Source organism: Lepus europaeus, chromosome 5, assembly GCF_033115175.1.
Source record: "Lepus europaeus isolate LE1 chromosome 5, mLepTim1.pri, whole genome shotgun sequence".
NCBI classification, from domain to species: Eukaryota; Metazoa; Chordata; class Mammalia; order Lagomorpha; family Leporidae; genus Lepus; species Lepus europaeus.
In genome coordinates this window covers 43471539-43914565 of record NC_084831.1, presented here as the reverse complement: position 1 = coordinate 43914565, position 443027 = coordinate 43471539, and the positions used below count along the sequence as shown (strand labels likewise).

Sequence of the window (443027 nt, the reverse complement as noted above, 5' to 3'; positions counted from 1 at the left end):
GAAGCTGGATGCTGGGAACTCAATCTAGTTCTCCTGTTTCGATGGCAGAAAACCAATCTGCCATTACTGCTGCCTCCCAGAATCTGCAGTAGCAGGAAGCTGGAGTTAGTAGCCAGAGCCAGGTACTGAGCTCTGGTATTCTGATTTAGAATGTCGGTGTCTTTTTTTTTTTTTGTTTTTTTTTGTTTTTAGAGATTTATTTTATTTATTTGAAAGAGAGAGAGAGAGAGAGGCAGAGGCAGAGAGGCCTTCCATTTGCTGGTTCACTCCCCATATGGCTGCAATGGCCAGAACTGAGCCGATCTGAAGCCAGGAGCTTCTTCCAGATTTCCCACACGGGTGCAGGGGCCCAAGCACTTGGGCCATCTTCCACTGCTTTCCCAGGCCATTAGCAGAGAGCTGAATCTGAAGTGGAACAGCTGGGACTTGAACCAGTGCCTATGTGGGATGCCAGTGCTGCAGGCTGGGGCTTTAACTTGCTGCACCACAGCACTGGCCCAGAATGTGGGTGTCTTAACTGCTGAACACCTACCCCTAAATATTTTTTAGAGGGGGAAAATATATATATATATATGTGTGTATATATATATGTGTGTGTGTATATATATATATATATATATATATACATACATATATATATGTGTGTATATATATACATATATATACATATATATATATACATACATATATATATGTATATATATATATATATATATATATATATATACCAGTAACATAGTCATTTATTGTCAGGCATTATATAGTATACAAATTTGTACATGATGTACTTTTATTAAAAACAATGATTTATTTATTTAAAAAGCAGAGTTAGAGGGAGACATAGATCTTCCATTTGCTGGTTCACTCCCCAAATTGCTGTCATGGTCAGAGGCTAGGCCAAGCTGATGCCAGGAGCCTAGAACTCCATCGGGTCTCCCACGTGGGTACAGGGATCCAGGTACTTGGACTATCTTTGGCTTCTTTTTCATGCACGATAGAGGAGGTAGATTTGAAGTGGAGTAGCTGGGACTCGAACTAGTGCACATATGGGATGTCAGGCGGCAGGTCAACCCACTGGGAAACAATGCCATTCCCATATGACATACTTTTGTGACTGCCATTTCAGTGAGTTTGTTTATCCCAGCATCAGGTAGTATATTGTGCTACATTATAATGACTTTGATGTTAAAATGCAACAGGATTTTTTCAGCCCCATTATAATTTTAGGGGGCCACCATTGTATATGTGGTCATTCATTGAAACGGAATTCAGACTGAAGCCGTCCTGGGTGTGGTTTTTTTTTTTAGCTGTTTGGGGACTGTGTAGATAGTAAGTGGAGGTAGTGTTCTCTTAAGCCCCTAGATTTCCCAGATTTTAGGCTAAGTGATGTTATGATGCTACAGATCTGTTTGGAAATGTGCATAATGAGTAGCTAAAAATTAAAAATAGTGTGTTCTCTTTATTTTGATTTCTCAGGTACACATTACTTAAAAATAGTAGACTGCCTGTGCTAGTAGACTACCTGTGCTCTTGCCCATATTTCCCAACGTGAAAGATAACTTGAAATCTATTCTAGGAGGTTGAGGGTATTTTTGTTACATTTACAGCCTTGAGTTAAGTTCAAGTTTATTTACAGGTAGTTTTTCATATTACAATTTTAGCATCTTTAGAATTCTGGTAAGTGCTTGAGTTGCTCATTTTTTTTGTTAATGACATATCTCACCAAGCATATGCTTTTGTGTGAAAATACAACTTGCAGCATTCAAGATTTTGTTTGGTTCAAATATCTCACCCCTTATAGTTGTTGGGAGAGCAGGTAATGAGGTATAAAGGGGTGTTCATTATAGTAGTCTCCCCACTTTTGAAGTTTAAGAGGGGCAAAAATACTGCAACTGCCCCAGCCCATTCTGTCTTTCTAAAGCAATGTGTCACTTGCAAAAGGTATGAATGGGTAACCTAGGTTTCATTTATATGATAGTGTATGTCTAGTAATTTTCAGCATTTAATGTCCCATCTCTTTAGTAGCTGACAGTGTTGAATGATTGACAAAACTGTTTCAAGTTCAAAACCAGAATAACCTTTTATAATAGTTCAGTTTTATAAGGTTGCAAAGTTAAATTATATAAAGTACGAAAAATAATCTAAGGCAATGAACACATTTTAAGACAGAGATCTTCCACCTGCTGGTTCACTCCTCTAATGGCCGCCATGACTGTAGCTGGGCCCATTCAAAGCCAGGAGTCAGGAGCTTCCTCCTTGTCTCTGTTTTCTTCTGCTGCTTTCCTTGGCACATTAGCACGGAGTTGGATCAGAATTGGAGGAGCTGGACTCTGAACTGGCACCGATATGGGATGCTCACATTGCAGGTGGTAGTTTTACCCAGTGCCACAATGCCAGCCTCAAGAATGCAATCTTACGATTGTATTGTTTTGAAATATTTTGTTTAATGATTAATGACTTGGAGATTATATTTTGCTTGCCATTTAAATTATCTAGAAACTGGATTATTAAATGCATACCAAATAACTTAATTCCATTGTGATGGACATTTACCCAGGTTTTCTCAAAATATATGTAACATGATTATGTGATAAAGCTATTGGTGTATTCATTTAATTATTCTATTAGGTTAAATTCCCACAAATAGGAATACTGGGCAAAAGGATAAAAGTTTTAAGGTTTCTGCTATATTTGCTAAATTGCTCTCCAGAGAAATGGTTAAAATTTCTAGTTTTAACAAGATGTAAAATGTGTTAGCATGCTTACAAAACACTTTAAACTCCAACAACTCATTTTTGCCTGGTTAGAAATTATTTATTTAAATAAAAAATTTTATAAAAATACAAAGTATAAAAACCAAGTCTATCAGAAATATGCAGTTAATTTTTGATGAACTTCACTCTTTCCAACCAACTCTCTTAAGCATATGTAAAAACAGATGCTGCGTTTAATATGGCAATTTAATTTCACTTAGATTTAACAGAAGGAAACAAATTGAAAATATGCTCAAATTAATGTTTCTTCCACAAGTCTAGTTCTAAAAGGTTCCTCATGAAAATATGAAAAACACGAGTAGCTACAGTTACTTTTCTAGATTCACATATGGTTTATTTGAGTCTGAGCGAGTGTGTACATGTGTGGGGAGGGGGGATCTTTCATTTTCTGGTTTACTCCCCCCATGGCCACAACTGTTAGATCTTGGACAGGCTTAAGCCAGGAGCCTGGGTTTTCCACATGGATGGCAGGGGCCCAAATACTTAGGCCATTATCTGGTACTTTTTTTTTTGGACAGGCAGTTAGATGGTGACAGAGAGAAAGGTCCTCCTTTTTCTGTTGGTTCACCCCTCAAATGTCCGCCACAAGCGGCGTGTTGTGGCCAGCACACTGCGTGGATCTGAGGCCAGGAGCCAGGCGCTTCCTCCTGGTCTCCCATGCGGGTGCAGGGCCCAAGCACTTGGGCCATCCTCCACTGCCTTCCTGGGCCACGGCAGAGAGCTGGCCTGGAAGAGGAGCAACCGGGACAAGAACCCGGGGTGCCGGCGCCGCAGGCAGATTATTAGCCTAGTGAGCCGCAGTGCCGGGCTATCTGGTACTTTTCTAGACAAAAGGAGATGAACTGAAAGCAGGGCAGCCAAAGATTCTCACAAGTGGCAGCTTAACCCACTGTACATCGCCCTGCTTCGTGGGATTTGGGTAAATCCTGCTATGAAGAATGGAAACCAGCAAACATAAGAGCTTCTTTTGGTTATTTATATATGGATAGTATTCATAGTATTGTATTTGAGCCTTATATTAATTTCCTATTCTTAATTTCTAAAGTGTACATAACACCCCTTTTACTGCTTGTTTCTGAGTCGTAATTAGATTCACTTGATTTATTTCTTACTGGTCTGAATTTTATCGCAAGACTCCTGATTTATATACTTTTCTTATCTACCCAAGAATATTCATTCCTTTTGTTTTAAAGACACCTGGGCAGAGTAGACAATTCCTGATAGATTTTTATTTTTCTGCAGACCTTTGGAGCCTTTTGGTTTATTGCCTTCTAAGAGATCTGAGTAGTCCATCTTCCTTTTTTTTTTCCTATTATGACTTGATTTCTCTCTGGATTCTCAAAAAACTCTGTTTTCATTTAGGTTTTTATTTAAGTTAGAGCTTCAGAGAGAGAGGAGAGGCACAGTGAGAGAGAAAGGTATTCCATCAACTGGCTCACTCCCCAGTTGGCCACAAAGGCCAGAGCTTTGCCAATATGAAGCCAGGAGCCTCTTCTGGATCTCCCACGCGGGTGCAGGGGCCGAAGACCTTGGGCCATCTTCCACTGTTTTCCCAGACCACAGCAGAGGCAGATCAGAAGTGGAGGAGCTGGGTCCCAAACCGGCGCCCATATGGGATGCCTGCGCTTCAGGCCAAGGCGTTAACCCACTGCGCCCACAGCACTGATCCCAGGTTATTTCTTTATATAATATTTAATTCAGTGTTTTAACCTTTTTTTTTTTTTTAAATACAGGCAGGGTGGACAGAGAGAGAGAGAGAGAGAAAGGTCTTCCTTTTTGCCGTTGGTTCACCCTCCAATGGCCGCTGCGGCCGGCGCATCTCGCTGATCCGATCCGATGGCAGGAGCCAGGTGCTTCTCCTGGTCTCCCATGCGGGTGCAGGGCCCAAGCACTTGGGCCATCCTCCACTGCCTTCCCGGGCCATAGCAGAGAGCTGGCCTGGAAGAGGGGCAACCGGGACAGAATCTGGCGCCCTGACCAGGACTAGAACCCGGTGTGCCGGTGCCGCAAGGCGGAGGATTAGCCTGTCAAGCCACGACGCCGGCCTTTAATCATTTTTTTTTTTTTTTTTTTTTTTGACAGGCAGAGTGGACAGTGAGAGAGAGAGAGAGAAAGGTCTTCCTTTTTGCCGTTGGTTCACCCTCCAATGGCCGCCGCGGTTGGCGCGCTGCGGCCGGCGCACCGCGCTGATCCGATGGCAGGAGCCAGGTGCTTCTCCTGGCCTCCCATGGGGTGCAGGGCCCAAGCACTTGGGCCATCCTCCACTGCACTCCCTGGCCACAGCAGAGAGCTGGCCTGGAAGAGCGGCAACCGGGACAGGATCGGCGCCCCGACCGGGACCAGAACCCGGTGTGCCGGCGCCGCAAGGCGGAGGATTAGCCTAGTGAGCCGCGGCGCCGGCCTTAATCATTTTTTAAAAAAAGATTTATTTGAAAGTCAGGGATAGAGAGGGTTCACTACTCAAATGGCCACAATGGACTAGGCTGGGCTAGGCCAAAAACAGGAGCTTCATCTGGGATTCCCAGATGGGTGCAGGGGCCCAAGTGCTTGGGCCATTCTCTGCTGCTTTCCTAGGCCATTAGCAGGGAGCTGGATCAGAATTGGATTCAAACAGGTGCCCATATAGGATGCTGGGATTTCAGGCAGTGGCTTAACCCCTATGCCATAACGGCTACCCTCTCTATTCTTTTCTATTTTTTTCCCCCTCTAGCTTATTTAGTCTATGCCTTATTTTCTCTCTTGTGGCTTCTAATAAGACTGATTCATGCAAATTTTTAAAAGCCATCCTTTTTTTTTTTTTTTTTTAAGATGTATTTATTTGGCCAGCGCTGTGGCTCAATAGGCTAATCCTCCGCCTGCGGCGCCGGCACACCAGGTTCTAGTCCTGGTCAGGGCGCCGGATTCTGTCCCGGTTGCCCCTCTTCCAGGCCAGCTCTCTGCTATGGCCCAGGAGTGCAGTGGAGGATGGCCCAAGTGCTTGGGCCCTGCACCCTCATGGGAGACCAGGAGAAGCACCTGGCTTAGGATCAGCGCGGTGCACTGGCCACAGCAGCCATTGGAGGGTCAACCAGTGGCAAAGGAAGACCTTTCTGTCTCTGTCCACTCTGCCTGTTTTAAAAAAATATATATATTTATTTGAGTTACACAGAGAGAGTAGAGAAAGAGAGAGATCCTCCTTCTGATGGTTCACTCTCTAATTGGCCACAACGGCTGGAGCTGTGCATTATCAGGAGCCAGGAGCTTCTTCCAGGTCTCATATGCGGTTGCAGGGGCCCAAGGACTTGGGCCATCTTCTACTACTTTCCCAGGCCATAGCAGAGAGCCAGATCGGATGTGGAGCAGCCTGGACCAGAACAGGTGCCCATATGGGATGCCATCACTACAGATGGTGGCTTTACCTGTTATGCCATAGTGCTAGCTCCAAAGCCATCAGTTTTTAAGCTCCAGGAATGTATCTCTTCATGCCTTTTAAAGTCTTCAGCCTCTAACTTGCCTTTTTTTTGGCCTTGATTCGAGTCTTGACTTTGCTTCCAATTCCAGCTTCCTGCTGTGTATCCTGGGAAGTGCCAGATAATGGCTCACGTATTTGGGTCCCTTCCACTCATGCAGGAGACCCGAATGGAGTTTTGGGTTCCTTGCTTCATTCTGATCCAGCCCTAGCTGTAGGAGTGAACCAGCATATGCAAGACCAGCATATAGGATATCTGTCTCTGCCTTCTAAACATCAAAATACACTTTAAAGCAAGCTACCACCCCAAAGCCTCATCCCATATGTAAAATGCAGATGACAGAAAACGCCCTTCTGGTAAGTTTGTACCATCTCTGCTGTAGCAAAATGATCAAGATATTTAACATGTCCTACTTTTTTTTATTGCTTCGTTCTAATTAAATAATAAAACTTTCTGCTTCCTGCTGTAGGTTGGTCTTCATGCCCAATTTTGGCCCAGATTTTACTCTACGTATGTCTAAGTATGCTTTAAAATTTATGTTTGGGGAGATTTATTTCTGTTGCAAACATTTGTTGGTTTTTTTTTTGTGTGTGTGTGTGGGTGAATGTATTTATTATTATAAAATTTTTACTTTTAACAATATACCAATGTTAACTTGGTTGGTTCCTGGGCCATTTAACCAGAAGACATTTCTTTCCACCTAGTACAAAGTAACTGCTAAGACTCTATAACAGAATTAGAAAATTTTTATTATTAAATGGTGGTCCTAGATAGCTATATCATAAACCATCACAGTTTTTAGGGATAAAGTTGTTTAGCTCAGGCATTACCATGAGAGGAACCATTAAGAATATGAAAGCTCGAATAGATTAAAAACTGCTTTAATATTGCTACAAAAGTCCTTCAGTTCAGTGTAAGCAACAAAATTGTTTATCCTGTAATCAAATATGGCCTTCCAAGAAGCTAGATCCTGTAAGGAGCTGGTTATTACAGTTCTCCCTGTGGCAGACTACAGTTGCAGGATGTCAGTCACATTCCCTATGCCATCCCACAGCTGTTGCAAATTAAAACTTACTGAATATCATTTTCCCTACCACCAGAGCCCTCATTTCATTCCCCTCAAACTGTCTCTTCTTGTATTTTCTACATTTTTGAGTGGCATCAGTGTCTTACAATTCAGGTAAAAACCATGAATAGTACTAGATATTTTCCATCAAATCTTTTTCAATATTGTTGCCCTCCTGCTCAGTGAACGATAAAGACTGAGGCACCTCAACCTGGCTTGTGTGGAAGAATGAAATGTGTTGTATGTAGGGTACTGTCTGTTAAAGCTGTTCAATGGCACCAGATTAAATGATCAGAAGAAGCTTTTTGTTTGAAAGTATTCTGTTCTTGCACAATTGCTGCTACCTCATATTCTTATTCATTATTACTTGCTGCTGCTAGACAAAAGGAGCTGCTCTGCTGTGTTGATTTGATCTTTGGATAACTGTAGCAACATCAATTCTAGAATTCTCAAAGTAGCTCCAGTGACAGAGCGAATCAAAAATAAACTACAGAAAAATGGGTATTTTGGGGCCTAGTAACAGTAAAGGATAGGGTCAACCAAGTGGCCATATCCTTTTTTTGTCATTCATATCTCCAACTCCCTATTCTAAATATGAATAGTCATGGTTGGCCAGGTCAAAAACCGACCTTAAGAAACATCATCATCCCTCAAAGATTTTAGTTATGATTCAAAGAGATACAAAACTCAGCACCTCTTTCATTTAAAAAAAAAAAAAAAAAAAGAGTGGAGAAACTTGATAAGAAAAGACCAAAATATTCTCATAGCTGCCTGGGGGAGCAGGTCTTAATCCTTCCACGTAGACAGATGCCCTCATATACAGAGGAGGCCATTTGGACTAAAACCAAATTGAATCCATTACTCATTCCCTCTCCGGCTCTTCTTGTGGCTTTTCTTAGATCTGAAATGGTATTACACATAAATGGTTAGATTAAGGAGTAGACAAATTTGAGAAAGACCAATATAATATGCTGACACTGATGAAGATGGAGATAAAAATATTCATTAAGTATGTGTGAAGGTAATCTATGTCTCGGACAACTCTGAGTCACACATTACTATCCAAAATTTACCACTGAAGAAACACTTCTTAAGAAGCTATTTACCTAACAGTGTTTGTGGTAGATAGGGGTTTGTAATGAAAATCGCTCATTCAAGATCACTCAACTGTTAAAAAAGTTGGGACTAAATCTCAGGATTCTTTAGACCAAAATTCATCACTTATCTAATAATGCAGTCTTATAAAGAAAAAAACAATACAGAACAAATGTGCTGGTATAATCTTAATAATACTCAGAGAAACAAATCAATTTTGTCTTGTAACGAAGGAAAATTCCAAATATCCTTATCAAAACAAAATTTCAAATTAACTTTGTTATAATTGGGACTTTAATTTCTAAGTAATATTTAAGTTTCTAAAATTGAAAACAGTATTCAGTCCATACCTTTCAGGAGACTTTGAGTGGCTCCTGTGTCTGTGACTGCGGTGATGACCTGGAAAAGGACATGCTGTTGGATGAATGAGGTTCTACTCTATTTTGAAACTGTCATTTTTCACCTCCCATAACCCCTCCCATTAACTTTATATATATATATGTATATATATTTTTTGGCTTATGCTGTGGATACCTCTTGTTAATACCTCTGTGAGGTGGTAAGTGTTGTCTGTGTATGTGTGGCAGGCAAAGTAGTTCTAAAACCACCTCATATACATCAGGGTTTTATGACTAATTTCACAGATGTCATACTGGGCTCTTACCATTACTGTATAAGACCCTATTCCTATAATTTCAGATGAAAAACAAAGCCTATTATCATCAGCAAAGCTTTGAAGGTGAAAATCAAGATATAAACCTTGACTTCTAAATTTGATATCCATTTCCTGTTCCATGAGGTACCAGTATGATCAGGCACTCCTATACTTCTGGAGGCTAAATGTTCCCCATATTTATGTATGCATGTAATGTGTATGTATATGCATTTTTTGTTGTTGTTAAGTAATGGCAAAAGGCACAAATGCTATACCTGGGGATTTGGAGCGGGATCTGTGCCGTCGATCTCTAGACCTGCTGCGGTGACGTCTGGGGCTCTTGCTACGATGCCTTTCTCTACGAGGGGATGGGCTGTAGAAGAAACTCATCAGACCACTGTGGCTGTTGGGCAATACATGTACAATACCAATAGCCACTCCCCAAAATGCTATCCTTCATTAGAAATGACTCACAGCTTACCTTCTCCGTTTTGGAGATCGACTCCGCCTATCAGAGAAAGGAGAGGAAGAGGAGATCCAAGGTTAGTGCCCTGGATGCAGCAAAAATGATCCCAATTCTTATTCCTTACCTTTTTCTGTATCTTTTATTCTGTGTCATGGAACTTTTTAGCACCCTCTTTCTCTAACTCTAGGATTGGCCACGTGATTTGCTTTGGCCATTAGGATATTTGCAAATGATACAAGCAGATACTGGGAAAACATTTGTGTGAATGGGCTTGTTTGCTTTTGAACTCTTCTACTGCCATGAAAACACATCAAGGATAAAAGGCATTGAGAAGATATGAATACCTCCAGTAAACTAGTTAAGGTGAACCTATACCAGCTAGCAGAGAGCTGACTGCAAAATACTTCAAAAACCAAAAAGTGCCTATTCAAGCCCAGCATAAATCACTGACAACACATTATGAACTAAACAAATGGGTACTCTACGCCAGTGAGATTTTGGTGGGTGGTGACTTTGCAGTACCAGATTTACACTGGTCAAACATTTCTACAATTTGGCCTTTTTGTTTGTTTGTGGTTTTTTTTTTTTTTTTTTTGACAGGCAGAGTGGACAGTGAGAGAGAGAGACAGAGAGAAAGGTCTTCCTTTTGCCGTTTGTTCACCCTCCAATGGCCGCCGCGGTAGCGCGCTGCGTGCAGCGCACCGCGCTGATCCGATGGCAGGAGCCAGGTGCTTCTCCTGGTCTCCCATGGGGTGCAGGGCCCAAGCACTTGGGCCATCCTCCACTGCACTCCCTGGCCACAGCAGAGAGCTGGCCTGGAAGAGGGGCAACCGGGACAGGATCGGTGCCCCGACCGGGACTAGAACCCGGTGTGCTGGCGCCGCAAGGCGGAGGATTAGCCTAGTGAGCCGTGGCGCCGGCCTACAATTTGGCCTTTTGCTTCCCTGAAATCCCAACCCTGTACTTTGCTCAGATCTCCCGGAAGAGGCCAATGACCAGAGTCTTACCTTCTGGGTGACCGACTCCTACTCCTCCTGTAGCGCAGTGTAGGAGAGCGACGGGGCTTGTCTAAATCTCGGTAGCTTCGCCGGCGGTGATCAGGTGATGGCACTCTTTCCAACTGGAAAGGAGATGTATGAGTTAGTGCTAGGCACAGGCTTAGAGAAAGCTATCTACCTGGGAACGGTTACACTCCCCATCTTGTCCCAAAATTCATCTCCCAGTGACTTTAAAAAAACAGTAACTTCACTACACAGAGGGATAATCCTAAAAAGAAAAAGCAATCCCAACTGCCTACACACAAACTTTGCAATAATGTTAGTATTATCTGGGATTGTGTGAATGTAGTGAGAATTAAGCATGCTTATATTCTCATGAAGTTGTATTTTCAATGTGAAAGAAAAGACCTTGGGGGCTGGCACCATGGTGCAGATTAAACTGCCACCTGTGACACCAGCATCCTTTATCAGAGTATTTGTTCAACTGGAAGTGGCTCCTCCACTTCCAATTCAGCTTCCTGCTAATGTGTTTCGGAAGGCAGTAGATAATGGCCCAAGTGCTTGAAGCCCTGGCACCCATGTGGGAGACGCAGATAGAGTTCCCAGCCCTGGCGGTTACAGTTGTTTGGGGAGTAAATCAGATCTCCCCTCTGTTAAGTTCTCTCAATTTTCCCCTAGCTCTGTCAATTCTAAAAGCCTAGTAGCAATGACCAATCAGCCTGATAGCAGTAAGCACACATAGTTTCCCTACCATATCCTATTAAACCAAGAACTTCTTGGAGAAATTATTAATTCCAGATCTAGGGCAGAAGCATTTAAGATGCAACTGGCACACTGTGCAGAAAGCAAGGAAACTATCAAAGACCACCCACTAACATAAAGTCTGGTTAAACTGATGAGGCCTGCATTAGTCAAAGATGGGACAATTTCACCATCAATAAGGATAACAATGGGTTAAAACATCAAAATTGATTAACACCACAAGTCTACAATGTTACCAAAGAAAAGCATTCATCTCCTGGGGGCCAACTCTATTTTAAAGGTGGTAAAAACGAATTTATTTTGCTTTTGCTATAGAAACTGTTACTTAATGAAAAATGAAATATTTATCTTGGAGGTTTCTCTTTATAGGCGTATTCGAGGTAACAAATGAAGAAATCAAAGAATTAGAATATATCACCATTTTATCATATCTATTGGATTTTAGATATTGATCATTGGATCCTAACATTACAAAAAGTGAGAAAGCCAGACTTTGAACATCCCAGGGGAAATATACACCACTCTTATGAAATGACTTTGCTCCATTCCAAAGGAGACACCCTCACCTTCCAGCTTTCATTTAATTTAATCAAATTGCCCTCCAAATTTGATTTAAAAAAAAAAAAAAAACAACTTAGAAAGTGATGGAAGCAACTTTATAGACAAAAAGACAGTTATTATGCATAAACCTTTGTACACTAACCCAAGCAGTTAAAAATTATAGATGGAAATGTGTATACTGAATATTTGATATTCAGTAATTATTTCTGGAATATAATTCAGGAATTATTTTTGGTATTTTTTGGAGGTGATAATGATATGGCTAATCATAAGATGGTAGCCTTTGTCTTTCCTGCAATAGTATGAACTACATGATGTCTGCAGTCTGATTCAAAATAATTAGAGATACCTGGAAAGCAATGTAGTGGAAATAAAATTAGCAATGAGTTGATAATCTTTGGAAACTGGAAACACTCTCTTCACTTTGGATGTGATAGAAATTTTCCTTTAAAATATAAAGAGAATGTCTATTGTGATTCACTTCTCTGGTTTGTTTTTTTTTTTTTTTTTTTTGACAGGCAGAGTTAGAGAGAGAGAGACAGAGAGAAAGGTCTTCCTTTTTCCTTTGGTTCATCCCCCCAAGTGGCTGCTACGGCTGGTACGTTGCGGCCAGCGTGCTGCGCTGATCTGAAGCCAGGAGCCAGGAGCCAGGTGCTTCCTCCTGGTCTCCAATGTGGGTGCAGGGGCCAAAGACCTGATCCATCTTCCACTGCACTCCCGGGCCACAGCAGAGAGCTGGACTGGAAGAGGGGCAACCGGGACAGAATCCAGCACCCCGACCGGGACTAGAACCCGGGGTGCTGGCACCGCAGGCAGAGGATTAACATATTGAGCCACGGTGCCACCCTACTTCTCTGGCTTTGCATGGCTTTCAGTTCACAGTGGATTCTTGTACTCACTTGAGATAGTTTACAGGGTCCATTTTCACTTTTTCCGTACCTGTAAGTCAGTGATTTTAATTTCCCTACCCCTTTTTGTGTACTTTTTATACCCTGAGGTAGCTTCCAGCCACAGGAGGTTGCCAGTCTGAACTGTCCATATATCATCTCTCAATTACTCTTTTTGATATGTCCTGGTACAAAATTGCATAGATTTTTAGTGGACTACCTACTTTCCCCTATAAACTCCATTAACTTTAGTGTGCTTTTTTATAAAACAAAAAATTTCACATTTCACAAGGTTTAGAATATGAATATGTAATATAGTAGAAACAGAAACCCACTTATATTGGAAACATGAAATTTTCAGATATTTCAGAATAATAGGTATCTTTTTTTTTGACAGGCAGAGTGGACAATGAGAGAGAGAGACAGAGTCAGAGACAGAGACAGAAAGGTCTTCCTTTTCCATTGGTTCATCCCCCAATGGCCGCTGTGGCTGGCATACTGCGCCAATTCGATGCCAGGAGCCAGGTGCTTCTCCTGGTCTCCCATGCGGGTGCAGGGCCCAAGCACTTGGGCCATCCTCCACTGCCTTCCCGGGCCACAGCAGAAAGCTGGACTGGAAGAGGAGCGACCAGGACTAGAACCCAGTGTGCTGGCGCCGCAGGTGGAGGATTAGCCTATTGAGCCGCGGCGCTGGCCAGAAAAATAGGTATCTTCTACATAACAGGGCTGCTTTTCCATTCTGTTCTCAATAGATCATTGCCTATTAAGTTTATTCCTGGTTTTAAAAATCCTCAGAGTATTGTGATGATCTTTTATATTTTCTAAAGTGTATCAATGAAAATTATGAACTTTTATACTTTTTTACCCAGCTATGTTTCTGAATTCTTGTTTACAATAGGTTCTTAATTGACTGATAATTTTGCCCCCTCCTGGCCAATACCCACTTTCACGATTTCTATTTAATTAAATCAGTTTTCATTACCAGAAATACTGCTGTATGAAATCAATGACAGCGAAATCTTTGTTTTTTTCCTCATCTTATTTGGAATGCTGTTAATGATTCACCATTAAACTTATTATAAAACAAGCCTCTGCATTCATGTACATTTTAACATTAAACTGCTTTATAAGCTTTATACCTTAAAAAGAAACTTCAGCATTTGCAAAACCAAAAATATTTAACCTTGAGAAAATAGTAACCCATATAGACCTTATTTTTCTATCATTTAACTTACTAGATCCCACAAGGGACCCTGAGTGCAGAAATAAGTCAAATGACAGGACCCATGCTGGTCCAGGTATTCCTTCAAGAACAAACTGGCAAAACAAAATAAACTTGAGTTGATGCTTATCCAATGGTACTGGAGCCAAGTTAGCAGGAGCCTACAGAGTTAGCTGCTTGAATACAAATGCCAACAGCTGCAGTGCTTTAGGAGAAAAGAGGCTAGGATACATGCTGAACAACAATTCTCAAAGACAGCTGAAAACTTGCCAGTCAGTATTTGTATTCTACTTGTAGTCATACAGCACATAACGATGTTTCAGTTAATGACCGACCACATATATTGATGGTGGTCCCTTCCTGTCACCTAGGATGTTGCAGCTGTAGTGCCTCAGCACTGCCCACTGTATAAAAGTAGAGCCCACAGGTTATGTGTAGCATATCACTAGATACTTTGTTATTTTAAACTGTATTCTTTCTACTTTAGTGTAAAAATTTAAGAGTATGCTATGCTATCCCAGCAGTATCCATTCACAGAATCTCAAGGCCACACTAATTGACAACACCACCCAAATTTATTTAAGCACACTTAAATGATGTTCACAGTGATAAAATTGCCCAAGGATGTACTTCTCAAAACATACTGCCATTGTTAAGACATATATGACTCAATAGTTTTGGAATAAAGCTTCCCAATGTTCAATTTACTCACAACGGAACTAAACCAGTCATGGTCAAGCAATAAATGTCACCAATCACAAGAAGGGAAAGTATCACCACTGAGAGTCAGCAATAGCTGTATACAGAAGTAGACACCTTCAAGAATGATGCTTAATTGTCGAACAGAAAACACCGAGCTGTGGTTTAAAGAAATAAAGAGCACAATCGTAGAGGTGAATAACCCACAAGAGGTGTTTAGGGAAGAACTGATGGGTTGGAAAAAAAAACCTCCTAGAAAATGTAATTACAGATGAAAGAGCTGATCATACAAGAGAGTGAAAAAAAGCAAGTGAACTGGAAGGTATGTCTGTTGAAATTACCTAAAATAGGGGCCAGTGCTGTGACGTAGCGGGTAAAGCCACTGCCTGAAGTGCCAGCATCCCATATGGGCACCGGTTCGAATCCCGGCTGCTCTGTTACCGATCCAGCTCTCTGCTATGGCCTGGGTTCTTGGGCCCCTTCACCCGCACAGGAGACCAGGAAGAAGCTCCTGGCTTCAGATCGGTGCAGCTCCAGCCGTTATGGCCAATTCGGGAGTGAATCAGTGAAAGAAAGACCTTTCTCTCTCTCTCTCTGCCTCTAACTCTGCCTTTCAAATAAATACATAAATCTTTAAAGAAAAATACATAAAATACATGACAGAAGAGATAAGACAGAAAACACAGAGATAAGATTATGGATAGAGTAAGAGCTTACACACATGTAAATAGACCCTCTTAGAGATCATAAACAAAGCAAAGGCTCTTAACTTCCTGGAGCTGATGGAAAACAGCTGAGAAGCAAACATATCACAAAGGTAGGTAAAGGGAAACAGAAGCCTTGAGACATAATAAAGTTACAAAATAGGTAAATTTTTAGATCTTAAAACAGCGGTGAGGGTGAGAAACACCAGAGATCACTATTGAAGAATTAGAATGAAAACAAATTTATCCCAGTAAAAAAAGTATTTTAGTGAATAATATTTTTAATGTACTATGGGAAAATAACTGTTAATCTAGAATTGAGTGCTCAAAAAGTCATTTTAAGAAAGAGGGACATAAAGTCCATTATTCATGAACACAGATGGAAATGCTGAAGTATGTATTTTCAGCAAAAGGAAGATAACAGAAGGTCAGAGATGCAAAAAAGGATGAAACAATAAACACGTATAGACACAGTCCATAGAACTGTCAATTTGAGAATCAAAAGCAGCAAGAAAAAATCAATAGAAAACACTGTAGAACCATAGAAGCAGGATCAGGTTTGCTAGAATGGATGAAGAGGAATATAAAAATGAATATATCCCTAGAAAATTATAACTCAGCAAAGTTGATTCAATTTATTTACAAATAAATAGATGCATCATTTGTAAGATGTCACTCTTTTCCCAAAATTCACAGTTTCAAATATAATGTCCATCGGAATTCTACCATGTTTTTGTTTTGAATGACAAATAGATCCTATCATTTGTATAAACGAACACTGGTCCAAGGTACTACCAAAGAACAAAGTGAAGAGGCACGCACTTTACTAGATATCAAGACAGCTTCCAAAGCTATGTATTTTGACAGTGTGCGGTACTTGCACATAGACAAAATAACCAGCAGAAAATAAAGAGAGACCTACATACACATGCTGCTATAAATTGTGGCAAATATGGTAATGCAGATCTGTGGGGAAAGAATGGAATTTTAAAAATAGTGAGACCACTGGTATCTCTATTGAAGAAGAATTAGATCCTAAACTCAACTCAGATACAAAAATAAATTCCAGGTTAACACTTCTTTTACATTTGCTTGTAGATGTCTTTTAAGCCTATATTGTTACTTTAATTTTGAGCACAAATATTTTAGATTTTCCTATTTTAAATATGCTACTTTCCATATTTTCATATACTTTTTACAGTAGTTTTAATGGCTGCCCAATGTTAGTTGGGTTGATAAAATAGTTACTCTCAGTGCTTCTGACAGATGGGCAGCTGGTTCTTTTCAATTTTTTGGCATTATAATTAGTATTGAAAGAACATGATTCCACAGTAAGTACTTTTTTGCTTAAACTAGGCTTATCCTGTAGGATAAGTTCAATTACAAAGTTTGTTCATCTCTTATTTTAGTAGGTATCATTCATTAGATAAGTATAATGTACCAATGCCATGCTAATACTCAACAGTCTTGAGAAAAAATTATCATTATCACATTACAGAGGATGAAATAATTTGCATATGATTACATCGCTACTAACTGGCAAAGCTATGAATCCAGGTCTAATTGATTTAAAGTCATACTTTTAATAATATTGTGGTTTCGGTTATTGAAATCTGAATAAAAAACAAGGACCATTCCTAACCTCATAATTATTCCTCCCCAACTCTCAGGTGCCTCACCTTCTCATCTTCTTCTTCCTCTTCTTCACTGGACTCCACGTCATCCATGTCCTCTTCTAGAGCACTAACTCGAGGCTCCAGTTGCTCAGCTTCCTCTAGTACATAGCGTTTCTATAGAGAATATAATGAGTTAGGGTGTCACTATCATCTCTGTGTCCTGAAGCCCCAGTATGGGCAGTGTTTCATGTCCTGGCTGCTCCTCTTCTGAACTAGCTCTCTGTGTGTAGCCTGGGAAAGCAGTAGAGGATGGCCCTGGTGCTTGGGCCCCTGCAAACACGTAGGAGGCCCAGAGGAAGCTCCTGGCTCTGGATCAGCCCAGCTCCAGCTGTTGCGGCCATTTAGGGAGTAGACCAGCGGAAGGAAGACCTTTCTCCCTGTAACTCTGCCTCTCAAATAAATAAAATTTTAAAATAAATAAATACTTTAAAAAAAAAAAAGATCAATAGAAAAGCCATGGAACAGCTAAGGCAATTTCACATCATAGACAATTCAAAATTTTCTTAAGGAGTTTAATATATCTGCAATCTACTTACTCTTTTACATTCCCCTTCACACATAAATCTTCATTCTATATTGCTACTATTCCCTTAAATTGATCTTATATTCTAAGGTCATTGGATGATCAATCAGTATATGTAGAGCAAGAACCACAACTGTGGTCTTCATACAATAGAAAATCCAAAGAGCCAATAAGTTCATGGCTAAGACTCTTGGCTAGCAGTTCTAAAACAAGAGGTCCAGCCTCAAAGTAACACCAAATCTCCATTAGATCCAGGTTCCAGGGAGCTGTTGAGAATCAATGCACTTTGAACCAGGAATAGGGATATAACAACCCATTCCCTGGTTCCATTTTCTTCTGGATGTAGCTTAGCAGTGCTTATTTAAATTACTAAGTACCCAAGAAGCAAATATGAGTTAAAAACTGCCAAATAGACTGGGTCATACCATTTTCTTGTGTAAGGTCATAAAAAATGCTGAATGACCCAGATGAATAGCCCTAGAATAATGTAATATTTGGATAGTACTTAGCTGACATTCACCCTTCATCAAAATTCCATGATGGGTGGGAGAAACAAAAGAGTTACAGGCTAACTACCGTTTAAGATCTGGGAGTGTATCAGACAGGGTATCTATAGTATTTCATGTTTACATGAGTGAAATCAATATACTACTCCTTTGTATATTTATGTTCAGAATATATCCCAGGGCAACTTCTTGTAGATGTCACAGCACATTAGAAGCTAAATTAATGAGCTGTAGGTTACATAATAATAGAACCAGGGCTAAAGGTAGTCTTCAGTCACTTCATACAGGAGATATAGAAGCCCATACCAGAGCACACCTCTTGCTGATATAACATCCAACAGTAAGATTTCAATATTCTCCTCAACAGGGGTGCTTGATAAACACACAAATTCTTGTGATGTGGTCTTTCCTTCTAGACTGATGGGGATTTGGAACCCTCAACTACATATATAAACATTTTCTTATTTCTAACAGTATCTCTGAAGATAATAATAGCTAATGTAAACCACAGTGTTAGAGAACCGAGCCTTGAAATTTCTTGAGATTTTAAATCTCATTCTCATCACTCATACTCTGTAGTAGCCAATATACAATGGCCATTGTTCTGGGGGTGATAAAGTTTTGAAATTAGCAAGATGGTAGGTGTTGTATGATATTGTGACATTAAAAGCAACACTTTAAAATGGCTAATTCTATGAATTTCACCTCAGTTTTTAAAAAAAGATTAGAGGAGTGGCGGCTGGTGCTCTGGAGTAGCAGGTAAAAACATTGCTTGCAGTGCCGGCATCTCATAGGGGCACCGATTTGAGTCCCAGCTGCTCCACCTTCAGTCCAGCTCCCTGCTAATGTACCTGGGAAAGCAGTGAAAGATGGCCCAAATCCTTGGGCCCCTGCACCTATGTGGGAAACCCGGAGGAAGCTCCAGGCTTCTGGCTCCAGATCGGCCCACCTCCAGATGTTGTGGCCATTTGGGGGGTGGACCAGCAGATGGACGATAACTCTGCCTCTCCCTCTTGCTCTGTAACTCTATCATTCAAATAAATAAAAACTATTTTTTTTACAAAAATGATAAATTTTGAAATTAATAGTTTTTACCACCCACTTTCTGAAGAGCTCTCATTTATGTTATGTAAACATATTGTGCTACTCTATGGCTTGCTTTTTTATTTTGTTTTCTAACAGTCTTTTGCAAGTTTAAATTTCTTTATTTTTACTTATTTATTTTAAAGAGCAAGAGAGACAGAGGGACAGAGGTAGGGTGAAGGAGAGGAGCAGTAAGGATAGAGAGAAAGAAGAGGTATCTTCCATCCACTGGTTCACTCCCCAAATACCTGCAACAGTGATGAAAGGTCAAATAGCTAATAAATACCAAAACTGACTTCAGAACCCGTATTTACTAGTCTGCTTCTCATATAAAGAAGCTGCTGGGTTTCAAAAGCCTGGTAGTTATCTATGTGGAGAATTGCAAAAGTAGTTGGATATAGGAGGAAGGGAAAAGGAAGGAATCTTTCAAAACATCGGCAGCTACAAAACCGCTAACTTTTGTTAGGCACTTACAATGTGCTTTAGCACTTTATGAGCATTTCTTATTTCATACAATGGGCGCTTGTTCATTTCTGGCTGCTCCACTTCTGATCCAGTTCCTTGCTAATGTACCTGGGAAGGCAGCAGAAGATGGCCCAAGTACTTGGGTATCTGCACCCATGTGGAAGACTCAAATGAAGCTCCTGGCTTCTGCCTGGCCCAGTCCTGGCTGATGCAGTCATTTGGTGAATGAACCAGCAGGTAGAAGATCTTTCTATCTCTCCTTCTCTCTCTGTAACTCTGCCTTTCAAATAAATAAAATAAATTTGAAAAGAATTTGATAGGTTGATAATCTTACACATCAATAATTCTGGGCTGGGGATGTCGCACAATGGGTTAAGCCACTGCCTGCAACTCTGGCATGCCATATAGGCGCCGGTTCAAGTCCTGGCTACTCCATTTCTGATCCAGCTCATTGCTGTTGACCTGGGAGAAAACAGCAGAAAATGGCCTTGAGTCCCTCCATCCACATAGGAGACCTGGATGAAGCTCCTGGCTTTGCCCTGGCCCAGCCCTGGCTGTTGCAGCCATTTGGGGAATGAACCAGCAGATGGAAAATCTCTCTCTCTCTCTCCATCTGTGTAACTCTACCTTTGAAATAAAAACTGACTATTCTAGCTACAAAATCCTTGATATGACATCCTAAAGGGTGACTCTGATAACAAAGTTTTATCTCTTACCTGTAGCCGAGGCAGAATGATATCACAGACTCTCTCACTGTGCAGCAGTTCATCAATAAACTCGTCTACATGCATTAGTTCAAACTCTGAAAGAAGAAAATTATTACCTTAAGCAACCTAGAAGGATTTAGATTGCAATAAAAGTGAAAGAAATGTTAAGACATTTTATGAGATAATTTATGTGCCAGGCCTGTTTAGAAGCAAGGGACTAAGGGATAAATGAAGTTGTTTCAATTAGCAGGAGAGAAAATCACAAACGCGAGCACAAACAGTCCTGAATTACGTAGGAGTATTCTTGCATAGATCATGTATTTTTCTTTTCTTTTTTTTTTTTTTAACAGGCAGTTAGTAAGAGAGACAGAGAGAAAGGTCTTCCTTCCCTTGGTTCACCCCCCAAATGGCCATTATGGCCGGCGCGCTGCACCGATCCAAAGCCAGGAGCCAGGTGCCTCCTCCTGGTCTCCCATGCAGGTGCAGGGCCCAAGCACCTGGACCATCCTCCACTGCCTTCCCGGGGCACAGCAGAGCGCTGGACTGGAAGAGGAGCAACCAGGACAGAATCTGGAGCCCCGACTGGGACTAGAACCCAGGGTACCGGTGCCGCAGGCAGAGGATTAGCCTAGTGAGCCACGGCACTGGCCAGATCATGTATTTTTCATATAAACCCACAATGTTTCTGAATACAGAACATGTATGTTCTATGACACATGTAGTAACAGTTTTGTAGAACTTCCACTGTAAACATTACCTTAGTTCAGCAGTTCACAACCATAGATTATTTTGTGCACTTCCTTCACCCTACTTAGAATGCTACATTTCCATCTACTAGGAAAAGGTCAGGAATGTTGCAGAATACACTACAAAGCACAGAACAACCCCCAATAAATACAAAGAATTATCTGACACAATATGTCAACCTGCTGAGAAATCTTGCCTTAGTCTAATATAATAGAATCATAAACAAGCAATTCCATAACGGCTGTGACCATGCCCATCTTTGTTTATCATGAAATTTCCAGTAGACAGCACAGTACCTGTCACTGGCATTTTTTTTTGTTTGATTTTTTGTTTTTTGGGTTTTTTTTTGACAGGCAGAGTTAGACAGTGAGAAAGAGAGAGAAACAGAAAGGTCTTCCTTCCGTTGGTTCACCCCCCAAATGGCTGCTACGGCCGGCATGCTGCGCCAATCCAAAGCCAGGAGCCAGGTGCCTCCTCCTGGTCTCCCATGCAGGTGCAGGGCCCAAGCACTTGGGCCATCCTCCACTGCCTTCCCAGGCCACAGCAGAGAACTGGACTGGAAGAGGAGCTACCGGGACAGAATCCGGTGCCCTAACCAAACCTAGAACCTGGGGTGCCGGTGCTGCAGGCGGAGGATTAGCCAAGTGAGCAGCGGCACCAGCCTGTCATTGGCATTTAATATGCATTTATTCAATGTATGAATTAATAAGTTAATAAAAGTTTAAAGTATAATGTAAGCTGAACACCCCTAATGAGAAAATCTGAAATTCAAAATCCTCCAAAATCTTGATCTTTTTGAGTCTCATTTTGGCTTGGTAAAGGTTTCAGATCTTAGGGCATTTTGGATTTTCTGTTTAGGGATGCTCAATATGTAAAGTCTATGGAAATATTCTACCATCTGAAAAACTACTGAAATTGGGAACACTTTTGGTTTCAAGCATTTTGGATAAGGGTTACTCAACCTGTACCAAATTCTTAACTTTCTATTATTTAAAGATACATATAAATAAAAGGCAAAGGCAAAGGTTACTATCTTTTGCTATGACATAGTGAGAAAAACATTTGATCACATTGTTTTGAATCCCTCTTTCACACAGAAAGTCTCTCTTTGTGGGGCTGGCATTGTGGCACAACAGGTTAAGCCACTACCTGTGACACCAGCATCCCTTATGTGCACCAATTCAAGTCTCACTTGCTCCATTTCTGATCCAGATTCCTGCCAATGTGCCTGGGAAAGCAGCAGAAGATGGCCCAAGTGCTTGGACCCTGGCACCCATGTGTGATACTTGGATGGAGTAGTGGGCTCCTGGCTTTGCCCTGGCCCAGTCTCAGTCGCAGCAGTGAGTGGAAGAGCGCCTGCTCTCTCTCTCTCTCTCCACCTTCTTATAACTCTGCCTTTAAAATGAATAAACTTTTTTTTTAAAGTGTTTATCTGTAAAGATATATTTTCCAGTGCTCCATATAGTCTATATATGGCAGTATGGGGTACAGTTCTGGAGAAGAGGCCACTAGAAACAACTGTGAAGATATAATATATGGAAAACTGACTTTGGGAGGATTGGGGAATATTTTATGTGGAGAAGCCTTGCCTCTTTTTTTTAAAAGCTAGATCTTGAGGGATGGAGCACATGTGGAGCAAGCACATGATACAAGGCAGGGATTAACGTGAAGCTGGGAAAGGGAAGCATACAGAGAGAGACCGTATGAGAGCAACAGGAAGCTGTGTCAGACTGCACACTCCCCATGAGGGAGATGAAGTACATGAATTAAGGCACTAACAATGAGATGAAGAGGAGGCCTCACAGTATACATGACAATGCAAAGGTAGAGATATTGGTGAAATAAAAACTGGCTTAGGAATGACAGTCCAGAGCCTTGGTACCATACTCACCCCCATTTCGGTTCTGGCTCTTGATTTTTCGATAGTCATTATACAAAGGCTCCAAGTACTTGTAGCAATCAATTGCAGTGCCTGTCAGCCTCATGTAAAGTGCCCCCAACATACGAACATACCTAACAGAGATGACAGTGAAATAACTGGCCATCCCAAGACATCTTTTAGTTTTACGATTGCTTTTCTTAAGACAACAATAGACAAACATGTTTTTTTCATTTTGACAGTCAAGAGAGCTCAAGTATTTTGTACTAGCTTTGGGACCTTGGACATGTTCAACTTTCAAATATATTATCTGTAAAATGTGGATAAAACCTATTTACCTCACAGGATTAATCTAAGAATCAAATGAGATACTAAATTTAACAGAAGGCATAGATGTATTAATTAACAACAGTAGCACAATAGATAAGAATGTGGGTTCTGGAAAAAGGTCATCCATCTGGGTTAAAATTCTGATTCCATTATTTGCTAACTCTGTGACACTGAGCAAGTTATTTGTCTTCCCCAATTCTTGTAAAATGGATATTATATAACTAAGTCTTTAGCCCAATGTATGAAATAAGAAATGCTCAAAGTGCAAAAGCACATTATAAGTGCCTAACAAAAGTTAGCTGTTTTGTAGCTGCCAGTGTTTTGAAAGATTCCTTCCTTTTTCCCCCTTCTTCCTATATCCAACTACTTTCTCAACTCTCCACATAGATAACTACCAGGCTTTTGAAACCCAACAGCTTCTTTATATGAGAAGCAGACTAGTAAATATGAGTTCTGGAGTCAGTTTTGCCATTTACTAGCTGTTTGACCTTAGACAAATTATTTAATCTGTGCCTCAGTTTCCTACTTTGTAATAAAGGGATAATACTTTTACAGTGTTGCTAGGAAGTCAAATGAATAATTATATGTAAAGCCCTTAGGATATAATACACAATATTCTACTATCATGTCTGTCTCTATACTGCTCTGTGAGCTTCTTGAGAATGGGATAAAATAGTTAAGAGCAGCTGATACTTTCCAGGTGTTTACCATGCAACAGGCACTGTGCTGACAAATTTGCAAGCGCCACCTTCAACTCTCACATAAATCCTCTGTGTAGGTATTTGTCTCCTTTTTACAGAAAAAGAAAGTAAAGATTTGAAAATTAAGTAACTTTTCCAAGGTTACAATTATTGAGTAAGAGTCTGGACATGAACCCAGATATAACATCTCATAATTACTACCCTCTGTTGTTTCTCCACTTGTGAGTGTCCAGTGCGTATCATGTTAGGCCCTCACTTCTACTTAATATATGTTTAGGGAATGTGAAATTCTTAAAGGGGGAAAAATGACCATGACTGAGAAAGTGAAGCAGATTATCACAATCAGAACAGAGAAAACACAAACTTAAGAAAAAAACCTAGAGTGGAACTCTTTGTGGAAATGAGAAATGTTAAAATATGTTGTGTTAAGAACTCTTTAACAAAATCCCAATTTTGAACCACTGAACTTTTTATATTAGTTAATATTGCACTCACTTGAAATCTTCATTTTTAATAAACTCTACAATGATATCCTTCTCAGGTTGAATTTGAAGCATCTTCAAGGTTAAACACAGAAAAGGAGTCGGTTTTATGTTGCCACCATAGACACCACCCACAAACCTTAACTCCATGGCTTTATCGACCACCAGCTCAGCTAAAAAACAAAAACAAATAGCAACATCTCAAGCATATTAGGAGTAAGATTTTCCTGGTTGGAAGTGACATTGGTTCAAGGTTCAGCGCACCTCAAAAGTCAGCAGTAGTGTAATAGTAGAACAAGTGTGTTTTGTGGTAATACTAATGATGACAGTAATCCATACACACTGAAATATCACTATATGCCCGGATATCTAAGCATTTCACATTATCTCAATCTTCACATGTCGTGAGGAAATATCTGGCACTGTCCTTATTTCCACGTGAGGAAAATGGGGGGGGGGGTTAAAGAAGATTAAAAGACTAGCTTCAAAGTCCTCAGGACATGGACTTAGATCCAGAATTCAAAATCAAGACCCGAGGCTACCTGGAAGGCTTCTCTGAAGTACTGCAATTCAAATTAGGACTCGAACCCGGAAATAGTGAGCTGGCCCGCAGTTAAGGACATTAAGGTGAAGAATATTGTGTCGGACACTTGCGGTCCTTTGGTAGCTCAACAGGACATGTCAAGGAGCTACAGTAGGGTTCCTGAGCTGAATACGGCTCAGAACCCTGCACGCCACCGTTAAGCGGGGAATGACTCCAAGAACTCAAGAAACCCTTCAGAATACGGCGAGGCTCTATCAGATTCATCTGTGCCCTCCACGACCCACAAAAGGCGAGGCAAACAGCTGGCACTCCCGTCTGAACGACTGACACGCTCCCCCCAAGCCCCCGGCGCCCAGTCGGGACAAAGGAGCCACGCCTCGCGCGACCCCGCTCACCCGTAAGCCCAAAGCACTCCTCTTTCCAGTACTTGGACTCATAGATTCGCGTCCGAATGATCTTCTCCACCAGGTACTGAGGGTTGGTGCCGTGGATGCTGTGCGCATCCTTCACAGTACGGTTCGCCATTTCAGAACGCCTTCAGCCCCACTTCCGTCGTGTTCCTTAATGCGTCACTTCCAGAGTTAAAAAAAAAAAAGCCGCCGAGTCTCCGAGGGGGAGGAGGAGGAGGAAGCCTCTTCGGTTGCTTAGACGACCATCTTGAAAGCGGAAACACCACAGCCCGGAGAACGCCCGCGAGGCGCGTGGCGCCGCGGATCCACCATGGCCGCCACACGTAGGCGGCCGTACGCCGTGCGTCCCCCGGGGTGGGCGGGGCGACCGGGCTAGTGGCGTAGCGCGAGGCCGGCCTGGGGGCGGGGCCACGCCGTTTGGCGGGAATTTTTTTTTCTCCACATTCCTTCTATTCCTACCCGAGCGGTAGGTTTGGCTCTCGCGTGCGACCGGTGGCTGTGAAAGGAGGATCGCAGCTGTGGAAAGTCAGAGAGTTGCTGCAGCCCCCGGAGCTCCCGAAGCAGGAGCGGAGGGAAGCGAACGGCTTGCGGTTCGAGCGAGAAGTGTTGGCGCCCGGTGAGTGTGCATCGCGCGGGCTGGAGGGCGACCTGAGCCTCTAAAACCGCCTCCGTAGACTCGTTTATCCTTAGTTCACCCGGCAGCAGACAGCCACTGTTCACACTCCCGCCAGGAGAGTTCCTCTTTCACGTCGGGTTCCTAGAAGGCTTCCCGCTCCGCCAAGGACGCACAGTTCGCCCTGGGGAACCAGACGCCAACAGTAGAGAGGCGCGTGCGTTCCTGCCTTCAGCGCCCTTCATCTCTTCACTGAGGATTTTAGTCGTTCCTTCCATCTGCGTTGCCTTTGTCCAGGGCTCACGTTGTTTCCGTCTTGGAGCTGTAGTGTGCGAAACACTGCAGAGCGGCGGAGCAGATGCTGTCGCTCCATTTTACGGATTGAGTAGTTGGGGCCAGAGAGGGAGCTCGGGGTCGTTTGTGACCTAGCGGCCAGGGCTCGTTACCCAGGTCGTCTTCCTGGAGATGAGCTGCCCTGAACTGCCGGGTTCCCACGCATCTTCTTTCCAGGAGGGAAACTCAGTGACACTTCTAGTCCAACCCGCAGTAGGGGGACCTTCTGTCGTGACAGCTGGAAAAAGCACTGGACTGAGTGGGAAAAGATGCGAGATTCTTATCCTGTGTGTTTGTGAAACTACGATGATTAGGTCTGCTTTGAGTTGTCAATCAATATGATTAACGATGTCCCCTTCCCTGGCATATTAGATGGGTTGTGAATGTCAACGGTTTCCGGTGTGAGATAATAAGTTACCGTGTCTCATTGGTTTTTTGTTTTTTAAGGTTTATTATGGGGCCGACTTTGTGGTGTAGAGGTTAAGCCTCCACCTGTGATGTAGTTATCCCACATGGGTGCGCCAGTTGGAGACTCAGTTGCACTCCACTTCCCATCCAGCTCCCTGCTAATGCGCCTGGGAAAGAAAGCAGTGGAGGATGGCCCAAGTGCTTTGGCCCTGCACCGGCATGGGAGACCAGGAGAAGCACCTGGCTCCTGGCTTTGGCCTGGCCCAGCCCCGCTGTTGCAGCCATTTGGAAAATGAACCAGCAGATGGAAGATCTCTTTCGTGCTCTGTCTCTCCTCTCTCTGTAACTTTCCCTTCCAAATAAATAAAATATTAATCTTTTTTTTAAAAAAAGATTTACGTATATATTTATTTATAGAGTCAGAGTTACAGAGAGGGGAAGAGACAGAGACCTTCCATCTGCTTGTTCACCAGATGGTGGTAACAGCCAGGGCTGGGCCTGGCCAAGGCCAGGAGCTTCTTGCTGGACTCCCACTTGGATGGCTGGGGCCAAAGAATTTGGGCCATCTCCCCATGCCTTTCCCAGGTCATTAGCAGGGAGCTGGATTGGAACAGGAGCAGCTGGTATGTGAACCAGCCATACCAGGGCCCAAATGGGATTCAGGCATCTGCAGGGAGTGGCTTTACCTGCTGTGCCACAATGCCAGCCCATCAACAGTTTTTAATTGTGAAGTCTAATACGTGGACGTTAGAAGGATTTTGAATACCCTGAAGTAGTATGCAGAATTTTGCATGAGTTGTCTGATTCTATAACATCAAGTTAAATTTTAAAAATCAGTAAAAACAATGCCTCTTATAAATAAATGTAAGGGAGTGGTGAAGTGTGGATTTACCATTTTGTGTTTTCTCAATCTCTAATCATCTTACAACAGTGCCTGGCACACAACAGGTGCTTAGTTAATACTGGTGCAATAAAAGGAGAATTTTTTTTTTTTTTAAGATTTTATTTATTTATTTGAGAGGTAGAGTTACAGACAGTGAGAGGGAGAGACAGAAACAGAGGTCTTCCTTCTATTGGTTCACTCCCCAAATGGCCGCAACAGCCGGAGCTGCACCTATCTGAAGCCAGGAGCCAGGTGCTTCTTCCTGGTCTCCCATGCGAGTGCAGGGACCCAAGGACTTGGGCCATCCTCCACTGCCTTCCCGGGCCACAGCAGAGAGCTGGCCTGGAAGAGGAGCAACCGGGACAGAATCTGGCGCCCATGTGAGAAGCTGGCTCTGCAGGCAGAGGATTAACCTGCGCCATGGCGCCAGCCCCGAAAGAAGAATTACTTTATCTTCCTTTTATGGGTAAGGAAATGAAGGGTTGTAAGATGAAGTAGTTCAGCACAGTCTTTGGGGTCTGACTCTTCAGGCTTAGAGTCAAGGCTCTGCAATTCTGTATAACACTGGACAGGGTAGCACCTTTAATTGGTAATAACATCTCTGTTTCAACTAGTAAATACTTCTTATTGAGGACCTATTTTTTTTTTTTTTTTGACAGGCAGAGTGGACAGTGAGAGAGAGAGAGACAGAGAGAAAGGTCTTCCTTTGCCATTGGTTCACCCTCCAATGGCTGCCGCGGCCAGCGCACTGCGCTGATCCGATCCGATGGCAGGAGCCAGGTTCTTCTCCTGGTCTCCCATGGGGTGCAGGGCCCAAGCACTTGGGCCATCCTCCACTGCACTCCCTGGCCACAGCAGAGAGCTGGCCTGGAAGAGGGGCAACCGGGACAGAATCCGGTGCTCCGACCGGGACTAGAACCCGGTGTGCCTGCGCCACAAGGCGGAGGATTAGCCTGTTGAGCCGCGGCGCCGGCCAAGGACCTATTGTTTTTAAGATATATTTATTTGTTTGAAAGGCAGAGTTAGAGAGGGAGAGACAGAGAAAAAGAGATCTTCCATCTGCTGATTCACTCCCTAAATGGCCACAATGTCCTGGGCTGGGCATAGGCTGAAGCCAGGAACCTGGAACACTATCCAGATCTTCCATGTTGGTGGTAGGGGCCAAGCAATTGGGCCATCCTCCACTGCTCTCCCAGGCACATTAGCAGGGAGCAGATTGGAATCGGAACAGCTGGGACTGGAACTGGTGTCCGTATGGGATGCCAGCTTCTCAGGTGGAGGCTTCACTTCACCTTCTGCCCCACAATGCTGGCTGGTCCTGTTGTAAAAATTGAATGAGAAATCTATGAAGAGTTAGCGCCATATTCTGTCATACTGGCTCCAATATTTGTTACTTTTACTGCAGCTCCCTTAACTGTTTTTCTCGGGTGTGGCTCTTAGACACGTTGGTGTGCATATTCCTGATTTCCAATATCTGTGACATCAAGACCCCATAGTATATATCGCCTAGAAGCTTAAGGCCTCTCTGGGACAAGTCAGACTTCACTTCCAGTTTATTCACACTCTTGGGGGAATCTCTGTGCTGATGGTGGGTGAGATGAAATGCTGAATGGAGGCTAAGATAATTTGGTAGTAGTACAGAGGTCTGATATCAATGATTTCCTCATGTTGCCTCATCAGAAGGACCCCTGATTCATTGGCTTTTCATTGAAAAATACCAAACATAAAGCAAAGTGCACAAGTGACAAGTCTTCAACTCAGTGACTTTTCTTAAAAAATAGGTCCTCATGTAACCAGCACCCAGATCAAGAAATGTGACCCAGCATCCCAGAAGTGCTGTCCACACCACACCCCTCCACCTGCCACGTCCCCTTCTCTGGCTTCTATAACCTACTTTGAAGCTTATATAAATGGAATTGATGTAGTATGTATTTGTGATATTATAAAATAAAGCTAGGTCTTCGTTTCTGCTTCCTGACATACAATTCCTAAAATCCCTGTGATTTTCAACTGTGTGCCTTTTTGTATGCTAAAGTGTTGGTTGCTGACAGGTAACCACTAGGTAACTTCAGAATGAGGACTGATCACCAGAAAGCAGTGGGGAGATACAGTTTGGGAGTGGAGACTTGCAGCCCCAACCTCTAAAGGGTTTTGGAAAGGAGTCAGTGGTTAATATCAGTTGTACTCATGTAATGAAGCCTCTGTAAAAACCCCAAAAGGACAGGGTTGGAAGAGTTTCTGGGTGGCTGAATATGTGGATGTTCCAGGAGTGTGGTCAGCCTGGAGGGGACATGAAAGTTCTGTGGGTTTTTTTTTTTCTTATGGGGTTCAGTGCAGTATTGTAACACATGTATGCAAGGTATGCTGATCAAGTCTGGCAGCTATTTCCATTTCCTTTATGTTTGGAGCCTACACGGTCTTCCCATGTAGTTCATAGTAAAGTATATACTACATTATTGTGAACTGTAATTGTCACTATCCAACCTGCCTCTGTTCCTCCACTCTCACCCTTCACACTGCCTAGGAATCACTATTCCAGGTTCAGATCAACTTTTTAAAAAATTCCACATAGGAAGTACAATGCTTGTCTTTTTGTGTGTGGCTTATTGCATTTAACCAAATGACTTCCAGTTCTGTCCATTGTGCTTCAAATGCTAGAATATATTCTTTTGTAATGCCCAAATATTCCAGGGTGTGTGTGTGTGTGTGTGGTATTTGTGATATATATGAAACATTTTCTTTACTCATTCCTCTAGTGATGGACATCTTGGTTGATTCCATATCTTGGCTATTGTGAATAGTGTTGCAATGAACATGAGAGTGCAGATACATCTTTGATTGGCTAACTTCATTTCTTTTGAGTGTATATCCAGAAGTGGGATAGCTGGGTCAATAAGGGGAACTATTTGTAGTTTTGTTTCATTTCTTTTCTTTCTTTTTTTTTTTTGACAGGCAGAGTGGACAGTGAGAGAGAGACAGAGAGAAAGGTCTTCCTTTTGCCGTTGGTTCACCCTCCAATGGCCGCCGCAGTAGGCGCGCTGCGGCCAGCGCACCGCGCTGATCCGATGGCAGGAGCCAGGTGCTTCTCCTGGTCTCCCATGGGGTGCAGGACCCAAGCACTTGGGCCATCCTCCACTGCACTCCCTGGCCATAGCAGAGAGCTGGCCTGGAAGAGGGGCAACCGGGACAGGATCGGTGCCCCGACCGGGACTAGAACCCGGTGTGCCGGCGCCGCAAGGCGGAGGATTAGCCTAGTGAGCCGCGGCGCCGGCCTGTTTCTTTACTTTTACTTTCTTTTTTAAAAGATTTATTTGTTTATTCGAAAGGCAGAGTAACATAGAAAGGATCTGTCATCTCTCCCTTGGTTCACTTCCCAAATGCCTGCGACAGCTTTGACTGGGCCAGGTGGAAACCAGGAGCCAGGAACTCCACCCAGACCTTCCAGCTGGGGGGTGGGAACCCAAGCACGTGGGCTATCATCTGCTGCCTTCCAGGCACATTGGCAGGAAAGTGGTTTGGAAGTGGGGGCAGGATTTGATCCCAGGCAATCCAAGATGGGATGCAAGCATCTTAAGCAGTAACTTAACCAGCTGTGCCACAATGACTGCCCTATTTTTAGTTTTTTGAGGAACCTCCATACTGCTGTTCATAATGGCTGTATATATAAGGATTTCTTTTTCACCACATTGTTGCAAGTATTTATTTTGAAGAGTTTCATATTTGAAAGGCAGAGTTACAGAGAGAGAGGGAGAAATAGAGAAAGAGATCTTGACCACAGTAGTCAGGGCTGGGTCAGGCTGAAGCCAAGATCCAGGAATTTCTTTCTTTTCTTTTCTTTTTTTTTTTTTTTGACAGGCAGAGTGCACAGTGAGAGAGAGACAGAGAGAAAGGTCTTCCTTTTGCCGTTGGTTCACCCTCCAGGGCCCTTCCCAGGCACCTTATCAGGGAGCTGGGCAGAAGTGATGCTGGTGTTGCAGGTGGTGGCTTAACCCACTGCAGCACAACACTGGCCTTGCAAGTATTTATTTTTGTCTTTGATAATAGCCGTTCTAAGTGGCATTGGATGATGTCTCATTATGGTTTTTGCTTTTTTTTTTTTAATTTGTCACATAGAGTTAGACAGTGAGAGAGAGAGACAGAGAGAAAGGGGTCTTCCATCTGATGGTTCACCCCCCAAATGGCCGCCACGGCTGGAACTATGCTGATCCGAAGCCAGGAGCCAGGTGCCTCCTCCTGGTCTCCCATGCGGTGCAGGGGCCCAAGCACTTGGGCCATCCTCCACTGCCCCCCTCCCAGGCCACAGCAGAGAGCTGAACTGGAAGAGGAGAAACCGGGACTAGAACCCGACACCCATATGGGATGCTGGCGCCGCAGGCAGAGGATTAACCAAGTGAGCCACGGCGCTGGCCCCTCATTATGGTTTTGATCCACATTTCCCTGATGGCTAGTGATTCCTGAGCATTTGTGTGTGTGTGTTTGTTAGACATTTGTATTTCTTTTGACTAGATTGGTTCTTTATTGTTGAGTTTTTTAATTCCTTATGTATTGTAGATATTAATCTTTCATGAGATAGTTTGCAAATATTTTCCCTGATTCTGTCACTTGTCTTCGCTCAGTTGATGTTTTCTTTGCTGTGCAGAGCTTCTTTGTTACAACCCCATGTGTCTGGTTTTGCTTTTTTTTAATTTTTAATTTTTTTTTTTTTTTTATTTGTCAGGTAGTTATAGAAAGAGAGACAGAAAGGTCTTCCTTCCGTTGGTTCACTCCCCAAATGGCTGCCACAGCCGGCGCTGCACCAATCCGAAGCCAGGAGCCAGGTGCTTCTTTCTGGTCTTCCATGTGGGTGCAGGGCCCAAGCACTTGGGCCATCCTCCACTGCCCTCCCGGGCCACAGCAGAGAGCTGGACTGAAAGGAGCAACCAGGACTAGAACCTGGCGCCCATATGGGATGCCGGCGCCGGAGGCAGAGGATTAACCAAGTGAGCTACAGTATTGGCCCCTGTTTTTGCTTTTGTTACCTGTGTTTTTGGGGTATTAGACAAAAAAGTATTACCTATGCCTTGAAGTGTTTCCATATGTTTTCATCTGGTAATTTCATAGTTTCAGGTCTTACTTTTAGGACTTTGGTCCATTTTGAGTTGATTTTTGAATAGTGTGAGAAGAAGGGATAAAGTTTCAATTTTTTTCATATAGATAGCCAGTTTTCCCAGCACCATTTTTAAGAGGCTGCTCTTTGTCTAGTGTATATTTTTGGCTCCTTTACTGAGAATCAGTTGGCTGTAGATGTATGGATTCACTTCTGTAGTATCTCTTGAAATGAGATCGCTGTGACACCTGCAGCCTACTACGCCACAGTGCAGGCCCCAGAGTGGCTGATCTTAAGGATGACCTGCAGGACACAGCCTGAGTTTCAGGGTTGCCAGCCCTCACTCAGTACAGGTGATTGGAGTTGTGGGAGCACCAGCCCCGGGGTCCCAGCGGGGGTTGTTCAGATCCATGTGGTAACACTAGCTCCAGGATTGCTGTAGTTCCAGCCTGAACTCTGGCTTGGGCGTGTGGGTCCCTACAGTATTAGCTCCAGGTTTCTATGTTGTGTCTTGGCACTCTCCTATCTTCTCTTCCTCTGAGCAGGCAATTCTTTCTGTCCTGTGCTGCCTGGGATTCGAGCAAGAATGGGGAAGCCATCTTGTGGCAACCAATGCCACAATTCTAAATCTACTTGGAGCCCACAGCCCACTAAACCCAGCAATGAAATGGCCCACATGACTTTGGGCTGTCAGGTGCTTAGTTGGACTTGTGGCCTCAAGCCACTGCAAACAGCCACAGGTGATGCTTGACTGGGGCCACAGGGCTGAGCTGTCAATGGGGCAGGTCTAGAGGCTCCAGCGTGGGAATAGGGACCATAAGGGTATGCCCACTGTTAGGGGTGAGAGGGTGAGTGTGTGTGTGTGTGTGTGTGTTCAAGGGGAAGAAAGGCTGGCTTGCTTGCTTTCAAGATTTATTATTTATTTGCAATATAGGAAGAAACAGAGAGAGAAAGAAATCTTTATAGCTGTTTTGCTCGTCAAGTGGCCACAGTAGCTGGGACTTGGCCAGGCTGAAGCCAGAAGCCTGGAATTCCATCTGAGTCTCCCACATGGGTTAGGGGTCCAGGCATTTTGGCCACCTTCTGCTGGTTTCCCACGTGCATTACGTGGAGCTGGATCAGAAGTTGAGCGGGGGCCAGCGCTGTGGCATAGTGGGTAAAGCCACTGCCTGCAGTGCTGGCATCCCATATGGGTGCCGGTTCAAGTTCTGGCTGCTCCACTTCCAATCCAGCTCTCTGCTATGGCCTGGGAAAGCAGTGGAGGATGGCCCAAGTCCTTGGGCCCCTGCACCCGTGTGGGAGACCCAGAGGAAGTTTCTGGTTCCTGGCTTCAGATCGACCTAGTTCCAGCGATTGTGGCCAATTGAGGAGTGAACCAGCAGGTGGAAGACCTCTCTCTTTCTCTGCCTCTCCTTCTCTCTCTGTGTAACTCTGACTTTCAAATAAATAAATTAAAAAAAAAAAGAAAGAAATTGAGCAGCCAGGACTTGCCAGGGCTCAAACCCGTGCTCCAATATGGGATGCTGGCTTTGTAGCCAGCGGCTTAACCCCCTGCACCACAACATCAACCCTGAAGTGTTGGGTTTTCCAGCCTGGGTCTAAGTTCCAAAATGAAGTCTTGTGCTCATGTTGGTACCCTACTTCTCAGGGGCTGGAGTCTTGTCCAGGGTTGGGAGTGGAGTTTTGGAGGCAGTCCCTCAGCTCCCCAGGCTGACACTAAGCTGGGTTGCAACTGAGTCTCATATCTGCTGGGGTCAATGTGAACCTGTGGATGTATGTGAGGCCCATCTAAGGCTGGGGGGTGATGCAGACTGAAACAGAACAGAGTTTGGGCCTTATTCCTCCCTGTCGACCCAAAGTTAGTGAAGAAAGGGTGGTGATGGTCCCTTGGCTCCCCAAGTTGATGCTAATGTGGGTTGGGCCTGGTTCTCATGGTTAGAGGGCCTTGTGCAGTCTTTTTTTTTTTTTTTTTTTTTTGATTTATTTATTTATTTATTTGAAAGAGTTACACAGAGAGAGGAGAGGTAGAGAGAGAGAGAGAGAGAGAGAGGTCTTCTGATCTGAAGCCAGGAGCCAGGAGCTGCTTCTGGGGCTCCCACACAGGTGCAGGGGCCCGAGGACTTGGGCCATCTTCTACTGCTTTCCCAGGCCATAGCAGAGAGCTGGATCGGAAGAGGAGCAGCCGGGACTAGAACCAGTGCCCATATGGGATGCCGGCCCCTCAACAAGGGTGTTAACCCTTTGCGCCACAGCGCTGGCCTCCTTGTGCAGTCTTAAGGGCACTCACCAGGCCCTTGTGACTTTTAGTTTTGTTTCTTTGGGTGCTATGTATTTCTGTTGACATTGCTGAGTCACAGGCCATGAACATTTGAACCTATAGACAGTCTACATGGTGATTTTGCCATGCATAAAAGCTACAGAGGCCTTGGGCCTGTCCTGTGGTGCCTGTCAGTGCCTGTTCAAGTCCCAGCTGCTCCACTTCCAATCCCACTCTCTGCAATGGCCTAAGAAAGCAGTAGAAGATGGCCCAAGTGCTTGGTCCTTGCACCCATATGGGAGACCCAGAGGAAGCTCTTGGCTTTGGATTGGTCCCATCTGGCCGTTGTGGGCATATGGGGAATGAACCAACGGATGGAAGACCTCTCTCTCCTCTCTCTCTTTCTGCCTCTCTGTAACTCTCCCTTTCAAATAAATGAATAAATTTTTTTTTTTTTTTAAAGCTGCAGAGGCCTAATGTCAGCCAGGCTTTCTGTGTGAAGAAGCCACACAACCTTCTACCCTGTCAGCATGAGTATAGCAACCTCTTACCCCCAGATGGAAGTGGGTTAAGCCACAGCCTACAGTGCTGGCATCCCATATGGGAACCAGTTCAAGTCCCAGCTGCTCCATTTCCAATCCAGCTCCCTGCTAACGCTCTTGGGAAAGCAACAGAGGATGATCCAACTCCTTGGGTCCCTGCATCCACATGAGAGACCCGGAAGAGGCTCCTGGCTTCACCCAGCACAGCCCAGGTCGTTCCGGCCATCTGGGGAGTGAACCAGCAGATAGAAGATTCTCTGTGTGTGTGTGTGTGTGTGTAACTCTTTCAAATAAATAAATCTTAAAAAAAAATCCCACTTAAACTGAAAGAAAATTATAGACAGGATGGGAAAAGGATCCTCATGTCTCAGGGTATTTCATTGACCAGTTAACAGCCCAGTACTTGCCTCTTTCTATACATCGATAGGCTCTGAGGGTAGTCTGCTTTGATGTGTGCAACTAAGTCTACTTTGATTAAACCATGACTAGATGTACTATGTAAGAAATGATCATGGAATTTAGCAGGTGCAATGCCCACATTCCACATTGAAGTACCTGGGTTCTAGAACTGCCTCTGCCTCCTGATTCAAACTTCCTGCTAATGTAGACCCTGGGAGGCCACAGGTGATGGCTCAGGTAGTTGGTTTGCAGCTATCCACATTGGAGACTCAGATTGAGGTCTCATCTCCTGACTTCAGTGTAGCCTAGGTATAGCTGTTGTAGGCATTTAGAGATTGAACCAGATGAGAGTTCTCTGCCTGTCAAGCAAATAAATAATTGTTTTAAAAGATTTATTTATTTGAGAGGCAGAGTGACTGTGAGGAAGAGAAGAAAGCCAGAGGCAGGGTGTTCCATCCCCTGGTTCACTCCTTAAAAGGTTGCAATGGGTGGAGCTGGTCCAAGCTAAGGCCAGGAGCCTGTAATTCCATCTGGGCCTCTCACAGTGCTTGTGATCCACATTCTTGGGGGACCGTCTTCCACTGCTTTCTCAGGTGCAGCAACTGAGCTGGACCAGAAGTAGAGCAACTGAGACTCAAACTGACACCCCAATATGGGATGCTGGCCTCACAAGCAGTGGCTTAACCTGCATGTGGCAGCTTAACCTGCTGCAGCACTAAGATGGTCCCAGTAAATAATTTTTTTGTTGTTTATAAAAACAATCAGATGCAGATTGACAAACTACTTTGGTTTATACCTAACTTTCTGTACTTGTCACCTCTGTAAAAGGTTACAAGGGTTATACTCAGCCTCTGATGGGCTGTTTTTCCAGACTTAAGTCCTCCTAGACAATGGACGTGTATATTCCAGATTTCCAGTATCTATGCCATCAAGACCCTGTCGTGAGCACTTTGAGAAGCCAAAGCCTTCAGTAAACCAAGTCTGAGCAGCCTTCCAGTCCATTCGCCACTCTTCTTAGGGCATCTCTGTGGTGGATGAGATGAAGTGATGGGTGGAGGATAATAAAGTGTGCTAGCAGTACAAGATGTCTGATATCTATGATTTTCTCAGGTTGCCTCTTCTGAAGGACACCTGAGTAAATTTTTTGATTTTTCACTGAAGAATACCATGCATACAGCAGTGTATAAATGACCAATATACAACTCAGTACCGTTTCTTAAAGATGACACATTCCTGTGCATGTCACCCAGATCAAAACATGACCAGTGGGACTGGCGTTGTGGTGTAGCAGGTTAAGCCACACAGCCTGCAGTGCTGGGATCTGATATGGGTGCCGCTCCACTTTCAATCCAGCTCCTTGCTAGTGGCCTGGGAGAGCAGTGGAGGATGGCCCAAGGACTTGGGCCCTGTCACCCACGTAGGAGGCCCGAAAGAAGCTCCTAGCTCCTGACCCAGCCCCAGCCATTGCAGCCATTTGGGGAGTGAACCAGTAGTTTGAAGAACTTTTGCTTTTTCCCCATCTCTCCTTCTCTCTCTGTAACTCTGCCTTTCAAATAAGTAAATAAAAATGAAAAAACAAAAAAACAACACGAGTGTAAGAAATAGAGTGCAGATCAGTGCGTTCTCACCTGGGGCACCAAAATGTTAGAAAAAGAGGCACAGAACAGAGAGGACACAGAAGGCAGACTTGCAGCCAGGCTGAATTTATCCAGAGAAAATAAATTTGCAAAGGTCAACCTGTTACCGGAGAATGACAGGGTCCTTGTCTTCACGCAAGAAAGAATTCAGGCGTGAGACAGTAAGTAGAAAGCTAATAGCAAGGTTTATTAGGGCAAGGACATCCATAAGAACGGATGGGCACCTCTCCAGACAGAACCTGAGAGAGAGTGCCCAGTTGCTCAGACTGGGGGAGAGCGGGGTTACGTGGTTGAGTGGAGAGAATACACCTGGGCAGGCCAGGCCAGGCCAGGCCAGGTGGGCGGCTCAGCATAGAGGCAGAGGGCTGAGCGCACAGTCCAGTTGACGGGGGCGGGGCGGGGGGGGGGGAGGCGGGTTTAAGGGGATGGGCCTTCCCCTCTTCTCCTCCTGGAACAAAGGACTTTTTGGATGTAAATATGAAAAATTCTTTCTGAGTTTTCCCCCTGAAGTTATCAGGCAGGAGGAAGCCTGGCTGGCATTGACCCTGTTTGAGGAAGGATAGGCAGGACCCCTGGTAGGGTGTTTGAAGTGCAGATACTGGGCTGCACCTGGAAGGTTATTGGGATGACTTTGAGATGCATATGCTGGACCTAGATGTCAACTCTTTAGGCCTTTGTCACACACACATAAGCTCATATCTGACTTCCTACCTAACAAACCAACTGCCATCATTCTCATGGACTGAACGGCAGAGGCCTGGACCCCAGCAGGCCTGGGCCCTTTTATATCTTAGGTGGGCTAGGGGTAAGGATGGGAGGGTAGTAGGCAGAAATGAGCTTTTCCATACTTGTTCTTCAGGTTTGGCCCACTGGCTCCCAAACCTGGGGAATAATGCCGCGGGTAGGATGGGGAACAGCAAGGATAAGAAGAAACCTAAAACTGCTGAGGCTTATGTCCTTGTCCCATCAATGAGCAGCATCCCAGCAGTATTCTGTTCCCTGCTTTTCCTCGCAGTGATATGGACCTTGTTACCTTAATCTTAATCCAAATTGTTGGCCCCCAAAGGGATAAGAATTCAAAGAAGAGGCATAATACAGTGCGAAGATGAGAACAGGGTTTAATTAAGAGAGTGAACATACATTCATGCATGAGTGTAGGCCTCCCCACATGGAGAAATACCTGTCGTTGTGGGCCTATGAGGGAGAGACAGAGAAAAGAAGCCCAGGTAATACCCCCAAGTGTGATCAGGGGCAAAAAGAAACCTCTCCCCGAATCTCAGCCTTTATTTATGTGTTTTTGAGGTATAGGGTGGTACCTTAAATGATAAACGAGCAGGGTTGGGGTCTTCACATGCAAATGAAGCTTTCTGAGCTTTTTATGGCACCTCCGTGTGGAATTTAAATTTAAATTTAGTCACGAAGTCTCCCTCCCTGTCCCAGATGAGACACAGGTATATCCTGGAAATGTAGACATATCAAGCTGAAAGGTGAAATTCGAGTTCACCTACACCCAACTCACTTCTGCCTAGTTATCCCTTGCCACAGGCACATGGGTCATCTTCAGTTCTGACTTTTAATAACACTACTTTTGGCTGTTTTTGAATTTAACATAAATTGAATCAATAGAGTATATATTTGTGGTACTGTAATTATGTGTTTTTTTATCCCAGCTTCCTGGCATATAACTGCTAAATCCTTATGATCTTCAAAGTGATATATCTTTTTTTTTTTTTGACTGGCAGAGTGGACAGTGAGAGAGTGGACAGTGAGAGAGAGACAGAGAGAAAGGTCTTCCTTTGCCGTTGGTTCACCCTCCAATGGCCGCCGATCCTGTGGCAGGAACCAGGTGCTTCTCCTGGTCTCCCATGGGGTGCAGGGCCCAAGGACTTGGGCCATCCTCCACTGCACTCCCTGGCCACAGCAGAGAGCTGGCCTGGAAGAGGGGCAACCGGGACAGGATCGGTGCCCCGACCGGGACTAGAACCCGGTGTGCTGGCGCCGCAAGGCCGAGGATTAGCCTAGTGAGCAGCAGCGCCAGCCAAAGTGATATATCCTTTTGTATGCTAATCAGGAGGGGGCTGGTCACCAGATAACCAAGACCTGATTAGGTTGGAATTTAAAAGCCAGAGTTCTAATCTCCAGGGACCAGAGAGGAACTGCAGGTTAAGTTGATTGTCAGTGGCCAATGATTTCATGAATGTGATGTGTAGTGAAGCCTCTGTAAAGAGTTGCAAGAGCTGCTAGATGGCTAGAACGCATGGAGGTCTTGGAGAAGGCCTGAAAACTCCACACTCCTTTCCCTGCACCCTGCCCCATTCTTCATCTGGTGTCTCTTGTGGAGAAGTTGATAACATAAGATCCTGTAAGTGGACTGCCCCTGTACAAGAGGACTAAAATTTAAGTCCGAGTCACAATCCAATTTATAAAGACAAATGTTGAAACTTCAAAGAAAAGTAACTCCAGCAAGCAAGTTAAAAAGTGCAGCTTTCTTGCCCTTTGCTAGGAATTTTCACATCCTATATTCTTTGAGGTCTGTACAAGCAACAGACTTACTGATACTTTCCCTTGATAACAGCCAAACCAGTCCTGGCCAGTTTACCCAGACTGTGCACTAACTGGCAGAGCAAGAACAAAAGCTTTAGATCTACTTTTCAGTCCCTTGCCTTTGCCACTGGGAGCAGATCCCAACCCCCTGTATTCTTCCTTAACCTGCTCAACCCCACCTCAGCCTTTAACCCTGGGCCTGGGGGGAAAAAGCCTGTGCAAACCTGCTCAGCCCCTCCTAATGCCACCTGCCTAGAACCCAAAGTAGCCCTGTCTGTATAAACAGCTGGTCCGTGAGAGAGGGGAGCTCCCTATCCACTCTGGTACTGGGTCCCTCTCAGGTTTCTCCCAATAGACCCGTTCTAGCTGTGTCTTTTCTTATTCTTCTACTTGAACACTAACAACCACCTTGTCCAAATTAACCTTTCTGATGTCAGATAGGCTAAAATTCCCCCACAAACATGGTTTAAAAAAAACAACAACTGAATTTGCCCATGTGATGTATGGCGTTGTATGATCTCATTTGCACCTGCGCACTTATACTTAATTTTTTTCAAGGAATTAAGTTACTGTAATGTGTGAATATATAAGCTTCTCTCTGACTTGCTGATAAGCTGTGTCTCTCTGTACCATCTGTTTCTGGTTTTGCTCGCGTAGCTTTTCCCCTCAATCTATAGATTGTTTTCTTTGAAAATCAAATTGCTCTATTTGCCTATCAGTCTGAGTAAGATTATTTCAGCTGACATTTGTAATATCCTTTATAATAAACCAGTAAATGTAAATGTGTCTCTGGGGTCTCTGAGTCACTTTAGCACATCAAACCCAAGGAATGGTTTGTGGGAACCCCACTTATAGCCAGTTAGTCAAAAGCACAACCTCGGGCTTGCAATAGGCCACTGAAGGGGGCGGGAGTAGTTTTGGAGTCTGAGACTTTAACCTGTGGGATCTGATGCTCTGTCTAGGTTGATAGTGTTACAATTGAATTATATCTTTAGCCCAGCACCATTTGATTGATAAGGTTTTCCCCACACTGTTACATGTGCAGTAGTAATTGGTTCGATTTCATTGCTGTATTGTGTTCTGTCAACATCCTAGCTTAATGTCTTTTGATAGTATGCATGAATTTGAAATTGTGGGTCACAGGCTATGTATATGTTCAGTAGATACTACCAGTTTTCTGAAGTAGTTGTTACTGGTCATGAAGGGGAGGGCGGTTGCCGGAGCAAGTCTCTTGGGTTCTTTTCCTCAGCTCAGTATAGAAATAAATAGCTGGGAAACAATTTGCAAAGAGGCAGCAACTTTTATTAGACAGAAAAGAAACTTTTATTTGATTGGCGAGCGACAGAGAAAGCGTCTGGTCCGAGAGACCGGGCGGAGTGCCCGAGCAGGACACTGGCTTTCAGGAAATGCCCCGGGTTTTTAAGGCAGTAGTCCGTTCTTTGAGTCCTACTGGGGGTGCCCATTGAGTCCTACTGGGGGTGCCCATTGGACAGGGTTTCACATGCATATGTTGATTGCCTTGGGCTCCTGGAGGGAGCAGGAGTCTCCTGGAGACTGTGGTGTCCTTGGAGGCTCAGCCCCCTCTCCTCTGCTAGCTCTGGGTGAAAGATTGCAGCCCCCCTGGAGGTGTGAGTTAAAGCCATAAGGTCCACAAGATAGCCTGGGTCTCATGGAACCAGTCTGCCTCCCCCAGGGGCCCAGCCCCTTCCCCTGCAGCTCTGGGTGAAAGATTGCCCCCACCCTGAAGGTGTGAGCTAAAGCCGCCAGGTCACACATGCAGCACAAGAGCTGTCGTGGGGGAGGTGCCGCAGGTCTGGAGAGAGGCTTTCCAGCCCAGCTGGCAGCCTGCTTGTGAAGGACATTCTGCCCGGGTCTCAGGGGCCCACAGACCCCCAGCCCCACTGGCTGGCTTCCGTAGTTGTATCAAATTTGCATGCCCTTTGGCAATATATAAGGTCTAGCTTCTCTGTATCCTCACTGAAATCCGACAAGACCCCCTAAAATTTACACTGAAATGTGGCCCCTTAAAGTTCCATGGAAATGCTATCCGGGGTGCCACATGTGCTACCGGAATTTGGGTGCCTTATGATTTCACCACGGGCTTATTACTAAATCCCCGATATTAATAGCCCGAGAGGGTTCTTGCCTAATATTTAGAGAAGAATTCTAAATACCGGCACAGATAAACGAGGCAGCGTGGTATGTTTTAAGCTTTTATTTAGTGAGAAAGATGCATAGGAGAGTGAGAGCTTTATTTAAGAGAGAGAGGTGAATAGGGGTTCATACCGAGCACCAGGAACCAGCCATGTGGATGAGCATCTAGGCCTGTATCCGGGCCAGGAAGCCTAGAGCACATGGCCCGAAGGCCATGCACCCTGGAGGCGCAGGTTTACATCAAGCCCTCTCCTGACAAGAGGCCAGGGAAGAAGAGCAGGCCAGGCCACACCGTGTCCTGGCTTTTAACCCGCTTCCAAAGGGGAATGGTTAATTAACCTGATTGGCTGGTGGGCACCCAGGTGTGGCCAGGTAGGGGAATGAGGCCACACAGGGGCATGGCAAAGGCATCAGGTAGGGGCATGAGGTCACACAGTGGCATGGCAAAGGCATGGTCTTCCAGTTCACAAATCTAACAACTTTAGCCTGTATGTCTGCCTACTTCACTTACCACACATGGTATTTTACAGATGATTTTTAAATCCAGTTTATTAGTTCATATATTCATTCATTTACCTATTAAGTGCAAAGCACTAGAGGATGCAGATTGACAAGATTCCGAGATTCTTGCTGTAATGTTAAAGCACAAAAAATAGGAAAATAAGACAAATAGCACATTAAATAGGAAAATAGTAACAGTGTTACTGCTTTGATAATGGAGTGGTGTAATGATAGGAATATGATATAGAAATGATAACTCTGGAGGGAAGTGTGGGTAACTTTCCTGTGGGTGTCGGTAAAGCCCTCAGAAGGAGCTTCTTTGGAGCTAAGACCTAAGCCGTTCTGCAAAGATGCAGGAAGGGATAAAAACTGCAGAAGTCTTGATGGCCCCAACAGCCTGGGTCTGTTTTAGGTTTGGGAAAGCAGGCCTGGGGTAGAGTGGGGAAGAGCAGGTCGTATGGCCCAGGGCCCGTCAGCCTTCTTCTTGTAACCTCCTCAGCCTGGGATGAATCGCCCATTATTCTACACATACACTGGTCTCATTCAGCTCAACCCATGGCCTCCTAGAAAAGGAATATTAAATTTTTACCTTGGCTGGTTTTTGAAAGAGGATACCTGCTTTAATAAGGTATGGATTTAATAAGGTGTGGATTCAAAAGAACAGAGCCAGGGACCAGTGTTGTGGCATAATGGGTAAACCACTGCCTGTAGCTCTGGTATCCCACATGGATGCCAGTTTGTGTCCCAGCAGCTCTGCATGTGGAAAAGCAGTGAAAGACAGCCCACGTCCTTGGGCCCCTGCACCCTTGTGGGAGACCCAGAAAGAAGCTTCTGGCTCCTGGTTTCAAATAGCCCAGCTCCTGACCTTGTGGCCATTTGAAGAGGGAACTAGCAGATGGAAGACCTTTCTCTCTTTGTTTCTCCCTCTCTCTGTAACTCTGCCTTTCAAATAAATAAATCCTTTTTTTTTTAAGGAGCGTGGATTTTATGCCCTTAAGGTATCCCATACATCTTACAATTATGCCAACAGTCCATCTATATGGCAATTTTTGACTTGGAAAAAAAAAAAAAGATTATTGTGCCAATAAGCAAAGTACTATAGTGAAAGTGACGAATTAGGTTACTTATCCTACAGTTATGACGAATTAGGTTACTTATCCTACAGTTATATTATTCAAGAATTGTACAGAGGAGTGCATATTTTAGCCTAGCAGTTAAGGTAAGCACATCCCACATTAGAGTGCTTGGGTTCTGTGCCTGGCTCTGGCTCCTGGCTCCAGCATCCCACTGGTTTATACCCTGGGAGGCAGTCGTGATGTCTCAAGTAATTGTGTTCCTGCCACTCACAGGGTAGATTGTACCTAGATTGCAATCCTGAATCTTGGCTCCCACCCCGGCCAAGCCCCAGATGTGGGTATTTGAGGAGTGAACCAATGGGTGGGAGCTGTCTTTCTTCCCCACCCTATACCTACCCTCTGTATCTATGTAAGTAAGTAAGTAGAAAGCATTTTTTTTTTTTTCTAAAGAAAGAAACTAAAGAAAAATTGCTTTGAGATGTGGATTTGCTACAAAGAGTAGTGAGATGTTCGTGTCTTTTCAATGAGAGAGCTTAGTGAATACTGCAGTCCACTTAAATCTTTTGTTTTGGGGCGGGCGCTGGGGCATAGTAGGTAAAGCCGCCGCCTACAGTGCTGGCATCCCATATGGGCACTAGTTCGAGTCCTGGCTGCTCTACTTCTGATCCAGCTCTTTGCTGTGGCCTGGGAAAGCAGTAGAGGATGGCCCAAATCGTTGGGCCCCTGCACCTGTGTGGGAGACCTGGAGGAGGCTCCTGGATCCTGACTTTGGATTGGCCCAGCTCTGGCTGCTGCGGCCAATTGGGGAGTGAACCAGCGGATGGAAGACCTCTCGCTCTGCTTCTCCTTCTCTCTGTGTAATTCTGACTTTCAAATAAATAAATAAATCTTTTTTTTTATTTTTATTTTTTTATTTTTGACAGGCAGAGTGGACTGCGAGAGAGAGAGGAAGAGAGAACGGTCTTCCTTTGCTGTTGGTTCACCCTCCAATGGCCACCGTGGGAGCCAGGTGCTTCTCCTGGTCTCCCATGGGGTGCAGGGCCCAAGCACCTGGGCCATCCTCCACTGCACTCCCGGGCCATAGCAGAGAGCTGGCCTGGAAGAGGGGCAACTATACCTGGTGTGCCGGCGCCGCTAGGCGGAGGATTAGCCTATTGAGCTGCGGCGCCGGCCGAATAAATAAATCTTTTTGAAAAAACTTTTGTTTTTATCTTAGTAGTGTCTTTTGCCTGATTTCAGTATGGGAAAGGCAAAAGTTTCAAATTTACTTTAACAGTTTCATGTTAAATAGCATATATTGAAGGTAGTTTTATGTATTTTCTTGAACATTTATTTAGATTCAAATACTTTTTTTTTTTTTTTTTTGACAGGCAGAGTGGACAGTGAGAGAGAGAGACAGAGAGAAAGGTCTTCCTTTTTCCATTGGTTCACCCCCCAATGGCTGCTGTGGCCGGCGCACCGCGCTGATCCCATGGCAGGAGCCAGGTGCTTCCCCTGATCTCCCATGTGGGTGCAGGGCCCAAGCACTTGGGCCATCCTCCACTGCACTCCCGGGCCATAGCAGAGAGCTGGCCTGGAAGAGGAGCAACTGGGACAGAATCCGGAGCTCCGACCGGGACTAGAACCCGGTGTGCTGGCGCCGGAGGCGGAGGATTAGCCTATTGAGCCACGGTGCTGGCTAGATTCAAATACTTTTACTAATTTTTACCAAAAGATTATTGGATATTATGAACTCAAATTCATTTTTTATTTGAGCATAATTCTTTTACTTGCTTTTACTCCTCAGTCATCTCTGCTACTTATATTTACACTGTTCTTAAAAATTATACTGATTTTAATAATATATTGTGAATTGTACTTAATAGCAATCATTGTCAAGTCGTTTGTAGGGTGTTTATCTACTAGTGAGTCAATATTGTCTCTTTGCTATTAGTTTCTTCAGAGTTTACTAAAAAAATACCTTTTTTTAAGAATAGAACTTTTTGGCCGGCGCCGTGGCTCACTAGGCTAATCCTCCACTTTGCGGTGCCGGCACACCGGGTTCTAGTCCCGGTTGGGGCACCGATCCTGTCCCGGTTGCCCCTCTTCCAGGCCAGCTCTCTGCTGTGGCCAGGGAGTGCAGTGGAGGATGGCCCAAGTGCTTGGGCCCGGCACCCCATGGGAGACCAGGAGAAGCACCTGGCTCCTGCCATCGGATCAGCGCGGTGCGCTGGCCACAGCGCGCCAACCGCGGCGGCCATTGGAGGGTGAACCAACGGCAAAAGGAAGACCTTTCTCTCTGACTCTCTCTCACTGTCCACTCTGCCTGTCCAAAAAAAAAAAAAAAAAATAGAACTTTTTGTGGGTTAAAATGTTCCTAAATACATTGTGGGACGCAATGCCATTGAAATTCAGGGAGCCATCTTGTGTGATTCGGATGTTGATATGCTACTCTAATTCTGTTGTTCTCAACACAGACTAAAAATATTGGTCTTTCTGTCAGTAATTCAGACCCATGGTCAGACTGTGTTGCCAAAATTTAGCGCCATAAGAAGAGCATGAAATTCGAAGGAAAGGGTTATTTTTTTTTTTAAATAATTCAAATTTAGAATAAGGAATTGGCATTATTAGGACTAGTGGATCATGGTTCCCAAATACTTTGTAAAGAGGTTATGTTTGAATTTTTCATCCACATTTCTGTTTTTGCCATTAAAAATGTTCTCTTACCCAGATTTTTCAATACAAGCATTCTTTTTTCCTTCCAGCTATTCAAGGACTTGTCAGCTGCAAAGAAAAATCCTTCTGACTGCCAGAGCAGTACAGGTCAGCAATACTGTCATTTTTTCATGTGAGTGCAATAATGGACTTGCTAAAACCCATTTCTGTTCCCCCAACTGTTTTTGTCTCCCACTCTAATTTCATTCCATCTTTTCAATGTCTGCTACTTCTTCAGTACTCAACTCAGAAAACCCTTCTCCCCGAACAAGCTGCAGGACCTGGTCTTCTACCCTCTAGTAATTACTCTGGGTTCATCAGACTCATAGTTGTCCTTTCCTGCATTTATAATTCATCTCAATCTGGATTATAAACATTGTGAAGATATTTACAGCCACAGTATTGCTGTCTTTTTAATTTCACATTGTTGGCTATTTCACAAACTTATTATTATGCCTTGTTTCTAGTAAGTACTTCTAGACATTTATAGTTTCTTTTCTTACTTGTTGACCCTCCAATTTTCCTGGGTAAGAAAAGATAAGGCATAGTAGATTATGTACAAAGATGATATTAAATTGTTTAATCTTCACAGAGCTGGAGATGTTTTCTAAGTCTAAAATGTGTGAGGAGTTTTAACAAAAAGGCTGAACCATTGAAGACAGGGATTGACTAGGTCTTAGAATTCATAAGTGTTGTCTTGGTAACTCGGAGTGGGACTTTTTCACAGGACCCATGGCATATTACCTTACAAGGCTGAAGACCAGACAAACTTACTCATGGGTTGGCAAGCCATTATTGGATCAAAAACTGCACTACCAAACCTACAAGTGAGTGATGGGGTCCTTTGGTTGTCCTAGAAATACAGCTTCTTATGCAAAACTGTTACTAACTTGTATTCAGCCCATTCTAGTCACTACTGATTGAAGATTGAGGGACAGTATATATGAATTGTTTGTAAGGAGGGTTTTGTGTGATGAAAGGAAATACTAGCAGAACTATAGCAGTTAATGTTAGGGGTGAAGTTGTGGTGGGTCTATAAAATTTGATATGCATGGCAATGCCATATCTGTTTGAGGTGGATTTTATCTACCTCTTAGTAATAGCAAGATGAGCAACGTTGTAGAGCTCTTTTAATGATTTGATCTTGTTATTGGGTTGCTTTCCAGCAGTGGGAGTCCCTTGATGTTCTTTGTCAGTAACTGAAGGAAGCTAAGGGTCACATTAAGGCCTCTGGATTCATCACCCATGCGAACACAATTTATTCAACCCATTTGTCTGCTCTTACTTTTGATTGGGTCAGTTGGTTTCCCAGTTAGGAGAGTTGATCAGCAGAGAGAACCATTTAGGTGGAAAGTACTTCCTTTATGCCCAGGGGATCTGAAGAGCTTGGCCCACCCTAAGTAATTTCCTAACACATTTCTCTGTTACTTCCTAGGGAAATATGTGTGAAAATAGATGGCTGTTCTGACGTTCATATCCAGGTTGGACAGTTTGTGTTGATTGAAGGGGATGATGAAGAAAATCCATATGTTGCTAAATTGATTGAGTTGTTTGAAGATGGTGAGTCTGGGCTGCGTTGACGACCATTCCTTGTTGCAAATGAGTTGAACGTATGGAAGAGGGGAGGCCGCTAGTTTTGTGTTCACAGCAGCACACACAGCATCTTAGATTGTGAGGTGGGGTCATGGAACTACTAGCTGTTTCCTCTTCTGTCTAGAGAACTTCTTCACTCACTAGAGTATCACTGGGTTAGAGGGAAGTGGAAGGCCAAGAAGTTAGCTTTTTTTTTTTTTTGACAGGCAGAGTGGACAGTGAGAGAGAGAGACAGAGAGAAAGGTCTTCCTTTTGCCATTGGTTCACCCTCCAATGGCCGCCGCGGTAGCGCGCTGCGGCCGGCGCACCGCGCTGATCCCATGGCAGGAGCCAGGTGCTTCTCCTGGTCTCCCATGGGGTGCAGGGCCCAAGCACTTGGGCCATCCTCCACTGCACTCCCTAGCCACAGCAGAGAGCTGGCCTGGAAGAGGGGCAACCGGGACAGGATCGGTGCCCCAACCGGGACTAGAACCCGGTTTGCCGGCGCCGTAAGGTGGAGGATTAGCCTAGTGAGCCGCGGCGCCGGCCGAAGTTAGCTTTTTTTTTTCTTTTTTTTTTTTTTTAAGGAGTGGGTAAGAATGACCATTAAGGCAGGGTTTTGAGGATGAAGGGAAAGAATGGATTATTTAGGAAGAAGGGAGAAGGAAAAAAATATGGAATTTACACCATCAAGGGGATGTGTCCTTTAATTTTGTCATGAGGACCTTAGTGACATTTTGTAAGTGAGCTTCTTTACAAGCACAGAGGAAAGATGCATTGGGAGGTGCTCTGGTGGTATTCAGTCAGGGAAATGAAAACACTGTAGGGGTTTTACACAGGGGGTCTTGTGAGTAAGTGTTGAAAAGGCTGGAGGAAAGGGTGCCATTTCCCAGAGAACAGAGCGGGAAGCCACTCCTGTCTCTAGGCTGGAGGAGCTAAGGTAGCACTAACCTAGGAGCCCACCGTCACTGCCTCAGCTGATGTTTGGAGCTACCCAACCCTCCAAAGACAAGAGGCCTGCACAGAAAGGTCAGAACAGGGCATAGCTCCAACAGGAGGGTTAGTAACATAGCTGGTAATTTATAGCTACACATAACTGCCTCTTCCAGGGAAAGAGAGGAAGTACTGTCTAATACAGTAGTTAGATAGTCCTGTGGCAGTTCACATGTCTAAGAGAAGGAACTGATAGAGTACATGTTTTGCACTACTTAAAGACAGTTATGGAGAAAAACCGCATCAAACTAATATCCACTAGGGGGAGCACTTCCGCAGAAATGGGGGCTATGTGTTTGTTAGGTTTTAGAATCCTTGTCTCCATTGGATGGCTGAGGACTTGCTCTGAAGAGAATTAGGAAGAGGTGGGAACGGTGTGGGTGGCACTAATGAATGTATGGGCTTTCAGAAACTTGGAGCTGTTGCTGGTATGGAGTGAGATTAGTGGTAATACAATAGTAAAGCTGAAGATAACAAGTGCACGTTTGCCAGAAATCATCTGTCAGTGGAGATGCATTAATTCTCTCTAGGATTTTTGTTCTGTTGCTGTCTGATGCCTTCTTTGTAATTGCTGATTTGCAACATTCTTCTACCAAAGATTGTTTTGTGCCTGTGATTAGAGTAGCTCTTCTAAAATACCTTTGTAATTTTTTTTTTGTCAAGTAATAGCACCATTAAGGAAGTGGAACACCTGGAGAGAGGCAGGGGTGGGGTGGAGTCAGATTGCTGCCCACTGGTCCTGTGATCTTTGACTAGTTATTTAAGGTCTTTGTAGGTTTTTGTTTTTGTTTTTTTAAGATTTATTTATCTGGCCGGCGCCGTGGCTCAACAGGCTAATCCTCCGCCTTGCGGCGCCGGCACACCGGGTTCTAGTCCCGGTCGGGGCACCGATCCTGTCCCGGTTGCCCCTCTTCCAGGCCAGCTCTCTGCTGTGGCCAGGGAGTGCAGTGGAGGATGGCCCAAGTGCTTGGGCCCTGCACCCCATGGGAGACCAGGAGAAGCACCTGGCTCCTGCCATCGGAACAGCGCGTTGCGCCGGCCGCAGCGCGCTACCGCGGCGGCCATTAAAGGGTGAACCAACGGCAAAGGAAGACCTTTCTCTCTGTCTCTCTCTCTCTCTCACTGTCCACTCTGCCTGTCAAAAATTAAAAAAAAAAAAAAAAAAAGATTTATTTATCTGAGAGGCAGAGTCACAGAGAAAGGGAGAGATGGAGAGAGAGAGCTTCCATCTGCTGGTTCACCCCCCAAATGGCCGCAACGGCCAGAGCTGGGCCAGTCAGGAGCCAGGAGCTCCCTCCAAGTCTCCCACGTGGGTGCAGGAGCCCAGGCACTTGGCCATTCTCCCCTACCCTCCCAGGCCACCAGCAGGGAGATGGATCAGAAGAGGAACAGCCGGGACTATTTATGCTTGCCTGGGATTCTGGCGCCACAAGTGGAAGCCCAACCCACCACGCCACAGCAGCAGCCCTGGTCCTTGCCAGTTAAAGGGGGATAGCCACAGTACCTACCTAGTAGAGTTATCATATCAGGGGCTTAACATGGTGTCTGGCACAGAGGAAGTGCTCAACGACACGGGCTCACGTTTTCTTTCTACCGAATCCTTCCTAGATGATGAACCTCGTTCTAAGAAACGTGCTCGAGTACAGTGGTTTGTCCGATTCTGCGAAATTCCTGTCTATAAGCGGCATTTGTTGGGCCGGAAGCCTGCTGAACAGGAGCTCTTCTGGTACGATTACCCTGCGTGTGACAGCAACATTAGTGCCGAGACCATCATTGGCCCTGTACAGGTAGGCGGTACCTTCATCCTGGGTTCTATCTTGAGGCTTTTTTTCTGTCTGCTTCTTAAACTACCTGACCCCAAAAACATGACTGGCTCCAATTTACCCCATGGGAAATGTATTTTTCCCTGTCATCTTCTCTGCCTTCTTATTAGCTTCATCAAATGTTTATTGAGAGCACAGATCGTGTGTTAGAAGCTTTCTGAAAATGACATTTATGTTATGACCTGAGTGATGAATAGGTATTAGTAAATGCATCCCAGTGGAATATTATGTTCAGCTATGATTGTGGTAGGCATGAAGCATTGTGAAGATGAATACACTTTTTTTTAAAAAAAAAGACATTTATTTATTTGAAAGGCAGTTACAGAGAGAGAGGAGAGACAGAGAAAGAAGGAGATAGTATCACCCATCAGCTGGGTCAGGCCAGAGCCAAAAGCTCCTTCCTGGTCTCCCACATGGGTGGCTGGAGCCCAAGGACTTGGGCCATCTTCCACTGCTTTTCCCAGGCCATCAGCAGGGAGCTGGATCAGAAGTGGAGCAGCCAGGACTGCCAGCCATATGCTAGCTCTGCAAGCAGTGGCTTAACCCACTGAACCACAGTGTCAGCCCCTGAATACACCTGCTTAAATGAGGACTTAACTTTGAGACCATCAGTATAGAGAGTGCTAGTTGTTATAGGCCAATTTGTGTAATGGGATTTTGTGATAAATCAAAGGAGCCATGAGCTTCTATTTCTAGGCTGGACTGAAACTCTGGTTTGGAAGCTAAATGTGTGTGTTATTCCTGTAGCTACTTCAGGCTCCCCACAAGTGGAAACTGGCCATCACGTGAAGTGTGGCTGTATGGTGGATAGGTAGTTGGGTTTATGGATGGAGCGGAGAGATTGGTCTGGTATGACTACACAGTAAATTATCTGAGTCCAGAGAGTAAAGGAGAGAAAGCTGAAGGAGGGAAAGGCAGGTGCAGAAGCTGAAGCAGCAGAATAGGTTCGGAAAGGTAGGGGGATGTGTTTAGGCAGATGCTCCACAGTGGGAGGAGCAGCATGGCAAGCAAGGCTGTGCTGGTGGTGGAAGGCCATTGCAAGGAGTGCTGGGTACTTTGTAGCTTAAGATGAGGCCAGAGTTTAGAAGGCACTCAGAAATCAGGGTAAGTAATTTGAGCCTGCTACAGTGTTGGGCTGTTATTGACAGTTAAGCAGGAGAGCAGGTTTAGAGAAGTTTCCATGGATGAATAGAATGGACTGGAAAAGAGAACAATGTAGGATATGGATATCAGCCAGGAGGCTTCTAGAAATGATTGATGCATGAGATGATGCGTAGTTGAACCAAGGAATTAAGAAGTGAAGCCAACATTTTAGAAAGTGAAATGAGGAGTAGTTTACTATATATTCCGTGATACCTTTAAAGCTGTTAATGATTAAATGAGTAAATGTTTTATTTGTATCGATAGATACACTGTACTGTTCCTGTTGGAACCATAATGTTCCAAATACAAATGTGGACATTAACCATTTTTAATCATAGCTCTGATGGAGTATTCCTTGGCTTTTTTTTTTTTTTTTTTTTTTTTGCTTCTCTTCCTCTTCACCTGTACTTCCTAAATTCAGGTAGTAGCTTTAGCCCCAGATGAAGTATTACCTATGGATCTGAAAAATGAGAAGACATTCTTTGTGAAACTATCCTGGAATGAAAAGTCATTCAAACCACTGTCCCCTGAACTGTTTGCGGAGTTGGACAAACCAAAAGAAGGCAGCCCCAAGTGCCAAAAGCCCATGGAAGCGAAGACTAAGGGTGTAGAAAGCCCTTCTTCAGCCACAACAGAACAGGTGGTCAAGAGGATTGAATTAAGACACTCGGCTTCTAAATCCCGCCAGACTCCACGTCCTGTCACGCCCACCGCTAGGAAGAGGCTGGAGCTTGGCAGTAAGTGTGGAAAGGTTGCAGTGGGCAATATTGGGACTCAGGGACTATGATAAGATACATACCAGAACGTTGAGTTGGTGCAACAGTGGGCCAGGTATAATGGTGGGACATGTTGAAATAGATAGTTGGCTGGCGCCGTGGCTCAACAGGCTAATCCTCCATCTAGTGGCGCCGGCACCAGGTTCTAGTCCTGGTCGGGGCGCAGGATTCTGTCCCGGTTGCCCCTCTTCCAGGCCAGCTCTGTGCTGTGGCCCAGGAGTGCAGTGGAGGATGGCCCAAGTGCTTGGGCCCTGCACCCCATGGGAGACCAGGAGAAGCACCTGGCTCCTGCCTTCAGATCAGCGCGGTGCGCCGGCTGCAGCGCGCGGGCCGCGGTGGCCATTGGAGGGTGAACCAACGGCAAAGGAAGGACTTTCTCTCTGTCTCTCTCTCTCTCGCAGTCCACTCTGCCTGTCAAAAATAAAAAAAAAAATAAAATAAAAAAAGAAATAGATACAAAAGTTTTACCATTTTAATCGCCTTTGAATGACAATAAGTACATTAACATTGTTGTGCAGCTGTCACTGTCAGCTTCCATATATGAAACTCTGTACCAATTAGGCTATAACTCCCCTTTCCCCAGCCCCTGGAAACCACTTTCCTATTTATTCCCTGTTTTTTTTTTTTTTTCTGTAAGTTGAATCATACACTATTTGTCTATTCATGGCTTATTGATTTCATTTATCAACATGTCCTCAAAGTTATTTCATGTTGCAGCACGTGTTAATTCCCTTTCTTTTTAAAAATAAATGATACACCATTGTATGTGTACATCTCATTCTGTTTGCCCATTCATCCATTCAAAAGGGATCCTTTTGGCTGCCATGAATACAGATACAACAGATGTCTCTGGGAGATCTTGTTTCCAGTTCTTTGGGGTATATAACACAGAACTGAAATTGCTGGGTCATATGCTGATTCTGTTTTTAGTTTTTTAAGAAACTGCCACTACTTTCTGCTGATTCATTTGCCAAATACCTGCTGTGTCCCTGAGCTGGACTGCCCAAAGCCAGGAGCTAGGAATGCAGTCCAGATCTCCTATGTAGATGGTGTGGATGGCAGGAACCCACTTACTTGAGCCATCACCACTGCCTTCCCAGAGTCTGCATTAGCAGGCAGCTGGAATCAGGTGCTAGAGCTGGATTTTGAATTCAGGCACTTTGGTAAGGGACCCAGGCATCCTAAGTAGCATCTCAACTGCTAACCCAAAGGCAAAGTTACAGAGAGAGAGAAGGGGAGACGCAGAATCTTCCATGCGTTGGCTTACTCCCCAAATGACCACAACATCTGGGGCTGGGACAGGCCAAAGCCAGGAGCTGGGAGCTTCATCCAGGTCTCCCATGTGGATGGAGCGGCTCAAGTACTCAGGCCATCTTCCTCTGCTTTCCCAGGCACATTAGCAGGGAGGTGGATCTGAAATGGAGCAGCTACACTTGAACCAGTACCTATATGGGATGCAGGCACTGCAGGCAGCGTCTTAACCTGCTGTGCCACAGTGCTGTCTCCTATTTTGTTTTTTGATGCTTGCCATCCTAATAAATGAGATTGTGTCTCATTTTTGTGGGATTTTGTTTCTTTTTCTTTTGTTAATATTAGTTCTAATCAACAAATCTTAATTGAGTTACATTTTTTTTGCCACTCACATGGAAGAGACAGACCTACCTTGAATATGGAGCTCCTGACTTCCACCTTGTGTAGCCTTAGATGTTACGGGCATTTGGGAAGTGAATCAGCACATAGAAGATTTCTGTCTCTCTCTGCCTTTTGAATGAAATGAAAATAAATAAAATTAAAAACAACAAAAAAAGTACTACCCTTTCCCCAGCCCCTGCTGACCACTGGTCTATTTTTATCTCTATAGTTTACCTATTCTGGAATATCTTTTTCATGGAAAAATGCAATTAAAAAATGTTTATGGCTGGCGCCGCAGCTCACTTGGCTAATCCTCCGCCTGCGGCACTGGCACACCGGGTTCTAGTCCCAGCTGGGGTGCTGGATTGTGTCCCAGTTGCTCCTCTTCCAGTGCAGCTCTCTGCTGTGGCCCGGGAGGGCAGTGGAGGATGGCCCAAGTGCTTGGGCCCTGCACCTGCATGGGAGACCAGGAGGAAGCACCTGGCTCCTGGCTTCGGATCGGTGCAGCGCGCCGGCTGTGGCAGCCATTTGGGGAGTGAACCAACGGAAGCAAGACCTTTCTGTCTGTCTCTGTCTCTCTCACTGTCTAACTCTGCCTATCAAAAAAAAAAAAATGTTTATTTTGGTGGAAAAAAATTTGAAATCTATGCGTATGAGGAGCTTTCAAAGAGTTCATGGAACTGCATACTATGAAAACAGTATGCATTTTGTTGTTTCTTTTTCCAAAGTAAACTTCATCATCTTTTCATTCCATTTGTCACGAACACTTTGACATACCTTGTCAAGTTGGCATTCTGCAGTCTGTAGCCTTTGAGAGAGACTCCTTTCACTGAGCTCTGCATTTGAGAGTCGTTATTCTGTTTCATGTGTCAGTAATTTGTTCCTTTCCTGTTGCTGTGTAGCAGCCTGTTGTAGGGATTTACCACAGCTCGTCCATTCCCAGTTTGAGGACGTTTTTGTCGTTTCTGGTTGGGGGTGATTATGAATAAAGGTGCCGTAAAGATTCGTGCCCAGGTGTTGGATAACTTCTCTGGCCTTGCCTGCAGCTGCGCCTCCCCAGGACTGCCTGTGCCTGCTTTGCTGCCGTAGCTCATTCTCCCCACGTGACCGCTCTCCTTCCCCTTTCAGCTCAGTGCAGATTTTACTCCTTCAAGATCCATCTCAGGTGCCTTCAGACACTTATTTCGCTCCATGTCACAGATGCTTGTGCGGACTCTCTGCCGAGTCACACTAGTGTCATGTGAGTCGAGACAAGGTTTGAGTCTCATTGAACCTTGTTTCCACCTGGCACCTTGCCCTTCTGATAGGTCTGTTGGTTGCTGTCAGTGAATGGCTGGGATGCTTGGTTCCTGAGGTCCTGCTGAGCAAATCCACAAGGTTCTGTGTAGCCTCAGAACCCAGTGACTGTCCCCAGGGACCCCTCCTGCCTCTGTTGACAGATATAATCTTGGATTTGGGGGTCTTCAGTAGCATCAGTGATATGGATTTCTTCAAATGCTGTTGAGTAGGTGGGGAGAGTGCACAGTTCCCTCCAGCTGAGAGGCCCTATTCTGGTCTGCTGTTTCAAGGAGCTTTGCTGAACCTTTACCCACAAAAGCTGGCTTACGTATCGACATAGGTTTCGAATTAGGAAAATAGCTCGTGAAGTTAGGCAGAAGGACAGAACATGACTAGAGGTACCTGGACTTATCACAATATGAGTAATTTGTATCTTTATACACTTTCAGGGGATGAATTCAGCTATAATGAGATTGGGGGTTACGTCTGGCTAGGTATAAAACTCCTACACTGTTGATGGTGATCTCTCTTGGGTTTAGGTGTCCCTGGGATGGCTAACACTAGGAATTCCCAGCAGCCTTCCTGCGATTCCTTGGGTTCTCCAGGAAGAACTAAAAAGAAAATGGCCTCCTCTGAGGTCACCTTGCCTTCTAAGAGGTCTCACCCTGACAGAATGGACACCTCGTCTCCAACTCTGAGAGGCCCACAGAAAACTGGAAAGGTTCAACTCATTTGTACCCAGGGTGAGAATAACAAGGCTTCATATGAACGCCACAGAAACCTGAGGACCCGAGTCCCACCTTTGAGAAGCACAGAGATCAGTGACAAGAGAACACTTTGCCCTATCGGCGGTGGACAGAAATCCTCCACGGTGCCTTCTGTGATTCTGAAACCAGAAACCATCAAAAAAAGGTGACCAGGGACATTACTGTGTTCCCACAGAGCAAATCAAGACCCTTCATGTGATGTGAAATGTATGGGTCATAGGCAAAAAAATCAGAGAAAGGAGTTGCTGACCTGATTCTGTCACAGAAACACTAGGGTACTTTTCTCAAAAACAGATTTCTAAGCCACCTTCTCAGGCCTTGTGAGGAATCCATATTTTGAAAAACTTCCATGATTCTGATGTACCTAGCTGTCGCTTGGGCATCACTGCTGTAGAAGGGAGTTTCCCAAACCCATATCACTTCACAGTTCCAGATTTTGTTTGTTATTTTGGCTCTTTGCCACATCTCAGTCATTTTTTATTTTTTAAGGTTTGTTTTGTTTGAAAGGCAGAGAGAGAGAGAGACAGGCAGGTCTTCCATCTGCTGGTTCATTCCGCAAATGGCTGCGTTGGCCAAGGCTGGGCCAGTCTGAAGCCCGGAGCTTCATCTAGGCCTCCCACATGGGTGGCAGGGGCCCAAACACTGCTGCTGCTTTTCCCAGGCACATTAGCAGGCAGCTGGATCAGGTGTGGATCATCCAGACATCAACTGGTGCCTATATGGGATGTTGGCTTGCAGGTGGCAGATTAGCCCACTATGCCACAACACTGGTCCCTAGCAGTCTTTTTTTTTTTTTGACAGGCAGAGTGGACAGTGGGAGAGAGACAGAGAGAAAGGTCTTCTTTTTTGCCGTTGGTTCACCCTCCAATGGCCGCCGTGGCTGGTGTGCTGCTGGCGGCGCACCACGCTGATCCAAAGCCAAGAGCCAGGTGCTTCTCCTGGTCTCCCATGGGGTGCAGGGCCTAAGCACTTGGGCCATCCTCCACTGCACTCCCGGGCCACAGCAGAGAGCTGGCCTGGAAGAGGGGCAACCGGGACAGGATCCGGCACCCCAACCAGGACTAGAACCCGGTGTGCCGGCGCTGCTAGGCGGAGGATTAGCCTGTTGAGCCATGGCGCCGGCCAGCAGTCATTTTTTAAATCAGTTTATTTTTTCTCCCACATATAGTACAAGAAGATAATACCAATACATCTAGAACAAACTTTGCAGTTTGACACTAGATAAGATGTATAGATAATGGGCTGTAAAAATAAAAAATAAAAACCTCAAGCCAGAAATTTTCATATTTCACTGTTTCCTACCTAGAAACTCTAGCACCTGGCCCATGATATGTTGCAGAATACATGCCTTACATTAAATAGCTGCATTTCTGCTAACCTTGAGCCTCGGTGGATAGGAAATTCAAAGATGATCAGAAGCAAGGAAGGACCAGAAGCTGCCTGAGATCCATGTATTTTGGTTTCTAGAAGGTGCTGCCTGATTTAAATGAGAAGTTTAAGACAAACTTTGATCTCCAGCTTTGAATGAAGCCTCAAGTATATACTTTTTGGCAAACAATGATTAGCTTTCTACAAAGTAGCTGTAAAAAGAACAGGAGCCAGGCAGGCCTCCTGACTCTTCTAGCATCTGCTGTGCATCCCAGGTGGTCCAGACTGTTTCCTGTAACCTTGCTGTGATGTCTTGTAGGGAGGCAAAAGAACCAGAAGCCCAGAATGAAGCTTCCTCCACTTCCCATCGTGTTCGCAGAAGGAGTTCTCTCTTGACTTTGAATCGGATTAGGCAGCAGCTTCGGTAAGACTGCTCCTTGAGACAGGAAGACATCCCTGCCAGCCGTGATGTCTATAATCTCCTTGAAAGCCTCACCTATTGTTTGTTACTTGTTATTCTGTTGAAATTCAGCATGTGTGGAATTAAGTTATTGTTTCACACAAATGTCATAAGAGGCATGAAATACTGCCCTGGCTCAGGTGGCGCCTGTGCTCCCATAATCACTGTGCCCAGCAGGACTGGTGCTGGCGTGGGATGCCCAACAACAGGGACCTGGATTAGAATCTAGGGTTTGTTGCTTACTACCTGTGTAACATTGGCATGGTTACTTAGCCTTTCTAAGCCTTCATTCCTTATGTATAAAATAGGAATAATAATATATGGGTCACAATGTTGTGGAGTGCTTTAATGAGACAATAAGGCCCTTTATAGTGTGTCTTAGTAGCAGGCGCCCAAGAAGTGGAGCAAATCCTATATTACCTGATGGCAGGAAAGACTGCAATACCTCTAATCCAAATCAGCCTTTCTGGATTTTGTATTTAGACTCGAACACCAAATAACAGAAAATAACCTACTCCCACCATCCAGGTTTCTAGATAATGGTAAATGTGACCAAGAAGAGGAAGAGTTCCTGCCAACAGCAGAGATTTCTGTGTCCAGCAGTGACAGTGAGCAGGAAGAGGTTGCCACACCACCCCTTAGACGGAGAGCACCTAGAAGTGTGTCCAGGAACCTACGATCTACCTTGAAGTTGTCCTTAGAGACTCCCTCCAAAACACCACAGAAAACAGTAAGGTTCTTTTAGGTTTGTTTTCCAGAGAAACACTCCTCTCTTAGTTTAAAAGTCAGGGTTGCTGGCTGGCGCCGTGGCTCAACAGGCTAATCCTCCGCCTTGCGGCGCCGGCACACCGGGTTCTAGTCCCGGTCGGGGCACCGATCCTGTCCCGGTTGCCCCTCTTCCAGGCCAGCTCTCTGCTGTGGCCAGGGAGTGCAGTGGAGGATGGCCCAAGTGTTTGGGCTCTGCACCCCATGGGAGACCAGGATAAGCACCTGGCTCCTGCCATCGGAACAGCGCGGTGCGCCGGCCGCAGCGCGCTACCGCGGCGGCCATTGGAGGGTGAACCAACGGCAAAGGAAGACCTTTCTCTCTGTCTCTCTCTCTCTCACTGTCCACTCTGCCTGTCAAAAAATAAAGAAAGAAAGAAAGAAAAAAAAAAAGAAAAAAAAGAAAAAGTCAGGGTTGCTGAGGTACACAGTTACACAGTAGCAGCAGGACTGTGATTCCAAGAGTGCTACATTTACAGCTACTCCTCTTGGACTATTTATGGAGAAAAATACCTAAGTAAACCCTAGTACTGAAATGAATCCCGTAGATAGGGTATTTTAAGTTCAAGTTATTTTCTTTTAAAAATTGATTAATTAGTTAATTTATTTGACAGAAGAGCTTCCAACCACTGATTTAGTTCCCAAATGCCCACAGTGGTCAAGGTTGGGCTGGGGCCAAAGCCCAATACTGGGACACAATCCATGTGGGTGGCAGGGATCCATTTACTTGAGCCATCACTGATGCTTCCCAGGGTCTGCATTACATGAAGTGGAATCCAGAAGTGGGGATCGAATCCAGGCACCTCCATGTAGTATACAGGCATCTTAGCTGTTAGGCTAAATGCTCAACCCTGAAGTTCTTTTTTCTTTTATTTAAGATTTATTTAGGGGCCGGTGCTGTGGCGTAGTAGGTGGGGCTGCCACATGCAGTGCTGGCATCCCGTGTATATCTATATCTTTTTTATTTTAAGACTATTTGAAAAACAGTATTACAAAGAGGCAGAGAGAGAGAAGTCTTCAATTTGCTGGTTAACTCCCTAAATAGCTGCAACGGCTGGAGCTGTGCCAGTCCAAAGCCAGGAGCCAGGAGCCTTCTCTGGGTCTCCCATGCAGGTGTAGGGGCCCAAGCATCTGGGCCATCCTCCACTGTTTTCTCAAGCCATAGCAGAGAGCTGGATCAGAGTAAAGCAGCTGGTTCTCGAACCGGTGCCTATATGGGATGCTGGCACTGCAGGTGGCAGCCTTACCTGCTACACCACATAAATCAAATATTTTTTTTTAATGTATGTATTGTTTTATTTTAGTAATTTACTTGGAAGGCAGAGTTAGAGAGAGAGGGAGAGACAGAGATATCTTCCATCCACTTATTCACTCCTCAGATGGCCCTAATGGCAACAGCTGGGGCTGGGCAGGCAGAAGCCAAGAGCCAGAAGCTTTTTCTGGATCTCCCACAAGAGGGCAGAGGCCCAAGCACTTGGTCCATCTTCCACTGCTTTTCCAGGCACACTAGCAGGGAGCTAGATTGGAAGTAGAACAGCCAGGACTCAAACTGATGCCCTATGGGATGCCTGTGTCACAGGCAGTGACTTAACCACAGCGCTGGCCCCATACCCTTAAGTTCTTTTTAAGATACAGAATCAAATGGCCAAGTCAGACTTACTGAGAAAAGTAAAAACTTGACTCCTTTGCATTTCTCACAGAGAGTATTAGCAGAGTACTTGGCACATAATCAGTGCACAACAGGTATAGAATCCAGGACTGCTGAGTCATGTTGTTTTGTTGTCTCACTTGATACACCTGAGAAACTGGGAGCACAACTTAGGTTTTGGTAATGAGTTATGCAATGTTAACGAGTTATAAGATGGGAGACATAAGTGGAGTCTTTTTGTCTTGCTCTAGAACATTAGCAGAACATTGCTATGTTAGGAAAAAGGGTCTTCTCAGGTTCAGGTGAGTTTGAGTGATGTTTGGATTAAATAAAGTTCAAGTGATGGTACATTTTGTTCTCTGGGACACAGTTGGAAAATCCTTAATTAGAAGATATTTTTGGGGGCCGCACTGTGGTGTAGTGGGTAAAGCTACTGCCTGCAGTGTCAGCATCCCATATGGGCGCCAGTTTGAGTCCTGGCTGCTCCATTTCCGATCCAGTTCTCTGCTATGGCCTGAGAAAGCAGTGGAAAATGGCCCAATTCCTTGGGCCCCTGCACCCGTGTGAGAGACCGGGAAGAAGCTCCTGGCTCCTGGCTTCAGATCGGCGGAGCTCCGGCTGTTGCAGCCAATTGGAGAGTGAACCAGTGGATGGAAGACCTCTGCCTCCTCTCTGTGTGTAATTCTGACTCTCAAATAAATAAATAAATAAATCTTTTTTTAAAAAAAAAAAACAGGATTAAAAAATAATGAACATATTTTCTAAAGCCGACCTCTATTTTTCCATATCAAGATGGAATTGGGCTTGGGTTGAAGGCAATGAACAATCTTTAGGGGAGAGAATCCAGTAGATCTTACTTGGATCACAGACCTTCTTACCTGGAGTTCCTCAAACATGTAAAAAGTTCACCTTTGTTGTCGTTTGATTGAGTCTCCTGGGTCCCGCCCAAAAGAAGGGACATAGACTGTAGGCAGCTTCAAATGAATGAAAGTTGGCACAAGGCCACCAGGCTTCCCGATACCTTCTCAGCAACGTTTTGTTACTCCTTTCCCATTTTCTCTATAATTAGTGATTGGGAAGCCTTTAAATAGCCAGGCTGTAAGTGCCCCCTGCCTGAGGAAGGAGTTATCAGGCTGGCCCGACTGGCATCTGAGGGTGGGTAGAGGGAGATGCCTCACAGCAGGGAGCACCTGGTAGAATTGCCATGGAGAGGAGGCTGGCAGGAGCAGGTCTGTCTAGTGCGCCTCAGCAAGAAAGCAAAGAAGGGGGCTGTTAGCCTCACCTAGGCAGTGGCCCTTGGGGTTTGGTAGGAAAATCTGGCAAGGTTTCTCCAAGTGCTACGTCATGGGTTGTGGAAGTCCTGAGCTTAACCACATTTCCAAATAGATCTAGACAAAGCTCTTAGGAATCAAACCCAGTGTGTGCCTCCCCTTTGACCCTGTATTTGAGCAGAGTAGTTCAGGTTTCTTAATAATCCACTGTCTTTCAAGATAGTATTTATACTTCTTTCTTTTCTTAAATTGACATTGTTTTCAAATCCTGATGCTGTCTGTGAATTAAGAAAAAGAAATTGTGTTTGGGTTTCAGTTAGGAGCAAAAATGTGTGTGTGATCGGAGGAGAGAGAGGAAGAATTCTGCTATTTCACCCAGGATCGGGCTAAGAGGAATGCGCCGCCTCTCCTTTTATCAGATCTGAGAAATCAGAATTGCAGGTGTGTCCCAGATGGTGTTTGGTTCTGTGTTTTCCTCCTGAAATATTTGTATTTGTTTGCTTTTGAATATAGCCCAAGCCTAGAACGCCATTCCGTGCTACCCCTCAGATCCGCAGCCGCAAGCTGGCCGCCCAGGAGCCATCCAACGTGCTGGAAGAAGCCCGGCTGAGGTAAGGCCGTTCTTGGGTTTGTTTCAGGTTGGCAGAAATAATAAGGCCTCTGCTTCATTCACATAAAACCAGAGCAATTTGTAGACTCTTGTGTACGTAATAAAGGGAGCGAATAAAAGGAACATGAGTGTTTGTTAAGAAAGAAGAAACTTAAGCAGCGTGAGGGTGAACCAAGGCAGACAGACTCTGGAAGGAGTCACCTTCCAGTCTGGGGGCAGAAGCTCATGAGTCTGGACACTGCTGGGTCCTGGTACCTTGAGAACCATGTGGGGACTTCCTTAAAGTGCGAAGCTTGGAAACCAAGGGCATCTGAGTCTCTAGTGTGATGGCCCCTTGAGTGACCTGACTGGGGAAAGAGTCCAGGGATCTGAGGTTGCATGAAGAAATCTGAGAATGAGGGCATAACCTTGCCTTTGTGATTGAGTCTCCATGTGGAAACTGTGGATGAGTCTTTCCCACTTACTGTTGAGAAGGTGGAATGTTTCTGAAGCCCTCTTCTTCCTTTGTTTATTGCCAACTGTAGGCTGCATGTTTCCACTGTACCTGAGTCTCTGCCCTGTCGGGAGCAGGAATTCCAAGACATCTACAGCTTTGTGGAGAGCAAACTCCTCGACCATACTGGAGGGTGAGTGGTGCGCAGGCAGGCAGGGTGGTGTTACCTCCCTACAGGTTACAGTTCAGCCAGATGTTCTTGGCCCAGCATCAGTAGACAAAATCAGTGAAGAAGCCTAAAGCTTCTTTTTTTTGACAGGCAGAGTTAGACAGTGAGAGACGGAGACAGAGAGAAAGGTCTTCTTCCTTCCGTTGGCTCATCCCCCAAATGACTGCTACTGCTGGCGCACTGTGCCGATCCGAAGCCAGGAGCCAGGTGCCTCCTCCTGGTCTCCCATGCGGGTGCAGGGCCCAAGCACTTGGGCCATCCTCCACTGTCTTCCCGGGCCACAGCAGAGAGCTGGACTGGAAGAAGAGCAACCGGGACAGAATCAGGCGCCCCAACCAGAACTAGAAACCGGGGTGCCGGCGCCACAGGCGGAGGATTAGCCTAGTGAACCGCGCCAGCCTAAAGCTTTTTAACAGCCTTTGTTGCAATGGTCATTCTGTACAAGTGAAAATTCTGCCTCAGAAAACATGAAACAGACTTCTTTTGGGGGAAGTTTGCATACAGCATCGGCACTGCTTGTGGAATGAATATATATACATATATATATACACACACACACACACACACACACACACACATATATATATATATATAAACAGGTCCTACCCTGACCAGCCTCCCAAGATGGCTCCAACTGTGTCCCCCTCCACCTTACAAGGCTCTCAGTACACGGTCCCACACTCTTGTTAATTACAGCAGGAGGTAGCTGGCACAGACCTCACCCACAGGTTTCCCTTCTTTGCCCCAGGTGCATGTACATCTCTGGGGTCCCTGGGACAGGAAAGACTGCCACTGTGCACGAGGTGATACGCGGCCTGCAGCGGGCAGCTCTCACAAATGATGTTCCTCCGTTTCAATACGTTGAGGTCAATGGCATGAAGCTGACAGAGCCCCACCAGGTGTACGTACAAATCTTGGAGGTAAGCACAGCTTGTCTGGGCTTTTTCGGAAGTAAGCTTCATAGCTGTGCGTCAAAAAGGCTTCCTGTGTTTTGTGTGCATTTCACATGCATTAGTTGTACTGGCGCTGTCCTTTCTGTACTGGTAGCAGGGGCAAGGCAGAATGCTTACCCTCCGGGGCTGTGTGTCCTAGGAGCTGGGTGATGACAATGTCTAGTCACACAACAGGCAGAGAGGCAAGCGATGGGGAAGGGGTTAGAAGGAAGGCAGGGTTTGAGTCTCACTCTTTCATTTGTAGCTCTTACCTCGCAGTTGCTAATGTCCAGTTATACAGTTGTGTAACAGTGATATCAGTGGGCTTCTGGGTCCAGCCTGCATCTCATTTGTATTGAAAACACGCAGACTTGGGACAAACACTGAGGCATAGGGCGTAACCTGGCCTGCATGCCCCACTTCCAATCCAGATCCCTGCTAATGACCTGAGAAAAGCAATGGGAGGTGGCCCAAGTGGTTGGGCTCCTGCCACCCATGTGAGAGACGCAGATATAGCTGTTGGCTTTGGCCTGGCCTATCCCTGGCCATCACATTCATTTGTGTAGTGTACCAGCAGATGGAAGATATTTCTCTGTGTCTTTCCTTCTTTCTGTAACTTTCAAATGAATTATTAAATAAAATCTTAAAAGCACACAGTCTTTATCTTCTTTTGGAGCCTTCTCTTGTCCTTCCAGGTTAAGGTGAAGATGAGAGTAGAGACAGAGTTTGAGATGCTGAAGTCTTCGCAGCTTCCTGCTTTTACAGATTCCACTTTTGGTCCAGGGTAGTAAAACTGTTACAGTTCACCATGTCTGTTTATCCCCCTTGCAGAAGCTGACAGGCCAAAAGGCAACAGCTAACCATGCGGCAGAGCTGCTGGCAAAGCGATTCCGCACCCAAGGGTCCTCTCGGGAAACCACCGTCTTGCTTGTGGATGAGGTGAGTGAGGGCTGGAGAAGAAATGGATGCATTTGACTGTGATGCTCCAGAAGCAAATACTTGGTAGGAGGAAGTCCTGTCTCCTCCTGCATTTGTCTCTGGTCTGAAAGACATGTGTCTGTTGACTTCCTTGCTGCTTTGGCAACGTGACCGTGACCTGGGAAAATACACACACCTAATGCCTGGCAGTAATACATCTTCATTCCGGGGCCCTGGCTCCACCTTGCTGACCCGTCTCTCTCTCCTTTTCCTTGGCAGCTTGACCTTCTGTGGACTCAGAAGCAGGACGTAATGTACAATCTGTTTGACTGGCCCACCCACAAGGAGGCCCGACTTGTGGTCCTGACCATTGCCAACACAATGGACCTCCCAGAGCGCATCATGATGAACCGGGTGTCCAGCCGACTGGTAGGTCCTAGGGTAGCTCTCAAGCTCTTACATTCTTTGGCCTCTATAAGATAGACCAAGGAGTTTTTGCAAAAATGAAAACATGGAAAACTAAAATAAATGAGAAAATTAATAAATATGATTTTATAATTTATATTTTAGAATGAAAAAACATTGCATGGTTTTCTACAAATGACCTATACTATACACTTTGGAACTTTCCAGAGCCCTGGAGATTTAATTATTTTTTAGAAATATTTAAGTGCCTAGAAGCAGCATTCGGTACTTGGCAGTAGAGTTGTGAGCCAGCTGCATGTGATGTCTGCCCTCGTGGGCCTTGCAGTTCCGTGAGAAGCACAAGTGTAGGTGAAGCCAGGTACAGTGCACCTGCCACCCACTTTGGCTAGATTTCCTCTGCGGTGATCTGCTTGTAGATGATTCTGATAGAATAAAAGTCTCTTTTTTAAAATTTAGTGTAAATTTTGGATTAATGTGCAATAATAATTGTGCATTTTTAAAGATTTATTTATTTATTTATTTATTTATTGGAAAGGCAGAGTTACAGAGAGGTAGAGGCAGAGAGAAAAAGAGAGAGAGAAGTGTTCTGTCTGCTGGTTCACTCTTCAAATGGCAGCAATGGCTGGAGCTGCACGAGTCCAAAGCCAGGAGCCAGCAGCTTCTGGGTCTCCCACGTGGGTACAGGGGCCCAAGGACTTAGGCCATCCTCTACTGATTTGCCAGGCCACAGCAGAGAGCTGGATCAGAAGTAGAGCAACCAGGACTTGTACCGGTACTCATATGGGATTATGACACTGCAGGTGGCAGCTTTATCTGCTGTGCTACAGAGCCAACTCCACTACTTGAACATTTTTAAGAAGTACAGTGTAACATTTCAGCACATACACACAGCATACACTGAGCATACCAGGAAACCAGCCTTTCCATTTCCTTATCTTTTCTTTGTGTTGGAATCTACCAGCTCCTCTGCTCTAGTTCTTTATTTATAAGAGGTTTTTGGATGAAATAACAAAAATGAGAACTGCTGACCCACAGAGTATCACTGGCCACTGTCAGTAACAGTACTTGTTGAAAGTAGTGGTAGTCCTGGGCTGAAAAATGCAGATTGTTGTATGGGACTTGGGAGTCGGGTTTGGGGACCTGGGCCATCCACGAACTTAGTCTTCTGTCATCTTGGCTCCCCAGGGTCTGACCCGAATGTCCTTCCAGCCCTACACTCACAGCCAGCTGCAGCAGATCCTCACGTCTCGACTCAAGCATTTGAAGGCCTTTGAGGATGATGCCATCCAGCTGGTAGCCAGGAAGGTAAGTCACCTTCGGAACCCCAGCTGCGCCCACAGCTGAGCCCCTGCTGAATGTGAGCTTCGGTGTTGGGTGTTCTGAGGAGGAAGAGAAATTTAGGAAACACAGTGCAAATAAATACCAAAAAGGAGAACAAAGGCTGAAAATTGCCTTAATCTTTAGAAGTTCATGAGCACTGTGGGCTTATGTACCAGCTAACAGTAACTGCTTCAGGGAGCAAACAGTTCCCTGTAATTATAAGAGTAGTGGAACCAGGTTGACAAATCTAGTTTGAATTCTGTCTCTAACACATACTAGACATGTGGAATGTTATAGGAAAGTGACTTAAAAACTTCCTGAGCCTCAGTTTTCTTCTCTCAAAAATGGGAGTAGTACTTGTTACCCCTTAAAGTTCTTCTGCAAATGGAGATCATGACTGTAAGGTGCCCAGCAAGGCCCCTGCTATAGGGCAGGGATGAGGCGTCGGAGCCCTGCCTGCTCCCAGCTCCTGGGGCTGCTGCCTGCTGAGGAGCAGCAGGGGTAACAGCTCTGCCTCAGTTGAGAGAAAGAGCCATGTAGCACAAGTTCTTGAGCACTTGACAGAATTATAAACTTCTTTCTAGTTTCCTTTTGCCTGAACCCTGAACCCCTGAATGGCTCTAGCAGCAGCACAGGTCCATAACTCCTGCCCAAAGCTAAGATACGGACATGTAGGGTGCTGGGCTGCAAGGGAGCCAGGGATGGTGCCTGTCTTGGAGCCGCACCTCCTCAGAAAGATCCAGAGTTACCGGCTCACCCTCCAGGTGGGAAATTTTCACTTGTGCTGTTGCACACATTCTTGGACTTTTGCTCTTCTCTGAATGGCCCTGTTGAGATGCTGCCCTTTGTATTTGGGGTTGTCTTCACCCTTTTTTCCTCCAAGATGCTCCTGTCAGTTGGTTTTGGTCTCTATGTTGCATTGTTAGAGACTTGCCTCCGCTGCCTTGTCCACTTAGGGGTAAGATTGGAGATGACAAAGCTTACTGGGGCTCTGAGCACACGAATGAGGCTTGTTCACGGCATGCCGTGCTCTGGGATAACTGGATCAAGCCAACTTTAGTATCTTTTGCACTTGTCATTTGCATAACCAGACTTTGTGGGGTTGGGGGAGCAGACATCACTGGTTGGTTGGTTTGTGTTTAAGATCCATTTATTTGAATGGCAAAGTCACAGAGAGAAGAGGGGGGAGAGAGAAAGAGAGTTCTTCCATCTAACAGTTCACTCCCTAAATGCCCACAATAGACAGGACCAGGTCATGCCAAAGCCAGGAGTCTCATCCAGGTTTCCCCACATGGGTGCAGGGGTCCAGCCATCTGGGCCAATCCTTTAATGCCTTCCCAGGCACATTAGCAAGGAGCTGGATTGGAAGTGGAGCGGCTGGGACTCAAACCAGCACCCATATGGGATGCCAGCATCATAGGCAGCAGCTTAACCTGGCACACACAACGCTGGCCCTATGAGCCATTTTGTCCTAATAGGAGAGGGATGACCTCAAAGAGTTTTATAGGAAAGTATAAATTAGAAAGGCTCCGGATTTGCTCACAGCCTCCCTCAGTGACCCTAATGTCTGGCCAGTGATATGAAATAGGGGCTCTTGTTCCTCAGTTTGTGGACTCTTGCTGTCTTAGTTAATTTCTTAACTTTTGACCAATCCTACTTTACCTAGATATCTCACTTTGCCTGCAGTTTTAATCCCACTAACTGCTCAGAATTCTGAAGATATTTAACATAGCTTAGATCTGTTTTAAATTCCTTGCAGCTTGCAGCTGGCTTAGAATTTGCCTTTCTTCAGTCTGCTAAGTCTACCACTCCTCTCCTGGAGCTTCCCTTCCTTTTAGGATTCTTGGTTTTTCAATAAGAATTCAGAAGGCATCAGATTTGGATGCTCTTTTGACTGAAAATCATTGCCCATAATTTCAAACCTATTTCATCTTTTTACATATAAAGAAGCGTACCTATTTTATATTTTGTATCTTATAGTTTTGATATCCAAAATCTTTGTGGGTCTGATTTCTCTTGATTCAGCTGCTTCCCATATATATAGTCTTATTTTTTATACTTTATTTTTATACTTTATTTTTAATTATATGCCCATGTTCCTTTATCTTGGAATCGGTTGAGGCCTAGGTTGAAGCTGAATGAATTTAGATTTTGTTTTTGCTTCTGTTAGTTTCCTAGGGTGCGCTACTAACTTTCTGTTTTCTAAATAAAATTACCCACTTGAGGATTTTAGGAAATACAGTGTAAGTTTGGGGTATATATCTTATAGATATCAGGGCTTATGGTTTAAAAAACTCAGTTTTTTATTTTTACTGTACATCCACATAGCACCATTATCAAAACAGGCAACTGGGGCTGGGGCTGGTGCCGTGGCTCACTTGGTTAATCCTCTGCCTGTGGTGCTGGCATCCCATATAGGCGCAGGGTTCTAGTCCCGGTCGCTCCTCTTCCAGTCCAGCTCTCTGCTGTGGCCCGGGAGGGCTGTGGAGGATGGCCCAAGTGCTTGGGTCCTGCACCCGCATGGGAGACCAGGAAGAAGCACCTGGCTCCTGGCTTCAGATTGGCACAGTGCTGGCCGTAGTGGCCATTTCGGGGGTGAACCAATGGAAGGAAGACCTTTCTCTCTGTCTCTCTCTCACTGTCTATGACTCTACCTATCAAAAAAAACAAAACAAAACAAAACAAAACAGGCAACTTTCCCTGCTGTCTCTGCTGCCTGCTAGGTCTTCTTCACCGTGGTAGCAAGGCTGTAGTAGAGGTTGAGTTCCCATGTCATCCTCACCCCAGCACAAGTTAAAAAGGCCACCAGGGGAGCTGGGCTGATGCTGTGGCATGGTGGGTTAAGCCTCTGCCCGCAAAGCCAGCTTCCCATATGGGCACTGGTTCGCAACCCACCTGGCTGCTCTACTTCTGATCCAGCTCCCTGCTAATGCACCTGGGAAAGGAGTGGAAGATGTACTTGGGCTCTGCCCCCACATGGGATACCCAGAAGAAGCTCCAGACTCCCGACTTTGGCCTGACCCAGCCCTGGCTGTTGCAGCTGTTTGGAGAGTAAATCAGTGGATGGAAGATCTCTCTTGCTCTGTCTCTCCTCCTTGCCCTCTAACTCTGCTTTTCAAATAAACAAAAACATGAAAGAAAGGTCACCAAGATTCACAGATTCCCTCAGGGTGAGACCGTTTTAGGTATTTTCTCTTCTCCCAGGGTTCCCCTAGCACCTGGTCTTTGGGCCTCTACAGCAGCCCTGTAGCCCATGCTCTTCGCCAGTACACAGTGTTGTTTCTCAAAGTGAGGGGTGGTGACTGGAGGAAAGCAGAGATAAGACAGGAATATTTGTGGGACATGCTCAGCCACTGGATGTGGGAGATTATAGGAAGGGAGGAATACAAGCTGATCCTCAGGTTTCTGCCTTTGTAACTTGGGTTTTATTTTTAATGTCTTAAATGTGAATTATTTTAGTGTCTTACTGTATTGTGTATAATTATGGCTATAGTTTTGTTTTCTAAAATTTAACATATCATGAATTTTGGAAAGAAGCAGTTTTTGGGGATGTCGCCAGTCAGCGTGTGATGGTAGCAGATGCATGGTGCAGACTGCTGGCAAATACTGGGAATGCAGCAATTGGGAGATCCTGGCAGGCTGTAGTGAGTCCAGGAGTGCTCTCTCAGAGACTGAAAATGCAGGTGGCTTCTAAATCCGCTTGAGATAGAGAAGAGGATCCTGAGCGGGGTCCAGGAGCCCTGTGTAGAAGGAAGGGGAACAGCCCCGGTGCAGTCTTTGGCATCATGGTGTGGCCTGACTCATCTGCCCACAATTCTCTGCTGGTCTGCCAGCGGTGTGGCTTCCTCCCCTTCTTGATTTTAGTTCTCTCGTCTGCTGACCAGGCAGTGCTACAAATTCACCATGTGCTGTGAGGGAGGCTCACCTGTGGTTTTGTTTCCAGATGGGCCTCACCTCCACCTCCCCACCTGGACTGCCTGTCTCTGGGCCACACAAGATCGTTTGTGTTTTCTCTTGGCTCATGACCTTGGGCCAAGATTCTCTTTTTTTTATTTCATTTCCTGAGTAATAAATAAAGCTGAGACTGCATTTTCCACTGTTGAGTAATCTATAACACCAACACAAGAGTTTGACCGGGGAGTCAGTCTCAGGTGTGGCATAATGATTGCTTCCCATAAGGCTCCCTGGAAGGGCGAAGTACTTCATCTGACGCTTACGTGCACTCCCAGCCTGCCTGGTTGTCTTGAACTAAGCTGTCGAGGGGCCCTCAGGAATAAAGCGTTCCCTCGTAGGTGGCAGCACTCTCTGGCGATGCACGGCGCTGCCTGGACATTTGCAGACGGGCCACAGAGATCTGTGAGTTCTCCCAGCAGAAGCCCGGCTCCCCTGGCCTGGTCACTGTGGCCCACTTAATGGAGGCTCTGGATGAGATGTTTTCTTCATCGTACATCACTGCCATCAGGTAAGACATTCCGACTCCTGAACACAAATCTTCCTGGAAGACCAGCAGAGAGGTCACCCAGCTTGGGACAGCTAGGGAGCGCTTTCCTTCCTGCATTCACGAAAAGGCATAGCTGTTTTTCTTAGGGGCTTGTCTAGTTGGGGAAACTGAAACTTAGGAAAACAAGGACAGTTGCATTGGTTGCGCTATACAATGGGTGTTTAGCTAGTAGCTAGAAAAAGTACTTTGGGAACAAGAAGGAGAGAGCTGTTTCTATCACATAGAATGAGGTACTCAGTTCAGGAAATGTGGGCATGGGTCTCTGTGTGATGACAGTCTGGTCTCACATATCCGCTCTATATCCCCTCACTTCCAAAGCGCCAGTTTCTGTCTCGTGGGGCACATTCGGAGTCAGGTTAATAGGAGGGAGCATTTCCCAGTTTCCTCTCCCTCTTCTCTAAAGACATGGAAAAGGAAAGCGTTGTTTCCCAGAGGAGAGCTTTCCTCTGGGCTAGTGGTACAGACACTGGGGGGAACTCACCTTCCCTTGTTTCCTTGAAGAAATTCCTCGGTCCTGGAACAGGGCTTCCTGAGAGCCATCCTTGCAGAGTTCCGTCGCTCAGGACTGGAGGAGGCAACATTTCAACAGGTGACTGACCTCTGTTGTTCAAATCCTTCTAGATGTAGTCCGGGGCTTTTCAAATAGTCATGTGTCACTGTGTGATGGGGATTCACTCTGAGCAGTGAGTTGTTGGGTGATTTTATCCTGGTGCTGCATTGTAGCATGTACTTAATGTACACCTAAATGGTGTAGCTTTCTAGAAACCTGGGCTAAATGGTCCAGCCCATTGCTTCTAGGCTGCAAACCTATGTTTTGTTCCTGGGGTCCATAAGCAGTTATAACACAATGGCAAGTATTTTATACCTAAACATAGAAAAATAAAAGCATAAATGATAAAAAAAAAAAAAAAAGCGGCCAGCATTGTAGCAATAGCAGGTTAAGCTACCACTTACAACGCCTATCGCCTATGTCCCTTATGGGTGCCAGTTCACGTCCGGGCTGCTCCACTTCTGATCCAGCAGGTCGCAGGTGGCGGCTTTTTTTTTTTTTTTTTTTTTTGAAATTTTTATTTATTTATTTATTTATTTATTTATTTATTTTGACAGGCAGAGTGCACAGTGAGAGAGAGAGAGACAGACAGAAAGGTCTTCCTTTTGCCGTTGGTTCACCCTCCAATGGCCGCCTTGGCCGGTACGCTGTGGCCGGCGCACCGCGCTGATCCAAAGGCAGGAGCCAGGTGCTTCTCCTGGTCTCCCATGGGGTGCAGGACCCAAGGACTTGGGCCATCCTCCACTGCACTCCTGGGGCCACAGCAGAGAGCTGGCCTGGAAGAGGGGCAACCGGGACAGAATCCGGCGCCCGGACCGGGACTAGAACCCGGTGTGCTGGCGCCGCTAGGCGGAGGATTAGCCTGTTGAGCCACAGCGCCGGCCCGCAGGTGGCGGCTTTACCTGGCCAGTTCCTAGTCTTAGTGAACAGGATGGACTTGTGAATATCTAGAGTAGACAAAGACAGAAGTGCTACCCTGGCCTAACCTAGTGGGGAGCTGCAGGATAGGGATCCATGTTCCCAGTTGTCGTCCTGCCTCTCTGGGTCTCTGTTCTTTTCAAGGGTCATACCTCAGCATCTGCTCTCTGTATCTCATAAGGAAAGTGCCCATGTAGAAAAATATGACTTGAATTTCAACAGTCTAAGCTGAGGAACTCTCAGCCCCTCAAGACTGTTTGCATAACCATGATAGTTACTTGTCATGTTGTATTCAGTCAGGACTTTTATAGGTGGAACTGAAAAATCAAAAAAGTGAAGTAACTTACCCAGAATTGCATATCTAGAGAAATGGTGGAACCAAGATTCAGACCTGCTGTTTTCTGATTCCAGGGCTAATCCATTCTCCTGCATTTGTGTAGCACTGGGGTAACCATTAATGCCTTCTGGAATGTTTGGTGTCCTGGGCACTAAGTGCCTGATTTTTTTCAAAGGAATTGAATGATCGATTCTGGATTGCCTTTCCTTTTAACCTTCTCTTTGCTTTTTGTGTCTAGATATACAGTCAGCATGTGGCCCTGTGCAGAATGGAGGGACTGCCATACCCCACCATGTCGGAAACCATGGCTGTGTGTTCTCGCCTTGGCTCCTGTCGCCTCCTCCTCATGGAGTCCAGCAGAAATGACCTGCTTCTCCGTGTGCGGCTCAATGTGAGCCAGGATGATGTGCTGTATGCACTGAAAGAAGAGTGAGGGTGCTTTAGAGCAAGGACTATGGTCTGCCGGTTCTTAAAGTACTTCGTTTCTGGGGCCAGCATGGTGGTGCGGCAGGTTAAGCTGCCACTGCAATGCTAGCGTCCTGTATTGGAGTGCCAGTTCAAATCCAAGCTGCTGTGCTCTGCTTGGGTTCCTGCCACCCATGTGGGAAACAACCTGGGTGGGGTTCCAGACTCCTGGTTTCAGCCTGGCCCAGAAATGGACATTCTGCTATTTCGAGAGTGAACCAGCAGATGGAAGATCTCTTTATCTAACTGCCTTTCACATAAATAAAATTTTAAAAAATTTTTTAAAGAACTTTGTTTTCTTTTTCTAAGCATCTGGAATTGTAGCAAATTATACTGAATGGAAATAACTAATATTTTGGAATTTTCCATTAAATAATTTTTTTCCAGAGTATTTGGGAAGTTTACAGTCATTCCAAACATCAAATTATAAAAATCAAACTTTGCCGGGCTGGTGCTGTGGCACAGTGGGTTAAAGCCCTAGCCTGCAGTGTCGGCATCCCACTGTTCCTCTTGCAATCCTGCTCTCTGCTATGGCCTACGAAAGAAGTAGAAGATGATCCAACTACTTGGGCTCCTGCACCCACATGGGAGACCCAGAAGAAGCTCCTGGCTCCTGGCTTTGGATCAGGTCAGCTCTGGCTGTTGTGGTCATTTGGGGAGTGAACCAGCAGAATGGAAGCCCTCTCTCTTTCTCTCTTTTTCTGGCTCTCTCTCTCTCTCTGTAACTGTGTCTTTTCAAAAAAAAAAAAAAAATCAAACTTTGCTTACTTAACAGACTTTTGTTACTAGCCCTGCCACTTATTTAATGGTAACATATCATATATAGAAATATATGGCCGGCGCCGCAGCTCAATAGGCTAATCCTCTGCCTTGTGGCGCCGGCACACCAGGCTCTAGTCCCGGTCAGGGCGCTGGATTCTGTCCCGGTTGCCCCTCTTCCGGGTCAACTCTCTGCTGTAGCCCGGGAGTGCAGTGGAGGATGGCCCAAGTCCTTGGGCCCTGCACCCGAATGGGAGACCAGGAGAAGCACCTGGCTCCTGCCTTTGGATCAGCGCGGTGCGCCGGCTGTAGCACGCCAGCCGCGGCGGCCATTGGAGGGTGAACCAATGGCAAAAAGAAGACCTTTCTCTCTGTCTCTCTCTCTCTCACTGTCTACTCTGCCTGTCAAAAAAAATTAAAGAAAAAAAAAAGAAATATATGTAACAATATGTGTATATTGTAAAATAGTTCTGGAAGAATGTGAAAGAAATTGGTTACTTCTAGGAAAGAACTGGTTGGCTTGTGATGAGGGGTTGGAGAACTTTTCACTGTATGTCATTATGTGTCTTAAGTTTTAAACAAAGTGAAATATTTATAGAAAAATTGCTAGAAATTATATCGAGCAATTAATACCTAGAAATAAAAATGTTTTAAAGGTGCCATTTTTCATAGAAATCTATAAATTTATTTTTATGTGTTTGAAAAGCAGAGAGACAGAGATCATTCATCTGCTGTTTCATTCCCCAAATATCCACAACAGCCAGGACTGGGCCAGGCTGAAGCCAGGAGGTTGGAACTTAATCCAAGTCTTCTGGTGGCAGTTACCCAAGTACTTGAGCAATCACCAAGGCTTCCCAGGGTACGTGTTAGTAGGAAGCAGGAATTGGAAGCCGAGTCAGGACTTGAACCCATATACTTGGATATGGAGTTGCAGGCATCACAAATGGTGTCTTAACCACTGTACCAAACACACATTCATAACAAATGTTTAAATACAAATGATTTACGTGGTACAGAAAACAAAAGATAAGTAGGAATAAATCTAACAGAGCTTAGTTACATATCTTTATATATGATTCAGCATCCTGGCAGAGTTTCTTTTCTTTTCCTTTTTTTTTTTTTTTTTTGAAAGGCAGAGTGGATAGTGAGAGAGAGAAACAGAGAAAAAGGTCTTCCTTTACCGTTGGTTCACCCTCCGATGGCCGCCATGGCCGGCACACCACGCTGATCCAAAGGCAGGAGCCAGGTGCTTCTCCTGGTCTCCCATGCGGGTGCAGGGCCCAAGGACTTGGGCCATCCTCCACTGCACTCCTGGGGCCTCAGCAGAGAGCTGGCCTGGAAGAGGGGCAACCGGGACAGAATCCGACGCCCCGACCAGGACTAGAACCCGGGGTGCCGGTGCCGCAGGCGGAGGATTAGCCTAGTGAGTCGAGGCGCCGGCCCCCTGGCAGAGTTTCTTATATGTGTTTGCAAGTTAATTCTTTCCTCACTCACAACCACTGTATCTTGTGGGTTTGCAAGTTAATTCTAACATCTATATAAAAACCAACAGAATACACACATCTAAACCCTCATGTGAGGGACTGAGGAAAATATAACCTCAAAAATATTTGGCCTGAATCTGTTGATGTAAAAATTATCAGACAAATCCATGGTATAGGTGAAATGCTCTGATAAGTAACTGCTCACTCACTGAAGACAGAAATTTCATTACAGCAAACCCCAAACGTGGAGGAGCTGTTCTAAATCAAGAGACACTAGGGCTAAATGCACTGCTTCTTGATTGAGGCTTGGATTTAAAAAAATACAATTATAAACATAATCATGAACTATATAATGTGTTAGAGTTTGTGAATGTGATTAAGTGTGGTTATGTAAGAAAATGTTTTTACTGAAACATGAATCAAAATCATCTTAGAAATCAATTTTTATGATGAAACAGTTGCAACCCAAATGCTCCGCCGATGGGAGAGGAAACAAATGTATGGACTAATTTGATATTTAGTCTGGAAAATGAAAGAAAGCGTATGAGCCAGAAATTTCATTCATAGGTCTGTACGAAATTTATATATGCATACCAGGAGTCAGGTACAACACATCACTGTAGTGCCATGTCACTGTTACTTCGTATTGTGGACCACCATACAGAAATGAAATCCAGTCAGGTATACATGCCAGTGTGGATGAAGGTTACAAACAGGGTTGAATAGAAAAAAAGTTATATGGTACATACAATACTAATGACTTTTTTTTTTTTTTTTTTTTTTGACAGTTCACCCTCCAGTGGCCGCTGCGGCCTGCGCACCGCGCTGATCCGAAGCCAGGAGCCAGGTGCTTCTCCTGGTCTCCCATGGGGTGCAGGGCCCAAGCACTTGGGCCATCCTCCACTGCACTCCTGAACCTTTAAAATGTACCATGACTACTGGCTCAGGATAAATATAAACAGGACAGTGGGCACCTGTTGAGAAGGGGGTGTCGCAGGGTGGGGTGTGTCCACGTGGCCTCAGCTGTAATGTGCTTTTTCCTAAACCTGGGACAGGTGCCCAGGTGGCTGGAATTCACAGAATGTCGCAGGACTGTTAGTGCCCGCTGTGTGCGGCGCGCTCTCCATGCTGCAGGCACCTGGAGCGGAAACGGAAATGTCTGCCTCGCGCAGCCCGCACTGTGAACTGTGCGTCTCTTCGTGTCAGCGCTTCAGGGTGGCGATGTGTGGTTTCTAAAAGCGAGGTGTGAGGGAGTGAACCCTGCATTTCAAAAGGAAGGCGCAGTGGGTCCCTTCTCCGGGGGAGAAACAGAAACAAGGAAGCCACTGGCGGCCAGACTACGTTTGGCAGTGGGGAGGCGGCGGTGCCCACGGAAGCCGTGAGGGCGTTCCTGCTGCCGCCACAGGGCAGGTGCTTTCCTCAGCCGCCATTCCAGCGACGCCGTCTGTCCCGCGGGGTGAGAAGTGGGGCAGAGCCGGCAGGAGAAGCGGCGCGAGCTCGAAACCCGGCTCTCCCGGCCACACTGACGGCACGGCGGCGTATGGGGGTGAGCGCCCCGTTAAGCCCGCCGAAGCGGCCTCGAAAAGTGCCGTTAGCACTGTTTTACCTCAGTCGTCCGCCCGACTTCCGAGCGGAAACGGGCAAATTCCAGTGAGAATGAAGAAACACAGGGTGCGCCGCAAGGCCCCGCCCCCGGCCCAGGGAGACCGGATAGGTCCGGCGAGCCTGCGGCCAGCGCCGCCTCCCGAAGGGCCAGCCAGGGCAGCGGCTGCGCGACGCGGGGACAGGCCGAGGACAGGCCCGCACCTCCCGCATTTGCGCAAGCCACTGGATGGCCGCGGCCGGGCAGCGGCGGCCTGGCGCTCTCGCACTACCTGGCCGGAGGCGCCTGCGCACTGCGCACCCCGCCCTCGGAGTCACCTGGCGGAGCGCCCCGCCCGCCTGCCCCTCCCCACACATGCGCACTGCGAAACCGCCGGCCGTGCGGTCACGTGTTGGGCGCGAGCAGCCGGCCCAGCCGGGCGCTTCCAGTCGCCGCGGCCCCCGCCGCCCCGGGCCGTGGGAGCCCCGGGCGGTGCCTGTCGGGAGGAGTTCCGGGGTTTGGTTTGCATCCGCCGCGAGGTATGCCGCGTCTCTGCCTCCCGGCGTTTGGAGGTCTGGGGTCGGCGGGGAGAGGGAGGCGGCTTGGGCAGGGCAGGGCCGGCGGTGCTGGGACCTCCCTTGCGGGCTCCTTTGCCCACCTCTCTCTGGAGCCCGGGCCTGGGGCAGCCAGCAGAGCCGCGGACTCCGCCAGTGTGTGACCGACCCGGCTTTCCGCGAGTCCCGTCACTCGGGTTCGCCCGCCTCAGTGGACACCCGGGGCCATCCCGAGCGTCCCCTCCCGGGTGCCCTCAGAGCCCTGTTGGCTTTGCCCCCGACTCTGGAATCCAGCCGCAGCCCTGTCCGCACGCGCCACCCCGCGCTCCGTCAGCGCGTCTCCTCCGCGGGACGGTTGCGAGATGCTCCGTGTTGAGACGGCCTCCTGCTTCCCGCAGCCAGACCGGTCCTGAGCGGGCGGCCTGATCCCGGGCCTCAGGATAGTGCCCGGCTCCCTTGGGTGTGAAGAGTTCTCATTTTTCCCGTTTCCATATTCGCTTGCGCCATTTCTGGTCTCGGTGTATGCCCCAGCAATTCCAGGCCTGTGGTTTCCTCCTGCAGGCCCCCGAACCCTTATCAAATTTTTGGAATCGTACTCTGCTGCTTCTCCCACCCCCCCAACTTTTTCATGACTCAGCACAGCCAGGGCCTCCCTCAAGAAGCCTTTTCTCTCTGTGCTGGGTAAGGGCCCCCTCGGGGCACGCATCGCCCCTGGTGCAGCCCGGTGTGATAGGGCATGGGTCCTGGAAGGCGAGGCCCGGGGGGATTCACGTGTGGGATGCGCCCAGCGCACAGTAGGTGCCGTGCGTGCTGGCGATCGCTCCGCATCCGAATGCTGGGTCAGCTTTCTCTGTGTCCGCGGCGCCGTGCACTGGAACCCTGTGCAGCGATGAACGGTCTGTGCCGTCCAGGGTAGCCACTCCCCACCAGTGGTGACTGAGCGCTTGATGCCTCTGTGTGGCCCAGGAACGGCATCCGGGCGCTGAACTGAAACTTCATAACCACGTGTGTCTGCCCTGACGGACAGTGCTGCTTTCAGGCCTTGAATTCGGCCCAGCCTGGTAGCCACCGTGAACCGTGCCGATGAGCCTTCCAGCGTCACCCGCCAGTTCTCTGTGGTGGGGTGTCCGCAGCCCCCCGCAGCTCCCCTCCCTCCTGGCCGCCGTGTCCTGGTTTCCGCGCTGTAATTCCCTTAGCGTCTGATCCTTTAGTGCTAGGCTTTGCTTTCTTGAGAAGCTTAGGAACTGTACTCACCAAAGGCAGCCCCGTTCATGGGGAGTGTGGCTAGGGTCTGCTCCGTCTGAGTCTGAATTTGATTCCCCACCAGGTAGGTGTCTAAGCAGCCGGGATGCCAGGGCCAAGACCCCGGAAAGGCCCTCAGGCCAGCGGTCAGGGTGTGGCGGCCGCCAAGCAGGTACGGACATAGCCTCCTTCGCCTCTGGGCCACGTTGGGGTGGGAGTGGGGGTCTCTGGACAGCCTCGGCAACCTGGGTCACCAGTGTGGCTTCCCTGCCAGTCCAGAGACTTTGAAGGGTGCCTGTTGGTGGTGGCGGTGCCTGTGGAGGCCCTCTGCCTGGCCCCTGCCATACACGGTGGGTGGACAGCCCTCAGCTCTCCTCTTGGCTTTCACCTGCAGCGTCCTTTTGTGGTGACAGCTCTGTATGAAGGACCTGGAGGCGTCAGGAGCCACTGAGTCTTGCATGCTCTGCTGGGACCTCAGTTCTCTCACTGAGGTTGCAACTTTGCTGTTCAGCCAAGGCTGCCAGGGCCTGAGAGCTGCTGCCGGTGGGAGGACTTCGCTGCCTGGAGACAGAAGGATCCTGTCTTCCAGTTTTCTCCCTTTATTTCTTCTGGGTGCATGGCCTGAGACTTCTTGGTCCATTTTTTTTTTAATTGTAAGGGGGCCGGCACTGTGGCGTAGCTGGTTAAAGCCCTGGCCTGCAGTACCAGCATCCCATTTGGGCGCAGGTTTGAGTCCCAGCTACTCCACTTCTGATCCAGCTCCCTGCTAATGTGCCTGGGAAAGTAGTGGAGGATGGCCCAAGTCTTTGGGCCCCTGCACCCATGTGGAAGACCTGGAAGAAGCTCCTGGCTCCTGGCTTCAGATCAGTTGAGCTCTGACTGTTGCAGTCATTTGGGGAATGAGCCAGTGGATGGAAGACCTCTCTCTCCCTCTCTCTCTCTCTCTCTCTCTGGTTCTACCTCTCTCTGTAACTATCTTTCACATAAATAAAATAAATCTTTAAAAAAAAAAAAAAACGAGGCAGGTAAAGGAGGTGGTGGGGTTAAGGGGCTCGACTCAAGTCAGAGGTTTCACTCTGAATTCTGGCTCTGCACTTAGAAGACTCTCAGTTTCATGTGAACAGTGAGGTAAGAATAGGACCTCCTCTGCCTTGAGCAGTCAGAGTTACGGAGCCCGCGAGTAGAGCAGTGTGACCAGAGGCTGCAGGGAAGGGTGAGTGGGCAGTGTCTCCGTTCACAGTTTCGGCTTGGGTGGATGATGGTGACCGTGGCATCACGTGAATGTATGTAATACCACTAAACCGTGTACCTAAAATGGTTAAGATGGTAAATTTCATGGTATGTATGTTTTACCACAGTTTTAAAAAAATAGGACCTACCTCTCAGGGCTGTGAGAATTAGCTAAGGCAATTACCTGGCAGCCACTGCTGCTGCTATTGTAATAACGAGGTCAGTGCTGGGCTCTTTGTAGGGTCCCTGGGGAGATAAATGTCCCAAGGGATGACATTGCAGGCCTCAATTTCCCTTTCTGCACACTGGACCTCACAGAGGAAAGGAACCACTGGCTTGGATATTGGGATCCCAAGTCTGCTCCTGAGCTGGGCTTTGCGCTGCCCTTGGGTGATTTCTAAGAATCCTTCTGTGCCCTCAGCTGGGGCTCTTTGTGGAGTTCAGCCCGGAGGACATGCTGCTGGGGATAGACGAGACTGAAGAGGATGCGGACCTGGAGGCCGAGCTGCTCGCCCTCACAGGGGAAGCAGAGACCACAGACAGGAAGCCAGCACCCAAGGGGCGGGGTAAGTTTGGGACAGTGGGCCAGGCTCAGTGATGGGGCCTAGGTGGGTGGCTGCCTGACTCTGGTGGAAAGGGACCTTGCCTTGCAGGCTGCAGGAGCCACCAGGCCCCACTGGAGCACTCCCAGAGGAGGCCGCCTCACCCACCTGTCACGGGAACTCTCTCCCCATCGCGGAAAAATATGATTTACAGACTGACTCAGTTTCGTATGCGTAGCCCTAGCCAGGGCCAAAAAAAAAAAAAAGAAAAAAAGGTAGGGGCCCAGATCCCACAGACTGAATTGGGTACATGGACAGGACACAGAAATTGTGTCGTGAACTTCCTCCACAGCCTGCATGGTGCCAGAGAGCTCAGCCCTGGGGGGACCTCGGGGTGTAAGCCTTCCTGTCTTCACCAGGATCCCTCAGAGAGAACCACCCCTATCCCACGGCCCTGCGCTGAGGATCACCAGGATCCCTCAGAGAGAACCACCCCTATCCCATGGGCCCCTGAGCCGAGGATCACCAGGATCCCTCAGAGAGAACCACCCCTATCCCACAGCCCTGCGCCGAGGATCACCAGGATCCCTCAGAGAGAACCACCCCTATCCCACAGCCCTGAGCCGAGGATCACCAGGGTCCCTCAGAGAGAACCACCCCATCCCATGGCCCTGAGCCGAGGATCACCAGGGTCCCTCAGAGAGAACCACCCCATCCCATGGCCCTGAGCCGAGGATCACCAGGGTCCCTCAGAGAGAACCACCCCTATCCCATGGCCCTGAGCCGAGGATCACCAGGATCCCTCAGAGAGAACCACCCCTATCCTACGGCCCTGCGCCGAGGATCACCAGGGTCCCTCAGAGAGAACCACCCCATCCCACAGCCCTGTGCCGAGGATCACCAGGATCCCTCAGAGAGAACCACCCCTATCCCATGGGCCCCTGAGCCGAGGATCACCAGGGTCCCTCAGAGAGAACCACCCCTATCCCACGGCCCTGCGCCGAGGATCACCAGGGTCCCTCAGAGAGAACCACCCCTATCCCATGGCCCTGAGCCGAGGATCACCAGGGTCCCTCAGAGAGAACCACCCCTATCCCATGGGCCCCTGAGCCGAGGATCACCAGGGTCCCTCAGAGAGAACCACCCCTATCCCATGGGCCCCTGAGCCGAGGATCACCAGGGTCCCTCAGAGAGAACCACCCCTATCCCACGGCCCTGCGCCGAGGATCACCAGGGTCCCTCAGAGAGAACCACCCCTATCCCATGGCCCTGAGCCGAGGATCACCAGGATCCCTCAGAGAGAACCACCCCTATCCCACGGCCCCTGTGCCGAGGATCACCAGGATCCCTCAGAGAGAACCACCCCTATCCCATGGGCCCCTGAGCCGAGGATCACCAGGGTCCCTCAGAGAGAACCACCCCTATCCCATGGCCCTGAGCCGAGGATCACCAGGGTCCCTCAGAGAGAACCACCCCTATCCCATGGCCCTGAGCCGAGGATCACCAAGGTCCCTCAGAGAGAACCACCCCTATCCCACGGCCCTGAGCCGAGGATCACCAGGATCCCTCAGAGAGAACCACCCCATCCCATGGCCCTGAGCCGAGGATCACCAGGGTCCCTCAGAGAGAACCACCCCTATCCCACGGCCCTGAGCCGAGGATCACCAGGATCCCTCAGAGAGAACCACCCCTATCCCACGGCCCTGAGCCGAGGATCACCAGGATCCCTCAGAGAGAACCACCCCTATCCCACGGCCCTGAGCCGAGGATCACCAGGATCCCTCAGAGAGAACCACCCCATCCCACGGCCCTGCGCCGAGGATCACCAGGGTCCCTCAGAGAGAACCACCCCATCCCACAGCCCTGCGCCGAGGATCACCAGGATCCCTCAGAGAGAACCACCCCTACCACGGCCCTGCGCCGAGGATCACCAGGGTCCCTCAGAGAGAACCACCCCTATCCCACGGCCCTGCGCTGAGGATCACCAGGATCCCTCAGAGAGAACCACCCCTATCCCACGGCCCCTGCGCCGAGGATCACCAGGGTCCCTCAGAGAGAACCACCCCTATCCCACAGCCCTGCGCCGAGGATCACCAGGGTCCCTCAGAGAGAACCACCCCTATCCCACAGCCCTGCGCCGAGGACTGTGAGTGGACGGGGAAGTGGCTCACTGCTCTGGCCCTGCTGTGGGCCAAACTTGAGTTTGAATCCTGGCTCAACTAGGATTGCAGTGCTAGGAAAAATGAGTGCTGGTAGTTTCCAGGTCATTCAGTGTGAAAAGGATAATATTCTTTATTCTTCATAACTTGGAAGCTCCAGGGGAGTTCAGTGTTTATGTGACAGATGGTTGTGGGGGTGAGGGGGTTGTGATGGGTGGGACCTGGCTGTGGGAGAGGAGGGGCACTTCTGCCTGGGGTATTTACCCATAGAGTGCATTGAAGACTGCTTCCCCTGTCCTGGACCTTACTGTGTTGCCCTGACCCTCTTCTCCCAGCCCCCCTGCCCATGGCCCACATCGAGAAGTTGGCGGCGGACTGTATGCAGGATGTGGAGGAGGAGGAGGAGGAGGAGGAAGGGCTGGAGGAGGACGCAGACCTGCTGGTGCGTCTGCCAGGCTGGTGTCCAAGGGCTCTGCAGTCCAGCTCGGGCCTGGTGGAGGAGAGGGCTCTGGAGAGGAGGCCTGGGGTGTGTCCGTGACTTTGAGTGAGTGCCCTGCCCGTCCTGGGCGCCTCTTCCTAGCTGCACACCGTGAGACTGCTCTCCTTTGGCCTCTGGTCTGAGCTGTGCAGTTGGGCACTCTCAGACTGGGAGTCTTCACACAACGGGGCTTTTTCGGACATGGTGGCTGACATTGGGAAGTACTGCTGAGGGGGAGGCTCCTTTGTTCTCCCGTCATGGGTTTGACTGTGAGGCCCCCAAGCTCCTGGGACTTGTTGTGTCTCCCCAGACTGAGCTGCAGGAGGTGCTGGGTGCAGATGAAGAGGCTGGGCCCGGGGAAGGTGATGAGGCCACCAGCCCAGGCCTCTCTGAGGAGAAGAAGGGACAAGGAAGCATTGAACCTGCCGTGCCGGCAGCCCTCCTAACAGCCGCAGTCGCAGAGGCTCAGGTAGGTTCTGGAGGAGGCCCATGACGGCCATGTGTAACGTGCGTGTGGCATGGCTTGCAGACCCAAGCCGCAGAAGCCTTCTGCAGCAGCTGCCCCGAGCAGAAAACAGCACAAGAAACTCCTCCGTGCCTGGCGTACCTCAAAGGCCACTCTGTTCTCTCAGCACCCCCGCCCCCTCCCCACCCCCCGAAGCCATTTCCTGGCCTCCACCGACTGTTAGAGCCTCTCTGTATTTTGCCTCTGACACAGTCTCTAGCCTCTCCGGTGAGTCTTTGCCCCACGCCTTGAGGCTTTCAGGCTCTTCTTTAAGATTTTTTTTTTATTTGAAAGGCAGAGTTACAAGAGAGGGAGAGAGCTCTTCCGTCTGCTGGCTCACTCCCCAAATAGCTGCAAAGGGCGGGATTGGACTAGGCCAGAGCCAGGAGCCTGGAGCTCCATCCGGGTCTCCTACGTGGGTGCAGAGCAGGTTTTTTTTTTTAGAATCCCAGAGCTCCATCTGCTGGGGCAGCTTCCTCGCAGGGAGAGAATGGCACAGGCCTGACTAGCCCTGGAGTGGTCGGGTCCTGAGCTGAGCTGTCTGCAGGCTGGGGAGCCTCAGGGGCTACAGGCTGTGCTAGAAGAACGGATCCACAACTACCGGGAGGCTGCGGCCGGTGCCAAGGAAGCAGGGGAAGCGGCCAAAGCCAGGCGCTGTGAGCGAGGGCTGAAGGTGAGCAGGGCTGGGGGAGTGAGGCTGTGGGTCGGGTGACAGGAGGAAGCTTCCCCACTCGGCAGCCTTGTGGAGGTGGTGGATCCTTGGCCTGGCTTTGAGCAGGGTCTAACCCAAGATGGCCAGCCAGGTTTCTGGACTAGTTCTCTCCCTCAGACTCTGGAGTCCCAGCTCGCTGCTGTGAGGAGAGGCAGGAAGATCAACGAGGATGAGATCCCACCGCCAGTGGCCGTAGGCAAGAGGCCTCTGGCCCCCCAGGAGACAGCCCACAGGAGCTCTGAGACAGGCCCTCCCTGCCCCCCCACCATGGAGCCAGGTATCTGAACACCCAATCCTGTCCCGGTTCCCCAGCCAGCCAGTGTTCTTCACTGTCGGTCACACTTTCCTCAGAAGCTCCTCAGGCCAAAGCAAGTACCTCCTCCTTTGACCCTCATGCCCTCTGGGACTTCTTGTTTCCCTGTAGACGACTCCTCCCAACCCGAGACAAGCCTCCTGGGCAGCGCCGGCCCTTCTGCCCCGCCGAATTCAGACGCTGACCCCCGGAATCTGCTGTTGACCCGACAGAGAGAGTACAAAGTGGCTGCCCTCAGTGCCAAGCGGGCTGGAGATCTAGAACGTGCCCGGGAGCTCATGAGGATTGGGAAGGTGGGACAGCTGGCTCATTTAACATGGAGGAAACTGAGGCCCAGACAGGGAGCTGAACTGGGCTTGAGACTGGCCCAAGGCAGAATTGTTTCAGTCCAGGTTCTTGGGGTTCCCTGGCTTAGGCACACATCTACTTTTCTTAGAGATTTGGTGCTGTCCTGGAGGCCCTGGAGAAGGGGCAGCCCGTGGACCTGAGTGCCATGCCCCCAGCACCTGAGGGTCAGTATGGGAATTGTGAGGGGATCTGCCTGGGCTAGGGCTGCGGTTGGGGCAAATCATCAGGTCTGGGGCTGGCCAGGCACCCCCACCTATACCTTCGCTTTGCATCCCCCAGATCTGAAGGCCCCCAGGGCACCAGCAGTGGAGCGAGTGCAGCCAGTGACGGCTCCTGACATCCCAGCAACCCCAGGTAGGACAGGGTGGTGGGACTGGGGAGTGGGGACCTGGGGAGAGGCAGGCTGAGCAGATGCTCTCTCCCCCCTCTTCAAGTGGCCCCTACAGAGCCACAGACGGTGCTGGATGCCCTGCAGCAGAGACTGAACAAGTACCGGGAGGCCGGCATCCAGGCTCGGAGCAGTGGGGATGAACGTAAGGCCCGGATGCATGAACGCATTGCCAAGGTAGGCTTGGGGCCGTACAGCCACCTGCCCCGCCAGCTGGCGCTGGTCTTCTCCTAGTCTTCCTGTCCCTCTGTCACATGGGCATGGAGCCTGCAGACTCGTGCTCACCATACGTCCCTCCTTTCCCACCCTTGCAGCAATACCAAGATGCTATTCGAGCACACCGAGCAGGGCGGAAGGTTGACTTCGCCGAGTTGCCGGTTCCTCCAGGTGAGTGGGGCTTGGTCTGTGGGCTGTCTCCCAAGGAAGCAAGGATGGGGAGGGGAAGTGACCACAGGGATGTACCGCCACCTGTCCCTGGCAGAGTCAGGGCCCACAGCAGCTTTGTGCTGCCCTGTGGCTATTCCACCCCCTCCCAGCTCTGCTTCTGTCACAGGGTTTCCCCCCATCCCTGGTCTGCAGCCCATGGTGGGCATGGAGGAGGATACAGTGGCAGCAACCTTGGCAGCTGCCCAGAAACTGGCCACCTCAGATGACACGGCCCTGGCAGAGGAAGATGAGGATGAGGTTTGGCTGAGGGCCCAAGGCAGGACTGGGGGGAGGAGCGGCAGATGAGACATGACCCCAGACTTAATGTCCCTGCTGACAAGCCCAGGGATACATTGTTCTCTGTTTCAGAGAGAAAAACTTGGCCACAGGCAGAGCTAGGGTTTAATGAAGGTCTTTCTGGTTCGAGAGCCCAGGTTCCATCCCCAGCACCCTGCTGGCTCCTGTGCTGAGGTGGGAGGGGAGGTTAGAGTGGAGATCTTCAGAGGTGTTTGGAAGTGCTGAGATATTTTAGGGCTCAGAGGGGAAGTCACTCGTCTCAGGTCATGTGAGAGTGAGTGCAGCATCCGTGAAGAGCCCGAGGTTGGAAGCTGCCTTGGGTGGGGTCCCCAGTGACAGCCTCCTGGATATCTGCAGAGTGAGACCCCAGCACAGACGCCGGTAGCCAAGAAGCCAGCACAGCCTCTTGTCCCTTCATCTCGGCCCCTGGCTAAGGAGTCACTGAGTCCATCTGGTGAGTTGGAGACGAGCAGGCTGGGAGGAGTGCAGGTTCTAGTGAGGGGCGGGCATGGCCCTAACCAGTGGTGCTCTCCCCTCAGTGCGGGAGCAGCTGGTGCTACTGGAGGCACGAAAACTGCAGTACCAACGGGCAGCCCTGCAGGCCAAACGTAGGCAGGACCTGGAGCAGGCCAAAGCCCACCTGCGGGTGGCCAAATGTCTGGAGGCTCAGATCACCCAGGCCCGAGCTGGCCAACCTGTTGACCTCTCCAAGGTGAATCTCATCTTTTGAGCACCAGGACTTCTTGGGCAGAGGAGGTGGGTGGCAGGCTTGCAGGACTGTCTGTGAAGTAGGGCAGCTTCTGGGAGGCAGTGGGATTTGGGCAGGATGTGATGGCTGGGTAAGCGCCTTTTGTTTATGATTCTGTCTACTTCATAGCCTGCAGAGAGACCTGGGAAGGGAGTACAGGATGCTTGTAGTCATATGACAGAACAGGGTGAGGCCAGTGGGGTAGGGGCAGAGTGTTGTAGCACCTGAGGTAGAGTGGGAGGCAGTGAGTTGCCTGCACTTAGTATGGATTCCTGCATTGGTTGGGCTCACTAGAGGAGTAATCTGACTCTTGGGGCCCGAGGGGCCTTGTGACCTGGCAGGTGCCTTCGCCCTTGACGGATGAGGAGGGCGACTTCATCCTCATCCACCACGAGGACCTGCGGCTCTCCCAGAAGGCTGAGGAGGTGTACGCGCAGCTACAGAAGATGCTTTTGGAGCAACATGAGGTCAGGAGCCCCTTGACTGTTACTTCCCTTTCAGTGCCCCCAGCCTTCTTGCGGGCAAAGGCCTGGGGCACAGACCAGATAGGCCTGGATTCCAGTTCTCACTCTAACACTTACTGGCTGTGTGACCCCGCAAGCCTCACTGAACCCGTTTCCTCATCTGTAAAACAGGATGAAAATACATACCCTGCTTCAGGATGGTTATAAAGTTCAAACAACAGAAGTCACAGCATGGGAAAAAGGACTTTGTAGGTGGGAGGGGGCATGCATATGGATTCTTATGGTGTTTGGTGAACTGTTTCCGAGTCTGCTTTCAAAGGTGATGCTTGAACTTGGTTTTGAGGAAGAATATGAGTTTGCTAAGTGAATTTTGGAGAATGGCTATCCTTAGAAGAGGAAAGTGCAAAAATATAGAGCACTGGTGGGACTTGGGATATGTGTTGGAGAGAGAAGTGAGGCTACAGAGGCAGACTGGAGCTTGGGGTCAGGCCTCGAGTGCCAGTCAGGTAGGTCCTGCCCTGAGATCTGGAATCCCCCTGGGCCTCTATTTTCAGAAGTGCCTGCTGTTTTCCAAGCAGTTCATGCACCAGGGCAATGTGGCTGAGACCACCCGGTAAGTGCACGGACTGGGGCTGGGCTTCTGGGACGGAGAACAGAAAGCATGCCTTGTTTGCTGATGTGCGTACCCACACCTGCCAGGTTTGAGAAGCTTGCTCAGGACCGTAAGAGACAGCTGGAGATCCTGCAGCTGGCCCAGGCCCAGGGCCTCGACCCTCCTAGCCACCACTTTGAGCTGAAGACATTCCAGACCGTGAGGTGCCAAAGCCTAGGGGAAACTGGCTCTGTGCAGGCGTGGGGCAGGAGGGTAGCACCCAGTTTAGTGAGCCTTCCCTGGTGAAGAGTGGGTCACGGTGCCTGCCAGTGAGGAGCTCAGAGCTGTATGGATGCTATGGATAAAGCTCGGGACTGGAAGTCAGACTAAGGTCTGTGTACAAGCTCTGCTGCTTCTGGCCAAAATAAGCGTTCCCTCTTTGGGTCCACTCTCCCCTCATTACCAGGCGCTGGAGAAGGGGACCTGGGTCCACTGTTCTTTCTTCTTGGCTATAGGATCTTCTCAGAACTCAACAGCACAGAGATGCATCTGATCATTGTTCGAGGAATGAACCTCCCAGCACCGCCAGGTAACCCGAAGGCCACCCCTTCCACCCAGGCCCTGGGCTTCTGCCCCCTCCCTGACTCCCGATTCCCGTTTCTCTCTCACAGGGGTGACCCCTGATGACTTGGATGCTTTTGTGCGCTTTGAGTTTCACTACCCTAACTCGGTGAGGTTCAGGTAGAGGTCGAATCCTCTGAACCCGTGTCAGTTTCTCCCCGTCCCTGGGAGGCCTGGCCATAGGGAGGGGACTGTAGACTTTTGGGCCCATTCTGTACAGAGTTCCTGGCCCTGTTTGTTTCTTCAAACTATTTTCACTCCTCCCTTCCTACTGTTTTTAGGACCAGGCTCAAAAAAGCAAAACAGCTGTGGTGAAGAACACAAATTCTCCAGGTGAGGGAGGGCCACAGGAGCCCCTTTCAACACCCCCCTTCATGTGCATGGGCAGCACTTGTGTTTCCAGACCTGTTCCCTTACTTGATTCATTCAACACAGGTGATAAAGGCAGATACTGGTAACACTGGGGCTGCAGGAGCGTGATCCAAAGCAGATCTGGCGCACAGATTCCCAGGTTGCTGTGGCTAGAATTGCGGTTGGGGCAGCTGCCTCTCAGCACGATGAAACGGAGTAAGCTCCGGACCCAGCATTGATGTGGTATTCCCAGATTGGGGACCCACTGGAATGGAACTGGTCCCCAGGTAGCTCCTTAAGCTGGGTAACCACACACTTAAGACTGCAGATGAGGGATCTGAGCCTCAGTAAAAGTAGAGACCTGCCCACGGCCTCATAATAAGGAGGTGGCAGAAACGACTCCAAATTCCAGTTCCCTCCCACTTCGTTGTCATCTAATGAGTATAAAACATGGTCAGGATTTATATTCTCTACCTTCTGGTGGCAGTCACCCTGAACTGCAGGCAGAGATAAAGAGGGGAAGCCAGCCCTGGGCCTCCATTCCTGCTTCCTCAGGAAATCCCTGGGAGCCAAGCCCCTTCTTGCATTCTCCTCTTGTAGAATTTGATCAGCTCTTCAAACTAAACATCAACCGAAACCACCGGGGCTTCAGGAGGGTGATCCAAAGCAAAGGAATCAAGTTTGAGATTTTCCACAAAGGGTGAGGATCCTCTTGGTCCCATTGCCAAAGCAGGCTGGGAAGTAGGAGTGACATTTCCATTATAGCTGCCATCTCTGCTACCGCTTGTTTTCCTGCACTGGTCTCAGCCAGTTCATGCCTGCCTTCTCTACCCAACCTAATCCTCTGCTGCCTCTTGGATCCCAGCTCTTTCTTCAGAAGTGACAAGCTGGTTGGCACAGCACATCTGAAACTGGAGCGGCTGGAGAATGAGTGTGAGATCAGAGAGATTGTGGAGGTAAGGCCTGGGGGTGGGCGACAGAGGACTTAGTAAGAGTAGAGCTAGTATTTGTTGAACACCAGTCCCTGTTGTAGGTTTTTGTGCCTGTCGCTTAACTTGAAAATTACCCACACGGTTGTTATACGGTAGGTGGTATCTCCATTTCACAAAAGAGGAAGTTCAGAAGGTCAGAAAAATTCAGAGTTTCAGGATAGGAAGTAGCCGTACTCTTCCCACAACACCTGGGCCATCCAGGTTTCTAAAGATGATGGATGAGCAGGAAGATCCTTGAGGTATACAGTCATAGCCGTCAGCCTGGCGCACAGATTCCCAGGTTGCTGTGGCTAGAATTGCGGTTGGGGCAGCTGCTTCACGGCACGATGAAACAGAGTAAGCTCCGGACCCAGCATTGATGTGGTATTTCCAGATTGGGGACCCATTGGAATGCAGCTAGCTGATCTACTGTTGGGAACTGGTCCCCAGATAGCTCCTTAAGCTGGATTATCATAGGATTGCACAGGCAGTGGCTCTAAGAGCTGGCCACTGACAAAGACATTTAAGCTCTAGAAGAAAGGGAGGTTACATAAGTTCACAGGACCAGATCCTTACTCATACTTTTGTTGGCTGAAGCCTCTCCTACTGCGGCACACCTGCTCCCTGTCTGCCAGGAGAGTTGTTCTCAAGTGGAGTCTGCTCTCTGTTGGCCTCACAGAGGGTGATCAGACTTCTCAGGACCGTCACACTGATGTTTATTCCAGCCCAGGAAGGAGTGGAAACCTTTGATCTGGGTTCTGCTCTTGATGCTGCAGTGTCATCCGGGAAGGTGGAACTCACTGGTTTCCATGCTGCTCCTTGAAGCCAGTGTTTATTCCTGGAGCTGCTAGGAGATTGAGGGGGGGAGTGATGGAATAGACTTTCCAGATGTCTATCTCCACTTCAGTTAGTGTTTATCTAGGTTTATATGTTAATTGTTTTAGTAAGACTTAGCTAAACCATCACCACCCCAAACAGAAGGACAACAGGTTTAAGATTCCCATGCGTTAGCACTGCAGGACACCTTAGCTCCTCTAATTCGTTTCCTGGGAGCACAGGGACCCGCGTGCCTCAATTATTGTCTGCCTCTCCCTGGTCCTCACAGGTCCTGGATGGAAGGAAGCCTACTGGGGGGAAGCTGGAGGTGAAGGTGAGGCTGCGGGAGCCTCTGAGTGGCCAGGATGTGCAGATGGTCACCGAGAACTGGCTGGTCCTGGAGCCTCGGGGCCTGTGAGGTGGGCAGCTCTCTGGGTCCCCAGAACCTTTTCCCCTGCGTTCTGATGGGGTCCCTCTGGGACCCTTCTCCTGTTCACCCTGTGTGTGGGGAGAAAGCCTAAGAGTTCTCATCTGTGTGAAGACCAAGGCACCAAAACTGTTGGGCAGAGTTCAGGAGCTGAGTTTCTTAGGGTCCTCAGTAGAGCAGGGGAGGAAGGGTAACTCCCTAGGTTTGTCTTCAGGAAATCTGTAAAACCTGCTTGTTTTCCTGTGGTTTAGCCGGACTCTCCATGCTCTATGCCGCTTTGCAGCAGACTGCCAGCACCAGGAGATGATCAGGCCAGCGACGGTGTGCAGGAGCTTACTCTTCCCAGTGCTGCTGGCTGCAGAAGCCTTTGTACATAAGAGAGATGCTGCTACCTAAGCACCAAAGACCTTTGAAGTATGTGCACTACTGACCACAGCCCTGGTCTTTCCCGTCGCCGGCCCATAGAAGCAGGCTGGATTCGAGGAGCTCCTCTTTCATGCGTCTTGCTCCCCCAGACTGGGCAAAGGCAAGGATATCCTCAGTGCTCTGTGCCATGGAGACCTGCAGCCCACTAACCCCTACACAGCAACTGTGTGCAGCTCACCCTAGCCCCAGTTGCACCACTTCTGGATGTGCCTTTAAATGAACTGTAAGGGATGGGAGAACTCGAGGGTGATCGGGAACCTCCCCTGCTTAGGGTGGGAACAGGGTTCCGTGACTCTGGTCAGTGGCAGCCTGTCCTCTCAACTCAGTTCCCCCCAGCTCTGCCCGTGCCTTTGTTCCTAACAGCTGCTAGTACTAGCCTTCCTGCTTCCCCATGGACTTAGAAACGTTTTGGTACTACTTGGTGGGAAGTTAAGGGAAGGCTGTATCTTGGGTTTGTTCCATGCACCCAAGATAAGAGACTGTTAAAGGGAAAGAAGAAGAAGAAGAAGAAAAAAAAAAAATATATATATATATGTAAAATTCTGTGTAGCCATTTTTATTTAAGCAATTAAGTCTAATTCACTGTAGGGATTTTAGACTCTGCAGGTTTAGAAAGCCTGGGTAGCAGTAGCATTTGTTACCGACCAAGATCCAGATTACTGCCTTGGCAAGGATTCTGACAGAGGGTGTGGGATGGAGATGGGGTTGTTTTCCTCTTCAGCAGATCAGCTGGGGAAATGACTGAGAAATTTCCCTTTGGCTTTGTTTTCAGCCTTGTTTTACTGAATGGATGGAGACGATGAAGGGATCTATAGTTCTAATAGATTTAATATTCAAGACTAATATTCTACATTTCTTAGAAATCAACACCCGTGTTTTTTTCATCCCTTTTTTTTGAAGCATTAAAATTCAACAAAGCATACCTCAAGATTGTTTTTTAAAAGCTGTAAGTGAAGCACATACATTCAGCTTACTGATTGCTACAATACTGCATAAGCACAGCTCAGGGATTGAGCATTTCTGTATGCATCTGATTTCAAGGGTCACAGGGCTAAGTCATGCTTCCCTGCCCTACAGAGCAGTCTGTAGTGGGCAACAGAACAGGATCTACAGACAAGTGGCTCCTTCCCAGGACTATGGCCAGTCTTACTTACCTATCAGATGTGACCTACCAAAACTTCCAGAGATGAGAGGTTTAACACTTAATTGCAGTCACATATACATGTCAAACAAGCAATAATCTAGAATGAAAAGTAAGGTTGTTAGCCTTCATAAAGTGGCCTAGAATAAAGGGGCTGTCAGAAGGGTGCCTGACTCAGCTTTGTCTTCCCCTCAGTGTTTGCATCCAACCCTGTGTGAAGCAACAGGGTTAGGACCACTGGGGTTTTCTTGAAAGGGTCCAACTAGACCAAAGAACCTCTAAATTCAGGCCTCTGCTGGAAATACCCTATTTCAATAGGAAGTTTTCTATGACTCCCAAATTTCCCTTTACAATCCGTTCACTTTTAAAAAACAACCTCAACAGGCTGACAAAGCCACCCACTGGACTTGGAGACTGAGGTTCTTAAAAGGCCTTTGTTGCAGCCAAGGCATGCGTGAGTAGAGGGAGGAGCCTGCGGCAGCCTCATCTTGTCCTAAGATTTGTCCACACATTGGAGATTACTTATGGGAATCAGCCATGATCCAAATCATCTTAGAATTTTACATTCTCTACTGTAAAGTGCACTTTCTTCTGAATTAGTTAATACACAAGAAATTTATCCCAGAACCAGGAAGTCTTCCCCACAATTAAAGAGCAGACTTGTGATTTTAACATTATTTTCTTTTCTCACAGCATCATGGTCAAACTTGCATCAAGGCTTCCAAATATTTTTTCTTCATCTATTTGAAAGGCAGAGAAACAGCGAGCAAGATAGAGATCTCCCATCCACTGGTTTATGTCCTAAATGCCTGCAACAGCCAGAGCTATGCCAGGGCAAACCCAGGAGCCCAGAACTTGGGTATCCACATGGGTGGCAGGGACCCAGCTATCAACCTGCTGTCTCCCAGGATGTGCATCAGCAATAAGCTGGAACTGGAAGCAGTCGGAACTTGAACCCTGGAACTCTGATTTGGGATGCAGGTGTGCCAAGTGGCATCTCACCCACTACACCAAACACGCACTGCCATGGTGCTTCCAACTTCTTTTAAAGAGTTCTTTGAAAGAGTTATCACCCCATGGCATGGTAGGTTAAGCCTCTGCTTACAGCGCTGGCATCCCATATGGGCACTGGTTTGAATCCCAGCTTCCAATCCAGTTCCCTGCTAATGGCCTGGGAAGGCAGCAAAGGATGGCCCAAGTTCTTGGGCCCCTGTAACCACATGAGAGACCCAGAAGCAGCTCCTGGCTCCTGATTTTGGATCTGCCTAGCTCTCACTGTTGCAGCTGCTTGAGGAGTGAACCAGCAGAAGCAGCCCTGTGTGTCTCCCCCTCTGTATAACTGTAACCCTGTAACTCTGCCTTTCAAATAAATCTTTTCAAAAAATAGGAAAAGATCTTCTGCTCAATGGTTTACTCCCACAATGGCCCCAACAGCCTGGGTTGAGACAGACTGAGGGTAGCAGCCAGGGCCTTCATCTGGGTCTCCCATGTAGGTGCAGGAGCCCACTTAGGCCATCTTCTGCATCTCCCAGGCCATTAGCAGGGAGCTGGATGGGAAGTAGAGCAGCCGGGGGGCACACCAGTGTCTATGGGATGCCAGCATCGCAGGTGGCAGCTTTACTCACTCTGATACAACAGTCCCCGCTTCCAAATTTTAATGGCTTGTTTCCCAAACATTTCTGAGCAGCTCCCAAAAGATGTTGCCCCTTCAGTAATTAGGGCAGCTCCTTTTAAGGATGAAACCATGCGACAAACTGTTGGATCCAGCAGCTTATACCTGGTCCAGCACCATCACAGATGGTTTCCTTTCTCTGGGCATCGTTCCTGCTCTACTCTAGCCCTTCTGGCTATGTATACAATCGCGAAAAATTCCATCACATTACTTTAACATTACTAAAACAAACCACTGTTACAAACCTGTTAATTCCAGAAACAATGATCAGCCTATTGCTTGACTGTTGTCTGAAATGAATTAGATACATAAATTAGATGAGTTATGATAGAGATATTTAATTGGAAATTGGGGCCTCCTAGTATTCAGGAACCATTGAGGGAGGGGGAAGGCAAGATTAAACAGGGAAAACCCCTATCTATAGCCCTCTAGTCCAGCTGGTTCTTAAGAAGTGCTGATAAAGGGGCCAGTGTTGTGGTACAGCCCATTAAGCTACTGCCTGCAGCACTGGCATCCCATATGGGTGCCAGTTCAAGTCCCAGCCACTCCACTTCTGATCCAGTTCCCTGCTAATGTGCCTGGGAAAGCAGTGGAAGATGGCCCAAGTGCTTGGGCTCTTTGCACACATTTGGGAGACCCAAAAGAAGTTCCTGGCTTCTGGCTTCATCTTTGCCCAGCCTGAGTTGTTGGAGGCATTTTGTGAGGGAACCAGTGGATGGGAGATCTGTCTGTCTCTGTAATCCTGCCTTTCAAATAAATAAGTCAGAATTAGAGAGAGATATCTTCCATCTACTGGTTCACTCCTCAAATGGCCACAACAGCCAGAGCTGGGGCAGACCAGAGCCAGGAGCCAGGAGCTGCTTCTGGGTCTCCCATGTCGGGGCAGGGGCCCAGGGACTTAGCCATCTTCCGCTGCTTTACCAGGCACATCAGCAAGGAGCTGCATTGGAAGTGGAGCAGCTGGGATTCAAACTGGCAGCCATAAGGGATGCCAGTGCTGCAGAGAGCAATAGCAGCTTAACCACTATACCATAGCGCCATCCCTGAGAAATCTTAAAAAACAAAAACTGTGGCCGGACCACGGCTCACTAGGCTAATCCTCCGCCTGTGGCACCGGCACCCCAGGTTCTAGTCCTGGTTGGGGTGCTGGATTCTGTCCCAGTTGCTCCTCTTCCAGTCTAGCTCTCTGCTGTGGCCCGGGAGGGCAGTGGAGGACGGCCCAAGTGCTTGGATCCTCCCGCATGGGAGACCAGGAGGAAGGACCTGGCTCCTGGCTTCAGATCAGCGCAGCGCGCCAGCCATAGTAGCCATTTGGGGGGAGAACCAATGGAAAAAGGAAGACTTTTCTCTAACTCTGTCAAAATAAAACAAAACAAAACAAAACAGAGAAACTGAATTGGCTAGCATTCGGTAAACATTCAGTAATTTACCACAGTAGCAGTTGTCTTCCTTTTCAGCTCGGAGGAGGTGCTGTATCTCAGGTTTACAACCTGACTGGAAATGTGGGATTTTAGCTCTAAAGAGCTAAAATATATTATATATATTTCATATATTATATTTATTATATTATATAATTCCTTTGATATACAACTTAAACAAGGGGGAAAAATACACTAGTCTTGGCTATTTTATGTCTATGACCACAAGGTAATAAGCATGAAAGACATTTTATGGTTGAGAGTAGACCTGACTACATAGTTTCCTTAGTGGGAGAATTAAAAAAGCTTACACTGGTCCAAGACACATGTACAGTAACAAGCTGTATTTAGCAGGAATACAAGAGTTGTTGAGTAAGAAGATTAACTATAGGAAGTGGATCTCCCTCGCTAGAAGCTCCAAACAGCTGTAGTATATTTAGAATAAGATAGCTATTACACCAAAGATACCAGTCCCTGTTAACCATGCTTCTGCTCTTTTCAGGTTTAGGAGGTGTGAGCTAAGGGACACCTTAGAAGCCCCGAGTCCCTCTGAATCTGTGGAAAAGCTCAGAGTCCTCTGTAGCCACTTCCACAAATCTTTGGAGCTGTGAAATGCGATGTCTCCCCCATCCCCACCCCCAGAGGAATTAACCTAGCCTGATACAGCTCCCAGGCCAGGCCTTTGCACCTGATTAGAAAACAGCTGCTGTCCAAACCAGTTCCACAGTGTGACTGCCAAGTGCCAAGCCCAGCTCTTGCCACTGGGGAGCAGCCTCTCACTGTCCAGAAGCCTGCACTAATTCGCGGGAGCTACACTTTGATGCTGCAGAGGAACGAACCCCAGCTTGGCCTCTGCATTCAGAAGATGCCAGTGGCGATGGAGCTGAGCCGTTCTAGAACGTTGTTTTTCAAACTGGTTGATGAAATCTGTTTGGTCTGTGATCAAAATGAATTTTTAATGAAAGAAAATGATCACAGTACATCACATATCTATTATGAGTAAATAACCCAGACCATAGTTTCTAATGCTACTCTCACTAAAAGAGCGGAGCTTCCTGGAGAAATGGCCGGTTCCAGGGCTAGGGCAGGATAAGCACAAGATGAGCCTGGAGCATTGTCATGTTAGAAAAAGAAGTATTATTGAAAAATAATGGGAGCAGTCGCACGGATGTAGAAACTGAAGGGCCTCTGGCCAAAGTTAATGCCATCTGAGCACCAAGCTAATGAATTAGAACTACTGAAAAAATAACCCATGTGTCCATAATGAAAATTAAATGAATAAATAGGTTAGAACAAAAGACTTTTGTTTAGATTACTAAGTGCAGCTTGTAAAGGTGGAAGGCTTGGAATTAAATTGTTTGTAGTCATCACAGTAGATCAGAAAGGTAAGAAATACCAGTGGAAATCTAGGAGAACCTTTTGGTGAGCAAGGTACCTGAATGGTCTGAAAATATACATGTTGGTTATTAGTTCCAAGGAGAACACAGTGGAGAAAGGAGACAACACCTTGACTAGGTGATCCCATTTACCATTAGCTAGGGCCAAATGGACACCAGGTGATCTTGATTAAAAATACATAAACTTATTCATTAAACTCAGAATGGTATTTTTCTCTAAAAAAAAAAAAAATGCAAGGGGACTAAATTCACCAATATCAGTGACAAAATTTAAGGTGAGGCATGGCTACATGCCGGGTCTGATCCTGGAGCAGGGAGAACTGCAAAGGATCTCACTGAGCAGACACTATACGCTCATTGAAATATCCTATCAATGTTAACTTGACGGTAGTTGAGAAATGTTAAGCCATTATGAAAGAGAACGTATTTAGGGGTATGTATGATCCTTGTATAATGTACACAATTTATTCTCCAAGGCCTCAATTTTTAGAGACATCAAATAGGGCAAAATGTTAAGATGTGAATAATATGTGAATCGGTAAAGTATACATAGTGGTTTTTTGTACCTGCAGCTTTCCTAAAATTTAAATGATTTCTCAAATTATTTTTTAAATATCACCAGTATATAGTAATTAAAAATATATTGATTATACTCTATCAGCTTTCACAGAAATGCCCAGTTTAATTCAGTTGGGCAGATCTCCAGTGATCTGAACTCAGCTCTGCCATACAAATGACCTCATGCACACTGACTTGTCTTGCCATGGCTGGGAGAGTACATAATCCTTTGGGTCTTTAATTCATTCCAATAACCTGGTTTAAAAAGAAACAAAAACCTAAGTGTGATTCTACTTGAGAAACAGCTGTGATGTAACTGGGACAATATCAGAGTAGAATTCCCCTTCTTATACCAGTTGTGTACAAAGAGTGCAAAAATGATGCTTCATTTTTTATTTCCCCTCTGCCCTCCCACCCCACCCTTGGTGATGGTTGTACCCATTTGAGCATTTCTGAGCACATGACCATAAGTAAATCTTAAAAGAGGAGCAGAATTTTTGTCTAAACAGTAACAGAGGGGATTAGCTGCAAAGATAGCATAACTGTTGTGCAGTAGAGTAGAAGCTGCCCAGGTCTTCTTAGTGGACAATGCATAGAAGACTTAGAATTATGGAACAGTTGCCCCAGCCATCCTTTCCCACCCCTGTTCCTAATGCCCCCCTACAACCCCCCTCCCCCAATTAATAGTGTTAACAAAAGCTTAATCTTCCAGTTTTAAAGTGCAAATGATTTGGGTGTGACTGCTGTTGCAACAGGTATGAACAGAAAAAAATGAAGTCCTCTGTCTATGCGATGTTTTCCAGAATATAAAAGATGAGTTCCATGACGATGGGGCCCTCACTGAGCTGGCAGGCCCCTCCATGGATCACTGGCACCAAGGCGCTGTCCAGGTCATTCATGTATTGCGAGGGAAGGGGCTGGCCATTGCTCCCTGCTTGATAGCCAACCTATACCACAGAGAGAAAGGGATGAAGGTTACTAGACTGAGATGATCTTTTCAGAGGGTTCAGAGTCAAAGAGGCTGAGCAGGAAAGGAGATGTCCTTGGCCATGGGCTGTACATACAATGGTGAATACAGATTTCTCCTCTTCCCTGAGTTATTAAACAATCCTGATCACTTAGCTTAAGACTTCGGGCAAGTCTCTCAACCTGCTGCGGTCTTAGTTTCTAGGAAAGGGGGTGCTGTGTAGAAAGAGGGGGGAGTGTCAGAGCGCCTTACTTAGCCTTTGGTTGTAAAAGTTAAAATCAAATACATAAAGTACAACTCCTAACAGCAGGAACTGAGATCTGCCCTTCAGTCCTCCATTCATCCATGTTCCATCTTCTTAGCGCCCACAAACAGGGATTCGGAGATGAATGGAACCAGGCCCCTGCCGTCAAGAGGCTCACTCAATTGGCAGAAAAATGCTGTTCTTTTTTAACAGTTTTATGTAAGGGAAATCTCTGTCTCCAGCCAGGTTATCAGTGTCATTTAAGAATGTGCCATTTGTATTACCCTGGCATGCTTAGTACAGCACTAGGCAAGACCTCAAGTACAAAATACACGTGTTGACCGATGGCTCATCATAACCTGTCATCCTAACAGCGCAACTCTATTCACGAGCCAGCTTCTCCCTGCAGGCACTCAGGCTGGAGCGGCTTGCTGTGTACAATTCATACTCAGCTAGCAATGGTGATCAGGCTGAGTCTACACGTTTTCTAAATGACTCCAATCTAAAGTGTTGATGGAGAACTACAGCAATGTCTAAACATCAAAGCAGGACCAATGGAATAAGTCAGAGGCATCCAAAATGCAAAAGAAATGCAGAGAGATCAGAGTGCTTAGCTACAGGAGGGACACTGGGACAAGGAACTACAGCTAGTGAGGGCTGAGACTGGACTGGTACTACACAGAACATATAAAAAAAATTAAGTGAGACAGAGAGGGAAGCCTGGCAACAGGAGACCCAAAATGACAGGAAATTTAATTCAGAAATAGCTCAAGTCCTACTTATTCACTAATTAGCCTGGTAAATATCTCCTTAAGGCCTGGGCAGCTGCAGAGTCCAGTCCGCAGAAATCGGCCCTAGCTGGGTGAGGGACAACTTGGGCTCTGCCTTCTGAAGGAGCGCTGCTGAATGCTTCCTGATGGCGGGAACGGGGTGGTTCCAGCAGCGACAGGTCCTCACTGTACCCCTGCTCCATTATTAAGGAGGAAATCAACTCCTTGGAGACATGGAGATGACGAAGCCACAGCTCAAATGATTCTGAGAGTGACCAAGCACATTGAGATATATTAATATTCTTAGAAAGCCAGAATACTACATCTGGCCTGGCAGGAGGTCTGGAAGATTCAGCTTCCTGGATTGTGGCAAGAAAACTCAGAAGGCAGAAAATACACACTACCCTAGGCCGGCTTCAACTTCTTACCTGATCTGAGTCAAGCGTCACACGTAATCCCAGTTTTGTCATTCCATCTTCCTTCAAAAGCTTCAGGTGGGGACAGAGAGCAAGGCAGAAAGCCTTGGCAACGTGTTCAGTCAATCTGCTATGATCTGCAGGATCACTTAGGCAATTGTGCTGGTCATCATTTTCTAGAAAAAACACCTGCCACCGCCCCAAAAAAAAGATTTTTAACACTGTACCTAAATTTTGGAAGAAACAAGAGCATTAGTTTACTGTATATGAACACCCTGATTCTTGAAGATGTGTAAGATCTCTTTAAAACAGGACACCATGGTCCTTGGACCAGGAAAATAGGGCACTGATGACTTAATGCTTGAGAAACAATCCCTGGAGGCCAGCACTGTGGGGTACTAAGTTAGGCTGACGCCAGCATCTCATATAGGTGCCAGTTTGAATCCCAGCTGCTCCACTTCCAATCCAACTCCCTGCTAATGCACCTGGGAAAGCAATGGAGGTTGGCCCAAGTATTTGGATCTCTGCACCCATGTGGGAGAAACGGAGGAAGCTCCTAGCTCCTGGCTTTAGCCTGGCCCTGCCCTGGTCATTGCGGCCATTTGGGGAGTGAGCCAGCAGATGGAAGACTTTTCTCGCTGTCTCTTCCTCTCTAACTGCCTTTCAAATAAATAAAATAAATCTTTAAAAAAAAAAAATCCCTGCCTCTCTTTCCATGACTCTGCCATGGTTATTATATTCTGCTCAGAATCAGAAAAGGACTTCACTTTGCACTGTGTGCTTCTAAAAGCTAATCCCTATTTGTAGACAATTTTCCTAGGAAATGATCTTAGGCTCTTAAGAGAACAGACTTCATAGATGATGTGATCCAGCCCCTTCATTTTAGTTTACTCACTGACCGGCTCAAGTGCAGAGAAGTACTGAGAGGCAGACCCAAGTCCAGAATCTGAGTCTTCCACCTCTCGTTGCAGGCAGAGCTTTTCCCACAAGGCCCTGCCACTGTGAAGGCCAGAACTGTCAGTGCATTCACAGAGAGCAAGCACTGCACTGTGCACAAGCGGAAGCTTAGCAGACTGGAAATGGGAGACTCCAATACCAGTCACATAGACAAAGGGTGCTGAATAATCCAAAGACTAAAGGAAAGGACAGGGCTTCTTAACATCTAGTTTGCCTCTAGATGGCAAATGCAAAGCACATGTGCTCTCTGGTTGTTTAAGTTAAAAATTATAATGGCGAAAATACAAAAGCACTGCAAATACAGAATGTTTATATACACTAACCTCTAGCTTACTGCTCATTCTCTCCCGAGAATGCTACCAAGGAAGCAGCTCCGAGGCCCTGTGCCTGGATGCACAGGTGAGAGCAGCAGCATGAAATGATGGAAAGAGTTCAGGAGTGGGAGTCCACAGACAGGTGCTGTGGACCCTGTTTTGCCAGAAAGTTATAAAGCCACACAGTCTCAGCCTGTTTTCTCATTTGCATAATGGGATGAGTAGCCTGCCTACCTCACTGAGTTACTGGAGAGCAAAATGGAGGGAAGAGATCAAACTAGTTTATAAGCTAAAAAGAATTTTACATGTTCTAGACTCTGCCCTGATCAAAATGTGTCAAAGGAGCAACCATTACAAACCAAGCAGCTAAAATCACCAAACTGCATATGAAAACATGGGGCCTGGTATGAAGGATGGGTCACTGAAACAACAGCTCAAGACCCAGAGAGCCGGGTCCCAGTCCCTGTTTATCAGGGAGCAGCTTTGTGAGTCTGGATAAGAGACTTCTATCTCTTTTGGTCTCAATTTCCTGTGTGTAAAATAGAAAAGCTAGAAGTCACAGCCTTTTCAGAAAGAATTTAAAGTTTAAAGGATGCCTAGAGATCTTATTATTCAATCATTTATTTTATAGATGAGTATATACAAAGGTCAAAAGCAACAAAGAGATTCAGGCTCTACCTGTTTGCTCTGTAAACACACACACAGGGTCTCCTCTTGCTACTCTGGTTCTCAGGTCAGCCTCTAACACAGCTTTCGAGTTAAGGAGCAACTTAGTTTAGTAGAAAACAGCTTGGGAGTTTGCCAGATCTGGATGTGAATTAGGATTTTTGCATTACCTTACTTGCCTTGTAGTATTTGACAAGTGACCTAGTCTCAGAAGTTTCTTTTCTTATTGGCAAAATCAATCTATTTAGGATTGTGTTACTTATCCAAGAGAGTTCTAACTTTAAGTGCAACAAAACCAACCCAATTTATGGTGAATACAGCAAACCACTCAGAGATGCACTCTTCCTGAATTTCAACACAGATCAACCTCTAAAAGCTAGTTCCCGAGAAGCAGCACACCTGGGAATGCTGAAAGCCGTATTTGGTGGCATTTCTTCCCAGTGATCTAAGACCAGAGGAAAATGGAGTATAAAAGTAAATATAGGGGCCGGCGCTGTGGCACAGCAGGTTAAGGCCCCGGCCTGCAGTGCTGGCATCCCATATGGGCGCCGGTGCGAGTCCTGGCTGCTCCACTTCCGATCCAGCTCTCTGCTGTGGCCTGGAATAGCAGTGAAAGATGGCCCAGGTGCTTGGGCCCCTGCACCCATGTGGGAGACCTGGAAGAAACTCCTGGCTCCTGGCTTTGGATCAGTTCAGCTGATCATTTGGGAAGTGACCTTTCCCTGTCTCTACGTCTCTCTGTAAGACTGTCTTTAAATAAATAAAATAAATCTTAAAAAAAATATATAGAATTTTTTTTTAATCCTCCAGAATCTTCCCAGAATGGGCTCTTGGCCTAGCAAAAACTTGTGCTCAAAGTAGGTCAAGGGTGTGAGGTTTCACTTCCTTACCTCTGTCCATCTGATGACTTTTCCATTTGCTTTATACTCTGATCCATGAAATATCTTCACATTTGTTATGGACTCCATGGACTTCCCATCTATGGGACTTACGACTCTGAAGTAAAGGCAAAGGAAAGAGAAGCAACTTTTTAATTTAGAGGAGCTATTTCTCTTATCACGTCTTGCTGCTCATTACACTGGATTCCTTGCTGAACTCGACTGTGCACCACATCACAACAAGAAGATGACATACAAAAATGTGCATGAGCAGAGCTCTCATGCAAAGAGCCTAAGCGCTGTTTAAAGAACACATGTGTGCCCTCAAGAAGGCCCTTTCCTGGGAGCTGCTTCTCTTTAATGTGAACAAAGTGTTCAATCAAACCTCCTCTCCCTACAGTCCTTCCTGCAGAACCCAGGTCACTCACCCAATCTTGTTCTCCATTACGGTCCTGGGATACACTGATACTCATGTTATACTCCATATTTTTGCATATCTGAATGGTGGAGAATATGATATATTTACCTCTGTGTGCTCTATTCCTAGTACTCACCTACTGCTTAGAAACTGGGAGGTTACTGAATGTTAAGAATTATTTGAGGGACAAGTGGTTAGCCTAGAAGTTAAGACATATCACATTGGAAGAACTGGGCTACAGATTCCTGCTAATGCAGACCCAGGGAGGCAGCAGGTGATGGCTCAAGTAACTGGGCTCCTGCCATTCACCTGGGAGACTGAATAGTAATTCCAGCTCCCAGCTTCAGCCCTGGCCCAGCCTGGAACATTGTGGGCATTTGGGGAATGAACCAGCAGATGGAAGCTTTCATTTGTTTCTCAAGTTAAAAAAAAATTATTTGATCAAATGTGCTAATTATGGCAATGCGGATATGAACTCATTAATAAGTATCTGTGGCACTGTGGCGTAGCAGGTAAAGCTGCTGCTTGCAGTGCTGTCATCCCATATGGGCGCCAGTTCAAGTCCGGGCTGCTCCACTCCCGATCCAGCTCTCTGCAATGGCCTGAGAAAGCAGTAGAAGATGGCCCAAGTCCTTGGGCCCCTGCATCCACGTGGGAGACCCGGAGGAAGCTCCTGGCTTTGGATTGGCGCAGCTCTGGCCATTGTGGCCATCTGGGGAGTGAACCAGTGATGGAACACCTCTCTCTCTGCTCTGCATCTCTGTAACTCTGCCTTTCAAATAAGTAAGTAAATACATCTTTTTTTAAAAAATATCTGTATTTATCACAAATCCCCTTCAGTGCTAAATCATCACACCTGAATTCCTGAGCAGAAAGGCTACTTCTGAAAGTTGTTTCCTCCCTGAAATACACAAGTATAAATACACAGATTCAAAATGATTGTCAGAGATTCTAACCAACCTCTGACAGTTTCAAATTTGTAGGTTATATTATTGAATCTATGTATTAAAAGCCAATTTAACTTAACTATCAACATCAGGTATTCATCTGAATTAAAATTATTTAAACAATGTAACTTTACTTTCTGACTCATCAGGCAACAACTGTCAGAAAAGGGGAACCTTCGGATTAGAGGCCTTTGACACAAGACACTCAGACATTTAGGGACAAGCAGGAAAACATTCAATTTATACATTGCAAACAGAACTGTTGAGTTCGTGAGTGTTCTCTGGCTAGTTTTTGTTCCAGTTTCTGAGAAATGCCACTGGCAGCTGCTGTAGGAAGGGATAGCCTGCTTGTTGTCAGTTACTGATACCTTATGGTACCAGATTTTCAGATTAACCATTTTTGGTCCTAATAACTATATTAATTTCTGACTGAATAGAGAATTAAACACAAACTGAAATTAAATTTTCCAGTGAAGAATGGAAAGATAAAGGGGTTACCTGTAAAGTAGACAAATACATTCATTATTTAGAAATTGCTTCTTTTGGGGGCTGGTGCTGTGGCTAACTTGCTTAATCCTCTGCCTGCGGCACCAGCATCGCTTATGAGCAATGGGTTCTAGTCCCAGTTGCTTCTCTTCCAGTCCAGCTCTCTGCTGGGGCCCAAGAAGGCAATGGAGGATGGCCCAAGTGCTAGGGCCCCTGCACCTGCATGGGAGACCAGGAGGAAGCACCTGGCTCCTGGCTTCAGATCGGTGTAGTCCGGCCATAGCAGCCATTTGGGGGGTGAACCAACGGAAGGAAGATCTTTCTCTCTGTCTCTCTCTCTCTCTCTCTCTCTCTCACTGTCTAACTCTATCTGTCAAATAAATGGAAAAAAAATTGCGTTTGTTCAGAATCAAAATTTAAAACATTCATATACACATATTTATTAGAGAAAGAGAGAGAGAGAGCGAGCGAGCACACACGCACTTCCATCCACTAGTTCACTCCCCAAATGCCTGCAACAACCAAGGGCTAGGCCAAGATAAAGCTACGAGCCAAGATCTCCCATTTTGGGTGGCAGGAACCCAAGTACTTGAGCCATCATCTGCTGCCTCCCAGGGTGTGCATTAGCAGGAATATGGATTGGAAGTAAAGGTATATTCAGCCATTCAATTAGTAATTTTATATTCATTGATTCAATGAGTATTCATTCAATCAATAATATTAAAGCACCTAGTAGGTGCCAGATAGTGTTTTAAGTGCTGGTGGTAACAGAATGAAATAAATCAAACAAACCAAACAGCAGGAAATAAATCTTTTTTTAAAATATTTTATTTTATTCATTTGAAAGACAGAGTTATAGAGAGAGGTAGAGATAGAGAGTGAGGTCTTCCATCCGCTGGCTCACTCCCCAGATGACCACAATGGCCATCCTCTACTGCTTTCCCAGGCCATAGCAGAGAGCTGGATTGGAAGAGGAGCAGCCAGGACTAGCGCCCATATGGGATGGCGGCGCTTCAGGCCAGGGCTTTAACCCGCTATACCACAGCGTTGGCCCCAATAAACCATCTTAATTAAGCTTACATTCCAGGGCCAGTATAGTAAAATAAATAGGTAAAAACAGATCATGTATTAGAGGGTTATAATGTTTCTGAGAAATAAAATGTAAGGAAGGTAGAAAGGAAGTACTGGAGTGGGAGAGAGAAGTGGGTGTGAGAGTGTTGACGTTTAGATAGGCTGTTCAGGGAAGGCCATGCTGAGAAAGATCTGAAGGTCATGAGGAGGTAATTTCATGAAGCTTTGCATGGGAAGAGGAGAAGCTTAGAAAACAGCAAGTGCAAGGGCTGTGCAGAAGCACAGCTGATGTGATCAAGAAGGAAGGCCAGTGTTGCCTGAGAGGTAAGAGGGTGGGAAGAGGGAGACAAGGATTTTGCAGTGCCTTATTAAGTCACAAACAGCCTTTACCATGAATGATATTGGAAGCCACTGGTTGGTTCTGAGCAGAAAACTGACATTGCTTTGGCTGCTATATTGGAAACAGACTGGGTTGGGGGAAGAGAAAATGCCAAGACCAGAAAAAGGAAACCAATTATGAGGGTACTGTGGGGCCAGTGTGTTGGTGCAGTGGGTTAAGCTGTAGCTTGTAACACTGGCATCCCATATCAGAATGCCTGTAGGGAGTCCTGGCTGCTCTGCTTCCAATCCCTGCTAATGTAGCTGAGAAAGTACAAAATAATGGCCCAAGTGTTTGGGCCCCTGCCTCCCACATAAGAGACCTGGTCAGAGTTTTGGGCTCCTAGCTTTGGCTTGGCCCAGTATTAGCGACTGTGGCCATTTCAGAAGTGAATCAGTAGACTGAAGATCTCTCTCTCTCTCTTCCTCTCTTTCTCTCTCTTTTCCTCTGCCTTTCAAATAAATAAATTTTAAAAAAATATTAATTTTTAAAAAGAGGCTACTATAACAATCCAGACTAAATGATATGGTGGTCTAAACCAGGATGGTAGCAGGAGAGGTAGTAAGAAATAGTAGTTCCTGGATATATTTTGAAGTGGAGCACACAGTGTTTCTGGTTGAATTAAGTGTAGTATGTAGGGTATGAGAGAAAGAAAAGTGTCAAAGATGACTCCAGGGGCCAGCACTGTGGTGCAGCGGGTTAAAGCCCCAGCCTGCAGTGCCGGCATCCCATACAGGCGCCGGTTCATGTCTCAGCTGCTCCTCTTCTGCTATGGCCTGAAAGCTGTAGAAGACAGTCCAAGTTCTTGGGCCCCTGCACCCACGTGAGAGACCTGGAAGAAGCTCCTGGCTCCTGGCTTCAGATCAGCTCAGCTCTGATCGTTGTGGTCATCTGGGGAGTTAACCAGCAGAATGGAAGACCTCTCTCTCTCTTTGGCTCTACTCTCTGTAACTCCTCTTTTTTTTTTTTTTTTTTTTTAAGATTTTATTTATTTATTTGAGAGGTATAGTTACAGACAGTGAGAGGAAGAGACAGAGAGAAAGGTCTTCCTTCTGTTGGTTCACCCCCCAAATGGCCGCTATGGCTGGAGCTGCGCTGATCCGAAGCCAGGAGCCAGGAGCTTCCTCCCAGTCTCCCATGTGGGTGCAGGGGCCCAAGGACTCAGGCCATCTTCTACTGCTTTCCCAGGCCATAGCAGAGAGCTGGATTGGAAGAGGAGTAGCCGGGATTAGAACCGGCGCCCATATGGGATGTCAGCACTGCAGGTGGAGGATTACTCCACTGCACCACAGCACTGGCCCCATCTCCTCTGTCTTTCAAATAAATAATTCTTTAAAAAAAGAAAAAAGATGACTCCAAGGTTTGGCTTGAACCACTAGAAGAGCTGCTGTATGCTGAGAAACAGCATGACATGTAAAGCGCATGGTTTTAAGTCCTAGCCCTGCCACATCCTAGCTTCAGGGACCCGACATGTCATTCAGCCTTTTAGAACTTGTTTATTCATCTGTAAAATGGGAACTAACAACATCTGTTATTATGTCAAATGAAACCATACTATAAAAAATGCTTTGTAAAGCATAAAGACTTCTATATTAGATTAGATTAGATATACTATTATCTCAGTAACTTCAGATGGACTGCTTTGACTGCTTTGTTTCATCAAACTCTTCCTTTATCCTCTCCTCAAAAATATAGTCAGAAACTGCTTCAGAATTTAGCCAAAGACACCAGAAATTTAAAATTCTATGTTATGCATTCCCAGTCTTTTATTTTAGGCAGGGCTTTCAGCAAAACTATATAACAGCAGCGTAGACAAGAGACAAACCACAGAGGTGAGGCCCTAACAAAACGCCGCACGGAGGCAACTGTGCTGCAATTACCCCTTGTTCACGTTCTTGTCGTCGTCCACCCACTGGATCTGGATGTGCTCCTGGGGGTCCTCTGCATCGGCCTTCCCACAGGCAATGGTGAAGTCCTTCATCTCTCGAAGAGCCTGCCGCAGGGAGTCCATGTTCTCTGCCGTGATCTGAACCATAACACCATCTAGGAATCACATCAAGATAATACAGATGGAAACAATCCACAGCGGGGGGCAGGGGAGGGTGGCAGGTAAAAGTTCTTGGCATCTAGAAAATCCCTTTGAGGTTGAATGTAAAACATTATCTGCAGTACAAAACTGACAGGTAACAAGAAGTTTCTGTTTCCTTTGAGCTGAACCTCTTTTAAAGTGCTATGAGAAGCAAATACCAAGATGGGTTCTAGTTAAAACACTTGCTTGTTGATTTCATGTCAGACACAACCAAGAGTTTGTGCCCTGGCCGGGGCTGTGGCTTAACAGGCTACTCCTCCGCCTTGCGGCGCCGGCACACTGGGTTCTAGTCCCGGTTGGGGTGCTGGATTCTATCCCGGTTGCCCCTCTTCCAGGCCAGCTCTCTGCTGTGGCCCAGGAATGCAGTGGAGGATGGCCCAAGTGGTTGGGCCCTGCACCCGCATGGGAGACCAGGAGAAGCACCTGGCTCCTGGCTTCGGATCAGCGCGATGCGCCGGCCGCAGCGGCCATTGGAGGGTGAACCAACGGCAAAAAGGAAGACCTTTCTCTCTGTCTCTCTCTCTCTCACTGTCCACTCTGCCTGTCAAAAAAATAAAAAAATAAAAAAGAGTTTGTGTCCTGAGACTGCTCAAAGGGAAAGTTTACGCATGGCCACATTCCTCTTCTGGATTTACAGAGCTTTTTGTTCCACCATGGCATTTATCATGCTCTGTTCATATTTATATATTTGCATCTCTATCTCTCTCACCTTAGTCTGATTGCCTGGCACAGAGCAAACACTCAGTAAATGTTTATTAAAAAGGGGTGGGCAGTGTGGCACAGCAGATTAAGCGATGGTTGGGATATTCAAATCCCATTTTGGGAGTGCCTGCAGTCCTGGCCACTCCCACTTCTGACTAAGCTTCCTACTAATGCATCCTGGGAGGCAGCAGATGATGGAAGTTCTTGGATCCCTGCTACAGAGAGACCTAGATGGAGTTCCTGGCTCCTGTATTCAGCTTGGCCCAGCCCTGGCTGTTGCAGGCATTTGGGGAGTAAATCAGCAGAGGGAAGGTCTCTCTTTTTCTTTCTCTCTGTTGCTCTGCCTTTCAAATGAATAAAAACAAACATTTAAAAGTGTTAGATAAAATCACTGAATAAACTACAGTAGTGGCCTCAAGAATAAATTTGTTTATTGACAGACAATAATGCAAACCAATCAGAATTTTATATGGGTTTCCTAGCCATGTTTCAGCTGCTACCTACCTCACTCAAAGGCATATGCTGAGACTGAGGGGAAAGGTTGTCACATGCCAAGCAATTACCCTGACACCGACAAACATTTTGTTAGCTGAAATAATTTCTTTTTTTTTTTTTAATTTTTATTTATTTATTTATTTATTTTATTTTTGACAGGCAGAGTGGACAGTGAGAGAGAGACAGAGAGAAAGGTCTTCCTTTGCCGTTGGTTCACTCTCTAATGGCCGCCGCGGTAGCGCGCTGCGGCCGGCGCACCGCGCTGTTCCGATGGCAGGAGCCAGGGGCTTATCCTGGTCTCCCATGGGGTGCAGAGCCCAAACACTTGGGCCATCCTCCACTGCACTCCCTGGCCACAGCAGAGAGCTGGCCTGGAAGAGGGGCAACCGGGACAGGATCGGTGCCCCGACCGGGACTAGAACCCGGTGTGCCGGCGCCGCAAGGCGGAGGAGCTGAAATAATTTCTAAAGAGCCTGGATCAAAACTGAATAAACAGGCAGCCAATTGCTCTACTGAAACACAGCAAAATGAGAGACCCAAGAAATTCCCAATCCAGGGACATAAACATAAAAAACTTTTACAAATACTGCTTTACATTTTTTAAGGATCAGTTCAACTGACAATTTTAACATTTAAAGAGTGTGTTTTAATCATAAAGACACAATTTCTACTATAGTCAACACTTGATCATATAGGCATTATATTGATCACTTTAGACCAAGTAACAGTTTAACTTCTAGATTTCACACTTTGCAAAGTTGTAATACTTAGGTGTAAAATATTTTGTGTATTTTGCACTTAACTCACTGTTTTATGTTTACCAAAAAAGGAGATCAAAGACAGTATTTATAAATATAATTAAGAAAATCTATGTACATAGTCAATTAACACATTAGAAACCAGCCCTCAGAAAGGACTGCTTTTAGACAGGGCCTTGGAATGAGCTATTTTGGAGATGAAAATCTGTCATCATGTGTGGTAGATTGTTTTCCAAAGATAGCTATAATATCGCACATCTTACTTGCTTTTCTAAAGAGCTAACTTCCCATTTCCCCATCAACAAGTGAAGCGTAATTCCTTTCCTTTCTTCCAGCACCAGAGTATGGTAGAAGTGACACTGTGTGACTTTTTTTTCTTTTCTTTTCTTTTTTTTTTATTTTTTTTATTTTTGACAGGCAGAGTGGACAGTGAGAGAGAGAGAGACAGAGAGAAAGGTCTTCCTTTGCCGTTGGTTCACCCTCTAATGGCCGCCGCGGTAGCGCGCTGCGGCCGGCACACCGCGCTGTTCCGATGGCAGGAGCCAGGTGCTTATCCTGGTCTCCCATGGGGTGCAGAGCCCAAACACTTGGGCCATCCTCCACTGCACTCCCTGGCCACAGCAGAGAGCTGGCCTGGAAGAGGGGCAACCGGGACAGGATCGGTGCCCCGACCGGGACTAGAACCCGGTGTGCCGGCGCCGCAAGGCGGAGGATTAGCCTGTTGAGCCACGGCGCCGGCCCACTGTGTGACTTTTAAAGCTGGGTCACAAAAGATAATGCAGCTTCCACCTTGTTGGTGGAATATTCCTGGCATCTTGACCACCAAGTAAAAAGTCTAACTATCCAAAGGTTTCCAAGTTATGCTAAGGAATCCATGTAAAAATATTCCAGCCATCATACTTAGTCCTTAAATCATTCCATGCACATGAATAAACAAACATTTAGATAATTTTAGCTTCCAGCCATCAGATAACTCATGCCTTCAAGTCATCCCAACTGAGAACTCAGACATCAGGAAGCAGGGTCAAGCCATCCCTGCACTGTCCTGTCAAGATTCCTGGTCTAAGGAATCAGTGAGCATTATAAAACAGCTATTGTAAGCCATTAAGTTTTGGAGTAATTTGTTATGCAACAGGAGTAACCAGATCAAAAGAGAATGGAGAATAACCAACAAGAAAATAAGCAAGTGTGCTGATTTGCCTTTCATGTAATTTAACTTTTTCCAGGATATATGTCATGTCTAATTATAGCAACTCAGCAGCAAGCACATCTCATTCTGTATCCCAAATGATGATTACAGCATTTTTGTGGGTAGGCAGGACTAAATTTCATCTACACATTTACCTATGTTCACCCAATGAAATGTTTGAACTCAAGACTGTTCCCACAGGTACCTTATCCTAGAGCCCTGAAAGGCCACCTCTTGGTTTTTATGTTACTTTCTCATGATACCACTACCACTTACTCCCTTTGGAGAACTTTGCACTCTCATGGCAGTGTCATTTTATTTGCCAAAGAGTGAGATGCTACTCAATAAATAATAGGAGTCAGATATTTAAAACCAAAGTGTCAAGCTTCCCTGAATGTTCCTTGTGTTTAGTTGTCTAATCAGGACTGAACTAACGTATAGGAAGCAAACAATTTACTCTTTACCTTCTACAATACTGGACTTGGCAAGGTATCCTGAAGAGGATTTCAGAGCTCCACTGAACACAAAGAAACTGGCACCAGTCACTAAAATAGCAATGGAAATAAGTATAGTGAAAATGGATTCCAAGATGGTGGGCCTGGGACAACAATAAATATTTGGTAATTGAAATTTCTAAGCATCATCATACAGAAAATTTTAAAAATCACACAGAATGTATATACCATAATAAACAAGTAACAAATAATTCTGATGGAAATAAGGTCTTTTTTGTTTCTTTTATATATACATATATATATATATATATACATATATATATTTTTGACAGGCAGAGGGAACAGTGAGAGAGACAGACAGAGAGAAAGGTCTTCCTTTGCCGTTGATTTACCCTCCAATGACCGGCGCACCGCGCTGATCTGAAGGCAGAAGCCAGGTGCTTATCTTGGTCTCCCATGGGGTGCAGGGCCCAAGCACTTGGGCCATCCTCCACTGCCCTCCCGGGCCACAGCAGAGAGCTGGACTGGAAGAGGGGCAACTGGGACAGAATCCGGCGCCCCAACCGGGACTAGAACCCGGTGTGCCGGCACCGCAGGCGGAGGATTAGCCTATTGAGCCGCGGTGCCGGCCTTCTTTTTTATTTTTAAAACTAGCAGGCCAAAGGTAAAGATACAACTCCTTGTGAACTTTGTCTCATTTCCCACTTCAGCTGTGAAAAACTATGGCAAGCTTAGTGAGTTAGACCACCATGAGTTTATTCTTTTTCCATTATAGTGGTTTTCAGTCCAAAAGCAGTTCCACTGTGCTAAAGTCAGCAGGATTGTTTTTTTTTTTTTTTTTTTTTTTTTTTGTTTTTTGTTTTTTCCTGACAGGCAGAGTTAGACCGTGAGAGAAAGAAAGGTCTTCCTTCCGTTGGTTCACCCCCCAAATGGCTGCTACAGCCGGCATGGTGCGCTGATCTGAAGCCAGGAGCCAGGTGCTTCCTCCCGGTCTTCCATGTGGGTGCAGGGCCCAAGCACTTAGGCCATCCTTCACTGTCTTCCTGTGCCACAGTAGAGAGCTGGACTGGAAGAGGAGCAACCGGGACAGAACCAGCACCCCAACCGGGACTAGAATCCAGAGTACAGGCACCGCAGGCGGAGGATTAGCCTAGTGAGCTGTGGCGCCGGCCCAGGATTGATTTCTTTTGGAAAGTACTGGGACAAAACCCACCGCCTTGCATTTTTCAGTTTCTAGTGGTCACTTGTAAACGTTCGCCAGCTGTGGGCCTTCTCACCAACATCAAATTACTACTTTTATCTCTGCTTCCATCACTGCATCTTCTTCTGATTTCACCTTAGCCACTGTTTCCCCACCACCCCGCTTTTTCCTCCTTTTGCTCCCCTCTTCTCCTGTCTCCAAAAGTTTCGAAAAACAGAGCAACAGAAACAGGAAGAGACGGCAATCTTTCATTTACTGGCTTGTTTTCCAAATGGCCACAATGGCCAAGGCTGTGTCAGGCTGAAACTAGGAACCAAGTTTGGGTCTCCCGTGTGGGTAGTAGGGGTTCAGTAACTTAAGCCTTGTTTCACTACCTTCCCTGGTGCATTAGCAAGGAGCTGGATCAGATGCCAGCTTAATTCACTGCACCAGAGCACCTCATCCCATTGAAAAACTGAAAGGCAAAAAGCAAAGAGGAAGAAACAAAGAGATTTTTCATCTATGGATTCACTCCCCAAATCGCAACAACAGCTATGTCTGGGCCAGGCAGAAGCCAGGAACCAGAACCCCTACCTACTCTCCTATACTGGAGAGCCCAAGTATTTGGGTCATCTCCTGATGCCTTCTTGGGCACATTAGCCAAAAGATAGAAAGAAAACAGAATAGTCAAGAAACCAGCTGATGCTTGAGAGAAAGCAGCCATCACAGGATGTGTTAACCATGTAGGCAGTAACCTGGAATGAGGTCTTAAAATACATTTTTCCAGGGCCAGTGTTGTTGCATAGCAGGTTAAGCCACCACCTATGATGCTAGCATCCCATACAAGTGCCAGTTCAAGTCCTGGCTCCTTGACTTCTGATCCAGCTCTCTGCTAATGCACCTGGGAAAGCAGCAGAAGATGGCACAAGTATTTGAGTCCCTGTACCTATTTGGGAGACCTGGATGAAGCTCCTGGCTTTGGCTAGGCAAAACCCTAGCTGTTGTGGCCATCTGGGGAGAGTGAACCAGCAGATGGAAGATTTCTTTCTTTCCATACCCCCCAACTCTGCCTTTCAAATAATAAAAAAAAAAGTTCAGAAAATGAAAAAGTAATAATTTATTTGAAAGGCAGAGCAGCAACAGAGAGAGAGAGATCTTTCATCTGTTGGTTCATTCCCCAAGTGGCCCAGGCACAAGCAAGGAGCCAAGAACTCCATCCTGGTCTTCCACATGAGGTGCAGGGGCCCAAGAACTTGGACCACTTTCTGTTGCCTTCCCAGAAACATGAACAGGAAGCTAGAACTCAAACCTGCATCCTGATATGGGATGCAGGCATCACAAGCTGCAGCTTAACCTGGGGAATTACCATACTGGCCTGTATTTGTCTACATCTGACTTTTTTAAAAAAGATTTATTTATTTATTGAAAAGTCAGAGTTGCAGAGAGAGAGAAGAGGCAGAGAGGGAGAGAGGCAGAGAGGCAGAGAGGGAGAGAGGGAGAGAGAGGTCTTCCATCCAATGGTTCACTCCCCAATTGGCCGCAATGGCCGGAGCTGCGCTGATCCGAAGCCAGGAGCCAGGAGCTTCTTCCAGGTCTCCCACGTGGGTGCAGGGCCCCAAGGACTTGGGCCATCTTCTACTCCCCCGCTAGGCCATAGCAGAGAGCTGGATCGGATGTGGAGCAGCCAAGTCTCAAACCAGCACCCACATGGGATGCCAGCGCTTCAGGCCAGGGTGTTAACCCACTGCACCACAGCGCCAATCCTTTGTCTACATCTTAAACTGGATTGAACTAGTCCAACTGTATATCCGCTGGCTGTACAGTATCTCTAACAGTTTGTCATCTAGCATTTGTTAAGAGCTTTGGGAGAGTGGGTGGGAGAGTGGGTATGGTGGGAAGAATCATCATGTTCCTAAAGTTGTAATTATGAAATGTATGAAGTTTGTATTCCTTAAATAAAAGGATTTTAGAGAAAAAAAGAGAAACTGTAGGATTCATAATTTGAAAACAACAACAACAACAAAGGAAATTCCCAGAGACAGGAGGCCCAAAACAGCACAAGATAATCCATTTTACTTCTGCTTCTGGGTAAGTCTCAAGTTTACATAAATGGAGCCCAAATCTGGCTCCAGTAACTTTCACTCATTGATGCTGGACTTTTGTAACTTTAGAAAGTAAGTCGGAGGCTGGTGTTGTGGCATAGCAGGTTAAGCCACCACCTGCAATGCCAGCATCCTACAGTAGCACCAGTTTGAGTCCCAGCTGCTCCACTTCCTATTCAGCTCCCTGCTAATGACCCTGTGAAAACAGTGGAAGATAGTCCAAGTGGTTGGGCCCCAGCCACCCATGTGGGAGATCCAGAAGAAGCTCCTGGCTCCTGGCTCCAGCCTGGCCCACCCTCAACCTATTGCAGCCATTTGGAGAGTGAACCAGGAGACAGAAGATCTCTGCCCCTTTCTCCTTCTCTGTGTAACTGCCTTTTTTTTTCCTTCTTTTTTGACAGGCAGAGTTAGACAGTGAGAGATAGAGACAGAGAGAAAAGTCTTCCTTTTTCCGTTGGATCACCCCCCAAATGGCTGCTACGGTCGGTGAGCTGCACCGATCTGGAGCCAGGAGCCAGGTGCTTCCTCCTGGTCTCCCATGTGGGTGAAGGGCCCAAGCACTTGGGCCATCTTCCACTGCTTTACCAGGCCATAGCAGAGAGCTGGATGGGAAGTAGAGCAGCTGGGACTTGAATTGGCCAGTGCTGTGGCTCACTTGGCTAATCCTTCACCTGTGGCACTGGCAACCCGGGTTTTAGTCCTGGTTGGGGCGCCGGATTCTGTCAGCACCGGCCCGTGTAACTGCCTTTCAAGTATGAGATGCTGGTGCTGCAGGCTGCCGCTGAACCACAGCACTGGCTCCATAATTAAATCTTACAAAAAAAAAAAAAAAAAAGTAGATCTTACAATAAAAAAAGTCCTGGGGCCAATATGGGTGCCAGTTCAAGTCCCAGGTGCTCTACTTCCGATCCAGCTCTCTGCTATGGCCTGGGAAAGCAGTGGAAGATGGCCCAAGTCCTTAGGCCCCTGCACCCACGTGGGAGACCTGGAAGAAGCTCCTGGCTCCTGGCTTTGGATCAGCGCAGCTTCAGCCATTGTCGTTATTTGAGGAGTGAGCCATCGGATGGAAGACCTCTCTCTCCTCTCTCTCCTCTCTCTCTCTCTCCCCCTGCCTCTCTAATAAAAAAAAAACTCCTTAAAAACAGAGGTAGCTTTTATATTCTATACCTTTCTGGGCTAAGTATTTATACTTTATTCAAGTTGTCTTCCTTTGACATAGGTTACATATTTCTTAGAATGTGAGACCTCTTCTCACAGGTCTTAAAGCATCCCCTGGAGATGTTTTATCAATATACTTAGAATAATGAGACCCAGAACTTATTTGAATACTCTAGATATGATTGTGGACTTAATCATTTACTTTATTTTGTATACCATAATTAATCTCTTACATGCTAAATTTCTTTTCTGTCTTTATTGAACAACTGATTTAAAAACACATTGGTGGTGGTCATTTGGTCTAATGATTGAATCAATTAGGGGGGCCAGCACTGTGGCATAGTGGGTAAAGCTGCCCCCTGCAGTGCCAGCATCCCACATGGGTGCTAGTTTGAGACCCAGCTGCTCTACTTCTGATCCAGCTCTCTGCTATGGCCTGAGAAAGCAGTAGAAGATGGCTCAAGTCCTTGGGCCACTGCATCATGTGGGAGACCAGGAAGAAGCTCCTGGCTCCTGGCTTCAGATCGGCACAGCTCCGGCAACTGCAGCCAATTGGAGAGTGAACTGGCAGATGGAAGACCTCTCTTTCTGTCTCTCTCTGCCTCTCCTCTTTCTGTGTAACTGATTTTCAAATAAATATATAAATCTAAAAAAAAAAAAAAAAGAAGAAGAAGCAACACTCCACCTCCTTGACAAAGAACATATATAAATACTAAAAAAAAAAAAAAAAAGAGTCAATCAGGATGCCTCCATCTCACGTCAGAATGCTTGGGTACAAGTTTCAGCTTCAGTTCCCAATTGCAGCTTTCTGTCAGTGGACACCCATCAAGTAGTAGAGTTCCTGCCACTCCTGTGGAAGATCCAGATTGAGTTTCCAGCTCCTAGCTTTGGTCCAGTCCAGCCCCAGCCATTATAGGCATTTGGGGAGGAAACCAACAGAGGTGAACTCTATTTCTCAAAAAGAAATTATATACATACATACACACATACACGTATGACAATAATCTTCTGAATGCCTTCTAGAGAAGTGTTTCATAAAAAATACCAAAGAAAATCAGTGTTGGTAAACACTCTGAGGGGAAAATAAGAATTACGGACAAATAAATTTGGTCAAAGCTAGGCATTATCTTTCTTTTGAAAAATCAGAATATACACCAGCTTGTCAAAGTGTCTGGAAAGTATGGAAGTAAAGAAGGCTCCTAAACTTTGTTTAATATAGGGCTTCTCAGAATTAATTTATTAAGCAAGACTTTTATTTATTTATGTGAACCTTTTTTAAAATCTTGGAACCTGAGGAAACACTTTGGGTAATTCTACTTTGAATAATGCTTCTCAAACTCACAATATGAGCTTGGATCACACAGAGATCTTGTTAAAATTCTGATTAGCATATCTAAGGCACAGATTCTTCATTTCTAACACTCTCCCAAGTGATGAGATTACATTCTGAGTAGCACTGAAACTAGAGGCTTTTCTTCAGAATCCTATTAATTAATATTCATTCAGTACAGTTGGTCATCCAACAACCTCCAAATCCACCTAAGCATATTCACTATGGAATCAATTCAAGTACCAATACTGGCTCTGTCAATATCCTAAAGAATAGGCCTGCGCTGTGATGCACTAGGCTAAGCCTCTGCCTGAAGCACAGGCATCCAATATGGGTGCCAGCTTATGTTCCAGCTGCTTCTCTTCTGATCCAGCTCTCTGCTTGGCCTGGGAAAGCAGCAGAAGATGGCCCAAGTCCTTGGGCCCCTGCACCTGCATGGGAGACCTGGAAGAATTTCCTGGCTTCTGATCCACCCATCTCCAGCCGTTGTGACTATTTGGGGAGTGAACCAGCAGATGGAAGACCTTTCTCTCTGTCTCTCTCTCTTTATAACTCTACCTCTCAAATAAATAAATCTTAAAAAAAAAAATCTTAAGGAAGTACCTTTAAAATGTTACCCTAATAACAGATTCCTTTGCAACTATGAATCTAGCTACTTGAGGAGTCAACATAATCGTGGAGAAAATCTTGAAAAGAGGCCGGCGCCGTGGCTTAACAGGCTAATCCTCTGCCTTGCGGCGCCGGCACACTGGGTTCTAGTCCCGGTTGGGGCGCCAGATTCTATCCCAGTTGCCCCTCTTCCAGGCCAGCTCTCTGCTATGGCCCGGGAAGGCAGTGGAGGATAGCTCAAGTCCTTGGGCCCTGCACCCGCATGGGAGACTAGGAGAAGCACCTGGCTCCTGGCTTCGGATCAACGAGATACACTGGCCACAGTGGCCATTCGAGGGTGAACCAACGGCAAAAAGGAAGACCTTTGTCTCTGTCTCTCTCTCTCACTATCCACTCTGCCTGTCAAAAAACAAAACAAAACAAAAAATCTTGAAAAGATTAATCATTTGTTAGTGATCAGCTACCTAGAAAGTGAGCGTTATGAAGTTGACATATCCAACTCTGTAAGTCCAGTATAACCTTTCATTTAATTTCTAGCAGCTCAAAAACTCACCTTTTCTGGGCTGATTGTGAATACTGATAGCCTGGGTCTGATAGTTTCCATCATCATTCTGCACACACACGAGGTGAGAGTCTGCCTTTTCATTGAAGCAGGCGCCTCCTGCCAGGACATGCTCATTGGATTTGTTCATGGCTTTCATCATCTGCAATCAAAGAAGAACATCAACCTCATTCTGGGAAGAATGGGCACTGTTTTGGCTGACATGGTGCAACTCAACCCTCTCAAGGGAAAAACACTAACAAAAGAATATTATTAAAATGGCAAGGAGGCTATAGGATAATGAAAACAAAAAAAATCACAGTTAAAAAACAATATATAGAGATATTTCCTGTACAGTTCATAAATGATTTGTACTATTACCTATGCACATGACACATTTTGTTTTCAGTTATTTTTTCATTGCTGCTGTGAACTCAAGAAACTTAAATTAGTTTGGCCAGTTGCAACAGTTTCTTCTGTCCTTTGGATTCCCCGAAGATACATAACCTGATGTTCTAAGTGCAAAAGGATCTCCCACATTTAAGTGCATCTCCCTTCTTTTTCAATACCCAACGTAGTAAGACTCATTGCTTCTTAATTTTACGAATTTGTTTGCAATGCCCAGTGAAACCAGTTAGGAATATTCTGCTATTTCTTATCAAAAAACATTTAAAATAATACTTCTGAACCTTACTTGAAAAAACTCATGAGCCACTGTTTTGTATCTAGTAAACCAATCTAATTTATGGTGATATAAACTGCAGTACCACGGCATCCTATTCTCTCCCTCCAACCACCAATCTGTGTTTTGTCTCTGTGGATTTATCAATTCTATTTCATATAAATGGAATCATATTACATGTGATCCTTGTGTTTTTCTTTACTTAGCATGAAGTTTTGAAGGCTAATCTGCATTGTAGTATGTATCAGTATTTCATTCTTTTAAGAATTATTTTTTATTTGAAAGGCAGAGTTACACATACAGATACACACACCCACGGAGAGAGAGAGAGAGAGAGAGAGAGAGAGAGAGAGAGAGACAGAGACAGATAGAGAGAGAGACAGAGAGAGAGAGAGAGAGAGATCCTCTATCACTGGTTCACTCCCCGAGAGAGAGAGAGAGAGAGAGAGAGAGAGAGAGAGAGATCCTCTATCACTGGTTCACTCCCCAAATGGATGCAAGGCCAGAGCTGGGCCAATCTGAAGCCAGGAGCCAAGAGCTTCTTCCAGGTTTCCCATGTGGGTGCAGGGGCCCAAGCATTTGGCCCATCTTCTGCTGCTTTTTCAGGCACATTAGCAGAGAGCTGGATCTGAAGTGGAGCAGTCAAGTCTCAAAGTGGCACCTATAGGAAATGCCAGCACCAGAGGTGGTGGCTTTACCCAATATACCACAGCACTGGCCCCTATTTTATTCCTTTTAATGCTGAAAAAATAGTTTATGTATATACTACTTTCTACTGGGAAAGCAGTAGAAAATGGCCTAAGTCTTTGGGTCCCTGCACCCACGTGGGAGACCCGGAAAAAGCTCCTGGCTCCTGGCTTCGGAATGGCGCAGCTCCAGCTGTTGTGGCCAACTGGGGAGTGAACCATCGGATGGAAGACCTCTCTCTCTCTCTCTGCCTCTCCTCTCCCTGTGTAACTCTGACTTTCAAATAAAAATAAATAGATCTTTAAAAAATTAGTGTACCCACTGTTTTCCAGAGCTTTTTTCACATATGTGGGCAGATTTGTAAATCATCAGCCAAGGACTCAACAGAAACCCCTTGCAGGTTTCCTGAGCTCTTTTACAAGTACTTCTGGTGATCTGTCCTAGCCATCACGTCCTCCAAATATTCTTGATTCTGTCCCCTCAATGCAGGGAAACAACTGGGCTTGATTTAGGAACTCCCTCCCTGCCCTATAGCCTAGAAACTATAGGCAATACATTAGGATAATCATAGGACTTACCTTCTTTCCTCCATTGTCCTTTTTGTTTTGCTTTGTTTTGGTAAAGATTTATTTATTTGAAAGACAGAGTTACAGAGAGGCAGAGACAGAGGCAGAGAGAGAGGTCATCCATCTGCTGGTTCACTCTCCAAATGGCCACAAAGCTGGAGTTGCGCAAGTCTGAAGCTAGGAGCCAGGGACTTCTAGGTCTCCCACATGGGTTCAGGGGCTCAAGCACCTGGGCCATCTTCTACTGCCTTCCCAGGCCATAGCAGAGAGCTGGATTGGAAGTAGAGCAGTGAGGTATCGAATTGGCACCCAAATGGGATGCCAGCACTGCAGGCAGCGGTTTTACCTTCTATGCCACAGCACTAGCCCCTTTTGTTTGTTTTTTACATATCCTGCCGTGATGTTTAGATATTAAAAGTAGATTAGTGACCGGTGCCGTGGCTCACTAGGCTAATCCTCCGCCTTGCGGCGCCGGCACACAGGGTTCTAGTCCCAGTCAGGGCACCGATCCTGTCCCGGTTGCCCCTCTTCCAGGCCAGCTCTCTGCTGTGGCCAGGGAGTGCAGTGGAGGATGGCCCAAGTGCTTGGGCCCTGCACCCCATGGGAGACCAGGAGAAGCACCTGGCTCCTGCCATCGGATCAGCGCGGTGCGCCGGCCGCAGCTCGCCGGCCGCGGCAGCCACTGGAGGGTGAACCAACGGCAAAAGAAGACCTTTCTCTCTGTCTCTCTCTCTCACTGTCCACTCTGCCTGTCAAAAAAAAAAAAAAAATTCTCATTTGAATTTTATTATCTTGGTAAAGGACCTTATCTCCAAACAAGGTCACATCCTGAAGTACTGTAGGAGTGGCATGGAGTGTTAGGACTTCAACATATGAACTTTGGAGGGATACAATTCAACACACAGCAGTCAATCCTTGTTATTCCAGCATGATTGCAACTGAAAGTCAGTAAACTGTATTTGAACAAGAACAAATTGTATATGTATCTAACACCTGTTAGATAGCTATAACTTTAGGTTTCCTTGAACATAATCATTTTTGTAATGGAGCATGTCTCCTACAGCCATCCTGGAATCTCTGCTTATGAAACTGTTACAAGAGATACTGGCTGCTCTCAGGAATGAGGTTTCTAAGTCAGGACAGCTCTTGCACTTGTCTGATACAAATCTTTTTTCCTTGCATTTGAGCAATCATCTAGGGTTGGACAAAGGTCACAAAGGAAGCTCCCAATTAGCTATGTGAACCACTCCATGGATTGTTGCAAGGACTATCCTAGAAGATGGCACTACTAGCAAGCTATGGTTCAGGTTCTACATCTTTATGAGAATCCTGAGGTCAAGTATGAACCATAACCATCTGATCCTGTCAGTATGAATGTATAAGAGAGCCTACATGGATTCATGGTAGATGCTATACCCTTGCTTTATAGTCTTCTCTTCCTCACATTAAATAGCTACAGCTAACTATCAAATCTTTTTTAAAATTGATTTCTAGTCTTAACCATTCCTGTTACCTTACTGTATATTTATCCAGATGTCCCATACTTCCCCAAGGGAACTTAGATGTATTAGAATTTAGATGTAGTCTACATGTCTATAAAAATTAAAGTCTGTAACATGAATTCAATAAAAATTAACCAAATGGGCGGCCAGCATTGTGGAGTAGCAGGTTAAGCCTCCGCTTATAATGCTGGCATCCCAAATGGGTGCTGGTTTGAGACCTGGCTGCTCCACTTCTGATCCAGTTCCCTGCTAATGTGCCTGGGAAAGCACTAGAGAAAGATCCAAGTGTTTGGGCCCCTGCATTCATTTGGGAGTCCTGGAAAAAGCTCCAGACTTTTACTTCAGCTTGGTCCAGCCCTGGCTATTGAGGCCATTTAGGGAGTGAACCAGTAGAAAGATCGCTCTCTGTCTCTCCCTCTCCTCTCTGTAACTCTGACTTTAAAATAAATAAATCTTCAAAAAAGAAAAACCCAAATGAATAATTAATCTGAATAATGATAGTGACAACCAAACAATGATACATCATTTATCAAAATCTCTAGCATACCACGTATCACACTAATTATTTTACACATCTGGTTTAAATGTCATAACAACCTTATAAAGCAGGCATACTCATTTTTCAGAAAAAGAGGTTAATCCACTACAATAATATGAAGGGGCTTCCAAAAGTTTATGGAAATGAATATTATCTTTTATTTCTATTTTTCTATAAACTTTAAAGTTTGATTTTCTTAAAAAATACTTATTTTTATTATTTGACAGGCAGAGTTACAGAGAGGGAGAGATAGAGACATAGAGCAAATTTTCCAACTGCTGGTTCACTCCTTCAAATGGCCACAGTGGCCAGGTTTGGGCCAGGCTGAAGCCAGGAAACAAGAGCTTCATCATATGGGTGCAGGGTCTTCCCCTGCTTTCCCAGGTGCATTAGCAGGAGCTTGATCAGAAGTAGAGCAGCTTCTTGGCCTTTTGGCTATGATCGAGTGTAGATGTAGAGCAGCCAGGACTCCAACTGACATTCCTATGGGATACCAGCATCTCAGGCAGTGGCTTCACCTGCTGTGCCACAATGCCAGCCCCAAAATTTAATTTTTTTTAATGATTTATTTAAGAGGCAGAGAGACAGAGATCTCCCATCACCTGGCACACTTCCTAAATGTATACAACAGGCAAGGGTGGGCCAGGACAAAGCAAGGAGCCTGAATCACACTCTGGGTCTCCAATGTGGATGGCAGTGACTTAAGTATTTGAGCCATTACCTGCTGCCTCCCAGAGTAAGATTAAACAGGAAGCTGGAATTGGAAGCAGAGTCAGGACTGGAGCCCAAGCACACTGTTACGGGAGATGGGCATCCCAAGCTGCATCTTTTTTTTTTTTTTGAAAGGCAGAATTACAGAGAAAGAGTGAGAGAGATCTTCTATCTGCTGGTTCACTCCCCAAATAGCCACAATGGCAAGGGCTGGGCCAGGTGGAAGCCAGGAGCTTCATCTGCATCTCGCACTTGGGTGCAGAGGCTCAAGGATTTGGGCCATCTTCCACTGCTTTCCCAGAGGCATTAGCTGGGAACTGGATTGGAAATGAACCAGCTGGAACTGAAACTGGTGTCCATATGTGATGCTAGCATTGCAGGCAGTGGCCTAACCTATTATGCTACAATGCTGGCCTGCCGAGCTTCACCTTAACTGCTTTACCAAACCACATTTGCCTCTTCTGTAAACTTTCTGAAGCCCCCTCATATAGCTAGTAACTAAAAATCTATTTGATTCCAAAGTCTGTTTTTGTTTTTTAATTATCCTCATTGCCTTTCTGGTCTTAATATGTTTATTCTAAAGTAGTCATATATGATGGTACTTCAAAAAATTTGTGGTAAAGATGAATTGAAAGATTTTTATTTTGGTGCAAAAATTTTGACATCTACACATAGTTTTCTTTAATATATAATATTTTCTTTTGAAGTACTCTCATATTAGGAAATGTCAATAGGCAATCCTAGTTTTATCATTCCATGGGACTTCAATATTTACATAGATATTCTGGTTATATCACTGATTTGGTTGTAGCCTAAATTTAACTAATAGAGTAACTGTGAAGATCCTTTTTCCAGATGAACTTGGCCTCGTCTAACAGCCCCACTACATTTTCAAAAAAAATAAAGTGTTATAACTACTTTAAATCATCAGCTCTAAAACCAGAATGGTAACTGTTTATTAAATTGATGGTGGGTGACAGGAACCAGACTGCCTGAATACTGCTTCCATCACTTGCTAGCCATTTGACCATGGGCAACTTATTTAAGTTCTCTCTGTCTTAATTCCCTCATCTATGAAAAGGTACTCACTATAGTCATTTCATTGAGTTAGTGTAAAAATATACTTCCTTAGAATAGTACCTAGTACATAATAAAATATATTTAGTACCAAATTTAATAAGTGTTAATGATAAAAATAATCTCTCAGTAAGAATATCAGTAGGGTTACCCAAACCATCAGGGATCTTTAATAACCTTGACAAAAAATTAGAAATTTTATACACAATGTCTATTCCATTTAGTAAAATTGCCATGAGGTCAGAATTATTATCTTCCTCTAAGCTTTAGTAAAGTCTCTCCTTTTACTCCCTCCCCTCATATTTTTCATACAGCTGCCAAATTCAGTTTTATAAAACTCTGCTTTCATTGTCACCTTTTCTGCTATACAATTTATCATATGAAATTTTAAATCCCTTTGCTTAGTTTTTGAAAGCTTCTGAAAAGCCAGTAGACTCTATACAACTTCATCTTCACTAACCCATCAGTCTGCTTCAGCCTCGTCTTCACTAACATTAATTGTCTCCCATTTCCTTGTAAGACATGCTCATTCCTATTGCCTCCCTGCCATTGTTTTGGCTGGTATTTATCCCCCTTTTCCTCACCTGAGTTATTTTCCATCCTTCTCTTTCTAGTGCTTAAACATCATTCATTATCCATTAAAATCTTTGATTCATGTAGTTATTGGCTAAACCTTTACATACATCTTCTATATGCAACATGCTGTAGTGGCTGTTAGGGATACAGGATCAACAAGAAATTAAAGAACATTTCAGACTACTCCATTTATTAGAGCTCTACTTTCTTTGAACATTTAGTAAATGTGCAATAAATTTCAGCACTTGTTTTCATATTGTTTTATCTATATTAGTTCTGTTTCATGCCTTCATTCAATGGTGATTTCTTGTATACCTACTTTGTTTGAGGGAGTCTGTCATTCTATCTGTGGTAAAAAAGGAGAGACCTGGCCGGCGCCATGGCTTAACAGGCTAATCCTCCGCCTTGTGGTGCTGGCACACCGGGTTCTAGTCCCAGTTGGGGCACCGGATTCTATCCCGGTTGCCTCTCTTCCAGGCCAGCTCTCTGCTATGGCCCGGGAAGGCAGTGGAGGATGGCCCAAGTCCTTGGGCCCTGCAGCGGCATGGGAGACCAGGAGAAGCACCTGGCTCCTGGCTTCGGATCAGCGGGAGGAGCCGGCCGCAGCGGCCATTTGAGGGTGAACCAACGGCAAAAAGGAAGACCTTTGTCTCTGTCTCTCTCTCTCTCACTATCCACTCTGCCTGTCAAAAAATAAATAAATAAATAAATAAAAAAAAGGAGAGACCTAATCCTTGATGGAATAGTCTAGGAGGGAAAAAAGGCACTGAGCAAAAAATAATAAATGTAGAATTATAAATAGTTACATGCAGAATTCTAGGGACACATATATGGCAAAAGTTAACTCCAGTTACAAATTGAACTAAAGGCCATCAGACAAAATGTCATTTAAGCTGACAGCCATATAATGAGTGGGAGTTAGGCAGGTGAACAGCAGGGCAAGTGTGTGTCAACAAGGAAACAGCTTGTGCAAAAGCCATGAAGCAAAAGAGAGCACAAAACAGGCAATAATAAGGACCATGGGTATAAATGAGAAAAAATGAATGAGAAAACAAGAGGAATACTGTGGTGATGAACTAAAACAATTTTGTAAGAATTACTTTTTCAACTATTTAAAGTGAAGAATTATTACTTTAACACAATTAAACATAACACAATTCAACTATCCAAGATTGTGGGAAATAAGATTACATTGAGTTGAAATAAAAATTCAATTAGAAGTCTGCTAAATCAGGAAGAAAAATAAATGACATATAATCAGGGAACTTTATGGATAATGAACTCTTAATAAATTATTAGAAATGCCATTACTCTGTTTGAACAAAGATTTCTGAATCTGCGCACCATCAACTGAAACAGCAGAATTCAGATAAAAATAGATAGTATGAATGGCAGTTGTTGTGATGAATACATACACTCAGTCTAGAAATATCTATGGAAGCCTCACTACTTTTACAGATAGTACACCTTGCAAACACCAAGGATAACAATGTATGCTACTCGGGAATGACATCTGATCACATTATCACTGAACATAAAGCTCCCAGAAGGAAAGCATAATGTTCTTACTCATCTTTGTATTTTGTTACCACAGAATATATTTAATAAACATTTGTGAAGTAGATAATAAAACTTCAAACCTGAGAAACAAATCAAGTTTTCAAAGGATAGTGTCTGTAAACATTCATTAGGGCGTGAATTATATATAATCCATTTACTTTAAAGATTTGAGTCTCCCAGGTCTAAACTATTACTCTTATTCCCAGGTAGAACTAACAGTAAAGACTGCAAATTGTACCCTAGAAAAATTCAACATGCATTATAGCTACTATTTTCTAATGTCATGAAAAAAACAATACACCACATGGAAAATCACGAGTAAAGACTTTCATTACAAAGGTCAGTCTCACAATAATGCTGAGCCCTGAGCTCGTGAGTCCAGAAAGACATCTGTGTGATTCTAAGTGCATGCCAAGTACAAAATGCTTACAGAATGTAGAAATGATTAAGGACAAATAGCTGAACGAAGAAGTGGGAGCAGGGAGAAATGAAGATAAAGGAAGGAAATTATTTTATACCTAACAAATCTAAAAAAAAAAAGTAGAATAAAATAAAGGATCAGGAAATTACCACCTGCTTAATTTTAAAACACCAGATTTTAACCATTTTCAGGTCAAATTAAGTTTTAAAATAAAACTCTTTAAAGGCTCTAATGATTACCACATATTAGAACTGATGTTAAGAAGTTCTCAAATTCAAAAAGGACTTCACATGCAAACAGACCTCATTATTTATACAATTCTGTTCATGTGTAAATAATATGTATAATTTAATTTTAGTTACAAAATATAGATTAATTCAAAAGCAATCATTTGTTTTTGGAACCTTGCTTAAAGCAATTCAGGAATAAACCACTGAGCTGTGCTTAAAAATAATGAAATTCTAGTAACAAAGAAAAACAAAAAAAATTCTACCACTAATATTACAGATATAAGGCTACATTTATATCTTAATCAAGATGCAAATCTATCAATGATTATCATTCTGTCATCAAAGGATCAAATATACAACCAGGCCAAAAAGTTACAAATTTAACACTTTATTTTCTATGATAAAATTTCTTACAACTAAGCCATACAATATTATAAACAGATTCCATTATCATTTAATAGTGAAATTTATATGTAATCAGACCTTTCTCTCTCTCTCTTTCTCATTGTCTAACTCTGCCTGTCAAAAAAAAATTTATATGTAATCACATAATTTTTGCCTTCATTTATGTTTTCAATTATGAAAGCTATGCCTTCTTACCTCATTGTATCTATTGCTGGGAATTTTGATGCTGGTTTTCCGAACTTCCATATCAACCACCAAACCCTGAACTACGGGCAGGGTATACTGGTAATTTCTGAAATCCTGTGCAAAAGCAGAGTGAATTAGAAAAAAGAACTCATAAATGGTGGAATCTGATTTACAGTAGCAAAATTAGTACAAAGGGAAAGAATGTCAAAATTAAAACATCTTATTTAAATAATAAGAAAATACATAATAAAAGTACTATTGTTTTTATTCTAGCACTCTATTTAGACTGTAAATGCTTATAAGGAAGTAAACCAAACAGTTTCATATTCCTCTTATAGGTAACATTAAACAAACATTTGAATGCTTACCTTGCTTTATTACTATTTAACCTTTACTATATTGTTAACTGTCTCCTCCCCTTGAAGCAAACTGCAAAGGGTACATATGGATTCATTTGTTTTATTCTTGCTATACACACAATGCTTGGAACATCTTAGGTGCACACATACACACACATACACATACATAATACAGCATATGCAGTGTGGTTGAAGCAAAATAAGCAACAATGTCAGGAATCAAGGTCAAAGCACACAACCAAATTTCAAAGTTTTGTACAGGTTACCACAAGGACTTTTGACTTTACCCTCAAGCTTTTGACCTGTTTTAACATTTCTGACTACTTTGTAAAGACAGGTGGCAAGAGGTAGGTATTTTGCCTAGCATTTGGGATGCCAGTTGGGACACCTATATTCCATATTGGAATGCCTGGGTTCAGGTCTTGACTCCATTCCAATTCCAGCTTTTTGCTAATGTGTTCCCTAGGAGGCAGCAGGTGACAGCTCAAGTATCTGAGTCCCTGCCATCCACATGCAGACCTGGATTGACTTCCTGGTTCCTGTCTACTTCCTGGCCTGGCCCCAACTAGTGCAGGAATTTGGGGCAGTGAAACAGCAGATAGAAGCTCTTTTTCTATCTCTGCCTCTCAGGTAAACCACCAAATTTAGCAGGGGAAAAAGAGAATAGACAGCAAGGGAGCAAGGATAGCAGAATGGAGAACAAACACAATAAAAAATAATCCAGGTGAGACACATTGATAGCCTGGTATAGGTTGTTAACAGTTCAAAAAGTGCTAATGGAGATAGGCATATAGCCTAGCAATTAACATGCGAATCAAGAGGCCCACATCTCATTTAGGAGTGTTGCACTTCCTTCCTGGCTCTAGTTCCTAATTCCAGTTTCCTGCTAATGCAGATTCTAGGAGTCAGCGGTGATGGATTAAGTACCTGGGTTCCTACTACCCTCCACCAGTGATCTGCACTGAGTTCCTGCCTTCGGCTTTAGTCACAACCACTGTAGGCATTTGGGGAGTGAACCAGCAGATAGAAGACCTCTCTCTCGGCCTCTGTGTCTTTGTAACTCTGCCTTTCAAATAAATAAATAAATAAATAAATCTCTAACAAACAACAAAAAAAAAGATTATTCCAAATTTTATGAGTAGGGCTACTAGTAGGCTAGAATTCTCATTTATTGAGATGTAGAAACTGATGGGAAGACTAGGGTGATTCTAAGTAACTTAAGTATGTTACTTGCAACAGAGATCAAGAACCTTGATAAGGGGGCCGGCTTTGTGGCACAGCAGGTAAAGCTTCCACATGTGATGCTGGCATCCCATATGGGCACCGGTTCATGTCCCAGCTGCTCTACGTCAAACCCAGCTGCCTGCTAAAGGCCTGAGAAAAGCAGTGGAAAATGACCTAAGTGTTTGGGCCCCAACATGTGGGAGACCTAAATGAAGCTCCTGGCCGTTGCAGCCACCTGGGGAATAAACCAGCAGATGGAAGATCTCTCTTCTTCAGTCTCTCCCTCTCTCTGTAAGTCTGACTTTAAAATAAAAATTAGGGGAAAAAAAAATAAGTCCAAAGAAAATGAGCCAGGGGACCAGCACTATGGCACAGTGAGTTAAAGCCCTGGCCTGAAACGCCGGCATCCCATATAGCAGTTCAAGATCCCGGCTGCTCTTCTTCCGATCCAGCTCTCTGCTATGGCCTGGGAAAGCAGTAGAAGATAGCCCAAGGGCTTGGGCCCCTGCACCCACATGGGAGACCTGGAAGAAGCTCCTGGCTTCAGATCGGCGTAGCTCTGGCTGTTGCGGCCATCTGGGGAGTGAACCAACAGATGAAAGACCCCTCTCTCTGTCTCTACCTCTCTCTGTAACTCTTTCAAATAAATAAAATAAATCTTAAAAAAGAAAATGAACCATAATGATATAAGATGTTGCAATCACTAAACATGAACATCATGATAGTTATTACTGTATTCTAAATGTTCAAAAAGTTAAGCAGTCATCAAAGATTCAAGTAAAATTCCACGAGATGAAAATTACAGTGTCTGAGACTTTAAAAAAAAATGAATGAGATTAACAGTGGCTTAACACTGCAAAAGTAAAGATTAGTAAATTTGAAGGCACAGCAATAAAAACTATCTTAAATGAAAAATAGCAAGAAAAAAAGAAAAGACTGAACAAGAAATAAGAACACTAGTGAGCTGCAGAACAATTCCAAGTAGCCTAACTTAGTACCTGTGATTGGAGTTCCTGAAGGAGAGAAGGGAGTGGTCACAAAATGTATTTATTGAAAATTATAAACTCACAGATCAAGATGCTTAATGAACCACAAGCACAAGAAACATGAAGGAATAATACCACTGCACATTACAATGAAACTGCTCCAAATCAGTGGTATTAAAATAAAATTTTCAAAGTAGCCAGAAAATTTTTTAAAAATTAGAGAAGAATAAAGGTAAGAAGAAAATCAGATTTCTTTTCTGAAACAATATGCAAACCAGAAAACAGTGGAACGGAGCATTATCTTTCAAATGCTCGAAGAACAAAATTGTCAAACTAGAATCCTACATTTGAAAATATCTTTCAAATATGAAGATTATAAATAAAGATGTTGATAGAAATACAAAAGCTGAAAGAATCATCACAAGCAAGCATCCAAGAAATGCTAATACCTTCATGTTGAAGGAAAATTACACCAGATGGAATGTAAGGTTACACAAAGGAATGAGCTACACTATATGAGTAAATGTACACAAATTTTTCTTATTGTTCAAATCTCTTTAAAAGATAACTGGAACTACAACTTCCAGCATGACAGTGAGAAAATCAGTAAAATCACTCTCCAAAAAGCAACGAAAAGCTGGGTAAATAGTTTAAAAAGCAATCATTTCAGTGCTTTGGGGTTCAGTTTTTTTGGTTCTCTCTCAGATCCTCAGGTTTTTAAAACAACACACTGAGAAGTATTTTTTTTTTTTTTTTCATGAAAACGACTGAATTTCAAGTAAGAATAACAGAGCTGAGGCTGTGACCTTCTTGCCTAGGGCTGCTATCCAGCCTTGTTATATAATTAGGCAATTTAACCAGGGCAAGGTACCTCTACTTTGTAAAAATAAGCTTTGCTGCCTAAAGGACTTCAGTTAACCTGGAGCATTAGAGAAGTGGTAATCTCAGTGGCTAGCAAAAAATGAGGGCCAATAGTTGTGTTAGCTTGAGGTTGTCAGCCTGTTTGGGATAAGTAATGTACATGCACACTAGCCAGAGGTTAAAAGAGCTTCCGGGAGAGAACAGAGACATAGGTAAGACAACGCTGTAGGGCGTCATGAATTCTCAAAATACCAAGGAATGACCTTAGCCTGTGCTCACACGCAGCAGAGAGCTTAGTGGACTCGACTCAACCAATGTTATTGGCCAGCAGAATCAAAGTCTCATGTGCTGTGGTGGAAATACAGGGGAGCCCAGCCAGCGCACAGAAAGAGTAAAGCTTGAATCCAAGTCCATATACAGATGAATCTTCAGAGAATTTAAGCATTACTGTCTTGGAGTAATTGAGTCTAAGTTCTGACTGATCTTTGGCTGAATAGAAAACAAAATAGACACAAAGGGAAACCACCAGGAAGACAATTTTAAAAACAAAACACTGTGTTAGGTGCTTTATTTATACATTATCATTAGTTTCCAAAAATAATTGTGCAAGGTCAGTGTATTATCAGGGGTGAAATCCTGTACTATTTCACTCCAGAGTTCCATATGTTTCAAAAGAGTATATTCATATATGTTCTTCACTTTTCCCTTCTGCATAAATCTTTAGCTATCTAAATCAGAAGTGACATGACTGTCATCAAAATAATAAAACCCTCTTCTTTCTCCCAAATTTCAGTAAGGAAAAAGAAAAAGAAAATTCCAAACTTACTGCAAGAAGATTCATGATGGTATGTCCCGTCTCTCCAAACAATGGCTTCCGAAATCTGACACTGAATAGTGGGCATGGATAAACTATGAAAATGAGAAATGATCACACTAGGTTTAGCAGCTTAAAATTCTGGGGAAACAGTCATCATAATTATCACAAATATATTATCACAAAATACAATTACAGTGGCTCATTAGAACATAAAATTTACAGCTCAAAAAGTAGCCTGGAAGCAGACAAATCCCAAGCAGGGACTGGCATTATGGGGCAGTGGGCTAAGGCTGTGACACCAGCATCACACATGAGAGCTGCTTCAGCTCCCTGTTAATGTACTAGGGAAAGCAGCAGAGGATGGCTGGAGTATTTGGGCCCCTGCTACCCACTTGGGAGATCCAGATGGAGTTCCTGATTCCTGGCTTCAGCTTGACCCAGCCCCAGCCACTGTGGCCACCTGCTAGTGTGAACTAGCAGATGGAAGATCTCAATATGTGTGGGTTCTCCCTCTCTCTCAACTCTGCCTTGAAATAAATAAATAATAAATCCTTACAAAAATTCCTGAGCCAAAATCTTCCAATGAGCAGAAAAAGCCTTTTAAAAAAATTTGGGGCTGGCACTGTGGCATAGTTGGCATCCCCTATGGGCACTGGTTCACATCGCGGCTGCTTGGACTTTCAATTCAGCTCCCTACTAATGTGCCTGGGAAGGCAGCATAAGATGCCCAAGTCCTTGGACCCCTGCACCTATGTGGGAGACCCAGAGGAAGCTCTGGCTCTTGCTTCAGATCAGCCCAGCTCTAGCCACTGCAGCCATGTGGGGAGTGAACCAGTGGATGGAAGATCTGCCTCTTCCTCTCTTTCTCTCTAACTCTGCCTTTCAAATAAATAAACAAATATCTAAAAAACTATGTATTGGGGCTGGCACCATGGTGCAGTAAGTTAATCCTCCACCTGTGGCATCGGCATCCCATATGGGTGCCGGCTGCTCCTCTTCCCATCCAGCTCTCTCCTATGGCCTGGGAAAGCAGTAGAAGATGGCCCAAGTCCTTGGGCCCCTGCACCCATGTGGGAGACCCGGAAGAAGCTCCTGGCTCCTGGCTTCAGATCGGCGCAGCCATTTGGGGAGTGAACCAGCAGATGGAAGACTTTTGTCCCTGTCTCTTCCTCTCCTGTCTGTAATTCTACCTCTCAAATAAATAAATAAAATCTTAAAAAAATATGTATTTATTTAAAAGTCAAGGTTACAGAGAGACAGGAAGACACACACAGAAAGAGAGACCTTCCATCCACTCGTTCACTCCCCAGGTGGCCGCAAGAGCCAGGGCTGAGCCAGGCCAAAACCAGGAGCTAGGAGCTTCATTTGGGGCTTCTACAAGGGTGGCAGGAGCCCAACACTTGGATCATCTTCCATTGCTTTTCCCAGGCCATTAGCAGGGAGCTGGATCAGAAGTCGAGCAGCCAAGACACGAGCTGGCACTTCTTTTTTTTTTTTTTTTTTTTTTTTTTTTTTTTTTTTAGGCAGAGTGGACAGTGAGAGAGACAGAGAGAAAGGTCTTCCTTTTGCCGTTGGTTCACCCTCCAATGGCCGCCGCGGCTGGCGCGCTGATCTGAAGGCAGGAGCCAGGTGCTTCTCCTGGTCTCCCATGGGGTGCAGGGCCCAAGCACTTGGGCCATCCTCCTCTGCACTCCCTGGCCACAGTAGAGAGCTGGCCTGGAAGAGGGGCAACCGGGACAGAATCCGGAGCCCCAACCGGGACTAGAACCCAGTGTGCCGGCGCCGCAAGGCGGAGGATTAGCCTGTTGAGCCACGGCGCTGGCCTGGAGCTGGCACTTCTATAGAATTCCAGCATCGCAGGCAGTGGCTTTATCCTCTATGTCACTTTGCGGGCCCCCAGAACAAGTCTTTTGATGAAGTTGTTCCAAAAATGATCCATAGGTCTAGGAAGCAATCTTCTTCAAACTTAATTGATAAGATTTGACATGATATAGGAAACAAATACATCCTGATTCCTCTATGCTCAAGAAATATAACAATTTACCCTTTTTAAAAACTTATTTATTTGAAAGGCAGAGTTACAAAAAGAGAGGGAGATACACAGCCTTCCATCTACTGTAAATAGCTACATCAGCGAGGGCTGGGTCAGGCTGAAGCCAGGAGCTGGGAGCTTCTCCCAGGTCCCCCATGTGGGTGCAGGCGCCCAAGGACTTGGACCATGGGCTAACTTCCACTGCTTTCCCAGTTACATTAGCAGTGAGCAGGATCAGAAGTGCAGCAGCCAAGACTCAAGAGGTGCCCATATGGGATGCTGGTGCTGCCCTATAACTCCTAATCAGGAGCTTTCCTTAGGACAGCCAAATATCAGGTGATCTTCTGACTCATCCCTTCAACTTTATGATTTGAAATGCCTATGCAAGACAGTAAGGTATACATGGTTCTTCCCACACACAATCTTTAGCCTTCCTTGCTTCATTTAGCTGATCATTTGTCTTTACATTTCCTCCCACAGGAATCTAGATCTGAGAAGTGCTTCTTTTCAACTCCTTCATTCTTGATCAAGTTAGAGTTCATTTTGGTGCTTCCAAAGAACTTAAGCATGGGTTTTAACACAATATACTACTAAAATGATTATTTCTGTACTTTTTCCTTACAAAGGTTTCCAAGAGTCTGTATCTATGTCTTAAGACATTTCTGAATCCCCAGGATTCATAAAACATGGCAGGTCCTTATTAAATTCTTACAGGATGAATGAATGAACATGTGAGTCACAGAATAAAGCTGACTGGCTGAGAACATGTACTATTTTACAGTCTATAAAATAATGTTTTGGGGGTTGGTGTTGTGGTGTAGTGGGTAGAGCTGCCACCTGTGATGCCTGCATCTATCTATACGGGCACCAGTTTGTGTCACAGTTACTCCACTTCTGATCCAGCTCCCTGCTAATGGCCTGGGAAAAGCAGTGGAAACAGACCCAGGTACTTGGGCCCATGCCACCCATATGGGAGATCCAGAAGATTCTGGCTCTTAGATTCCAGTGCTGCGGCCATCTGAGGAGTGAACCAGCAGCTGGAAGACCTCTCTATTCCTGTTTCTCCCTATCTCTCTGTAGCTCTAACTTTCAAATAAATAAATCTATCTTTAAAAAAGTTTCATTATTACTTTATTATTTTAATAATCCACTGTAATATAAAAGACTAGCATTATTATCTTCAGCTTGTAAAAGAAAGTTACAGAGAATTTGAGTGAAAAATAGACAATCAGGGAACCTGAGTTGCCAACTGTTACACAGCTTGTAATCATTGGAGTTGAGAATCTTATTCAGGTGTTCTGATTCCTAGACCAGAGCACTTGTTTTAAAAAAATTTTTTTTTAAGATTTTTATGTATCTATTTGACAGGTAGAGTTACAGACAGTGAGAGAGAGAGACAGAGAGAAAGGTCTTCTGTCCGCTGGTTCACTCCCCAAATGGCCGCCATGCCTGGAGCTACACCGATCCGAAGCCAGGAACCAGGTGATTCTTCCTGGTTTCCCATGCGGGTGCAGGGGACCAAGCACTTGGGCCATCTTCTACTGCTATCCCAGGCCACAGCAGAGAGCTGGACTGCAAGAGGAGCAACTGGGACTAGAACCTGGTGCCCATATGGGATGCTGGCGCCAAAGGCAGAGGATTAACCTAGTGTGCCACTGCACTGGCCCTGACCAGAGCACTTTTAATTAGGTTAGAATATAAAATTTAAAATAAAGCTTGCATTTAACTTTTAATGTCTTTTTTTTTTTTTTTTTTTTGAGACAGGCAGAGTGGATAGTGAGGGAGAGAGACAGAAAGAAAGGTCTTCCTTTTTGCCATTGGTTCACCCTCCAATGGCCGCTGCAGCCAGCGCATCGCGCTGATCCGAAGCCAGGAGCCAGGCACTTCTCCCGGTCTCCCATGCGGGTTTAGGGCCCAAGGACCTGGGCCATCCTCCACTGTCTTCCCGAGCCATAGCAGAGAGCTGGCCTGGAAGAGGGGCAACCGGGACAGAATCTGGCACCCCAACCGGGACTAGAACCCAGTGTGCCGGCGCCGCAAGGCGGAGGATTAGCCTGTTAAGCCACGGCACCAGCCTTAATGTCTTTTTAAAAGCCATAACTTAGTTGCACTGCTATAACCATGGACAAGTAAGTTCTTTTTCTATAGCCTACCTTGCTACTTGAGAGTGGTCCTCATACCACTAGCTTCCAGAGTCTGTTACATTAAGTAAAATATAATCTGTCATGATTATATGCTAATCAAGTGACAAAGAATATGCTTCCCATTTATTAGATACTATAAAAATAGTTACTTACACTCAAACTCATTTTTCTGAAAATGATGTTTTTATCAATGAACTATAAAAACAGTATGTTTATATGGTGATAAATAATAACCAACTTCCTCAGTTGACATTTTCAGTATTTCCTATTCTACCAAATCAAGAGACACTGTGCAAACTTAGCTATTTCAAAATACTATTCCTGCTGAACCTGTATCACCAAGCCAAAATACTGAGAATATCACAGGCCTTATTTAGTCACCGTGCCTTGTCTTTTGACTTAGAAGGTGTTTTGTTACTTACGTCGATATTCTGCTCCAAGTCTCAACATTAGTCGAATGGGAAATACTTTAGCCCATGGAGTTTCCCATTTCTGGATGAGAATCCCAAACAAGTAAGGTGGAGTTGGGAGCACTAGATCTTGCAACGACTGGTAGGTAGATGTCACATATAAGAATCCACCATGTTCTTTACTGCCAAGGAAACTCTGACTAAAGAAAGAATGTCCCAAGTTGCCCACAACATTCCCTAAAACAAAAAAATTCATTTGTTACTTTACTTTCTATTAATAATGAGTCATATTTTTACAATCATTATTACTCAACATTAGACCAGAAACTACCAAATATTGATTCCTAATCTTTGAAAATGAAAGATCCAAGTTTAGAAAATTAGATGAACGCAACTTATTAAATATTAAATGGTAATTTGTTTTCCAACTTTACCAAGGCCTCTTTTGCATATGAAATAGCTTGTATTATCACACTGTAGAAGTTTCTCTAGCTAAAAATAAAAAATATTGATGTATTCCTTAGTTGAATTATAGTTTTATTATGTGAATTACATTAGAGGTCTCAGGATAAAAAAATATTGCCTGCAAAAAATGTCTAGATTAGGTCCTTTTCTTTTTTATTTTTGACAGGCAGAGTTAGACAGTGAGAGAGAGAAACAGAGAGAAAGGTCTTCCTTTTCTGTTGGTCCCCCCCACCCCCCAAGTGGCCACTACCGCACTGCGCTGATCTGAAGCCAGGAGCTTCTCCTGGTCTCCCATGTGGGTGCAGGGCCCAAGCACTTGGGCCATCCTCTACTGCCTTCCCGGGCCACAGCAGAGAGCTGGACTGGAAGAGGAGCACGCGTGCACCCCAACCGTGACTAGAACCCAGGGTGCCGGCATCACAGGCAGAGGATTAGCCAAGTGAGCCGCAGCACCGGCCTAGGTCCTATTCTTGCAAAGCTTGCTATCTCACTGGGTGAACAAAGTCAATCATAAACATAATATACTAAGACAATCAGTACAATTATGAGACATAAGGGAAAAAAGGATTTATGGAGAAGGTAGTATTTATTCTTTTTGTGTGTACTTTTGGTTGAGACAAATATGAGCTCTACAACTTAGGGCTTATTTAAATTCATATCAATCAGGTTATTTTTCTTTTAACCGTAAACGTTCTTCACCAAGTACTTTCTAATTAAAATACAAATTTTTTTTAAAGATTTATTTTATTTATTTGAAAGACAGAGTTACAGAAAGAGGTATAGACAGAGAGAGAGGTCTTCCATCCGCTGGTTCACTCCCCAGAAGGCTTCAACGGCTGGAGCTGCGCCGATCCGAAGCCAGGATCTTCTTCCGGGTCTCCCATGCGGAAGCAGGGGCCCAAGGACTTGAGCCATCTTCTATTGCTTTCCCAGGCCATAGCACAGAGCTAGATTGGAAGTGGAGCAGCCAAGACTAGAACTGGTGCCCATATGGGATGCCGGTGCTTCAGACCAGGGCATTAACCTGCTGCGCCACAGCACCGGCCCCAAAATATATTTTTTTAATGAAACAGTAACAAGTGTATCATCCTACAAGTAAATACATACTTTCCTCAGTTTGGAATTAGAAAAGAACTTCCTGATAACAGCTCTTCAAAAACTGTTCACTAGACATGTGCAAACTTCCTTTGATATCTTTGCAACAACAAATAAAGAAATGCCCAACATAAAAGTTAACGCTGAAGATTTCTATGAGTTTTATAGGGAGGTCCTCAAACCCTTAAGTGAAGTGGGAACATATTTTCATGGTAGGGTCCATGCCTACCCATAAAATTCAAAGAAGCTTTGTGACTGAAGGTCACCTAAAGATAATGAACTACATTTGACATTTCAGGCAGTACATCTAGGTACCTAAGGGTAGTTATTCTTGCCCCGGGATTAATCAAGTCTGGACACACAACTGAACTGCCAGGCCAGATCTATAAAAACAAAACAATCCCAAAATTTAGGAAACAATATGGTATTTTGAAAGCAACAGATTTTGGAGTTATAGAAATATAGGTTTGAATCTATGCTGGCCACTCATTAATGTAGGATTTGGGGTCACTCCCTAGGGTAAGATTTAACTTCTGTGACTCTCAATATCTATGTAAAAAATTATATGTTAACTTTCAGATTGTTGTGAAAAATAACAAAACAAGTAAAACCTCTAACAGCACCAGCTACACAGTGTGTTCTCAAAAAATTATAACTATTATTGTTCTAATGCAAACACACAGAGAATGATTAGTAAATCCTATAATGCTTGACTAAAGATTGTAGAGCAAGGTGTGAAAAGACAAATTTTCATCCTTTCTGGCATCCACTGCAAAATCAGGGGTAGACTGGCAAGCACTTTTGGGAAAATAGATCACCCTTTTGGGAAACCATTGCCACTTTTACTGCCCCTCTGAATCCTGGAATTCTAAGAGACACTCTACACAGATGCAAAATTCAATAAACAGGTTGTCAAATAGAAAAAAAAAATATGCATTTTTAACCTTTTACCTAGGTTTGCAAAACAAAAGGTGGACTATTTTTTCCCTACAAAATGGAGGGTGCATGGTAGAATTCTAATAAAGCTCTGGTATCAGCATGCTATGGTTTGAATGTATCCTCCCCAAAAAAAAAAAATGCTGAAAACTTAATCCCCACTGCAACAAGGTTGGGAGATAAGGCCTGGTAAGAGGTGATTTGGTGCAGGAGGGCAGAGTGAACAGATTAACGCAGTTACTACATTATACAACTGTTGTAAAAGGACAAGTTCAGTCCCCTCTTGCTCCTTTTCACCCTCTCTTTGTCCTTCTGCCATGGGATGCAGCAAGGAAGGCGCTTGCCAGATGCTGGTGTTGGACTTCCCAGCCTCCGAAACCATGAGAAATAAATTTCTATTCATCAGTGGGTACCGTGGCATCGTAGTCTAAGCCTCTGCCTGCAGCACCAGCATACATATAGGCGCCAGTGCGTGTCCCGGCTGCTCCTTTTCTGATCCAGGTCTCTACTTAATGGCCTGGGGAAGCAGAGGATGGTCCAAGTGCTTGTGCCCCTGGACCCGTGTGGGAGACCCAGACTGACCCAGGTCCAGCCATTGTACCCATTTGGGGAGTGAACCAGCAGACACAAGATCTTTCTGTCTCTCCCTCTCTGTGTCTGAAACTCTACTTCTCAAATAAATAAATCTTTAAAAAAATTTCTATTCATCATAAATTACCCAGTCTATAGTATTCTGTTACAGAAGCACAAAATGGACTAATACACAGCAGAACATTCATGTTTCACAAGGATTGATCTAGTGAATACAGCTCAGAGGTGAAAAATGCATTGCTTGGTACTCAAGGCATTCATTTGTTATTCCTATGGAATTTCCCTACAAAGGCCCAGAATCTATGAGGATACTTAAAAGCCTAAATTATTCATTAGGATTGTTAGAGGTCTATTTTTTTTTAAAAAGAAAATGCTTAAAGAATAAAAATATATTATAATTGGGGACATAGTGAAGAATGACTGTGTTTGTAATGAACAGGGTGATGGATAGTACAGGCAGAAAGGAAGTCAATGTCTGTGGAAAAATAATCAGTAATACTAGGGTACTTCAGAAAGTTCACGGAAATGTGCATTATGGAAAATCTACATCAACTAAAAAAGGTTTTGCACCAAAATAAATTTATCTTTTAATTCCCCTTTCCCAGAAGTATAAACATTTTTTTAAAAAATCTATTCATTGGGACTGGTACTGTAGTGTAGTGGGTGAAGTCCAGGCCTACAACACTGGCATCCCACATGGGTACTGTTTGTGTCCCAGCTGCTCAACCCAGCTCTCTGCTTAATGGCCTGGGAAAAGCAGAAGATGGCCGAAGTATTTGGAACACTGCCAATCACATGGGGGACACCCAGATGAAGTTTCTGGCTCCAGCTTGCCCCAGCAGTGGCCAATATGGTCATTTGGGGAGTGACCCACCAGATGGAAGATCTCTCTCTCTGTCTCTCTCTTCCTCTCTGTTTCTCTCTCTCATAGTAACTCTGACTTTCAAATAAATAAATAAATCTTTTGGCCCCAACAAATTAAAAAAAAAAAAAAACCCACAAACCTCTGGGAAAAGGGAATTAAAAGATAAGTATATTTTGGTGCAAAAATCTTTTTGAAATTCATGTAGTCTTTTCATAGTACACATTTCCATGAACTTTCTTAATAACTGAGACTATTAATCATCTCATCTACAAACAGGAACACTTCAAAGGTATGGATAACAGTAAAAATAAAGACACAGGATATAATAATTTGACAAAAAAGGTTTTTATTTAAGGAGTTACTCTGGGGCTCTTTAACTCATGAAGTCTGTTATATACTAATTTATTTAAAATTATTTATTTATTTTTTTGAAAGGGAGAGTTAACAGAGGGAAAGTGGGGGTAGGCAGAGAGAGAAAAAGGTATCCATCCTCTGGTTCACTCCCCAAATGGACACAATGGCCAGGGTTGGTCCAGGCTGAAGCCAGGAGCCTGGAGCTTCACTTGGGTCTCCCACATGTGCTCAAGTACTTGGGCCATCATCCATTGCTTTCCCAGGCACATTAGCAAGGAGCTGGATTGGAAGCCGAGCAGCCAGGACCTGAACCAGGGCTCTGATATGGGATGCTGGCATTGTAGACAGATGCCCAGCCTGCTGTGCCACAACACCAGTTATACACTAATTTCTGTAAGTACTTCTCTTTGAGAACATTCAGTACAATGAGTCAACTGAACTAATTATACACACTCACACATTAATGTCAAAAGACAAACACTGTAACAAATTTAAAGTCTTAACTGACTTTTATTTGCAAATCCATAATCGGACAAAAACTCATTCTATAAAAAAGAATGAGTGTTCTGATGAGTTGAGGGGAGATTGCCTTCAAATACAAAAAAAAAAAAAAAAAAAAAATGGGGAAACCAGAAACAAGGAACAAAAACTGGATTGGTTGTTTCACAGTTACCTTTCTGGGGCCAGCGCTGTGGCACACTAGGTTAATTCTCTGCCTGTGGCGCCGGCATCCCATATGGATGTCAGTTTTAGTCCTGGCTGCTCCTCTTCCCATCCAGCTCTCTGCTACGGCCTGGGAAAGCAGCAGAAGATGGCCCAAGTGCTTGGTCCCCTGCACCTGCATAGGAGACCTGGAAGAAGCTCCTGGCTCCTGGCTTCAGACTGGTGTAGCTCCGACTTTGCAGCCAACTGGGGTGTGAACCAGCAGACGGAAGGCCTCTCTCTGTCTCTCCCTCTCACAGTTTGTAACTCTACCTCTCAAATAAATAAAAAAACAAAAACAAAATAAAGTTACCTTTTTTAAAAAATATCTATTTATTTGGAAGTTAGAGTTATATAGAGAAAAAAGGAGAGGCGGAGGGAGGGAGAGGGAGAGGGAGGTGGAGGGGGAGGGGGAGAGGGAGAGAAAGGGGGTGGTCTTCCATCAGCTGGTCATTCCTCAATTGGCCGCAATGGCCAGAGCTGCAACAATCCGAAGCCAGGAGCCAGGAGCTTCTTCCAGTTCTCCCACATGGGTGCAGGGGCCCAAGGCTATAGCAGAGAGCTGGATCGGAAGTGGAGTAGCCGGGACATGAACCGGCACCCATATGGGATGCCAGCACTGCAGACAGCAGCTTTACCCAGTACACCACAGCGCCAGCCCCCAGAGTTACCTTGCTTGTAAAGGTTAAAGCAGGGGGGGGGGGGGGAATTAAAAAGCAGAGCTCATTCCCTTATGCCAAGTATAGCTGGCTTGATTAGGGTTGTAGCTGTATCTCTCACACTACTGATTGCTTGGAAGATCTGTTAAACAATTTAGTTTGACAGGGTGGAACTTCAGCATGAGTGACTATTTTAGTTCCATCTGTTTGGCATAGTTCAAGAGCTCAGTCCAAATCAATGGCCTCTACTGTGAAGAAATAAGGAAAAATCACTATAAAAGCAAAACTCAGGTTTTCCAAATGGAGTGGGGAGGCTATTAAGGAACAGGTCTTTTGCATGTCTCAAATTGCTACCTGGACTACTTCTTAAAAATCTGTTTTTCTCCCCTCCTAATTTATATATAGGTTCTTCTTCTGAATACTTATGGGTATAAAGAATGGACAAGAGATAATAGCTTGGTACCAGCACTGTGGTGTAGTGGTTAAAGCTGCCATCTGCAGTGCCAGCATCCCTTATGGGCACTGGTTGGAGATCTGGCTGCTCCACTTCCAGTCCAGCTCTGCTGTAGCCTGGGAAAGCAGTAGAAGATGGCCCAAGTCCTTGGGCCCCTGCACCCACATGGTAACCTGGAAGGAGCTCCTGGCTTCGGATTAGCGCAGCTCCAGCCATTGTGCTCATCTGGGGAGTGAACCAGCAGATGGAAGACCTCTCTCTTTCTCTCTCTCTGCCTCTCTGTAACTCTGCCTTTCAAATAAATAATTTTTTTTAAAAAAAGAGATAATAGCTTAACAATAGTCAAAAAGAGGAGGAGAAGCAGAGAGAGAGAGAGAGAGAGAGAGAGAGAGAGAGAATCTTCCATCTTCTGGTTCACTCCCCAACTGGCTGCAACAGCTGGAGCTGTGCTGATCCAAAGCGAGGAGCCAGGAGCTTCCTCCAGGTCTCCCATGCAGGTGCAGGGGTCCAAGGACTTGAGCCATCCTCTACTGCTTTCCCAGGCCATGGCAGAGAGCTGGATCGGGAATGGAGCAGCTGGGTCTCAAACCAGCGCCCATATGGGATGCCAGCAGCACAGGCGGTGGCTTTACTGGCTATGCCAACAGCGCCGGCCCCTTTATTTTAATTTTTTAAAAGACGTATTTATTTACTTGAAAGGCAGAGTTACAGAGAGGCAGAAAGAGAGAGAGAGAGAGAGAGAGAGAGAGAGAGAGAGAGAGAAAGAGATCGATCTTTCATCCAGTGGTTTACTCCCCAGTGCAATGGCCGGAGCTGCACTGATCTGAAGCCAGGAGCCAGGAACTTCTTCCAGGTCTCCGAAGCAGGTGCAGGGGCCCAAGGCTATAGCAGAGAGCTGGATTGGAAGTACAGCAGTCGGGACTCAAGCCGGCACCCACATGGAATGCCCGCGCTGCAGGCAGCAGCCTTACCCACTAAGCCACAGTGCTGGCCCTATGTAACTTTTAAATAGACACATTTTCACATTAAAAAACTAAAGTCCACAGAGTAGGTTTTTAGTTTAGAGGTTAAAACACTTGTATCCGACATCAAAGTGCTTAGGTTTGATTGCCAGCTCTGGCTCTTGATTTCAGCTTCCTGCCAATGCAGACCCTGGGAGGCAGCAGTGATGGCTCAAGTAACTGGATTCCTGTCACCCATGTGGGAGACCTGGAGTGTGTTCTTAGCTCCTGGCTCCAGCCCTCAGCCTAGCACTTCCCTGGGCACTGCAGGCATTTGGGGACTGAACAAGCCAGTGGAATCCCGTCTCTTGTTCTATGTGTGTATCCTTCTCTGCTTTTTTTTTTTTTGACAGGCAGAGTGGACAGTGAGAGAGAGACAGAGAGAATGGTCTTCCTTTTTACCGTTGGTTCACCCTCCAATGGCTGCTGCGGCCAGTGCATCACGCTGATCTGAAGCCAGGAGCCAGGTGCTTCTCCTGGTCTCCCATGGGGTGCAGGGCCCAAGCACTTGGGCCATCCTCCACTGCCTTCCCGGGCCATAGCAGAGAGCTGGCCTGGAAGAGAGGCAACCGGGATAGAATCCGGCACCCCAACCAGGACTAGAACCCAGTGTGCCGGCACCACAAGGTGGAGGATTAGCCTGTTAAGCCACGGCGCCGGCCCTTCTCTGCTTTTTAAATAAATAAAAAATTAAAGCTCAAACTCAATTTTATTTGAAGCTTATATTATTAGTAACATTATAAAATTATCCATAAAATGAAATTCAAAGATGAATGCAATTTATTAACATACAAATAGTTTATAATGCCTTACAAGTTCACATTGGCTTTTCATAAATCCATATGACAATGAAGCTTAAAATCAATCCTGAGTTTATCTGGTTACCCAGGTATCTATAGGTTAGAGACCCAAGACAAGGAAGGGTAGAAAGGGAGGTAGGAGGGAATATCAGTATGCTCTTAGAATTCTATCTACAAATCACAATGAATCTGTTAATAAATAATATATAAATTTAAAAATTTTAAAAACATAAGGAAAATTTTAGGATAGCAGTAGGCTACTATACTGCCTCTTGGTGCTTTTCCATCAAACAACAAAAAAAGTTTGCTGCTGACATCACCCTAACCGACTGATTCCTTCAACTCACAATTTTCTTTATTAAGTCTCTCTGTTTTGGGATTGATATACAAATTGAGACACAAGATTAAAAAAATCACAGAGCTTGCATTCTAATGGGGGGAAACATAATTTCAGCAAGTAAAGTTAGTGAAAATGCTCTGAAGAAAAAAATAAGATAATGCAGTAGATTAATAGGTACAGGAGAAAGGAGACTTATGTAGCAAAGAGGGTCAGTGAAAATCCTGAGGTGAAAACATTTGAGAAAAGATCTAAGCAAAGAGAAGAAATCAATCAATTAAAATCCAAAAGAATAGTGCTCCAGTTACATGGGAAAGGTAAAAGGTCACAGTGATGATGAAGGTAGCCAAAGCAAACATAAGAGCAGTAAAAATGTAAAGTCAAAGAGATCTTTAGGGGTTGATCATGTAGGAATTCATGCATAAAAATCAGGAGCTTGGAATTTACTCAAAATGTAGTAGGAATTCCCTTGGAAGGTTTCAGGCAGCTTAAATTTGGTCATACTTATCACTATGCCACTGGCCTACATAAATGTGCTCTTAATTTCCAAGGATTAAATCTAGGATGCCCCAAGAATAGCAAAGAGAAGATAAACTTGTCTACAAACAGAAGTGCAAATGACTAAAAGAGAATAAAAAGTAGTAGTCAAATGTAAAAGGATTTGACTTGCAAGGGTGAGAAAATATGCATTCTTTTCTAAAAAAAAAAGGCTTTTATTTTATTCATTTGAAAGGCAGAGTTACAATGAGAGAGGGAGAGACAGAGAGAGTGAGTTCTTCCATCTACTGGTTCACTCCCCAAAATAGCTGCCACAGCCAGGCCTGGGCCAGACCAAAGCCAGGAGCCAGAAGCTTCCTCCAGGTCTCCCACATGGGTGCAGGGATCTAAGCACTTGGGCCACCTTTTGCTGCTTTCCCAGGTGCATTAGCAGGGAGCTGAATCAGAAGTAGAGCAGCCGGGGCTCAAACTGGCACCCATATGGGATGCCAGCAATGCGGGCGGTGGCTTTACCCATTACACCACAACACCGGCTCCACAAATAAGCATTCTATGTATAATTTTAATTGTTTTCTTGCTTGTGACAAAGTAAAATCTAAAAGCTGGTTGTAGCAAGCACTTGAAGAGCAAATCAGCAGATGGGAGATCTCTGTTCATCTGTTTTTCAAATAAAAAAATACATAATTAAAAAATTTAATTTAAAAATAATGGTATAAATCTTATTGTATCTTTTTAAAACTAATCACTTTGAATTAATATCCTCCTGAATTATTAATTTTCTTAAAGAGATATAATATATTGTTTCCAACATGGAAAGGCCAAGAGATAAACAACAGAAAAGAGCAGTTTAGGGGCCAATGCTGTGGTGTAGTAGGTTAAGCCTCTGCCTTCGGTGCTGGCATTACCATATGGGCACTGGTTGGTGTCCCAGCTGCTCCTCTTCCAATGCAGCTCTCTGCTTATGGCCTAGGAAAACAATGGAATATAGTCCATGTGCTTGGGCCCCTGCACCTGAGTGGGAGACCTGGAAGAAACTCCTGGCTCTGGGCTTCAGATAGGCTCAGCTCCTGCCATTGCAGCCATTTGGAGAATGAACCAACAGATGGAAGACCTTTCTCTGTGTTTCCCTCTCTCTGTCTGTAAATCTACCTCTAAAATAAATAAATTAAATCTTTAAAATAAAAAAATAAGAGCAGTTTGAAGTTTCTAATACCAAAAGGAGTTTCAAAAGAAGGCAATGGAAGGAATGAAAGAGAAATAATACTGAGAGACAATAACTAAGAACATTCCAAATAAAGGATGAAATGTGTTCTCAGATCAAAAATATACTGCTGAATACTCAGCAGCAAACATACAGACCAACTTACTTATAGGTAGATATTCAGACTAATGGAACAGAATACAAAAATAGGTCCATTAGATATGTGTGTGTATGTGTGTGTCTGCGTGATCAATACACAAGTCAAAAACTATTTCAGGCCGGCGCCGTGGCTCAACAGGCTAATCCTCCACCTTGCGGCACCGGCACACCGGGTTCTAGTCCCGGTCAGGGCGCCGGATTCTGTCCCGGTTGCCCCTCTTGCAGGCCAGCTCTCTGTTATGGCCCGGGAGTGCAGTGGAGGATGGCGCAAGGCCCTGCACCCCATGGGAGACCAGGATAAGTACCTGGCTCCTGCCTTTGGATCAGCGCAGTGCGCCGGCCGCAGCACGCCAGCTGCGGCGGCCATTGGAGGGTGAACCAACGGCAAAGGAAGACCATTCTCTCTGTCTCTCTCTCTCACTATCGACTCTGCCTGTCAAAAATAAAAAAAAAAAAATTTAAAAAAACTATTTCAAAGTAATTCAATGATGAAAACATAGTCTCTTAATAAACAGTGTTAGAATGACTGTATATCCACAAGCAAAAAAAGGGGTTAGAGATCTATATGTAGTAAATACAAGTAGAATATTTCTAGAAGAAATATATAAAAAATTTATAATTAGGGTTAAGGTAAAGATTTCCTGGTAAATGGAAAAGAATAAGCCATGAAAGGAAAACTGATCAATTACATTTAATTAAAATTTAAAATTCTGCTCTTCGGAAAACAGTTTAAAAAAGAAACAAATAAGCCATGGATTAGAATAAAATATTTGTGGCTATTCTCTCATGCACGGGGAGGCAGCCTGTCGCGTTTCCCCCACCTGATAATAAACCTTTTTCAAAAAAAAGAATAAAATATTTGCAAGACACATCATCTGATTAAATTTGGGGCTGTATTCAAAACTTATAAAGTACTAAAAACTCAAGGAAAAAAACCCCCTTATTTTTAATAGACAAAAGGAGAGATAGAGATGGAGATAGGTAAGTACAAAAACATGGTCAGTACCATTAGTCATAGGGAAGTGAAAACTACAGTGATACCACAGTATGTCCACTAGAAAAGCCAAAAAATTTAAAATACAAAGTGGTAGTAAAGATCCAAAACAAATGTGCTCGCTTCGGCAGCACATATACTAAAATTGGAACGATACAGAGAAGATTAGCATGGCCCCTGCGCAAGGATGACACGCAAATTCATGAAGCGTTCCATATTTAAAAAAAAAAAAAGATCCAAAACAACTAGAATTTTGTATACATCACAGATGAATGGATAAACAAATTGCAGTGTATCTATTCATAAAATGGAGTACCACTCAGCAACAAAAAACACAGTACTGATACATGCAACCATAAGGAATGAATCTCCAAAGCATTATGCTCAGTGAAATAAGCCAAACACAAAAGTCTTATTTCATTTACGTGATCTTCTGTAAAAAGCAAAACTATGTGGACAGGAATCAGATCAACAGTTGTCAGAGACAGAAGGGAGTGCAAAGGAGCAGAATGAATGTGAAAAGGCAAAACAAAAGGTTTAGAAATATTATACATACATTTTGATTATGGTGCTGGTTACATGACTGCATATGCTTTTCTTTTTTAACTTATTTATTTAAAAGTCAGAGTCAGAGAGAGAGAGAGAGTCTTCCATCCACTGGTTCATTCCCCAGATGGTTGCAATGGTCGGGCATGTGCCAGGCCAAAGCTAGAAGCTTTATCCAGGTCCCTCGTGTGGGTGGCAGAAGCACAAGCACTTGGACTATTTTCCCAGTGCTTTTCTAGGCACATTAGCAGGGAGCTGGATCAGAACTGTAGAAGCTGAGGCTGGCGCCGTGGCTCAGTAGGCTAATCCTCTGCCTGCGGTGCCGGCACCCTGGGTTCTAGTTCCGGTTGGGGCGCTGGATTCTGTCTTGGTTGCTCCTCTTCCAGTCCAGCTCTCTGCTGTGGCCCGGGAAGGCAGTGGAGGATGGCCCAAGTGATTGGGCCCTGCACCCACATGGGAGACTAGGAGGAAGCACCTAGCTCCTGGCTTCGGATATACTAAGGTCTGGGTCATTTTCAAAAAAGTACAGAAATACTTCGTTGTGTGCAGAATTCTGCCTGCCTCTAGGTACACAAGCCTCATTTAATTCTCTTCCTTCAGTGGGGGCAGCTCCTGTGACTAGGTTGGGCTATCATTTCCATGATTAAGTTACTAAATGGGCTAACTCTGAGTTAATCAAAAGGGAAATTATGGAGGTTGGCCTGACATAGGATATTTAAATCTAGGTCTACAGATTTTAAACATAAAGACATTTCTGCTGGCCTGAAAGAATGCAACATGCATATTATAAACTATCTATGGAGCCCAAGGCAAGGAATTGCAGACAGCTTCGAAGAGCCAAGAGTTAGCAGCAACTAGGAAGAAAATGGGGACCTGCTAGGAACTGAACTCTGTTAACAATCTAATGAGCTTCGAACAGGACTTCAAGCTCTAAGCAAGAATTTACAACACAGCTTACACTTAGATTACAGCCTAAGCAGAGGTAACCTAAGCAGAGGATTCCGTTGAGCCATGCCTACACTCCTAACCCTTGAAAGCTGAGATAATAAATCTGTGCTGTTTTCAATACAGCAATATTGTGGTGGAGGGTTTAGCCTAGTGGTTAGGATGCTAGTTAAGACACCAGTGTCTTATACAGAGTACCTAGGTTCAATACTCAGGTCCAGCTTCTTGCTAATACAAATCCTAGGAGGCTAGGGTGGTGAGTCAAGTAACTGTGTTTCTGTCATCCACATAGGAGACCTGGATAGTGTTTCTGGCTCTCAGGTTCAGCCTCAGCCTAGACCCAGCCATTGCACTCATTTAGCAAGTGAACCAGCAGATGGAAACTCTATGTCACAGTGTCTGTCTCTCCCTCTTGTTCTGCCTTTCAAGTAAATAAAAACAAAACAGAGACAGAGGGAGAGACAGAAAACTAATACATACTGAATAACTTAATGGTTACAAAAAGATCATAGTCAATTATATGTATGTTTTAAAAAATTTAAAGGACTCTCCAAAAAACCACTAATATAATTGAAACACAATAAAAGATAAAAATTTCACAAGCCCCAATATGAATACTCAACAAATATATGAATACATTCTCAGTCTCAATAATAGTAAGTGAAATTCAAATCAAAACGAGACACCATTTTACATACACAAGACCAAGAAAAATTAAAACTGGTGATGTCAAAGTTATTGGTAATAATTAAACACTGGAGATAGGAACAACAGGTAGACATAAACTGGCAAATGACTGAAGGAAACAATGTGACATCATCTAATAATGTTGAAAATGTCCATATTTTACAAGCCAGCAATTTTACTCCTAAGTATACAATAAACACAGATTTCAAAGAGCATGTCTGAATAATAATAAACTGGTTAACTCTTAATTGGATGGAAAAATCAATAAACTGTGGTATATTTTTGTAAGGAATATAAAACATTAGCCTAAAAGTGAATTAAGTACAGCTATTAGGGCTATGAATGAATGCCAAAAGCAAAAAGCACAGAAAAAAAAAAAAAGAAAAAGAAACCACATTAAGGTTTATACAAGGTGATATAATTTGTATAAAATTTAAAAACATGCAAAATAATGATATACTTGTTAAAGATGCTTGTGACAAGATTATAAAGAAAACCAAGAAAAGTATATAACAAAAAAATGAACATGGTGATTACCTAGGGGCTGAGGATGGGAAGTTTGGAAAGAGATAAAGTAAACAGAGGGAACTTCAACGAATTTGCCCTTCTTTTTCCTTTGCCCCTCAGGATGGGTATTTGTTGATGGGTGATCATCTTGTTATTATATTTCATAACTTACATAAATATATGTATTTTTTGTAAATACCTGCCTTAGTCCATTTTGTGTTACTGCATTAGAACAGCACGGACTGGGTAATTTACAATAAACAGAAATTTACTGACAAATCTGGAAGCTGGGAAGTCTAAGAAGCTAGCATTTGGTAAAAGCCTTCTTGCTGCATCATTCCACAGCATAAGGCAGAAGGAAGAAAGACCAAACTCACCCTTGTGTAAAAGTACCAGGCCCACCTATGAGGGTGGAGACCCTATGGTTTGATTACCTCTTAAAGATCCTACCTCTTGATTCCATTACAATGACAGTTAAATTTCAACATGAGTTTTGAACAGGTCAAGCATTCAAACCATAGTAATACCAAACAATTTCTAAAGATTTTTTTAAATTTTTATTTTTAAAGATGGAGTTACAGAGAGAAGCAGAGGCCGGCATCTGGCTCACTTGGCTAATCCTCTGCCTGCATCACTGGCACCCTGGGTTCTAGTCCCGGTTGGGGCACCAGATTCTGTCCCTGTTGCTCCTCTTCCAGTCCAGCTATTTGCTGTGGCCCGGGAAGGCAGTGGAGGCCCCTGCACCCGTGTGAGAGACCCAGATTGGGCCCTGCACCCACATGGGAGACCAGGAGGAAGTACCTGGCTCTTGGCTTTGGATCGGCGCAGTGCACTGGCTGCAGCACATTGGCCCTGGCGGCCACTTGGGGGGTGAACCAATGGAAAAGGAAGACCTTTCTCTCTGTCTGTCTCTCTCTCTCACTGTCTAACTCTGCCCATTAAAAAAAAAAAAAAAAAAAAAAGAGAGAGAGAGAGAGAAGCAGAGACGTAGAGACAGAGGGAGAGATCTTCCACCCTGCTCACTCCCCAAATGGCCACAATGGCCAGGGCTGGGGCAGGCCAAAGCCAGGAGTCAGGAGCTTCCTCCAGGTCTCCCATGCAGGAGCAGGGGACCAAGCACTCAGGCCATCTTCTACTGCTTTCCTAGGTGCATCAGAAGTAGAGTAGCCAGGACTGAAACCAGTGCCAATATGGGATGCCAACACTGCAGGCCGAAGCCCAACCTTCTACACCACAGCACTGGCCCCTAAAGATTTATTTATTTATTTTTTTATTTGAAAAGCAAAGTGATGAGGTAGGGAGGAGGAGGGAGACAGAGAGACAGACAGAGATATCTACTAGTTCATTCTTCAAATGGCCCTAAGAGCCATGGCTGAGCCAGGCTAAAGGCAAGAGCTAGAACTCCATCCAGGTCTCCCATGTGGGTGGCAGGGACCCAAGTATTTAGGCCATCACTTCCTTTTTTTTTTTTTTTTTTTCCAGGAGCATTAATACACAACTGGATCTGAAGCAGAACAGATGCAACCTGAACAGGCACTCCCATATAGGATGCCAGCATCACAAGCAGTGGTTAAACCAGCTGTGTCACAACACAAGCCCATCAAATAATTTTTTAAAAATAAAGTATTATGGGGGTGGGTACAGTGCTGTGGTGTAGTAGGTTAAGCATATGCTTCCAGCACTGGCAGGCCGTATGGGCGCAGGTTCGAGTCAGGGCTGCTCAACTTTTGATCCAGCTCCCTTCTGATGGCCTGGGAAAGTAGTAGAAGATGGCTCAAGTGGCTGGGCCCCTGCACCCATGTGGGAGACCCAGAAAAAGTTCCTGGCTCCTGGTTTTGGATCAGCCCAGCTTCATCTACTGTGGTCATTTGGGGAGGGAACCAGAGGGTGGAAGAACTCTCTCTCTGTCTCTCCCTCTCTCTGTAACTATGCTTTTTTTTTTTTTTTAAAGATTTATTTACTTAAAAGGCAGAGTTACAGAGAGGCAGAGGCAGAGAGATAGAAGTCTTCCATCCACTGGTTCACGCCCCAGTTTGCAGCAATGGCTAGAGCTGTGCCAATCTGAAGCCAGAAGCCAGGAGCTTCTTCAGGTCTCTCATACAGGTGCAGCAGCCCAGGTACTTGGGCCATCTTCTACTGCTTTCCCAGGCCATAGCAGAGAGCTGGATCAGAAGTGGAGCAGCCGGGACTCAAACTGGTGCCTACATGGGATGCCCGCACTGCAGGCAGCGGCTTTACCCACTACACCACAACGCCGGCCCCAAATAATAAATATTTTTTTAAAAAATAAAGTATTGGGGCCAACATTGTAGCATAGTGAGTGAGGCTGCTGCTGGCAACGCCAAGCATCCATATGAGTGACAGTTCGAGTCCCATCTGTTCCATTTCCTATCCAGCTCTCTGCTATGGCCTGGGAAAGCAGGAGGATGGCCCAGGTGCTTGGGCCCCTGCATCTACAAGGGAGACCTAGAGAAGGTTCCTGGCTCCTGGATTTGCATTGGCACAGCTCCAGCTGTTGCAGCCATTTGGGGAGTGAACCAGCAGATGGAAGATCTCTCTCTCTCCCTCTCTCTCATCTCATATGGGATGCTGGCACTGCAGGTGGTGGCTTTATCTGCCACACTACAGCACTGGCCCTACCCATACTCTATTATACCACAGTGCCTCTGTATAACAGTGTTACATGGCCGGCACCGCGGCTCACTAGGCTAATCCTCCGCCTTGCGGCGCCGGCACACCGGGTTCTAGTCCCGGTCGCCCCTCTTCCAGGCCAGCTCTCTGCTGTGGCCAGGGAGTGCAGTGGAGGATGGCCCAAGTGTTTGGGCCCTGCACCCCATGGGAGACCAGGAGAAGCACCTGGTTCCTGCCATCGGATCAGCGTGGTGCGCCGGCCGCAGCGCGCCTACCGCAGCGGCCATTGGAGGGTGAACCAACGGCAAAAGGAAGACCTTTCTGTCTGTCTCTCTCTCTCACTGTCCACTCTGTCTGTCAAAAATTAAAAAAAAAAAATAGTGTTACATGGTAGTCAATACCATATTTAATTAACTGAATTATAAACTATAAAGCAATACACTAGATATGTTAGGAAATGACTTTCAGGTTTATTAAAATTCTAAATGAAAGATCTCTGCAAGTGAGATCCCAGTAGAAAGAACGGGCCATCAAAGAAGGAGGTACCTTTCTCTGGAGGGAGGAGTGAACCTCCATTTTCACTATGACCTTGTCTAAATAAGATCGAAGTCGGCGAACTCAAAAGGCTTCCATAGCCTTGGCTACTCATGACAAGAGCCTAGGGAGATTACTGATGCCATAAACAAGAGTGTCAATTTGTTAAGTCAACAACAGGAGTCATTGTGCACTTACTCCTCATGTAGGATCTCTGTCCATAATGTGTTGTTCATTGTGAATTAATGCCATAACTAGTACTCAAACAGTATTTTACACCTTATGTTCTAAGTGGGTGCAAACTGTTGAAATCTTTACTTAATATATACTAAATTGATCTTCTGTATATAAAGATAATTGAAAATGAATCTTGATGTGAATGGAATGGGAGAGGAAGAGGGAGCTGGGAGGGTTGTGGGTGGGAGGGAAGTTATGGGGGGTAAAAAGCCATTGTAATCCATAAGCTGTACTTTGGAAATTTATATTTGCTAAATAAAAGTTTTAAAAAAAGAGGAAAAAAAAAGAAAAAAATTCTAAAATTTCAACTAAATAAATAAATCTTAAAAAAGACTTAAGGAAACTGATATTATTCAGATAGTTGGGGTACTAGGAAACAGCATGGTGGGGATATAGGATTAGATCACGTAGTGTACTGAATGGAGTACATGGTTTATTCTAAACCTAAATGATCAATATGAAATCAAGAAATGTCTGAGTAAAAGAGGGAAACCAGATTAACTCTAGAAAAAAATAACCTGGTAGATACAAGACCCATTCATTTAAATCCATGTTCTGAATATTTGCTTGCAAATAGGTACATATTTTTTTGCAAACATTCAGAGCATGGATTTGAGTGAAATAGATCTTATATCTGTTAAGTGAAATAAACCAGACAGAAGGACAAATCTATATTTCCCCTCGTATGTGGGAACCAAATAAAAACAAAAGCAAACTAAAAAATTTCAATCTGAACACAGAATGGTGATTACTACAGGCTAGGGAGGGGCTGGTATGAAGAATAAAGGAAGTCTGGATTAAAAAAATAGGTGAAGCTTGGTGTGGTTCATTAATGGTGACAAATATACTAATAGGAGATGTTAATAAAAAGTGGGAAAAACAGCTCTGACCATTGTGGCCATTTGGGGAGTGAATCAGAGACTGGAAGATCCCCCATCCCCCACCTTTTTTTCTCTCTCTGCTTCTGCCTCTCTGTAACTCTGCCTTTCAAATAAATAAATAAATCTTAAAAAAAAAAAAAAGTAGGAAAAAAGGCTAAAAAACATGGAGGAAATAATGGGAGATGGGAAGAAACAATACAGAATACCTCATGTTATTATAGTAACCAGAGGTATTCTGAAACTCTTGGGATGTAATTTCTCATATATTAAAATTTTCCTCTCTAGGCCAGTGCTGAGGCACAGCAGGTAAAGCCACAGCCTGCAGCACTGGCATCCCATACAGGCACCAGTTCTAGTCCCAGCTGCTCCACTTTCAATCCAGCTCTCTGCTAATGTGCCTGGGAAAACAGTGGAAGATGGCCCACATCCTTGGGCCCCTGCACCCAGATGGTGGACATGGAAGAAGCTCCTGGCTTCAACTTCGCCCAGTCCTGGTAGTTGTAGTCATTTGGGGAGTGAACCGGTAGATGGAAGCTCTCTCTCTGTGTCTCTCCTTCTCTGTAACTCTGACTTTCAAATAAATAAATAAGTCTTTCAATAATAAATCTTTTCACATAAATAAATCTTCAAAACAAACAAATAAAAACCTTTCCTTCTCACTGTAGAAAGCAAGAATAACTACATATGACAAGAAAGGTATTTACACCAAAACAGAAACACAGATATATACATGCTTACATATACATTATTATTAACATGAAATTTAGAAGATCTTACAATTCATAGAAAATTATAAAGCAAGTTCATTGAAAGAAAGGCTTCTAAGGCTTTTGAAGTGATTTACAGCAGGCTTTCACACTCAGGAGAATATAATACGATTTGTCAATTCCATACAACATACTATACAGAGCAAAAAATTAATGAACTGAGATATTTTGGACATTATAGCAAAATATATCAAAATACTACCCTAATCAATAGACATCTAGTAGGATTCTTAATAAAACATACATCGCACACAGATACTAAAGATATCTATTTTTAAAAAAACTGGCATGCTACTTCTATCTATCTATCTATCTATCTCTATATATGTAGATATATAGAGGCAGAACACTACTGATCTGGGACCATTAGTCATAATTCTGTCACCAACTTAGGTCTGTGATTTAGGTAAGCTAGTGACATCTCTAAGTGTCATCTTTCTCAATTAAAAAGAAAGCGTTTGTACTAGATAATCTTGTCTCATTATATGGTGAACTGTGAAATGACTCCTATTCAAGGAGACATTCAGACCTCATTTATACTTATTAAAGATTTATTTATACATATTAAAGTATTTTTTAAAGTTTATTTTGATGTAAAAATTTAAAAATCTATGTACACTTTTTTTTCTTTTGACAGGCAGAGTGGACAGTGAGAGAGAGAGAGAGAGAGAAAGGTCTTCCTTTTCTGTTGGTTCACCCCCAGTGGCCGCTGCGGCCGGCGCACCGCGCTGATCCGAAGCCAGGAGCCAGGTACTTATCCTGGTCTCCGATGCGGGTGCAGGGCCCAAGGACTTGGGCCATCCTCCACTGCCTTCCCGGGCCACAGCAGAGAGCTGGACAGGAAGAGGAGCAACCGGGACAGAATCTGGCACCCCGACCGGGACTAGAAGGTGGAGGATTAGCCTAGTGAGCTGCGGCGCCGGCCAAAAATCCATGTACACTTTTTCAAGGCCGTCCCCACGAACTTTTTAAAGATCCCTCCTCGTACATAATATATGCCTCCATCCTATATTATGGAAAATATTTTAAGATGGCTTAGATGTTTCATGGTCTGATAATCTTATAATCACTTTAAGATAATTTTTGTTGTAGAATATTCATATTTCAATGGTTCAAAATGGATCCTACTGATATATAAGGACACTTCCAAAAAATGCATAACGCTTTATTTTGAACATATTTTAATGACTCATGCAATGACTCACAATCTTGCCTTATAGGTATCTTCCAGGACTGTTCTAGTTGCTTACATTCTTCTAGTAACTTCCATTCACTGTTCTAGCATCTTCACATTGGCTTAACCCATTCACAAGCATAGGTTCAACCATCGCATGAAAGTAGTTTCTCCCAAATTTGTATTTTAGCCCAGATCTATTTCCTAAGGTCTACATCCATATATAAATTCAACTACCACTTACATATTTCACAAGATGTCATTATTTCAAATTCAACAGACTGAACAAAGAACTCACCTCTCCTCCACGCTACATCTGTGTTAACCTCATACTCAGTTACCAAATCCTACTGACCTGAGTAACAGCTTTTTTAAAAAAAATAAATTTTAAGGCATAATTTATATACAAACCCCACAGGTTTTAAGTATATAATTCCATCAATTTTGGCAAATGTAAATACTTGTGTAAACACTATCCCTATCAAGATACAGAAATCAACTCACAAAATTCTCTGGGCAACTCTGTAGTAGTCACTTAAAGTACTTGCATCTCCACTTCACTTTAAGCAAATCTTAATCTGACTTCTATTACCACAGATTAATTTTGCCTGTTCCAGACACTCATATAAATAGAATTGTCTAATATGTACAATTTTGTGCCTGGTTTCTTTTGCTCAGTATAATGTGTTTGAGATTCACCCATGCTGTTGCATACATCAGCAGTTTGTTCATTTTTATTGTTGAGCAGAATTATAGCGAATGAATATACCAGATTTGCTTATATACCACAACTACTTCTTTTTAAAAAAAAAAAAAAGATTATTTATTTGAAAGAGTTACACAGAGGAATAGGAGAGGCAGTGTAAAGAGAGGTCTTCCACCTGCTGGTTCGTTTCCCAATTGGCTGCAATGGCCAGAGCTGTGCCGAGCTAAAGCCAGGAGCCAAGAGCTTTCTCCGGGTCTTCCCACATGGGTGCAGGGGCCCAAGGAATTGGGCCATCTTCCACTACTTTCCTAGGCCATAGCAGAGAGCTGGATTGAAAGTGGGGCAGCTGGGACTCAAACCAGCGCCCATATGGGATGCCAGCACTGCAGGCGGCAGCTTTACCTGCTACATCACAGTGCCGGCCCAAACGACTGTTTATTAACTACCACCAGACTCACGGACCTTAATTCACGTTTCGTACTGGTTCTACAGTCTTCTTACTAAAATGCAAATCTGATGATGCCATTCATCTTAAATTTTTTTCAATGGTTCCTCACTGCCCACAGAGCAAAGGATGAGCTCCTGAACAAGATATTCATTAATCTCTCATTCCCCAGTCCCTGTTGCCTTCTCAAAACCCAAATGAGGGGACAGTGCTGTGGTGTAATGGCTTACGCTGCTACCTGAGATGCCGGCATCGCATATGGGTGCCAGTTCAAATCCTGGTTACTCTACTTCCAATCCAGCTTGGGAGGGCAGCAGAAGACTGCCAAAATTCTTGGGCTCCTGCACTAATGTGGGAGATCCAGATGGAGCTCCGGGCTTCAGCCTGGCCCAACCCCAACCTTTGTGGTCACTTGGGGAGTGAACCAGCAGATGGAAAATCTTTCTCTTTATCTTTTCTTCTCTATCTTTGTGACTCTGCCATTCAAATAAATAAATCTTAAAAAAAATCCAAATGAATACACAATCATTTAAACTGAAAATTTCAGGTCATCTCTGGAACTAAATTCTTCTGAACATGGATGACTTCAAATTAATCTTGTACCTTTGGAACTGACACAATAAACATTCAAATCCACTTCACAGGTATCATGAGGTCAGTTTTCAACATATCACCTTGCCCTTATGCATGATTACACCTGAATCACCACAAAGGCTAATTAAGACATAAAGGCATAATCTTTTATGTATAGGCTATAATCACATTAACAATGCAATTTTACATCCTGCTTTAGAACTTATTTTAAAAGCATATTCCATGTGACTGAATTATTTAGATAAATAGTAATGGCTGAAAATGTTCTAAAAAAGATGCATACATCCAATAAGTGTACAACAGTGCAACTTTCCTTGATAGCAGGCTATTTAGGCTGATTCTAAATTTTTGTGTTAAATTTAGGGAATGCTGTAGTAAACACACTCATTCACAAAAACATTTTATGTTTTAGATAATGTCTTTGGCATAGAATTTCACAAACAGAACCAAACAGAACTACTGTACTAAGAATAATTGATGCTTTTAACACATTTATAAAATACTAAAAATATATGAAATATAGTTTTAATATCCTAGCTTCCCTCACAAGTCATGTTCCTCAGAGACAATCTTTTTATTATTAATTTTTAAAAATTCCTATATTTATACTACTAGTTCCTTATTTGTCAACTATAGATTATTTCCCAATTTACTGTTACAATAATAAATGAAAATTTAGTCCATTTATAAGCACTTCTTACCTTCTAAGTCACTGTGGATGTAAAACTTCACCATGTCAGATAATGCACTTAATTTCTTCCTCTTTCAATTTTAGTTAATATTTGTTTATATTAATATCCTTTGCCTTCTCCAACTGCTAATAGCTATGGCTTTTATTTTTACATGGTTACCATTAATGTTTACAATTTATGTTTGAATAATAAAATCATATATGCTAACTGCTTTTGAAATAAATACTCATTAGGGCATTTAAATTATCAAATAAATATTGATAATTTTGGACAGGTATTTAGCCTAGCAAAGAAGATACCAGTTAAGACATCCATGTCCTACCTACATTAGAGTACTTGGGTTAAGATACCTAGTTTTAGCTCCGAACTCCAGCTTCCTGTTAATACAGACTCAGGAAGGCAGAGGGTTGCTTAAGTAACTGGATTTCTACCATACATGTGAGAGACATGGATTGAGTAAATAATAAGAAACATACAAAGTAAAGTACTAAAGATTATAATTTCCCCAAATCATGTCTTATTCAAACTTGCCAATAATATCAAAATTTCATGTCATACTTCTAAATTTAAGAATCTTATTTTACATCTGTGTCCAAAACTGTTGATCATTTAAGAGTACAGACAAAATCATAAAGCATTCCTACCTGCCAAAGCATCCTGATAAAGCTGCACAAAGTGGTTAAAGATATCCTTTGGCAAACACTTTTCATCTGGTAGACATTGTAGAAGAATGACTATTTCAGACTGACCCACAGCATGCATTCCTTTGGTTGTGAAACACCAACACTTCCTGTTCACATCTAAAGATAGAATAAAAATATAAAAATATTTATCAATCCTTACTCTTAAAAAAGATATATAGAAACCTATGGTACAATACAGCAAAGAATAAAATAGGTCATACTGAGTCTGTATTATGCAGCTGTGAACTAAAACTGCATTGAGCTAAAGGGTTATTGTAAAAAATAAAACATGTTAATGCCTCTTGCTTTTTTTTTTTTTTTTTTTTGAGAGGCAGAGTGGACAGTGAGAGAGAGAGACAGAGAGAAAGGTCTTCCTTTTGCCATTGGTTCACCCTCCAATGGCCACCACAGCTGGTGTGCTGCAGCCGGCGCACCGCACTGATCCGAAGCCAGGAGCCAGGAGCCAGGTGCTTCTCCTGGTCTCCCATGTGGGTGCAGGACCCAACCACTTGGGCCATCCTCCACTGCAATCCCTGGCCACAGCAGAGAGCTGGCCTGGAAGAGGGGCAACCGAGACAGAATCCGGCGCCCTGACCGGGACTAGAACCCGGTGTGCCAGCGCCGCAAGGCGGAGGATTAGCCTATTGAGCCACGGCACTGGCCTCTTGCTCTTTTCTAAACACTTAGAAAAATAATTGGAAGTGGAGTAAAACAATAATGAAAGAAGATGCGAAACAAAATTTTAAGTCCTTTTATTAAAAGATGTAACTAAGGGCCAGTGCTGTGGCACGGAGAGTAAATCTGCCACCTGCAGTGCCGGCATCCCATATGGGCACCGGTTGGAGTCCTAGCTGCTCCACTTTCAATCCAGCTCTCTGATATGGCCTGGGAAAGCAGTAGAAAATGGCCCAATTCCTTGGGCCCCTGTACCTGTGTGGGAGACCTGGAAGAAGCTCCTGCCTTCGGATCAGCTCAGCTCTGGCCGTTGTGGCCATCTGAGGAGTGAACCAGCAAAGGGAAGATCTTTCTCTCTCTCTCTGCCTCTCTGTAACTCTGCCTTTCAAATAAATAAATAAATAAATCTTAGATATAACTATTGGGGCCAGCACTGTGGTATAACAGGTTAACCATCCACCTGCAGCACTGGCATCCCATATGGACGCCAGTTTGAGTCCTGGCTGCTCTACTTCTGATCCAGCTCCCTGCTGACGGCCATGGAAAAGCAGTAGAAGATGGCCCAAGTGCATGGGTCCCTGTACCCATGTGGAAGACCTGGAAGAAGTTCCTGGCTCCTGGCTTTGGATTGGCTCAACTCCAGCTGTTACGGCCATTTCAGGAGTGAACCAGTGGATGGAAGACCTCTCTTTCTCCCTCTCTCTGAATGTATAAATCATTTTTTAAAAAATATCTAACTATTAAAGGAATCATTCTATTACTAACAAAACATATACACACATACACAAAGTCAAGTATAATAATTACAGGATATACCCCTCCTCAAAAATCACATTAGCAAAGGAAGGAAACAAAAACAGCAAGAGCCAATATTATGGCTTTGGCTTCAGGTTGTGACCTACGGAAAATACACTGCTATATACATTTATTAAATTTAATTTATGATGGACATATCTTAGCTATTTCAATCACAGTCAAATCTGGAAGAAAATTCTTGATATGGCTTCATTCTGTAAAAAGTGGTTAAAAAAAAAAAGATGGCTTTTCCAGACTACTTCTACTTTTTTCCTTTCAGGCCATGTACAGTCCAAATATCACAAGCCATATGTAACCAAATACAGTGTTGAGTCTTTCACACTTTTTTCTTTACTTGTAAAACAGGATCTCAACAGGAATTGAGAAAAGGATTCAAATAAAATTATGAAACCACCATGTATATTAACACTAATAAAAGATCCCTTTCTTTCATTTTGAGTATTATTTTATGTGCCTAAACAGGAAGTGTTCAATCCAACCACATTAAAATGGTATATAATTCAGGAATCCTAGGTTGGCTAATTTCTAAGTATAACTTATACATTTCATATGGTAAATTGAAATTTCAAGCCGGCGCCGTGGCTTAACAGGCTAATCCTCCGCCTAGCGGCGCCGGCACACTGGGTTCTAGTCCCGGTTGGGGCGCCAGATTCTATCCCGGTTGCCCCTCTTCCAGGCCAGCTCTCTGCTATGGCCCGGGAAGGCAGTGGAGGATGGCCCAAGTCCTTGGGCCCTGCACCCCATGGGAGACCAGGAGAAGCGCCTGGCTCCTGGCTTCGGATCAGCATGATGCGCCGGCCGCAGCGGCCATTGGAGGGTGAACCAACGGCAAAAAGGAAGACCTTTCTCTCTGTCTCTCTCTCACTATCCACTTTGCCTGTCAAAAAAAAAAAAATTGAAATTTCAAGCAAATTATGTTTAAATATGATCCTAGAGGAAAAGGTGGCAAGCTTTGGTAACTGCCAAACATACAAAGGTATAATTATCAAGTAAGCAAGAAACTCACATTTCATCAATGTAGAACCTCTAATGTAATGACATATAGGTTGCTTCTGGTTAAATGTCAAGTTAAAACTAGTGCCAGGGGAACTGAAGGACTGTTCCCCAGAGCTTCCTTCCCTCCTCCAGAGCTTCCTATTAACACTCATTCGATGTAAATGCACACTCTATTCTCCAAAACCATACTGGAAAGTAGAATTGAGAATCTAAGTTATTGTCTTTCTTCACATTCTGATGCTCATAAGTCCAACACTAAAAATTGAGAAGTTTCTGAATCTTAATTTATGATGTCCAACAGTTGCACTATATTTTATTTAATTACCACTCTTCCTAAAGAAGGTTCTGTACCATGATTAATGTTTCTGGTATTAAAATCTAATGTTTTAACTGCTTGGTCCTCCTGAATAATTTATCTACCACTAGTTACTCTGGTAAAGAGTAGTGACTTAACACACTCATCTCAAGAAGAAATTAACTCAGATCAGTTCAAGATCTGTTTGGCTTTCCTTCATGGCAAATTTGCTACCTCACCCTGTGACCAAATACAAGAGTTTTAGTAAGCCCCATAAGTTGACTTCTGGGATAAATTCATTTATACAAGTCAGTTTTTTCAGAACTCAATTTTCAATAAGATATGGCTCTAAATATTTATGTGTAATGAATGAGTCAACAAAGTATCTAATTTTAATTTTAAAAATAAACTTCTAACTTACAATTTACAATTTTAACCATTGACAACAAATTTGCATTTAAAACAAACACAAGTGGGTCAGGGCCACCATCCTCCAACTGCTGCATTACTGAAATCTGTGATGGTTTCTCTTCCACAGCATAGTCTGTAAGGAGAGAAAACATTGTAATAGATTGGTTAGAGGGACAAGTCAAGGGGAAAAAATATGATAGAGGAATGGGCTGATTATTCATAGGAAAGAGACAAGCACTGGATTTACAAATAGGGTGAACATGGTCCTGGTTAGTACTTGTGATCCTAACATGTCAATAGTGACTCCTATTACTCTTAAGTGGTCCAATCCAATTTCAATAACTTGATGATTCTGTGTATAAACCTCTCCCCAAAATGCGTTGCACCATAACATAAATCTTTTATGTAACAAAAATTTCCCAACCATCATAAGAATTTCACATAATACCAATATTAAAAAATAACCCATCAGAGGCAGCAGGGATGACTCAAATAATTGAGATGCTGCCATCTACGTGGGAGACATGGACTGCATTCCTGGCTCCCAGCTTCTGCTTCCATTCAACTTCTGCCTCAACTCAGCCCCTGATAATTGTAGGCATTTGGGGGAGTGACCCAGCAGATGGGAGAGTTCTCTCTTTCTCTCCCTCTCTCCCTGTCTTTGCCTCTCAAATAAAGTTTTAAAAATATATAAGTAAATAAAATAACTCATCATATACCAAAAAAGTGATAATATACTACCAGTAATCTCTGAAAAGGATGTCAAAAAGAGTTGGGGTAGAGGGGAGTCCTACCTTTTACTTGGTACACTCTATTCAAAAATTTGTGTTTTAAAAAATACGTCCAGAAAATAAAACTATCAAAGACAGTTGATTTCTGAAATAATCCTCTAAGTAATATTCAGGAGTACAGTACATATATCACTGAGGTAATCAGTCCATCACACATTAAATATGGAAATAGGCAAGTTAACATTCGAGACTCTGAACACACAGCCTTTCTCACTCAATTTCTACAGGTTCAGTGTATGATACAAATATTCTGCCACCTGATTTAGAATGACGGTTCTCTCAGCTTGAAGAGGAAATTATGGGTTAAAAGTCACTGCAGTATCTAAAGATTTGATACAGGAACTGAAAACCTAAAAGCTGAATGTGCTTGGTTAGTTTTACATAAGCAGCCAGGGAAAATAAAGTAACACCACTTCCTATTGACCAATATAAAATTTTAGATTAATTTTTTGATGTGATAGAAAAAGTCTATGCTAAAAATACATGTTTACTGAAAGAGAAATAGTAAGTGATTTTTTAAAAAAGAAAAAGTTCTATGAAATTATCTCACTGGAATATAAAATTATAAAATTCTGGTGAAGAGACTAATATAATGTTAAAGCAAATACAATAAATAGTTGTTCTTTCTAGGAAAGAGAGGTTCTAACAAATAGATTTAATAGTTCTAAGATTTCCTAAAAACAGAACCCAGCAATTTGGCTTATTTTAATAGAGTAGGCCAATGTAATTCATTATTAATCTAAGATTTATTAAAGAACCAAAAGTTTGAAACCCAAGTAACAATTTAACTAACAAATGAATATTTTTAGGAGGCCCTGGTGAAGGGGCGAAGGCATCATTTAATCAGAAGGATGCTTGACTTTATGTGAAAATTCACTGCCGAACCATCTAGGACACAGCTAGATTTGATAATATGATACATTCAGTCAATATTTGCTGAAAGCTTACTATGCGGTCAACACAATGGAAGGAGCAAAATTCACAAATATAACTAAGATGGAAGGAATTCATGGTCTAAGTGAAAGAACCAGACATACAAAATACCTAAATTATAATGAGAAAAGTATTTATGTAATAACAGTCTATAAGAACTGTTATTAAACAGAGATAAGTAGGCAAAACACTACTTAGTAGGCAACTAAGGATTCACAGTAGAGTTATCGATTAGGCTGTTGTTTAGGAGCCTAGCATATGAGTGGTATTCCAAGCAGAGAAAAGGAAGACAAGGAAATAACAATTACATATCTACTTCATACCAGACACTTGTTTGCTACGTACATACTTACAAGTACCATATCTGATGCAATACTCACAATGGCTCTTAAACAGATGTAGTTACCTTTTAAAAACAAAACAAAATAGACTGGTAATAGATTCAGAGATGATAAATAAATGACTTGCTCATCAGATCACACAACTAGAATCGAATGGTATTAGGATTAAAAATTTAGGTTTGTCCAACTCTAAAGTTCATTTGCTTTCTATTATTACACAAGGAATAAAAAACAAACAAACAAAAAAAAACAAAACAAGAAAAAAAGGAGGCAAAAAAAGTAAATATTCAGGGGCCAGCAATTGTAGTGCAGTGGGTTAAATTACCATCTGCAACACCAGCATTACTTAACAGCATTCCATAGGAGCACTGGTTTCAGTCCCAGCTTTTCCACTTCTGATTCAGCTCTTTGCTAATATGCCTTGGAAGGGAGTGGAAGATGATTTAGGCCCTTACCATCCACGTAGAAGACCTAGATGGAGTTCAAGGCTCCTGGCTTTGGTCTGGCCCAGCCCAGCCCTAGCCACTGTAGTCACCTGGGGAGTCAATCAGCAGATTCAAAGTCTCTCCCTCTCTCTCTCTCTGCCTTTCAAAAAAAATAAATAATTTTTTAAAAGTAAATATTCAGAAAACAGAAAATAATTTGCAATATGCTTATAAAGATGCTAGAGTAATGACAAAATAAAATTAGAAAGAGAGGCAGAGATAACTTCAGGAGGAATTCTGTAAGCTATGAAAATTACCTTTTAAAAGCATTAAGTATTAACTTGGGAATTGAATAATATTTGCAAATAAGACACTCCTGCGGCCCAGAAGCAGCCAGATGGTCCCACCCATACATCTTTGCCCCAGGAAGCAACTAATTAACCAGCTTGGAGTGGCTTGGCCCACTGAGGCCCTGCAGAGCAGTCACCTGGCCCCACACACCTACCCTCAGCCCCAGGAAGGAGCTAGGCAGAATTCCCCAAGCAGGTCACCCCTGGGGGACTTGCAAAGTTAAATGCATAGCCCTCAGACACTGAGAGGTAACCCATCTGGGCACATTCAGCTGCCTGGACCCCATGAGGTGCTCAGGCATGGATGGACACTCTACCTCATTACCAAAACCACCTGGGCCCACAGGAGCAGCCCCACCATCACACAGCCTGCAGAAGCTGTCAGACACTCCACACCTATAACTGGGTGCCCTGTGCCCAAGTTGCAAGTGAATCCACCTAACTTAAGGTAGCTGCAACCTCAACTGGCAATATAATCCCATAACCCATACAGCACAGGCCACTGAGACACTCAAAAGCATTACCATTATCAATTACAGCTGAAGAAGCTATAAACACACTGCATGAACATGCACACTTGGAACCAAAATCAATGAAACATATTCAACACCCAAGACACATCACTAGCAGAATATAAGCCACTACATGAAATTGATAGAAGCAACTGACCTTAGCCAATGGACAAAACCAACAGAAGGATAAAAGCATAAAAAACAAAATTAGGCAACATGGAACCTGTAAGGGAATATAGTAACTCTCTAACAATTGACCACAAAGAAATAGAAACTGACAAACTGCATGACAAAGAATTCAAAACTGTGATTTTAAGGAAACTTAATAAGATATAAGAGGGACCCATGTTGTGACATTAAAAGTCAAAGCTGCCACCTGCAATGCCAGCATTCCATATGAGTGCCAGTTTGTTTCCTGGCCGGTACACCTCCGATCTAGCTCCCTGCTAATGGCCTGGGAAAAACAGTGGAAGATGACTCAGGTGTCTGGATCCCCACTACCACGTGGGAGTCTGGGAAGAAGCTCCTGGCATTAACCTGGCCCACCTCTGGCCATTATAGCCACCTGGGGAATGGATGGAAGATCTCCCACTCTCTGTACCTATGACTTTCAAGTAAATAATTTTAAAAAATAAGAGAACTACAGGCAGATAATTCAATGATGTTAGAAAAAAATTCATGATATGAATGAGAAATTCAGCAGAGACAGAGATAATATAGAAAGAACCCATTAGAAATCTTGAAGCAAAGGTAACTTTATACAGTTGAGAGCCTCAGCAGCAGAACTAAACAGGCAGAAGAAAGAATTTCTGAACATGAAAGACATATCCTTTTTTTTTTTTTTTTTTTTGACAGGCAGAGTTAGACCGTGAAGGAGAGAGAGAGACAGAGAGAAAGGTCTTCCTTCCATTGGTTCACCCCCAATGGCCGCTGCGGCTGGCGTGCTGCGTCAATCCGAAGCCAGGAGCCAGGTGCTTCTCCTGGTCTCCCATGTGGGTGCAGGGCCCAAGCACTTGGGCCATTCTCCACTGCCTTCCCAGGCCACAGCAGAGAGCTGGACTGGAAGAGGAGCAACTGGGACAGAATCCGGTGCCCCAACCAGGACTAGAACCCGGGGTGCTGATGCCGCAGGTAGAGGATTAGCCTAGTGAGCCATGGCACCAGCCGACAGATCTTAAATAACCCAGTCACACAAAAAGAAAAAGAAAATTTTTTTAAAGAATAAAGAATGTTTTCAAGACTTTTAAGACACCATTAAATGAGTAACTTTTTGAATTTTAGGTGTTTCCAAAGAAGAGAAGGGAAAAAGCAAAGAAAATTCGTTTAAGGAAATATTTGTTGGGGCCGGAGCCGCAGCTCACTAGGCTAATTCTCCACCTGTGGTGCCGGCACCCTGGGTTCTAGTCCTGGTTGGAGCGCTGGATTCTGTCCGGGTTGCTCCTCTTCCAGTCCAGTTCTCTGCTGTGGCCCGGGAAGGCAGTGGAAGATGGCTCAAGTGCTTGGGCCCTGCACCTGCATGGGAGACCAGGAAGAAGCACCTGGCTCCTGGCTTCGGATCGGAGCAGTGCGCCGGCTATAGCAGTCATTTGGGAGGTGAACCAATGGAAAAAGACCTTTCCTCTCTGTCTCTCTCTCTCTCTCTCACTGTCTAACTCTGCCTGTCCAAAAAAAAAATATATATATATATATATATACATATATATATATATATGTTGGAAATTTCCAATCTTTGGGAAAGCTGTAAGTATCCAAAACTAGGAAGCTCAAAGGACCCTAATTGACACAAAGATCTATTCCAGAGCATATTATAATCAAACTGATGAAAATACAATACAGGGCAGGTTATTTGGTCTAGTGGCTGAGACACTGTAGAAGATGTTGCATCCCGTATTGGTGCCTGGGTTTGATAAGTGATAACCGTTTCCCACTAATACAGACTCTAGTAGGCAGTGACAATGGCTCAGTGACTGGGTTCCTGCCAACTATGTGGGAGACTTGACTTGCGTTCCCAGCTCTCAGCCTCAGGCCCGGCATGAAGCAGTTATGGCCATCTGGGGAGTAAATCTGTGGATGGGGGCTCTCTGTCTCTCAAATAAATAAATACTATTTTTCAAAAAACACAATTTAAAAAGAAAGCTCTAAAAATAGCAAGAGAAAAGCATCAAGTCACTTATATGGGGGTTCCCAGTAGATTAACGGCAGACTTCCTGGCGGAAACCTACAGGTCAAAAGAGAATGAGATGAAATATTCAAAGTCCAACCAAGAATACTATACCTAGCAATACTGATCAGAAATGAGAGATAAAGACCATCTATTACAAGGAAAGACTGAATGATTTCATTGCTTTAAGATTATCCCTACCAAAAATACTTAAAGGAGTCCTACATTAGAAGCAAAAGGATAATGCATATCACCATGAAAACACAGGAAAGTACAAATCTCAATAGTATAGCAGATACACAAAACATAAAGAGAAGCAAGCCCTATCAATACAGAAAATCACCAAACTACAATGATGAACAAGGGAGACATAAAGCATACAGAAAACAAGAGGACATAGAATGGCAGGAGTCAGTTTTTAATTATTACTAACTTTGAATATAAAGGGATCAAGTTCTCCAATTAAAAGATAGAGACTGGGGGCTGGCGCCGTGGCTTACTTGGCTAATCCTCCCCCTGCAGCGCTGGCATCCCATATGGGTGCCGGTTCTAGTCCTGGTTGCTCCTCTTCCAGTCCAGCTCTCTGCTGTGGCCCAGGAGGGCAGTGGAGGATGGTCCAAGTGCTTGGGCCCCTGCACCTGCATGGAGAGACCAAGGGGAGGCTCCTAGCATCGGATCGGCGCAGCACCGTCCATGGCGGCCATTTGGGGAGTGAACCAATGGAAGGAAGATCTTTCTCTCTGTCTCTCTCACTCACTGTCTATAACTCTACCAGTCAAATAAACAAAAAAATAAAATAAAATAAATATAGACTGGCTAAATAGATAGGAAAAAAAAAAACCAATGATATGCTGCCTTGAAGAAACTCACTTCACTGGTAAATATGCACATAAACTGAAAGAAAGAGATGGAAAAAGATTGCATGAAAACAGAAACCAAAAGCAAGTATGAGTAGCTATATTTATACAGATAAAATAGACATTAATGAAACACACACACACAAATACAGAGACAAAGAAGGTCACTTTATAATGATAAAGAAGGGATCAACTTAACAAGAGAAATAACTATTGTAAATATATATGCTAGAATACCTGATTATATAAAACAAACATTACAGATCTAAAAAGAGAGATGCTACTAAAATAATTAGGGAAGTCAACAACCCACTTTTATCAATGGATAATCCAGACCCCCCCAAAAAAAAATCAATGAAGAAACATCATAGTTAAATACAGATAGATCTAACAGCATTTACAGAACATTTCACCCAACAGCTGCAGAATACACCTCATTAGTACATGAGACATTCTCTAGGATATATCGTATACAAAACAAAGAACAAATCTCATCAAATTAAAAAAAACTGAAATCATAACATGTATCTTTTCTGATCAAAATAGGATAAAACTAGAAATCAGAAGAAGAACTTTAGAAATTGTCCAAATAGGGGCTGGCACTGTGGTGCAGTGGGTTAAGGCCCTGGCCTACAGCACCAGCATCGCATATGTGCACTGGTTCTAGCCCCAGCTGCTCCACTGCTGATCCAGCTCCCTGCTAATGTGCTTGGGAAAGCAGTAGAATGTAGCCCAAGGGCTTCGGCCCCTGCACCCATGTGGGAGACAGGGGAGAAGCTCCTGGTTCTTGGCTTTAGATTGGCCCAGTTCCAGCTGTTGTGGCCATTTGGGGAGTGAACCAATGGCTGAAGACCTCTCTCTCTCTCTACCTGTCTCTACCTCTCTCTGTAAATCTGTCTTTCAAATAAATAAAATGGATCTTTAAAAAAAATGGACACTATGAGAAACAGTGACTTGATCAGCTCTTGTCCTGACTGTTGATGTACAATGTAAATCTTTATCCATTTTAGTATTTTTTTTGTTCTAGTACTAGTGGTTGAACTCTGTAATTAACACACAATGACTCTTAGATGTTTCAATTTTCACTGAAAAGTGATCCCTGTTAAATATAAGAGTGGGAAAAAGAGAGGGAGGAGATGTACAATTTGGGGCATGCTCAATCGGACTTGCCCCAAATGATGCAGTTAGAAACGTGCCAGGGGATTCCAATACAATCCCATCAAGGTGTCATGTACCAATGCCATCTCACTAGTCCAAGTGTTCATCTTCAGTTCACAATTGATCACACTGATAGGTCTAAGAGTCAAAGGGATCACACAAACCAGACTAGTGTCTGCTAATACTAACTGATAGAACCAAAAAGGGAGAGAAAGATCCAACATGGGAAGGGGGAGACACAGCAGACTCATAGAATGGCAGATGTCCTAAATAACACTCTGGCCTCAGAATCAGCCCTTAAGGCATTTGGATCTGGCTGAAGAGCCCATGAGAGTATTTTAGGCATGGAAAGCCAAGACACTCTGGCAAAAAAAAAAAAAAAAAAAAACACCTAAATGAAAGATCTCTGCGAGTGAGATCCCAGTGGAAAGAACGGGGCCATCAAAGAAGGAGGTACCTTTCTCTGAAGGGAGGAGAGAACTTTCACTTTGACTATGACCCTGTTGGAATAAGATTGAAGTCGGTGAACCCTAAAGGCTTCCATAGCCTCGGCAACTCATGACTAGAGCCTAGGGAGATTACTGACGTCATAAACAAGAGTGTCAAATTGTTAAATCAACAACAGGAGTCACTGTATACTTACGTCCTTAATGTGTTGTCCAATATGAAGTAATGCTATAACTAGTACTGAAACAGTATTTTTACACCTTGTGTTTCTGTGTGGGTGCAAACTGATGAAATCTTTACTTAGTATATACTGAATCGATCTTCTGTATATAAATATAATTGAAAATTAAAAAAAAACTTGGTGTTAAATTGGAAATTGCATAGAAAATTAATCAATTTTTTAAAAATATCATGTAGGATCTCTGTCCATAATGTGCTGTACATTGTGATTTAATGCTATAACTAGTACTCCAACAGTATTTTTCACTTTGTGTTGCTATATGAGGGCAAACTGTTGAAATCTTTACTTAATATATACTAAACTGATCTTCTGTACATAAAGAGAATTGAAAATGAATCTTGATGTGAATGGAAGGGGAGAGGGAGTGGGAAAGGGAAGGGTTGCGGGTGGGAGGGAAGTTATGGGGGGGGGAAGCCATTGTAATCCATAAGCTATACTTTGGAAATTTATATTCATTAAATAAAAGTTAAAAAAAAAAAACACCCAGGAACTTGTACATGGAAATGAAAGAACATTCTTTTGAATCATGAGTCTGGAAACCAAAGGTGAAATTTCAAAATGTCTTGAAACAAAATAGAGCGGATACACAAATACTTAGAGGTAAGTTTACAGAAGTGGCAACATTAAAAAATTTTAAAGATCTCAAACAACCTAATCATGCAACTGAAGGTAACAGAAAAACAAAAACAAATCAAACCCCAAATTAGTAGGACAGACATACATATATCAGAGTAGAAATGAATGAAATAGAGACTACTAAAAATACAAAGAGGCCAGTGTTGTGGTACAGTAGATTAGGCTGTCAAATGCAATGCTGGTATCCCACATGGGTGAACGTTCAAGTCTCAATTGCTCTATTTCTGATCCAGCTCCTGCTAATGCGCTTGGAAAGCAGTGGGAAATGGCCAAAGTACTTGGGGCCCTGCAACACACTCGGGAGACCCAGATGGGGTTCCTGGCTCCTGGCTTAGGCCTGGCCCAGCCCCGGCTGTTCCAGCCACTGCAGAGTGAACCAGCAGATGGAAGATCTCTCCCTCTCTCTGATACTGTGCTTTCAAATAAAATAAAGAAATCTTTAAAAAAAAAACCTATCAAACCAAATCCAACAGCCCATTTAAAAAAAAAAAAAGATGAGCTGAGATAAACTGAGAATTACCCTAGGGACACAAGAATGATTCAACATATGCAAAATAATCAACATAATTCAATAAAACTCAACATCCTTTCATGATAAAAATCCTTTATAAATTAGAAATAGAAGAAATGTGCCCCCAATACAATAAAGACTACATGTGACAAACCGATAACCTACATCATACTGAATCAGCAAAAGCTGAAATCATATTCAAGACAAGGATGGCCACTTTCATCCCTTCTTAGCGCTGGAATTATTAGCTGTAGAAATTAGACAAGGGAAAGAAATAAAAGGCATAAAAACCTGTTAGAATTCTTAATCAAATTCTGTAAGGTTGCAGGCTATGAAATTAACAAATAAAAATCAGTATGCTTCTAAACACAACAATAACAAAATTGCCAAGAAAGAAAGCAAGCATTGGCCCTCACAATAGCTACTATGTAGGATAGACGACCCAGGAGTAAATCTCACTAGGAAAACAATGATCTCTACAATGAAGATTACAGAACAATGACAAAAGAAGCTGAAGACAAAAAATAATATTGTTAAGATGTCCACAATAGGGGCCACCAACATGGTGTAGCCAGTTAAGGCACATTGGCATCACGTATAAGCACCGGTTCAAGTCCTGGCTGCTCTACTTCAGATCCAGATCCCTGCTAATGTGCCTGGAAAAGCAGCGAGGATGGTCCAAGTCTTTGGATTCCTGCACCCATGTTGGAGACCTGGAAGAAGCTCCTGTCTCCTGGCTTTGGCCTGGCCCAGCCCTGATCGTTGTGGCCACTTAGGGAGTGAACCAGCAGATGAAGACCTCTCTCTCTCTCTGTAACTTGCCTTTCAAATAAATAAAATAAATCTTAAAAAAATTTAAAAAGATGTCTACAATAACCAAGGTGATCTAGAGATTCAATGTAATTTGTACCAAAATACCAATAATCTTCAGAAAAACAAAAGAATACAATCACAAAATCCATTTGAAACCACAAAAGAGCTTTACTAGCCAAAGCAATCATAATGAAGTAGAACAAGGTTGGAGACATTACAATATCTGATTTCAAAATATAATACACAAAGCTATTGTAAGCAAAACAGCATGGTATGGCCGGCGCCATGGCTCACTTGGTTAATCCTCTGTCTGTGGTGCCGTTACCCCAGGTTCTAGTCCCGGTTGCTCCTCTTCCAGTCCAGCTCTCTGCTGTGGCCCAGGAGGGCAGCGGAGGATGGCCCAAGTGTTGGGTCCCTGCACCCACATTGGAGACCGGGAGGAAGCACCTGGCTCCTGATCGGCACAGTGCCAGCCGCAGCGGCCATTTGGGGAGTGAACCAATGGAAGGAAGACCTTTCTCTCTGTCTCTGTCTCTAACTCTCTATTTCTCTCCCTCACTAACTCTGCCTGTAAAAAAAAAAAAAAAAAAAAAAAAAGCATGGTACTGGCATTACAACAGCCACACAGGCCAATGAAACAGCAAACAGAATGCACTAACAAATCCACATATTAACATCTAACTGATTTTCAGTGAAGGCAGCAAGTATATATGAAGATTCTTCAAAAAGCTGGTGGGGGAAAAAAAAGCTGGTGAGAAATGGAATCAAAACCTAATTCAGGGGCTGGCACTGTGGCATAGTGGGTTAAGCCGCCGCCTGCAGTGCTGGCATCCCATACAACACCGGTTTGAAACCTGGCTGTTCTATTTCCGAGCCAGTTCTCTGCTATGGCCTGGGAAAGCAGCAGACTATGCCCCAAGTCCTTGAGCCCCTGCACCCATGTGGAAGACCTGGAAGAAGCTCCTGGCTCCCGGCTTCAGTTTGGTGCAGCTCTGCCCATGGCAGCCACCTGGGGAGTGAACCAGTGGATAGAAGACACCTCTTTCTCTTTTTCTTTCTCTCTCTGTCTCTCTCTCTCTCCCTCCTTCCGTCCCTCCCTCTCTCTTTCTCTCTCTGTTTCTGCCTCTCTGTAACTCTGCCTTTCAAATAAAAATAAATCTTTTTAAAAAAGTTTATTTTGGTGCAAAATGTTTTTGACATCATAGCATATTCATATGATGCAGAAAGAAAAGCCCTTTCAAAGAATGACGCTTATTCATAGGCATAAGAAATAAACTACATACCTATCTCTCACTACATATAACTCATAAATATATAAACTCATATATATATAAACATATATAAACTCATATATATATATATATATATATATATAAATAAACTCAAGATGGATCAAAGACTACATGTAAGATCCAAAACTTTAACATCACTACAAGAAACCATAGGGGAAATGTTTTAGGTCATTGGTCTGAGCAAAACATTTCTTGGACATGACCCCAAAAGAACAGGCAACAAAAGCAAAAACCAACAAACAGTATTACATCAAACTAAAAAGCTTCTGCAAAGAAAAGGAAACAATTGATATAGTGAAGTGACAACCTACAGGATTAGAGAAAATATATGAAAACTATTCATTTGGCAAGCAATTAATTTCCAGAACATATAAAGGAGCAAACAACTCAACAGCAAAAAATAAAAAGTATCCAATTAAAAATGGATGAATGACTGGAACAGATATTTCTCCAAGGACAACATACAAATGGTCAACAAAAATATATGTTCAAACATCACTAATCATCAGGGAAATGCAAATAAAAACTACAATGAGGTTAAAATCTCATATTAGTTAGAACTGTTGCTATAAAGAAGATAAAAAATAACAAATGCTAGTGAGGATGTGGAGAAAATGGAACCCTTATTACATGGCTAAAATGTAAATTACTACAGCCATTACTGAAAACAGTATGGAGGTTCCTTAAAAAACTAGAAATAAAACTATAATATGACCCTGTAGTTCCACTATCAGGCACATACCCACATGAATTGAAATCAGTATGTTGAAAAGACATCTGCACTCACTTTTATTTATTTATTTATTTATTTGGACAGGCAGAGTTAGACACTGAGAGAGAGAGAGACAGAGAGAAAGGTCTTCCTTTTCCGTTGGTTCACCCCCCAGTGGCCACCACAGCCGGTGCACCGTGCTGATCCGAAGCCAGGAGCCAGGTGCTTCCTCCTGGTCTCCCATGTGGTGCAGGGCCCAAGCACTTGGGCCATCCTCCACTGCCTTCCCGGGCCACCGCAGAGAGCTGGACTGGAAGAGGAGCAACCGGGATAGAATCCGGCGCCCCACCCGGGACTAGAACCCAGGGTGCTGGCGCCATAGGCGGAGGATTAGCCTAGTGAGCCGTCGCGCCGGCCACTCACATGTTTATTGCAGCACTACTCACAATAGCCAAGATATGGAACCAACCTGAATGTCCATCAATGGATGAATGGATAAAGAAAATGTGGTATGTGAGCATATATACAGTGCAATACTATTCACACATAAAAAGAATGTAATTCTGTCATTTGCAGCAACATGGATAGAAATGGAGGACATTATGTTAAGTGAAGTCAGGCACAGAAAGATAAATGTCAATAGAGAAAAGATGGTTAATGGATATAAGAGTGAAATGGTTATTAGGAGGAATAACTTCTAATAGGATTCCTATGGTTGATAACAATTGAGTATTTCAAATTTCCTAATATAAAGAAATGATTCATGTCTGAAGTAACAAATAACACCAGTTGCCCTATCTAGCAAATGCCACACTGAACCCCATACATATGTACAATTACTATGTCAATTTTTTAAAGTTAAAAATAAAATTTAAAAAAATAAGGATTTTTAAACAAAAGCAATGTATGATAATAACTATGTTTAAAAAGAGAACTGGCTGGTCCAGTGCTGTGGTGTAGTGGATAAAGCCACTGCCTGTGACACAGGCATCCCATATGTGTGCCAGTTCAAGTCCCGGCTGCTCCACTTCCAATCCAGATTCCTGCTAGTGTGCCTGGGAAAGCAGCAGAAAATGGCCTGAGTGCTTGGGCCCCTGCACCCATATGAGAGACCCAGAAGAAGCTCCTGGCCTCAGCCTGGTCCAACCCAAGCTGTTGCAACCATATGGGGAGTGAACCAGCAGACAAAAGATTTTCTCTGTCTCTCACTCTCTGTGTGTAACTCTGACTTTCAAAATAAAGAAATAAATATTTTTTAAAAAGCCCATTTCTTTCAAAAGAGAGAGAGAGAGAGAACTGACAACAGAATAGAAGATAAAAGAGAGAAACATTAAACTCAAGAAGACTATGTAAAAGATGAGGACAAAAGTGAGGAGAAAATTTTTATTAGCTGTCTCCTGAAAATGAACTGACTGGATATATCAACAACAAAGTTTCACATAAAGTTAAGTATTTCTTTGACAAAGAGTAATTTTATTTTTTAAAAGAATAACTAAAAATATTTTTAACAATAAAATTCTTATTTGAATCAAGGGTTCTTCACATTTACTATATATATCTTTCTGAATGTGTATCATACTTCAAAACAAGACTAAATCAATGTACTAATGGTATCATGTGGGCCACAAGTAACCTTTCAGAGTTTTATAGGCTTTGAAACATACAGGTAAAACTGCTAATAAACATTTATATTATAATAATATATCCTTCCAAAGAAAGAAAATGACATTATCACACAAAATTATAAAACTATAACAGCAACAACTGTTTTCACAGCACTGGATATTTGCTTATTTGTGGCTAGAGGAATGGTTATCACTTAAAATTCTCTCTCCTTCCCTTAATCATAAAGCAAATCCACATACCTCCTTTTACACCAGTGGAGATGAGAATGGGGGGAAGGCCATCTTCAGGAATAAGATTCATTGCACTTCCAACAGGACTTCCAACCTGAGTTATACTCCCAGAGAATAAAGAAATATCCGTCTATGAAAAGCAAATCAGTGAATATTATAGAGAGTTCCAGTTTCTAACAGAATAAAGTATAAATGGGAATTTAAGTGAAAATATGAAAGTCATACTTCCTGAAAGCTAAAGATACTGCAATGTTCATAACAACTTTCTTCAAAATAGCTAAAATTTGGAAACAATCTAAATATTCATTAACAAGAAAACAGAATAAAAGGTGGTATGTCCACAAAATGGAATACTATGCAGCAATTAAAGAATCAATTTTTAATGTATGCAACAACATAGAAAGGTTCATAAATACTAGGTTGAGTTTAAGAAGTTAGGAACAAAACATACAAACTATGTTTCCATTTATATGGAATTCAAGAACAAGCAAAACAATCTGGTGATAAAAGAATAATGGTGGGGCTGGTGCTGCGGCATAGTGGGTAAAGCTGCCAGTGCCAGCATCCCATAAGGGTACCAGTTCAAAAAAATAATAATGGCTAACTTGGGAAAGGAGAGAGGCAGGTAGGTATTGATTGAAAAAAGTATAAAGAACCTTCTAGAGTAACAGAAATGTGTTGTATCTTCACTTGGGTAGTGGTTTTACATACATATATATGTTCAGAAAGTATACATTAATAACTGCACAATTATATGGAGTATGATATATAAAACGCAGTATATGTAGGAGCTTCACAATTTTAGGAAAATAGAATTAGAAGATAAGTTTATTTTGCTACAAAATTAATCCATGCATACTTTTCTTAATAATACACATTTTTATATGATCCCTTGTATATACACATTCATTAGACCGCTTCCTAAAGATTAATGCTCTTAAGGACTTTGCTATATGCATGAGACCTGAAAATACATTATTTAACAATATGCCCATGTTGGGACAGGTGTTTGGTTTGGCAGTTAAGACCCAAGCTGGGACACCCACGTTTCAAATCAGGATCCCTAGGCTGAGTCACTGCTCCAGACCTAATTCTAGCTTTCTGCTAATGCATACCCTGGGAAGCAGCTGGTAATGCCTTAATTAGTTGGGCCCCTGCAACCCATGTGGGGGATCTGGACTAAGTTCCCCACACCTGCTTTGGCCCCTGGCCCAGGATAGTTGTGGGCATTTGGTAAGTTAACTAGTGTATCTGTCTCTCAAATAAATTTAAAATATCTAAATATATATGTCCATGCCTTCTCATACTTTCTTCTATAATTTAGGAGTCTAAGATTTTAGTGATCCTTCACTAAAAACTTTTATTGTTGTCATCCTGGCATCATATATTTTATTGACAAATAATTATTAGTTTATTTGAAGGCTTAATAAAAGAAATAATCCATTCCAACTTTCTATTTTACAATGCATAAGTCCACCTTTTTTTTTTTTTTTTTTTAACGCAGACTTATAGAGAGTCAGAAAGAGAGAGAGAGGTCTTCCATTAGCTGGTTCACTCCCTAGACGGCCGGGGCTGGAGCTATTCCAATCCAAAGCCAGGAGCCAGGAGCCTCTTCTGGGTCTCCCACACCAGTGCAGAGACCCAAGGACTTGAGCCATCCTCTGTGGCTGGCCCCATAGTCTACCTTTTAAGACAGAAGAAGTGGCGGGGGGCTGGTGCTGGGTATAGCGCGTAAAGCCACCACCTGCATGGTCAGCATCCCATATGGATTCCAGTTCGAGTACCAGCTGCTTCACTTCTGATTCAGTTCTCTGCTATGGCCTGGGAAAGAAGAAGATGGCCCAAGTGCTTAGGCCCCTGTGCCTGCATGGGAGAACCAAAAGAAGCTCCTGGCTTTGGATCAACTCAGCTCTGGCCACTGTGGCTATTTGGGGAGCAAACAAGTGGATGGAAGACCTATCTCTCTCTTTCTCTCTCTCTCTCTCTCTGGCTATTTGGGGAGCAAACAAGTGGATGGAAGACCTCTCTCTCTCTGCAATTTTGCCTTTCAAATAAATAACCTTTGCCCTGGTGCAGACATGGCTATTGCAGCCATTTGGGGAGTGAATCATTGAGTGGGAAATCTCTCCCTCCCTCTCACTGTAACTCATCTTTCAAATAAATAAATCAATCTTTAAAAAGTTGTGTTTTCCCTCAATTTAACCAGTAAATATTAAAAGTGCTGAACATTGCAAGAACATGCAAATTTTAAAAATTTATTTAACTTAGTGCTTCTTATACTCAGCTGAACTTCATTTCTTTGTAACATTAATTTACCAGAGCTTCGCATTTGTTTCAAAATATTTATGTCTTGGGCCAGCGTTCTGGATGTAGGTCAAATTGCCACCCATTATGCCAGCATGCATATCGAGCCATAGTTTGAGCCCCAGCTGCTCAGCTTAAGATCCAGCTCCCTGTTAATGCACCTGGGAAAGCAGAGGATGATGGCCTAAGTATTTAGGCCCCTGCCAACCAAAAGGAATTCAGAGCTCCTGGCTTCTTGTAGCTATTTGTGAAGTGAACTACCAGGTAGAAGATCTCTTTGTCTCCACCCTCTACCCCTATCACTCTTTCAAATAAATAAAATCTGTAAACAAAATAAATAAATAAATAAATAAAAATGTATGTCTTAAGAACATATCTATACAAGCTATGAGATATAGGAAATTTAAGAGAAAAAAGTCACCACATGTAAGTCCCATAGTTATAAGTGATTTAGGTAAGAATCATCAAACAGTAAAATCATTGGCTCAAAGACAGGTGAGGAACAAGATACATCTCATGTGACCCCTCATGTTACTGATTAATTGGAAAAAGGGAAGCATACTTTTGCAGAGGAGAAACACAGCAGACATCACTTTAATACATCATCAAACTGATTTTTAAGTGATTTGTTAAGAAATGACCATTCCTTCAGAAATATTATTATGCTTACAAAAAATACTGCATCTCAAAATACTTATTAGGGAAAAAGATACAAACACAAATTGAGAATACCACACAAATGGTACAAGTGCTTAAAAATATTAATGATCAAAGAAACCTGACAGCTAAATTAAACTGTAATCCTTCTAGGATTCTGATTTCTGAAAACAAATTTTATTTAATTACAAATTTACACATTCATTCAAGCACATGTGAATGAAAGCAATGAACAACATTATTGGAATAATTAGAGAATTTTGAATATTGGTTATATATCAGGCAATGGCAGTATATATTTCTACCTCACGTGATAATTGCCATTATATTAAAAAAAAAAAACTTAAAAAAAAAAGAAGGGCTGGTGGTGTAGCCTTTGCTTGCAGTGCCCGCTTCCCACATGGGCGCCAGCAGTTCATGTTCCGCCTGCTCCTCTTCCAATTTAGCTCTCTGCTTACAGCCTGGTAAAGCACTGGAAGACAGCCCAAGTGCTTGGGACCCTGTACCCACGTGGCTTCCAGCTTCGGATTGGACCAGCTCCAGCCACTGCGGCCATTTGGGGTATGAAACAATGGATGGAAGACCTCTGTCTCTCCCTCTCTCTCTGTAACTCTGCCTCTCAAATAAATCAAGAAAGAAACGGAGAGAGAGAGAGAAGACAGAGAGGGAGGGAGAGAGAGAAGAGAGGGAGGGAGGGAGAGAAGAGAGGGAGGAAGAGAGGGAAGGAGGGAAGTAAGGGAGGGAGGGAGAAAACATCTTGTTCTTAGGAGACAAAGCTGAAATATCAAGTGGGTAAAGCATAACTAATCCTTAACTGATTTATAAAAATGGAGGTAGTCAAAATGGCGCCAGCAGGTTATTCCTTATCAGTGTGCCTCACAGGAGTCCCAGGTCCTCCACTTCCAAGCCAGCTTCCTGCTAATCCATCTGGAAAAGTAACAGATGATGGCTCAAGTGCTTAGGTCCCTGCCATTCACATGGGAGACCCAGATGGCATTCCAAGCTCTTAGCTTTGGCCTGGCCCAACTCTGGCTGTTGTGAACATTTGAGAAGTGAATCAGTAGATGGAACATCTCTCTGCTTTTCAAATAGATGAAAACAAACATTTTAAAAACTTTTTGTTGGGGCCAGTGCTGTGGTAAAGTGGACTAAGCTTCTGCCTGTGGCACCAGCATCCCATGTGAGCACCCGTTCGAGTCCCAGCTGCTCCACTTTTGATCTAGCTCCCTCCTGATGTGCCTGGGAGGCCACCATAGGATGGTCCAAGTGCTCAGGCCCCTTCACCCATGTGGGAGACCTGGAGGAGGACCCTGGTTCCTGGCTTCAGATCAGCCCAGCTCCAGCCACTGCTGCCATTTGGGGGTGAACCAGCAGATGGAAGACCTTTATCTCTCTCTCTCTCTCCCCCTCCCTCCCTCTCTGTGACTTTCTCAAGTAAATATTTTTAAAAAATTTATATATATAGTGTTAAAGTAAATATAGCAAAATGTTAACAGTTAATGAATACAGCTGAAGAGTATATTACTATATTAGTGTTTACTGTATTATACCTCCAAATAAACAGATGAGGAAAAAAAAAGAACCTTTCTTGTGGCTGGCGTGGTGGCACACTGGGTTAAGCTGCGGCTTGCTGTGCTGGCATCCCATACATGCGCTGGTTCTAGTCCCAGCTACTCCACTTTGGATCCTGCTAATGTGCCTGGGAAAGCAGCAGAAGATGGCCCAAGTGCCTGGGCCCCTGTATCCAAGCAGGATACCCAGATGAAGCTTTGGCCTGGTCCAGCCTTGGCTACTGTGGACATTTGGGGAGTGAACCAGAGGATGGAAGATCTCTTTCTCTGTCTCTACCTCTCTGTAACTCTGCCTTTCAAATAAATAAAATAAATCTTTAAAAAACAAAAAAAGAGAGAAAGAAACTTTCTTGCCAAAGCCATTGTGAAAATACAAAGGATAAGACATAGTTCTGACTCCTGTCATCACTATAGTCATAGAAAAATCCCTAAAATACAAATATCTGAAGACAGGTATGACCTGCTTTAATATTTCTTCTTCAAACAGCAAGCTCAGCTTTTTACATCAATAAACCTATTTCTATCAACATGGAATTTCAATTACAACTAAATAAAAAATTGCATGGGAGAAAAATACCTCAAATAATATTATTGCAAAGGATCTTCAAAAAGTTCAAAGAGAATGCATATTATGAAGAACTATGCATTGATCTCAAAATTTTTTCTACCAAAATAATATTTTAATTCCACTTTTTCCTTGGAAGTATCCTTGTATAAACAATCAGTAACTAAAAATTCTATGAAAAACTCCAGTTGTAAAAACTTTATCCAGAAGCCGGCATTGCAGCATAGTAGGTAAAGCCTCTGCCTACAACACCAGCATTCCATATAGGCGCAGGTTCAAGTTTCAGCTGCTCCACTTCTTATCCAGCTTCATGCTAATGTGCCTGGGAAAGCAACAGAAGATGCCCCAACTCCCTGGGCCCCTGCACCCATGTGGGAGCCTGGGAAGAAGTTCCTGGCTCCTGACTTCGGTCTGACACAGCCCTGGGCTGCTGTGGCCATTTGGGGAGTGAACCAGTGGACAGAAGATCTTTCTTTCTCTTTCTGCCTCTCCCTCTCTAACTCTTTCAAATAAATAAAATAAATCTTAAAAAACAAAAAACAAATAAACAAACACATTTCTTTCAACCTTAATGTAAGCCGTGGGTTTGAGGTGATTATGATGTATCAAAATCGATTCAGCAACTGCAAAACTGTACTATTCCAGTAGGAGACTTGATAATGGGAGAAGCTATGCATGTGTAGATAGAAGGGGTACTTTCCTCTCTATTTTGCTATGAACCTAAAATGTCTCAAAAAAATAACAAACTTCACGGATACATTTATTCTCCGATTTTGTTTTAAAAGTGAACTTAAATACTTAATTAGAATTAATGGCCTAACACAACCTTGACCTCCAAATTCAAGGAGACAACCAGTGAGAGAAAAGCACCCACTTCGTAAAAGGATTTTGTGTGTATACTTTCAAATTGCGATTATGGGTGGCTCTGCCTCTTCACTGACTCTAAAAAAAAAAAAAAAACCAAAAAGTATTTATTTGTCTCCTGTTAAAACTTAGGCCCCAAGGAAAGAGGATCCCATTAACTACTAAATGGTGACTGCTATTTCCATAGAAACATGGTAGGGGTTGGCGCTGTGGTACAGCAGGTTGATGTCCTGGCCTGAAGCGCTGGCATCCCATACGGACGCCGATTCGAGACCCGGCTGCTCCACTTCTGATCCAGCTCTCTGCTGGGGCCTGGGAAAGCAATGGAGGATTGCCCAAGTCCTTGGGCCTCTGCACCTGTGTGGGAGACCTGGAGGAGGCTCCTGGTTTCGGATCAGTGTATCTCTGGCCATTGCGGCCAATTGGGGAGTGAACCATTGGATAGAAGACCTCTCTCTCTGCCTCTCCTCTCTTTCTGGTAATTCTGACTTTCAAATAAATAAATAAATCTTTTCTTTTTTAAAAAAAGAAACATGGTAAAAATGACAGCATACTATGTATAGTTCCCTTAGATAAATTATGTGGGCCTTTCATCAATTAAACCAATGGTTTTCAGTATCTCTGCAGGCTTGGAATCCCTTTCTAAAATCTAAAATGGAAATATAATAGCTAAAACAGAAAAGAACTAGAGAAGCTCAGGTTGAAGAGAAGGAACAGAGGGGCACTCAGCCATCTTCATATTGCCCCACCTTTCCTCACTGTGGTACTCCAAGAGGTCATCAAAGAATCTGGGGAACATGATTTAAAACCAGTATATCAGGAGGTCAGGATGTCCTATAGCCCAGCCTCTTGCTACAGCAACAGCCTGAGCTCATCTAAGAACAGCATCCATGAGAATCTTTCTCCTAGAAAACTTCTAAATACACAGCAAACAAGAACAGCTGATTTTGCCACATGTTTCTTACTGCTACACACACACACATACAAAGACATGTGCACCAATGTACTAAAACTGATCAAAACCCACAGGGTTCCACAAGTCACTCAACTTAGTGAAAGGAAAGACAGAGGCAGGCAACACAACACTGAATAAAGCAAGTAGGCACTGCTAATTGCTGTTTTGTTTTTCTTACCTCTGGTGGTAGAGGATTGGCAGTTACTGGCTTGACTGGGTCATGTGACACAGCCAGGGTTCCTGCAGAGGAAGTTCCATTCATTGTTAATTTGGCTGCATCAGCAACTTCTCCATTGGGCAAGATCCCATCAGCAAACCAAACTCTCCTTTGCTCTCTGGGCTGAGCCACTTGAGGGGCCAGAAAAATAAAATAGGCATCAATGTGACAGTGATAGGGTTTCTAAGGTGAATGAAGAGAAGGACACCAACTCCAGATGTACAAAGAAATCACTATTTAGCATCTTAAAACTAGAAATTAGAACTATAACTACATAAAAATGGTTATAATAAAAAACACAATTTAAATATGTTCTTTACATCTATGACTCAGATACAAATATTTAAAACATGTTGCTTTAAAATACTATTAGGAGTTCTTAAACACATCTATAATTAGGTCATATGATCTGTCCTGTAAATACCCAGGAAATAAATTCATAGCAGGCAAAAAAAAATAGCCCTAGAAATCCACATATCCTAACAGTATATGAAGTTTCCACAGAAATTAAACATCTGGAAAAGTAATATGGTACTTACTGTTAAAGGGCAAAAGATGCCCTGAAGAATGTTGAAGAATTGTAAATTAATAAAGGAAGAGTTGGCACAGATACATTAAGAACCTGGGAAGTAAACTGACCAGATCTTTGGCAAAAGTATAACTGAAGAAGTGAAAGACTGATCCGGCAGTGCAAAAGCAGTTTTCATTTTAGTGAAAGGACTAGGAAAAAGCTGGAAAACTGAGTTTGATGAAATGTTTTCTTTAAATCCAATTTTGAAAATCAATTCAAACAGTCAAAACAGAGACTGGGGAAGAACAACAAAAATGATAAATGAAGTAAAGAGAATAAAGATTTTTAAGAGAGCAAGCCTGAACTCCCAAAACTACAAGGAGTATGACCAAGGGATGATCTGAAAAGATTGGGAAATGGGAAGAGTACGATAATGTCAATAAAAGTCTTCGATCTTTAAAAGGGGAAAAGGGCCATTTAGTAAGGGGTAGGGGATATTACTAGATGAAAAGATATATAGTTAACTAAGGAAGATTGAGTTTTAATTATCAAGAAAACTTTGTGATAAGATCATTTTAAGGAAATATATAATTGTCATTTTTACTATACATAATCTCCTAAATGCATAAAGTACCTTTCATCTGACAATATCATAAATGTTAAGTTATATAGTAAGCCAAAGTAAGTTTACGCCATCATTTTCTACCTGTCATACTATATATCAGAATTAAAGTTCTGGACTTAAAGGTCTATATCCCAATACAATATTTTCATATTTTTACAATGGATGGATTAAAAATGAAAAGAGAAAATGGCAATGCATATTCCAAAAAGCAAAACTACAGCAGGCTGGTCAGAAGGAAGAACTCTAGTTTCCATCACTTACTAGACCTCTACAAAGAACATTAGGGTAAGCATGAGGCTAGGATTTTACAGGGTGACTTCAAATCCTGCACCTCTTTTCAAGTATAAGCAGTATAAATGTTCCATTCTTAAACTGGAGAGGAGATTGGCATATTTTCCAGAGGTGCCTCCAAAGTATCAGGCCAACACAGTTATTTTTTACTTGCCCAGAAATAGTATTGACACATTTCTCACCTTGTTTTTTCACTTTAACAACCACCCAAAGGGCCTTATCTGCAGTGTTTAAAAGACTTGTGCTGCAAAGTCACATCAGCACCTTTTCAGAGGAACTTGGTGAGGAAAAAGAGAGAGAATAGCACATGATCCCCTACCTTCTGCTCCAGGGTGCTTTAAAACTCCCACAGGTACCATCACAGTGGGAGGTGGAGAGCTCAGGGCTCCTGAGGCCTGAGCTTGCTGCAAGGGAGGGATAGTAGAACAGTATTCAGCAGGATTGTTAGGGTTAGGGCTCTGGCTTGAGGCACTCATCATGTTCTCCCAGGCTTGAGCTAAAGCAAATACAGACACAATCAATGTGAATGGATTGCAAATTATGGACATCAAGACCTCCACAATATTGGATAAATAAAGTAGCTCCTGCTCATTAACACTCACAATATTTCTCTCTTCCAGCTAGTGAAGGTATTAAGGATAGGTGATTGTGTTCAATAAAGGAGACCACTTAGCTAAGTAAACTACTTGCAGCAAATAAGAATTACATGATATTAAAAATAATGAAAAGAATTATATGGTCATCTGATACAGACTGATACTAGATCAATCTGAGTTAAAGACTAGGACCCTGGCTTCTTTAAAGGAGATCACACATTCCCTCAATAGGGAGTAAAGCAATATCAAACGTTAAGGATTTCCAATGGGATAGCACTTAGGCATTTCTGGGTTTAATAGTTAATGCATTTTATAAAGTTCTATCAAAAGTCAAAATCAGGAGCTAAAACTCCTGATTGTATGACTACATTGTATGATTCTTAGTTTCATTTCTAGACTAGGCTCTTTTTAATTGAGATAAAAGCTCATCTGAAAAATTCTAAAGCCTACAACTCAGGAGAACATATCTCTACATTTCCGTGATTTCTGCTTTACCTATCAATAACAACCATTTCACATCTTTGGTGTGTCTCAAAAGCACAGGACCCATTCGAACATGAAAATGCACCAATTCCATATAAACGTGATCACAGACATGTAAGAATTCTGTGTAATTTTACTAACACTGATGTATCAGGCATTGTATTTAAAAGAAAATGGGATGGAACAAGCATTTGGCCTTGAGTTAAGACACCACCATCCCATATTGGAATGCTTGGGTTTGATTCCTGGCTCTGACTCTTGACTCCAGCTTTCTGCCAATGCAGACTCTGGGAGGCAGCCCTGAAAGCTCAAGTGACTGGCTTCTTGCCACTCACAAGGGAGACGGGGATCGAGTTCCCAGCTCCTGGCTTCAGCCCTGGCCCACTCCCAGTCACTGATGGCATTTGGGGAAACAGTGGATGGGAGATCATTCTGTCTTGCTCTCTCTTCTCCATCTCTGTATCTATCTGTATCTCTGTCTCCCTCTCTTTGCCTCTTAAATAAATAAATAGGATGAAAATGCTATAAATATGATATCAAATTTTATTTTCAAAGTTCAGGTAATACCACATGACCAGGAATAGAAAACACCCAATTTTTAAGCATTTTTTAAAAATATCATTCAATATAAAAGAATGATCTATAAGATTCTGAATATTTATTGCCTCCAAACTGCAAGACAGGACTATTTACAAAAGCTATGCTCCTTTGAAAGCACTAGCAGGAAGAGGGGAGGAAGAGAAAAGGAAAAGAGATAGGGAACACATCAAATTAAATATTCAGAAAAAGATCAGGCTAAGCCATGCAAGAGGAAAGGACGCTGGAAAAACCAGGAAAAGTAGATCACCTTAGGATCCCCTGTTAAGGGACTCCTTAGCTTAATAAAAAGCAAATATTCCATATGAATCCTCTACCATTTCCTTCATCTTTAGCTATGCCAACTTAAAATAAATAAATAGCTATCCAGTTGGAAGATCTTATCAAATAAAAGAGGTGTTAAGTATTGTAATTAAGTAACATGCTCTCCTCTGTGGATATGCTTCAAAAAATGAAAGTAGTAGAATAAAAACCATCAATTGACAAATCAAGTGAGATAACTATCATCAAAACAGTGACCCTTAAGAGTAGAGAGAATAAGTCATATTTGAACAAAATTATAAGAATTCAGAAATGGGAGGAAATTAGGGGGATCATAGGAGATTAGAACAGACCAGATTAACTGACATGCAATAGGTTAATAAGGCAGCAACAGGAAAACATCACTATGAGCAATGCAGACAGACAAGGCAGGAGGGATCTCAGAGCAGTAAGTTCCATCCTCTGGGAGGCACATTATCCAGGCACAGGCAGCAGTGGTGTCCAAATTCAACACTTTATGTCTATTAGTAACTGTTCTGTGTACAAAGACACATTCAAAGAGAAAACACTAAGAATACTCCAGGTATTTTTGTTTTTCTTTTTTTAACTAAAATGCCCTTGGATTTGTTTCTAGCTCCTCAAAACATGAATAGTAAGTAAGATTTATTTACCTTCCCTCTGGCTATATTCTTTTTCCACATAACAACTAGATTGAAAACCATCATCCTCATAATAAATCTAAGTAGGAAAGTAAGATTAAAGAGATAATTGAGAAAAATGCAACTTTCTATTTGATCCTAAATCTAAAATATATATTTTAATAAGATGAGTTATTAAGAATATACTCTAAATTATTAAGGTATTTCCTAGAAAGAGCTTCTCTTGGGAAGAAAATCTCAGCCCATTTGCAACATATCTTGTCATCCAGGTCAACAGCTCCCAAACCCCACCCACTTCAGATCATTTCATAGGAATCCTAATAGCTACATAACATCAGATTCCCAAAGAACTTCTATTCTACCTCCAAAAACTTTTCTGGCTTTAGCATTCATTCATTAAATTAGGAACAGGAATTTTGAAATGCTAATATACTTTCAAAAGATGAAAACTTAACTCAATATTTTTAAAGTTACAACTTTTGAGAAAGTGAGTAATTTGTAGAGAAAGGCATTGAGGAAAAACTTTTTTTCATAGGAATTCTATCGTTCAGTCTCCACTGTGAAATCATACTCTTTTCGATACTCACCATTCATCAGCACTGAATGGCAAATTACACACACTCTAGCTTCCTTTCTGTCCATGTATAACAGTTTACATTTCAGGCTACAGCAGGAAGCACAGAAAACCTATGGAGAAAAAGAGCATACTAAATTTATTTAGGATCACAATGTAAAATGGAATAAACCAATACTGAGCAATGCTGATTGACAGTGAACCTTATTACACTCAAATAATAAAAACTTCAAAAGAATTCAGGAGGCTATGCAATTCAAAAGCTAGAGTGAGATTTACAACTGTATCAACGATAAAGAAACTGAAAATGTTGGCTGAAAATAAAAACCACAGGTAAGGTCACACAGAAAATCTACAGCAGAGAAACACAATTCAACCTTAGTTACTCCTAGGGAAATCTGTATGTACAGTATCACATGACACAGAGTTTTACAGATAGCTCCATCTGCTATTTCTGTTTAGAAAGGAGTTATATCAGGACTTAAGGATTTCTGGTTTTTAACTTCTGCTTTCCACTATACTCATGGGAAATAATAACCAAACCAGCTATTTTCACTGATTTGCCACAAAGGCCAGGCATAAGATTATATAAAGACAATCATAAAAACCCCAGCTCCCCCTCAGGAAATCAGAGCACGTAACCAAAATCAGCCATGCTAATTTCTAGAACCTCATTTCCACCTTCTGGGGCTGGCACCTGATAATCTTGCTTCCTTTCGTTTTCTACATCATGCAATAAGAATCTTGTTAGATTCTCTGTTAAGAATTATTTTCTTGGCCAGCGCCGCAGCTCACTAGGCTAATCCTCCGCCTTGCGGCGCCGGCACACCGGGTTTTAGTCCCGGTCGGGGCACCGGATTCTGTCCCGGTTGCCCCTCTTCCAGGCCAGCTCTCTGCTGTGGCCAGGGAGTGCAGTGGAGGATGGCCCAAGTGCTTGGGCCCTGCACCCCATGGGAGACCAGGAGAAGCACCTGGCTCCTGCCATCGGATCAGCGTGGTGCGCCGGCTGCAGCGCGCCAGCCGCGGCGGCCATTGGAGGGTGAACCAACAGCAAAGGAAGACCTTTCTCTCTGTCTCTCTCACTGTCCACTCTGCCTGTCAAAAAAAAAAAAAAAAAAAAGAATTATTTTCTTGGGGCTGCCGTCTGCAGTGCCAGCATCCCATATGGACACCAGTTCGAGTCGTGGATGCTCCACTTCTGATCCAGCTCTCTGCTATGGCCTGGGAAAGAAGTAAAAGATGGCCTAAGTCCTTCAGCCCCTGCACCCACGTGGGAGACCTGGAAGAAGCTCCTGGCTCCTGGCTTCAGATCAGCACAGCTCCAGCCATTACGGCCAACTGGAAAGTGAACCAGCAGATGGAAGACCTCTCTCTGTCTCTCTCTCTATGCCTCTCCTTCTCTGTGTAACTCTGTATTTCAAATAAATTTAAAAAATTTATTTTTACAAAAGAATTATTTTCTTAAGAACTCATTTACTATATAGGTCTTCACAGATGAAGAAAACTGCTCCCAGTAGGATAAATTCTACTTTATCAGTTTGTATAGCCAAGAAGTATCCTATATCTTATAAAACTGAGATAATGGATCATGCTAAACTCAAACTTCAAACTGGATCCAAGACAACAGAATAGGGAGGGAGCTTACTGCTCCAGTCTAGGAGAAAACGGTTTAAAAAACATGGAGAAAGTGCAATCTCAGGGAAGAGTTAGGGAGAAAACAACAGAGGAAACTCCAGACAAATTAGAGGGACACTGTGGACCTACGTGGAGGGTATAGACATGTGCAACTCAGGACCACAGCAGTTAACAACCTCAGCACCAGATCTAGAGATGAGGTGAAACCAGACTACAGCAGGCCAACCCACTGGCAATAAAGCTGCAAGAAGACCTGGCAGGAATCTGGAGCTCTGTGGGGGACAGTGTACCTGACAAACTAGAGGAGGAAAAAGAGGGGGACACAATTGTCTCTCCCCAACCACCTGGCACAGGCATCCTGTAACAATCTGAGAGGGTAGGCACCATTTTGGACATATGTAACAGCTGTGCCAGTGGCTCATGTCCACGTGCCCAGCAACCAGCCAAGTAAGAGGTGCCTGGGTCTGGCTGAGTAAACTGACAGGGGGCTGGGTACTCGTGACTGTGGGAAGCTTGTGTGCTGGGACCGTGAAAACACTGTGGCTGCGTGGGAGGGTGCAGGATGTGGTAGTCACTATAGGAGGCTCCACATGCTCCCTCCATGCTTCCTGATTCCCTGTTGAGGGTCACTGCTGTGGAATCCATGCTTAACTCAAGGACTGCGCAAATCCACTCTCTGGTTCTTGTGGCAGTGAAGATGAATACTGTATCCACTGGGCCTAGTGCCCAGGCACTGGTCTCCTTTGAGGAGAGGTGGTGATAATGGGACTACACCAACAGAATAGAACAAACCTCCCCTCAGGTTAAAAAAAAAAGATTTGCCAGGTCCAACCTAGGTGTCACCTTAGACACTCCCTTCACCTTGGAGCACTGAACAGAGCCCCCTGGCCACACCAACCACTTGCCTCTAGGTATTCACTGAAAAAGTGGACACTCCACTAAGCCAAATAGGAACAGACCAAAGATGAAAACCATCAGAGGGAAAAAAAAAACAACAAGTATCCCCACAAAAGCATAATAACAAACACAGCAATTCAAGACATAAGAATAAAGAAGACAGGGGCCAGTGCTGTGGCACAGTGGGTGAATGCCCTGGCCTGAAACACTGGCATCCCATATGGGTGCCAGTTCAAGACCTGGCTGGCCCATTTCCAATCCAGCTCTCTGCTCTGGCCTGGGAAAGCAGTAGAAGATGGCCCAAGTCCTTGGGCGCCTGCACCAGCATGGTAAACCTGGAAGAAGCCCCTGGCTCCTGGCTTCGGATCAGCGCAGCTTGGGCCGCTGCAGCCAACTGGAGAGTGAACCAGCGGATGGAAGACCTCTCTCTCTCTCTCTCTGCCTCTTCTCTCTCTATGTAACTCTGACTTTCAAATAAATAAATCTTTAAAAAAAAAAAGAATAAAGACGACAACAGAATGCCCCCAAAAGAACATAACACTACAGTACAATGTGAAAATGAAGAGATTGAAGAAAAACCAGAAGCAAAATTCAAATAATTTATCATAAGATTAGTTAGAAATAAAGAAATTCAAAAATAACATGAATGAAAATTATTCTTTGTAAGAAATTATGATTTTAAAGAGAAATCAAAACAAAAAACTGGAAATGAAGAATTCAAAAAGACAAAAAACATGAAAAGCCTTAAAAACAGATTGGATGAGGCAGAAGAAAGAATATCTATGCAAGAAGACAAATCTCTGGAAATTTTACAATCTGATAAAAAAAAGCAGAAGAAATTAGAAAACTAAAAAACAGTGTTGGAGATTTATGTGATACTATCAAATGACCCAATATAAAGATCTTAGGAGTTCCTGAGGGTGTGGAAAGAAGGAATGGATTAAAGGTCTTTTTAGTGAAATAATTACAGAAAACTTCCCTAATATGGAGAAAGAAAAAGATATCCAAGTACAGGAATCACATAAAACCCCTAACAGACATGACCAGCAAAGACCTCTGGAGTGAACCATCGGATGGAAGACTTCTCTTTCTCTCTCTCTTTTATTTTTGGATTTATTTATTTTATTTGTAAGTCACAGTTATACAGACAGAGAGGGAGAGGCAGAGAGAGAGAGAGAGAGAGAGAGAAAGAGAGAGTCTCTGTAAAAACTATGGCTTTCAAATAAATAAACAAATCTTTTTTTAAAAAAGATAAAGAATGGCTGAATGGATTAAAAAATAAAACTCATCTATTTACTGCCTACAAGAAACACATCTCACCATCAAAGCTGCACACAGACTGAAAGTGAAGGATGGAAAAAAAATATTCTATGCTAACCGAAACCAAAAAAGAGCTGGGGTACCCATCCTAATATCAGACAAAATAGACTAACACAAAAACTGTTAAAAGAGACAAAGACAGGCCGGCGCCGCGGCTCACTAGGCTAATCCTCCGCCTTGCGGCGCCGGCACACCGGGTTCTAGTCCCGGTCGGGGCGCCGGTTCTGTCCCGGCTGCCCCTCTTCCAGGCCAGCTCTCTGCTGTGGCCAGGGAGTGCAGTGGAGGATGGCCCAAGTCCTTGGGCCCTGCACCCCATGGGAGACCAGGATAGGCACCTGGCTCCTGCCATCGGATCAGCGCGGTGCGCCGGCCGCAGCGCGCCTACCGCGGCAGCCATTGGAGGGTGAACCAACGGCAAAAGGAAGACCTTTCTCTCTGTCTCTCTCTCACTGTCCACTCTGCCTGTCAAAAAAAAAAAAAGAGACAAAGACAGGCACTATGTAATGATTAAGGGAATAATTTAACAGGAAGATGTCACTATTGTAAACATATACGCACCTAACTATGGGACACCTGGGAGGAGGGCTCCAAGATGTCAGAATAGGGAGGGAGCTCACTGATAGTCCAGGAAAAGATAATTTAATAAAAGTGGAGATACTGCAGTCTCAGGGAAGAGTTAGGTCCACATGGTGGACCTATGTGGAGGGCATGTGCGCCCACAGCTTGGGAACCCAGATGCAGAGAGAGTCTCTGCTCCAGCGCTGGAAAGGGAGGTGACGCGAAACCACAGTAGCCCAAGACACTGGTGGAAAAGTGGCAGGAAGACCCTAGAGGGAATGAGGCTTGAAGCCCCATGGGGGAAAGTACACCAGCCTAACTAGAGGAGAGGAAAAAAATAAAAGGGACCGGTATGGACACGATTCTCTCTCTCTCCACTCACCTTACAAAGGTGAGCAAGACAATAGATCAGGTGCCATTTTGGACATATGTTAACAGCTGCACCAGTTTGGGGCTGTGCCCTCCCTCAGCCAAACAGAAAAACCTGACTCTGGTGGGGAGAAATAACAGGAGACTAAGACCTAGTGAATGTGTGGAGCTTATGAACCAGGAATGTGGGGAAAAAAAAAAAACACTGAGGGTGTGTGGGAGAACTCACAGTGTGGCTGAGACGTGGGTTGTCTCAGTGGGAGATGCCACAAATTTGGGTGGCCCTGGCTACCTGGTGAGAGACATTGCAGAGGAATCTGAGCTTACACTGAGGACTGCACAGATCCTTTGTGTGGTCCTTGGGACAGAGCAGACAAATATTATACCCACTGGGGCTAGCGCTCAGGCACTGATTGCCATGAGAAGAAGAGCTCAGCTGAGTGTGAGTGAAATTACTTCCCTTCTGAATAGAGGGAGAGAGGGAGGGAGGGAGGGAGAGAGGGAGGGAGGGAGGGAGGGAGAGAGAGGTTTACCATGCCAAACCTGGGTGTGTCACCTTTGGCACACCCTTAACCCTGAATAACTGAACACAGCTCTCTGGCCACACCCACCACAAGCCTCTAAAGATTCATCAAAAGCAGACAGTCCACTTAATCGAGAGTCATAGTATAATGAGAAAAGCCGCCACAGCGGAAAAAAAAAAAAAAAAGAAGAAGAAGAAGAAGAAGAAACAACCAAAGAATATCTTCACAATGTCAAACAACAAAAACAAGGGAGACATCATGATGCTCCCAAATGAACATGACACACCAACACAAGATTATGAAGATAATGAGATAAAAGAAATGCAAGATATGAATTTCAAAAAATTATGATAAGAACATTTAGAAGTTATCAAAAACCAATGCATGAACTACAGAAATCCATACAGGACAGGACAGAAAATCTCTCTCATGAAAATGAAATCTTACAGAGGAATCAAAATGAAATGAGGAATTTAATAGAACATGAAATTGAGATATTGAAGAGAAAACAAAATGAAATGAAGAATTCAATAGAACAAATGAAAAACACAATTGAGAGCCTTAAAAACAGAATCAGTGAGGCAGAAGAGAGAATATCGGACTTAGAAGACAGAGCACATTGGCTGGCACCACAGCTCACTTGGCTAATCCTCCTCCTGCAGTGCTGGCACCCCGGGTTCTAGTCCTGGTCAGGGTGCTGGTTCTGTCCAGGTTGCTCCTCTTCCAGGCCAGCTCTCTGCTGTGGCCCGGGAGTGCAGTGGAGGATGGCCCAAGTGGTTGGGTCCTGCACCCCATGGGAGACCAGGAGGAAGCACCTGGCTCCTGGCTTTGGATAGGCACAGAACGCCAGCAGTAGCAGCCATTTAGGGGGTGAACCAACGGAAGGAAGACCTTTCTCTCTTTCTCTCTCTATCTCTGCCTGTCAAAAAAAAAAAAAAAAAAAGCAAAAAGCACAGGAAAGTATACAGACAAAGCAAAAAAAAGAAGAGGAAACTAGAAATCTAAAAAATATTGTTGCTCAGAACTGCGCCTGCCCTCAAACAGAAAAACCTGACTCTGGGAGGGTGAAATACCAGGAGGTTAACATTTAGTGAAAGGATAGAGGTAATGAACTGAGGCGTGGGGGGGTGGGGGGGTGGGACCGGTGGGTGAGAGAACTCACGGAGGTCACGTGAGTATTCTCCAGAGACGCTACAATTCAGTAACCTTGCCAACCCGGTGGGAGACTGCAGGAGAAACTGAGCCCACACTGAGGGCAGCACAGATTCTTTGGGTGGTCTGTGGGAAAAAACAGACGAATGATATACACACAGAAGCCAGAGATCAGAAGCTGACTACCATCAATTCTGCCTTCTGAATAAAATAAATAAATAAATAAATAAAGAGAGAGAGAGATCTACCACGCCTAACATGAGTGTGTCACCTTTGGCACACCCTTAACCCTGAAGAACTAAGCAGAGCTCTCTGGCTACACCCATCTCAAGCCTCCAAGGCTCCTCCAACAGAAGACAGTCCACTTAACATAGTCATAGCAGAGCAAGAAAAAAAAAAACAGCGAGGGAAGAAGAATTCAAAGAATACCTTAAAAATGCCAAGCAATAAACACAGAAACTGAGGGAACAAGATCAACGAAGACATTAAGATGCCCTCAAATGAAAATAACACCCCAAGCCAAGATTATGAAGATGATGAGATAGAAGAAATGCAAGATATGGATTTCAAAAAATTTATGATAAGAACATTTAGAAGTTTTCAAAAGCAAATTCTTGAACTACAGAAATCCTTATCGGACAGGATAGACAATCTCTCTTCTGAAAATGAAATCTTAAGGAGGATTCAAAAGGAAACGCAGAAACTAGTAGAACTGGAAAGTGTGATAGTGAAGAGAAATCAAAATGAAATGAAGAACTCAATAGCTCAAATGACAAACACATTAGAGAGCCTTAAAAACAGAGTCAGTGAAACAGAGAGAGAATATCGGTCTTAGAAGACAGAGCACAGGAAAGCATACAGTCAAACCAAAGAAAAGAAGAGGAAATTAGAAATCTAAAAAATATTGTTGGGAATCTACAGGATACTATTTAAAAAACCCAACATTTGGGTTCTAGGAGTTCCTGAAGGCATGGAGAGGGAGAAAGGATTAGAAGGCCTTTTTAGTGAGATACTAGCAGAGAACTTCCTGGGCTTGGAGAAGGACAATGACATCCTAGTACAGGAAGCTCATAGGACCCCTAGTAAACATGACCAAAAGAGATCCTCACCACGACACGTTGTAATTAAACTCACCACAGTGAAACATAAAGAAAAGATCCTAAACTGTGCAAGAGAGAAATGTCAGATTACTCTCAGAGGATCTCCAATTAGACTCACATCTGACTTCTCATCAGAAACCCTACAGGCTAGGAGGGAATGGCGAGACATAGCCCAGGTGCTAAGAGAGAAAAACTGCCAGCCCAGAATATTATATCCTGCAAAGCTCTCATTTGTGAATGAAGTTGAAATACAGACCTTTCATAGCAAACAGAAATTGAAAGAATTTGTTGCCACTCGTCCAGCCCTGCAAAAGATGCTTAAAGATGTGTTACACACAGAAACACAGAAACACGGCCATCAATATGAAAGAAGGTAAAGGAAGAAAATCTACCAGTAAAAGATCATAGGAAGCTCAGAGCATATACTAGAAAATGTCTTTGGGAAAATGGCAGGGCAAAGTCACTACTTATCAATAGTCACACTGAACGTTAATGGACTTAACTCTCCAGTTAAAAGGCACAGACTGGCTGAATGGATTAAGGAACAAAACCCATCTATTTGCTGCCTACAAGAAACACATCTTTCCAACAAAGATGCATGCAGACTGAAAGTGAAAGGTTGGAAAAAGATATTCCATGCCAACAGAAACCAAAAAAAGGCAGGTGTAGCCATATTAATATCAGACAAAATAAACTTTAACACAAAAACTGTTAAGAGAGACAAAGAGGGACACTACATAATGATTAAGGGTTCAATTCAACAGGAAGATGTAACTATTATAAATGTATATGTACCTAATTACAGGGCACCAGTTTATTTAAAAGATATGTTAAGGGACTTAAAGGGAGACTTAGATTCCAATACAACAGTACTGGGGGACTTCAATACTCCACTCTCAGAAATAGACAGATCAACCGGACAGAAGATCAACTAGGAAACAGCAGATTTAATCTACACTATTGCCCAAATGGATCTAACAGATATCTACAGAACTTTCAATCCTACATCTAAAGATTTTACATTCTTCTCAGCAGTGCAGGGAACCTTCTCTAGGATTGACCACATACTAGGCCATAAAGCAAGTCTCAGCAAATTTAAAAGAATTAGAATTATACCATGCAGCTTCTCAGACCACAGCAGAATGAAGGTGGAAATTAGCAACTCAGGAATCCCTAGAGAGTATGCAAACACATGGAGACTGAACAACATGCCCCTGAATGAATACTGGGTCATAGAAGAAATCAAGAGAGAAATCAAAAACTTTCTGGAAGTAAATAAGGATAACAACACAACACATCAAAACTTATGGGATATGGCAAAAGCAGTGTTGAGAGGAAAGTTTATAGCAATAGGTGCCTACATCAAGAAATTGGAAAGGCACCAAATAAATGAGCTTTCAGCACATCTCAAGGTTCTAGAAAAACTGCAGCAAACCAGACCCAAATCTAGTAGGAGAAGAGAAATAATTAAAATCAGAGAAGAAATAAACAGGATTGAATAAAAAAAAATTACAAAAAAATCAGCCAAGTGAAGAGCTGGTTTTTTTGAAAAAATAAAATTGACACCCCATTGGCTCAACTAACTAAAAAAAGAAAAGACCCAAATCAATACAATCAGAGATGAAAAAGGAAATGTAACAACGGACACCACAGAAATAAAAGAATCATCAGAAATTACTAAAAAGAGTTGTATGCCAGCAAACAGGGAAATCTATCAGAAATCGATAGATTCCTGGACACATGCAATCTACCTAAACTAAACCATGAAGACATTCAAAACCTAAATAGACCCATAACTGAGAAAGAAATTGAAACAGTAATAAAGGCCCTCGTAACAAAGAAAAGCCCAGGACCAGATGGATTCACTGCTGAATTCTACCAGACACTTAAAGAAGAACTAACTCCATTTCTTCTCAAACTATTCAGAACAATGGAAAAAGATGGAATCCTCCCAAATTCTTCCTATGAAGCCAGCATCACCTTAATCCCTAAGCCAGAGAAAGATGCAGCATTGAAAGAAAATTACAGACAAATATCCCTGATGAGCATAGACGCAAAAATCCTCAATAAAATTCTTGCCAACAGAATACAACAACACATCAGAAAAATCATCCACCCAGACCAAGTGGGATTTATCCCTGGTATGCAGGGATGGTTCAATGTTCACAAATCAATCAATGTGATACACCACATTAACAAACTGCAGAAGAAAAACCATATGATTATCTCAATAGATGCAGAGAAAGCATTTGATAAAATTCAACACCCTTTCATGATGAAAACTCTAAGCAAATTGGGTACAGAAGGAACATTCCTCAATATAATCAAAGCAATTTATGAAAAACCCACGGCCAGCATCCTATTGAATGGGGAAAGGTTGGAAGCATTTCCACTGAGATCTGGTACCAGACAGGGATACCCACTCTCACCACTGCTATTCAACACAGTTCTGGAAGTTTTAGCCAGAGCCATCAGGCAAGAAAAAGAAATTAAAGGGATACAAATTGGGAAGGAAGAAGTCAAACTATCCCTCTTTGCAGACGATATGATTCTTTATTTAGGGGATCCAAAGAACTCTACCAAGAGACTATTGGAACTCATAGAAGAGTTTGGAAAAGTAGCAGGATATAAAATCAATGCACAAAAATCAACAGCCTTTGTATACACAAGCAATGCCACAGCTGAGAAAGAACTGCTAAGCTCAATCCCATTCACAACAGCTACAAAAACAATCAAATACCTTGGAATAAACTTAACCAAGGACATTAAAGATCTCTACGATGAGAATTACAAAACCTTAAAGAAAGAAATAGAAGAGGATACCAAAAAATGGAAAAATCTTCCATGCTCATGGATTGGAAGAATCGACATCATCAAAATGTCCATTCTTCCAAAAGCAATTTATAGATTCAATGCAATGCCAATCAAGACACCAAAGACATTCTTCTCAGATCTAGAAAAAATGATGTTGAAATTTATATGGAGAAGCAGGAGACGTCGAATAACTAAAGCAATTTTGTACAACAAAAAACAAAGCTGGAGGCATCACAATACCAGATTTCAGGACATACTATAGGGCAGTTGTTATGAAAACAGCATGGTACTGGTACAGAAACAGATGGATAGACCAATGGAACAGAATAGAAACACCAGAAATCAACCCAAACATCTGCAGCCAACTTATATTTGATCAAGGATCTAAAACCAATTCCTGGAGCAAGGACAGTCTATTCAATAAATGGTGCTGGGAAAACTGGATTTCCACATGCAGAAGCATGAAGCAAGACCCCTACCTTACACCTTACACAAAAATCCACTCAACATGGATTAAAGACCTAAATCTATGACCCAACACCATCAAATTATTAGAGAACATTGTAGAAACCCTGCAAATTATTGGCACCGGCAAAGACTTCCTGGAAAAGACCCTGGAGGCGCAGGCAGTCAAAACCAAAATTAACTATTGGGATTGCATCAAATTGAGAAGTTTCTGTACTGCAAAAGAAACAGTCAGGAGACTGAAGAGGCAACTGACAGAATGGGAAAAAATATTTGCAAACTATGCTACAGATAAAGGGTTGATAACCAGAATCTACAAAGAGATCAAGAAACTCCACAACAACAAAACAAACAACCCACTTAAGAGATGGGCCAGGCCGGTGCCGTGGCTCAACAGGCTAATCCTCCACCTAGCAGCACCGGCAAACCGGGTTCTAGTCCTGGTCGGGGCGCCGGATTCTATCCCGGTTGCCCCTCTTCCAGGCCAGCTCTCTGCTGTGGCCCGGGAGTGCAGTGGAGGATGGCCCAAGTACTTGGGCCCTGCACCCCATGGGAGACCAGGAGAAGCACCTGGCTCCTGGCTTCGGATCAGCGTGGTGCACCGGCCGCGGCAGCCATTGGAGGGTGAACCAACAGTAAAGAAGACCTTTCTCTCTGTCTCTCTCTCTCTCACTGTCCACTCTGCCTGTCCAAAAAAAAAAAAAAAAAAAGAGATGGACCAAGGACCTCAATAGACATTTTTCAAAAGAGGAAATCCAAATGGCCAACAGACACATGAAAAAATGTTCAAGATCACTAGCAATCAGGGAAATGCAAATCAAAACCACAATGAGGTTTCACCTCACCCCGGTAAGAATGGCTCACATTCAGAAATCAACTAACAACAGATGCTGGCGAGGATGTGGGGAAAAAGGGACACTAACCCACTGTTGGTGGGAATGCAAACTGGTAAAGCCACTACGGAAGTCAGTTTGGAGATTGCTCAGAAACCTGAATATAGCCCTACCATACATCCCAGCCATCTCACTCCTTGGAATTTACCCAAAGGAAATTAAATTGGCAAATAAAAGACTCTGCATCTCAATGTTTATTGCAGCTCAATTCACAACAGCTAAGACATGGAATCAACCTAAATGCCCATCAACAGTAGACTGGATAAAAAAAATTATGGGATATATACATCAGTAAAAAGAAAAAAAAAAAAAAAGAAATCCGGTCATTTGCAACCAAATGGAGGAATCTGGAAAACATCGTGCTGAATGAAATAAGCCAGTCCCAAAGGGACAAATATCATATGTTCTCCCTGATTGGTGACAACTAACTGAGCACTTAAAAGGAAATCTGTTGAAGTAAAATGGACACTATGAGAAAAAATGACTTGATCAGCTCTTGTCCTGACTGCGAGGAATAACTTACTATTTTATTCCTTTTAGTGTTTTTTTGTTCTACTTAATACCATTGGTTCAACTCTTTAATTAACACACAATTATTCTTAGGTGTTTAAATTTAACTGAAAAGTGATCCCTGTTAAATATAAGAGTGGGAATAAGACCTTTCTCTCTGTCTCTCTCTCACTATCCACTCTGTCCAAAAAAAAAAAAAAAAAAGAGTGGGAATAAGAGAGAGAAGAAAATTACAGTTTGGCACATGCTCATTCAGACTTACCTCTAATGGTAGAGCTAGAAACGTGCCAGGGGATTCCAATTCAATCCCATCAAGACGGCATGTACCAATGCCATCTTATTTGTGAAAGTGATCAGGTTAAGTTCATAATTTATCAAAAAGACAGGATTAAGTGTCAAAAGGATTACATAAATAAGACCAGTGTCTGCAAATAATTGATAGAATTAAAAAGGAGAGAATGATCATACATGGGAAGCAGGATATACAGCAGACTCATAGAATGGCAAAAGCCCTAAAAAGCACTCTGGCCTCAGAATCAGCCCTTAAGGCATTTGGATCTGGCTAAAAAGCCCATGAGAGTTTCGCAGGCATGGAAAGCCAAGACACTGTGGGAAAAAGAAAAAGAGCTAAATGAAAAATCTCTGTGAGTGAGATCCCAGCGGAAAGAATGGGCCATCAAAGGCAGTACCTTTCTCTGAAGAGAGGGGAACTTCCACTCTGAATATGGCCTTGTCTAAATAAGATCAGAGTTGGTGAACTCAAGAGGCTTCCATAACCTTGGCAGCTCATGACAAGAACCTCGGGTAGTTACGTCATAAATAAGAGTGTCAATTGTTAAATCAACCACGGGAGTCACTGTGCACCTGCTCCCTATGTAGGACCTCCGTCCTCAATGTGTTGTACTATGAGAATTAATGGTAAAACTACTACTCAAGCAGTATCCTATAGATCATGTGTCTTTGTGGGTGCAGTCTGTTGAAATCTTTACTTAATATATACTAAATTGATCTTCTGTATGTAAAGATAATTGAAAATGAATCATGATGAAGAATGGTATGGAAGATGGGATGGCTGCGGGTGGGAGGGAGGTTATGGGGGAAAAACTGCTACAATTCAAAAGTTGTACTTTGGAAATTTATATTTATTAAATAAAAGTTGAACAAAAAAAGAAATGCCAATGGATCTAAAGAGAGACATAGATGCCAATACAATTGTAATGAGGGACTTCAATATTTCACTTTCAGCAATGGACAGATTAACCACACAGAAAATCAAGAAAGGAACAGTTAATCGACACTACAGACCAAATGGACCTAACAGATATCTATAGAAATGTTCATCCTACAGATGCAGAATACACATTCTTCTCACCAGTGCATGGAACTTTCTCTAGGCTTAACCACATGCTAGGCTACAAAGCAAGTCTCAGCTATTAAAAAAAAAATTGAAATCATACCATGCATCTTCTTGGACCACAATGTAATGAAGCTGGAAATCAGCAACTCAGGAATCTCTAGAGCATATGCAAACACATGAAGATGGAACAACATGCTCCTGAATGAAAAGTGAGTCATACAAGAAATCAAAAGAGAAATCAAAAAATCTCTGGAAACAAATGAAGACGATACAATATCAAAATGTATGGGATACAGAAAAAGCAGTGTTAAGTAGAAAGTATATAGCAATTGGAGCCTACATCAAGAAATTGGAAGCCACCAAATAAATGAGTTTTCAATGCATCTCAAGGACCTAAAAAAACAGCAAACCAAACCCAAAACTAGTAGGAGAAAAGACATAATTAAAATTAGAAAAGAAATAAACATAGTTGAAGTAAAAAAATACAAAAGATAGCAAAACAGAGAGCAGGTTTTTTGAAAAAATAAACAAAATCGACACACCACTAGCCCAACTAACCAAAAAAGGAGGGAGAAGACCCAAATCAATACAATTAGTGATAAAAAGGAATGTAACAACAGACCATAGAAATAAAAAGAATCATCAGAAACTACTACAAAGAGCTATATGCCAACAAATTGGGAAACCTAGAAGAAATAGATTTCTGAACATATACAACCTACCAAAATTAGCCATGAACACATAGACTACCTAAACAGATGCATAACCAAGATGGAAATTGGATCAGTAATAAATACCCTCCCAACAAAGAAAAACTCAGGACCAGATGGCTTCACTGCTGAATTCTACATGACATTTAAAGAACTAACTCCAATTCTCCTCAAGCTATTCAGAACAATTGAAAGGGAAGGAATCCTCCCAATCTCCTTCTATGGGGCCAGTGCTGTAGTGCGGTAGGTTAAAGCCGTGGCCTGTAGCACCAGCATCCCAAATGGGTGCCTGTTCAAGTCCCAGCTGCTCCACTTCTGATCCATCTCTCTGCTAATGTGCCTGGGAAAGCAGCATAGGATGGCCCAAGTCCTTGGGCCCCTGAACCCACATGGGAAACCTGGAGGAAGCTCCTGGCTTTGGATTGGATGGGCTCATCTCTAGCCAATGTGGCCATGTGGGGAGTGAACCAGTGTATGGAAGACCTTTCTCTCTACCTCCCTCTGTAACTATGCCTTTCAGTTAAATAAAATAAATCTTAAAAAAGAAAACTTCTATGAAGCCAGTATCACCTTAATACCCAAACCTGGAAAAGATACAACAGAGAAAGAGAACTACAGACCAATATCCCTAATTAACATACATGCAAAAATCCTCAATAAAATACTAGCCAATCAAATCCAACAACATATCAGAAAATCATTCACCGAGACCAAAAGGGATTTATCCCTGGTATGCAGGGATAGTTCAAAATTCACAAATCAATAAATATAATTCATCACATTAACAAACTGAAGAACAAAAATAATAGGATTATTTCAATAGGTACAGAGAAAGCATTTCATAAAATACAGCATATTTTCATGATGAAAACCTTAGGCAAACTGGGTATAGATGGAACCTTCCTCAACACAGTCAAGATAGTTTATGACAAACCCACAGGTAGCATCTCATTGAATGAGATGAGATAAGGCCGTATCACCCTGAATGTGTCTGAGCTCATCCAAATGGGGAAAAGTTGGGAGCATTTTCACTAAGATCCAGAACCAGACAAAGCTGCCCACTGTGCTCACTGCTATTCAATTCAGTCCTGCTTAGCCAGCACTATTAGGAAAGAAAAGGAAATCAAAGGGATGCAAATTGGAAAGGAGCAAGTCAAACTATCCCTATTTGCAGATGACAAGATTCTATATATAGGGGATCCAAAAGATTCCACTAAGAGACTATTGGAACTCATTAAAAAAAAAGTTTGGTAAGGTGGCAGGATATAAAATTAACACACAAAAATCAATAGCCCTTGTATACACAGAAAATGTCATGGCTGAGAAAGAACTTCTAAGATCAATCCCATTCACAATAGCTACAGAAAAAATTAAATACCTTAGAATAAATTGAACCAAGGATGTCAAAGATCTCTATGATAAAACTGACAAAACATTAAAGAAAGAAATAGAAGACTCACACACAAAAATAAAAATCTCTCATGTTCATGGATTTGAAGAATATCATCAAAATGTTCATACTACCACAAGAAATTTACAGATTCAATGAGATCCCAATAAAAGTACCAACAAGATCCTTTTCAATTCTAGAAAAACTGATGCTAAAATTCACAGGGAAATACTGAAGACCCTAAATAGCTAAAGCAATCTGATACAACAAAAACAAAGCCAGTGGAATCACAATACCAGATTTCAAGACACACTACAGGGCAGTTATAATCAACATAGCCTGGTACTGGCTAAAAATAGATGTGTAAACCAATGAAACAAAATAGAAACTTCAGAAATCAATCCACACATCTACAACCAATTTAATCTTTGAAAAAGGAGCTAAAATCAATCCCTGGAGGAAGGACAGTCTCTTCAACAAATGGTGTTAGGAAAACTGGATCTCTGTATGCAAAAGTATGAAACTAGAACCCTAGCTTACACTTTACACAAAAATCCACTCTAAAAGGATCAAAGACTTTAATCTATGACCCAATACCATCAAATTACTAGAGAACATTGGGGGAAACTCTGTAAGACATTGGCATACCCAAAGACTTCTTGGAAAAGACCCCAGCAGCACAGGTAATCAAAGCCAAAAAGGACAAATGGGATTACTTCAAGCTAAGAAGCTTCTGCACTGCAAAAGAAACACTCTGGGGCTGGCGCTGTGGCACAGTGGGTTAAAGCCCTGACGTGAAGCGCTGGCACCTCATATGGGCACCGGTTCTGGTCCCGGCTGCTCCTCTTCTGATCCAGTTCTCTGCTATGGCCTGGGAAAGCAGTGGAAGAAGGCCAAGTCCTTGGGCTCCTGCACCTACATGGGAGACCCAGAAGAAGCTCCTGGCTCCTGGCTCCAGGCTCTAGATCAGCGCAGCTCTGGTCATTGCAGCCATCTGAGGAGTGAACCAGCCGACGGAAGACCTCTCTATCTCTACCTTACTCTGTAACTCTTTCAAATAAACAAAATAAATCTTAAAAAAAAAAAAAAAGAAACACTCTGTTAAGAGGCAACTAACAGAATGGGAGAAAATATTTGAAAGATATGATACTGATAAAGGATTAATATCCAGAATCTATAAAGAGCTCAAGAAACTCAACAACAACAAAACAAACAATCCAGTTAAGAAATGGCCAAAGGACTGAATGGGCTTTTTTCAAGAAAAGGAACTTCAAACAGCCAACAGCCATATGAAAAATGCTCAGGACCACTAGCCATCAGGGGAATACAAATCAAAACCACAATGAAGTTTTACCTCATCCCAGTTAGAATGGCTCTCATACAGAAATCAGCAAATAATAAATGTTGGCAAGGATGTGAGGGGGGAACGTACCCTAATCCCTTGTTGATGGCAATGTTAACTAGTACAGCCATTGTGGAAGACAGTATGGAGATACCTCAGAAAGCTGAAACTAGATACACCATATGACCCAGCCATTCCACTTCTGGGAATTTACCCAAAGAAAATGAAATCAGCATGAATTACCTGTACCCTCATGTTTACTGCAGCACAACTCACAATAGCTAAGACATGGAATCAACTCAGATGTCCACCAACTGATGACTGAATGAAGAAATTATGGTATATATACACTATGCAGTACTACACAGCAGTAAAAAAAAAAATGAAATCCTGTTGTTTGCAACAAAACTGATATAACTGGAAACCATTATACTTAGTGAAATAAGCCAGGCCCCAAAAAACAAATACCATATGTTTTCCCTGTTCTGTGGTAACAGAGTACCTAAAAGGTACAATAGATTATCAATCTATTGGAGCGAAATTGACATTTAAGATTAAGTAATTTTTTACAGTCTTTGTCAACTGTTGAGGAATAGTGTTTTTTCCTTCATACTATTTGTTGAATCCTTTATGTAGTATAGGGTTAATTTTATAAGTTTAACTGAAAAGAGATCTTTAAGAATGGGAATAGGAGAGGGAGAAGGAAGAAGGGTGGGCATGTGGGCAGGAGGGAGTGAAAAGTGGGAAGGATCACTATGTTCCTGAATCTTAATATAGGAAATACATTAAATTTGTATACCTTAAATAAAATTAAAAATTTTTAAAGGCTTGAGAGAGACCCCTTGCTCTTCTGCTATGCAAGGGTAGAGTGACATTGTGACAACCACAAATATGTCATTACATTCCAAGCATCAATATAAGTACCTTACCTAGTTCTCTAAACTAGAGGTTTAAGAGTCTTTTTTTTTTTTTTCTTTTTGACAGGCAGAGTGGACAGTGAGAGAGAGAGACAGAGAGAAAGGTCTTCCTTTGCCATTGGTTCACCCTCCAATGGCCGCCGCGGCTGGCGTGCTGCAGCCCGCGCACCGCACCGATCTGATGGCAGGAGCCAGGTGCTTCTCCTGGTCTCCCATGGGGTGCAGGGCCCAAGCACTTGGGCCATCCTCCACTGCACTCCCTGGCCACAGCAGAGAGCTGGCCTGGAAGAGGGGCAACCGGGACAGAATCCGGTGCCCCGACCAGGACTAGAACCTGGTGTGCCGGCGCCGCAAGGCGGAGGATTAGCCTAGTGAGCCGCGGCGCCGGCCAGAGGTTTAAGAGTCTTAAAGGCAGTTATAGATTCAAAGGACTTTGCACAACTGAAATTATACTGCCAAAATATCTTACTACATACCATATACCTTTATTATCACAGCTAACACAATCAACTGTGTTGATTTAACTTACTCCCCATTTCTCTACAATAGAAATAAACTGTATGGTGTAATGAACTAAATTATTTTTAATACTATATTGATATCCTCAATGTTATCACTACACCTGACACATAACAGACAACAAATGTTTGTGTATGCTTCCTTGATGAGTGAAATTATTGCAAAAATGAGTATATGAATGGACAAGCAAAGGTTAAATATGTTTACTTGGAAAAGGCTATATCATTCATGTCCAAATTCACAAAATAATTGAGGACCACTCAACTTTAAAGATAATCAGCACGTTTTAAGCATTTTATAATAATGACTTCAAGGTGTATAGGACTATGATAAGCGCTTTCTCCAATTCTGGTGGTATAGCTTTCTGTTTATACAGCTTCACTGCAAATAATGTTGAAAGTAAGAGACCTTGTGAAAGTCTTCCTATAACAGACTATGGAAATGACTCTGGTAAATATTATTGTTTTGAGTTAATAGTAGTAAATATGGAATAGGTATTTGGGTAGATGTGGGGTCAGAGTCTGTTAGAACTGCTTTAGCTCTTACGCCATTTTTTTATGTACTAATATATGGAGAGTAGGGTAAGATACTCTTGCACTGGAGAATTTTTGCAATTTGTTTTTGTCACTTTTTTTAGGATACGTATTTATTTGAAATGCTGAGTAACAGAGAGAAAGAAAGGCAGAGATCTGACATCCTCTGGTTCATTCTCCAAATGTCTGAAACAGCCGAGGTTTGGGCCAGGCTGAAGCCAAGAGCCAGGAATTCCATCCAGGTCTTCCCTGTCCCATATGGGTAGCAGTAACTCAAATACTTGAGCCATCATGTGCTGGTGCCCAGGCATGTTTGCAGGGAGCAAATCAGAAGCTGAGTAGTAGGGACTTGAAGGAGCACTCAGATATGGAATACAAAAATCCCAAGTAGGGACTTAACCTGCTGTGTAATGGTACCAGCGCCAGTTACTGGCTTTTGTGAATAACTGGATGTTGGTCAATCACAAGCACTATCCTCTCCTGCTTGTTTTATTCTTGTAGGACAGTTATTTTTGTCATAATCAGAGGGTTTCATTTGAAGACCTAGAGCAATGATTTTTCCGCTATTTTCTAATTTGGAAAGAATTATCAAATAAATAGTTGACACTAGGATTTTTCAAAAGTTGCAAAGAAGTAAGTGTTTTTCATACTGTAAGGGGATATAAATGGGCACAAAGAGATACCTGAGTATAAAACTTGTTCATGGGGCCAGCACTGTGGTGCAGTGGGTTAAAGCCCTAGCCTGTGGTGCTGGCATCCCACGTGGATGCCTGTTTGGGTCTCGGCTGCTCCACTTCCAACCCAGCTCTCTGCTATGGCTTTGGAACACAGTGGAGGATGGCTCAAGTCCTTGGGACCCTGCACTGCCATGGGAAACCTGGAGGAAGCTCCTGGCTCCTGGGTTTGGATTGGCCCAGCTCCGGCCATTGCGGCCGTCTGGGGAGTAAACCAGCGGATAGAAGATTCTCTTTCTCTGCCTCTTCCTCTCTGTGGCTCTGCCCTTCAACTAAATAAATACATCTTTTTTTTTTAAGAGTGAGAGAGACTTGAGGTATATTTACTAGTCACAGTGAATGGCCTTATTTGAGTCCTAGTTCAAGCATTACATTAAAAAGTGAAATAAAAGTAAAATATTCATAAAAATTTACTTAAAGTATTACTATTGAAAATGTGAACACTGGGTATTTGGTGTTATTAAGGAACTGTTGTTTTCTTAATATGTAATAATGTAATTGTTATGTTTCAAAACAGTCCCTGTTTCAGAGGTATGTAATGAATATTGATAAAGTGATATCTGATTTACATCCAAAATGAAAAGATAGAGAAGTGGTGAGTGATTACTGGCTTTGCTAAGCATTAAATCTGGGTACTGGGCACTTGAATATTTATTAGGTCTATTTTTATATGATTGAAAATTTCTATAATATCAAATTTAAAAGACAAGGAATGGCCAGAACGTGGTTTAAAATATTAGTGATATTTTCCAATTGCTTATGTATCACAAATTAGCACTTTTTAACCTACTTAAAAAAAAAAAAAACTCAGAGTTTCAGTCACTGCAAGTATGCTGTTTGCCAGACAATTACAAAATATATAAAAAATTAATTCATATTACCTTAAAAGACGTAATATCCGGTTGTATCAACTGCAAACAAACTTGATAGTCTCTGTTTATTCTAGCGGTTCCCCATCAAGAATTTTACATTAGTGGCTGGTGTTGAGGTGTAGTGGGTTAAGCCACAGTGTGCAATGCTGGTATCCCCTATGGGTGCTGGTTCAAACCCTGGCTGCTCCATTTCCAATCCAGTTCCCTACAAATGACCAGGGAAGGTAGTACAAGATGGCCCAAGTGCTTGGGCTCCTACAATTGGGAGACCCAGATGAAGCTCCTGGTTTGGGCTTCAGCCTGGCTCAGCCCTGGCTGTTACACCCATTTGGGGAGTGAACCGGCAGATGGAAAATCTCTGCCTCTCCTTCTCTAACTATAGCTTTCAAATAAATAAATAGTTTTCTTTTTTTTTTTTTAAAAGAATTACATTGGGGCCATAGCTGTGGCACAGTGGGTTAAGCCACTATCTACTATGCTGGTACCCCATATGGGCACTGGTTCGAGTCCTGACTACTCCACTTCCAATCCAGATCTCTGCTAATGTTGCTGAGAAAGCAGCAGAAGATGACTCAAGTCCTTGGGCCCCTTAACCCACATGGGAGTCCAGGAACAAGCTCCTGGCTCCTGGCTCCGATATGGCCATTGCAGCCATTTGGTAAGCAAATGAGCAGATGGAAGATCTCTTTCTCTCCTCTCTCTGTAACTCTGCCTTTCAAATGAATAAATAAAATCTTTAAAAAGAAATTAAAGAAAGAGTCATTTGTTATGTATTTTCCAGTAATTTGAATTTCACTGATTACCTCCCTGTGGTAACTATTTAATGTGTTAAACTCTTTTATTTCTGTTATAAACTGGTTAGATTTAAAAATCTGGTCATATTCTATGTAACTGTTTTGGGAAAGATTATTTCATAATTCTCAACATTTTTTTAAAATATTTTATTCCATAGATTTGAAAGTCATAGTGACAGAAAGAGGAGGAGAGACAAAAGAGAAAGAGATCGTCCATACACTGGTTCACTCCCCAAATGCCCACTACAGCAAGGGCTGAGCCAGATAAGAACCTGTAACTCCATCTGGGCCTCCCACATGGGTGGCAGCAGCCCAAGCTGCTTGGGTCATCCTCTACTGCTTTCCCAGCTAGAATGAAAACAGGCATTCCAGGGGTCGGCGCTGTGGCGCAGTGGGTTAAAGCGCTGGCCTGAAGTGTCAGCATCCCATATGGGCGCCGATTCTAGCCCCAGCTGCTCCTTTTCCGATCCGGCTCTCTGCTATGGCCTGGGAAAGCAGTAAAAGATGGCCCAAGTCCTTGGGCCCCTGCACCCACGTGGGAGATCCGGAAAAAGTTCCTGGCTCCTGGCTTTGGATCAGCGCAGCTCCAGCCATTGTGGCCATCTGGGGAGTGAACCAGCAGATGGAAGACTTCTCTCTGTCTCAACCTCTCTCTCTAACTCTGTCTTTCAAATAAATAAAATAAATCTGCTATGCCATAGCGCCAGACCCAGTAGCTTTCCTTTTGAAGAAAGGAACAAGACAAGGATGTGTGCTTTTGCCATGTTTACTCAACACAGTACTGGAATTTAGCCAGAGCAATAATAAAAAAAAAAAAGGCATCCAAACTGGAAGAAGTAAAATTATCTCCGTTCACATATGACATAATCCTACATATACAGAATCCTAAAGATACCACTTCAAAAAGAATTGCTAGAACTAATAAATTCAGCAAAGTTACAAGACACAAAATCAGCTGCATTTCTACACACCATTAATGAACAATAAAAAATGAAATTAATGAAAAAAATTCCATTTACAATTAAAAAAAGAATTAAGAATTATAAATTAAGGGCCAGTGTGTGCCGCCTGTAATGCCTGCATCCCCTTTGGGTGCTGGTTCCAGTCACGGCTGCTCCATTTCCAATCCAGCTCCCTGCCAATGCACCTGGAAGGGTAGTGGAGGATGGTCCAAGTGCTTGGGTCACTGAATCCACATGGGAGACCCAGAATAGGCCCTAGGCTCCTGGTTTTGGCCTGGTCCAGTCCTGGACTTACCAGCCATTTGGGGAGTGAACCAGGGGATTTGAGATATTTCTTTCTCTATATAACTCTGCCTTTCAAATAAATTAATTAAAATTAAAAAATAAAAAGAGGTGGGGCCAGTGCTGTGGTACAGTGGGTAAAACTACCGTCTGCAGTGCTGGCATTCCATATAGGTGCCAGTTCAAGACCCTACTGCTCCAGTTCTGATCCAGCTCTCTGCTATGGCCTGGGAAAGCAGTTGAAGATGGTCCAAGTCCTTGGGCCCTTGCAGTGGCATGGGAGACCCAGAAGAAGTTCCTGGCTCCTGGCTTTGGGTCAGCCCAGCTCCATCCATTGCAGCCATTCGGGGAGTGAACCAGCAATGGAAGACCGCTCTCTCTGCCTCTGCTTCTCTGTAACTCTATCTTTCAAACAAATAAAGCAATCTTAAAATAAAAATGAAGCCTTAACTTAGAATTCCATTATGTTTTAGAATCATCACTGCCTTAATGTTCAGACATCTGAAGTCCTATATGTGAAGGAGAAATGCATGTTTGTTTATGGCTTTTTGTAAATAAAAATGCAGTGATCTATCTATGGCTTAAAAATGTTTTGTTTGTTAATTCTGCCAGTCTGTTATTTACAGAAAAATGGAGCATGTGATGGTTCTTCATGGACAGGAGCTGAATTGTCCTGAGATTATTTGTAAAACCAGAAATTCAGTGATTAAAGAGAAGCTAGCAAAAAAAAGAAAAAGAAAAAAACCTACTTAACCAAAGAGGTGGCTAAAGAAACAAATTAAAGACATAAATAAATGCAAAGACAGTCCATATATATTGATACTTAATTTGAAAATGTCAATATCATCCAAAGTGATCCATAGATTCAATAGTCAAGTCAGAATTGCACAGAGAGGAAGAGACACAGACAGAGATCTTCTATCCTCTAGTCCCCCACACAAATGGCTGCAAAGACCAGGTCTAGGTCATCCTGAAGTCAGAAGTCAGGAGCTTCTATATCTCCAGTAGTGCAGGGGCCCAAGTATTTGGCCCATCTTCCACTGCTTTTCCAGGTGTATTAGCAAGGAGCTATATCGGAAGTGGAGCAGCCGGGTCTCAAACCAGTGCCCGTATGGAGTGCCAGCTTGTAGGCAGTGACTTTACCTGCTACACTAGCCCCTCAATACAGTCTTAATTAAAACCTAAACTACATTTTTTGCAGAAATAGAAAAGTCCATCTTTAAATTCATATGGAATCTCAAGGGACACAGAACAGCCAAAATAATCTTCACAAAGAACACACTCCCCAGGTCCAAAATTTACAACAGTATGGTACTACATAATGACAAACATAAAGACCAATGGAATAGAATACCTAGCCCAGAAGTAAATTCTCATATAGTCAAATCATTTTTACAACAGTACCAGCAGCACTAACTAGGTAAAGAAAAAAATAGATATGCACATTCAAAACAACGAAATTAGACTCATATCATATATAAAAATACAAATGCATTAAAAAAAAAAACCTAACTGTAAGTACTAAAACTATAAAATACAAGAAAACATAGGGGAAACCTTTAAAATACTGGGTTTGGAAATGATATCTTAGATACTATTTTAAAAGCACAGGCAATAAAAGAAAAAAAAACAGCAAAGTGGATTACATTAAAATTAAAAACTTCAGTGCATAAAAAGACAAAAGTGTGGGGCCACTGCTGTGGCACAGTAGGCTAAGCCTCCACCTGTGTGCTAGTATCCCATATGGGCACTGGTTCATGTCCTGGCTGCTCTTCTTCCGATCTAGGTCTCTGCTACGGCCTGGGAAAGCAGAGAAACATGGCCCAAGTGCTTGGGCGCCTGCACCCACATGGGAGACACAGAAGCAGCATCTGGCTCCAGACTCCAGATCAGCCCAGCTCCAGCTATTGCGGCCATTTGAGGAATGAACCAGCAGATGGAAGACCTTTCTCTGTCTCTCCTTCTGACTATCTATCTATCTATCTATATAAATCAAATGATTATATATCATTTTATATCATTTTGATTATATATATATTTTTTCCCTGACTACCTCTAATAATGGCTATTAACCTCAACTTGGCTCCAGGCTGTGAATACAGCCACGTTGCAAGGAAAACACTGACTTTTAAGCAGCTGAAGTGGTAACAGGTGGGGACCGCGCTTGGTCAAACTGAGGGGGTGTGGAATTGTAGAATTTGAGCGAAGAAAAGTCAGATTTAACAACAACAAAAAAAAAGGTAGAAAGAATTTACAGCCCAATAATAGGCACTTTTTTAGGTTCCCCTCTCCCCTCAAGAAATTGTGCCAGTGGGCAATGGGAGCCCTGAAAGCTGCTCTTTGCTAGCTGGGCAGCCACTCGAGGGTTTCCAGTACTTGGAGAAGTTTAAGCGCCGCATGCGTGAGGTGCTCGTGTCCCGGCAGCCAGAGCCCGGCCAGCTGCGAGCGCCACCTTTTTTTTTTTTTTTTTTTTTTGGGGGGGGGGTTGTCTCGGATTTATTAAGGGAAAAGAAATTCTCATGAAATAAAAAACGTAAGAGAAAACCCCATGTGATGTGTGTGTAACAGCAAGAACATTACTGTTCAAAGCAGTAATGACACCGTGAGTGTCATTTTAATCTCTCACCAGCAAACTGACCACCATGTGTCAGTTTGTGACAGGGTCATCCAGAGTGCCTCTCCAGGGCTTCAAAGTGTTACAGGGTGCTGCGGGCCCGCGGCTCTTCACCATACACCAGATTGATGCCTGCACCAACAATCTGTCAAAAGCCCACACTTGTTCAATCGAACAGACATTCCACCCTATGAAAGCTATGAAAAGCTCTATGAAAAGCTGCTAACAGCCATCGAAGAAACATGTGGATTTGCTGTGGAATGATGAACTTCAAGGACTTACCCAGAACTCTATTTATATCCCTGCCGACAGCCTCCTTTCAGCAGAATTTCAAAGAATGCTGAAATACAGGAAAACATCCCCATTCCCCCACATTTTTTTAGGACACTGTGAGGGGAAAGGACAATTTTGAAATTCCTTTTCAAGGAATAAAAGGTCTTTATGCTTTGCCATGAGGCCACATTCAGCTGCTATTTAAAATTAGTATCTTGATTGCCGGCGCCGCGGCTCAGTAGGCTAATCCTCCGCCTTGCGGTGCCGGCACACCGGGTTCTAGTCCCGGTCGGGGCACCGATTCTGTCCCGGTTGCCCCTCTTCCAGGCCAGCTCTCTGCTGTGGCCAGGGAGTGCAGTGGAGGATGGCCCAAGTGCTTAGGCTCTGCATCCCATGGGAGACCAGGATAAGCACCTGGCTCCTGCCATTGGATCAGCGCAGTGCGCTGGTCGCAGCGCGCCAGCCGCGGCGGCCATTGGAGGGTGAACCAACGGCAAAAAGGAAGACCTTTCTCTCTGTCTCTCTTTCTCACTGTCCACTCTGCCTGCCAAAAATAAATAAATAAATAAAATAAAATAAATAAATAAAATTAATATCTTGAACTAAAGAATGCTGACTTTTCCTGCATTTCCAGAGTTAGGCAGTATTCTAAACTTTAAAGACTACTACGATTTTTATAAAAGGTAATCTATTCAAATTGCTTCACAGATTTCACGTTTCTCAAACATCAAGACAACTTCAGCAGTAGGTACAAGTCACATTTCATTTTGATTGAATACATGATTTTGAACAGCTCCTGTACTTGTTCTTTGTTAAAAAAAAAATAATGAAATTATTTTGAATTATTCTACCTTTGTAAAAAAATTAACTCTCAAAAAAAAAAAATAAAGACAAAAGGGTAACAGTGAAAACCTCACGGAACAGGAGAAAATATCTGCAAATCATATGCCTGAAAAGGGACTGACATCCAGGATATATGAAGACCTCTACTAGTCAACAACAAAAAAGACAACTCAATTTAAAAATGGAGATGAAGTGAGGCACCAGCACTGTGGCATAGTAGGCTAAGCCTCTGTCTGTGCCACTCCCATATGGGTGCTGGGTCCATATCCCGGCTGCTCCTCTTCTAATCCAGCTCTCTGCTATCTCCTGGGAAAGCAGCAGAAGATGGCCCAAATGTTTGGGCCCCTGCACCCATATGGGAGATCTGGAAAAGTCTCCTGATCAGCGCAGCTCCAGCCATTGCTGCCATTTGGGCAGTGAATCAGTGGATGGAGGACCTTTTTCTCTCTATCCCTCTGTCTGTAACTCTACCTCTCAAATAAATAAATATAATCTTAAAAAAAAAGAAAAAAATAGAGGGGCTGGCGCCATGGCTCATCTGGTTAACCCTCCACCTGCAGCGCCGGCATCCCATATGGGCACTGGGTACTAGTCCCGGTTGCTCCTCTTCCAATCCAGCTCTCTGCTGTGGCCCGGGAGGGCAGTGGAGGATGGCCCAAGTGGTTGGGCTCCTGCACCCACATGGGAGACCAGGAGGAAGCACCTGACTCCTGGCTTCAGATTGGCGCAGTGCTGGCCATAGCGGCCATTTGGGAAGTGGACCAATGGAAGGAAGACCTTTCTCTCTGTCTCTCTCACTATCTATAACTCTACCTGTCAAAAAAAAAAAGAGATGAAGTGGGCATTTAGTCTAGCCATTAAGGTACATGATTCCCATATGAGAGTATCCGAATTAGATTCCCAGCTCTGGCTCCTGACTATTACAGAGCCTGTGAGGCAACAGGTGATGTCTCAAGTAATCAGGTTCTTATCACCTACTTGGGAGACCTGAATCACATCCCCAGCTCTCAGCTTTGGCCAGGCACAGGTCCAGCTGTTGCAGTAATCTGAGGTATAAACCAACAGGTAAGAGTTTGTTTCTCTCTCTCACGCACAGATAATTTATTTTTTCCAAATAGGCAAAGAACTTGAATAGACATTTCTCCAAAGAAGATACAAAGGGTTTTCAAAAAGTTCACAGAAAAGATGTATTATGAAAAAAATATGCATGGATTTCACATTGGTGCCAGAGCTATTTTTTTTGCACCAAAGTAAGCATATCTTTTAATTCTATTTTTCCATATATTTTTTGAAGTCCCTTCATATATACAGAGTAAAATACACTTTAAAAGAAAACATCAGATTCTTATAAAAGAGCAAGTATCATCTCTACCAAATGTTTAGTATTACTAAGTACTTATAAATTTCTTGGACTAGTGGGAAAGTAATGAATATGGCCTGACCCACAGACCAAAGACTTAGGTAGATTCCCAATGCTACAGTATATGGATAAAAATAAACTAGTATTTTATTTTACTCACAAGGACTTCCAAAATTTTATCTCATAGGTTTATAGCTCCTTTCCAGGTGAAAAATCACATATCTCATATGAATTAAAATTCAAGAAAGCCAGTGTAACATGTTTATTTTTCCTAATGAATGTACTTACAGTCTTAAAAACTATATAATAATTATCACTAAAATTTTTTCAAATATTCCAAGTTTTTAATGGGTAAAAGTTACTAAAAGTAAACTTTTTTTTTTTTTTTTTTGACAGAGTTACAGAGAGAGGTTGAGACAGAGAGAAAGGTTTCCATCTGCTGGTTCACTTCCCAGATGGCTGCAACAGCTGGAGCTGCACGGATCCAAAGCCAGGAGCCAGGAGCTTCTTCTGGGTCTCCCACGTGGGTGCAGGGGCCCAAGGATTTGGGCCATCTTCTACTGCTCTCCCAGGCCATAGCAGAGAGCTGGATCGGTAGAGGAGCAGCTGGGACTAGAATCGGCGCCCATATAGGATGCCGGCACTTCAGGCCAGGGCTTTAACCCGCTGCGCCATAGCACAGGCCCCAAAAGTAAACCATTCAGACAGGATAAAAGCAATCTACATTTGGGAAAAATGAGGATTTAGGTGACAAATATCAAATTATTAGGTCACAGAAAATTGAAACAGAATTGCATTGTATTTTATAAATAGAATTATATAGAGAACTAGTTTGTTTAAGAAGTCTTTTAGTATTTATTTGCTTTAATATCTAATTATAAATTATTATATTCTATGACATTTATTACAATTATTAAATATATTTTTCTATAATTTACTCCCTCAGCACCAGCCAAAGGTTTTTTTCCTATTTTAAAGTAAGTTGTGAATCATGACTATCAATGCCTATCATTAACTATGAACCAATGTAAACTGCATACAAATTGTAAATATCTGCAAATGGATATTATAAATATTAGTACTTTATACAGAAACTGCTGCTGGGGCCAGTGCCGTGATACAGTAGGTTAAGCTGCTGCCTGCAATGCAGACACCCCATATCTTAGCGGTGATTTGAGTCCCAGCTGCTCTACTTGCAATCTAACTCCCTGCTGGATATCCACTGGTTTCCACCAGCACATAAACAAACAGGAAAATGGGAAAAGACACATAACTAACCATCCATTATATCTGAATTTGATCACATCAATTAGACTCCAGGCACTGAATAAAAAATGTACTACTGCATTATTTCTTCATTTACTAAACAAATATCTACTGAGCAACTGAGATAGACGTTGGTTTAGCAGTTAAGACACCACCTGGGGACATGAGGCATAGCAGTTAAGACATCACTTGGGACACCCACATCTCATGTTGGATAAACATGTAGAAAATATAATTTTGGAGTGAACATTTGGAACATTTATAAGCATGAAATTAAGATGCTTCTTCAGGCACCTGTATTTCATAATGCAGTGCCTGGGTTCAATTTCTGGCCACACTTCTGATTCCAGCTTCTGCTAATGCATTCTGTGGGAAACAGCAGGTGGGGGCTCAAGTAGCAGGGCTCCTGTCACACATGTAGGAAACCTGGATTAAGTTCCCATCTCACTGCTTTGACCAGACTCAAACCTGGCTGTTGCAAGCATTTGGGGAATGAATCAGCAGATGGAGCTCTCTCTGTCTCTTTCTTTCAAATGAAAAAAATACATATATAATAAACATATACATCAATATATAGTGAGCATTCAATATATGCTAAAGTGAGGTTACAGAAGCAATCAGGTAGAAAAGATCCTTACCCACATGGAGTCTGAAATTGAGTTTCAATATGCTATGTCAACCAATGAAATAGTAAGTAAATACACACATGAAATATAATTAGAAAGCCTACAGATCAAGAAATAGCTAAGAAATTCTCTTGAGATGTATTACCTAGAAATGAATAAATACCCAAAAAAAACTTCTAAAAGAATTAAAAGTGGACATATCTTCAGTGAACAAAAGAACCACAGAGTAGGAGAAAATATTTGCAAAACATATACAAATTACTCTTAAAACTCAACAAGAAATAAAAGTCCACCTAAAAAATACACCAAATATCTAAAACATATCACCAAAAAAGATATCGAGAGAACAAATTCACATATGAAAATATGCTGAACAGCCTATATTATTAAGGAACTGCAAGTGAAAACAGAAGTGAGAAACTGCTACACACCTATTAGAACTAAAATCCAAAACATTGATAACACCAAATTCCAGTGAGGATGTAGAGGAACAGGAACTCTCATTCACTGCTACTGGGGATGCAAAATGTTTGGTAGTTTTCTTATAAACAGAAACATATGATCCAGAAATCATGATCCAAGATGTTTATACAAGTGACACACAAACTCATGTCTACACAAAAGCCTACATACAAATGTTTCTAGCAGCTTTATTTATAATTGCCCAAAACTAGAAGTAACTCAGATGTCCTTTGACAGGTGAGTAGATCAGCTATGGTACATTCATGTAACAGAGTATTATTCAACAATAAAAAGAAAAGAGCTATCAAGCTATACATAGTGGAACCTTAATGCATTTCTAGGGGAAAGTCCATCTGAAATACAGTCTGTATGATTCCAACTATACAATATTCTAGAAAAGGAAAAATTAATAGAAACAATAACAAGACGAGTGGTTGCCAGTGGTTCAGGGAAGTGAATGATGAATAGGTAGAGGACAGGGGATTTTTAAGGTAGTACAGTTGTTCTATATGGACCATGATACATAATACACACCTAACAAAATCTGTAACACAGAGTGAACAAAAGCTGTAGTTTTTAAAAATATTTATTTTATAGGAGTTTAGTTAATAACAATGTATTAATGTTGATTCAACTATAACAAATATACCACGTTAACTTCAGATATTAAGAAACAGGAAAAACATATGACAAAGTGACTTAGGGGAACTATATTTTCTGCTCATTTTTTTTTTTATCTAGAAAATAAAGTCCGTTAAGTGGATAAACCTAAGAATATACACAGGTAGCAAGCATCTGTCATCTTTCAAGTTATATATATATTACTTTGTTTAACCAAAAAATATCAGACTTGAGGCTGGCATTGTGGCATACTGGGTTGAGCTGCCGCCTGTGAAACCAACATCCTGTATGAATACTAGTTTGAGTTCCGGCTGCTACACTTCCCATACAGCTTCCAGGTTCCCACTAATGTACCTGGGAAAGCAGGAGATGGTTCAAGTACTTGGGCCCCTGCCACCCATATAGGAGACCCAAATGGAGTTCCAGACCTCTGGCTTCAATCTGGCCCAGCCCTGATCATTTCGGCCATTTGGGGAGTGAACCAGCAGATGGCAAATCTCTGTTTCCCTCTCTCTCTAACTTTTTCAAATAAATAACTCTCTAAAAACAAAAATAATAATAAATAACAGGATTTTTATCACATTTCAAAATATGTATTTTATTCTCAAAATTTTTAAGAGTTATTTATTTATCTGGAAGTCAGAGTTATACAGAGAGAGGAGAGGCAAAGAGAGAGAGGGAGAGGTCTTCCATCCACTGGTTCACTCTCCAATTGGCTACAACGGCCAGAGCTGAGCTGATCCAAAGCCAGGAGCTTATGCCAAGTCTCCTAAACAGGTGCAGGGGCCCAACAACTTGAGCCATCTTCTACTGTTATTCCAGGCCATAGCAGAGAGCTGGATCAGAAGTGGAGCAGCCGGGACTCAAACTGGCGCCCATATGAGATGCCGGCACTGCACCTAGCAGCTTTACCCACTACACCACAGCATCGGCCCCCAAATTTTTTAAAAGATTTATTTTATTTACTTGATAGGCAGAGTTACAGAGAGAGAGGGAGACATAGACAGAGAGAACTTCCACCACTGGTTAATTCCCCAAATGGCTGCAACAGCCAAGCCTGGACCAGACAGAAGCCAGGAGCTTCTTCCAGGTCTCCCACATGGGTGCAGGGGCCCAAGCATTTGAATCACCTTCTGCTGCTTTCCTAAGAACATTAGCAAGGAGCTGTATTATAAATGGAGCAGCCAGGACTTGCACCAGTGCCCATATGAGATGCTAGCATTGCAGGTGGCGGCTTTACTCCCTATGCCACAATGCTGGCCCTATTCTCAGTTTTTAATTCAGATAGTTGCTTCTAATATGATATTTAATTTTTAAAAATATTTTATTTATTTATTTGAGAGGTAGATTTAGGCAGTGAGAGGCGGAGACAGAGAGAAAGTTCTTCCATCATTGGTTCACTCCCCAGATGGCTGCAATGGCTGGAGCTGTGTCGATCCAAAGCCAGGAGCCATGTGCTTCTTCCCGGTCTCCCACGTGGATGCAGGGGCTCAAGGACTTGCGCCAGCTTCTACTGCTTTCTCAGGACATAGCAGAGAGCTGGATCCAAAGAGGGGCAGCTGGGACTGGAACCAGCACCCATAAGGGATGCCCGTGCCGCAGGTGCAGATTAACCTACTGTAGCACACAGCCGGTCTCATATTTAAATTAAAGTACTATTTTAGGCCGGCACAGTGGCTTAACAGGCTAATCCTCCACCTTGCAGCGCCGGCACACCGGGTTCTAGTCCCAGTAGGGGCGCCGGATTCTATCCCGGTTGCCCCTCTTCCAGGCCAGCTCTCTGCTATGGCCTGGGAAGGCAGTGGAGGATGGCCCAAGTCCTTGGGCCCTGTACCCGCATGGGAGACCAGGATAAGCACCTGGCTCCTGGCTTCGTATCAGCGAGATGCGCCGGCCGCAGAGGCCATTGGAGGGTGAACCAACGGCAAAAAGGAAGACCTTTCTCTCTGTCTCTCTCTCTCACTATCCACTCTGCCTGTCAAAAAAAAAAAAAAAATTAAAAAAATAAAGTACTATTTTACTCAACAAAATTAAAATGTAGTATAATTATTTAAATACAAAAATGTTAGCCGGCGCCATGGCTCACTAGGCTAATCCTCTGCCTGTGGCGCTGGCACCCAGGTTCTAGTCCCAGTTGGGGTGCCAGATTCTGTCCAGGTTGCTCCTCTTCCAGTCTAGCTCTTGCTGTGGCCTGGGAAGGCAGTGGAGGATGGCCCAAGTGCTTGGGCCCTGCACCTGCATGGGAGACCAGGAAGAAGCACCTGGCTCCTGGCTTTGGATTGGTACAGCATGCCGGGCGTAGCGGCCATTTCGGGGGTGAGCCAACGGAAGGAAGACCTTTCTGTCTCTCTCTCACTGTCTAACTCTGCCTGTCAAAAAAAAAATATTATATAAAAGTTCTGTTATATACTTTTATTAATAAAATTACTCCTGATTTTACTATGGACTGCTAATTCAAATTAAATGCACAGAATTAGAAACTGGCTTTAGTTGGTTATTTCATCAATTTCTGTGTGTGTGTGTGTGTCTCTCTATATATGTATGTATGTATGTATGTATACATACATGAGAACATAAATTATACACACATACAGAATGTAAGATTCTGGAGTGAGTATTTGGCACATTTATCAAATTAAGATGCTGCTTGGGATACCCACATTCCATAATGCAGTGCCTGGGTTCAAGTTCTGGCCCCACTTCTGATTCCAGCTTCCCAGTAAGGTACACCCTGGGAGGCAGTAGGTGATAGTCCAAGTACACATGGGAGGTCAGGATTAATTTCTAGGCTCCTGTTTTCAGCCTTGTCACAGACCTAGCTTTTTCAAGAATCTGGGGAAGGAAACCAGCAGATATAAGATCTCTGTCTCTCTCTGCGTTTTAAATAATAAAATGTAAATATATATAATATTTTATAATTACATTTATCAATGCTTAATACCTATAATTTCAAATGTCTGAGGGGGAAACCTTTCTAGAATTGTATTAATCTAGGGGCCAGCACTGTGGTGCAGCGGGTTAAAGCCCTGACCTGAAGCGCCGGCATCCCATATGGGCGCCGTTTCTAGTCCCGCCTGCTCCTCTTCTGATTCAGATCTCTGCTATGGCCTGGGAAAGCAGAAGAAGATGGCCCAAGTCCTTGGGCCCTTGCACCCGCGTGGGAGACCCAGAGGAATCTCCTGGCTTCAGATCAGCGCAGCTCCAGCCGTTGCAGCCATCTGGGGAGTGAACCAGCAGATGGAAGACTCTCTCTGTCTCTACCTCTCTCTGTAACTCTTTCAAATAAATAAAAATAAATCTTAAAAATATAAAAAATTAAAGTTAATCTAGATCATATTTCAATGTACTACTTTAATATTATACATACTATCAAGCAACATTTTTTTTTTCTTAATTTGACAGGTAGAGAGAGAGAGAGAGAGACAGAGAGGACAGAGAGAAAGGTCCTCCTTTCATTGGATCACTCCCTAAATGGCCATTATGGCCGGCACTGTGCCAATCTGAAGCCAGGAGCTTCTTCCTGGTCTCCCATGCGGGTGCAGGAGCCCAACACTTGGGCCATCCTCCACTGCCCTCCCAGGCCACAGCAGAGAGCTGGACTGGAAGAGGAGCAACTTTTTAAAAATGTTAAGTGATAAAGGTCTTGTGTACCTAAAGGGACCCTAAAGAAACTATCATGAAAAATTAATCGAAAAGGGAAGCAGTGGTAACAAAATAAAACTCCAAGCATAGCCTACTTAACTGACACCTTAATAAACAGCATTTCAGTACAACTGGGATGATTACCAGAAAACACACTATCAACTGAGCACATTTCAAAATGTTTAATGGCATACTGTTCCCACAAAGTGAAGTCAGCAATCAGCAAGTTCAGTAACAATCTTATGAAGATAAATCAGTGCTAGCAATGATGTTTTCCATTTGTCTTTTTTTTTGGGGGGGGGGGACAAAGGTGTTTACACAAGCTTTTTAGAACTGCAAGGAAAAAGAATGAAAATCTCTGCAATCCTTCCCAGGAAACAGTCCCAAAACTTTGTCATACCAGTCCAGGTTTTTTCCCCCACACTGGCTCTCCTATAGTTCCCTTCTCTCTTCTGCCTATTCAAACTATAAATGTAATAAAAACTCACCTATTCTGAATCAGATTTTTTTCATTAAAAGAGAAAAAATGTTGGCAAAATGAATTGGTATATATTACTTTTTTTTTTTTTGACAGGCAGAGTGGACAGTGAGAGAGAGAGAGACAGAGAGAAAGGTCTTCCTTTGCCGTTGGTTCACCCTCCAATGGCCGCTGCGGCCGGCACACCTCGCTGATCAGAAGGCAGGAGCCAGGTGCTTATCCTGGTCTCCCATGCGGGTGCAGGGCCCAAGCACTTGGGCCATCCTCCACTGCACTCCCGGGCCACAGCAGAGAGCTGGCCTGGAAGAGGGGCAACCAGGACAGAATCCTGGTTCCCTGACCAGGACTTGAACCTGGGGTGCCGGCGCCGCAGGCAGAGGATTAGCCTATTGAGCCATGGCGCCGGCCGGTATATTTTACTTTCACTAGCTCTCCTTTCTTTCAATGACTTGGTGCCCATAATGTTCCTGTCCTGCTTTGTAATTCAAGAACTGGTAAGTGAAGAAGACCTAAAAAGCTAATTTTGTTAGGCTACTCCATCACTTGTTAACAATAATCACTCTCTGTCTTCCTTACAAATTCAAATCCTCAAATCCTCAAATTTTTACCAATGCCCAACTCTAAAGTTCATCCAAGTAAGCAATTCAAGTAAAACAAAGGTTTGCTGCTGTGTCTAGTGTAGTAAAAAAGCTCATAGCTTTGGAACTGGACAGCTTTCTTTACAACCCACATATTTCCATTTATATTCTGAGATTTGGGACAAGTTACTCAACCTTTCTGAGGCACATTTTTCTTATCTGTAACTAAATTTAGAGAAATGTGATGTTAGACTAGATAAGCCTTGCATAAATTAGCCTTCAAAAACCTGTTAGTCTCACTTTTAACACCATTCCAAATACAAAACATCTAAGCTAGAAGCATAAATTCATAAAATTTTATCTTTAATTGCTATTTTTATGTCTATTATATCACATAGTAGATAAAATAATCATTTACTGGGGCCAGTGTTGTGGCATAGGGGTAAAGCCCATCCCATATGGGCACCAGTTCGTGCCCCAGCTGATCCAATTCTGATTCAGTTCCCTGCTAACAGCTGGGAAAAGCAGCAGAAAATGGTGCAAGTACTTGGGGCTCTGCTACCCATGTAGGGCACCTGGAAGAAGCTCTTGGCTCCTAGCTTCCACCTGGCTCAGTCCTGGCTTTTGCAGCCACTGGGGTTGAACCAGCGAATGGAAGATCTCTTTTTTTTCTTTTTCTCTCTCTCTGTAGCTCTTTCAAATAAATAAATAAATCTTAACAAAAAAAGTCAAATATCAACTGGTACCTAATAAAGTATAACCAGTCACATCAGTGACAGTAATAGAAGAGTGACAAACATTTGCGATTGACCAAGTGAAAAATAACTTTTTTCTTTTAGTAATATTCTCTACTTTAAAAGAACACCTTTTCCCTACACTCAAATTCAGCAGCTCTTCTAGGCTTTTTAAGTGAAATGGTCAAATAAAAATATTCAACACAAATGGATCTTCATAGACAATAAATATATTCAAGCATATTTTTATCTTGACTCATTTTTCTGTAAAATGAAATTTATTTCTGTTTTCCTACTGCTAACTTTATAATTTAATGTGATCCCATTTTTTCACACTCTTTAGAACTTTGTTCCATAAATTATATCTCTGTTCATATTGCTAGAATGAATGAAAAAGTATGATGGGAAAGTAATATGACTAAAGGAAAGAATACTGGCTTTACAACTGGCTGTGGCACTACATGCATTTATGAAACTGACCTTGACCTCTCTGAACTTTAGATTCTCAATATGTGAAACAGGAAAAATTAACACCCACTCTACAAGATTCTGATGAACACTAAATGAAAATTAATATAAAGCACACATAAGTGGCACTATCGATACATTATATACATTATAATTTGCTGTGGGATCGGAGAGTCTGCTTGTCTACTCAAATTCGTGGTTCACAACTATTTTTTGGATTCTTTTAGAAACTCCAAAACTCCAGATACTCCTCTTCCCATCCACTGAAATCGGTGCCCCTCATTATTAATTACAGGAGATCACAAATCTCAATTTATGGATCTCTGAATCTCGATTGCCTAGCCTGCTTGCAGTAGAGATAATTTAGCTATATATACCAAGTAGAAAAATTATATGGAAATGCTTAATTTCCACTAGAAGGGAACAAACTAATTTTCATTGCAACAGATAATGTTTTACAAAACTACATTATTTGGAGTATTTTTCTAGGAATAGTTCCAGTATAATCTGATTAATATCCAGAAAAAGTATACCTACGCTTAGAGGCCATTATCTTAGAAACTCAGATTTTTCTCATCAATTATTCTTTTTAAAAAATATTTATTTATTTTAATTTACTTCAAAGGCAAAGCAACAGAGAGAGAGAGAGAGAGAGAGAGATCATCTATCCACTAGTTCATTCCCCAAAAGTCTGCAACACACAGAGCTGGGCCAGGCAGAAGCCAAGAGCCAGGAATTTCATCTGGGTCTCCCACATAGGTGGCAGGAGCCCAAGCAATTGAGCCACTGTCTGCTGCCCTCCAGAATGCATCAGCAGGAACCTGGATGGAAGCAGAGTAGCCAGAACTCAGACTGGCACTCCAAAATGAGTTGTGTGAGTCCCAAGTGGTGTCTTAACTTGCTGCACTTTAACATTAAGCTGTCTCATCAATTCTTGTACCATCTCTGAGGTCACTGGAAATGGAAAAAAGGGGATGGAATTACAAATCCACAAATCCTCAAATTCCATGAATTCCTCGAAGCAAAAATTCCACCTATGTTTATATGCATTTTTGTCATTATTTTCTTTCTGAATGCATCCGAGGTACCTAAATTTACTAATTACATCTGGATATACTGGTCTGTAAAAAAATTGTTTCTATTATCTGCCTAAGGAATAAAAAAAAAGTCATAAAATGTTTTACACAGTACACAAAACAGAACAATAAAAAACGATGAATCTGGCCTAATCCTTTAATTGAAAAATGCCCTGTTCAGGCTCTGAAACACAGGTCTACCTCAATTAACAAAAATAACACTGCAAAAATACTTAGGAATTAGGTTGCTTTCTTTAAACTTTAATAATCAGAGACCAACAACCCAGTCTCAGTTTTCACTTTTTTTCTATTCTCCACATTTGATTCTTCTGTGTTGTGTTCTTGCTGAATTCCCACCCAGGGGCTAACTCGTGACTGATTAGCCAAACCAGGCAATACCGATTCCCTTTACCAATAAATTGTTCCAAGACCGCAGGTCTAGACTAAGCCAGTTAAGTTGAAGGAAGCTGCTAGAGATTCTTTCCTCCTGAGTTGATTTTATAGATTAGAAACTAAGGTTTAGGGGCCGGTGCTGTGGCGCAGCGGGTTAAAGCTACGGCTTGCAGTGCTAGCATCACCATATGGGCATCGGTTCGTGTCCCAGCTGCTTCACTTCCAATCCAGCTCTCTGCTATGGCCTGGGAAAGCAGTGGAAGATGGCCCAAGTCCTTGGGCTCTTGTACCCTTGTGGGAGACACAGAGGAGGCTCCAGGCTCCTGGCTCCTGGCTTCAGATCAGTTCAGCTCTGGCCGTTGCGATCATTTGGGAAGTGAACCAAAGGATGGAAGACCTCTCTCTCTTTCTTTCTCTGGCTCTACCTCTCTCTGTAACTCTGACTTTCAAATAAATAAAATAAATCTTAAAAAATAAAAAAAAGAAACTAAGGTTTAATGAAGTTACATATATATAAAAAGTTACGAAACTGAAATTTGAATCCAGACTCACACCAAACTTCATATTCTTTGTTTTCATATTTTTTAAAAAACATGAAATCCTATTTTTCATATTTTTTAAACACAGGAAATCCTGTTTTTTCTTTATTTACAGCTCTTGTTTAAAGAACAAACTAGGGGTCTGCACTGTGGCATAGTGGGTAAAGCCACTGCCTGCAGTGCCAGTATCCCATATAGGTGCTGCTTCAAGTCCTGGCTGCTCTACTTCTGATCCAGCTCTGCTATGACCTGGGAAAGCAGTAGAAGACGGCCCAAGTTCTTGGGTCCTTGCACCTGCATGGGAGACCTGGAGAAACTCCTGGCTCCTGGCTTCAGATCAGCCCAGCTCTAGCTGTTGCAGCCATTTGAGGAATGAAGCAGCAGATAAAAGACCTCTCTCTCTCTCTCTGCCTCTGCCTCTCTATAACTCTGCCTTTCAAATCAAATATACAAATCTTAAAAAAAAAAAAAACAAAAAAAAAAACTAGTGAGTTATTTACTAGATAGAAGAATTTGGAGAGAGCTAAAGAATACCAATTGTTCTTATCATAAGGAACAACTCTGTTTGTACCAAAGTTATTTTGGGGGAAAAGACCAAAACATGTGTGTATGTGTCTACAATGCCCCAGAATAGTACAGCAGCAAAATCCTACAGAGATTCTACATGTACTATTCAATTTCTTAAGAATTAAATAATATGGGGCTGGCATTGTGGCATAGCAGTTAAAGCCACAGCCTGCGATGCTGGCATCCCATTTGGGCACAAGTTCATGTTCTGGCTGCTTCACTTCCAATCCAGTTCCCTGCTATTGGCCTGGGAAAAGCAGCGGAAGATGGCCCAAGAGTCTGGGCTTCTGTCATCCAAATGGGAGATCCAGATGAAGCTCCTGACTCCTGGTTCCTGGCTCCAGCCCGACCTAGCCCTGGCCATTGCAGCCATCTGGGGAGTGAACCAGTGGCCTCTCTCTCCCTCTCTAAAATTCTGACTTTTTTTTTTTTTTTTTTTTGACAGGTAGAGCTAGACAGTGAGAGAGAAAGAGACAGAGAGAAAGGTCTTCCTTCAGTTGGTTCACCCCCCAAATAGCCACTACGGCCAGCGCACTGCGCCAATCCAAAGCCAGGAGCAAGGTGCTTCCTCCTGGTCTCCCATGTGGATGCAGGGCCCAAGGACTTGGGCCATCCTCCACTGCACTCCCGGGCCACAGCAGAGAGCTGGCCTGGAAGAGGAGCAACCGGGACAGAATCCGGTGCCCCGACCGGGACTAGAACCCGGGGTGCCAGTGCCGCAGGTGGAGGATTAGCCTAGTGAGCCGCGGAGCCGGCTTTTTTTTTTGCCAGGCAGAGTTAGTGAGAGAGAGCGAGGCAGAGAGAGAGTTATAGACAGTGAGAGAGAGACAGAAAGAAAGGTCTTCCTTCTGTTAGTTTTCTTCCCTAATGGCCGCTAAGGCTGGCGCTGCGCCAATCCGAAGCCAGGAGCCGGGTACTTCCTCCTGGTCTCCCATGTGGGTGCAGGGACCCAAGCACTTGGGCCATCCTCCTCTGCCATCTTGGGCCACAGCAGAGAGCTGGACTGGAAGAGGAGCAACTGGGACTAGTACCCGGCGTCCCAGCCGGGACTAGAACCCGGGATGCTGGCGCCGCAGACGGAGGATTAGCCAAGTGAGCCACAGCGCCGGCCTATAATTCTGATTTTCAAATAAATAATCTTTGAAAAAAAGAATTAAATAATATGAGGTCAATCACAAATACTTCCTAAACTGAAAGAGTAACTTCCTTATTTCAAACTATTCTATTAACCAAGTATCTATCAATATAGAAACCACAAAGTTAACACTTCCTCAATTCTCATCTCTTCCTGGTAACTGATTCAGCATAAGTCTTGGCAACAATAAAAAAAAAAAAAATCATATACTCTATCTAAGAATTAGCAAGACAATTTTTATACAGAAATTTAATAAAACTGGGTTTTCTGAAACTATTTGTTATCTCAACCAGAGTATATTCACTTTATATTGCCTTTTTAAATCTCTAATTCAGCATTATGAAATGGCATGCCAGATTTCTTATCTGATGCATTTAACTTACCTTCCCACATGCTCTGCAATGATGCCTCCTTTTGGTGAATGTAAACCTGGCTTCACATTTCATACAATTTGGAGCCTGGGAATCCGGTACCCATACTGGAGCCACTTCACCCAGAGTAGTAAATGGCTTTCTGGAAGAAATTCCAAACTGACCAGCTCTGAGATCATTATCTGGACTATCTGGAGCTAATGCAAGGCACGGTCTATTGGAGATCTCAGCCTCATAACTTTCCGAATGTTCTCCATTTGTATCACCAATAGAGATGTTTCCCAAAGATGCGTTGCATATACTGGTTGCTGAATTTTCCCCTAATTTTGCTTTCCCAAGAGTATCATTTTTGTTTTTAATATTATTTCCACTGTTTGCAGGAAGGTCATTTTGTAAATGGTCGGACAATGGCTTTGGAATTTGAAGTTTAAGATTAGATGGTTGTTTGGGTCTTGCACCACCAAAAGGAACACTGATAGGTTGCAGGTTTGCTACTATCTTAGGGGAAGATTGCCCAAGCACTGCTGGAACTTGACTACAGAAATTATGCAAATAATTTTTCTTCATTAGGTCACCAGTACTGTTTAAAAGTAATCCACTTCCTTCTGTGGCCTCATTTCCCCTTTGTTCGTAAATATTTGAGTAGCATTCTGATTTGCTCTCCTCTATTTCTTTTTCTTCTGTTACTGAATCTTCTTTGGAGGGTAAAGTCTTTGGAACAAAAGAAACAACTGGGCTCTGCATTCCATAGGAATCACAACCATTAGTTAGAGAATTTGCTGCTGGTGCATCTACAACAGTGGAGAAATCGCATCCTTCACTTTCATTCATGCAAGTTCCTTTTAAGTCTAGACATGCATCTGCCATGCCAACACATTCTCCTGCACTATCACCACAAGTCTCCTCAGGCTGACAAGTCTGCAGAAACTTTCCATCTTCTTCATTTACGTGGCTATCATTCATCTCATTTAGTTTAGCCAATTTCCAATTAGTCATCTCCTCAGATTCAGAGAAATGCTCTGTCACATGAAGGAAATCTGTAGTGCCAAGAATTTTTTCATGTTTATAACCTTCATTTTCATCAGCCCTAACTTCAGCAGGCACAAGGCAATCTGAAAACTGTTCATGGTTATTATCCCTTCCAGACCCATTTGGCATGTCTGGTTTGAGACGCAAAGGTAAAACAGACCGGAGAGATTCTTCAGTTGTTCTCTCCTCGGCTGGCTCTTTTTTTATCAGAACACCCTCATTCGAGTGGGGAAAGGAGTTATTACTCCCTACATCTGTCCTAGAAGAGCTGTTTTTGCCACTGAGGTCCTCCTCTGGTTTACAGCCCTCTTGCTTTTTAACAGTAGGACTCCCATCTGTTCCCTGGGATGAGATTACAGAATCAATTGTTAAACTTGTAATTGCAGACATGCAGGAGTCTCTACCTATATTTTCATCAACCTTTAATTGTGAAGAGGAACAGACACTGGCTAGACTATCAGATGAAGTAGTATATAGATGGTTAACAGAATCTCTCTCTGCTTTTGGTCTATTCAATGAATCCATTTGTTTCTCTGAGTTCATATCTTTTTCAGTGGATCCATTCACACTAAAAGCAAATTGATCAGTTTGTCTGTTTTCATTATCCAGTGAATGGCTAAAAGCATCCATGAGGGATTGACTATTATAATTATTACAATCCTGCAAATCACTTTGCAATGTCCTTTTATCACAGTTATGCATGACAGCTACAACAAGAACATTTTTTTCATCTGGCAGACAAGTTAGGTTTCCACACTTCTCTCCCACTTCAATAGCACTGCACAGATCATCTCGATTATAGTTTCTCTTAATTAACTGATCTTCTGCAACAGCATTTTCATCAATCCACATTGTGGCAATCTCCGGATTTAGATTACAGTCTTGTCCATTAGCACAATGATCCTCTCCCTCTGGAGTCAGAGAAGCTGAATGAGCCTGGGAGAAGATTTTCAGCTGTGGTTGTAACTCATTAGAAACTGCAGGCTCATTCACACTGGTCAATCCTGAGTTAAATGCTGGTCGTTGAGAAGGGGGATCTAGACTCTTATTCCAATTTGTATCCAATAAGGTAGGAGAAACTGTTTCATCTGAAAAGATAATTACAGGAAATTTGTTGGTAAAACTGAAAAGCTACTCGAACTAAGTTAATCAACATTTTGTACTCTGAAAATATAATATTTCTAGAATGTGAAGGTTTCTAATTTCTGGCTAGGAATAAGAGAGCTTATGGGTAATATCTCAGAACATTTCAAAAAACAAAATAATTCTACCTCAATTAGTAACATAATTAAACTGACCCACCAGCTATAGTTGGACCCAGGAGAGGGGAAAACAGCCTTAGCCTGTACACAGGGTAGAACAGAGAATAACCTAAGAAGGGGAAAATAATCCAGAACAGTGGTGAGAATATAGTAATTGAGTGGTAAGGAAAATGAAGGAATTTTCTGTGGAAACTGAATGCTCTATAACTTGTATCATGATTGGGAATTGGCTTACAAGGTATCTTCATTTTTCAAAACTGTACAAGATCTATCCTTTTTTTTAAAAGATTTTATTTATTCATTTAATTATTTGAGAGCCAGAGTTACAGATAGAGAGAGGGAGAAACAGAGAGAAAGGTCTTCTATCTACTGGTTCACTCCCCAAATGGCCACAAAGGTCAGAGCTGGGCCAACCTGAAGCCAGGAGCCAGGGGCTTCTTCCAGGTACCCCATATGGGTGCAGGGGCCCAAGCACTTGGGCCATCCTCCACTGCTTTCCCAGGCCATTAGCACAGAGCTGGATGAGAAGCAGAGCAGCCAGGACTTGAACTGGCACCCATATGGGATGCCAGCACCACAGGTGGAGGCTTAACCTACTATGCCACAGAGCCAGCCCCTCCAGCTTTCCTTCTAATGCCCATCCTGAGAGGCAACAGATGATTGCTCAAGTAGCTGGATTCCCGCCACCCACATGGGAGACCTAGATTGATTTCTTGGGTTTGAGTTTCAGCCTGGCTAAGTTCTAGCCCTTGGAGGCATTTGGGGAATGAAATGAGCAGCTGGCTCAATGCATGCTCTTTCTCGATCAAATAAATCAAATAAACAGATTAACTTTTTTAATAAAAGGAAATCATATTTTCAACCTAGTTCCTGAAAATATGAGACAGCATTTCTTAATAGTCCAACAGGGGGACAGGTGCTGTGGCGCAGTAGGTTAATCCTCTGCCTGTGGCACCAGCATCCCATGTGGGTGCCGGATCTAGTCTCAGCTGCTCCTCTTCCAATCAGCTCTCTGCTGTGGCCTGGGAAAGGGGAGGGGGGGAGGGAGGGAGGAAAAAGATTGACCCTGCACCTGTGTGGGAGACTGGGAAGAAGCACCTGTCTCCTGGCTTTGGCTCGGCGCAGCTCCAGCCGTTGCGGCCATTTGGGGAGCGGATCAACGAGGAAGATCTTTCTGTCTCTCCCTCTCACTGTCTGTAACTCTACCTTTCAAATAAATAAAATCTTTAAAAAAAAATAGTCCAAAGGAATGATCAAGTATTAAAATGTTCATTATTTAGCCACCTATTACCTGGGCATCACATCAGTTACCTAGTATTTATCATCACAGTCCATTTGTAGTATATTTGCCATTCAAAGAAAGAAATAAAGTAACACAAAATGAGAAATAATTTTACTTAAAATATATTTTCCAAGGTACCTGGCTAGAGATGATAGCTTATAACATAACTGGTACTTATAATTATTCAAAAAGTAATTCAAACAAAACACGTAGTTACAACCAAAGTTGATTTCAGAATCCTCCTTCTAATGGAGTTATATTTTGCAAACGCCATGTTTTCTATCTAAAATATTTTCATAGATTCAAAAAATGTACTGAAAAAGTGGCCCGAGAGTGCAGTGGAGGATGGCCCAGGTCCTTGGGCCCTGCACCCGCCTGGGAGACCACAAGAAGCACCTGGCTCCTGGCTTCGAATCGGTGTGGTACGCCGACCACAGCGCGCCGGCCACAGCGCGCCGGCCACAGCGCGCCGGCCGCTGTGGGGGGTGAACCAACGGAAAAGGAAGACCTTTCTCTCTGTCTCTTTCTCACTGTTCACTCTGCCTGTCAAAAACAAAAAATAAGGTATATACAAAGAACCCTACTAGAATCTGAAGAAGTCAGAGAGATACGAACAATGAACAGTTTTATTAGAGTCAATGGTATTCTAGAAGCACAGTATTCACATAATTAGGTGTAAAACTTATTAAGACATGCCATGACTCAAATAACTGATACACGGAGGACTAAATAAAAAAAAAAAAAAGGTTACAAAAATATCTGTACCAATGGTTGAACCTCAGAGGATAATACACCTCCTAGTTTGGTATGTATAAAGCCCACTTAAATCTGATCAAATTCTAAAAGATTGTATTTCATACTTATATGAATCAGGAATGAGCTTAGGAATATGGGTTAGCAGTAGGTCATAAACAATAAAATTTGAGAAGAGCAGGCATTGCAGATGATCTGCATGACCCCATGTTCTATTTAAGGCTCATCTTTCATAGACTTGAAGGAACAAAATCAAAGCTAATCTCTTCTCAGTTGCTATCAAAGAACAATCCAAATCACTGCATACAGTGAGAATGTGAAGTCCATTACTCAAATCATGGACTTTGGATGGAAATATATTACTCTGTAAACTTGCTACCTGCCATTTCCTGTTCGAAATAGATAAAACAGGTGAAGGGAAGGGAAGTGAGGGAAATTTAATTATGGCTTATATACTCAAATCAAACTAAGAGGGCAATTTAGGGTAAAAACTTCCCTAGATGAAGTGAACCTTAACCAGACATTTCTATATCAAGGTTTGAGAATGTGTAATTTAATTAATCATTCTGGCATTAAGTCAAAAAATATAAATCTTAAGATCAGGTTTAAAATGTATCATTACTTTACTGGGCAATCAATATGGAACAAATTATTTTGCTTGGTTCAGGAAATGCAAGCTCACAATCTGGAGCTTTTCTTTACCAGAAATTGATTTATTAGGGTAGTAAGGGCTCAGGCTTTAGTATCACGCTGCCTGCAACCCAACCTGACACTTGTCAAACAGGTAACTTTGGGAAAGCTGCCAAACTTCTGTCCTTTATTCTCATCTATAAAATGGAGATAAAAAGGTCACTTTCATGGAATTTGTTTTAAAGGTTAAATGATATAATCCCATGTAGGTATTTGGCACCTAGTGTTAAAAATGTTATTTCTTATTATTATATCATCATCATCATCATCATAAAGTCATCAGATCTGATTTTTTTAAGTACAGTATCCTTTAATATGCCCACATTTTCTATATTGTAAGTCCAAATACAGGGGTAAGCACTGTGGTACAGCAAGTTAGGCTGCCACTTGACCACATTCCATTTTGGAGTGCCTGGGCTCTTCTCCCTCCACTTATGATACAGCTTCCCGTTAATATGCCTGGAAAGGCAGATGATGGCCTGTATATTTAGGTTCTTGCCACACACATGGGAGACCTGGATTAAGAGTTCTTGGTTCCTGGCTTTGGCCTGGGCAAGATTCTGCTGTGACAGGCATTTGGGGAGTGAACCAACAAACTGAAGGTGTGTGTGTATGTGTGTGTGTCCTTCTATCTTTCATTCTTCCTTTCAAATAAATAAATAAATTTAACCCAAATTAATTCACCAACATTGAATCTCACCTTCGTTTTGTTCAAATTCATCTAATACCTTGTCCAGGTTGTAAGCTTCTGCTTGGAAGTAATTCTCCATCAGTGAGGAAACACCACTCAAGAGACTTTTTTAAACCTAAAAAGTAGATCAGATTTGTTTTACACTTTGAATTATTAAAATGTGATTTATAAATTTTAAGCATACAAGGATAAAATCTTTTTTTTTTTATTTGACAGAGCTAGACAGTGAGAGTGACAGAGAGAGAAAGAGACAGAAAGGTCTTCTTTCCATTGGTTCACCCTCCAAATGGCTGCCACGCTGGTGCTGCGCCAATCTGGAGCCAGGTGCTTCCTCCTGGTCTCCCATGCAGGTGCAGGGCCCAAGCACTTGGGACATCCTCCACTGCTATCCCAGGCCACATCAGAGAGCTGGACTGGAAAAGGAGCAACTGGGACTAGAACCCAGCACCCATATGGGATGCCGGCACCACAGGCGGAGGATTAACCAAGTGAGCCACAGCGCAGGCCCCAAGGATAAAATCTTACAAAGCTATTTACAAATTGGTGAACTATAAAACCCACCATCACACTGGATGTATGACCTCTAAGCTAATAAAGTCTAGAAACCTATAAGCTGACAATCATCAAAATACAATCAGCCCTTGGTATCTATGGGTTCTGCATTCACAGATTCAATGAAATGTGAGCCAAAAATATTTGAGGAAAAAAACTATAAGCATGTACATTTTCCTTGTCATTTTCCCTAAACAAATAAAATATAGCAACTATTTACATTGTATTAGATATCATAAGTAGTTTACAGATTATTTAAGTATAAGGAAGTATGTAAAAAGATTTGCAAATACTAAACCATTTTATAAAAGGGGATTGAGCACCCATGGATTATGGATTTTGGATTTTCAAGGGCCCTGGAATCAATCCTCCACAGATATGAAGGCACAACTGTTTAACTAAACACAGAAGGCAGACTTGTTAATTACTTCAACAGGACGCACTTCGTAAAACAAATTTCAGACACTGGGAAAAGAATAATTTTATTTAGGGTAAAATTATATTTCTATTAGAAAAGCAAGCTTAAAGAATTTTTTTTCTTTTTCTTTTTTTTTTTTAATTTTTTGACAGGCAGAGTGGACAGTGAGAGAGAGAGATAGAGAGAAAGGTCTTCCTTTTTGCCGTTGGTTCACACTCCAAAGGCTGCCGCAGTAGGCACGCTGCGGCTGGCACACCGCGCTGATCCGATGGCAGGAGCCAGGTGCTTCTCCTGGTCTCCCATCCGGTGCAGGGCCCAAACACTTGGGCCATCCTCCACTGCACTCCCTAGCCACAGCTGGCCTGGAAGAGGGGCAACCGGGACAGGATCGGTGCCCCGACCGGGACTAGAACCCGGTGTGCCGGCGCTGCAAGGCGGAGGATTAGCCTATTGAGCCGCGGCGCCGGCCAGAATTTTTTTTCAAGGAGAGACCAAAATGGAGGAATCGGAAGGGCACTTACTACTATAGTCTAGGGGAAGACTGTTAAAAACAAAAAAAAGTGGAGAGAGTTCAATTTCAGGGAAGAGTTAGGGAGAAAATGGCAGAGGAAATTCCATGCAAAACAGAGGAACACTGTGAATCTATGTGGAGGGAGCAGAGGCACACAACTCAGGACCCCAGCAGCCGAGAACCACAGCAACCAGCTGTGAGAATGAGGTGAGGCCAGACTGAAGCAGCCCAAGCCACTGGTAACAAAGCTGCAGGAAGAGCCTGGCATGATTTCAGCTTGTTTAAGGACGTGCTACATACAGAAACATGGTCATCACTATGAAAGAAGGTGAAGGCATAAAATCTCCCAGTAAAAGTACAAAGGAAATCCAAAGTAAACAATAGGAATATTCATGGAAAAATGGCAGGACAAAGTCCTTACTTATCAACAGTCACCCTGAATGCAAATGGCCTCAACTCTCCAGTTAAAAAGATACAGACTGGGCTGGTGCTGTGGCTCAACAGGCTAATCCTCCGCCTAGCGGCACCAGCACACCTGGTTCTAGTCCCGGTCAGGGCGCTGGATTCTGTCCCGGTTGCCCCTCTTCCAGGCCAGCTCTCTGCTGTGGCCCGGGAGTGCAGTGGAGGATGGCCCAAGTGTTTGGGCCCTGCACCTGCATGGGGGACCAGGAGAAGCACCTGGTTCCTGGCTTCGGATCAGCGCAGTGCGCCGGCTGCAGCACGCCAGCTGCGGTGGCCATTGGAGGGTGAACCAATGGCAAAGGAAGACCTTTCTCTCTGTCTCTCTCTCTCTCACTGTCCACTCTGCCTGTCAAAAAAAAAAAAAAATACAGACTGGTTAGACTGGTTGAATGGATTAAAAAACAAAACCTTTTGTTGCCTACAAGAAACACATCTCACCAACAAAGATACATGTAGACTGAAAGTGAAAGGATGGAAAAAGATACTCCATGTTAACAGAAACCATAAAAGAGCTGGTTTAGCCATCCTAATATCAGACAAACTAGACTTTAACATAAAAACTGTTAAAAGAGACACAGGAGGGCACTATGCAATGATTAAGGGATCAGTTCAACAAGAGGAGATGTGACTATGATAAATGTATATGCACCTAATTACAGGGCACCTGGCTATTTAAAAGAAACATTAATGGATCTACAGGGAGACATAGACTCCAATACGATTATAATGAGGGACCTCAATACCCCACTTTCAGCACTGGACAGATCAACCAGACAAAAAAATCAGCAAGGAAACAATGAAGTTAATCAACACTACAGACCAAATGGAATTAATGGATATCTACAGAACTTTTCATCCTACAGTTGTAGAATTCATTCTTCTCTCCAGTGCTCTAGGATAGACCACAGTCTAGTAACGAAAACTGGAATCATACCATGTATTTACTCTGACCACAATGTAATGAAACTGGAAATCAACAACTCGGAAATCTCTAGAACATATGCAAACACATGGAGACTGAACAACATGCTCCTGAATAAACAGTGGGTCACAGAAGAAATCAAAAGAGAGAGGATGATGGTGTGGCGTAGCAGGTAAAGCCACCGCCTGCACTGCTGGCATCCCATATGGGCACTAGTTCAAATCCTGGCTGTTCCACTTCCAATCCAGCTCTCTGCTATGGCCTGGGAAAGCAGCAGAAGATGGCCTAAATCCTAGGGCTCCTGCACCCACGTGGAAAGATCTGAAGGAAGCGCCTGGCTCCAGATCGGCCCAACTCCAGCTGTAGTGGCCAAAAAAAAAAAAAAAAAAAATCAAAAGACAAATAAAAATGTTGAAGAACAGTTTTTTTTTTTTCATACTATTTTTTGACCTCTCTACTCAGTTCAGAGTTAATCTTTTGTGTATAAAGTTAATTGAAAACAGATTTTAGTAAAAAATAAAAATGGGAATAGGAGAGAAAGAAGAAAGAAGGGTGGGAGAGCAGGTGGGAGGGCGAGTATGGTGGGAAGAATCACTATGTTCCTAAATAAAAGGTTTCTGGAGAAAACTTTTTTAAATAGAAAATTTCTTTTTTCTTAGGATTAATTGATTGATTTGCTTATTTATTTGAAAGGCAGAGAAACAAAAAGTGAAAGATCCTCATTCCAGGGGTTCACTCCCCAAATAGCCACAAAAACTGAGACTAGTTCATGCTGAAGCCAGGAGTCAGGAACTCCATTCTGGTTTCCCACATTGGTGCCAGGGGTCCAACCATTGGGCCACTCTCCACTGCCTTCCCAGATGTAATAGTAGGGATCTGGATCAGAAGTAGAGCAGCCAAGACTTGAACCAGCACCCCAATATGGAATGCCAGCATTGCAAGTGGTGGCTAAAGCTGCCGCCACAATGCCGACTCCAAGTTCAAGCAGTACCCTCTGGGAAAATACATTAGGTATGTCATATTATCAGATATAAAATATTAGGGGGTGAGAGGCTGGCATAGTAGTAAATACATCATATAGGACACCCCATACAAAACTTCTTGGTTTAACCCCCAGCTCTGCTCCCAATTCCAACTTCCTGCTAATGTGCACGCTGGAAGGCAGCAGGTGATAGCTCAAATTGTTGGGACTCTCCTACCTACATGGAAAAACAAGACTGAGTTCCTGGCCCATAGCTTTGGCCTGGCCCAGTCCCAGCTATCACAGGCATTTGGAGATTGAACTAGATCAGAGATGTCTGTCCATCTCTCTCTCTCTCTCTGTATTTCAAAAAAATTAAAAATAAATTTAAAATATTTAAATGTGTTGGCTATTGCAAGCATCTGGGGAGTAAACCAGTAAATAGGCAATCTCTCTAATATTCTGTCTCTTAACCTCTCAAAATTTATTATCAAATATACAATCAACATATTTAATGTACACCTACAATATGTAAGATACTATGATCAATTCAAGTCTCAGACATCATCCCTAATATCAAGAAGTTATAGGGGTAGGTGTTTGATCTAGCTGTTAAGTCAATGGTTGGGATGCCTGCATCCCATAGCAGAGTAAAGTGCTTGGGTTCAAGTCTTGCAAATGCACACCATAGGAGGCAGTGGTGATGACTCAAGTCACTGAATTCTTGCCACCCACACAGGAAACCTAGAATCAATTCCCAGGTAATGGCTTTAGGCTGGCCTATCCCAAGCTGTTGTAGGCATTTGTGGAATGACCTAGGAAATAGATTTCTTTCTGTCTGTCTCTCTTGTCTCTCTGCCTCTCAAATAACTAAGTTAGAAAAACAGTTTTGAAAAGAATCTTATATGGCAGAAGTACAAACCAGATTTATAGAATCGAGTGCTTATAGTGAGGTAGAATGTTTTACCTCCTGCAAAGAGAAATATTTCTGCAGGAGATTGCTGATATTAACTTTTTTAAAAATTCATTTATTTTGGGGCCCACGCCGTGGCTCACTTGGTTAATCCTCCGCCTGCAGCACCAGCATCCCATCTGAGCGCCAGGTTCTAGTCCCAATTGCTCCTCTTCCAGTCCATCTCTGCTGTGGCCCGGGAAGGCAGTGGAGAATGGCCCAAGTGCTTGGGCGCCTGCACCCGCATGGGAGACAAGGAAGAAGCACCTGGCTCCTGGCTTCGGATAGGCATAGCTCCGGCCATGGCGACCATTTGGGGGTGAACCAATGGAAGGAAGACCTTTCTCTCTGTCTCTCCCTCACTGTCTAACTCTGTCAAAAAAAAAGACAATTTATTTTTTAAAAATTTATTTTATTTGAAAGCCAGAGTTATACAGGGAGCAGAGGCAGAGAGAGAGAGAGAGAGAGTCTTCATCCGCTGGTTTACTCCCCAACTAGCTGCAACAGCTGGAGCTGTGCCGATCCAAAGCCAGGAGCCAGGAGCTTCTGCTGGGTCTCCCACGTAAGTGTAGGGGCCCAAGGACTCACGCCATCATCTACTGCTTTCCCAGGCTGTAGCAGAGAGCTGGATCAGAAGTGGAGAAGCTAGGACTCAAGCTGGTGCCCATGTGGGATGGTGGCACTGCAGGCAGCAGCTTTACCCACTATGCCACAGTGCCAGCCCCTTAACTTTTACTCTATGCTAGAATGCAAACTCTGATTTGTCTTTGGAAAAGCTGACTATAAAACTCATCTGAATCTTGTTTTTAAAAATAAATATATTTTTTGGAAAAAAAAAAAATCTTACAAGGAGCCAGCATTATGCTATAGTAAGTAAAGCCACAACCTACAATGCCAATATCCCAATTGGGTGCTGGTTTGTGTACCAGCTGCCCTACTTTCAATTCAGCTGCCTGACAATGACCTGGGAAAAGCAGTGGAAGATGGTCCAAGTGTTTGGGCTCCTGCCATCCACATGAGAGACCCAGATGAAGCTTGTAGCTCTTGGCCTCGGACTAGACCAGTCCCAGTTGTTGCGGCCATTTAGGGAGTGAACCCGTGGACAGAAAATCTACCTCTTTCTCCTTTTCTCTCTGTAAATCTGCTTTTTAAATAATTAATAAATAAATATTTTAAAAAAACATATAACATAGGCCGGCGCTGTGGCTCAACAGGCTAATCCTCCACCTAGCGGCGCCAGCACACTGGGTTCTAATCCCGGTCGGGGTGCCGGATTCTGTCCCGGTTGCCACTCTTCCAGGCCAGCTCTCTGCTGTGGCCAGGGAGTGCAGTGGAGGATGGCCCAAGTGTTTGGGCCCTGCACCCCATGGGAGACCAGAATAAGCAACTGGCTCCTGCCTTCGGAACAGCGCAGTGTGCCGGCCGCAGCGCACCAGCCGCGGCGGCCATTGGCGGGTGAACCAACGGCAAAAGGAAGACCTTTCTCTCTGTCTCTCTCACTGTCCACTCTGCCTGTCAAAAAGTAAAAAAAAAAAAAAAAAAAAAAAAAAAAAACCATATAACGTAGTTAATGGTATACAATGCTAAGAAAATTTAAATAATAAAACATAATCTTAGTAACAACTCAGCACAGAGATACTGTATATTGCCAGTTACCATGTTATTAATTCATCAGATAAAATTAACAGATAAATGAAAGGTTATCACAGAAGTTCATTCTCAAATATTTCTTTCACTAGGAAGTATTCTCTAAACACTCCATTGTTTTCCTTTATAGTATTTATCATCATCCATAAATATACATCAATGAGATTGTTTGATTAACATCAATTTCTCCTACTAAACTGTAGGTACCACAGTGGTACCCAAAAGGCTTGTATTCATAATGTAACCCCAGTGGTATTCATTCAAGTAACATCTGTGTAATGAATAAATGAAAAAAAAAATTACACTGAACTCCAATTACCATCACTGATTCAGGCAATGATCAAAACTGCATGCTAGGGGGCCAGCAATGTGGCATAGCAGGTTTAGCCACCAACTGTAATGCCAGCATCCCATATGAGTGAGCACTGGTTCAAGTCCCAGATGCTCCACTTCTGATCCAGGTCTCCGCTAATGTGCTTGGGAAAACAGCAGATGTTGGTCCAAGTAGTTGGGCCCCTGTCTCCCACATAGGAAACCCAGACAGTTTTTGTTTTTTTTGTTTGTTTGTTTGTTTGCCAGGCAGAGTTAGACAGTGAGAGAGAGAGACGGAGAGAGAGTTATAGACAGTGAGAGAGAGACAGAAAGAAAGGTCTTCCTTCCGCTGGTTCACTCCCCTAATGGCCGCTACAGCCGGCACTGTGCCGATCCAGAGCCAGGAGCTGAGTACTTACTCCCAGTCTCCCATGTGGGTGCAGGGACCCAAGTACTTGGGCCATCCTCCACTGCCCTCCTGGGCCACAGCAGAGAGCTGGACTGGAAGAGGAGCAACTGGAACTAGTACCCAGCACCCCGGCTGGAACTAGAACCCGGGGTGCTAGTGCCCCAGGCAGAGGATTAGCCTAGTGAGCCATGGTGCCAGCCAACCTAGACAGAATTCTGGGCTCCTGGCTTTGGCCTGGCCAAGCCCTGGCCATTGCAACCACTTGGGAAGTGAACCAGCAAATGAAAGAGCTCTCTCATGCTCTCTCTGTAACTCTACCTTTCAAATAAATACATAAATCTTTTTTTTAAAAGTGTTTATGTTAAACCATTATGTAAACAGTTACTAGGGAAGAGATTATTCACAGTGCCTCAAAGTACCACTGTGAAGATGAATTACTAATTTCAAAGGAAGAAATGTATGTTTACAACAAACAAATGAAAATCACTACCTTAACCAAATGATCTAATTTAGTATCTCCAATAGTTTAATAAGCTAACATTGTATACATTCTAGAGTGATATAATCAGAAGTATTCTGATATTTAGCCTAAATTGAATCACAAATAATAATTAGTTAAGTCTAGAATGCAAGACATGCTTATAAGGTGACTGATCAAAACTTATAAAAGAATGTTCAATGTAAAAATCACTGAGGGGAGCCGGTATTGTGGTGAAGCAGGTTAAGCCACTGTTTGTGACGCTGGCAACCCTTAATTTAAATACTAATTTGAGAGTCAGCTGCTCCACTTCCAATCCAGCTTCCTGCTAATGCACCTGGGAAGACCTCAGAAAATGATCCCAAGTGGCTGAGCCCCTGCCAGCCATGTGGGAGACCAGGATTGAGTTCCTGACTCCTGAATTCAGGTTGCACCAGCCCTGGCTATTGCAAACATTTAGAGAGTGAACCAGCAGATGGAAGAAGGATCTCCCTCTCTCTCTCTCAGTCTCTCTCTCTCTCTCTCTCCCTCTCTCTCCCTCTCCCTCTCTCTCCTTCCATCATTCTGCCTTTCAACGAAATAAATCTTCAGGAAAAACACATTGGCAAGAAGTATAAAAAATAAAACCATTCTAAATTAAAAGAAATCAAAGACTAAATGACCAAATCCCATGTATGAACCTTGACAGGATCCTGGATCAATAATACACACATACACATGGGGCCAGTACTGTAGTATAACCCTGGCCATTGCAGCCATGTGAGGAGTGAACCAGAGAATGGAACATCTTTCTTTGTTTCTCCCTCTCTCTCTGTAACTCTGGCTTTCAAATAAATCTTTAAAACACAGACACACAGAGGAAAAAAAAAAAACATTTTTGTGGTAACTGGAGAAATCTGGATATGGATTTTACATCAGATAATACATTTAATTAATAATAATTTTCATGGGAATAGACATGGTGGCACAGTGGGGTAAGCACCACTCGAAATGCCTGAATCCTTTAGCCAAGAGCCTAGGATGGCGTCTCGCCACCACCTTCCAATCTAGCTTTCTGCTAATGCACCTGAGAGGCAAGAGGTGCTAGCTCAAGTACTCAAGTCTCTGCAACCCACATGGGATACATGGATGGAGCTCCTGAGTTTGGCCTGACCCAGCCATGGCTATTATGTGCACTTAAGGAGTGAACTAGTGGATAGAAAAGATCTCTCTCCACCATCCCACACCCTCCCCACACCATCACTCAGCCTTCTAAATAAATGAATGAATGAATGAATTTTTTTTTTTAAAAAAAATCATTTTGCCCTACTACCCCCTCCCCTGCATCCGTCCCTACCACCCATGTGGCTGCAGCCTCAGGACCAGCTGTAAGATTAGGCCACAATCGTCAATGAGTCAACCTATTCCTCAGTTCTGTGGTGCTCTTGTTCATGCATTTATGGAGTTTCTGAAGGGCAGTGGACATGACTGCCAGACACAGCATGACCTCTATACAGACAAGTGAACAGCAGAATTCATTACTACTCCACCAAGAAGCCCCCATAAAAGTGGTTAACCTGGACACAAAAGTGCTGGATTAAAATCCACAGAATATTTTACAAGAGTTCTGATATGGATGGGGTAAAAGTCAGTGTACCTTTCTACTGCCTCAGCATTACTAGACTGAAGAGTTGCTGCTGCTTGAAGTTCATTTCATTTCCCATTACTCCCAACTTCACACTCTGAGAACTGCCAAGTGGAAAGTAGTGAAGAAGACTTCAGTTTCTTTGTGTAATTTTCTGTATCCAGTTTTTTAATTCTTTCATAACCCTATTTATTGTTTTTATTTTATGTAAATTCACATGGCTCAAATGAACCACCCAGCTCCTGTGGAAGTCACATACAACAGCATGAGACTTCTTATTACACATAATCTAACCAATGCAACATTAAACAAATTTACTGAGGAACTTAAGAAATATGAAGTTACCACAATAGTAAGGGTATGTGAAGCAACTTAAGACACTACTCTTGTGGAGAAAGAAGGCATCCACCTTCTTGACTGGCCTTTTGATGATGTGCATCACCATTCAACCAGATTGCTGACATCTAGTTAGGTCTTATAAAAGGTAAGTTTCATGAAGAACCTGGTTCTTGTATTGTTCTTCATTGTGTTGAAGGCCTTGAGAGAACACCAGTGCTTGTCAGCCTAGCATTAATATAAGGTGGAATGAAATATGAAGATGCAGTAAAATTCATAAGACAAAAGTGGCAAGGAGCTTTTAATAGCAAACAACTTTTGTTTTTGGAAAAATATCATACTAAGATGTGGCTGTACTTCCAAGACTCCAACAGTCATAGAAACAACTGTTGCATTCAATAAAACTAGGGTGTCTAATGCTATTGCCCTGGAAGTAGAACTTGAGACAGGATATATTTTGTCATACATATTAGTCAACATGTTGGCTTGGTGAGTAAGTTTTTTGTTTTTGTTTTTTTTTTTTTTTTTTGACAGGCAGAGTGGACAGTGAGAGAGAGACAGAGAGAAAGGTCTTCCTTTTGCCATTGGTTCACCCTCCAATGGCCGCCGCGGTAGGCGCGTTGCGGCCAGCGCACCGCGCTGTTCCGATGGCAGGAGCCAGGTGCTTCTCCTGGTCTCCCATGGGGTGCAGGGCCCAAGCGCTTGGGCCATCCTCCTCTGCACTCCCTGGCCACAGCAGAGAGCTGGCCTGGAAGGGGGGCAACCAGGACAGGATCGGTGCCCCGACCGGGACTAGAACCCGGTGTGCCGGCGCCGCAAGGCGGAGAATTAGCCTGTTGAGCCACGGCGCCGGCCGGTGAGTAAGTGTAATGAAGCTTCTTAAGGGATACCAAAAAGCAGTTTTACCAGGCCACAACTTTGACAGGATTGCACCCCCTACATTTGGGTTCTAATCAACTCATTTGGACATTTAGCAAAAGATTCTTGTTGTTTAGCATTTAAAATGTGCTTATCATTTGTACCAACTGACTTTTCCTGAAATCCTGCAGTATTGAGCTGTATCTTAAATCTATTCCCATGCATAAGAAATTTAGAAAGTTTAGCTGCCAAAATACCCAGCACAATATTTGTATATTTTTAGTACCATACAGAATTAAAATCTCAGGAGGTATGAACAATCTAGACCTTATGTGGTTTATCCCTTTAGCCATTTCAAACATTGAAACTAGGCACTATATATTATTTTCCTGCTCACTTTATGTTTTTACATCTCTCACACTCATACCAGTATACATCAGATTTGCTTAACCATTGATTTTTTTTACCAAGTTTTATGACTATTTAATGTTTCTATATACCTTATCTTTTGCTGTTAATAGAAAACCTCCATTTTGAAAACCTACAGTGCACAGAAACACAGTCTTTAACACCTTCAGACCAAAAGCCTAATAGTAAATTTAATATTTGCACTCTGAGGTGCAATTTAACAGGGAGGGCCTGAAAAAAAGAATGGGAGGGAGCTATTAAATATTTTTAGAAAAATGTTGCCTTTGTCTTGTGCTGAACATGTAGAAGACATTCTTTAACTTAGTAAATTCTTAAGAGGTAGAGATGCTTCGTTATTGTAGCTTAAAACAATTCTTAATCATAAAATTTCTGAAATTCTTGTAATAGTTATCAAAAAGTGTCCAACTTCCATAGTTATCAAAAAGTGTCCAACTTATTTTTGTTTGAAGTGATTTTTTTTTCTTCCTAATCTTTTGCCAAAAAACAGACAGGGTTTGTGCTAACAAATTGAGCATACATCTAATATTTTCTATGCCTTTTGAGCTGTGTAACTTAATATTTGAATACTTGATAATTTGTTTTATTACGTAATTGATAAAATCATGATGTATACTAATGTTAGTTCAACCGTATTTATACTGTCAGAGATGTGTGGTTATAGTTCTGTGGGAGCAATATTTTGTCAGTGTTCACCAGCTTATAAAAACTTAGTACAAGAGCTTAAACATCTAAATAAATAGTGAAATTCAAAAGTAATAATAATAATAATTTTCTTGGATGCGATAATGGTATTCTGACCTCACAGAATGTTCTTACGCTTACCCTTAAGAGATGCCTGCTTTAGTGTTTAGGGAATAAGTGTGTTATCTGCTACTAACTTTCAAATGATACAAGGAAAAAAAAAGCTGTGGGGTTGGGAAGAGGAAGAAAGGCCTACAAAAAGGGGCAAAATGGTAAAAATTGATGTCTAGATGAAGTATATATAAAAATTATAAACAAAACAGAATATGTTAAAGAGTTTAGACAGTCCAATCCAAAAGCAAGAAAGGGAAACAAGGGGCCGGAGCTGTGGCACAGAGGGTTAAAGCCCTGGCCTGAATCACCGGCATCCTATATGGGCGCCGGTTCTAGTCCCAGCTGCTCCTCTTCCGATCCAGCTCTCTGCTATGGCCTGGGAAAGTAGTAGAAGATGGCCCAAGTGCTTGGGCCCCTGCACCCACTTGGGAGATCTGGAGGAGGCTCTTGGCTTCTGGCTTCAGATCGGCACAGCTCCAGCCGTTGCAGCCATCTGGGGAGTGAATCAGTGGATGGAGGACCTCTCTCTCAGTCTCTACCTCTCTCTGTAACTCTTTCAAATAAATAAAATAATTTTTTTTTTCTGGATTGGAAGAGGAGTGGGCAGGACTAGAACCGGCACCCATATGGGATGCCAGCGCCGCAGGTGGAAGATTAACCTACTGAGCCACAGCGCCGGCCCAATAAAATAAATCTTAAAAAAAAAAAAAAAAAAAAAAAAAAGGGAAACATACAGATGTCATAAACCTAGAAGAAACCAAGTCACAGTAACGAGCAGGATCTGAAGGGCGACAGACTACAGTAATAACCAAACTAGAGAGCAATCTGTAAGTCTGGGACTTTAAAGCTAACAGGAAGGACAGGAATTATTGGCTGCAAACTTGCAAAAGTTTGTGTACTAGAGGGGGCCAGATTATGCTTTCTACATAAAGCCTGGAGCTGGGGAAAAACTCCCCTCAGTGGTCCTAAGACTCAGCAATGGAGTAAGATGGAATAGAATGTTCATAAAATCAACCTTGAGAAAACAGAATTCCTAATTTGGCTCTTTCTTAGGAGTTAAGAATAATATTAAGCCTTCCCATCTATAAATACAACATAATTTATCCCTTTGCATACTCAGCTCATTCGATGACTTTCAAAAATATTTTTAATTTTAAAAATTTATTAAATATTAGATAGTTGGGGATAAAGGTACATGTGACTACAAAGGAATAACACAGGGAGATGTTTACAGTAATAGAATCATGATCTATCTTAATTGCAATGGTGGTTAAACAAATCTACACACATGACAAGTAGTAGAGAACTATATACACACATTAAAGTAAAACAAATTTCCTGGCTATGATATTGCATATATTTATGTAAGATGTAACCAATGAAATAAACTGCGTGAATGAAGGGTACACAGAAACTGTGCTAATTTTGCATCTTCAAAATAAAAAGTGTTAAAAGAGAATTTGTTTTTTAAAGATTTATTTTATTTATTTCAAAGACAGTTAACAGTGAGAGGTAAAGACAGAGAGGAGAGAGGTCTTCTATCTGCTGGTTCACTCCCCAAATGACCACAACAGCTGGAGCTGGGCCAATCCAAAGCCAGGAGCCAGGAGTTTCTTCCGGGTCTCCCACATGGGAGAAGGGGCCCAAAGACTTGGGCCATCCTTCGCTGCTCTCCCAGGTGTATTAGCAGGGAGCTGGATCAGAAGTGCAGTAGCTGGGACTTGAACCCAAGCCCATATGGGATGCTGGCACTGCAGGCTGCAGCTTTAACACACTGAGCCACAAGCACTGGCTTCAGGAATGGTTATTAAAAATTGAATAAACATGAGAGTAAGATGAGAAGAGCATCTGAAAAGAGGAGTTGAGAGCCCAAGTCGGGTAAGGAACATGTCCTTCCATTAGGGTGGCCCACTGTAAGGTGCCACATGAAGGAGATTCTCTGACATGGTGAGTCAGAGAACCCAAATGAGTGACAAAGACGTCCTCAAGCAGGAGGGATGAGAAAAAGTTATGAGGGGACACTGTGGAGTGGTAGGTCAGAACCCTAGAAAGATAATAAGGGTCCAGGGAAGAGGACATTGTGGCAGTGACAGAATAGTTCTATATAGAGAGATGGAAAAAATAAGTGACTGTTTGAAGGACAATGAGATCAAGGTTTTTCCTCTATTGGAGAATGGAATTAAAATGTGGAAAGTAGAAAACCAGGAAGACTTTACAATGTATGTTTAGAATTTGAAGCAAGAGTGTGAACTGATGGATCTTAATAAACAAATATTTGATACAAATGTAAATGCATGTAGGTGTATATACATATTTTCCAGCTCTATTCACAGAGTACCTTGGAGCAGGCAGAACATTCTCACCTGGATCCCAAGTTGCAATGAGCCACTTTATGGCACAATAGAAGATGTGAGGACAGTCTCACCTTTTATTGTGGAAGATTTCCCTTAATCTCTGCTTTCTCCATGGTGCCTCATCCCTGATCTGTCGTGGCTGATATTTCCAAGTCTTGAGATTCAGTTTTATTTTCCAAAGGAAACATGAAAACTTGAGGGCCTGGAGTCTTCTCATTGCGTAAGCTAGGACTCACATTGCCAGGCACACTCTGTTTTCTTTACTTCCCTTCTTTTTTTTTTTTTTTTTTTTTTTTTTTGACAGGCAGAGTGGACAGTGAGAGAGAGAGAGACAGAGAGAGAGGTCTTCCTTTGCCGTCGGTTCACCCTCCAATGGCCCCCGCAGTTGGCGCGCTGCGGCCGGCGCATCACGCTGATCCGAAGGCAGGAGCCAGGTGCTTCTCCTGGTCTACCTTGCGGGTGCAGGGCCCAAGGATTTGGGTCATCCTCCACTGCACTCCCGGGCCACAGCAGAGAACTGGCCTGGAAGAGGGGCAACTGGGACAGAATCCGGTGCCCCGACCGGGACTAGAACCCAGGGTGCTGGCGCCACAAGGCGGAGGATTAGTCTATTGAGCCATGGCGCCAGCCTACTTCCCTTCTTATAAAAGCATCCATCTCTTACCCAAAATAGAAGCTCACTAAATATTCATACATGTATATCTCAAAGAGTAATATAATAATTTAATTGATTATAGTTTCTTCCTGAAAACCTCTTCTTTTGTCTTTCTGCTTCTAGGCCTTTTCTTTTTTATTCTTTTGACCAGAGACTTTCCAGAATCTGGATATGCCACTGGTACAACATTGATCTGATTGTTCCTTTTACAACCCCTTCACGTTACTTCATATTAATTACAATGCACATGTGTACCCTCACATATCAACTATTGCACATCTACCCTCTACTAGGCCTTGTCCTCTTCACTAGGTTACAACAACAAATAAAACAATAACCCTGACCTAAAGGAGCCCAACTTCTCACAGAAAAGACAGATAAGTAAATTTAAAAATAAAACTCTCCAGACTATACTGAAACATGCACTGGGTGCTACAGAGTCAAAGAAGTAAATACAAATCAGACTGAGGGAAGTACTGGTATATTATATGGGGCAGTATAAGTTACTATAACAAATATTCAAATAACTCTTCTGTGGCACAAATGAGAGCAGCTTTTATCTCATAATAGTCAAGTCAGGTCATCCACATTTCCAGGCAACCCTACTCAGGGCAGATAGCCAGGTTCCTTCCATCTTGGTTCTGTCATATATTAGGACAATACTACATAAGATGCCAATCTCAAGAAGGATATAGATCAACACACTGCTTCATTCATGGATAAAAACTTGCTACCAAAAAAAATGATGGATGGACTAAACAGAATTCTTTATATCAGCTTGAACCAAGAATAGCTCAAGAAAGGCAACTAGTTGGTGGGTCACACTTTGATTAGCACTGTCCTAGGGTATGGTTCATTGACTCAGTTCATCAATTACAGCCATTTCTATACTGAGACAGCAATCAGAAGTCAAAGTAGAGGAAGTATGCCTAGTCTATTAACAACAGAGACCTGGAAATGGAACACATCGTTTCTGTTGCAATTCCTTTAGTGACCTTAATCACACAGACACATCTACAGTAAAGAAAGCTGACTGGACTGCAAATGTACCAGCTGCAGCTAATACAGAAGGGAAAAAAGATTTTGGTGGATTTGAGGGATCACTGATAGTGTTTGCTACAGTGAGTAGAAAACTTTTCAAATGGCCAATGCCTAAAGGATGAGATGATGCCAGGTAAAGGCTGAGAAGAGAACTCCCTTCGCACTCTCCCATAAGAGAAGGCTAGAAGACATGAAACAGCTTGCCAACTGCAGACCCAGAAGGTTTGAACATCACTGCCAACTGCCTCCATTCCACCTTCAATTGAAGACAACAGAGCTCAGTTTCCTATTACACGCTGTCTGTCCCTTGCCTTTCCTCAGAGCTTCCATGGAAAAACCTGAGAACCCAGAGTATGCACTACTCTGTAGGTGAATATATGATCAGTTTCTGAAATCAATCTGGCTCAGATACCTTCCCACAAATTTTTCTACCCCTTAAATAATTATTAAGACTGGAGAAAAAAATAAAATGACTGTCTCAAGAAAAATAAAGGACTCCCAAACTACAAGAACTAATATAATATTTCCAGTTTTCTGTTGGAAATCATTGCTCTTTATAACAAGTCTAAAAATACAAAATAAAATAATGTAATTTGGTGGGTACTGTAGCACACAGCAAGCTAAGCTGCCACTTGGAACACCTACATCTCATATTGGAATGCCTGGTTCAAATCCTAGCCATGCTACCTCCAATCCAGCTTCCTGATAATGCACCAGGGGAAGCAGCAGATGATAGCTCAAGTGCTTAGATCCCTGTAACCTACTTGGGAGACCTGGATGGAGTCCACGGTTCCTGCCTTTGGCCTGTGCTGTGGGCATCTGGAAAATAAACTAGCAGATGGAAGATCTACCTACCCCCTGTCCCTCATTCTGCCTTTCAAGTAGATGAAAATGAATAAACATTAAAAAAACCTTTTTAAATAACATAATTTGCACCTCTCAGAGTGCCTGGGTTCAAGTTCCAGCTCTGCTCCAGATTCCACCTTCTGCTAATGCACACCTGAGAGGCGGCAGATGATGGCTAAAGTAACTGATTTTAATTTAATTGGTAATGTCATGCTGAAATTACCATTCTATGATCGAGGGAGCAGTAATCTGACTCTAAAAGGGATGGTTCAGAATTAATTAACATTGTGGGGGAAAAAAAAAAAAAAAGGCCAGTGCCGTGGCTCAACAGGCTAATCCTCCGCCTTGTGGCGCCGGCACCCCGGGTTCTAGTCCCGGTCGGGGCGCCGGATTCTGTCCCGGTTGCCCTTCTTCCAGGCCAGCTCTCTGCTGTGGCCCGGGAGTGCAATGGAGGATGGCCCAAGTGCTTGGGCCCTGCACCCCATGGGAGACCAGGAGAAGCACCTGGCTCCTGCCTTCGGATCAGCGCGGTGCGCCAGCCTCAGAGCGCTGGCTGCGGGGGTCATTGGAGGGTGAACCAACGGCAAAAGGAAGAACTTTGTCTCTCTCTCACTGTCCACTCTGCCTGTCAAAAATAAAAAAAATAAAAATAAAAAATAAAAAAATTAACATTGTGATATAGTTTTAACAATAATTTTAAAACATCCTTTTGTTGTTAAGTGAAACTTTTTAAAAACTGTACTGCTGATTTAAGAATCAATGTTATAAATGAAACAAGTAACAAATATACATCAACATTATTTTCTACAAATCCAATTATTTTATTAAGTTCACTCCCTAAAACAAATAACAACGTTGATTATCTTACCTTTTGCCCTTTACATGTGTGATAAGGAACAGGCTTCTCTGTGCTTACTCATGGTGCTTGCTGCATCATCAGCAAGTCCTGCTGATTCAGTGTACTCTGTTTGATCCTAGAGAAAAAAATACATTACTTATTACATTTGATAAAACAATAAGCCCTAATTTTCTTCATATAAACTTACCATAGTCACATAAATAAATCAATGGTGTTTAAACATTAACTACAATTACACATTCAAATTCAAAGACGTGGCCAGCACAGAAGGTAGCAGCAGGACATATTTTATTGTCTAAGACCAAAAGCTAAACCTTTCATGGAAGAATTTTTTGCATACTGGCTTTCTATATAAAGTAAAACATCAACAGCAGATACTTTTCTGCCCAATGACTTTAATTATGTTAATTACAAAAACATTATTTACTTTATATTACAAGAAGGCCTCTAAGAATCCATAGCTAAGAAATCTCTATGTGATTTTTGTTTTATTTATTTACGTATTTGAGAGGCAGAGACAGAGACACAGAGGGCTCCCATCTGCTGCCCACAATGGCCAGGGCAAGGCTAGGGCCAAAGCCAAGAGCTAAGAATATAATCCAGGTCTCTCACATGCATGACAGAGACTCAATTACTTGAGCCACCACTTCTGCCTTCCAGGGTCTGTATTAGCAGGAAGCAGGAGTCAGGAGCTAGAGCCAGAGCCAGGAATCAAACCCAGGGATAATCTGATGCAGGACACAGATGTCTTCACTGATAGGTTAGATGCTGACTCCTTTCTGATTGTGTTTTCTATATATACAGGATTTTTAAATTGCGTTTCCAAAGCTTCCTGCTGAGATTCTTACAGCCAAACAACTGTTTTTCCTCCAAACGGGATCTCTTTTTATGACAGTCATTATCCACTGCTTAGAAGCAATGACTCTATTAGCCTTTACTATCAAGAGTATGCAAAAAGTCAAAGCTTCCTCAAATGTTACTTACGGTATGAGATATTCATAAAGTTATGGTATTCCAAGTTAAATGTTTCTGTAACTTCTTAGTAACTTAGTAACTACTTAGAATAATGTGAAATTCTTTAAGTGCCTAATTTAGCCTTGACCAAAATTAATTAAAACTAATCAAAACAAAACTAAGACCAAGAATGTCACAGTGTCAGTACAAAATATCTAACATAAAAGCACAGTATTTTAGAACAAATATTTTAGAAATAATCTAATGAATATCACAATTTTGAAGAAAAATTGAGGCACCAAAAGAAATTTCCTGACATTATTATAAATATTCCATTATTTGATATGAAAATTCTATGCTTACAAAAAAAGGAGTACAAAAAGATCTAAAATTCAAATTTCAGAGCCAGCATTATGACATAGCAGGTAAAGCTACCACCTGTGCTAGGTCAAGCCCTGCTGCGCCACTTCCAATCCTGCTAATGGCCTGGGAAAAGGCCATTACTTATTACATGGCCCAAGTACTTGTTGGGCCCTTGCCACCCATGTGAGAGACCCAGAAAAGCTCCTAGCTCTTGGCATCCACCTGGCTAATCCCTAGTCATTGTGTTGTGTGTCGGTGAAGGTCTTTCTGGGTGAGATTAGCATTTAAATTGACGAACAGATTGCCCTTCCCAATGTGAATGGGCATAATTCAATACATTGAGTGCCAGAATAAAACAGAAGGGGAAAGTTGGGGGAATTTGCTCTGACTGGTTTAACTGGAACATTAGTCTTTTCTTGTCCGCCAATTGGAACTTACATTACTAGCCCTCCAGCCTCAGAACCACACCACAGGGAGACAGAAGACTGAAACTTCTCAGCCTCCATAAGCTTGTGAGCCAATTCTTCATAATAAATTTAAATATATATAGATATACATACACACTATATTCATATACATATGCATACCTACAAACATGTGTATATGCACACCTATACTCTGTACACTATGGGTTCTGTTTCTTTGGAGACCCCTAACACAAATAATATTATACACAATATTATAAAGGCTTCCCCAAAATTGTAGGCTTTTCTATGGGAATTGTATTCCTTTCACTTTCAGCTTGAGCTGGCAAAGCCTCAGCCCTGGTTAAATCCAGCCATCTACCCTCTTCATATAGTCTCACAAGCAGCTGAAATGTGACTGGAAAAAAAAATCACACAAGATTGATTGGTCTCAAATTTACAATTGACTTCATAACACAGTTTCCTTAGTAATTTACTTCTTTCAACTTTGCATCCCACTCCCTTCTTCAGGTATGCCTAGTATCCTTCAATTCAAAGTATTCCTGATTCAATTCTTCCAGATAATCAGTCTCTGGACTCTGGCAAGACAGAGAGGAAAACTGGCTACACAGGAAAAAGTAGAACTGCAAAACTAATCATTCCTGTATCATCTTTGAACTCATCTCTGTTTTCAGTACCACAACCTACTTAAACCTTTAGAGATCCCTGGACCTCTGTAGAACAGATTAAAGGTTCTGTGGGGGTACTGATGTGCTTCTCATTATAACGCCTTCTGCAGGCAAACAGCTACTGCTTCTCCAGTTTGAAGACTTTCACTCCTTCCATTTGTTGAACTCTCTCATCCACTCTATTTGTTCTTCTGTTGTTTCTTTTTACCATCTTAGGGTTTGGGGAAAGATAATAAAGTGTGTGTGTGTGTTTACGATTTATTTATTTGAGGGGCCGGCGCCATGGCTCACTTGGTTAATCCTCCACCTGCAGCGCCAGCATTCCTTATGGGCACCGGTTCTAGTCCCAGTTGGTCCTCTTCCAGTCCAGCTCTCTACTGTGGCCCGGGAGGGCAGTGGAGGATGGCCCAAGTGCTTGGGCCCCTGCACCCGTATGGGAGACCAGGAGGAAGCATCTGGCTCCTGGCTTCGGATCGGTGCAGCACCAGCAGTGGCGGCCATTTGGGAAGTGAACCAACGGAAGGAAGACCTCTTTCTCTGTCTCTCTCTCTCTCACTGTCTATAACTCTACCTGTCAAATAAATAAATAAATAAATCTTTTTAAAAAAAGATTTATTTATTTGAAAGGCAAAGTTATAGAAAGGCAGAGGCAGAGAGAGGGAGGGAGGAGGAGAGAGACAGAGAGAGGTCTTCCATCTGCTGGTTCATTCCCCAGATGATCACAAGAGCTTTCTCTGGGTCTCTTACATGGGTACAGGGGCCCCAGGTCTTGGGCCATCTTCTACTGCTTTCCCAGGCCATTAGCAGAAAGCTGGATTGGCAGTGGAGCAGCCGGGAATCAAACCAGTGCCCATATGGGATACTGGCACTGCAGACAGTGGCTTTACCTGCTACACCACAGCGCTGGCCCCAAGTGCGTGTTCTTAAGTCTCTATTCTTACCTTTCAGAACTGACATATAATGAAATATATTACTGAATTCCTGAAGTAAACTTTTAAAGTTTTCAATGCCTTAACAAATAAATTAAGAATCAATGCAGGGGCCAGTGGCGCTGTGGCATAGTAGGTTAAGCCTCTGCCTGTGGCGCCAGCATCCCATATGGATTCTGATTCAAGTCCCAGCTGCTCCATTTCCGATCCAGCTGCCTGCTAATGGCCTGGGGAAGCAGTGGAATATAGCCCAAGTGCTTGGACCCTGCACCCATGTGGGAGCCCCAGAAGAAGCTCCTGGCTTCAGGTCAGCCCAGCTCTGGATGTTGCAGCCATTTGGCGAGTGAACCAGCAGATGGAGCACCTCTCTCTCTGTCTCTCCCTCTTGCTGTACCTTTGCCTCTCAAATAAATAAATGTTTTTTAAAAATAAATGCAGAAAGGGCCGGCGCCGTGGCTTAACAGGCTAATCCTCCACCTTGCGGCGCCAGCACACCAGGTTCTAGTCCCAGTTGGGGCGCCGGATTCTATCCCAGCTGCCCCTCTTCCAGGCCAGCTCTCTGCTATGGCCCGGGAAGGCAGTGGAGGATGGCCCAAGTCCTTGGGCCCTGCACCCGCATGGGAGACCAGGAGAAGCACCTGGCTCCTGGCTTCAGATCAGCGCGATGCGCCGGCCGCAGCGGCCATTGGAGGGTGAACCAACGGCAAAAAGGAAGACCTTTCTCTCTCTCTCTCTCTCACTATCCACTCTGCCTGTCAAAAAAATAAATAAATAAATAAATGCAGAAAAACAAAGGGAGGGGAAAAGACAGATAAAACTAGCAACAAAAAATAAAGGACATCTTGAGGCTCCCATTTAAAAAAAAAAAAAAACAAAAACAAAAGGTAGTGAGTAACAAGGGAAATACAATGACCTCACATAAAGAACATGCTTCTCAGGTTACAAATAATCTAGTACTTTTTACCCAGGATGAGCTCTTTACAATAACAACCTCTCATCACCTTTTGACATTACAGGATCACTTTTTGGAAGGAACAAAAGAATGTAAGTACTAAATTGATAGGTCTATGACATAAAATACATTATAAATGCCTTGGGATGGGCTTCTGTGTTCCAATAAGATTGTTCTATCTATAACACTTTTCACATTACATGAAATTTATTTTTCTTTTTTGTTTTAGATTTATGGTATTTACTTGAAAGGCAGAATTATGGAAAAAAGAGGAAGAGACAGGGAAAGAGAGAGCGCCTCCATTCACTGGTTCACTCCCCAACCACTTGGGCCATCTTCCACTGCTTTCCCAGGCACACCAGCAGGGAGCTAGATTGGAAGTGCAGCAGCTGGGACTGGAACCAGCACCCACATGGGACACTGGAGTCACAGGCAGCTGCTTTACAAGCTCCCCAAGTTTTTCTTACAAAACTGTTTGACCCACCTAAATCATAATGTCCACCAAAGACAGAATTCCCTTTATATTCATTCTTCTTTGCCAAGGCACAGTCCTTGTCACACAGATCTTCAAAATACATGCAATGATTTAATTAAGTTTAGCATGTAATGTGCTACCATGGCAAAGATCCTAAACAAACAGTTCTTAATTTCATTTCCTTTTCCCCATTCCATTTCTACTCAACAACTGTTTTGGTTTAAACTGTTATCAGTTCTCACCTACACTGGCTTACTACAGTTTTCAAACTAGTGTTACTGCCTCAATTTTTCTATAAAATATATCCTTTATAATCTTACTGAAATAACTTTCTAAAAGAAAATCAGATTGCATTATTCCTCTGCAGTAACATCCTTAACTGGCTCCCTATCTAATGTATTTAATTAGTGAGCATATAATTGGATGTCTTGGTATGGGGCTTTATTTGTCATTACATATACAACCCAGATTTATTGTACTTTTCTAGCTAACTGAACCCAACTCTTTCTTCCCTTCCCCCAAAAATAAAGTGTAGTTTTTTCAGTACAGCACTCTACCTCTTCACCAACCTGCTTTCCTACCAGTTCCCTAAGCTCCAATCACACTAAACTACAAATATTTTTCCTGAGATGCTTGATAACGCTCCCTTGTTATGGCTTAAACTCTGCCCATGTACCTACATTGGAATACTCTTGCCACTCTTTTCCTAGCTAACACATTCATCTGTAGTTCAACACAAACTCAACCTCAAATCAATTTGAGAAGCTTTTCCTGATTACCTACTGGTTGTTTAAGCAGAGTCACCTTATGCCCATATAATAATGCACTTCTCCTACTGCTAATGGTGCCAATAATCAAGTGAATTTACACTGTCTGCCTATCCATCTCCTCCACTGAATTGCAAGTTCACTGAGGATAGGTATCATTTTGGAACACTTACTCTTAAAACCCAATTGCCATGCCAGAAAAACAAAGAGAAGCCAGATGCAGGTGATATGGCCCATGAATCTCCATACAAGTGAATGAGCAAGCTTCAAGACCACTCTAGTCCCAGTCACTGACTACAACTGCACAAATACTCTATGAGAGAACCACATAGATGAGCTCTGTAAATCCCCAGAACGTAAGAGGTAAATTGTTTAAAACCACTACAGGGGGGCCAGCATTGTCTTATAGCAGGTTAAGCCGCAGCCTGCTACACTGGCATCCCATATAGGTGCCAGTTCAAGTCCCATATGGATACTCCACTTCCGATCCAGCTCCATAACGTGCTGGGAAAGCAGCGAAAGATGGCGCATGTCCCTAGGCCCCTGCACTCTCTTGGGAGACACAAATGAACCTACTGGCTCTAGCTTCAGCCTGGCCCAGCCCAACCACTGCGACCATCTGGGGAGTGAACCAGTGGATGTTAAGATCTCTCTGTCTCTCCCTCTCTCTGCAGCTCTTTCAAATAAAATAAATAAATCTCATTTAAAAATAAAGACATGGGGCCCACGCTGTGGCACAGCAGGTTAAAGCCCTAGTCTGAAGCGCTGGCATCCCATATGGGCGTCGGTTCTAGTCCCAGCTGCTCCTCTTCTGATCCAGCTCTCTGCTATGACCTGGGAAAGCAGCAGAAGATGGCCAAGTTCTTAGGCCCCTGCACCCACATAGGAGACCTGGAAGAAGCTCCTGGCTTTGGATCGGCACAGCTCTGGCTGTTGTGGCCATCTGGGGAGTGAACCAATGGATGGAAGACCATTTTTGTCTTTCAAATAAATAAAATAAATCTTTAAAAAAAAAAGCACTACAGGAGCCATCATTGTGGTACAGCAGGTTAAGCCACTGCCTGGGACACCAGTGTCCCTCATAGGCAACAGTTCGTGTCCTAGCTACTCCTCTTCTGATCTAGCACCCTGCTACTGCACCTGGGAAAGCAATGGAAGATGGCCCAAGTCCTTGGGTCCCTGCACCCACATGGGAGACCTGGATGAAGCTCCTGGCTCTTGGCTGGCCCAGCCCTGGCCTTTGCAGCCATTTGGGAAGTAAACCAGTAGATGGAATATCGATCTCTCTTCCTCTCTCTCCTTCTAACTCTACCTTTCAAATAAATAAAATAAATCTTAAAAAAAAAAAAAAAACACTGCTTTTTGGAATTGGTTACACAGCAATAGACAAATGGAAAGCAATTTAAAAACTTGACAATTTTCTTTTTTTTTTCTTTTTTAAATTTTATTTATTTATTTTATTATATTTTATTTTTAACTTTTATTTAATGAATATAAATTTCCAGTGTACAGCTTATGGATTACAATGGCTTCCCCCCCCATAATTTCCCTCCCACCCACAACCCTCCCCTCTCCCGCTCCCTCTCCCCTTCCATTCACATCAAGATTCATTTTCAATTCTCTTTATATACAGAAGATCAATTTAGTATAAAGATTTCAACAGTTTGCACCCACATAGAAACACAAAGTGAAACATACTGTTTGAGTACTAGTTATAGCATTAAATCAAAATGTACAGCACATTAAACAAATTTTACATAAAGAAAAGGGTAAAAACCATAAGAAGGACAGGTGAAAAAGAATACCCAATGGTGGCAATCTCTCCTCTACTAAACTATTTATCTCTAACTCCAAATTTGCATATCCCACTAATAAGCTTTGGCACCTCTTGGAATAGTTTTAGAAACACTTAAGCACTAAATCACCAAGTAACAACTAAGTTATTTAAGTAAAAAGCTAGGTATCCAGAGTGGAAGGAAAGGTCTTACATTCTTTTATAGTTATTTTCCAAACTCTAAATACTACTCTACTAATAAGAGTTCTAGAAAAACATCTTTCATCTAATTAACTTTCCAGTGCCATTTTTATAACTCCCTATAGATTTGCACCTTGGTACTGGCCTAATCAGCCAGTTCCTTAATAAGTGGCAAGTATCAAGTGATGTATGATTTGTTAAAAGTCTCCCCCTTATAGGCTATGATGGTTTTCAGCATAGAGATTATTTCTGACTTTTTTATCACTGAGTACCTCTGGTGTATGACACCATGTCTGGCACAGAGTAAGTGCCCACTAACCACTTGTGATACAAATTAAAACAACTAAAGGACTTTCTCTTCAAATCACTTCTACCTAGGAAATTCTCCTATATAATGGATCCCAAAAGTTGTGCTAAGACTGTAAAAACTTCAGTGTACTTACGACTTCTAAGTTTTTAATAATAATATAAAATCACTGGTTTGCACACTGAAGAACAGTTCAAACTTAAACCTTGTTTTATCTAGGTTTTCTGTTCTCTATTCACAATCACAACTCTTTTAGAACATTCCATTTGTTTGAAGACAACTTTAAAGGAAGAAAAAGAAACTTAACGAAAAAGAGATTCAGGAGTATGACTACAAATGCAGTATCTGGCAAAACTAGGATCTGAAATTTCAAATCTACCATGACTAACATGTAATATACCTGCTTGAGGTTTAATCCAAATGAACATCTGCTATTAATAGTCAGTGGAGCTTGGTAGAAAAAACACTGATGCAAGAATCTTGCAGATCCAGGTCTGAATTAATGCTCATTATTTAACAGCTATTTACTACTGAAAGCAAATTACTTAAGCTTTTTGAGTATTGGTTTCTTCATATGAAAACTACCCATTGCAGGACATTTTTAATGATGAAGAACAATGTTTATGTAAAATGCCTTCAATAGATCTGATAAACAAGTGCTCAACAAATTGTAGCTTTTAATACTATCAAAAAGCAATCTATGCAAAAGAATATGATTTGAACCATGAAACTAGCCAATCAACTGGTTTGTTTGTAATTAATAATCCATCAGGGTTACTGATCTTAAAAGATCAATTCAAGTCTAAACAACAAAACAGCAAAATAGGAACAAAAAAGTAATGGGACTTTCAACTCTCCTAAGTGGCCAAGTAAATCTGATTCTGAAATAACACCCTTTGAATATGAGAAGTTACTCAGAGTGAAGAGGGGGAGGGAGAGGAAGAGAAGGGAGCAGAGGAGAGGAGAAGGAAAGAAAAGAGAAGAAATCATCTCTGAGAATAGTTTCATGCCTGCTCATCAATATCAAAGTACATTGAAAACAGTGTGTTCTGAGAAGTGGACACTGTAGCTACCCCACATTCACACAGGGCTTCAGTTTCCAGGACATCAACCTGAGATCTTTCACCAACATTAAATTCTCAGTCAAGAACTATAAAGAACAAGGTGATTGTTTCCACCTAGTACAACCGGAACAAAAAGCAGAGTAGTGTAACAAATACTGGAAAACGTGATAACAGATGTATCAAATATACAGAGGCACTGAAATCCCCAGAACAGCAAGTGATTTGAGATCAGCATAGTAACAAGGAACATGTTTGATTCTCATATCAGGAACAGTAACACTCTAGACCATTTAAATAAATTTGTATATACATAATTTAGGGCCAGAAACTACTAAAATACACATTTCTGTAATGTTTAATCTTTCAACTTTCTGGGCCAAGAAATATCATATGTCTAATTAAACATTATTTCTGGGTGTGTCTGTGAGAGTGATTCCAGAAGAGATTAGGATCTCAATTGAACTGAGAAAACTAGTCTGCATACTTCATATATACCTTTCTTTTTTTTTTTAAATTTTTATTCTTTGACAGGCAGAGTGGACAGTGAGAGAGAGAGACAGAGAGAAACGTCTTCCTTTGCCATTGGTTCACCCTCCAATGGCTGCCGCGGTTGGCGCGCTGCGGCCGGCGCACCGCGCTGATCTGATGGCAGGAGCCAGGTACCTATCCTGGTCTCCCATGGGGTGCAGGGCCCAAGCACCTGGGCCATCCTCCACTGCACTCCCTGGCCACAGCAGAGAGCTGGCCTAGAAGAGGGGCAACCGAGACAGAATCCGGTGCCCCGACCGGGACTAGAACCTGGTGTGCCGGCACCGCAAGGCAGAGGATTAGCCTAGTGAGCCGCAGCGCCGGCGCATATATACCTTTCAAGAGAGACCGGGAAAGACAGAGAGAGAGAGAGAGAGAAAATAAATTTACTGTATGGAATTGGTTGACATCATTATGGAGGCTGACGTTTGTTGTCTGCAAGCTACAGTAGTATCACATCTATTGGTTCTGTTTCTCTGGAAAACCCTAATACAATCTCTAAAGTAGTACACGAATTGCTGGCCCATGATTGAACCATTAATTAGTACAGGATTAGCTCAAGTTTATACCTGTAATTTCTACATAATAGATATCTATTGGACTATGTTTACCAATATAATTCTAGAATTCACGATCTCCACCCCATACATACACACACATTTTTATCACAAGATAAAATGCCATTTTTACAGGAAACCTATTCACTTAACCAGTTAGTCTGATGTGAACTCCTGATCTAAGCTAAATTACAGATAGAACTATGCTATGCCTGAAAGACAGCTGCAATCAAAGTCACAGAATTGTGTATTAGACACCTTAACAAATGTACAAAACTTATTTTTTTTCCTTAAGTTAGCTCCTCCAGTGGCTTGCACCAAATTTATCTCAACAGTATGGAATACATTTAGGCAAACAATATCTAAATAATAGTTTCAACTTTAAAAGCACAACTAAAATTTCAAAGATCAGGGGCATGTTCAGCACAGTAATTAAATCATTGCTTGGGATTCCTGCATCCTATGTTAGAGTGCCTGGTTTGAGTCCTAGCTATTCTGCTTTCAATTTAGCTTCCTGATAAAACATACCTTAGGAGTCAACAGATGATGGTTCAAGTACTTGGGTCCCTGTCACCCATGTGGGAGATGGAAATGGAGTTCTGATCTCCTGGCTTTGGCTTAGCTGAACTTTGGTTGTTGCGGGCACTTGGAGAGGGAACCTGTGTAGTGATCTGTCTCTCTGCTTTTGTCTCTCTCTGCCTTTCAAATTAAAAAGAAAAAGAGTAAATACATATTTGTTTTAATTTCAAAGACCAGACACTAACAAATATTCTAGGATCTACAAATAGATAATTAACAAAAGATAAATTCACAAGTAGAGGGGTGGGTCTTTTGTTTTAGACCATTCCAAGTAGTAGATTGACAGAGAGAAATAATTTGTTTACTTCAAATTCTGTGCACCAAAATAATGAGAGTATATGTAGACTTCCAGCTTCTGGTTTAGCATGCAAGAATCCTGGAAGTCACGGCTCAATCCTAACAACAAATTAAAAAGTGAACAAACTAAAAAAATTAACAGCTGTTCTTGGATCCATTTTTTAAAAAAATGGTCACAGAGCAAACCACTACCTCAAAATTTGAAGAGATAAACAGGTGAATACAGAATATCAAAAATTACCTGAGCAGAAACCTCTGTGGGAACTAGCACTGGGAAAACCTTAACTGCAACTAATAAATTGCTAGAGGCCTGGTGTACATAGCTCTGGCTGTTAAAAATTCCAAGAAGATCCACTCACAGGGAAGCCCCCATACTTTTGTGAATTTTACCTATAAGAACTCAAATCAGTTAAAGTGAGCATCACAAAAAAAAAAAAAATAAATAAATAAATAAATCTCCTCATGCCTTTTGGCAGGGAGTAGGGAGAAGAACCATTTGAAATATGCCAAAAGCATTGTTCTTAATAAGGTCTGCCCTCAGAAAATACTAACCAGTGCAGGACCTACTGGAGTTATATCAGGGTCTAATTGCCCTGACCAACTCCAGCCCAATCTAGCTATCCTACGCCCCCTCAATGGAGGAAAAAAGAATTGAGAAACACTAGGGAAGTTCACAGTCCTAAGGCACAGATTTGTTAAAGACTAAGACTTAATCATTGGACTGTATAATGCTTCCCTTCCTCCCACACCTTCCCACATTACTACAGGAATATTTACAGCAGTCCCTTTAATATGATACATCTTTTCCACCTATCAAGAAACAATTACTGGCCAGCGCCGTGGCTCAACAGGCTAATCCTCCGCCTGCGGCGCCGGCACACGGGGTTCTAGTCCCAGTCGGGGCGCCGGATTCTGTCCCAGCTGCCCCTCTTCCAGGCCAGCTCTCTGCTATGGCCCGGGAGTGCAGTGGAGGATGGCCCAAGTGCTTGGGCCCTGCACCCGCATGGGAGACCAGGAGAAGCACCTGGCTCCTGGCTTTGGATCAGCGTGATGCGCCGGCCGCGGCAGCCATTGGAGGGTGAACCAATGGCAAAAAGGAAGACCTTTCTCTCTGTCTCTCTCTCTCTCTCAGTTTCCACTCTGCCTGTAATAATAATAAAAAACAACGATTACTACAAACTAAAAGGCAAAAAACATTTCTAAAGACACAGCAAGCATGAAAATTAGACTCAGATAGGCAGGAATGTTGGAATGATGAGACCAGGATTTTTTTTAAACCTATGATTAATGTGTTAAGAGCTATAATGGGTAAAATAGCCTGCAAGAACAGATGGGCAATGGAAGCAAAGACTGACATTCTAAGAAAGAACCAAAAAGAAATGGCTAGAGACCAAAACATTGTACCACAAAACAATAACAATGTAACAGAAATGAAGAATGTTTTTCATGGGCTTATTAGGACACTAGACCTAAGAAAAATTCTTCACACATAGGAAATCTCATTAGAAACCTCCAAACCTGCAAAAGCAAAGAAACTTTTCTAAAAATTGAGAGGGAAAAAAAAAAAAAAAAAAAAAGAAGGGTGAGCAGGCATTTATCCTAGCCACTGAGCCACAGGTGGGAATGTCCACATTACACATCCACATACAGGAGTGACTAGCTTTGGATCCTGCCTCCCCTCCCAATTTCAACTCCCTGCTAATGTGTGCCTTCAGAAGCACCAGTGTTGCCTCAAGTAACTGGGTTCCTGCTGCCAATCTGGAGGACCTGAAAACCCAGACCCAGCCATTGCAGGTATATTTTTAAGTGAAACAAGCTGAAATGAAAACAATATATACTTGATTCCAAGTAAATGATATTCACAAAAAGATAGCAAAAAGATCAATCATTGTCAGAGGTTGGGGGAGGAAGAAATGAACAGGCAGAACATAAGATCTGGGGGCATGGTAAAACTACTTTTTATGACACTATTAGGGTAGGTGCACATCATTATATTTTTGCCCGATTCCACAAAATACACAACAGCAGAACTAAACCTTAATATAAACTACAGTATTTGGGTGATAATGATATGTCAAAATAGATTCATCAATTACAACAAATATTCCTCTCCGGTGGGGAATACTGATGATGAAGGAGGCTACCACATGTGCGGGAGTAACATGTACAAGGGAAATCTCTCTCAATTTGCTATAAATTTTAAAACTGCTCTAGAAGGGGCCAACACTGTCGCTCACTGAGTTAAAGCCCCAGCATCCCATATAGGTACTAGTTAATATCCTGGCTGATCCACTCTCTTCCAATGTGCCTGGGAAAGCAGCAGAGGATGGTCTGACTGCTTAGGCCCCCACACCCACGTGGCAATCCTGGAAAAAATTCCGGCTCTCAGCTTTGCCCTGTCTTAGTTCTGGCAATTTCAGCCATCTAGGGAGTGAACCAGTAGATAGAAGATCAATCTCTCTTTCTCCGTCTCTCCCTCTCTCTATTTCTGCCTTTCAAATAAATAAATAAATAAATCTTTTTTAAAAATGCTCTAGAAAATAAAGCTTACTAAAAACGAAAGCATATGGAAGGGCTTCAAATATACGTGGAAATGCAAATTATCTTTTAATTCTATTTTTCCAGTTTTTTGAAGAAGCTCTCTCATATGTAAATCAGTTACAGTGTGACTCACTATTAATCCCATCCATGTAAGTAATATATTTCACATACAAAGTACCAAATATCAGAAATTTAGTCAAATTTGAAGGTTTATAAAATTAATGCTTGAGGGGCTGGCGCTGTGGCATAATGAGCTAAGCCTCCGCCTGTAGTGCTGGCATCCCATATGGGCATTGGTTCGAATCCCAGCTGCTCCACTTCTGATCCAGCTCTCTGCTATGGCCTGGGAAAGCAGAAGATGGCCCAAGTCCTTGGGTCCCTGCATCCACGTGGGGGAGACCTGGAAGAAGCTCCTGGCTCCTAGCTTTGGATCAGTGCAGCTCCAGCTGTTGCAGCCAAATGCGGAGTGAACCAGCAAATGGAAGACCTCCGCAGCCCCCGCTCTGCTTCTCTGTAACTTTGCATTTCAAATAAATAAATCTTACAAAGTTTTAATGCTTGAAATAAAATTTGATACTACAAACACTCCTGCCTTGATAACTTTTTGTAAGCATTTAGAGAATTGTATCTAACATTTAATTATGTCAGATTTGAGAAGGAGGTGGCATTGTGGCACTTGTGATACTGGCAGTGGGAGTTTAAATCCTGACTGCTCCATGGCTTCACCCTGGCCTAGCCCTTGTTTTTGCAGCCATTTGAAGAGTGAACCAGCCAATGGAAAATCTCTCTCTCTCTCCTTCTCTCTCTCTGTCACATTGCCCTTTGAATAAACAAATAAACTTTTAAAAAATTTTTGAGAACATAACTTGAAGGTCTCAAAGCTTAAGATAACTACACAAGACGAAAGCTTAGGGTACCTATATAAGATGAAACAAGCTCATGCTCAAATTACTTAAGAACATTACAATATTATTCAATGACAACCCAAAGAAAATCTCCAACTCTAAGTTCTTGACTCCCTTTTATTCTTTTTTTATTAAAGATTTATTTATGGCTGGCGCTGTGCAGTAGCAGGTAAGGCTGCCACTTGCAGTGCCGGAATCCCATATGGGCACCGGTTTGAGTCCCAGCTGCTCCACTTCTGAGCCAGCTCTCTGCTATGGCCTGGGAAAGCAGTGGAAGATGGCCCAAGCACTTTAAAGTCAGAGTTAGAGAAGGAGAAAGAGGGAGAGACACAGAGAGAAAGAGAAAGATCTTCCATCCTCTGGTTCACTCCCCAGATGGTCCCAACAGCCAACGCTGGGCTAGGCCAAAGCCAGGAGCTTCTTCCAGGTCTCCCAAGTGGGTTGCAGGGACCCAAACATTTGGGCCGTCCTCTGCTGCTTTTCTCAGGCCATTAACAGGGAGACAGAGTGGAAGTGGAACAAGAGGGATCGAACTGATACCCATTTAGGATCCATCACAGGCAGTGGCTTTACCCACTATACCACATCACCAGCCCCTAAGTGTTCAATCTTGAACAAGTTATGCTTTTCTGCCTCAGGTTTCTTAGCACTGAAATATTAATAATAGTATCACTCTCATAAAATTGTTCTAGGGATTGTTTTGCCTACCTTATAGAAATTGCTCACTAAAGTATTCTCATTACCTAATATTATTACTTATATTTGCTATTATTAACTATTATTTTTCCATTGAAAGGAGTAAAAATGATATTATATTATAGAACTATCATTTCCCTGATAATCAGTAACACAACTTTCTTAAAAAAACTTTTTAGTCTTGTGTTTCTTATTCTGTGATCTCCTGTTCAAATCCTTCACCAATTTTTGTTCTGTTGGGATGTTTGCATTTTTCTTTTTGGAAAATATTTATTTATTCGAAATGCAGAGTGATGGGGGAGGGGGAGAAAGGGAGGGAGAGGGAATGAGGGAGGGAGAGAGAAGGAGAGAGGGAGAAAGAGAGAGAGAAAGTGAGATCTTGGGGCCAATGCTGTGGTGGCATCCCATATGGGAACCGGTTCAAGTCCCAGATGCTCCACTTCTGATCCAGCTCTCTGCTATAGTCTGGGAAAGCAGTAGAAGATGGCAAAAGTCCTTGGGCCCCTGCAGCAGTGTGGGAGACCTGGAAGAAGCTCCTGGTTCCTGCCTTTGGATTAGCGCAGCTCTGCCTGTTGAGGCCATCTGGGGAATGAACCAGTAGATGGAAGACCTCTCTCTCTCATTCTGCCTCTCCTTCTCTCTATGTAACTTTCAAACAAATAAATAAATCTTAAAAAAAAAAAAAATGAGATCTTCCATTCATTGGTTCACTCTACAAATGATCACAACAGTCAGGGCTGAAGTAGGCTAAAGCCAGGAGCCAGGAACACTTTCTTGGTCTCCCATGTGGATGGCAGAGACCCACACATGTGGGCCATCACCTGCTGCCTTTCCAGCAGGGAGCTGGATCCAGCAGGGAGCTGGATTAGAAGCATAGACTTGAACTAATTCCCCAATGGGGATGCTGGCATCACAAGCAGTGTATTCTATTGTGCCACAATGCCAGCCCCATGTCTGTATTTTTTTTTAATAATTTGTCAGAATCTTTACATATCCTGGGCATTAATTCTTTGTTAAATATGATACAAATATTTTCTGGTATGACTCCTCAGTTCTGACCCATATAGTCTGTCGGTCAAGTTACAAGGATAACAATCTTGATCACTCTTTCGCTAAGAGAATTTCAGGCCGGCGCCATGGCTTAACAGGCTAATCCTCCGCCTTGCAGCACCGGCACAACGGGTTCTAGTCCCGGTAGGGGCGCCGGATTCTGTCCCGGTTGCCCCTCTTCCAGGCCAGCTCTCTGCTATGGCCTGGGAAGGCAGTGGAGGATGGCCCAAGTGCTTGGGCCCTGCACCCGCATGAGAGACCAGGAGAAGCACCTGGCTCCTGGCTTCAGATCAGCGCGATGCGCCGGCCGCAGCGGCCATTGGAGGGTGAACCAACGGCAAAAAGGAAGACCTTTCTCTCTGTCTCTCACTATCCACTCTGCCTGTCAAAAAAAAAAGAGAGAGAGAGAATTTCAGGTTCTGCTATTTAATTGTTTTTGATTGCTTAGGTGTAGGGAAAATGGGTAGGAAATACTTTCTAATCCGGGGTATGGCATGTCTGGCCTATGAGCCATAAAAGGCCCACAAACTCACTTGGTCTGGCTCTGCCATGGCAACTGTAGGTTGGACTCAAAATTCAGTAAGTCTGTAGAAGGCTAATCTTAAAGCTGATAATTTTGTATAGCCTGTGAATGATATTATAAATATCTAAGTGGTACCTGGCAGAAAAAAAGGTTCCCCATTCCTGCCTGATAAGTACAGGGAATATTCAGAATGTTCATGGAAATGTATACTATGGAAACAAACTATGTGCATTTCAAAATTTTTTGTACCAAAATAAATGTGTACTAATTTGTTATAACTTGTCTGAATATGATTAAGTTTGAAGCACTAAGACAGATAACACATTAGGCTGAAAAGAATCCCTATCAGAGCAATACAAATTCTATTAAATTAAAGCAAAAACAAACATCTAATTCACAGTAAAGCCTGGGTAGAAGAATGATGAAATCATCAATGCTTTATAAAAAGTATATGGGGACAATGTTCCCCCAAATCAGCAGTTCACAAAGGGATACTTTATTTTAAGAAAGGAATGAGAGGCTGGCATTGTGGCATAGCATGTTAAGCCATCTCCTGCAGACATCAGCATCCCATGTGGGATGCTGGTGTTGAAAACAGCAACTTAACCCAATGTGTCAAAATACTGATTCCTTTTAATTTTTCCATGAACATTTTGAAGTTCCTCACATAAGTCACGGGCTTACAGGCAATTTCTAACTTACGTACTCTTATCTCCTACTCAGTACAGGGTATACTGCTTTCTTTATAAAAGACTCTGGATGGGGGTTGGCGTTGTGGGCATAGCAGTAAAGCCGCCGCCTGCAGTGCTGGCATCCCATATGGGCGCCAGTTCAAGACCTGGCTGCTCCACTTCCAATCCAGTTCTCTGATGTGGCCTGGGAAAGCAGTAGAAAATGGCCCAAGTCCTTGGGCCCCTGCACCTGTGTGGGAGACCTGGAGGAAGCTCCTGGCTCCTGGCTTCAGATAGGTGCCATTGCGGCCAATTGGGGAGTGAACCAGCAGATGGTTCTCTCTCTCTCTTTCTCTCTCTGCCCTCCACGCCTATCTCTCTCTCTCTCTCTCTCTCTCTCTCTCTCTCTCTAACTCTGACTTTCAAATACATAAATCTTTTAAAAAAAATAAAAAGCTTTACCCTTCATCATGTACCATGTAAATTATTTCAGCAACTTTTTTTTTTTTTTTTTTTGGACAGGCAGAGGGGACAGTGAGAGACAGAGAGAAAGGTCTTCCTTTTTTCCACTGGTTCACCCCCCAGTGGCCGCTGTGGCCGGCACACCGGGCTGATCTGAAGCCAGGAGCCAGGTGCTTCTCCTGGTCTCCCATGCGGGTGCAGGGCCCAAGCACTTGGGCCATCCTCCACTGCCTTCCCAGGCCATAGCAGAGAGCTGGCCTGGAAGAGGGGCAACCGGGACAGAATCCGGCGCCCCGACCGGGACTAGAACCCGCTGTGCTGGTGCTGCAGGCAGAGGATTAGCCTATTGAGCCATGGCGCCGGCCATCAGCAACTTCTTTAACAGTACCACGGTAGATCATTTCTTTCATCTGAAGCTTTTCTATTGCTGTCTTTGCAGCTTGCCTGGCTTTGCCAATGGCACAGTCCCAATAACCACATGAAACACCTGATGGGTCAGTTATATACAGTTGTTTGCCATCATTCCACACTGTAAGACCCAAACATGGAAACTGAAGCCAAACAGTCTAACAGCACAGTACAGCATATAAGTACGAACATACATGGCCACTCTGGTCTGCAAGATGCATTAGTGAAACATTACAACCAAAGTTAGATCTAAAGGTGGAAGCATCTTCTCTTGCAACGTCTGCTAAAGAACATGCATCAGTCAACAATCCCTCAACTGCCATTCCAACATGTCGATCAATATTAAAGTCATTTGCTAGAACCTTCTAAAGTTTAGAAAGGACTAATTTTTCTACTCCAAAGACAACACCATCTTCAGATCTGGTTCTAATAGCTATATTACTATTTTCCACAGCCTTCATAGCATATTCCACTTGAAAACCTCTTCCACCAGGAGAAAATGTGGAGGCAGACAGGTCATACGTGGTGCTGATTGAGCTCATCATGCTAAAGCCTCTAACTACATTTTTAAAGACTAAGTCCACTTATCTAGGGAGTGAACCAACGGATGGAAGACCTCTCTCTCTCTCTCTCTCTCTCTCTCTCTCTCTCTCTGCCTCTCCTTCTCTCTGTGTACCTCTTTCAAATAAATGAATAAATCTTAAAAAAAAAAAAAAAAGACTAAGTCCACTTAAGCACACTGATACAGCTGTTCGGTATCCTCATTTTCTTCTTTCTACATGTTCTGCCTGGTATAGCTCTTTTCTATTAAGTGCTGCTACACTGGTTGTTTTCCAAGATATCATTCTGGTGATCTAGGCTTGTAGTTTCATATCAAACAATGAGACAATGTGGTGTAACTGAAGAAGTACAGGATCCCTGGAGCCAAATGACCTGCATTTGAGGTTCAGTCATTGTCTAACTAAAAAACTTTTTTAAGATTTATTTATTTATTTGAAAGTCATAGTTACACATAGAGAGGAGGAGAGGCAGAGAGAGAGAGAGCTCCTCAATCCGCTGGCTCACTCCCCAAATGACCACAATGGCCAGAGCTGCACTGATCCACACCAGGAGCCAGGAGCTTCTTCTGGCCTCCCACACAGGTACAGGGGCCCAAAAACACTTGGGCTGCCTTCTACTGCTTTCCCAGGCTATAGCAGAGAGCTGGATTGGAAGTGGAGCAGCCGGGACTTGAATCGGTGCCATGAGGGATGCCGGCACTACAGGTGGTGGCCCCACCCACAATGCCACAGCGTCGGCCCCTAACTATAAGATCTTTTTTTAAAAAAAAAAATTATTTTATTTATTTGAAAGACAGAGTTACAGAGAGAGGTAGAGAGGTAGAGAGAGAGAGAGAGAGAGAGAGAGAGAGGTCTTCCATAGGCTGGTTCACTCCCCAATTGGCCGCAACAGCCAGAGCTGTGCTGATCCGAAGCCAGGAGCCAGGGAGCTTCTTCCAGGTCTCCCACACAGGTGCAGGCACCCAAGGACTTGGGCCATCTTCTACTGCTTTCCCAGGCCCATAGCAAAGAGCTGATCAGAAGAGGAGCATCCGGACTAGAACCAGCGCCCATATGGGATACCCGCGCTTCAGGCCAGGGCTTTTAACTCACTGAGCCACAGCGCCGGCTCCAACTATAAGATCTTAATATTCCTAAATCTCGATTTTCTGTTTTCAAATTAGGATAATATTAATAAAATCTAATCTCTCTGGGTTATAAGATCACAGTAAGGATTATAAAATTAAATGACAACGGAGAAATACTTTCTAAAGTATTCCACAAACAGTCATCACCCTCATTTGAAATATAACTCAAAGACAGTATCAGTGAAAGACCTCTACCAGGCAATTTACTTCATGAGGGGAAAGGATCATGCCTGACTGGGTCATGGCTACAACTCAAACCTGGCAAATTTGCTGAATCAAAGACTGAAAAAAAATGTCAAGAAATGAAAAGAGCACCAACCAGTGACCTGAACCACATTAGGAAATATCTGATAAAGTGAGAATACCAACACCCCTCTCAAACAATTGCTATGAGGATTAAAAAAGATATAATATCCACAGACTATAACATAATGGACACTTCTTTCCTTCTTCCTCCAAAATCAGATCTGGGTTAGGACTTGGCTGTATAAAATTTAGATATTATTAATAATTTAATAATAATGGGTAGTGGCTCAAATTCTTCTAAGGACAATCAAAATTATTACACTATAATCTGCTTTTTAATGTCAATAAACATTAATATGATAGAAAAGTGATTAAACACTTTATTTCAGCCATGTTCAAACTGCTATAGTTCACTGTGACTTATACAAATTATTTCCTTACAACAAATCACTGCCCCACTGAAGTTAAGAGCCTTCTCAGGCCATGGCTGAGAAAGAACTTCTAGATCAATCCTATTCACAATAGCTATAAAAAATAATTAAGCCGAGGCCGGCGCCGTGGCTCAACAGGCTAATCCTCCGCCTTGCGGCGCCAGCACACCGGGTTCTAGTCCCGGTCTGGGCGCCAGATTCTGTCCCGGTTGCTCCTCTTCCAGTCCAGCTCTCTGCTGTGGCCAGGGAAGACAGTGGAGGATGGCCCAAGTGCTTGGGCCATGCACCCTGCATGGGAGACCAGGAGGAAGCACCCGGCTCCTGGCTTTGGATCAGTGCATCGCGCCTAGCCACAGCACGCCAGCCGTAGCAGCCATTTGGAGGGTGAACCAACGGAAGGAAGACCTTTCTCTCTGTCTCTCTATCTAACGCTGCCTGTCAAAAAAAAAAAAAAAAAAGACACTGCTCCACTTCTGATCCAGCTCCCTGCTAATGCACTAAGAAAAGCAGCAAAAGACAATCCAAGTCCTTGGATCCCTGCACCCATGTGAGAGACCCAGATGAAGCTCCTGGCTTCAGCCTGGCCCAGGCCCAGGCCCAGGCCCAGCAGATGCAGCCACTTGGGGAATGAACCAGTGGGTGGAAGATCTTCTGTCTTTCCCTCTCTCTACATAACTCTACTTTTCAAATAAATAAATAAATAAATCTTTGAAAAAACAGGATAGAAAATTATATTCTGCAGGAAAAAAAAAAGAGCTTTTCTGGTTGACAAATCCATTCAACTATATAAAATGAACTTACTGGAGATGAAACAGCAGCAATCAGGCAAAACCTTGGCCACTGGGGAAGCTCACATTCTATTGATTGAAAATAGCTAATAAACAAGTTAATCTTGTGGTATGGAATGCTAGATGGTATGTGGTATGCTAGATGCTACTTGATAAGATGGAAAATAAAGAAAGCAAGAGAGAGGAAAGACTGGAGGTTTCAAATTTAGAGAAGTCAGCCAGGGAAGATCTCACTGAGAGGGGACATTATGTCAAAAACTGAATGTCAGAGAACTATCCTGTAAATGTTTTGTAGAAGAGTGTTCTGGAGGGAACACAAGGATGAAGAGCAAATTCAGTGAGATGAAGAATAATAGATGAGAACAAAGAGTTCATTGAGAGAACAAATTAGGACTGGCCAGTTACCAATTATTTCCAGCAAAAATCAATACAAACTTTCCTAAAATTTTTTTTTAAGGTTTATTTTCATTTATTTGAAAGGCAGAGAGAGAGAGAGAGAGAGAGAGAGAGAGAGAGAGAGAGAAATATCTTCCATCCACTGACTCACTTCCCAAATGGCCACAACAGCTTGGGGCTAGGCCAGGCAGAAGCCATGAGCCTAGAACCCTATCTGGGGGTCATCTTCTGCTTGCCCAAGCACATTAGCAGGAAGCTGAATCAGAAGCAGAGCAGTTAGGACTCAAACAGGCACTCCTATATTGGATGGGGGACATGTTAAGCAGTGCCTTAATCCACTATGGAACAACACCAGCCCCTACTTGTGAAGAGACTTTAGCAACAGTTTCCTTAAATAGGACTACACTAAAAAGAAGTCCTACCTTACTCCCAACGTGACTCCAAATCTCACATTAATCACTGTATAACACACACAATGAGAAAATGAAACTAATTCCAACTGCTTTCACTTCAATAGCTTGCTGAAAATATTCCTAAATTTCTTTCCCTTTTCCCAAAGGAGCTACAGAAACAAAGATTTTTATTACAAGAATGTCTTAGGATCTAAATGTCAAAAAAATCAACATCTATACTTTTTAAGATTTGGTCAAAGTAATGAAGTATTGAATGCAAGCCTTAAAACTGTATTTTTTATTCTTGTTATAAAAAATTTGAGGGGCCAGCATCACGGCACAGAGGGTCACCACATGCAACATTGGCATACATTATAAGTGCCAATTCAAGTCCCAGCTACTCTACTTCTGATCCAGCACCCTGCTAATGCACCTGAAAAAGCAGCAGAAGATGGTCAAATTACTTGTGCCCCTGTCATCCATGTGGGATACTTGAATGGAGTTCTCAGCCCCAGCCATTTGGGGAGTCAACCAGTAGATGGAAGATCTCAATCTCTAACTTTGCCTTTCAAATAAATAAAATAAGTCTTAAAAAAAAATAAATATTGGGGGCCAGCACTGTGGTACAGTGGGCAAAGCCGCTACCTGCAGTGACAACATCCCATGTGGGTACCAGTTCAAGCCCTGGCTGTTCCACTTCCAATCCACCTCCCTGCTAATGTGCCTGGGAAAGCGGCAGACGATGGCCCAGGTGCTTGGGTCCCTGCACCCATGTGGGAGACCCATATGAAGCTCCTGGTTCCTGGCTTCAGCCTAGCCCAGCCCTGGCCATTGTGGTCATTTTGCAGGAGAACCAACAGATGGTTCTCCTCTCTCTCTCTCTCCGCCTGTCCCTTTGTATAACTTTGCCTTTCAAAAAATAATTCTTAAAGAAAAACAATAAATAAAAAATTTATCTGAAAGGGAGAGTGACAGAGAGAGATCTTCCATTCACTGGTTTACTCCCCAAATGCTCTCAACAGCCAGTGCTGGGCCAAGCCAAACTCATGAGCCCAGAACTCCATCTGGGTCTCCCACATGGGTGGCAGGGACCTGGGCCTCCCAGGCACATGAGCAGGAAGCCAGACCAGAAGTAGAGGTGGAAGTGGGATTCAATCCCAGGCACTCTAATATGGAATATTCAAGTTCCAAATGGCAACTTAACCTGCTGCCACAACATCTGCCCCAAAACTGTTTTTTAAAGAATTATAAGTCAAACACTCAGAGTTGACCTAATCAAACTGTTGAATTTATGAGTTTTTAAAACAGGCTAGGCAGTGCTATGAGGTAAAGTACAGGTTGCTTGAAGGTATCTATACACAAAATTGAGAATCTCTGGAATAGCCTAAATTCATCAAAATGTGGTCCAGACTCCTAGGAATCCACAAAACCCTTTCAGGAATTATACAAGGTCAAAACTATTTTCATTAACAACATTATGAAATAATGTCTTAATATGCCCTTTTCACTATGCTTACAAATACAGAGAAGATGCAAAAGCAATGGCTGAACTGCTTGCACCTTAGCATAAATCAAGGCAGCAATATCAAATTGTAATAGTAATCCTATTCTTCACACCATGCACCTTGTTTAAAAAAAAGTTTCACTTAATTGATGAAACAATAAAAATCACTGTTAAATCTCAGCTCTTAAGTAAATGTCTTTTTAATGTTTTGTGTGACAAAATAAGAAGTACAAATAAAACACTTCTGCTACATACCAAAGAGGATAATTGTGTCAAGGAAGTACTTGCACAATTGTTTAATATGTGAACTCAGACATGTTTTTCCCATTAACTATTATAATTTCAAAGAGGGAAGGAGTTAAAACAGAATGCAAGCAGCAAAAAAGAATTCACAGACAAGGAGCTAGGTAAGCTATAAGATATGCTTCCAACTCTTCAATAATGGGTAGCATAGTCCAGACAATAATCAAGTTTGCTATTATGACTTAGAATTCTTATAATCTCAATCATTTATTATGTTTTAGGAACTACATTGACCACTAACTATTGAATTGAACTCAAAATCTTAAACTTATACTGGAAAAATCCAGCGTTCTAAACCAATATGGTACCTTTAGCAGAATTTCAAAAGAAGCACATACACAAATAAGTGCTCTGACTGAAGTTCGCTGATACAGCAGGGCAGATAACTTGCCCTTTATTTCTCATTTACCATTCTCAACAGGAATTCTGTGGATTCTCTAACACAATCATATATTCCACCACATTTCAACTGATTTATATTGGTTTCTACATATACATGTACACATACCCTTGCAGATTGTTCACTATCCTTCCAGTGGGACTTTTATTCCTCCAATTCAAAGTTGAAGGAGTCCAGTGGGGGTCTCTCCATCAAGTTGCTTGTTGTCTTTTTTTTTTCCTGAAGCTGTCTTTTACTTTTTTTCCTTTTGTCTAATTACATTGGTAGTTTCCCCAAAAGAAGTGACAGTGGATATTTTTGTTTTACTTTAACAAAAATTTTTTCAGTGCTTCACCATTAAGCCCAATACTGATTTTTTATTATATTTATATAATTAAAAACAGGACCAGTAGCTCCTAACTAAAAACATGAAGAGGCTAGCAGCTCCTTTGCATTGCTATTGTTTAATATTGGCTTAGTCTTAATTTTTTTGTGGTAAAATGCACATGACATAAAATTTTAATAATTTTCAAGTATATGAATCAGTGGTTTTAAGTACAACCACACTATTGTACAAACCATCACCTCCATCCATTGCCAGAACTTTTTCATCCACCCAAACTGAAACTCTATAATGATAAACAGTAACATTTCCTCCTCTCCTCAGCTCTGAAAAACCATCATTACTCTTCTGTCTCTAGGAACTTGATAATCATATTATTTTTACTAGTGGGAAATCTCAAGTCTTGAAATGCTGATTTTCTTCCCCAAGACCACCTTGCTAAGCTCTTAGTATGTAGAAAGGAAACAGACTGATGCTCTATAACCAGATTCATTGAATCAGGCCAAAGAGATTCACTGCCTTTTTTGCCTCACTTGTTTTGTTTTGTCTTGCTTATGGCTGCTGGATTTCTGCAAAATATTTACATGACAACATCTCTAATTATGTTTCCATGAATGAAGGTAGAAATTTGGGTCACACAGTAATCCCTAATAGGCTGAAAAGCTTTGACCATAGGTACTATTCATCTGAAAGTACATCACTAATGGTATGGCCTACAGCTTGATTACTGATCTTATCCTGTTCAATATTTTTACTAACAATTTTGATGTGGCCACTTATGACACAATGATAGAATCTGTGATATAAAGAAAGTGTGGCAGCTGGATCTGTTGGATCAAAGAATCAGTATTTAAAAGATCTAATCAAATTAGAAAAAATGAAATAAACTGTATCTAACACGATCTTTATATAAAAGTTTTCCTCCAGAGTTTTTCAAGATGTTGGAATAGTGAGGGAATTTACTGCTCTAGTGTAGGGGGAGATAGTTAAAAAAAAAAAGTGGACAGAGTGCAATCTCAGGGGAGGGTTAGAAAGAAAATCACAGAGGAAACTCCATGCAAACTGGTGGAGAGGGGGACACTGCAGACCTACATGGAGGGTGTGGATGCACACATCTCAGAACCCCAGCAGCCGAGAGCCTCAGCACCAGCTTTGGAGGGTGAGGTGAGACTAGATTGCATCAGCCCAAGCCACTGGCGATAAAAGTTATGGGAAGAACCTGGCATCGGCCCGGCTTGGAGCCCTAAGGGGAACAGTATACTTGCCAACCTAGAGGGGAAAAAAATGGGTCAAGTTTCTCTCTCCCCAACGACCTGGCACCAGCATCCTGCAACTAGTCAAAAGAGGGCAGGCACCAACCATTTTGGACATACATAACAGCTGTGCCAGTTCGTGTCTGCACGCCCAGCAACCAGCAAAGAGGAGACACCCAGTCTGGCTAGGAGAATTGACAGAGGGTTGGGTGCTCGTGACTGTGAGAGCCTGTGAAAACACTGTGACTGTGTGGGAGGGTGCAAGGTGTGGCTGGGACTTTGGGCAGTCACTGTGGGCGGCTCAACAGGAAGATGTGACTACTGTAAATACATGCACCTAATTACAGGTAACCTAGCTATTTAAAAGAAATGTTAATGGAACTAAAGAGAGACATAGACTCCATTACAATAGTAATGGGGGACTTCAATACCCCACTTTCAGAAATGAACAGATCAACCAGACAGAAAATAAGCAAAGAAAAAAGTTAATCTACACTATAGACCAAATGGACCTAACAGATATTTACAGAATTTTTCATTCTACAGTTGCAAAATACACAATCTTCTCACCAGTGCATGGAATCTTCTCTAAGATACACCACATACTAGGCAAATTCAAAAAAATCAAAATCATACCATTCATCTTCTTGGACCACATGGAATGAAGCTGGAAATCAGCAACTGAGGAATCTCTAGAACATATGCAAACACACGGGGACGGAATAACATACTCCTGAATGAATGGTGGATCACAGAAGAAGAAATCAAAATAGAAACAAGTGAAGACAATGCAACATATCAAAACTTATGGGATATAGCAAAAGCAGTGTTAACAAGAAATATATAGCAATTGGTGCCTATAACAAGAAATTGGAAAGGCACCAAATAAATGAGCTATCAATGCATCTCAAAGACCTAGAAAAACAACAACAAACCAAACCCAAAACTAGTAGGAAAAAAGAAACAACAAAATTGAAACAACAACAAAAAGATCAGCAAAACAAAGAGCTGGTTTTTTGAAAAAATAAAAAAAATATTAGCACACCATTGGCCCAACTAACCAAAACCAAATAGGGAGACAACCCAAATCAATAAAATTAGAGATAAAAAAGCAAATTTAACAACAGACACCACAGAAATAAAAAGAATCATCTGAAATTACTATAAAGAGCTGTATGCCAACAAATTAGGAAACCTAGAAGAAATGCATAGATTCCTAGACATGTAAAACCTACCTAAATTGAGCCATAAAGACACAGAAAACCTAAACAGACCAATAACCAAGATGGAAATTCAATCAATAATAAAGACCCTCCCCGCCTTTCTCTGAAGGGAAGAAGGAACCTCCACTGTGATATGGCCTTGACTAAACAAGTTCAGAGTTGGTGAACTCAAGGGGCTTCCATAGCCTAGACAGCTCATGGCAAGAGCCTCGGGTGATTGCTGACGTCATAAATAAGAGTGCCAATTGTTAAATCAACAACGGGAGTCGTTGGGTACATGCTCCCCCCGTAGGATCTCTGTCCTGTGTCCTTAATGTGTTTTACTATGAAACTTACAGACAGCACTACTAGTCAAACAACACCCTATACCTTGTGCGGTTGTGTGAGTGCAGCCTGTTGAAATCCTTGCTTAGTATATACTAAGTTGATCTTCTGTATATGAAGGTAATTGAAAATGAAACTCGATGAAGGGCGGGATAGGAGAGGGAATGGGAGAGGGGAGGGCCACGGAAGGGAGGGAGGGAGGTGGGGGGGAGCACAATACAAAAGTTGTACTTTGTAAATTCACATTTATTAAAAAAAAAAAAAAGACCCTCCCAGCAAAGAAAAGCCCAGGACCAGATGACTTCACTACTGAATTCTACCAGACATTGAAAGAACTAACTTTAATTCTTCTCAAGCTATTTGCAACAATTGAAAGAGAGAGAATCCACCCAAACTCCTTGTATGAAACAAGCATCACATTAATTCTTAAACCTGAAAAAGATTCAACAAAGAAAGAGAACTAGAGACCAATTTCCCTGATGAACACAGACCAAAAAGTCCTCAACAAAACACTAGCCAATAGAATCCAACAACACATCAGAAAGATCATATACCCACACCAACTGGGATGTATCCCAGGTATGCAGGGATGATTCAATATTTGCAAATCAATCAATGTGATACATCACATTAACAAATTGAAGAACAAAATCCATGATTATCTCAATAGATGCAGAGAAAGCATTTGATAAAATACAACAGTCTTTCAAGATGAAAACTTTAAGCAAATTGGGTACAAAAGGAATATTCCACAACATAGTCAAAGCAGTTTATGACAAACTCACAGCCAGCATCCTATTGAATGGGGGAAAGCTGGAAGATTCCCACAAAGATCCAGAACCAGACAAGGATGCCCACCTTCACCACTGTTTTTTGTTGTTGTTGTTTTTTTGTTTGTTTGTTTGTTTGTTTTTGACAGGCAGAGTTAGATAGTGAGAGACAGAGACAGAGAGAAAGGTCTTCCTTCTGTTGGTTCAGCCCCCAAATGGCCGTTACGGCCAGCGTGCTGCACCGATTTTAAGCCAGGAGCTTCCTCCTGGTTCCCATGCGGGTGCAGGGTCCAGGCACTTGGGCCATCCTCTACTGCCCTCCCAGGCCACAGCAGAGAGCTGGACTGGAAGAGAAGCAACCTGGATAGAACCGGCACCCCAACCGGGACTAAAACTGGAGTGCCGGCACCGCAGGCGGAGGATTAGCCTAGTGAGCCGTGGCACCGGCCATCACCACTGCTTTTCAATATATTCCTGGAAGTTTTAGTCAGAGCCATTAGGTTAAAAAAAAAAAAAAAGGAATACAAATTGGGAAGTCAAACTGGCAAAGAGCAGACGATATGATTCAATATATATAAGAGATGCAAAAGACTCCACTAAGAGACTACTGAAATTCATAAAAGAGTTTGGTAAAGTGGCAGGATATAAAATCAACACAGAAAAATCAATAACCTTTGTACACACAGACAATTCCATGGCTGAGAAAGAACTTCTAAGATCAATCCTATTCACAACAGCTATAAAAAATAATTAAGCCGGCGCCGTGGCTCAACAGGCTAATCCTCCGCCTGCGGCGCCGGCACACCGGGTTCTAGTCCCGGTCGGGGCACCGGATTCTATCCCGGTTGCCCCTCTTCCAGGCCAGCTCTCTGCTTTGGCCCGGGAGTGCAGTGGAGGATGGCCCAAGTCCTTGGGCCCTGCACCCACATGGGAGACCAGGAGAAGCATCTGGCTCCTGCCTTCAGATCAGCACGGTGCGCCAGCCGCAGCGCGCCAGCCACGGCGGCCATTGGAGGGTGAACCAACGGCAAAGAAAGACCTTTCTCTCTGTCTCTCTCACTGTCCACTCTGCCTGTCAAAAAAAAAAAAAATCAAATATCTTGGAATAAATTTAACCAAGGACATCAAAGATCTCTACAATGAGAATTACAAAACATTAAAGAAATAGAAAACACTAAAAAATGGAAAATCTTCCATGTTCATGGATTTAAAGAATATTATCAAAATGTCCACACTGCTGAAAGTAATTTACAGATTCGATGCAGTATCAATCAAAATACTAAGTACTTTCTTCTCAGATATAGAAAAAATGATGCTGAAATTCTTATAAACACAGGAGACCCCCAAATAGCTAAAGCACTCTTACATATTAAACAAAGCCAGCAGCATCACAATATCAGACTTCAAGAAATACTACAGGGCAGTTATAATCAAGACAGCCTGGTTCTGGTACAAAAACAGATGGACAGACCAATGAAACAGAACAGAAACACCAGAAATCAACCCATGCATCTATAACCAACTTATCTTTCATAAAGGAGCTATCCCTGGAGCCAGGACAGTCTTCAACAAATGGTGCTGGGAAAACTTGGATCTCCACATGCAGAAGTATGAAGTAAGACCCCTACCTTACAGCTTATTCAAAAATCCACTCAAAATGGATCAAAGATTTAAATCTAAGACCCAATACAATCAAATTATTAGAAAACATTGGGAAAACAATGCAAGACATTGGCATAGGCAAAGAGTTTTTTGAAAAGATCCCAGGGCACAGGCAATCAAAGCCAAAAATGACAAGTGGGATTACATCAAATTGAGAGGCATCTGCACTGCAAAAGAAATAGCAAAGTGAAGAGGCAACTGACAGAATGGGAGAAATTATTTCCAAACTATGCAACTGATAAAGGATTAATAAACAGAATATATAAAGAGATAAAAAAATTCAACAACAAAACAACAATGCAGTTAAGAAATGGGCATAGGATTTAAACAGGCACTTTTCAAAAGAGGAAATCCAAATGGCTAACAGACACACAAGAAAGTGCTTAGGATTGGGGCTGGCGCTGTGGAGTAGTGGGTAAAACCTCTGCCTGCAGTGCTGGCATCCCATATGGATGCTGGTTCAAGTCCCAGCTGTTCCACATTCAATCCAGCTCTCTGCTATCGCCTGGGAAAGCAATAGAATATGTCAAAAGTACTTGAGCCCCTGCACCCTCACGGGAAATCAAGAAGCTCCTGGCTTCAGATCGGCATAACTCTAGCCGTTACAGCCATCTGGGAAGTAAACCAGCAGATGGAAGACCTCTCTCTCTACCTCTGCCTCTGCCTCTCTGTTACTCTGCCTTTCAAATAAATAAATCTTTTTTAAAAAATGTTTAGGATCACTAGCCATCAGGGAAATGCAAATCAAAACCACAATGAGGTTTCACCTCACCCCCATTAGAATGACTTTCATACAGAAACCAACAAGCAAGTGTTGGTGAGGATGTGGGAAAAGGGACCCTAATCCACTGCTGGTGGGAATGTAAACTGGTCCAGCCATGTGGAAGACAGTATGGAGATACTTCAGAATCTGAATACAGACCTATATAACCCAGCCCATCCCACTCCTGGGAATATATTCAAGGGAAATGAAATCAGCATATGAAGTTACCTGTACCTGCATGTTTATTGCAGCTCAATTCACAATCACTAAGATATGGAATCAACCCAAATGTCTGTCAACTGAAGACTGGATAAAGAAATTACTGGATATGTACACCATGGAATACTACACAATGGTAAAAAAAAAAAAATTATGAAATCCTGTCGTTTGCAACAAAATGGATGAAACTGGAAAAAATCATATTCAATGAAATAAGTCAGTCCCAAAAGGACAAATATCATGTTCTCACTGATCTGTAATAAATAATAGAGCACCTAAAAGGAAATCTATAGAAGAGAAATTAACACTTCAAGATGCAATGACTTTGAACAGCCCTTGTCTCAACAGTTGAGGAACAGTTTTTTTTTTTCTTTCACACAATTTGTTGACCTCTTTACTTAGTATAGAGTTAATCATGTGTATATAAAGTAAATTGAAAATAGATCTTAGTAAAAAATAAGAATGGGACTAGTAGAGGGAGGAGTAAGAGGGGTGAGAGGGTGGGTAAAGTGGGAAGAATCACTATATTCCTAAAGTTTATTTGTGAAATGCATGAAGTTTGTATTCCTTAAATAAAAGGTTTCAGGGTGGGGAGAGTTTTCCTCCATGTATTTAAAAAAGCTTTGGGAACGAGAGTTGTAAAATATCAGGTTAAAGCCACCACCCTCATCCCGTATCAGGGAGGCAGTAGGTAAAGGCTTAGTAGGTAAAGGGAGGCCACCATATGGGAGACCCAAATGCAGTTTCTGGCTTTTGACTTTTGCCTGGTCCAGCCCCAGCTGCTACAGGCATTTCAGGAGTGAACCAGCAGATGTAAGATCTCTTTTTTTTTTTTTTTTTTTTGACAGGCAGAGTGGACAGTGAGAGAGAGACAGAGAGAAAGGTCTTCCTTTGGCATTGGTTCACACCGCGCTGATCCGATGGCAGGAGCCAGGTGCTTATCCTGGTCTCCCATGGGGTGCAGGGCCCAAGGACCTGGGCCATCCTCCACTGCCCTCCTGGGCCACAGCAGAGAGCTGGCCTGGAAGAGGGGCAACCGGGATAGAATCCGGCGCCCCGACCAGGACTAGAACCCGGTGTGCCGGCGCCGAAAGGTGGAGGATTAGCCTGTTAAGCCACGGCGCCGGTGGTTAAATAAACTTTTAAAAAGTTTCTAAAGGGGCCAGCTCTGTGATGTAGTGCATAAAACAGCGACTTGAAGTGCCACCATCCCATATGGGCAGCAATTTGAGTCCCAGCTGCTCCACTTCCAATCCAGCTCTCTGCTATGGCTTGGAAAGCAGTAGATGATGGCCCAAGATCTTGGGTTCGTGACCCTATGTGGGAGACCTGGAGGAACCTCCAGGCTTCTGGCTTCAGATTGGTCCAGCTTCCACCATTGTGACCATTTGGGGAGTGAACCAGAGAATGGAAAACCTCTCTCTGGCTCTGGCTCTGCCTCTGCCTCTGCCACTCTGCCTGTCAAATATATAAACAAACCTTTTAAAAAAAAGTTTTTTAAAAATAAAATATGAAGGCCGGCACTGCAGCTCACTAGGCTAATCCTCTGCCTGCAGCGTTGGCACTCCAGGTTCTAGTCCCGGTTGGGGCGCCGGTTCTGTCCCGGTAGCTCCTCTTCCAGTCCAGCTCTCTGCTGTGGCCCGGGAGGGCAGTGGAGGATGGCCCAAGTCCTTGGGCCCTGCACCCGCATGGGAGACCAGGAGGAGGCACCTGGCTCCTGGCTTTGGATTGGCGCAGTGTGCCGGCCATGGTGGCCATTTGGGGGTGAACCAATGGAAGACCTTTCTCTCTGTCTCTCTCTCACTGTCTAACTGCCTGTAAAAAAATAAATAAATAAATAATAAAATAAGAAGACCCAAACTACTGAACTATCTGTTATAGAAAAAAAGTCATCAGGAACAAGCTAATACACTCTCAGGCTGCACTATTAGAAATATCTAGTCTGGATGGGTTGAGAGGGATTATAATGTTCTATGTTATACTGATCAACTACATAGTTCATTTCAACCAACATCACTGAGTACTTATAATGTGCCAGACCACACTTGCAATACTATTTGGCTACAATGGCCCAATCTTTATGAAACACAAGAAAAAACTTATCCTGCTGGAACTGTTCCTCCAAAAGACTGCTAATTTTTGCATTCTTTTTCCTTTCATCATATTTCTTTTGAATTTTCGATCATTTTTTGTTTAAAAATCTCTCCCTCCTCAATCAGCTTGAGGTGGGCTTTTGGTACAACACTTAAGATTCAAATTAGGGGGCCAGCACCATGGCTCACTTGATTAATCCTCCGCCTGTGGCGCCGGCATCCCATATGGACGCTGGGTTCCAGTCCCGGTTGCTCCTCTTCCAGTCCAGCTCTCTGCTGTGGCCCAGGAGGGCAGTGGAGGATGGCCCAAGTGCTTGGGCACCTGTACCCGTGTGGGAGACCAGGAAAAGCACCTGACTCCTGGCTTCGGATCGGCGCAGCACCAGCCATAGCGGCCATTTGGGGGGTGAAGGAAGACCTTTCTCTCTGTTTCTCTCTCTCTCACTGTCTAACTCTATGTGTCAAATAAAAAAAAAAAAAAAAAGAAAGAAAAGACAAGACTCAAATTAGAAAACTCACATCCCATTATTAAGTGCCTAGGTTCCAGTACCATCTACTTTGAATTCCAGCTTCCTGTTACTGTGTACCCTGGAAGACAACATATCATGGCTCAAGTAGCTGGGGCCCTGTCACCCACACGGGAGACCCAGATTAAGATCCAGGTCCCTGGCTTCAGCCTGGCCCCAGCACTGGCTGTTGTAGGCATTTGAAGAATGACCCTGCAGGGCCAACATTGTGGCACAACAGGTTAAGCCCCTACTTGTGATGCCAATATCTCATATTGGAGTACCACTTGAGCCCCAGCTACTAGGTTTCCAAGTCAGCTTCCTGATTATACACCTGAGAAGGCAGTAGAAGATAGCCCAAGTACTTGGGCTCCTCTGTCCATGTGGGAGACTAGGATGGACTTTTTTGCTTCTGGTTTTGGCCTGCTCTAGACTCAGCTATTCCGGCCATTTGGAGAGTGAACCAGACGGGTGTGCACTCTGTCTCTCTGCCTCTCAAATAAATGAACTGTTTTTAAAAAAGCTACTTACTGGTGGGCAGGTGCTGGGGCGTAGTAGGTAGAGCTACCACCTGCCTTTCAAATAAATAAATAAATCTTTAAAAAAAAAAGATAAAAAGCTACTAACCCTCATCTAATTTCTAGACCCCAGCCATTTTTCAAATCCAGATCTGTTAACTTATATATGCAAGGGTACTTCAAACCATTCATAGATAATGGAACTTAGGTCTGGCGCCAGCATAGTCATGCAGCAGGTTAAGCCATCACCTGCAGTGCTGGAATCCCATATGGGCACTGGTTTGCATCCTGGCTGCTCCACTTCGGATTCAGCTCCTTGCAAATGTTCCTGGGAAAGCAGTGGAAGATGGTCCAATTGCTTGTGCCCCTACCACCCACACAGGAGACCTGAACAAAGCTCCTGGCTTTAGCCTCGCCCAGCCCCTGGCTGTTGAGGCATTTGGGGAATGAACCAGCAGAAGGAAGATCAATCTCTTTCGCTGTAATTCTGCCTTTCAAGTAAATAAATAAATCTTTGAGAGAGAGAGATACAGAGAGAGAATGGAAAGTAAAGAAAGCAAGAGGGAGAGACAGAGAAATGGAACTTAAGTTTAGAGGGCAGGCACTGTGGCACAGCAAGATAAGCAACCTGTTTGGACAATCACATTCCATTATCAGAGTATCAGTTTGAGTCCCAGCTATTTTGCTTCTGATCCAAGTTCGTGCTAATGCTTCCTCAGATGCAGTTGATAAATCATGTGCTTAGGCCCTCTCCACCCATGTGGGAGGCTGGGAAGGTGTTTCGGGCTCTGGTTTAAGCCTGGTCCAGCCCTGGCTGTTGCAGGCAGTTGGGAAGTAGACTGGCAAATGGAAGATCTCTCTTGCTCTCCAGCATCTTGCTGCTCTGATACTCTCTCTGCCTTTCACACCAAAGAAAATGAACAATTTTAAAAATATAAAAAAAAAATAAGTTTGGGGCCACCACTATGGCCCAGCAGGTTAAGCCACCACCTACAACACCAGTCAGAGCACCAGTTCAAGTCCTGGTTCTCCACTTCTGAACCAGCGCCCTGCTAATGCATCGGAGAAAGTAGAGGAAAATTGCCCAAGTACTTGGGTCTCTGCTACCCATGTGGAAAACCTGGATGGAATTTCTGGCTCCTGGATTTAGCCTGGCCCAGCCCCAACAGTTGCAGCTATTTGGGAAGATAATCAGTGGACAGAAGATCTCTTTCTGTCTCCTTCTCTGTCACTTTACCTTTAAAATAAATAGGTCTTTTATGAAATAATAAGTTAATATTATAAAAATAATAAAAATAGAAGGCATGAACTTGGCATAGCAGTTAAGACACTGCTGGGGAGCTGGCATTATTGCATGTGGGTTAAGCCACTGTTTGTGACACCAACATCTTATAATATCAGAGTGCCGGTTTGAGTTCCAGCTTCACTACTTCCAATCCAGCTCCTTGCTAATGTACCTGGGAAAGCAGCAAAAGATGGTCTAAATGTTTGGGCCCCTGACACACATATGGGAGACAGGGATGGAGTTCCAGGCTCCTGGCTTCCACCTGGCTCAGTCCCATATATTATGGCCATTTGAAGAGTGAACCAGAAGACAGATGCTTGCTATCACACGCTCGCTCTCTCTCTCTCTCCCTTTCAAATAAACAATAAAAAAATGACACCATGTGGATACCTTGCATCCCATATTAGACTGCCTGGGTTCAAGTACTAGCTCTGGCTCCTGGGAGGCAGCTGGTGATAGCTCTAGTAATTAAGTTACTGCCACCTATGTGGGAGATCCAGACTGAGCCCCCAGCTCAAGATTTTGGCCTGGCCTAGCCCCTGCTATTGCAAGTATTGAGGAGTGAACCAGCAGATAAGAGATCTCTCTATCGAACTTCCACTTTGAATATCACCTTGTCTAAACAAGATCAGAGTTGGTGAACTCAAGAGGCTTCCATAGCCTTGGCACCTCATGACAAGAGCCTTGGGTGACTACTGACATCATAAATAAGAGTGTCAATTGTTAAATCAACAACAGGAGTCACTGTGCACCTGTTCCCCATGTAGGACCTCCATCCTTAATGTGCTGTACTATGTGAATTAAAGGTAAAACTACTACCCAAACAGTATTCTATACTTTGTGTGTCTTTGTGGGTGCAGTCTGTTGAAATCTTTATTTAGTATATACTAAGTTGATCTTCTGTATATAAAGATAATTGAAAATGAATCGTGATAAAGAATGGGATGGGAGAGGGAGTGGGAGATGGGATGGTTGCGGATGGGAGGGAGGTTATGGGGGGGGGGAGCCGCTATAATTCAAAAGTTGTACTTTGGAAATTTATATTTATTAAATAAAAGTTAAAAAGAGATCTCTCTATCTTCATCTCTCTGCATTTAATTTTTTTAATTCTATAATAAGAGATAATTTATTTTGGCACAAAAGATTTTTAAATCCACGAAGCTTTTTTGTAATATGCACTATTCATGAACTCTTACCCATTATATCAATGATATCATGTTGATACTGCAAGATGAGCAAAAAGTGGATTGTATGCTGAAGTGCTTGGTAAGATACATATGCTCCAAGGGGTGGAAGAAAAACTATATAAATACAGGTGTTTCTTGGTATTCATGAGGGATTGGTTCCTGGACATTAAGAGGACACCAAAACCCTCAGACGCTAAAGTTCCTTATGTAAAAATGGCACACTATTTGTATATAATCTACACACATGCTCCTGTATAGTTTATTTAATATCTAGGGGTGGGTACTTGGTGCAGCAACACAACTTAGGAGTATCTGAGTGCCCGATTCGAATCCCAGCTATTCCACTTTTGATTAGCTTACTGCTATGCACACCCTGGGAGGCAGCAGATGATGGCCCAAGTTCTTGGGTCCCAGCCACCCAACAGGAGAACTGGATGGAATTTTAGGCTTCTGACTTTGGCCTGGCTCAACCTTGGCTATTGTGGGCACCTAGAGAGTGAAGCAACGGGTGACCTCTGTCTATCTCATCATCTCTCCGTCTCTCTAGCTTTCAAATAAAATGAAAATAGGGCCTAGCATTGTGGCACAGCAGGTTAAGCCTATGCTTACAACACCAACATCCCACATCAGAGTGCTGACTCAAATACTGGTTGCTTCACTTCCAATCCAGCTTCCTGCTAATGCATCTATGAAGGCAGAGGTCAATGGCCCAAGTATTTGGGCCCCTGCCACCCATGTGAGAGATCAAGATGGAGTTCCTGGCTTCTGGCTTCAGCCTGGCCAAGACCTGGCTATTGAGGCCATTTGAAGAGTAAACCAGAAAATGAAAAATCTCTCTGTCTTTCCCTTTCTCTCTGCTATTCTGCCTTTTAAATAAATAAATACTTTTTAAAATATTATTTATTTGAAAGTCAGAGTTAGAGGCAGAGAGAAACAGAGAAGTCTTCCATCCACTGGTTCACTCCCCAAATGGCCACAATGGAGGGAGCTCAGCTGATCCAAAGCCAGGAGCGACGAGCTTCTTCCAGGTCTCCCAAGCGGGTGCAGGGGCCCAAGGACTTGGGCCATCTTCTCCTGCTTTCCCAGACCATAGCAGAGAGCTGGATCAGAAGTAGAGCAGCCAGGACTCAAACCAGCACCCATACAGGATGTCTGCATTGCAGGCGGCAGCTTTACCCACTATGCCACAGTGCTGCCCCCTAAATAAATCTTTTTTAAAAATATAATGAAAATAAATTTTTAAATTTTAAAACAAGTCATCTCTAGATTATCTGTAATACCTAATACAATGCAAATTATTTTTAACATTTATTTTATTTATTTGAAAGGCAGAGTTACAGAGAGAAAGAATGAAAGAGAGAGAAAGAGGTCTTCCATCTGCTGGTTCACTCTCCAAACGGCCTCATCAGACAGAGCTGGGTCAGGCCAAAGCCAGGAGCCAGGAGCTTCTTCTAAATCTCCCATGTGGATGCAGGGGCCCAAGCACTTGGGCCATCTTCCCCTGCTTTCCCAGGAACATTAACAGAGAGTCGGATGGGAAGTGGAGCAGCTGGGACTTAAACTTGCACCCATGTTGAGTGACAGTATCACAGGCATAGATGGAACACAATATTTGCCTCTGCAAATATTATATAAGTAGTTGGTATACCATATTGTTTAGGGAATAAAGACAAGAAAAAGAAGTTTGCATGCTCAGTACAGATACAGCATCTTTTAATATTTTTGACCTGTGGCTGGTTGAATCCAGCCAGATGTGAACCCATGAAAATGCAGAGCTTGATGTAATCAGTTCTGCCATTTCAATGAAGTGGTGTTTTGTTTTGTTTTGTTTTTAAGATTTATTTATTTATTTATTTGAAGAGCAGAGTGACTAAGAGAGGGAGATACAGAGAGAAAGGGAAATCTTCCTCTGCTGTTTCATTCCCCAAAGGCCCACAACAAGCAGGGCTGGGTTAGGCCAAAGCCAGGAGCCAGAAACATCATCCAGGCCTCCCACATGGGTGGCAGGAATTCAGGTACACAGTTGTCTCCCAGGCACATTGGCAGGAAGATAGATCAGAAGAATGGAGTAGCTGAGATTTGAATTCAGCACTCCTGACTTGGGGTGTGGGCATCCCAAATGGCCACTCAAGCCTCGGTACCACTGATGGTCCCCAAGAGTTCAAAAGTCAAGGTCATGCCAAAAAATCCTCTCCAAAGCAAAAGAAAAATTGTTGCATCTTGCATTTCCCACTACAAAACAGAAAGTATAATATCTGGTGGACTTCTCAGATTCTACAGACATTAAATTCTATACCGCAGTCTAAACTATGGGTTGACATGAAGGTCACTGGCTTCTTTTAAGATTTATTTTATTTATTCAGAAGACAGAGCTACAGAGAGAGAGGTAGAGACAGAGAGAGAGAGAGGTCTACTATCCACTGGTTCACTCACCAAATAGCTGCAACTGAGCCAATCTGAAGCCAGGAGCTTCTTCTGGGTCTCCTATGTGGATGCTAGGGACCCAAGGACTTGGGCCACCCTCTACTGCTTTCCCAGGTGCATTAGCAGGGAGCTGGATCAGAAGTGGAGCAGAAGGGAAATTAAACAGCACTCATATGGATACTGGCACTACAGGCCAGGGTTTTAACCCATTGTGCCACAGTGTCAGTAGCAGGCCACCACCTTTGAGTGGGGCAAACAACTCTACAGCAAGTCCATGCTGTAAAGCAAACGGTTCCTATCCTCATAAGCAGTTGGAGGTATAAATGATAGAAAGATACAGTGTAGTTTCTAGTAAGTCTCAGCAGCAGAATCACAATTCAAGCCCCTAGAGTTCCACAGGAAAACCATACTATCAGAAAAATAGGTCCTGCATGTTTAACCATGAAATCTAACATCTTGGCCCTAACAGGTCCATACAAGAAATAGCCTGTCTTATAGAACATTGGAATGGAATGCTGAACACAGCTGATGCACCTCCTCAGAGGAAAGAGTGGTATACTATCCTCTAGTATATATATGGCTGATTCAGAGCTATGCTCCCGAAGGAAAAAATACATACATGGGTCTGAGAACCAAGAGGTTTAAAAAACAAAACAAACAAACAAAAAAAAAAAAACAACGCTCTACTTGCCATCATTCCCAAAGATCCACCGAAGGACTTTATGCTTCCCATCTATGCAAAGCTGGGCTCTACAGAGTCAAGGTGCCAGGAGACACATTAAAGATCTTAATGAACTACAAGTTACAGTTATAGTCATAGTCTGGACATTTGGAAATTCCTGTGTCCAAAAATCAAGAGGCAGGAAGAAGAATCATCATCCTGGCAGGGTTACTTAGCTCTTATCTTCAGGAGGAAGTGAGGACTGTTGTCACACAATGACAGAGGAATATGCATAGAACTAAGATGATTCACAAGTTACTATTTACTTTTCCCTTTCCCAGCTGTGATTATAAAAGGACAGATGTAACCACTCCAGCCTTACAAACCTATGGTCCTCAGATCTCTCAAAAAGAAGGGTTTGGAGCTACCACTAGATTAACAACCAAGACCAGCAGAAATGATACCTGATGGCAAGGGTAACTCAGATTGGACAGTGGAGGAAGGTAGACAGAACAACTGTGACCCTGAGACCAGCTACAGAATTAGGGGCTGAAGGCTGTTTCATTAACTTTCTATATTTCCCATTAGGAAGAGAGGTCCATGGAACCATGGAACCATGAAGGGGCTACTCTCAAAAAGTTTGAGAGACAAGATTTATGCAGCACAAGAAACTGACTGTAGAAGTCACCTGGATCTCCCTTCAAAAGAGAATTGCCACCAGCGCCATGGCTCAACAGGCTAATCCTCCACCTTGTGGCGCCGGCACACCGGGTTCTAGTCCTGGTCGGGGCACCGGATTCTGTCCCAGCTGCCCCTCTTCCAGGCCAGCTCTCTGCTATGGCCCGGGAGTGCAGTGGAGGATGGCCCAAGTGCTTGGGCCCTGCACCCCATGGGAGACCAGGAGAAGCATCTGGCTCCTGCCTTCGGATCAGCACGGTGCGCTAGCCGTGGTGGCCATTGGAGGGTGAACCAACGGCAAAGGAAGACCTTTCTCTCTCTCTCTCTCTCACTGTCCACTCTGCCTGTAAAAAAAAAAAAAGAGAGAGAGAGAGAGAGAGAGAGAGAATTGCCAAGAGCTGATGTTTGACCTTGCAGATAAAATGCTAACTGGGACGCCAGCATCCTATATTGGAGTGCCTAGGACTGAGTACTGGGTCTGTTACCTATTCCAGTTTCCTGTTAATACACACCCTGGAAGGGAGCAGGTGATGCCTCAAGTACCTGGCTCCCTCCTACCCTTTTTGAGACCTGGATTGAATTCCTGGTTCCCAGAATTCCTGGTTCCCAGCTTCAGCCTGGCTCAGCCCTAGCTGTTGGGGCTAGCTAGTTACTGTCAACCAGCAGATGGTAGCTCTTCTAACTCTCAAACAAATAAATTTGTTAAAATGTATTTATTTGAAAGACAGTTACAGAGAGGCAGAAGCAGAGAGACAGAGACAGAGAGAGAGATCTTCCATTTGTTGGTTCATTCCCCCAGTGGCCGCAATGGCTGGAGCTGAGCTGATCCGAAGCCAGGAGCTTCTTCCAGGTCTCCCACATGGGTGCAGGAACCCAAGCACTACTTTCCCAGTTGCCTTAGCAATGTGCTTTATCAGAAGTGGAGCAGCCACAACATGAACCAATGCCCATATAAGATGCTGGCACTGTAAGCACCAGCTCCAATAAATAAATTTTAAAGATTCCCATTCACAGGCAAGGAATATAGTTACAAACAGCCTCCAGCTGCAGGATGTTCAGAATTTAGCTCAGCCTTTCAGCAGAGGCCAACCTCTACATGGATAGGTTCTAGCCAGTGATTAAACATGCTGAGTATATTAAAATCTGGTCATTTCTACCCACTGCAGGACTACTCTAACACGATTTGTAAGCTGGAGTTCTCTGTTATGACATCTGAGAATTTTTTCAGATCTGCATTAGATTGAGTCTGTGGTTGATACTGCTTCCTCCCATCCTCCTTTCACAGATACTCTATTGACATGCCCAGAATACTTTACTACTCATCTATCTGTGTCTGCTTCCCAGGGAACCTGAACCAGCCATGTATTGTTTCATTTAACCCATTACTTCTTTTTTTTTTTTTTAAGATATTTTTATTTGAAAGGCAGAGTTACAGAAAGAGGAGAGACGAAGGAAGAAGGATATTCCATCTGCTGGTTTACTTCCCAAATGGTCACAATGGCCAAGGCTGGGCCAGGCTAAAGCCAGGAGCCAGGAGCTTCATCTGGGTCTCACACGTTAGTACAGGGGCCCAAGTACTCGGCTAATTTTCCTCTGCTTTCCCAGGCACATTAGCATGAACCTGGATCAGAAGTGGAGCAGCAAGGACATGAATCAGTGCTCATATGGGATGCCGGAGGCGTGGGCAATGGCTTAATTTGCTATACCACAACTCCAGCCTCTCACCTGTTATTTCTTTTGTTCCCATTTTACAGGTGAGAAAACTAAGGTACATAAAAATTTAATTAACTTGCCCACGATTACAAAGTAAAAGTAATGGAACTAAAATTGGCTCTACAGCCTGTGTTTTTAACCGTTACGCTAGGAAAAACAGGGTACTATCTTGTCATCTTTAGCTATTATGATGAGAATAATTATTTACTCTGTATAATTTTAGTAAACAATGAAAGGATAGATGGTAGAGATGCACAGATTTGGGGCTAAACACAGAAGAAAACTTTATGGGGCTGGCATTGTGGCACAGTGGGGTTAAGCTGCCACTTATAGTGCTATCATCCATCATCAGAGCACCAGTTGGCTACTCTGCTTCTGCTTCTGATCCAGCTTCCTGTTATTGCACCTGGGAAGGCAGTGGAATATGGCCCAAGTGTTTGGGCCCCTGCCACCATGTGAGAGACCAGCTGAAGTTCTGAACTTGGGTCTGGTCCAGACCTGGCTATTTCCTACTCATTTGGGGAATGAACGAAGGATGGAAGATATCTCCCTCTCTGTAGTTCTGCCATTCAAATAAATAAATCTTAAAACAAGCAACAACAGGGATTGGTGCTGTGACTCAGCAAATTAAAGACACAACATGCAGTGCCAACCTCCCATGTGGGCTCTGGTTCGAGACCTGGCTGCTCCACTTCCGATCCAGCTCCCTGCTAATGTGCCTGGGAAAGCAGCGGAGGATGGCCCAGGTGTTTAGGCCCCTGCACCCACATAAGAGCCCTAGAAGAAGCTCCTGGCTTTGGCCTGGCCAAGCCCCAATCATTGCAGCCATTTGGGGAGTGAACCACCTGATAGAAGACCTCTCTCTGTGTCTCTCCTTTTCACTCTATAACTCTGCCTCTCAAGTAAATCTTAAAAAAGAAAATTAAAAAAACAACTTTCTAATAATTAGCAGTAGACAACAACAAAATGAGCTCTTTTGTAGTAATCAAGGCCTATGACCTGACAATTCAAATAGTCATGGATATTGTGAGAGTAAGGCTCTATAAAGTTAGATAAAATGAACCTACATCAATAAAGGTATATTACTAAGTAATATGTGGGAGGGAAATGTTCCATAGCTAAGTAAGTTTGCATAATATATAGCTGAACAAAGTTAAACAAGTTTCTTTACTTTCATTCCTGAGTCTTTAAAACAATATTTATTTATTTGAAAGCCGAGTTACACAGAGAGAGAAGGAGAGGCAGAGAGAGAGAGAGAGAGAGAGAGAGAGAGAGGTCTTCCATCCGCTGGTTCACTCCCAATTGGCCGCAATGGCCAGAGCTGCGCCAATCTGATGCCAGGAGTTTCTTCAGAGTCTCAAACGTGGGTGCAGGAGTCCAAGGATTTAGGCTGTCTTCTACTGCTTTTTCAGGCCATAGCAGAGAGCTGGATTGGAAGTGGAGCAGCTGGGACTCGAACCAGCACCCATATGGGACGCCGGTACTGTAGGTGGCAGCTTTACCCACTATGCCACAGCACCAGCCCCTCCTCAGTCTTTAAAATACTAATTTGGCACAGTGAGTTACACCACCGCCTGCAACACAGACATCCTGTATTAGACCACCGGTTCATGTTCTGGCTGTTCCGCTTCCCATCTGACTCCCTCCTAATGCACCTGGGAAAGCAGCAGCAGATGGTCCAAGGACTTGGTCCTCTGCTACTCATGTAGGAGACCCAGATGGAGTTCCCAGCTCCTGGCTTTGGCCTGGCCCAGACCCAGTTGTTGAAGCCATCTGGGAAGTGAACCAACAGATGGAAGATCTCCTTCTCTATCACTCTATCATTCAAATAAAAACAAATCTTTTTTTAAAAAAAATGTGTATCTGCAAATGTCTACCTGATAATGATATGCTAAAAACTCAAATCAAACTTATTTGACTGGGGGCTGGTCTTGTGGGTAAAGCTGCCACCTGCAGTGCTGGCATCCCATAAGGGCACTGGTTCACATCCTGGCTGCTCCACTTCAATCCAGCTTCCTGCTACTGGCCTGGGAAAAGCAGTGAGAACAGCCCAAGTTTTGGGCTCCTGCCACTCATGTAGGAGACCTGGATGAAACTAGCCTGGTTCAGCCCTGGCCACTGAGGACATTTGGAGAGCAAACCAGAGGATAGATCTCTTTCTCTTTGTAACTCTTTCAAATAAATAAATCTTTAAAAAAAAAACAAAAAGTAGTTTGACTTAAGAACATCTTTGCTTCTAGGTAACACACTTTAGAAATCCTGGACTAAGATGACTTCTTTACAAAGTCAAGATTCACTGATCCAAGGACTCCAAAAGAAGCTAACAAGAAAAAAGGTAACCATTTTCTAACTGGTTAACAGTTTTTCAGCTAGTCAAAACATCACCTGTCTATTCCTATATCAATATTTTTATCTGTTATACCTTGAGGGTGGAAAGGCTTTATGAAAATTTTATCATCAAAATGCATTTCATCCTTTTCGAAAACATACCTTCCCTTGCTTTATAAACAATCTCTTTGAAGATTTACTATAATGGGTCCACATTTTAATTAGTGAATTCTCACATTATGAGCTATATGAAAGCCTTCATTATTTCAAGTATGCTACTAATGATCTGTTTATTTTCATATACAACAGCTCCAGATGCACTTTTCTCAAACATATGCACACACCAAAAGAAAAGGCAGAAGAAAGGAGGTAAGAGCCAGAGAAGGCCGAGGCCTCAACCACAAACTAATTTTCAGCATTTTTATTCAGCAATATATTCTCTATAGTGATTACCAGGAAAATTCTATGTAAATTACAATTCCTTGGTCTTGGTTCTCCTTTCTCAGCCACCACCAGGTGTCCACCCCTCTTCACTTGTTACTTCACCTATGAAGTTCATCACCATTGCCTGGAGTTAATATATGTCATCTGTTTTCATGCAGCTCTTCTTTAGAAATATTAAACAGAATATTAAGTATAGGAGGGGACTTTCTATCTAGACTACCACCAATTTTCAGGTCCGAAAACTGAGGTCCAAATCAGTTACCATGTTTTTTGTTGTTGTTGTTTTGACAGGCAGAGTGGACAGTGAGAGAGAGAGAGAGAGAGAGAGACAGAAAGGTCTTCCTTTGCCGTTGGTTCACCCCCCAAGTGGCCACCACGGCCGGTGGACCGCGCTGATCCGAAGGCAGGAGCCAGGTGCTTCTCCTGGTCTCCCATGGGGTGCAGGGCCCAAGCACTTGGGCCATCCTCCACTGCACTCCCGGGCCATAGCAGAGAGCTGGCCTGGAAGAGGGGCAACCAGGATAGAATCCGGCGCCCCAACCGGAACTAGAACCCAGTGTGCCGGTGCCGCAAGGTGGAGGATTAGCCTGTTGAGCCACAGCGCCGGCCTACCATGGTTTTTTAATCACAGCAAATCAGACATTTATATGTTTCAAAAATACCAACATATTAAAGCTGAAATTTCCAAAATACATACAACACAGACACACATATTTTTCTCGTACAAAATGTTACATGCCAGTACTATACTTCAAAGGCAAATATTCACCAAAGTCAATCAACTAAACTTCTGCTCTCCTAATATTAATATTCCTGAAGCACAATGGAAAATTTTAAATACAGACACACAGAGAAGTTCAGAAAAAACAAGGTGGGGGCCAGCATTGTGATGCAGCAGGGTAAGCTACTCCCTGCGATGCTGGCATCTCCACCTGGGCTCCAGTTCAAGTCTTGCTTGCTCTGCTTCCCATCCAGCTCCCTGTTTGTTTTTGCTTTGCTTTTTTCTTAATATTTATTTATTAATTTGAAAGGCAGAGTTAACCAGAGACAGAAGGAGAGACACACACAGAGAGAGACAGAGAGACAGACAGAGAGCGCAAGAGCAAGAACGAGAGAGATCTTCCACCACTAGTTCACTTCCAAATGGCAGCAATGGCTAGAGCTGGGCTCATCCAAACCGAGGAGCCAGGAGCTTCTTGCAGATCCCCCATGTCAGTGCAGGGGCCCAAGTACTAGAGCCATCTTCCATTGCTTTCCCAAGTGCATTAGCTGGGAAATGGATCAGAAATAGAGTAGACAGGACTCGAACCGGTGCCCATGGCACTGCAGACAGCGGCTTAACCGGCTAAGTCACAGCACCAGCCCCCAGCTCCTTGTTAAATATGCCTAGAAAGCAGTGGAAGGTGGTCCAACTGCTTGGGAGCCCCTGCACCCATGCTGGAAACCCAGATGGAGTTCTGGGTTCCTGATTTCAGCCTGGACCACTCCTGGCTGTTGTGGCCATTTAGGAAGTGAACCAGCAGACAGAAGATCTCTTCCTCTCTGTATCTGCCTGTCTCTCTGTAACTCTGTTTTTCAAATAGAGAGAGAGAGAGAGAGAGAGAGAGATTTTTTGAAAATTAAATAAAAAGAAAAAAGAATGTGGACGTTGTACATGGAGTAAAATCATGGATGCAGACTTAGGAAAATCAATGAAGCTTCTCCAAGCTTCAGTTCCTTCATCTATAAATCATGTGTAATACTATGAATGTCAGGGCCGGCGCCATGGCTCACTTGGTTAACCTCCGCCTGCGGCAACAGCATCCCATTTGGGAGCGAGGTTCTAGTCCCGGTTGCTCCTCTTCCAGTCCAGCTCTCCGCCGTGGCCCGGAAGGGCAGTGGAGGATGGCCCAAGTGCTTGGGCTCCTGCACCTGCATGGGAGACCAGGAAGAGGCACCTGGCTCCTGGCTTCAGATTGGCGCAGCGCTGGCTGTGGCAGCCATTTGGGGAGTGAACTAATGGAAGGAAGAACTTTCTCTCTCTCTCACTGTCTATAACTCTACCTGTCAAAAAAATACTATGAGGCCGGCGCCGCGGCTCACTAGGCTAATCCTCCGCCTTGCGGCGCCGGCACACCGGGTTCTAGTCCCGGTCGGGGCACCGATCCTGTCCCGGTTGCCCCTCTTCCAGGCCAGCTCTCTGCTGTGGCTAGGGAGTGCAGTGGAGGATGGCCCAAGTCCTTGGGTCCTGCACCCCATGGGAGACCAGGAGAAGCACCTGGCTCCTGCCATCGGAACAGCGCGGTGCGCTACCGCGGCGGCCATTGGAGGGTGAACCAACGGCAAAAGGAAGACCTTTCTCTCTGTCTCTCTCTCTCACTGTCCACTCTGCCTGTCAAAAAAAAAAAAAAAAAAAACTATGAATGTTACAAGGCCACTGTAAGTATTAGAAATAACATACATGAAACACCTAACAGAAAGATAGCACACCATTGGTAAAGCTTTTATATTACACAAGTAATACAAGGTAAACAAATTAAGGAAAACTTTATTAACGTGGAATCTTGGAAGGTTGCAAAAAAGAAAGTGAGGAATGATCAGGTTGGAAACAAATCATCAAGGGCTGTATGCCAGGTTAAAGAATTTATAGCTCATTTTTTTAGACACTGAGCAGAAATTTCCAAGAGTAGCCTCACAATAACCACAAAAGCAATTCATTTCAGCTACTAAAAAGAAAGGAGACAGTGTCACAGCAGTTAAGGTGCGTTTAGGTTCCCACATTCCATACAGGAGTGCATGAGCTTGAGTCCCGGCTATGCTTCTAATCCAGGTTTTAAGTAATGCATACAGGTGATGGTGAAGTACTTGGGTCCCTGCCACCCATGGAGCAGACCCAAATTGAGTCTCTGGTTCCAAGTTTAGGACTGGCCCAGTCCCAGATGCTGCAGGCATTTAGGGAGTAAACCAACAGATGGGAAGATCTCTTTCTCTCTCTCTACCTTTCATATAAAAAGAAAATAAATATTTTTTTTAAATACTCTGGTCAGCAGTTACATCACCAGAATCACAAAAAGTTCCATATAGTGTATGCTGAAGTTTTCAGGATTTTCTGGAACTGGCAAATAATTTTATTTAAATTACATATTAGGGGCTGTTTTTTCAATTAAAAATGAAAAACAGAAACTATAGATTATATAAATCCTGACAGAATGTCTTCACGAAATTTTGATACTGCTTGCTCAATTTTTTAAAAAATTTTTTGAATGGCAGAGAGCCAAAATAGAGAGAGAGATCTCTCAACTGCTGGTCACTCCCCAAATACCACAATAGCTGGGCTGGAGCAGGCCAAAATTGGAGGCCAGAAATTCAAACCAGCTCTCCCACACTGGTGACAGGGACTCAACAACTTGAGAATGCTGCCGCCCAGAATACACATTGGCAGGAAGCTGGAATCCGGAGAGAAGCCAGGATTCAAACCCAGACATTCCAAAATGGGATGCAGGTGTCCCAAGCAGCATCTTAACAGCTTTGCCAAACCTGCCCCCCAATTTCTTTTAATAAATATAATGCTGAGATAGACTATGCTGTACAATGAAGTACTAATAAAAGCATGTACCATTTATTCTTTCTTCATTTTAATAAAATAAATTTTGGCAGATAAAATACCCAAACCTTAACTATGAAAGGTCAGAAAGGAATCAAATCATATTACAAACAGAAGCATAAACCTCTTCATTAGTTCTATAGAAAAGGTTCTAGAACTGCTATTTTTGTAGCTTTATATGGAAATTATGGCATCCAAAGCAACTGTAAAACAAATCAGGCAAGACTTTTAGCTCAATTCAAACTCAGCATTGTATGTTCTAAAAGTGATCTTAATTTCAAGGGGGTGATCCACTTTATGCAGAATGAAGGCCAAAATGTGTACTTTGTTTACTGAAACAATGGTTCCCTGCAGTATTTCCTGTCTGGTTTGAAAAACTGGAAACATTAGCAAGTTATTATCATGGATTTTGAACTATATCCTACAAAATCTCATAGGAAAGCTTTAAGACCTTGAGTAAAGAACAAAAAACAGAGTAATATCCTACATGTAAGAACAAAGAATAAGAAGAAAAAAGAAATGGCTAACCTGTACTTATTTTAAATTATGTATTATTGAGACATAATGCAGTCCTTAAAATCTGTCAGACCTGAGTGCTTAGGAATGGTTCATATGCATCTGGAGTCTAAATTTTTAGAAATGTTTTAGAAGAGTTAAAGAAAAACTAAACCTAGAGCTTAAAATTGCCCTTTTTAAGGTTTATTTATTTATTTGAAAGTCAAATTACAGAGAGGGAGAGACAAAGAGAAAGATCTTCCATCCACTGGTTCACTCCCCAGATGGCCACAATGGCCAGGGCTGAGCCAGGCTTAAGCCAGCAGCTTCCTCTGAGTCTCCCACATGGGTTCAGGAGTCCAAGGACTTTGGCCATCTTCCACGGCTTCCACAAGAGTATTAGCTTGTGGAACTGGATCAGAAGTGAGCATCTAGGACTTGAATCGGCGCCCATATGGAACCCGCTGCACCAGCCCTTATAATTGCCTTTTTTTTTTTTTAATTTTTATTTTTGACAGGCAGAGTGGACAGTGAGAGAGAGAGACAGAGAGAAAGGTCTTCCTTTTGCCGTTGGTTCACCCTCCAATGGCCGCCGCGGCTGGCGCGCTGCGGCCGGCGCACCGCGCTGATCCGGTGGCAGGAGCCAGGTGCTTCTCCTGGTCTCCCATGGGGTGCAGGGCCCAAGCACTTGGGCCATCCTCCACTGCACTCCCTTGCCACAGCAGAGAGCTGGCCTGGAAGAGGGGCAACCGGGACAGGATCGGTGCCCCGACCGGGACTCGAACCCGGTGTGCCGGCGCCGCAAGGCGGAGGATTAGCCTACTGAGCCGCGGCGCCGGCCTAATTGCCTTTTTTTAAGAAATACTCTTGGGGGCCGGCGCCGTGGCTCACTTGGTTAATCCTCCACCTGCAGCAACGGCATCCCAGTTGCTCCTCTTCCAGTCCAGCTCTCCGCCGTGGCCCGGGAGGGCAGTGGAGGATGGCCCAAGTGCTTGGGCTCCTGCACCTGCATGGGAGACCAGGAAGAGGCACCTGGCTCCTGGCTTCAGATCGGCGCAGCGCCGGCCATGGCAGCCATTTGGGGAGTGAACCATCAGAAGAAAGACCTTTCTCTCGTCTCTCTCTCTCTCTCTCACTGTCTATAATTCTACCTGTCGAATTAAAAAAAAAAAAAAATACTCTTGTGGCTGGCACCATGGCACAGTGTATAAAGTCACCGCTTGTAGTGCCAGCATTGCATGTGGGCGAGTCACTGCTGCTCCACTTCCGATCTAGCTCTCTGCTATTGCCCAGGAAAGTAGTAGAAAATGGCCTAAGTCCTTGGGCCCCTGCACCCCTGTGCAGGATCCAGAGGAAGCTCCTGGCTTCAGATCCGCCCAGCTCCGGCAGTTTCAGCCATATGGGGAGTGAACCAATGGATGGAAGACGTGTCTCTCTCTCTCTCTCTCTCTCTCTCTCTCTCTCTCTCTCTCTCTCTCTCTCTCTGCCTCTCTGTAAGTCTGCCTTTCAAATAAATAAATAAATCTAAAAAGGAGGGAAGGAGGGGCCGGCGCCGCGGATCACTAGGCTAATCCTAGCGGCGCCGGCACACCGGGTTCTAGTCCCGGTCGGGGCACCGATCCTGTCCCGGTTGCCCCTCTTCCAGGCCAGCTCTCTGCTGTGGCCAGGGAGTGCAGTGGAGGATGGCCCAAGTGCTTGGGCCCTGCACCCCATGGGAGACCAGGATAGGCACCTGGCTCCTGCCATCGGATCAGCGCGGTGCTCCGGCCGCAGCGCGCCAGCCGCGGCGGCCATTGGAGGGTGAACCAACGGCAAAGGAAGACCTTTCTGTCTGTCTGTCTCTCTCACTATCCACTCTGCCTGTCAAAAAAAAAAAAAAAAAAAAAGGAGGGAAGGAGGGAAAAGAGGGATCGAGGCAGGGAGGGAAGGAGGAAGGAAGGAAAAGAAGAAGGAAGGGAGGGAGGGAGGCAGGCTCTTGATGGTCTTTTATATAGTTCAAGTCCCCAAACCACCATTCACATCACCAATGAGGTTAACCAGCAATGTGGTTAACCAGTTCCACCCACAGAGTTCACTGTTTACTAAAAAGGAAACTAGAAGGTTCACAGCTTTTATTCTGAAACCAAAAACACTCTTTATCAAAGAATCTGGCAACGTATCTGCAAGTAAGAACTTCAACAATTTGCCTAATGACTGTAAATAAAGTTATAAATTTCAGATATATCCTTATCACACCACTTCACATTCACCAGGATGATTATAATAAAAAAAAAAGATAGACAATAATAAGTATTGGTGAGAGTGTGAAGAAACTGGAGCCCTCATTTACTGCTGATAATAATGTAAAAAGTACAGCTTCTTTGTAAAACAGTCTGGCAGTTCCTCAAAAAGTTAAATATAGAATTACCATTTGACCAGCAGTTTCACCCATTTGTATTCCCAAGATAAATGAAAAAAAAAAATGGCCACACAATAATTCATACATGAATGTTCATAACATTATTCCTAATAGCCAAAAAGTAAAAACAATCCAAAACATGGTATATACCCACACAATGGAATATTATTTGGCAATAAAAAGAAATGAAGAGGGGCCGGGATTGTGGCATAGTGGGTTAAGCTGCCACCTGCAGTACCAGCATCCTATATGGGCACTCTGGTTTGAGTCCCAGCTGCTCTACTTCCTATCCAGCTCTTGCTAATGAGCAGAAGATGGCCCAAGTACTTGGGCCCCTGCACCCATGTGAAAGACCTGGAAGAAGTTCCTGACTCCTGGATTTGGCAAGGCACAGCCGTGGCCACTGCAGCCACCTGGGGTGTGAACCAGCGGAAGAATGATATCTCTCTCTCACCCTCTGTAACTCTACCTTTCAAATAAATAAAATGAATCTTTTTTTTAAAGAAAAAGTACTGACATAGGATTTGAATCCTAAAATCATTATGCTAGGTGAACAAACCAGTCACATCTGTATGATTTATTCATATGAAATGTCCATAACAGATGGACAAATCAACAGAGGTCTAAAAGTACATTAGTGGATGACACAGAGTAGGACCATTAAGATACTGGGGGTAGGGCCGGCACCGTGGCTTAACAGGCTAATCCTCCACCTTTCGGCGCCGGCACACCGGGTTCTAGTCCCGGTCGGAGCACCGGATTCTATCCCAGTTGCCCCTCTTCCAGGCCAGCTCTCTGCTATGGCCCGGGAAGGCAGTGGAGGATGGCCCAAGTCCTTGGGCCCTGCACCTGCATGGGAGACCAGGAGAAGCACCTGGCTCCTGGCTTCGGATCAGCGCGATGAGCCGGCCACAGCAGCCATTGGAGGGTGAACAAACGGCAAAAAGGAAGACCTTCCTCTCTGTCTCTCTCTCTCACTATCCACTCTGCCTGTCAAAAAAAAAAAAAAAAAAGATACTAGGGGTAGCTAATAGGTATAGGTTCCTTTTAGGAGTAATGAAAATGTTCTAAAATTAGATACTGATATTTCCACAACTCTGTAAATATATTCAAAGCCATTGAATTGTATACCATAAGACACAATTTGGGATGCCCACATGCCATATCAGTATGCCTGGGTTCAGGTCCCAGCTCAACTCCCAATTTTGGTTTCTTGCTGGTGAGCACCCCAGGAAGCAGCAAGTGGTTCCTAGAGGGGTTGGGTCCTTGATTTCCATGTGGGAGACTGAGATTGCGACCCCAGCTTCTGGCTTCAGACTGGCCCAGCCCCAGCTATTGAGGACATCTTGTAAGTGAACCAGCAGATAGGATACATGTTTCTCTCTTTCTCCTTCTCTCTCTCTCTCTCTCTCTCTCTCTCTCTCTCTCTCTCTCTCTCTCTCTCTCTCTGACTTCCAAGTAAATAAAAAGAACTAATAGGGGCTGGCACTGTGGCACAGCAGGTTAACGCCCTGGCCTGAAGCACTAGCATCCCATATGGGTGCCAGTTCTAGTCCCAGCTGCTCCTCTTCTGATCCAGCTCTCTGCTATGGCCTGGGAAAGCAGAAGATGGGCCAAGTCCTTGAGCTCCTGCACCCACATGGGAGACCCAGAAGCTCCTGGCTCTTGGCTTCGGATAGGCGCAGCTCTGGCCATTGCGGCCATCCAGGGAGTGAACCAGCTGATGGAAGACCTCTCTCTCTGTCTCTACCTCTCTCTGTAACTCTTTCAAATAAATAAAATAAATCTTTAAAAAAATAAATAAAATTTAAAATTGGAGCCTTACTTAATAACCTATATCTAATATATGTGCTACTCACTTTATATTTTAAACCCTCTCTACAGTTAATATGGTACCAAGCTGCCAGAAGAACCCAGAACTGAATATATACAAATTATCCATTAACTAACTAATGAAAAATTATAGATGCATGTCACTATTTCCTTAGGCCTTATTTTCTAAGGCTCCTTCTCTTAAAAAATAATACAATTTCATTTAAGTTGAATTTAATATTTAAAAATCTAAGGTATTGGGGCCAGCGCTGTGGTGTGGCGGGTAAGGCCACCACCTGTGGTGCTAGCATCTGGTATGAGCACCTGTTTGAGTCCCAGCTGCTCCACTTCCATTCTAGCTCTCTGCTGTGGCATGGGAGGGCACTGGAGGAAGGCCTGGCTCCTTAGGCCCCTGTACCCATGGGGAAGATCCAATAGAGGCTCCTGGCTTTGAATGCGCAGCCCCTGCTGTTGCGGCCAGTTGGAGAGTAAACCAGCAGATGAAGATCTCTCTCTCTCTCTGCCTCTCCTTCTCTGTGTAACTCTGACTTTCAAATACATAAATAAATCTTTAAAAAAAATCTAGGGTATAGACTTACACTGTATTTTTTAATGCAAGAGAACAAGATAAACATGAACCTTAAAAATATATTATCATAAACAAAATGAGAAAGGTACAAGTGTTTGGCCTAATGCTTAAGATGCTGGTTGGAATGCCTGTATCTCATATCAGAGTGCCTAGGTTCCAGTCCTGATTTTGCTTCTTATTCTGGTTTCCCATTGATGCAATCCTGGGAGGTGGCAGGTGATCATTCAAGTAGTTGGGTCCCTGCCACCCATGTGAGAGATCTGAATTGAATTCCTGGCTCATGGCTTTGGCCTGGCCAAGTCCCAATGATTACAGGCATCTGGGGAATGAATCAACAGATTAGAGCCCCTGAGAGATCTCTCCCTTTGCCTTTCAAATAAGTAAATTTAAAAATAAGATAATTAATCACTATAAATTAAAAAATATTATAGCTAAAAGGTTAAGATGGTATAAGGATTTCTAAACTTAAAAATGATTTAGAGAAATAATTTTTTTTGCAATTCTGTAATATAAAATCCAAATGCCTCAAGATTCCCATCAATGTGTATTGTATTAAGTTCTCTAACGTCACCCAAAATGAACTCAATGACTTTTTCTTGATTTCAAAGTGTCCACAGAGATTTTTTTTTTTATTAGTCAATTTTATTTGAAACACAGAGCTAGATAGAGGGAGAGACACAGAGAGAGAGAGATTTTCTATCCACTGGTTCACTCCCACGATGGCTACAATAGCCGAGACTAGGCCAGGCTGAAGCCAAGAGCCAAGAGCTTCACCAGGGTCTCTCATATGGGTGCAGGGACCCAGAGACTTGGGCTATCATCTTCTGTTTTCCAGGCACATTAGCAGGGACTTGGATCATAAGTGGAGCAGCTAGGACTTGAACATGCCGGCATCACAGGCAGCAGCCTAACCCACTACATCACAAAGCTGGCCCCAAGTTTTTTTTATCTTTACCTTATTTTATAAAAGCTTTCAAAAAGTCAAAGTACAAAAGCATTACATATTTTTCTAACTTTTCCTATAGTTCAGTTCTGTAAATAGGCTTATAGTAATTTAGAAGAAAAAAATTTAAAGTTAATTTTTAAAATAGAAAATATTTTATATATAGCATTTGCAAGTTATTTTATTAGATAAATTTACTATGATAAAGGCATAAGGTATTTTACTAACTATACAATTAAAATACTAATTCTACTTGTACCTTGGTCCATCCTTAATTTAGCAATCTGTAACACTTAAAAACTGATCATGCTAATTTTATTTCTTAGTAGTAAAATGTGTAAATAATGATCGTTCAAGCTCTTTCAAAACCCAAGTGAAAAAAATATATTTTCTACTTCCAGAGCAACACTTATTTTTACCAGGATTCACAAAACTGAACTATAGCTCTGATTTACATATTGTATCATTTAATCCTCCACAATAATCCTACAGTGTGGTATTATCAGCTTTACTTTATGGGAGAATAAATTGAGGCATAAAGGAGTTAAGAAACTTGTCCAAGGTCCTACAGGTTTCAAGACTGGAACCTGGAGGCCAGTGTATAGCATAGTGGGTAAAGTTGCCTGAGATGCCTGCATCCCATACAGGCGCTAATTCGAGTTCCAGTTGTTCCACTTCTGATCCAGCTCCCTGCTGATGGCCTGTGAAAAGCAGTGGAAAATGGCCCAAGTACTTGGGCCCTGCCACCCACATGGGGAAACATAGATGAAGCTTCTGGCTTCAGTCTAGCCTATCCCGAGCTGTTGCACTCATCTGGGAAATAAACCAGCAGATGGAAGACCTATTTCTCTGTCTTTCCCTTTTTCTCTATAACTCTTTCAAATACATAATAAATCATTAAAAAAGACTGGAACTTATATTTGACAGCTATAAAATTTAGATCTTATCTACTATTGTAGTTCATAAGGAAAAGTCTGTTTTAAAAATTCTTCAGTTCTTAAGCTTAATAAAGTGACATCATGGTTTTAAAAGTATATAAATGGCCAGTGCCGTGGCTCACAACAGGCTAATCCTCTGCCTGTGGCACCGGCACACCAGGTTCTAGTCCCGGTCAGGGCACCGGATTCTGTCCCGGTTGCCCCTCTTTCAGGCCAGCTCTCTGCTATGGCCTGGGGAGTGCAGTGCAGGATGGCCCAAGTGCTTGGGCCCTACACCCCATGGGAGACCAGGATAAGCACCTGGCTCCTGCCTTCGGATCAGCGCGGTGCGCCATTGGAGGGTGAACCAATGGCAAAGGAAGACATTTCTCTCTCTCTCTCACTGTCCACTCTGCCTGTCCAAAAAAAAAAAAAAAATAGTATATGAACTATTTTATTTAACATTTGTAATTGTATGTTTTCCAGTGATTATTATACACTTGATCTTAGCCAAAAGGCCAAGAAGCGATGTGATTATTATATAATAATAGTGCTCTACATAATGTAAGTCAGGTACACACAAGAAAAATTAAAGAACAATGTAAAACTCTGCAAATAAATAATGTGCAACAAGTGTACCCTATAAACAGAGACTACTAATTTATTAGCTAAAAATGAAGTCAGAAATGCCCTGGATAGCACTCTGACCTCAGAAACAGCCCTTAAGGCATTCAGATCTGGCTGAAAAGCCCATGAGAGCATTTCAGGCATGGAAAGCCAAGACACTCTGGCAAAAAATGATCTACACGAAGGATCTCTGAGTGAAATCCCAGTGGAAAGAAGGCACCATCAAAGAAGGATGTACTTTTCTCTGAAGGGAGAAGAGAACTTCCACTTTGCTTATGGCTCTGTCTAAATACTGATGGCGTTTGTGGACTCAAAAGGCTTCCATAGCCTAGGCAGCTCATGACAAGAGCCTCGGGTGATCACTGACGTCATAAATAAGAGTGTCAATTGTTAAATCACTGTGTACTTGCTCCCCATGTAGGACCTCTGTCCTTAATGCGTTGTACTATGAGAATTAACGGTAAAACTTGTCTTCATGCAGTACTTTATACTTTGTATGTCTGTGTGGGTGCGAACTGATGAAATCTTTACTTAGTATTGAGTTGATCTTCTGTATATAAAGATAATTAAAAATGAATCTTAATGGAAAATGGGATGGGAGAGGGAATAGGAGGTGGTATGGGAGTAGGGGTGGGAGGGCAGGTATAAAAAAGCTGTACCTATGAAAATTATATTTTATTTTATTAAATAAAAGCTTTCAAAAATAAAAATGAAGTCAGGATTAAAATTGTTTTCTTTTTTAAGATTTATTTATTTGAAAGTTAGAGAGAGAGAGAGAGAGAGAGACAGAGAGACTTCCATCAGCTGGTTCACTCCCCAAATGGCTGCAAGTCAAGCTGGGACAGGCCAAAGCCAGGAACCAGGAGCTTCCTCCAGGTTTCCCATATGGATGCAGGGGCTCAAACACTTGAACCATCCTCCACTGGTTTCCCAGGCCATTTATAGGAAGTTGGATCAGAAGTGGAGCAGCTAGGACTCAAACTGGCACATATATGGGATTCTGGCATTGCAGGCGGTAGCTTTACCAGCTATGTCACAATACCCGCCCCTAAAATTGTTTTCTTTTAAAAATATCAAATGGGGGCCAATGTTGTGGCACACTGGGTTAAGTCACCAACTTCAATGGTCGAATCCCATACAAGATCGCTAGTTTGAGTCAGGGATGCTCTGCTTCCGATCCAGCCCCGTTAATGCACCAAGGAAGGCAACAGAAGATGCCCAAGTACATGGGCCCCTGTCACCCACCTGGAAGATCCAGATGGAGTTCCTGGCTCCTAGCTTTGGCCCAGCCCAACCCCAAATGACACAGCCATTTGGGAAGTGAACCAGGAGATGGAAGATCACTTTCTGTCTGCCTTTCAAATAAATAAAATAAATCTTTAAAAAATAAAGTCAAGAATTCAAAGAAGGACCTAAATGAAAGATCTCTGTGAGTGAGATCCCAGCAGAAAGAACGGGCCATCAAAGAAAGAGATACCTTTCTCTGAAGGGAGGAGAGAACTTCCACTTTGACCATGACCTTGTCTAAATATGATCACAGTCGGCAAACTCAAAAGGCTTCCACAGCCTTGGCAACTCATGACTAGAGCCTAGGGAGATTACTGATGCCATAAACAAGAGTGTCAAATTGTTAAGTCAACAACAGGAGTCACTGTGTACTTACTCCTCATGTAGGATCTCTGTCCTTAATGTGTTGTTCAATGTGAATTAATGCTATAACTAGTACTCATACAGTATTTTACACTTTATGTTCTGTGTGGGTGCAAACTGATGAAATCTTTACTTAATGTATACTAAATTGATCTTCTGTATATAAAGATAATTGAAAATGAATCTTGATGTGAATGGAATGGGAGAGGAAGCGGGAGATGGGAGGGTTGTGGGTGGGAGGGAAGTTATGGGGGAGGAAAAGCCATTGTAATCCATAAACTGTACTTTGGAAATTTATATTTACTAAATAAAAGTTTAAAAAAAATAAAGTCAAGAATTCTAAAAGTAGATGTATTTGTTTTTAAAAAAAAAGTGGAAAACTATCAAGTTTTAATTCACACAGAAATTTCAATTCCTGGTCTTTATTTTTGTTTTCCCCAAAAGGAAGAATGGAATTGAGCATTTACTGAGCATCTATATGACAATGAGCCAATTGTTTTTCATTACTTTTATCTCAGGAACCTGTTCTACCTCCCTGGGAGGAGAAATGTTGCTCCAACAGTACATAAAAAGAAACTCAGAATCTAAATGCCACATTGCTCTATGAGGTGTACTAGAATTCCTGCCCACATCTTGGCCCATACTTGGTACTATGTCATGCAACTAACATACACACAAACACAATCCCCACCCCTTTAGGGACATAAGAACTTAAACTAAAATTTAGGCAATTATGTTTTAAACAAGCTTTGTGTCTTGCAGTCATTCTACAGCCAGCACATAACAAGTGCCAAATAAAAGTTTACTGAATGGAATGAACAGTGGTATCTTAGCAACAGAGGAAGGAATGGGATCATCCCTGCTCACTCTGCCTTTCTAAAGAAGTTAATATAAAACTCTTACCAGGCAACATACACGATTATTTCCTCAAAGAAGACACTGGATCAGGAATTAAAAGATAAAGAAATACCCACATAAAAAAATTATCTTAAAAAAAAAAAAAGAAAAAAAGGGACCAGTGCTGTGGCGTAGCAGGTAAAGCTGCCGCCTGAATGCCGGCATCCCATATGGGTGCCAGTTCAATTCCCAGCTGCTCCATTTCCAATCCAGCTCTCTGCAATGACCTGGGAAAGCAGAAGATGGCTCAAGCCCTCAGCCCCTGCACTCACATGGGAGACCCTGAAGCAGCTCCTGGCTCCCAGCTTCGGAGAGGGACAGCTCCGGCCATTTCAGCCACCTGGGGAGTGAACCAGTGGATGGAAGACACCTCTCTCTCTCTCTGCCTCTGCCTCTGCCTCTCTGTAACTCTGCCTTTCAAATAAGTAAAAAGAATCTTTAAGAAAAAAATTATCATCAATGTTCTTAAAGAGCAAGATCCTGGATGAGACATAGAAGCCTTAAACAGAGGTCTAGCGTGTTCCACCAAATTACAACATTTGTCTGACCCTGCCCTGTAACAGTTAATTATACTTGTCCTGCTTCCACAATTAGCTAATTGCTAGCAGAATCCTTCGTCATTTTTGTTTCCCAGTACACCTAAGACAGGCACTTCATAGCTGAAATTTTACAAAAACCTTTTACAGATCACAATACATTTTTAGAACCTAAAGATCTTGCAAGGTAAGTTAAACAACTTTCTACAGTTTGCACAGACATTGGCATTGGGTCCATTAAAAGCCAACTGGCAGGGTCAGCACTATGGGATAGCAAGTAAAGCCGCCACTTGTGGTGCTGCCATCCCATATGGCCCGGCTGCTCCACTTCCAACCCAGCTCCTTGACAGTGCACCTGGGAAAGCAGTGGAAGGCGGTCCAAGTACTATGGCCATTTGGGGAGTGAACCAGTGGACAGAGGATTCTCATTCTCTCTCTCTCTGCCTCTCAAATAAATAAATCTTTAAAAAAAAAAAGCCAACTGGCCAGGTATCCTTTAACACCACAGAATATCACAGAAGCCTCCCAATAAATGTTGACAGCTGTCCCTCAAAATATTTTTCTAACAGTATAACATCATTTACTGTTGCTATGAGAAATGGCTATAGCTTTTCTAGAAAACAGACACATTCAGCTCTGCAAAGTTAGTTAACTTTCAAGTTATTATAGCAGTGGTTCTCAAACTACTAGAACTAAGAATTGGGAATATGATAAAAAATAAACATCTTTGGGCCATCATCATCCCTAGAATTCTGATTCAAAAGGCCAGGAATCTGCATGTGGTTTTTGTTTTTGGTTTTTTTTTTTTTTTTTTTTTTTTTGACAGGCAGAGTGGACAGTGAGAGAGAGAGACAGAGAAAGGTCTTCCTTTGCCGTTGGTTCACCCTCCAATGGCCGCCGCAGTTGGTGCGCTGCGGCCGGCGCACCACGCTAATCCGATGGCAGGAGCCAGGTGCTTCTCCTGGTCTCCCATGCGGGTGCAGGGCCCAAGCACTTGGGCCATCCTCCACTGCACTCCCTGGCCACAGCAGAGAGCTGGCCTGGAAGAGGGGCAACCGGGACAGAACTGGCACCCCAACCGGGACTAGAACCCGGTGTGCCTGCGCCGCAAGGTGGAGGATTAGCCTGTTGAGCTGCGGCGCCAGCAAGCATGTGTTTTTTAATATATGTGTTTTTTAAATTTTGAGAGAGAGAGCTCCCATCAGCTTATTCACTCCTCAAAAGCCCACATCAGCTGGGCTGGGCCAGGCCAAATCCAGGAACCAGAACTCAATCCAGTTCTCCCACGTAGGTGGCATGGGCCCAAGTACATGTGCTAGCACAGGCTGCTTCTCAGGGTGCACATGTGCAAAAAGCTGACATCAGAAGCAAACCCAGAACTCAAGTCCAGGCACTCTGATATGGGATGGGAGCGTCTCAACTGGAAGCTTAACCATGAGGCCAAATGCCTACCTTGGAATCTGCGTATTTTAAGCACTCCCAACTGATTCAAATGTTGGTCTGTTCAGGTACATGTGAAAACTGAATGAGAATTTTAAAGAACTACATAAATCTAACAAAAAAAAGTAATAGGCCGGCGCTGTGGCTTAACAGGCTAATCCTCCACCTTTCGGTGCCGGCACACCGGGTTCTAGTCCCGGTCGGGGCACCGGATTCTATCCCGGTTGCCCCTCTTCCAGGCCAGCTCTCTGCTATGGCCCGGGAAGGCAGTGGAGGATGGCCCAAGTCCTTGGGCCCTGCACCCGCATGGGAGACCAGGAGAAGCACCTGGCTCCTGCCTTCGGATCAGCGAGATGCACCGGCCGCAGCGGCCATTGGAGGGTGAACCAGCGGCAAAAAGGAAGACCTTTCTCTCTGTCTCTCTCTCTCACTATCCACTCTGCCTGTCAAAAAAAAAAAAAAAAAGTAATAAAGCCAATTTTCTACAGTTAGAAACATGTAAGCAAAATCTGACAGAAACTACACAAGGCTACAGCATCTAACACAGTAGGTCCCCAAAAACCTCCCTAGACCTAATGGACTCCTCATGCTGCACAGAAGGTGAAGTCAGGGATCTTTTAGGTAATTACAAATATTATCCCATTTTAATGAACAAATTCATCTATGGTTCACATGTAATTTAGTGAAACATTTTCATAAGTATACCAATGGCAATGGCAACAGTTGGCAATTCTGAACCCAATATACTGAGATAATAAATGAAAAACTCACCATCAGGAGCAAGCAGTTAGCCTGATCAGTGATTTAGGACACCCATTAAGACACTTGCAGCACACACAGCAGTACCTGTTTTCAATTCTTAGATTGGGCTCCTGATTCCAGTTTCCTATTAATGAAGCCCCAACAGCGAAGGCTCAAAGAATTGGGTTCCTGCCACCCATGTGGGAGACCTAGATTGAGCTACCAGCTTCACCAAGCCCCAGTCCCAGCCCCAGACAATGGTGGCATTTGGAGAGTAAATTAATGGAGGGTATCTCTCTCATGCAGGCACTCTCACTCTCTCTCTGGCTCTTGCTCTCTGCCTGTGTGTCTGCCTCTCAAATAAATTATCATCAGTATAACCCCATTTTAAAATCTGACCATCAAAAAGTATTATCTGTAAGATTAAGGATTAAGGGTGATTTCTCCCTAGTTATTAAACATTCATTGACAGCCCAACACAGCATCTTTCTAAACTTTCTGAATTCTGTACAATAAGCATATTTATGTTTTCCATCATTATAAAAGTTCTACAAGTACCTTTAAATCTCACAATCTTAATACACTTAGCAGGAAAACAAGAATAACTAGTAATTACATCTATCATAAATCTAAAACACCCAAATATCTAACTTATGGTATCAAACTTTAATCACATATTTTTACATTAATACCAGTACAAATCATTTTCGTTCTAAAATGTAGAATAGATACCAATTCCGTCAGGTACTTGTTATTAGAGTAATTACTACGACTTAAAATCCTCTTGCCACCCATTCTCTAGATCTATTTAGGTGGGACATTTTTGTACCGTGGACAGAAGGGCTAAAATATTTCTCTCTTGGCAGGGGGATACCTTTTGTGAAAGATATTTTTCTAACTGTGAGTGTTTATCTAGGAAACTTAGCATTGTAAAGCTGGTACAGGGCTTTCTCCAAGGAAGACTACCCTTAGAGACAAGATGTAATATAAGAAAGCAGGGATGAGCTACCAGCAGGTGATGAAATTTCACCTCAAATAAGACGCAAAAGGTTATTCTCAAGCAAGTCCTGTCCGTGAACGACACTCCAGGTACACCAGGGGCTCTCAGGACCCCGCACTTTCTGCACCCGGGTTCTCACCCTGCCCGCCCTCCCTCCCTTCCCCCCCGGGACTCTGCAGAACAGAGTGCAGGGCGCGGGGAAGCCGAGGCTGTTTGCAAACAGGCGTCCTCCGCCTCCCTCCGGGATGTACAAGCAGGGCCAGGGCTCAGAGGCTGCGCTCCGCCCGGCCCGGGCCAAGCCCAAGGACGCCCGTGCCCCCCCCGCCAGCCTCTCTCCACACACCGGGCCGCACCGAAACCGAGGCCGGGGCGACGGCTTCTCGGCAGCGCCAGGGCCTAGTCGCACCCCACGGGCCTCCATCCTCCCGGGAGACGCGAGAAATAAGGGCTGAGGCCCCAGAGTTGCGGGGTGGGGGAGGCGGCCGCAGCGACAGGACGCCCCGTCCGCCCGGCCCCAGGGCTGCCGCCAGGGCCCCCACAGGCGGCGGCCAGCAGGCGAGCCGGCACCGCGCCGCACCCGACTCACCTCGAACAGCGGCCACCACCGCCTCAGCATGGCCAGGGGGGTCGTCCCGGAGCCGAAAGCCTCCTCCGGAGGGCACCGGCGCGGCCCCAGGAGCCACCGCGAAGCCTCCCACTCCTGACGGGGCTGTGGTCGCTGCTGCTGCTGCTGCGGCCCAGTGCCCGCCCAGGCGCATCGGCTCCCGGGCCGCCGCACCCACGCAGACCCCGGCGGAGCGCCGCCGAGCCGGGCCAGGGGCGCAAGGCTGCGGCGGGACGACCGAGGTGCTGCAGGCGGGGATCCTCGGCGAAGCCTCCGGCGTCGCGGTGGACGCTCCAGCCTTCCGCGCCGCTGGGCCACAGCGCCCCCTGGGCCCCACGTCTGGCTACGGCGCCGGGACTGCGGCGGCCACGCCGGGCACGAGCGGCAGGGAACGCGAGGCAGCGCGGCCTGGGGGTGGCGGGGGCCCCGCGCTCCCTGCGCCGCCCGCGGCTCGCGGCCCGCCTCTCGCCCCTGACGACGCTTCCTGGGAGCCGGAAGCCCCTCGGTTCCCACAAACCCCTGGCGGTCCCCCCCCACGTCAGACCCCAGCACCTTTTCCTTCTCTGCGGAAGGTACGTGAACGTTCTTGTCCCTCGGACTGGCCCCTGAGAGCGGGAGCCTGAGGACGTCTCCTCGTCCCATCTCTCCTGGGGGGAGGGGGCACGCAATCTCTTCTGGTCCCTTCAGGGTGTCTGCGTGACAGACGAGTGACCCAGAACAGACCTTTTTTTTTTTTTTTTTTTTCCCGAACACACACACAAATCCTCTCACAGAACAGATGAGGGAATTGTCTTTGACCTTAACTTTTTTGGATCTACCGTGCAGTGCGTTACAGAAATTTCCTACAGATACCAAAACCTCAACCCCTCCATCCTCTCCTCCCCCCTTCTATAAAGTAGGGAAAAAAAAAAAAAAATGCTGAGCAAGAGAAGAAAATAGCCATCGGGTTGTCCTGAAATTCATAAACAACTTAAAGGTAAGAAAAGACCCATCCATCTTTCACTAACCACCCTCCGTTAACCCCACCCCACCCAGCCCCACCCCCAGCCAAATCCTGGGTAAGGCTCTGAAGGAAGGAAATTGTTTTCTGTGTAGTGGAGTCTGCAGATAGCCCATGTCTCACGCAACCTCTAGGGTGCCAGCGTCAGAACCAAAAACAAAGAGAAATTCTGCAAATCCTCTGGTCCCCAAAGTTTCCGAATACAGCATTTTTTTCAGAGTACTATTCTAGAACGAGCAGAAACCTTGTTGTCAGATCCTGATACTAGCCATTCCAGTTCTGTCATCTATGGCTTTATGACCTGAGCAAGTTATGTAACATTTTTTAATGTCAGTTTTCTGTTGTCTGCCTTGGTGTTGTTGGGAAGGTTAGAGATAAAGGAACTGACCTGTAGAAAATACTCAATAAATATTAGTGCAAATTTTTGTTGGTTCCAGAATGCCCTAATTCTCAGTATTTTTTGGGTTCAAGATCATATCCATGTGCTTTTTGCATATATGTGTATTTCTATCAAAAGATGGCTGCAATAGTCTTCATCATCCCTGGTGGGGGAAATTGCCCTAAATTTCACTAAAGGATTTATGTAACATCCCTCCACTGAATAATACTGCCTGATATACTGGGTTCTATGACTTTTGGTTGCACAGCAGATGTCAACATAGATCCAGTCTATTTTTCTGTACAAAAACATCATAGGATGATTTCACCTTACCTTAGATTATGGCCCAATAATAATAAATCATAATGAGAAAATTACTAAAGTCTTTAGGAGACATTCAAATAATAATTGAGCAGCCACTTTGGAGAAAATATAACCTAGCAGCTTTCTTCTCATCAATGAAAGCTGTTCCTGTACATTCCTAAGTGTGCCTTTGCCACATACTTCTGAGTCACAGTACAAAAAAAAATCACTATCCCCTTTTTATAACAAGAGAAACTGGGGCTCAGCGGGAAACTATGATTCATCCTCACAACAACTCTGTGAATTAGGTACTATGCTACCACCATTTTACATGTGAAGTACACCCAACCTAAGGAAAAGCTGGAAGTAAATTCCTTCCGTCTGCCATCTGATACCCTAACAGTCCTTTCAGCTAAATTAAGAAAATGCTGTAAAGGTAAGTTAGTGTTACTAAAAATTTTCAATCTAGAGAAACGGGCCCTTTAATTAAGATCAGTTTGGCAACCTAACATTAGGACTGTGCTTTCCAAGCCTAGATCACTACCACCACAGGAAATCTGCATTTGTTTATGAATAATCATGCTACCCAGGGTGTAGCTACTACATGAAGATGATTCATTTGTTCCCGGGACCAATTTCCTCTTGCTTCACACTTTCTTCATTTCTATTCAAATTCTGTTGCTGAAAGAGGCAGCCTTTATCATCAACACCACCTCCCTGCTGTAAGTAGTCCACCTTAAATCCTTTCATCTTCTGCAGTTTCATTCCATCATTTTGGTTTTTCCTACCCAGTTTACTCTCTGCTCCTGAAATGCCTCTCATCTATTTTGCTCTCTTCTGTAAATCTTTTTCATCTTAATCTATCTTAGCCTGCTGTCAGCTGATGTGATTACCCCATTTTCAATTTTGCATTGACTTTCACCGCTAACCAGTGACTCCCAAGTATCTTGTTATTCCCAACCTGTTAGACCTCCTCACTTTCATTTTTATAACAGATACATCCTGTGGAAATCCAATATTCTAAGAACGATTGCCTCAAATAAAGTCAAGGTCTAGCACCCCTAGCAAATTTTTCTTTGCTCTTTAAAATTTGTTCTTTAAATTTCCACCCCAAAAGATAACTGTTTCCCAGGCTAGGTGAATGATGCCATCATCCACCCAAGGTGCCCAAGCCAAAAGCTCTGGTAGACATAAGAGTTCTTAACTCTTATGTCTCTCTCTCATGGACAATTAGTCATGAAGCCTGATAACTTCTACTGTCTTGCTGTTTAAATTTCCCTACTCCTCTCCCAACTCCACTGCCGCACCCTTTGGTCTTAGGGTATGTGCTCAATAAATTATATGTGAACTGAGGAAACAGGAAGGAAGGAAAGGGAGGTGGATTGAAAGAATATGAGCATACACCATGTAAAAGGTTTTTTGTTTGTTTGTTTGTTTGTTTGTTTTACAGAGGTATGCTCCTTTCCGTGTGCTCCCCAATTCATAACTGCTCACCACTGCAGTGTCAGTATCAGTTTATTTGTATGTCTTCCCTCCTAGACTGTGAGCTCTGTGGGCCAGGCTCACTGTTTGATTCTCTATGTCCCTAGAACCAATCTCACCCAAAGTACACTGCAGGGACATTAATCTGAACTGAACCTCATCAGGCTTGCTGCAAGTCTACATCCCACATGCTCAATGATTTTTTTCGTTAGCTTTTAGGACCTACAAAAAATTAACTCCCTTTAAGCAGGTGCAGCCCAGAACTGAGCCCAGCCTGCTGCTGCCAGCTATGATTACTCACAGCCTTTGGCAATCACCAGTCACTGCCCAGATTCAAATCCAGGATTCAGTCTTTTAGTAAACAGATGAGGCCTAAAGCAGGACAGAAATCAGTAAAACAGAACAAACTTTGAAGAGGAACTTTGGGAGCAAACAAAGAAATTGTCATTCTAGGAATCATGCATAAGGAAGTAAACAAATATGTGGACAAAGATGCATGCAAAAATGTTCATTGTATGTTTTACTATACGTTTATAACATAAAAATATGAAGAAAACCCTAAATAAATTAGGTAAATCATAATACCTCCACACAAGGAAATATTAACAATTAGCATCCATTAACAATTGCTTTCAAATAATTTTAAATAACATTGAAAAGTGCTCAGGATTTAAGACCCAGATGAAGCTCCTAGCTCCTGGCCCAGCCCCAGCCATTGTGGCCATCTGGGAAGTGAACCAGTGTATGGAAGATCTCAGTATTTCTCTCTCTCCATCTGCCTCTCCCTCTCCCTCTCCCTCCCTTCTTCCCTCCTTCCCTTCTCCCCCACCTTCTATTTCTTCCTCTCTATAACTCTGCCTTTCAAATAAATAAATCTTAATTTTCAAAAGTTGCAAATAAAAAAAGTATCCAAAAAATTCTCCTATACCTTTTACCCATACCTAACCACATTTTCTTTTTGTTTTCCTTTTGTTTGAGAGGCAGAGAGATTGAGACAGAGTTCCAATCTACTGGTTCACTTTCCTAAATGCCTGGAATGGCTGGGGCCAGGTTGAGTCTGAGACAGGAACTGGGAACTCAATCCAGGTCTCACACATGGATGGCAGGGATCCAATCACTTGAACCAGCACCTGCTGCCACCTAGGATCTGCATTGGCAGGAAGCTAGAATTGACAGCCAAAGCCAGAAGCAAACCCAGGCACTCTGATGTGGGATGCAAGTGTCTAAATGACCTCTTAACCACTAGGCCAAATACCTGCCCAACATTTCATCATTCTGTTGCTCTTGTTGTATTTTTCTTCAATCTCCATAGAGAAATAGATAAGGATACATAGGCAATTGAATTATTTTCTGTTCCATTTATTCCTAAATATTTTTTGGTCTGTTCCTTTTTTTTTCCTGTCCTTTTTGTGCCTTTTTTAAAGATTCATTTTATGTATTTGAAAGGTAGATTTGGGGCTGGTGCCGTGGTGCAGCGGGTTAACGCCCTGGCCTGAAGCACCAACATCCCATATGGGTGCCAGTTCTAGTCCTGGCTGCTCCATTTCTGATCCAGCTCTCTGCTAGGGCCTGAGATATCAGTAGAAGATGTCCCAAGTCCTTGGGCCCCTGCACCCACGTGGGAGACCCAGAAGAAGCTCCTGGCTCCGGATCAGCGCAACTCTGGCCATTGTGGCCATCTGGGGAGTCAATCAGCAGATGGATGACCTTTCTCTCTGTCTCTACCTCTCTCTGTAACTCTTTCAAATAAATAAAATAAATCTTTAAAAAATAAAAGGGAAAAAAGGTAGAGTTACAGAGGGGGAGGAAAAGACACGAGAGGGAGAGGGGGAGGGAGAGAGAGAGAAAGAGATCTTCCATCCACTGATTGACTCCCCAGATGGCTGCAATGGCCAGGAGTGAACCAGGCCAAAGCCAGGAGCCAGGAACTTCTTCCAGGTCTCCCACATGGATGCAGGAGTCCAAGCACTTGGACCATCTTCTGCTGCTTTCCCAGGAGCATTAGCAAAGAGCTGGATCAGAAGTGGAGCAGCAGGGACTCCAATGGGCACCCAGATGCCAGCACTACAGACAGTGGCTCAACCTAATATGCCACATTGCGGGCCCCTAGGTCTGTTTCCTTAAAGAAAGAATACAAATATTACAGTGTATTTATCAAAATTAGAAACTTACAATTGATACTATGCTATAATCTTGATTTTATTCAAGTTTTGGCTGGCTTTCATGTTTTTATTCTTCTGACATTCTTTTTTTTTTTTAATATTTATTTATTTATTTGAAAGAGTTACACAAAGAGAGGAGAGGCAGAGAGAGAGAAAGAAAGAGAGGAAGGTCTTCCATCTGATGGTTCACTCCCCGATTGGCCACAGCGGCCAGAGCTGTGCCAATCCAAAGCCTGGAGCCAGGAGTTTCTTCTGGATCTCCCACGCGGGTGCAGGGGCCCAAGGACTTGGGCCATCTTCTACTGCTCTCCCAGGCCATAGCAGAGAGCTGGATCGGAAGTGGAGCAGCCGGGTCTCGAACCGGCACCCATATGGGATGCCAGCACTTCAGGTCAAGACGTTAACTCACTGTGCCACAGTGCTGGCCTCTCCTCTGATATTCTCTATGGAAAAAGTAATTTGTTTTCTAGCTCAGGATCTAGTATGGGATTGCACATTATAATTCATTGGCAAGTTTCTTTAGTTTTCTTTCATCTGAGAATTTTTGTCTTTGTCTTTTATAACCTCAATATTTTTGAAGAGCAAGAGCCATTTATTTTGCAAAATATCCCTTAATTTGAGTTTGCCTGATGTTTCTTCATGGTTAGATTCAGATTTTACATTTCTGTCAGGAATACCACAGAATTGATTGTGTTCTTCTCAGTGCACTGTATCAGGAGACATGTGTTACCTCTATGTCCCATCAATGGTGATAGAAACTTTATTTACTCAAGGTGTGGTATCTGCCAAGTTTCTCCCCTGTAAAGTAACTGTTTTTCTCTTTGTAATTAATAAATATCTTGTAAGGAGGTTATTTGAGACTATGCACAAGTTTAATTATTAATTGATGATTCTTACTTGAAACAGTTATTACTGTAGTCATTGACAAATGATAGTTTTCTAATTCCATCTTTACCATTCCTTATATATGTATTTTATTTATCTTCCTACAGTATGAGAGAGCTTCTTCATTCTCCTCTATTTATTCGTTTATCAAGTTATTGATATCACGATGAGCTCACTTATTTTTTACTTTATTTTATGAATTACATACTGATTACTATCATTATATTGACAGACAAATTATTTCAGATTTGACTGGCTTTTATTTCTTTTATCATTTTTTTCATCATTTTTAAACATTTCCCTTATTTTCTGACTATATATTCCAGGTTCACCTTGTACCTGCCCAACCTTAGTCCTGAAGTCACCTATTTCCTGTATAAGTTGTAGCTGCATTTAGTGGTGAGTGGTATTAAAGATCTGAGTGTCAGGTGTATTCATTGCTGTTCTGGTGGCATTACTTCTAGCCTCTGTAAACAGAGCTAGAAAGCATACACACACACAAAAACATTCTTGAGCATCATTTTACTTTAAAGAACAACAGACAAACTATGGTTATTCAGGCTTGGGATTTTAGCCAGCATTTTCTAGAAAATGAACAAGGTGAGCCTTTCACTTCAAGGAAAAACAATAGCGTCTGTTGCCAGTAGCAAAAATCAAGCTTTCAAATGACATTAGCGTTTTCAAAAATTTGTGTTCATTGCCAGGAAGTTGACAGCTTCTCTAATTTTTCTGAAGACATGGGTGGTGATATTAACAAATGTTGTGAAGTGGTTCTTTTCCTTATATGTTGTATAATGAAATGTGTCAACATTTGGAAGATCTGCATAATTCAGTGAGCCAGTATTTTTTCAAATGATCAATGCATGATGTTACAAAAGGGTGCATGGGTGGATAAAATACCCATTTAAAATGTAATGTAGACCTATGGGTTTTAATGTAACAAAATACAGAAAACTGACTGATAGGTTTCACTGTCTATATTTGCAACTAACTTTTAAGAAATTACCACTGTCAAATTTTGCTGCAGTATCAAAGGAAAATCCACACATATCTGAAATGACTATAAAATATTCCTCACTTCCAACTACATATCTGTTTGAGGAGAGTTTTTTAATTTACTTCAACTAAACATATTCCAAAAGATTAAGATATAAGAGTCCAAATATCTTCTACAAAGTCTTTCTAACTTTAAAGAGATTTGCAAAAACAAAATCAACAACACCACTTTTCTATTTTTTGTTTTGCAAAATACAGTTATTTTTCATTAAATAAGTTATAAATTGACCTATAATGTGTTCACTGTTATTATTTCAAATAGACTATTAGTGGTTTTCTGTGCTTTAATTTGTCAGTAGAGATACCCCATAAGCAAAATAACTTATGAATATAAAAATGGCCTGAGACCACAATATTTGAAACCACTGCTATAGTTTATCCAGCCATTCTCTTAATATATTTAGGTTGTTTCTAAAATTTTGTGATTGCAAACAATGTTGCATTATATATTTTCTATTGCTGTAGGTGTATCTTTATGATAAATCTTAGAAGTAGGATTGGGATTGTTGGATCAAAAGATGCATATTGAGTTTATTAGATATTACCAGATACTCCTTCCAAAGGATTGTACTTCACCACTCTCATTATTCCTGTACTCTACCATTACCCATACTTTCTAAGAAACCTGATAACTATAAGGGTTATAAATACTTTTTTAAAAAGATTTATTTGTTTGTTTGAAAGTCAGAGTTACACACAAGAAAGGAGAGGCAGAGAGAGATAGAAAGGTCTTCCATCGCTGGTTCACTCCGCAACTAGCTGCAATGGCTGGAGTAGCACTGATCTGAAGCCAGGAGCCTCCTCCGGGTCTCCTACACCTGGTGCAGGGGCCCCAGTACTTGGGCCATCCTCTACTGCTTTCCCAGGCCATAGCAGAGAGCTGGGTTGGGAGTGAAGCAGCCACATGAGATGCTGGCATGCAGGCAGCGGCATTACCTGCTATGCCACAGTGCTGGCCTCATAAACACTTTCAAGACTATGTAGTGGAAAAAGCTTTGGGACAAGAGAGACTTGGGTTCTAATCATGAATAACTACTGGATAGGAGCAGAAGGAAATTTTTCTCACCAATAAAGTGATGCTCATCTGTGTGTGTGTACATAAGGAATTGGTACAAAGCAGGTGCTTATTACGTGAGCTTATTGTTTATTATTTGAATCTCTCCAGGCAAGCAGGAGTGATGGTCAGGGTTGACCTGTACAGATATCTTTTATTTTTGGGGGTTAAAGAATTACCATCCTAATTGGAATACCAGAGGGCTGACAACAAGTATAAAGAGTTGAGACTCTTGGAAGTTACCTGGTATGCAAAAAAATAAAAATAAATAAATAAAAGAGAACATATCCCTTAAACCAGAAAAGAGGTCAAAAGCAGGTGCTGAGGCCGGCGCCGCGGCTCACTAGGCTAATCCTCCGCCTTCCGGCGCCGGCACACTGGGTTCTAGTCCCGGTCGGGGCACCGATCCTGACCCGGTTGCCCCTCTTCCAGGCCAGCTCTCTGCTATGGCCAGGGAGTGCAGTGGAGGATGGCCCAAGTGCTTGGGTCCTGCACCCCATGGGAGACCAGGAGAAGTACCTGGCTCCTGCCATCGGATCAGCGCGGTGTGCCGGCCGCAGCACGCCAGCCGCGGCGGCCACTGGAGGGTGAACTAACGGCAAAAGGAAGACCTTTCTCTCTCACTGTCCACTCTGCCTGTCAAAAAAAAAAAAAAAAAAAAAAGGTGCTGAAAGCTAGGATGTTGAGCCAGGTGTTAGAGAACCTGGGCAGTGAAAGCACCAGTCGTTAATTATCAGTCAGTCAAATATTTATTGAATACTGATGGGTACCAAACACTATGTTTTGGGGTAAGCAAAATATGATCGTTGCCCTTACAGAATTTAGACTCTGTTCACGGGGGCAGATGAGAAAATAGTCAATTACAATTTTACGAGATAAATGCAATGTGCTATAGGAACACAAATCAGGGGCATCTAACCTGAACGTCGGGGTCAGGCAAGACTTCTTAGAGGAAGTGACATCAAAACAGAGTGTTGGAGAGTGACTAGGACTTTGCTAGATGAATTAAGTAGAGGAGAGGAAAGAGAATAGAAAAGGCAGCGGGAATAGAATGTGAACAACATAGAGGCAAGAGACACATGATGTATTTGAAGAACTGAGACAACAATTTTGGCTGAGACAGAGAGGGGAAGTTTGTGGTGTAATGATAGCCAAGGCAGAGGTCAGATCAGGAAAGGCCTTATGATTTATGTCAAGGGCTTTGGATTTTATCTTATGGGTGGTAGGAAGCCGTTCGAACTTTTAATGTGGCCATTGATATCAACAGATTTTATTTTAGAAAATCATTCCAATTGCTGAGTAGAGAGGACACAAATTTGCAGATACTATAGTAATCCAGGCAAAAGTGATGATGACCTGAACTAGGGTAGAGTAGGGAGAATGAAGGTTTGGGAAGGTAAAATTATCTGACTCATTATTGGATTGACATGTGAAGTCAAGGATGACACTTAGGTTTCTGACTTGGGCAACTTTGTAGTCAGTGCTGTCACACAGGGAGCAGAGGAGAAGGAGCAGGCCTGAGGGAAAGCTGGTGAGTGCTGTTTCGGCCTGTTGTGGAGTTACCTGTCCAAGGTGGCAGAGCTGAGATTCCAACCCACATCTGTCTGATGACAGATTTCCTCGCTGCTTCAGCACTGCCACACCTTCTCCCACACTCAGGGTGGGAATGTGTACCAGCCCCCAGGGAGGCAAACAGCTGGGAGCACTGATGACATGAGCACTGTGCCTTCATATGAGTAAAATTTGACTGAATAATAACACATGAGGGTATTTCCACAAACATAATTATTATTATTAGCAGTCTGTCTACAGTGACTCACACTGCCATCCTCTGGTTTCAGTTAGGAAATGTTAGGACAGACTTGGTACTGGGAAATGTTTATGATGTGTTTTTCTTAAGAATTGTGTCTGAGGTGGTGTGGCATGTGTGGAAAGGCAATGGGAAGACTCAGGTTCCAGTGATGGACTGAGGAGGAAAGTTGTTATTCAGGCCTGTGCTTTGCCTCAGGGTGACCAGCTCACTCAGGGCTCTGTTAGCCCACCAGGCCATTTCATACCACCCACTGTGCATGGAGATAGTACAGTGTGGTGGAAAGAGCTTTTGCTTTGGAGTGAACAGGTCTGAGTTCAAATTGCAGCTCCACTCATTTCAAGCTGTTTCACTGAGGGAGTTACTTACTCTGTCTTATTTTCTCACTTGAATGGTACAAGGTTGTAAGGATTATCAAGAAAGCACCAGGTACATGGTAGGCACTCGGACTTAACTATCTTCCTTTGCCTTTTCTTATTTTTTTAAATTTACTTTTTATTTTAGAGGCAGACAGGGAAAGAGAGCACAAGCTCCCATTTACTGATTTACTCCCCAAATGCCTGCAGCAGTCAGAACTGGACCAGGCCAATGCCAGGAGCTGAGAACTCAATCCAGCGCTCCCACTTGGGTTGAGCCATTACCTACTGTCTCTGAAGTTGCATATAGGATTAGGAACAGAGCCAGGACTGGAACCCAGGTACTCCGATACAGAATGTGGGTGTCCAAAGCAGCATCTTAACTATGAAGCCAAATGCTTGCCCCTGCTTATCTTTTTAACTTAAACCATGCTTCCCATATCTATCTCTGGCACCTCCAGAGAAATGTTAACAGTCTTTATGCCCTTTCCTATTCTTTCCAGTCTGTGTGCCTTCTCTCATAATCAGAAAACCAATAAGCAAAAAATATTTTGAAGTACAGAGTAGACCAGCCAAGTAGTCAGCATCCACTCCAGCCTGATGACCCATGAGGTTTATTTCATTTGGGTGTGCTACACTTCATTTCTGCATATGAGCAAGTGATATGTTCTCAGTTGAAGGTGAATTTACCTCCATTCTACAAACACTGAGCTCTAACTGTGATCCAGCCTTTCGGGAATACAGCTTTAGAAAAATAGTGTTTTTTCTTGACTTTGAATGTATATATGTGTATGTGTATATACTTCTAGAAGGAAGGGAGGATTCATAAAGTTGAGGGATGTAAGAGGTGAAAGCAGTGATGTTCCAGTACCTGTTCATGTTGGTTCCTGAGAGGTGATTATTAAATCTAAGGAAACTTTGTGAGCTAATTATTAAGTAAACCATTTTAAAAGTCAATTTACAATTAAATTATATAAAAACAAAGATAATAAATGTAGGTATCCCTTACTTTGTCTAGTTCTAAAATGCATAAATTTTAGTTACCACAGTTTAATTAAGCAGCAGCCGTCCCTTAACAACACAATTCAATTTTGTTTATCATTGCATATTAACTGTAAGAATTGCACAGAGTACAAATTTTGCTGTTAGTTCATCAGTCTATGCATCATTATGTAAATAACAGATGCACATCATAATCGGTCATATCACTTCTTGCAAAATCTGTCAGTGACTGAGCACTACACATCTGTTCTTCAGTACTTACACAGATAGCAAATCATAGATTGTGGTGTTTTCTCTTTTTCTACCAGTAGAAATTTTCTACCAGAGAATTGGCAAAAAAGATCAATGAAGCAAAGAAATAAAAATATATAAGGCTGGCCAGCACCGCGGCTCACTTAGCTAATCCTCGACCTGCGGCGCCAGCCCCCAGGTTCTAGTCCCAGTTGGGGCGCTGGATTCTGTCCCACTTGCTCCTCTTCCAGACCAGGTGCTTCTCCTGGTCTCCCATGCGGGTGCAGGGCCCAAGGACTTGGGCCATCCTCCATTGCCTTCCCGGGCCACAGCAGAGAGCTGAACAGGAAAAGGAGCGACCTGGACGGAATCCGGTGCCCTGACCGGGACTAGAACCCGGGTGCCGGCGCTGCAGGCAGAGGATTAGCCTATTGAGCTGCGGCGCCGGCTGAGCATGGGAATTTTTATATTGCTTCCATTTCAAAGACTCTAGCTATGTATCCAAAGAAACTTAGTAAAGGCAAACTTATTAACAGAAAAGAAGAAATGGTTGTGAACAAAAGGATGAAGATATAATAGAAAAAGTAGCACCACAAAAGATTTCACATTAAAGGAACTCTTGGAGATACTTTGCAACACTGAGTGCAAAGAATAGGGATGGGCATTTGGTGTAGTGGTTAAGATACTGCTTGGAATCCCTGCCTCCCATATTTGAGTGCATGTGTCTAAGTCCTGGCTCCACTCCAGATTCCAGCTTCCTGCTAATGCATAGCCTGGGAGGAAGCAGGTAATAACTCACGTATTTAGTTCCCAACCACCTACCTGGGATACCTGGGTTGAATTCTCAATTCATAGGTTTGGCCGTAACCAGCCTCAGCTGTTGCAGGCATTTAGCAAGTGAATAAACAGATGGGAGATCTCTTGTCCCTCTGTCTCTAAGTATTGCAAATAAAATTTTAAAGAGAAATGCAAAGAATAAAACGTTGAAAGCAGATCCAAACTTAGAAATAAGTAGAGTCATGCTGCAAGTATAGAAAAGTTGGTCCCTCATTATGTTATACAAAAAAAAAAAAAAAGCACTATTCAAATTGCTCTTGATAACTTTTTTAAAAGGTTTGTTTATTAATTAATTAATTTATTTGTTTGAAAAGCAGAATGAGAGAGAGAGAAAGAGAAATCCTCCATCTGCTAGTTCATTCTCCAAATGGCTACTACAGCCAGAGCTGGGCCAGGCCAAAACCAGGAGCCTGGAATTCCCATCTAGGTCTCCCTAGAAAGAAAGAATCTTCAATACGTAATTCTGGAAACACAGGCTATCCACATGAAAGAGAATGAAGTTTGATTCCTACCTCATTCCATATACAAAAAATAACTCGGCCGGCGCCGTGGCTCAACAGGCTAATCCTCCGCCTTGCGGCGCCGGCACACCGGGTTCTAGTCCCGGTCGGGGCACCGATCCTGTCCCGGTTGCCCCTCTTCCAGGCCAGCTCTCTGCTGTGGCCAGGGAGTGCAGTGGAGGATAGCCCAGGTGTTTGGGCTCTGCACCCCATGGGAGACCAGGAGAAGCACCTGGCTCCTGCCATCGGATCAGCGCGGTGCGCCGGCCGCAGCGCGCTACCGCGGCGGCCATTGGAGGGTGAACCAACGGCAAAAGGAAGACCTTTCTCTCTGTCTCTCTCTCTCTCTCTCACTGTCCACTCTGCCTGTCAAAAATAAAAAAAAAAAAAAATAACTCAATGTGGATCAAAGATCTATATGTAAAAGCTAAAACTATCAAATTCTTAGAAGAAAACATAAATGTAACCTTATTTTTTTTAAAAAAAATTTATTTATTTGAAAGAGTTACACAGAGAGAGGAGAGGCAGAGAGAAAGAGAGAGAGAAAGTGAGAGAGGTCTTCCATCTGATGGTTCACTCCCCAATTGGCTGCGACGGCCAGAGCTGATCCGAAGCCAGGAACCAGGAGCTTCTTCCGGGTCTGCCACGCAGGTGCAGGGGCCCAAGGACTTGGGCCATCTTCTACTGCTTTCCCAGGCCATAGCAAAGAGCTGGATTGAAAGTAGAGCAGCCGGGAATAGAACCAGTGCCCATATGGGATGCCAGTGCTTCAGGCCAGGGCGTTAACCCGCTGCACCACAAAGCCGGCCCCATAATCTTTACGACCTTAGATCAGCAGTGGTTTCTAGATATGACGCCAAAAGTACAAGGAATCAAAGGAAAAAATGAATAAATTGGACTTCATCAAAATTTAAAACTTCTGTGAAATTGGCTGTGTTGTGAATATTTATGTCACAGATGTTGCCAAATGTTATACATCAGGGGTTTTATTAATTTTGAGTTAAGAAAATGATAGAGAATGTTAATGCAGATTAAACTTAAAATTGTGTCTGAAGTTGTTACTTTATGAAAAGGAATTGAGGAAATAGTCTGCCATTATTTGCAAACTTATGTAAAGTCTCGCATATTATTCACAGATGAACCATTACAAAAGATGTCTTCATTGCTTCACTTTCATCATAATCATTAAGCTAAAATTAATTAGCCAGCATTCATGTCAGAACCACATTTGGAAAGCCAATAGTTAAGCGTTTATCAGCATCCCACTGGCTGAGAGGGACAGCATGGATCCTAGAATTCAGTATCTCTTTCCGCTTCACACGTTAGAGGCCTAAAACCAATGACCTACCCAAGGTCACAAGCAAGTAATGGATGAATGTCAGTGTTTGAATGGTGCTGTTCTTTTACATTTTAACACTGGCTCCCTGGGTAGCCAGGGAAATGTGTTTTCTATGACATGTCAGAGCTAGGATGCGTGGTGAAGATGTGTGAAACAGTTGTCTCAGGCTAGCTAATAAAAGCTCTTCTCTCCAGGGTCCTAACAAGACTGTGTACCCACCCTGGAGAAAGGAGGAGCCGAAAGAAGTAGGACACAAGAACAGATCTGACAAGTCCATTCCCTATCTGGACAGATAGCAGTAGGGCAGGCAAACAAGCCATATGTTATTTTTGGACTTTTTCCTCCTCTCTTTACACTGTCTTCCCTGAGGCATTGAAGAGATACTCAAGCTTTTCTCTCCAATCAGGGATTAAATAGAGATCTGGCCCCATGAGAGAGAATCAGATTGGAACTTGGCCTTCAATCCAAAGCTCTCTCCTTGTCCTCAATCACTTGGAACATTACTTCAGCCTTATCTTATTTACCCAGAGTCTTCTTGGGAAGTGAGCCAGGGATTAATAATAATAGGCCTTTACTTTGACATAGAGCCCTCTGCAAAGCCTTTGTATGCATCATCCTGTGAGAGCTTCATAATGGCCTTGAAAGTGAAAAAGGTAGGGGACATTAAACCTATTTTATATATAAGGAAAATGAGACTCAAAGAGACTGGATGCCCAAATTCTTGGAGCCAATTTCAGGACTGGAACCCAAGTATGCTGGTAGAAAATTTAATTGTCTTCCATGGCACAGAAGTACTATATCACAGACCTAGAGGTATTCAGATCATTATTAATGCTAGCTATAAATGACAAAAATCATTCCCATTTATGAGCACTTATATGTTTTACTGCCATACTTGATATACATTCTCATGTAATCTTCATAACAATCTTTTGATGTTGATGCTAAGTTCTCTACTTAACAAATGAGAAGTCAAAGCTCAGAAAGTTTGAGGAAGCCATGCAAGAATGTCACAGCAAGGATTTGAACACATATCTCAGTTTTTAGCTATCATACTCTTATTTCTTTAAGATAAATCAGTGGTTTCTGACACATGGAACAATATGTTTTTTAGCTGTGAGGTATTTCATTGAGTGTGTCTGGTAAATAATATAGTGAAGGAAAGAGAAAGAGAAGAAACGAATTGAGCATCTACTATAATTTATTTAACAGATATTTCGTAAGAACTATCTCTTCAAGCTGGTGCTGCGTATTAATGTAGAGGAGTATACATGTAGATATGGTCCGTTAAGAGGGCTTGTTTTCAGGAAAGGTTATAAAAAATTAAGTAGGGGCCGGTGCTATGGCATTGTAGGTTAAGCCTCTGCCTGCAGTGCTGGCATCCGATATGGGCATTGGATCAAGTCATGGCTGCTCCACTTCCAATCCAGTCTCTGCTAACGACCTGGGAAAGCAGTGGAAAATGGCCCAAGTACTTGGCCCCAGCATCTGTGTGGCAGACCCAGAAGAAGCTCCTGGCTCCTGGCTTCAGATCAGCCCAGCTTTGGCCCTGGCAGCCATTTGGCGAGTGAACCAGCAAGTGGAAGACCTTTCTCTCTTTCCTTCTCTCTGTAACTCTGCCTCTTAAATAAAAATGAATATTTTTTTCAAAAAGCAAATACAAGTGAATATATAATTACAAACTGTGCAAGTCCTGGATTAACTGTGAAATTGTTAGGAGACAGAGAAGATGATTCAGGAGGGTCCCAAAAAGTCCTTCTAAGGAAAGGACTTATAAATTGAGACCTGGAAACCAAGTTGTAGTTAAACAAGGGACAGCAAATATGATGGCCTGATGTGGGAAAGAGCCCAAGAAACTGAGAGTTAGCCAGTGGGACTGGAGTGATCTGAACAAAGCTGAGTGGCAGGAGACAAGGCCAGAGACAGAAAGGCAAAAGTCAAATCAGAAAAAACTTGTAGCCTATGATAAGGACTTAGGATTTCTTGGAGTGTTTTCAATCTGGAGATGAATGTAATTCAATTCAAATTTAAAATATCACTCTAGGGAAGGGCATTTGATACAACAATTAAGATGCTACTTGGGCACTCACATCCTGTACTGAAGTGCCTGTGGTTGAGTTCCAATTGTGCTCCCAATTCCAGCTTCTTTCTAAAGCACATGCTGGGAGGCAGCACATGATGGCTCAAGTAGTTAGAATCCTATCATAAAGGAGACCTGGATTGAGCTTTTGGCTCCTGACTTCAGACTGGCCCAGTTCAGCTGTCGCAGGCATTTGGGAAGTGAACTGGTGTATGGGAGATTTCTCTCTGTTTCTCTCTCTCTTCCCTTTTCAAATAAAATAAATAAGGACAATTTAAAAAAAAAAAAAAATCACCCAGGGCCGGTGCCGTGGCTCACTTGGTTAATCCTGCACCTGTGGCAGCGGCATTCCCATATGGGCACAGGGTTCTAGTCCTGGTTGCTCCTCTTCCAGTCCAGCTCTCTGCTGTGGCCAGGGCTGGGCCAGGCTGAATCCAGGAACCAGAAGCTTCCCTGGGGTCTCCCAAGTGGGTGTAGGGTCCCAAGGAGATTTGGGCCATTTTCCACTGTTTTCTAGGTGCATTAGTAGGAAGCAGAGCAGCTGGGACTCGTACTGGCGCCATATGGGATGGCGGCGTTGTAGGCGGTAGCTTTACCTTTTAGGCCACAGTGCTGACCCTTTACCTTCCTGTCTTAAAATATTTTCTCCAACCACTGGGAGGAAGGGACATGATGATGAAAGAGCAAGAGCTTTAGTAAACAGACTTGGCTTTGAACTTTGGCTCTCTTATTTTACCAGCTTTGTGGCCTTGAACCTGTCACCCTCTACCCTCAAATCCTCAGGCCCTCCCTTCTCTGTAATGCTTACAGCATGCTGTGAACATTTTAAGTCTATAAAGGACCTGTGGAAGATAGCATTTAAACTTTCTGCATAAAGAAAACAGTCACATTAGAATATGGGGAACAATCCCCTTATTTTCTTGCTATGAGGTTTTTTAAATGAGATGATGCTTAACAGTTCTTTTTGTTTTTTTTAAAAAAATATTTATTTATTATTTATTTGAAAGGTAGAGTTACGGAGAGGGAGAAGGAGAGGGGGAGGGAGAGAGAGAGAGAGGTCTTCCATCCGCTGGTTCACTCCCCAAATTGCTGCAATAGCCAGAGCTGTTTGAGACCCAGCTACTCCACTTCGAATCCAGCTCCCTGCTGATGCACCTGGGAAAGCAGCGGAAGATGGCCCAAGTGCTTGGGCCCCTGCCACCCACATGGGAGACATGAATGAAGCTCCTGGCTCCTGGCTTTGGATCAGCTCAGCCCTGGCTGTTGCAGCCATTTGAGGAATGAATTATCAGATGAAAGACTCTCTCTCTCTCTCTCTCTACTTCTCTCTGTAACTCTTTCTTTCTTTTTTTTGTTTTTTTTTTTTATCAATTTAGTATATATTAAGTAAAGATTTCAACAGTTTGCACCCACATAGAAACACAAAGTGAAACATACTGTTTGAGTACTAGTTATAGCATTAAATCACAATGGACAGCACATTAAGGACAGAGATCCCACATGAGGAGCAAGTGCACAGTGACTCCTGTTGTTGACCCAACAAATTGACACTCTAGTTTATGGCGCCAGTAACCACCCTAGGCTGTCATCATGAGTTGCCAAGGCTATGGAAGCCTTCCAAGTTCACCGACTCTGATCATATTTAGACAAGGTCATAAAAGACAGGGTGAGGATAGTAACCAGTGATCCTAAGAGTGGCATTAACCAGGTCTGAACAATTATACAGCATTAAGTGGGGAAGAGGACCATCAGTACACACAGGTTGGGAGTAGAGCCATTGGAGGTAGAGTAGAGGTTATGATTACAAAGGAATGAGGCCCAAGTGCGCTAGACAGGGTCTAGAACAAAGGACAGAGTCATTATTAGAGGAGCTAAGAAAGGTGCTGTCTAAGCTACAATTAAGTTTTCTGATTGAGAGGCAAATAGAACCTGACAGAAGGGGCTTGATAAAAATCTGTTGGGCTTTAGGCCTTGTAAGTTAAGAGGCCCAGACCTATCTATCTCTTCACATGGGGTACATCCTAAGGGAGGTGTGAACCTCCTAGGGGAAGGCACTCTGTTGACTTTCATTACTTGGCTGGCCTGGGAGGAGAGCTGGCCAGGTAAAGGCAGGTGGCATCTCTAACAAGAAATTTACAGTTCTGCCTGCCATGTTGCTGACCTTACTTGGCCGTCCCCTCAGCTGCAGTGGTCACTTTGGAAGTCGGGCTGAGTGAAGGGCTTTTCAGCTTAGAGCCAATAAGATCTGTGGCTCTGACCTGGGCATCCTTCGACTCCAGGGCAGGTCCATTTCTAGTGATCCAACTCTTGGCATAGCTGCCAGGGCTCTTCACAAGTTGACTTCTGCTGAAGCCCAGGCTTACCACATTGAAAGCCACTGCAGTGGACTGGCCTGTTGGGTCTCCTTGAGGGCAGGTCACTGTACAGATCAGCCATTAATAGGCCTGCCACCCATTGCTTCTGATGCCTAGCTTTCTTTTCCTCCTGGTTTGTGTTAAAGCAGACCAGAGGATGCAAGTCAAGGGAGTGCCCAAGTCCCATCTCTAATCTTCGGTGGCCTGAACTACAAGTCTATAGTCACAGGCATGTTCTGTAGTAGTTTTTCTAATGTAGACAATGCCTATGAGGAAAATTATATTCTCACTTTAAAACTTTCTTTCCCTTTGGTCTGAAAGGGAGGTTTTTTTCTACTTACTGTTTACTTCGCTGATGGCGAAGTAAATCTAGCTATGAGATTATAATTTAAGCTCTTATTTTGGCTATGCTATTACAGAAAAATGTTAGCCATCTCTTTTATAAGGTCTAAAGATTAAATTGTGCGTCCTGCAGATTCCTTCATAATAGAATTAGTTTCCTACCTTGAAGAGAATAGAGAAATGAAAGAACAAGTTGGGCTTAGAATAGAGCAATGAGGGAGCAAGTCCTAGATCGCTTGCTGACAATAGCACTATCACATGAATACTTAGCAAACAGTTTCAACCATTAGATAACAACTTAAGAAAACATTTACCAGAAGCTCCCATGCCTTCTATAAATTTTAAGAATCATGTACTTGTGGGCCGGCGCCGTGGCTCAACAGGCTAATCCTCCACCTTGCAGCGCAGGCACACCGGGTTCTAGTCCCAGTCGGGGCGCTGGCTTCTGTCCTGGTTGCCCCTCTTCCAGGCCAGCTCTCTGCTATGGCCCGGGAGTGCAGTGGAGGATGGCCCAAGTGCTTGGGCCCTGCACCCACATGGGAGACCAGGATAAGCCCCTGGCTCCTGCCATCGGATCAGTGCGGTGCACTGGCCGCGGCAGCCATTGGAGGGTGAACCAGCAGCAAAAGCAAGACCTTTCTCTCTATCTCTCTCCTCTCTCACTGTCCACTCCGCCTGTCAAAAAAAAAAAAAAAAAGAATCATGTACTTGTAAAATCATACAGGTGCTTTCAAAATACTGTGAAGTAAGCAAGTGCCTCTTGTTGGTTAATGAGTTTATAATTTTAAACATGGCAACTAAACAGATGAAGCCAATAATGTATTAACAGTACCAACTGAGAGAAAGTATGGTTAACTGAGGTTACTAAAAACAAAAAGCATTTCAAATCAATTGGCAATTTACAAAAAGAGTTAAAGATTTTAAAAGCTATTATTAAAATTGCTATATTGGTCTATTATGTTATGTTATATGTGTGTACATATTGTATGTCCACATGGGAAAATTAAGAATTTTATTTTCGCCGGCGCCGCGGCTCACTAGGCTAATCCTCCGCCTTGCGGCGCCGGCACACCGGGTTCTAGTCCCAGTCGGGGCACCGATCCTGTCCCGGTTGCCCCTCTTCCAGGCCAGCTCTCTGCTGTGGCCAGGGAGTGCAGTGGAGGATGGCCCAAGTGCTTGGGCCCTGCACCCCATGGGAGACCAGGAGAAGCACCTGGCTCCTGCCATCGGATCAGCGCGGTGCGCCGGCCGCAGCGCGCCAACCGCGGCGGCCATTGGAGGGTGAACCAACGGCAAAAGGAAGACCTTTCTCTCTGTCTCTCTCTCTCACTGTCCACTCTGCCTGTCAAAAAAAAAAAAAAAAGAATTTTATTTTAATTGGCTTATAGATAAGATTGTCCATAAATTTAAGCTGCTAAAATTAATCAAAGATACATTTTAATTTGTGTGACCTGAATCTCTGTATCATATGTTTTATACTTGTTGGTAGAAAGAAACTAAAAACATTTTATATGTTTGTCTTAAGTTTACTGGTTAAACAAACTACACCATGTAACCCTGTCTTTCAAATAAATAAAATAGATCTTTAAAAATTTTTTTCTAAATGTTTATTTATTTGAGAGGCAGAGAGAAAGCTCGTTTCTGCTAGATCACTCCCCAAATGCACTCAACAGCTAAACAGCTAGAGCTGGGCTGAGGACCAAAACTGGCTGCCCAAAATGCAATCTAGGTCTCCAAGTGGGTGACAGGAACCCAAATCCTTGACCCCTCACGACTGCTTCATAGGGTTTGCATTAGCAGGAAGCTGGAGTCAGGAGCTGGAGCCAGGTATCTAATCCAGGCACTCCAATATATGGGGTGTGGCGTCTTCACTGCCAGGTCAAACGCCTACCCGTAACAATTTATTTTCTAAAAACAAAAATGCAGTACAAAGTCTGTTTTACTTCCTTATGCTTAATATATAAGTGCTCAATACTTTTTAAGATTATCATTATAATTAGAGTTGGTACTGTGGCATAGTGGGTGAAGCCAGTGCCACTTGTTCACCCCCCAAATGCCTGTAAATAGGCAGGGCTGGGCCAGGCTGAAGTGAGGAACCCAGAACTCCTCTTGGGTCTCCCTTATGGGTGGCATGATTCCAAGCACTTGAGGCATCACCTGCTGGCTCCCAGAATGCATTAGCAGGAATATGGATAAGAAGTGGAGTAGCAGGAACTTGAACCTACGCCACAATTCTCCTAATCTTAAATTACTTCTTTTAAGGTCAGTGAAACCAGCCAGGAGCATTTTCTTTCCAATTATGCCACAGAAAGCTAAAGTGATTGTTGGGTGACACGCAGGAGAAAAACAAGTGTAATTCAAGCCATGTCCAACAGGTGGCACAATAATCATTTTCAAAGCAGCCAGAGAAATGCTCTTTTGAAAAGGGATACTTTTTTTTCTTTTTTTAAGCTTTTCATTTAGTGAGAGAAATGCATAGGGGAGTGAGGGCTTTAAGGGAGAAAGAAAAGTCCGAAAATTAAGTTGGGACCCATTCCAAGCAGAGAACAGGCCAAGAGCACGTCCAGCGAGCGTTTGGTTATGAGCAGCCACAGGCAGCTTAGCACGAGCAGTGAAGCCAAGGAGAAGAAGAGGAGAATGATTTGGGGATGTTCCAGGCCTTTTATCCACTTCTGAAAGGGAATGGTATGTAGTCTGGAAGCTGGGCATACAGATGGGGTCAGGTAGGTGGATAACATCACACAGTGGCATGGTGAAATTGTGGTCTTCCAGCTCACAAATCTAATCAAATTTAGCCTAGATGCCTGCCTATATCATTCCCCCCTCAAAGACTTTCCAGCCCTTAACCCTAAAGACTGTTGAAGGGCATAGAATCATAATATCTTCTATAGCTGCTTCCTGCTTATGAGGAGCGTAGCCCTGCCTGTCCTGGGTCTGGAAGTCTATGCCTATCTAAGCCCACAAATTTGCTTTGTGAGCTGGAGCAGTCTAGGTCACCGCCAATGGCTGTGTCCCCTGCATGGTCAGTTACTCCCAGAAGTTGAGTTCTGAAACATTTAAGTTTGTCAATCAACATGAGCAAAACCAGAATAAAACCAATTATGAGTGGTGTGCCCCTTGAGATGGAAAAGTTATCTTTATGTAGATTATAAACCCATTTAGCTTGAGTATAGAGAATTACAATAGAAGAACTCATTAGGAGTTTATTGTCAATACAGTCCCCAGAGAGAATCAGGAGAGGCAGGTATAGCATGTCTGCCTTAAGGAGCAACAGTCTTGATGTGAGGAAAGCAAAAGCTTTACTTAACATATTTGTTTTTGAAGAAGTACTTAAGATCTCTGATTGGCTTACAGGAATAATCAGGCATGTCTTTTTTTTTTTTTTTTTTTAAGGTTTTATTTCTTTGACAGAGTTACAGACAGTGAGAGAGGGACAGAAAGAAAGGTCTTCCTTTTGTTGGTTCAATCCACAAATGGCTGCCACAGCCAGCATGCTGTGCTGATCCGAAGCCAGGAGCCAGGTGCTTCCTCCTGGTCTTCTATGCAGGTGCAGGGGTCCAAGCACTTGGGCCATCCTCCACTGCCCTCCCAGGCCATAGCAGAGAGCTGGACTGGAAGAGAAGCAACCAGGACTAGAACCAGCACCCATATGGGATGCTGGCGCCGCAGGTGGAGGATTAACCAAGTGAGCCACGGCACTGGCAGGCATGTCTTTTTGAGTTCACCTGTGGAGACTTAAGAGGTAGAAGTTTAATCCTAATTTCACAGAGGTAGTTGTGTTCAGTAATACCTAGTAAGGTCCCTTCCATTTAAGCTGCAACTGATCTGAAGAGGATCTTTGCTATGAATGGCTTGCTCAGGAATTTCTAAAGTTGGAGTTTTTGTTAAAAGCTCCTTATTTCTTTGGAATGTCTTTTGTAGCCCCTCTGTCGAGCACAGTGTGTCTGCATCAAGGCCTTTTAAAGCGCTATACTAAAAATTGGAATCCAAATTCCACAGAATCCTGCCATTCCCAGAAATATCCTTAGTTGCCTTTTTATATAGAATAGCTTTCTCTTCCTTGACCGAGAGAGCACACTTTCCTGGAATTAGAACATATCCCAGGTAATCTACCTCTAGTTTAGAAACCTGAGCTTTGTTTGGGAAGTTCTGTATCCTCACTTTCCAGATTTTGGGGAAAGGGATACTTATAACAATAATATTTTCATAATGCTCACAAAGCTCTTTTAATTTGTTCTTTACATGCATTTTTTTTTTTTTTTTGACAGGCAGAGTGGACAGTGAGAGAGACAAAGGTCTTCCTTTGCCATTGGTTCACCCTTCAATGGCCGCTGCGGCAAGTGTGCTGCGCTGATCCGATGGCAGGAGCCAGGTGCTTCTCCTGGTCTCCCATGGGGTGCAGGGCCCAAGCACCTGGGCCATCCTCCACTGCCTTCCTGGGCCACAGCAGAGAGCTGGCCTGGAAGAGGGGCAACCGGGACAGAATCCGGCACCCCGACCGGGACTAGAACCCGGTGTGCCGGCGCCGCAAGGCGGAGGATTAGCCAATTGAGCCACAGCACCGGCCTTTACATGCATTCTTATCTGTATTTTACAAATGAAAAAGGAAATTGAGGAGATGTCCAGGATCTTTTTGGAACACATTATCAATTAGATAAGAGCCTAACAAGCCTTGTGATTTTTCTTCCAAATTACCTCCCTCATTCTTTGGTAATGTATGAAATACTACATTATGAGATCAATCTCTTTGAGCCTTCTTTTTAAAAATAAATACTTGAAAGGCAAAGAGACTAACCAATAGACAGATTTCTCAAATGCCTGAAATAGCCAGGGCTGGACCAGTCCAAAGCCAGGAGCCAGGAACTCAATCCGGGTCTCCCACATGAGTGGCAGGGACCCAGGTACTTGAGCTATGGCCTCCCAGGGTGCACATTAGCAGAAAGCTGGAATAGGGAGCAGAACCAGAACTCAAACCCAGGCACTCCTATTTGGGACAGGGGCATCCCAAACAATGTCTTAAGTGCTGTGCCAAACACCTGCCCTTGAGCCTTCAAATTTTAAATATTTAGATGGAGGGGGAAAGGGAAAATAGCATATATTTTTTAAACATTTATTTATTTGTTTATCTAAAAGGCAGAGCAACAGAGACAGGAGGAGAGAGAGACGAGACAGAGAGAGAGAGAGAATGAATATTTTCCATCCACTGGTTCACTGCCCAAATGCCTGCAACAACGGGATGGATGGGCCAGGCCCAAGCCAAGAGCCAAGAACTCCATCCAGGTCTCCCACATGGGTGTCAGGGGCCCAAGAACCTGGGCCTTCTTCAGCTGCTTTTCCAAATGCATTAGCAGAAGCTGGATCAGAAACATAGCCGGGTCTCAAATCAGCCCTCATATGGGACAAGCAGAGTCTTAACTCACAAATCCACCACACCACAACACTCCCTCATTATTATAGTCTATTTGCACTTTGGTGTAAAAAGTTGCAAATGTGTTCTTGAGAGCCACCTGGCCTAAATAGGTTGGATGGTCACAGTAAGGGTGTATACCAGTACTGCAGACCTAAAGAAGAACCACAAAGATGAGACTCATGGTGTGTAGAGGAAAGGAAAGAAGAACTGTATGAAGTTCATTAACAACACTTTTGCCAGAGGCCAGCCTGGTTCTCTATTGCTATAGCCATTGCCTGGGGGACTCCATTCATCAAGAGATTTGTTATCCCAGGAATCAATGACAGCACAGTTCAAGACAGTGTATAATCAAGTAGTAATGTCTAGGAAGCTCTCAAGAAACCCTTCTTAGCATCCTTTATCTAGCTAGAAGCTAGAAAACTGAAACTCAAATTGAGGGTTATAAGAATGAAACCTGGAGTAAAATATAGTAGTAAAACCTGTAATTCTAAGTTTAGCATTTGGAGTTCAGTATTAGAACTACAAATTTTAATAGAACTTGGATGTCAGAAATAGAATATGGGAGGTCACAGATTAGAATTTGGTGTTTCAAATACAGAACCTTAGATTGCCATTATTGAAAATTCTCAGTTAGAATTTCTGATTGTGATTATGGAATATAATTTCAGGATTCAAATTCAGATAGTAGAGCTATGCTTCCAGTAGTAGAATTTTGGTTTCCAAGTAGCAGCTGAATTCTAGTGTAGAATCTATGGCATCAGAAGGTAACACCTGAAGTTTCAAATGTAGATTTTGGAGGTCAGTCTATGAGTTCATGAACTTCAAAAAGTTCATGGAGAGTGCATTACCAAAAACTACATATGGATCTCAAATTTTTTACACCAAAATAAACAATCTTAAACTTATTTTCTGTTAACTTTTTGATGTACCCTTATAGAATCTGAAACTTTGAATTTGGCACCTGGATTTCTTGTGGTAGTATTTCAGGTCATGAGGGTAAGCTCTTGAGGCTCAACAATGAAATTTCAGTTTCATAGAAGGGACCTGGAGTCTCTGAACTACAATCTGGGATTACAATAATAGAACTTAGAATTGTATTATTAGAATTTTGCATTTTGAGACTGGCACTTTAGATCCAATAATTCAATATTGAAGTTAGAATGCTTAGTATAGAAGTATAGAATATGGGGTTCAGAAAACACAGTTTTGAGCTTCAGTAAAGAATATTGAGTTACCACAGTGGAAGTGTACAATATTAAATTTTGAAATTATGAGATTGGATTCTAGCATATTAGATTCTTTTTAGAATTAACCTTGTATTGTAACAGTGCTAACGGCTAATATTTATGAAGTGCTTATTGTGTGCCAGGCATCATTGTAAGTGCTTTACATAAACTATTATTGTTGCATTTGGTGCTCACAAGAAAAATAACCTGTCAGATGGTTTAAGTATCATCTCTGTTTCACAGATGAAAAAAATTAAGGCACAAAAAAGCAGTTTTCCAAAGGTCACACACCCAAAAAGCACAGAGATGGTATCGGACCATAAGTAGTCTGATTTCAGAGTGCATGCTTTTAACTGATGTGATAAGTACCTCTGAGTTCCAGAGTCTACAAGTGCCTTGAATTTCATTACTAAAGCTTGAAGTTTAACAGAACCTGTAATTGCCATAATGGAAACTACAATTCCAATCACAGCACCTTGTGGTTTGGTAATGTAATTTGTATGTCCAGCAGTAGAATGAGGGGTTCACACAATAGAGTCTGGATTTACAAATTATTCAGTTCTGAAATGAGAGTTCCAAGTGAAGAATTTTGATTTAATCCCAAAAATTGAAGTCAAAAATTCTACTAGCAAAAATTCAGCCTTAATTGTTAACCTTTGAGTCTGATTCCAGTAATGAAATCTGCATTTCTGAGAGTAAAGCCCAAGGTCTTGCAGTAGAATTTTAGTTTCTGTGAGTACAAGCTGAGTTTTCATAGTAGAATCTTCTAGGAGATTAATACCTGGGGTTTTGATAGTAGACTCTAAAATTGGCAAAGTAGATCCTCAGATTCCAAGACTGGGAATTAGGATTCTAGTAATGGAATCATGAGTTGCAATAGTAGAATATAAATTCCAGTAATAGGATCTTGGGTTCAGGGAGTAAAATGTGATGTTCCAAAAGTAGGATATGTGATTTCTAAGAATAGAACCTGGCATTCTAATGTTAGAATATTAAGGCTTGAAAGTAGAACATAGGATTATTAGAATGTTAGAATCTGGGAATAGAATCCAAGTCGCCAAAATAGAAGCTGTTTTCAAAAGCATCATCTTGGTCTTTACTAGTAGAATCTTATTGCCCAGTGGGAGAATATGAAACTCACAGAATAGAACTGGAGTTCCAAACATATTATTGGGTTCCTAGAGTAGACTCTAGGATCCAACAGAACAATTTCATAAAATGATAATAGAATATGGACTTCCCATGGTCGGACCAGGTACTCTTAGAGTAGATCTGGAAGTCCAATTTTTTTTTTAACTTTTATTTAATGCATACACATTTCCAAAGTACAGCTTATGGATTACAATGGTTTTCCTCCCCATAACTTCCCTCCCACCCACTACCCTCCCATCTCCCGCTCCCTCTCCCCTTCCATTCACATCAAGATTCATTTTCAATTCTCTTTATATACAGAAGATCAGTTTAGTATATATTAAGTAAATATTTCAACAGTTTGCACCCACATAGAAACACAAAGTGAAACATACTGTTTGAGTACTAGTTATAGTGTTAAATCACAATGTACAGCACATTAAGGACAGAGATCCTACATGAAGAGTAAGTGCACAGTGACTCCTGTTGTTGACTTAACAAATTGACACTCTTGTTTATGGCACCAGTAATCACCCTAGGCTCTTGTCATGAGTTGCCAAAGCTATGGAAGCCTATATATATAAACTCTGTTTCCCGTTCCATGAGGGGAGATTCTTAACCAGAGAGGAGTTAGACTGCCATCTCAGAAGTGTGGAATTGGATGGAACCTTCCAGTGTTACTGAAGACTTCTTGGCTCTAGATGAAAGAAGTCTTCCAATCAAACAGGCATGTGGTATAGGCCTGTGGTATGTGCTCTGGGACATTCCAGAGAAGACCCTGTTCTTGTTCTGAAAAGCTAGCCATGAGTAAAGCAATATTGGTCCAACATGGGGAAGGCTATAACTCAGAGCTAAAATGTGCAGGCTGGCATTATTTATATAAGGAAAGAGATCAACAAAAGCTTTTCAAAGGATAGGTAAAATCAAAAAGGAGCCAGGGGATTTCAGTTAGGAAAATAATCTTAAACATAATCTATGTATAATCTAACATGGTATACACTAGTAAATTATTTCAGCAAAGAAATGTTTATGAAATAAATATTTTTGGGGCTGGCACCGTGGTGCAGTAGGTTAATCCTCCGCCTGAGGCACCAGCATCCCATATGAGTGCTGGTTCTATTCCCGGCTGCTCCTCTTCCAGTCCAGCTCTCTGCTGTGGCCCAGGAGGGCAGTGGAGGATGGCCCAAGTGCTTGGGCCCTGCACCTGTGTGGGAGACCAGGAGGAAACACCTGGCTCCTGGCTTCGGATTGGCACATCTCCAGCCATTGCGGCCATTTGAGGAGTGAACCAATGGAAGGAAAACCTTTCTCTCTCTCTCCCTCTCACTGTCCGTAACTCTACCTCTCAAATAAATAAATAAAAATCTTTTAAAAATAAACATTTTTTAAAAAGACTATGTTTTAAAAGAGGTGAGTACTTGGTGCAGGGGGATAGGCCACCCTCAACCCATGGAGGAACGCTATTTCAGGTCTCAGCTGCTCTGCTTCTGATCCAGCTTTCTGCCAATGCATCATGGGAGGCAGTGGATGACGGCCTGGTGGTTAGGTTCTTGCCACCCATGTGGAAGACCCCTAAGAGTTTCGGGATTCCAGCTTTGGTTTTGACAAGCCCTGACTGTTGTGGATATTTGAGGAGTGAAACAGTGGATGGAAGAGTCTTTCTCGCTCTCTCTCCCTCTGCTTTTCAGGTAGAAGAAAATAAACACTAAAAAAGACTTTCTAATAATAAAAAATAAATAGTTATGGAGTACATATTATTTACCAAGCACAATATAGGTCCTTGGGAAGTAAAGTGAAAACACAAGTTGTAGTCTCTGGCCCTGAGGAGATCATGTAGAAAAAATAATTATGACAACTTCAGAGTTAGAAGGACGTGAGTTTGAAAAGCAGGCCTATTTACTTACTAGCTATGTAACTAGATAAGCCCCTTTACATCACTGAATTTGTTTGATTATACAAAGAGGATAGTGGTACCTTGCCTGAAGGTGGTTATGAAGTATGTGTGTGTGCACACTTGAAGGATGGTTATGTGTTTATGTGTGTGCTGCATGGGTGCCTGTAAAGAGGCACAGAGGGGCTGCTACTTACTCTGGCTTGAGTAGCATTATATACAAAATGTTAATATAAAGAAGGTGACTTTGAGCTGAGTCCCAAATAATGGTATAATCTGACAATCAGAGAAAGTAAATGGCATTTCAGGCAGAAGAAACAGGAATTGTAAAAGTAGTAGGCATGAAGGGAGCAAGTATTTTAGAAGACCTGTCATTGATGAATCTGGAAAGCTGGGTGGGGCCAAACAGTGAAGGGTCTTTAGTGTCAGGCTAATGGTCTTTAGGTGTTGACAAATCATTGCAGTGTTGTTAACAGGGAAGTCACTCAACAAAACTATATTGAATAGGTTCACAATCTACTTGAATAATAGATATCAGTGTAGGAGAGATAGGATTGCTTATATATAACTTATAAAATTTAGCTGGGGGCTGGCGTTGTGGTGCAATGGATTAAACTGCCACCTAAAAGAAAATGGATGCTGTGGAATGCCACCCTAGATCCCCCATTTAGGATTTTTTTTATTTTTTATTTTTATTTGACAGGTAGAGTTATAGACAGTGAGAGAGAGAGACAGAGAGAAAGGTCTTCCTTCTGTTGGTTCAATCCACAAATGGCCGCCATGGCCAGCGCTGCGTCGATCCGAAGCCAGGAGCCAGGTGCTTCCTCTTCGTCTCCCATGCGGGTGCAGGGCCCAAGCACTTGGGCCATCCTCCACTGCCTTCCTGGGCCACAGCAGAGAGCTGGACTAGAAGAGGAACAACCAGGACTAGAATCCGACACCCATATGGGATGCCGCCGTGGCAGTCGGAGGATTAACCAAGTGAGCCCCGGCGCTGGCCCACCCCATTTAGGATTATGACATTTATATCCCCAGCTGCTGAGTCCCTCTCAGAGAATTTGCCCATGACAAAGGAGCTGCCCATTCAAGATGATACCTCTACCCTGGGTACAGTCCACACCAATGACTTGTTGATGGCAGGATGTGGGGGAGCCTTAAGAGTCTTCCCCCTGTGCCTCAATTCCCGATGATTCCAAAGAGTCATTTTGACTCCTGAGCTCTCTGTAGGATCAATGGAGGCTTCTGTTGGAACTGCATCACAGCCCAGGTTCTTTCTCTGCCCAATCATGTGCCCCTCATGTCCTCTCAGGTGTTGATCCAAAGAATACACCCCAATAAGGCCACTGCCCAGTCGTCTCCGATGTAGAGTGTTTCCTAGAGGACCTAATCCAAGATAGGGAACTGTAAGGCAGATCAGGTCCCAAGGCACAGACTGTCTCTTTACCTCTCAGCAGCAGGTATTCTTTCTCTCCACCATGGTGGTAATGACTTACTACCCAGTGTCTGCTTTTCCTGATTTTGCGACTATCCACAAACTTCTCTTTTGATTCTGCTTTTTCCTGTTTTCACGGCTTCTGTTTTCTGCCTTCTCTGTTATATCTTTCAGCTTCCACACATCAACTGCTGATTCCTTTGTTTAATCCACTTTTCATTGCCTGCCTGTTAAGGGCCTAGCAATGTGCTGGGGCACTCGGAATATTAATGATGATGGAGGTGGCCCTTCCCTGATGATAACCTCATTGGGACTACATGAGATCACGTATGTGACATCAGTCCATGAACGGGAAATTTCTTAGGTAAATGAGAATTCTTGTAACTATTGGCATTTGGATCAGGGAAAGTCCAGTTTTCTGTGGCACACTCGGAAGGCCAGCACAGCTGAGGAGTCTCCAGGGACAGCCATTTTCTAACAGCCTGGACAGACTCTCAGTCCTTCTCCCTTGTCCTCTTGCTGCACCTCGTAGAAACATTTGAAACACTTGATTTCCTTGCCTTTCATGTTGTGACGCTCCCCGGGGTCTATCCCACTTCTCCAATCGCTCTTTCTCACTCTGCTTTGACAGTTCTTTCTCTTTTGCTTCCTCGAGTGTTGAAGTTTAGTAAGTGCTCAGTGTTGGTATTTCTTCTTTCAGTCCTCACTCTCAACTTACACCTTGAATCACCATCTTTTGACTGTATATCTATTCTGTATTTTCAGTCCATACACTTGTATGTTCTGAATGTCAGACTTGCGTAGCCGACTGTCTCCTCAGATTTTCTACTTGGATGTAACGTGTTCAAAATCAGAGTCAGGATCTCCTCACACACGTTGGTTTCTCTTTCATATTCTTCCTATCTATAAATGGCTTCACCATTCATTCCTTGGCTCATGTCAGAAACCTGGGATTTGGTTCCTTCTATTTCTTTATCTCCCGCATCCAATCAAGTCGTGTCAACTCTGTCTCCTAAATATCATTCAACTCCATCCAGTTATCTCCATCCCAGTGTCAGTATGTTAGTACAAATCTCCATCACTTCTTCCCGTGGTAGCCTTCTAACTGATAATTTCATCTATTCTCTATACACCAAAGGGGTCTTTTTAAAATGCTATTCTGGGGACAGGTGTTTGGTGCCTCAGTTGGGATGCCATGTGGACACTTGCATCACATGTTAGAGTCCCTGGGTTTGAGTACTGGCTCTGCTTCTAAGTTCAGCTTACTACTAAAGTGTACCCTGCGAGGCTTCAAATGATGGCTCAAGCATTTGGGTTACTACCTCTCATGTGGGAGATCTGAACCAAGTTCTCAGTTCTTGGTTGGGAATTGAACTAGCAGATGGAAGATCTCTCCTGGTCTGTCTCTGTCTCTCTGCCTTTCAAATAAATAAAATTTTAAAATAAAAATATTTTATTGCTAAAAATATGGACAGTCATCTGAGCTGCTTGAAAAATGGTCCAGACTTGCTTGACAGGGTTACTACAAACCTTCAATTTGCAAATAACATAAAATCTGCAAAGCAAAATTAAGCAAAGTACACTAAAACAAGATATGTCTATGTGCTAATTTCTAATACATTCCTTCCACATCCATTAACTGGCATTCTTCTAAAACAAACTGTGCCTCCAACTGGGGATGAAGTAGATAATTTTTTCTTAAAAGGCATGATAAATATTTAATTTTTTAATCTACTAATTTTTAGAGTAACAGTTGGTGAAAAAAAATCACCTCTGAGTGGTGACTGGAAGGAAGGATGGGCAGGCGTGAAAGCCAAACTAGATAAGTTCTGAGATGAATAGTTTTGGGGTTTTTCTTTTGTGGTATAGGCATGCAGGTGACATCAGATCCCCATTTTGTCAGCCTGAAGGAAAATGGGGCACAGAAAACTAGTGCTAAGGTTGCTATGTCAGCAAAAATGATCTCTTATCCCTGACCCAGATCCAGGGGTCTAGTGTTCCCAATAGAGTATGTTTTGTGTGTGTGTAGAACTATGTAAATGGGATAACATCTCAGACCCTTTATGGTTCAGGACTTAACACTTTATAGCTTCCTTTCTCTCTGCCCCCAGACCCAGTATTCTGTTAAGAATCACATGTTATATTTAATTGTCAAATCTCTCTAGTGCCTTTTAATATTTGCCCTTTAACCTTTGCAATTCATCACACTGACACTTTTTAAATAGTTCACACATTTTTTTTGTAATTTTCTTCTTTCTGACACATAAAAAATGTGCATGGGGTTCGAAGGAAGACATTTGGTGCAGCAGTTAAGACTGCTTGGGATACTCACATCCCATATCAGAATGCCTGGTTCAAGTCCCAGCTCCTCTGTTTCCAATCCAGCATCTTGTTAATGTGCACCCTGGGAGGCACCAGATGGTTCAAGTAATTGGGTCTCTGCCAACCATGTGGGATGCCTGGATTGGGTTCTAGGCTCCTGGCTTCGGCATGGCCTCACCTGACTGTTGGAAGTATTTAGGGAGTGAACCCACAGATGGAAGATCTCTGTCTCTGCTGTTCAAATAAAGTGAAAATAAATAAATTTTTTGAAAAATACACTGGGATGGGCATTTGGTGCAGCTGTCAGGACACTGCTAAGGATGCCCACATCTCATATTGGAGTGCCTGGGTTCAAACCCTGCGTCTGCTCCTGATTCTAGCCTTCTGATAATGTGCAGCAGGTGATGGCTCAAGTGATTAAGTCCCTGCCACTTACATAGGAGACCTAGATTGAAATACTGGCTCCAGGATTCTGCTGCCCAGCCCTAGGTGTTGTAGGCTTTTGGGGAGTGAACCAAAAGATGGAAAATCCCTCTGTGTGTCTGTCTCTCTGCCTTTCAAATATGTAAATAAATAAATATATACTTATATTCTCTTTCGCACCTTGCGTTTTTACTTAATAATATATCCTAGAAATTATGATACACTTGTATATGATGATCTCCCTTTTTACAGATGCATAATACTTCATTGGTTAGCTATCTTCTTTTTTCCTGGTATATAGCACAGGTATAGAACAGGTACTCAGTGACTATTTACTGAGGTGGATTTTTCTTGTCCTCCAAAAAAGAGGTGAAAAGTGAACCGTGGAGCAAAAGAGCAATGTGTCTTCCAGAGTTTAGTTTGGAGTCAGGCAAACTTGGGATACAAATCCAGCTCTCCTGGTGTTAGACAGTTTGCCACAGTGGTTAGGCAAGCAAGCAAGCCCTGAAACCAGAATATCTACATTGAACTCCACCACTTTCCAAACTGAGTTTTTTTTTTAAAGATTTATTTATTTATTTGAAAGAGTTTCTCACACACATAGAAAGAGAGAGAGAGAGAGAGAGAGAGAGAGAGAGAGAGAGAGATCCGTCTGCTGGTTCACTCTCCAATTGGCCACAAAGGCCAGAGCTACGCCAATCCAAGGCCAGGAGCCAGGAGCTTCTTACAGGTCTCCCACATGAATGCAGGAGCCCAAAGACTCGGGCCTTCCTCCACTGCCTTCCCAGGCCATAGCAGAGAGCTGGGTCAGAAGTAGAGCAGCCGGAACTTGAACCTGTGCCCATATGGGATGTCAGCACTGCAGGCAGTGGCTTTACCCACTACGCCATGGCATCGGTCCCAGCTGGGTTTCTTACACTAAATCAAGTGTGCTTCTGATTCCTCGTCTATAAAATGGAGACAATGAGAGCAGCTACTTCAAATGACTACTGTGGAGATTAAATGAGTTAAAACATGCAACTCATTGAGAACAGGGCCTAGCACATAGTATGAGCTTACTAAATGTTAGTTAAAACTTTATAAGTAACCTTTTCATAAACTTCAGTTTCTTTTTTTTTTTTTATTTAAATTTTTTGACAGGCAGAGTTAGACAGTGAGAGAGAGAAACAGAGAGAAAGGTCTTGCTTCTGTTGGTTCACCCCCCAAATGGCCGCCATGGCCAGCGCACTGCACAGGTGCTTCCTCCTGGTCTCCCATGTGGGTGCAGGGCCCAAGCACTTGGGCCATCCTCCAATGCCTTCCTGGGCCAGCAGAGAGCTGGACTGGAAGAGGAGCAACCAGGACAGAATCTGGCGCCCCGACTGGGACTAGAACCCAGTGTGCCAGCACTGCAGGGATTAGCCTAATGAGCTGTGGCGCCAGCCTTCAGTTTCTTCATATGTAAAATAGGGCTAGTAAGACCTATCCAACAGAGAAGCTACCAAGGACTAAGTGAGATAAAGTATGGAAAGCACTTCAATACACTGACCAGCGCAGAGAAGCCATTGGTAAATGGTAGCTGTCTAGACTTGGGGACATGGAGGGGTATGTTACTGGGAAGATTTCTGGTACCATAAACCCCCTGAGGGACTCTTTGTCTTGTTCACTGACTCAGGTCCAAACATAATACCTGTCACATTGACATGGAGTTAGATAAACCTCTTTGTGATTAAATTCCAGCCATTTCACCTCTGAGCTGTGTGATTTTGGAAAAGTCACTTTACTTTTATGATCCATATTTTCCTCATAGATAAAACAGGAATAACAATAGAATCTATCTCAGGGTTGTTGTTGGAATTACATAGCCAGAGTGTAAAGCTAGCTGGTCTCACCTTGGAAGATTCTTGCTCCTGAATGTATACATCACAACACATTTTTATGATTCTCTCCCTATAGTGGCCATGAGATTGTGACCTGCAGACCTCCAGCCATAGAGATGGTAATTGACTAAGGTTCAGGATGCTGAACTCAAAAATCCATCACTGTACTTGTATTAAGGATAAGACAACTATGGGTTGACCCCATCAATGATTGAGTATGTAGAAAAAAAACTAAGGCAGACTTATTGCTGGGAGGCATGGGACTCCTCTGATGGTTGACTGATTGAGGACACCCCAGTAGTCTGCCAAACCTTCCTCAGCCCGCAAGGTAGTCTAAGATGTTTCCACTCAATCTTTTCTCCCTCACTCCTTCTCTTGGGGTCAGACAGTCTGGCAGTCTGACAGCTCTCTCATTCTGTTCCAATTCCCTGCCAGTTTTCCTTTACATAGACATTTTCCCTGAAAAACCCTTGCATGATTAATGCCATCTAGGATTCTTCGAGGACCCAGACTTACACACACCCACCAATGGAAAAAAGCACTTAGACATAATGAATATGTGTCTTTTAAAATGCTAGAGTTTCTGATGAATATATTTAGGTCCAGATATTATCTAAGTTTTATTTTGGGAGGGAGGGTGATTTAGAGAGGAACAGGGAGGGGATGTGACATTCAGTCACCAATGACTCCTGCACCTTCTCTCCTTGAATTTCCACAAATGTTATCCCCAATAAATGCATTGCATTTGAACTCTGTCTTCATGCCTGCTTCATGGAGGACTCAAACTTACATGGCCATCCAGAAGGAGAGAATTCCTGGACTCCAGTGTGTTCTGCCTAGAACTAGGGAGAAAGGCAGGCCATAGGGTGGGTGAAGGGGATGTGAAGATGGGTTGTTTGCCTCCAAAATAAGACTTTTAAAGTGCCTGAAGATCAGTATATGCAGACTTAAAATAAGCTGAAATTAAGTTATAATTCAATGAACAAGGCCATCAGTGACTATACTATACTATTGTAGTTTAGTATATGAGTAGTCATGATTGTATGCTGTTTTGGAAGACAGAGCACAATCATTGCTGTGGAAAACTTCACACGCACTATTAGTTGTGTCTGATTAAGCCCAGACAATGAAGTTAAATAATGACTCTGACAACCAATTGCCAGATGAGTTTCATTGTTCTGCCTTATTGCCATGATCCCCAAAACATTTCTCAAATCCCTGAGGGGATGAAGGAAAGGGAGAGGAAAGGCAAAATGATACAAAAGGAAAGGTAAGGGATCCTTTTGGATTGTCAGGGCTGAGTGGCCTCTAAAACAGATGACCAGATCCTTTGGCAAACAGCAGAAGAGGATGTATCTCTGTGTCCTATATGCTGTCCCATTTGTCCCAGGAGCTGGAGGTGGGGTATCCTAATCTACTGTAAGTTCTAAACACATGAAATGAGCATTGGAAAATTTATTTGTGGCCTGAATTCTAGCTCCCTGGATTGAGTCATGGTCAGGATAACCTGACCTGGGTGGTTATTCATTCCACAAAGCATTTGTAAGATAAGATTGTTCTCATGCTCATTTTTGCAACAGGAAGAATTTACACTTTCACAACCAGTTTTTTATTATCTACAGAAAGAAACTTTCACTTATTTCTTGATGCATATTTTGCAAAAATTCAGAAGGTATTAAAATCTAATGTGGGCAGTTCTTTATTTTTTGAGAACAGATTTTATTGTTAACTGTCATAATATAACTCTTTGAGGACAGAGGTCCTACATGGGAAGTTAGTGCACACTGTTGTTAATTTAACAATTAACACTCTTATGTATGACATCAGTGATCACCCAAGGCTTCTGACATGAGCTGCCTAGGCTATGGAAGCCTTTTGAATCCACAAACTCCATCAGTATTTAGACAAGGCCATAAGCAAAGTAGAGGTTCTTTCCTCCCTTCAGAGAAAAGTACATCCTCCTTTGATGACCTTTGATGACCTTTGATGACCATTTCTTTCCACTAGGGTCTCACCCACAGCGGTCCTTCATGTAGGATGCTTTTTGCCACAGTATCTTGGCTTTCCATTCCTGAAATGCTCTCATGGGCTTTTCAGCCAGACTAGAATGCTATAAGGGCTGATTCTGAGATCAGAGTGCTACTTAAATCGATTGTCATACTATGAATGTGCTGTATGGACTGCTTTCCATGTTGGAGCATTCACTCCTTTTTAATTCTATCTATTATTATTACTAAACACTTAATCTTATTTATATGATCATTTTAACACTTAATCCTATCCATATGATCACTTTGACACTTAAAATCCTATTTTTACCACCCAGCTTAAGGGGATTTGGGGTCCCACAGCAAGTTTTTAAACTGTACTCTTAGAAGTAAGTCTGTAGGAATGTATGTGGAACTATACAGTTTTACAGTTACAAAATTCATACATTTCATAACTACAACTTTAGGAACATGGTGATTCTTCCCACCGTGCCCACCCTCCTACCCAAACTCCCACCCCTCACTTTGAAAAGCAGTGACTTTGAACAGTCCTTGTCTTGACTGTTAAGGAAAAAAAATTTTATACTATTTGTTGAACTCTTTACTTAACATATAATTAATCATATGTGTATAAAGTTAATAGAAAATAGACCATAGTAAAAAGTAAAAGTGGGACTAAGATGGGGAAGAGAAAGAGGGGCAGGTCTTTAGAGAAGCAGTTAAGCCACTTAGAATGCCTGCATCCCATATCTGAGTGCTAGAGTTCGACTCCTACCTCCAGTTCCAATCCAGCTTCCTTCTAATGTGCACCCTGGAATGAAGCAGGTAGTAACTCAAGAATTTGAGTCCCTTGACACTCACCTGGGAGACCCAGATTGAGTTCCAGGCTCCTGGTTCAGCCCTGGCTGTTGCAGGCATTTGGAGAGTGAACCAGCAGATGGAAGATCTCTTTCTGTCTCTGTCTCTCTATGTGTGTGTCTCTGTACCTTTCAAATAAATGAAAATTTGAAAAACTTTAAACTTTTTAAAAAATCTAATATGTAGTGTTCAGATTGGGAAAAAAAAATCTTGAAACATAAAAACCACCTTTCTAGGGTCAGTGTTGTGGCACAGCAGGTAAAGCTGCCTCCTGCAATGCCATCATCCCATATGAGCACCAATTTGAGTCCCAGCTGCTCTGCTTCTGATCCAGCTCACTGCTAATATGCTTAGGAAAGCTGAAGAAGACGGGCCAAGTATTTGAGCCCTTTCCACCCACATGGGAGACCCAGATGGAGTTCCGGGCTCCTGGGTTCAGCCTGGCCCTGTTCCGGTTCTGGCCATTGCAGTGAACCAACACATAGAATATTTCTCTCTCTCCCTCTCTCTCTCTCCCTCTCTCTCTTTCAAATAAATAAATAATTTAAAAACAAATAAATAAAAACCAACTTCCTCCCCACCTATATCCCACAGTGATATAGACTTGTTAGATAATAATGAACAAAGTGGCACAATTAGGTTTGAATTTAGATCTAACTCCCAAATCCATTCTCATTTTACTTGACTATGATTATTCTTCCAAGCATTCCTTTCTCAATTCCATGCAAATTACTCACTCAGAGGAATAAATGCTGGTAAATAAAATAGCTCTCATTTTGTGCAGAGCTAAAGCATAGGCCTCCATAAATGTTAAGTAATAATGGTAATAATTCATGAAAGACAATGGCATAGAATTTATAGAATCACACAGATTCTACAAGGCCATTACAGGCAACAAGTCTAGGGATTTTCAAGCATGTTCAGTTAGTAGAGCTCTAGAAGTCACAGTGCTGTTTACAGAACATCACAGATTACTGACAACTATCTTCACTATATTAATGAGCAATGACTTGACTTGTGTGGTGTAATGGGAAGGAGCAGGCTTTGAAGTTTCACAGATCTGGATTTTCTATTAATTTGTGACCTTGAATAAGTTAGTTAACCTTTCTATGCCTTTAATCTCTCATAGGAAAAAATGGGGAAAGCAAATCTCTGTTGTAGGTTGTTAAAGATTACTTTTAATATATGTACATGTACATATATGCAATATCTGCAGCTTAAGAAATTCTTGCAACAGGTCTACAACTCCATATTTAAAATTATTTTTAAAAAGATGTATGTATCTATTTATTTATTTGAAAGGCAAAGTTACAGAGGGGCAGAGGCAGAGAGAGAAAAGTCTTCCATCCACTGGTTCACTCCCCAAATGGCTGCAATGGCTGGAGCTGGGCCGACCTGAAGCCAGGACCAGGAATTTACAGGTCTTCCACGTCAGGTGCAGGGGCCTAAGCACTTGGGCCATTTTCCACTGCTTTCCCAGGCCATAACTGAGAGCTGGATTGGAAGTGGAGTTGTCTCTTTGGGTTGTGAGGAAAAGGAAGAGAAGACCCATCAATGACTATCCAGTCCCTTATCTCAAAGGACTAATTTTTTTAATTGTTTATTTAAAGGGAGCAGGGAGAGAAAGAGAAAGAAAGATCTCCTAGCTGCTGGTTCATTTCCCAAATGTCTATACTGGCCAGGGCTGGGACAAGGCAAAGCCCTGAAATTAAATCCAAGTCTCCCACATGGGTGGCAGGGATCTAGCTACTTCAGTCATCACCACTGTTTCCCAGGGTCTGCATTGGCAGGAAGCTAGAGTCAGGAGCCAGAGACACACATTGAACCTGGGCACTCCAAACAACTAATTTTATATTTTTAAAGATTTTTTATTTGAAAGAGTGAGAGAGAGAGATTGATCTTCTGTCTGCTAGTTCACTCCCCAGGCAGCCACAATGGTCAGTGCTAGGCCAGGCTGAAACCAGGAGCTAGGAGCCCCATCCAGGTCTCCCACATGGGTGTAGGGGCCCAAGCACTTGGGCTATATTCTACTGCTTCTTCCCAGGCCATTAGCAGGGAGCTGGATTGGAAATGGAGCATCCAGGACTTGAACCAGCAGCCATATGGGATGCCAGCATCACAGGTGGTAGCTTTTCCAGCTATGCCACAACGCAGGTCCCCAAACAACTAATCTTAAATTGCAGTCCTTGTTTCAGAATTTCCCTATGGAACTAGACTAAAGCTTTGGTCATGGAAATCACACTCTGCTTTAGCTTTTCTCCACTGCCCTATGCTACTTCCATCTCTCCTTTTCACCGAAAAGCAAGTCCCTAAATAAGTCTCTTAAACTAGAATTCCCATCTCAGGCTCGGCTTTTAAGGAATCTAACCTAAAACATTTGACATCAAGACTGGTCCTAAATGCATCCCCTAAAGATGGAATTCTGGAGGCTAGCATTGTGGCATAGTGGGTAAAGCCACAACATGTAATGCCAGCATCCCATATAGGCTCTGGTTCAGGTCCCAGCTGCTCTACTTCCTATCCAGCTCCATGCTAATGTGCTTGGGAAAGCTGTGGAAGATGGTACAAGTGCTTGGACCCATGTAACTCATGTGGGAGACCCAGAAGAAACTCCTGGCTCCAACCATTGTGGTCATTGGAGAAGTGAACTAAATGATGAAAGATCTCTGTCTCTCCCCACCCCCTCTTTCTCTCCTTATCTCTCTCCTTCTCTCTCTCTCTCTCTCTCTCTCTCTCTCACTCGCTCGATTGCTCTGTAATTCTGCCTTTGGATCACACAAGGACTGGATGGCAATGTGGCAGGCGGAGTATGAGAGTCTCTGACATACTATGGATATAATTGCAGATTTTCATCTGAAGTGAATTGGCATGGGATACAGCTGGAAGTAAGGGATTCTCAATAATAGCTGGTGTCATATCTCAGGCATTTAGAAATGGAAATAGCAACCATAGGATTGTGGGAGTGGATGACTTGCTAAGTGCCACCAATTAACTGATGAGCAAAATTGACAGGTTTGGATCTATGAACAATTTAAAGCAAAGAATTTCACTGGTGGCATTTAAAGGGACCCTCATCTCTTGCAGCCAGTGGGTGGAGACAATTATCAGGCAGGTTGGGAGATTTTAGAAAAGACCGAATTCTTAGCATAGGAAATCCTCTTCAAGAAGTTGGCTACTGATAGGGAAGAAGTACAACTCTGGGATTTAGGGTGAGGATATGTAGGTAAGATGCATTTGAGAAGCTTGATTCCTAAGATTCCTGTGAGCCCTCTGGGCCTATAGATGTGACTCACTGTCCTGGACTAGGAGATTAATGCCTGTCCACCACCCCTTCATAGGTACTTTATAAGACAATGCAGGTCCTCTTCAGGATCTGCTCTGATCCCTTCTCCTGGCTACCAGACTTAGGATCAAATAGCACAACTTGGTAGGTGCAGGGTCTGCTAAAGGAAAAGGGAGTTGATGTGCTAAAGCAGCTGTAGAGTCTGCCTCACATTTGCTGGCAGGTTCCAGGAGAGTATTTCGGGGGCTGGATAAGGAGAGTTCATCAATATGAGGGCACTCTCCTGTGACACAGAATTCAACACCCTTCCAGGGTCCCAAGACATAATTCTATACATCACTGGAATGAGTTTTTTGTTTGTTTGTTTTTTGACAGGCAGAGTTAAACAGTGAGAGAGAGAGAGACAGAGAGAAAGGTCTTCACCCCCCAAATGGCCACCACAGCCAGCACTGCACCAATCCGAAGCCAGGAGCCAGGTGCTTCTTTCTGGTCTCCCATGTGGGTGCAAGGCCCAAGCACTTGGGCCATCCTCCACTGCCTTCCCGGGCCACAGCAGAGAGCTGGACTGGAAGAGGAGCAACTGGGACAGAATCCGGCGCCCCAACCAGGACTAGAACCCAGGGTGCCGGTGCTGCAGGCGGAGGATTAGCCAATTGAGCCGTGGCACCGGCCTGGAATGAGTTTTTTTTTTTTTTTTTTTTTTTTTTTTTTTTTTTTTTTGACAGGCAGAGTGGACAGTGAGAGAGAGACAGAGAGAAAGGTCTTCCTTTTGCCGTTGGTTCACCCTCCAATGGCCGCACCGCGCTGATCCGATGGCAGGAGCCAGGTGCTTCTCCTGGTCTCCCATGGGGTGCAGGGCCCAAGGACTTGGGCCATCCTCCACTGCCTTCCCGGGCCACAGCAGAGAGCTGGCCTGGAAGAGGGGCAACCGGGACAGGATCGGTGCCCTGACCGGGACTAGAACCCGGTGTGCCGGCGCTGCAAGGTGGAGGATTAGCCTAGTGAGCCGCGGCACCGGCTCTAGAATGAGTTTTTAAAGTTATTTGAGAGACAGACAGACAGACATAAAGCTCTCATTCACTAGTTTAGTCCCCAGGTGCCTGCAATGGCTGGAACTGGACCAGGCCAAAGCCAGGCATTCAATTCCAAGTCTCTCATGTGGGTGTCTGGAGCCCAATTACTTGAGCCATCTACCTGTTCCCTTCGAGGATCTGCATTCACAGGGAGCTGGAATCAAGAGGCAAAATAATGGGGCCGGGGCTGTGGTGCAATGGGTTAACGCCCTGGCCTGAAGTGCCGGCATCCCATATGGGTGCCGGTTCTAGTCCCGGCTGCTCCTCTTCTGATCCAGCTCTCTGCTGTGGCCCGGGAAGGCAGTGGAGGATGGCCCAAGTGCTTGGGCCTTGCACTCGCATGGGAGACCAGGAGGAAGCACCTGGTTCCTGGCTTCACATCGGAGCAGCTCCGGCCGTGGCGGCCATCTGGGGAGTGAACCATCAGATGGAAGACCACTCACTCTCTCTCTCTCTCTGCCTCTCCTCTCTCTGTGTAACTCTGACTTTCGAATAAATAAATAAATCTTTAAAAAAAAAAAAAAAGAGGCAGAATCAGGACTCAAACTCAGGTACTCTGATAAAAGATGTAAGCATCTTACTGCCAGGCCAAACACACACTCTATGAGATGGATGGCTTTTTAAAGCCTGAGAAAAGTGACAACTCACATCTACATTATAGCAGAGAAAACAAAACTGCTATGGAAAATATGGTGGAAGGAATTAAAAGGCTTAGAGAATGGACTTCTAGAATGGGTCTATTATGTAAGACCAGAACATTCCTCAGTTGATTATGTTTCTTGGGAGGTCTGAGGCAACAGGAATTCGCTAATTAGAGGAGGTATCTGCATCACTGAGCAGTTTTTGGCAGCTATCCTAAGTCAAGACTACTGGCAGGAGATGCTCCTTAGTAGTAATGGGAATAGGATCTCAGAACAGCAGAGGCCAAGTGGCAGTACTTAACCATTAAAAGAAGGGTGGACTTTTTAAAGATTTATTTATTTATTTTAAAGTCACAGTTACACAGACAGAGAAAGAAAGGGCAGTGGAGGATGGCCCAAGTGCTTGGGCCCTGCACCCATATGGGAGACCAGGAGGAGGCACCTGGCTCCTGGCTTCGGATCGACGCAGTGCGCCAGCTGCAGCGTGCAGGCTGAAGCGGCCACTTGGGGGGTGAACCAACGGAATGAATACCTTTCTCTCTGTCTCTCTCTCTCACTGTGTAACTCTGCCTGTCAAAAAACAAAAACTAAAACAAAAACAAACAAACAAAAAACACTGTTGAACTATGCACTGAAAAGTGATTGAGATGGCAAGTTTTATGGTTGTGTTAAATCACAACTTATAGTGTTTTAAATTTTTTTTAACAAAAGAATAAGAAGAGTCAGATCAAGTGGCCTCACTGGAAAGTAACAAATCTTTGCCTGTTCTCAGACCCAGAAGCCATCAGCTGAAAGAGACATCAGCCTCCCGTGCAGCATGACCCTGCTAAAACACACAGCAAGTATGACAGGACTTCAAAAACTGTGGAAAAATTGAATTAACAGATACACTTACTTTGATACCAAAAAATTGAAATCCACACGTCCTTTTTGTAACAAGCATTTTTCATGAGCTTTCTTTTGTTTATTTGAAAGGCAAAGTGAGAGAGAAAGTCAAGAGAGATCGAGAGAGATCATCCATTCACTGGCTCACTTCACAAATGACAGTAATGGCAGAGGTTAGGCCAGGGCAAAGCCAGAAGCCTGGAACTCCATCTGGGTCTCCCACATGGGCAGCAGGGGCCCAGGTGGGCCATCTTCTGCTGTTGTCCCAGGTGCATTACCAGGGAGCTGAATCAGAAGTGGAGCAGCGGTGACTCAAATCAGCACTCATATATGATGGCACCATTGCAGGCGATGGCTTAACCTTCTGTGCCACAATGCTGGCCCCTCATGAACTTTTTGAAGACTCCTCATATGGGTAAATTTCAAAAAATTTTTGCACCAAAATAAACTTCCTTTTCATAAACATTTTGAAGTCCCTTATATGTAGTAATGATTCCCCAGTAAGGGACCCATGACCATTTACTCAAATAACATCATGCTAGTAGAAGGAAAATATCATCTCTCCCTAGGGTTGTTGGATACAGGGTCCAAGTTAACATTAATACCTGGGGACCCAACACAGCAGTGTGTTCCCCATATTGGATACAGGAGTACATGTGGGCCAGGTGATATACGGAGCCCTGACTCATGTCTGTATCACAGTGGCTCAGTGGTCTGTCTAGGTGCATGGATCTACTCAGTTGTTTCTCCAGTTCCTGAATGTAAATTGGAGTGGACAGAGAAATGACAGAATTGTCACATTAATATGTTAACCTCTGCATTAAGAACCACTATATCAGAGACAGTGTTGTGGTGCAGCAGGTTAAGCCACCACCTGCAATTGCCAGCATCCAGTGAGAGCACAGGTTCAAGTCCTGGCTGCTTCATTTATTTTTTTTTCTTTTAAAGATTTATTTAGTTAATTGAGAGGCAGAGTTACAGACAGGGAGAGAGAGAGAGACAGGGAGAGAGGTCTCCCATCCACTGGTTCACTTGGCAAATGGCTGCAATGGCTGGAGCTGGGCTGGTCTGAAGCCAGGATCCAGGAGCTCCTTCTGGGTCTCCCACTTGAGTGCAGGGGCCCAAGCACTTGGGCCATCTTCAACTGCTTTCCTAGCCATTAGCAGGGAGCTGGATCAGAAGTGGAGCAGCCAGGACTCAAACTGGCGCCAAAATGGGATGCTGGCACCACAGGCAGAGACTTAACCTACTATGCCACAGAATGCCACAGCACCTGCTACACCTTTTTTTAATTAATTAACTAATTAACTAATTAACATTTTAAGGAATACAATTTCATAAGTACAATTTTAGGAATATAGTTATTCTTCCCACCATACCTGCCTTCCTACCCACACTTCCACCCCTCCTCTTCTAGCCTCTCCCCTTCCCAGTTCCATTCTCCATTAAGATTCATTTTCAATTAACTTTGTACACAGAATATGACTATGTTAAGTAAAGAGTTCAATAATTTACACAGACACCCACATATAAAAAAATTGTTTGAGAACTAGTTTTACAATTAACTCATAATACAACTCATTGAGGACAGAAGTCCTGCATGGGGAGATAGTGCACAGTGACTCCTGTTGTTAATTTAACAATTAACATTCTTATATATTACTTCAGTGACATCGGAGGCTCTTGATATGAGCTGCCTAGGCTATGGAAGCCTTTTGAATCCACAAACTGCTTCAGTATTTAGACAAGACCAAAAAGTTCTTTCCTCCATTAAGAGAAAAGTACAACCTTCTTTGATGGCCACTTCTTTCCACTGGGGTCTCTCTCACAGAGATCCTTCATGTAGGACATTTTTTGCCACAGTGTTTTGGCTTCCGTGCCTGAAATGCTCTCACAGGCTTTTCAGCCAGACCAGAAAGCCTTAAGGGCTGATTCTGAGGGCAGAGTGTTATTTAAAGCGATTGTCATCCTACGAGTCTGCTGTGTGGACTGCTTCCCATGTTGGAACATTCTCTCCTATTTAATTTTATCTATTATTATTATCAGACACTTGATCTTATCTAAATGTTCACTTTAACACTTAATATAATCACCTTAACACTTAAATGGCATTTTTACCTCCCAGATTAATGGGATTTGGGGGTCCCATGACAAGTTTTTAAAATGTACCCTTAGAAGTAAGTCTGTAGGAATGTATGCAGAACTATACAGCTTTCTAGTTACAAACTTCCTTTTCCCTCTCTTATTCCCACTCTTATTTTTTACTCAGATATATCCTCAATTGATTTTATACACATATGATTAACTCTATGTAAGTAAAGAGTTCAACAAATAGTATGAAGAAAAAACTGAAAAAACAAAAACAAAACTGTTCCTCAACAGTCAAGACAAGGGCAGCTGAAGTCATCCCTTCTCGAAGTGTTGATTTCACTCCTACAGATTTCATTTTAGGTGCTCTATTAGATCTCACAGATCAAGGAAAATATATGGTATTTGTCCCTTTGGGACTGGCTTATTTCACTAAGTATGATGTTTTCTAGATCCATCCATTTTGCTGCAAATAACCGGATTTCATTTTTTTATTTATTGTTTATTCGGATTTAATTTTTAACTGCTGTGTAGTATTCCATAGTGTACATAGCCCATAATTTCTTTATCCAGTCTTTAGTTGACAGGCATTTAGGTTGATTCCATGTCTTAGCTATTGTGAACTGAGCTGCAATAAACATGGGAGTGCAGATAACTTTTTTATTTACTGATGTCATTTCCCTTGGGTAAATTCCCAGGAGTGGGATGGCTGGGTCATATGGTAGGTCTATATTCAGATTTTTTAGGTGTCTCCATACTGTCTTCCAGAGTCACTTTACCAGTTTATATTCCTACCAACAGTGCATTAGGGTACCTCCCCCCCCCCCATCCTTGCCAGCATTTGTTGTTGATTTCTGTATGAAAGCCATTCTGACTGGGGTGTGACATCTCATTGTGGTTTTGATTTGCATTTCCCTGATGGATAGAGATCCTGAACATTTTTTCATATGTCTGTTGGCCATTTGGATTTCCTCTTTTAAAAAATGTCTGTTCACTATGAGAAGCAATGACTGGATCAGCCCTTGTCCTGTCGAGGAACAGCTTATTATTTTATTCTTTTTAGTATTTTCTTTTTCTACTTAATACCATTGGTTGACCTCTTTAATTAACACAGAATTATTCTTAGGTATTTAAATCAAACTGAAAATTGATCCCTGTTAAAAATAAGAGTGGGATCAAGAGAGGGAGGAGATGTACAGTTCGGCACACGCTCCCTTAGACTTACCCCTAAGGGTAAAGCTAAAAACTTGCCATGGAACTCCAAATCCCATTAAGTTGGCAGGCACCAATGTAATCTTACTATTAAGTGATCAGTTTAAGTTCATAACTGATCAAAAAGATAGGATTAAGTCTCAAAGGGATCACATAAATAAGACCAGTATCTTCTAATAATAATTGATAGAATTAAAAAGAGGGGCTGGCGTTGTGGCATAGTTAACGCCCAGGCCTGAAGCACCGGCATCCCATATGGGCGCCAGTTCTAGTCTCAGCTGCTCCTCTTCCAGTCCAGCTCTCTGCTATGGCCTGGGATAGCAGTGGAAGATGCCCCAAGTCCTTGGGACCCTGCACCCATGTGGGAGACCCAGAAAAGGCTCCTGGCTCCTGGCTTCGGATCGGTGCAGCTCTGGCTGCTGTGGCCATCTGGGGAGTGAACCAGCGAATGGAAGACCTTTCTCTCTGTCTCTACCTCTCCCTGTAACCCTATCAAATAAATAAAAGAAATCTTAAAAAAAAAAAAAGAATTAAAAAGGAGAGAATGATCCAGTATGGGAAATGGGATACACAGCAAACTCATAGAATGACAAAAACCCTAAACAACACTCTGGCCTCAGAATCAGCCCTTAAGACATTCAGATCTGTCTAAAAAGCCCATGAGAGTGTCTCAGGCATGGAAAGCCAAGACACTCTGGCAAAAAATGACCTAAATGAAAGATCACAGTGAGTGAGGTCCCAGTGGAAAGAAGGGGCCATTAAAGAAGGAGGTACCTTTCTCTGAAGGGAGGAGAGAATTTCTACTTTGATTATGGCCTTGTCTAAGGTTGGAGTTTGTGAACTCAAGAGGCTTCCATAGTCCTAGCAGTTCGTAACAGGAGCCTCGGGTGATTACTGACATCATAAATAAGAATGTCAATTGTTAAATCAACAACAGGAGTCACTGTGCACTTACTCCCCATATAGGACCTCTGTCCTTAATGTGTTGTACTATGAGAATTAACAGTAAAACTAATCTTCAAACAGTGCTTTATACTTTGTGTGTCTGTGTGGGTGCAAACTGTTGAAATCTTTACTTAGTATAGAGTTGATCTTCTGTATATAAAGATAATTAAAAATGAATCGAGATATAGAATGGGATGGGAGTGGGAGTAAAAGATGGGAAGGTTTGCAGGTAGGAGGGTGGAAGAACAGCTATAATCCAAAAGTTGTACTTTTGAAATTTATATCTATTAAATAAAAGTTTTCTATTAAAAGTAATTTGATGGTGTTGGGTCATAGATTTAGATCTTTAATAGATTTTGAGTGGATTTTTGTGTAAGGTGTAAGGTAGGGATCTTGTTCATACTTCTGCATGTGGAAATCCTGTTTTCCCAGCACCATTTGTTGAATAGACTGTCCTTGCTCCAGGGATTGGTTTTAGCTCCTTTGTCAAATATATGTTGGTTATAGATGCTTGGATTGATTTCTGGTGTTTCTATTCTGTTCCATTGGTCTATCCATCTGTTTTTGTACCAGTATCAGGCTGTTTTGATTGTCTTCAAATCTGGTATTGTGATGCCTCTGGCTTTGTTTTTGTTGTATAAGATTGCTTTAGCTATTCAAGTTCTCCTGTGTTTCCATATGAATTTCAGCATCATTTTTTCTAGATCTGAGAGGAATGTTTTTGGCATTTTGATTGGTATCACATTGATTCTGTAAATCGCTTTCAGAAGAATGGACATTTGATGATACTGATTCTTCCAACCAATGGACATGGAGGATTTTTCCATTTTTTAAAAAAGATTTATTTATTTATTTGAAAGTCACAGTTACACAGAGAGAGAAGGAGAGGCAGAGAGAGAGGTCTTCCATCCACTGGTTCACTCCCCAATTAGCTACAATAGCTAGAGCTATGCCAATCCAAAGCCAGGAGCCAGGAGCTTCCTCCGGGTCTCCTACACAGGTGCAGGAGCCCAAGGACTTGGGCCATCTTCTGCTTTCCCAGGCCATAGCAGAGTGCTGATCAGAAGTGGAAAAACCAGGTCTTGAACCGGCGCCAATATGGGGTGCTGGCACTGCAGGCGGCAGCTTAACCTGCTACGCCATGGTGCTGGCCCCGATTTTTTCTTTCTTTCTTTTTTTTTTGTATTTTCTTCTATTTCTCTCTTTAATGTATCATGATTCTCATTGTATAGATCTTTGACATCCTTAGCCAAAATTATTCCAAGGTATTTGATATTTTTTGTAGCTATTATGAATGATAGTGATCTTAGAAATTCTTTTTCAGCTGTGGCATTGTCTGTGTATACAAAAGCTGTTGATTTTTGTGTATTGATTTTATATCCTGCAACTTTACCAAACTTTTCGATGAATTCCAGTAGCTCTTGGTGGAGTCTTTTCGATCCTCTATATATAGAATCATGTCATCTGCAAATAGGAATAATTTGACTTTCTCCTTCCCAATTTGTATCCCTTTGATTTCTTTTTCTTGCCTAATGGTGCTGGCTAAAACTTCCAGGACTATATTGAAAAGCAGTGGTGAGAGGGGCATCCTTATCTGGTTCTGGATCTCAGTGGGAATGCTTCCAACTTTTTCCCCATTCAATAGGACACTGGCCATGGGTTTGTCATAAACTGCCTTGTGTTGAGGAATGCTCCTTCCATACCCAATTTGTTTATAGAGTTTTCATCATGAAAGGGTGTTGTATTTTATCACATGCTTTCTCTGCATCTATTGAGATAATCATATGGGTTTTTTTTTCTTCAGATTGTTAATGTGATGTATCACATTGACTGATTTTGAACCATCCCTGCATACCAGGGATAAATCTCACTTGGTCTGGGTGGATGATCTTTCTGATGTGTTGTTGGATTCCATTGCCTAAAATTTTGTTGAGGATTTTTGCATCTATGTTCATCAGGGAAATTGGTCTGTAATTCTTTTTCTCTGTTATATCTTTTTCAGGTTTAAGAATCAAGGTGATGCTGGCTTCATAGAAAGAATTTAGAAGGATTCCCTCTCTTTCAATTGTTTTGAATAACCTGAGAAGAATTGGAGTTAGTTCTTTAAATGTCTGGTAGAATTCAGCAGTCAAGTCATCTATCTGGTCCTGGGCTTTTCTTTGTTGGAAGAGTCTTTATTACTGATTCAATTTCTGTCTTGGTTTTGGGTCTTTTTAGCTTATCTATGTCTTCATAGCACAATTTAGGTAGGTTGTATGTGTCCAAGAATCTATCCATTTCTTCTAGGTTTTCCATTTTGTTGGCATACAGCTTTTTGTAGCAATTTCTGATGATTCTTTTTATTTCTGTGGTATCTTTTGTTACATTACCTTTTTCATCTCTAATTTTATTGATTTGGGTCTTCTTTTTTGGTTAGTTGGGCCAGTAGTGTGCCAATTTTGTTTATTTTTTCAAAAAACCAGCTCTTCATTTTGCTGATCTTTTGTATTTTTTATTTCAATTCTGTTGATTTCTTCTCTAATTTTAATTATTTCTTTTCTCCTACTAGTTTTGGGTTTGGTTTGCTGTTGTTTTTCTGGATCCTTGAGATACATTGATAGCTCATTTATTTGGTGCCTTTCCAATTTCTTGATGTAGGCACCTGTTGCTATAAAAGTTTCTCTTAACAGTGCTTTTGCTGTATCCCATAAGTTTTGATATGTTGTACTGTCATCTTCAAGTTTCCAGAGTGCCAGCCCCAACTTATTAAATTCTAATGGGATGGCAGAGTTTAATGCCAACTCCTTGGAGCCCTGCACCCACGTGGGAGACCCAGAAGAAGCTCTCTCCGGCTCTACCACTCTCTGTAACTCTGTCTTTCAAATAAATAAATTTTTAAAACCTATTATATTCTAATGGGATGGCAGAGTTTAGTGCCTCCTTCAAAACTTCAAAGAGGGGCTGGCACCATGGCTTACTTGGTTACTCCTCCGCCTGTGGCGCCGGCATCCCATATGGACACTAGGTACTAGTCCCGGTTGCTCCTCTTCCTGTCCAGCTCTCTGCTGTGGCCCGGGAAGGCAGTGGAGGATGGCCCAAGTGCTTGGACCCTGCACCCACATGGGAGACCAGGAAGAAGCACCTGGCTCCTGGCTTCGGATTGGCACAGCGCCGGCCGTGGCGGCCATTTGGGGAGTGAACCAACAGAAGGAAGACCTTTCTCTCTGTCTCTCTCTCTCACTGTCTATAACTCTGTCAAATAAAAAAGAAAACTTCAAAGAACATTAAGAATGATGGCCCCTATCATATTTCCATTTAATTCACCAGTCTTGCCTGAGGGATATAGCAGATGACAAGTATACTAATGCAAACTGAAATCAAATTGTGGTTCCAACTATACTTGTTATGCTGAATGTGTATCTTTCTAGAGATTAACATAGGCTCAAGGTACTGGATGTATAACTATTAAGCTAGGAAATGTGTTCTTTTCCACACCTATCTGGAAGGAGAATCTGATGGGCAAGAGTATACATTCATGGTCTTGCCTAATGTTACAGTTCACGCGCACTCTTTTGTAATCTAATGGGCTTGAACTATTTGACCATTTTGTAGATCACATCACAGTACAATGCTATTATATTGATTAGACCCGATAAGGAGTGAGTGGCAAGAACTGTGGATGCTTGGTAAGGCACATGCTCTTCATAGTGTCGGGGAGAAACTACACAGATTCAGAGGCCTAACACATCAGTAGAGTTTTTAGGGATTCAGTGGCCAGGAGCATTCCTAGAATTCCCTCCAAAGAACAAATACTCATTCCACCTGTTACCACCAAGAAGAAAGTACATTTGCTAGACCTCTTTGGGTTCTGGAAACTTGAAAGACTGCATTTGGGAATACTTCTGTGTTAAATTCGTCAGCTGCTTTTGGAAGGTTGGTAGCTTGGATTGTGGCCCAGAGCAGGAAAGGACTCTGAAAGACCAAGGCTAAACTATGAACAATATTGCTGCTTGTGCTACTTGTGCTATATGACTCAACAGATTTTATGATTCTTGAGTTATCTGTGGTAGAGCATGACATTGTATAAAACCTCTGGCTACCACTTGGCTCAAATGTTTGGTCATTCATACATTTCTGAATTCAGTTGATTTTAATATTTACCATTTATGTGTTTACCATATGCTAGTCTCTGCACTGGACATTGGAGACAAACAAAAATGTAATAAAACCTATTTCCTGCCCTAAGAATCTCAGAATTTCATTTTTTTAATTATTGGCATGTTAATTCACCCATTTTTTTTTTCTTCCCCTTGCATTTGCTAGGATTCAGATGGCAACAAAGAGGGGCCAAATGGGAGAAAAAAATGAGACTTCTATTAATTAAAAATATACTTCCTTCAAATTGGGCTAAGATCACTATGATTTTATGATTTATGATTTAGTGATTTTATAATTTAACAAGACACACTGGTCAACTTTTAACAATAAAAACTAATTAACTGAGTGTCTTTAATGTGCCACATATTTCATGTATTTATTTTCCCTAACAATTCTGCAAAGTATTAATATCCCTTACTCTTCACATAAGAAAAGTGAGGTTCAGGAAGTTCAATAAATCATCAGATCACATAAGGAATGACAGAGCTAAGATATGAATGTAGGGCCATTGCTGGAATCCCAAATTTTCTGCTTTTCCTAACACCATGCCTTCCAACCAATGGTATATAGTAGTCTGCAGATATCTTGATCTGTTATTCCAACTCCTTCATTTAACATTAAATTCTTGAAGTACTCCAGTGACAGTAAGCTCTTCAAGGCAATCCTTTTCATCTATGATCAGAAAAATTATTGTAAAGGATATTCAGATGTCCTCACTTTAGGATAATTTGGTTGTAAGTAACAGTCCCTAAGCTAACTTAGAGTGATGGTGAAAGAGGGAAATGTTTCTAAAAACACAGAAATGTCACTGGCAAGTTAATAACCCAGGGACAGAAAAAGGACAACTAGGCATTGTGGGTACAGAAATTGTAAAATCATTTTTGAGGTTGTTGTTTAAGACTATTATTTCTGCTTCATTGTTACCAGCTTTCATTTGTACATGGCTCAACATTAGTGCTGTAGTTACAGCCTATGTGACCATTCAGGTCAAGTATCCATTATCTTCTGAACAGTTGATTTCTTTTAGTATAAAATCCTCAGAAATAAGTGAGTCGGCCCAGTTGAGTCTATGGCTTGGATCTTGGCTCAGTGTTCTACCCTTGATTTCATGACTATTTAGGAAGGATCTGGGTTGTAAAACAGTTTCAGAGGGGATGTGAACTGGGCTTAATACACTGTGGTAACAACCTTGTCTAAAATAACGTGAAGATGGGCCTTTATTCCGTGATCTTCTATTTTTTGAATGTATGCCAATTTTCTGACAACTGAAGTATCATGAAGGTAAGGATTGGCACCTGTCCATCTCTGGCTCATCACAGCTCCCACTCAAGGGCACTCAACAGTGATCTTGGAAATGACCAGGAGCTGAGGTGCTTTGTATCCACTGTGTTTGATGCTCTTAAACATAGTTGGGGTGCCCTTCTCTACAGTTGGTTAGTCCAACACGGGGTCCCAAGATACATGCTGACAGTTTTCTTCCTTATCTTATAATAAATATATGTAAATTTACCATTTTAGCCATTTTTGAGTATACAAATCAGTGACATTAAGTATATTCACACTATGTTATCATCACCACTGTTGCCAGAACATTTTCATCATCCCAAATTGAAATCCTATACTTATTAAACAACAACTTCCATTATTCTCACATTATCTGCCTCATAGTGATTCTGTTAATTTGATCATTCTAAGGTAAGATATACATGAAATCATAAATTTGTCTTGTGTCCCACTTATTTCTTTAGCGTAAAGTTTTTAAGATTGATCCATGTTGTATGTAGCATGTGCCAGAATTTTCATCCCTGGAGCCACCATTATGGTGCAGCAGGTTAAGCTGCAACCTGCAAGGTGCAGGTTCAAGTCCTGGCTGCTCCACTTCCAATCCAGCTCCCTGCTAATAAGCCTGGGAAAGTCTTGGAAGATGATCCAAGTACTTTGTCCCCTTCCACCCATGTGGGAGACCTGGATGGAGTTCCAGGCTCCTGGCTTTGGCCTGGTCCAGCCCTAGGTGTTTTGGTCATTTGGGGAGTGAACCAGTGGATGGAAGATCTCTCTCTCTCTGTGTCTCTCCTCTCTATAACCAGGCCTTTCAAATAAATAAATCTTAAAAGTATCTTCCTATTAGGTTGAATAATATTCTGTCATATTTATATACCTCTTCTTTCTTTTTTAAAAAATTATTTACTTATTTGAGTTAAGAGAGAGAGGGAGAGACAGACAGGTCTTTCATCCACTGGTTCTCATGACAAGGCCACAAAGGCTGGGGCTGAGCCCAAGCACTTGAATCATCTTCTGCTGCTTTTCTCAGACATTAGTAGGGAGCTGGATCAGAAGTGGAACAGTTGGAACATGAACAGGCACACATATGGAATGCTGGCATTGCAGGCTGCAGCTTTACCCACTGTGCCACAATGCCAACCTCAATATATCCTTCTTATCCATCCTTCCAGCCATTTTGTGCCAGTCATAACCCCAAAATAAACAATACCAAAAGCCATAATCCGGAATGTTGAAATTCAGAAAGACCAAAACCTCTGAAGCTTAAAATCTCAAAAGGCACAATCCCAAAAGATTAAAATTCTGAATGTTTTAATCCTGAAGTTGAAGCTTAATTCTAGGGAAGGGATTGGCCATGTAATACAGTAACAATAAAATCTTCAGTCATAAAATGCATAATTTGTTTCCACTGCCATTCCTTCAAGCTGATGAAATTCCAGATTTAAGGAACTAAAGCTGCGTATGCTTGAAGACTCCAGCAAAGGTACTGTTTAAAAAAAAATAATTATGTGTATGGTAGAATAGGAAGACAGGCAATGGTGTTGCTGTTTGATTTCCAGTATTGTTTTGCCAAATTTGTGGTCTGTGCATGAGTGCATTCCAAATAGACTGCCACATACCCAAAACAACATAGAAGCATAGCACAGATGATGAGAAAACTAAATATAGAATGTGCTTCCATGTACATCAAACTGCAGAATTTCTTTTTTTTTTTTTTTTTTTTTTTTTGACAGGCAGAGTGGACAGTGAGAGAGAGAGAGAGAGACAGAGAGAAAGGTCTTCCTTTGCCGTTGGTTCACCCTCTAATGGCCGCCGCGGTAGCGCGCTGCGGCCGGCGCACCGCGCTGTTCCAATGGCAGGAGCCAGGTGCTTCTCCTGGTCTCCCATGGGGTGCAGGGCCCAAGGACTTGGGCCATCCTCCACTGCCTTCCCGGGCCACAGCAGAGAGCTGGCCTGGAAGAGGGGCAACCGGGACAGGATCGGTGCCCCGACCGGGACTAGAACCCGGTGTGCCGGCGCCGCAAGGCGGAGGATTAGCCTGTTGAGCCACGGCGCCGGCCTGCAGAATTTCAAGAAGAGCAGCACCATACAGAAAATCAATGTGGGGAATGTATTCAAGGAGTGCCATTCCTGAAAGAAAGCAGGCCTTCAAAAGTTAATTATTGGGGCCGGTGCTGTGGCATAGCAGGTAAAGCCATTGCCTGCAGTGCCAGCATCCCATATGGGCACCAGTTCAAGTCCTGGCTGCTCCACTTCCGATCCAGCTCTCTGCTAAGTCCTGGGAAAGCAGTGGGAGATGGTCCAAGTCCTTGGGCCCCTGCACCTGTGTAGGAGACCCGGAGAAAGCTCCTGGCTCCTGGCTTTGGATCAGCTCAGCTCAGGCCATTGCAGCCAACTGGGGGAGAGAACCAACAGATGGAAAACCTCTCTCTTCTCTCTCTGCCTCTCCTTCTCTGTGTAACTCTTTCAAATAAATAAATCTTTTTTAAAAAAGTTAATAATCATGAAAGTTGAGCACCTCATGTGGACTACCTGTGCAGTTGCCCATAATCTATTGTTAATCTATATTTTCATATTTCCAATTTTCTTTTTATTTTTTTCCTTTAAACTCTCAGCATTTTTTGTAATTCACTAGTATTGTTTTTCATATTCATATCATTTCCAATACCGGAGGTATAAATTGTGCAGACTTTTAGAGAGCTCTACTTTGTTTTAGGCATTTTTGTAAGTTTGTGAAAGTGGATTATCAAACATTGATTTCCTGTGAGAACATTGTGTATGTAGAAATAGCCTCAGTAAATGGAGAGACGTCCTTTTTGTGCATCTGCATTTGTGCAGGAAAAAATATCTCCAGATTTTAGGTCTTTGTGCAACTGCATATACGTGGTTTTTTTGTTTGTTTGTTTTTTGTTTTAATTATTTGAGAGGGATAAAGATAGCTAGATAAGCACAAGCACTCTACCCTATCCCTGGTTCACTCTTCAACTCCCAGGATGGCCAGGGGCTGGACTGTAGCTGAAGCCAAGAGCCCCGTGTCTCCATGAGCAAGAAGTTGTAGAAGCTGAAAATGGAGTGGAGCCTAGACACAGAGACTCCAATATGGGATGTAGGTATCCCAAGCTGTATCTTAACTGCTACACCAAATGTCTGCCTCTCATCACAGCATTTGATCTATTGTGTCAAAACACTTACAGATAATCTGTCACCATATTTCTGACTACAGCAGTTAAAAAGCTGGGTATACACAATTACCAAGCATTGTGATATGCATTTATAAATTTTATTTTCACCTTTTTTTATTAGTGTGGTTCATCTGTTCCTGTTATACATATGTGAGTGTCATTAGGCTATGCTTTTAATATTATTGCCTATCAATTATGACAAACCCATAGCCAGCATCTTATTGAATGGGGAAAAGTTGGAAACACTTCTGCTAAGACTCAGAAACAGACAAGGATGCCCACTTTCACTACTGCTATTCAATATAGTCCTGGAAGTTTTAGCCAGAGTAATTAAGCAAGAAAAAGAAACTAAAGGGATATAAATTAGAAAGGAGAAAGTCAAATTATCCCTGTTTACAAATGACAAGATTTTATATATAGGGGAACAAAAGACTCTACTAAGAGACTACTGGAACTCACAAAAGAGTTTGGTAAAGTGGCAGGATATAAAACACACAAAAATCAATAGCTTTTGTATACACAAACAATGCCATGGCTGAGAAAGAACTTCTAAGACCAATTCCATTCATAATAGCTACAGAAAAAAGTAAATACCTTGGAATACATTTAACCAAGAAGGTGAAAGATCTCTACAATGAAAATTATAAAAAATTAAAAAAATAGAAGACAAAAAAATGGAGAAATATTCCACATTTGTGGATTGGAAAAACTAATATCATCAAAATGTCCATACTACCAAAAGCAATTTACAGATTCAATGTGATCCCAATCCAAATACAAACAACATTCTTCTCAGATCTAGAAAAAACAATGCTAAAATTCACATGGAAACACAAAGACCCCAAATAGGTAAAGCAATCTTATATGACAAAAACAAAGCCAGAGGGTCTGGCACTGTGGCATAGTAGGTTAAGCCTCTGCCTGTAGTGTGAGCATCCCATATGCGCACTAGTTCAAGTCCTAGCAGCTCCACTTCTGATCCAACTCCTGCTAATGACCTGGGAAAGCAGTGGAAGGTGGCCCAGGTGCTTGGGCCCCTGTACCCATGTGGGAAACCCAGAAGAAGCTCCTGGCTCTCGGCTTCAGATCAGCCCAGATCTGGCCATTGCAGTCATTCAAGGAATGAACCAGCAGATGGAAGATCTGTCTCTCCTCTCTGTAACTCTGCCTCTCAAATAAATAAATATTCTTTTAAAAAACCTGGAGACATCACAATACCAGATTTCAAGACATACTACAGGGCAGTTATAATCAAAATAGCCTCAGACTTGCACAAAAATAGACATGTAGACCAACAGGATAGAATAGAAGCTCTGGAAATCAATCCATGTATCTACAAATAACTAATCTTTCTTTTTTCTTTTTTCTTTTTTTTTAATTTTTGACAGGCAGAGTGGACAGTAGAGGGAGACAGAGAGAAAGGTCTTCCCTTTTGCCGTTGGTTCACCCTCCAATGGCCGGCGCACCATGCTGATCCGAAGGCAGGAGCCAGGTGCTTCTCCTGGTCTCCCATGGGGTGCAGGGCCCAAGCACTTGGGCCATCCTCCACTGCACTCCGGGGCCCATGGGAGACCAGGATAAGTACCTGGCTCCTGCCATCGGATCAGCGCGGTGCACCGGCTGCAGCGCACCAGTCGTGGTGGCCATTGGAGGGTGAACCAACGGCAAAAGACCTTTCTCTCTCTCTCTCTCTCACTGTCCACTCTGCCTGTCAAAAATAAAAAAAATTAAAAAAAAAAAAAAGAATGGAGATACCTCAGAAAGCTGAAAATAGATACACTATATGACCTAGCCATCCCACTTCTGGGAATTTACCCAAAGAAAATAAAATCAGCATTGAGTTATCTGTATCCTCATGGTTACTGCAGCACAATTCACAATAGCTAAAACATGAAATAACTCACATGTCCACCAACTGATGACTGGATGAAGAAATTATGGTATTAAACTATGGAATACTTCACAGCCATAAAATAGAATGGAATCTTGTCTATTGCAAACAAATGGATGCAACTGGGATTCACTATACTTAGTGAAATAAGCCAGTCCCCAAAAGACAAATACTGTTTTCCCTGATGTGTGGTAACCAACAAAGTACCAAAAATGTAACAAATAGGAGTCAAACTGACATTCTGAGACTGGATGATTGTTTACAGCCCTTGTCTCTACTGTTGAGGAACTGTGTTTTTTTTTTTTTTTTTTTTCTTCTATTTCTTGAACTCTACTTGGTATAGGGTTAATCTGAGTATAAAGTAAACTGAAAATAGCTTATTGTAAAAACTGAGAGACTAGGAGAGGAAAGAGGAGGAAGGATGGGAGCATGGATAGGAGGGTGGGAAGTTTATGCTCCTAAATCTGTATACATGAAATTTGTATACTTAAAAAAAAAAAAAAAGAAACCACAAAGGAATGCAGTTACTTTGGAAAATAGTCCAACAGTTCTCTATGAATTCAAACACACACTTAAAAAATTATCTGAGAGTTCCACGCCTAGTTATTTAGTGGAGATAAAATGTCTTCACACACACAAATTATTGCCTATTGCCTGTATATAAAGTGGCCTATTAAGTGTCTTGGGCTTTTGTTTCTCAAATAAATCCTGCATTTTTAAAAAATGTCTTTTAAATAACTTTTTAAAATTTTCCAGAATTGTATTTTTGGAATTTTGATCTTTAGGGATTTTAGATTTTTATCTTGAGGATCCCAGCATTCAGGATTATGGCCCAAACCCTTGTAAACAGACCCTTGATTGGTTCTTTTGTGTTTTGAGTAATGCTGCTATGAACATTGCTGTTATTTTACAACCAGAGCTGGAACTGCAGGATCATGTGATAGTTTTAAATTTTGTAAGGAGCCACTATACCGTCTTCCACAGTCGTTGAATCATTTTACATTGTGCAAGGGTTCCAATTCCTCTATATCCTCACCAATACTTATTTTTTGCTCTATCCATCCTATTAGATTTGAAGTGCTGGCTGACTGTGGCTTTGACTTAGACTTCTCTAATGATTAGTGGTAGTGAGCATCTTTCCATGTGCTTACTGTGTATTTTCATCTTTGTAGAAATGTCCAGTCCATTTTTAGACTGGGCCTTTTGTAGTTGTTCTTTTTGTTCTGAATATTAATCTCTTATGTTTAGATTTTTTAATTCATTCTAATTTTTGTATACAAGGAATCAAGCTTGTGGAAATGGAGTTTAAAATATTTTGGTACAAAAAAATGAAATTTAGTTTTTTTCATAATACGCATTTTCTGTGAACTTTTATAAGACCCTGCATATGGTGTAAGTGTCCAACTTCATTATTTTGCATGTGGATATCCAGTTTTCCAAGTACCATTTGTCCTTTCTCCACTGTATGGCCTTGGCACTCTCCTTGAAAATCATTTGATAGTACATGTGAGGGTTTACCTCTAGGCTATTCTATTGGCTATATATATCATTATGTCAGGACCACAACTATTTGATTGTCATTGTTAGTTCTGAAATTAAGAAATGTGACCTTTCCAACTTTGTTCTTTTTAAACTTTTCTTTTTTAAAGATTTATTCATTTGAAAGGCTGAGTTTCAGAGACAGATCTTCCATCCTCTAGTTCACTTCCCAAATGACCGCAATGGCCAGTGCTGGGCCAGATCAAAGCCAGGATCCTGGAGCTTCTTTCCATCTCCCACATGGGTGCAGGCGCCCAAGCTTTGGGCTATCTTCCGCTGCTTTCCCCAGGCATATGAGCAGGGAGCTAGATAGTAAGTGGAGTAACCGAGACTCAAAGCAGTGCTCATATGGGATTTGGGTGTCACAGGTGACAGCTTTACCCACTATGACACAATGCTGGTCCCACTTTTTAAACTATTTTGGTTATTCTGGGCCTCTTGAGAACTTGTATGAATTTTTGAATGGGTTTTCCTATTTCTTCAAGAAACATCACTGAAACTTTTACAGGGATTACATTCAATCTGTAAATCACCTTTGATAGTACTGATTTAACAGTATCATTTTCCAATGAAGCATGTCTTTCCAATTATGTGCTTAATTTCTTTGTCATTTTGTAGTTTTCAGCATGCCCTTTGCATCCCTGGTTAAGTTTATATCTAAGTTTATTATTTTTTTCATGTTGTGTCTTACAGAATTGTTTACTTAATTTCCTTTTTGTATTATTGTTACTCTATAGAAATGCAACTGATTTTGAGAGAACCTTCTCTTGAGACAGAGGGAAAGAGAAACACAGATTTTTTTCCATTTGCTAGATCACTTCCCAAACCCTTACAACAGCTGCGGCTGGGCCAGGTCAGAGGTAGGATCTTGGAACTCCATCTGGGTGAAGGGACCCAAACACCTGAGCCATCACCAGCTGCCTCCCAGTGTGGGCATTAGCAGAAGTGGGAGTAGAGCCAGGACTCAAACACAGGCACTCTAATATGGGACACAGTCATCCCAAGCAGTATCTTAACAAGTACACCAAACACCCAGCCCAGTGCTATATTTTTGCAAGCTGATTTTATAACTGACTTGGCTGAATTCATTTATTAGTTCTGCCAACAGGCTTGTTTTTTTTTTTTTTTAATAGAACTGTTTGATTTTTTTAAACACAAAAAACATGGCTGCATGATAAATTCATCACCTCTTTGTTCAAGTTTATAGAATACTTTTGAGGAGTTATGCCTAAAAGGAGGCAAAATTTTAATACCACTGTTAACATCAACATATGTAATCTAAGAATGCCTGCCCAAATACTGCTGTCCAAGGTATGCAAACTTTCTAAATTTATAAAGCCACCTTAAAAATTGAGACAGAGACAGCAAACACATTCCCATCTTCTGGTCCATTCCCCAAATACCGACAATGGCTAGGGCAGGGCCAAGAAAGAGCTTGGAATTCAATCCAGGTCTCCAGTGTGGGTGGTAGGAACAGAACTACTTGAGCTATCATTGCTCCTTTCATGGTCCACATTAGAGAAAGCTGGGATCAGGAGATGGAGCTGGGAATCAAATTCACATAGTCTAACATGAGACATGCGTGTCCTAACCAGTGTTATAACCACTAGGCAAAATGGCTGTCCCATCTCCCTCCAACTTCTGAATATATCCAAATTGCAAACCCTACTTCTTAAAAAAAAAAAAAAAAACCCTACTTACGTTCCAAACGATCCTTAAAACAAGTCTATCAGGTTTGTATTGAGTGATATTGACTGAATTTCATAGGGATATCTAATCAAAGAGGGGATGTACACCTAATTTTCAACTCATAAATATTTGTTGAGTGGTATGGAGTGATTTTTAATTGACCTCTGAAATTTGGTAATTCTAGATTAGAATCATGATTTTCCCACTAATTAGTTGTTTGGCTTTTGGCAACTTCCCTAAACCACTTTTGTTCTTTAAAACTGGGATTATAATGGCCTCACTAGGTTGTTTTGAAAATTTTAACTGTATGCAACAGTAAATAGTAAGTGTTATTATGGTCTTGAATACACTACATGTTGGGCACTCTGCTAGAAGGTAGAGATAAAAGATGTTTGATAGAATACTGCCATCAAAGCACTTATAGTCTAGATGGGAAACTATACAGAAAATCAGAGAATCTTAGTACTGCAACCACAGAATGTTATGTTGGAAATAATAAGACTATGATGTGCTCACATTTGAAACTTAGGGGGCAGGCACTGCGGCTCAATAGGCTAATCCTCCGCCTTGTGGCGCCAGCACACGGGGTTCTAGTCCTGGTCTGGGTGCCGGATTCTGTCCTGGTTGCCCCTCTTCCAGGCCAACTCTCTGCTGTGGCCAGGGAGTGCAGTGGAGGATGGCCCAAGTGCTTGGGCCCTGCACCCCATGGGAGACCAGGAGAAGCACCTGGCTCCTGCCATCGGATCAGCGCGGTGCGCTGGCTGCAGTGTGCTGGCTGCAGCGCGCTGGCCGCGGCGGCCATTGGAGGGTGAACCAACAGTAAAAGGAAGACCTTTCTCTCTCTTTCTCTCACTGTTCACTCTGCCTGTCAAAAAAAAAGAAACTTAGCTAGTCGGGCTTCTGTGTAGAGGATTAGAAGGAATGAATCCTAAGACTAATAAGGAAGCTAAAAGGCTCAACATGGCCTTGTTGTGTCTGGTGCCATGAGATCCAGAAAGTAACTTTCAGTCATGGCTTGGAAGATAAATACACTCTAAGCATCTTTCATTTTCACCTCAATCATTTAGGAGATTGTAAGGAACTCTGACTCTTTGGCATCATTTTACAAAGGAAACAGGCTCAAAGAGCAAGGTCATCACTGCACTTTTAACACGGGCACTACTCACTTTGTGGTATAGAAGATGGTATTCTCTGGAACACAGCAAATATGAATGATTGCTCCTGGAGCTGTGGATTATAGCAGCCCTATTGAAGAAGTTATACAAACAGTATGGTAGGTAGTGGAAATGATCTCCAACTACAAACCTGTGCTTTTTCCCACTATACCATACTGTCTTTTATAATCATACTTTATGGGTATGTAGCATACTTAGGATTAAACACTGAATTTAAACAAGAAACAAACCAAACACATCTCAGAAATGGTTTTTCCACAAGACTTGGTAGGCTTATTAAAATGAATTTAATAGAATCCTATAAGCACTAGTTATTTAACAACAAATTAAGGTGCTTGATATATTTTTAAACTGCTACTAAAATAGGATAAAGCAAATATAAGGGCCCAACTATCTACTTTAGGCTTCCCCCAAAGACTCAAAGGACTAACCACAAAAATTAAGACCATGAATCAATTTTCTGCAGACATTTCTTGAATTATTCCAAAAATTTAAGGCCAAGTTTCCTCAGAAAATGCTTCTACAATTGTAATCTTGGCAAAGCAGACACCTGCCCAAACCAAAAAACAATATAATGTTACTAAAAAGCAGATATTTGGCAACTACTTCTTATGTATTAAAAAAAAAAACTATTTAACTCCTATTTATGCCAAGAACACTACAGTTTACAAAAGTTTCATTCATACTATTACTCTATGCCTACTCTGAAGGCAGGAAAATTTCTTTGGGTTGAGGATTTTAGGATGTGCATTATCCTTTGTTCAGGAAAGGGGATGTTAAGAAAAAATATACATATAAGAATATTGGTTCACTGTACACAAGAGAGGCCATTTAGTATTATAAGATGAAAGGAAATACTGACCAGAGATCCTCTGCATGAGTAGCTAAAATGTATTTAAAAAAGAAAAAGTAGCAGCATTAAGTTTTATGAATATTATTAAAAACAGATATCTTTTGACAGATGATAAAATGTCCTAGAAAATTTTCTGAAATGAGACTCACTGAAGCAGAAGGAACTTTAGATTCAGGGACACCTCATTTGACTAATGGTGAATTTCATAGTTAAGTGAACTTTGCAAGGTCATATAGTGCCAGAGTCTAGACTGAACCAAAAGTCTCCCAACTTCCAGATGTGTGCTCTTTTTTTATTCACTATGCTGCCTCTGTCTATCTACTTCTATTTGAAGTGGTCCCCTAATTCTCACTGCTCCTGTGTGTCCCTTTGACACAAAGGAACAGATTTGTGGACTATACACACAGACCACGTAGACCTATTGGTTTAGCAATGGATGAAACATTATTTCAAACAATGACTGCACTGAAATTCATCTGGAAGTAGAAAGTAGAGAAAAAATACAAAAGAAGGATATTCTGCAGACAATAAGAGAAGCGTAAGAGGAAATATTCTCCTCTTTTGTACTGTTATTTTATTACTATTATTTTATTTTGTTACGTCCATATATCATATAAAACATAACAGGAAAAATCGGTAACTTTATAAAATAAATTGAGGTGTTTGGATGAAAAAGCATAAGTACTTTGCCTTCATTTCTACAGACTTCTCATTATGTTACTGATCTTGCAATTTAGATATCACATAAAGATATCTAGCTGGAAGCAAAAGTTGGTATGCTAAAAAGTTAAGCTGTAGTTTGTTGGTGGGCCAAGAAATGATAGATTTTCTAAATCTTACCCTTAAATGCTGGCTTTAACAAATGCAGATATAGTAAAATGCAAGCTTTTATCAGACAGCCAGAGGGAAACTTTAGTGAATGAATGCAACTTACCTCCAAGTCCTTTGAAAGGAGGTGAAAAAATAAATACTGTGTTTTATCAGTGCTCCCCCCAAAGCATTATTCTAAGCATGCAGGAGGGTGTTGTGAGCAGCTACAATAGTAAGGTCCGACTCAGAGGTAGGTTCAAGGCCAAGAGCAGGAGAGTGGTTGAAGAATTCCTCCTGGGGCCAGTACCATTTTATAAGAATGCCCATTTGGTGCTGGGGGGTGAGGCTATGGCCTATTTTCTCCTGACATAATAGGACATTTTCAATTCAACCTTGCTTAAAAAGAAGCATTTTTACACCTGCTACTAAGTACAGCTAGGATAAGGCTGGCATTAAATTACTTAGCAAGCACATGCTAGTGATTCCAGTTTGAAAACTACCAAACTGTAAAATCAAGGGGAAATAAAAGTTGAAAACGGAGCTGTTGTTTCTTAAGTTGAGGGAACAAAATTACAAAAGGCATTAGGCACTCACTTAACTCTATATGGAGAAAACCCTTCTTAAGCTAGGTGAAAGATGAGGAAGAGCATTAGGATAGGCTTATCAGGCCATTTAAAGATTAAAAAGAGAGGAAAAAAGACATTTAGGAAGAAAGCCAGTAAAAGAAATTTTTTCTGACTAGGTACATGAATCTAAGGCAACCATATCAAAGATACGCTACCTATTACTCTAGCATGAAGCTGGTGGCAAAATATCTCAAGACATTTTAAACCCAAAGATGTGTATAAAAAATATAGTTAACCAAACAAGTCAAAAACAAACCTCCCAAATCTCTTCAGATCTGAAATCCAGGATACTTTCATTAATTCTGCGCATTATTAGGGGAAGAAAATTGGGGAACAAATGTAAAGATTTGTTTTATTTCTACTAGGGGAAGAAGGTAGATAAATAGAATTGTTTTCCAATTTGCTCTCCACTGTATACAAACATACCCACACGCATACATACACATACACACACTGAAAATACCCCAACAACAACAAAATAACAAAGCAAAAAAAAAAAAAGAATCAAACCCAAAAACACCCTCAAACTGCACCAGTACTTCATATTTTGACCAAAAGAATAGATCCTGGGAGGAAGTGCAAAATGCAAAATCAAATGACCGAATAATGCTGAACAAACAGCATTATTAATATACAAAATATTTATATTACTGAACTAGTAACAGGTGATGTTCTCTGTGTCTGTAAAACTTTGGAACCACATAGCTGATTTGTTAAATCTAGTCCATGCTAGCTTCCAAAAACCAAAAATGAATTTAGTTAGCTTCATTCTTTGATGCTTCATCAAAATTTTCTACAAGATCTGAAAAAGAAAAAAGTAAATTAGTCAAAGAATAGAAAAAAAGGAAAAAGTAAATAGAATTCCTAACTTTAAATCCCAATAAAAACAAAACTGTTGCAACTACAGTAAGCCAGAAAATATATAGAACAAGCAGAAATGAACTTGTGACATTTCACTAAGAATGATTCACTTATCTGCTCATAACAACAAAAACCTAAAAATCATTCGTGCAATGAGTTCAATGAGATAAATAGGATACTAAAAATCTTAAGAGAAATGTCACTTACCTGGAACATCATCATCTTCCTCATCAATGTCTTCTGGTTTTGGTGCTTTGCTATCCAACACTATAAAAAGTTTATTTTAATATTAGACATTGAGAAGAAAAACCCTTTCAGAACACTTGTAATGTTTTATCCCCTTTTTCTGTGTAAATTGCATATAGTCACTCAAAAGAAAATCTAAATACTGTCAAATCTGAAATGCCATTTATGTATTTTTGCTTAGACTATCACTAAAATTAATAAAACCTTATATATTAGATACACGTTAAATATAGCTGGCAATCTGTATGGCAAAGGAAAAATTTACATGCAAAATAGAGTAACAGATGAGTCTGAATAAAAGATGTCAGTAAATTTATAGTAACCATATTTTTCAAATAAAATAGTAATATTCAAATTTTTCCCGCATTTCTTTTAGTGTAAGACAGTATCTAACTATGTAATATAGGCAATGGGAAATAATTGAGGTTATTTGATTTAGGGGCAATCAGGCACATATGAAATAGAACTATCTTGGAAATTCAGAACTTACGGTTATAATACATATAGCGCAATCAACAATATTTAACAAAATGTAGATTTGTGATAACACTGTTTTCACTATCAGATGTGAATATCAAATTAACTGTTTAAAAATGTGACTTACAGAACCTGGCACTTTCCCCTTTAGGTAATTACTGCTCAACTTACTGTATTACTACCAAAATATATCTGAATATTCTATATGACAACACTACATAATGATTAAAAAACAAGCAAAACTTTATGAACCACAGAAGTAACTTTATAGAAAGTAAGATAATTGCATAGAGGCAAACCCTTCCAATTTCAGATGGGAAACCTTTTTAAATTACTAGGTGGGAAGGGAAAGAGGTACTAAACTGAAACACTTACCTTGCCGCGGGAACTGTTCAGCTAACTTCCTAAGGCTTGTTAAGCTGTCAGCACCAAGCTGACTTAATATTCCAGGAAGCATTTCTGTGATTGGCTTGGCTTCTGCATGACCAGTAATTGCAAAGGTGTTGGCTGAGAGGGAAGCTTGGACTTTGGGATTGTTGAAATGAATAACTGTCCCGTCATCTTTAATCATGTTCACCTGTGTGATCACAGAAGAAAAATGTACTTAACATGCTATGTATGAATAAAACAGTATCTTTTAAATCAATTCAATTATTTTTCAATTGGTATTTATGTAATCCCAATATAGTAATTAGCTAATAAGCAGTGGACATGGGTGGAAAAGACCCTAGCAATAAATAAAATGGTGTAGATAGCACACATTATTAGGTCAAGAAATAGTCATTTATTATTACAATTTAGATTTCTAATTCAGACTTTTGCAATAAGAAACTTCATGCTCCCCTCTAAAAAAAAAAAAAAAAAAAAAAAAGGAATTACCAGCCAGAACCAGTCTCTTATTGAAATTATCCACTTTCTTACTCAATTTACACTATCAAAGAAGACAATACAATTATCATTTGGTGGGGTGGCATCTTACAGAGGACAGGTTGTATATAAGGGGGAAATAGTATAGAGTTAAAAATGACCACTGGAAATCCATAAAGAACACTCAGAAATTTAATCAGTCAAGTGTTTTGCTCCTTTGAACACTTAGCAAATTCACAAAAATTTCCACTTGTACTCAACATATCATCTTTGCTGGGGACTTCTTTGTCATTTCCCCTAATTCTTAGGTGAAGCTCATCAACAATCTTCAATAGCCCTTGTATATATCAACCTTTCCCACCCACCTGCCTGGCCACCCTTAAAATCATCCTCACATTCTTTCTATGGTTTTCCCCAATAAGGGCTGACCAAGATATAGTCCACTGCCTGGGACTTACTAAAATGGAAAATTGAACATGTGCTATTTAAATTATCATTTTTCTCTCTCACTCACGTTCTTTCTCTGTTTTTCTTTTCTTTTTTTTTTAGTAGAGCTGAATTTGCAAGAATTAAATGTGCAAATAATGTGATTCCACTGTGTAGTTGATTCCTCTGGGTAAGTTACCTTGGTGGTAACATGCTTATTATATAAAAAGTTGGGAGAGTTAATTCTTGGCTACTTTAGAAGCATTTCATGATCCATCCAAAAACTGCCCTTGTCACAATCAAGCGAGATGCTGAGTGTTCTCCATGGTCAGTGGAAAGTGGGCTTTTCTTCCTCAGAGGTGATCACCACCACTGACAGCACCAGAAGGGAGGGGGAAGAAAGGGGCTTCTAGGTTTCAGGCAAGACCTGGAACACAGAGAAAATAAAGGCACACCCCTAGCAAATAATAACTAAACCCCACAAATACTTCCCCCATTTTTTTTCTGACAGAAATCACTATTTAAGTTCTATACTTTTCCTTCTTTTAGTTCTGTACTTAAGGTTCTATTAAGTATATCATACACAGTAAGCATTCATAAATCTAGGTGTTCTAAACAAATGGCATTATGAGATAATTTATATGAACTTTTAAAAAAGATAAATTATATAATTCTGAAGACACAAAAACTATAATTTTGGTAAAAAGTTAAATGTTAAAGTAGCTGAAAGTCTGGGGAAGGGAGGCCTTGAAAAGGAAGTGACATCGTGGATACTAAACGGGATATTGATGTTGTACATCATTTCAGTACGGGAGAAAAATAAAGATATGGTAGGACTATATGTTCCAAATCAAGCTCAGACCACATGATTTAATAAAGGAATTCTATAACACTGGAATTTGATTTACAGACACTGAAGTCATAAGAGACTTGAAATCAATATTGTTCCATTATATTCACGTTATATATCTGTTGAACTTTAGAGGTCTTCCAGCTCAAATAATTTTCATTAAAGAAATAAAGATAAAGGGCTAGTATTGTGACATAGCGGATAAAGCTGCCACCAGCAACGCTGGCATCCCATATGGACACTGGTTCCTGACTGTTCCACTTCCAATTCAGCTCCCCGCTAATGGTTTGGGAAAAGCAGTGGAAGATGGTCCAAACGTCTGGGCCCCTGCCATGCATGTGGGAGACCTGGATGAAGCTCCTGGCTTTGGTCTGGCCCAGTGCTGCCCATTGTGGCCATGTGGGAAGTGAACCACCAGATGGATGATCTGTCCCTTCCACCCTGTGACTTTCAAAACAAATAAATAAACCTTAGGGGGCTGGCACTGTGGCATAGTGGGTAAGGCCACCACCTGCAGTGCCAGCATCCCATATGGGCACCAGTTCAAGTCCTGGCTACTCCACTTCCAATCCAGCTCTCTGCTATGGCCTGCAAAGGCAGTAGAAGATGGCCCAAGTCCCTGGACTCCTGCACCCATGTGAGACACTGGGAAGAAGCTCCTGGCTCCTAGCTTCAGATCAGCACAACTCCAGCCATTGCGGCCAACTGGGGAGTGAACCAACGAATGGAAGACCCCCCCCCCCCCCGCCTCTCTCTGCCTTCTCTCTCTCTGTAACCCTGACTTTCAAATAAATAAATAAATCTAAAATAAATAAATAAATCATAGAGAGGGAGAGAAAGAGCTCTTAAGTTCAGAAAAATTCTGAACTGTGACTTTCAAGTAAAATAAACAAATCTTTAAAAAAATAAAGAAAAGAAACATACCAAAGGACAAGTATGTTGATTAAATAGAAACTGAGGACTTGAATCTGTGTTTCCCAATTTGCTGTTTAGCTTCCTCCCTATTATGTGACTCTCATGCTGAAAACATTTATTTGCTTATAAAAATTCAATTCCGCAGCCCTTTGAGAACTTGCCACATAATTATTTATCTCAGACATAAGCCAATGGAGCATACAGAAGAAAAACAGCGCAGATATATGGATAGTACATACAAAGATGCTTCAAAAACTCAATGCATCTTACTGGCTTCAAAATTAGGAAGAGGCTAACATGGTGCCAAGAACAACACACAAATCCATGGATTTCTCTGTATTCAGGCTTTAAATGTTATTTTTAACATTTAAAATGTTAAATGCTTTAAATGTTAAATCATATTTTACAACCTAATAATTTTTTTTAGTTTGAAATAGGAGTGTCTATTTTTTAAGTTTAGTGTGAAAAACAAGATGAATTACATCTTGGATTGTGAAATCAAAATAAATTTATTCAAGATTATTTTAAATAAGGTATCATAAAATATGTACTTCACAAACAGGTTCAGAAAAAGGTAAAGAATTTTAGAATTTATAGAAATAAATACTATAAATTAAAATGGACAGACTATTTCTATCTAACAGACCTTTCTTCCTGCTGAACAAATGGGTTGTATGAGAACCCTGGGCAAAAGCTGTTAGAAACTATCAAATGAAGAATTGTTTTGAACAAGATCGGTTAGACATTTCCACTGTCCTTTTAGGCAGAAGGACTGGAAAGTTGTTTAATTAAGGCAAACTCTATGTATATCATAAGGAAACCTTAGTACTTTCAGTGATTTTATGCTTTTTGGTTTAAGCAAGCCATACAAATGTATAGTATAAGAACAAGGAGCAAACATGTAAACAAAAACTACTGATTAACTACTATACTAGCACCTAGGTTCCTTTTCCAAATAAACATCTTTCTATGTCAAAATGTTTTTTCCACTTAAAAGTAGCTAAAGATAAAGGATGTTATTTAAGCTATGGAGGATGCATTTTGAGACTTTCAATATAAAACAGGATTCCCTTGCTCTTAACTCTCCGCTCTAACAATACTATATTGCTGGGGCCGGCGCTGTGGTATAGTGGGTAAAGCTGCCTCCTGAAGTGCCGACATCCCATACAGGTGCTGGTTTGAGTCCTGGCTGTTCCACTCCAGATCCAGCTCTCTGCTGTGGCCTGGAAAAACAGTACAAGTCCTTGGGCCCTTGCACCCACGTGGGATGCCCGGAAGAAGCTCCTGGCTTTGGATCGGCACAGCTCGGGCCACTGCGGCCAACTGGGGAGTGAACCAGTGGATGGAAAACCTCTCTGTCTCTCTGCCTCTCCTCCTCTCTCAGTGTAACTCTGACTTTCAAATAAATAAATAAAAATCATTAAAAAATAAAATAAAATAAACTATCATTTCTGGTAGTTGGCAGAAAATACTTTCAGTGTATTGTATTTACATTTATTTGCCATTTTCAGTGTTTAGACTGACTAACCATTTCCTGCTTCTCACACTGCAAATTCCCATTTATCTAAGACTCAGGTTAGATGATTCTTTCTCTGTAATAACTTACAGTGGTTTATGTACCTACTGCACTTCACAGGTATATTGGTATTACATAGAATTGTACTGCAGTGTAATTGTAATTGCAAAATTTTCACCCTACTAGAAGGTAAACTCCTTGAAGTCAGAGATCATGCTTTAACCTTATTAGAGTACTCTCTCAGGTGTCTAGCATACCAATAATTACTCAAATTGCTGAATGCATGGATAGCTTCTAAAATCACAATGTTGTCAGACCTTATATTTCCAAATGCTGTATGACAGGTCATGTCAAATTTTACAAAATTTTTGACAGGCAGAGTTAGACAGTGAGAGACAGAGAGAAAGGTCTTCCTTTTTCCGTAGGTTCACCCCCCAAATGGCCGCTATGGCTGGCATGTTGTGGCTGGCGTGCTGCACCAATCCGAAGCCAGGAGCCAGGTGCTTCCTCCTGGTCTCCCAAGCGGGTGGCAAGGCCCAAGCACCTGGGCCATACTCCACTGCCTTCCCGGGCTACAGCAGAGAGCTGGACTGGAAGAGGAGCAACCAGGACAGAATCTGGCACCCTGACTGGGACCAGAACCTGGTGTGCCAGCGCCACAGGTGGAGGTTAGCCAAGTGAGCCGCGGCACCGGCCATAAGAATTATTTTATTTATTTGAAAGACAGCGTTACAGAGAGAGGTAGAGCCAGAGAAAGAGAGAGGTCTTCCATTCTGCGGGTCACTCCCCAAAAGACTGTAATGGCCAGAGCTGAGCTAATCTGAAGCCAGAAGGTTCTTCTAGGTCTCCCTCGTGGGTACAAGGGCCCCAGCACTTGGGCCATCCTCTACTGCTTTCTCCAGAGAGCTGGATCAGAAGAGGAGCAGCCAGGACTCAAACCAGCGCCCATATGGGATGCCAGAGCCACAGGCTGGGGCTTTACATGCTGTGCCACGGCACTGGCCCCAATATTAAAGTTTAGATTTGGCAAAAATTAGTGCATACAATGAAGACACAGATTTTCCTGGGCTATATTTTTGGTCTGACTTTTCTGATACTTCCCTACCAAACTTGGATCCATTTAAAATTATTCTTGGCAATTGTTGGGTGGCCAATATGCTGCAATCAAATACCTTAACAACCTCTGCCTTTGTTGGCCTGAGTAAGGCACATGTAATTAATCACAATAGCCTTCTATCTTCTATCTGATGACGCTGATACTTATTTTTATTCCTATACAACAGTACATTTTATGGCTACAGGAGATTCTCAAAATTATACTTTGCTCCAGAGGTCTTGCTAATAAGTGCCTTTTCATTTTTGAGAGGTGGCCTGAATTCTTCCAAGTGATTTTTTGGTTTTCAAGTCCCTATTAGGCCAGTTAGTTCTGAGAATTAACAGTTGTCTTAAAATCAAGTTTTGTTGCCATACACATGGTTATATGCCTGCTCCTTGTTCTTGTATTGTACACAGATTATGTATATAACAGTACTTAAATACCAAGAAATTAGTCTTCCTGCATTTTAATAGGGTGAAATGATTTTTTTGTGAGTAAGACACAAAAATGGGGTTTTATGAAGGTGAAGGATGTCAAATTTTGAGGATTATGGGCTTTGCACACACTCTCCTAAGTCAGTGTTCTTCATGAATACTTCTTAGCACCTGCTTATTTCTAAAGGTGAGTATGAAGCACATACTTAATGCAGGTATGAGTTAAAGCTTACACCTATAATCAGACTACATCATATGGTAGGAACACATTCTCTTATTTCTGATGGCACAAGTCTGCTGAGACAGGAATTCTCTACAGTGATACTACAGGTAGTGTGAGTTGGTATAGCTTTTCTGAAAAGCAATCTGGCAATATGGATGAAGAGTTCCTAAAGTGGCCATACTCTTTCAACTAATAACAACACTTTCAGAAATCTATCTGAAGGAAATAAAAAAGGAAAATAATTACTTATGTACAGAGAAGTTCAATGTGATTTTTTTATTATCAAAACATTATAATGTATAATCAAGTATGGTATATTCATGTATTAGAATATATAGACACCCAGAATGATTTTTAATGATACAAACAATTTTTAGAATACAACCAAAAAATGTTTCTAAATATTACATCTAGTTGTAGTCTTAAGATATATTTAAATATATACATAAAATATGGGAAAGATGGGGCAAGAGTTGTAGAACAACAGGTTTATCTACTGCTTGGAATGCTGCATCCCACATGGTGCCTGTATGAGTCTTGGCTACTACACTGCCAATCCAGCTTTCAACTAATGCATCCTGGGAGGCAGAAGACGTTTACTGAAGTACTTGAGCCCCTTCCACCTATCTGGGAGTTCCAGGCTCCTGGCTTTGGCCTGGGTCAGGCCTGGTTGTTGCAGGCATTTGGGAGAGTGAATTAGCAGATGTAAGCTAACTTGCTCATATTCTCTTTCCCTCACTTTCAAGATGAAATTTACTACTGAAAAATTCAAAAATATATATGGAAGAGAAATACATAGCTAGCAGTTTTAAGTGTTCAGATTGTGGCTGAATGTTATTAGCTTCTTTATATTTTCTGTAAATATCTAATTTTCAACAACAGCAACATATTTTCATATTGAAGGGTAGAAGTATTTTAAAAAAATAAAAGGTGTAAACCAGTAGATGAATGGATTCCATATAATGGAATATTTTCAACTGTAAACAGAATAAAGTTCTGATACATGCTACAGTGTGGGTGAACTTTGAAAATCTTTACATGAAGTTAAGCTAGGCACAGAAGACAAATGCTGTATGATTCTACTTATATAAAATATCTAGACTAGGTAAACCTATAGAGTAGAAAGTGGATCAGAGGTTACCAGGTGCTGAGGGAAATGGGAACAAGGAGTTATTGTTTAATGGGTACCAAGTTTCAGTTTGGAAAGATGGAAAAAGTTCTGGGGATGGATGGTGGTAATAGTTGCACAACACTGTGAATATGAATGTAATTAATACCCCTGAACTGTATGCTTAAAAATTGTTAAAATATGGAACCAGCACTGTGGCACAGTATGCTAGTCCTCTGCCTGCAGTGCCAGCATCCCAAATGGGCACCTGTTCTAGTCCTGGCTGCTCCTCTTCTGATCCAGTTCTCTGCTATGGCCTGGGAAAGCAGTGGAAGATGGCCCCTGCCCTTGGGCCCCTGCGCCCACATGGGAGACCCAGAGGAAACTCTTGGCTTCGGATGGGCCCAGCTCCAGCTGTTGTGGCCATTTGGTGAGTGAACCAGTTGATGGAAGACCTTTCTCTCTCTTCCTCTCACTGTCTGTAACTCTACCTCTCAAATAAATAAAATCTTTTTTTAAAAAAAATGGTTCAAGTAACAAATTTTATGTCATAGTAATAAAAACACAAGCAGGGCCTTAGAAAATAAGGTCGCTGTGGAATGATAACATGAATGGATGCTTCCTTTTACTTTCCTGTATTCAGGGGTACCCATGTATTGGCACCTGAGGCTCTGGTTGGAGGAAGAAGGAACTGTGCAAACAGTCAACCACTTTAGATCATCCTTCTGTACCAGCTGGCTCAAGGAAAAATAAGAACTAGGAAGAGGAAAATGTGAATGTGATTGTTCAAATTCATGTGTACAATTATAAAATTTATGTTCCTGGACTTGAGCTTTCTCCTGAGCCCCAGCTCTCTCTGGTTAACTTCTTGCAGAACAATTCTACCTAGAATCATTATTATCTCTTAAATTTAATAGGTTCCAGACAAGCTCATCATGGGGAGTCAGCGTGCTGTAGGTTATAAACAATGAATGAACTCAGTCCTTGCTGGTAAGTCTTAATAACTACTGAAAACAGGCTACTTGGTTAATAAATAAGCATTACATACCACAATGTGAGATAGTAATAAAAAACATATAGAGAGAAAACAATGTATGCTAAAGGCAGTGGAAGAACTAAACAACAGTGAGTAATTATGCCTAGAAAGACAGAGGTTTCATAAAGGCAGAATTAAACCCTAATTAAGACAGGAACTGTCCTCTAAATATAATAGCAAATGTCTATGAAGCACACTGAACAATTACAGCATCTGAATCACAGAATGTTTTCAGTGACATTTCTTATCAAATCTGATCAAATCAACTGTCCCCAAGAAATGAAAGCATATGCAACTGTCAATAGATTAATGTTATGAGGAGAAAGGTGACGGTATGGTTACTATATTCTACTAGATTACCAAATAAGCGCATTCAAATATTTTCAAGTGTCATATAAAACATTCTTTGTCGGGGCCAGTGGCCCTGGCCCGACATGAGATGCAGCAGGCTGAGGCTGTCCCTTATCTAATCCTGTTTCCAAGACTTTTTGTCCCATATTCCTGCAGGCAGGATGTGACTTCTGATGAAGGTTTATAATGTTCTTTGCTCTATCTGCAGAGCTTGTACCCTGATCATTGCTACTTTGTAAACTTGCTCTGTTCCTGTGCTATGCATGATTACACACAATGAATGTTATCTGTATGGGGCCTGGGGTATATATCCTTGTGTTTCTTGGTGCTCGGGGCTGGAGACTAAAGGGTTTCCTTAGGGAGACTGCCTCCAGTCCCTCATCGCCGGGCCCCCTACTTTGGCTTGGAACGCGATGAGGCAATAAACGTGGTAATAAACTGACTAAGTGCTGCGTGTCTCCATGTGGTTTGTCGGGTGGCCTCCGACAATTCTTAAAATTTTGGTTCTAGGGGTGGGGGTTTAGCATAGCAGTTAAATTTTTTTTTTTATTTTATTATTTTTTTTTTTGACAGGCAGAGTGGACAGTGAGAAAGACAGAGAGGAAGGTCTTCCTTTGCCGTTGGTTCACCCTCCAATGGCCGCTGTGGCCAGTGCACTGCGGCTGGCGCACCACGCTGATCCCAAGGCAGGAGCCAGGTGCTTCTCCTGGTCTCCCATGCGGGTGCAGGGCCCAAGCACTTGGGCCATCCTCCACTGCCTTCCCAGGCTACAGCAGAAAGCTGGACTGGAAGAGGGGCAACCAGGACAGAATCCGGCGCCCCAACCGGGACTAGAACCCGGTGTGCCGGCGCCGCAAGGCGGAGGATTAGCCTAGTGAGCTGTGGCGCCGGCTGCATAGCAGTTAAGATCCTCATGTCCAGGGGCTGGCCCTGTGGCACAGTCGGCTAAGTCTCTGCCTGCTGCACTAGCATCCCATATGGGCACTGGCTTGTGTCCCAGCTGCTCCTCTTCCTATCCAGCTCTCTGCTATGGCCTGGAAAAGCAGCGGAAGATGGCCCAAGTGCTTGGGACCCTATACCCACGTGGGAGACTCAGAAGAAGCTCCTGGCTTCAGATTGGCCCAGTTCCAGCTGTTGTAGCCATTTGGAGAGTGAACCAAGGGTTGGAAGATCTCTGTCTCTCCCTCTCTAATTCTACCTTTCAAATAAATAAATAAATCTTTAAAACAAACAAACAAAAAAAGACACTCATGTCCCCCATCAGAGTGCCTGGCTTCAATTCCTGGCTGTGGCTCCTGACTCCACTTTCTTACTAATGCAGATCCCACGAGGTAGCCATGATGGCTCAAGTAAATGGGTTCCTGCCACTCACAAGGGAGACGTGGATTGAGTTTCTGGTTGTCCACTTTGGTTCCAGCCCAGTCTCAAGCATTGTGGACATCTGGGGAATGAACCAGCATATAGGAGGCTCTCTTTCTCTGTCCTCAAATAAATATTTTAAAAGGTATCTATAGAAATTGCGTTCTGGATTATATTATGCAATTTGGCCTAAGAATTCCTTCCCTCCTAAAACCTAGTTAGTTATTTACTTGGTCTTTGCAAGAAATAATCTATGACATTCCCTAACCCCTCAACTTTTTGACAGCTTTGGATTTCTCTTTGGTGAAATGTGAAAAACACATAGGATTATAATTGATTATACCAAATCAACAAATGATTGAGTACTTAAAAAAAACTGAGAAGTTTGTCTTAATCAAACAGTCCTTCAATTTTTAGTTTCTAAAGAGGATATAAATTAAGCTTGGCGGGGGTAGGGGGGAAGCAGGAGAGCACTTTCTATTGGTTTGACACTGTGAAGGTCAAAGCAAACACTGCAATTAAGTTTTGTTCTACAACAATGGCAATGGTATCCTTTCTTTCCAAAAGTTTTTGCCTGCTTCTCTTAAAACTGCTGAAAATGAAAAGGTAGTGTGTATGCCTCAGTTCAGCATTTTGTAGCACACTTAACATATTCCAAAGTAAAATTAACAACATTGTAATTAATGTTTCCTCTAGTCTAAAACATATACATTTTTCCATATCTTACTGTTTTTGAAAACCATACATGTTTTCATCTATACATTTAATACAGTAAATTGTTTTTCCCCTGAAGAAGTTGTTTTTAACCCAAAAGTATGTGTGCAAGCCAGGTTATATATAGTATATTTGATGTTTCTGAACAAAAATACTTTATTATCTACAAACGTTTATATAAAGTACAAATATATTGGTTTTCAAAAAGAAAAGTAAGTTTACAAAGAAGGAATAAAGAAAAAAGTAAAAATCTTGGGACCAGTGCTATGGCACAGCAGGTTAAGCCACCACATGCAGCACCAGCATCCCATATGGACCATGGTTCGAGTCCTAGCTGCTCCATTTGCAATCCAGCTCCCTGCTAATATCCTGGGAAGGCAGTGAAAGATGGTCCAAGTGTTTGGGCCCCTGCTCCCACATGGGAGACCAGAAGAAGCTCCTGGTTCCTGGCTTTGGCCTGGCCCAACCCTGGCTGTTGTGGCTGTCTGGGGAGCAAACCAGTAGATGGAAACTGTGTGTGTGTGTGTGTCTGTGACTCTTTCAAATCAAGAAAAAAAAGTAAATGTTTTCATCTTAGGTTCAAATATACAGAAACTTTGCAGTTAATACCTTGTATTGCTAATTACTATATGTATACTTTCTCTATTCAATTAGTCAGTGTGGGTTGGAAGAAAACACAACTGGGAAAGACTAAGGAGAGGAACAGGAAGTAGCGAGAAGGATACATGTATCTATCATGAACCCAGGAATTCTGTGTGATGTTTTAGGGGCTGTGATTCCTCAAAAAATTGGAACTGCAGTGATAATATTAACACAATATAACACAAAAGAAACCACAATATAGTTTAAAAAATGCTGAATACACAGCTTTGTGGGAGCACTTTAACCCTTTGCACAAACATACAGATGCTACCAGGAAGCCTTCTGGGAGGAAATAATGCTTACATTAAGACAAGGGGCGGGGGGCACTGCCTGCAGTGTCAGCATCCAATATGGGCACTGGTTTGAGTCCCTGCTGCTCCATTTCTGATCCAGCTCTCTGCTGTGGCCTGAGAAAGCAGTAGAAGATGGCCCAAGTGCTTGGGCCCCTGCACCTGTGTGGGAGACCCAGAAGAAGCTCCTGGCTTCGGAACCGCGCAGCTCCGGCCATTGTGGCCAATTGGGGAGTGAACCAGCAGATGGAAGACCCCTCCCTCCCTCTCTCTCTGCCTTTGCTTCTCTCTCTGTGTAACTCTGACTTTCAAATAAACAAATAAATCTTAAAAAAAAAAGGGGGGGGGACAGCAGTGTCCTTGATAATACTATGGGGACTTCTTTTATCTATAAAGTTGTAAGTAATGAATTCTGCATGATATAAGCTCAGTAGTAAAGGCTATAAGGCTGATATACCTGTTAATTTACCTTTTTTCCACTGGCAGGGGTGGTAGAGGCTGAGGGGGAGAAGGTATGAGGGGGAGAGGAAAAGGCCAAGAACAAGTATAAGAAAATCTAACTGAAAAGAACAAAAGCAGGATAAATTAATAAATCATATGAACCCTGGTTTTGACACACCTTAGTTCAAACCTGGAATTCCAGCAGCTATTAGCTATGTGATCTTGGGTAGGCACCTAACTCTCAGCCTCAGTGCTCTCTTCTACTACACAGAACTACCAAGTCAAAGGGCTATTATGAAGCTGAAATGGGCTAATATCTATTTATATGTCTAGTTGTCCAATTAGTTCTCCCACCAGATTATAAACGACAAGGGATGGAAACCATAAATATTTTCTGTACCACTGTTTAGTAAGTCTATGGCAAATGCCTGGCACATGTTAGACATTCAGTGGGTGCTAACATTAAGTTCTTTATTGTGACAATTTTAATTACAACAATTCCATAACCTCTGCACAACAATGCAAGTTTGATTATATTCCCAAGAGATCAGAGATTACTAACTGGTTCCTTATCTCACTGTTAAACATTTATAAAATGAATACTCCCTTCTACTAAAACTTTTATTAATCTAAGAGCCATAAAGCCTTCCAAATATGAACAAAAACAAACATTTAGAAAAGCATGCCCTCGGAGACATTACATAGTTAAATCTATACTGAAAGGAATGTGTGAATATAATTTTTGACCTCTCTCCGAAAGAAATTTCTCAACCAAGGGTGATTTTGCCTCGAAGGGGCAAATGACAAAATCTACATTTTTGACTGTTACAACTGGGGGATGAGAGTGTTACTGGCATCAAGTGGGTAGAGGCCATGGCTACATATCTTAGAATGCAGCATAGCTCCCACAATAAGAATTACCTAATACAGAACGCCAATGGTGTTCAGGTTGGGTTTAGAGGAACTAGAAAACAGAAATGTAAAAATATAGAATTGCATAAACCTTTATAAGTAAGTTAAGTTTAACAGAGTTCATGTCTATTTTCGCAAATTACTTATTTTTACCAAGTTTTAGACTTTTTAAGAGATATGTGAAGGGATTTAGGGCTTTTTTTGGCTAAAATATATTACAGATTAAGAAAATAAGCTCTCGCACTCTCCTCTCCTCTCTGTGTAACTCTTTCAAATAAATAAATCTTTAAAAAAAGAAAACAAGCTCTCTGAAAAGTATTTTGTCAATGAAAATACATAAAAATTTCAAGTAGCTCAGAAAAACTGTATATAAAATGCTTAGTTTCAACACCTGCAAACGAAGTTCTTATGTTACCAGAGTAAGAATGCAGTCACATGAAGCTGAAACACATATGGCTTACACTTCTTACTGTTTTACTAGGACCCTTAATTTAAACATAGAGATTTGAATAATGTGTTAATTTTATTCATTCATCTATGCATAGTGACAAGAACATATGGCACTTTGCCATTTTACTGTTTTCTTTGGTACTATTTTTTTTAATTAAAATGCCTACCTTCACATTATTACATTTATGTTTTACAGCACATGTGCAAAAATAATCTATTAAAAACTAAGAGGCTGTTTCACACATAGTAATGACATAACTAAATCTAATTTATGGCAGTGAAAATGAAAACATTAGTTATTATCAGAAATGGAATCTTTAGACAGATGTAAATGGTAAAAGATCACAAGAAGTTGATGTTATAATTTTTCTTGAGTATCTTTTAGAATAACATCCATTTTTGGTCTCATATTTGATAAAAATAGTATCAAAATACAATAAACTGATTTATATATAAATTTTTTTAAAAAGTTCTGAATAAGAAATCCAAACCACCTAAAGGTTAATTGCTAGAGCTTTTCAGCTGAAATAATAATTCAAAAGGTTTTATAGAGTAGAAAAGTGTCCTCAGGGTAAAAACATCTACCTTATTTGAAGACACCTTCTATATTATTAGAAAAAATATTTTACATTAAAATTCAAGAGCAGTTCCATAATTTTGTCACATATGCAAATACCTTCAGTCTGAAAACTATGATGAAAATACTTAACCAAAATACTAAAATAATTATTCTGGGCCGGCGCTGCGGCTCACTAGGCTAATCCTCCGCCTTTGCAGCGCCGGCACACCGGGTTCTAGTCCCAGTCGGGGCACCGATCCTGTCCTGGTTGCCCCCCTTCCAGGCCAGCTCTCTGCTGTGGCCAGGGAGTGCAGTGGAGGATGGCCCAAGTTCCTGGGCCCTGCACCCCATGGGAGACCAGGATAAGCACCTGGCTCCTGCCATTGGAACAGCGCGGTGCGCCGGCCACAGCGCACCTACCGCGGCGGCCATTGGAGGGTGAACCAACGGCAAAAAGGAAGACCTTTCTCTCTGTCTCTCTCTACTGTCCACTCTGCCTGTCAAAAATAAAAAAATAATAATAATAATTACTCTGACCAGCATTCAATTTCACACAAAAGTAAATTCAACAATTACAGCTTCAAAGACACCTGAATGACAATGTCAAAGACTCTTTTAAGCTATGTTACATTTGAAAAGTCTAGACAATTACCCACATAATTTATCAATTTACAAAGTGATCATACCTCTTCAATACCAGCTATATTATTCACAGCCAGTTTTTTGAGAGAACTCTGAAGCTTTTTGTCATCAGCTGTAGCTGTTCTATGTACTACCTTCTTCTTTCTGCGAGCTGTACCCTGGAAAATAACCAAAAAAAGTGTCAGTGTGTCTAGCAACTGGCAATTGCAATCAAGCTTCCTATCTGCTACAATAATCTATCTAAAATTCACATTAGTAACTAATTAAATAATGACTGGTAGCGCTGCTCCGAGTTTTCACAGCTTAACACAGATTTTTGAAGGTCAATTCTAGTTAGTTTTTATTCGTATCCACTACTCAGCTTTATCATTTCAATGTTTCAAAATATTGTTAATAAAACATACTCAATTTCCAGATAATTTAGTGTCCCCAATGTAGTGTACTTTAAAACATCATAAAGAATGGTTTCTTTTCGTATCTACTACTCTCTGCCAATAAAGTCTAAATATGTCTTGAAACTTTAGGAATTATGGACTAATTGAGAATTAAATGATTAATTAAATGATTAATATTTGAGTGTTCTAGAGTCAGAATCCAGGAATGAAAAAGATCAAGTTCTTAGTTCAAGATGCACATATTAATTTACATGAGAAAAAAGAAAATACATATACATATATAAACAGATTACATTAAACGGGATAAAAATCATTAAGAAAACACAACAAAATACAAACAACACAATGATATGAGTGATTGGGTTGGAGCAAAGCACTATTTTACTAGTGCTTTAGACTGTCCAAGCAAAGTCCCTATGAAGAGACTGCATGATGAGTTGAGAACTACAATTAGGGGAAGAGTGATCAAAGCAGAAAGAAACAAGATTGAACTTGTCTTTTCAAGAGAGAAAGCAGGTCATTATGGCTACAGCAGAGTGAAAAATGAGAAAGAAGGAAAATGAAATCAGAAAGATAAGCAGGGGACAATCATGTAGCCTACAATACCACAGCAAGCGTTGAAATTTATTCTAATTGCAATAGGAAACCATTAAAAAGTTTTAAGCATGACAGTGACTTGACCTAGTTACTTACGACTGAGGCTGCTATGTAGAAAATGGACTATAATGAGACCAGTCAAGAGACTCATGCAGCAATCCCGATGAGCGATGAGGGATATAACAGTGGAGATGGTAAAGGTTCAGATTCTCAAGAGACAATGTGACTTATTTGATGGACATAGGTTATGAGAAGAGGAATCTAGTTTGATGCTTAAAATTTCTGAGCAAACAGGTAAGAAATTACACTATTTATTGAGAAAGGAAAAGTTCATTCCTATACTGATAATTTGAAACTCTAAATACATCCTTCCATTGAAAAACTATTTAAAATAATGGCTACATTCCTGGGCCAATTTACAAAAATATAACCTGAAGTAGAGCTGAAACTAATTAAAAAGCAGCCTAAGTTCTGAGGATCAAATGAAACCAGTAAGAGCAAAGCAGAAAGACTGGAGGTTTCCATCTCTGGGTAGCTCCTGCAGTAGCACTCGGGGAATAAGCCTTAGGAAGGGGAGGTGGGGCTTCAGTCTCAGCCCCTCTTCCAGGCCAGCTCTCTGCTGTGGCCCGGGAAGGCAGTGGAGGATGGCCCAAGTGCTTGGGACCTGCACCAGCATGGGAAAACAGGAGAATCACCTGGCTCCTGTCTTTGGATCAGTGCAGTGCGCTGGCTGCTGCGCACCAGCTGCAGCAGCCATTGTGGGGTGAGCCAACGGACAAGTAAGACCGTTCTCTCTCACTGTCCACTCTGCCTGTCAAAAAAAAAAAAAAAAAAAAAAAAAGAAAGAAAGAAAGAAAAAGAAACCTGCATTCCACATTAGAGTGCCTGGATTTCACTCCTAGCTCTGGCTTCTGCCGCCAGCTTTCCACCAATGCAAATCCCAGAAGGCATCAGTGATGGCTCAAGTAACTGGGTCCCTGTCACCCACATGGGAGACTTGGACTGAGTTCCTGGCTCCCAGCTCTGGCCCAGGCCTGGCCATTGCAGACATTTCGGTAGTGGGCTGCAGTGGGGTGGGGTGGGTTAAGGGATCTCATCATTGCTTGTCAAAAAACAAAAAACCAAAACTCTTTATTAGTTGCCCATTGCCTACAGTATAAAATCTCAAGCACCTCAAGATGGCACACAAAACCATAGTGGAATCCCCAACTACCTGATCATTTCATTTTCTACAACTCTCTATTCATCACATACTCAAAACTCTACCTGTACCAAATTAAGGCAAGCCATATCATCAAGCATGTTATTTCAGCACCCTGTATGCCTCTGTGTGGGAATGACAGCCCCTTGTCGCCTTCCTCCCAGGAACACACTTTCCTATCTAAAAATTCATGTTTATTCTTTAAACCCCATCTCACTAATGACTTCCTTGTTTCTTAGGCAAGAGAACTGTACTTCAATGTAACACTCAATAGTCTGTAATATAAGTCTATTTTTCGCTTCCAAACTGAGCTATGTCAACAGCCAGAGATACTGAAGTGTTTTTTCATGTGCTCTGTATATAGTATATGCTCAATAAACAGTAACTAAATGAATGAATGAATGAATGTATCAACCACTGGTTTAAAATATGTAGTAGTGATGTGCTGCATCAAGTTCTTCCAGGTATATTTTGTGGTTCTTCAGTATCCTTACTTTTTGTACTGGCTTGATGCTACAATGTGACTAGTGTGGTTACATGAGTGTGTCATGACTCCAAGTCATATATCACTATGAACAAGGAGAAGGACAACATACTAGTCACTTCTTCCCTTCTCTCTCTCCTATCCCCATCCTCATGAGCTGTGGTTATCAGCAAGGTTAAATACACTGTGGGGCCTGCTACATGAATTAGTTTCCTACCTAGCCCCCTCCTTAGGTGTGAAGTGAAAACTGTTTCGCAAAATTTTATTGGGCAAAGATAAAGGTAGAATATCCTTGTACTGGGGCCACAGCTGAAGGGAATCAAAGATTTTTGGTGTCAGAACTAGCACTTCCCTAACCTTCAGGAAAAGAAAGCTAATGTTCACATTCACCGACTTAGCAGAATAGGTGGAAATATGGGAGGAAAATGTGACAGTCAACAAAATGTACACACAGCTTGAGCATCTCTAGTTAAAACTCTTGTAAGATAAGATAACCCTAACATCTGGTATGCCCCATGAGTCTAACATAATGGCTACTATTTATTAGGCATCTACTCTATGCCAGATACCATGTTAAGGTATTTTACAAGCATTAGTCTAACCTTTAGAAGCATCTTTTGTAGGATTATTTCTATTTTGCAGATGAGAAAATGGAAGCTTAACAATGCTTGGTAATTTGTTCATGTCACACAACTAGCAGATTTCGAGAGTTAGAATTCAAAGGTGGCGGTTTCTGTTGTACCATCAGAGAGAAAAAGTCTTCCGGTTGCCTGCTTTAAATCTAGACACTTTCTTTCAAACTGGAATGTGGTTTGCTCTTGCTTATTGAAAAGACTTTAGATTTTCAATGACCACAAATCCAAAATAATACTACCTATTAATCATACATTCTCCTATCAGGTTTTCTTATGCCACACTCACCTTGCCCCCTATCCGGACCTGAGCCTGAAGTTTGGCTAACTTTTCTTGATTCATGCTGTTGGTAAATCTAGGGGGGGAAAAATAGATTTGTTAAAGTCACCGTTTTACCAAAATTTAAAAAAAAACAGTACTGCTGGTTCACTGAGCTAGTAATATGCATCAACATCATGGTCATATTGTCTGTATTCTCAATAAATATTAATAACTTGTTCTAGCTTCATAAACCAGATATATTTTAAAAGTCAAAATTAAAATAATACCACAAAGGAGTTGAATATACAAACAGAAAACAGAATGGAATTCAAAGCCACCTACGAATATTTAAAGATTCCCTCCTTAAAACATGATTCAGTAAAACCTAATTAATTACGAAATCTCTATGGGTATGCCAGGTTTTTCCTCCAAAGATTTTTACAGCAGAGAGCTGTTACCAAGGTTTATTAGCAAAACCTCCAAATACATTATTTTCTCCCAAATCATATTCTGTTGTTCTTACAAACCATAATTTTTAAAAACTAGCTGGACAAAGAAATTCAACAATAGGTTGTCTAGCTGTCAAAATATGAGCTAGTCATGTCCTTTATTCAAGGTCAGATGGTATGTTAATAACGGGGAAACAGAAGCAGGTTTCCAGACATTTGGTGCTTCTGCAGCACTCCAGAATTCACTCATTACCCTGCACTGATACAGTATGCCATATTCATCAAGATTTTCTTGCATTTTGAGTAAAATGCTTCAGTGCACAATCTGACAAAAACATCTCTCTGCTACAACAGCGAATTTAGAGTTAGATGGAAGACACCTAAAAATAAGCTTTTCAAAGCTAATTTTGACTTTGGAATTTCCAAGAACATTATAAAGTCATGAATCCTAGTCTGGCCCGTGACATTCCTACTGCGGAAAAAAGTTCTTAAGTTTATAAGGGGTTATAACATTCCACACTAAATAAATAAATATAAGTCAACTTAAAAGTCCTGTTTCACTTGTTCAGTCAACAGATCATTACTGAGATGCAATGGAATAAGGGACGAGGTTGTTATCAAATTTTTTTTTTTTGTCCAGTCCTCTAACCCCTGTAAAATCATCAGATGAGAAAGATACTGTTTTCTTCATTTGAGGAAGGGGGAAAAAAAGAATCAAAGATAAATAATTACTAACCATTCTGTTTGACATTGTACTTAGATACTAACCTGTATGTATCTCTGCTTTAAGGCTAAAGTTCAGTTCCCAAATAACATTTAGAACCTATGATTCCTCACTCTTAGCACTATATCACAATCATAATATTTAAGTAGCTAAAACCACTTTTAAGAGGAAGTGAGTTCAGAGTCTAAAACAAAAAGTATTAGATATGTACCAGTCTTAGCTCTGCCAGACTTAAATTCACTGAAGTAAATGTCAATCCCTATACTCAAGTATCCATAAGAAAAGGACCAATATTCACTTTTCCCCAAGGGATGTGGCCATGAAGGTATTCTGGGGGGGGGAAAAAGGGGGCCCGGCGGCTAAGGAAGCTTTTGTAAAAAAAAAAAAAAAAAAAAACTGGCTACATGAAAATATTAAAACTACACACAGGGCAAATCCTTCCTGGACTCTTCTTCCTTTTGAAGTAACAGTCCTTGACAGAAGAGATGGAAGTTGAGATGCCAAGGCAGAGTCTTGACTCATAAAAGCAAGAACAAAATTAACTCTATATATCAACGTGTAGATGAAGAACAGATTCCATTCCAGGTGGTCAGGCCAGAAGAAGAGAGAAAGCTTACTCCCAAAGAGTATCTCAGAGAAAAAGCATTTTAGGGAAGTTGGAAGTGCAAGGCAGGCGGGTGACCTTTTGTCTGAGCAAGCTGGGGCATGTGTACTTCAAGTAGGAAAAAGGATCAGGCTCAGTCTATGAGAGGAGAGATGTAAAGCTCAGGATCTGAAGCAGACCTCAAAGATCTCCTGGTTTCATCCCCTACTCTTCAGTCTTTATACTGCACCCATCACTTACATGAGGCCATCTCAAATACCTGCTTTTTAGCAGCAAAGTGTAAGTTACAAACAGTTCACCTCCATCCCAGTTTAACAGATTAGGAAGTGAGAGCTTGACAGGAAAAAAGTACCTTCCAGGGCCCAAAAGGTGGAAGTGATTTCCTAAGGCAAAGGGTCTTTCAGTACGTCGTTCTTCAAGGACTCAAGAGAGGGTGTAAGAGGTTAATCAGTATTTACTGAGTGCCTAAGTTCCCAAGCATAGTGAAAGGCACTTTCACATACATTATGTTTGCACTGAGATAAAAGTAATTTCAACCTTTAGTCCCAACTTTTATTACGCGAGGTTTCTCCAAGAAAAAGGCACAGGTCTTGGCATCAGAAAGGCTAAGGCATCAGAAGGGTACTCTACTGTTCTGAACTTGTGTTCCTCCTGCATGAGGGAAGGTGTACCACCACCTACTTCACAGGATTGTTTTGAGCGCAAAAGGCTAAATTATCAAGCACAGGGTACGCAGAATTGGCAACTATTGTTACCACTTCCGAGAGGACGGCTAAGCTAGAGTGAAAGAACGTGGGAACGGAAGTTGAAACCGCCATTCACTGGCTGTGAGCACTGCCTGTCGGTCAGTGATGTGGTTATGGAGATGGGCAAGGTAACGTTTCAAAGGAGAGGCAGACTTGTAAACAAATACTGCCATTACAAGGTGACGAGCGCGGCAAAGGAGTCCGGTCCCAAGAGCCTGGAAGCTGGACGTGCTAACCTCAGTCTCCCTATCTGTAGACCGGGAGGACCAAAAGAGATGACAGCAGGCCAGCTTTCTACAAGGCTCAAAAGCTCGCAACACTGTTGTTGCGAACAACAAGCAGCAATGGCACAGAACAGGGGGCGTCCCCCGCCTTCTGGGACTGGATCTGGGAGGCAGCAGCGCGGAACCGCTCGCCTCCACAGGAAGCGGTGGTGCTGGGTACCTTCCCTCAGGTGCCGACCCCCAGCTCCGCCGCCGGTAACCGACAGGCCAAACCAGCCGCCTCCGCCCCCACTCGCCGCGCCACGGCGGAAGTGGCAGTCAGAGCGGTTGGCGGGTGTCGGAAGAAGAGGGCGGGGGAAGACCGTGCGTAGCGGCCTACGGCCGTGTAGTGGCGGGACTGCCGGGGGTCTCACCTGAAGCAAGGAGGGTCCTCCAACACCAGCACGCGGCAAGAGCAAGATGGCTGCCTCAGCTAGACAGAGAAAGACGACCGCGGCGGTGGCGGCGGGAGCAGGGCCCACGTGACACAGTCGGCCCGCCTCTCCCTCTCCGGAACGGCCTATCGCGGGAGCGCAAAGCCGAACTACAAAGCCCAGCGTGCTCTGCGCGTGCCTAGCTTGCTATTGGCTGCAGGTGCAGGTGGCCGCGCTGCATCCTGGAGCTCGCAGTCTCCAAAGCGTTCTATTGTGTCGGCTCTTATAATTTGTAGGGAATCATAAAATAAAGGGCGGTGTGTGGTTTTGTTTGGGTGTGTACTTCTGTTCCGATGTATCTCACTGTGCAATAAGTAAGCATTGTTTGGACTCAACTAAGTACCAGGAGGAAGATGGGAAAATTAATCTGTTTTCGCAACACAAGGGGAAAAATGGGAAGAAATATTCAACCCATAGCAAAAACAGATTTAACCAGAAGAAATTTTACACTTTAGGTGCTTGCAGTGACTTATGTCCTGGTTCCCTAGGTCCACCTCAATCAGTTTTGCAATAAGAGGCACCAAGTTTGGTTTTCTTGGAGCTTGCATCAGTTGATTGCATCATCCTCGAGTGGAAGACTTGTGATTTTGCATGGGAGTAAAGGTCCAGCGCTTCTTCCCTAATGGGAAAGGACACGCCTGGAAGGCACGAGACCGTGCACCGCAGAAGGGGTTTGCCAGGTCTCTTCAGAGACCGGAGTAGGAACCTTACAATGACATCCAGTTGTCCATCTTTTACTTGGGGAGCAGTAAGGGGAATCCGAGGCCGGAGGGCAACCTGCTCAGTACTGGGAGCGTCCGACCAGAGCGATCAGTAATTTGCATTTTGAATATTAAGTACAGCGGTTCTAGGGGGGAGGGGCCAGCCTGGCTGGCAGACGCGAGGAGCAACGGTTCTCCCGAATCTCTTCCCCGCCCCCACTGTGTCGGTCCACCTTTTCCTTTTTCGGTCACCCGACAGGGACAGCCAGAATCCAGAGAAAGCTACTCGAGATGGAGAGCTACTCGCGCACCCTATTACGTGACCTGTACCTTTAAACTCTTTCCGTCTCCATCCGGACCCCGGAGGCACCACCCACATCCGTCTAACATCACTTCCTTCGGACTTTGGAAAAAAAAAAACAGAGACACACACGGACAATCTGGGAACGCGAGGGGTTGAGCGGAGCCGTGCTTGGGGAGCGGTGTGAGCTGTCTGCTCGGCACCGTGGTCCCGCACACCTACCACCGTGGAGATGCAGGCTCGTCTCGGGGCCACCTGTTTGCTGGGCTTCAGTTTCCTGCTCCTGGTCACCTCTTCTGATGGACACAGTGGGCTTGGAAAGGGTCAGACCGCGTTCTTTTCTTATCTTTGCTGATCCCCGGCCCCAGCCCGGTGTAACCCTTTTCTTGCCCTAACACCGCTACCCTCTCCTTCTGCCTCTTAGGGCACCCTAAATCTCTCTTTAGCTTCCCCAACCGCTCCTGGAGTTTGAAGATAATTTGGAGGAGGGAGTAGCAGGTCTGAGACACACGGTGGGGAGTAGTGCTTGAGGCCTCCGACTTCGTGGATTGGAGGGAGGAAGAGCCTTTAAATTAGGAAAAGTAAAAGAACCAAGCCTGGTGCTTAGCACTTTTTAGGTCCTCAGGAATGGCCACCTTCCCCCTTTAGAGAAATGGAGCCATTTCGGACCTGTATATGCGGACTCCACTGCCTTGAATCTGGAGATTGGCCTCTTCTCTCCTCGGAAGAGCTGGGTTACCCCCTCCTCCTCACCCTGGAGAGACAGCACCTGCACCCCAGCGAGATGAGTCTGGTATATACGAAAGGAACAGGTGAAGGGTGGAAGGTTTGTTGTTACAGGGCTGACCACACTTGTCTTTTGCGTGATTCAGCCAGTGTGTCATAAGAAACTGAAAATGGGGGGGGGGGGGGAGTGGAAGTGATGCATTAGTGGTTATGAATAGAAGTTAGGAGGTGTGACCCCTCCCTCTCTCCATGCCATGACCTTCATCATTCTAATATTGAATGCTTTTCTCTTCACCAGCTCTTCTGTAGTTGAAAGTGGATTGACTGTGTAAACGCAGGGATTATGCTTTTCTAAATGGGTAGGCTGTGGCGTGAATCCCAAATAGCCTTCCATTTTTTTTTGTACTGACCTTACTGTATTGAATAATTCTGCAGTTGTTTTTTTCCTCTGTCATCCTATGTATGCATTTATTGGTGGGTAATGAGATTGGGAGTTCAGTACGCCTGAATGCTATCACTCTTTCATTCAGAAAATAGTGTTTGATCTCCTGCCATAGTTCAGAAACTGCCCTGTGGCTGGAGATATGGCAGTAAACGGGACAGACAAGGTACTGCTCCTGAGGAGCTCATACTCAAGGAAGACAGAATCAAGTGGGCTCATGAACAAAGTAATAGGCAAGACAGTTGGGAAGAAACTGAAGCTGCTACAGAGTAGCAAGTGGGAACCCTGGGGAGGATGAGGGAACTGGCATTGCCTGAGTTAGGAGGATCAGGGAAAACTTTCCTGAGTAGATAATGTGTGCGTTTCAATCTCAGTGGTGAAACCACACCGAGTCCCACTAGGCCGGTGTCTGGTTTTGTCTTTTTTGTTTGTTTGTTTTTTAAGATTTATGTATTTATTTGGGAGGCAGAGTTACAGAGAGAGAGAAAGGGAGGTAGAGATAGAGAGATAGAAGTCTTCTGTCCACTGATTCACTTCCTAAATGGCTGCAGTAGGCGGAACTGGGCCGATCCATAGGCAGGAGGCAGGAGCTTCTTCCGGATCTCCCACGTGGGTGCAGTGGCCCAAGTCTTTGGGCCATCTTCCACTGCTTTCCCAGGCCATAAGCAGAGAGCTGGAAGAGGAGCAGCTGGGACTTGAACCAGAACCTTATGGAATGCCGATGTGGATGTTTAGTCCACTATGCCGCAGCATGGCCTCTGGGCCAGTGTTTTAAATACTGATGATCCCATTATAAAACTATTTTGAAAACAGTTGTAATATTGAGGAGATAGAAGAGTACAGTATTAAGAATGTGGGTTGAGATCTGAGTTTTAACTTGTTCTGCCACTGCCCAGCTGAGTGGCCTTGGGCACATTGCTTAACCCCTCAACGTTTCTGTGCTTCCTCTTGCAAAACGACATAGTAATAACTACCTCAGATCTTCGACAAATAATTTACTCAGTTACCGTGCTAGGTTAGGCAGTATCTGAAAGCATGTATGCTGTATCTATTCCAAGTTCTGTGTAATTATTCTAGTTGCTATTGTTGCATAATAAATCACCTCAAAATTTAATAGCAAAAAGAAACGCGAGTGTCTTGTGAGCCTGTGGATTGGAATTTGAAGGAGGCACACTGGGGAAGGCTCATTGCTGTTGGGTGACATCTGTGATCTTAGCTCAGCTGGTTACCTTTTTGTGTGATCTTTCTGCATGGGCAAGTGTAGGCTTCCTCACAGGATGGCAGCTGCATTCCAGGAGTGAGTGCCACAAGAGAACAAGGCAGAAATGAATGCTGTTTTTATCATCTGGCCTTGCAAGTCCCGAAGCATCACTTTTACCATACTCTGTAGGGGCAGATTCAAGGAGGAGGGGTACCGACATCCCCACTTGCATCCTCATTGGGAGATATGTTGAGGTCCGGTTGTAAGAAGAGCTTGTGGGATGGGAGATACTGTTGCAACCAGCTTTGGAAGATGTGGTCTGCCAGAATGAACCAGGGCCATTTCTGTCACGTTGATGCTCAGGAACAATTGTTCGAAGAACAAATGAGTGGTAAACATTATCATGTGGTCCTTGTCTTTTTTCAGCTTACAGGCAGGCAAGATACCAGGACAAGTAAGCAGACAATTGTGTGACTGCAGGAAAGGTACTTTAAGCAGGGATATACAGGTAACTGCAGGAGCACTTAGAAGGGCAGCCTGACTTAGGGAGTTATGAAGATTCAATGAAAAAACAAAAGGCATTTCATATTGTGCCACACACTTGAAAAGTGTTTAGTAAATGTTAACTGGTATTATTTCTTTCCGTGGAAGAATAGTTATTCCTAAAAGGAATTAATATTTCAACTTTTGTTTTATGTATCTCTTCAGTATGGATTCTTAGGAAAATAGATTTTACCCCACCTACCCCATTTCCCAGAAAAAGTGCTGTCCAGAAATCCTGATGAATGGGACTTCTTCCCAGATGTTTAAGTAGCTCTGGATCTTTGCAGAAGATAGCCTGGTGATGTGCTGAGAGACTGAATGACTTCCTCCACTCCATATGCTTTTTTTTTTTTTTTTTTTTTTTTTTTGGTTAAGAAGGGAAAGCTTGATGTAAAGCAGGAATGAGGGGAGGAAGTAAGAGATCCAGGTTTTACTGTTTTTTTAATATTTATTTATTTACTTGAAAGTCAGAGTTACACAGAGAGAGGGGAGGCAGAGAGAGAGAGGTCTTCCATCCGCTGGTTCACTCCCCAACTGACTGCAATGGCCGGAGCTGCGCCAATCAGAAGCCAAGAGCCAGGAGCTTCTTCCAGTCCCCCACGTGGGTGCAGGGGCCCAAGGACTTGGGCCATCTTCTACTGCTTTCCCAGGCCATAGCAGAGAGCTGGATTGGTGGGACTTGAACAGGCGTCCATATGGGATGCCGACACTGCAGGCGGCGGCTTTACCAGCTACACCACAGCGCCAGTCCCCAGCTTTTACTTTTGATCAAGCCATTTAACCAGCTCTAGCTTTCCCTAGTGGCCATTTATTTATTTTGTTTTGTTTGTTTTGAAAGGCAAAGTAACACATAGCGAGGGAGAGAAAGAAATAGATTCCGTCCACTGGTTCACTCCCCAAATGCCTACAACAGCTAGGGCTGGGTCAGGCTGAAGCTAGGAGTGAGGAACTATCTGTCTAGGTCTTCCACTTGGGTGACAGGAACCCAAAAACCAGACTCTCATCCACTGCCTTCCCCAGGCATATCAACAGGAAGCTGTATTGGAAGCAGAGGTGGGACTTGATCCTAAACACTCCGAAATGGGATAACAGTTTCCCAAGTAGGAGCTTTACCCACTGCGCCACAACACCTGCCTTCTAGCCTTTTGTTAAATGAGAGGGTTGGACTAGAAATATTTTCTAACAGTCCTTAAAGCTCTAGCTTTGTACAGTTTATAAAATAATTTCATTGTTGGCCAGCACCGTGGCTCAATAGGCTAATCCTCCGCCTTGCAGCGCCGGTACACCGGGTTCTAGTCCCGCTCGGGGCGCCGGATTCTGTCCCGGTTGCCCCTCTTCCAGGCCAGCTCTCTGCTGTGGCCCGGGAGTGCAGTGGAGGATGGCCCAAGTGCTTGGGCCCTGTACCCCATGGGAGACCAGGAGAAGCACCTGGCTCCTGCCTTCGGATCAGCGTGGTGTACTGGCTGCAGTGCGCCGGCTGCGGCGGCCATTGGAGGGTGAACCAATGGAAAAGGAAGACCTTTCTCTCTGTCTCTCTCTCTCTCTCACTATCCACTCTGCCTGTCAAAAAATAAATAAAAAAATAAATTTCATTGCTTTCAATAAGTTAAAAAATACCATGTACGGGGTATTTGCCATATATTTACTGTTTTCTGAGCACTGTTCTGTGCATTTTCCATGTATCAACTTTTTTTTTTTTAAGATTTATTTTATCTCTGAAAGGCAGAGCAACCAAGAGCAAGTGAGACAGAGAGAGATCTTCCATCTGCTGGTTCACTCCCCAAATGGCTGCAGTGGCCGGCGGCTGGGCCAGGCTAAAGCCAGGAACCAGTAATGCCATCTGGGTCTTCTGTGTGCATTACAGGGGCCCAGGCACTTGGACCCTCCGCTGCTGCTTTTCTACGTGCATTGGCTGGGAAGTCGGGCAGCCAGGAATCAAACCGGCCCTCTGATATTGGGTGTAATGTTGCAAGCTGCAGCTTAACCCGCTGCCACACAATGCCAGTCCCTCAACTAGTTTAATCTTCATGATAACATGGGATAGAGTATATGTTGATCATGATCCCCATTTCACAGATGAAGGACCTAAAACGAGGCACTGGAGTCACAGAGCTTGCACACGACTAGCCAGAGTACAAATCCCAGAGCCAATGGCCTTTACCAGTCCTCCACTCCAGTTTCTCAGTGTAAAAACTCTTCTGAAGAGTTTAAAGGAGAAATTACAAAGTTGTCAGTAGGCGTGGTTCAGATGCTCTCTCTGCCTGAAACAGCATTGGATGGTTTTGTGAAATCTCTGGAATGAAAATTTGGCACTAACATGTATGTGGCATCTACCGGCTGTGTGGTGTCCTAGTTACATTCACAACACCCCTATAGAATATTTTCATTAGCAATATTTTACATTTGTTTATTTTATTTATTTATTTATTTTGACAGGCAGAGTGGACAGTGAGAGAGAGAAAGGTCTTCCTTTTTCCATTGGTTCAGCCCCCAGTGGCCGCTGCAGCTGGTGCACTGCGGCCGGCGCACCACGCTGATCTGAAGCCAGGAGCCAGGTGCTTCTCCTGATCTCCCTTGCGGGTGCAGGGCCCAAGCACTTGGGCCATCCTCCACTGCACTCCCGGGCCACAACAGAGAGCTGGCCTGGAAGAGGGGCAACCGGGACAGAATCCGGCGCCCCGACTGGGACTAGAACCCAGTGTGCCAGAGCCGCAAGCGGAGGATTAGCCTATTGAGCTGCGGCGCCAGCCACATTTGTTTATTTTTTAAAGCATATTTATTTATCTATATGAAAGGCAGAATTACAGAGAGAAAGATGGGGAGAGACAGAGAGAGAGAGAGATATCTCCAATCCACTGGTTCCCCCCCTAAATGGCTTCATCCTGGTCTCCCATGTGGGTGGCAGGAGCCCAGTGACTTGGGCTATCTTCTACTGCTTTCCCAGGTGCATTTGCAGGGAGCTGGGTGGGAAGTGAATCAGCTGGGACACAAACCTGTGCCCTTAGGGGATGCTGGCACCCCAGGCAGTGGCTTAACCTGCTATGCCACAGTGCCAGTCCCAATATTTTGCATTTGTGAAAGCTGTGAGTGGCTGAAGTAGGGCTCCAATGCTGCTGTGTTTGCTGCAGGCAGACATTATTAGTCGCTGTTATTCTACCTCTTAGGTGCGGTGTCCCCTGTAGAGGCTTAGCTGCCAGCTCTGACACTGGACCTTTTGTTATTTTGGTTTCATTGGCTGGGAGGAGCTGAATAATACTTTTCTTAGCTTACATTGGTTAAAACAGTTGTAGGATGAAAGAATTGGAAATTCTGGTATAAATGCTGTATTTAGAAATTACTACTTTTCTTTAGTGTTTAAGGGGAAGAACTTCTGGTGTGGGAGACTTTAGCTTACTTTGCAGATAACTGGCATAAATTGGCTGTGCAGGTGACCCTTTGGAAAACTGGACCGTCTTCAGATGTTCTGTCTTGGCATGGGTGTGAATGTGGGTGGTTCCAGGAAGTGGGTGATTTTAGTAATCAGGTAAACACTGTACCCTTTAAATTATTTTTGAAGAGAAAAACAAAAGAATTTTAATTTTGACTTTTAGCAGTACTGTTTTAAGCGTGTTCTTGTAAATATCACAGGGCTAGCCTTTCCACAAAATCAGACCATTTCAACTTTTAACCCTAATTGACAAGTTTAGTCCACTTATATTTGGCGTAATTATTCACAGAGCCGCTCTTTTCTTTTATCGAATTTCCATCTCTTTTACTGTTTTTTCTCTATTCCCCCCCCCCCCTTTCTTTTAGGAGTTTATTATTTGCTTATTCCTATATCTCCTTTAGTGATTTGGAAGTTGATACTCTAGTTCTTTTCTTTCAGTGCTTCCTCTTGATATTTTATGTGCACACTTAACAAAAATCTAACATTTTAACCTCCCGACAATAAGAAGGCCCTAGAATATTTCACGTCAGTCACCCCCTCATTACTTTAAGCATTTTATGAAGTATTTTATTTGTTATATTTCAAAATTCTACAAATTGGGATTAACCCAATTTTCATGCACACAATATTTAGATTTAGGTATATGTTTCTTCGAGTATTTGCTCACGATTCCTTGTTTCTAGACTTTTTTCTGGGACCATTTCCTACCTGGAATTTGCCCTTTAGCAATCCTTTTAGTTTTCTCTGGTTCTCCTGGGGGACTGTTTCTTATATCCTTCCCCTCTCTGCAAACTTCTAATATCTCTTCCACAATCCTTGCTCTCAGGTGGCGACCATAATTCCTGCTTAACGTAAGACAGAAAGAATCAGAAGAGGCCTTTCAAAAACTCTTAACCATTACCCATTTACCCACCAGCGTCTGTATATGCTCCCTCCTCTGCTACTTGATACACCAATCATAGTCCTAGTAAATCTTTTTTTTTTTTTTTTGACAGGCAGAGTGGATAGTGAGAGAGAGAGAGACAGAGAGAAAGGTCTTCCTTTTTGCCATTGGTTCACCCTCCAATGGCCGCCGCAGCCGGCGCACCGCGCTGATCCGAAGGCAGGAGCCAGGTGCTTCTCCTGGTCTCCCATGGGGTGCAGGGCCCAAGCACTTGGGCCATCCTCCACTGCACTCCCGGGCCATAGCAGAGAGCTGGCCTGGAAGAGGGGCAACCGGGACAGAATCCGGCGCCCCGACCGGCACTAGAACCCGGTGTGCTGGTGCCGCTAGGCAGAGGATTAGCCTATTGAGCCGCAGCGCCGGCCACCTAGTAAATCTTGATCCCTCTACTTGGGTACTAAATCCCATCTTATCTCCCCCCATTCAATGACATTTTACCAGCAACTCACCCTTCTTTCCTTTATAACATTCATTTTCTTATCTTTACTGTATCCTTTCTATCAGCTTTCAACATCATATGCTTCCCTCCAAACTGAATTAAAACTGTTAGCTGATTCACAGTTCCCCTTAGCTGTTGTTTCTGGTACAAGGTTTTGAAAAGTTGTTTGTACTCGGTTTGTCTTCTTGGACTGTCTTGATCTTGCTGTGCCCAGGCCAGACACCTTGGAGCTAACATTGACTTTTCTCTGCTTTCACATCCCAGTTCACAGCAAAATCTCATTAACTTTGCTTTCCAACTATATCCAGAAGCCAGTTGGATCTGGCTCCCTCTACCACCTTAGCTCATCCAGTCACCATCCTCGCTTGCTTGGATCATTGAAGTAGCCTCTCTACTGGTCTCTTTGCTCCTACCTTGCTCCCCTTTACAGCTCCTAAGGCTGCACTAACAAAGTGGCAAAAAATGAGTGGCTCAGGCAACAGAAATGTATCGTATCACAGTCCTGGAGGTTGAAAAGATTGTGGGGCCGGCGCTGTGGCTCACTTGGCTAATCCTCCGCCTGCGGTGCCAGCACCCCGGGTTCTAGTCCCAGTCGGGGTGCCGGATTCTGTCCCGGTTGCCCCTCTTCCAGGCCAGCTCTCTGCTGTGGCCCGGGAGGGCAGTGGAGGATGGCCCAAGTGCTTGGGCCCTGCACCCCCATGGGAGACCAGGAGAAGCACCTGGCTCCTGCCTTCGGATCAGCGCGGTGCGCTGGCCGCAGTGGCCACTGGGGGGTGAACCAACGGAAAAAAAAAGGAAGACCTTTCTCTCTGTCTCTCTCTCTCTCTCTCACTGTCCACTCTGCCTGTCAAAAAAAAAAAAAAAAAAAAAAAAAGAAAGAAAGAAAAGAAAAGGTTGTGGAAGAGAGAAGCAGATGTATGAAATAGTCCCCTAGTAGAACCAGAGGCGAAAGTCCAAAAGGTGCTGAAGAGACTATTCCCTCTGAGGGCTGTGAAGGCAGGATCTATTCCAGGCCTTTCTTAGCCTGTAGACATCTGTGTCCACATGTCGCCTCTTTATAAGGACAGCGGTCATAGTGGGTTCAGACTCTCTCTGAAAACCTCAGACTAATTTGACTACGTCTGTAAAGACCTTGTCTCCAAATAAGGTTACATTCTGAAGTGCTAAATGTTGAGATGCCAACATATCTTTTTTTTTTTTTTTTTTGAGATTTATTTATTTATTTGAAAGAGTTACACAGAGAAGGAGAGGGTTACACACACACACACACACACAGGATTTCCACCCGATGGTTCGTTTCCCAATTGATGGTTCACTCTCCAATTGGCCGCAACAGCCGGAGCTGCGCTGATCAGGAGCCAGGAGCTTCTTCCAAGTCTCCCACACGGGTGCAGGGCCCAAGGACTTGGGCCACCTTCCACTGCTCTTCCAGGCCATAGCAGAGAGCTGGATGGGAAGTGGAGCAGCCGGGACTCAAACTGGCGCCCATATGGGATACCGGCACTGCGGACAGCGGCTTTACCCACAACTCCACAGTGTCAGCCCTGTCAACGTATCTTTTTTAAGGGGACATAGGTCAGCCCCTGACACCTCCTACATTCTGTTTCCAGCACAGAGCAATCCTGTTGAAACACAAATCACATCATGTTACGACTACTCAAAAGCCCCCAACAGCTCAAGGAGAGCTGTGACCACAAGGCTGTGCACTGTCCACTCCCTCTTTTCACTGTAGCCTGGTCTCCTTCTGCGCAGAAACACAGATGGCATTCTGCAGGGCTTAAAATCCAGGAGTCTGGACTCTGATTGCTAGGGTTGGATTTCAGCTCTGACAGTAACCGTCTGAGTGACCTTGGGAAAGTCACTTAGACTTTGTACCTTGGTTTTCTCATCAGGAAAGCAGAATTCCTGGATATATCCTTCCCCCTCTCCATCCTGGTAGTTTTCCTATTAATATCTCACATTAATGTGGTCCATGTGTTGAAAATGAGCCAGTGTTGATACGTTATTACTAACTAAAGCCCCAGTTTACATTAGGGTTCACTCTCAGTGTCCTACATTATAGTTTTTGACAAATGTATAATTACAAATGTATTTGTTTGCTGGGGCCACCTTAACAAAGAGCACAGACTGAGTACCTTAAGGAATGGAAATTTGCCAGCGCCGCGGCTCACTAGGCAAATCCTCCGCCTTGCGGCACCGGCACACCAGGTTCTAGTCCTGGTCGGGGCACCGATCCTGTCCCGGTTGCCCCTCTTCCAGGCCAGCTCTCTGCTATGGCCCGGGAAGGCAGTGGAGGATGGCCCAAGTGCTTGGGCCCTGCACCCCATGGGAGACCAGGAGAAGCACCTGGCTCCTGCCATCGGATCAGCACAATGCGCCGGCCGCAGCGGCCATTGGAGAGTGAACCAACGGCAAAAAGGAAGACCTTTCTCTCTGTCTCTCTTTCTACTGTCCACTCTGCCTGTCAAAAATTAAAAAAAAAAAAAGGAATGGAAATTTGTTTTCTCACAGTTCTGGAGGCCAGAAGTCCACGATCAAGATGTCAGCAAGTGTTGCTTTCTTTTTTAAATGGCCAGCTTTTCTCTGTGTCTTCCTGTGGTCTTCCCTCTTTGGGCAGCTGTGACCTAACCTTTTAGGGTCTAGGACACCTGCCATATGAATTTTAGCTTATTTGCCTCTTTTTTTTTTCTTTTAAGACATTTATTTATTTGAAAGGCAAAGTTACAGAGAGGCAGAGGCAGAGAGAGAGTGAGAGAGAAAGAGGTATCTTCCATCCGCTGGTTCACTCTTCAAGTAGCCACAAAGGCAGGAGCTGAGCTGATCTGAAGCCAGGAACCTGGAATTTCTTCCGGGTCTCCCATGTGGGTGCAGGGACCCAAGGACTTGGGTTATCTTCCACTGCTTATCCAGGCCGTAGCAGAGAGCTGGATCAGAAGTGGGAGCAGCCGGGACATGAACCAGCGCCCATATGGGAAGCTGGCACTGCAGGCGGTGCTTTACCCACTATTCCATAGTACCAGGCCCTTATTTACCTCTTTAAAGACCCTATCTTTAGGCCAGTGCTGTGGTGTAGTAGGTTAATCTTCCACCTGCAATGCCATATGGGCTGCTTCTCTTCCGATCCAGCCCTCTGCTATGGCCTGGGAAAGCAGTAGAAGATGGCCCAAGTGCCTGGGCCCCTGCACCCACGTGGGAGATCCGGCTCCTGGCTTTGGATCGGCCTATCTCTAGCCGTTGTGGCCATTTGGGGAGTGAACCAAATACAGTCACCTGACATACAGAGTGTTAGGATTTCAACGTACAAATGCGAGGGAATCGGCCGGCGCCGTGGCTCACTAGGCTAATCCTCCGCCTGCGGCGCTGGCACCCCGGGTTCTAGTCCCAATTGGGGCGCCGGATTCTGTCCCTGTTGCTCCTCTTCCTGGCCAGCTCTCTGCTATGGCCCGGGAAGGCAGTGGAGGATGGCCCAAGTGCTTGGGCCCTGCACCCGCATGGGAGACCAGGAGAAGCACCTACCTGGCTCCTGGCTTCGGATCGGCGCTGTGCACCGGCCGTAGCAGCCATTTGGGGGGTGAACCAATGGAAAAGGAAGACCTTTCTCTCTGTCTCTCTCTCTCTCTCTCACTGTCTAACTCTGCCTGTCTAAATAAATAAATAAATAATGTGAGGGAATGAGGGGCACAGTTCAGGCTATAACATGTGCCTACCTTTGCAGGACCATACTGAGGAGTGTCTCCGTGCTGCACCTGCTCACATGTCTTTCCCAAAGGAGCCCCTGATCTTTTTACTATCTCCATAATTTTGCCTTTTCCACTGTGCAGTATAATCAGAATTATATAATGTGTAGCCTTTTAAAATTGATTTCTTTGACTTAGCAATATACATTTAGGTTTCTTTCATGGTTTTTTTTCCCCACAATTTGATTGTTCACATCTTTTTTAGGCGACTGTCCATGCACTTTCTTTTTTTTTAAGATTTATTTTTTATTTATTTGAAAGAGTAACACAGAGAGAGAAGGAGAGGCAGAGAGAGAGGTCTTCCATCTGCTGGTTCATTCCCCAATTGGCCACAACAGCTGGAGCTGCACCAATCCGAAGCCAGGAGCCAGGAGCTTCCTCTGGGTCTTCCCACTTGGGTGCTGTGGCTCAAGCTTTCTCTACTGCTTTCCCAGGCCATAGCAGAGAGCTGGACCAAAAGTGGAGCAGCCGGAACTCAAACTGGCACGCACATGGGATGCCAGTACTGCAGGCGGTGGCTTTACCTGCTGTGCCACAGCACTGACCCCTCCATGCACTTCTATCTCAACAGTTATCTTTTTAGTTTTTAGAAGTTCTACTTGGTGCCTTCCCAGATTTGTCTGTCTGTTTTGTGGGTCACATGCCTATTTTTGTGATATTCCATCTTTTTTTTTTTTTTAATCCTGTGGCGAATAATTTGAATAACTGATGTTCTCAGCAGGATCTAAATCTATTTGGTACTTCTATGATTATGGATCTTTTGGCTATCCTGGGGGCTAAAGTGGGGACCACTTTGCTCAGGAGAGGTTTGGCATGTGCTTCAATGGACACTGGGGGTACTGCTGACCTGTAATCACTCCATTCTCTTTTCAGAGTTAGGGTGATATGGGAGTTTCAGGTTCATCTGCATTTCCCCACGTTGTTCCGGACATTTGCTTTCAGGGCCTCCTTACTTTTTCTTGTTGCTCATTGTTCCTCATCTGGTTTTAGCTTATTTTGTGTTTGTGGAAATATTTCTGTTATTACTGTGAGCCCAGTGAGTATGTTTCAAAAGTCCGTTTTATCTAGGATTTCATTGTTTTGGTGGTGGATAGCCATTCAGACTGTTTAGTCAGGCTTCCCACCAAAGCAGGATTCAGTTGCCCGTTCAGGTATTAGCGAGTAGAGTGATGGCAATCATGTTAGACACCTGTCAGTTCTCTTGGGCATCCTCCTGAGTTCACTCTCAGTCATTCACTGCGTGAGTGACACATTCTGTTTGCCAGCAGTCCATGTTGTTGGGAATAAGTAATGATGGTTTTTTTGAATCCTGCCTCTATCTGCGATGTGGGTGAGCTTTCATTCCCCTGTGGGGGCACTTATGAAACTAGATTTGAACGTATGTCTGAGAAAGAAAGTTTTAGAAGCAGAATAGCACAAGATTGGAGTTTCAGTCTCAGTGTGCCATTAAGCAGCCAAATTACCTGGTACAGATTATGTAACTTCTCTGAGCCTCAGAAGTCTCAACTGTAAAGAATAAATTACTACTAATAATTTGTTATGATTGAAGAATAAAAATTACCACTCACCCTTTACAATGTGCTAAGCACTGTGCTTAGTTTTTTCACATATATTTATTATTTAATATTCAGTAATAGTTTTATGAGATAGTTATTACTATGCCCATTTTAATGATGAGAAAACTAAAGCATTGGGAGGTTAAATAGAAGTGTTTTTTTTTTTTTTTTTTTAAGATTTACTTTTGGGGCTAATGCTGTGGCATAGCAGGTAAAGCTGCCGCCTGCAGTGCAGGCATCCCATATGGGCGCTGGTTCGAGACCTGGCTGCTCTACTTCCGATCCAGCTCTCTGCTATGGCCTAGGAAAGCAGTAGAAGGTAGCTCAAGTCCTTAGGCCCCTGAACCCACATGGGAAACCTGAAAGAAGCTCCTGGCTTCAGATTGGTGCAGCTCCAGCCATTGTGGCCAATTGGGGAGTAAACCATCAGATGGAAGACCTCTCTCTGCCTCTCCTTCTCTCTCTGTGTAACTCCGACTTTCAAATAAAATAAATAAATCTTTAAAAAAAAAAAAAAAGATTTACTTTGGGGCCAGCGCTGTGGCGTAGCGGGTAAAGCCACCGCCTGCAGTGCCAGCATCCCATATGAGCACCGATTCGAGTCCCGGCAGCTGCATTTCCAATCCAGCTCTTTGCTATGGCCTGGGAAAGCAGTGGAAGATGGCCCAAGCCCTTGGACCCCTGCATCTGAGTGGGAGACCCAGAGGAAGCTCCTGGCTGCTGGCTTTGGATTGGCCCAGCCCCGGCCATTTTGGCCATTTGGGGAGTAAACCAGTGGATGGAAGACATCTCTCTCTCTCTCTCTCTCTCTCTCTCTATCTCTGCTTGTGCCTCTGCCTCTGCCTTTACCTCTCTATAACTCTGACTTTCAAGTAAAATAAGTCTTAAAAAATAATAATAATATCACTCTGGCTGAACTGTGGGAATAATAGCAATTGCTTAAAATGCATTATGTCATTTAATCTTTACACTGAGACTCAGAGGCAGGTTTTATTGTCTTGATTTTACAGATGAAGAATTGGGGACTTGGAGAGCTTAGTTCGCTCACAAAACTTCACGCTCTGTAGAAAGTGGAGTCGTGGACCCATGTCTTTCTGTATTGCATCACCTTATGTATTGCATCTGTATCACCTTCAACTACTTATGATATGCTACAATCTGATTTATGTTTACTCTTTGGAAAATTCTCTTGTATTCTTTTAGTATTGTTGGCGTACTCTGTGATAGTTTACAAATCATTTCATATCATTGTTTAATATTCTTAAAAATTATAAATTAGATGACGTCATTTCACTTTCTAAGTGTGAGGCTTGACATATGGGACTGTCCATAGTCCCATGCACCCAGCAAGTACCGGAGCTGGGGATTGAACACCAGACTCTAAACAGAGAATGGCCTCTTCTGCGGGTATCTGTGAACGTGCACACTCACTTCTTCCTTGGGTCTGTGCTGTTTGTTCATTCTGTAGGTGTTCATAAGACTCTTTCCTTCCAGGTTTTGGAGATCATATTCACTGGAGGACACTAGAAGATGGGAAGAGAGAAGCAGCTGCCAGGTACTAAACATGGCTTTAAGCCACTTATGGTGAGAAAAACACGTTCTAGCTGTCAACTTAGCATTAATTTCAGGTAAAAGGGCTACACCCAGGCAGAGCAAGAACTGAATAGTTGCCTAATAACAACAATAGTTGCCTAATAATAACTAACATTTACCAAGTGCTTACTTACTCTTTAATTCTCACAACAACTCTTTGAGGTGAGTACTGTTGTTACCTTCACTTTAGAGATGAGGAAACTAAGTCACAGAGCAGTTAAGTAACTTGCCCAAGATCACACAGCTTGGTAGGGCTAAGATTCTGTCACAGGCACTCAGGCTTCAGAACATGCACTGTGAACCATTTTACTGCTTTATTGACTCAAGCCGAATAGTCTCAAATCCTGAGGACTTTTGATTTATGTACAGATATCTTTGTACATAATGGGGAGGAAAACAGAGTAGGGGAGGGAAGGCTAGGTGCTGGTCTAAATATTTTGCATGCATTGATTTGTTTAATCCTCCCAAGAACCTATGACAGTATTACACCTATGAAATAACTGTTTTTCAAAGAAGACATTTTTGGGGGCCAGTGTTGTAACAAAGCAGATTAGGCTGCTTTCTGCGACTCCAGCATCCCTTATGGGCACCGGCTGAGGACCAGCTGCTCCACTTCCGAACTAGCTCCCTACTGTTGCACCTGGGAAAGCAGCAGAAGATGGCCTAAGGACTTGGGTGCTTGCTACCCACATGGGAGACCCGGGTGAAGCCCCTGGCTTCAGCCTGGGGACCCAGCCCTGGCCATTGCACCCATTTGGGAAGTGAACCAAGGTGATGGAAGGTACCTCATTCTCTCTCTCTCTCCCTCCCTCTCTCTGTCACACAGCCTTTCAAATAAATACATGTTTTTATATTTAAAAAAGATTTAGTATTTATTTATTTGAAAGGCAGAGTGACAGGGAGAGAAACAGAGAGAGAGAGAAACCTCCCATTTGCTGGTTCACTCCCCAAGATGGTCATAACAGCTGGTCTGAGCCAGACTGAAGCCAGGAGCCAGAAACTCCCTCCCGGTCTCCCATGTGGTTAGCAGGGTTCCAAGTACTTGGGCCATCTTCTACTGCCTTCCTAGGCACATTAGCAGGAAGCTGGATCAGAAGCAGAGCAGCTAAAACTTGAACCAACCCTCCAATATGGTATGTTGGCATTGTAAGCAGCAGCAGCTTAACCTGCTACAACACAACGCCTACCCCTTTGTTTATGATTTTGTGGAAGAGGAAGTTGAAGTACAGAAAAGTTAAATAACTTGCCAGTAGTTAAACTGCTAGTAGGTGGCACAGCCAATTCAGTATTCTCTGTTACACTGTATGGGAGAGGAACAAAAATCTACTCCACTCCAGTACTAGTGTATGTACACCTACATTATACATACATACTTGCACACATACATTCACACTCTGCCCCTGTCAAACTACAGTACTTGTTGTTCCTAGAGCAGATCCTATAGTTTTGTAACTCTAGGCCTCTATGTTTCTGCAGGAGTAGAGTTCCTAAATTTAGCAAATAAGAATAAAGGATGCCTAGTTCAATTGCTTTTTTCATCTGAGATAGACAAAAAGAGACAGAGAGAGTTCCTATCTGTTTCACTCCTCAGATGCCTGCAATGCTAGGACTGGGCCAGGGTGAGGCCAGAAGGCAGGAACCTGACTCACTTCTCCCATGTGGGTGGCAGGGACCCAACTACTTGAGCCATCACCTGCTGCCTCCCAGGTTGTGCTTTAGCCAGAAGCTGGAATCAAGGACAGAGTTGGGACTCCACCCCAGGCACTTCAGTATGGGATGTGGTGTCCCAACCAGCAAGCTAATGACTAGACCAAACACCCACTTTTTAAATTTGAATTTTAGATAAACAACAAATACTCTAAAATATGTCCTTGCAATATTTGGGAAATACTGATAGTAAAAAAGAAACAAAGAAAAAACCTTTTTTTGTTGTTTATCTGAAATACACTTTATGTTGTCTAGGAGAAATATTCCTTTTAGTCTCTTAAGCGCTAAATCAAATGACTATTCCTAGATAAGTCTTTTTTTAAAAAATTTATTTATCTGAAAGGCAGAGCTACAGAGAGGCAGAGGCAAAAAGAGAAAGAGAGAGAGAGAGAGAGAGAGAGAGAGAGAGAGAGAGAGGTCTTCCATCTCTCCAGTTGGCCTCAATGGCTGGAGCTGCGTTGATCCGAAGCCAGGAGCCAGGAGCTTCTTCCAGGTCTCCCACACGGGTGCAGGGGCCCCAGGACTTGGGCCATCCTCCACCACTTTCCCAGGCCACAGCAGAAAGCTGGATGGGAAGTGGAGCAGCCCATTCTTGAATAGGCCCCTATATGGGATGTGGCACTGCCGGCAGTGGCCTTACCCACTGCGGCACAGCGCTGGCCCCCCTAGATAAGTCTTAAGTGATATCTCTGGATAGTTGGCTTTTCTCTTATGTTCTCTCATAACCTAATTTACATATTTCCATTGTAGCATTTATTACCGACTGTGTATGATGGTTCCCACAGAATCCTTGATCTGTTGGGAAACTGTTTTATGGAGATATTGAATGATTGAGATGGCTATTGAATAAACATTTACTGAGATTACCAGGTGTAAGAGTAGGAGTAAAAGAGAACGAGGATTTACGAGTTCCCTCCTGTGTGCTAAATATAGTGCTAAATGTTTGCAATATGTAATGCTCATTAAGGCCTTATTAAATACATAGATGGGCGTACTATTGGGCTGCAGAGAGATCACATTCTCCTGAGACCTCTAACTTTTGGCATAAATAACTGATGCCATTCCTGTCTGAGACATCTGGACCTGGGCTTTGTTGGCATAGCGCTCCGGTTTCCGTGGAAACGGAGGTCTCGCAGGGGTCAAGGGAGGCAGGAAGTGCGATCTGAACTTCCGGTTTACGTCGGAGACGCCGGCAACCCGGAAGTTGTCGCCGGGGAGTTGCACATGGCCGCTGGTCCAGAGAATGCCGCTTGTAGTTTTTTGCGGGTTGCCCTGCAGCGGCAAGAGCCGGCGTGCGGAACAACTGCGCGCGGCGCTGACGGCCGAGGGCCGCGCGGTGTACGTGGTGGATGACGCCTCGGTGCTGGGTGCGGAGGACGCGACAGTGTACGGCGACTCTGCGCGGGAGAAGGCGCTGCGCGGCGCCCTGCGGGCCTCGGTGGAGCGGCGCCTGAGTCGCCATGACGTAGTTATCCTGGACTCGCTGAACTACGTCAAGGGCTTCCGCTACGAGCTCTACTGCCTGGCTCGGGCGGCGCGCACCCCTCTCTGCCTCGTCTACTGCGTACAGCCCGGGCGCTCCAGCGGGGGACCTCAGGTGGCCGGTGCAGAGGACAGCCGGAGCCCGAACGTCGGTGTGAGTTGGAGGCCGCGCGCTGAGGAGGGCGGGAGACCTCAGGCGCCGGGAACCCATGTCTTCAGGGAACCGACTGCGGCGAGCTCCGTAGTAAATGGGAAAGCCCAGGCGGACGTAGCGACGGAACTGGAGCCCGAGGAAACCGGGACACCAGGTAGTCCAGCCCTCGTGAGTCCGGAACCCGAGAAATCTGCCAAGCACACGCCCAGTGCCTTTTACCCCCCTGAACTTCTGCAGGCCCTAACGCTGCGGTTTGAAGCTCCCGATTCTCGGAACCGCTGGGACCGGCCCTTGTTCACCTTGGTGGGCTTGGAGGAGCCGTTGCCCTTGGCGGAGATTCAAGCTGCCCTGTTTGAAAACCGAGCCCCTCCACCCCATCAATCCACGCAGTCCCAGCCGCTCGCCTCCGGCAGCTTTCTGCACCAGTTAGACCAGGTCACCAGCCAGGTGTTGGCCGGACTGATGGAAGCGCAGAAGGGCGCCGTTCCCGGGGACTTGCTCACACTTCCTGGCACCACGGAGCACCTGCGGTTTACTCGGCCCCTGACCATGGCAGAACTGAGTCGCCTCCGTCGCCAGTTTATTTCCTACACTAAAATGCATCCAAACAATGAGAACCTGCCTCAGCTGGCCAACATGTTTCTTCAGTATCTGAGCCAGAGCCTGCTCTGAGCAGAGGGGAACGTCATGGCTCCTGCGTCACCTCAATTTTACTTGTATTGTCCCTGATTCACTCGAACTTTCTTGACAGCCTGTGTGCCAGGCCTTGAGGAGTTTACAGGCAGGTTGAACCTGGAGAGACGACAGAACGAGCTCAGGTGGACAGTGTTCGCTTAGACTGGATTGTGCTTGGGATAGCGCAACACCACTGATTTCCTGCACCTGAGTTGTGGAGGGCAGGCTGGATCAGAAGTGTTTCCAAAGTATTGTGAACAGGAACTGACGATGACAGTTCTGCCTCAGCACTGTTGCTTCCTTTGTATGACAGTTTTAAGTCCTGTACTTACTTTTTACTAGTTTCTGTCCTTGCAGTGGGTTCACAGTTAAATCCACTTGTTTCTGTTTTTAGGAAGCATTGATTTTGCGAAAATGAAACTAAATTATTCTAATAAAATCTTTTGAAAGTGGAGTTTGCCTGAATCTTTCACTACATGTAACAGTGTTCTCCATGTAACTTACCTAATGTGAGATTTAGATACACTGTAGCCTTATTTGCCTTTGACTGAAATCTTATTTTGGTAGTGCTCATTGAGTGGCTTGTTCTGATTATATTTTGAAAACTTCTACAACTGTTGTGCTGCATTTTGTATTTCAAGGCAAGTATTGTAAGCTTGTCCTTCATTCATTTAACTTCATTGAATAAATGGTAGGTACCTAGTTTACTAGTGTTTGTGATTTTCAAAGACAAATTAGATACTGTGTTTGTTCTTGAGAAATTGGTGAGAAGTACTGACCAATAGATGATTATAAAGTGAAGGGCTGGAGTTCAAAGGTCTGACAATGTTTTGGGAACCCCAGGATGGGGAAGGATTACCTAACTGCCTAGAAGATGTTTTGGGAAGACTTGACAAAGTAATTACAACATGTGAACCATTACTTTTTATGACAATGATCAGCAAAGAGTCAAATAGTAAATATTTAAAACAGTAAACAGTGCAGGCCATAGGGTCTTTGCTGCTAGTTTATAAACAAATAAGTGAACAGGAATATGTGTTAATAGAACTATGGACACTGAAAGAAAGGGGAATAATTCATTTAGAGATTTGCTTTTCAACCATTGAAAAATGTAAAAAATGGGCCATACAAGAGGCAGTGGTCTGGATTTGGCTTGAAAGTCTGACCCCTGTTCTAGAAGGCTGAGTATGAGTTTGTCAAGCAAGAAAGGAAGGAGTAAAACATTCTGAAATGTGCATGCTTTGCAAGGGCATGTTGCTGTTAAAAAGTGGGGTAGGTGGGCTGCCTTGATTTATGTATTGCTCATCTGGTGATCTGGACCACCTTTTGTTTCTGATAGGCAAGTGAAGATTAATATGTAAAGTAGGCCGGCGCCGTGGCTCACTAGGCTAATCCTCCGCCTTGCGGCGCTGGCACACCGGGTTCTAGTCCTGGTCGGGGTGCCGGATTCTGTCCCGGTTGCCCCTCTTCCAGGCCAGCTCTCTGCTGTGGCCAGGGAGTGCAGTGGAGGATGGCCCAAGTGCTTGAGCCCTGCACCCGCATGGGAGACCAGGATAAGCACCTGGCTCCTGGCTTCGGATCAGCGCGGTGCGCCGGCAGCAGCACGCCTACCGTGGCGGCCATTGGAGGGTGAACCAACGGCAAAAGGAAGACCTTTCTCTCTCTTTCTCTCTCTCTCTCTCTCTCACTCTCTCACTATCCACTCTGCCTGTCAAAAAAAAAAAAAATGTAGAGATTTGGGCTAGGACACCTCAAAATATTTTCCAGCCTTTAAAAATTTCTAAGTTGATTGGTTGAGTTGTGTCTAACCCTCTGGATTCTGGATTGCTGTTCTAAATTAAACTAATGGTCAGAAAGAACACTGGTTTTGGGATTAGACTTCTGAGTGAGCCAGCAAGTGGCAGAGGCTAGGTGTTATGTAGCCAAATATATATTTTCTAAAATAGAAATCACTTTATTGATAAACATTATTGTGCCCAGGATATTATTATTTATTAGAGAAGCAGAGAGAGTTTTTCTACTCTCTGGTTCACTCCCCAAGTGGCCGCAACAACCAGAGCTGGGTTGATCAGGAGCCGGGAGCTTTTTCCTGGTCTCCCACACCGTTGCTGGGGCCCAAGGACATCTGCTGATTTCCCAGGTTATAGCAGCAAGCTGGATGGGAAGTGGAGTAGCCAGGGCTCAAACCAGTGCCCAAATGGGATGCTGACACTGCAGACAGCAGCTTTACCCACTCTGCTATAACGCCGGTCCCTGTAGCTAAATATTTATTCTGAGTCTCACTTTCTTCATTTGTATTATGAGACCATTAAACATACTATAGGGCTCTGAGAGTTTAAATGAGATAATCTGTAAAACATATAGACAGTATCACAAATTTTTACATTCTAGCTATTATGGTTAGCTAAGTTCCACTACCTACCTAACTTTCCCATATTGTAACTTATTTGGGTTACAAGCTGCTTACAGTATAGAGGCACTAGTCCCATATTTGTAGTAGGCCTAAGATGCAGTAGCCAGATAATTCATTTGATACTTATAAAATGAGTCATGTTTGTTTGGAAAAGTGCCAGGCTGTAGTAAATGCTGTATAAGTGTTTGCTATCAATATTTTACATGGCAGACAGTGGATAGCTATGAGCTCATTGTCTTAGGAAGCTCCAAAGTCTAGTCAAAGAAGATGGTTGAACAGTAGAGTTCAGTAAGGTCAATGCAGTAGTAGCTATTGTATGGTGATATGGAAGGTTGTGTGATAAACCAATGACTGCCTGTATTGTGTTCCTCATTGGCTTTGCCTTAAGAGCTTAAGACCTCATCTAGCCAATCTGGTTCAGGTGGGTTATGCTGCTCATTATTTTAAAGAGAAAACAAATACACACTTTTTTCTCCAGATTATGAAAATCTGGAGAAAACTGGGGAATGCAAAAGTATAGGAAAAAGCTTACAGTGTCATTGTTTACCGATAATTGCTATTATGTTTTGGTACATTTCTTTTAAGCTCTTTTCTCTGTATAATTAGAACTAAACTATAGATATAATTTTATATTTGAGCATTTTATTTAATATTATAGCAATGAAAGGTTTTCCCTTAATGTTTTAGATCATCCTGTCATGATCTAAAATGTTAAGAAGTACATTTAGAAATACTACAACTTGATGTTCTATTCCACAATCTTTATTCCTAGTTTTAAAGGCAAAATTTGCAAGGTTTACAGAAATGTCAGAATTTACCAATAATTTTGTTATGGTAATCTGTTATTGAATATTTAGATTATTTTAATAATCTTTCCCCTGTTGAAGTCATACTGCATGAACATCTTTGAACATTCATCTTTGTACCATAAACTTTTTTTATTAGAGTAGATTTCAAAAAGTAGAAGTTCTAGATTATAATGTCTTTGTTCTGTTGTTTTAAAGTGGATTGCCCCTGATGGTGATTATCCATAAGTCTTGGTGTGGAGCTTGCAAAGGTAAGTGCAAGTGCTCAGCCTACAATCAAACCTCAGATGTGTTGCCAGTTGTTAACATTTAACAAATGTTAGCACCAGTTTTTTGGCCCAGCACTGCTGATTGCTTTAAGGAACCAAAGAAATTGAGGGGGATCTTCAAAAAGGTCATGGGGAAAAAAATGGCTCTTATAAAAAAAATTGTGTATAGATTTAAATTTTTTGCACCAAAATAACTTTTTTCTCCTCTCTCTATTTGAGAGACTGAAAGAGAACCCCATTCATTCATTCTCAATGATTCCAATGGTCAAGTCTGGAGCCAAGTGCCAAGGTTACAATCCAGATCTCTCATGTGGTTGATAGGAACCTAATTACTTGAGCCATTACCACTGCCTTCTGTGGTGCATGTTGATAAAACTGGAATCAGGAGCTGGACCTAGGAGTCAAACCCAGGCATCCTGGTTTATTTATTTATTTTTTTAAGAAAACTTTTATTTAATAAGTATAAATTTCAAAAGTATAACTTTGGATTATAGCAGTCCCCCCCCCCCATAACCACCCTCCCACCTGCAAACCTTCCAATCTCTTACTTCCTCTCCCATCCCATTCTTCATTAAGATTCATTTTAATTATCTTTACATACAGAAGATCAACTTAGTATATACTAAGTAAAGATTTCAACAGTTTGCTCCCACACAGACACACAAAGTACTGTTTGAAGACTAGTTTTACCATTAATTCACATAGTGCAACAAATTAAGGACAAAGATCCTACATGGGGAGTAAGTGTACAGTGACTCCTGTTGTTGACTTAACAATTGACACTCTTTATTTATGAAGTCATTAATCACAGGAGGCTCTTGTCATGAGCTGCCAAGGCTATGGAAGCCTCTTGAGTTCACAAACTCTGACTTTATTTAGACAAGGCCGTAATCAAAGTGGAAGTTATCTCCCTTCAGAGAAAGGTACCTACTTTGATGGCTTGTTCTTTCCACTGGGATCTCACAGAGATCTTTCATTTAGTCATTTTTTGCCAGAGTGTCTTGGCTTTCCATGCCTGAGATACTCTCATGGGCTTTTTAGCCAGATCTAAATGTCTTAAGGGCTGATTCTGAGGCCAGAGTGCTGTTTAGGACATTTGCAAACCCAGGCATTCTGATTTGTAATGGTGCATCCTCTCTGTCAGGCTAAATACCTGTCCCTAAACTGTCTATCTATCTATCTACCTACCTACCTACCTACCTACCTATCTTTGAAAGGGTGAGAGAGAGACACGCAGCTGGAGTTCCCATCTAATCATCTCATGGCCTACTCCCCAGATGCCTGTGGTGGCCAGGGCTGGGCCAGGCTAAAATCAGAAGCCAGGAACCCAATCTAGGTTTCCCACATGGGTGGCAGGGACCCAGCTACATGAGCCAACACCTGCTGCTTCCCAGCATGAACATTGGTAGAAAGCTGGAATCAGGAATGCAGCAGAGAATCCAACCCAGGCACTCCATATGGGATGTCACATGCCAACTGGCATCTTAATAACTAAGCCAAATGCCAGTACCCTAATCTTTTAGTTTATTTTCCATGAACTTTTGGAAGTACTCTCATATAACAAAATCTTTAATGAAATCTGCAATTATTTTTTCAGGAGGCTTTAGGGAGAGTGGATTAAGATAGTTATATACAATATGGGATTAAGTGATAAAATGTTATATGAACAATGAATTCATTAGTGGAAGCTGAAAACTACAACAAAAGGCTTGAGAAGTGATTAGGGAAATCTTCCTGGAGGAGATGGGAAGCAAATAAGAACCCCAGGTTATCTGTCTCTGGCATATAGTCTCTCTTCCATACCAACCCGTCTCTTCCCCAGTCAGGCTTTTTCTTTTCTTTGTCTGCTACACTTGATAAAATCCTAGTTAGAAAAGAAGTGTAATTAGTGTACATAATTAATGCATAATATGTATATGGCAGAATGTTATTCTATTACTGGAAATTAGTAAAAAAAAAAAAAGCTAATACTTTTTTTTCCCATTTGTATGCTATTAGCCTTATTTTATAAATGAGGTAAAAATTGCAGAGAAGTGTAGTCACACAGGGTCTTATAGATACACAAATAAGTGGTAGAACTAGGACCAAAATCCAGGTGTCCTGATTCTGGTTTTATAAGAGTAGGGGGAAAAAAGTTTCAGTTATATGAATCAATTTAGCAAGTGCCTAAAAGAAATAGTGATGCTTATAATACTTACTAGGGTTGGATAGAACAGTATAACAGTGATGTTTTCTGTTCCAAAATCCTTTTTTATTTTTCCTCCTAGCTTTAAAGCCCAAATTTGCAGAATCTACAGAAATTTCAGAACTTTCTCACAATTTTGTTATGGTAAATCTTGAGGTAAGACAGAGTTTCTCCTTTCTGCTATGATTTTTAAGAATTTGCTGTTTTAGAATTAAAATCATTGATAGTATAAAATCTTATTCAGCATAGCTGGCTCTTTCTAAATGTATGTATTTTCCTCTTGACCTTTGATGTAAGGCTTGTAGCACATGTGTTAGAAAGCCATCCAGAATCTACTTTGGGAAGGAAATAGGAAAGAAGGCATTCAATGATTTAAATTTTAAGGTCCTTTTCAGCCTTAGTTTATGATTCTGACATGTTTTACATCTTTTTAGTTGAACTAAAGGTATAGTCATATATGCAGATCACAACTTCCTGCACAGTGTGATTGATTTGAACAGCTACTTTGTGTTGGGTTTATATATGCAACCTTCTTGTTTCCTTGTGCAGTATGCATTTTGTACTTCATGTAGACTTTAGGGTTTGGAATCCCAAGTTACAGAATATCAGATCTTAGAAGGGAATTTTAGCCATTGGTACTATTCCCGTTGGTTTTTTTGGTTTTTTTGTTTTTTTGTTTTTTTTTTTTTTTTTTTGACAGAGTGGATAGTGAGAGAGAGAGACAGAGAGAAAGGTCTTCCTTTTTGCCGTTGGTTCACCCTCCAATGGCCGCCGCGGCCGGTGCATCGCACTGATCCGAAGGCAGGAGCCAGGTGCTTCTCCTGGTCTCCCATGCAGGTGCAGGGCCCAAGGACCTGGGCCATCCTCCACTGCCTTCCCGGGCCATAGCAGAGAGCTGGCCTGGAAGAGGGGCAACCGGGATAGAATTCGGCACCCCAACTGGGACTAGAACCCGGTGTGCCGGCGCCGCAAGGCGGAGGATTAGCCTGTTAAGCCACGGCGCCGGCCTATTCCCGTTTTTAAAGGAAAACATCTTAGGCTGAGGGAGATAATGTAATTGGTCAAAATCATAGAGTCTAACAAGTGATCTAGATGGGCTTCCTTTGAGGTCATTCTCTTTAAGTAAGGAAAACTCAGATGCTTTATGATGATTGTTCTGGAAAAAGTTTGTGTAAGATGATGTTTGCTTAAACATGGGACTGAGAACCTTCTGAACGTACTAATAATTAATATTGAGGAAGCTGAGGGATTGCTTTTCAGCTTATGGATGGCCTGAATGCTGATACACCTCACCAAGGCAAAGTTATATTTCAGTCTGAAGAAATGACCCCACTTAACCCCTGAAATGAGAACTATACCATACGTTATAAAATTGCTGTTGATTTCCCATGCACGTGAACTCCTAATTACCATCTATGATTAATTAGGATGCCCACACAGGAGACAGAAATAGTGTTTTCAGTGAGCATTCTCCAACTTCAGAGATTTTTTAAAAAGAAAAACTGATTATATTTGTGTCTCCAAGGAGGACTAGAATACCACAATTACAGCTAAAATGCCAGTCTCATTCATTCTTGCATTCAAGAAATACTGTCTGCAAGTTAGTACTGTAGGTACTAGGACTTCAGCAATCAACAAAACAGATACAATTCCCTCACTGAAATAACATTGTAGTGCAGAGAGACAGGTAAATAAATAAAGTATGACTGTTGGTGATAAATACTAGAATTAAAGGGTGGTGGGGTGGCTTGAAATTTTAAATAGGAAAGAAGGTAATGTTTGAACAAAGATCTGAATCAGAAAGGGGAGTAAGCCATGTGGAGAATGGGGGAAGTGTGTCCAGGCGGAGGGTGAGAGCAAACCCAGAAGCCTATGTTAGGAGCATATCTGGCTGGTTGAATGACAGCAATGTCAAGCCAAACAAAGAAGACTGAACAACAGGTAGCCTGTGGAGTTAGGGAAACACCCAGGTAGCAGATTATGTATCGCAGCAACTTCAGGTTCTCCTCTGAGTGACAAGGGGAGCCACTGGAAGCTTTCGAGGAGAGAGGACAGGATCTGATCCAAGGTTTGCATTTAATCTTAATAGGATGAAGAGGAACCAAAAGATGAAGATTTCAGCCCCGATGGGGGTTATATTCCAAGAATCCTTTTCCTGGGTAAGGCACAAGATCTTCATGTGGGGATCCATCGTATGATGAAGAAATGCCCGAAGGGACAGACTCCATGTAGTAAAACTACTGGGATGGCCCGAACCAAAAACAGCCAGTTTCAAGAGAGCTGGGAGTCTGGAGTGCCAGAACTGCAAGTTTGGAGGAAAAGCTTCCCCATTAACTTGGGGCTTTTAGGAGCAGGGACAGGAGTGGGCCATCCACTTACTCATTCAGCCATCATTTGAGCATCAGCCCTTGCTAGGCACTACAAGCACAGAGATAAGCCACTGTTCCCCCTCTTGATCCTACTCTGCAGCTGAGGCGATGGAATAGTATAGCCAGACAAATGTCTTCCCACAGACAATTTTATGAGTTATTAATGACCACCTAATCTTTACTTAGCATTCTGCTAGATTATGTAGAAGATACAAATAAAAATGTATGATCCTGCCTCCATCAAGCAGTAAAGGAACATGCCAGGAAGAGGCAACAGCGAGTACCAGACACCAGGGGTGAGGAAGTGTATTCTGTGTTCAGGGAATTGCAAGGAATTCATTGTGATTACAGCCTGAAAGGCAAGGGTTGGGATGGTGAGATAGCAGGCTGCAAAGACGGACAGTTGTAATTTCCCAGAGAGCCTAGTGTACCGTGTAGTGCTTGAAGTAGCTCTGTTGTGATGACTCAACCTCTGTGCCATTTATCTCCAATAGACCCCAGTGGCAAGGTGCGTCCTGAAATCATCAATGAAAGCGGAAACCCAAGCTACAAGTATTTCTACGTCAGTGCTGAGCAAGGTACAGCTACGCAGAGGGAAAGGAGGGAGGATTGCTGCTAGATTTAACTAGGATGAAGCAGGCACAGGTCTGGGGGGAAACTCAGTTCAGCATGTTAGCTAGCATCTCCTGTGTGAGACTAGCTTTTCCCTTGATCCACGCTAGGATGTAGGAAAAGAACTTTAGACTGAGGCCCTTCCCTAGCTACTTGGAATCCAGTGGAAGAGCCAACTGACCCACAGGAAGCCGTGAAGATCTGAGCCTCACAGAAATACCCACCTCACTTGCCCATAGTCTTACTGATAATAAGCTGCAGAGCCTGGATTTGGATTCAGAACTTAGTTTTTTTTCAACTTCACTAACACTGTTCTTCCTGTAGGAATTCATAGGAAGGAGGTACGACTTGTTAGCTGGGTAATTCTAAGAAGTTTTACACTTAGATGTTAAACTCTAACTGGACCCAGAAGTAGATGACTTTGTTTCTGGACAGATATGAGGAGGACATTTCAAGCTGAGGGAGGGAGGGATGTAGCCCATCGTGGAGAGTCTATAAGACCTGCTAGAGGAAATGATGAGTGGCCTGAGCCCTGGAGAATTGGACCTAGTTGGCAAAGGAATGAGAAAAACATATTCCAGACAGAGAACAGCATCAGCACAAACAGGCAAGGGAGAGTTGAAACTGGAAAGTCATGCTCTTTGTTCTCTACTCCTCGAGCAGTCATTCTAGAGGCAGGTTTGGAATTCATACCTTGTGTTGTTGCTGTTTTCCTTTTCCCCCTGATCTATAAAAAGGAGTTGTTAGTCCGGTTGCTGGTGTCCCATATTTTCACATTGCTGGGTTGTTGGTCACTTTATGTTGTGAGTCCTTGGCACTCTTATTCTCACAAGAGGGAGAATGTAGAGATTCGGAGACATCATCACCTCTTCCCTTGTATAAGGAGATGTCATCTTCCCTAGCCAAGTGCAGATCCAGGGAGATTGGTACCAGAGAGGGAACTTTTCTACCTGGAGAAGGCCAGTGGTGTCAGGTCCCCAACTCTTGTACCTTGAGATTCACCCTCCCTTTAGAATTTCACCCAAGTTACCACTGCCATCTCCACATTAGTGTAGTCCAGATGTGAACCCAAGATTGTTCCCTGAATTCCTTGTGGCTCAGCTGACATGAAACTGAAACTTTCAGATCTGGCTTTACTAATGGCATGAGCAAAGCAAAAGGGAAATAGCAAACTGTATCATCTGGCTTTTATGAGTATTTGCTTTTTGAGATTTATAGACACTGGCTCAACCTAGCTCCTGGCCTGCATTATATAAGGATGCTATTGTAGAACCACCAGTATAGAGTCTTTACCAAATTGCTGCTCTCCTTGAAGTCTTAATCCATAAGAGGGATGCCCCAAGACAGGTTTATCTTCAGTCTATCTAAGGCCCTCCAACCAAATTTCTCTTGTTTGAGAACTGAGCTTCCTCCATGTACAAGGGTACTTCAAAAAGTTTGTGAAAAATGGAATTAAAAGGCACGTTTATTTTGGTGCAAATAAATTTTGAGATCCATGCATAAAGGGGTCTTAAAGTTCATGAAAATGTGTGTTATGAATAAACTATACAGGGTTTCAAAGCTTTTACACCAAAATAAATAGCTTTTTAATTCCATGAACATTTATTTATTTGTGTGTTTATTTATTTAGAGAGGCAGAAAAAGAGTTCCCACACACCAGTTCACTCGTCAAAAGCCTGTAATGGCCAGGACTGGGCGTAGCCTAAACCAGGAACTGGCTTAGGTCCTGCACTTGGGTGCAAGGACTCAACTACTTGAGCCATCATCTACTGCCTCCCAAAGCCTGTACTGGCAGGAGGCTGGAGTTGAGAGCAGGGGCCAGGACTGAAACCCAGGTACTCTGATGTGGAATGCAGGCATCTCCACCTGCAGCTTAACAGCTAGGCCAAATACTTGCCCTATCCCTGGACTTTTAAAAGTATCCTTTTATAGATGATACTAGATGTGACTATCTCCTTTAGGGAAGACCAGTCCCTCTTCTAGCACATACACATGCAACATTACATGTAACCACAGAAAATGAAATAAAAGCAACATTGATGCAAACAACATAATGGGAATGGTAGGATGGTGTTCGCTCTTCCCCTAGTGTCAAGTGAACATCTGCAGCCTGTGACAGAGGAGGCAGGCATTCGGCATAGCAGTTAAAACACCACCTGGGGAGCCAGCGCTGTGGCATAGCTGGTAAAAGCTGCCTCTGGCAGTGCAGGCATTTCTGGTGAGTGCTGGTTCAAGTCCTGACTGCTCTACTACTGATCCAGCTCCCTGCTGTGGCCTAGGAAAGCAGTGAAAGGTGGCCCAAGTCCTTGAGCCCCTGCACCCATGTGGGAAACTCACAAGAAGCTCCTGGCTCCTGGTTTCAGATCGACCCAGCTTCGATTGTTGCGGCCGTTTGGAGAGTGAACCAATAGATGGAAGAGCTCTGGCTCTCTAACTCTGCCTTTCAAATAAGTAAAAAAAAAATTTTTTTTAAGATTTATTTATTTACTTGAAGTCAGAGTTACACAGCAAGAAGGAGAGACAGAGAGAGAGGTCTTCCACTAGTTCACTCCCCAATTGCCTGCAACGGGCGGAGTTGCACCGATCCGAAGCCAGGAGCCAGGAGCTTCTTTCGGGTCTCCCACACGGGTGCAGGGGCCCAAGGAGTTGGGCCATCTTCTACTGCTTTCCCAGGACATAGGAGAGAGCTGGATCAGAAGCCAGGTCTCAAACTGGTACCCATATGGGATGTTGCTTCACAGAGGGAGGCTTAACCTGCTATGCCAGCAGTGGAGGCCCTGCACCCCATGTTGAAAGGCCCAGGTTTGAGTCCTGTCTCCACTACCAATTGCAGCTTCCTGTTAATGTATTCTAGGAGACCACAGATAATGGCTCAAACTGTTGGGTTCTCGGCTCCCAGCTTTGACCTGTCCCAGTCTCAGCTTTTGTGACCATTTGGGGAATGAGCCCGCAGACAGGAGTACTCTCTTTCTCTTTGCCTCTTAGGTAAATCCAATAAATAAATATAATCTATGATAGAGTGTCTCTAAACCTAGAGGGTACGCCAAAGTAACTACTAACCTTGGAGGACTCCTTAGTTTCTCAAGCACTTTCATTTTATTTTCTCTCTTTCAGTTTTTATTATAATCCTGTGTGAAATAAGTTGCATCTCATTTTATAAATGGGAAAACAAGTTCAGAGAGAGAAATGACTTGCCAGGGTTAACATGCAGAACCAGATCTCGAGTCCAGATCTTGTCCTCTCCTATTTCTCCTAAAACATTGAAAGATACACCTCAGTTGTCAAATGTCAAGTATTAAAGACCCGCTTTTCCCCCCGACCTTTGTTTCACAGTTGTTCAGGGGATGAAGGAAGCTCAGGAGAGGCTGACCGGCGATGCCTTCAGAGAGAAACGTCTTGAAGATGAGTTGTAACACACATGCATATCCCTTCTTTCATTAAAGTCAATGTTTTGGAAGGAAAGCAGCAGGGAGAGGAGCACTCAGGACTCCCCCAGAACAATTAAAGCAACCAGGAAACCTTGCTCCGCCACGGGAAAGAGCGCCCTCGCGCCAGAAGGGTTCTGCTGCCGGAAGCTGGTCTCCAGGGCTGTGGATGAAGCTGACCGTGGCAGACTTCCTTCTGCTTCATCTCACCCAAATGTTGATTTGTCGCCAAATGTAAAGAATGAAACCTTTTGACACACAACTTGAGCCACTTGGAAGTTTACTCCTCACATTTAAGTAGTTGAGTCCTTTACCATTTCCTCCCACTTCACTCAACCTTGATGGAGACCAGTAGCATCTTTTCTACAGTGTTAAAATTGCAGAAATTGCTTATCAATTTTTATATAAAAACAATAAAAACTAAATGCAGATCGGTAATTCTGTCCCCTATTAAGAAGACCAGCCTGTTTCTTCTTCTTCTTCTTCTTCTTCTTTTTTTTTTTTTCTGTCTTTCTCCTGGGAATAATCTTGGGCTTCTTCCTGAATTCCTGCAACCCACTTCCCCTTCTGCTTGGGCTGCCCTATTGCACGCATGTGCGTGCAGGAATGGCTGTGTGCTTGGAGTCAGCCCCAGCTGGAAGCATGTTTTCCCTCGTTACTGTTGGAGAAATGTAAACCTTCAAGCCCTGGGTAGGGCCATTTTTGTCAAGTCATCACTGTATTTTTGTACTGGGTTTAACAACAACACAAAAGATTGAAGTATTAATTATTCCATTAAACTTTAATAAAACTTCAAGAGAATCTGTACTGTAATGGCCTTTTTATTATTGGGGGGAGGGATTGAGATCACTTAAAGAGAATCCTAAATGTGGTCCTAATGTGGGATTCCTCCTGGGCCTCCACCTCCCACATTCAAGTGAGCTCCAGGGCTCATCTCTTACTTTTGATTTTGATTTTAAAAAAATACATATTTATTGGTGTCGGGGCTGTGGTGTAGCAGGTTAAGCCACTGCCTGTGGTGCCAGCATCCCATATGGGCACCAGTTTGAGACTTAGCTGCTCCACTTGCAATCCAGCTCCCTGATAACATGCCTGGAAAGCAATGGGAAGATGGCCCAAGTGCTTAGGTCCCTGTAGGCACATGGGAGACTTGGAGGAAGCTCCTGGCTCCTGGCTTCAGCCTGGCCCAGCCCTGGTAGTTGGTGCTATTTGAGGAGTGAACCAGTGGATGGAAGATCTCTGTCTCTATCTAGCTACTACTTTCAAACAAAATCTTGAAGAAAAAAGATGCTTGTTTCTTCTACCTCATTTGTTCCCATTAATGTTTGTATTTTATATTGTGGTGACATCAAATTGCTTTGAGTTTCCCTGAGAAGATGTTTTTGCTTGGTGTCTGTTCATCTTGTTTCCTTAGAGTAGAACGTTTTCTTTCTACTCTTCCTTCACGACCCATTTTGAGCCACCTCTCTTTTTTTTTTTTTTTTTGACAGGCAGAGTGGACAGTGAGAGAGAGACAGAGAGAAAGGTCTTCCTTTTTCCATTGGTTCACCCCGTTGGCTGCTACGGCCAGCATGCTGCGCCAGTCTGAAGCCAGGAGCCAGGTTCTTCCTCCTGGTCTCCCATGCAGGTGCAAGGCCCAAGCACTTGGACCATCCTCCACTTGAGCCACCTCTTCTAGGGAGTCCTCCCTGACATTTGTCAGGAGGATAAAGTGCCACTCCCCTAAGACGTCCATCCTAGCCCTGCACCACTGTCTATTGAAATTCTCTATCTGATGGCAAATGGAGACCAGTGGCATCTTTTCTGCAATGTCAAAATTACAGAACTAGCATATCAGCTTTTACAACTTTGTGTAGTTTTAAGAGTGACAGAGATCTTTCATCTGCTGTTTCACTCCCTAAATGACTACAACAACCTAGGCCAAAGATGGAGTTGATAACAAATCAGTAATCCTATCCCCTACTAAGAAAACCATTTTGTTACCAGGTAGCCAGGCTCCTCTAGGGCAGGGGCTGTTCTGTCTTGTGTACCAAGACCCCAAAAAGTGCACTTTCAATGGCTTGTAAAGGTCTATGGTAAGTTCTTTATCCATCCTCTTTAAGTGCCAGCAGTGGTTCTGTGGGAAAGGTATTGTTAGCCTCAATGTTATGGAAAAGTAAACTTTAGAGAAGGAAGTGACCAGCCCTCAGGTCCTAGACTACATAAATACTGGATTCTAACCACTACTGTCTGAATCCAAACTCACCCTTTCCCTGCTAGGTTACTTCCTTTGACTCTGAGGTGTGACTCGTTAGAACAGAAATTTTCCTTCTGGGGCGTGTAAGACTACAAGGGATGCATACATGGGCATAGAAACTTTAATGAATGAATTTCCAGATCTTCATCTCACTAAAAGTGATTTCCCTGGATTCCTTGAAAAAAATGTCAACTAATTATGTGATCAGCTATTTTACTCCAGGATAAATACCCAAAGGAATTAAAACAGAATCTTGAACAGGCATTTGTACAGCTGTATTCATAGTCGCATTGTTCATAACAGCCAAAAGGTGGAAGCAACCGAAGTGTCCACTAGTGAATGAGTTGATAAACATGCAATGGGATGTTATTAGCCTTAAGGAAAAAGTGGCAGACATCTGGCACAATGGTAAAGATGCCACTTGGGACCCCTGCATCCTATATCAAAGTTCCTGAGTTCAAATCCTGGCTCTGCTCCTGATTCCTGCTAATGTACACTCTGGGAGGTGGCAGGTGATGGCTCAAGTAGCTGGGTCCCTGCCACCCATGTGGGAGACCCCGATGGAGTCAGGCTCCTAGCTTTGGCCTGGCCCAGCACTGACTATGAACCAGTGACCCTGTCGATGGAAAACCGCTCTGCTTGTTCTCCCTTTCTCTGCCTCTCAAATACATTTTAAAAAATTAAAAAGGAAAATTCTGACATGCTATTATTGCTTGGATGAAACTTGAATTCATGCTGAATGGAAAGTAGATACAAAATGACAGATATTATATAATTCTATTTACAGGAATCACAAGATAAAATAGTAAAATTCATAAAGGCAGCAAATAGAATGGTGATTGCCAAGACCCGAGGGAAGAGTGAATGAGGAGTTAGTGTTTAATGGATACAGTTCAGCTGGAGAAAGATGGAAAAGTTTTGGAGATGGATGATAATGATGGGTGCAAAATAATGTGAATGTATTTAATACCACTGAACAATGGTAAATTTTAAAATGGTTAATTTTATGTTTACTACAATAAAATAAGTGATTTCCTGTGAAATATTATCACTTCACTTCCATCTTGCTTGTCACTATTCACCCTTTTCCCATTTTACAGAAAAAGGGCATGCCACTCATGAAATCTGACTGGCAGAAGCCAGGAGCTGGGGTCTCAATTCCGGTCTGCCACTTGGGTGGCAGGGACCCAACTACTTGAGGCATTACCTGTTGCCTCCAGGATGTGCATGAAGCTGGAATCAGGAGTGGAGCCAGGATGCAGGCCTTCCTTGGGATGTCTTTTTTTTTTTTTTCCCATTTTCAACCTTTATTGTATGAATAAAAGAACTTGAGACAATTTAGCTCGATTTTAATAAAGTGTTTCCCAAGCATTTTGACCAGGTACCCAAGTTTATGAACATTGACAGTGTCCATTTATAAAGCTACCCAACTAATATGCTCAGATATAGCAAGCTTAGTGGTCCTATATTTTGAAGTGTAAGAATGGTTTTTAAGGTAGGAGTGGGAAAACACCCACTATCCTCCCTTCCCAGAATTTGAAGAGGGCAGTAGACATTCTTTATACCCAGAAACTATGGCAGCAGTTCAAATGTGACCAAGGTAAATGGAGATGTTCTAAACACAGCTAGGACTCAGCAAATCTAACACACTAAAATCATAAGATTACATTTTGAAAGAAAATGCACAAAACCAAATAGGAATTTTGAGATTTTTCATTTGAAGGTAATCGTAACACTATTAAATTCACAAATATGCTAATTTAAATACCCAATCCTATTTATCTAAAACACACATTGCAAACATACAAATATCTATTCTCTCCACATGTCAGTGCCCATTCATATCATGGTTTGGAAATGGGGAGAATAGATTCCCCTTAACCCGCAACTCAGTAGGTGTTTCTTTACAGTTAACTTTAGCAAAATTCATACAAAATAGTAATTAACAATGATCTTCTTTACTTGTTAACTCACAAGGAAACACCTTCGAAACTGCATTGTGTTAAAGTTTCTGTACTAAAATGTAGAAAAACTGAACTACACAAATATTGAAAAGTTAAAAATTCCTTAATTTTTTATTCCTGGTACCACTACCACAATTTACAGGGCAATATACTTGATGTAATGAAAAGAAAAAGAAAAGACAAAACTACAACAGATAAAAGACCTCAGGAATGTACATCTAATTGACACTACATTGCATCAATCAATAGCTGCACGTTTTGCAAACTGTGGCTATGACAGTCCTGAACAAGAAGGGTTTCCTGTTTAAGCTGCAGTAACTTTTCTGACTATGGATCATCATTCCTTCTGTGGCAGATTTTTACAGTTCCTCTAATGCATTTGGGACGACTGTCTCAAAGTAACCTGCAGCTTTCCTGACAACTCCTCGCTCTCTCTCCTGCTAAGAACTGTAGCCCTTTTCTGTTTTTTTTAGTTTTGTTTTGTTTTGTTTTTGTTTTTGTTTTTTTTTTAGAACCTTCTGCTACCATATCCACCACTTCCACCACCAGATCCATAACCACCACCATAGGGACTGCCTGAGCTTCTTCCACCAAAACTGCCCCCTTTCATGGGTCCGTAATTTGATTGCTGTTGCCCACTATAATTACCAAGATCATTGTAGTTTCCACCACCACCATAGTTACCTCCAAAATTTCCTCCTTCATTGTAACCATCATATCCTCCTCCTCCACCATATCCACCACCTTGGTTTCCATATCCTGGTCCACCACCATAGCCTCCTCTGCTGCTATAACCAGGACCACCACCATAGTTGCCACCATCACCTCCAAAACCATTGTAACCACCATCACCTCCTCCCTAACTTCCTCTGCCACCACCTCCACCACCATAGCCTCCTCTTCCACCAAAGTTTCCACCGCGGCCAAAATTACCTCCACCACCTCCAAAGTTTCCTCCACGACCCATAAAGTTGCCAGATCCCCCTCCACGGACTCTTGGTGATCCAGCAGCAGACTGCATCTCTTGTTTAGAAAGGGCCTTTTTCACTTCACAACTATGCCCATTAACAGTGCGGTATTTCTGAACAACGATTTTATCTACCCTATCATGATCGTCGAAAGTTACAAAAGTAAATCCTCTTTTTTTTCCCTCTCTGCCCGTCTTCCATAACTTCTATGGTTTCAATCTTGCCATACTTCTCAAAGTAGTCTCTCAAATTATATTCCTCTGTCTCTTCTTTAATACCACCAACAAAAATCTTCTTCACTGTTAGGTGGGCACCAGGCTTTACCGAATCCTCTCTAGAACAGCTCTCTTTGGTTCCACAACACGCCCATCAGCCTTGTGTGGTCGAGCACACATTGCTGCAGCCACTTCTTCAACACAAGAGTAAGTCACAAAACCAAAGCCCCTGGAACGTTTCGTTTGGGGGTCTCTCATTACCACACAATCTGTGAGTGTGCCCCATTTCTCAGAATGTTCTCTCAAACTATCATCTGTAGTTTCAAAGCTCAGACCACCAATATACAGTTTCCTCAACTGCTCTGGTTCCTTTGGATCATGGCCCTCCTCCCCCTGGCGGCGGCGGCGACGGCCGGAGTCGGGCTGGGGGCGACCGGGCGGCGGTTTTACCTCCATTTTGAGCCCGTGGGATGTCTTAACCACTACATCAAACATTTGCTCCTCAACACTGGCTTTTAATATGGTGCATTGCCTTATTTTGTAAAACCCTCTGGGGCACCAAACAAGGAGAATCTGAAATATTACTAAGCTTCCTTGATTCGAAATTTTTGTCTTGAATTTCTGCCAAAGCAAGAAATTGAGAAAAGGAATGACTCCAATGAATGGTTAACAACTTATGTTTCTTTGCTTATAATGTTATGGAAAGAGGGTCCAACTGAATTAATGGATATATCTTTAACAATTTCTGATTCTAGATCACTGTGATATTTTGACAGTTAAAATAGAGTTAACGCTGATGATATTATAAACTCCTTCTATGCCCATGTATTCTTTTATTTTAATATTGTTTCTCAGAAGAAAACACATAAGTTTTGAGAAGAGATTCTAGGGAACAAAAAAGAGTTAGTGGGGGAGAGGAAGCACAGGACAGACAGGCACAATGGAGTGTATTGTTGCATTGGTTGTCTTTGTTGGCCAAGGATTGTCCCAAAGGAGATTGTTCCTGAAAGAACACACATACAGAGGTGATAGGGGAGCTCCTGAAGCAGAATGCAAGAGACAAGGGAACATAGCTATAGGAAGGTGTGCTCAAGCTACAAGTGTAGCTAATTACCATGGAGACAGGCACCCATGGTAGGAAAGAAAGGTCAGGAAGTTATACAATAAACTATGAGTGCTGTCCAACACAGCTTAGATTCTGATCAGAGGAATTTTAATAATTTCATACAATTAAATATATATTTTTTACTTTTTTTTTTTTTTTTTGACAGGCAGAGTGGATAGTGAGAGAGAGAGACAGAGAGAAAGGTCTTCCTTTTTGCCGTTGGTTCACCCTCCAATGGCCGCTGCAGACGGCGCATCGTGCTGATCCGAAGCCAGGAGCCAGGTGCTTCTCCTGGTCTCCCATGCTGGTGTAGGGCCCAAGGACTTGGGCCATCCTCCACTGCCTTCCCGGGCCATAGCAGAGAGCTGGCCTGGAAGAGGGGCAACCGGGATAGAATCCGGCGCCCCAACCGGGACTAGAACCCGGTGTGCCGGCGCCGCAAGGCGGAGGATTAGCCTGTTAAGCC

The 443027-nt window shown here is 43.1% G+C and overlaps 7 protein-coding genes, 1 long non-coding RNA gene, 1 other non-coding gene and 4 pseudogenes across 18 annotated transcripts; 7 read left to right on the top strand and 6 right to left on the bottom strand.

The window, feature by feature from the left end:
- Positions 1-7996: 7996 nt before the first annotated feature.
- On the bottom strand, positions 7997-25715 carry PRPF38A (pre-mRNA processing factor 38A). The gene is made up of 10 exons (XM_062191332.1): positions 25377-25715; positions 24451-24610; positions 22937-23058; positions 20308-20393; positions 17018-17128; positions 10513-10625; positions 9521-9547; positions 9315-9412; positions 8735-8783; positions 7997-8190 (listed from the first exon to the last, which is right to left on the bottom strand). Exons 1-10 carry the CDS (start codon positions 25504-25506, stop codon positions 8148-8150), a joined length of 939 nt encoding a protein of 312 aa, XP_062047316.1. The 5' UTR covers positions 25507-25715; the 3' UTR covers positions 7997-8147.
- Positions 25716-25827: 112 nt separating this feature from the next.
- Positions 25828-73959, top strand: ORC1 (origin recognition complex subunit 1). Of its 2 annotated transcripts, none has more exons than XM_062191331.1 (18): positions 25828-26007; positions 46569-46626; positions 47246-47345; positions 47954-48078; positions 50692-50870; positions 52471-52786; positions 56275-56647; positions 58190-58294; positions 58859-59060; positions 62528-62625; positions 63149-63250; positions 64035-64206; positions 65050-65157; positions 65416-65565; positions 66748-66867; positions 71175-71344; positions 71885-71972; positions 73427-73959. In XM_062191331.1, exons 3-18 carry the CDS (start codon positions 47251-47253, stop codon positions 73619-73621), a joined length of 2598 nt encoding a protein of 865 aa, XP_062047315.1. In that variant the 5' UTR covers positions 25828-26007; positions 46569-46626; positions 47246-47250; the 3' UTR covers positions 73622-73959. The 2 variants fall into 2 exon arrangements, with proteins under 2 accessions (XP_062047315.1, XP_062047314.1); XM_062191330.1 differs by having other exon boundaries at positions 46569-46651.
- A 3948-nt stretch (positions 73960-77907) lies between these two features.
- CC2D1B (coiled-coil and C2 domain containing 1B) lies at positions 77908-94608 on the top strand. 4 transcript variants are annotated; one of them, XM_062191328.1, is made up of 25 exons: positions 77908-78017; positions 79360-79446; positions 80926-81070; positions 83541-83647; positions 83994-84152; positions 84736-84861; positions 85018-85177; positions 85325-85506; positions 85650-85725; positions 85841-85915; positions 85996-86126; positions 86264-86336; positions 86503-86633; positions 87030-87126; positions 87212-87384; positions 87762-87887; positions 88439-88497; positions 88584-88700; positions 88992-89065; positions 89148-89206; positions 89379-89430; positions 90049-90148; positions 90314-90404; positions 91525-91654; positions 93923-94608. In XM_062191328.1, exons 2-24 carry the CDS (start codon positions 79381-79383, stop codon positions 91651-91653), a joined length of 2508 nt encoding a protein of 835 aa, XP_062047312.1. In that variant the 5' UTR covers positions 77908-78017; positions 79360-79380; the 3' UTR covers position 91654; positions 93923-94608. The 4 variants fall into 4 exon arrangements, with proteins under 4 accessions (XP_062047312.1, XP_062047311.1, XP_062047309.1 ...); XM_062191327.1 differs by lacking the exon at positions 93923-94608 and adding an exon at positions 91946-92587; XM_062191325.1 differs by lacking the exon at positions 93923-94608 and adding an exon at positions 91914-92587.
- Positions 94609-98936: 4328 nt separating this feature from the next.
- Positions 98937-316295, bottom strand: ZFYVE9 (zinc finger FYVE-type containing 9). Of its 4 annotated transcripts, none has more exons than XM_062191321.1 (19): positions 316122-316295; positions 253301-253406; positions 235880-235985; positions 230176-232280; positions 189482-189581; positions 186618-186794; positions 184833-185002; positions 177748-177868; positions 163713-163835; positions 160471-160626; positions 137382-137606; positions 132793-132875; positions 128546-128650; positions 119408-119558; positions 112485-112565; positions 108668-108830; positions 103499-103604; positions 100684-100860; positions 98937-99221 (listed from the first exon to the last, which is right to left on the bottom strand). In XM_062191321.1, exons 3-19 carry the CDS (start codon positions 235947-235949, stop codon positions 99060-99062), a joined length of 4275 nt encoding a protein of 1424 aa, XP_062047305.1. In that variant the 5' UTR covers positions 235950-235985; positions 253301-253406; positions 316122-316295; the 3' UTR covers positions 98937-99059. The 4 variants fall into 4 exon arrangements, with proteins under 4 accessions (XP_062047305.1, XP_062047306.1, XP_062047308.1 ...); XM_062191322.1 differs by lacking the exon at positions 316122-316295 and adding an exon at positions 263784-263944; XM_062191324.1 differs by lacking the exon at positions 186618-186794.
- On the top strand, positions 148596-148702 carry LOC133761253 (U6 spliceosomal RNA). Its single transcript, XR_009866053.1, has one exon. It is a non-coding gene; the product is annotated as a U6 spliceosomal RNA (small nuclear RNA).
- LOC133760754 (protein tyrosine phosphatase type IVA 1-like) lies at positions 245336-245856 on the top strand (annotated as a pseudogene).
- Positions 270976-271929, bottom strand: LOC133759088 (proteasome subunit alpha type-3-like; annotated as a pseudogene).
- Positions 309006-309174, bottom strand: LOC133761224 (U2 spliceosomal RNA; annotated as a pseudogene).
- Positions 316296-381487: 65192 nt separating the features above from the next.
- BTF3L4 (basic transcription factor 3 like 4) lies at positions 381488-404413 on the bottom strand. Of its 3 annotated transcripts, XM_062191318.1 has the most exons (6): positions 404308-404398; positions 401175-401241; positions 397621-397734; positions 383121-383322; positions 382230-382289; positions 381488-381963 (listed from the first exon to the last, which is right to left on the bottom strand). In XM_062191318.1, the coding sequence occupies exons 2-6, from the start codon at positions 401226-401228 to the stop codon at positions 381917-381919; spliced, it is 477 nt and encodes a 158-aa protein (XP_062047302.1). In that variant the 5' UTR covers positions 401229-401241; positions 404308-404398; the 3' UTR covers positions 381488-381916. The 3 variants fall into 3 exon arrangements, with proteins under 3 accessions (XP_062047302.1, XP_062047304.1, XP_062047303.1); XM_062191320.1 differs by lacking the exon at positions 401175-401241 and having other exon boundaries at positions 404308-404413; XM_062191319.1 differs by lacking the exons at positions 401175-401241; positions 404308-404398 and adding an exon at positions 384127-384465 and having other exon boundaries at positions 397621-397699.
- Positions 390492-395871, top strand: LOC133759782 (uncharacterized). Its single transcript, XR_009865920.1, has 3 exons — positions 390492-390610; positions 391098-391170; positions 394676-395871. It is a non-coding gene; the product is annotated as an uncharacterized LOC133759782 (long non-coding RNA).
- Positions 404414-405456: 1043 nt separating the features above from the next.
- TXNDC12 (thioredoxin domain containing 12) lies at positions 405457-436874 on the top strand. The gene is made up of 7 exons (XM_062191316.1): positions 405457-405692; positions 419878-419938; positions 427412-427464; positions 429750-429823; positions 431757-431826; positions 432531-432614; positions 435982-436874. Exons 1-7 carry the CDS (start codon positions 405602-405604, stop codon positions 436059-436061), a joined length of 513 nt encoding a protein of 170 aa, XP_062047300.1. The 5' UTR covers positions 405457-405601; the 3' UTR covers positions 436062-436874.
- Positions 422070-424719, top strand: KTI12 (KTI12 chromatin associated homolog). Its single transcript, XM_062191315.1, has one exon. The coding sequence runs from the start codon at positions 422927-422929 to the stop codon at positions 423989-423991; it is 1065 nt and encodes a 354-aa protein (XP_062047299.1). The 5' UTR covers positions 422070-422926; the 3' UTR covers positions 423992-424719.
- Positions 436875-440767: 3893 nt separating the features above from the next.
- On the bottom strand, positions 440768-441912 carry LOC133760753 (heterogeneous nuclear ribonucleoprotein A3-like; annotated as a pseudogene).
- Positions 441913-443027: the final 1115 nt, after the last annotated feature.

Coding starts and splice junctions, on each gene's coding strand:
- KTI12 (XM_062191315.1), top strand. CDS start 422,927: ATGCCGCTTGTAGTTTTTTGCGGGTTGCCCTGCAGCGGCAAGAGCCGG.
- CC2D1B (XM_062191328.1), top strand. CDS start 79,381: ATGCCAGGGCCAAGACCCCGGAAAGGCCCTCAGGCCAGCGGTCAGGGT. Junction 86,634..87,029: donor CAGAGGAAGATGAGGATGAG/GTTTGGCTGAGG, acceptor GGATATCTGCAG/AGTGAGACCCCAGCACAGAC. Junction 87,127..87,211: donor GGAGTCACTGAGTCCATCTG/GTGAGTTGGAGA, acceptor CTCTCCCCTCAG/TGCGGGAGCAGCTGGTGCTA.
- ORC1 (XM_062191331.1), top strand. CDS start 47,251: ATGGCATATTACCTTACAAGGCTGAAGACCAGACAAACTTACTCATGG. Junction 50,871..52,470: donor CCATCATTGGCCCTGTACAG/GTAGGCGGTACC, acceptor TCCTAAATTCAG/GTAGTAGCTTTAGCCCCAGA. Junction 59,061..62,527: donor CCAAAACACCACAGAAAACA/GTAAGGTTCTTT, acceptor TTTTGAATATAG/CCCAAGCCTAGAACGCCATT.
- PRPF38A (XM_062191332.1), bottom strand. CDS start 25,506: ATGGCGAACCGTACTGTGAAGGATGCGCACAGCATCCACGGCACCAAC. Junction 9,548..10,512: donor AGGAGTCGGTCACCCAGAAG/GTAAGACTCTGG, acceptor TTTCTCTGATAG/GCGGAGTCGATCTCCAAAAC. Junction 9,413..9,520: donor CGATCTCCAAAACGGAGAAG/GTAAGCTGTGAG, acceptor TTTCTTCTACAG/CCCATCCCCTCGTAGAGAAA.
- TXNDC12 (XM_062191316.1), top strand. CDS start 405,602: ATGCAGGCTCGTCTCGGGGCCACCTGTTTGCTGGGCTTCAGTTTCCTG. Junction 419,939..427,411: donor AAGAGAGAAGCAGCTGCCAG/GTACTAAACATG, acceptor GTTGTTTTAAAG/TGGATTGCCCCTGATGGTGA. Junction 431,827..432,530: donor TCCAAGAATCCTTTTCCTGG/GTAAGGCACAAG, acceptor TATCTCCAATAG/ACCCCAGTGGCAAGGTGCGT.
- ZFYVE9 (XM_062191321.1), bottom strand. CDS start 235,949: ATGGAGAATTACTTCCAAGCAGAAGCTTACAACCTGGACAAGGTATTA. Junction 132,876..137,381: donor ACTTGGAGCAGAATATCGAC/GTAAGTAACAAA, acceptor TCATTTTCATAG/TTTATCCATGCCCACTATTC. Junction 100,861..103,498: donor AAGTCATCAGATGGACAGAG/GTAAGGAAGTGA, acceptor GGGCGGTGGCAG/GTGTTTTTTCTAGAAAATGA.
- BTF3L4 (XM_062191318.1), bottom strand. CDS start 401,228: ATGAATCAAGAAAAGTTAGCCAAACTTCAGGCTCAGGTCCGGATAGGG. Junction 383,323..397,620: donor ATATAGCTGGTATTGAAGAG/GTATGATCACTT, acceptor GTGATCACACAG/GTGAACATGATTAAAGATGA. Junction 381,964..382,229: donor GGAAGATGATGATGTTCCAG/GTAAGTGACATT, acceptor TTTCTTTTTCAG/ATCTTGTAGAAAATTTTGAT.